General features: G+C 40.7%; 6 protein-coding genes and 4 long non-coding RNA genes across 38 annotated transcripts; 4 read left to right on the top strand and 6 right to left on the bottom strand.

Moving 5' to 3' along the window:
• Positions 1 to 3,036: 3,036 nt before the first annotated feature.
• ROCK1 (Rho associated coiled-coil containing protein kinase 1) lies at positions 3,037 to 88,755 on the bottom strand. Of its 4 annotated transcripts, XM_065053302.1 has the most exons (34): positions 88,518 to 88,754; positions 57,499 to 57,580; positions 53,652 to 53,752; positions 52,710 to 52,847; positions 51,333 to 51,508; positions 48,534 to 48,618; positions 46,532 to 46,676; positions 46,116 to 46,254; positions 45,199 to 45,290; positions 44,819 to 44,978; positions 42,216 to 42,282; positions 38,026 to 38,114; positions 36,405 to 36,453; positions 35,729 to 35,864; positions 35,269 to 35,360; positions 34,894 to 35,140; positions 33,303 to 33,409; positions 32,032 to 32,182; positions 30,770 to 30,930; positions 29,726 to 29,910; positions 28,957 to 29,026; positions 27,457 to 27,551; positions 25,401 to 25,566; positions 23,260 to 23,353; positions 21,722 to 21,810; positions 21,321 to 21,509; positions 20,636 to 20,801; positions 15,208 to 15,278; positions 12,354 to 12,442; positions 10,568 to 10,646; positions 10,188 to 10,449; positions 9,219 to 9,426; positions 5,332 to 5,373; positions 4,344 to 4,557 (listed from the first exon to the last, which is right to left on the bottom strand). In XM_065053302.1, the coding sequence occupies exons 1-33, from the start codon at positions 88,608 to 88,610 to the stop codon at positions 5,346 to 5,348; spliced, it is 4,101 nt and encodes a 1,366-aa protein (XP_064909374.1). In that variant the 5' UTR covers positions 88,611 to 88,754; the 3' UTR covers positions 4,344 to 4,557; positions 5,332 to 5,345. The 4 variants fall into 4 exon arrangements, 3 of the variants coding, with proteins under 3 accessions (XP_064909375.1, XP_064909374.1, XP_064909376.1); XM_065053303.1 differs by lacking the exon at positions 5,332 to 5,373 and having other exon boundaries at positions 3,037 to 4,557; positions 88,518 to 88,753; XM_065053304.1 differs by lacking the exons at positions 4,344 to 4,557; positions 5,332 to 5,373 and adding an exon at positions 6,119 to 6,462 and having other exon boundaries at positions 88,518 to 88,755.
• An 11,125-nt stretch (positions 88,756 to 99,880) lies between these two features.
• LOC110358491 (uncharacterized) lies at positions 99,881 to 109,912 on the top strand. Its single transcript, XR_010470497.1, has 6 exons — positions 99,881 to 99,990; positions 100,664 to 100,776; positions 101,631 to 101,719; positions 102,082 to 102,121; positions 107,837 to 108,065; positions 108,844 to 109,912. It is a non-coding gene; the product is annotated as an uncharacterized LOC110358491 (long non-coding RNA).
• LOC110358490 (uncharacterized) lies at positions 103,895 to 111,713 on the bottom strand. The gene is made up of 4 exons (XR_010470496.1): positions 111,480 to 111,713; positions 110,752 to 110,807; positions 110,421 to 110,592; positions 103,895 to 104,926 (listed from the first exon to the last, which is right to left on the bottom strand). It is a non-coding gene; the product is annotated as an uncharacterized LOC110358490 (long non-coding RNA).
• Positions 111,714 to 117,678: 5,965 nt separating this feature from the next.
• Positions 117,679 to 127,896, bottom strand: LOC102093648 (uncharacterized). 2 transcript variants are annotated; one of them, XR_010470495.1, is made up of 7 exons: positions 127,772 to 127,896; positions 126,513 to 126,639; positions 124,857 to 125,090; positions 122,713 to 122,769; positions 120,448 to 120,621; positions 120,161 to 120,233; positions 117,679 to 119,167 (listed from the first exon to the last, which is right to left on the bottom strand). It is a non-coding gene; the product is annotated as an uncharacterized LOC102093648 (long non-coding RNA). The 2 variants fall into 2 exon arrangements; XR_010470494.1 differs by lacking the exon at positions 120,448 to 120,621.
• A 12-nt stretch (positions 127,897 to 127,908) lies between these two features.
• On the top strand, positions 127,909 to 270,958 carry GREB1L (GREB1 like retinoic acid receptor coactivator). 17 transcript variants are annotated; one of them, XM_065053286.1, is made up of 36 exons: positions 127,930 to 128,081; positions 134,969 to 135,108; positions 138,161 to 138,306; positions 190,109 to 190,213; positions 204,979 to 205,150; positions 205,357 to 205,554; positions 214,177 to 214,353; positions 217,187 to 217,363; positions 219,336 to 219,473; positions 223,332 to 223,466; positions 224,976 to 225,113; positions 225,452 to 225,571; positions 227,304 to 227,441; positions 229,147 to 229,332; positions 233,916 to 234,242; positions 235,080 to 235,208; positions 235,803 to 235,937; positions 239,458 to 239,655; positions 241,936 to 242,116; positions 243,419 to 243,611; positions 245,005 to 245,138; positions 245,827 to 246,166; positions 250,400 to 250,515; positions 250,890 to 251,134; positions 252,169 to 252,734; positions 253,336 to 253,438; positions 256,992 to 257,147; positions 257,353 to 257,492; positions 260,015 to 260,176; positions 260,507 to 260,711; positions 261,413 to 261,578; positions 262,746 to 262,973; positions 263,893 to 264,034; positions 265,114 to 265,314; positions 266,462 to 266,600; positions 268,212 to 270,958. In XM_065053286.1, the coding sequence occupies exons 5-36, from the start codon at positions 204,982 to 204,984 to the stop codon at positions 268,373 to 268,375; spliced, it is 5,946 nt and encodes a 1,981-aa protein (XP_064909358.1). In that variant the 5' UTR covers positions 127,930 to 128,081; positions 134,969 to 135,108; positions 138,161 to 138,306; positions 190,109 to 190,213; positions 204,979 to 204,981; the 3' UTR covers positions 268,376 to 270,958. The 17 variants fall into 17 exon arrangements, with proteins under 17 accessions (XP_064909370.1, XP_064909368.1, XP_064909367.1 ...); XM_065053287.1 differs by having other exon boundaries at positions 127,933 to 128,081; positions 138,165 to 138,306; XM_065053293.1 differs by having other exon boundaries at positions 127,948 to 128,081; positions 204,979 to 205,138.
• A 909-nt stretch (positions 270,959 to 271,867) lies between these two features.
• On the bottom strand, positions 271,868 to 305,663 carry ESCO1 (establishment of sister chromatid cohesion N-acetyltransferase 1). Of its 3 annotated transcripts, XR_010470492.1 has the most exons (13): positions 305,525 to 305,663; positions 302,899 to 303,002; positions 302,513 to 302,711; positions 300,565 to 301,933; positions 299,795 to 299,906; positions 298,253 to 298,316; positions 295,949 to 296,063; positions 286,637 to 286,768; positions 279,604 to 279,726; positions 278,933 to 279,022; positions 276,404 to 276,547; positions 275,342 to 275,529; positions 271,868 to 272,841 (listed from the first exon to the last, which is right to left on the bottom strand). XR_010470492.1 is itself a non-coding variant. In XM_065053305.1 (12 exons), the coding sequence occupies exons 3-12, from the start codon at positions 302,707 to 302,709 to the stop codon at positions 272,694 to 272,696; spliced, it is 2,559 nt and encodes an 852-aa protein (XP_064909377.1). In that variant the 5' UTR covers positions 302,710 to 302,711; positions 302,899 to 303,002; positions 305,525 to 305,663; the 3' UTR covers positions 271,868 to 272,693. The 3 variants fall into 3 exon arrangements, 2 of the variants coding, with proteins under 2 accessions (XP_064909377.1, XP_005498426.2); XM_065053305.1 differs by lacking the exon at positions 279,604 to 279,726; XM_005498369.4 differs by lacking the exons at positions 279,604 to 279,726; positions 305,525 to 305,663 and adding an exon at positions 304,965 to 305,160.
• A 6,771-nt stretch (positions 305,664 to 312,434) lies between these two features.
• Positions 312,435 to 339,688, bottom strand: ABHD3 (abhydrolase domain containing 3, phospholipase). Of its 2 annotated transcripts, XM_065053306.1 has the most exons (9): positions 339,350 to 339,657; positions 337,362 to 337,525; positions 333,373 to 333,555; positions 331,917 to 331,962; positions 329,229 to 329,341; positions 324,194 to 324,367; positions 323,543 to 323,591; positions 323,293 to 323,458; positions 312,435 to 314,536 (listed from the first exon to the last, which is right to left on the bottom strand). In XM_065053306.1, the coding sequence occupies exons 1-9, from the start codon at positions 339,494 to 339,496 to the stop codon at positions 314,358 to 314,360; spliced, it is 1,221 nt and encodes a 406-aa protein (XP_064909378.1). In that variant the 5' UTR covers positions 339,497 to 339,657; the 3' UTR covers positions 312,435 to 314,357. The 2 variants fall into 2 exon arrangements, with proteins under 2 accessions (XP_064909378.1, XP_064909379.1); XM_065053307.1 differs by lacking the exon at positions 324,194 to 324,367 and having other exon boundaries at positions 339,350 to 339,688.
• Positions 339,689 to 353,329: 13,641 nt separating this feature from the next.
• Positions 353,330 to 431,576, top strand: MIB1 (MIB E3 ubiquitin protein ligase 1). Of its 3 annotated transcripts, none has more exons than XM_005498370.4 (21): positions 353,330 to 353,849; positions 364,010 to 364,181; positions 366,849 to 366,978; positions 368,750 to 368,854; positions 376,671 to 376,737; positions 380,895 to 381,099; positions 382,696 to 382,879; positions 383,194 to 383,338; positions 384,505 to 384,638; positions 385,687 to 385,794; positions 386,144 to 386,341; positions 388,590 to 388,741; positions 406,774 to 406,906; positions 407,280 to 407,366; positions 410,188 to 410,349; positions 415,296 to 415,477; positions 416,799 to 416,991; positions 418,552 to 418,630; positions 420,217 to 420,330; positions 421,417 to 421,517; positions 425,990 to 431,576. In XM_005498370.4, the coding sequence occupies exons 1-21, from the start codon at positions 353,621 to 353,623 to the stop codon at positions 426,128 to 426,130; spliced, it is 3,021 nt and encodes a 1,006-aa protein (XP_005498427.1). In that variant the 5' UTR covers positions 353,330 to 353,620; the 3' UTR covers positions 426,131 to 431,576. The 3 variants fall into 3 exon arrangements, with proteins under 3 accessions (XP_005498427.1, XP_013222317.1, XP_013222313.1); XM_013366863.3 differs by having other exon boundaries at positions 353,391 to 353,849; positions 410,188 to 410,316; XM_013366859.3 differs by having other exon boundaries at positions 353,391 to 353,849; positions 420,217 to 420,303; positions 425,990 to 429,189.
• An 87,649-nt stretch (positions 431,577 to 519,225) lies between these two features.
• On the bottom strand, positions 519,226 to 525,786 carry LOC110358502 (uncharacterized). Its single transcript, XR_010470499.1, has 2 exons — positions 525,509 to 525,786; positions 519,226 to 524,440 (listed from the first exon to the last, which is right to left on the bottom strand). It is a non-coding gene; the product is annotated as an uncharacterized LOC110358502 (long non-coding RNA).
• A 38-nt stretch (positions 525,787 to 525,824) lies between these two features.
• On the top strand, positions 525,825 to 550,020 carry GATA6 (GATA binding protein 6). 4 transcript variants are annotated; one of them, XM_065053310.1, is made up of 7 exons: positions 525,825 to 526,063; positions 527,969 to 528,897; positions 532,420 to 532,586; positions 535,829 to 535,954; positions 537,298 to 537,385; positions 537,493 to 537,599; positions 548,299 to 550,020. In XM_065053310.1, the coding sequence occupies exons 2-7, from the start codon at positions 527,988 to 527,990 to the stop codon at positions 548,464 to 548,466; spliced, it is 1,566 nt and encodes a 521-aa protein (XP_064909382.1). In that variant the 5' UTR covers positions 525,825 to 526,063; positions 527,969 to 527,987; the 3' UTR covers positions 548,467 to 550,020. The 4 variants fall into 4 exon arrangements, with proteins under 4 accessions (XP_064909382.1, XP_064909380.1, XP_064909381.1 ...); XM_065053308.1 differs by lacking the exon at positions 525,825 to 526,063 and adding an exon at positions 526,447 to 526,584; XM_065053309.1 differs by lacking the exon at positions 525,825 to 526,063 and adding an exon at positions 526,741 to 526,914.
• The last annotated feature ends 26,696 nt before the right edge of the window (positions 550,021 to 576,716 follow it).

A 576,716-nucleotide genomic window follows, 5' to 3' on the forward strand; every position in this document is an offset into this window, starting at 1 on the left:
GCTGTGATATAGTGAAAGGTGTGGGAAAGCAAGGCAAGCTCCTTTGCAAGGCACCTTTGTGATATCTGTGTTAGAAAATGTAGTCTTCATTTTAAATAAACGGAGTCTTAGGAATTCAAATACTGCATTTATGTATCTTGTTTCTTTAAAGGGGAAGGTGTGTTATTCTCACCCAAAATATTGGGAGATGCATTTGTTAACGTGTGTGTTATTTTCTGTGGAGAAGATAATATTCTTGGGAACTTTTCTGTGGATCTTTAAACCTTTTAAAAAGGCTTTTTTAAGCCTTTAAACCATTTAATGAGCGTGTATTCACAGCACAGGTAGGATCAAATCACATTCTTATCACCTGCCTTGCAGATAATTGCTATGCATATTAAACATATTAAAAAACCTATTAAAAAAATATGCATATTAAAAAGGATGCTAGATGTAAGTGCTTTAGGTCTGATTTTCTAAGTGTACTGATATATTACAGTGCTTTACATGCTCAAAGAAGAGTTCTTTATAAAAGTAAGGATTCCATTTTGCTCCATGGCAGATCTTGACTGTCTCCAGATGAGAACCCAGAAAACAAGGAACAGAAATGAGACACTCGAACAAAACTCTGGGTGCACCATCCCCCTGGCACCATGTAGGTCTGAGCAAGGCCACAATGGAGATCACCAGGGCTGCCCTGAGCGCCTGGCGTATGGCACAGCCCAGGCACTCCCAGCCTGAGAGCCAGGGCTACGTTTGATCCGTATCTCACTGCAACTACAAACAGTAAAGTGTGGCTTCTGATAATAGATGATACAGAAAATGTAATAGCAGGGTAAAGAAAAACATAGCAATCCAGGAGACTTTGAAGTAATATACACAGTATCTCGCCCATTTCGGTGTTAAATGTTGCATTTTGGTCTTTTTCAAACTTTTTGCATTTTGGGTCACTACAGGGAGGGAAGTAGAACAAAACACTTTGCATGTTTTATGTTTGTAACTAGTAGATAAAAATTTCCCAGTGAAGTTCGGCAGAGCACCTGTTGCCCCTACTCTCCCAGGAACTGCATTGATTGCTGACTTGCTTCTGGCCACAGCCTCAGTAGCTGCTGTTAAATCAGGCTTGTGAGAGAGGCCGTATCTTTTTCTTACTACCCTACTGTTTTGTGACAGTTGGCTACTCTTTATCATTTTCTTTTCCTGTTTTCTTCAGCAGGAATAGGGAGGCTTGAAGAGGGAATGAAAAAGAGCAGACTTTGGCATTCTACCGATGTTAATGAAATTTCAACCTAATACAGTAATAGAAAAAAGGTGAAGGCAAATTTAAAAAATATATATGTAAGAATCTAGACTTCCCAGTTTCTCAAACTGTGTAAAACTACAGCTTCACTGATGTGAACAAAGGTTGATTTAAGCCAGCTCTTAACAGCTTATGCATTCACATCTCTTGATGACTCCTTGGCACTGTATTAGATGAGTGTAGGCAAAATATTCCTGTGAGAGGAATCCTTAGTGACAAGGGTTAAGCTAAGCTAAATAAAGCAGCAAGAGCTGGAAAAAGTGGAGTTGTAGCAAACACAGCAGAAAACATGTTTGTTTTCTTTTTTTTCTGGATGGTAAAGCTGATGCTTGCTAAAGACTTAATAACTATTTTTTTTCCCTTGAAATATCTATTTGCACAGTTGAGATTGTAGACATTATTTGTGCTAACAGTAGAAACATTTGGCTGAATTTGTTATTCTAAGTATAGCCGTGCCTGTAGATAGGCACCTTGCTTACAGTAAACAAGTGCCAACATCAGTGTACCAGAACACGCAAACTGTAATTTTCATGTCTAGACTTTATTATTACAGCATTTTAGTTGCAACTTATCTCAGACATATAAGTCAATGTAATTGTACACTTCATTATGCCTGCTGCTTCTTTCCTAAGCAAAATTGGCGTTTTAAAAGGTTAGCAGAATTTCAGTATTGCTACAAAGCTATGGAAATTATATTATGTGTCAATCTGTAGAGTTAGCGCATTTTTTCCACAATCTTTCCCTCTTTCCCTTAGTCATTATCCGTTAACAGTTTTTATGCAATTTTTCTGATTAATAAAATATGCAACTACAAGATATGACTTTTTTTTATTTGGAAATTATTCAAGCAAGAATTTTTGAGTCTGTAGAGGTGCCCAGTTACACATAAACGAAAGCAGAAAAGCAATCAAACACCTGATCTGGGTCCGGAGAATGACATGACCATAGGCCTTTTCTACTACTCTAGATTTACTATAATTATGTATTTCAGTAAGACACATTCAATCGTATTACTATATTATTTCCCCTCTGGGTATGTGATAGATCAAAGCAGGTCACAATTATCCCTTGTATTGCTTTGCAAGCTGACAGTCAATGTGACGGGCGATCTGGAAGGTGGTCTGCAGTGTTCTCCATCCACAGCTTGGAAAATTGCTGACATTTCTGATACAGCAAGTTCAACATAGAGGAACTTTCTGAAATTACCACATCACCTGCTTCTATTTATCTATACTTCCCAGCTCTGTGACCTTCAAAGGACATAACAGTCATTCGCGTGTAATTTGTCCTTACTGTGCCATGGTTCTAGAGGCCTTGGTGGATTACCTAGGGAGATTTATGGACAGCCAGCTTCATCGGATGCACAGGCTGTTCAAAAAAAGCCAACCAAACAAAAAAACCCCACCAACAAAAACCACCCCACAGGTTTTTGTGTTTTGAACAGAGTTTCTCCGCCCAAGTGAGATTTCTGCAGCTGCAAAAACCTGCAACATGAGGATTAAGCAATCACAAGGCAAGATCAGGGTGGCGATTGAATAATAAATATAAATTAGGCTACTACAGCAAGCCATGAGAGCAAGGGAATGAAAAGAAATATTTAATATAGTATTTACTTATTTATGTAGAATAGTAAAAAAATGTTCAAGAGTCCCCTACGTGTTATGTTGCAAATGCACCTGGCACTAGAAGCTGTTGCAATGTCTCAATGCTTAGAAAGGTGTATAAGCTGCAGTCAGGAGAAAACACCATGCCAGTCATTTTCAAAAGGGTCTTTCCATAAATTACTTTATTTCTCATTAAATGAGCACAGAGTCATTAACCATATTAATAACAGATATGTTTATTATTACATATCCATCAGTGCGGCTTTCAATACCACTTGAAACATGCAAATCGTCCTAAGGACGAATCAGTTTTCCAGTGCTTCTTATTTAATACACAACTGCAAAGCCATTATAAATTACTGAGGAGGTATTTGGTTAAGAAATAAAATAAAACAAAACCATACTGCCATACCATGAATGTATTCCTGCTACAAAGCAAGAGTCCGACAGCATTTACTGAAATTCCTGAATTACCCAGAGCTTCTGCATTATATGCCTTTTTTTTTTCTTTTGCATTGCCTACACATCTCTTGGCTTAAGAACCAGAATCAGTCTTTCTTTGTAAGAGGAATTCTCATTCAAAGATTGTACTTAATTTAGAAAATATATCTAGCATCTACAATACTTCAACCAATTAAAATTCAGTAAAAACCACTGATACGCAGTAGTTTTTGAGAGGTTTCCTTTGTTTAGTTTTAGATTTCTACATTTATTGACATGGCAATAATACAATTATCTCAAATTAAGGCACTAAAAGGACAATGTAAAACCCAGTAAAAGTGTTCTAAGAATAATTTACATTTCAAACAGTGCATATATTTCTTAAATGTTTGTTAACTTAATGTATGTTATACTTAAAATTGTAAGGCAATACATTACATAGTTATAGAAATTTTGTACCCCAAAAGACGCTTCCAAACTTGGTGGTTCTTTTTATTGTTAGTTTCTAATGCCTCTAATAGTAAAATAATTCAGTATGGCTTGGCAAAAATGCATAGATTAAAGGCAATTACTTGTTTCCCCCCTTTACAAACCTGCTGAATCAGTATTCTGTAAAGCATAATGTAAAATATTTAACACTTTGATCCATTCCATAGTGGGTGGTTAGCATTGAGGCTGTTAAGAACTCTGCAGTGAAGGCACTGAAGTTCAAGTGATAAGGCTTCATTTTTAAGCTAGTTCTGCAGTCTTCAAGAGCACAACTTGGAGTCTTGAAAGCAATTGCAGTCCTTCTCATTGAGAAACCCTCCTCTACTCCATTTCATATGCTCGTCTTGACATAAATATCCCCTTCATGGGGTAAATAGTCCTTGTCTTTCACTGATACGAAGAAAGTTGGCTGCATTTCATCATGATTGACAGGCTTTTTTTTTTTTAATCCAAAAAGGCAGCACCTTTTTTTATACACCTAGCTAAGCTTTATTTGCTTTAACTTGCATTACATAGTAATAATTAATCTAATCTACCTTTAGGCGAACCCGCAATTAAACACCCTCAGCGTGCTTTTGTGCCAAAGCAAGGAGGAGACAGTAATAGCAATCTTAACCCTGAAGCCTGTGATAGTTATGTTGAAAGGAACAACAGCCCGTCTGCACTGCTCTGTGTGGTTAAAAAAAGCCCTGTTTCTCAGACCGCATCCCATGACATTCCATTAAGCACTGTACATGTGGTTAGCTGGAACAAAGAAGAAAACAGACAATTAATAACAAATATAAAAAATCAGCTTCGTAACACTAGAGCATGTTTGCCAAGAGTTTGAGTGAAGAAAATGCTTTATTTTACATTAAAAAAAAAAAACAGTTGACATGGTACAATACTAAGATCATACCTAAACAGTCTTCCACAAACTGTTCTTAATTTCAAACAACATTAAATGAACACAGAGATCAGACAGATGATAATATTACTGCAGCTGTACAAGTAAACAATTGTGGGTGTATTCACGGCAAATGCAAGGTGACCTTCTCACTCGCAGGACAAGAATAGGCTCTCTGTAGGTCCAAGAGCACGCACATGCAGTTGCCAGAGCTCATCTGATGCAGGTTTTTCTGCTTGTAAACATGCATTTACTCGATCAGGTGCCCAAGTCCAAATATATTAAAACAAAACACCTCAACTGTGCTGATACAATGTGTATAAATTAGCATACTATAAACTATGAAGTGTAGATTAAGAGCCAGAAGCATTACTGCAAATACTAGCAAGTTCACCATGAAGTTCTGATTCATCTTCATTTGTGATGAGTTACTGAAATGAGGAACAGAACTTAAGATGAACTTATACATTAAGCTCCTTTTAATGTGTCCAATACACCACTCTATGAAGCCAGTGATGTGCTGCCTACCAACAGCAAACGTGGATCAGACCCTAAATGAAGTGTACCAAAAACGTCTATAGCATGTATTAAAGTCCGTTATCCATTTGACAAAACAGTGAATGTCTGCTTACATGGTAGGACTCCATCACTGAGGTGAAGTTCTGCTGTACTGTCTGACAAGAGAACAATTTTCAGACACTTACTAAAAGCTAAACATGTGTATCCCATATCCCACTGCTTCTCTTAGTCCCACATCTAGGTAAAGAGGTCAAGATCAGAACTGCAGGGTGCAACGTCTTGAGCTCACAGAAGCTGATCTAACAATTTGCTGTCTCCCGAATGGTAAAGGGCCCACTGCTCTTCCCTCCACTTCCTCACCTTCCTGACCCCAGGGGAGCACCCTCCTACTTACCTGTCCTCAGTTTTGGCCATCACTGCACTTCTCTGCGGGCTGATCCACTCACTAGCTCAGCAAAATTAGCCTACATTTTTTTGACAGCCTGGATACTAAATTGTGGACCTTCATGGAAGAGTCCAAAATGGATCATTTCAAGCACTTACCCAGGATCAAAGGACAGAAGAGCAGGAAAGGAAGACACAGAGGGAAAATCCTCCCATTTAAGTAGCAACAGGTTGTCAGATTAGCTCAGCTACTGTGCAATTACCAGTTAAGTGTTCAGTATGTAAGATCCATTGTAAATTTCTTTAATAATCTAAAGTTTAACATCTGGTACATCAGAAGTGAATTTTCCTGAAATAAATCAAATGCTTCTTCTGCCTAAACATACAGGATGGGCATGTGATATCATGGCACAGGTTGGCCATACTACGTCACAGCAGTACTTGTTGACTTCATAGCCACAACTAACATCAAATTTGTCTGAGAAAGTCACAAAACATCCACAGTAGTAGAACAACCTGAAAGAGTGGTTTCTATCTGACCTTTTTCTGATGCTTATTTTCTCAGTGTTACTTAAAATCTTCTAATCGTTCGCTTGTAATGGTCTGCAGGTGCCACACAAGCCCCCCTACATTCCAGTCAACCCAGTGGCAGTGGTCTGATGGGGACAGAGTGCACCACAAAGCTGCTCAAGCAGTTCCTCAAGCATCAGCAAGGCGTGGGGGCTGCACCTGCCTCCTGCACGTGTCTCCATGCAGCACCACAGGCCAGCAGCACGCACATACCTAGCACTCTGCTGGTCAAGTATTGTGCCTCTCTAAATGGCTTAAGCTCAGTATGCTTCTTCCTCCATACTCGGTGCCTACAATATGCAGCAGTAAAACAGAGTTGCTGTATTTTAATTATGTTCTAAGAAGTGATGTCATTATTAAACATCATTAAGAAGCAAGATTTCTAAGGCCAATTATCAATTATGTCATCAGACTCACTGTTGGATTTGGGCTCAGTCTAGAAGAGTAATTTAAATGTTAACTGATTCACACCACAGTCTGTTAGAAAAATTCAAGGAGTTAAAGGAGATACGATGCCATGTGGGTATTAACTTCTGAATAGCCAGAGAACTGCATTTCTTCCAGAGAACCTGGAAGATCCCACTGGGTGATGGAGAAAGGCGTGAACAGAGGCTGTACACAGGGGCCGATGGAGAAAACGCAAGGCTGCAGTGTCCTGAACAGCTGAGCAGACCTGATACTTGACTAGTGCACAAGACTGTCTTCACCCTTCACGCCTTCCATTCTTGAGACCAATCTGGTGCTTTCTGTCCTCTTCCATTAACCATTGCAACTTTCTAAGCCAACAGAAAACCACATGCTTTTCTTCTGTGGGGTTAGGGTAGGAGTTTTCTTGTTGTTATGCTTTAGGGTTTTTTAGCTTTTCGTTAGTGAAAACATTTCTGGATTATTTCTCTGCTTAGTTTATTGTGGTAATCTGTGAAGCATGAGCTGACACAGGATAAAGTGCAGGAATGTGCACTTCTCCTCCTGGTGCTGGTAAGCTCTTAGGCTCATTGTATCTCTATGACCTTAAAAAAAGAGCTTTAAAGATGGTGTTTCTCATTTTTTAAAAAAGTTCCAGCTCACTACTTGAGTATTTCTATGATTCTCTAACACTCTCACACAACAAATGTCAATAGGATTAATAACAGAAATTGTCTGAATAATCTATCTCCCAAAACAGACCCATTCCTTTAAAAGCTACTGTAATTTTCAAATATGTAAATCTGTGCGTTCTATAAAAGGTGAGCTGCAAACTAGTTCTTGCTAAAGGCAACCCCAAGCCAGCATCTCTATTAAGACAGAATGAAAAAGAATCAATGAATTGATTTAAGAAAATGGATTTGCTCCCATAAAAGACTGTGCATGAAAGCTTCTGTGCTTTTCCAATTAGCTCTAAAATGGCTAGAAAAAAGTTAAGATCTTGACATGAAAAACCTGAGAAATTACATTGTTATGCTGAAAAAAATCTGTTGAAAAGCTAACAGCTGTGAGACATCTGAATATCAGAGCTGTTTTGCCTATAGCAGGTTTTTAACCTCCCCCCACTTTTTTTTAATTCTGTGTGCACGCACATGCACATTCCCCTTTCACACCCTAGCATGGGGTATATTACAGTAACTGCAGGAAAGCTCAAAAATTGGAAACAAATATTACAACAGAACTTAATAAAAAATCTAGTTAACTACAGCTACCGGAGGACCCCGCAAGGACAAATGGAAAGGAAAGCATACTCAGAATATACAAACAATCTTTGGAAAAGAAAATAAAGTCTACAACTCTAAATATCTAAATGTGAAATAGAGCAGCATGCACTGTCTTTACAAAGTGAAGTCTATACAGTTAATGTTTGTCAGGGCAGAGGGAAGCATCTGCACACTCAGTAACAGAGGATAATTTCTAAAATGTACAATCAGGACTATGATCTATGATCTAGATTGTTTCAATTAATACAGCTTTAAAGATGCGTGTCAACAATGTATTAAAATAATTCTTTCCAACCCCATTGGCTCATTGGTCTTGGGGGAGTTGGTTGTTTTGGGTTTTTTTTACTGTCCAAGAATACTACCTCATCAAAAGATTCTCAGTTAATTTGACATCTCTTTTGTTAAAACAATGTTGACCAGCACTATTTCATATTTTTAAAACTCTTTTAAAACTGTATTAATTAATTTTACATTACCAGTTCTGGGGTTTTTTTCCACAACTGATGGTGGGATGACCATTTGGTATCAAAATCATTCTACCTAGTCCTTTTAAGTATCAACATGATATGCTTTTTTTTTTCTACTCTTCATGCAAGGAATGTTTGCAGGACATTTATTTTGGTAGCAGTGCCAATCTAGGAAGACTCTTGCCCTACTGAGACATCAGTTTCCACTTTATACTGTCAACCCACTTTGTTATTTTGGGGGAAAGGAACATGCCTACTGTATGAGAAAACTAACACTGGTTAAAAATCAGCTTACAGTAGCCTAGCATTGAAAAGTGTATTTTAAATCTTGCCCTGGTTAATACACAGGGTCACAAACAGGTTACAAAAATAACTGCTGTGATAGAGAAGACAGGGAGTAAGTAAGCAGGGGGAAAGAATGGAATTGATACTTAAACTGCTTCACACCAAAAGAAATAACATAAAACCAAACTGAGAATCTGTAAGTTTCTCATTTCACCCCCATTTGCTGAAGACTTTTAGCTAACACAAGCTCTATGAGTCAATGCATGAATGACTGTGTGGATCAGCCTTGCAGTTAAAAGTCATCGCTGATGTATCTAGTGAGCCTTGCCTTTAAACGGGAAAAAACACAAACAGGTCCCTCACATGCACTGGCAGGCCAGGCACTGCCATTCCTGCAGTACCTTCCCGGACCCAAAGAACCTCTAGATTTGCCACAGTAGCAGGAGGATTCCGCCTGTTCCTTCCTTTAGGATTTGACCAAAGATTTAGATCACCAGTTCAACATCATAACTACAGAATTATTTTACAATTTCACATTATATAAGATTTATAAAGAGTTAGGTTTTTTTAGTTAAAAAAAGAGATGCAGCTTTTGTAGTTTCTCACCTAGTTTTTCCAGAAGTATTTTTAACAACTTTTCTGAATGACTGATTTGCTGAGGATCTCGTAGACATAGTTCTAGGAGAAGCACGAACAAAAGTAGACGGTGGTGTTTTCGGGATCTTCTTTACTAAATGAGTTACCCACTTCTTCTGTTCATCTTGACAGGATGCCAATAACAACATATCTCTTGCTGAAGTTACATCATAACTCACTAAAAGGAGGAAGATGATTCAGTGAAAACTAGGACTTCTTATCAAAATAAGAATTACGACATACCAGGTGTGCCACTGGAAAGAACAATGACACCTATATATGTACTTGTATGGGAATTATTTATGTATTTTTGCAAGACAAACAGCAGGAGAAATTATTAATAGTTTCTTTCAATATTTGTCACTGCATTAAGATTCTTGATTCTAACATTAATATTCAAGAAATGAGAAAACTTACTCTAATTGCAGTCTTAATAAGCTGGAAAGTTGCGTGGCTGCCTTATGCCTGAATTCTACCGTATGCACCCCAAATATTCTGCTTCACGGGAACACAGAGAGGAAACCTTTACTCCAATCCATGAAGTGCCTGAAGAACCACTCTGAAAGGTCTTAGCACAGCTTGGTGACGTGGCCATTGCACTGTCCTTAACATGGGCCACGTGTAAGAGAGAATGGTCTGGGAACCAAAGAGCTGTTCAGTGCTTGGGCACAAACCTCTAGGGACCCTTGTGCTCTCAGGGCCCTCAGCAGAGCCACATCAGTCACACCACCAAAGGCCTCCCTACAGAGGTTTGCCACAACTGCCTGTTCATAAGCAGTGTTAACAATCTGTTATTTTAACAGCACCTTTAACATCTAAAATCATAAAACTAAAGAGTATAAAACTTTTAAACTAAAGTGCTTTTATTTGCCTCTGATAGCTCAGCAGGTCTGGCTAAACATGCAAAGAACACAGAATGCAAAAAAAGCATGAGCATACCTTTGCATGGTGCAATTAATTCCTCCTTTTTATCCAAGTGGTCTCTGTGGCACTTCACGTGGCATCTTCGACATTCTAGGGCAGCAGGGGGTTTAAAGACATGCCAAAGAGGTTTGGCACAGGCCTCACAGTTGGCTGGAAAGTGGTATAATGTTGGAATAAATTCATGGCCCTTGTGGTTTAGAAAATTTGTCTTCTCTGTGGGTTGTACTGGTTCTACCTCCAAATCCTTCCTGCATTCCCCCTCATTAGCATAGAGAATCTGAAAAAGAATACTGCTGTGTTATTGATGAAGCACTATGTATTTTTATACACTTTTCAAAGAAGCCACCAAACTTTTTCACAGAATTAAGTAGAAATGAGAATACACTTCATTTTACCTGGAATATTTTAGGAATTTCTTCAGTTTCAGCTCTATATACATCTCCTTGAGTTACAGGCCGGACGTGGAAGAGCTTACTAGATTAGAAGAAATATTAATCAAAAAATGCTGAAACACTATATATGTTTTATAAATAGTTATCAAAGTGCTTTGAAGTTCTTATAAATCTTATTTACGCAAGCAATACAATATACTTCAAGGCTGCAATGATTTTAGGAATTCATTCATAAACAGTATAGATCTTGTCCATCCAAGTAAGACCAAAACATTTCATAGCATGGAAAGAAGGTTATCTTACAATGGGCTCAAGATTCATTGTGGCAAATTTACCTGTGAAAAAGGTTTTCAAATTCTTCCTCAAAACACCAGGAGGTCTAACTGATTATTGCTAGAAAAGCTGATTGATAAACCTGGATGGAAATAATCATATGAAGTATAGTACTACTCACTATGTTTTTTACTAAATCATGTTATCAGTTGATAAGCAATCAATGCCAGATCATCACAAAAGGTAATCTGGGGCACCAGCTGTTGAAAATGTTAAAAATTGGAACAAGTGTCATCTTACACCGGGTCAAGCCTCAAGCCTGTAAGTCCATCTATCCCAACATCCTGTTTTCAACAGTTGGCGTAACAGATGTTTATGAAAAGAGAAAAAGGAACAGCTCAAATAGAAAGTAATTCTTTTCCTTCTTACAAGCAATTGGCAGCTTAAGCACCTCCTGAGTCTGAGATTATTTCCAGACTACTGTATTTGTTAGTTACTGATAGATGTATTCATGAATTTTAAAACCTTTTTTCAGTTACTAATCTATACGGTCCCATAATGTCAATCAGCTGTTCAAACATCACAGTCATGTATCAGTGATGGGCTTCAGTGGTATTTGACACAATTTTCCTCATGTATAACCAATGTAAAGGGATCACAATTCATTTATTTTGTCACTCTAAACAGAAACCATCTGGAAATGTTAGAAATGCTTTGGGCTTGACCAACACTGATCCTTTCTCAGACAACAAGAAAGAAGTATGAAGCAAGGGGATGAGACCTAAAGTCAGACAGCCAGTTCCCCAACTATCATGCCCTGCCTTAGAAAGCATAGAATCATAGAATGTCCTGAGTTGGAAGGACCACAAAGATCATCCAGTCCAACTCCTGTCCCTGCATGTGACAGTGCCACAGTTCTGACAATGCCCTCTGGTTCTGAGGGCATTGTCCAGTCTCTTCTTGAACACTGTCAGGCTTGGGGCCGTGACACCTCCCTGGGGAGCCTGTTCCAGTGCTCCACCACCCTCTGGGTGAAGAACCTTTTCCTAATGTCCAACCTGAACCTCCCCTGGCACATCTTCCTGCCATTCCCTCAGGTTCTGTCACTGGTCGCTAAAGAGAAGAGTTTGCAGCTGTTGAAGCAACTGGAAAAAACAGTCGTTACACCAAATCATAAAAAGAGATAGCATAATATGCAGGTTCCATGGTCTCTGACCTTTCACTGTCATAACAAGACATGGCTCTTCGTTTCTCTAAATTCAGAGCAGTGACTACAGACAGTGCCACACTACTGTGTATTTAACTTTTTCTCTAACTTTTAGCAGCAGTAGGACAAATACTATCTCCTGTTAGCAGTACCCTGGAATACAGACAAACAGACATTTTCCAACTAGTATGTGAAATTAAAAATTATTTATGGAATTTTTTTTCCAAACTTCTGGATTTGTTATCAGTTATCTCATACACAATGCTCTTTTGCCAATTTGTATCCAAAACTAACACTAACTTTACTTACTCTATATCTAGTACCATGGATGGATTAGACTGGTCCTTGTCCTTTTCATCATTGTAGAACAGTATCTTTTTACTGCTTACCACAACGTACTGAGGAAAGAAAGGGTAAAACCAAGTTAAAATTGCATTTTAAAAAGCAACATTTATCCTACTGTACTCCCATAGGCACATAAAAAGTTTGAGTAAACTAAGGTTTTTAAACTAGTATCGGGAGATATTTAAGCAGGCAGCTATACTGCTGACAGCTGTGCAATGCTACAAGCTGCAGTGACAATGAATTGTCATTGTAGCACCCCAAAATGCTTATGATGACTCTGGAAGTTTGTACATGAACTCACAAATTTCAGTTGCTAATGGCATGTTACTATGGAAATTACTGTATCTCTGAGAAACTCCTAGAGTGCAGAATCTGTCACTTATTGGTAAAGTTATAAACAACCTCTCTAGTTTTAGAGACCTGCAGGACTCACCGGTACGTTGCACCAAACTACTAGTAGACTAAAAGAGACTGGCACAGCTCCAGCTATTTCCTACACTTTCAATGTAATGAACTAGTAAAATAAAGAGCCAAAATCAATCAGCAGAAACAGAGACCCGGTACATATTTCAAATCATCTAGGAATACACCCAGACAGTAAGAGAAAGGTTTGCAGAAGAAGAGAAAAGAAATGGACATTCTTTTGCTATGTTCATTTTAAAGGTCAAACCACACAGTGTTTTTCCAGAGTGGTAAAGATGTTAAAGAACAAAAACGTTTGGTAATGTGCTGATTTTTTTTTTTTCTTCCCAAGCGTATTAAAAATTCCTGCTCAAAATCTGCGTCTTAAAATATGATCCCTAGCCCATGCCACTGAAAAAGTGGAGTACTCCAGAATGTGTGGGGTACTGTGGAATAAGCAAGAGCTACTGATAAGGCACTGTGAGTTTTAGAGCGGGAGTGGACTTGCAGGCCCCATTTCCAAGAGGATTCCCAAATGCTGTCCACATAAGTTAACATGGCGTTTCACTACTGTATCTCACTGGTTTGAACTTCAGCTAGCTTAAGGAGTCATATCAGCGTGACTTATTTTATGACACAGGCATCCATCTGTAGCTCAAATTCCTTCAAAGTGCAAGAATTATTATTCAAACTAGGAAATTATGAATGGAGTAACTGCCATGTGTCTTGAGGGAACTAAGCAGGCCTGTACTGGGTATGCTTAAAGAACCTCAGATGCAGTCTTTTGCTGGAGAAGCTACATTTTATCAGAAGTTTAAAGTTTTAATCATAAGAGGATGCAAGAATAATCTCTATTTCTAGAAGACAACCAGAAAAGGCTGCTGGAGCTATTCTGACAGGAAAATGATGCAGTATTTTAGATAATCCAGAGCAGAATAAAGCCATGTGACTTGTGCCTGGGCAGAGTCATGTCCATTAATGGACACTGCCAAAAGTCTGACAGAAACCTGGAGAATCGGTTCTGGAACAACAGGAATCAAGCAGCCTCAGCTATCAAACGGAACAAGTTGTGGAATAGATTTACAAATAGGTGTGTTTTGTGAGACACATCCAAACACCTATCAGTGTTTTATTCAAATATGGCACCAAGAACATTCTCGACCTGGCCCTGTACATTTCCTGTAGTTCTGCTAACAGGGAGACAAAGTGAAATGTAAAGAAACCAGAAACCAACTGAAAAGCGTTTGAGGTCTCTGTAGCAAACCCCAGTTTCCAAACTGTGGTAAGCAGTATTTTCAGTGTGGTGCTTGCTCGCATTGCCTCTCATCTGAGGGGCTGGCAGAACACTCTAAGCAGCCATTAGGTGAAGTGGGGCAGAGCTTAACACTTATTTTCTGCAAGCGAGAATAGGTGGCGGGTTTATAGCCAACAGAAGAACAGAGTACGTCAGAGAAGGAATTCAGCAGCTGAAGGCCCAATACACGCACTTCAGTGCTTCTCTGGCAGGAATTAAACCCTTCTCCTTCAAGCTTCATAGAAACCACTTCGAACACTTCTAGAATGTGAACATAAACAGGAGTATCTGAAAAGGATCTTTCTGGAGGAATCAGAAAGTTATGTTGAAAGTGTCATGAACAAACTGAATAATTTCCAATACTGGTTTTTAGTGAAGTAAGGAGGATGCAGGGAAATAAGCTATTTCATACAAATTGTTTGCAAAATTTACAAAACTCTAGTGACCATGTTTCTCTTTTGCAACTTGTGATACTAACAGATGTCCAAAGAGGGCAACTGGAAAGCCAGAAAACATAATCAGAAACTGGTTCTAAGCTTCTAGACATCTCAATTTGAACATCTGAAGTTTCAAGGAACTGGATCATAACCTCTGTAGAGGCGAAACAACACTGCTTTGGTTAGAGTGGGAATTCCAGCACAGAGGCCAAGTTTCTGAGAATAAATCTGTTCTTTTCCAGAGAGACTGACCATTTTAAAAGTAAGGGAGACAGAAATGTCCTTGGAAATCATGTGTGGCAAGTTACAGTGTGATACACTCTTCCATGGCCTTCAGAACATGTGTGGTATTCCCTATTCTCTGCTGTCAAGTTGTACAAAAAGCTTATTTTTCAGTAACAGGACTATAAAGAAGCTAATTCAAAGGAGAAATGGGATTTTTAAATTATTCTGAGATGCTCATTGTGAAGCATTTCCTCACCCACCTGCCATGAATTTGCACAATGTTATTACTACAGGTCTCATACTGAACTTGAATTTCTTATTGTTTTTCTTCTGTTCAATAATGTATACACACTAAATTAGTAAAATTATTTTGTTTTTTTCTTAAATGTGAGTTGTAAAACCAATTCACCGAATGCCTAAAAAACTTTGAGGAAGAAGAAAAAAAAAAATCCATTTGTACCTGTTTCTTCCAGCCATGCCGCTTTATATTTCCTTTGTTTGGTATTGAAAGCCAACCTTCAAGTCTTGATTCTGGTTTAAAAAAAAGCGCATGTTGAATAATTTTAGGTATTTATACTAATAAAGTAAAATAGCACAAAAGCAAACTATTACTAGAAAGGAAGACATACTACATGCAGTAATAGGCAATTACCTATTCAGCAAAGCAGAATAAAAAGCACAGCTAAATAAAATGAAGATATAAGCATTCACTTCATGCTCCATCACAAGCTAACACTTGCTGATACAGTTACTGCAAAATGAAGTGAAGCTGTTTTCCTTGATGTCAACATCTAAAACTGTATGTAAATAGCTTGCAAAGAGCCAGGCAGGAAAGACTTTGCTTTGGAAATGTGTTACAGCTTAAACCAAGGATGATTAAGAGATTTTCAATATAAATATAATTTAACATTCAGAAAGGCTATATGAAAATACTCAGCAGGAAGATGCAGCAAGTAAAGCAAACCAAATCCACATTTTCCAAGGGAAACAAAAGAAGGAGAGCGCACAAGAGCAAGCAATGCTACATGGGTGTCCCGTTACTCACAGAAGATAAGCATAGGAGATAAATAAATAAGGAATGCAGGAAGAATCAACTAGACATAAAGAATGAGAGACAAGTGTTTTATTCAAATTGTCAGTGGACAATTTTCCAAAAAGTAGCGTAATAACGTATTTTCCTACCACAAAACTACCAAAATAATTTTACAGTGATACAAAGAAGCATCACAAGAAAATTAGCATTCTGCCTAATGTGAGTCATAGACTTAAAAATAACTTCCAGCTAACTGATAAATATTTTTTAAATTATGAAGCCAGGTAACAGCACTGAAAAGGTATTGCTATTCCATTAATCTGAAGTAACATGGTAAAAAGTCTCACAGTTTTGTAAATGTGAGAATGAAATAATCAAAATTTCACTCCATTGTTATAAATTTATTTCATAATTAAGAAAATTTTATGTGTGGTTTTTCGTGTTTTGTTTTTCCTTTAAATGATCACAAAAAATGTAATTTGCAATAAAAGTGTCAGAATACAGAAATATAGCCAATAGCTAATGTATGCATTCTTTACAATAAATCTAACTGGCAGCACTGAAAACTTAAAAAACCTTAAGTTAAAATTTGCTGAAACAGTTTCCACAAATATTTGTGTAAGAAGGAGCTACTGGTCCCTTTTGTCCTTCAGGGCTAACTCTTTGTGAGATACAGCCCAGCAAGCTCTGAAAACACATTCAAATATATAAAAGATACTGTCCATACACTTTGTTATGTTAAATTATGAGACTGTCAGCCTACCCTCCTACAAGGCATTAAAATTAGGCATTAAAAACCCTTCCTGCACTAGTCTTACAGCATATAATATTTAGAAGTGGACTACACTTGAAAATATAGAATAATTTCCTAACATTTCTGCACACAGAATAACTTCGAAGTACTGGGGGACCAGTGAACTATGAAGTTCTAAGGGGAAGAAAGGCATGTCAGCAGAAAACTAATTCCAATAAGAAACCTTCCTGGAAAAAATGAAGCAAATTTTTATTTCCCTGCCTCTCATATCTGCATAAGAAATGGGGGGGAGTGGAGTCTGACCCCCCAGACTCCACATCAGTTCTTGATATTCAGAAACTTTGGATAAGGAAACCTATTTCCTTCATGTCTCCAGGCACCACAGATAATGCTTACCCTATTTTGAATACTTTGCTTAATTTTTACATTAAGAGAAGATTCTTCCATTTTCAGAAATGTTAGAAATATTGCAAAATAAAGTTATTAACTCCTAATAAAGAACATAGTACAGACGACTACAAATCACAAGGAATATGGTACAGACAACTATGATTCTAAAGGAATAAGTATGCATCTGAGGAAATTATGGCATATGAAAATCTGGAAAGATTCAATAATGATAAATTTTAAAAGATGCACCAGGTACTATGCTGCTTCTAGGGACAGTGTAAGTAGGAGTTTTTCTAAGTTTACTTCTATTTCAGCACATTCTGGAAGAAATTCCAAAGGAAGTAGAAAACAGATGAGCTATTACAAATGAATGGGTTGACATTCTTTTCTGTCTACTACAAATCTATTTTAGTAAGCAAATTCTATTTGCATGAGAGGTGATTTCTGAGCTGTGAATAACATCTTGCAGTTGAAAATAACAGTTTCTGAATGTACTCGTTTTCAACAAACCTAGCATTCGTCTGGAACAAAATGTACTCTTGAAATGGCGGATGAGCCCTTTCATTCCAACCTTGCCACAAAGGTCTGTCTCAAGTAATATTTATAGTACATTTTAATATCCCTTGACAGAGTTACCTAGCAAAACTGCAAATGTTCATCTGGCCATTTCACAAATATTTGATCCACAAGAACAATATTTATGAATATTCTGATTAAGTAATTAAGAAAATATCAGCTATCTAGACTATAAAAAAGAATCTTCCATTCCTGCTTTAAAAATAGGCTCAAAAGTATTGCCTGACAACTTCCCTGTATTTTGGAAAGAATCCCAGAATTGATACTTCATATTTCCAATCCAGAAAATCCAAGATAGGCCTCAAAATTAACTGATGGCTAGCTGGACCTGAATAGAATATGAAGAAAGAATTCCATGAAGGCTACAGATCTTATCATTTCTTCTGAATATACATAAAAATGTGGATTTGCATTCTAAACATTTTCATGGTTAGTATTGATATTGCCAGGATTTGTTGTGATTCAGTATGATAAATGTGAGTTCTAACAGCAAGTCTTCCATAAAATCACACAAGACAACCACGACTATACTGATTAATGAGACTTTTTGTTGCCTTGGAGCTAAGTAATACAGGTGCCTTCAGGAGCAGTAGAGCATCTCTTTCCAATGGTCAAGAATGTAAGTATCAAGACTTCCTAATTCTAGCCAGGAGGCAGACACATTCCAAAATCATCATTAGAAAGCAAATATTTAAGCTGTTCCAGCAAGGACTCTATTAACATTGAAGACAGGAGCTGCTATATGAATCAATAATCAGAAGCGAGAGTTACAAAAAATCCTAGAACTGAATACAAGGAAAACCTCCCTCCAAGTCATGATCTTTCTTTCCCATCTGGTGAAGCAAAAGTCTGAGAACAGCCTGGATTGACTAAAGGAGCCAATCCCCACCCTGGGAACAGAATCAGTTGCCCTGGGAGCTACCAGAACTTGTAGGGGTTATTTAGCTCAACAACAGACAGAAACCACCTCCAGGTGAGATGCAGTTGTAAGGTGTGTTACCACGTGATTTCTCTGTATCTACCTCCAAATAGAGATATTTTTTTTTTTTTTCTGAGTATTAGGAACTTTAGTATTACCTTGAGTTTACTCAAAGAGTGCAAAGTGTTCTGAACCCAAAATTTTCCTGTAATTGTGATGTTCTAGTTAACAATGGAAAAGTTACAGCCAACTTTAAAAGATCTTGCACATACTGAAATATCTGCCCCAAAATTGAAGTCATGGAGCCAGAAGCCTGACTACACTTGTCTCCAGGGGTAAAACTGAAAATAATGTACCCCAACGAGGCAGAAAGATATTATTCCTACTGAATTTCCAAGGTCTAAGAAACGATGGGTCATACTGACATCCTATTGCCCTTAAGAAGAAAGGAGGGAAGGTGCCTATGCCCAGGTGGAGGCATTCCCTGTTTTCAGTGTAATACACAACACCCATTGTGCAGGAAATGGCTGAGAAGGAAGTCAGGAAATTCAAAAGTAGCCTTTTAGGTAGAACAAATCTAGTCCGTTTTCTTGTAGAAAAAATTAAGCTCTCAATTCACAGGATTTCAGAGATTTTAATGAACTACAGTGTTCTTCATTTAGGAGACACTATCAAACATAAGGTTTTATTCCAAATAGTAATTTGAGGGGAGAAAAAGCACTTTAAAAATTAAAACCCATCTGACTTATTTTTTACCCCAGTTAAATGGAATACACTGAAAAATAGTATCTAAGATAAAAACTCCTGAGAAGTACTGACAGTTCAGAAATACCAGAGGAGTTCCTAACAGGTCACAGGTAAGAAAAAAATTTTCCTTCATCAATCCAATAGCTCTAAGAATTCCCAATACTGAGTTTCAATGGAAGATTTTTTCAAAAGAAGTAAAACACACATTTACTTTACAAGATGGCAATTGCCTGAGGGTTTTACAGATCAAACCTGAGAGTACAAAAGGCTTCTTGGAAAGAATGGAAGTTGTGAAGAAAAGACTGTATCATTTTCTGCATGAAAATCTATTGTAGAATGGGGCTCATTGAAATACTAACTAAAAATGAAAATCTAAATATTTTAGGGGAAGCCAGGACACAAAACCAGACACAGAACAGAATAACTACATAAAAACCCATACTAAGTCTCATAACCTACCTGAAATTTCAATCGGTCTAAGACCCCTGGAAAAACTCTAGAATGTGGCAATCTGAGCAGCATGAAGTACATTAACAGGAAACATCTAAAATGATTCTATTTACTTTTATCTGATTACTCATCCACTAAGGTCTTAAAATACCCAAAATAGTATTCTGTCTTCATATGTTTGAATATATTTTTCTACAATGAAAATCAGACTGTAAGTCTGGAACATAAGCATGTAAAACAAATATTTACTAAGAATTTCACAAAGAATTATAAAAATTACTTAACTGTACAAAAAAATCCCCAACCTAGTTCAACATATGGAAATTGTTAAGCACAGCTTATTACCACTAAACATTTTTCTGTGTATCTAGAGATACAGAAGTGGATCACATGAAAGTACTGATTACACTTTTCAAACATAGGGGAGGGAAAGGGAGGAATCACTAACCAGTCTTAACAATGGGTCTCAAAATATAGTGCTTGGAACTCACACTACATGACACCACACTGTGTTATTTGTTCTTATTTTAAACTGCTATGTTAGAGTACCATGCAAACATAAATGCATAATGGAAATTCCTACAATTATTTTTTCACATTAGCTATTATTGCCACCTGTCACAAAGGTGCTATGTGACTGTGAGTAAGAACAGACAAGATCAAGGCAATTTTGCATTCAAGATATAAAATACAATCATAATGTTGTGGAAGTGCTGGATCTGTATTCTGGTCACTGGACACCGGACATTGTATTCCCTATATTCAACCAGAGGCAGATGTAAAGATACTCTTTCCACAAAAGTGAAAAAAGATGATGCTAATGCCAAACCATACAGTGGGAGGAGTGATGTAAGAAGAAATTAAGACTTAAATATAAGAAGCTAAGCTATGAAATAAAAACCAGAAAAAGGAAGTGGAGATGTCAGAAGATTTTAAAGGTAGTAACTTGTTTGAAACAATATCTTCCAAAACTACGTGTATGCACAAAATCAGGTAGTTCAAATATGCTTTTCTCTCACCTGAAAGATTTCCATCTGTTTCATCTGACGGGAGACTAGCAACACTGGTAGAATCCATTCCTTGCTGGAGGTCCAAAATTTTCCTTCGTAGTTGTTCTATGTCACTCTCTTTACTATCCAGCTGCATCTGGAGCTCATTCCTGTATGTAGATTCTTCTGCTAGTTGCTGTATTTATACACACATGACAGTTACTGTGATACCAAAAATAGGGCAGCAAAGTATTCTGAATACAAAACTCATTACTATTTTTTTAATATCTCTAGATACTTTTGATAGCACCAGCATAAATTACTATAGTAGAAGTGTTTGTTCAGGCTTGGAAAAAAGTTAAGTATCAAAGATCCAGCAATGCATTTAAGTACAAAACAGTCTTATTAATCTATTAAATCACCATTTGTTTTGAAAAGGAGACCACCTACCAGTGAAATAAACTGCATGAACAGTATACTACACAGTATTCAGTCTTCATAATGTATGAGTAACTTCCACAGTTAAGAATTTAAAAAGGGGAAATGAATGAAAACAAGCATAGCAGCACGCTTATCAAGTTCTCTGCCTCACTAAAATTCTGTACCCTTGAGTATCTGAAACAGAACTTGTTGTATTGTTAAGTAGACTAGGAGCTACTCATTTTTCCTGCAGAGAGAATTCCACAATGTGACACAAAAAGCAAGATTATTTTACCGCTTGCATTTCATTGAGCTCCTTTTGGTACTTCACTACCATCTGATTGAATTTCTCTTTTTCTTGATTGAGCTCTAGTTGGAGCTTTCGGTTCTCCTTTTCTTTCTTCCTCAAATCTTGCATGTTAGCTTTCTTTCTGTCTATTTTAAAATCTTTCCGATTCATTATCTCAGCCAGTTTGTTGACAGCCTGTTAAGAAAAACAAAAGAACAGTAAGAAAAATTATATATGCAATCACGTTTCATACAAAACTGTAAATATCAACAATGCATATTATGCATCATGGTTAATACAAACTTAATCTCACAGGAACTAAGAGTTAGTTGCACAAAAAAAATACACTGAAAACATATCTGATATGCAAAGTAATTATTGTTATTAAACTGCATTAAAAGTTATACCTGTGTCTTCAGAGTTCTTTCAGTGTTAAGGCTCTTCTCATAATGCGTTCTAATATTATTGATTTCCTCCTCTTTTTTCATTTTGTATTCTGTTAAAACAATATTCAACTTTGAGATATTTCAGAACAACGTAAATATTTCTAAGCTTAATCACTTCTACAACTGCATCCATTTTTTTCTCCATTTTCCTGCTGTGTCACTTAATGTGCAAAATACAGTTTGTGACAATAAAGGTTACTGGTTTAATGCTACTGTAATGATAGAAAATTAGAAGAAGGATATATCAGAAAGGCACCAAGATGAAATACTAAAGCAAACATATGTATTTTGGTTTCATGTCGATGACTGATTTTGTTGCGCCACTTCCTTCATGTTTGCACTGCCGAGTGTTTCTGCAGAACCAAAATTTATTAAGTCAGTACCCCCACAGAAAAAGACTGGTATGACTGGACTCGCATTCAGTAGGGATTCTCCAATCAAGCATAGAGATAACATGGGGAAAAAGGCTTTCTTTAAACAAGGAATGACTCCGTTACATTCCCCTCACCCCTCTCACACATCAGTTACTCAATTCTACCAATCTTTCTATCACACTTCCAGTCTTCTGATTTGTTGCCAAAGTTTCTAGAAGTTTGCACTTCACTGGTAAGGATTTCTCCACCAAAACTAAAAACAGTTAAAGAACAATTTTCAATCTAACAATTTAAAAATAACAAACTCCATAAACTAAAAAAATACTGAAAAATGCTTGGTCACCCAATCCCTACTATTATGGAAATGCAGAACTAAGTGAAAATATTTTTTCTGCCTTCCTGCCTACACAGTGTTTGCAACAACACTGGCAACACGACTGATAAAGCCTTTACTCTCATAGTCAACAAATATTAAAGCATGCATTCTGATTTTATAACACTTGCTCAAATCAAAACCATGGGAGAAATCTGAATAGTAAAGTAACATCCCATACAGTCAGAATGCAGGTAAATAGAATGATAGGCAGGAAATGACAATTTAGATTCTGAATGTACGTGGGACCTTAAGGGAGTTGAGATACTGATACTGCTCTACTGAAAATACTGGAGACAGAAACAAAAGCTTTAATAAATACATTGTGTGCAATATGAAATGGGTAAAATACTTTTCCTTAATAGCTTTCACGTACAAAAGTGCATGGCTGGTAGAACTGGGTTACACAGACAATAAATGGATGAGGTGCACTGGACAGACATTCCTGACTGTGCCTGCAGGAACTTAGTGCGAACCTGTTTTGAAACAAGGAGGAGGACTGTGAGCAGAAACTCACTTTTTCCTTCCTGCTACAGCTGAGGTTTTAATTGTTTTCAACAATAAAGGCAGTGCATGGAAATGGAAACAATACAGTAAAAAGAGTGGCAATTTACATGGCAGATATATTTTCAAGATGAAATCCATGACTTTTTATTTTTCCATCAAGCCCAAAATAATAGTGAAGATAAACAGCTATCTTTTCTCCCATTTCACTTCATAATAAATCAATTAAAACGCCAAACATGACATACCTTCCTCTTGTTTCTTCATTTTTTCACTGATCTCTGAATTTTCCTTTGTTATTAAATCAACATCTTTGGTTAATGTGTTATTAGTTTCTTCCAGCTAAAGAAAAACATATTTTAAAATAAAGGACTTACATAAATTCTAAAAATATTTATAATACTGTTATTTTAAATACCCTTAAATCTATAACAGCTATTTACTTCAAACACTTTCCTCAGATTACATACAAAACAAAAAAAACCCCACCCTGCTTATCTCTCAAACCTGAATTTTTTTAAAATGGTACTTTTATTCTAAGGTGTCTTGATTTACCAGAAGGCTCAAAATACACCTGGCCCAGAAATAATTTTTTTTAAAACTATCTTTGCAGAACTGACAACACTGTACTATATAATTAAAAGCTCAACTTAAGCAACATTAAATTGTCAGTTAATGAATGTGGCAATTAATATGTGTTACTTTGGAAGAAGTAGTACCTAGAGGCCTGAGCCTCTGAATCCAGAGAGAAAAGCAGCTGACAGATGATACAACTCCAGCATTCAAGGCTAGAGTAGATTCATAGCATCTGCTGCTAAGTAACTGTCATATAGCCTAAAGGACAGGTATAAATCAGGATAAAAATAAAACAAAATCTGGTCTAAGTCAAAGGTAAATATGTACATAGGTTTGCAAACAAAAACGGAAAGGAAAACATTTTTAATATCACAGAATCACAGAGTGTCAGGGATTGGAAGGGACCTCAAAAGATCATCTAGTCCAATCCCCCTGCCGGAGCAGGAACACCTAGATGAGGTTACACAGGAAGGCGTCCAGGCGGGTTTTGAATGTCTCTAGAGAAGGAGACTCCACAACCTCCCTGGGCAGCCTGTTCCAGTGTCTGTCACCCTCACTGAGAAGAAGTTTCTTCTCATATTTAAGTGCAACCTCCTGTGTTGCAACTTCCACCCACTGCCCCTTATCATTGGTTGTCACCAAGAAGAGCCTGGCTCCACCCTCATGACACTCACTCTTTACATATTTATAAACATTCATGAGGTCACTGCTCAGTCTTTTCTTCTCCAAGCTAAAGAGACCCAGCTCCCTCAGCCTTTCCTCATAAGGGAGATGCTCCACTCCCTTCATCATCTTTGTGGCTCTGCGCTAGAGTCTCAAGCAGTTAAGACACAGTCAGGATACATATTAAAACCCAGGCATAATTGCATTACTGAAAAAAGGTTTTGTTTGAAGCCTATAGAAATGATTGTGTACTGAGCTGCCTGACAAAATTGTCAGAATATGTGAAACCAACAAACATATTGGCAAGAAGTTATTTCTTCCATGACACAGAGAGACAGTCTGCGAAATGCTTCTCAAAACATGGTGACATCCTGGTGATTTCAAGCTTATAAAAGAAAACGTGTAACAAAAAATACTTCTGCTATCTTTACACAGAGGTGTAATATCCGTGGTGGTGCTGACAGAAAATTTTGAGCAATTGATCCAAGTTCAGTTACACCTCAAGTTTTACTGAAGCTTTAGACCCCCAGGATTCTTAAGAAAATCTGCATAGCCAATGCCAAAAGGGAAAAAAACAATAATGATAAAATAACTAGGCTATATATGCCTTGCTATTTGAAGCTCCTCAGTTAAGACATTTATCAACCTGATACTAATACCCAAGAGCTACGCTATAAAGTGTCTTCAAAACTTACAGTGTGGAGTTTGGGTGGGCTTTTTAAATAATTTATCAGTGAGAAGAAACTCAAGACTTCCAAGTTGTTGTTTTTTAAGACTAAGCAATTTTGCAGTAAGAGGTGGTCACACACACCTTCACAAATGTACAAGATTTTAAAAATACATCAGGAAATGACACGAAGTAATTACAAAAGGCTTAATAACTTAATTACAGACATTTGCTGGATTTTCAGTCTGGCTTCACCTCAGATTCATCAAGTATATGTTTCAAATCTTTGAGAGTTCTCATGAAGAGATTGAAATGTTTAAGATTCCAAATGAGTCCAAAACTCAGATACTTAAATAATTATCACTTATGACAACATCAAGACTTTATAAATTAAAAATAAAATGATAAATTTCTGTTTCCAGCTGGAGGATATACATAGATATATAGATATATACGGATATTAATTACAGTGGAATAATTTACCCTTCTGATGATGCTGTCCTTATCAGTCATTTCTTGCCTGTGTCTTGATGCTGCTTTTTTGCTTTCCTGACTCAGTTCAAAATACTGTTCTTCAAGGAGGGCTCGTGCCAACCGTTCTGACTCAGCTTTGGTTTCAGCTAAATCCAACTGGGTAGTGAAAGTCTCTCTGTAAAAAGGACATCAAGATTTTGTTCTCCTATACAAAACATTCCAAATTTTCAGGAAAATTAACAAACCCAAGTTATACTGTTCAGTTAGCTGTCATCTTAATTTCTTAAGAAAAATGAAATTTACAAAACCACACTCTGTACACTTGTATCTTTTGATGGTCCACAGAAGCTACAGCAGCAAGCTTAATGTAATTCAATTAAAATCTCAAACATCCATGAAACAGCACCCCTTAGGAAACCAGGAGTCAAATTCTCCTGCCTTTGAGAAATAACAAAAAAAAATAATTTAAACTGCATGTACAGTGTGGTCTATCAAAAGACACTTAACCCTACCATTATTAGCTACTTTTTCCACACAAGACTACTGCTCATGAAGATGTGTGCTCTAGGCAATATGGAAAACTGTGTAATGTTTCTGAAAACATTGTGATTCTATACCTATGCAACCTTTTGCAGAAAGGCTTTCAAATTCTATCTATAGCTTGAGAGGCAGGGGGCAGAAACTTAGGTGCAGTATCTCATTAATATATACACAACTTCACATCAGTTCAGCACACAAGCCAAACTTTCTTGCTCTTGCTTGGCGTACAGGCAGAGCTCCTATATATTTGCCACCTAAAGCATGGTGACCAGTCTGGTACCCACGAGTCAGATGTACGCAGTGTATGTGATACAGCCCACAGCATGCTGAGATAGAAGGGGCAAAGCACTGCTGCAGGATGGGCTCATGACAGATGCCCTTCCCACACTGCAAAATAAGAGATTTATGCAATGAAACACGTATTGCACTGAGAGTTCATTGATTTGATACATCTGAAGTAGACATGGGCTGCTACTGTAATAAGGTAACTCTTGAAATACACTGTTTGTCACAATTCTCATAATTGTATACAGGTGAAAGATGTTTATGATGAACACAAGAATGTGGAGAACAGTGAGGGAATAGAATAAAAGTGATCTACAAAAATAAGTAAGAAATGAGAAAAAGAAAAAAAACACAAGAGACCTAAAGGAAGTCTCTCCTTTCTTCCTTTCCCCCTCATCCCATTTTTCTTTTTAAGTTGGATACTACTCCTGAACAACTTTGCATAGACAGGTATTTTCCTTTTACACCATATTTATCAGCCAAACACATTTTCTTTCTCCCTTTCTTAGTCCACAGAAATACATCATAAACACTGTACAAAACCTCCTCCCTTTAGATTGTTTTGCAATGCTGATGCTCAAGTAGAACAAGAGACCCAGACTTCAGAAGAGAGAAACTCTGCTTCATGCAAAAGGCTACAGTCTCCTTCTTCAGAACAAATATATATATATATAATAAATTAATAAACTGGATAAAAACAGATTAAAAACCCGTTTCTTTCCTTATTTGCTAACTTAGAAAATAGTACATCATAATTAATGGTTGTTGGGTTAACTAGTTTTGCTGTAATCAGAAGTATACGAAACTTAGAATTCAAAGTATTTCAATTATATTTTTCTCAAATTATTTTATTTGCTATAGAAATATACTAAGTAATTATCAAGATAATATAATCAAATAGAAAAAGTTGTTATACAAGCATGGTGGTTATCACAAATTGTAAATTTTTTCAACATTTTGCATTTTCCTAAATTCTCAGAAGTCATCATTCTTCTTCCAGATATTACAAATAGTCCAAAGCAAATAGGAATAACCATAGTTGGCTTTGTGAGCCAGCATAGGTATCATCCTATATATTTGCCATGTTACAAGGTGTTATAAGGTGTTATATAACACTTTTGAGACCTATTTTTTTTCTAAAGGTATTTAACATCTTAAATCTGATACAGAACCTTCACGAGCGAGACCACACTATATGAAAAAAAAACTTATGTCTATTTGAGAAACACAATGGGCATACTTTTCATTTTGCAATTCCTGCATTTTCCTTAGAGTTTCTTTATTCTTTTCCTCAATTTCCTCTTTCAGTTCCTTAACCTGAGTTTTGTAAAGTGTCTGTAAAAGAAAGCATAAAAAAAGAAGCATTACAAAAATTCCATAGTGAAATTCTTTATTGTTTTGGTACTGGTTGGTTTGAACCTCTCAAACTCCAACACATGCCAGTAATGTCTTTAATGGAATTTCCTCCTTCCTGCCTGTCCAAGATGCCCCTTTCCCGTTTCCCTTCTGTGGGGAACTGATGTGACCAGGTTAGTTTCCAATTTTCTAGTCTGGTTTCCAACACAGTTATACAAACACACTTGCTGACAGAACAGAAAGAAGGCACTAGGACACAGCTGAGCCGGTCCTTTGGAGACAACAGGACAAAACTGCATCTTCTTGTAGCATCACTGTCTGAAAACATTAGTCAAACAAGCTAATACTGTCCTGTGCTTCCACTTGCTGCATTCTGTTTGTATCCATGTATCTTTTCTCTTAGACTGCAAGTTTTTTGCTTAATAACTGATTCAGCAGAAGTCTGATTTATGTGAATGGCTTCTGTTCTTAGATATTACATTGTTGTTAACACCAGTAGTAATTCTGAAAGTAAACATTTGATCTTTTACAGTGAAGTGCTTTCGCTAAATATTCAGACTGAATTACGAATGTCTCATTTAAAATACTAATACATGCTAGTGAAAAAAGAAAAGTGAGACTGAAACACAATATTCTAGATCTTCCTACTAACAATATGTCAAGAGAAATGCACAAAACTCCATAACACATAATGAAATTACAATCATACACAGTTTAATAAACACAAAAAATTTTTACTGCCCCTTCAAAGTAGAACCAAATTTCCAAAGTACTTCCCAAATTGAAATGAAACTGTCCATATTCACAAATGTATCTGAACTTCAGGCATTATGGAGCATCTCATGCCATTGTTCCTTTTCACAGAAATGAAACAGATCAGACTAAATCTATAAAATACAAATTTTGGTTACCTGGAGTACTGAAAAAAGCTCTTCAGGGTCTCAGGTCAGAGAAGGTATCTTTTTAGAAGGATGTGGAATATGTGCAGAATGCTGTTTGATCTACGGTTCTTAAATACTTATGACAGATCGATTGCATGGAATGTATTGCAGTAAGTATGGAGATTTTAAACTCTAGAAAGTTTGCAAATATGTCAGAAAAATACCTCTTTTCCAACCTCAAGATAGGAACTACCTTGATGAATAATTCAGATAAGTTACTTAACATAATACATAAGATTTGGCAAACAACTACAAAGCAACATATTAGATCGGCTAGCTAACGTTCTCTAATTTTTTATTCATTGTTTGTATTTCAAACAGGATTTTGTGAATTGCTGATTAATATCAGGTTGTTATTTACATGTAAAAATTTTAATTTGTCAAACTATTCACTGTTCCATGATTTCATGTCAAAATATAGCACAATTCTTTGCGTGTCTTACCGAAAAATACTGCTCAGCTTCAAGTTGATCCTGAAGCTCACGCATTTGACCTTCATTTCCTCTGTACTGTCTTTGAAGGAATAAAAAAGGAAAACATGTTAAAACTCAGCTACTAAAAAATGACAGACTAAAAAAGACAGACTATGTCTAACAAGAACAGCATCCTAGAAAAATCTTACAGTTGCACACATATTATTTCACAAGGACCAATAGTTTGCTGTATCCTAAAATTCTGATTTAATTACACTATTTATTCTACTCTGATGATTGTTTCAGTATGTAATTTAGAAGACAAGAAGTACTCTAAATAGAGAAATGTTAAGTCAGCTGAAGGAAAATATGACAGAAGTCTAATTAATGAAAAATGTCTTCAGTTAGCTTAAGAAATGTTAAGGAAAAGAAATCCACAAAGTAAAACTAGAAGTCCCACATGATTTAATAAGTAGTATTATTTATTTTTTTAATTATTTTATTTTTATTTATTATTTTAATAAGTAGTCAATCCATAAAGAAGTCACTCAAATAGAAATGTCATATATGCCTTGACATAGAACGATGAGCCAAGAATTGTTTCTCATCATAGCTCATAACAAAAATATTAGAACGCTGATGGATACATACAGAAATCATAATGTGCAGCTAAAAGTATTCTTTTAGTTTAGGAAAAAATGCCTATGCACCAGAGAATGTTTTTCACCAATAGGAACAAGCAAAACAGTGCATGTATAATTAAGCAACTTTTTCCATTTTACTTCAGATTTTTACTTACTTAGCAAGTTGAGCCAACTCAAATTCCAGTAATCTCTTTGCTTCCAACAATGTATTGATTTCCTGTTTCAGCTGCTTTTCAGAACCCTTCAAGTTATCTGCTTCAAAAGCTTGTGTCTTTAATTCATTCTGTGCCATTATTCGCTTATTCGTCTCTTGTTCTAGCTGAAGTGTTAGATTCTTTACCTAAATGAGAAATATTCCACTTAAGAGCATTTGCTGAATAACTAATTGCATGTGGTTGAAAGTGTTTCATATATGGGTTATGTCAAACACCACTGCCTAGATGCTACACATTGTACAATGTGTAAAAATATTCCTAGATCTCCAAACACTTCAGTACAACAATCTTACAGAAAGCTGCTGCCCTCACACAACGTACTGATATGACGCTGCAGGATGATAAAGCTTCCCCATACTTGGCTTATTTCAAAGGCCCAAATGTGTTTTATCTTATCTTAAAGGCAACACTAGAAGAAACCTAACTTGAAAGAAACCTAACTTCAGCAGAAAAGTCCTGCAAAGCTCTCTGTGGATTTCAGGTCTTAAAAACTTCTCACCCTACAAAGAACTGCAGCCTTCCAGTTATATAAAGACTAATTTACACAAGTTGTGACCCCAAAGAAAGGTGCTATAACCTTCATTTCCAGTGCCCTGTGAAGAAAAAGTATGGATGAAACTACTATTCTTAGTACCTAGTTTTCTAATTGCATTTCCTTGAAAAAATGCTTCTCTGGAGAATGTAAACTCAGAACTGCAAAACCAATCAGAGTACAGAGTCAAATTCACAAGCAAATATTTCCCTTAAAAAAAGAAAACACAAAAAATTGCATTATATAAAATTAAGGGCTTGAATACCTAAGGCATCCAAGACCTAAGAAGCAAGTGGAAACTACCTAGCACCATTTAGGCCAACAACTGTCTTCAGCTCTACTGAGAGATGTACTATACAAGGAGCTCAATGTAAGTGAATTTTATTTTTTATTTATGCAACTATAATTTCTTATTTATATAAAAAATTATCAGTGATGAAAATTTCACTTACTTCATCTTCCAGTCTTTCCTTTTGCTCAAGAAGGTGTTCTAGTTTCTGCTGTGATTGCTTCAGGTCAAAGTCCAGCATAGAACACTGTTTTTCAGCTTGAACTATTCTATTTTCTGCCTTTTCTCTTGCTGCCCTTTCTTCCTTTACTTTTTTTTCCATTTCTAAACAAGATTAAGGAAAGAAAAACAACAAAAATGAACATGTAGCATCTGCAATAACGCTTTTGTAAACACAGCCTTAAATATCGTAATATTTTTCAGACCCTTTTGTGAATCTATTTAAGCTCTTCTGCTGTTAGATGGACTGATTACTGAGTAAAAACTTCCTGGCATTATTACAAGAAACACTAAAAAAGAAATAGAATTCCAATTTGCATTTCAAGCACTGGAATATTATATTGGCAACTGAAAGATAAATAGTGAAATTTAAAAATGCAAATTCTTGAAGTAACCATTATAAAGGCAAAGTTTCATTTCTGCAAATGGATAGTAGATGGAAAAAAAAGAAATGCTATCATCCATTTCTGAAGAGTTATAAACGACACATGCTGGTACTGATGACCTTCACAAAGAAAACCTGATGTATTCAATCATAGAATCATTTTGGTTGGAGGAGACCCAAGGGATCATCAAATCCAACCATAACCTAACTCTGGCACTAAACCATGTCCCTAAGAACCTCATCTATACGCCTTTTAAACACCTCCAGGGTGGTGACTCCACCACTTCCCTGGATACATACATACATACATACATATATATATATATATACACACATATATATATATAAAAAAAAAATTAAGATATCAAGACATGTCTTTAATTCATGGGTATGTATCTATAAAAGAAGCATCAACATTTCAGACAAGCCTAAAACAACACTGATATTTTTAATGCAGTTACACAGGAACTAATATTCCAAGACATCTGTCTTGATAATGCATACTTTCAGTTCCATTTAGACAAAATTTCAAGATTCAAAAGCATTTTAGAAGCCAAGGAAGGCTTTGAACTGCAAACACAGTAAAATATTCAAAATATTAAGAAACAACGCTATTTTTATGGTACAAGCACCATGTTAGAGAAAATTTTTAAGTATATTTTTCATTATGCATGTTTTAAAATTTTGATATGCATTTTCTTTATACAAGGGATTAAACACTTGTATAAGAGCACTTAAATTATAAGACAATGTGGTTTAAGATATCATAATCTAAATACCTTCTATTATGTATTTACCCAACACGTGCGAGAAACACTTACCACACATTGCAACCGATCTTGCCTCCTCTATTGACTGATATTTGTCAGTTAACCGAGCTTTAGTCACTTTGTGTTCATTTACTTCCTGTTCTAATCGGTCTTGTAATGATTTGAGTTTGTAATTCAAATCTATCTCTAAATTATTCTTTTCCTAAAGAAAAGAAAAAAAAAGTTACCAGATTTATATAATATTTCTATAATACCTGAGGGAAACACATTTCATTTCTTCCTTTTTATAGTGTTAGATTTTTGTTATGAAGAAATTATCCATGATATTTTCCATGCTTAACAAAGAACGGCAGCAGCCAAAACTGCACTCAGTGCTCTGGAGAAAACTTCTTTAACTTTTTTCAGTAGTCTATAAATTCATAAGATAATGGAAACTTCTCAGTTTGAATAATTAGTAGTCACCAAAATTGGAAAAATACAACTAATCCAACGACAACACTAGAGCACAGAGGAATGTGAATTATTGTTACCTGGATGCAACTATTTTATTTCATTGTTGAGATTGCCACCTGTTCAAAGTAACTTATGAAACAAGCACTGGAGATGAGCTTTGAGAGAGAGGGACTTGCGTTTGGATCGCAGCTTCATGTAACACCAAAGAAAAAAAAACGGTAACTGCTTGCACCTTCCCCCACAGGTAGTCATATCTCTCTGGTTTATTTGGATAGACCACACAGCACTGCCAGTCTCTACCTGACCTCAAAACATACAGGTAACAAGGTAGCCTATCTGGAAAAAGGGTGCAGGATTTTCTTTTACTCTTCTTGTTTCTCTATCTTGAGGAGGGGATCAGAAATGTAAGGGGAACATGCTGCTACCATTCTTTAGGAGGGAAGGAAAAAAACTGAAATAGATTGGCTCCAAAGTTGATCAAAAGGTCTGGCAATGATCCAGCCAGATTAAAATCCAGTAAAAGCAGAAATTTAAATTTCAGGTTTTTAAAAAGTTCAATTCATAGATTTTCAGGAGGTAAGTCTCTGCAGCGACAGTTAGGCAGGCAGAAAAAAAATTGGTACTGGCAGACGTGTTGGATCCTTGAATCAGTGACAGTGAATGACAAACATGAATTTTATACCCAAAACTACAAGTAAGAGGACTTGTGAGACCTAACATACTGATGAGCTAGTAAAATAGCACTACTTAGTTAATAATTTTAACAAAAGACTGATTTAGAGCAAGAACAGAGGACATCAATAAATACTATTTGATAATAATAGTCAAAAGTTGACAAAGAACATCAGCTCAACATCATTTTACCATACCTTTTCTGAATTATTAAGCATATCTTGTGCTTGTTTTCTTTCTGCTTCCACTCTTTCAAGATTGTTTTTGATGTTTTTTACTTCTTCTTGTAAAGTTGTAATCCGAACTGTCATAAGAAATTAAATATGATTCCATATTAGTTACTTAACTTAGATTGATAGGCTTTTCCACTTTTAATGATTTCTGGGCCCCTAAAATATTTACACCTTCAGATTTTTCAGGCTGTACATTTGTCCTGGTTTTGTTAAAAACAAGACAAGTTTCTCTTTCAGTGAATTTTCCTTTCAGCTAAGGTCTTCTTAGTAACTGCATTTTTCTAAAGTAGGATACATGTTTTGGTAGACATAGCAATGGAATGCAAAGTCGCTGATTAAGGATGCATATCCCGTAAGTGAGAGAGGCAAGGAGGAGCGAACTGAACAGGTGACTAAAACTGACCAACTAAGTATTCCATCCCATTCACATGATACTTCATATAAAAGTGGGAGATCACAAGGCCTTGGCCATTTTTTCCTCTTCTTCAACTATGGCCGACATCCGGGAAGGACTGCCTGCCGTCCCTGCCAACTGAGGCCTCGTGACAGACTTTGCATCCTTGAATCCAGTTCCGGTTGGCTGCAGAGTCCAACCCAGGACTTCCAGGTGCTGGCCCTACAGCTGCCAGAGTAATTCCGATTTGCCAGAACTTTCAAGATTGGTTTTGTATATTTTGTATTATTTTCTCTATTTTATTAGTAGCATTAGTAAAACAGTTTTAACTTTTTCCAACTCTCTCTCTTTGCTTTTTCTTTGCCCTCCTATTGCCTTTCCTTAGTGGGAAGGCGGGGGTGGGGGGGGGCGGGGAGGGGGTGGCAAGGGAGCTGAGGGGGTTAACAAAGCATCTGCCACGGTTTATTGTCACCCTGCAATCAAACCTTGACAACATTGTAAAGGAAAGTGATCTTTTCAGCCACTCCTTACGCATGCCATTAGTAACAATTCACAAAAATCAATCACATGCAAAACTTGCTACCTGCCTTCCATCACTCCCAATATCTAATATGCAAAATTTCTTCCATTGATCCAAGTTCTGCTGTGTTATTCAACAAGCGCCTTTTCTGATGTTAACTCCACTAATATGTAGACAAGGCACATTACGCAGAACATCAGTCTCAAATAGATCTACAGGTACCAATACAATATGCATTCACCTAATTGTGACTCAGGTGCTCTGCCATGGACTGAGGAACTATTCCTCATCTCCCACAGCAACCACCACAAGGGTACATCAGCTTGGCTGTTGCACCAAGGCAGTCAGACAGACTCTCATGTCTTCTCTAGCACTAAATCAACTTTTCATATTTTTGTACTCAAACTTTTAGTCAGGACAGCCCGACAGACTTTCAATCAGTGGTTTCCCACTCTTTGATTTTGATAGTCTCCCACCCAAGAGCTGCTCAGACACAATCAAGAAGCAAGATCTAATCTTCAGAAATTGTTCTAGTAAGTGACATTTGGTTTGCAGGTGGCTTTCCTCCCTTTATGTAGCTGTATGTAATAAAGTAGGATTATCACAACTTTTTCGGTACAGTATAATTACAGAAGAATTACCTTGTAGTTCTCCAATCATTTCAGATCCATGACTTCTGTCCCTTCGTTCTGACTCCAAAGCTGCTTGTAGTTGGTAATAATCTTTCTCCACCTGCAGTTTCATGCTTTCTAGAACTCTGCACCTTTCCTGCAGTTCTCTGTTCAGTGATTCTACCTGACTTAGTGACTTGCTCATTTCTGTGTTACCCTTTCTCAGTCTTGCTGCTGTATCCGATTCTGTCCTCAGCAAATCATTTGCTTCTTCTAGCTGTTAAAATAAAACAAACAAGATTCTCAAATATCAAAATTATTGGGACCAGTTTTGCTGTATCTGAATGCTCAATACTGCTTCTCAAATCTAAGAAATAATGAAGACAATGAACAAAAGCAACATACTTGTTTTTGTAAGTGTGTTATCTTCTCATTTGTAATTTGTGAATGTTGGCTGATTTTTTTCAAGTCTTCCATCTGATCTTTTAGTGTAGACACTAAAGAGAAATTACATCATTAATACATCAAATTTGTAAAATCCTTATGTTTTTTTATTATTTTACACCAACACGCTCAAATAAATTCTTGCCATAAGTCTTTCATTGACTTTTTGCTTCTTATATCCATTTTTTGGTCAAATTTTGTGTTTTCAGAACAATTCACACTGTAGACAACATAATTTGAAAATAAGACAAAAATATTGTGTTCTAGTTAAAACTAAAAAAAAATAAATTCAACATTTGTGTTAATTATTTGAAAAGATCATTTTAAAGTTGGGTAGCACTTAAGATGCTAACATCACAAATTTTTCTCCAAAAAACATCATACACCTCATCAGTGTCCATGTTTGGACAACATGGCATACCTTCATTTTCCGCATTCCGTCTTTTTTCATTCTCTTGTTCCATTTTTCTTTGGTAGTCATTTAGCTTATGTTGCAATACCATCTTTTCCTTCTCAATCTGAGACACTGTTGATTCTAAGTTCTTTCTTTGATTTCCCTACAATTATAAGCATTGTTATTTTCTATTTACATTTTAAGGAATGATCCCTAAACCAGTATCTCTGCAACTAACTAATCAAGGAAACTGATGCATTATTTCCAATGAATGGGTTTCTGGCTTCCTTGAAGGGCAAAACTTACGAAATTAGAAAAACCATCATTAATGTGGTTATATGTCAGTAACTATTAAAATTATTAAGAGACAATGCAAGGACTCAGTAGAAAATCATCTATATACAGACTGTTTTTTAGAGTAACTGATATTTTATAAACTCCAGAGAAATTGCTATGAGCAAGATTAAGCAAAACATTTAGCAGAGGAAAGAGAATTCAGTGTGATTTGCCAAAAGAAAAAGGTTTTGAAAATGTGTACAAATAAAAACTTATCTCCCAGTGCTGTGTATTGAAATGTGATGGTTTGGTCTCAAATTTAAACTCACAACAATATTTTTATTAACAGAAGAAATATGTTAAATCATGAAACTACTACCCACATTTTTTACCCAGCTAAGAAGGCTTCAGTAAGGAAAAAAATTACCTCTTCATCCAGTTCTTTCATTATCTTGTCTAGCTTTATGTTTGAAGATCTAAAAATAAAAGAAAACCACTGAAGTAATATTTGAGAAGGATACATTATACATAGTGTTTTTTCTAGTGAAATAGTTTGGGACCATTACTAAAACATTACAGTCTGGCTAATACTATTTTGCAGTAAACATTTGAAATTGAAGAAAAAAAACAATCACTGGTAATAATTTGTAAAATACATTATTAAGTATTTATCAACATTGCTGCAAATTATATGTAGACAACTTTTAGGTGCCACATTTTATCCCTTAATCTGCAAATGTAAAAACAGTGTATGTACACGACAGGCTAGCATTAGAATACTCCAGTGAACTGTTAAAACTTCCTCTAGTTGATGAACTTGCCAAACACCTAAAATGGTTCATTAATTCAACAGTACACAGTTCCCTACTATGGAGAAAGATATTTAAATAATATTGTTTAGAATTCTCTCTGTTGAAGGAACTTATTAGAACGTAGTAGCATACAGAGAGTGAGGTTAAGTGCACAGCAAAACCTCAGTTAAATGGCAATAACGCTGACACATCTATTGCATTTTTGTAGCTATTTATCCCTTGTCAGAGAAAACAAAAAGGACTCAGACAATGTTACCTGGCAGGTACAACAAGGAGTAGTTACAGTAATATATCCTATCTCCTAACTCTGCAGTAAATGGCATCACATACTGGAAGACACATTTGTGCAGGAAGACGGTTACCTAATATCTTCCAAGCCAAGTACATCCTGCTCGTGGAACACAATCCAAACACGTGAACAGGGCAGTTGTGATTAAGTGACAGCGTCACACAGTCTAATTTTCCACTAGACTATTTTGGCTACCGGTTCCCACATAAGTAGGTTGTGTAGTCCTACACACTGTAGTCCTAATTCATAAACTTAAATTCTTCCTATATCATATTTCTGGTGCTGCCTCCTAGCTTTATTTAGGCCTTCAGGAAAAGTCTCCAAGAAAAGGAGCTAACTGAAGGGGAATTTAGTTTGCATGAATCAGGGTAAAAATTTCTGCTTATCAGAAAAGAAGAATCCCAACTGTTTGTTCATAAATGTAGCTTCAAGAAACAGGCAAATTCTCAGATAGCTACTTATTTAACATGATAGAAACAAGACTGCAGAAAGCAAATAGTTGTTTTTATCTATCAGTCACTGAAAAAAAAAAGTGAATGTGCTTTTCCAACAAGTACCATGTACTTAGAAACCAGACAGTTAATTTTATTAATCCAATAGATGACATATATACAATATTTTACATTTAAAAAAATCAGCATGAACATTGTATACTTCAGTCCAATAAAACACCTGAATTCAGGGTATCAAGTAAAGTCAAATACTCAAGTGTTCAGAAAGAATACGTGTTACAGAGGTGCCAATGAAAACAAAACATTTTCTTCATACTGTAGTCAAGAAAACAATTCAAATATTGTTTTAGAATTACTTAAACCTGGGCCTGGAATTCCCTTGGAGATCTACAGTATCATTCTTAGTGTTATTCTGGTAATCCCTAAAGCAGCAATACAGAAGTGAAGTGTTAGATATATTTAAATTATGTAAACAATTAAAGTTCAAAGTCTCACCTGCACTTTTGCTCCATTTCATCTTTCAACTGCATTTCATTATGTAGTTGTTCTTCCAATTCATAGATCATCTTCTGCATATTTTCCAGCTTTAAATATATATTGGTACATGAAAGAACATGCATTAAATTTAAAAACTTTAAAAAAGGACTTCAGAATATTCAGTGCTGCTTAGGTTGTACTACAGTTTACTCACTTCTATCTCAACACTAGATTTTTACCTTATTAAAATGTGATATTCCCCACCCCCAAATTTCTAGAGAAGTTAATTACAGTAAACAAGTTTAATATTACGCAGTTTTATCATTTGAACACACAGAAAATTCTAGGGTTCTGAATAGTTGCATCAAAATTCACAGGGCTCAGCTAAGTCAAATCCTCCTTGTTTCAAGTATCTTCAGAATCAGACTAAAGATATTACTGCAAAAATATAAGAAAGCATTTAATTTAGTCTCAAAATGAGCCTAGCATGAACCACCACATGAATTTTGCAATGCATCTTCAAGCTCTCAACGAGTTCAGGAAGCAGAACCAGGCCTGTCAGTTATTAGCAATAGGAAGAAAATGCTTTTAACATCTCTTTAATAGAGATCATTTTTACAGCTAGCACTTTACTAAAGTTTGAAAACAGTGACAAACTTCAGATGTTAAAACAGAACATTGTTTGTTTGCTAGCAGAAGAAATTCATAAATTCATCCTGTTCATAATCCTTAAAATATCTACCTTCTACTGGATCTCGGGGCAAATTAATCTCCCTCCAACATCAGGAAAATCTTCCATTAACAAGATGGTGTCACCTTTGAGGAAGCTCATTAGGCCAGCCCTGCACTGATTCACTCTTTTAAACCTTTTTGCTCACCCTGTCAGGATTATTTAGCTTTCCCACATCTCCCTCAACTCCCTTGGAAATGCATAGAGAAGAATTACAGACCTAACCTAGACCCTCTTCAAAGCAACATATTCAAGTGGTTCTGACTCCTTGCTTTCTTGTTCCTTGTTCTAACTTGAAAAACTCTGACAACTGCATGACTCCTTTTGCACAATCATCCCAGTAAAAGGAGCAATAGTACAGTTCCTCCCACATCTGCCTCTTCCTTTTTTCCTTTTCTCAGAAAATATTTGTAGAGAAACTAGAAGTGCTCACTAATATCATGAAAAGGAGACAAATAACACTTGTTTCTATTCTTTTTTGACAGCAACAGAAAGTGTTCTCAACAAGGACTGCCCTCTCTACAGTCCTAGACTAAGATTTCAGTTTGGAGACATATGGTAGCATGCTTTAACCATATTAAATGTGAAAGTTATAGGTGAGATTGTATTTGCCTACTTCTAGGCAGGCATTTTTCTCACTTCCTTACTTTCTATCTGTTTTCCTTCCCATTGTAGTATAAAATAAAGCACAGAGCACTCAGGTGTTCTCAAGAACTGGATATACTTTCTCATTTCCTCCTTGTTCTTTCTTCCACATTCTTAAGATGCTCCAAAGTTTTCAAAGGAAGAACGCAGACATGGTGACTGGGGACCAACCAGAAGCTACATATTTTATATATTCAGCACTCTACTTATATATTTGCCACTACCTATCACAATGCTCTGAGACAGTAAGGAAATATTGGAAGAAGTAGACTTCTCAGCACACAGATAACAGCTCTGGAAAACCAGTTGCTGCTGTGACATACAACATAACACCATGTAGATGAGACAATAGTTGTAGTCAAAAACCAAAGCGATGGCCTCTAAATCAAAAGTTTGAGGAAAAAGGACCAGTACACACATGTAGCTTTTTGGTATATGAACCACTGAGAAATAAGGCAAGAAGCAAGACTATTTAAAGGCTAGCTCTCACTTTAGTAAAAAGGGGCCACAGTTAATGCACAAAAATACAGGAAAAAGAAGTTTCAACATAACTGTTCTTCCATTTTTGGTTACTCATTTTATACCCCTTCCAGACAGGTTGCATAGAGGGACTAAATGGGATAGATGAGGAACACGTCCAGAAAGACATCTGGCAACTGGAGGCATTTCTGTACTGACTCCTACTGTTTTGGACCTCCATTGCCTCCTCTTGCTTCTGTCTGTCTCTGGATGCTTTTATAGCGTTGTACTCCAAGGGGTCTAAGCTTGCTGAGCAGTCTAATTCCATCAGTATGAGACAAATGGCTTCCAGAGAAGTTTTGCACAAACTGATATCAATAGACTAAATAACACTTTAAGAACATCCTGAGTTACAATTAACTCAGTATAAAAGCATTCCTTTATGTTTTAGTTTGTTCTCGTTTCCAGTTTGAGTAGGAGGCGAGAGAGGAAAGGAGTATGGAAAAGCCTGTCTACAGCATAGAAGCCAAGAGAAACCCCTCTGGAACTGCCATATTTTTTTTACTTTTTTAACCACCATGGCATCCTGTGTCTGGTTCTGCACCCTAAACAATGAAGGAAACTGAAGACCCAGTACAAAAGAATCTGTTAATCTCTTTCTTAATATCTGGACTGTTTACAGGTGGTTATGGTAGCACTAAGACAAAGTAAATCATCAGATCTTCAAAGAGGTTTGAAATTCAATCAAAGGACATTGAATTCACTTTTCCTCCAACTTCACAGCCTAATTCTGTGAAGTTTACACACTTCCAAAATGCAATTAATTTATTGGAAACTTCTGGCACTCAGTTCCTCCCAGAAGACACTCAGTACTATGCCAAAATGCAGACAGACCAGGTAACATCTCGTGTTATATTTCCAGAACTAATTAATTTGCTAACCATGTGTCAACGTTACCGTTTTCATTGCAGCATGTAATGAAAGAAAAACAGCTGAGAAAGAACTGTAGGGTAAAAATACCTTGTAGTAAATTCTTAACATTTATTTAAACCTCTCTGTATCACTATATCCTTCCAGAGCTTCACCTCCCAAAACTGTTAAAATGATAAGACATTCAAAATACACCTGACAATGCAGACAGGACTCTTGAGAGATCTTTAACTACAATATAAGTGCCTGTATTATGCTAATTATTACACGTCCATTCAGTAACTCTTTTCAGAGTCAACCAAAGGCCAACACACAGCTTTAAGTACCTGCAAATATCTGAAAGTCCGGCTGTTTTTTAAATTTTACCATATCAACAGCCAAATGCTTATGAGGAGAATAAAATTTATGAAACACAACAACATACATAAAGTAATGAAGACACTTCAATGCTTAATAAATTCAGTTAGCCCAATAAAGTACATAATCAGTTGCCCTGACCTTTACAAGTTTTCTCTGAGTAATACCATATGTCATTAAAAACTTTATATTGCATGTTTAAGAGAAATGGGAACATGCATCAGTATCTGCTTCTCTTCTGCTTTAAATGGAAAATGTAACAGAACACAATACCAACAAAGTAAACCATAGTCAAAGCCAAGAAGGTTTCTTTTAGCATTAATTACCAATGTTTTTACAGTGTTTTCTTCTGGAAAAGCAATTTGTAAAATATCGGACCATTCTAAGGGAACAGTTTGATTTACACCAGAACTTAGACAGAATCCAAGCAGGCCTTGTTTCCAACACCTCAGCTTACCTTCCTGGAAGCCTGACTGCCAAGAAGCTTGGGAAGCAGTAACTGAAAGAATTCCTGACCATTTTGTGCTAGGTGAACTACTCTATAAACGCAGCTCCAAACGCAGTGCCCAAATCCCCAATAGCTTGTGGGGCAGCCTTGGGAAGGAAGAGAATCCCCAAGCTGGGTACATTATCTGTCACCTCCACTTGGTTCACAGAAGTCCAGCTCCAGAGTTAAACTGGCAGGTTGCTGGAAAGCCCAAACTTCCCATCCCACTCACATCCAGACTCCGTGATTGCCACAAAGCCAAAGTACACCTGGGATCAATAAGGCCCTCTAAAAATACCACAAAAACACTTTGATACTTCTAAAGATAAAAACTATGAATACAGTTCCACATGAAGAGTATGCAGTTTTAGCTATTTTATCCCAATTCAGGAAACCCAATGCTATATGAAGGACTGGAATTCTGCTTTTCCCATAACTTTAACAGGCAGTCCATAATAAACTGTTAAAACTTATGAGTTGATTTCCCATATTCCAAGCACTAAAATAATTTGAGACATTTGGAACTTTAACAGTTTAATCCCATAAATGCAATAGATTCTTTGCTAGGATCCAATAAAGCTGAAACTTAGTGAAACATACCACACTTTTATCCACATTGGAGCCCGTTCTGTTATCATTGGAATTTTCTGCAGAAACAGCTAAATACCTGTAAAGACATTTTTAAAGTTTTATTTTAGGAGTTGTTTAAAAGCAAAGTTATCAAAACACAGAGCACAATCATCCTAAAACATAACCCCCGGATTTTTTGTCCCAAAACGTGGATAAACAAAAAGTAACATAATCGGATTTTTCCATTTCTGTATTTATTATACTGTAAGATTTCATCACATTTAATTGAAAACCTCATATAATTTATTGTAAAGGGCAAAGCAGAAAACTGCAGTAGAAGACCTCCAAAAAAAGGATTTCTGCCAAATACTAATACAACCACTTTTCTTTTTTTTTTAATAACCATTAATAAAATCTTTGCTCTCCATGGTTACAACACTCTCACTGGCTTCCATCCCATAAATATTTACGCAGGCACTTATGCAGCAAGTAGCAGCAATGAAGTGAACTCTGCAGAGACTGTGTAACTTCCAACAAAGTTACTAAGAGCTCCACACAAAAAGTTTGCCCTGAAGCCAGCGTTCTTATTTTACGTAAGTGCTTTCTAAAAATACCACAAATTTCTATTTGTCATGATTCTGAGAAGTCAGGTAAATAAATACAAATTACTATGTTCAAATTGCTTTGGTATTTGCTGTGATATTCTTGGCCTGATAACTGATGTAGAGATGTAAAGCATCTCTAACTGCACCAGAGTACGTGAGGAAAAACCCTCCAACGCATGCCCTGAGGAAGATGGACACATCTTCTTTTCCATTTCACATGCATATTTTCACATCTACAAAAACCTCTCAAAAAGATCAAGGAGGGTAAAATCAAAGACACCTCCAAAGCCATGGCCAAATTCAGCATCAAGCCTGCTTTCAGACAATCAAATGACAAAGAGGAAATGGAACAGTTCCCTACAGAAAGGGGCTCACTGTCTTGAGTACAAGAAGCCACCATATTTTGCACACCAGCGCTGTTGAGCAGTGAGAATGAGATATTTAAACAGGCACAGCACCAGCTCCATCAGAATCCAGAACAGAACGCCCAAGTCAGATAGGGTTGCAAAGTATACTCAGCTAATATTCCAAAATCTGTGTTATAGGTGAAGTTCAATAATAAAACAGCCTATTTGCGAGATTACAGCTGTAGAAAGTATTCTATACTAAACACTGCAGCACATATCAATAAGATGAAACTGAAGGAGGTGGGGAGATAAAGGCGCCATTTTTTTCTTAATTTTCACTTTAAAATGTTTGAACTATCTTCAGTACAAAAGGGGAACAAAAATGAGGATTTAGCAAGTACGTATGACCAGTCACTTCAGACTTTTCAAGACTATCACACCAGTGGAGTGTTATGGAACAAAATTACATTCTAGGGCAGCATTTTAGTTCTAGCAAGCCTACAAAGTCATGATAATACTTAGTAGCAGAGCTCTTCAATGAGGGCAAAACACAGCCACTCAGTTCTCTAGATTCCCTATATTGTCCCCCAAGAAGGAAGAAAAAAAATTCTGTTATGAACAAGCTTCTGTATGCTAATTCACCTTCTTGATAATACATTCCAAAATCTTCCTGCAAGGCAAAAATTAAGACTTTAAGTTACAGACTTTAAGTCAGAACAGTAGGTGAAATTCCTAAACTACTGAACTCACACAAACCACATGCAAAGCTTGCAAATCCTTCTACACTTTACCAAGCTGAAAGCAACAACAAATCCAACTCTTTGCAGAGATGGAAAGAATTTCACCACAGGCTTGGAAAAGCGGTTCTTCTTCTATCCAAGGACAAAAATGAGATTTATTTCCTTTAAGGCTTTCCTGTCCAGAAACGCTATTAAAACTAATAGTCTCTATCTGATATGGTCTACTAGAAGTTTTAGCCCATTTGAAACCTCACTGACACTCACCACAATTAAAAGCAGCTTTCAAAGTAAGAAAAAGTTATCAAGATTTTTTAATGTAGCTATAGCTATCTATAGTGCCTACAATAATAATGACTGTTAAAAGTATGAATTAATATCATTTTAACTGAGGTAATTTAAAGTCTTCTAAGCAGCAACGAAAGCTGTAAAGCATCACAATCTCACTCTGCAGTGGATCAGTACTTTGGGAAAAAAAAAAGTTACAAAGCAGGTAACAGACAAGTAGAAAATATTTCTAGTAAGCCAAGGTTTAATTTACCACATGCAGAAACACTGATGTAAAGTACAGAGTCTTCATATACATCTCAGGAATAGTAATTCGCAGTAAAACAAAGTGACACATATCCCAGATTCGTGACTCTATATATATATTTCAGCGCTCTGCAGGCAGCTCTGCTTAGCAGCAGCAACAGTGCATTTTTCTTGCTTAGCTTCTGCAGCACCATTAGATAATATGCTTAATGCAGAATAAGACATTCACAAATTCAATGTGATATTTTAAGGTTGTGACGACTAGCAGTAATGATTATCATTATCAAAGTGTCAAAAGAGTGAATCATTAATAAGAATCTGAAAAGGCTTGTATCTAAATACTGGTTGGTTAAAGTCACAAACATTTTTGACAAAAGAACACACCATTAGTTTGCTTTCTGCATACATACCGACGGTTGCTGTAGTACGTAAATCCTACAAAAGGAAGCTGGTTGCCCACAAATGCTTTTGGTATGGGAAATGTTTCTTCTTCTCCTTTGTCTTCTTCCAGATCATCAAAATTACTAGTGTCAATGTCACTACTTAAGTCAGGCACCACCGGTGCTACAGCTAGAAAGAAAGCAGAACAGTATAGTAATGACTGTTACGTTACTCAAGTGACACAATCAAGAATTTGGGGTGGAAAGTTTCTCTTTTGTGTCTAAGAAATCTCTTTCCTTGGTACAGAGTAAATAAAACTTCAAATACCATTAAAAAGAAATACAGCAGTCCTTTTGCTAACATAATACATAAGACAGATCACTGTCTCTGAGAAAAGTATTATACTTACTATCTCTGAGAGTTTCCCAAGCCCACTGATCATTTTTGAAGAAAAGGTGCCGTTTAATTTCTTCTACGCCATTTCGTCCTAGCCTCACTTCCCTGTTAAAGAGTGTTTTGGTTAATCATGGAAGATTACGTATATTATTTTGAAGGAAAAACTCATTCTAAGGCATAATCTAACCACAAAGAATTACCTCTCAAACTAAGGTAAGAAACAGACATATCTCGAAGTTATCATACAAAGATATCTATAGCATAGTAGCTACATTTCAGAACACAGTCTGGTTTTAAGTCTGGTCCATAAGAAGTCCTGCTGCTACTGTTTCCATCAATCAGCAGCTAAGTTCCTCTTTTTCTGGGAGCTCATGCTGTTGTTTGAACACCATGCCGCCCAGCAAATGCAGCAGGTCCCCTCCTTTGTTCTCAAGCAAACATTATGCTCTTATTAATTAGTGTGGGTACAACAGGAGTGTACTCACAAAGTGAAACAGACCTAACACACACACATTTCAGGTGGGCTTCCTTTGGGCTGACTCTACCCTGATCCTGAATGCCCACTGAGAGCTGGAGGCACTCCAGAAATGCACCTTTTGCTTTAGCTTCATCCAGAAAGAACCTATTTTGCATGCTCCTCAACACTGTGCAACACTGACCAAGGTAACAGGAGCTGTTACTAAGAAGTAACACTTCATATTTAAACTAAATTTATAAGGTAAACATACCCATAATAGCATGACTTCCTTTCCCCCAGTATACATACTACCACCATAAAGAGAAGCAGCAACCATCGGTGACTCCTCTCCCAAATACTCAATTCTGTTGAGCAGTTTAGAAACCCCCCACAAAATAAACACATACGTTCTTTCAACATGAGAAGAAATTATCTCAGTGAAGGGTTATTTTCATTTTAAGTTTAAATCTTACCTATCAGTTAAAAAGGCACAAATAAGGTTTTTTGCCTCTTTAGAAATGTCATTGTCATCAGGGAAAGTAAGGGAGTTCTTATGGTTCATAATCTTACTGTATGTTCCAACCAAAGAATCTGCATAAAAAGGTGTATCACCTAAAAAAGCAGCAATGCAAAAATTAAAAAGAAGATCAAAAGTATTTCTAATATTTGAACTACATAAGCAACAATATAAGCAACTAAGTGAACAAGAGGTAAGGACAAACGTTTGAGAACTATGAGAGAATATTTCAAAAACATATCTGTAAATATGACAATCAGTAAACCACAGCTTACATCAGAAGAGTAGCAAATTAAACCACTAAAACAAAAGTGATTTTAACATAGAGACTAGTTAAGTGGTGCAGTCAATTCTGATTATCCTATTACTCACCTACAAGCATCTCATACAAAAAGACTCCAACTGACCACCAGTCGCATTCTCGCCCATAGTAACCATCACCACCCTGGGACTTCAGTACTTCAGGAGAGATATAGTCTGGTGTTCCCACAGCAGTATCACATCGTACCATGCCTTCCTACAAAGAGGAGGAAAACAGCCAGGCCCAAATGTAAGATCCAAAACTGCAAGCCATTTCCAAGACTTCATGCAGCCTAAGCAACATCAACAGATCAACACCAGCTTTTGTCAACAAATGTTCTTTTTTGAATGGGTATTTTAAGTTTTTTAAATTCTAAGCTACTAAATACAGAGCAAAGCACCACATTTGTCAAACACAGTGAAAGGTACTTTAAAAACCTCAGTTAATATCCAAGAAGTAATCAGAAGTGCATCTAGGCCTTGTAAACACTGCTCCTGGTGGTGCCAGTATAAATGTGTCATATACTGACAGGTTGTACTGTAAAACAGGGAAAGCTCCTCTGTTGGCATAAATGGGTCAACATCAGGGATTCTGCTGCCAGGATCAGCTGAAGCGCAAACTTTTCACCTCCAGCACGATATACTTCACATCAGGAAGACTAAACATAGACAAAACCTTGAAACTCTAAGTAGACAGACTTTATAACAGGTAATAGGTGAGAAGAACATTTGACGTTCCTCATGCTCCCCGAGAACGGGCTGGCAGAACAGAGATCAGTCACACTGGAGCTGGCATCTAGAATGCTGAAGCTGCAACCATGTGCCCCTTTCCAGTGCCATTCAGGCACCTCTGAAATAACCCTAAGCCATTTCCTGAAATGGGTCAGTAGAAAAACTTGCATAAAAATATATAACTACATAAATGTAACAAATATAAATGCAGTGCCGCATTTGCAGCAAATACAGAATGCACCTAAATGAAGCTCCTGTGCTGAGCAGTTTCTCTCCCACAGAGTAACCTTTCTCTTTCAAAAGACTAGAGAAACCCAAGACTGAGCTCAAGACTACTCAGCTAGTTTTGTTTAAAACAGCACAAAACGTCAAGTGTTGTTGACACAAGTTTACTTCTGTAATGTTAATATACAGTAAAAGATTCGTAATATTTTTTCTTTTTTGGCACTTACAGCTTAAATGCTAGAATAATATTTTTCTACATTTCAAAACTCCTCATTTTTAAGAACACAATCAGTCAAGGATAAATCAGTATTAAGTCAAAATAAAGCCAAATTTTGTGTCACCTGTTCCACTGAAGTGGATTGTTTGTGACTTGCAGCAACTCCTTGAATTTGTACACATAACCTGCACTTGGTTTTTACTGGTGCCTTTTATTTATGACAAAGCAGCTAAACACAGTGATTTATTCAAAGCTTCTGAAATATGCTGAGAACGCAATGTACATATTACACAGACTCTATTAAGCACCACATATTTCAGTTTGTTTCCTCATATAAATGTCTAGGCGGACACAAACAGATCAGAGTTTCGTGTAGAGAACAACAGTGCTTCGCAGTACATGAAATACTGTTTCAAAATATATTTTTTTTAAAGACCTCAGGATATATTTTTAAAAATAAATAATTTATTATATTCTTTTACTGTTTCCTTCAGATTTACCCTTTTGCTATGCCAATATATGGCTAATAAGCACAACTGGGATTCAGGGACTTGTACAACAGCTTTTGACTCTTTCATTACTGACACACTATGTCAAAATAAGCTCACTTCTTCACATTAGCTTTCAAGAACCAAAGACTTAAAGAAAAAATCCAGAGGTTCTAGAGACAATCAACAGCTTGATTTTAGAAAGTTTCTCCAGGAAACGGTACAGAAGTTCATACAGACCCTACTTCAAGAACCAGTTCTGCCTTCTACACTGCCAGTGAATAGGATGCATAAAGAACAGTAATGGGGACAGACTGAAACTTCCGACTCATCTAGCTAAAAAGTTTTCAATACATTTTCTTTTCACTTTTAAATATGTTTTCCTTTCACAAACAGAAAAGAAAAATTTTACCTTGTTCATCTTCATACAAGTACCAAAATCTGCTAGTTTCAAATGACCAGCTTTATCTAGCAGCATATTATCAGGCTTCACATCTCTGAAAGGAGAAAAGTATATTTGTTTAAAAGTTAATAAATCAACTTATGAAAACAATAAAAGTCAACTATTTTTCAGATGCAACATTGCAAGGAAAAACACCAACACGAAAGCACCACCATTTCCTCCCTTTTTTTCTGCATTCTCCAAGTATCATGTCCAACACATAGACTGCTGAACTATAACATTTTAAAAAATTAAAATGGATGTGGGAATACAGTCTTAAGTCACCAGATTTAATAAATCAGTCTTGAATGTCAAGTTCTAAAAAAAACACTCACTCGTTGAAGTACCTCTCTGCTAGGATCCAGCTACAGAAAAAAACACAACATCCTGGTTCTGAGTTAGCTATCTCAAACAGACTTGGAAAACACTTTTTCTTCTCTGTACCATTCGTATTTTGAGGGAACAAATGGATGCCATTTTCAGAATTACATTTATATGAACAAATAATTTTCTGTGGCTCAAAAGGACTATTGCCTTATGCCCTTTGCACAGAGTACTTCTGTTATAGACAGGAAGTCTTCATAAAGTAACTGGTAAAGTTCAGCACATTTAACGTTATTAGTACACTGAAGCAGGATAATATCAGGAAACTATTATCCAGAAAGCATAACATGAATTTCAGGAGAAAGTATATTTCTGGGACCTCAAAGGAAAACTCTGGCTATAACTGTGAAATGAAGTGGAAATGTATCAGTATCCTCATGGAATAATTCTGATTGGTAGGTATTTTTGTAGGACTCCTGGTGCAACTGCCTGATCAAAGTACAGCTAACAAAGTTAGATTCAACATCAAAGTTATATTAGGTTCCTCTGGGTCAAATCCAGTCATGATCTGAATTTTTTTAAGGATGGAGATTCCACAACCTCTCTAGGATTCTTTTCCGTTCTTCAACCACCTTCATAGTGAAAAAATATTTCCTAATGAATAGCTAGACATTCCCTTGCTGCAACTTGTGTCATTCTTTGCCTTTCATCTTGTCAGTGTCCAACTTCAAGTCTGGCTCCACTTTTTTCTACAAAGACCCACTGAGCAGCTGATGAAAACATAGTGCTGACACCTCTGAGGAATCACTGGTAGCTGACTGTTGGCTGGACATGGTATTATTGAGCATAACCCTTTGTTCTGCCTATTCAAACCATATCTTTCCAATCTGGCTACATGAAAAAACTTGCTCAAGTCAAGACAAACAAAACATGCTGCTCTGCCCTCATAAGAGGCGCCCATCATCTCAACAAAGATGCCGATTGGGTTGGTAAGGCATGCTTCCCATCTACTTGCTTGGAATCAAATTTCCTGAGAATTTATAAGATTCCTAAAGACCACCCTTAGACTGGGCTGCCGTTCCTCCCCTCTTTGCACTTCTCAGGGCAAGACAGATGTGCCATTTGCTTCTTTCTCATCATCAGGAACCTCCCAATTGTCACAACCTTTCAAAGGTGAGAGAGAGTATTATCATAAGGATACTGGCCGGCTCCCTCATGACTCTTGGTACATCTCACCTAGTACCCTGGACATGTGTATGTCCAGTTTGCATAATGGGGACTCAGTTTGATCTTCTTCTGCCACAGTAATGTTTTACTGTCCCAAGATGTGCCGCTAGGCACAGAGGCCTGAGAGGTCTGAAATTGACCTCATCAACAAAGGCTGGGGCAAAGGCGGCAGCATCAGCCACTTCCATGTCCTTTGTCACTAGGTCGCCCGCATTTTCATCAGTTTCCTTTCATTCCTTAGATTTGAGCAGACTAACTCCAGTGAAAAACAAATTCTAAAAAAATCTGCTGGTGTCAAAATAATCTAAATTTTCAGGAAAGAAAATCCTCACTGCTGTTAACTTCTAATACCCACTTTCCAAACCTGCAATATACACCTACAAATGTTTTGTTGAGCCAGACAATTTATCCATTAGATGAAGCACAGCTACGTAAATAATGACACTCTAGGTCCTACTCAAGCAATGATTAGCAGTTTGTTTTGCTTTTTTACAAAATCTGATGTGTTAACACTGATCTTCCAGCCAAAATACAAATTGAGAATTTGTATACTGTGTCTTCTCAAATTCTTCTCGTGTTTTCTGTTGAAAAAAATATATTCTTCTGTTCCTAGTTAATACAAATGAAAGCTAACAGCAGACAGAAGTTCTAATATCAAACAGAAAACTCAACCTATTGGAGAAGTAACTACATTTCACTTTAGAGCCAAATCCCTTTGCTCTGCATCTCAATTTTCCATCTTGCACCTTACAAGAAAATATGTGGCTGCGAGGTTTTCCTCACATTGCTCACAGAGTCTTCTTTAACCTGTCACTGATGCCAGCTGAGGCTCCAAATGCAGAGCAGAGAGTTACTAATTGCTAACAGAACTTCCTTCTATCAAATTCCCAAACCAGACTTTTCTCATGAAAAGAACTGTTTCGGGGCCGACATGTTCATTCCAATTTAGTTCTTGTATGTCTTGATACAGTGAGACAATGTTATTACCCCCCAAACTGAGGAACATCAGCCTGCTGAAAACCGTGACTTTGACTGTATCACCTCAGACTTGTAGTTTCTGATGATAAGACTCTTTGAAGTTGTAAGATGGAATAATTATGAAATTATAATGAAGAAGTAACATAATAAATTCTAAAACTGCTTAAACAATTACTGAAGTCATTCTGACAGCACCAGGAATAAAATAACACTATGTAACAACATTTTTTTCTTTTTCACCTGTGTATAAAACCCATTGAGTGAATTGCATCTAACGCAAGTACAACTTCAGCAGTATAAAATCTTGCCCATTTTTCTGGAACATCGTAGTTGCTCATTAAATTCACAAGGTCCCCACCAGGCATGTATTCCATCACCATGTAAAGGTAACGGTCATCTTGGAATGCGTAAAATAACTGTAAAAATAAACAAAAATCAAGTAACTGAATGTTCTAATTATCTTTTGCTTGTTGGAAATCAAGAATTTCTGTGCAAACTGACTTACAGAATAACAGAATTGCAACAACTACTGCAGAAACTTTGCATCAACCAGCAGACCTAAAAAGGAATCAATCTCTAGAGTAAACATCAGCCAGATCTTCTGTCCCTTTGTATTAGAACAGAAGAAGCAGAGTCCTGGCTACAAATTTAGTGAATTTGGTGCAATAAATTTTGAGATAATTTCAAAGAATGCTCATTGCCTAAGAGGACAAATTGCTTCCTTATTTATTGGGATGCTAGTTGACAAATATGTAAACAGGAAACTACTTTATTGCAAACATCTTCCCAATTCTCTTTGTATTGTAACTGGATATTTATTATTCTATTGTCAATTAATTTATTGTTTAGAAAGTGAGACTAAATTTTAAACAATTAAGTATAAACATTTGCCTTACAGTTGTCCATGCTCTGTTCAACATGAGTAGTGCAAGTAGGTTTAAGTTTCCTAACTTAACACTTCCTGAAAATCATAAAAGTACTCCCAGGCAGATAGTAATGTATTTACCTATTCAATCTAGGTAAATCTTAAATGATTTTGTTTCATTCTAAGCTAACAAAAGCACTTACAGGCTTAAAGGTAAGAATAGTTTAAATGAACAAGTTAACATGTGCACACACAATGCATGATGATTACTTCAGACATGCTCCTTATGAACTTCAAAGGCAGCAATGTCTCCCCAAAAACTGTCAGAGTTAACACTGACATTAGGGAAAAAAAAAAACAGAGTGGGCATAATTCGCAGTCAAATATACACAGAAATTAGAATATACAGAAGCTGTGTCTAAAGCATGTCTTTTGTTGTTTGCTGGATGCCTCAAAGAATTACTGCAGAGCAGGCTCACCAATATATATCAGGCAAAGTGTTTTAATAATAAACAGAATAGCTTATCTTGTAAATGTTATGACAAAATACAGCTTTGAACCAAGCGCAGCATCTGCTATTTGTTGTGTACAGAATTTCTAATTCTAATAATATATTTCCCTAACAGACCAATACAGCCAAGAAGCACTTTTGAAAGGCTACAAATTAAAACATGTAATTGCAAGTCATGCAGTGTTGTAACGCAACTACTTGATAATTATAATATTTTTAAAATAATAATATATCATTATACCTGAACAACCCAGGGACTGTTAGCAAAAGCCATAATATCCCTTTCTTCCCAGAAGAATGCAGAATCTGATCTTTTTATCATCTCAAATTTGCTCAGAAGCTTCATAGCATACACTCTCCTTGAGGATTTATGCCTCACCTATGAAGACAAATGTGACATACAGAACATACTGGTTCGTCATATTAACATAAGAAGACCACTGAATATACTACTTTTCCTGCTTCACCATTTAACAAGTTTTATAATACCCTTCACATTTTTATAAATAATTATATATTGTAGGTCTACAGAATAATTAAATTCTGTTACCTGACAAAATATGTATTGCTCTTAAAATACTTGCTAGAACTATTCAACATAGAAGTGCATGGGCTTAACAGTCGCTTTGCAATTTGTAGGTATATGTTTTAAAAGGACAAACATCAGCATCCGTTAAAACTACGAGCATTTTCCAGAGTTGTCTACTTGCTGCCATATTTCCAGTTTCTCCCACCAGTTCCCAAATCAATAAAGCAGAATGAACAAGCCTGGTTGCCAGTTTGTTACAAACAACACACAACATCTTTCATCTGTGAGAACTATGTCCACAAAAATCTGGTGCAATCCCTGAACTGGTAGCAATTCTTCCAGTCCTGAGGATTTGTTCAAGTGTCCATGTATACAGTGACAAAGACTCATTTTCTTGATTATGAGGAATACACATTCAATTTTATTTTCATAGAGAAGCACAACTATAATGCAAAACAAGTACTTGTATGCTCTGAGAGTACTGAAACATGAGATCCTCAAAAACATTTCCACGGGATAAAAAGAAATAAAATTCCATTGAGTTAAAGGCTATAAAATTATAAGACTACATCTTCTGAACACTGTATTCAGAAACAGACACATGAGCAAATACTACAGAATACATTCAAACGTACAAACAGAAAAACAACTTACCAACTGAACCTCCCCAAATGCCCCTCTACCAATCACCTTCACCACTTCATAATCTTCAGCTTTCATGCGCAGATCCCTCATTTTATTTACTGTGTCTTTATCTATACAAAAGAAAATTCATGTTTCATATATAATCAATTTAACTAAACCCATTCATCTCATTTCGATTTTCAATAGTTATTAGAAGATGTGCTGCTTAAAGAGAGGACTTCCTTGTGTACCCACCTTCCTATTGGAAGCCTCTCTGCAGAACACATGGCCTCATTCTCATTACCATGGCAACCAAAACCTGACATAAACGTAATGAAATGACTCTGCTGTACAACCAAATAATCAGATTTAATTTGGGAATTTCTTTTAAAATAATTATCTGCAAAATTAGCTATACAAAAATTTCATATCCAGCATGATCTTGCTCATAAGCTGGTCAGTATCAAAAAAGATTATTTCTGGATAAATATGCAACACATCTGAGAAAATATCACGAAAGGCAAATACAAGACACTTAAAGAAACTATTTAAAAAAAAAAAAACCTTTCACTTTTCTGCACTTTTATTATTCCTACTACTCAAAAAAGTAGATTTTAATTTAAAACATGCAGTGGGAATCATTGCAATTGTTTATATAAACCTGTCATTCTATAAATTACAATAATTTACAAACTCCCAGTGGGCAGATATTCTAATTCCAAATTTGGTCAAAGATTAAAACAGTCTATTTTAATCCATGTGGGTCAACACTGGCATGAGATTACATGGAAAAGCTTCATGCTTCAGTATTTCTAAAAGCAAAGAACATCTACTTAAACAGATATGCTTCTAATAAAATAAATTACGCAACAAGATTTTCTTTTCAAAAATAATATTCTAGGCCTAAAAGCCAAGTTTATGAAAAAGTAAGGACAGGGGAAAAGAGGAGAAATGTCATTGTTTTAAGTTCATGTTTTTAAAAAATGATTAGGCAGACAACAGAAAATTGCCATTAGATTTCTATGTACACTGGCCAGTATGTAAAACAAAAGCATCATATGTACACTTAAAATTCAGTAAGAATTTATTACTGCAACAGGAACAAACATAGCTTTGTTTGAATAAACAGCCTGTGGCATTCCTGTCTAATGTAAAGCCATCGCTTTACAATGCAGCTTACCACTAGTTGATTTCAATAAATTATATTCGACTTGCAAATTCTGAACAAATTATTTCACACAAGGATCAAAATATTTAGTAATTAAAAAAACAATGTATGGCCTTATTTGCCCTGGTGAAAACTGACCTATAGTGGACAATGACTAAGCCTGCATGGAACCAAAATGCAGCAAGTCTCATGACAACACTTTTCTAGTCATTGTTAACTTACTGCCCAGTAATCTCACAACAGGACATCCACCACTTGTGAATGAAAGTCTTGATATTGGTGCAAAAGCAAGCTAGGCACAATATTAAAGCTTTAAACGGTTTTCAATCACAAGCCCCGCCTACAGCCAAAACAGAATTATGGAAAACACATCTGAAGACCAATCTAAGCTAATGATTTTTAAATAACGTAAACAGGGCTTGTGAGCAGTTGCAGATTGCAACTTACTGCTTGAGAGACATGCTAACACTGCATTATCTACAGACAATATGTTACAGTAACAACAGTGTTGGAAATTTGACCTCTGTATGCTAAGATCTGTTAAACAACTTTTATCAGGCTGCAGCATATTTAAATAGGCAGTTACTCACCTCCCACTCACAGCTTACTCTGTATGAGCAGGTGGGGTAGCTCCCATGGCAAAAGATCACATTCTCCAACTTGCCCTTAAGTTTGATTATAAGCTTAGATGCTGTCTTGAAATAAACTGAGTCCCTGCTGCAAAGTAGGGCTCTCGATCACCTTGAATATTGATTTATTCTTTCATTCTATATGGTAGAAAATGAATAGGGTTCTACATTTGCAAAAATAACCCTCACAACCTTAGGGAGTCAAAGCAGATTCTGGAGGCTGCACAAATATGCAGCGTAAACAAAGAAAAAAAAGGGGGGGGGGAGATAAGGACTGTCTCATAGGGCCATAGGGCAATCAGTCTACAATATAAAAGAAGCAAACTCCCATTTTACTTGCAACCTAGAAATCCGTTTCAAAGTTTGATAATAATGGTGCAAACTGGATCATTAATACTGTAAAAAGATATTTTAAACAGTTTTCTATTAGAACTAAAATAAAATGTTCCTACAGGTCTATTTGTTTTTTAAGCAGAAATTCACGTCAAACTAGACTTCACAGTTCCCTCTAACGGCACTACTTGCACATCCAGAGCTTGCTTTCATATTTCAACAAACATAGCAAAATTTGTGTTCTGAAGGACATATGAAGTGAAATAATATGGTCTGTTCTCAACCTTCCTATTACTTCAGGTCACATCTTACATAGTATATAATTTATACCTAAAAGATATGCATTATCAGCCTGCAAACATAAGTTTTCTTATCCTCCACTGACAGCCTCAAATGCAGAAGTGAAGCTCTTTGAGACTCACTAATGATTTCACTATTCATAAAAATTGCATTCAAATTGTCTGTTGCAATGAGTATTTCCTTTGCCTAATTCAGCTTCTCTTTTCTTTAAGAGTTTCACCGCACCTTCTCTGTAAATAGCTGAACATACAAAGTAAGCATGTAACACTGTGTACAATATCAAATATAGTTTGAACTGTGAAAAGTTAAACAGAACATTTGAACTTGGGCCTTTCAGCAACCAGTTCACGTGCAAGGGAGCCATCAACTAGATCTAGTGGACTCGTGTATTCCCAGAAATGAGGAATAACATAAAGTAAAAACCAGAAAATCATTATCATTGCTTACAGTTGCACCAAGTAAACTATTTGAAAACACCTTGGAAACAGAAACAAAAATATAAATTTCAATGAAGCAAAGATAAAAATTACTTTAGTCAATTACTTTATATTTGCTACAAAAGCCAAATATTACAACATTTAATTGAGATGCTTAAACCTGTAAAAATCTAGTAACATAAGTTTAATTTCAAGGCTTGCCCTTTCAGTCCACAGGCAGAAATAAGTCTCAAATCAGCAAACATCTCTGCCATGATTTCCAGAATTTTTTAGTTTGGCAGCCTGTAGAAAAGACTTAACTCTTACATGTCTTTTTGGTTTTACAGGTTTTTTTAATTGTGAAAATTATGGAAATATGACCCCTATCAAAAATAAATCAGCTTTATTAATTTAAAATGTTATGATGAAGTAGAACGTGCAGGAAATCTGAAAATGGAAAAATACAAAGTAGAGAGGAACTCTGCACACACATCAGCTGCATGCACAAGTAAATACAGCAGCTATGCAGCACAAGAATTTCATGAGATAATGAAAAGAGACCTTTTACACTAAAAAAAGAAGTCTACACAACACATGCTCCAGTCTGTCAGTGAACAAATTTTTAATATGATTTCTTGGCACTGTATACATGTTATGTCATTTTACCATTAATTGCTTATGATATATTAGTACAAGAAATCACAAAGCAAGTTATGGGAATCCAAAGGGTTGCCAAGGACAAAGATAACAGGCCTTTCTTTTAAAAGGTTTTGTGCCACTGAAAACAATGCCATTTACAGAGGCAACAAACTTGGACATTCAATTGCTGGGGGTTAGATTTGCACAAGTAGTTGTCAGTTCTCACTGGGAAATAAATAAATTATCAGGCTCTTAAAACAACTTGCACCCAAAAACTTAATGTATCCCAAATCCTTAGTTGCCTTTCAAATAGCTACAACTGCTTTTATTTTTTATTTTGGCTGGTATTTATAGTCTTTTGTTATTGAGTAACTGAAACATTAAATACTTACACCTGTTTAAGAAGTTATCAATGTTTTTGTTTTTTCTTAAGGCAGGAAAATCCAAGTCATATACCAAAGCATCTAATCCATCCTAGGGAAAAAAAAAAAAAAAAGGCAAAATTAAGTGTTTTGAAAAATAATCACACATTATGCTAATTAAAGAGACAAGACAAAAGCAGTTACCCTACCTATTTTCCATACAAACAAAATAATTCCCATTTACTTAATGATTCAGTTAGCAGTTAAATGAAACAGCCGTCACTGCTCCACTTCCACTGAACTCTTCAAAACCTAATTTCTATCCATCTCCAAACAAATATTCCTCTACAAATTATTAATTTCCTTAATTAGCTGCACATTTACATGAAAAAAAACAATTTTTTTCCAAAACAACAAACAGAAATTCTAATGAAGCTCATCAATGCTAAAAAGTCACAAAATCTCACACAGTAGGCACCTGAACATTATGTGACAAATTGCAAACAGGACAATGATGGTAATTTAATTCCAATAGCAGTCAACACCCACTTTTTATTCATTGCATTCAAAAGGAATTTTCATGAAAAATATATTGGCTTCATGCATTCTAACTAAAATCTAGAAACAAACAGCCACAAGCCCATCTGGTATTACTACAATGGAATACACCTCTACAAACAAAACCAAACCAAAACACACACACACAAAAAAAACACAACCGAAAAATAAAACAATAACTAAGAAGATATATGTTTTAAAGTTTTGTTAAGTGCCATAAACTTCCTGGTTTAAAGTTTGCCTAAATTTTACAACAGGTATACATGATCCTTCAATGGATTGCATCTTCTCAAAGGAAAACTAAGCAAGATATTTTGGTTGAAAACCAGAGACATGGTATCTAATGAAAAACAATCAAGTATTCTAGGGAATTACATCACGAAGACTCAAACAGTGTTAGCTGGTCTTCTTTCTCAACTAGGTAATGTTTAAGTGGCAACTGCATAGAGAGGAAGATCATAACACAGAAACGGATGGATATTAACAAAGCATGCTAGGGAAATACTGCTATTTACTTGTCCAATTCCTACCTGCATGTCTATGCTATCTGTGATTGGCAGAGAGATATTAGGCTACACATATCTTTGATCTGATTGGTTCAGACCTGATTAGACTGTTTTCAGCTTTTATAAAATTATGCAATACAGGATTGAAACCTGACCCATCAAGTGTGTGACTGCTACTCCCATCAAGTAACTATGCCCGAAGAAAAGCTAGAGTATAAGTTTTTTGAAAGCTTATTTTTCAGGAATATGTATTAGAGAACACACTTGATCTAAATTAAAAAATTAGGTCTTTGATCCTTCACTTCAAATTCAAACCTATTTTTCCCTTCACTCTATAGGAGATTTTAAGCTATTTAAAAAATCAAATGCTATCAAAATCAGAATTATTTATATGCTTGTAGTCCTCACTTTTGAAATGTGTGAGACAGAAATTATTTACTTCAGATATAATGAGAATAAGCAGTAGAATCATGTTAGAATTTGAAAACAGATGTAAAGAAAGAGCAACACGACTGGTGAAGTGACTTGAACATAAGACCTATGGGGAGAGGCTGAGGGAGCTGGGGTTGTTTAGTCTAGAGAAGAGGAGGCTTAGAGGTGACCTCATCACTCTCTATAACTACCTGAAGGGAAGTTATAGCCAGGTGGGGATTGGCCTCTTCTCCCAGGCAATTAGCAATAGGACAAGGGGGCATGGGCTTAAACTCTGCCAGGGGAAATTTAGGCTGGATATTAGAAAGAAATTCTTTACAGAGAGAGTGGTCAGGCATTGGAATGGCCTGCCCAGGGAGGTAGTGGACTCGCCGTCCCTGGAGGTTTTTAAACTGAGATTGGACATGGCACTTAGTGCCATGATCTAGTAAACGGACTAGAGTTGGACCAAGGGTTGGACTCGATGATCTCTGAGGTCTTTTCCAACCCAGTCGATTCTGTGATTCTGTGAAATAAATCTACAAGGATAATGAGAATTACTTTAAAGGCTGGATGATAATACATTAGTTAATTTCATAAAAACATTCCTGTTTGGAGTTACCTCTCCATACAGTGGCTTAGTTTGAACTAAGAAATGTTACAAAGAAAAATATAAGAATCAAGAAAAACATCACAATATTTTCACAGTACTTTAAAAAAATGTCATGTTTTGCATCTTGAATGCATTAAAGGATCTTCTTTTTTGACTTACACTGATGATGAAAAAAGAAAGCAAATGGCAATGAAAAAATAGTTAATGGTCAGTAAGATAAACAAGAGAGTAAGAGGCCAACAACAACTTGGACTTGAGACAGATGTACAAATAAAGCTATGCAGGGTAAGTGTAACTTAGTGAGAAATACTCTGTAACCTAGCAGAAGACATCTTTACCAAAGATACATAGTAAATATCCAGGAAATCCACTAAAAAATTTCAATTATTTGGTAAATTAAACAGAGAAAGCATGATAACTGCTTGTATAGCAGTACAAAGTACACTGGTAGCTCTATGCATCAAGCCACATGCCATGAGAAGCAGTAGGCAAAGAATATCTATGAGGCCGCTAGGTCACATCCAGGTATTTTCAAAAGTAGATCAGTGATGATGATGAATTGCCAAAGTTTGAGGTCCTCTCTGCCCATAGCCTTAAAAACTTTTCCACACATCAAGCAGAAGCATAACAAAATTCTCAAAATTCTGGTTTGCTCTGGGGCAGTACAATCACCTGCGTCATTTCATGGTTTGTTTCAAAAGTTAATATTCAGTCTCTCTCTTTAGAGGAGGGGAGATTTTAAACACTGAATACAACAACATCAGACAAATGGAAATACTATTTTTTAACATCAATATATAAGCCTACGCAGATAAAAGTACAGAAAATGTCATAGTTTCATTGGTTTTTCAGGTATGCTGTGTATTTTGGTGTGTTTCTTTTTAAAAGCTCCAAAATAAAGATGAAAAATAGTACACTTTTCACAGGCAAAAGCGAATTTTGATACTATTTAATCAGAATTCATCATGAAAGCACTGCCTTTCAGAATTTAGATATGAACTCTTTCAAGGAAAACACTTTAAAAAAACTTTGAAATACCGATTCAAGCTACTGATCATGCATTCAATTCAAATTACACTTCAAAATCATGCAAACAACATCGAAGAGATGTTACCTATTTAAAGGGTTACTTATTTAAAAGGCTCTTCAAAAATCAGCTCCTCTTTGCTATGGTATCCAGAGAAGAAACTATCCTGGTTCAATACTTTCATGTAAAAAAAGGTAGGGGTAGCACAGTGCCCCTATAATAATTAAGAAAATTGTAAACCCTTAACTCTCAAAATCATTAATTTCTTCAACTGAAGTTATGTTTCTTGAAGAAAAAAAAAAAAAAAAAGCAACACCAAAACATCACATTATTTTAATGGTGGATTGCAAATATAAGACTATGCTTAAGGTAATTTTAGAGAATTGTGAAAAATGGAAGTAAAATATTTGGAATGCCTAGTGTATAACATAAAACATGGAATAGACTTTTATTTCACTCACATTAGCTAAACCAAAGGAACTTGTGAATGCTACAAGCTGTCCCAGTACACAGTGAAACACAGAAGCATGGCTATTTTAAGTGGTATCACAGGTGAACAAATGGGGGAGGAGCACACAAGCTCAACAATGAGGATGCAGTGCCAGCTGAAAATGGTGCAGGTCACAGAGATGGGAATATACTATAGAGTTTTAGCAATAATGGTTAAGAGAAAAAGGGTAAAGGCCAAATGAAAGGAGACATTGCTGATGGTTGCAGAGATAACTCATCTGTCAGCTTTCTAGTTTCAGTTTTACTCAGTCTATCAATATGCCATCTGACATTTTTCAGAAAGGAAGAAACATCTCTACTTCAAGACATATAATAGACGTAACTTCCTCCTCTTAAAGAAAATGGATACTAAAATGTCATTACAATAGGTAACCATACATCAAATGGTTTAATAATGCTTTATTAAAATAAGGTCTCATTTTTATGATGGATTTTTCCCCACTTGGATGGGTTCAATGTATTTTTAGTATGTATCTTCTTTAAATACAGCACATCCTCTATGTCTTAGAAATAAATACTGTAACTTAGAGGTATTTTCAGGTAATGCGAAGTTCTACCTTATTCTGTCATTGCAGAGCAATTATCTAGTTTAGCTTTGAGGTCTAAACAGACATTTTCCTTTTATGCTAATAGTTAAATTAGATTACTAAAATAAATCGGTTTGTAAAAGCAAACATATGACTTGCACTTACATCTAACACAGAAACAGTATTTCAGAGGTGATTAAAAAAAGAACAGAAGAAAAATCTTCCTTTCTAATGTCCTTGACTAAAACAGTTTTATGGCCTGATACAGTCTTTTCTGTATCACATTTGTTTAATGAAACTCAAGAGTTTCATAATCTATTTAATATACCTCATTTTATTCTGAAATTAAACCGAGGTATACTAGTGAGCCGTTACAATGTGCAGAGAGTTCTTCCATATGAAATCAATATTTCCATATATTCTGTTGGTTTGGTTTTGTTCATTACTACACCACACTGAGAACTTTCAAAAGGATGGATATATGGAGTGAAACCAAAGGTCAGCCTGGACTCATATACTGCCTCTGGAAGACTATGATAAGGGTGTCTAGAAAAGACGATAAGAACAAGCACAGCATATGGTAGTACTTCTCTGGTGTATTTGTGAGCCAGAAATGGCACTGACATACTTAACTGCTCTAGCCAGAATTTTCTTCAGTGATTTTTGTCTGAACACTTTCCTTACCTGTTTTAATCTCTTGCATTTACAGCATCATATAGATATGAATTCCACCGCCTACAGGTCATGTTGAAGTCTACCTCATGTTGAGCCTGTCATTCTTCAAAGCAACGACTCTCTACCCACCTGCCCCAAGACACAGCTTTACACACTTCTATCATTTCTCCCTTGGTCATCTGTCTTCCAATTATCCTTGTATGAAAGCTATTGCAATTCCCACCACCGCACCCCACCTCCCCACTGCTTTTTTATTTCTACAACATAGTTTTTGAATCGAGGTGAAAACTGCGTATAGTATTTAAGATGTGAGTGCACCATAAGTACACAATGCAGTACAACGTTTCCTGTTCTGTTCTTCATTAAATTTTAAGTTACTGACTGAAATATCTGCTTAGTTTTTATGGTCACTGTGTACGAAATTGATTATTTCACAAAACTAGGTACTATAAATCAAAGCTAGTTCAACATTCAACAATAAAAGTACATAAGGATGAGAGGTTTTTCTCCCATGCACTCACTCAACATTAATCAACGCATAAATCACCTACCACTTTTAATCACCCAGGCATCACTGAATATTGATGTCTTCTGTGATTTGCTATAGCTTTCATTTTTACTACTCCATCATAATTAATTGTTATTCACCATTTTTACATCACTTATGACTGTGAAATAGCACAGACCACTTACATTGTATACTGCTCTCCCTGTTTTGAATAAACTGATCACCAGCTCTCCATTCATTCATCCATGCATCCACTAAACAAGCCTAGCCCAAAGCAGCTTAGTTCTGATAAAAAGCTTAAATAAGAGTCTCATCAAAACTTTTTGTTATCATCATACTCAGAAATTCCTTGAAGGAATTCCACTAGATTTGCAAAACATGACTCTCCTCCAAAATACATTAATTAGCCCTTCGCCATTGTAACACCTACAGGCTCACTTGTTCTGCCACTGGGACGGGGGCTCCTGCATTATCCACACTATTTTTTTCTTCAATAGAAAAAATAATACAAAAAGCTGTATGTTTACCAACTTCCTTACTACTGTTGTCAAAACAGTTTTAATCACTGATGTAGATAAACACTAAGGTTATACATACAATTACATGCCTTAATGAAACACAAACAGGTACAAAAAAGATTGATAAATACTAAATCAAGCAGTCTCAGCATTTCAGCAATCTTACTACTTGTGCTATTTTGTCAAAAAAAAACCTTCTCTAGTACCACTTTAGCTTGAGAGAGAACCTCCAACATGAACACTGTAAAGACAGATTCCAGTATGGAAACTCCTTTAAGTTTCTTCATGAAGAAATGTGCGGAAAGATTTCTCCAACAGCCTTTTCCTTTTCCTTCATTTTTTTCTAAAAATGTAGAATGCAATAACATAGAAGTTATCACTGTGGGTGTCCAGAGGTTGGGAATGACCTCTTTTCAGTGGTGCCCAGTGATAGGATGAGGGGCAATGGGCACAGATTGAAACACAAGAAGTTTCATGGGAATATGAAGAGAAACTTCTCTACTTTGAGGGTGGCAGAGCACTGGAACACGCTGCCCAGAGAGGTTGTGGAGTCTCCTTCTCTGAAGACATTCAAAACCTGCCTGGACACATTCCTGTGTGATCTGGTCTAGGTGAACCTGCTTTAGCAGGTGGATCGGAATAGATGATCTCCAGAGATCCCTTCCAACCCTAACCATTCCGTGATTCTGTGATTAACATACATACTATCTACACACTCTATTAGCATTTAATTTCTTAGGCTGTTATGCTATTTCTTCATTAGATTCCTCTAAAATGTATTGGTTTTCTTCTGTGTGACTTACGCAGTCTCATATTAATTGGATTTTTACCCACATTTTGGTCTAAAAGCTACTTCCAAAGTTTTAATGGCTATACTGGACTGCCTTACTCTATAACTACATTCTTTATTCTCAAAACTCACTACAGTTATGTTATGCTGGTTTTATTCAGATGTATGAATTAATATTAATGCAATTTTATAGCAAAATTTACTGTTGGGGTATTTAAAAATATACTGCACTAAGTACTTCAATTCAGAAGAACATAGCTCAGGATCAACAAGTGATATAAAGTCAAAAAAACAGTATACAATCTACATTATTATGGTATAGTTATAGCATCTTTGTATTTTGAATTTTTACTTCATATACATTTCATTATGACATAACAAGATGCTGAAAAGCAGCTCTGCAGAGAGGGATCTGGGGGTTCTGGTTGACAGCAAGTTAAACATGAGGCAAGCGTGCCCTGGCAGCCAAGAGAGCCAACCATGTCTGGAGGTGCATCAAGCACAGCATTCATTGCCAGCCAAGTGAGGGAGGTGATTGTCCCACTCTGCTCTGCACTGGTGCGGCCTCACCTGGAGCACTGGGTGCAGTTCTGGGCAACACAGGATAAAAAAGATATTAAGCTACTAGAGAGTGTCCAGAAGAGGGCTACAAAGTTGGTGAAGGGTTTGTAGGGGAAGCCCAATGAGGAGCGGCTAAAGTCACTTAGTTTGTTCAGCCTGGAGGAGACTAAGGGGAGACCTCATCGCGGTCTACAGCTTCCTCGCAAGGGGAAGAGAAGGGGCAGGTGCTGATCTCTTCTCTCTGGTGACCAACGGCAGAACCCGAGGGAATGGCAGGAAGATGTGCCAGGGGAGGTTTAGTTTGGACATTAGGAAAAGATTCTTCACCCAGAGGGTGGTGGAGCACTGGAACAGGCTCCCCAGGGAGGTGTCACGGCCCCAAGCCTGACAGTGTTCAAGAAGAGACTGGACAACACCCTCAGGCACATGGTGTGAACTGTGGCACTGTCACATGCAGGGACAGGAGTTGGACTCGATGATCCTTGTGGGTCCCTTCCAACTCAGGACATAATAATATCATCTACTGGAAACACATGATAAAGAAAAATGTATTAAATCCAGTTGAAACTTTGTTATTGAGACACTTGTTTACTATTTATCTAGTATTCCAAGAAAAAAAATAAAACCACCTTAGTGGGTATTATCAGCATACAAAATTTGCATTCCTCGGACTGACTGACCATTACCCAAGTGTATCGATACTGAACGAGCCTATTTAAGTGCTGTAAGTGAGAAGCAGGGTTTTATATCCTATTTTCAAACACACATGAAAAGTAACACCTCAAAAAGTAACACCTCAACTCCATCAAAAAACAAAAACCAAACAAAAACAACAACAACAACAAACAAAAACACACAAAAAAACCCCTAGGAGTTTATTTGAATTGTTGGAATTATCAGATCTCTGAATTGTCAGAAGGACCTGCAGAGGCTGGAGAAACTCGCAGAGAAGAACCTCATGAAGTTCAACAAAAGGAAATGCCAAGTTCTGCACCTGGGAAAGAACAGCCCCAGGGCACCAGTACATGCTGGTGGTGGCTGACCAGCTGGAAAACAGCTCTACCAGGACCCGAGGTCCTTCTTGGCGGACAACAAAGTGACCATAAGCCAGCAATATGCCCTCATACCAAAGGCAGCCAACAGCATCTTGGGCTGCATTAGGCAGAGTGTTGCCAGCAGGTCAAGGGAGGTGATCCTTCCCCTCCACTCAGCGCTGGTGAGGCCACACCTGAAGTGCTGGGTCCATTTCTAGGCTCCCTAGTACAAGAGAGACATGGACATATATGAGTGAGTCCTGCAAAGGGCCATGAAGATGATGAAAGGACTAGAACATCTCTCATAGTATGAGGCTAAGGGAGTTGGGACTCTTCAACCCAGGGAAGAGAATGCTCAAAGGGGGAATATCTTACCCATGTGTACAAAATGTGAGGGAATGAAGAAGATGGAGTCAAGCTCTTCTCAGTGGTGTGTACTGACAAGAGGCAACGGGCACAAATTAGAAAATAGGAGATTGCATCTTCTTTGACTGTAAAGGTGATCAAATACAGGTTGCCCAGAGAGGCTGCAGAGACTCCATTTGTGGACATATTCAACACCAGACTTGACGCAGTCCTGGGCAACCGGCTCTAGCTGACCTTGCTTGCGCAAAGGTGTTAGACTAGGTGATGTTAGGAGGTCCCTTCCAATCTCGACAGTTTCATTTTATCCACAAAGCCAAGCTGTGCTTTTGGTTTGCACAAAGGTAGTTCCCGCAAAAAATTAGTCTATCAAAAATGTCCTTTAATTCCTTACCAGTGTGGCAAGAGATTGACAAGAAGGCTTAATTACAAGGTTTAGCTTTGCATGAGTCACATTTTTCAGCCCTCCAAGTAAATCCAGAGCAGCCATTACTCCTTTGTGACAAGGACAGACTTTTTCTGATGCTACTAACTGAACAAAAAAAAACCTTGGACCCCTCTTTGACACTTAACTCTTTTAGGGAATACTGTACTGCAACTTCAATGGTAAGGAAAAACTCACACACACAGTAATTTCCTCTAAGGCACAACATTTATACTTTTGTGGGTTTTGTTTTTTTTAATAAAACGAGCAACTGTAAGTTTACCTGAGAAACAAGTACTGAATAGGTCTATACAACCCGTTTCAGGCAAGAACACAGCTTGAAAGCCAACTTCCAGGCCAATGCCAATAGTGCTACATTTATCTATCTCTAACCAAGTACACAAAAGATCCCTCTACTTAGTTTTAAGTTAATCACATTCATCTATCTTGCTGTCCAGAGAACAGAAAACTGCAATTTCATACTTTGTCTTTAAGCATAAAAGTCAATGTAGAGAGAGTTAAGGCACTTCACTTAAGAATTTTCATTACACTGTTAGACTAGGCAAAGTACACAAACTGACACATCAGCCTGAGTACAAGGCACTTGATTCATCACCCATTCTTGCTGCCAGCATGATACAATTCTACAGAGCTTGTTACTTCTTAATATCTTGCAATACTCATAAAGAGCTTTTGCAAATTTAGGTTAAATACATAGCCTTTCACAAAGATGTTTTTTAAACTCCATAAAGAGCTAAGAGTTTGACTCAGTAAAGATTTAAAATCTCAATAAGAAGATCTTGAAACCTCAAGGCAGGACTACTGAAAGCAGTATGGATTATTTCTTTCATTTCAGTCTCTTCAAGGAGTGATTCCATCTATAGTTGCAAACTTCACCCATATCACATTCTGTGCAGTTAGAAACATAAGTACAAGTACTTGCATACTGTTCAAATATCAACTGTTCAACATTTTTACTGACAGATTCCTAGAGGATGCACTTACTACATGACTCAGTAAGTTATTAATTAATACAGGTATCTCAATATATATTCACACACACACACACATATATATCAAAATATACACTGTCACTAACACCAGAGCCCACAGACTCTCAATATTGTTAACATCCATATTAGCACGGAAGGCAGCCTCAGGTGCAAGTCTATGGACAGGTATACAGACAAGTATGCTCTTTCACAGGCATGTAGTTTTTCCAAGTGTTCCTGTTTTTTCCACTGCAGCAATGAATCTTACTGCCTGAAACTTCTCCTAAAATGAAATGAAATGCAGTGCAAACCTGTGAAACTAACTCATATACAGTAAGCATGCAAGAGTACTGTCAGTAACCAGTACACACACAATTCAGAGAACCTACAAGCCTCACTCAGGCTTCTGCTAAAACTGAGGGCAAGTCATAGTTCCTCCACACCAGAGCCACTGACTAGATGCACGAACCTTGGATCCATAGATCTGTTCTGAATGACCAGACAATGTATTTCAGTGTGGTTTTTCCTCCCCTCCAAATGCAAACTTCTAACGCTACATTACAACACTAATTTCACTACACTACGATATTTTGTTGTGGTTAATATATCCAAGCTTCAGTTTATTACATTAGTGGTTTATTATTTCAATTTAGCATCAGAATTAATTCCATTTAATATTATGTCTTTAAGAATAAATATCGGATGAGAGAGCAGTATCTTCAAGGAAGATGAAGCATATAGAGTAAAATATCACTAGCAATATATTTCAGTAAAATTAATGCAGAAAGAGGCATAATAGATATTGTTTGAAAATAGCTCAGGGAGATGTGTAATAGCAGCAAAAACTGATTGCTATTAAGTCAAATTGTATTATTTCATTTCACAGCAAGTGAGATCTCTGGATATTTGCAACTTTTTTTCCTCAAAAAAAGATTTTCCTGCCTGCGTTGATTTTCTCTGTGTTTCATGAAGTACAAAACTTCCATACAAAATGTGACACATTATGCCATCAATAGAATATCTTACATAAAAAGACTAAATCAGTTGTATAACTATCTGGAGGGCTACACAGATTCTTGGTATTCGAATATGTAAAAAATAAGAAAATAGATTGCATACTCTAGGTTTAAATTATTTATCAAGTCATATTTGTCTCACTCTAGGATTAAATAAAGCATAAGTACACCTTCTTAAAACTGCCCTTTTCAATAAAACTGTATTAAATGTGCATATAAAGTATATATATTTAAATAGTGCTAAAAGAACAGGGAGCACTGGTAGTTGAAGAACTGACTGTTGTTTATCACCATGGAAGCATCATTTCACAATGACTTCAGCACTTGGCCTTCGGAAGTGCCTCATGTGTCTAGAGTTCCCAGCTACTCCAACAACTGCAACTAGAGATGAGCAGCCAACCTGACATACAGCAGGGTAACACTACCCACAGAAATACCTCGTGGAGGGAAAAAGTGACCTCACATCCTCTCAAGTTCTCAAAGTTAGCACATTCACCAAAATTGTAAGGCAGGCCCTGCTCCCCCACCTAAAATGTAAAATAATTACTTAAGAAAATTAAAAGAAGACAAAAAAAAAAAAAAAGCCAAATCTCACTTGTAAATTACACAAACAAAAGTCCTTTGAGGTCCCCACAGCTTTCTTGGTTATCGTGCAAGGACAGATTCTTATAGATCTACTGCTTCTGGTTCAGAAGTCTTAATGTTTTCATTTAAAACACACACACTTAAAACTACCAGTTTAGACCAACGGGAGTCAACACTTTAAGGAACACTCACTAGAAAGGAAAAGATAGATAAAAATTATGGATGCAAATACTGGTACATAACTTCCCTTCAATAAACAATATAGAAGACAGATCAGAGATATTAAAGGATAAAAAACTGTTCCAGCTCAAAAGCCTTAGGCTTCTTCGGGCAGCAGCCTGCAAGGAATCAGGTGAAGACTTCAACGAAAGGAAAGCAACTGCACAACTCCTCTGAGAAATAGTGTTGTTTAGCAAAAGAAACAGAATCCCCTCCTCATCTGTTGCCTGGGAAACTGCTGTCTGCCTCTCAAGATTTTTTCCAGGCAGGTATCTATGAAGCCAGACATCAGGAAGTTAGCTTTAGTCAGTTGGACAAGATGGGAATTAGCAAGATACTAACATGTTCTTGAGAAGAAACATAACACATTATTGCAAACACCACAAATAAAAGTGCATTAGCCCTTGTAAAGGCTGTTTAATATGCAAAGCAACTTTAGATCTCTTAGCTTAACACATTATGGTAAAAGTAAATTCTCCCATCAATAGCTTAAATTGCTGCCACTAGCTGCCCCACTAACACCTTTGAAAAATGTTATTTCTGCTATTAAAAAAATAAACACACACACAACATTAGCAGCAAAGTTTGCAATATAGTAAGTCAGTGAAGAAGGTAACTAGTTTTTCTATAAAGCAACAATACCTCATCAGCTATATAATACTATTTGTTGTCACCTGACCTGGATTATGTTTACTGTAAACAAAACTGTGCGTTAACTATAGATATAAACAATAAACTTTTTCAATTAGAGGTGAATAGTCATGACAGAAGTTCAGAAATGAAGGTTATGAAAGAATTATACTAAAAATACTTTGTAGAAATTGAAATAGTAATTTGGAAAGCTATATGCTTTTCTTTAGTGTCACATACAACCCCGTCTGAAAAAACTTAAAAAAAGGAAGTTGAGCACAGTTCTAGCAGAGAATCAACTCTGAGAAGCTTCTCTGTGCAATCTCCTCTCAGAGCTCTAGCTACATTTCTGCAATAAACATTCCATCACAAGCAATCACATGTCAAACAGATATTTGAAATATGCAACTAAACAAGAACCTAACACTACTTAAAAATTTGTGCATAATTATGCAGTTTCTTAATACAAACCCTACCAAAGCCCATGGACTTTTTTTCATGTACTGATTAAGAGGAAAAACTTCACTTTCAATAAAGCAAAAGAAATATGTATGCAAAAAGCCAATGTTTTTCTATATTTATTCTTTTTTTCCATGAAGAATATAGCCACAAAAATTATTTCAAAGTAGTGCGGTTTTTTAAAAGTAATAAAAATTTCATAAGGATTACTTTAGATATAGACAAGTTACTTCTACCACCAAGTACTAAGATTCTTCACAACTAACTGGATTTTGCCACTAACAAAAATAAAACAGCAAGTTTTCCACACTTTTCAAGGATTTTCACTGCTAATATAGTACAAAGCACTTTTGCTAACTATTTTTTTTCCAGATTCCAGAATCCAATGCATAAACTGACCTACAACAACACACTTTTACCCACTACCCTTTAAACAACTAAAAAAAGGTGTGATAAATAGACATGCTCTCTTTTTCAAAATCCAACTGAAAATAAAATAACATGTACAGACAACGCCAGTAGTAACACAATTTTTAATTAATACTGGATGTTTAAATGTATTTTCAAACCAATAATAGTGACTACTTTCAGGTCAATAAATACTTCAACGGTATTTAAAACTAACCTCTTCTAAGAAGTCTTTTTACCCTTTCTGACACCATAGTATAGTGGTGAGTAAAATCTTCAGTGCTTTGGACTGCATGTAAAAAGGAGAGGTGTAACTACAAAATCAAAAATCTACAGGAAAACATGGTTCCATATTCAAGTACTGAAATGCCAGAGCGGAACCAGAGCTGTCCATGGAAACTTAGGGTGGCTTTTTCCAATTGCATGATAATCAGTAAGGATTTTATCATATGTAACACAAATAATTCAGATCAGTTTATCTGGGATTTTCAAGTACTGTATTCCAAGACTAGAGGAAGAGAGGAACTATTATAAATTAATCAGTAGGATCTAACACTTAATTTCAAAAAGGCCCAGAGATTAAGTGATTTATCAGGTTTGCAAGTTCATTTAGGGAAACGCAAATAAGTTTTTCTATGTTCCTTTCAAGCCTTGACACTAAAGCTTGAGGAAAACTAAAGCCATTGACTTTATATACCACTAAAGTATGTCCCAACATTTCCAACACAGTTGCTCAAGCATGAAACACAGTTCTAATACAGTTGCTCAAGTATGAGACATAAACAGCAGAACTTCATAAAACAGTGGTATTCAACTTTTAGAACACTCGACATTTTCACCAAGTTTATATACTGCTATTGTAGGGATAAAAAACACTAAAATTCTAAGAAATAGCTGAAAACCAATGCTTCCACCAAGTCTTCCAGCTTCATTGATACGAATGAGTAAGTCAGCTCTTCCCTAATACTATTCTCCCAACATTCCACTCAGAACTCGAGAAAAACACACCCCCTCCCAAAGAGGATGCAGCAGATTGATATATGGCCTCCAAAGGCCTTATTTTCTTTTAGATTTAGAAGAAGGGAGAAAACAAATCTTAGCCCAAGAGGAAAGAGAGCCAGGGCTGTCTGGACCATTGCCACTACCATGGAATCTTGTCAAAATCTCTCCTGCCTGTCCTTACAAGGGAGCAAGGCTGAGTTTGGGCTGATTAACTTAATCTCTACAGGAGATGAGGGTGAGCAATGTTTTTGTCACATCATAAAAGCCTGCCATGAAACAAATCGGAGCACACTAACATTACATTTTCTGTTCTTCCATCCCACAGACTATTTTGAGTAGCTGTCACTTTGTTTCTCATTAAGCAGAGATTAAAACTGATGAAAACATGTTTTCTAAAAAGTAAAACAAAAGCTAATGAAAGGTTGTGTTTGGCTTGCATCCAATTTCTATATGTTTTTTTTTTCCCAGCATTTGTTTTACAAAAGAATTTTTCCAACATCCAATTAAAAAAGAAAAAAAAGCCCCAAAAAAAGGACCTACTTTCTTGGAAATCTGTATGAACTACAGGACATTGTGATACTGTATGTGTAGATATATATCTATAACCGGTGGTTCAAAAGCCATGTCTAGTCAAGTCAGGTAGTATCTGCTACTTCCCACCCAAATAAATTCTGTGTACAACACCTAGTAAAGCAGGTTCCCAATCTCTAAATATGGCAAAATATTAACAAGTGATATTCCAGAACATAATTAAAGAGCAGCAGCATTGTTTCAAGAATTCTGAGTTACACCTCCTGCACTTCATTTCCTGAAGTCCCTGCTGGACCACAGAGCCAATTTCTGAAGAACTACATAAATAGCGAAATAAATTCCAACCCAAACTATTCTATGATTCTAAATTAATGCATGTTAACAGCCATTTTGGAAACAGATGCTTGTTACCAACCACGATAATTTTGTAACTGAAAATATTTACCTAGCCTCAGAGACTTAAGAGGAAATTAAGAAAAAAATTACATCTTTTGTGGTATTCAAACAAAATTCACTGGCATTGAAGTAAGCTCTGTTATTGAAGTTAACTAGACTCTGAATTACAGATAAGCAATTTAATTTAGAAAAGGAAAAAAAACAACCATTTGGCATTAGGAAATGTCTAACAGCAGGAAGTGTGTTTGTGTGTATACATTCTGTATACATACATTTACACATCATAAATAACCAGCCCTTAAAAATATTTTTATTTTATTTTATTTTATTTTTTTAAATGACCTATCACTTTCATTTTGATTCACATTTTTAAAACTGCTGGACAGGAGAAATACAACAGACCAAAAACGGCAAGAAATATACTCTTTAGCACTTGAAAATTTATAAGTAGTTCAATGATGCAAAGCTGTACATTTAAGACAAAGTCTTCAGAGAAGACAAGCAAAACAGCATTTCATCTAACAGTGTCATGTAAAACACACTCAAAAAAAAATTTAGTTGCTTTAGTCAAGGTACCATACTGTATGACTTGGAGAAAATAAAAAAATAAATTAACTTTGTCTCTTTTTTGAATCATTGTATATCAACATTCAGACCAGATCATATTCAACTGTTTAGAGCTTGCTTTCTTGCTCCTTCCAATTTGGATTTAAGGGACATGCATGTGAACTGGTCCTTTCTTAATAATTTTGTCCCTTTATCTACCTATCAAACTATGGCATGACAAATCTCAGTTCTTACATTATCTTACCTAATTGAAAAACCTCTTCATCATTTATTCTCTGGAAGATGACACAATCAAGTTCAACAGATTCACTTAAAAGTAAATGTTTACAAATCAGAATGCAGGTTAAGAGATAACTATATCACTTACGAGATCCTTGACTATAGCTCTTTTTTGTACTAATTGCTGTTAGGAATTAAGAACACGGCAGAAGTAAAAGAGTCAAACCGAACCCATCTAGGAATAGACAAGTTCTGAAAACTAGTACGGAAGTTCATGACTGTCCAGAAGACGAGAGCAAGAAAATTCAGAAAAAAGAGCTGAGTAGTTCTAAATTCTCACATGCTGTTTCTACACAGAAGTTAATCTTAACAACTTAAAACCTTCTGAAGATCTTACAACCTGACTTGGTCTGCTTCTAAAAGCGGTTCAGTATCGTGAGCATGTCAAAAACATATTTTGATTTTTAACTACCAAAATGCCAAGGCCTTCAATGAGTATGGTAGAGCCAGCAGTAAGACCTTAAGAATGACAAAGCCAATATTAAGACATTATAACTTCCATTTCTTATCCCATCCTCGAAATAAATTTGCTGCTTTCTGTAAAAAGCTAAATGCATACCTTCAAGTGTCTTCAAAGATAAATTCATCTGTCAACAGTCAACTACCAACACATTGTATCCTGAACTAGTTGAAACACAAAAAGAAGGCTGATGGTAAACAGATGACTAAAAGATATCCCTATTTAACCTCTTTTCCTTGCCACACCACAGAAATAGTGCTTGACTTTGCCCATTTGGCACAGCAGATGTTGGAGCAGCTATTTTCTTCAAAAGTGAATGGAGGATGCCTTACATAACTGCAACCTAGAAAAGACCATAACCACTAGCTAGTATTTGATTTGCCCATGCCACAGAGTTTTCCTAATGCATTTTTATCCCATACATCTCCTGCTATTAATTAATGTAGCTGCCCCCTCATCCTGAAAAACCCAAAACATAAAAGGAAGGTAAATTTTAAAAGGCATATATCTAAGTACTACAGCTACTGCATGTAGCACAAAGGCGGTAGCTGTATTAGGCACTGACTTAAAAAATAGAGACAAGATGCTGTTGCAGCAAGACTGTGGCCTCACTCTTGATGGACACTGACCTGGACAGATCACCCTAACACCCATCTGATTACAAAAATGAAATTCTGAAATGAATCTCTGCCACTTTTAAGTTTTATTACAGAATAATAATTTGAGAAAAAAATACACTTGAAATCAGAGCACAGTCTGGGCATTTTTTTTTTTTAATTCTTAAGGCTCCATCAGAAAGACACTAGATTCAACCAACTACTTCAGCTATCTTTTGAAAGTGTATCAATATACATCCTTGAAGTCATAATTCTATGCCCAAATAAACTACATATCTGCATGCAGTAAAACTTAGCTGTTGCTTAATGAGAGTTGACTGTATATAGTAACAATCTTTAATAATCCAAATAATTACTGCCATGCTCATGAAAAATAATTATATCCCATTTACTGAAAAGTTCATTCTATGCTAATTCTTAATTTGGAGAGTTATATAGTAATTGAGCAACTTCTCACCTGAAGCAATCATGAGACAAAACCTACGGAGCGTGTGAGAACTCCCACTAGCTCCTGATCGTTCTGCAAATTTCTCTTTGCTTAGCAGAGATCTTTTCCCAATCTAAATGGATAATGTGAACTTGCTGGTTTAAGTATTGGGAATATTTTTTTTCCTCCTTCCAGACAGAAGGAGGAATTCATCTTCACTTAAATGGTATTAAATATCACAAAGAAAAAAAATTAATTCCATGGGAGTCACTTTTTCTATTTCCTTTAAAAATTCAGATAAATTGCAATTTATAGTTGCCATTTAGGATGAACATTTTTTAAGAATATATCTAGCAGCAGTTTATCTTTTCCTCCATTTAGAGACTAGATTTGTTGCATATGCATTCTGTGGTTGAGTTTCTTCCATCTCTTCATACCACTAGATTTAAAGATTTTTCTCCATAAGTCTCTTTTTTTAAAAATTCTGACTAGATCTGATATTATAAGACAAATGACATGAACACTGTGCTGCTCAGCATAGGTATCATATCCTGTATAGTGTCACCTCAGAAAATGGGACCTTGACAGCTATGGCTGAGAAAGCAATTTGTACATATAGTATCTGTAATTACTGTGTGCTTAACTAGCACTGCTGCAAACACATAGTTGTGCTGATTCAAGAACCTGACTGATGCTTTGAAACCAAAGCTAAATGAAGACAAAAAGGGGAAAACAATGAGTGAAACACTGTGCAGGTATTTTCTCTAAAGCTTGAGAATCACAGAACCATAGAACAGCCCAGATTGAAAGGGACTTCAAAAGGTCATCTGGTCCAACCCTTCATGGTAAAGGGAGTCGCCATGAGGTTATCTTGAAAACCTCCAGTAATGGGGACTCAAGATTAAGTATGCCACCTGGAATGCACTTTCCAAAGAAGAAGAGGCCAGAAGCTTCTCTTGAAATCTGGAGATTTCAACTAGCAAACTTTTCCCTGTTTCGTGGCTGGGGAAGTTGCATTTCTCAGAAGATGGTTAGTACAACTTGTATTTTAGCTGTAATGGTCATTTAAAATGGGAACATGTGAAAGAAGGATGGCTCATACTGGCCATTGATGCTACGCTTACTGTTCCAAGAAAGTCAAGATCTTGAGATAAAATTAGGTTCTTTATGTCCATATTTTGATTAGAAGCTTCTAAAGAAAACTCAAAAATTAGTTTCTTCTGTCTAAATCAGTTAGTTTGGAAGATGATTTGGATGCCTGACTTTTTAATATTTAATACTGTGTGCACAGTTAAAGCAGTATTTTGTTGAGTACAAATGATTGTTATTTCACATGATGATTGATTCTGGAGGGGCCTCTGGAGGTCATGTTGTCTAACCCTCCTGCTCTAGCAGGGCCACCTAGAGCAGGTTGCCCAGGATGGCTTTTTGAGTATCTCAAAGGCAGTAAACTCCACAACTACTCTGGGTAACCTGCGATTTTCTACTACACAGCAGTAAGTTTATTTGATTGACACTTCCTAGCAGAGAATAAAGTTCAGTAAAACTAAACAGAAAAGTCATCAGTATTCATTTTGCATTTATCTGCAGAGTTCTTTAAATGTTTTGGCCTTCTTAACTTGGTCAGTAAACCTCTTTGTAGCCCAAATAATTTTCTGAAAGGCATCTGCCACAAGACCAGGGGAACTCCTTACATGGAGGCAATTGTAGATCTGGAGATTTAAAGCATAAGGGTTTGTATCTGAGAGGACAGTTGCTATGAATTGGTAAACTCATTAAATTTAATCTGTGACTAGACTTGAAACAGATTAGATGTAGAATTCTTCTGTTGGAGGAAAAAGGAAAGAATTTGCCTTGCTCTGATGTCCAATTTACACTCTAGAAATGCCACTTCAGTCTTTCGCGATTCTGAACCTTGGTAGCATTGTGATTTCTATATCTGTGGGGGAGAGGTGAAGAGGGATAAGAGACCGCCCGTGGTAGAAGCTGAAGTGCAAGTAGTCAGTACAACAGGCACAGTCTTCCTGGGGTGTGGATGACAGAGTCCAGTGTGTTAATTCCACCACTGAGATCTAGGAGCACGTTTGACTACAAGTGTGAAGTGACTCTGTGTTAAGGCCCTTAGGAGTGGAGGAAGCCTCTCCAGCCAGAAGATGATAGAGTAGGAGTTGATGGGGAAGATCCTTCAAGGAGGAACAAAGCTGAAGGTAGGACACCGAGTTTTTGCTGGTTATTGTTTCCTGATGCCTTTTCACAGATGCCAGGTTGGACGGAACAATACCAGGCAGGACATGAAGCTGTAGTTGAAAATAGAGGTAATACTGGTGCCTCACAACTTTGTCTTGATATTACGCACAGCTGTCAGTGTTAGGGGTGGAATCATACAATTTCCTCATGAACCCTTCTTTGTTATGAAATCTTATTATAGTAATGTATTATTATACTAATCTCTTCCTAGAAAGTAGCTTCAATTGCAAGCATGCAAAGAATCCTGTCAGTACTAAGCTGAAAGAATTTACTCTCTCCTTGCAAAGAGGAAAGGTTCTTCTGCCACTTCAGTCTACCCAGCAGTTTGTTTCTTGCTCTAGTACATCTTCTGTGACCTGCTGTCCTCTTCTTTAAACTCCAATTACTATTAATTTCGCTGTCAATTAAACAATTTCCAGCACACCTGTTATATTGTTTCTGGTGGTGTTGGGACCATTCAAACCTGCTATTACATGCTATGTATCCTCTTGTTAGTAATACAAGACCAAAAATGGTGCCAACCAAATGGTAGACTTATTAGGACTTAGGTTTTTTTTTGCCCTGCTAGTATTAGCAATAATTGTCACAGCTTTTGAAACAGGGACTAACAAAGATAGCAATGGAAATAAAATGCCTGTTAAGGCTTATGGACTGAGAGCTGAGCTAATGAAGTGATCATTTGTTTTGTTGGGTTGTTTTTTTGGTTGCGTGTTTTGTTGTTCAGGTTGTGGGTGGGGTTTTTTAATTATTTAGTTATTTATTTAGTACACTGAATTTGGAATTGGAGATGTCATTAAGAAGCTAGACTCTCTGTAGATAACAGATTACCATGCTTCCTGGAAAACCTTTTGTCTTCTGTCTTTTACTAAAACGCTTGTGGCTGTTCCCAGACTTTCTAATACTCCACAAATTGTTTTGTACATATAGTTTCTGGGTGTAGCATAACCTTAAAGTCTTTGGAGACACTTTTGGCTTGTAAAATCAAACAGTTGGAGAAATCTCCAGAACTAGTCACATTGTTGTTCTGAAGCAAGCTGAGAAGACTCTTCTTAGGTCCACCATATTCAGAACTCTGTCAAGATCTCATGCTCTTCACTGTTCAGTTAATTTCTGTTTCACTTCTACTGCAGAAGAAGTAGTCAAGTTCTGATATGAAGAGAGACTAATTGGACAGGCAAAGAAGTAATTTTGTCAGCAATGCCATATCTGTCTTTACACATGCTGTCAAGCTAATTCTCAAGTCCATGCAATGGATGCTTACCTACTATAAATTACTTCATTCTCAAAAGTTTTTAAAAGTAACTGTGTGGAAAGTCAATCATTCCATTTTAATACTTTCTTTTGTTTGAGTAAAAATCTCACCTGAAAAGACATGGAAGTTGAAATCAAAAGTTGCTGTGCCATATTATCTTCTTTTTTTTCTCCCTCCTACTTAGTAAATGAAATATCAACAAATACAGACCACCAGTGTAGTATAAGATTGTGATATTGTCCTTTTGTACTTTTGATTATTTCTAACTGCAGAACACAAAACAGATTTCACTTACAGGATGGTGGTAGGGAACAAGAACCAAAAGAAAATGCTCTTTGTGTAGAACTAAGCCTTGTCTCTCTGTAAGATATAAATACAAATATGAGGTTTGGAAAATGGGCAGGGAAATTAGGAAGTTTATAATTAAAGATGATTTTGGGGTTGGAATTATTTGTTTGGCTTATGGTGACTTATGTCAGGGCTTCCTGATTTCTTCAGGCTTTCTGTGAGGCTGTTTTGAATTTCTGTTTCCTGCATCTAAAACAAGGAAGTACTTTTTTCTTTCCTCCTCCCTGATTTGTGGGTTTGATGGTATGGAGGCAAGCTATTGTTTGTACTCTTTTTAAGAGATAGGGAAATTTCACTGGTGGTACCATAGTGTATCTGAAAAACCAATATCAAGCTTCAAGCACACGTGGCAAATATCAGTGACAAAACTCCACAAAAAGAATATTTAAACTACATCAAAAGCAAGGTGTGAGTCTATGTATAACATACCAATGAAGATGTAACATTAAACTGTGTTATTTTAAGATAAGCCATTGCTCTCAGATTCTCAAGTATTCTGAGTTAGAGTTTTATTTCCTTTAGTTAAGGATAGACAGATAGATAGGGGAAACTAACTTATCTGAACCTAAACTTGTGGCTGCAAGATACTGTTTTTAAGTTAAAAAACTTAGTTTGTATATTAGTATATACTAGTACATGAGTCTAAAAATTACTTTTCTTTAGGATAATAAACTTTTACAATGCCTTAAGTTTTTTAGTAGCATGGAAACTTTAATGTTCATAAAGTTTGTTGGTCTCTAACTACACAGACTGTGTGGTAGGCATTGTATTTTCTAGGGGGGAGAATTGGAGACAAATTAAGAACAGCTCATGAAACATGATGCTTTTGAAGGAAAAAGTTCAGTACTGCCAGGCTGTTTGTGCATTTATATGAAGCTGTTGAAATGAAGATGTATGCATTTTAAACTATGTTTAAGCTTATAAATTACAGTGACGAGTGCTCAGCTGAAAATGCTCAGTAGTATAACAGGAGGCTGTTCCTGTTTGACATAGTTTCCCATAGTGCAATCACTGGAGGAAAGGGGGAAAGATCACTAAAATGTTTTATTGACCTAATTAGTTTGAGGGCTGTAAGAAGTAAAGTTCATTGATTCTCTGAAATAATTCTCCTCCTTGTTGGCCTTACGTACAGAGTAGGTAGTGTTTTTCTACCTTAACAAATTCACATGCAACTATTGCTTGCCTTTTACTTGACTTCTGAAGGTGTGCTTCCCAGGTTTCCAGGAAAGCCTTTCTGTGAAAAGCTTCATTAATCACTCAAGATCATAATGAAATAAATGAGTTGGCTAGAAATAAAGATTTATGTTCGGCCCATTCACAGTAATTTTATATATATCACATGAAGTCCTGACATGCATTTTCCTTTAAAATAAAAAAACATGCAAATTCAGTTGAAGTACTCAAACTTCAGAATAACTAATAGGAGTTTTTGTTTCCAATACAGTGAAATTACAATTTCCTACTCCAGATTTTGTTAGAAGGAACTATGTTGAGAATATTTCTATATCCTGTGTGATGACATCAAAATGGCACAAAGAATTATCTGTATAAAGTTCGCTAGTATGTAGTTGAATTAGAGTTCATTTTGGTGAGACATCAAATATATTCTTTTAAAAATATCTCAAGATCTCTCGGTAGTCAGGGCTTTTTATTCAGGCTGTCAGCCTGTCCCAAGTGGGGTCTTCCATGCGTGGATAGCGGATACTGTTCAACATGTTCATAAATTATCTAGATGATGGGATTGAAAGTACCCTCACCAAGTTTGCTGATGACACTAAACTGGGTGGTGAGGTAGACACATCAGAAGGGAGAGTCATCTTTCAGAGAGACCTGGACAGGCTCAAACAGTGAGCAAGTAAGAACACTATGAAGTTTACCAAAGACAAGTGCACAGTCCTGCACCTGGGACAACATAACCAAAGAACGTAGTACATACAGACTTGGATCTGTGTGGCTGGGGAGCAGCCTTGCTGAAAGAACTTGAGGTTCCTGGTGGACAACAAGCTGGACATGAGACAGCAAAGCACTGCTGTAGCACCAAAAGCAAACTGGATCCTGGACTGCATCCCCAGGAGCATTACTAGCAGATATGAAGATGTGATCATTCAACTCAGTGCTGGTCAGGCCTTATCTGGAGCAGAGTTCTGGTCTCCACAATTCAACAAAGACACAGACAGAGTGGAGAGAGTCTGAAGAAGGGTCACAAAGATCAAAGGGCTGGAGAACCCGCCCTGTGAGGGAATACTGAAGTAGTCTTCCTGGTGAAGAGAAAGGCTCAGGGGGACCTCATTGCAATATTCCAGGACTTAAAAGGCAGCTACAAAGAGGATAGAGGTTGTCTTCACACAAGGAGCCACATGGAGAAGACAAGGGTAAATGAGTACAAGTTGCACAGGGAGGGCTTTGTATCTATATAAGAAATAAGTTATTTACAATGAGAACCATCAGTCCCTGTAACAACTTTGAGAGACACAGTGGAGTCCTCATTACTGGAGTTTTTCAAGATAACCTCATGGAGACTCCCTTTCCCACAAAGGGTTGGACCAGATGACCTTTTGAAGTCCCTTTCAATCTGGGCTGTTCTATGGTTCTGTGATTCTCAAGCTTTAGAGAAAATACCTGCACAGTGTTCCACTCGTTGTTTTCCCCTTTTTGTCTTCTTTTAGCTTTGGTTTCAAAGCATCAGTCAGGTTCTTGAATCAGCACAACTATGTGTTTGCAGCAGTGCTAGTTAAGCACACAGTAATTACAGATACTATATGTACAAATTGCTTTCTCAGCCATAGCTGAGAAAAAAAAAAAAAAAGTCAGACGTCCAAATCATCTTCCAAACTAACTGATTTAGACAGGAAAAACTAATTTGAGTTTTCTTTAGAAGCTTCTAATCAAAATATGGACATAACGAACCTGATTTTATCTCAATATCTTGATTTTCTTAGAACAGTAAGCATAGCATCAGTGGCCAGTATGAGCCATCCTTCTTTCACGTGTTCCCATTTTAAATGGCCATTACAGCTAAAATACAAGTTGTACTAACCATCTTCTGAGAAACGCAACTTCCCCAGCCACGAAACAGGGAAAAGTTTGATAGCTGAAATCTCCAGATTTCAGGAGAAGCTTCTGGCCTCTTTTTCTTTGGAAAGTGCATTCCAGATGACATACTTAATTTTGGGTAGTATGGGCTTTTCTTTTTTAGCAAATAATGGCTAAAAAAGCCAAGACTCCACACAAACAACATTTTCAGAGCAGTCAGTGAATACACACAAAAATTGCTATCTTTCATTACTATATTTTAGAGGTAGATATCTAACATCAATAGACTTTATCAGGAAGTATCAGTTTTCCTCTGAATATATTCATACCTTGGAATTTAATACATATGAATGCAATGCAGCACTATCTGGATACTATGCAGCTTTTAAGAGAAAAAAAGTTAGAGACACAGTTACTCAACTTTTGTGTAACTATTGAAATTCAAGGATTTCTTAGTTATATTTTTAAATTAATACTATAACTCATGAAAACCTGCAGGGAAAAAAAAAAGTAAGTATTCCATTTGTGTTTCTAGATCAATCATAAGTTCTATAGCCCAGACACATGAGCTAGAAACACATTTAGGTAGTTACAACCTACAGCCCAAAATAAAGGTTTAGTTTGTATACTGTTTTCTACAGAGGTTTCAAAGCATCAGGTCTTTGCATCATCTCTGACCAAGAAAATGGAAAAAAAAAAGAACACACAAAAAACACCAAGAGAACTTCCACATATTTCTCAACTTCATAAAATAAACAGGAAAATGAACACATAAGAAATTTAAGAGGAAAAGCTAAAATAAAGAAACCAGCAGCTGGATTTAAATTAGGACCTATTATAAAGAGATCTTATGTACTGTCCCCATGACAGTCTGTATGGTATAAATATTGACAGGGAGTGGCAATCTTTCAGTTAGTTAAAGCCAATCCTTTACAAGTATCAGAACAGACTTTGACCTGTACTCTAGTTAGAAGCTGGTACTGAGCCTGTGCTAGTTCTCCCTTAGCAGGGTGGGTAGCTAACCAGACCAAGCAAGGGCTGCTTGCCTGGACAGCCTCTAGACTGCTGTAACTGAAGATGCACCACATCATGTTATACTCTGCTGATGTTGTCTGGATGTCCACTAATACTAAAAAGCCCAAGAAGAAACTTGACTGAAGATTACACTACAGGAGATCAAATTGACTGAAGTAGAGCAGAACACTATAGACAAGGAGAGCTCCAAACCACATTTCTACACAAAGATCAAGTTTCAGCTCTTGTTCAACCACTGCTAATCCAGATGTATATTTCAGCAGGCTACCCAGAAAGCTAAAAAATGGTATTATCTGCATTTGTTTTAAAGGAACTATAACTGGATGTTGCCTGCATAGTGCTTACAGTTTTACCAATATTGCCTCATCAGCCTTCTGCCTTTATTGCTGCTTGAATGACTAGACAAATTAAGGCAAAGACAGAATAGTTTTCAGCCATTCTCTAATTTTGTTATCAAAGAAGGAAGTTCAGTTTTTTCAGCATCTCCACTTGGAACTGCAATTTCTTGATGACAAAGGAATTTCAATAAAAAGCATCAAGAAACATTAAAAAAGTTTTTAATTACATGTTTTGGAACCTCTCAAATTCAAGATAAACATCCTGTATCGAGACAAACATCTCAGCAGTACTTGGTAAGAGACCTGAAAAAGCTTTTTATTTTTATGTAGTACTACAGTATGTCCTAGGGAATTCTGCTAACACCAGTTGTGAGGCTACCAATATCATCTGCTCACACTGCTTCTAAATATTTGTTAAGTTCTCAATGAGTGGCTACTGAAGCTGTAATTGTCCTCCAAGATTTACAGACCAGCAGGTTGATTTTCAATTTGTCCTGCAAACAAATTCCAGGTGTTTCCCTCTTCCTTCCCACTACCACAAAACTAGAACACTCCACAGTTGCCAGGAAAGATGACGTTGTTTACAAATATTTTTACTTGATAAGAGCATTTATAATCTAGTACAGGGTTTCAGCTGTGTTTTTTATTCCTTTCATTTAAACGTGTCTTAACATCAACTTTCTATTATTGTCGGTGAATAAAAATTTTTATAGGAAAAATAAATTACATTCCTATAGCCTCTAGTTTCATGAGCAGAAGAATTAGTTAAGTTAACTGTTATTTCTGTATAAAACCTACCATACACTGTGAATCAGATGCTAACATTTTGACAGTCCCACCATCTCTACTGTTAACTTTCTAGAAGCTTACGTAATATTACAAAATTCTTCTAAGAAGTGCAACCTGAAATGAGAATGCACCAACTTCTTGCATTTCCAAAGTCATCTTACAGTTCCATTTTACCTTTAAAACACCAAGTTAGATATTTTATCATTAATTTCACAACAACCTATATAGTTCATAGTTCTCAGTGATGATCAGGTAATATTAATGTGCAAAATGTATTTCTGGTGCAACCAAAATGAAAACCTCTTGAGACTACATAAAACAAGTTTGTCATACAGAGTGTTTACTGTTGACAGCTAATTTGAAGCCAAATTGCTGAACAAGTGAAACATTTCATATCTTTGAAGATTTAAAACCATCAAGAGTCTTTAGTTAAAAAAAACACTCAGGTAATTGACTAAGTACTTGAATAACTGAGTTACTCAAGTGTCTACACAAAACATGAAAAAACTCTTTTTGAGTTAGAATCAGAGCAGACAGAGCATCAAAAAGCAATTTCATTACCATTTACTAGCTGGTTTTGAATCAAAAGCATAGGCAGGTTCAGGTCAAAATGTTTCACGTCCATTTACCTGTTACAGCCCTCCCGCCCTGCTCTCCAAAAACTAGAAGCCCATAAATTCCAAGGATTTAGTGAGAAACAGAGGAAAAAGAAATCTGGTTTATTCTAAAATTGTTGTAGAAGTATGCTCATTGAATACGACTTTACACTGCCCAACATCATTAATGAGACACCAAGCTCAAGTTAATAGCTGGTTACTTACATCGCCTTTGGCTCTACTTAGCACGCCTATGGTATTCACCAGTATCTGATCACTGCACACCCTAGAGTGGGACTACCTAACAGAGTCTCACTAGATCTTTTTAGGACGACAGGATTTCTAGTACCCGATATTTTGAGAAAAACCACTACATTACACTGTGGCACATACTTCACACAGAACTTAGGCTTTGGCCTTTTCATGGCTCTTCAAAAAAGGCAACCTATCTATGATTTCCCAGCCTAGTCCTGAAACAAGTCCATGGAAGCCCCAAAGAAAAAAAAGAATGAGTTACAGTCAGTTGCAACTTAGTCAGTTTTCTTACTCTATTTTTATTACAGTTGCATAAGAGAAAACAGCAAAAATAAACACATCTCTCTCCTGCACCTCAGGTTTATGAATTTCCTTCCTGCAGCATGTAGAAGTTGCATAGTTCTCAGTGTGTCTCTTCCGCCTGCTCTGTTGTCAGCACTCTTCTCCCACACCTTCCTGAAACAGTAACATGCCTTCCTTTCTATCAGCCCTCCCCCTTTTCTTAGTGTTTTCATTCTACTTCACATACAAATTTAGAATCTTTCTAGCATACAGAACCTAGCCTATGGCACTTCCAAAACACAAAACGGTTACAAGACTGATTTAAAGGTTACTCTATGCTTGCCTTTTAGTCTACAGGGGCTACAAACTGATGGGAAAGAAGAGTAAGAATAGAAGCAAAACAAATTAAAGCTAAAGAGGATAAAAACATAGTAAGAGAAGCTAAGGGCATTGCTGAGACTTTTCTTCACACAGCCAATAAGGCTTTTCTTGAAACTAAAGGAACTCCAGCATTTTAAGCCTACATGTATAAAATATCAGATGCTGAATTTAATGTGCCTGTGTATCAGTTATTAATATATTACCACTCAGATACACACAGTTAGCTAACACCTTTGCACAGGAAAAAAGAAAATTATTAAAAATAATATCAACTCACAACTTTAATCAAACGGAAAAAAATTTAGATTTTAAACCTTTTATTAAAAAAAAAGGATGTTTTTATTGGCATTGAGTCTAATCACAAAATATACATCTTTTTAAGTGTACCAGACCTAGAGACTGACAAATTTCCCTCTTCAAACAGGGGCTGGGGAGAGGGCAACGGGGTGTACATCTTAGAAGAGATTTTAAGTGCATAACAATTACACCCACACCTAAGCATTTCTTCCTTAAAAACGTAACTACATATATTATGAAGCTTTTGATATATCAATAATATAAAACCTTGGGCCCAGAATGATGCTTGTAGTGTGAATTGTCGCACTAAGAATGGGTGTAAAACACTTAAACTCTTTAGAAAGGGTTATGATACTTAAATTCTATAGAAAAGAGTTCAAGAATCAACTGAAGATGAGAGAGATGAAACAAAAACCCAGCCAACAGAGAGATCGATATAGTGACCAAACACGGAAGAAGTTAAACAGCCAGCTGATGTCTTCATAAGTACTTCCTTTTTGAATTGGTACTAGTTTAAAAGAACAGTATCTGTAACTGGGCCTAGCAAAAAAAAAACAAACACCAAAACACAACACCCATGATAACATAATTCTGATTAATATACCATAAGAAGCTGATTTTAAAAGAAAACACCAAGGTATGCCCCAAAATCTCAGAAGATTCCTAAAAAATTCTCACTTTAAAGGACATTCTTAAACTCTGAGATGCAAACATATGTTCCAAAACTTTACAACAAGCATGACAGGAAGCATCCCAACAAGTTGATTCCCAAACTAACTACAGCTTAGCTCCAAATCACGATTAAGATAACTGAAAAAGGACAAATCCACAAACTGATTAAAATGTGAAGGAATACAGTTAAAGATACTATCAACTACATGTCTGATACCTGCAGCCTCCTTACTATCGCTGCAGGAAGGTCCCCATAGTAGGGCCAGCATTAAAGCACATACTAGCAAATTGAATCATGGTTAATATGAAAAAAAAAAAAAAAAACACACACCACACAACCACAAAAACACCACCAACAACCACCAAACACACACCACCACAAACCAACCAACCTCTGGACTCTTAACTGGCTCTACATACTTGAAATCTATCAATAGAAGCTAGGTGTAAAAAGTAGGATTTGACAGTAGCCTTGATTTGTCAAAACTGACACAATATATCCCAAGCATCAGAGCTTTTCACTTTAACCGTGGTTCTAAGACAACAAATAGGTAAACTAGATCAAAAGAAGCACATTAACTGGAAGATGCAGTGCTATTTTCCCTTGTAGCAACAATATCCACAAGGCTCTGCTTTTATTCAGGGATGTAAGTTTGACCTGTCAACACTTCAGAAGCTCACAAATCAGTAATAAGCTAAAGAGAGCACACAATATCATGAACTTGTACAAATTCTTTCATTAGATTATTTTCATTTCTCCACTGCCTTGTGCTCAAGCAAGCTTCCTGGCAAGAGCCGTGCAGCAGAAGATGAAGACAGACTATTAAGAGCTACCTCCACCCCCACACCCCCCTTCCCCCAGCCCCAAATGTCAGAGTTCATACTAGCAACAAATTCAATTCACTTGTCCTCCTGACAAAGCCAGAAAAAAAAAAAAAAAAAACAAAAACAAAAACAAACAAACAAAAACCACCTAAAAAACTTTTATCACTTGTTACAAAGAAAAGAAATTCTCTACTTCAGCATAAAAGCACAAATTACAATTTGCTACTATTTAAGGGTATCTCTAGGCATATCTAAATACCCAGCTACATCTCAAATAGATTGGTTGGATTTGGCATACACTTTGTTGACGTACTTTCTATAATCAGAACCCAAACATCATTCACTTTTGTCAAGCAACTACCAAATGATGTTTGGCTTACGTCAGTAAGTGTTATGGTTTGCTTTCTTATGATGCAATTGTAACACTGACAGCACCGGAGAGATCCACTGAACCATCAGGTACGGTAAAGCAGAGAAGCAATAAGCAAGCAGCCCTGTATCCCAGGCCTAGCACACCAATTAGCTTAAAATGCATTTGAACCCCTGCCATGCCTACTTCCCCACCTGTAAGGGCATATTAATCTCAGAGCTCTGTTTTACACACCATTAGTTAGCATTTGCAAACATCTACGTTAAACAGGCTGAAATAAGTGCTGCATTGCCCAACCACGCCATAAGAGAACCTCACTCTCAAAAAAAAAATAATAAAAAAAAAAGCTGTTGAAGAGGCAATTGGTATATCAAAGCTATTTACAGTCTCCTGCTCACACACAGGGCTGACACTGACGAATTATGTCTTTGTACAAAGTGTCCACCGCCCCTCAGGACAGCCGGTGAAGAAAAGAAAGGTGCATGAAGCGAGAGAGATTACAAGTCTGGGGCAGGACCAGGCGGGCGCCTCCTTGGCATGAAAGCTGTTCTCCCTGCACAGAGACATTCACGCACCCTCAGCTCAACACTGAGTAAACAAAACACCGGTGCGGAGTTAGGGAGGGTGATGACTCAGCCGGGAGTGCGAGATTTGGTCCCACAGGGTAAGAAATTCGGGGAGACGGGACCGGGGGCCCATCTGCGCTCCCTACTCACCAGCAAACAGTCCACGTTCACTTCGGATTTGGGGTCCTTCAAAGTCACGTCGATTTTTTCAAACCGAGACTCAAAACTTTCTCCCGTCGACATGTTTCCGGAGATAAAAAAAGTTTCCCTTATTCCAGAGCAAAGTTAGGTTAAAAATAATGAAAATGTAAAAAAAAAAAAAAAAAAGAAACAGGAACAAGCGAGCACAAAAGAGAAACCACACAGCCTATACCAGGCTGAGGACCGCTTCCTGCAAAATCCCTTCAATCACAGAAGTCTCTGAGGCAAATCCCCCACGCTGCCCCGCCAAGGGGACAGAAAACCGAAGAGTTCGCGGCCGTGGCGGGGGGGACGAGGCTGCTTCTCCCCCCTCCTCCACGCACGCACACACTTTCCTGGGCTGCTCACAGCCCTGCAGCAGCAGGTTTCCTCTCTCTCCCTCCTCTGTTCGGGCCCCTGCGTCTCAGCAACCTCATTTTCCCAGCCGGGGAAGCCGCCCTGGGAGCCAGCGTAGCGGTTCCTCCTCCTCGCCCTGCAGGAGCGACGGCGGCGGGCCGGTGCCTCGTTCCGAAGCGCAGCTTTCTTCCCGGAAAATCACAAAAAAAAGCAAAAACGAGAGGAAAAAAAAGAAAAAGGAAAAAAACCTGCAGGCACACCAACAAGGCAAAAGTGAGAGTAAATAAAAATCAAGCCGTAGGAAAATCCTCTCGGCGGCGTGTCTCAGCGTCGTGGGGTTGGTCCTTCCATAGGCACGGAGCGAGGGAGCCCAGGCGGGCCGGGGGAGCGGCTGCCCCTCTGCCTGCAGCGGGCGGGCGGGCAGCGCAGGGCTGCCAGCTGCGAGCACAGGCCGGCCCGGCCCCCGCTGCGAGTGCCCCCCGCGGGCAGGGGGCAAGTCACTTCAACGGCGGAGAGACGGCAACAGCATCTTCCTTTCTCTCTCCTCCTCGCTCTGCGGCCGCCGGTAGCTCCTCGCTGCCTCCCGCCGCTGCCAACGCCGGCTCCGCTCCCGCCCCTCGCCCGCTCCTCCGCCTCACGGACGGGACAACAGCCCAGACCACTTCAGGACCGACCCGAGGTTGAGGGGTGAGAAGGAGGAGGGAAGGAGGTGGCGTAAGGGGAGGGGAGAGTTTAAGGTCCGGCCGCGGCGGCTGTGGGGAAACCTGCGAAAGACACCAACATGTCCGCCTTCCTGTTTGAACCGTCTGGGGGGGGGAGGAGGCGGCTGGGACAGGGGCGCAGGACGCATGCGCGGAAGGAACGGCTCAGGGAGGGGAGGGGAGGGAGGCACAAGGTATGCGCGCGGGGCGGGGGCGCGTGCGGCCGCCGCTCCCCTTTCACCCGCCGCGCCGCTGCTCAACGGTCGGAGGGGGCGTGCTCGCGCCGCGCCCTCGAGACTTGGGAGAGGGCGGCGGCGGCGGCGGGACGGCGGCAGCGAGTGGGCGGCGTGCGCCAAGCAGCCGTGGCGGGGGGGAGAGGTCGGGGGCGCGTTCGAAACGGCTGCGGCTCCGGTAGGAGCGGAGCAGAGCGGGATCCGCAGTCAGGCGGCGGCGCCGGGGCCTGCCGGGAGTGGGGCGAAGCGCGTCCCCGTGTGCCTCCCCCCTGCCAGCCTTTGGGCGGTTCTGGCGGGCGTTGCGTGCGCGCGAAGGCGTGCGCGGAGCGACGTGCTCGCGTCCCGTCGGGGAGCGCGGCTGTTCCAGTCGGGAGTCGAGCGGTGGCGGCCGGCAGCGTGCTGGGAGAGGACGTTGCCCGGCGTACGGCTGCCCCGGGTCCCTGGGGGCGCCTCAGAGCTGCCCGCGCCTTTGCGGGGAACTGCGCGGCCGGGCCCCCCCTGCTCGGCCGCAGGCCTGGCTTTGCGATCGGGCAGGCGAGCGGTGCACAGGGCGAGGCTCTGCTCGCTGCCGGGGCGGCACAGGTGCCTGCCAGCCTGTGCAGTCACCCAGTTCAGGGTGCCCAGGGAGCTTCGAGGGGCTTCGCCCTCGGAGATCTTCACAAGCGGGCGGGACACGGCCCTGGGCAGCCGACTGTCGGTGGCCCAGGTCGAGAGGGTGGCTGGAGAAGGTGGCTCTTCTAACTGCTGCTGCTCAGATTCTGTGCGCCCGGGGAAGGAGAGGCTGCCTTGTCCAACGCCAGAAGTTCAGAGCACTCCAGCTTATGCCCTGACAAGAGCCATGCGCAAGGTAGCACACCTGACTTGGAAAGAACAGAGACATACAGCATTAAATACGTAACCTGTGCAGCTTATCTCAGTGTTTCCAGCTTAAACCTTACTCTGGGACTGCAGCAGGGACCATTTATTCAAATAAGGACATTCAAGTAAAGAAATTATTTCAAATAATATCGGATGGAGTCCACTGTACTGGTTCAGTTCTTTGACTTCCACCGCTGTTCCAGAAGTGGCAATGGTGTTTTTACAAAGGTCACTCAAAATCATGTAGAGAATGGCAAATCATTAATCTCTGGTCACTGAACAGTTGCCAGTAGCAAATCTGCATCACTAGCAGCACTATGAGTTATTTTCCAAGTCATGATTAAGAAACAAATGATCTATAGCCAAGTTCTAGGGCTGGGGTGTCAAACTCATTTTCACCGGGGGCCGCCTCAGCCTCGCGATTGCCTTCAAAGGGCCAAACCTAATTTGAGGACTGTATAAATGTAGGAATAGTTTGTAGTAGTTTGAGCTATTCAGTCATGGATATTCACTACTGGCTATCTTGTTTTACTCAAAGAAAAAAAGCAGTGTCAAAGCAGTGGCATTGTACATTTTGCTTTCTTTCATCCACAACTGCCTGCAACTTTGTTTTCTGATGAGAAGTATGTATGGTTAAAGCAAAAATACATGCTACAACAATGTTACACTCATGTTTACTTTCACTCTTTGTGCTGGCTGTTACCACAGCTCTTTGATTCGGAGGGTTTGGTTGCTCTTGGAAGTGCAGATGTTCTATTTCAACAACCACAGTCCAAAGAGAACATTGCATGTACTCCACAAGCTACAGGGTGTAGGCTTGGGATCGTTTCATATATGATGCAGCAAGTAATTCTTGAAACACAAATAAAATGCTCCCTTCTTACAGTATTAAACAAGATGAAAGTCATTGTTAGAGATATAAGTTCTCAGTGCTCGTGGACACCTGGTTTAGGCATTAAAAGATACACAGGGAGGATGCCAGGCCTCAGCAGGGCGATTGGAAGCACGTAACTGTAAATAATGTAAAATTCATGAGGCCTGTAATAGAATAAGGATGGGGAAGCCTGAAGTGACACAGTCCTGAGCTGTGCTCCAGATACCGCTCATGTGTTTTATCCAATGTCTGTAGCAAAACATATAGGTAGTCTTGGAAATGCAAAACTTCTTCCATCATCTCCAGGCCTCACTGCAACAAAGCTACATGGGTCTTACTCTCACTTGCCCTTTGCATCTTGCATTACTTCTTTTACAGCAGCCCAGCTTTGACACAGTGAAGTGGAGAGAAGCACCATCCCATTGGCTTGGCAACTTGGAGAATTCACTGAGATGCGAAAGCTGAGCATTGGACAGGCCCAGACTCACATTTGTTTGCCAGTGAAGGATCTTGCCATTCAACCAGTAGACCCAGGTGCCTCTTCCAGTGCTTGTGGTGAGGGAAGCTGCTGTGTTTGTGTTCAGCTGTGCGCAGGCGCACCGGCTTTCAAACACATCTGTCAGACGGGACTTTTCTCACAACTATGGTAGAGTAAAAGTGCTGGTCTGTCTGTCTGTCTCAAATAGAATAGAATTTGTGTGGGAGGTACTTCACCAAGCTGTCTAGGAAACACAGAGCACTGCTTTGAAAACATAACAGGGAGGCTTTGGCTACAAAGAGCAAAATGGAAAATAAATTCTAATTTTGGAAGCAGGTATAGGTTAAGTGTCTGGTGTGGTGTCTGGTATAGGTTAAGTGTTCCCATTGTAACTTGAGAGTGTAATGTAATAGTTTCTAATCCAGTGAATGCTCATTCACGTGCTTGGATCTTGAAGCACGTTTTCATTAACTTCAGTCAGACTCTGCATCTGTAGGATTAGGAACTCGCACAGTGTTGGGCATTAGAAATCTTATGAAGTTCCATCCTATGTAACCAATCATAGTGCATTAACATGATGGTTTTTTATTCCTCATAACAAATAAACTAAAAATTAGTAATTTCTTCTTCCTGCATTTGTTGTGTCACGTGTTTTGTGATTGAGTTATCCTCTTGCTGAGTGAAATTGAAATTACTCAACATATCTATGACCTGATGACACTGATCAAGCATGTAGGCCTGGAAAACAATTTTTTCTCTCTTCAAAAGCATGTAGTCTCTTAATTCTTGGAAGTGTCTCTATGTAAGCTCATGTCCATGCTTAGTAAACAAGTGAACTGATAATCCTTAACAAAACAAGAATCATAGTTCTCATATCCATGTTGTCTTGCCTATTTTATAAGATATTTAAATGGTCTTGCTTTTAGCATGATACAAATGTGACAAATTGGCATTGAGTTTAGAGCTGATCGTTTGGCAGAGATTACTATTAAATGCAGAAAATGGGTAAACTGTAGAATTACTACATTTGCTTCCTCTAAAACATCATGGCATACTTATAAAAAGTACATGTAATAGTGTTTATTGTGTAAAAAGCATCTGTGTACATTAGATTTAAAAGCCTGTGCCTCATAAGAGGTTTCAGTAGCAAACAAACAGCAAGAGCACAAGAGCAGTGGAATACTTGACAAGTACTGGCTGGCCCCCCTCTGAGCAGGCACTGTTACCCCCATTCTCTCATGCAAAAGCTAAGAAAAATTAAGTGAAAGAGCTTGTAATAAAGTCAAAGGCTATCTAGATTTTTTTTTTGGTCACTGAGTATGTATCTTTCAAAGGCACGCAGTCTCAGAATGAGAGAAAAGGCTGGGATACCGGAGTTCCTGATGTAACTGCTGACTTCAGAAGAGTTACACAAGGCAGAAATGAGACTATATCCTGTTCACCGTATTTGGCCAAGTTAGTAACGCTTGATCTGCCTTTGCATTCAACTTCCTATTCAGTCAACATGAAACCTGCAGCAGCTAAATCACATCACGTTCAGCCTGCTGTTGGTGCACCACCCTCTCTCCTGGTTTGCCGTATAAAGCTGGCTCAGGTTTGCCTCAGCTCTAGTCCTCTGGACACTTATTTGCACGGTCCAGTATTGCTCAAAGCTCTGAGATGACGACTGTGGTCAACAAATCCAGTCCTTGGGCAAACATTTTACCATCGCTAAAGCTCATCTGTGCAACAGAAAGGCCTTTTGATAAAGCCACACCAACACTGATGGCAGTGTGTTTGCAAAATCTAGGGAAAAAAAAAAAATGCGTGAGGTGGTGAAGCTGCTGGCTGTAGGTGGCTGATTTAGAGCCACAGACACACTTGACTGCAGCGCAGCCCCCTTGCCTCCCCTGGGGGTTCAGCTATGCTCCAAAAAAACTCCTCAAGGAATTACAGACTGTGAGCTTGAGGTGCAAGGTGCTCTGAGTAGTGAACACATTAAAATGCTCTACCAATAGGAGAGAGAAAGCAATGTGATAGATATTAGTCATATCATTTGCACACTTTAAAAAGGCATGTTGGTTCTTCCAGGATAAGGCAAAATGTAGGAACCAGAATAGAGCAGAAATAGAATAGAAATTACCTAGGCAAAATAAGACAGATTTGGATATAATCAATCGAAAGAAATGTGGCATGGATTTGCTCAACAAAAGTAATATCTTTCAAACATCCGTAGATGCTGAAACAGTGCAAGATATACATAGACATATATAAATATGTATGTTTTTCCTGCTTGTCACTAGCTTCAATAAAGATGCAAGGCTCCTGGCATGTGACCTTTCCTATTCCAAAGTATCTCAGCTTCTTGACAAAGGGCAGTTGCTGTTTCCTCTCACAGTGCAGCGCATTTTCACGCACTGTAGTGCTTTTTTCTTTTTTGCATCCAGCACTGGAAACCAGGGGAGAAACAGTTCCCGCTGCCTGTGTGCGGTGAATAAGAAATGGTGCACACTTATCTTTGTTTCTTTTTCTTGAATGAGCTAGAAATAGGCAAAATTATCACCTTTTGGAACTTTCGCCCAGTGTGATGAAGAGGGTTGGGTCTGAAAACAAACTGTTGCAATGGAGGAAGTAAACTGGATGGGATTGTCTGCTCCAGTGCAAACACGGATGAGTTTGCTGCCAGCAGACAAGGGCATAGTTGTATAAACAGTGCAGTATAGGCACTCCCAAAGTAACTTTTGCTCTATCTGGAAAGGAGGGGAGCTGTGAGCTCAGAGTCAGATAGCAATCCACAGGATAAATATCTGGTCACCATATGGCTCAGGCCAATATCAACCACGATTACATATACAGTGCAGGCTCCCTTTGCTTTTCTGCTTTAAAAGCGCAGAAGAAAAAGCCTGTGACCAATGTATGGCAAAAGCTCACAGAGTGATTTTAAATCAAATCAAAACAAAATTCCACTGGAATGCTGAAAGCTTCATACCTCAGTAAGGACAATTTCCGTGGCAAATACTGTTTTCCCACTGAAGCCACTTGGTGGGCACAGAAACCGTTAAGATGCCAGAAATTCTTCTTTTACCCTGGGAAAAAGTTTTTTATTTTTACTATCCCAGAGCTTAAAAACGGCCCAAGTACTTCTCGCTCGAAATCTTCAGAAACCCAAACAAACTCAACTCTTAAGTGGAAGAAAAGCCGTGGAAAAAAATAGCCTGGAGAAACAAAAAAAAATGAAAGTTTCAGAATGTTAGGACTATATTAAAGCAGGAGCTGAAAATTAATCTCCTGATAGCACCATCCATCAGGATATAAAACATAAATAAGCTATTATTTGTGTCTTTTAATGTAATTTATAAGTAGAGTGATTGCCATCATTATGGACCTCTTTGCAGATTAAGCTATCATGAGTTTGACATTCTGCTCTGCTATGAATTTGTTAGCTATCAATCTCCTACAAAAGTAAGAATTTATCTTCTTATTTCTCCAGTTCTTAACCCTAAGTGCTCTCTCCCAGAACAAATTTCTTCCACCCCACCTTACTCCTGCTTCCTCCACGTACACATATCACATTTCCTGTGGTTGGATTAGTTTTGCAGTCCTTACTCAAATAGTTGTTCTTCTGAAGACAAAAGTTAAAAGTAAACTGGGCTGAGTTTAAAAGTAAACTAGTTTTGATTCTCCTGGCTTTGATTTTTCATACGTTGTCCTAAATATCTGCACTCCCTGTGAATGCTTTGTTTGGCTGAAGACTATGTCAAATCCATTAAAAGCCGTGTTTTTATCTTGGGCCTGGGAAATATTTAAGAGTTTCAGACTTTGACAGATAATTAACTTCTAAATTACACATTTCACAACTTTGCTGGAATGAATGGAGTGGGCTTCATATGGTCATATGGCAGAGCAGTGGAAGTTGCAGTTCTTGACATTCACATTGTAAAGTTTGGCAACACAAGTAACAGCCAGCTTCTTTTATATCATGAATCTTCATTTGATTCTGTATGGCTTGTGTCTTAAATTTAAGACACCCCAATGGCACTAAATATGCAGTTTTAAAAAAACCATGTGTTTCATATGACTATCTTCCAGATAGGAAAAAAAATCCTTTACGAAGTTTAGTCACCAACAAGGAATTCAAATTCATTGCAACCGCAGGAATTATAAATGAGCCAATCTAGTAATTTTTGATGGCTTTTAATAATGAAATCACAGAAGCTGAACTAGTGATTTTGTTCACAGTCAGGATATTTTGAAATTCTTCTGTTAATCTCATGCCACTAGACAATCTACTAACATTTATTTTACACTGACACTACCACTGTTGTTATGTTTGTAGAGCTTTACTATTCCTACAGCACATCTGTAAGCTTTGAAATCACAGAATCACAGAATGTTGGAGATTGGAAGGGACCTCGAAAGATCATCCAGTCCAATTCCCCTGCCGGAGCAGGAACACCTAGATGAGGTTACACAGGAAGGTGCCCAGGTGGGTTTTGAATGTCTCCAGAGAAGGAGACGCCACAACCTCCCTGGGCAGCCTGTTCCAGTGCTCTGTCACCCTCACTGTGAAGAAGTTTCTTCTCAAATTTAAGTGGAACCTTTTGTGTTCCAGTTTGAACCCATTACCCCTTGTCTTATCATTGGTTGTCACCGAGAAGAGCCTGGCTCCATCCTCGTGACACTCACCCTTTACATATCTGTAAATGTTAATGAGGTCGCCCCTCAGTCTCCTCCAAGCTAAAGAGACCCAGCTCCCTCAGCTTTTCCTCATACGGGAGATGCTCCACTCCCTTCATCATCTTTGTTGCCCTGCGCTGGACTCTCTCCAGCAGTTCCCTGTCCTTCTTGAACTGAGGGGCCTTAGAGGACAGAGAGGATTTAAATTTTATTTTTATTTAAAATTTGATTTTTATTTAAAATGTGATTATTTATTTAAATTTGATTTTTATTATAATTCTGTTTTAATTTGGCCATAACAACCCAAACCCCACAAATGGAAGTTTTATAGGTGTGATCATAGGAATAAAACTATGTGTTTGGAAGTGTAAATAAGGCCCTTCTCAGGTCTGGAATCAAAGGGTTAATCTCTTTCTTCTTCTTTTCCCTTCTCAAAGATAAAAGACACTAAACTTCCTACTTCTTGTTGCAAAACACCATGTGGGTCTGTTGGGCAATTCAACTCTTAATACTTGGAAGGTGGCAATTTTATATTGGTATTACCCCATTATTATGCTGATTACTTCAAATGAGCGGTACTTCCTGGAACTGGTTTGAGGTGGAGAAGTAGTCCCATAGACTCCTAGTTTGATGAGAGCAAAAATAAGCTGACAAAGGGACAAACTAAAGACCAGGAACGGGCCTCTTGCTGAGATTCATTTTGGGAGTGTGGCAGACCCCAAGTAATATTTTCTTGATGGCGAGTTTTTAGGCTGAGGCAAAAAGAGAGCCAGCTCAGCCTACTTATCCTCAAATATAGCCTATCCACCAGGACTGGGGAATGGCAGGATCGTCCTAAGCTGCCTCTGATCAGGCGCTGGCACCTGGCACAGGTCAGGAATGCTTCCAGCACAGCTGACGGTGCAGCAGACTCTCCCTCCAGTGCTCAGCAGGGTTTCAGCCCAGCAGACTCCGGCCCTGCAAACCCGGCACAGTCTGCACATAATGCAAAATCCACAGCAAACTCTGTTAGGGGTGTTACTAGACCTGGCAATGAACTGTGGGATTTCCCTCTAGGTGTAACTGTGCTTTGAGTATGTCAGGTGGATGAGCATGTGGGTAAAAGGCATTATTAGGAGCTTGGAAATATGGAGGAAGCAAGCAGAAATAAAAATAAAATGCCAAGAAACACTCTAAAATGTTTACATGAGCTTGTTTTTGAGTGTCTTATGCTGTATGTAATATCTTCTTTCTCTGACTGTGTCAGAGAGAGGGTTTTTTTTAAAGGGCAGAATTACATTTAAAATCTTCTGTCCAAACCTTGTGTTGCAATCTCTTGAAAATTCATGTTCGCCCTTTTCTTCACAGTAGGTTTGTAATGACGCTCCTAACATACCGTAGTGCACCATAAGAACAGATGAGGCTGCTCTGTAAAGCACTGGATTAAAAAAAATGTACTAGGTGATTGACTCATTCGTGGCCTGTAGCCATACGAACACTTGCAAAACTGCTTCCGGCCAATGTTCTGGCACCTTTACCATAGAAACAACAGGTAGCATGGCAAGCAAAGCTGTCCCTCAAGAGTCTCATAAAATGAAAACATACCTGTGAAAATGCATATACAAAAGCAGCGTTTGTATAGACTTTATTATCACACCTCTGCAAACACTCCTTTTTGCGTGCCAAACTTTGGTGAAACTATGGATTGAGAATAATTCAGAACTAGAGAAAGTGCTTTTAAACAAATTATTGAAACTACAAGTAGTAAGTACCAAATTTTATGCAGTTCCCAGTACTCCTTTGTGGTGGCCATGCCATTTTATTATACTCTTATGAAGGTAGCAACATCATCCTGCCTGCACTGTAAAAAGCCCACAGCAACTCAGACCACGTCCGCACCACGCTGGCAGACATGATGGTGTAATCCAGCTGGCTGAAGTCACAGCGGTTGCATCCTCTTACCCCACATCACCCTGAGGTGCCTGATAGCCCCAGGTCCGCAGACCAGAAGTTAGTCCTTTTGCCCGCAAAGGTGCCTGCAGAAAAGGGACGTACAACTCTGTGCCTCCAGACATGTTTCTACCCAGCTAGCTGAGGTACCCACAGTGGCAAAATCAGCCTCTGCTAGCCCTCGTGTTACTTGCCCGGCCCCTGAAGTCCATGTTGCTACAGCTTCATGCAGCTGTTCTTCAGACAGCTGGATTACGCCATCACATCTGCCAAGCGTGGTGCGGACGTGGTCTGAATTGCTGTGGTCATTTTACGGCGCAGGCAGCATAATGCTGCTGCCTTCCTGTGGGGAGAAAATGATGGAAAGGCCACCACAAAAGAGTGATGGGAACTGCATCAAATGGGATAAACATGAGACTTTTTTTTCACTGAAACAAACCTGGACTCTGTAATAGTTTGGACGTGGTACTTGTTGATTCAGTAATTTGAATATAGGAATTCCAAACAGAAGTCCATCCAATTATAAAAAGTCATGCAATTATAACAGTGGTCACTGATGTTATCTGCACTGCAGATAAATATGGCAAGAATGCCTTGTGGCCAATATTTCTACTGTTCGACGACTACATGATTATTCTTGGTTAGCTGTTACTGTTTCCTTCTTGACTCATTCCTAAAAGGCTCTGACACATCACCGTCTTATTCACACAGCAGTTAGCGCAACTGTCTTTAAATTGGTTCTGCACCCAGAGGATCTCCTACCAGAATGGTGTGCGCTCTGCATCTTGTCAACTTGAATTCCCCCTCCCATTCGTGTGACGTGAGCCATACAGTCCAGCCTTTCATTTGGGCTTGCTGAGAGTGGACTGAGTGTGAGGGAGAGCTGTCTGCTCTGGAGGTAACACCACACCATGGGAAAATGAGGCCAAAAACATCGGTCTTGTGCAGTGGAGGAGATGATCAGCTGTTAGCTGCTGTCCTTCTCAGCTGGGTGGAGGTTTTAATCCTCCCACCTCACCCCCAGCAGGCGGCAGATCATTTCACAGCAGTCATCTTTGTAGCATCTGTGTGAACGTGGTGGGGTGCCTTGTACTTCTGAGCACACGCTTTGTTACGGTCTTCGTCATGTCCTGATCAGACTGTTGCAAAACCCCATACGCAGACTCCCCAAAATGAGTCATGTCTGCCAGCACGGACGTCTGCAAGCCACCTCACTCTGCACAGAGCTGCGGAGCTGTGCGGAAAGCGTGGGAGAAGACCACCCCAGCGCACAACAACAGCGTATTTATTAAGGAGAATGCCGTAGTGGAACAGAGAGGGGCTAGCAGATCTGCACTGGCTGTCAGTTAGCTTCCAGGTAAAATGTAACGGGTTCATTGTGACCCCCCAACCCCTATGTGCTGGCCTGGTTGTCACAGGAGCTGCCGTCCTGTGAAGGAGGAGGTTCAGGTTGGATACTGGGAAAAGGTTCTTCACCCAGAGGGTGGCGGAACACTGGAACAGGCTCCCCAGGGAAGCAGTCATGGCCCCAAGCCTGACAGCGTTCAAGAAGCATTTGGGTAATTCCCTCAGACACACGGTGTGAATTTTGGGGTTGTCCTATGCGGGGACAGGAGTTGGACTCGATGATCCTTGTGGGTTCCTTCCAGCTCGGGACATTCTATGATTCTATGAAATACGTCTGCCCTTGCATCTGCAGAGAGTTTGATGCTGTGCTTTCGAAGGGTGATCTCCCAGATGGACTCAGGGTGCTAGAATGTGATCTGCTCTGCACCTCCAGGCCCCCAACTGTTCCTCGATTGTGGCATATTCCAATTTGTCTGTTTTTAGACCCAGTGTCTGTGAGACTTTTCTTGTACATTGAATCCTACGCTGGGAGAAGGAGCTGCATTACTCATACATAGTCACAAAACTGTGGGTAAACTGGATGGTTTCTTGCTCCCATAGACAGATGACTTCATCGTCTCTATCTTCCCAAGTTCATGCACTGGCATGGCTAGATTTATAAGATGATCCTCTTTGCTTCATAGGCAGCCTTATCACCAGCTCAACAAGAATTCCTTCCTTATCACCTGTTAAGAAGAAGGATCAGTATGTGTTGAATTGGAACAGCTGTGTGGTATCTCTTGCTTTCTACCTGTTGGTAAGTTAATTGCAGTTTCAATAACTTGGCTTTTCTTAATATGTTTTTTCATTTCTTGTTATTTAAACAAGAAAAAATGGGTTGGTATGGGAAAATTCAAATGCTCTGAAGCACAGTAGGCTCATACAAAAATGTCTTGATATTGAACAAGTGAAAAATGTTTTCCACTCAGTGAGTCCTGAGTATTCCACAGCAGAGTTAACTGGGCAATTTACTCCAGTTATTCATGAGGAAGTTCTGATTAGCAGAGTGCTATTCATTGCTGAAACCCTCTGTTTTGCTGCTGTTGTCTATAAAGGATAAAAAAATCTTAGAGAGCCCAGGCACTTTCAAACCCTACAATTTACACTCACTAAACTACTATGACCAAAACTATATTCAGAAATTGTTCCATCCTACTCCATGTGCTTCCTCGCTCTGTTTCCTAGCATCTCTTTCCAAGCCTGTACTGCACAATTAACTTACATGCAGAAAATAACATCTGTAAGACTTATCTTGATTTTTTAGATGTTTATTCTCCTGTCATTGCTTTAAAAAAAAATTACAAAGCTATGTACAAACTGATATTAAGAAATGGGAATGCAAATTTACACATCTTTCACACTCAATAGCTGTTTCTAGTAGTCTGCCTTTGTCCTTAGGATTTAATTAAATCTCTCACAGAAAACAGAATTTGCTAGTACTTGACCTTTGTTTTCAGAGCCCCAGAACACAAAAGGCATTTAGAATCAGTGACAATGCACAAAACACAACGCACTCCGCTTAGTGCTCAGGGCAACACAATGCTCATCCTTTATATGGAGAGACCCTGGGTTAAAAAAGGATTAAAATTAAGCCACAGTATTCTTTCCTAGGTCCCTTCCTGAAGAATCACGGCCGCTGCTTCACGCAGATTATACATTATGCAGTCCACCAGCACACGATGCCTGATGCTACTGCTCAAGTAATCTTCTCACTACATAAACTATATTGCTCCCTGGTCTTAATTTGCCTTCACTGGCTTCCTTCCCGTCTCTTAACTCCTCACTTTGAGCTCCTCAAAGACCAAACATAATCTCCACGCTCCCTTTTCTGCTCCCGCTTCCCCTTCCTCCCCGCAGGGCCGCCCGCCACCAGCCTTGCTCCAGCAGCCTCCCCGCTTTTGTTGCCCAGCTGCTCGCTCCTGCATCCCCTTAGCTTCTCTTTACATCACTTATATCCCTTTCCTATGTGGCTTTTCATGGAGATACTTCACACTTTTTCTTTTCTCACACCGACTTCTTGTTTTGTTTTCTTTTTTCTTCTTTGCTTTGGCATTAATGGCAGAGATTAGGTGGATTTGTGATGGATCATTGCTAAAGAAAAAGTGAGTAAAATTTTAATTTTTGAAACACTCATCGCAATGCATCTGAAAAATAACACAGCTAAAACGAAAACTAGTGGAAAGCTAATTAAGGGAAAGCATGATGTTCAGTGGCCTTGAACTGTGTAGAAAAAGGTTGCTGAATGAGAAGGCACAGAGGGTAATTTTGCTTCTGGTCATGCTTACAAGGGACAGTAAGCCACACATTAAATACATTCCTTGAATTAGGAGAAGTTTCCAGCCTGAAGCTCTTCTTAGCCCTTGCAGGGAGGCCTGCAGTAAGAGAACAGTGAGCTTTTCCTATTGCACTGGCCAGCCAGGCCCGCAACATTTCCTCCTGTTACTCTGTCATTTACCATCCCAGGAGTCACAGGGAAAAGTTTATCTGCTTTCCTTGTGTCTTCTAGAGCAGCATTGCTCAGCACAGTTTGCAGCCCCAGGGTTCACAGCCTGGCTTTTAGCTTAAATAAAACTTGAGCTTTTTATTTATTTATTTATTTATTTATTTATTTATTTATTTATTTATTTATTTCGGAAGCGGAAGAGGCAACAAACACAAGGCAATAAATTGGAGGGAAATACTTGAAATAATTTAAATTATATTGTAACTGATGTTTTTGCCATCAGTGTCCTGCAGAAGGACTAGCAGGTTTGCTTTGGCATTTTCATGTCCTCCTTGAAGCGAGGAGCCCACAGACTCTGCAGACAGGGTGGCACCAGTCCTGTTTCCATCCGCCCCGTTGGTTAAACTGGAAAAGACTACTTTTTTCCAGAACAGATTCTGCTCGTAGGTCATTTACACAAATTCCCGCACAAAATCTGAGGACTTGCCATGGCCTTATATATGTGTATATATACATATATAGGGTGGAATCCATCTCTGCCTCTGCCGGGGCCTCTCCAGCGGCTCTGCTGGCAGGAGCTGCTGCGAGGATGTGTGAATCACGAAGGTGTTCCCAATTTCTGGAGGCTGTTTTCCCAGCTGCCAGGCGCTGCGCCGCTGCAGCCCCCCTCCTCGGGGACTCTCTCTTGCTCGTGGCCGTCTGCCGGGCCCTGCACAAGCAGGGGCCTGATTCCGCAGACGGATGAAGGAGGGAAAGGCAGATGTTCTCCCGAAGGAAAAAAAAGAGGCGTGAACACAAGAGACATCCTGTACCATGACTGCACATGCCTACAGAAAATGTTTCACGTTACATGGTTACAGAAGCTGCCTCTCCAGGGCTTGCTTTTCCTTTGATTTTCCTAAGACCAGAAACAGCAAATAGCAAATCGAGAATCGAAACTTGTGTCCACCCCGAAGCCATTTGCGTTCAACAGAAACCAGTAAAAGGTTGTTTTTCTCCAGCATTTTTTACGGTAATCTATTAAGCTATTAATATTTCCAGATTGCTTGAACCAAGAATAGCTAGAGAATGTCAAGTCCTCCAGTACATGTCTGTACCCTTCGTTTCTCTGCGAGATACATTTCCAGGCAACTATACAGGCCTCAACAACTACATCAAATGTTCAGATCAAGAAATGTTATGTCCAAGAGGCATTATAGATAATTTCCCCCCTGCCGTGTCCAGAAACAGGCAATATTCTATTATACGACCCAGCTTCTCTGCTTCTTCCCATCACATATGCCAGTCACCGTTGTTTTTGTTATTCTGTCTTTGTCCAGAGTTTTGACCTCTGATTGACTTTGAAGTTTACATACAAGGAAAAACAGTCAGGCAGCTGCTAAAACAAGCAAGGAGAGATCAAACAGTTCTGAAAGAATTAAAAACAAACAACTTTTATCTTTTCCTTTTGCGTTTACCAATACATTAACAGATCCAGATAGATGGAGAGATACACAAATGTGCCTACTTATATTTAAATGATAACATGAAAAAATTACATTAAGAGAGTATTGTTTAGAGTAGTGCAGACGAACACTGAAGGATAAGGAAATTAGGAGAATTAGGAAATACCAGATTAAGATTGCTATGCTAATTTATTTCTACCACTGGGTGTGATTATCCTGTGTTGTACAGAATGAGGCATGCATCCTGTGGGAAAGTCTAAAATACGACTGTGTCATGGACGGGTTTGTAAAAAAACATATGCACATGCGGAGGGACAAAAAAAGATTACCCAGGGAGTCTTAAATCTGCCATTTTCTAATGTATCAAGAACTGACGCTGTAGCTTAAATGGCTCAGTTTAATGACGAGGGCACAGGGAATTGGATGTCCTAGCTTGTTTTTTAGGGAGAAAAAAGCTAGAGGAGGACAGTCCCCTGCAATATGGGTAGAGAAACACAGATTCTTGCCATTTATTCAGTGACACAAGCTGTCATTGCAGGCATTTATTTTGTCAACTTTGGAATGAAGGTACGATGTCAAGCATAAGTAGGAGTTATTTGGTCCGGATGTTCTCTCCTGTCCCTGGCCATTGCATGTACGGTTAAGATAATTTCCACAGCCAATTCAAATCTGTTTTCTTAAATGCTTAAATAATACTAATCTATACGATGCAAATCCCACCAAATGACAACTCTCTGCATGTCATTTTGCTATAGATAAGCTATTGTCTCTCATATAGGCCAAAACTGTGACCTTAATAAATTATAAAAAGGGACACTTAGGATAAATGGAAATATATTTTCCTGTGGGTTTTTTTTTTAATTCTCAATTTCAGAGATTGTTACGAGCAATTTGTAGAACAGAGTATCCCTATAAATAGAAGTAGAATATCTTTTCAGTATTAGCTTCACAGCTGGAGCGGTTTGTGTACAGTTATCTTCTCCATCTATCCCTTGGGCATAAAGGCAGTAGAAGAATTCCTAAAGAAGGGAAGGAAATTGCATTGGTCAAGATCAAATTGCAAGCATGCGTAATTTGATGTACTAATGACTGTCCACAAGATACCGCTGCAGGAGACTTGCCAAGACGCCAATTGTCCCAAGGACTGGAGTTCTATGCTTAACAAGCCTCTCCATAGTTTTGTTGTGGAATGAAAGTTATGACAACTGCAAAGACTGCTTGTCTCGCTTGAATGTGCAATAGTGAGTAACGTTGAGAGAAATCCTGATTTTAAATTATAATTTCCTCTGCTTCCAAGTAGTAGCTACTGGTTGGGTTGCTGCACAGGTAGGAAGTGTGGCTCCATAGCTTTGGTATATGGAGTCAGGACAAGGCTCCAAGGTTAACTTTGTGGCTTTAAATTAACTCAGACGCTAGAGAAGCGTGTAATTTTGTATAGCTCTTTCCACTTTTGAAAATGTCAGGTTGTATCATAGAGACAGTCTCCCATAGCACAGCGAAGTCCTCCTTGTGCAGAGCAACTCAAAGGTGTGTTTTACAGTCTTTGCATGGAAGTCTGCAAGTTGCAAACTTTGCATCTTGCAAGCTGCAAGCTGTCGTTCATCAGCTCTCCTCTCCAGACAGAAGAGATGACAAATGGAGAGGCGATTCTGTTTACTGTTTTCTGAAGTAAGAGGTCAGTCAACAGTCCATTAAAAGACTTACGGTGAGTAAAATATTCCTAAAAACAGAGGACTCTTTTAATCTGACTTCTGCTAAGCAAGCTTGCTATGCGTCACCCCAGTGCTGAGCAGCATACATAATGAGAAGAAATATTTCTCCACATAGGACAGAAAATTTTCTCACTTTGATAACTAGGATTTCATCCCAGATACTAAGAAAACTTTGACCACACTAATTGCTACCTGCATAAATCTGCTGCTCATGGAGGGCACAATAGCCTCATATCGGCTGAGCAATTGTTGTCCAGTTGGTGAATGATATGGCCTTTCTCCCTAACATTTCTCCTTTCCACTGGACTGAGAAGAATCCTTTCAAACATATGTTAAAACATCTGATTTCTTGTAGATGTTATTGTGGAAATTGTACACATGGGCTTGGATTCTGCTTTGGGGTGAAGAAGGTTAAATTGCAGAGGAAATACTCAGAATTATCCAACGGTTAGCACACATATGCTGGATTACTGAAGCATATAGGTGATCAGTATTTCCCACAGGCACCAGCAAAAAGTCAAGTCCTTCTCCTGTGATAATCTTAATTTCCTACCAATATTCTTATGGAACAAAAATCGGTAGCTAATGTTCATCCACAGATTGTTTCAGTTTCCTTTCTGTATAAAACTACACAGAAAAAATTATTAATTACTCTCTTTACTGAAGATACTGTTATCTTTGCTATGATATTCCTAGACAGAGTTCTTGGAAAGAAACGTAAGATCAAATAACAGCGTTGAGAAAAAATAAATATATCAAACCAGAATAATTACTGAACTGCAGTGGTCAAAAGCCAAATCTTCATCAAGAATACATCCAGATGCCTAAAAATAGGGTGGACTTCAAAGCTGTGTACATCTGCATTGATGACGAGACGAAACAGTGGTGTCACGTCCATTCCGTAATTGCTACTGGTTCCTGAAATCCTTGTGCATCTCCAAAGGATGCTGCACAGCGATCTCAGTTCATCAAACTGCTAAGCACTTTCCTCCAAAGCAAGAGAACCTGGCAGGAGCCTGGAGCTCAACCTGGAGTACGCTGGGCAAGTTGTGAGGTGGGGAGAGCAGCTGCTGATCCTGTTTTTGTTTCGACTGCTGGTTGCAAGGAGTTATTTACCCTGCTACACTTCACAGGCTGCTCCAACTTGCCATAAGGCTTTGCTTGCTTTCTGCAGCACTCAAGAGAGTCAGGACTGTAAATTGTCTTCTCTGCTCACTCTGAATCACGTTAGCCTGCTGTACTTTAGGTAAGCATGCCCCTTGGTGACAAGGAGCTCAGGATAGCTTTATCAGGCAGGTGATGCTGCTTTGCTTGCCCTTCCCCATGTGCACACACACTCCTGCATGCAGCCCCCGTGGAGAGCACATACCAGGGTGTAGCTTCACCTCCAGCATTAGGGCAGCTCTTGGGGGTCCCCTCTGCAAGAGCCAGAGAGGAAAACACCCCTCACCTGCCCTTGCAGGGGATGCACAGCCAGCAGACAGGGCGACGGGTGAGGAACATACACAGCAGGGAGGCCATCCTCTAAGAGAAAAATCTCCTTGGATGCTCAGAAACATTTTGTTTCTAACTGCCAGGGAAAATACTGACATTTATCTTTGGTACTGGGGCCCAGTTACATTTTGGCTTACTCATGCTGAGGAACTTTCTGGCTTGGAGAGAGAAGAAAAAGAAAGCAGGTAGGCCACAAGGCTCCTTGCTGCCTTTTATTTTGCCCACCTCTGGGGTTGCTGCCTTTCACCTCGCTCTGCAACAATTCATGTGGGAGGGAGAAGAAGCGACTGCGGCAGCAAAGCTCGGCACAACAGAAACTGGAAACAATAACCTGCATATTGGGGCATGGTGACCAGCAACTCTGCCGGGAGTCGGGGATAATCGCCAGGGCATGGTAACCCACACTAGCAGCTGGGGAAACTACTTGATGTGCTTCCAGGTTTGCTGGGCTGTCCTCCTCTTACACCTTCCCCGGGGAAAGGTGTGGAGCTGCTGCTTGCTGTCAGCCCCACTGTGCACCTCAAAAGAGTTTCTCCGTGCACTGAATACTTGCCTTTGGGAGGTGAAGAATTTTGGTTTGCACAAACAGTTCATATTTTATTATTATAGCTTACCCAATCATCAATTGCATTCATTATTTTATTATTATAAGGTGTTATGTAGTTTATGTAAATATGTTTTATTCTCTAACTCCAATTTGGATCTCTGGCTTTGCTTTCCTAGGGAGGAAGAATCCTTGTTTTGGGAAAGTATATATCCACTCTCAGAGGAATCACCAAAGGCTTGAGTCCCAAATGCTGCCTTCCTGCATTGTACAAAGAAAGGAAAATGCCATTGGTGACTATTCCCTTGGGCTGAACTGAGGATGAGCAACAAAATCCGAGGAGCACTGCCTGAGAAAGGGGCGAACTTGTCTGCTCTTTGCTCTCTCTTCCAGAAGATATAGGCTTGGGTCAGTTTCTGTGTAGATAAGCCTTTTCTGAAGGGAGCTTAGCCTGGCACACTGAAGTAGCTGAGAGCAACTGCTGAGCAAGAGCATTCACCACTTTAGTTTGAGCAAAACACTGTTTACCCCTTTCTCACTCATTTGCCTCTCCCATTTCCCTGTTCCTCACTGGAGGCAATGGCTGCCCGAGGCATGGGAATACCAGCAGATCCCGCAGCTGCTATGGCTGTCAGACCGGGAATGGCACACCGAGTCCCACAGAGCAGCCACTGTGCACCCAGGACGCTTGGAAATCTGCTCTCTTTGCTAGGTGGTCCTGTTACCATGCCCAAAGTACCCCTGCCCACAGCCCCTTACAGACACAGAGATGCCACTGCATGGTCTCACCTTCTGCACACACACACCCCACGCTGACTAGGGCACTCCGTCATTTACTTCTGGGTGCTGCTGCTGCACAGCGTGCTTATGCATAGTTGGAACTGATCCCCTTCAGACCACTGCCATGTCACTGCTTTGAGATACAAGCAGAGGACCTCTATGGATGCCTGCAGAGGGAGGTGTCTAAGTGTGGTTTTTGGTCCTAGCTGTGCAGGTGCCAGCACAAGTGTTTTTTATTCACAGGAAAGTAGGGAAGGAAGCAGCTCAGGAAGTAGACTTGTGGCTGCCTGTGCTCAGAAAGTCTCAGAGGCTCAACTACTGGGCCTTGGACTTGGCTTTCTCTGGGCGTCTGGCCCTTTCCTGCTTGCCCACAGCTCTTTTTCAGTCTTGCCTGTCTTCTTTGCAGGGAGGACCAGAATGGGTGGGCCAGCTAGTCCTGCTTACGCTGGGTGAAGTGGCTTGGGCTCTGGTTCATCAGGACTGGTTTCTGCATATCTGCAAGGTTCCTTACTCATCACAGACACCGCCCCCCATGGTGAAACCCCAGGTCCTTGCAGTGGACCATGAGGGAAACTACAGCTTACCACCAGCCAGGCCAGATTCCTCAGTGAGACAATTGATGCCGGGAGAGCAGGAGAGTTCAGAAAGGGGAGCCCAGCTAAGCAGCCCTGCACACAGCACGCACGTGCGGAGGTAACTCTGACCTGCATGCACAAAGGATCCTGACTCCCCATGCTCATGTTTTTTGAGTCCTCCCAGCCTTAAATCTGACATATAAGATTTGCTGGACCTGTCTATGCCAGGTTCATAGTGTATATACGGTGGATCCAACCCACCCAGCAGAAGACCCATTGCACACTGGCCGCTGCTGTCAGGCCCTGGCTTTGCAATTGGAAGCTGGATATTTTTGTCTGTGGACTTGTGCCTTAATGTGGCATTGGAGCCAATGTGCTGAGGGTTGTTTCTACTGCGAGAAGAAATTTGTGGTGGAGCCACTTTTGCTCCGAGTTAGGTACAAGACCGTTTCCTTGGATGCAGCAGAAGCTAAACAGCAAGCGGCAGCTGCTTTGCTTGTTCCCACCAGCTCCTACCACGCCAAGCTCAGCTGAAGAGGCTCTTAATCTGTTTTTCTCAGAGACACGTTCCCTGGTTTCCTCCCAGCCCACAGGACTGAGTATTCCCTTGTTGCTTCATCTCATGGATTCTCCCATCTTTACTACTTTTCTTTCGTGTATTTCCAACGTGGACCGAACATTGACCATAGTCACTGCTTCTGTCACACGTGTCTTGTATGTCTGCTCTGCTACGGGCATTGACTTGCTCCTGCGTTTGGGATGGAGATTGCTGTTTGCATGGTCTAGCTACACAGAGCCCCTTTTTCATGGAACTATCTTAAATGAGGTACAGCAGTTAGTCAAATACAAACCTATTTAAAGAATAAAATTGCCAAGTTCTTTGAAAAAGTCCACTCCTAACTGTCCCAGACTGCTCGAACTTTTTGCTTTGATCTCTGTGTTCTGTTTCACATATAGAGATGACAATCCTTCACTAGTATGTTAGAAAGATAAAGAAATATACATGTCTGTGAATCTTCCAGATATTATAATAGTGAGAAGCATAGAAAAGCCCAGGAGGAAGCTAATATTTTTGTCCTTTGAAAATGGGGCTTGGGTCAGGGGAAAATCTGATGCAGAAAACCTCAGTTCTACCTCAACCTTTTCTTTCTTTTCCTGCCAAACATTCAGCCCACCTCCTGATATTGTGGGACACGGGGGAATTACTAGGGTAGAAGCCATCGCACCGCCTCCAGCAGATTAGAGCAGCAGCAGCAGAGATCCCGTGTTCACCGGGGAGAACGTACTGTGGGAATCTCCAGTCGGTTTAAGTTCACGCTCTGCTTATGCGTGCATAAGCAGAGCAAACTTGGCAGGCTGAACGGTCTGTCCCTTAGGAATATTGGCAGATGAATGTCAACTCAATTACCTTGCTTTTTCATTCCAGTCGGGTTACTTGCACTGTGCACTAAGTACATCAGCATCTGGAGTCACTTTGAACAACGGGAGAAAGCATTTTCCAGTATCAGGAGTAGAATTTTGTACAGTATTTATAACTTGCAAAAAGCCCGAGGTTTGGCTGTGCTTTGTTTCCCACCATCCTGAAACAAACAAACAAACAAAAAACCAAAACCTATGTAGAAGGTTCAGCATCTCCAACAGTTGGGGTTTTTTTGGGTATAGCTAAATGGCTGATAGCCATTTTGCCCATGAGCCTGCAAAACTGAGAGATGTAAAACCAGCTCCTGAATTTTCCTTACCGTTCTCCCCACCACCACCATCTTCACTATCCATTAACCCAGCTCATTACTGAAAGCTGAAAACACAAAAGAAGTCAACATTAGTTAATGAGGTTTGCACCTGGGGGTGGTAAACAAAGCTGCTCTCCATGCCTGTGAGCTCTTGAAAGGAAACTCAGCTGCTGTATGAAAGCAAATTGCCTGGAGTAGGGTGTGTGTGCAGAGAATGGCAAGAATATTTTCATTTTTCTGATTTCATAATGCTGAGGAACAAAATCTTTCCTAAATTTATGCATCAAATTAGAAAATACATATTTGCGTTATCTTTGTTTTCATTGTAACTAGAGGCAGAAATCAATGCTAATCTGATTCCTTACTCCTCTTAGTTTGGGACATTTCAAATCCATATTTTGCATCTTGGGGTTTTGTCTCAAGCGGAGAGAATTGAGACTTTGTCTTGGACTTAAAGAATCAAGACTTTGTCTGAAATGCAATAATGCGGCGCATGCTAAACAAAACAAGTCTTTGTGTACCATTGTTATCAAAACATTATAGCACCAGGAAATAGCTAGACATGGACTTTCCTTTGCTAGTTAACTGCTACTATAGACCTGTTGAAGTTCAGCTCATTTTACTTTTAAATCCTATTGCAGTATCTAAATGCTTTGGCAAAAAGGAAGAAACAGCCTATAAGACGGTTCTTTACAAAATAGTAAAGTACATATTAAATGAGCACGTTTTCACCTTACCGAGAGATGTTCAGTGGAAGAAACATGCTGCATGGTTTAATTTCCATGGCAGAATCTGGTCTCTCATTCGGTGCTTTCCCCTGTGCAGGGCTACGGTCTGCACAAAATGCAAGCTCTGTATAAGCAGACCTCCCCAGCCATACATTCAGGGATGGATGGTCGTCTTCTCTTCTTCTCGTGCTCAAATCAGGGTGAGGATTAACTCCATTGAAGACAATGGAGCCAAACCAATACAAGTCAAAGGAGAATGAGACTGTAGCTCTAAAAAACATCTATTCCCATTACTTCACAGACTTTTATTGCTGCAAAAATATAAATCTTTGTATTAACCGACTTCAAAGTTCATAAAGCCCTAATTGTGTATGCAGCCTACTAGTAAGGCAGTGTGCTGCTGATGCATAAAACATGCATAGATAGTACACAAATACACTCAGCCTGGGCTTAAATTTAGCTTCAACCACACAAAAGATATCTTTATTACTAAGAATGATGGGAAGAAAGATATCATTCCAGGCCAGATGAACAACTCATTTTTTCACTGATCCTGGATTTGGCTGACCTAACTTAAATGTGACCTAAGACATTTCTTAGTGCTTTGGAAATTGCATCAACATACTTGGGTTGGAGATGCCACAGTCAGAAAAAAAAAAGGGGGGGGGATTCTATTTTTAAAATCCTACTGTTCCTTTTTAAAATAGATCAGTAAAGCATAACTTTTCCTATAGCTGTAATTTTTCAGGCTAAGCAAACTCCAGTAATTTCAAAAGCAGTGGGAACAAGAGGTCACTTGGGGCCAGCCAGAAAAAAAAAATTAACTCTTTGTTCTTTTCCAGTAAAAACTTGTTGAAGAGTCAGCTTATAAATGAAAAGGTAAGTTTTTCCTTGCAAGAAAGAACAAGCAGTCTCAAAGGTTTACAAGAGTATTAATGAGGGAAGAGAAGCCCATCAGAAATTCAGCTATGCATTTGCTCACTATCTATCACTCATGCAGGATGAGATTTTGCTAAGTGACAGCTGTCACTAGACAGCTGGTGTCACCAGGAGACTGCCAGGAGCTACAAACACCTTTCAGGAGCATGAGGCTGTGAGCCACACAGCGTGTGAGCTTTCCTTGACATTGCTATTGCTGCTGAGAACACTAAGGCCTTTCCCCAATAACATATAACTGAAAGTCTTCAGATTTAGCGGGGGAGGGAAAGCCACATTCCAGCAACATGACCTCCTTGAACACTTAAGTAGAACAGATCCATGTTTCGTGATTGTTTTGTATTGGACAGCTAGACAGGCTTTATATGTATAGATAATATATATAAATGTTCTATGAACTAGTGCTTTAGGTAATTTTTAGAGCGTACATTTTATACCAATGTCCAAATAACCCCCAAACACTGAAAAACCCAAGCACAGGTAGGTAGGCTGTCCTTGCCATGAGTTTAGCTGAAGTGTGGACTCCTGGCCCGAATTCACAACTTTGAGCATTGGCCATCCCACAGATAAAGTCCCTTGGAACAAAACTCTGCCCTTGCTTGACCTGTCAGCTGCAGCTCAGGTCTGCTCATGTCAGCAGAGACTCAATTCACATTTATCTAGAAGTTATTGGCCATCCTCCTGGCAAGTCATAGGGCAGACTTATTTTTTTCAATAGTTTTTAAGTATGAGAATGGCATTAAAAAACCCCAAACAAATCCCAAGTAGCTTCCAACTGGGTGAAGTAATGATAGTTTGGAACTGGAAAGGCTTGGCCTCTGTAGTTTCAGAGCCAAACTGGGGAAGCTGGAATAGACATTCAGGCTTTGAAAACACCACCTATCTTCTGTTTGTTTGTATCTACATTTACATTGGGATAAACACCTCTCAGCAGACGAAAATGCAACTCGTTTAAGTATTTCAGCCAAAGGACAGCAATTATAACAATAAGGCACTCCTTTCCCTACCTTCAAAGCACTTGCTGGTATCAACAGTGGACCTGAGACCAAGTTCTGAGGCTTAAATGTCTTCCAACCAAGCCAACTTGACACTTCAGAGGTCTATTTGGATTAGACACTGTGAAATGTTACGACATTTTCTAGTTAAAGCATTTTTGTCCCATTGGTTACAGAAGATAAGTGGCTTTGGTACACTGCAGTGATGATGCAAAGTCCTTGAGAAATTAGTTTCTTCATGCTGTAATTGCAGAGTGCGATCAGTGGACAGATCGGACACTAATAAATCTTTAGTCTGAGGCCATCTGAGCAGTTTGTCAGTGCCCTCTGAAACATCCACCATTCCTTAGTTGTCAGGAAATGTGTTGCTGTCCTAAATCACATTAATATTTAATGATATTTTAACTTATACAGCACTGAGCATGCATTGTTTCTAGGAAAAAAAAAACAAACCAAACCAAAAAACAACCCAGATGTAAGGATTTGAACTAAAAAAAAAAATCAACCAAACCTTGGTGGTCTGGAAGCACATAGCAGGAAGAAATACCCTGTAGCTACAACTTAGAGTTGTTCCTCATGCTGGTGTTGACAAAACCAAAGGGATCTTTCCCCAATGTTCCTGAGATTTCCACGAGTTGATCAGAACATGCAGAACCCTTTGTGCAAAAATATCTTTTCCTTGATAAACAAATGTCTGCAGTGTATAAACTATCATAAAGAATGATTTTTAAAGGCTCAGTCAAATATAAATTTATTACATGGTTTAAAAATGCTAAAAATAACTTTTTAAAAAGAACAGTATGTTTGATTTATGCAGTGACATTTGATTAATGCAGTAATATGTTTTGATCCTTACTAGCATCTAAAGGGCATCAATCATTTTTTTCACCTTTCCAACTCAGTATAGATAATACAGTTTATAGGAGTGAAAGTCAACGCACCGAATTAAGAGACAAGACAAGATCTAGTTCTGCTTTTGCATCTTTGGCAGAGCTGCAGCAAGTAATTCCACTGGGTTTAATTCAGGTTTTCTGTCAGTGATACTTGAGCACTTTTGTGAAAGTCTTCAAAATCTGTAGAGGAAAATTACAATATAAAGGTTAATTGTTCGGTTTGTGTCTCTTACTGGAAAAGCCCCTCTGCTAAAGGAATTGCTTTTTTACAAAAAGTGCCTTCATCCTTTCTTCCTCTTTCAACTTATCAAGTATTTCTAAATTTTCATTTTTGGATTTTGTTTCTAAAAAAGCAGCTTAAATATTTTTCTATAATTACATTTATGGATGACCTTAATTGGTGCGATCAAGAAGCTCAGTGCAAACTGTTTGTCATGTTCAAAGACTACAGCTAGATCCTGCATTAAACACTTTCCCTGAAATCTAGTCACCTCAGGCAATGGCTATTTTGAATTGTATAAACTAAATAGTGCCAAACCACCAGTCAGATGAGAAATATGCAAAGAAAAAAACTGAAGATATTTTAAGGAGCTGCAGTTTGGGTACATGGTACATTTGGCTTTAGGACTTCTAGTATCAGATCAGAGGTTTGCAATCACATGCTGTGAAATATGTTGTTAAAAAAAAAAAAAAATCATGACTTTAGCTTAATTCTGTTTGAAAAAAAGGTTAACTTTGTGCCAGTGGGTCTTGGGCTTGTTCTGATAATGTCAGGACAGCAGACAGGTAGGTAGGCAGTGCCACCTCCGTCTTTGGGTGTTGCTTACACAAGGAGTTCAAGGTTTAAAACAAACAAACAAAACCTGCCTCTGGTCCAGGTAAGGAAGCCTATTTGAGAGCTCTTTTCTGTTTGCATGATTGTTTGATTGATTTATTTTGTGGGGTGGTCTGGTTTTCTGGGCATGTTGCCAGGGGTTCTGTGCTTTGCCAAGTGGCGGCCTTGTGTTCTCAGGCTGGCAACAACCTGGTTCCACCCCGTCCTGAATGGGGTATGCTCACACACCCTCGTGTACCATCAAGTACACTTTATTTCAGACAGACTTTTGGTGAGGAGAAGTTAGGCTAAACTTGCACTTCTCCCATGAACTGACCGCAGTGTACCAGCAGCTATAAAAATGAGCTGTAGCTTGACATAGCAGTGTTGTGTCCTTTGGAGAGATTCTTTGAGGGTGACAGAGCACTGGAACAGGCTGCTCAGAGAGGTTGTGGAGTCTCCTCCTCTGGAGACATTCAAAACCCACCTGGACATATTCCTGTGTGATCTGCTCTGGTGAACCTGCTCTAGCAGGTGGGTTGGACGAGATGATCTCCAGAAGTCTCTTCCAACCCCAACCATTATGTGATTCTGTGAGATCCCAGGAGGAGAGATGCTCTCACAGACGTGCAAATGTTCTTGCCATGGTCAGGCTCACAGGTTCTCCTCAGACAGCCTTTGCCATTGCTATACTGTGGCATAACTTTGACTTGAATGACAAAGGACTTCAACCGATTAGAAATTAGGTGGATCACTGGCACATTCTCCAGCAGGGCAGAGATCTTACCGGCAGACCACTGCTCTCCGCTGATGCTGCCCCCTCGCCTTCTCCATCCATCACCTGTCCATCCATTTCACAGTATAACACAGAATCACAAGGGACCTCGAAAGATCATCCAGTCCAATCCCCCCGACGGAGCAGGAACAGCTAGATGAGGTTACACAGAAGGCATCAAGGGGGTTTTGAATGTCTCCAGAGGAGACTCCACAACCCCCCTGGGCAGCCTGTTCCAGTGCTCTGTCACCCTCACTGTGAGGAAGTTTCTTCTCATATTTAAGTGGAACCTCCTGTGTTCCAGTTTGCACCCATTGCCCCTTGTCTTATCATTGGTTGTCACCAAGAAGAGCCTGGCTCCATCCTCGTGACACTTGCCCTTTACATATTTACAAACATTCATGAGGTCACCCCTCAGTCTCCTCCAAGCTAAAGAGACCCAGCTCCCTTGGCCTTTCCTCATAAGGGAGATGCTCCACTCCCTTAATCATCTCTGTTGCCCTATGCTGGACTCTCTCCAGCAGTTCCCTGTCCTTCTTGAACTGAGGGGCCCAGAACTGGACACAATATTCCAGGTGTGGTCTCACCAGGGCAGAGTAGAGGAGGAGGAGAACCTCCCTTGACCTTTCACACCTTCTCACTCAGAGATACCCACTCAGGAGTCCCACACACAGATATTCACTATCACCAGGGCTGGCCCACACAGGGAAGGAATAAAGTAGAGATGCAAGGATCTGAATAGAAAGAAAAAGCATTACTTATCTGTGTAGTAGAGAAAATAAGAGCTGCTTACATTTTACAACACTGCCTCAGGACAAGGATGTATAATTCAGGGGGAAGATGCTGAATTTGCAGTGGTGAAAGCCGGGGAGCAGGGAAAGGGGGACACAAGAGGACTCATCCACACGAACGTGCTGTTCCCTGGACCCCCCCAACAGCCCCACGGAGCGGTCAGCGCCGCTTGCAGCCTCTCCCCCGCCCCGCGGCACAGGCAGTCCGGTCTCCGGGCACCTCGAAGCGGCCGGCGGCGAGACAGCCCCGGCACCCACTTCTCCCGGGCCCGGAGCGCTGCGGCCCAGGCCGCCCCTACGCGCCCCCCGCCCCAGCCGGGAGGCAGAGGCGCCGCTAGGGGGCGCTGCGGCCGCGCAGGTGCCGCCGGCGGGCCCTGCTGCCGTGAGGAGATCCTAATGTCGCCCGGGCTGCGGCGGCACGGTCAGGGATTTCCCTCTCTCTGGAGGGTCAGTAAAGCTTTCCACGGAAAGGAGAGACTGACAAGTGACAGGCGGGAGAAGGACTGGCTTGTGAGCAGCCAGGAGGAGGCCACTGTCATGTAAAGCCAGACAAGTGCAAAGATGCTGATGAGACAAAGAGCAGCAGAATCATAGAATAGTTTGAGTCGCAAGGGACCTTCAAAGGGCACCTAGTCCAAACCCCTGCAGTGAGCAGGGACATCTTCAACTAGATCAGGCTGCTCAGAGCCCCATCCAGCCTGGCCTGGAATGTCTCCAGGGATGGGGCATCTACCACCTCTCTGGGCAACCTGGGCCAGTGTTTCACCACCCTCAGTGTAAAGAATTTCTTCCTCATGTCTGGCCTCAATCTCCCCTCCTTTAGTTCAAAACCATTACCCCTTGTCCTGTCATAACAGGCCCTGCTAAAAAGTCTGTTCCCATCTTTCTTACAGGCCCCTTTTAAGTACTGAAAAGTCACAATAAGGTCTCCCTGGAGCCTTCTCCAGGCTGATATGGATATGAAATATGGATATCGACCATTTCAGAAGAATGCAGCTCTAAAATTACACGAACAAAGTTATTTTAATGATGTATTAGTTGCTCTATATAGGTGCGGTAGAAATGTCCCCAAGCAGAGTTATCTTAAACATGTAAAACCTTATATATTACTGAGGATAAATGCAAGACTGTTTCTTTTACTGGACTTCTGAAAATGCCAGACTAAATGACTTGATGGAGTTTCCCCCATTCAGGGGAGAGAATTTATTTTGTCCTTCTGGCACTTCTTGGAAAGGAGGTGCAGCAATAAAGGGTTTAGCAAGTACATGAGTTGTACAACCAGCTCTCAGCGCTGCTTATAATACCTGCTGTTAATTCAGAGCTCTTGCTTGGTTTGCTACAGGGGCTCAGTTCTAACATCTTGGAAACAAAATCTGGCAGGAACAGGAATTAATGCTTTTTCCAACAGTTTCCTCAACTGCAAGCACCCCCCTCTCCTTCCTCATATTTTGCTGTTGGACTGCTTTCCCACAACGCTTGCCTGTGTCGCTGTGTGTGAGTTTAGGTGTATGTCAGCTACCTGTATCTTAACACCTCACCACTGCGTTATTTTTTAGTGTTAGCTACAGCACCACAACCTATGATACTCAGAAGTTAAAAACACCTAAAAAAGGCCATGTCCATTCTTTTTACTGAGGCAGTACTGATGACAGAAAAAGGGACCACTGGAGGGCACCTGCTCCAGCACCCTGCTCCAAACGAGGCTGAGTTTGCACATGCTGCTCAGGGTCTTCTCCAGTCAAGTTGTAAATATGCCAAGGGTGGAGATTCCTCAGTCCCTCTGGGCAACCAATCTTGAAAGGCTCTTTTTTGTTCCTAATGCCATGGTGGAATTTCCCTTCTTGTCCCCCAATAGGCAAGTGTCAACTGGTGTTTACAGGAGAAGGCAGTATACTTGATGGCGATGCGATGAAGACCAAACTTCTTTGCAGGGAGGAGGCATTTACATTCTTTGGCGTGCTCTTGGTCTAACTGGTTGCTCAGCAACTCGTCTCCAGTGAAACCAGATAAGATTTGAGCAGCAACATTGTTCTCCCAGTCAGTGGGTAGTTAAATGACCAGGTAGTTGACCAAAGTGATAAAATAGAAGTAGACTCTATTTTGACCAGTACTTTAATGATCATTGTGTTTACTTATCTCCATTTCATGCTGATCTTCTCATGCCAATTTTAGTAATTTCTGGTTCCCTCTCTAGTAGCATCTCTTGAAGGATTTTATAAACCACTCCTAGTATCTGTCTGCTTTCAACTCCGATTTGCTGATAGCACTGGACTCCTTCCTCAAGTCTTCTATTCACAAGTGATACACTTTTCCTCCTACCCTCAACTACATCTGGAAGTGAAAAGCTCAAAGCCTTGTGATTTTCAAGTTTCCTTTTGCACATTGTTCAAGTTCCTGATGCTGATGATCACAGCACATGTAGAGAGGACCCAAGCACCAAGAGTCAAGATGTCTCAGAACACTGAAAATTCCCACCCCAGCTGGAGCCACAATCTGTAAGATACAACACAGCACATTTAGTACTTTAGAAAAAGTGTTACTGTCACACAGTCCCTTGGAAAGGTTCCTGCTGAGCCAGATAGCAGTATGCCTTATCTTAATTTTGGGGTGCGAAAACCCAAGAGGAATCTGAGTTTCAATTACAAAATGTTACATAAAACTGAATTTACCTATAAGGAAAATCCTTTCTCAAGGGCTAAGAGAAGAGAGAGAGAGAGAGAGAGAGAGAAAGAAAGAGAGAGAGAGAAAGAAAGAGAGAGAGAGAAAGAAAGAGAGAGAGAAAGAGCTTTTCTTGCTCTCTTTCCCTGACTGGGCAGCAGCTGGGTTTGGAACTGTTTCTAACCAGCAGTGCAACCAGGCAGGTTTCCTGCCCTCATGACAGCAATCACAATCCTTCCTGTTTAACTGGCATGAGATACTGAGAAACTTGTTAAAAAACTGAAAAAAAAAAAAAAACAAACCAAACAACAAAACCCAAAACAATATGTAAATAAAACATGACCTGCAGTCATGAGGATCTAACACTGTCCAAGCTGGGACTGGGGCCTACCTATTGGGTCTTTTGGGTTTCAAGGTGACGCGATGCAGGGGGTTAATGCAGGAGCAGCCCTCCCTGCTGACCAACCCAAGGCCAAATCCCAGTGGACTGATTGCTTTCAAAATGCAAGTAGAGACCCTCCACGGATTCCCTTTCATTGATGCCACCAGAAGACCCACAAGAATGCAGAACCTGTACAGCAACTTGTTAGCTAACATAATTCACTGTGCATTTGGTAGTACCACGTGCTTGAGAGATGGTAATATAGTGAATTACAGCAAATGATAGTAATCTTATCAAAACAACGCCTGACACCCTGATGAATGCAACTCAGTATTAAAACCAGTAGCTTTATGAGACAATAACCTAAATTTATCTCCCAGGAAAGTTACACACAGAGAAAGAAAAAGTCAGACAAAAGTATTTGTAATTAATACATTATAACTCACCGACACATTTATTTTTGCAAGGAGGTTTGTAGGCACACAGACAACACAGCACTTCACTTGCCCTTTTTTTTTCCTTTGAGAAACAAGAGAAACAGCTGGGAGATGAGTAGCTAAAATAATCCGTGTCTGCACACCTGCAGAGTGCAGGTTAAGACAGCTCAATGCAAAGACCTTAGAAGCTGCCCAAGAGAGGTGTGGCAGCTCTTAGACATGTTTCTGAAACTCTGTGGGAAACCTTTGCTGTGGAAAAGCCAGCTGGCAGGTCCCACCCCATGGCACACACCTACCTTTCTTTCTGTGCTTCGGGAGAACGAGCCAAGCCATCTCTGCATTCACATAAATCCATAAATTCTTCTTCTGAAGATGGGAAATGTATAAATATGGGAGCAGGCAGCTCTGTAGGCTCAGAGATTTGCCTACTGAAGGCTGAGAGGGAGATATGCTTTTGACAGCACTTGGGCCTGTTAAGATACAGTCAATGCTGGATTAACTTCATTTAGCAGCTAAGCTTTTCATTAGGATAAAGTCTGGCCTACCATGATGTGTGTGGACCTGGCTGGAAAACTGGGAGGGCAGTGACTGTTAGTTCTGGCAGCTACACAAGCCTAGGGAATGTACTGTAAGCTGCTTTAAGTAGGAATTTTGTCTGTGTAAAGGGAAGAGTGACAAACTCAAGAATGGTTGGGGCTTGTGCAATCTTATCCACCTCACCTCAAAAGTATTTTCCATCTGTAAAAACCACAAAAGCTCAAACACATCTATGACGTTCTGGGAAAAACAAAACAAAGTCACAAACCAAGATGGAAGTTTGATACCCTAGATAGATAAACCTTTATAGATTCTAGGTAGTGAAAAATGTAAAGCAACTTTTAAAACACTAAAAATGCCTTGCACTACAAACATTATGCTAGGCCATGGGTACTGTAATTGTGAGATTCCTGTTTTTTACCTTTAAAATGCCAAATTTCCATGGCTTGGCTCCAGTTTGCATTCAGGGCCATCTTCTCTGCTATTGTTAACATTCTTGTTAGTTCATGAGCAGCAACTCTTACGAAGAGCAAATAACTTTTAAATAAAAAGCAGCAAAAATCAAGCAGCAAGTGAACTCACTGCCATTCCTCAGCTGGGTTCAAAATAAATATCCCAACATCAGTCAGCACTGAGATACTGACTTTGACAAAATTCACTGTTCCTACTGATAAAAGCTACAGGAAACATTGCAAATTTGGAATTTAAAAAACCTTTATCATTGACCTTGACTCATCGAACCATGTCAGTGCCACAACAAAACCCACCTTTGTAAGCTCTAAATTTAATTGCTTATATGAAACTGCCACTTGTCCTTTTTCTGTGTATGACTACCAAGCCAGGAGACTTATAACGCCTGCGAGTGGTGCTGTTCCACATGTCAAATGGGGAACAGTGGAGGGAATTTTTTTATATCCCTGTGGTAAGTGATTGGGACTGCATTCACCCAGTATTGGTGGTGCATAGGTGTGCAGTCTAATCTAGGTCTCTATGTTCCTTCAAAACTCATGGAGGAGAATGAGGGGAGAGGGTTGCCTTTTGACGGTGTTTATTTAGGAATGAGACGAAACAGCCTGCCAGAGCTGCCAAGTTATTTTCACTGTCTATAAAAAAAGACAGATTAGAGCTCAAGTTTTAGACAGCTTAAAGTTAGGCCAGACTACCTCCTCTGCAAGTAAGCCCTATTTAAAATGGTTATTTCACTATAAGCTATGAAATAGTTTTATTAGATTACATGCTTGGCAATAGAGACATGTCATTGAGAGGTAATGGATCTAGGTTTCAGTGTTGTCTCTGAGGAAGCAACCCAGGGGATGGTGAAAGAGCTGGAGTATAGCTGAGTATTTTACAGAATAGTCAGTACTATGCATACTTTTCCATTTTGCTGAGGTTGTTCTTCATATTGTCTTGCACTTCGAAAACATTTAAACAGAAGGTGCTATTCCTCTTCATTACACACAATTATTTAAGCAGCCATGGCAAACTTATTTTTTTAAATATAACATTTCAAATCTACAGAGCTCATGAGTGTCCTACCCATGCTTTCAAAGATACACGGAAATTCTTTATAATCTAGTTAAAGTGAACAAATCCAACTACAATCAGAAAATTATCTTTGAATCATTTAAAGCAATCAGTTGCCATGCTTTTCATTTTCCTTTTAAAACGATGGAGTATTGACAACATTTTGTTGTATAGTAAAAAATAAGAATGTATTTTCCCATTGCAAGAGGTCAAAATGCATTGTGCTAATTCCATGGTTTATTTAAAAAAAAAAAAAAAAAAAAAAAAGGCTCAATCATAAAACCCAAATTCACACTGTATGATTAATTTCAATCAGCCACAGTCTAATGTAATACACAGATTAGTTGCTAAAAGGGATTCCACTGAAAGATTAGTGAATTTTGAAAATAATTTACCAAATCAAGATTTATACAGAGAAAAAAAAAACAACATTAAAACTATGTAGAGGCTCAGGTTTGAAAAATCCTAGTTTACAGAGTTTTCCTTAACACAGAACTTACTTTTTCACAGTAGCTCTGACAGTACTAAAAAGGGGTAGTCCTTTTGCACTGCCTTATCTGAAACAAAATTGAATATCACAAATTATTTAGAAAATTATACAGAGAAACACTGCTACAGACTCTGTTATGCAGCACAGTTACATAGGTGCCAACAGTTCTTCCTGTTCAAAGACTACTTTTGATTTAGGCAGGGTAATGCACTTTCCCTTTTGCTGGCACAGTCTGCTGTTAAGGGCACGCTTCTTAGCAAAGGAAATGGCACCTGACTGTGTCCTGCATGATAAAGCTGTAAACAAGAGCAGACATTGCAATACCAAGCATTTTATAGAAAGTTTTAAAAAGATTGAGAATCTGGCTATAGTTTCCAGTCAGGGCAACTGAGATTCTAGCAATTAACTCCAGGACTTCTATACAACCATCTGTTTATTTTTCTGAAATTAGTATCTCAATGGCCATTCTGAAAAATCCAATCAAAATCAAGAAGGAATAGATAGTATATGTATGCCAGTGACTACGTGCTAGTGCTGAACTTCTAGGAAAGCCTGCTGATTAGTCAAGCAATTTCTATGGAGTGAATAATGGAAAGATAACACAAGTATGTTCTTACTACTTGTAAGAAACACTTGGCCTCTTTCATCTTACTGCACACTACCCATTTTTTGGTAAGAGGTGTGCTAAGTATTAATACTGAAAACACTGATGCCAAAATATGTATTTTAAGAATGTTTCAGTAGAAGAATACAGATAAGAAAGCTTAGATATGATGACAATGGAATTACAGCAGTGTCTGAGCATCAGGAGATCTGAATTCAGTTCCTACCTCTACCTTCATTCAAAACATTTGATTTTGTCTACTTCAGCTCCCCATCTCCAGCACTGCTTCCTGTTTCATCCTATCCACTGGTTTCATACATTTAGAATAAACTTTAAGGGAATAGCTCTTAAGTATTTGGATAGTACTGAATTTACAGATGCCTCGATGTTAAATAGACCAAATACAATTTTACAACATTACAACTAGAGACAGAATAATTCACATCACAGTAATAAAGAGATAAGATATAATGACTCATAAAAGATGACCCATGCAGAAAGATGAAAGTTATTTAGAAGGCTCGTACCAGAATTACCAATCAGGACAGTGGGATTCGCTTTAGCCCCAACAAAGGAAGTCAAAGCAAAGTTTGCAATCAGCTTTTAACAATGGAAAGACCAAGTCTGTGGAATCCAGATGCTTCATTCAGGCCAAGTTTAATATCAAAGATGTGGTAGGTTGGATCAAATAAAACATCCATACTAACGTTTCTAGGATAGAAATTACTGTTTTTAACATGTATTAACTTCATAGTTCACAAATAACAACAAATGAAAGCAGAGAATTCCCTTGTGTGGGTATTTATTTGTTTGTTTTTTGAAACTTAATTTCTGAGATTGGATACATCAAGTTATCAGTGAATATTTAAATGTAACAGGCATGACAAATATAAATACAAGCTCCAGTTCAGAGAGTGATCTAAGATGAGCTGATGACATTCACTTTCATGGAAAAAAAAGTTGAAATCTGTTGAGAATTTTGCCCTCATGGCAAGGAAGGTAGAAACCACACATTTCTACTATTCACAGTATTTAGAACACTATAACCAAAAGGATCTTACTTCTGTTGCTCTGAAAACCAGAGAACATAGAGACAGTGAAGACATCCCTATAGGCAGGGGGAAATGCAATCCATTATGAAGGCTCAGGACTGAAGGATACCTATCAACCTCTGTAGTTTCACTGGGGACCTGTAAATTTTTGCACAAACTGTAGTATCATATTATGTTCTCACACAGTCCTTTATAAAAGATAATATAAGTGATGGTATCTTGCCCTGTGAATATGAAAATGGCCAAAACCCAATCCATGAATGACAATTTTCTTCTGTCTTGCCTAGTCAGGGATCAGAACCTGCTTGCTAAACCAGGTGTGCTTATTTAATGCTGCCTCTTTAACTCAGTACTAATTGACCTTGCTTCCCAAAGCGAGCCTCTAATTGCTGTGTGACTGCATGGCTGCTGTCAGTAAATTCTAACAACTGACTCAAATTCCTCACTGCTTGAAGTTGTCCTTTCTTGTTCCCCCAAACATTCTTTTGTTCTCCATACCTGTAGGTTGTCCAAATTGTGTGGTCTCTCATTTATTTCACTCCAGCAGCTGCTTTGGCATTCTGCGTCTTCTGTTTTGGATACATGAGTGGCTCTGCGCAATTGTGTTGTGAATATCAAGGCTTCAAACCCTGAAAGACTTTTCTGTCCCAAAACGTTCTTGTTACAGATTTTATCCTGCCATCTGATGTGCAATATGGCCCACAGATGGTACAGATGAAACCACCCTACAAGCTGTAAATGTTGATAGTCAAAGTATAAAGTTAGAAGAAAACACATAATGAATGTTTCTTCCTTTTCAAAAGAGCAAAACAAAAATAAGTCAAAATAAGAATTACTGCATTAAAGCTACTAGAATAATTCTCACTCATTCAGTAGATACCTCTAAATAAAATTAAAGAGTCTGAAATGTCAAGAGAAATCTAGACTGCAATTACAGGGATCAATTTAGATATAATTAAGTAATCTAGGTTTGAATTATCATATGCTACAGAAGGTATTCAACAGGCGCCTTGATATGCTTTCAAATATCTAATGAAGTTTTAACAGTAATAACAAAGTCACTGTCTAAATCTGCCCAGGGTCCCATGGCAACATTTTCTCAAAGGACTGCCAGTGATATTGCTTAATTCCATTATATTTTGCAGAGTATCAACAGCACAGTTGACATATACAGCATACAAGTGGACGTATTAGAATGGCAGCCTGAACTCTTTTCCAGCTATCTACTTCTAAGTTGCCAGAAAAATTAAGTGTCCAGCTTAGAACAGGCAAAGTGGCAAAGCTTTAGCACTTGATCCTAAAGCCTGATCTGACTTGGTGAAGTATTTTACATTCCGCCTCTGCTAAATCTTTAGCTATCTTTTGTTAAGGATCATAATATTAGCAACTTTATACATACACAGACACCAAGACAGGCTAATGGAGGTAGCATGTCTTCAGGTAATCCACTGCTGAAGCCCAGCTCTAAGCAATTTAAGTATGTGAATAGTCCTGTCAAAGCCAACTGATTTAGCTATTCATATAAAAACTACATAATGTCAGAATCAAAGCAGTCAATGAACAAACTAGTTGCAAAGCTTTATTTGGGAGGTACCTGGGTTTTGAGAACAACTGTGATGTAAGAATATATAGAAAAGAAAGTTCTGGAGCTCATGTCGGTAGCCATGAGCTAAGAAGTACCAAAGTACTACAAAGAAGTGCCAAAGAAGTTGGTAAGAAACCAACTTCTTTTGGTATTTCTGACCAAAGAAGTTGGTAGGAAAAAAGCATTTATCCAGAAATATAAATTCATATGGATGCATCAAAGGCAGTGATGTATATACATTTTGTATATATGTGCTGCATTGTCTGAGATGGCTTGAAGATTCTTTCCTAGCAAGTTTGCTACGAAGACTGCATAGCAATATCCCCCAGCCTTTGGTCTCTAACTTATGTACACAGATATATGGACCATTACTACACTTTTGCATCCCATTCAATGAAATAAAGTGCAAATCGGCATGTCATAAAAAAGCATTGCTCAAATTACAGTAAACCAAAACATAAAGAATAGTGAAAACCTTCTTAGTGCCTATCAGAAAGAGTGGGGTTAATGCAGAAAAAGGCTAACTTCGTTGAATGTACAATGCCATCTACATTGTCTATTAGACTGACCTCTGTTTCTCATTTCTGGACTGAGCAGCAGTACTGCAGTGCCACACCATCGCTGGGCCATCTCCATTTTCTCCAGAAGGTAGGGACAGTTTTTTCCTTCTCATTTTTTGATGGAAAATCTCATTATCTGTGGTAATGAGAAAACTCAGTAGGATGCTGGAACTTAGTATTTTAACTAGCAAATACAAAATAAAAGGATGTGAGAAAAGTACTGGACATCTTTCTCAACATCATACAGCAGCAGGCTCCTGTAAAAGAAAACTAACAACACTACCACTTTTTTTTGGTCACTGTCACGTTTTTCTCAGCTGCTGAAGCAAAGAGACAGAACACTGCCTAAGATTGAGCCCTTTGGTTCCAAGAGAAGAAAAAGGGTTTTGAAAAGGCTCTCAAGAAATATGCTCTTTGAAAAGCAAAAAGTGAAAAGGAGAGAAGATAGCTCATATGGTAGCTGAATCAAAGGTGAAAGGAAGAAAATGCATAATCATTTTTCCCCAGTTCAATGGATATTTTCCCTTGGAGCACCCTCCTCTATTTCTAGTCCCCGTCCTATGCTCCTGCTAAGTCTGACTTGAGTCTTTACAGACAATAACAACCCAAACCTGCTGCTTCCCCGCACAGACTCGGGCTCCATTTACAGCTTAAAATGTTCCAGATCCTTCCATTTCCATCCCCTCCAACGTACTCGTATCCCTTCATGCCCACCTTCCTTGCCTTGAGCCCTGTTCAATTTAACCTCCGACACAAGTTCACACACAGCACCCTTCTGTAGTCCACCTCCAGTGTCCTCCTGCCACACTAAGCTCCTTCAGCTTCTAACCTACCGCTCCTGGGCTAACTAAACCCAAAACAAAACGAGGTGGCCCTTCCCAACTCTAAACTCTGACCGTAGCGCTGCCGAGCCCGCACCGCAGGGCCATCTCACAGTGAGCCACGCTGGATTCCTCACAGGGTTTTGACGCCTCTCCGCTCCCCTCTCGGTTCCGCTCCGCGCAGGGCCTCAACCCTTCCCTCCCCGACTGGAAGCACCCCAGCTCCCTCTCTCCTCACCGAGCCTCGGCCGCCATGTCCCAGCTCTCACTGCCCTGCCTGCCTCCCTCCTCCACTAACCCGCGTCCATCCCAGCGCCCGTTCCTGACCCATCACCTCAGTCCCTGGCACGGCGCGCCCGCCCCCCTTCCCAACCCCGTCGCCCTGGGGCCTGGCCCGGGACGGAGAGGCCGTTCCTCAGCCCTGCCGCCCGCTGGACACCCCCTCACCTGAGCGCTGCTCCCCCGCCGCCACCGCCCGGTCCCTCGCTCACCGCCCCCTGCCCGGTCCCTCTCCCTCCCCGCTGTCAGAGCAGGAGGGGCGGCACCTGCGGGTCCGCCCCATTCTCCTCCCCTCCCCTCCTCCCGCCGGAGAGAGACCGAGACCCGGAGGGAGACGGGGGCACCGGGCGGGACCGCTGAGTGTAGTTGCTCGGTATGAGAGGAGGAAGGGGGAGGAAAATTCAGTAAATTAAAAAAAAAAAAAAGTGAGGGAGGGGTGGAAGGAGAGCGTTTCAACTTCTCCTCTCTGCCCAGCAAGGTAAGGGAAGCGGTGGGGGACGCGGGGCTTTACTTCGCTTTCTCGCCGGTTTCTGGGGAGGGCACAAAGGTAGCGGGTCGGGCTGGTGGCAGCGGGGCCCCGCTCGGTGCCAGTCACCCCGCGGAGCGCAGCACCAGGGGCGGCGGGGAGCTGCGGCCGGTGTCACTGGCGGGCTGCCGGTGCTCTCCCCCGGGTGGGCTCCAGCCCTTTGTTACCGTCGTTTTGGACCGGGGTGGGAAATGACCCCGCGCGGACGGGGCAAGGTGGGGGCGGGAGCGCCCTGGCCGGGCGGCTGCCGGAGTAAAGCTGCCCCTGCGGGCAGGCGGCCGAGAGGCAGCAAAGCCCCGGGGAGCGAGGGGGAGGCGGGCGGGGTGGGCGCGGGGGGTGCAGGTGGCTCTGCTCACCGCCCCGCGCTGCCATGAGATCGGCCGCCGGTAGGGGGCTCGGCTGCCTCGCCCTCCGCGCCCGGGGAGGCTTCGCCAGAGGTGGGGAGCGCTGGGGGTGGGCGGCCTGGGGGGGTTGTTCGGAAGGTGTTTCTGGACCTGTGCAGCTTTGGAGGAGGGGAGGCGCTGGATGCTGTTCCCGGGGGGTCGCTCTGCCCGTGGCGGAGGGGCGGCGGTGTCCCCTGGAGACGCGGCAGCCCAACGGGCAGTAACGGTCGCGCTGAGGGCAGGCGCTGCCGTCGCGGGCCCTGTCACTGGCGGCCTTCGGGTGATTCCTTTTTCCGTGGTGACGAGCGATCGACAGGACTTGTTTGCTGTCGGGAAGTCAAGGTAGAGAGGAGAAAACCGGGTCCGATGAACCGAGCGCCGGCTCTCCGAGGCGGCTGACAGGTTTATGAAGGGCGCCCCGCGGCCCTGGGCAGCGGTGAGGGACCGCCGGGGTTCAGCCCTGCCCTCGGCTTTCCTGAAATCTCCGAAACGTGAAAACTTGGTTTAAACCATATGATTTCGGCCATCCCAGTGGGTGCGTCAAGGGTTGCTGTTTGTTTAGGCCCAAAGACTGCATCCATATTCTGAAACTTAAGAATTATCGATGGTTAGATGTGTTTGAAGTGCAGGAGACCTTTAAGTTATGGTGGAAAAAATATTTCCCGTGTCTGTGGCTGTCAGTGTGATTGTTTTAATTACCCTGAAGATATGACCTTTTTTTTACGTGATTTCATGTGGCTTTCTTTGCATTGGTGACTCTTAAAACTTCTCACAGAATTATGTTTTAAGTAGTATTGAAAGAATATTCCATATTCTTTGTACTTCATTGATACCTTGTTACAAAGAGCTTTTTAAAAGGCTGAAATAAAAGGCTACTGAAGAAGGAAGTACTGTCTTTTATTTCCCAACTTTAGGAATAACTGAAGCATATATATATATATGTGGGTTTTTTTACAATTATTACTGTTGTTTAGCGATGAGAATGAAGTGAGTAGGTAGAAGCTTTCTGCACTGTTAAATACTGTAATGCACACTTAAGTTTGGGGTTTGTTAAGGGGTTTGAAATATGCCCTCTGAAGAAAAATAACGGTGGGTCTTCTATTGATTAACAAACTTAAAACATAAGCAGTAGTGAGATCTAAAAAAATATATTTGAAAGTATTAAACCTTATCCTGAAGAATTTGCTTGTGAGTAGGACAAAAGCACTTATGGGGCTGGTGGATTAACTTTTTAAATACCTCTTTGCAAAGGAGTAAGGATTGTGTGAGGATTCTCATAGCTGTTGAGAAATGTTTATTCCTCATTTTGACACTTGTGGATTTTGAATAGATGCATACTTTTTCTCATGTATGCTCAAGTATTTCCAACAAAATGCTCTAGAAAGTCAAAGAATAATGTTCAGTTTGTGTCTACCCGTTTAAAGGGTTGAACTCCGAAGGTTAAATTATGCATCTGGTAATACAGATAACAAATACAGTATATGTTTTTTTTGTTATTGGTAGTGTGTGTGCAAAACAAATTATTGGTTAAGGTGTTTAATAGAGAAAGAACTTAGTTATAAAAACCAATATGTATGTACCTGGAATTTTTATTAGTTGGGTTTGGCTGTAGATAATGTTACAAAAACGAATGGTGATGATTTTTTGCTGAGGCAGTTTTTAAGCCCAGGACGTAATACTAAAGGAAATAAGCAGTAATAGGCAACTTGGTTACTGAGCTTTTACTGTGATACTTAAAATATGTGAAGTTCTTTAAGATCTCAAGAGGACATCACAGTTGAAAGGAGGGGTGATCTGACTGTGAAAGGTTTGTCTAGGATTCAAAAAAGCACGTTTGGTTCAAGGTCTTCTTAAACACATAACTATTGGCATTGATATTTGGCAGTTCAACAAGTCGTGTCTAAAGTATTTTGTAGATACAAGGAAAAGGAAAGAAAACTTAGTAGTGTAATTTAGGAAGCTCCAATTAGTTGCTATGGGATATACGTAATGAAACTATATTTTAAGGGAAATCTGGAAAAATCTGTCCACCATGAAGCCTATAATATTATGAATGCTGGGCTGTTTATTCAGTGTAAAGCTAGATTCATTATAATGTCAAAAATATACTCTAGGAAATCTTATTAATGGTAGCCAACAATAAAAAAAAAAGGAGGATTGAACGCATGTCACTAATTTTCAGTGTTTCTGGGAGATTTTGAGTGGGCATAGAAGTGTAAGGATTTTACTTTCAGCGGTGTAATCTTTCGTAGTATCTTTCATATTAAGCATTTTCGAGTGGTTTTTAAAAGTACTTTCATGCTTTGTATCGTTCTGTACCATATGTTTTGGATTTAATTCTTTGAATGACCACTGAAGTGCAGCCAACTTGGGGTGAATGTGGCAACTGTTAACTAGCGCTTAGCAACAGTGCACAATAATCAAGACGGGAAGTGAAGAAGAATACCATGTCTAATTGAAACTGCAGGGGGCATTTAGGTAGGTAAGATGTAATTAACAAAATCTGGAGCTTGGACATGATATTAAGGCGTCACATCTTCAGTCTTGTAAAAAGGATTGTGAAATCGTTAGTGTAAAAAAATGTTTCAGATTTTTGATTTTGTACCTTAGATAGATAACCTCTTTGAGATGCGCGTGTTTTACCTATTCTTGCATAATCATTTCTCACACATAATACAGAAGACATGTTTTACTTTGCTTCTAAAATGGAATTGTGAAAAGGAAGACAGTTGAAAAGACTGACAAATGAAGGTGTAATAAGCCTTGACATTTTGACACTGATGTCTTTTAGAGAATTAGCCCCGCAGACTAGAGTTCATTAAGTATAGTGATTAAGATATCTCTAATATTCTGGAACAGATTACAGTGGCAATCATAAAACACCCCTTTATTTTTTTTTTTTTTTTTACAGTTAATGTGTTGTTATTTTCTCTAAGAATCACTGACTTTCCTCAAATCCTCTCTTGTCGTAACATTCCTTAAAGTGCTGTGAAAAGCATTGCTTGTTTGCTTAGAACACTCTTGCCTATATAGTTTCAGTTTAATTTTTAAAAAATTCCAAACCTCATCATTTTGTTTCATGATGAATTCTGTATGGAGATATATTAATGGAGTAATCTTATGTCTTGTATATCCCAAACACATCTTGTTTCTAAGAACTTTGGAAATATCCTCATACAATAGAGAGAGAACTAGTAAATGAGTTTTCAGTGAGTCATTAGAGAGGCTATTTGCAACTCTGAGCATGGCTAGTATAGCCCCTGTTAATGGCTTCGAACTTGCAGGTAGGCAGTGAAGATGACCCAAAAATAAGGAGCCATGTTGTGAAGGTACTTACAGTGGTGAACTACCCAGTGTCATTAGGCTCTCAGTGTTTTCATAGAATAATTAATGTTTTTATAATCCAAAACAAAACTATAGAATACCTGCTGGAGGAACTTGTGGATGACAGAAATTTGGAACAGTGTTTAATCACAGTGGGAACAGCCAAATTTTGTACGCTGCTGTGGTTGGCTTAGAAGTACCGAGTAGAAGTGTGGAGTTCAGCATAAAAATGATGCTGAAATGGAATTATTTTTGTTTTGAGTGACTCTTGAAGTCATGTCAGCTGATTTCTGTCATCTTACTATGTCACACAGTAGTGTCATAGCTTCTGTGAAATTCTTTTGGGACGTGAGAGGCCAGAGAGAATTGTGTATAATTTAAGTGTATTTGATATAATTCTCATTGAGTTAGCATTTTAAGTTCCGTGGCACTTCAGAGGTTGAATAAATAAAACCCCATATACCTGATCTGAAGATCTTACAGGAAAAATTGTCAAACACTTTGATTAATTTAATGTTTACTTTTTAAAACTGCAGTTATACTACAGCAATTAATAAAATGTTCATAAAATGTAAAAGGTGGGAAGAACTGTATGTTATGACATAAAATCACCAGAAGAGTAAGAAGGTAGGGAGCAGCCTGAGTCAATATGACAAGATCTGATAGAAACCTTTAATTAATCTTCCCTATGTAAGGTTTTAGAGAGGTTATTTTGAGGTAGTTTTTCGAACTGATGGAGCTATGAGCAGCAAAACAGTGTGGGCAGACTTAAGATACTGTTACTTAAGAGATTACCAGACATCTGTTGTAGTGGTTCAATGAACAAGCCTGGAATAACTAGTTTTAGAAAATGCTGTGCGAAGATCCTCCTGTTCTCATGCTCCTATCTCCATCATAGTCTGTAATTAGCTCTTTTCAGTGCTGTTGATATGATCTGAGCCGCACACTTTGAAGTAAGTGAAAAAGTTAGTTACTGAATGTAACTCTAGTCCTAATACTGTTCTTTTTTTTTCTTTTTTTTTAAATGAAGACATTACTTTTGGTGAGATGCAGAGATAAGACTTCCCTGGAACATACTATGTGAGGTTGTTAAGGTTAGTTAGATGGCTGACTATTTTAAACTGGTGCATTTAGGGTATCAAATGCAACTGAATGTTTTGCTAGGGCCTCTGGTTTTTTTTTTTGCACTGAATTCTGCTCCATCTCCCTCCGCAGCACCAATTTATCTGTTGGATGGAGTGTACACAACCAAAATTTCAGAGAAGTCCCTAGCCTTCTTTGGAAGACGGTTTAGACTGCTGTTTTTCTCTGGAACCATAAAATGTTTAAATTTGTATTAGTATTAGTGTGCATATGAAACATTTTCCCTCTAATGCTCTATATATTTGAGAGGTATTAGGCTTCTCCTCCCCTTGCTTTTAACATGCTATGTCCAAGTTCAAAACTTGCTTTCTTGTAGGTTCTTAGGTCTCTAGACGTAAGGAAACCTAAGAGTCCTGTTCTGGGAGTTTGATAGTTAATTTATGCATTCATTTTTCTTTCTTGTTAATCCCAGCTGCCTTTGAAAGATAGAGGTAGTTCATAGGCAATTCTAATGCCAGTGCTCAGTGAGACTGTGTGGTCTGACTTGCATTGTCCCTTCCTTGTGGTGTTATCAGTCAAGAGTAATTAGTAGTGTGTTTGGAAATTGCTGTGTGCCTGATCCTTTACAGTCTTCCTAGTAAAGCAGAAATGACCACTTTTTTAAAAACTGAAATGTGGCACAGCATCCTTGGTTTAGTGAGATCTGAGCTCTTTGAGCTTCCTCCATCGTACCCACTTCAGGGAGCTGTTGTAATGGTCAGGAAGAGCAGTTCTCAATAGCTGAGTACAGCTGCTTCCAACACCATGAGGAATCTGGGCAACTACCTCTTTACGCTGGAGTCACTGGTGAAAAAGACATTCACAGCAGAGTTTTATCAGCCTTACTGTTGCCTACCCATGTTACTGATGTCTCAGGATAAAGAGCGTATGTGGTAAAACCGTGTCTTGATGGCTGTCAATTTAGGATTTGCAGAGAGCGAAATGCTCTATTCCGTGGCCTAAGCCTGGTGTCCTTCCACTGTTGGTATAGTACTTTGTTGCTATTAGTTCTCCAATTACTGTCTCCTTGGTGATAAGGTGCTGGTTGTGATATGGTGTTTCACAGTATATGATTGCATCTCAGTCATGCTGTTCAGGAGATCATGCCATCTACTTTTACTGCTTTTGTTCCTGCCTCACTGACCATCTCCTTGTGGCTTACCAGGAAGCCCCACAGATTCTGTGTTCCCTTTGAGCCTTCGGTGGCTTTATTCTCCTGTTCTTTCACACTTTCAGTCCACTTTGAGAACAGCTATTTCATAAAGGAAGCTTAATCTTGTAATTTCTTTAAACCACTTTTAAAGAATCAAGGTCTTAGTGCAACAAGGTGATTCATTTGTGGAGACTGGAAATTAGGTCTTGATTTTTACAGCTACAATGCCCTTCACTGCATCAAGAAAAGGGAAACAGCTTCCTGCCTGTCGTGTTGTATGTGACATTTAAGAACATAGTGGTTTTCTAGTCTTGTAAAAAATGCTTTCAAAAATTTATTTGTATAGATGAAATGTTAAGACTTTGTTGTTACTCTTTCTAATCTTAATCTCTTAGAGGTAAAATTCTGGCTGTGAGAACGGTAGGAAATTAGGTGGGTTAGGTGAGTGATCAGTACCAGTTCACAGAGAAGCAATTTTAAAGAACACCTGAGGAAAGGGCAAAGCCATCCAAGACAACTTTAATGCCCTGGATAGAGGCATGCAAAACTGCTGGTGGGTTATTTCAAAGCCAAAGTTCAGAGTGAAAAATATGCATATCTTCACAGTCCTGATTGCATCAGTTTCAGCAAATTTTGAAGGTTAGCTTCTGCCAGGTTTTTTTGTTTGGTTGGGGTTTGACATTTTGGTGTTGGGTTTTGTTTGTTTGTTTTTGTTGTTTGTGGGGTTTTTTTGTTGTGTTTTGTTTTTCTTTTTTTTTTTTTTTTGCATTAGGAGAGTCATCTCTCAGTTTCTAAGCCTTTCGAGGAGGGGAAAGATAACTTGCCTGCCAGATTGTTATTTCACCTTCTTCTTCCAGGTCCCCAGTCATGATTTTAACAGATGTGAGGGGAAAGCTGGATTTCAAGGGCATCATGATTAAAACGTTAGCTGTCACAAGCTTTTGTGTCGAGCTATGGAATCTTTTCTGATGAAGCAGCAGGACATCTAAACATACAGGTTTGGGGGTTTTTGTTTGTTTTGTAGCATTAACTTAGTAACGTCCTTCTTATTTACTATGTGCCTGAGAGTGTGTTACGTGCTGCATAGTAAATGCATAGGCGGTTGCCTCCTCCAGAAGTCCTCTCAGCTGCAGACTTGACAAATTAGGGAGAATAGTGTGTGTGTATATATGAAAGAGGACATGAATTAGAAATGCTGGAGTCTAACATATTAATGGTCCAATATCTTAATGGGTCATAGGATTATTTTTCTTTAATGATTGCTTGGCAGAGGTGGCTTATGCTGGTTTGAACTCTAACGCTGTGTTCGCAGTTGGCATGTGTGTGTATGACTAGACCAGGAGTTCTTAGTGTGTAGTAGATGTGCCACTAGTAATGTTATTCAAAACTGTAAGCCTTGGAAGCTCTCAAACAAAAGCTACCACCAAAAAAACCACTTTAATTTTGAACAGCAGATGTGACCTTGTGGCAGAAAAGCCTGAGAGGAGGAAGAAAAAAAATATTCTGGCTGCTCTCAGCTGTCATAGTGAACTTGCTTGCTGGCTGTCCAGCATGGTGGTTTTATTGAGAGATGCTTTGTGCCTGGTGGCTGTGCAGATGGATGCTCAGTTTTCATCTGCAGCACAGCTGGCTGGCTTTCTGTCAAACTTGGATTTGGGGTGATTCCAGTTGTGATGTGGATTTGGTGTAGAAAGAAGGAGGCTGTGATTGCAACAGGGGTTAAGCACTTACCTACACAGTGCAGTGTAGGTTTTCAGCTCCGTTTGCTGTCACCATAGTAAATCAATTTCTGGTTATATGCTAAGGCCAGACAGATAAGCTGCCAAGTGGAACTTGTGAAGTTGCCTGTATATGTTGCCGGGGTTCCTACTGCGGAAAAAGGCAAATCTATGTAATCTGTAGGTTTTGAACAGTTGAAAATTCATCCTAACATTGTTGCTTTGATGCCTCTTTAAAGGAGGAGGAAGAAAAAGAGCTTTGCTTTTGATCACCACACTTAAAGGATTCTGTCCCAGCAGTGTAATAAATGAGAATTGGATCTGGGACTTGCTTTCAGTAAAATACAGTATTCTTCCAGGTGCTTTTTAATTGAAAAATGGGCTCAACCTTGAATTCAACAACATGCAGTTCAGGGTTTTAGGGGTGAAAAAGAGAGAGGGATGCAACATATGCTGCATAGTTTTGATACTTCTGGTGTCTGATGATACTGATATCTTAAGCTTGTGTTCTCTATTCTGATTCATTATATAAACAAGTACAGCATGAACCTCAATGTATAACCTTGACACATGAATGGATCCTTTGCTTGTAGTTCATTAGTAGTTTGTCCAAATTGCAAAAACTGCATATTGGGAAACAGAAAGTATTTGCATTGACAAAACTTTTTTTTTTTTTTTTGAGGAAATACTGTATTTTGTGTGTCGGACTTTTTATTTTTAAGAAATAGACTTTCAGTTGTTGTTTCATTGTAGTCTAGCTGCGAATTATAGCAAACTTCACATTTAAATTTGACAAGTTAATCAGTCAAAGCTATTCATGCAGATCAGGCATGAACCAGAATATATCAATACAGTGTTTTATTTTCACAGGATTTCAGGTGTGGCCCTGCCTGGAGTGTGAGGTTAGACTGGTTGACCTTCAGAGGTCCCTTCCAACCCAAATTATTCTGTGATTCTGTTGTTTGTTGTAAAGTGGGGTAGTACAAGCCCCCTAAAACTGAGGAGTATTACCTATTAGTAAGATACAGCTTCCTGAAACAATTCATCTGGCCCAAGGACTTTGCAAATGTACTCAAGGAATAGGCTACTGCCAGCATGATCTGTTCTGGTGACCTGCTTTCTGCTGTCATCTTTCTGGCCATTTTTGTGCTGTGTGCTAGATGTGCTTTTTATTTGTCATCAGAAATACATGCTGGTTGTGTATCCGGGCACACACATTAACACGTGAGTCCTGTTACTGGCAGCTGTCTGCAGGTCTTGTCATGATACTGGATAGTAACCCAGAAATGGTCTGGTGATTGAGGCTTTGCTGGGCATGTGTTAATAGGAAGGCTGCAAAGCTTGGGTGACTGCATAAGAGGGTTGCTTGGACTATCTGGTATGGAAGACTGAGCATCAAAGGGTAATAGTAATACCTAATGGATTGATTGACTTTGATGCCTTGTGTAAAAATCACTCTTTCTAGATTGATGTGCATAATCAAACATTTTACTCTAAGGAATTTTAAAATAAAACCAGGACCAATAATTTTAAACCTTTTCAGGACTAAAAGAAAGCATGCATAAAAAGGAGATATTTGTTTGTTATTTCAATCAATCACTTCTACTTATTGCTTTGTTAATTGGCAGGGTTTGGGAACTGCTGTTCTCAATTACATGCCATTGTGCGTCTTTCTGATAACTGAGTTGTATGTGTACCCATATGCTTTATTTTTCTGAACATATTTATTCTGATGTGATGATTCAGTATGTGGGTTGCAGTTTTTCTCTAGCTGCCACATTCTAGCTGAACATACTCCATATATAGTGGAAAAACAGCCAAGTGTGGAAAGAAGTGGGTTGTACTTTTTATTTCCAATTATGAAAAGAGGAATAGAGGCTGGATGACAATATACCTTTTTCTGCTCCAAATTATTATCTGAATAAACTGAATAATCTGAATAAGCTGAGATCCTATGAAAAACACAGCAAGGGGTAAAGAAGAACTAAAAATTGGCAAATAGAGATGGCATATTATTTGGGAAACTCAATTTTAGGAAGATGTTGACTGTCATATTAACAAGGTCCAGGGAGCAGAACTGGTTTATGATTCATAACTAATGCTTTGTCCCAAGGACAGAAAATGAGTGTATTTGAGGCCATGTGCCTGGAAGGAAGCTGGTGTCAGGATTAATTCATTAAAACAGTTCTGTCCTCCCTGTTCTGAAGTGCAGTTGATGCTGAGAGGGAGTGATAAATTTCTCATTAAAATGCTTGTTGAAAATGACTGTCTGTGTGTTGTCACAGTGCCTTTCTGATCTGGAATAAATCACATAAACTCTGTTTCTTTCAGCCAGTGTGCAGAGATAAGAGAACACATTGGTAAATCTTGTGTCCATACTATCCTTATGTGTGCCAGGAAAAATAGCCCCAAACTATGAATTCATGAGGAGAAAATTAAAAAAATGGCCTCTTTTGAAATGGATTGATGTCAGACTGGTGAGTAAACAGTTAAATGCAATATCACCATATAGCCATATGAAGGGTAATACTCAGATTGTGATTTTCTTTGTTTTGGAAATGAGGCTTGCAGTGATCTGTCTGCAGTCATTACTGCCTTACCTATCCTTGATGCTCTGTAATTCCTTCCCTGTTTCTACAGCTAGACTTGACAGAGCTTTTAACTGATGATCATTGTTTTTTACCATTCTGTTCCTCTTCCCATCCTTTATTGGAGAGAAGCACTATAATGATTTTAATAAGATTTTTGTATTCAATCTGCGGGTTCCATTCTGCTACTACTGAATTACTTGCTATTGAGAAAGCATGGTTTTTGTAACTTTAGCTTAAGCTTAGTACATCTGACCGGAGAAGGTCAGATGTAACTGAGGGATGTTCTTGTGTTCTGAACATAGCCAACTGCTATTATGGTCTATGGCAAAAAAGAAGTAGATTTTTTTTTTTTTATCATTCACAGATACACGCTTTATTTTGCTGAAGAATGGCTTAGTTCAAGGTAAAGAGTCAAGCTGAACCTAATATAATAATAGATTGAGTTAGAAGACACAGAATTCTAAACTAGCATTTTGAGAGCTAGAGAGAAAATCTGTTGTGTGGAATAGTTTTTTGTGTGTGTGTGTTGGTTTTTTTTTGTGTGTGTGTGTTTTTCTTTGTTGTGGTTTGTGTGTGGTTTGTGTTTTGTTTTTTTCCCCCAAAAAAACATACTGGAAAGCAAGTTCCTCAGTCCTCACTTTGTAGAATCATAGAATTATTGAGGGAAATTTGAGGTAAACTTGCATCCTTTTACATTTTTACCAAAAAATGTGCAGTATCTCTCTGGATTCCACCTTGGCCAAGGAATATGGAAACTTCTTTGGTCACTGTAGAAAAAAGCGTGCTGGCATACTTAAGAGGGGAAAAGGAAAAAACCTTTCTTTCCCCTCTTACGTGGTTATCTCTCTTACCATGGCAGAGCAGTGTAAAAGACATACATTTGTGAATACAAGAGAAAAAGCCTCTTCTAAAACTATGAAAAATGTTTATGCAAAACTGCTATGTAGTTTTTTTCCCCATATGATGTATTATGTGCTAGCAGGTAAAGAGTATGGGGCTTCTGTTGCCATGATATATTTGAGACCATGTACATTGATGGTCAAAAGAAACAAAACTCTCGCAGTCCATAGTAATATAATATGCCACAGCCAAATTACTAACATGCATTAGAGAAAAATTGTAGTTTTTTTCATGTCTTATTTAGCCAAATTCTGAGTGTGTTAGAAAAACAGGTATATCTGTTCCTGAATAATGCTGGGACATCTATAATTGCCTGCCTCAGAGAGACTAGTTTTGGTAAAGAACTGGATTTCAGCTACCGCGCTCTCACTAAGCTGTGAAGAGTCAAGGAAAAACAGCTGTAAAAATGTTGATGTTGGCCATGAATTTACATAAAAAAACAACGTGCTTTCATTTGAATGCTCGGGGTGATACTGTAGTGTGGACTTGGCCACTGAGAGAAGACACATGGCTTCTCCATGCCTTTGTTTCCCTGAAACTCTGAAACAAGGATGGTGATTGTCCTGGGAGGTTTTTAAGCACTATATACACTAATGATTAGCCGTTATGGTTTTCTGTGGCTGAGCCTAGAGGGTTCTTAGTTCAAGTCTTCTGTCAGGACCTTGGGTTGCTGAGTTTCATGCTTCTATCAGTAAGCTTTAGAAATAGTAGGCCAAATTGTGTTCTTGGTGTACATATAAACAGTTAGTAATTTGTCTTTTGTGCTTAAACCTTCTGTGCAATTTCAATTAATTTTTAATTAATTTAATTTAAACATCTCAGTCTTGGGTTTTGCTGCAAGATCTCATTGCTGTGTGCGGAGACCCAGGGCATCGTCTCCACTGAGATGGCTTTGTGGTGAAATGGATTCGAAAGTCCAAGGCCCTTCGTCTGTGAAGCAGCCCGTGTCCAGGGCTCTGTTTACCCACTGTAGTGGTGCTAACTGGTATCTGCTTTGGTGTTAAAGGAGAATATGAGATACCCAGTGAAAATGGCCTAGGCTGTGTCTCACAGAAAGTCTTCAGCTGGCTAAAGCAAGTGGTAGTTGAGGGAGTAAATAAAGTGTTTGCAGCCCACATGCTGTCACAACCTTTCCCCTCCCCCCATACATCCTCTCTCTTTTTTATTTGGCCATATGTTTTAGTAGTCTAAGTATGTGTTAGTGGTAATCCAGGCTCTACGCTTTTAAAGGATGATTACCCAGTTTGTTGCCAAAGTGAGACTTTTTCTTCCCCATTTAATTTTTGTGATGGTCATAATTGTAAAGCTTTTTTTTAAAAAAATTGCAGATTACTCTTTGTATGGCTAAATTTATCTACATCTCTTTTTGTGGCCTGCCAGCCTGTTACCAGTTTGTATGATGGGGGTCAAACAAACCGGTTTGTTCTCTGCATGCTAATCTGAATTTCAGAGCCACTTTCCTATACCCCCTGACTCCCTGCTCCCCTCCCCCTCCTTTCCACAAAAAAAGCCACATCGGGTCTCTTTCTCCTTCCACCCCCACCCTCCTTTCCTCCCCTGGCCCAGCAGAAAAGTAAATGTTGATTATCTTTTCCTACTCATCCCTTACCCTGACTAGCTAAGTCTCACTTAGGGTGGTTGATGTACAACAGAATTAATGCTCCAGAAATTCAAATGATTTGACAGTCTGCTGGTCTGTGTGTACATTAACAATACTGGGATTTTTTTTTTTTTTGGGGGGGGGGGGATTAAATTTTATGGATTTTTTATGGGTTAAAGCAGATACACGGGTTTATGATGACTTTTAAAAAAGGTCACCTCTCTTGTCAGAGTGTGATCAGGGTCATGTCAGTTTTATATAAAACAATTGTCAGGAATTCTCCTCCTCAGGGGAGTAATTTCTCAGGTCTCCAGTGAACTTTGGCTGAACACGGAGGGGTTACTAACTGGCATTGTACCCCTGCTTGTAACCCACCTTCATGGTGTTACCATTAGCCACCTTCTTGCCCCAAAAAAGGAAAAGTGGCCATTGGGCATGTAGAAACACGTTGTCATTGAACAGAATAAACCCTCATACCTGTTATTTAAAGAATAAACTCACAAACATACCACCCTAGTAGATTGAAATGTATGCGTGTCGGGGAGGAGGGGAATAACACGTAGGAAAAGATTTATGCCTTCCTTTGGGCTGTTGCTTGGTAACAGAAAATGCCTCTTAAGCCTATTTTTGGAGAGGGGAGGGGTGAAACTTGATTCGGTGACCATCTGTCCCGAGCTGGTTGATTTCCTGTTGAGCTCGCCTTTGTTTCTGTCAAACAATTGATTGTTACCCTTTACAGATAAGAATACTGTTGGTGACATTGCCCTGAATCAGCAGGATGGTTTGTGGCAACAACAAACCAGACCTATTATATTTAATTTTTATATATTAAAAAAAAAAATGTTTAAGGGGTTTTAGTTCTTCCTGGGCCACTTACTGTGGTTTTCCATGGGTTGACTTATCTGTGGTGTGGTGTGTAGGGCTTTTTTCTTTAATTTTTTTTTCATCTCTTGGGGAGTGCACATTAGTAAAGTAGGTGAGTGTAATAAATGTAATTGAGATATTTTTTAAAGAGGATGTAATAATGCATTTATTTAGTCTGAAATTGTTGGGAAAAAGCCATGCGTGTTAAGCCTTTTGGTGGTGGGGTGGGAGCAGAAGTTAATTGAAGTCACTGTTGAAGAAATCCCCACTGTTTCTGTGAAAACAAAACCCAGATTCTTAATTGCAAATGGAATATTTGCTATTGTTCTTGCTTAATTGTCAGAAAAGCATTCTCTGTTTGAGTACCTCCCAATGTTTGCTTAGTAGTAAGGTGCTGGATAGATTTAAACACTGATCAGAGTATTTTAAAGCTATCTGCTTTATTTATATTGCAGAAGCTTGTATTCTTCCTTTAGTTTTATGCATGCAGGGTACAAGGTGCATGCGCATGCAAATATATGCATGTCCTCTGTAGCTGCCATTATTTGTTAAGCATTGCAATAGTATTTCACTCTCTGCCCACAATTTCAGCGGGGTTCAGAGCGGAGGTTCACAGTTCCAGGTTTCTGCTGCAGGAAAAGTAAGGCATGTGTGTCTAGAGAAGACAGGAAATATCTGCAAGAAGAGAGTGAAGTCCCTCAATGCAATAAGACAATGATAGTCACTGTTATTTCCTTTGGTCAGTGAAACTCTCTGCTGGAGTATTTCCATGATGCTGAGTTAGAGAGGAGGGCGAGAAGTAAAGAGCTTCAGTACAAACATCTTGGCATCTTAACATGTCTGTGCTTATTTGAGTTGAGCCTACTTATCACTCAGTAGATGAAATTTGGAGGCAATTCTCAAAAGTCACTTCACAGAGTGGAGGGCGTTAGAAAAGTTAATTTCCCTTTCTCTTCTGTTTTTCCCACATGCTATTCAGGTTGCTTTCCACAGGTAGAAGAGCTGTAGTCTGCAGCTTTTCAGCATGATCCTGGAGGTGGGTCAAATTCAGCTGGCTTTGAAGCTGGTGGCAAAGTGCCTACTAAACATTGATACAGTGGATGTTGGGTCAGGCATACTTGTGAGATTTTTCCTTTTAAAGTTGCATGTGGAATTAAAAATCTGTGATTTGGCTTAATAAAGAAGGTTCATATCAAACGATGTGAATGAGCCTGTGTGCCAGCACTGTGGTGTGCTGGTTGATTAGCATCCTCCTTGTTGGTTGCCATTTCCTCACCTTACCCTCAGCCTTTCCCCCCATTTTGCTGCTGTTTGTTGTGTGCTGGGATCTGCCAGAGGAACTGATCTATTTGAAAAACTTATTTTCCAGATTACTTTTTAGGTGGATCAGTTCCTTGATCCAGTTTACCACTGAGTGACAGACCGAGCCTGACCAGTGCAGTGGGACACAGCGGGGTGGAAGTGATCAGTACAGAGCAGAATCTCTTATTTTATTTAAATTTAATCTTTTTACCATTAGTGCCAAATATACTGGGATGTGTTCTTATGCATGTATCTACTGTTAGGTAAAGAAATTGCACTTTGGAATTAGTTTGGAAATCTTGTAAACTGGACAGGTATACAGAAATCACTTCTGTAAAATTAACTGAATATGCATGTGTGCTGCTTTTTGCCTTTTTTTGGTAGAATGGGATGGGCACCACCAACATGCCTTTTAGACATTTTCAGTCTGTTTTGACTTACACTGAGATTTATCAAAAGGTAAAATAAATTGTAGAACTAGTACCAACTAGGGCCAGGTAGTTTAAACTTGTCAGTGAAGGAGCTATTCTGAACTGTTTTGAGAACTGATTGATTTATTTTTGTCCTGCAGAACTGAGTTTCTGTGAGGAAAAAAAATGAACTTGAGAATTTTATTTCGGGCTTGAAAAACCTGTTCTAGATATTTGAAACACAGTTTTGTGTCTGGCATAGGGAAATTGATTTTTCTGATCCATCAGATTTTCACTGTTCCCTTGAAAGAGCGTGACTATGCTGTATGGCTGAAATCGTAGGGAAGTGACAAAAAGTCCCAGCATCTCCCAGCATCTGGAGTGAGCAGTTGAGGCCATGGCCTGTGCAGATGACAGAGCCGTTAGAACACAGGCTTGCACTTATCTACGTGCTTTCTCAGGTCGGGTCATACTGCACTTCTGCTAGAACAGATCTGATGTGTCCTTTGTTCCCAGATAAAAGCAGCTACAGGTGTGCCAGTGAGAAGGCAAAGCGCCTGTGTCTTACCTTACAGGAGGACAGTAATTCTAGAAAGGGAAGCAGGTAGAAGACTGGCATCTGCTTGCGTTCACCTTCTTGTGTTGCTGTTGCAAGGATGGAATTATTTAGGTATATTTTTTTTGCCTTTTCCTGGGTGCAGTCAACCAGAGAGTCTGAGCAATGCTATTCAGTGTCAAGGTGTTCTGCAGTGGTTTTCTTTTGGGAGGGGGAGCACAGAGGTAGGGTCATGATCAGCTACGTTTCCATACTGGGTGAGTTCATGTACGCTCCTCACGTATGTCATTGTTACAGTGATCCTGTTGCAGCTCTGACTCAGCCTTCATTTACAGAGCTGATAGCACTGCTGTCCTTAATAGTGGTTTGAGAAATCTTCCTCTCCTGTGATAAAAAGGCCTGTTTGTGGTTTGCAGGAGAGTGCTTGGATGCTGTAGCAATGACTTCCTGCTGTAAGAATAATAATGATGCTATCCTTTCCTTCCCAACCCACATCCCCAGCTTTAAAACCACATGCATCAAAGGTGAAAGTGCCATGCTTCCCTTCTAGGAAAGTGTGGCTGGCAGTGCCACTGACAGGCTTTCCAGAGAGGAAGCAGCAAAACAAAGGTTTTTAGGGAGCCTTTTGTTTCCAGCGAGTAGTTTTCTGAAGCCACTGAACTGAAGCCAAACTTTGGAAAGAAAAAGAATGTCCTCAATGGACATATGTGGCCAACTACTTCATAGTCTGTCACAGCCCTTTTCTGTGTTAGAAGCTCTTCCCCAGGTAAACCCTCAGGTTTGGAAGAGCTCTGGCTGCTGGGCATACTGGACTCTGCTTATCCTCTGATCTTCACTTTGCTTTGGCTTGGCTACTGAATGAGCTGCTCCACTTAGACCACTTCTGGCAGCTTTATTTATTTTTAGCACTCTGAAAGTGTGTTGTAGGAGAACAATCATTATGATCAGTTCCACCCTGTAGTCATCTAATAAGTCTCTTGGGTAATAGCTGTGGGTGGTGGGACTGCTTAGGAGTTGGCAGTGGACTCTGTAAGAGATTGAAGTGTCTGGCACTGCTTGTAACTGCTGCTTCAGCTGTTTTTTTTGTTTGTTCGTTTTTTATATTTCCCAATGAGGGGAGGAGATCCATGGAGAAGGTATGTTTTGGTGTGGGTCTGTTGGTTTTTTGTTTAATTCTCAAATCTTGTGGTCTCTTCTGACATCCTTTTGAGGTTGTGCTTATTTTTCTTTGTTACCTCATAGAACTGAGTGACTGATTGATCTGAAAATTTGACTTCTGAGGCCTAAGCTAATGTATCAAAACCTGAGGTGGCCTTCCTCCTGCAAATGGCTGGATAAAATGTGCTTTTTTATAACCTGCTGGCTCATGGCTGTTGTGGATGTGCCTACCATTGTAGAAATGAGCCTGTTTCTGAACACCTGAGCACTCTTGGGAGTTTGGAATAGCAACTCTTTTTTTTTTCCTCTGTATATCTACAAAATGTGTGAATGGATCATTCAAGAAGTACTCTTCCATACATAATGACTAATTAGATTTAATCTAGATATTCTTTTTGATTTAACTTGGAAATTGCAGTTGCCTGGAGATATACTGCTATTTTGCACTGTGGCTTCGCTGTTTATTAATGACATTTAACGTGATCCACACATTCATACAGCATCGTGTAAAAAAAGAGAATCTGGCGTATTGTGTGTAAAATGGGTGTTACCACTGTGCAGTATTGCTTTATATGTGTGTAAATGACTGCAGAAGACTGCAAATAAACAGCTCTTACAGCTGAAATAACAATTTCTGTGAATGGAAGATAAATACCCTATCAGTTGGAGGAGAAGTGAGTGAAAGTAATGCAAGACCAAGACCAATACCAGTGTCTCTGAACTACTGTTATCTTCCAGGCTTTATGATGCAAAGATTTTTGTCATCACCTGATGACCAAGTAGGCCGTTATTTCTACTTGTTTTTTCTCTCACTGAGAAAAAAAGTTTCTTCCCTTCCCCTCCATTTTTCTCACTCTCCAACACTATTATGCTTTTTCATTGTATCTAGAAAGCTGATCAGGCTTTTAGAGAACTTAATGTTGATTAATAGGTAGATGTTTTGGTTGGCTATATTGCTGCATATTTGTAATTTGTAGTTGAGTGCAGAATTCACGGATGAGGAGCATAGCTGACTTTCTCTAGCTTTCTGAACTGGCCTGGGTTGTACTCACAGGGAGGAAACCATGAGCATAAAGCTGTATGTGTAAAGTTCAAGGAGCATTTAGGTGTTCTAGGGACTGAGTTTAACATAATAGAGATTATTGAGCTTCTTAGTCATTCTTCCAACTTTTTTTGCCTGAAATGTTTTTGTGTTGTGTTTGGTTTGTTTTTTTATGAGGGGGGGTGGTGGGTGGTTGTGGGTTTTATCTTTTTTTATTTTTTTTTTCCCCAGATTGCTTTCCCAAGTGACAAGATAGCAGCAAAGAGCAAGGGGATGGACCTGGAATTAATCTGGTTAAAGCCAGTGACTGAGAGATCTTTGTTCTGTTCAGTCTTGACCACAAGCTTCCCAACAGACCTTGGTGGGGGTGGGGACATGGATCTCAATTATTTATCTTCTTTTTTATGTTTTCCCCATCCATGAGTGAAATGAAAATACAGTGCTACTTAAATTAACAGCTAAATTCTTAGTGTTGAATTAATGTACCCCATAAAGCCTGTGAATAAACTGTGGGGTTACAGTGATGTCCTGGGTGGAAATGGGTGCTTTTTATTTTTCTTGCGGTACATTTGTTTAAAGTGAATTATTTATTAAGTCCCAGGAAAGTGGCTATTCGTTTTACTCTTGGTTTTGGAATGCAATTTATTAGTGATATCCAGAGAGGTCAGCAGCATAAATAATGTTTGTTTCAAGGTTTGTTGGGTGCAAAGTCGGGGCGGAGGGGGGGGTTCCCAGTTAAGAGAGCTGTTTTGTTTGGTGTGGCTCATCAGGAGTGGGGCTGGAATTGCTCATAGCTGTCATTCAGGTTTTGTTTCAAAGTCCAAGGACCTACTGGGAAAAACAAAAAGCTAATGAAAGCTGACTGTATTTCAACCCAAACCCTGTGGAATCCAAAATGATGTCCTGACACTCCATGTATTCTTATTCTCCTGCATTCTCGTGGTTACTAAGGTAACAGGTTTTTAGAGGCTTTACATCTTCATTGTCAAGTATTTGCTACACTTATTGTTGCTGTTTGCAGATTAGGGCAATTTAAACAATGCCTTTTGAAATGGGGACCAAAAAAATACAAAAAGAAATATACTAGAAATAGATGTAATGAAACAATTACTCTCTTTTGTTTAAATTTTGAGTGCTACTTCTCAGAAACAACATATGAAATGTCACTGTGGTTTCGGTTTGGGATTTTAGGCATGGATAAGTGCTTTTTTTGAGGCATGTTCATTACAGGCGTCTTTGAAATACAGATGTGAAGGGTGCCACATGTGACTTAGTGCCTTTTTTCAACCAACAGAATTGTTCTGAAGAAACTTAAGTTTGTATTTGCATCAGGGTATTTCTTCTCTGCTTACAATACATCCAAGACAAGATTTATCTTGTTAGCTGTGTTACTTTTGTGCTACTGTCAAATTGTACTTTAAAAAAATCAAGCAGCCAGGGACAAAGAGGAAAAGACAACTTGTAAAAAAAAGTTTAACTGCAAAACTCTGTAGCCAAACAGGCATTATTCATGCTCCTCTGTGTCCATTTAGCTCAAGCAGAAATATGCTTGTTCATATCTTCCCTGGGAAACTGGATTGTGGAGGAGATGGTCAGACTTGTATATTTATTTCTAACAAAACAACTTTTAAAGTTGGTTTAGTTTCTGCTGGCTTCTTGAAAGCTTATGCATTGCTGCAGCAAGCATCTTCTGCATCTGTGGTGGGAGAGCTATTTGAAAAAAAAATGGTGCAAATATTAACTCTTGAAACTAGTGAGACCTTTACCTCAAGTTGATTTATGGATTGACTGTTAGGTGAGTAATTTTAAACTTGTTGGTCATCGTTTTCCTTCTGTAAAATATGGATAATGCCCAGATACGAGTTTGGAAGGAAGACTGTAGCTCTTGATTTGTGCATGTAAAGTGCTATGGGAGATTTTTATGCTGTATGTAAGATTATATGCTCAGCTCATGACACACAAAATATAAGATTGGAACTCGTCCTATTAGTGATTTCCCAATGTTTTTGTTAAGCTACATTTAATTCTATAATTAAATAGTGTTAATAGTTTAATATTAATAAAAATAATAGTTTAAATTATATATATGCTTTAATTAAAAAGCCACTGAATTTACTGCACTCATGCAGCCAACTAGGTCTATGATTGTGTATTTATGGCATAGTTTAAATAATTGCTATTTTGTAAAAATAATGGGGTTTAAATCTTATTTGTTGCATTGGTGTTTTTCAGTGTGACTTTTCTTTTTCAGCCACCTCCACTCCCCTTGCCTCCTAGATGTTTTTTTGCTCTTTGCCTGCTGTAGTTTAAAAGCTTTTAAAGCAGCAGAGTTTGTTAGCACCTTGCTGTAGAGCTGCTTATGACTGATGTTGCTAGGAGTGTGAACAGAGTTGGAAGAGACAGGGAAAACTATAAAACTGTTCTTCAAGCTCTTTCAGATTAAAAAACATTGCTTCATACATTTTAAATCATTCACATTTCTGTTTTTTCTCATTGCTAATAACTGAATTTGTTGCATCTTTTCATTTAACAGAGTTGCTTATTCATGTGTGCAACCTGTGCTCATCTTTAGTTCTGCAGCTAGCAGTAGCATTTCTCACCCTGCATAAAGCCCCTTGTTTAAGTTTCATTAAAACAAAATCTCCTTTCAAACTGTATGATCTACATGCCAGAATTTCAGAATAAGTAATCTTCCAAAGTAATTTTCTAGGAACATTTTTCCTGTGACTGAAACAGTGTTTTTCAGTTGCTGTCTCTTCTGCCTTTGTAATAAAGCTCTATCAGAGCAATCACCCTAAAGACTGGAGTTTCTGTGAGACTGTGTGTGAAGTGGGCTTGGGATCAAGTCTGGGATGCAGTTTGCTTTGTAGCTTTTCCTTGCTGCCGTCTCAAACAGAGCAGCTGTTTTAATGCTGACTCCTGTGCAAGGTCTGAAGCAGGACGTATGCAGTTGATATATGCTATATCATGAGTCTTTTTTTTTTTTTTTGCCTGGTAGAAATGAAATGTTTCTAGCTGAGAAGAATTCTACCAGACTCGGGAAGATACAGGTGTTGTTTTCTCTGTGTGCCCTTGAAATGAGTCTGTTGTCATGTTCTCCGAAGCCCTTTGCCGGACAAACCCCTGCAGTGGCACTAACTGTGGGTGAGATCCCCGTGCTGTTGAAATAAATCTCCACCATTGCTCACACAGTCTTCATCTAGGCAAGACTCTCACTCTGAAAGTATGCATTAGGTTACATTTTTTAATAAAAGTAGGTTATAGAAAATAACCTTCTTGACACTTGGTTGCAGCTAAATATAGGTTCTTTGGAAGCATGAGCTAGAGAGGCTTTGTTAAGCACCACTGTATTTTTTTTGTAGATGTTGATGACAGTGGTTTGTGCTTAGTTAGGCAAGTAGTTACCCATGTTCGGTTACAACCATCACTATGGCAAAGAGGGAACTTTGTTGAGGTGGATGAGATTTAGGAGGCTGGTGTGCAGAGATTCTTCAGTACAGAGCAGATTACCCCAGAAAAAGGGAGGTGACAGATGGGTAGCTGACACCAGAGGGGTGAAGCCGAATGCAGACTGAATTACTCCCAACGACGAAGGACAGAAGGTGCTTGGCAAGCATCTCTCACAAATTATCGTTTTAAAGTGTTTGTAGGAAAGCCTTTAATTGGATTAGGTAATTTCCTTAATAGTTCTACTCATATGGTTGTTATGTGGCCCTGCACAAAGGTGTAATTTGGCATCAGAACGTCTGTGAACATTTAGCCTTATAACAAGCTGCTTATAAAAAGAATGAAATCTTTCTGGTAAATAAAAAAAGGCTGAATGAAGGAATGTGAATATGGGAAATATAAATATACTTATGTGAGATTCCAGACGGAACAGCCATCATCTTTCCATCTCATTTAAAGGTACGCATAATGCATGAAAGAAGAAAGGTATGCAACTCAAAAAAAAAAATTATGTGCCATGGAATTAGAATTGCTTATTAAAATTTTGATTTTTTTTTGGTTTGTTTGTTTTGTTTTGTTTTTGGTGTTCAGGAGTTTTTAAAAGTTTGTTTAGAGCTGTTGTCACATTTGCAGGGCTGCTTTTATTTGAATTCCCTGAACATTTTATAAAGACAGGAAAGAAAGAGGGGGAAAGAAATTATTTATACCTTCTGAAGCTTTTGAGATCCAAAGCTATTGGTATTCAACATGTGGCTGTTGTAAGCTTAGTCGGAGAGCTTGTGAGTTTCTTAGCTGGAAAAAAAAAATCACCAAAGTGTTGAGATTATAACAACAGACTTGAATTCAGAGGGATCCACAAGAAGTTTGCATTTTTGTTTTTAAATAGAAAATTCATATTGCTGTTTTACAAACTTGGAATAATCATTGAAAGTTAATGTGACAGGAAGCTGTAATGACCCACTAGCAGAATTTTTCCCTTCTGTAGTAAGTACTTCCCCTCCCTGCTGGAGAAGGGTTGAATGTTCTCCCAGTTTGGGTGTACGGAACCCCTCGAGCGCACTGGAGAGGGGCTCGGCTCCATTGTAGGGAGTGGGGAGGATGTCTTGGTGTTTTATGTAGAGTCTGGCATTCCAAATGTAACCAAATATAATATAAAAGCATTTGTGGGGACCTCAAGGGATCCTTGCACTTTGTGAATAAAAAACAGGCTTCTTGCTTCCTTCCCCCTTCTGCTCCCCCATCCTCCAAAAGGCAGGAGCAAGTATTCGGCAAAATGATTTTTTTTATTTTTTTTAAACCCATTTTTCTTCAATTCTATGTCTTTTGGTTTGTAGGTTTTTGTTTGTGGTGGTTTTGGTTTTTTTAAGCAAGATCTTTTTGTATTTAACAGTAGACTTAATTTTCACTTTTTTCTTTTTCTTTTTTTTTAACAGTGACTGTATGTTCTAATTAAGCCACATCATAATTGTTTTCAGGCAGAGGAAATAAATGGAGAACCACAGAACTGGAAGCACAAAATTGTAATAGAACCACAGTTACTTTAGGCTCTTAGACTTAGATCAACATGTCCAGTGGAGGCACATACTATTTGTTTCTACATTTGGGAAATACAAGCTTACTTGATGGTTGGTAACAGCAATCAAAAAAAGAAAATAAAATATAGCCACAGAGAGAAACTAATCCTCATCAAATTAGTGAGTATAGAGAACCTGTGTTTAAGCAAATAAGAGCAGATAAACAGTGAGTGTGTGCAATTTAATATAGGCTGACAATTTTGTTTTTTTAAACCAGAAATAAAACCACAAAACAAACCCCAAGGAGTAGGGAAAAAGAAGCAAATTTTTGTATACAATGCTTCTTGAAAATAAGTAAAGATAATCTGAGCAGTTAAAACTCCTTACTCCATCATCCTGGATTTTTGTTTTTATAGGCATTACCCTGTTTTGAGCCACTCTAGGAAGAAAGTTGGTAGGTGATAGGTAGAGGGGACCCTGCGGCTGAGCTGTGGGTTTAGCCAGGTCCCCTTGCAGCACATGGACATGCTGCTGCTGGCCCTGCTTGAGGGTGCCCAGCAGGACAGGCTCTGCTCTTGCTGTCCCTGCTGTCTTGTTTGGGATAGGAGCTGGGTGTAGACGAACGAGTTTTCTTCTTATGCTTGGTTCTGCTGTGTACAGAAATTAAAGAGTTATCTGAGGAGGTTTCACTACCTTTTATGCAAAGTGCATGGCTTTGCTTTTTGGGGAAAACGTGGCTGCCCAAAGGCAGAACCTACATGTTTACTTAGGCCAATTGTCAATGCTGCAATGCTGCCTTGGGCCTTGTACATAAATGCTTTTCAAACACAGCAAAAAACATCATCTGTTTATTTTGTGAAAGTTATAATCTGGATAAAAAAAAATTACAAAACCAAAGACAAAACACACAAAGCAGAACACCACAAACAACAACAAAACCAAACCAAAATAAATCAACAAAAAGACACCCAACAAAACAATAATAGAAGCTCTATTTGGCTTAGCATAAATTTGCAGCAAATCTTACATGCAATTAAATGGAAGAGCCTTTATCTAGAAATCTGTGGGCTGTGTTCAAGGCAAGTGTGACCTTGCCATCCTGACAAATACAGTATTTAATCTCAACAAGAGGCAAGGAGAATCTGTATGTTACAAAAGGCAAATGTTACTTACGTGATCACCTTTTTTAATGCATTGCAGGTACTAGATAAGCTTCAGTAATATATATTTCATTAGGCCATGACACTGAATTTGAGATAAAGTATGGGACTGGGAAATTGTGAGGACAGAATTCTTTGCTGCTTCATGCTGCCCTGTTGTGCTTCTCAACTACATCTCACGTTTTAAAATGGTGCCAATGTCTTCTGCTAAGGTTCTCATTGCTTAGTTTCTAAGCACTTAGACACAGTAACTGGCACTTCAGCCAGTTGCCTTTGGACACAGAATGAGAAAGGATAGTTATGCTGAAAATGGGTGTTTAAATAACAAACAAAAAGCTACTTATTTCTGTTTGAGATTTTTCTAAGCTTCAGCTTTTGATTTCATTCCATATTGGATTGATGGGTTGGGTAGTGCCTGCAAGTATTCCAGGTGTGGCTCTTAAAAGACACAATTTACATTTCTGTTTATGAAAGTTGCAGTAAACCATATACCAACATATAGAGTGTAAGTGTGCTAGCTAAAGAGCTTGTTCTGCCCTTATTTCCATATTGGAATTACTTGACTAGCCCATGTGAAATACTGCTTTTCTGTCAACTTTTTAGATTTGGTTTTAAATTCCTTTTGAAAACTTTTATTTCATTATAATCTTAAGAAAGGAGTCTATGCAATGGAAACCTCTCTCTTCAAAATAAGTGTTTTGAACAAACAAATATGTTAATGCAATCATAAGAAACATATACTTTCATGTGATGCGTTAAATACATGTTTTTCCCTTCAACACACCGATCAGTGATTAGATTGGAAGAGATTCTACTAGGTGCTTCATATGTATTTTTAGGAATGTCTGTGTAATGTTTCTGTATATATCTGTCTAGAGTTACAAAGGTAGGGGTATCAACCTTGACTGAACTTGAAAACAGGCTTTTGCAACTTTGTTTTTTGTTAAAAAACTTTTTTTTTTAATGGAAGCTGTTTGAATGCCCTTATTTTTAAATAGCAGTCAGAGGATTTATTTCTTATATGCCTCTTTAGATCTTTCAACAGTAAAATACTACCCATCAGTGGAGTAGAGCATATTTACCTCAGTACCTCAGTTTACCTGAGGTGTGGTTGAGCACCAGTGAAAATCATTGTAATTCAAATGCCAACTGTCTTGAATTGTGTTTGACTTGTTTTTACACATAGTTTAACTGTTAAAAATTAAATTAAACTGAGTTGACTTAGCTGTTTGCGTTCTTACGCATTATACACATTTCTGTAGTTCTCTTAAAAGACTTTGAGGACTGAAATTATGGGTAAAACCAACAAGATGATTTTATTACTGGAATGTTTAGTGTGCTCCTGGTTCAAACAAGGGAATAATTTTTATTCTTTGTGAGTAAAACCAACCTAATGCTTCAGCAGATGCGTAATTTCTGGAGAAATAGACCCCTGTGAAACTCATATGGATTATAAATTTGCATAATCTGAAACCTAAGAAGACCTAAATTCTTCTAAGTTCCTGCTTGTGATGCTTTAAAAGAGCTATTCACGGGAGAAAAAGCTGTTTGCCCGAGCTATTGGCTAGCTGGCAATTTATTCCCATCACAAATACAACTAATGAAGAGGTACAGACATTGCAGGATCAAGCTATAAACTTCATTTCGGGCACACCAGCAGCTCTTCAAAATGTCTTTTGTTGACAAACAAGAACACTCTTGCAACATAAATAAATGTTGTGTCTTGCAGCTCACATTGAACGAAGATGGAATGAAATGTAAGAATATTATTTGGTTTTAATGAAGTGGTTTTCTCTAATGGGAGAGCAGAACACAGAAATTATTCAAGAACCCTTTTGTGGCTGTGAGAGTTGATTCACTTTTTAACTTCTTAAAGTAGCCTGTGCTGAACACCATTTGCAGTGATTAAGATGGGATTTTCTCCTCAATAACAGTGCACAAATGAGGGATTAATAATAAACTGTACAAACCTGTTCTTTTGCTTCTCATTTTCTTTTCTTCCTGTGAACTGACTTTGTGGAATTGCCACACGCAGCCCTTGTAATGAGACAGTTGTGGGGTGGGACAAGCTGGGGAGCAGCTTTCCTTTTCGCCCTGAAGGTGCCCAGCCAGAGGCAGGGCTTGCCCAGGGACTGTGCAGTCCGCCCCCTTGGAGATTTGTGGGGCTTGGCTGGGCAAAGCCCTGCGTAGCCAGATCACAGAATCACAGAATGTCAGGGATTGGAAGAGACCTCGAAAGGTCATCTAGTCCAATCCCCCTGCGAGAGCAGGAACACCTAGATGAGGTTACACAGGAAGGTGTCCAGGCGGGTCTTGAATGCCTCCATAGAAGGAGACTCCACAACCCCCCTGGGCAGCCTGTTCCAGTGCTCTGTCACCCTCACTGAGAACAAGTTTCTTCTCAAAGATTAATGGAACCTCTTGTATTCCAGTTTGTACCCAAAAGATCTGCCCTCACAGCTGACCCTGCTGTTAGTAGGAACTTGGAATAGAGGCCTTCCAGTGTCCGTCCCTACCTGAACTGGGCTGTGATTCTCAGGATAAGCAACAGTTAAATCTGTTTGACCTAGTTAAATGCAAATCTTCGAATGTAAAAGGCAGTTTTCTATATGGGTTGAACAACAGCAAAATCCTGTTCCGTCATATTTGTCTTCACTGAGCTTTGTTATACTTCACATCCACTTCACTAGTCTATGTGCTCCAACTTGAGCCACTTGTGCTCTTGATTTGTCTGTAAAATGTATATAAGACAGGTGCATGGTAACTTGTGCTTGGAGGGTGTTGCTTCTGTTGCAGTTCTTGCAGCAATGGTCTTGGATCTTCACCATAGGAATGCTGACATGGATTGAAGAGTTGGAGTGACCCACCCTGTTATCTGTGAAACAGCATTTCTGTGGGTTGTGAATGATCTTTGTAACACATTAAAGTTTTAGAAAAACTCTTAAAGGATGTTTTTATTATTGCCATGGCAGCTCTCAAATCTGGGTGGAGGAACTGTAGGCTATGCAGTAGATCTAAAGAGAATTATTGGTAAAGTAACCTCTTCTTTGACATTTAGTGCTTTAATAGAAAAGTGATTATAACACATCTTGTCTATTCAAACTATCCAAACTCAAATGTATCTCATGACAACTAAATAGGCAATTTTTGTAATATTTGCATTAGCCTATGAGTCTTTCTTGTAATTAAGCATATGGAGTGCTACAGCCTCTGGTTAGATAGATATTGGTCGAATATCCTTGAGGGAGAAAATTTGCTGGTTTTCAGCTCAGTAGTGCTGTAGTAGCATGAAACGAAGGCCAAACAAGTACAAAAGACTGGTTGCAGCTAACTTTGGTTTGTAGCAAGGCATAGAGTGGAAACCAGAAGGCCAAGGGGATTGTCTTCCATCTGCGCTGAAGATGCAAAGTCATGCTATCTAGGGGAAAAGAAAGATGACATTGCCCTTTAGCCTGGGTTTAATGAAGGTCAGTTGGGTCACCAGATGACATGACTTTAATGGCCAATCTGCTTTTAACAATTGCCTTGGGCAGTGTTTAATTTCACTGATCTTTGCTAGCCTTCAGGAGAAGAGAGAGGAAAAATCCACCTTCTGGTTTTCACATGGTGAGCATTCTGCTGATTTTGTGATCTTTTATGACTGGTCAGTACAGAGCAACATGTGCCTATGCCATTATCCACATACGAAAAGTGTCATTTACTTTCAGCTTGCTCATAACCCATCAGCCCAGGTTGTGGGGTTTTTGTGGTGGTGGTGGTTGTTTTTAACCTCAGTTTCTTGCTGTTGAAGATCTCAGGGACTGAGCAGGCAGATAAATTATATTCACATTGTATTTGTAATTGCTTGTAATTATTTATTCCTGGAAAAATAACTCAATTACTTAATTCTTTACTTATAAATACAGATTTATCTAGATCTCTGTATGTTTATTTCATCCTCTTTTGTACTGAAATTTCTCTAATGAAACTTATTACCTAGTACAAGTTTTCTAGTATGAAATTAAGATGGTATATAGTTAAGTGCAATGTTGGTTTGTAGCAAATTTCAGGATGGGTTGATGAAAAGGTTTGTTGGCCTTCCTGGGCTGTTTGATTGCCATATGCAGAATTTCTAATTGACTTATGATTTATTATCACTCTTTTGCATGCCAGTATCTTCCTTCTTGATGCGAAGCACTCTAACAGAATTAATCATATACTATAATAACACAAAAAGAATGATTGAGATTAATTTCAATTGTCCTACTTCTTTTCCATCCTCATGATGGACTGTGATAGTAGTACAGGGAATATACAATGCTCTCTTTTGGAAATTCCTCAGTATATATCCCGGAAAGTGCATGCACGTGTCAGTTTTGTATATATGCTCTGAATGGGCTATTGCTCAGAAACAATGTCTTGAGGTTGTAATAGAGAGTGCTATTAACATGCTAGCTTAATGGTCCGTAATGGTGGGGAAAAACGACAAAGAAAAGCAAATGTTAAGAGTCATTAGAGGAAAAAAAAAAAAAAAAAAAAACAACAAAGCAAAAAACATGATTCCACCATGCAAATGCATCTTTAGTATACCTACATCTTAAAGGTAATCTGCAGTTTATCCTTCTTCTCTTTTCTGCAATAACAGGTACTAAAATTGGAAAAAATACAGAGAAAGCAATAAGGGTGATCAAACAACTACTATGTAAGGAACAATTATGTTGACTAGACTTCAGCCTTGGAGTAAGACAGCTGTGGTCCATAAAATACTGTGGGGCAGAAGGTGAGAGCTGTTCATGTCTTCTGTGGAAAAAGAACTGAGGAGCATCAAATGAAATTAGGGTGGGGCATGCTGAATGCAAACAAAAGGTGATAACTGCAAGTGTGATGTGCATTGAGGCACTCCTTTCTCAGGACGCAGGAATGCTGGAAGTTTACGTGGTTTCTAAAGCAGCTGGGTAAACTTATGGTTGCGGTTAAATGAGCAGCCGAGGTTGGGAGAATATTTTGGATAATTACTGCTACAGGAATGTCACGGGGTTTGTGTTCTTTGAGTATCTGTTGTTGGCCACTATGTGACATAGAGAAGCAAGCTTGTGGTCTGACATGCCATGTCTGGTTTTAGGTTGTTCTGACCACCCTGTTGTTGGTTTTTGATTGTGTGGGTCACTGGGTTGCGTGAGGTGGGCTGCAGAAAGTGGTCCAGCTCTGGTTTTTGCTCTCAGTGCATTTTCTGCAGGCAGTGAGCCAGATGAAAGCAGTGTACAGTTTTGTTTTCTGTGCTATGTTGCTTTTGCAGATAATAAGAGCTAAGTATTACAAGCAATTCCAGGAGTGCCAGAACTAAATAAGCCCAGTTTCCTAAAGATTTTGATTTCTTGGTTCATAAACTCTGGTTTAAAATGTCTTCTGTGTTTAGGAGGTGGTGAGGATCTGTCCCTCTGATGGTTTATTTTTGTATTGTCTTTACCCATAGCTGAGGCAGTCAGAAGTCCTGCATAACTGAGTAGGTTTCTTCATGAATATTGAGGAGATGAAATGTCTTTCAGACCTCTGTACCTCTGCCTAATTTGTATGGAATTGTGGGTTTAAAAAATACTTGATATAAAACATGGTAACGTGAGCCACATTTCCCTCGGAAACCAGGGAGTAACAAGCAATACAAAATAAATATGAATAACACAAATAAAATAAACCACATAATCCTTCATCGTGCCACAAAATGGTAACAATGTAGTCCAAAAAAGGTCTATGAATATAAAAATATATTTAATCTCTCTAAAGTTTTAAATGTAATACAGGTTAGCTTCTATGTGCATGGCTATGCACAGGAACAGTGGGATATGAGTGTGACATCCAATTTTTCTTACATTATTTAGTAACTGACACACATGCTGTGTTCTTGCTGGTTGTTAACAGCATGTGAATTATGAGGCCAGAAAGGTCTTCCTGATGACAATGGCTGATGTTTGTAGAAATGCAAAGGTCATGATCATGACTACTTTTTTTTTAATGCCAACTGGATACCGATGACAATTACTGAACTAGACAGATCTTAAAGGGTCAGTTTATTGACTTCCCTGTTTTGGGAGTGGTGATGGAATCAGTGCAACTGTCTGACTTCTGTGCTGTGCCAGTTAAAGTGAGTTTAGCCTTGGATAGTGTGTTTTTCATATTTCTGTGAAAAATAGTTCACTAGTTCACATGGTTCACTAGCTTTTTTTTTATTATTATTATTGTAAGGTACTACTAAATTAGAAATATTATTACTATCTTGAGAAAAGCAAATAAATTCCTTAAAACACATATTGTGCTTTTCCTCCTAACCTGTAGCTTAAACATCAGTAGAACAAAAATTTGTAGTTTTGTGCTTCCAGACCATATATGTGACTGTAGTGTATTTTTGACAGATAAACTTATTTTTATCAAACTTGAGTAAAGACCTCTTGAGTTAAGCCTAGGCTTTTCAAACTCAAACTCTTTACCTTTGGCTGACAACATGGGAATAAATGTATGTTTTGTTTTTTATTCAGACATAATGTGTTTGGAGGAAATTGCAGCTGTAGGAAGTCTGGTGATGGGTTGTAGTGTCTCTTCTGCTCGGGTGTTCAGAATTACATGTCTATGAACTTTGAATTGATTCTGAACCAATTCCTGCACTGTACCATGATCTCACATCTGTGTGACAGTGTGTGTGCTGCACAGGGTGGGATTTTGGCAGTCTGCACTTCGGTGTGTTTTAGCCACCCCTTACAAGGATTAAAAATTAGAAACAGAAAAAAGAAAAGCCATTATTTGGCTCTTTAGAAACCATAGTTTCCAATTACTGGGGGATTTCTGGAGCAGTAAAGTACTAGACTAGTATTTTGAGAGAGGGAGTGCAGGTCACACACACATCAGGGAGCTGAGTCACAGCTGGAGTGGATACATAGGAAATATCTTTATTAATAGCTTGGGAAGACAAGAGGCATTAGATGACCTAATCTTTTTAATCTGCGATTTTTGCTCTTGTGACTTTGTTTTCCTGGTTGCTGAGACTAAGTGTGGAGGCCATCTTTTTGTTTTATTTTATAGAGGAATGTTTCATCAGTGTAGAGCTGGTTAGTTTGAACCTGTCTCAATCCGTAGCCTTCTCGTGCAGGTGTGGCAGATTTAACTTATTTTATCAGCTGTCAAAGCTCATTTATTACTATAAAGATGCACTTTGCTTTACTATGAGAATCTTTGTCTCGAAGGAGACTGGAAATTACACAGTAAATGACTTTGTGTTTGGTAATAGCAAATCCATATAAACTTTGTCTTAAGCTAAAGAAGTTGGTCTAAAGCCAGTTGTATCAATGCAATGGTTGAATGTAAACTTAAAAGATCTTGGTTGAGTGCTCTTGAGACCTGGGGGGAGTGGTGGCAAGAGAAATGTTAAAAGTCCTCCTGAGGTTAAAATTGGTAATGAAAGAAGAGTGACTTTTAGAAAAAAATGAGAGGAAACAGCACACTTTTGGACCAAAAGAATTTTATTTTTTTTTTTAAGTAACTGCAGATTAAACTGGTAATGTAATCTGTAATATTTGCAAGTGGTTTCCGTTACACAGTTTGGTGTTGCAGTGCTTTACCAGATTTGAGTCATTGGTGTGAAACTTGGGCTTGCTGAACAGCTGTTGCAGACAACTTGGTCCCCTTATTTCAATCGAAGTAGCCATCGGTTTTTGGCATCAGGCTTGCAGATGGAGAAAATGCTTTGTTTGCGGAAGGGAGAATACTAGAAAAACAGGGTTCTTGCTTGCCCTCCCCCCCTTTTTTTAACATCCTGCATTCTAATTACTTTTTGTTTGGCAGGAGTAGATTTAATCTTAAGTTTGCATCTTTGCTGTCCCTTCAGAAGTCAGCCAAAGCTATCCAAGTTAAAGCCAAAACTTGTAGTTTATTTGTGCTCAGAAACTTGCTAGTGCTGCACTGCTAAAATTTTGCCTCCCCTATGACTTCATTCCAGCCCACAGCTGTACAACCCTCAGTTGTACCTCTGGCCCTCACAAGCCATCTGAAGGTCAGGCACTGAAACAGGAGATCTGCAGGGTTGGTTTTGTGTGTGTGTGTGTGTGTGTGTGTGTGACTTTACTGGTTGGATGTAGGCAATTGTAGGTGGAAGCTACTTGACTCAGATGGTGAGGAAATGGAAATAGATGTGGGGGGACTAAATAAGGAGACTGAGAAAGATAGAGGAACTTGGAGTGAAGGCTGTAGAGGAAAAAAAAAAAAAAAGAGGAGATTGGACTGACCATACAAGAATCTGAGGTTTTGGAAACTAAGGGGGAAGCACGTTGTAGAATAAATCAAGCTTGAGTATGGGAATTAGAACAAGAAATGGAAGTGAAAGGGCCATTGAAGGCAAAGCTGGGCAGTGACACTGAGAATATATTGGCAAGGAGTCTAAGAAGTGCTGAGGTGAGGGGAAAAAAGATGTGATGAAGCCACATGCTTCTGACAAGTTCAGATACAAACCTGGAATCTGGTTTGTAAGGAGCCTTTGGATGACGGAGAGAGAGCTCCTGGGACAAAACTCAGGACTGGAATGAGGATCCTATGGGATGACTGGGACTGGCTAGTGAAAGGGATGGGACTGGAGTTGGACAAACCAATTGGGAGAGGAGGCGAGAGGGGTAGATCAGAATAATATGTTCCCAGAACAGTTTGTCCATTGTAAAGCCTAAAACAGATTTGAAAGTTTTTAGTGGTGTTTTTGTGTGTTTGTTTGTTTTAACCTTGTCGTTCTTCTGCTGTCAGTAAATCTCTTAAATCTATTGACTGACAGTGTCTTGCCTCATTGCTGGTGGTCTGCATGGAGCACCATGACCTGAAGGAACTCCAAAGACCTTTGCCACTTTTCTTTGCAAAGCGGACACGAGAGAAGCAAACACCACAGCGCTCTTCCTGATCTGTAGGAATATTGGCAGTGCTGCTTGCCTTCTGCTTTTCTTCATGAAAGCAGACCATCAACCAACCCCCCATCCTACCCCTATCTGGGACTTAAGCATCCCCACAAGTACTCTGTGATCACTGCTGTCGGTGGAACATTGGTGGCTTTGGCTTAACAGCTGGGTCAGGCTGCTGCTGGGATAGAAGCAGGTCATGGTCAGGGTCAGAAAAACCTGGTGAAGCAGGGTGGTTGGGAACGAGTCCCTGAGGGCCAGAAAACAGGATCAAGGATTAAAGCTAGAAATTGTGGCAAAACACGAGGTTTTTGGAAAGTCGGCAAGCACCCAGCAAACCTTCTGTAAAGATGTACCTACTGTTTTCTGTTTGTATGGCTGAATTTGGGGCGGCAACCTGGTCAGCCGGTGGAGTCGGGCACTCCTTATAGTCATGTGGGAAAAAAGGTTGAATCAAAGCATAGTTGCATAAGTGGAGATAACCGTTAGCGTTTTTTCCTGACTGATTGCCAATGCCTGGGTTTCACTCTGTAAGGGGAGCGTGCTACAAATGTGTTTGTACTGTGTTGTGATGCCCTTGTGTTGTCCCAGGTATGGCGGGTACACTGGCACAGAGGGAAGAAAAATGTTACACTAAAATCATGTTCTGAACTCTGATTTTACAAAGTTGAATGAAGAAGGTCCTGATAGCACTGTTAGGAGAGTAAAATTGATTATCTGGGAGACAGCTAAGGCCCTAAATTATTACAATTATACAGTCAACTATTTTAGAAATTGAGAATTCTTAACTTTTCATTGAGGAAAAGAAGAAAGTGTGTGTGAAAGCTATTCTGAAATGTTAAAAAAATGTAATTAGTGAGATTTCGTGTAGGAGAAACCAATCTCACTTATGAAGGCTAACTAGCCTCTAACTTTCATGACTGTAATAACTTTCATTTGATCCTGGATGCTGGCAACCGAAAGTAGCTTAATAGTTTGTGCAGGATGGGCTCATCTGTGGGTGTTATGTAAGGTTACAGCAGGAATCACTGAGGTGGAAATTCATATTTAGGTATCAAGGCTGTCATATTTTTACCACCACTAGCACAGTGAGTGGACCAGAGTCCTGGCTGGTAGGTGTACCTGCAGCTCCAGTTGAACCACAACGGAGTGAGTGTAGAATTGTAAGTCTGGATTTCCATGGGACTGTGGCTTCAACAAGTCAAGTGTCTTGCACTGTCTTGTGTAAGGAGGAAACTCAGGAAGAACTAAGCTCAAAGACTTGTATAAATAAATACTGATTTACAGTTTTTGAGCTGTGATGAATTCTGTTGAAATATTCAGTGCTAGTTTGTGGTGGGTGTCTGGAAGGGGAGGAAGTGAGAACAGAAGTGACTCAATGTTACTTTAAACTGTCCTAATGTATCACACAGGTCAGAGGATGTTTCCTGTTGTTTGCAACATTAGACCTTGCCCTACAGGAGATGCATCATTATTTCATTTGTTTTAATTTGGTTTTCCATTGCTTAAACATTTAATTACTGTCATTTGGTGTTTGCCTGTTTAATTTTGGAACACATACAAGATGCTTTCCTACAATTTGTTTCACAAGACTAGGTGGTGTTTTGGTATGGACTTTAAAATCTTGTGGATTTAGGGTGAGATTACACTAAGAAGGGAGTCCCTAGCTGGCACACCAAATTGAATCTGAGAAGCATTTCTATGTTAAATACAGTAAAATTAATTGAGGGAATAGCTGAAAATAAATGCTTCTTCCTTTTTCTCCTGCCATCACCCAAACCCACTGCCAGCACCCTAGGTGTAGCCTATTAATGTATAAAGCTTCATTCTTCTTTCAGGACTGGTGTTTAGTCATATCCCTACATATGATGTTGGCAAGCTGTGAAGTGGCACATCAAAAATTGTAATTTTTATTTATCTTTGTTCTACCCAGTGTCTTTCGTCCTGCCTGTTTTTGGTGGAGAGAGCAGAGTGTTGTATGGGATGGTGAAGGGAAACAGGGCTAAGGGAAAATGCAGCGCTTGATTCCATAAAATTTGCTTTTTCATTTTAAAGCTTGAATTTTTATTGCATGTTTTGTGTAAAACAGGATTTTGATTCTTCTTTACTTTTTTTTTTTTTTGAGTGTTGCTCTATTTCCTAGATGGTACGAAAGTGCTGTTTACTAGGAAGCAGTCATAGGCAATGACAGCAAATTTTGTGTGCCTCTACCCATGCTGCAGTATAAGGTTCCATTGACTGTAAAATTTATTAAAATATTTAACATTACTTCGGAGAACTACCAGTCCACACATCTCTTAAGTATGAAGACATGTAGTTGGTGGGGTTGTTATTTTTTGTTTTTCCTCAGCCTGCCATTGGTTTATTAATAACTCTTGATTGTCTTGAAAATTTTCTTCCTCCCCATCCAACAACTGCTTTTATAGCTGACAAAAATAAGCCACTTCCTAACCTTATCCTCTACCTACGGAGGTCATAAAAATTGCTAATGGAAATGCTGTTGCCTTCTGTTCTGTGATTCTAATAGGAAACGGATCACTGCAATTTATGGGGTACTTACCCTTTTCGGTCCATGATGAATGGCTCACTTCAAATGATGCTTCCTCATTGATTTCCTACTATTTATCACCAGAAATGACAGAGCAGGAAGAACAGCGTTTAAACATGAAGTTGATTTTGAAGATGGCATATTTTCACTACAGTGTGAATTCATGGCAATATAGCGTTTGCTGTGGTAGAGGAGCAAAACATGTGAAGTCAGTTCTTTAAATTGCTCTTCAGATCAGGGATCTCTAAACCCACTTTTTGTTATGCTGCATTAGCTTACTCCCCTGTTCTTTGGTAGGGAGAGTGAGAGACTTAATCCTTGCAGAGTTTTGCATCGCACTCTGACTATTTGTTGCCACGTTTGTGAAAAAGTACACGTGATATTTATATGTCATTAGTCACTTTGTCTATGTTTTCAAGCTCTTTGGTATATATACATTTCATTCACAGAAAAATTCTACAGCTAAGTAAATTCTGTAGGATATTTAGCAAGTGACTGTGATATAATAATATTTCTGTGGTGGTGTTTTATTTCTCTACATGACAGTACATGAAGAATTAGTAGAATTCCTCTTAACTTGCTCAGTTTCTCTCTAGTTGGGCTGGATTGACTACAAAATGGAAACTGTCCCTTTAGTTTCTGCAGTGTCCATATGGTCTTATCTGCGTGTTGCTGTGTGAATCACTGGGCAAGATCACATGTAGGCAAGGTAGTTCAGAGGCAGAGACAATCCTTCAAATATAGTTGTTTTTAAATTAGCTAGAGTAGAAAATAGAGACATTCCCTTGCCAAGCAGGATAGCTTGTTTAATTTAGAATGATATTGCAGTTTTGTTGCTTGTAAGATTGGCTTAAATATCATTGACTTGACAGTCTTTGAATACTTCAAACAGTTATAGCTCTGCAGTAAATAAAATTATTTAATCTCCTTTAAATATTAGTGTTAAAGCTTGTTTGCATTCTTAATTTTCACAGAGCCCAATGTTAGTAGTTTGGAGGCTATGTATGTTAGATAAAAGCATGGAATTTCAAAAGTCACTTTGATAGCTACTACTGCAATTATGTTTACCTTTAAACAAATATAAACTGTTGTGGGTTGTTGGTTTTTTTTTTTTAATGCACTATATGAAACCGTTGAGGTGAAATGTACCCGTTCAAGAGAACCTGTAATAATTTTAACTTTCACTATGTAACAGCACAACTATCAATCATTTTCTTGCATGATTTATCTGCTTCTTGATATTTTTCATTATAACTTTGCCATTTTCTCTTGTTGTTACGTACTTAGATTTTTAGTTTCAAACCGTAATGCAAACAACGCAAGTGACGAATGAAGTCTGCAGCCTTTCAAGTCTCTGCAGTTTCCTCTTCTTTCTCTTTTTCTGAAGATTGCTCTGCATAAATCTGTGAATATTCTATCAGGCTGCATATAGTTACTGGAATAAAATATTTCGTATTACCTGCTTCCATTGCTAAGCATTATAGAATTGGTCTTCAAGTATCTCTAGTGTAAACATACTGGATGTTGAATGAAAGAAAGAAAATACTATCATACCTTTCTGCTCAAATTTGTTCTGAAATGGTCTTCATATAAAGTACAAATTCTTTCTAAATGAAAAAGCACTTTTCTGTAAAACAATCACTTCCAACTGTCTTTTCCAAAATTAGTATTATCAAGTGTTCTGTACTTAACTTTGCCTGCTTTCTCCCATCTTGCTGAAGTAACTTTCAAAAGAAGGACTCTTCAGATTTGTGTGAGACACCTCACATAAAATAATAATAAAAATAGTTACTAGCCTTGCAGAACACTAGATAATGTGTTTCATTTTTGTACTGGGGAAAAGTTGTTTTATAAAGGGTTACCTCAATTCCCATAGTGTTCAAGTGGAGCCACCACAGTTAGTGACTAATCTGTGATCTTTTGGGAAAGGGATCTTGATTGGGCAGACACCGAGTAATGGGTAATTGTGTGAAGAATACTTGCAGCTATAGATCTGTGTAATATTGGAACTCAACAGACAATTGAAAACATACCTTCAAAACCCCAGAATATTATTCAACTTGTTATAAGGCAAGGAATAAACTATATATTTTTGCCTTGGGTATGTGTGAGGATATGAGTGGAGAAAGGGAAGGAAAAATAGTTGGTTTTCTCTGCTGTACTTCATCTTAATGAAAAACAACCATAATTCATTTCAACATATTTGCTTTCTTTTTGTAGCTTCATGTTTTGTGTACGTGCTTGAGTGGCAGGGAACAAAGTGTTCTTTTTGAAGATAAGAAATGTTCTAAATGTTCATGATGAGAACAGAATGCAATGAACAAGCACAAATCATTCAGACACCTCTTTAAATCTCAGATGTTGCATTTAAGTGACTTAAAATTGGGCTGAAGTAATAACATAAAAATATACAGAACCTTTCCCCCCCACACCCCACCCCCCATATCCAGCTTTTAGACCTTATGTTCTTATTTTCCATCAAAAAGCTGTTGATGGCAAGTCTCTAAGTGACTGGCCCATATCTGAGTTTAATAGTATTTTGGGATGAACTATTCTTGGTCTTTGCTCTTCCAAACCAGCCTCATCTCTAACAATGATAGAAACATCTGTGTTTACAGTCTTTTGCTCTTGCTGGCAGCATGGCTTGCATTGAAAATCTCAGGTCTAGAGATTCTGACATTCTGGTGCAACTAGAGAAGAGCATCCAAATCCTGATAGTCACAGCACTGTGGTGGGCATGTTTCTAAGGCCAGAACAACATTGGTTTTGAGTAGTGTGTGTTGCTGGAAGATCTGTCGGTCAGGAGTTTCAAAACAAGTGCAATTGCAATAAAACTTAGAGCTTTAGCAAAGTTAAAATTACAACACAAGTGTTCAAACCTATTTCACTTGTATCTTCTCTATTATCTGCCTCACGTTGTTAATATGTGACTGTAAGAACTGATTACTGAAGATCTGTTGTGGGTTCGTGAAGTGTTTTAGTGATGCTACCCAATTCTTTCATTACCTTTGCAGTAATGTTTGACAGAGCTTCATGGAACTGTAGACCTCACTGAAAAATATCTATTTGAATTATTAAAATTATGTATGATTAACAGTGTAGCGAAAAAATTCTTGTGAGAGTTTTGGATACGATGGACCCTTTTCTTTATTCATATAATTTCTGCTAATAATCTTAAATTATAAATCAGTAGTTTTTATAGAGATTTAAGAAACATTTGTTTTGCTGTTTGTCTTTTAAATAATAGATGACAGAGACTTTTATAACTGAGAGGTATCATGTTTTCATCATGAGTAATTTTCTAGTTGCTGGTTTTGTTTTGGTTTGGTTTTTAATGGGGGGAGGAATTAAATGGGTGATTTAACAAGGCAATGTTATCTGTAACTACCATTATACTTTACTACTGGTCATGGTTGAAAATCTGTTACTGTAGTCTACAAAGCATTTTTTTTTTTTTCATTGAAGCTGAATGTTTGAACAGAAGTTTGTGTTGTAAATAAGAATTAGTTACTACTTTGGGTTCCAAACAGGCCGTTTCCATTTAATCCTGCAGAGAAGAGCACTCCCCTGCTCTGCCTTTGGCAGGTGCCAAGTTCTGCATTGCCAGAAGGTGCAGCCCTGGCTGTGAGCACAAAGTCAGAGGAACTATGGTACAGAGCGTTACCCTCCCCTTTGTTGCTCACTACCTGCTGCTGTTAAATAAATACTGAATAAAACTGTTACATGTACTGAGCTTTTATCTGCTTATCCTATGCCTTGTGTTTTCTTTCTTTGTTGTTTTCTGCTATATCTGAAGCAAGTTGTTTGTTGTTTGTTGTCTAGTAACTTCTAGTTTCCCAATGTTTTGGGGTTTTTTTTTTCTGGAAAGTCAAAACTTCTGGCACCTAAATGAGCTGGCAAAGAAAAAAAGTTGCACAACCTGTCATGAAAGTTCTTCATCACTGTCACTCATCTCCAGGACAGAAATATGTACTGTTTCCAGAAATGCAAACTAGCAAGTATTGGCATGTTTAGCACTCAGAGACATGACTTATTTCTGTGCATCAGGACTGCAATAATATGTTCTGTAAAATTCTCTGCTTGGATAAAGTTTGTAACAGTTTTTTGTTTGTCGGTGTGGTGATGGAAAGTTCCTTCCTTTGCGTTAAGAATGGGAAAAATTTACACAGTTTACAACCAGCTGAGTGGTGAAAACCCACTCACAGGGTCAGCGTATAGAAGACATCAATCAAAGTATTCTTTTTCAGTACTCTGAAAGTTGTGCAGCTTCGGGCTGGGGCTTCTCTGCTAGAGTCAGTTTTCCCTTTAATGCTCTTCCAGAGGCGGATGCACCATTTCATTAGAGGCCACCTGTAGCTCATGGTGTAAATAAGACTACACATCCATCTGCTACTCAGATATCACCAGGGGAAGAAGCACTTGATCTGGTTAAAACTTGTTGTGGTGCTGTGAATAATGACTTAGACAGAACCTTGAACAAGCCAGAAAGTATGAGTTGGAGGTTGATAGTAAACAGAGGAGCAAATTTTCTCTCTGTAGTTTTTTTTTTTCTTCACTGGAATTATTTCATTGCCCAACTGCCCTTTGGTCTCCTCTTGCATGCTTTATTATATGAAGAATATACCTTACTGTGTTATATGGCGATTTTGTGGCTGGCCTTGACCAGGCTGGCTTGGCAGCTGCTGGGGGGATGTTCTCCTGGACCTTGTACCTTTTTGGCTGGTCTGAGCAGTGGTGGGGCACTGCTGCAGCACGTTACTGCTGTTTTGCTGGACTGTGCCTTATAGTCATCTCTAGCTGGTAGCAGCTGTCATTGATTCAGCGCTCTGTCATGGGGTATAGGCACTCCTCATGCCATACCGAAACGCTTCTGCTGATTAAAATTACTCTGCTGTGCCTTGGATGAGCTTGTACTGAGGAAGCCTGACTGCTGCTGAGCCAATATAGATTGGGATCACTGGCATTAGCCATTGTACGTATTTTCTGTAATAGCACAAGGATCAGATTAGCAAATAATATTGTACTCACTGTGGAACTCGTTTCCATCAGTCGCAGAGATGAACTATTCCGTATACATCCCTAGCATGGCCTTGAAATTATTCTCCTATCAAATACCATGATGTTTGTTTACAAGTCAAATGGACCTCATCTTTCCAAACAGATCCCTCGTTTTTAGTGAAGAACACCCTGCACCCAGACTCTCGTAGCTGATGAGTAAGTGCCCAAGAGGTACTTGGCGTGGAGAGGAAAATGTTTTGTGCCTGCTGTTGTGACAATTATTGCCAGCAAAAACCCATCCACAATTTTGTGATCTGTAAATTTGCTCTAAATGAACATGAATATACTAACAATTTCTATTTAATGTGTACAGGGAGAAACCATCAGTAACAAAGTGCCTTCTTTTAAAGCAGTATTTTACTGTAAGGAATTATATTGTCCCGGTATATCCTACCATCAAACAGAAAAGTATGAACACATTGTTTCTTAGTATACCTCTTCTGCAGTGCGAAGGTATGCAAGCATAACTGTTTAGAGAAAGATTGGATTTTGAAAGACATCAACCCAAGGTAGCAGAATGCTCCACATGAGCTGCCTAGTCCATTCAGAACGCACTGAGAGCAGAGCTGCCTGCAGCTGCAGGCGGGCTCTTTTTGGTTCACAGGCTGTCTTCTGCCTCCAGATATCTTTGCTTTGCATGTGCTGGGAATATACAGCCTAGTTTGGGCTCTCTGTCAGCTGCCAGCTGTGTTAACAAAGGCAGCAGTTTTGAAGGCCCACCTTACCTTTCATAGAATCATGGAATAGTTTGGGTTGGAAAGGACCTTCAAAGGTCATCTGGTCCAACCCCCTGCAATGAGCAGGGACATCTTCAACTAGATCAGGTTGCTCAGAGCCTGTCCTGGAATCTCCAGGGATGGGGCATCTATCACCTCTCTGGGCAACCTGTGCCAGTGTTTCACGACCATCAGTGTAAATTTCTTTTTCGTCATGTCTACCCTGAATCTCCCCTCTTTTAGTTTAAAACCATTGCCACTTGTCCTGTCATAATGCACCCTTCTAAAAAGTCTGTCCCCATCTCGGAGCTGAACAAACCCAACTCTCTCAGTCTGTCCTCACAGCAGAGCTGTTCCAGCCCTCTGATCATTTTCATGGCCTCCTCTGGCCCCTCTCCAGCAGGTCCATGTCTTTCCTGTACTGAGGGGCCCAGAGCTGGACACAGAACTCCAGGTGGGGTCTCACCAGGGCAGAGCAGAGGGGCAGAATCACCTCCCTCAGCCTGCTGGCCACGCTGCTTCTGATGCTGCCCAGGATACAGTTGGCTTTCTGGGCTGCAAGTTTCTGAGCTACTGCAGGTCGCAGAGCTCTCCCATTTTACCACTGGCAGGGAACTGCTCCTTTACTTTCAGGCATGTAATGCAAAGTTCAGCAGTCAGATTCTGAAATTATCGTTTGTTGTTAAACTTCACCTCTGACTGACAGACCTCAAGCTTGTTTTTGGTCTTTTCAAATAGGTAGGGGAATACAGACCTGTGAGAAGAGCAGTGCTGGTGATTGTTGCATAGTTGAAGGTTCATTGAAAATTCTTTGCAGTTCTCAAGTGATCTTTAATGCACTTGCCCAGTTCCTGCGGTCCAGTGATACTCTATGTTGTGGCAGTAAACTCTTGATAAATTCTTGGCACTGACGTGACAACAGAGAGAGGGAGTACTCAGCTGAGGAGTAGGGGGTTTTCCATGGACAGAAAGCTCTTCGATCTTTTCTCCTCTAGGGAGCTCACCTTTGGCTGGCCTGGACATTTGCAGCATTACAGCTTACCATCTATTGGTCTTCCCCCCCTGCCCTGTTTTGACTCAGCATTCCCAGTCTTAAGAAAATGTCAACAACGTGGGACTGCAATCCAGAAACAAAGAAAGTATCATTATTTCTGACAGAAAACAAGGTGTCTTGGGTGTGAATGAAGGCAGCATTTTTTATAAGGGGGAGGGGAAGAAAGAAGGAGGCAGTCCTGATTTTATTTTCACATCCCTTAGACCAAGATTGGCAGTGGGGGTGCTTGATATTTGGATTAGATAGTAACATCAAATTTTGCACCCTGCAGTCTCCATATTCCTTCTGTTCCTCATATTCTTGTGTTACACAGCCCTTTGTTCATGTTCACCCTTCCTCAGGACTCAGATTGCCCGGCTTTGCTGTCCTGTGTCTCATCAACCCCAGTCTAGACCCTTCAAGCTTAGAAAGTCCACTTTCCTCTTTGGCAACACGCAGCAGAAACCCCCCTGCTTCTCCTACCTGTGCCCATCTTGCCTCCCATCCTCTCTGCGTTTAGCCACAGGTCTTTGTGTTTGGATGGTCTGTTTGTACCAGTGTTCCCCATCTCTGCCCCAGCCCTTGTGTTGGCACAAATACCAGTAGTTCCTCTGTCAGTTCCTGCAGCTGGCCTGGGAAACTGCATGAGAAAAAGTAGGAAACTGCAAGTGGCTGTTCCTCTTTATTGCTGCCTTAACATCTGCAAGCATAAAATACCAGTAAAGAGACAGGGACATTTTTCTCCAGGTTTTGGCCTGCAATTGTCTTTGCAGAAAGAATGTGCATTTTTTTTACTCTTGCTCTGTCATAAACTATATTTAAGTTACAGATCACTCCAACCTGGTTGGTATCCTTTGAAATGTCACGCGATTTATGGAAGGGACACTGTGTTCACTTTTTGAACGGCTAATTTTACTAAATCGGCTTTATACATCGTAGAGGTAAATACTGCTAGATTTTCCAGTGTAACTGAACAAAAGAAGACTGCTGGGAGAACTGTTCTGGACCAGATAACATGGACAGTTATTTTTATGGAGGGACAAGTCCTGAATGAAACAGTCGAGGTCAGAGTGGCATAGCTAAACCCAGGGTTATTGAGTGAGTTCCTGTGATTTGGATGAAGCCGCCTTTCTTGGCAAGCTCAGTAAGAGAACACAGACTCTTGTACACTTTTGCCTTCATTGTTGCCCTGGTGAGACAGAGGTCTGTACAGGTTGTGGCCTGATTTATATTCGATCTAGGTCACCAAGAACTGAGTCAGACTTGCCCTGGCTGGGAGCAGTTCCCAGAATGCCATGTCCTGGTCCTCTCTGACCTGGACTGGTCTCCTCTGTGACCAGCAGTTATCAAAGATTTAGAGCTTTAAAAGGAGAGATTAAAACAATTTATCCTCTCTCTGTGAGTGCAGAAAATAATGAAATGGACCTATAGTTATGCCCAAATCTTGTTCTTAACCTCTTTTTGAGAATGTGAGGGAGATGAGTAGAGGAGAACTACAAGTTACATATAAATATATACAATATGTCTGTAATAAAAATGTGTATCTATATATGAGAAAACAGCATTTTGCATATTAAATGCCTGTTTTTGAAAAGTGAGCAGAATCCTTGTCTTTACATCAGGACATCCATGCTGGGTTACACCAAATCAGTATCCTGAAAGATAATGTTATTAGAGTGGAGTTTGGGCTAGTTCGTAGTAGATAGTATCCTACTTTTAGAAGGCATTTTGTGATGTTTTCCCCTTAAAAAACAAAATTCCTCTCAATCTTCATGTGTAAAGATGTTAAAACTTGGAGGAGCTAAGGAAGAGGAGGAAATTTCCACTGCATTATAAGAAAAAATATTTTATTTAGCTTAATTAGGCATGCCTACAAGGTATGTGATTGGGAGAGAAGGAGACCTGGGTGTTTTATCATTCTCACAAAGGAGAGTGAAAATGGAAGCCACCATAATTCAGTTTAGAAAGCATAGTAGGTGCAAAACTTTCTCCTTTAAAATTTTTGCTCTTTCAGTGGGCAGTAATGCTGACTGTCTCTACAATTTGTCTGGATTTTAAATCAGATCAGCGTAATTAGCTAACTTTACTTATTAGCTTGAGCTGACTCTAGTGGTACAATGGTTGAATTGGTTGCCATTATATTTGTTTAACTGCTGTAAAGTAAGTTTCTAACAATGGGTTCCTACACTTAAATAGCACTGTCGAGCACTGGAGCCCTATCAATCAGCCAGACCTTTCCCTCCTGCTGTCTGCTCTGATAGACCGTTCTGCTGATGTGGGGACTCTGGAAGAAGAGATCAGGAAGAAGGGATGATGGATAAAGACCATCTCCTGCCTTGAGAGGAAATCAGAAAAATCCTTTCTTTGACTATCAACAAGCTGCTTTGTCAAGATGTCAGAAGATTAATTATGCTCATGTGAGAGGCGAGAGTGACTGTTTTCCCCCCGGTTTTGGTGTAAGAAGGTGGCATTCTCTGAACTGTGGCAGAGAATTGCAAAGAAAGAGGCTTAAGAGATTTCAGTCTCCTAACATCACTGTCCTGTAAGCATTTGGAAAGCTCTTAGGCATACATCTGTGGTACTGTGAGGTTCTGCCAGTAATTGATTAATCAAAGTATTTGTTTCAAGTGCAGTATGGATTTGATCCCGTGAAACATTTGATGCCAACCACTGTTGAAGTCTGTCAGCATTGTAGGTTTCTGGAGTATATACAGATCAAGCTTTCAGTGAAAAGAGATGCAGAAAACCTTTCTGTAGCATTACCATGAACATGAAAACATGTTACTGTACATTATTTTTTGAAGTTTATGAATCAGTAAAAGGCAAAATCTCAAGTAAGTGTTTGTGGAGTACTTTTTTATTGGAGCTGAGCAACTATAGTTAATATTTTCTTTTATCCATTGTCCTTTTGTATTGTTTTCTGTATAAACTAAGTGTAAGTATAACAAAAAAATGTATGATCTTACAATTTGAATTGATCCTTTGGGGAATAAATACAATGAACTAACTTGAATTCTGAACAGAATAAACTTAACTAAAAAAGTGTTAAAAATCCGAGACAAAGAAAAAACTTCTTAAAATGTGAGGCCATTTTGACTATGTTATTTGATATATTAACTAAGTCTTTTAAAAAGCTCATTAAGTCTTGCACAAACGCTGTCAGTTAAAGGACTCCTTCCATCTGGCTTGATGTGTGACTTAGTCCTGTGAAGAGAGGATGAAGGACAGAATTTTTTGTAATCTGTCAATTTGATTTTTTTCTTTTCCCTTGAAAGGAAAAAATCTTGAATTAATAAAAGGGAATTGGAGACTTAAAGAGTCACATCACTTTTTTAGTGTGTTGGAATAGTTTTTCTAGTTTTAATGTTTGCAAAGCTAAACTATGAACAGTGATGTATTTTTATTTTGTGCTTCTGTGCAGCCTTCCATCAAATTAATATCACTTTAAGATTTGTTGAACTCTAATACACGATAGTTGAAATCCTAACAAACCCAAACATTTTAAACATGGATGTGGCTGACCTTGAAATGCTGCTGATAAAAGCTAATGCTGTTAAATTGCATGCCAAATTAACCCTCATTTCCAAATGCTTTGTTTGTGCGTTTCCTGTAGGATAGGCTTTGATCCTACCAAGCAACACTTCTTTTACAATCAGTTATTTTTTTAATGAAGGAAAATCAGTGAACAAGTTTCAGCATCTGATTTCAGAGGTAATGAAGTATTTTCTTTTGCATCCCTCTGCCACTGTGCTTTGTCTACTGTATCAAATGCTTGACATGAGATAGTGTTTTGGTGTAGAGGTAATACTGGTTTTCAGCTTAAAACTTTATTTTCGCATGTGTAAGCCTTGTCAAGGATTACAAGGTCATGTGAGAAAGGCACAGGAAACTGGATAATGGGCTGGTCAAGGAATAACTTTCTGAAGCAGTTGTTTTAAGTCTTACTGAAGCTTAGTATCAGTAAAGATGGGTTTTGATCTGAATCAAGAGAAGAAATGTTGCTTGCCTTACAAATACTTTTCTTTTGAAGCATCCAGTTTTGTATTATTTTAGCAGTTGTTCATTTTGGAGCACACTCAATACTGTTTCATGTTTGTCTTAAATTCAGAAGTTATGTTACAGGAGCATCTGCCTGTGCAATCCACGTTTGTTTTTTTTTTTTTTTTAATTTGCCATCTTCTCAGAAGTATGAACTTCATATGGGATTTAATGGGGCATAATAATGGACTGGCGAGCCCATGTAGGTGGTGTAAACTCCCACTGAAATTGCGCAACAGGCGTGTGTGGAAACTGCTCATAGACAGATACTGACTTTGGTTTGTGCTTTGCTGAGGACCTTGAGTGTTTTAATTTCAAAATGAAAGTGCATCTTTTTATCCTCTGACAAATGAACCACTGTCTGCATAAATTCACTTGAAGGGGACGTTATCTTCCTGTGTGAACTTTGGTGGGAAGTGCTTGCAGGCCATAAAGTGAATCATCCATCTCCCTGGGCTGGAGCTGAAATCTCGGCCAGTCTCCCCGACATCTCTGGGATGCTTAGCTGCCGGATAAAGTCTGGTGAAAGCATCGTTCACAATTTCCATCCCTCCTTCTGGTCCTCCCTCTTGTGTCCATTCTCAGCCGTCTCTGTCACTCAAACCGGTCCCCGCGGCCATCTGTCCCAGGGCTGTCTCTTGTGGGTCCTTCCTGCATAACACCTCTGACCTCGCAGTTTTGCTCTTTCGTTTGGAGAGGTGACAATCACTGTCCAGGATTTCACCTCCCTCTTTGCTACATCAAGACTGCGTTTACTGGCCTGGACAAACACAGCTTTGTGCCTGGTCTGTGTGAAAACTCTTTTCTGAGCCTGTCACCTTGCCTGTGTTACCTTTCTGCTTTGCATTCCTCTGCCAGAGTTTTTTTGTCTTTATAGCATTGGACCTCTCTTTGAAGGCCTTGAAATCCCTGAGGGTTTTTCTCTCCATTATCTGCCCCTTGTCTCTCCTTGTTATTGAGATGTCAGCACCAGGACCCATTCAGCCTATGGGCACATCCAGCCTTGATCTAGGGCCAGGCCAGCACTGGTGAGCCCTGCTGGGTCCCAGCTCACTCACATAGTCTCGATTATGTGGTGCTTTTGCACAGGCCTTCTGGCTCCAGAGGTGGGAGGGTGGCTGTACAGAACCAGCCCCACTGGCTGCTGAGCTGGGGTGGGAGAGCCTTCTCGGGGCAAGAGGAGGCCGGTGGCTCTGTAGGCACCAGCTCTGCTCCAGATGGGCATTTTCTCACCCTGACTCAGGTCTGGCCTTGTGGCTTTCAGACAGAGCAGCTTAAATGTCTCTGCTCTGTGGTCCTGCTCTCCAGAGTTGGATTTCTCTGTTATCTGGTGTATTCCAGCGCCCACTCCTCTGGATACAGAGAGTGACTCTATTCCATGGTGCACCATGCCGGCTCTTGTGGATGCTTTGGGAAGGATCCAGTCTGTAAGTCAGGGTAGCATTTGTGCTAGAGGAGGTTCAGGTTGGACATTAGGAAAAGGTTCTTCACCCAGAGGGTGGTGGAGCACTGGAACAGGCTCCCCAGGGAGGTGTCATGGCCACAAGTCTGACAGTGTTCAAGAAGAGACTGGACAATGCTCTCAGACACATGGTGTGAACTGTGATGTTGTCCTGTGCAGGGACAGGAGTTGGACTCGATGATCCTTTTGGGTCCCTTCTGACTCGGGACATTCTATGATTCTGTATATTGCCAGCTCCAAGGTAACTCAAAGCATTAAGAAGGTTCTGTTGTGCTTTACATACATACAGGTACAAGTGTTTGACCATTTTAGAGCCCTAAGAGGGGTGGGAAGGTGCAACGAGTTGTGAGTAAGTGAGTTCAGAGTGAGAAAACTCTGGATTTTCCAAAGGCTTTGTTTGTTTGTTGGTGTGCTTGTTAGTTTTGAAAGCAGCATCCTCTTTCCACTCTAAAGAATTAATGTTACTTCTTCACAGTAAACTTAGATGAATATGGTTTCTTCATGCAAGCCCACATAGTTTTTAGCCCACTTTGAAGGACCCTGACTTTGCCTCCAGGCAAATCCAGAGGCAAGGTTTCAAGCTTGTGCATAATGGCAGGGACTTGCAGAAGCGAGGGGAGACCTTCCCTCCAGAGCAGCAGCAGATGTGGCTTGTGGGCAAGTGGATGGCTGATGGCAGCGCTGAAATGCTGGTTGGAAAGGGGCATCTGGAGGTCTAGTCCAGCTCCTGCTCTTCACGGAACTGCTGCCAGCATGTGCGATAAAATTCCTTTTAGAGGAGGAAGAAAAAGGTGATGGGGTATAACTGAAGATATTACTGTATTCTAACCAAAGGAACCTTTGGAACTGCTAATAGCGAGAGGAGGAGTTGAAAGGTTTGATGTTGCCGTGTTTTAGCAGCATTTCTCTGAGAATTTAAGAGGAGATGAATTCTGCTGAAGTGACCTTTTTTTCACCTCTTACTGGCTCTTGAAAAGCCTGGGCTCCCTGAGCCATCCACACAAACAGCCAAATAATGAAAAATCCAAGTGCACATGCTCCAAGGGATAGTTAAGCATCCCTTGAAAGAATTCTCATTGCTGCTATTATGTTAGAGGACAGCAGTTCCTAAGGAAAATTGTGGGTTTTTCCATTTTAATAACTTCAAAATGCTCTCAATCTACCCGGAAGGAAAATGTGATAACTCCTAAATAACTAACTAGGAGCTTTTTGAAGCCAGGAATATCTTTATTGCTCTCCTTTTGCATATGTTTTCCTGTGACTTAGGGATTTTGTTGAAACTTAAAAATAATACTTAGAAAGAGATAAAATATCTGATCTTGCCAAGTCCTGTATTTTTCTGTAGAAATACAGGGTAATTGAAGATGCTGTTTTTTCATTTTAAAATTGGACGTACAACAGATAAAATGTGAGCTTCAAAAGAGGCTGTTCTGGAAAGGAAGCGAACTCAAGAAAAATGGGAGATTTAACAGGAATTTTTTTTTAGTCTTCCTTTTAGCACAAAGTGTTCTTGTTACACTTGCTGACCCAGTTGTTTCACTGTTGTTTCAGAGCGTGCTTATTTTCTCTTCATTTTTTTTTCTTTCTATATTGTTGGAGGAGTCACGTACAACATTTGCCCGATGCCTGACATTAGATCAAACAGTCGCATCTCTGCCTATCTCTGCCTTCCTAAATGCGAATGTTTGCTTGTAATGCTATTTCTTAGGGTGTTTTTGGAAAAGGAGAACCAGTATTTTTCTGTTTTGGCAGATGAACGGCTGTGAATAGCACCATGCAATACAATCAGCATTTCGGTGCTGTCCCTGTTGGGTCTCTTGTATTTACGGGGCGGGAGAAATCCCTGATCGCCAGGTTGTTTTCTGTGCAAACACTGGGAGAATGCTGGAACCAACAAGGCTGAGCTGACCTTACGTGCTGGCCTGTTCCCTGCCACTGACTGTCATGTTTCAAAGGTTAAACTAACTGTGGATGAAATGTAATCAGTCGTGCGCTGGATCCTTTCCAGATCACGCTGGAGGAGTGCAATAACCAGCATTGTTAGCTTTGGGAGAGCCAGAGCCAGAGGTCATTACCTGTGTGCGTCTGAGCGTGAGGAACTAAATGCCTTTCCTGCTACCTCCCACATATATTTATATAAATCTTATCTGGAATTGTTATCCTGCTCGACCCTGCCTTTTTTTTTTTTTTTTTAATGACTGTTTATTCTTCCTACACTGTAATTTTCATATTTCTGTTGATTTCTCGGAGTTTCTGTGAGATCTCAACCCATTGTTAGACAGGATCTGGATCAATACCTGGGGAAGCAGAACAGGCTGCCCAGGGGGGTTGTGGAGTCTCCTTCTCTGGAGACATTCAAAACCCGCCTGGACGCCTTCCTGTGTAACCACATCTAGGTGTTCCTGCTCTGGCAGGGGGATTGGACTGGATGATCTTTCCAGGTCCCTTCCAATCCCCAACATTCTGTGATTCTGTGAAAAGGTCGGAAGAAAAAGTTGCTGCGTTTTTAGATGACAGCCTAAAATAGACCAGGGTAAACCAAACCATACTCTTAAGGCAAAGCCATACTTCACCAACAGGGGAAAGATGATCTTAGTAAAGCTTCCTTCCTTCACTAGCAGACAGCAAGGAAAAGAGCTGGTATGGTTGGAAACTGGTGAGGGACAGAGAGCAAGCGTGGGAGGAGGAGATGGAACAGAAGCACTGAAGTGAAGATAGCATCTCTGAGAATTGATGTCCTGTTTCTTTCTATGCTCAAGCACTCATTTTCCCCAGCTCTGTCTCTAATTTGTGCAGTACTTTCAGTCCTCTGCATTCAGATCTGCAGCAAGAGTCTGTTCCCTGCATCAGATAAAAAGGCTTTCTGGAAGGCACCAGAAGCATGTAGCATATGGTAGGGAAGTACTGCTTATTGTCATATTAGGGATTTCAAGGGTGACAGGCGGTGAAGCCAGTATTTTTTCTCCCCACTTCGCTTTTACCAAACCCCTTCTCTGAAACTCTCTGTGCAATAAGAATAGACTTAAGTGGGGAACAAAAAATGGTCTTGCTTTTGAATTCTGTGGAAAGGTTCCTACTCTATCAAAGTGTGTTGTTTTCTTTGTAGACCAATGTATGGGTATGGCCTTGAAAATCAATACATTTAACAGCAATGGAGACTCTTCCCTGGGAAGAAGAGGCGGGTGGATGGGGGACTTCAATGTCAGAGCACATCAGACTTAATAGATGTGTAGAAAGGATTAGGTTATTTTAATATATGTCTTTGTATGCACTCCTGATTGTTATGTTATAATTAACAGCTGGGAATATGAATGTATTTTCTAGGATCACTCTGTATGGGTTTTTCAGTTTATGCATTTTGCAGTAGTTTCTAAAGAAGCCCTGACAAGAACGGAGGCCTGTATTGCTTTATAGGAAAGCTGTCTCTGTCAGGATGAGTTCACTGTAAGTTGGTTATGATGTTAGAAGAAAATGCTGTTATCCTCCTTAGCCCACCTTTACCAGGCTCTTTTGGGATTGTAATCACAAGCAGAGAGAGCTTCTTACCACTGTTTTCAACTGTTGTCTACTCCTGTACTTCAAGAGTAGAACAATCTTTTCCTTGCTTGTGTCTTCATGAGATATCCTCTACAGTTCAGTGTGTGCAAGAGGGAACAAGGTGTTCTCCTTCTATTTACTTTTCTACAAAATTCTTATTTTTGAAAGGCCTTTTCTTTCCTTGACTGATTTTTTTTTTTCCTCTTGCTTTCTCTCCATGCCAGAGCACTGGAGATTGAGAAGAACTGATCAAAAGTACTAATGACTGTCTTGTCCTTGTGAAACCTAAATATTCTTCTTTCTCAGTCCTGTGTCTTTTACGTGGCCCTTTGCCTACATTAGATTTCTTTTTAACTATTCAAAGACCAGTTTGATTTCTCCACCAACCTTGAAGTAAAATGCTTCACTATCCACTCCTAGAAGTGCTTCTGAACTTTTAGCATGCCATGCAGCGTCTGCATTAGGAATAATTTCTGCATGTATGGTTTCTACTCTGCTGAGAGAACTATTCTCATGTCTGCTATTTGTGGCCCAAAATTTTGCTCAGGTGAATGACTAGGGAGCTCTGTGGGCATAGCGTAAGTCCTTATTTAGCGGCCTTTTCAACAAAAGCAGTTTTAATGTGAGAGAGACCTGAACTGCAATCAATGGAGGGTGTAGAATGAGCATTAGTGAAGATGCCCTAATCTGTTTGCGGTTCTCCTATCAGGTGTATAAGAAGCCCACCAATTTTCCAGTGTATGGGGGGGGGTCTCTGTTCCAGGGACCTTCTGGCAGCTCTGCTGACTGACCTTAGGAACAAGAAACCAGTTTCCTCTATCTCCCAGGTGTTCAGCTGCCCAGAACTGGGTCTATGGCAGTCCCAGCTGAGGGAAGACTTGTGAGTCAGGTACTTGTCCCTATGTAAAAATAACTAGAATTCCTCAAAGAGATAAAGGCTTTTCACATTAGCATTTTTAGCAAGGTCTGGCCACACTATGTCCTTCTGCACAAACAACAGCAGTTGAGCAGCAAGTCCTGACAGGGTTTCTGTTTTGCTGGAATATTTTAGTGATGAGAGAACCCAGAGCAACACAATTTGAAATACCCTTGCTTGGAAAAGCCCTTTGTAACTGAAATATGGGGTCTGCTTGGATTAAACATCTGAAGATTTTTTTAATATTCTTATCAGCTCACCCTTTTGGCTAGAGTGCTCTGACATGACATGTTTATTAGAAAGATGCTGTGAAAAATCACTAATGGTAATGTCTAGCCTCTAATGTCTATGACTACCAAGCAAAGATCATGTTGTTTTCTCTCTGCAGTATAAAGGCCAACTACATTGAAGTGGATCATGTCATTATTTGATTACTAGCTGCATCCATCTTCATATTCAGACTGGCTGATGGCTATAAATACAAACACAGAGTACCCCAAGTTGGAAGGGATCCATAAGGATCATCGAGTCCAACTCCCTGCACCTCACAGGACCACCTAAAGCTAAACCATATGACTAAGAGCATTGTCCAGACACTTCTTGAACTCTGACAGGCTTGGTGCTGTGACCATTTCCATGGGGAACCTGCTCCAGTGATCAGCCACCCTCTCAGTGAAGAATCTTTTCCTAATGTCCAGTCTGAACATCCTCTGATGCAGCTTCATTCCATTTCCTTGTATTCCATCTCTGGTCACCAGAGAGCAGAGATCAGCACCTCCCCTTCTGCTTTTACCCCCTTGCAGAAGGTGTAGCCTGTGATGAGGTCCCCCCTCAACCTTCTCCAAGCTGTGTTTTTCCTGATGTCAGGTCTCCTTAGAGGATGTGCACATGGTATAACTACATGTCTGCATTCTCTCTCCCCTTTCAGATATGTTTAGTGCCTCTGGATTTTTGCAAAGTCACCAGGTAGCAGAATGCATTTGCAGAAGATTTTTATGGTGAGCCTTTCACTGAACCTTGATAGCAGGATCTCCATGCCAATGCATACCATATATTTGGTTGGGTTTTTATGCTGTCCCTCTTAGGCTTGGCTGAGCTGTTTTTCTGGGAGTATTTTCTCTGCCCTTGTCACTGCGAATAATCAGTTAGCTGTGGATGCATATGTTTGTGAAATCCCATCCCTACTGAAGTTAACAGGTTTAGTTGCTATACGTATACATAAAAAAAAGCAAACCGGTAAGGAATGTTGTTGTGTTAAAGGAAGGCCTGTTTCCTCATTGTGTGTCAGGTTTCTGTACTTTGTGCTAGCAATGGGAGATGCACAGAGCACAGCCAGCAAGCTGAAATATTCTCTGTGTGCCACAGCATTCCTCAGAAATTTCTTCTAGCCTATGCATATTTCATAGCAGGGCAGTTTACTGTCTTGTGAAGAAAGAAAAAGACCTGTTTTGGCTTTGAGCATATAGAATTCTTTATTGTATAAGACAAAATTGTGGGAAATTTTCTAGTTTTAGCTCAGATTTTGACCTTTCTTTCCCTAGTGCCTACATATTCCTATGAACTTCTGTATCTCAATTTTGCAGTTTGGTCCTCACGATTACAGTATGACCCAGACCCGTTTCAGGATAAAAATCCTTTCTTAAGCTTCAGGTAAGTAATACAATGCATCTCCTTCCTCTGGTGAGAGTGAGGGAATGAGACATGCGTGAGAGGAGATGGGGACCAGGGAGAGAAAGCGACCTTCTCATGTAGTTACATGAGAATATTTGCAGTCTGTGCATTCTCTTCAGGAGACTTTTAAATACAGATAAAACTAATGAGTCTTCTGTTTGTCAAGCCTAGCAATACGTGTTAAGTCTTCGAACTGAAATCTGTGTTAACAGATTTGAAAATCATTATTAAGCCTTTAAAAAGTCTCAAGGATTCAAAGTCAAAGAGGCTGTTTTTCCTTTTTAAATTGCATTGCGTTCAGGAATGCGTTATTTCAGGACCTTGTTCAAGTCATCTCACTGTCACAGCTTCATTGCTTCAAATGTCACTTCAAGTAGGAGCAGTTTTTATAACTACACAGTAAACTCAAGATGGCTTAATAGAAATGATTTCTTCATGTGTCAAAATGACCCCTTTGTTTCTCGTTTTACTTTTCTGTTGCCTGCAGCTAATCTGCTTTTTGGGTTATCAGATCCAAGCATCTTACAATGCTGACTCTAGCAGCGGCATTCAGCTGGAATGCTGCCTTTTGTTTACCGGTTTCACCAGGCCTCCAGTGCTTTCTTTGGTCATCTGGTGGCTCCACTAATGTGATTTGCACTCCCAGGCTCTGCAGGTAGTCATGGGCTTTTATAAGGGAATTAGAGGAAGGCCTGCCACCCTGGTTGCTAATGAATCCACAGGGTATTTCTTGGTTTGGTTTTGTTTTTCCAGCCTTTTTTTTTTAAATCTGTTTGCAGTTTTGTGGAATTTTACTCTGCTCTGCTCTGACTTCAGTTCCTAAAGTCACTTTACCTGGCTGTGCTGATGTTCATTTTGTTTGAAATAGAAGTAGCAAATCCATTAGATCAGAATGTGCATTCGGGGTTTTCTCAGAATTTGAAAATAAATACAGAAAAATAGATGGCTACACAAATACTTAAAACTTATTTATTACAATAAATAATACACAAAATTTGTTCATGGTACTACTGGATGTGGTAAGAAAAGGCAAACCTCTGCCTTCCTTTGGCAGAGTTCTTTCTATTAAAATAACCAATGTTGGCACACATAAAGAAGTTGAAGTGTTTTGCTAATGAGGCTGCAGTTGGAATAGTAAAATTTTGCAAGCATACAGAAGTAGATGCAAGTTTAAAACCACCGTCAATGCAGTCTTATCATTTTAAGCCAGTGGAGGACATAGTCAAGTGAACACTGCATTACAGATTTTGCAAAAGCAAAGGGTTTTTTTAGTACAAAAAGGATATATATAATCAAAAGAGAATATATGTTGAAAACATCTTGTACTCTTTTTTTTTTTTTTGAAAGCAGAGGAGAATTTCAGACTCTGAGGAGTTAAGTTGGGGAGAATGTCAGATGCTGAGTAAGATGCCATTCCTTCTTATATCCACAACCTCTTATTTAAGTATCTTTGTGGATTTGAGTGAGGGCTAATAGACTGATTAGGGTATTCTTTTTTTCAGATTAACCCTGCAGTTTTGTTAGGACCAGTATTTGGCTTGCACAAAAACAAGCACAATGTCAATGTTTTTAAAGCTTCAAACTAGTCTAATTAAGACTCAACCTACAGTGACAGGTTCTGCATATTTTTATCTCTTCATGAAATGTTCTTTATCTGTTTCTGTTTTAGAAAGGAAGGTACTGAATTGGTGATAAAACAAAAATCTGAAAAGGACTTTGGAAATAAATGGGCCTTTTCCATGCAAAAAATAGATAATATTGAATTTATTTTTATTTACCTCAAGAACAAGTCCGTCTATGAAAGTCTGAAGAATTTAGATTGGTAAGAGTTGTATCCCTGATATGTGATGTATAGGGTTGGGTCTTAAGAGCAGGAGCAAGCTTTAGAAAAACTGAAGTACACAGGCATGTTTCAGTGCCCTCACTTTGTGCCATTCTGCAGTGTTAAAGCTGTAGGATTTATCTGTGATGTCTGGAGGGGGCATATATTTCATTTGTATATCCATGTGTTTGTATTTTTAAAATGCTAATTAAATATTGGGGTATTACTTTATCTTCAAAGAATGTCAGTAATGTTGCTGAGTTGGTGCTCCTTCTCCAGAAAAATCATGTAGAAATTCAGGTGCAGGGTTTTTAACAGTGGATGTATAGAGCAAGAGTATATTGATTGAGTTTTACTAGGCTGACAACAGCATGGAAGGTCCTTGTAACCCTGAAGTTTGTGACCCATGAAATCTCCGTTTTCCTTCTATTGGTAATGTATCTTGAAGTGCAGAGGACTGAAAAATGCATCCTGCACAACCTAACCACTGATTATTTACAAAGGGAAAATTATTTTGGACTTATTGCTAAAAATGTGTTTGATACTAGTCATTAAAAGGGGTAGGTTTAAATTATATCATTTAAACAAATGTTCCCTCAGCACAAATTCACTGAGGCAACAACTGATACTTGCACATATGCATAAGGTCTTCTGTATTTTTATCTGAAATGAGGATTTCGGATGCTTGGCCATTTTGCTGACTCAGCTTCATCGGCTTGGGTGCCTGGAAGCAGAAATCAGATTTTTGCTTTAGAAATTGTACTTGAGTCTGATTGAAGGAGATAAATGATGGTGAGGAATTGGGCAGAGTTATCTCTAAAAATGGTAAATATCCAAGGTTACTGAAAATGAGTCTGTAACACTCACACGCACCAGCAGGCAGATTTTACAGCTCTGTCCAGAGCACAGAAGGAAGATAAATCATGGCCATCCCCCTCTCATTTTTGAAATGGTTCAACCCCGGGGTTTAGCTGAAGGACTTAGAGTTTTTGAAGTGCAAATAGACTGGTGAAGGGTAAACCTTTTCAGTGTTTCATTTAGATGGATCTTTTTTTTTTTCCTATGTGGATTTCTGGCACCAGCTGAGATCTGGAAGGCCACAGGATTTTTTTTGTTTGTTTTTGATCAATCAAGCAAGCAGAACTTGCCATGGGAGTGTACATTCTCTGCATACATATTGATCCTATTGTGTCTAAAAGTAGTTAATTTAATCGGGGCTTTTTGAAACATTTCCCAGTAAGACTTGCATTAATGGAGCTGTCATTTCAAGGTCATGTTTCAGTGTCAATAACTTCATAGGAATGACAGAAGTTACCTGCAAGTGTAATAACAATAGTTCAGTTATGCCATGGTAAAACTGCATTAGAATGAGAACTAATTTTATGTGTGTGCATGTGAAAATGTTCAGCTTTGACTGAAAAATGTTGTTCTCATTAAATGAGAGATTTTCAAAGCAGCCTGGTGTTCCTAAACACATCAACACTACCAGTTGTGTTACTGTTCACAACTGGTTGCATCAGTACCCTTGGCCTGCCCTGCTGCATATGGAGTTTGGCTCCAAGAACATATTTTACACCTTGTCTCTTCTATCAAAATGTTTGTAATGTCAGAGTTTTTATTCAGCACGCTTTCTAGTAGTTTTGACCTTTTCCCTCACTCTTTGTCTTGTTTAAAAGCAGCAGCATGCAGAAGATGGATTGCATATTAACTATAAACACTTCTCTCTACTGTGATAAATATTTGGAGATAAAACGTGTAAGAACTGTCTGTATGATAAGCCCATTTAAGTGCAGAGTATAGATTTTATAAGGCAGGATACAGTTTACTACTTCTTGGTCCGTGTCTGATTCCAAGATCTTCCAAATATTTCACATGAAAGTGTTACGTATTTTCAAGATTTTTTTCCTGGGAGGATGTGAAATGCAGACTTTGTTATTTGCTTCTTTGATTTGATTGGGTTGGAAGGAGCTTCAGAAAGTCATCCTGGACATGGTGACACTCAAGGTACAATAGAGTCATGAAGATAATTACTGGTACAGGACTGAGAGTCCATGTGGACTGAGAAGGCTGGAATGTGAGCTGGAAAGTCTTGCATACAACTCTCAGTCCTGTACCAGTAATTATCTTCTGTAGAGTTTCCTATGTGTAACTGTTTTCCCTAATTGAATGGGATTTTATCAAAGACTGAAGTACCAGGTCATCTGGTGGCTCAGAATGTGGGAGGAACTCTAAATGTGGTGTGGGGTCCAGAGGTGGGATCTGCTTTAGGAAGGACCAAACCTGAGCGGTTGTTAAGTGATTTTCCAGTACCATTTTGGACATTAAATATATGGAAATTAAACTATCTTAAAAAATGGTGCATTTATACCTTACTTCTGTATTTACAGTCTGGTGGTTTGATGTTGGCCATGTTACGAGAGTGCAATAGAAAGATTCCCGTTCAGGATAGAGACCTAAATTCACAAATCATCACAAATTAGTAAATATGGCTAAATAAAATTAATAAATAAGGCTAAAGAAGTGCATATTGTGATTTTTCCCTGACTTTATGCTGCATGGAAGGTGTCTGGTTAATAGGCCCCCTATCTTGGTCTCTGTTTTACAATTCTAGCTTTTATGTTCATTAAACTCACATGTTGTCAATCTCAGGTGCTGTAAAGATGTTTTTTTCCTGTAGTGTTTGAAAACTGAACGTGTGATGCTGTTTAAAGCTTTGCTGAGAGAAAAGGGAATTCTTTGCATCTCATTGTGGAGACGGGATTCCCCGCATTTGTGGCATCACTTTTGTGAATATGTCACTGAGAGATGGTAATATTGACTTTTCCTTTGTTAAGTAAGACATTTCTAGCACCACCCAGGATTCCTGTCTCTTCGCTAAATCCTGTTCCACCAACTGGGTAGAAAATTTGGGGCATATTTCAAGTCAGCACTTCTTGCTTCAGTTTTGTTAGTCACAGAGAGCGGGTCTTCCTTTAGAAACAGGCATTGTTCTGTAGATGGGGATGTGGGTGTTGGCTGAAAAATCTATCATTCTAATTTAATTTTTTTTTCTAAATGGTATGTACTCAAATGTCAAAACACTTGGGGGGCTGTTACTTGCAAACTGCAGATTTATCAAGCGCCCACAACATTAAAGTAATCTTACTCCAGTTACAGTATGCATTTGTCAAGGACACAGGCTTGCATGATGATTCTGAATTCCTGGAGAATTTAACTGAGCAACAGCTGGTCTGTAGGATGTGTAGATTTTAACAAGGTGATGTTTGTGTTTTGGCGAAGGACTTGTGTGACATGCTGCTGAAACTGTTCCAAAGTGCCTTCTTCCTCCCGTCAAGTCTGTAGGGATCTTGAGACAGTGTTTGTGTGAAATTTCTCCACTCGCTTTGTGTTTCTTGATTTTATCACAGGTAAACTGTAAAAAATTCTTCCATGGAGTGTTAGGAAAAAAAAAAAGGTCATCAACACCACTAACTACAGCTACAACAGAAAGAATACCCTTTTTGGCCTTTGTGTCAGATTCCTTTTCTCCTCAATTGTTTTGTTTTCTTTTATTTTTTCCCTCCCTCCACTTGAGAGAGGTTTATGGTGCTGTGTCCGTCAGGATAACCCTGTCTTAGGGTTGAAGTTGTATTTCTCTCCGAGTTCCTAGAGGTGATGTTATCTTTTGTTCACTTGGCAGTATGGTCATTCCTAAGAGCATCTGTCACTTCAGGCATTGTAAGATGGATGAGTCTCAAGTGAACTGCTGGTTGAAGCAAATGGTGAAAATAAGACAAGGGGGTTGGGGGTCTTGAGAGGGGCCGAACAACAAGGAAGCACTGTTAGAAATCAAAAGTAAGCCAGGCGGTAGTGGAAGAAAAAGCCAAGATGGATCACGTGTGAGCAGATCCCACAGGTCTTGGAAACAAAGATTGCTGACTGATGAATTCTGAAGAGATCTTCTGCTCCTTGACAACAATGCCGCTGATTTGTTTCCTCCTTCATTTGCAAATAAGAGGGGATCAGAAGGAGATGGTGTGAACGTCAGATGAAGAAATTGTATTTTTGTCACATTGTGTTGTAAGGTTAGGATAAAATAATGGTGCAAATAATCAGAAAAAGGGTTACTGATATTTTGTGTGTCTTAAATATTGCGTGAGCATCTGTCAGTACTGAGGGGGCACGTAACAGTGTAAAACCAAACCAGCGTATCAGCTTTTGGAAAAAAACAGTAAACTTAAAATTCGTAGCTGTTTGTATTTCAGAAGGTACTTAATGGTTTTAAAAGAGGGAAGCTTCACTACAGTATCTCCGATTTAGCTGAACTAATTGAGTTAGACATTTTAACAGAAAGAAAATGGTGTAAAAAACCCCAAGAAAACCCCCTCCCAAAGCCACTGACAAGCAAATCCATCTCCCCCGCCCCCACTGAGCAAAGGTCTGTGTGTGCAAAAGCAGCAGCTAAGGACCTTCCAGCCCAGTGTGTGTGTGTCAAGGTTTGGGAAGGGTCTAGGAGCATCTTGGCTTGAAAAATTATTTTGTCACACTATTGGCATTGGTCCATAAGGGGAAGCACTGGTTGAAAGGCGAAGAAATTAAGATGATTAGAAGCTTTAAAGCTTCACAAATGGTAGAGTATCTCTCTTCTCAATGGATGTAAATAATAGATGAAAGACCGAGAGTGACAACAAAGGATCAGGGCGTTTAAGAGAATGTGTGCAGCCTGAATAGAGGTCTGTGGCCTAGGGCCAAAGGTCTTAGCTTTGAGTGTAATTAGAAGAAAATACAAAAATGTCATTATTAGCAGGTGAAATGTTCAGCACGTGTCCGAAAAATAGCAATTTCAGAGGCAGGAGCTGTTGGAATTGGATTACTGACATTCTGCAATCACTGGAGGCTCTGCAGAGCCCTACAGTTTGTGGGGAGCTGTCTTGCTGACCTTGCTGGCCACCTGCCAAGGGTTCACTCGTAGCATAGCAGGGATGCACCGGGCAGGGTGGCACCGGCCGCCCCCGGCAATAGAGTTGTTTGGTGTCTTTCCTTGGAACACAACAATCCTACCCAAAACTCCTCCTGAGCGAGAGGTGAGGGTTACAGCTGCTCTCTTAGATAGGCTGAGTTTTAAAAACAGGAGGAAGGGGAGGAAGCTTAAAGCTATATTGATTTTAATTTTAAATCCTGGGTTCTGAATTCTAGGTATACACCTGAAAGAGTGACGTTCGCTCAGGTTTTGACAGCAGGCGTAAGGCTGTGGTCCCAGCTTTAAGCCTAAAATCCTGTTTGTGAGCACCGTGGAAAATTCTTTTAAATCTTTTGGGAAAAATATTGTCCGTTTCTATTGAGAAACCAAACCAGCTTGTGTGCCTAAGACAGTCTTGTTGAAGTCCAATCAATGATAACTTAATTTAAAGCTTTTCCTGATGTTAATTACTGCTCTGTACAGCTGTAGGTATTTTAGGAGTTACTCTTTTGCATGCTGCCTGCTCTACCATTGTTGCCATTCTTTGAGGTATTTCAGGTGTATTCTCTCTTATAAATTGCAATTCCTATTATAAATGTTTTCACTTAAATACCTTCAGGGGATGTCAGATATGATAGCAACCAGCTAATTCTGACTTTATTTTGAACATTAATCTCCAGTTTAGTGTAAATAACTGCTCACCCATTTAATTTGTTTCTTTTTAAACCAATTGTAAAATAATTACTTCTACATTATAATCTATTTTACTTGTTTCTGTGGCAGTTCATTTTCTCATATTGATGTGCTAAGTTCCTAATACTTCATAAAGCGACATCAGTGCCAAAAATGTACAGATTCTGTGACAAACTTGTACTTTACATGTGGCAGAATGCAGAGAAGCAGCCATACAGCTTCACCCAAGTATATCTGTGAAAAAACAGATGCTTTTTTAAGTGGTCAGTCTTCCTTTTCCCACCCTAGTTCAGTTTTCAACCTAGACCAGGCTTTAGATAGGCAGGTTTTGTTGGCTTGTTACAAACTGTATGTTGGCATAAGTCATTCTTATTTGTTTTTTTTCTCCCTTCTTATTTTCAGGTGTTTCAGGAGTTTTAAAAACCTTTGCAGCAAGACTTCATGAACTCTTAGCTGCACCCTTTAATCATGACTGCATTTCAGATAGGCTAAAAGGAATCTGCAAAGGTACTGTACTTGGCTTTCCTAAGAGACAATAGATGGTATGTTTGTGCTCAGCATCTGTGCTTTCATTTCCATTGACTGCATTTTAGGAACAGTATGGACTGTAAATAACAATTTTATTTTTGCTTTGAGCATGTACAACCTCATAAGTTCTCAAGAAATCTTGAAATCTAGTTCATATAATTAAACAGCCTTCATCAAAGAGGGCTGATTTGTGCCTCTATTTCTTTCTTATATATCCACAATGAGGTCAACATCATTATTTAATGGCAGTTCTTTTGAAGTGGTAACAGTTTTCTTCTGCTGTTTTACTTAGAAGCACTGCAAATACCTAAGCAACTAGCTAAATACATGGTTTATGCGCTTGGAGGGTGGACGTTTGTTTGTTTGTTTGTTCTCTCAAAGTGTTTCAAACAAATGGGAAGAAGAATGCAGATCTTTGTAGTGATGGGGAATAGCTTTGTGCTTCCAAATGAGATTCTTACAGTCTTTTTTTTTTTCCTGACTTCTTTAATGGGGGAGGCTCATCTCAGGACACAATATTAGGCTCGCATAGTTTCTTGTTGCATTTAAATAGCCAGTGTACCCAGAAGGCTATTCCTGCTTTATGACCTGTTTTATCCCTGGGGCAAGGGCAGCGCGGAGCAGAGCCGGGGGTCATGGCCACAGCCCCGTTTCTCAGCGCCACTGGCGGGTCCCCAAAACCTGTCTGCAGGAGCATTGTGCTCAGCAACATCTGGAAGACGGCAGGAGTGTGGAAGAAGGGGGGGAACCTCTAGGATTTTGCTTGGCCAGGTGCTAGGAAGAAGCAGCATTAGCCTTTTTGATGGGGGGGGGGGGGGAGGCCGATTCTGTGGCCCTGAAGTTAGGCCAAACAATTGGGGAGGTCAAAGGACAGCTGAGTGCGGTCAATGAGACACCCCGGGGTGTATTTTGTTACTCAGTAAAAGGAGCAGCATCCTAAAACCCTAAAGGATTCTCTTGAAAATCTGTGTTGTGAAAAGGTTTTATGAGTCTGATGGCAAAAAGTGCTGATTTAGCTAAGGAATGCTTGCTTTTGTCTCAATGAAAGGCTAATCCTTACCCAACGCTGGCAGCTATTATAGTGCAGTCAATGCCGGGCTGAAAGGACAGTTAGAGTAGAAGTGTACTTTGAGATCCCAAATGTTTATCATTTTAATGGTTCTGTAACTGAAAAGGTTTCTCAACTTTCACCTTTGATCCTGAAATTTATACCATGAGCAAAATATTTGAAAAAGTAAGAAGTAAAAAACTTCACGTACAAATTAAAAGACAGAGTTGCTTAGTGAGCCGTGCCTGCCCTGTTACTCTATATCCCCTGACAAAATAGCTTTAGATTATTAAGACACTGCCTAGTTTAAACTAAAACTTCTTTTAATCTGCTAATGCTTATTAATTTATTTTTTTTTTTTAAGAGTTGGTTTTCTGGTCTTGAGCAATTTTTGCTGTTCTTGTTTCAGTGATGACCAAAAAAGGTAATAGTTTTTGAGCAATTAATTCCTATAATTTGTTTAGCATTATCTTTCTTTAAAGCGACAGCTTATTAACACTTAACATTTGTCATAGAAACAGATAAGAAATCAATGTCAGAGCCAAGACCTTGTAAATAACCCGAAAGGAAATGTAATAATGGCTGTCTTCACCAGAGAGGTGGTGGGGGAAGGACCAGGCATGTGGCAGAAAAGGTTCAGTGCTTTTTGTTTTCCTTTGGAAGGGGGGGTTTGCTTCAAGACACAACCCGGGGCCTCCGACTCTTTGGCCCTACTGTCTTACACAAACACTCATTGTTGAATTAGGAAGAAAAAGAGACTCGGGAGCCAGCGGTGGTGGCATTTTTATAGTGACTAACCTGGTGTTTCATCGTGATCTTTAAAAGAATACCATAAGAAGAGTGTAAAAGAATAAATTGCATAATTTTCAAAGGGAAATAAAAGATCAAAGAAGTTGACAGGTAATTTTTTTTTTTTTTTTTGAAAGAAGCATGCTTGCAAAATACAGCTCTCCAAAGAGCTTAATTTTTAAACTCTTTAGAAGTACTCTATTCAGATGCGTAGCATTGATTTATGTCAAGGTTAAGGCACCTTTAAACAAATAAAGTTGGGAATGGATAAACCTACTGAAATACAAATGGCCTATTAAACACAGAAGATGTTTGTATAGCATTCAGGTTGCTACAAAACTGACACATGTCTTGAAATTCTCCTGATAACCCCTTCTAAACTCATCAGGAAACGATAGCATGTGTGTTTGAGGGGCACACAAGGGAGCGGCCAGATAGGACAGGGATGGAAGGTCAGGCCTTAACTTTGACTTTCTAGGCTTCAGCTTCATGCTTTTGCAATAAGGCAATAACAAATGAAGAAAGCATTAAGGTGATTTATTTATCGATGAGATAGGACTGGCTTTTGTTGCAGGAATTCAATGAGTTGTCTGAATCTCTTTTCAAATATATCCCTGTAAACAATGAATATAACATTTTACACATATTTAGATGGAATTAAGGGCTATATAAAATAAACTGTGTAATAAAACTACGTAGAGAAATACATATTTGAGCTATAATGCAAAATTTTGTTTGTAGCCCTAGAATTTAATCACTTGAAGTGGGTAAAATGGAAGTATATGAATTATTAAGATTTTTTTTCTCATCTACTGGAGAAAATGGTTCTGTATCTATGAAGTGTTTATTTATCAGGTTTGTTTTTTTTTTTTTAAGTTGATTTTAGCCCACAGAGAGAATGTTATACGTAGCATTTATATTGTACTGTGGCAACAGTCACAGAAAAATACCATGAGCACAATTTTCTTGAGTGTCAGTACTTACTGGAAGTTTTATGTGCATGCCTTCAAGAATGCACAGAACCTGTGAATTCTCTGCGTTATTGACTCACTAAACCATAATAGCAGCTTTGGGGATCAGGATTGCCTCTGCTGCATGTGTATGTTGCAGGTAAATTAGGTCCAGCCTGTAAACATCATTGAGACTTTTCCTTTGGGGAGAAAAAGTAGAGAAGCACATCTAATGTCTCCAACAAATAATGTATTTTATTATTATTTTTTCTTCTTCCAAGACATAAAGACCCCATACACAATTTGTTATAGTGGGTGATGAGTTGCATCACAGAATAAATCTAGGCATTAGAAACAGAAAATTGTTTTTTTCCTCCTCTTAATTGTTAATATGTAATTTAGAATTTTTGCATTTCTGTTTTAAGTAAAGATAAAGGGTTTTTTTTGCCAGACTTAAATGGCATTATAAAAATGCTATATGTGGACAAGTATTCCACAAATATCTATTGGGAATCCTAAATATCTAGAAAAGGTGGCTTGAATGTCAAAGCTGCTCTTTTTAGATATATCCCTGAATGTGATGTTAGTGTTTTGTTCTGTCGATTGCGCATTTGTTGCAAATTTCATCTTAACTGAAATCTGGGATGTTGCAGAAGGCCCTGTAGTGATGTGCATCTTTGATCTCAAACAGAGGTTGCCTCTGGTAATTTCAGAGATTCTGGACGGACCTTTGTTTATTTTACAGAAGAATTTGTGGTATTCTGGGGAGGGGAGAAAGTAGAGTCAGCTTTGACACATGACAAACACATGTTGTGTAAAAGGAAGAACTCGACAAAGCACTCTGAACTTCGAAGTTCAGTTCCACTAAAATTCAATACAATAAATTTATTGAGTTTTTTTTTAAATAGCAATTATATGAGCAATTTAGACTCTTTCCTAGCAGCACAGAAGTTGCAAAAAATGTCCAAATGGAATTAAGCTTGACATTCATTGCAGGTTCTGATTGTTATAGATTTAATGTATGCAGCGTTTTGTGTCTGTTCACTGCATTGCTTTTTGCATAGAAATGGCCACGAAAGCAGCTGGCTTTGCTCTTGTGGTTTTTGTTGAGTTGGTTGGATTTTGTCTCTGCATCACAAGCTAAAAAATGACTGCAGAAGAATGATGTTAGATATGCCTCTCTATCTAGAGACTACATGGGAGCTTCAGGATAGAAAAGATGTGCTTGTTCTTTTCTAAAACATATTCTGAGTTCAGATGAGCAAAAACGTGATCATTTTGACCTATTTGAAAATGGTATTTTCAGAAGAGCTGTGCAGGAACATGCTCTGAGTAGACTTGATGAACATTTTGACACAACCTCTGCAAAAGAAGAGAAGCTTTGTTTGCACTTCTAGTGGTTCCTTTTTAGGGATGATGGTTTCCAAGCCTCTTAAAAACAAGGAGAACTCTTTTTCAGACTTGCTTTGTGTTCAAACAGGGCTCTAGGGAGGAAAAGAGTCATTTTTTGGAGGAGGTGAGGAGCCAACCACCTACCTAGTCATCTTCTATCCCAGTGTCTTAGCAAAGGCAAGTTTGATTGCTTAAGACTTTATTACTCCTTGATTTAATTTTACTTTTTAATCCAGAAGTCTGTGTTAGGGATTTGCTTAATCATCTTCCCGGAAAGAAAAGGAACAAAACTCAATGGTGCTTCTGGCAGGGTTACACACTTTACAGATGAAGGAAATGTGGGAAATGCCGCCTGTGAGGCTCTTGGGTGCAGGGTGTTCTCCTTTGCACGGTGTCACAGACCTGCTCTGGCTGCAGAGACCATCTCTTTCTCAAGTTGGTAACCCTGAAATGAGTTTCTGGTTGCATACTTGAAGAACTGCTACACTATTATCTCCAACTCTGCCAGCTTCAGGTGTGGATAAAGCATTGCTTACAGCAAAAGAAAGATTAAAGTTTACAAAGGTTCATTGCTTCATTTTTAGTCTGTTACAGCTGTCACAAACCAGAACATGCAGCAGGTAAAATGAATACTCTGGAAAACTAAAATACTGAGTGGATGTTCCTGAAGAATTGGGTCATCTCTGTTTGGAAAGCTTTAAGAGCCAATGTAATCTGTATTACCATTACGCCTATTACTCAGAAAGATATTTTTTTAGTAGTGTCAATTAGTATATGTTGTTAGAATTAATAATTTTCTGAACAAGTAGTGGCTCTGCAAGATGAATAGCTATTAGTCTATATTGCTTGGCAATAAAAAATGGTCTCCTATATTTAGTAGTACTTCCACGTGAGTAAAGTTAGGAAAAAAAAGAAAAAAGAAACAAAGAGCATGTGGAAAACCACTTTTACTGCAGATGTAGATACCTAGGATGATTTTTATTAAGGATTTTTCTCTTTAATGCTTGTACTGTACGATCTGATGTTGAGACGTGTCAGAATGGATTACATTTTAGCTTCTGTTTTCTGTATCTCAGTAATGAATATTTATTTTGCTTTTCTATTAAATATTGTCATCTTGGTTAGCAGTCTTAAAAAATGTCAAGCAGTATATATGCCTAAGTATAAATGGTAGCTATTTATAAATAAATAACTTGAGCTATGTTGTTTAAAACTTAAATTTTTGCAGCCTAATGGCCTAAGGACTTACAGTAATTTACATACATGGTATGTTAAGCCATAGTGCACAGTCCGACTTTGTAGTCCCAATGAAGACAATAAAAAACCACCAGGCAGGTGAATATGTACTTACAGTGTTAAGATCTGAAGGCAGATCATGAGAAATCGTGTAAAGAGGATGTGTAGAGAAAAAAAATGAATAAGAAGTACAAGCAAGTTGAGCAAACTAGTGATTGGAAATGACATTATTAGCTTCATATGGTGGTCTTTGTTAGCCCAGTTGTGTTGAAGAGTTGGTAGCAAACTTTATTGATAAGGAGTGGTTCAAAGGATGCTTGGGATTATAGGTGAAGTGCTCAGCTTCCACATAACCAGACCACATATGCTGAATAGATCATCCCTTTCATTTTCTTGAGCAGTGCTAGCTGAGATGCCATTATTAATGCTCCTTTTAATGTCATTATATGGCTCTTTTGAAACACTGGTAACTTTCCCTTTTGCTTTCTCAGGATAGAAGCAACCCCTCAGGGAAAAAAAAATGCATAATTTATGAAAGTAAGCAATTGATGATAATTATCAGCATTAAAATTGCTGACAAATATGGACTTGCGTTTCCTATTCAGGAAGATGTAACAAGGCTGTTCATTGAGCTTCCCAGTTATGGAAATTAAAGAAGCCCACATGCAATGTTTTTTAAAATGGTGTAATATTAGATAGTGTTCCATTGAAATAAACATTAAATCTCCACTTAAAACACAGCTTTAATTAATTGATGCATCTGAGAAGATACAGTTTACATTATATATTATTGCAAACTACATAAATACTTTTTTGTCTCTAATAGTTCTGAATAGTTTAATTAGTAATTGCTGAACATAGTTGTTAGCTAATAGCTTACAATAAGATCTGAGTATTACTAGCAGAATATGTATTGTCAGTGAATGATGGTACACTTATGTATATGAAAAGTAGATAAAAATAACAAAGCTTCAACAAAAATCTATTAGGTTTGGGAACAGGTACCACTTTTGAATACATGATTTGGGGAACAAACTTGGGCTCATAAAAACATTTTGATAAGCAGCAAAATGCTACATGCAGTTACAGTTATTTAAATAGTTATTACGTTAATTACTTAGATACTACATTAGTTTTATCTGCTGCGTTATTAGCGGTGGTGGCTGAAAGGATTCAAACCTGTAACTTGCCTGTGCTAACAAGTTAAGTTGTTAGGAGGATAAATCATAATTCACATCTGCAACTAACTGCAAAATCAAAATTACACAGCAAAAATATGCCTTGGTCCTAGAGGTGGGATTAAGCACCATTCCTGATTTGGTTGTATTGCACTAGCGTTAATAATGTTAATAGCCATATTGATTTGGGGCAGAGAACATAACTGAGGAAAGCTATGGATGAGCACGCTTGTTTTAAGGAAGCAGGCTGAGATTTTCAAAAGTGCTCCTTAATGATTTATCTGTGCTGCCTCTGCAATGACTGTGTGAGCATCCAAGTGTGAGCACATCCTCCTTTTAAAATAATGAAGTCTTTAAACATTACCAAAACTTCAAAATTCAAAGCTAGGTTTTTAGTTTAATAACTTTTTTTTTTTCACCTGAAGGTTTTTCCTGTTGAAAGAGAAGAGAAAATGTACTTTTTCCATTGAAGGTGCATAGTAATGTTCCATTCCCTATGTACATTGTGAAACATCCCAATAGCGTAAAAGGATTTGCTCCATCTTCTACAAATTAATTTTAAAAACCCTAGAAAACCTTCACAGTTATTTATCTACTAATTTCACGACATCATTTAAAAGGGCTCTAAAAAGCCTTGCAGTCAGAGTATGTTAAATCAACATAATTAACTCCTGAAAGCTTCTATATGATGAAGGATATAAGCCTATTCATGTCAGGTTTGTACTCCACTATATGATTTTCTCATTCTTGGTTATATACTAGTGAGCATTTATGTTTGTATTACTAACAACTGAATTTTTATTAACTCTTCTACTCTTTTATACTCAAGATTTGTTGTCATCTGACTTCCTGTCATTGTCCACAACCCTGTGTCATTGACTTTTCCATGAAATACCAGTGGATGCAATGGGAGAAGACTAAAAATACATACAATTTTAAAAAATATTATAAACACAAAATATGGTTTAATTATGGTTTCTAATTAATTTCCTTTTTCCACAGTAGGAACACGGAGGAAACGATGGTATTTGCAAAAGCTTGTTGGGGAATGGTGGGTTGTGTGAGCAGACATGTGTGGGTGGATATGAGTGTAAAAGAGACAGTAAAAGTGTATGAGTACATGCAAGTGGTGACAGGACATACAGTGCCTACTTGAGTATTTGCGAGCATAAGACAGTCTTTGCCCATGAAAATGTGCTGTGCATTTGCAACCATCATCAAAAGATGTTCCTTGAATCCTAGTACCCTACCAAATGGTATCAGCTGCGGTTTTGCTCCATTAATGTTCCAGTCTCTTTATAGTACTTTTTAATGTAGTTTTCTATATTCAGGTAGGCATATATTGCTTTAAATACTTCCAGTATAGCATCATTGATTCATAGAAAGTAGGCCACAGTTTTTGCATTTGGTGAGTTCACGTAAATTAAGTAATGAGGTCAGATATTTACTTTCATCTGCTTGTTGCATCTGTTTACTGAGGAAATGGCATCAAATGAAGTTGGGCACATGCTTAATCCTTAAGTCATTTCAGTCCTCACTGGAGGAGTGTGCTGAGCATCCCCAGTGCTCCGACTGCAGCAGTTTTCTTCTCGCTGTGCCATAAGAGTTCAGCCTACCTGGAATGCAACATTTATTTTCTGAGTGGAAGGCATAACCTGGAGAAAAGTGAGGCCGGTGTAAGGTCTGTGCAGTTCTTGTCATGAAGCTTCACCTGCAGAAATATTGCAAAACGACTTCCAGCTCCAGTGTAGGGATAAGAACAACTGACTGTTGTTTGGTTGATGTAGTTTGATTCTAACTACACAGACTTAAGTCTAAAGTAGTGTTCTAAAACTTCAGACTTACGGCAGATTGAATATAAAGATTCTGGGAGAGTTTTATCAGAACATTTGAAAGATGAAGGAAAATATGGGATGTTAGGCAATAAATACAAGCACTGAACTTATAACTTAAAATTAGTGAACTACCATTTTGTAAAATTTGACTTGAGCTTAACTTGCAGTAACTTCTGTAACATGGCACCTTGCAGTATATTCTGTTTGAATGCAGGTGTAAACTCCTATTTTTATGTACAGCTCAGTAAATAATACTGTTAAAAAGAACTAAAGAGACATTTCAAATTTTAAGAGATTGAGTTTCTTCAAACTAAAATTAAAAAAAATGAAGGAACTCCACTGTAAACAGAGCAATACAAACAATTAAGTCATTTTTCCTGAAAGACTTTGCAAACAAATTATTTATCTATTACTTGCTACATAAGATTGTAAACACTTTTAGGATTGAATTTGAATATCCTTAACCAAGACAAAACCAGAGTGAGAATCTCAGGATCTTGAAAGGACTGTCAGGTAGAAAAAGAGATATTGCAAAGGTTATGAGATAAGGGATCTGTTAATGAGACCACTCCGCTTTGCACTCTTGTATTGACTCACGCGTAAGTTTTTCCCCACTGAATGTTATAGTTAAAGCTGGTTATATTCTTTTGACTTCAGAGTCTACACATATGGCATATACATGTCTGCACATGGCATATATATTTGTTATTGTCATTATTAAGTGTCATCCTTTCTGCTCTATGAGTGTTCATGATACATCCTAATGATGCTCTAATGGGAAAACACTACTACTCCCAGAACATGAATAAGAATGACGTAAATAATAAAAAATGCCTGAAACAACCAGCTCCCAAACAATTCTACAGCGTAAACAGATGCCTGGTCTCTCTGCCTAAGATAATTCTTTGAGATACAGAAGCTGTGCTGGGCCTGGCAGTGCCTTTGTGAAGGAACTTGCTTTCTTTTCCTTTGAAGAGAAACTTTCCTGTGGGGTTAGGCCAGATCAGAAGCCAGATTATGTGTTTTGGAGAACACAATTACATCATTAGGTTAAACACAAAGTAAGGACTTGATAGAGCTGGCTTAATGGAGGGTGTTTGCATCAGATTCATCATTCGCTATCAGGTAATTGTGAAATTGCTTTAAGCCATAACAACAACACTCACCCCTCCCTCATCCTCCAGTTCAGTTCCTCTCCTTTAAAGTCTCTGGGGTCATGACCTACCTGGAGGCCCAATATGTGGTATCTGGTGTACTGAATGATCTGATTATATTTTTACTAGCAGAGCCTTCAACTCAATGTGGAGTTCCAGCTCCCGAGAGCTATTGGGTAACAATCCACTTTCCAGAGGTTACTTTTTTTTTTTTTGGTACATGAAAGACTATAGTCACCTATTTTTCTAACTAAAAGGGGGTAGCATTTACTGTACATACACATTGCAGTTCTGCTGGTCCTGGGCTCTGATTCTTCTTGAACAACCAGTGTCACATTTTTGCACAGATCTTTTGAAACCTGGATGACCCTATGGGACAAGATTATTTGCTTGAATTGACAAGACTTCCTTTAAGTTCAGTGTGTGGGGTTGAAAGAGTGATCAGAATTTCCCTGAGTCCTTTACTACATGGTTAAACAATGCGGTGCTAAAATCAATCATCTTTGAAATTTTGCTTTTATTACTTCTACTTCTGTCTGCTTTGATGGAAGCACCTGGTAATTGTAGTTTTACTTGCTATAACAAATGCCCATATTTAATCTTTTATTAAAACCTGTAGCATTAATACTTCCTCGCTTGTGGTCAGGTTAGTGTAATTTCATGATTGCCTTGTCCATGTGTCTTTGTAAGGACGCAGACTGAGATGTGGGGGCTGCCTTCCTGTTCTGTTGTAAGGCAGTTCTCAAACTCCAGCGAATCTCACAGTTAATCCTCCAGTTCAGAGACGGGCCGCTGCAAAGGCAACTTGAAGTAGGCTTAGGAAATCTGCTTAGAAGAAGCATAGCAGCAGTGGAGATGTGTTGGGTAGCTATCACGGTGCCTTAGTATCTGGATCTGTGCAGGGGAGTACCCTGAGCGTGACAGAGCCTGGAGGTGCAGGTGATCTGAATGTTAGGAAATTCCACTCTTCATGTTTTGCTGCAGCTTTCATTTTTAAATTATTCCATTTTAATTGTGCCTTCTAACCTCTCTCTAATAAGTTTTAAGAACATGAAATAAAAATTGTCTGAGTGGCAAAGTTGGTGAGGTGCAGAGGGGAGGCCTGGAAAGTGGCTGTCGTCTAACTGAACTTTCTTCTTGGGGGGGTGTGAGGGGAGGAGAACGTTCAGCAGCACATCTTGCTACACATACATACTCTGCATGATGCATATATTGGCATCCTGTACAGTCCAATTCTAAAACAGAGCTTAAAAGGTTGCCAAAAAAGTAGGCGACTTACGGTTTACACTGGTATCCTGTGGTTCTGGCAGAAGGGTGAGGGTTGGAACACAGTATTACAGATTTGCAAATGGCTCATCACTGGGAATCTAATGAGCTGTGTGCTGAGCAAGCTGCAATTACTGCACATGCAGCTATGGAAATAATTATTTACCCCCAAATCAAACCACCTGCTTATTAGAAACCTCTCAGGGCACCCGAGTACGCTCCAGCATAGTTTGGTGCGGTACAACTGGATACAGTACAGCGGGTGTGAGGGTGAGCACTGATATGTGCACAGGAGAAAATCAGGTACGTGAGACCAAGGAGCAGCTGCTCAGTCCTTTCAGTTCTGGTTTCTCTCAGACGCTGTGTCCGTCTCAGCTGCACTCAGACTGGGACTGGCTTTCCCACATCCCCCAAACCTATTGAATACAACATTAAATGTGCAAAATTTTAGGGAACACTTGGCTTAATTTCACTTTAGAAAGCCACAAAGGTTTTTAGTGTTGTTGTTGTTGTTGTTATTACTTTATTTTTAGCAAATGGCCTCATATAGGCATGTGGGATAAACACACTATTTGGCTAAGGCTTTTTTTAGTAATGAGCATTAATTTAGTTACGCTAAATCATTGGGTTTGGCCACATTTAAATGCAGATATGGCAGGTACATGTCTTAATAGCAGATTTTTTTTTTCTTCTTCCTCCTTCCTTTCAAATTCCACCAATCTATTTTTCCTCCAGACTCTTTGCCGCCTTCTTTCCCCCCACGAGCACATTTAGGGCAGGTTGCGCCCCAGCCCGCCGGCTGGGACCTGCCTCTCCCATTTACATGGGTAGGAGGAACAAAAGGTGCTCCCTAATTGCACCCGGGATAGATTAAAAAAGCAGAACCGCTGAGGCATTAATACCTTGAATCGGTGGTTCTGGCGTTTGGGCAGGCTGGGTCCGGATGGCACAACGCGAACCGGCCACAGGAGGGTCCCCCCGCTCCCCTCCCCCGCAGGGGGCTGAGCCGCTCGTTCCCGCCCCTGCTCTCCCCCTCAGCTGCCTTGAACTCCCCGTGAGGCGCCGCTGCCCTAATGGCCTCGGGCAGCGTTAGGAAATCGGCTCCCTGGCGCTGGGCTCCGGGGCTCCCGGCTCCCCTCGGGCCGCTCCCCTCCCGCCGGGCACAAGCGCATCCCTGCCGAGCCTTCATCCTCCTCCTCCTCCTCCTGCACTGGGATGCTGCAGAGAGCCCAGGGCTCCACACGGCCGTGGTTCCTAAGCTGTCCTTCACATGGCGTTTCCAGTTGCAATCTTGTCTTCTCTTGGCAAGCTAAAAGCGTCCTCCGGTAATGTTAACCCGCTTTCTCAGGTGAATCGTGACAATCGCCGTCCACAGGCAAATATATAAAGGGTGAGTGTCACGAGGATGGAGCCAGGCTCTTCTCGGTGACAACCAATGGTAGGACAAGGGGTAATGGGTTCAAACTGGAACACAAGAGGTTCCACTTAAATTTGAGAAGAAACTTCTTCTCAGTAAGGGTGACAGAGCACTGGAACAGGCTGCCCAGGGAGGTTGTGGAGTCTCCTTCTCTGGAGACATTCAAAAGCCGCCTGGACATGTTCCTGTGTGACCTCACTTAGGCGTTCCTGCTCCAGCAGGGGGATTGGACTAGATGATCTTTTGAGGTCCCTTCCAACCCCTGACATTGTGTGATTCTTTGTATAGATGCCAGGGAGGCAAATTAAATAGCCTTGGCTGGCCAGCGTTTTTCTTTGTGCATACAGACAGTTTCCCATCCGAATGAAAGTAGTTGGCATAAATTGTGCACAACACATAGATCAGGTGTGTCAAACTTATTTTCACCAGGGCCACATCAGCCTTACGGTTGTTTTCAAAGAGCCCAGTGTAATTTTAGGACTGTACAAATGTAGGAGTAGTTAAATTTATACAGTCCTAAAATTATGTTCAGCCCTTTGAAGGCAATCGTGAGGCTGATGTGGCCCCCAGTGGAAATGAGTTTGACACCCATGGTATAGATTGTAGGAAACATGGAGGATTAATAGACTTTAGGCAGATGATGTGCTGTGGGATTTGCAAATTTTCTGATTCTTAAAGATTGATTCATTTTTATTATGGTGTTTTAACTGAAGTATTTTTTGTTTGAATGTGTCCCTGAAATCCTACCTTAAGCCCATTGTACCTGACATAAAGCTCTGTAGCACAGGAATGAAATTTTATGGAATGCAATTTAATGGTACGATACTTTGTCATGATTTCACAGACATTTATGGACATGCTGTCACTGATTTCAGTAAAACCATCATTTCAGTCGCTTAGCTGTTTTCATCAGTTCTTTGGAGGCACCTGACAGGATTTAGTGAACTGCAACCTTACTCCTGCTTTGATGTAACTTTTTCCCTAACTCGCTTTGTAGCTGTGTGCTGGTAGGCACTCCCTGCCGTTCCCAAATTCAATGCAAACTTGGAGGTAATTAGATAAGCTTCATGCCTATGTATTCCAGTAGTATAGTAATATCTAGCTCTTGAATGTTTGTCTATACCAGCAGATCTCAAATGCTGCTGTAAGAGACTGTCATCATTATTACCATTTTACAGGTGGCCCTGAGAACCTTGAGCAACCCAGTGATAAAGCAGGAGTGGAATTGTAGTTTTTCTAAATGCCAACTTATCTTCTTGGCCAAGGTCTCTTCCTGGTCATAGGGCTAGGTGACATCTAGTAAAGGGAAGTACAAAGATAATGTTATACGTTTTTGTACTTTTCTGTCGATTTAACTGGGGAAAAGTTCTCTCTGTTGAAATAAAATTCTATGATAATGCAGTCCTGTAATCACAATATTGAAAAATATTAGATTGCTGTTTCTTTGGGGAAAATGTCATATGGTATGATGATCTATCAAAGTGAAAAATTTCATGTTTCAGTGAGTCTCCCTCACCTCGTAAAACCTTCCATGGCCATCCTGCTACTAAATGTTTACATTTGAGAGGATGTATTCTAATGCTGGGGGCACAAATATGACAGTCTATGGGCTGTATAATGTCAGCAAGAAGAAGTTACAATCTACTGGTCTGTTTGTGCTTGAATATTTTATGAAGTTCATAAATGCATCATTGATATAAGTATTAATTGCAAAGCAGATATTTAAATTATTATTATCCCTATACTAGTACAAAACATAATTTAAAATAAAAACAGTTTGCAGCATTTTATGTGTATGGTTTGGATGTTATTTATTTGTCTCTTTTTTTACTTACATCTTATATTGTAAGACTATGGTTAGGTCATTTGAATTATATGGTTCAGACTACATGTAAATCATAGTGTTACATTGAAAACAAGAGGTGAAGACCCTGAAAATACAGAGAACTGACCTTCCATGTAATTTCAGTTAATATTAGCAAGAGCAAAAATTCATGTTATTGGATGTCTGTATGTCTTATTTCTCTGCAAATGATGGCATACTGACAAGTAAAATAATTGTAAACACACTGTTAGACAACTAGTAATGACGCCAAACTTGATGTCGTTAATTTTCTATGTTACAGACTCTCCTGTAGCCTAATCTGAAAATCCTAAAAAAGATTATAATAATGATTTTGTCTACCCTCCATTAACTTTTACACCAAACGAGTTCTTGAGGCTGTTGAGAGGCCACATATGCAGAAGACACAAAGCAGTGTGTTGGAAATGTCCTAAAAGCTGTTACTGAAACAAGAGGATACAGTCTACCAGATGGAGAATGGGAGCGTGCAGTACTAGTTAGAGGTGTTACTTTCGTGTTAATAACTTTGTATCTTTGTCACAATGGATGTGAGTAAAAACCTCATTCTTTGTTTGTAAATGGTCTGTGTGTGCATTTCTCCACCCCCTTATCGGCTGTTTTCTTTGTGTTTTTTAGATCATGGGGAACTCATATGCAGGGCAACTAAAATCTGCCCGTTTTGAAGAAGCTCTTCATAACTCCATAGAAGCTTCTCTGAGATGTAGCAGCGTTGTCCCACGACCAATCTTCTCGCAGCTGTACCTGGATCCTGACCAGCCTCCTTTCTTACCGGAAGGTAACCATCAAAGTATGGCACATTTCAATTGTTTTTTTTCTGTGTGAGAAAAGGGTGGGATGCGTTTCATTAAAAAAACAGGCACACAGCAGTTCATTGTGTGACACAAAATCTGAATCTTTGGCCTCGTTAAGGAGAAGGAATGGCATGTTAGTTATTTTAAAAGGAGACAGATGCAAGTACTGTTGAAAATTTTATTTTATTTTTTATTCTTGCAGATGTGAAGCCAAAGGTAGAAGAGTTGGATAAAGAGTTAGTACATCGCTATTCACAAAATGGAAGTCTGGACTTTTCTACCAACCAAACTGTTAATGAAATGGAAGATGAAGAGGAGGATGAAGACATGTCAGATTCAAGTAGTCCACCAATCCCATATTCACAAAAACCTGCCCCAGAAGGGTCTTGCACTACTGATGGTTGGTGTCTGTTCTTTTTCATGGGGAATCTTTACAACTAATTCTCAGTATAATGCATAGTCTCTAAAGTTAGACACTCTGGAGCTAGGAAGCCTGGAAATACTTTTTCTACTCAAAGTCTTAAATCTGAGAATATATGGATTAAGAGAATGTATTTCAGACAACGTATTATTTGAAAGTAGGGTCTAAGACTTGCTGTGGCACTGAGTTTCTGAAAGTCCCTTATTTTCTTTGGTCATCATTGGTTTACTGCCCTCAAAGAAGTTACTGAAGTCAGCATCAGTATGGCTGGTTCTCTGTCTGTCCCTCAGTTCCTCTCAGAAACACTGGCAAAACTGGATTTAGTTGCTTCCATGTGCAGACAGAAGAGTTTGGAGAGAGAAAATGGAGAAGAGCAAGTAGCAAGTGATAGGACAAGAGGAAATGGCCTCGAGTTGCGCTGGGGAGGTTTAGATTGGATGTTAGGATAAAATTCTTCGTGGAAAGGGTTGTCAGGCATTGGAACAGGCTGCCCAGGGACGTGGTGGAGTCACCATCCATGGAGGGGTTTAAAAGGCATTTAGATGAGGTTCTTAGGGATGTGGTTTAGTGCTAGTGTTAGGTTATGGTTGGACTCGACGATCCTGAGGATCTCTTCCAACTGAAACGATTCTGTGATTCTATGAGAGCGACTTGGTGTTCCTTCTGCTGCCAAGGGGATAAGAAGGATGGTGGTGGAAGCTTGTCTGTTTTGTCTTCCCTACCTGCCTCCTGGCCATTGCTGGTTAACTCTGAGCTGTCCTGTTTTTCAAGATAAGTTGTCGACAGTACTGTTTTTAAATATGTTAAAGGATCAGATAATTACGAATATACCTATGGGACCAAGTAAACGTGATGTAACTGGTTCATCTTAATTCCATAATTGTGATATATTGAAGATTTAACTTCTGTAAAGAAGATCTATTCATACTTATTAGATATGCTTATCTTAAAAGCACTTCCCTGCCAAACCGTGGAAAACAAACAACCCTTCTCAGCAGATTCAAAACCCCTTCTTGACATTTTATTCAATATCTTCCTGAATTGTGAGCTTTCTTATGTAGAGGTCATAAAAAGATGTACTTTGTAGAATGCTTTTGTCCCTTACTGTAGTGTATGGTTATGAGGTAACAGAAGAAAGCACTGGTGACGGGTAATCCTTCAACATTTTGGTAATTGGTAGCAAAAGTTGACATTTTTGAATTTATGCCTTCCAAATGCAGCTTACGTGATGCATGTTTACCCTCTGTAGCAAGGTACCATGAGTTCCCTATAACACAAAAACAGAAAGGCTGGTTATGATGAGAAGCTGGGGAATGTTGTTGGGAGAATTCATTATTCATGGAGAAGTGTGTTTGCTGTCCTTTGGAAGCATCTAAATTGGTAGGAGGAGAGAAGGAGAAAGTATAAAACAGTGTATTCCTACAAAGGTTTTCTCGGTTGAGGACAAGTATCAATAAAGGCTGCAAAATCTCCTGTGAAGAGCAGGAGCAGTTCTTATTGCTTCTGTTTGAGAAATGTAAAATAAACTGGGCAGGATTCAGAGGACAACCAGAAGGATGGTAGGAGGAAAAAGGTTCTATCTAATGAGGCTCTTTGCTTACCAAGACAAAAGCTGAGACAGCGTTTGCTTAGACCTTCTAGATATGTCAAGAATAAACACTAAAGGAGGGAGAAGAGCCGATCATGCCAACAGGGCCCCATGGAAGTGTAATGGATGCATTAAATGGTTGTGAATGCATCCAGGTTCACGGTTTGGGATTCTGTAGCTATTGGTGACGCAGCTCTGCCAGTAGCAGGAACAGGGCTCAGGACCTTATCTGGCTCCAAGGCCACCATACATTTGTTTGTGAAGGAGCTTTATATATGACATCAAGAAATCTTTCTCAGTCTCCCTCACACATTCTGGTGATCCTTCGTTACACTTGCATGCCCAGAGAAAAAATATTATTTGTGAGTTTCCAGATACGGGTATATGTCTCTGCTGGAGAGGTGGGTGACCTTTCATCCATGTGCAAAGCTGTTCCATGTTTACCTTCCAAGGGGAGTTCTGTGTTTTTATTTTTATCTAGGAGTCTTTTATGATCAGAGCACGCTAGAAGAAAGTTTCCTGTGTTACATCCTCAGAATTCATTAGTCTCTGTCAAGCTTACCATTCTTAATTTACAGAATCTGTCTCGCTCTTTAATGTTTTTCTCAAGTAGCTGATTTAAGAGAGCAGTGGTTTTCTAACTGGAAAAAGGAAAGGAAAATACGTTTTGTTTTGTTTTTTTAAGCACTGCTAATGATATGTTAGGACAGTTTGAGTTAAGTGTTTCAAACAACCAGGTTCCCAAACATTCAGAGCCTATCTCAGCAAGATAATAATCTGATAGCTCATCTTTCATCTCATGAATGTGACCTTCTAGAGATGTAAGACAGGATGGCTGCCATTGTTGGCGTCCCTTATCTTAGTTATTTAATTACGAAGATAAATAACTTTAGGAAAACGTTAAAGAATACTGATAGACTAATTGAAGCTACTGTAAGTGTTTGGATGCTTTAAACTAAGCATGTATTTAATTGATTATCGAAGAGCAAAATATTGGTACTGGAAGTCCATAGCCCTACTTGCCATAAAACCTGTCTCCCACCTTTTAGCACAGATGGAGTGAAACCTTTTCCCCTTTTTTGTGCTGTTTGCTTTTCCTGAATTCAGAATGTATGCCGCACAACCGTCATATTATTTTCTGCGGTGACATGTTCTTTTATTCAGATGACTGAGTTGTTGGTCGCATGGGTGCAGAAAATAGATTTTAATGCCTTTATTAATCAATTAAAAAAATAAGTGCCTCACAAGTGACAGTTTGGAGGTTCCTTCTCAGCTCTCCATAATATTAGATCCTTTAACTCTCCTGTTACCCTATTGGAAAGAGCAATTGCATTTGCCATTGATACTTACCATTCATCATAAAAGGCATTCACCTAATTTTCAGGGCCTTTTTTTTCTGCTCAACACAAACTTCTGTAACTAACTTACACCTTCCATGGAAATAAGGCTTCAAGAAAAATACTTCTTTTTCATACAGGTACTGCATATATGCAGCAAAATAATACAAGAATCTGTTCTGAATCACTTGTTTGCTGTAGCTTTAAAAGAGGCTATTTCTAACTTGTGGAGTAGCATTTTATGCAAGCTGTGGGAAACACAATAGTAGCACCTTTCTTTTGTTGGTAAATCCTCAATTTACCGGATGCTTAAAGAAGGGCCAAGGTAGTTTCAGAAGCAATTAGGTAAGCAGGTACTTAACACCTGATCAGTTACTGTGAAGTTACAATAGCAAGTGACAGTGACCGGTAATTCATATGTAATTATTGGAAGCTAATTTCTTATGCAAATACCCTATTTACTGCAGTACAAGAGGCTGGTACCCCACATTGAAACTACTTCTTGTTACTGGTGAGGAAAGGGAAAATATATACAAATTTCATTTTTTAAGAAGATTCCAGCACTTCTATGTGTTGCCAGTTGTGGACATTCATTTTCCTTTTCAGGAAGATGGAACTGGATTAATTTTAAATGAAGTGATGTTGGAGAACACAAATGTGCTTCTCAGAAGTAAAAACTAATGAATTTTGTTTCAAAGAAATGCAGATAATGTCTGTAAAAGCTATTCATTATTCTTTTTGTGACTGTTGGTATTTGTAAATCTCTAATCAGAATATAAATGTCTGTTCTTTATTTAAAACAAGGCTGACATCCTATGGGAAGATGATTTTATAAATGAAACAGCTTAGCTGTGTGCTTTTACTTTTTTGTAATTACATTTTGATAAACAATTTCATAAAGAGAAGCTGCTTTGTTTTAGTGGGTCACGAGTTTTCTCCTCTTCATACTTAGATGTCCTTAAAAGGTACACAGGTAAATGTGACACTAAAGTGCCATTCCTTCTTCTTAAGAGTCACAAGTGCTAGTGCTGCTTGACATAGAAATTTAGGTGCAAGCTTAATTGTAAGTGAATAACTATGAAATGTAAATGGATTTTGCATATTCTGAATCTTAAACATGGGCAGCATGAGTTCTGTTTGTACAGAGAAATCACGTCTTGTCTTTCCAAATGTGGAAATGGTTATCTCTAACAGATAATTAAATACCAATGCAAAATCATGCAAAACAGAAAATAAGGTTGGGGTCTCTGTGTCACTTGCTAGCTATGAAAAGAAAACGTAGCAGAGAAAGGGGTTAATTCCTCCTTCCTTTCCCCACAGTCAGTTATTTGCTTCCAAATCCGTGTGTCTTGGGTGGAATTTTCTCATTCAGCTTAAAAAGACATCTACAAGACATATACATGTCTTGGAAGGAAAATTCAAGACTCTTACTTCACAGAAGCTGATTTACATGTTCTCCATGTCTGCTGGTGGAGGTGAGCCCCAGCTGTACCTGGCCAAGCTGCACAGCTCTCACTGGCTCCAGCTGTTCCAGTTTTTGGCTACACAAGAGAGGAGCCCCTGGGGGCTCTGAGGGTCTGGCTGTGCTGTCCCCTCTTGCTAAAGATACTGAATTTTAGCAAGATCTGTGAAGTTCAGGAGCTGGTTGGATGACATCAGTGTCCCCAAACTCATGTCCCCTGGGGTGGAAGCATGATTATAGCTCTCCTCTTACACAGCCTGAACATTACAGAGGCATGTGCTGGCCAGCCAGTCTGCACAGACATACCTCTGATCCAGAGATGTCGCCAGCCAAAGCGGAGGAGGATGCCGGATGAGATTGTGCAAGGCGGAAGGGATCTGAGAGCACTTTGGGTGCAGTAAGAGACAATACAGGGAATCTGAGGTATTGTTTGCAGATTAGGCAGGATGCAGCGTTTCTACAGTACAGTCCAATATATCCTAAATGGTGGGAAATATTAAGTATATTCAGATCAACAGTCTCTCAGGCAAGAGGCTGCTGTTGCCTGTGACAGCAGACTGAGATACATCAGTTTGTTTCAGTTGGTACTGCTAAGATATCGCCGAGTAACACTTAGAAACCTGTTAAGATGTTGTGATATTGTGATGGGTTTCTTAGAGTTTTCCAGCACCTCCTCCCCTGGGGGCTCATGCAGAATGGTGATGTGCAGCTGCTCAAGGCATAGCTGAAGTTGTTTTTCTCCTAAGCCTGGAGAACAGCCGAATCTTTGCTTTTGTCTCAGGTGTTATGGAGTGCTGGAGTATTGCCTCACCTTACTGGGACACCAAAACCCTCAAGCATCCGAAGAGGCTCTAAGTTTCTCATATGATATTCAGCTCTCTCAGTGTTGTGTGCTCTTTCTGGAAGCAAGTCTACATTGAAATGTAGCAACGTTTAAAAGCAAAAATCCTGCTTTCCTGGTATTGCTGTTGCTAACAGTTCATTCAAAAGCTTCTTACTGGTCACCATTTGTACTTCTGGGCATTTCTTGAAAATGTTTAGGTAGAGACAAGGCTAACGAGTAATTGTGTGAAAGCACAGGCCTAAGTCTGTCTTGAAATCTTACTCCACTTGCTGTTTCATAATCCTTATCTACAGATTTCCTGTTTGCCCACATTGTCAGCAGTGGGTAATTTTTCTATTTTAAATCTAGATGTAGAGTGGTATTTTCTAGGCATGTCAGTTACTCAGATTTCACTGAATGCCTAAATATTTAAGGCCAGTTTTGAAAATTCTGGATGTAATTCCCAAATGGGATAAACATCTGAATAAGCAAATTCTATTTTGAATGTAAGGGAGTTTTTTGTTTGCTTGTTTTTTGTAGATTTATCTGCAATTGTTTTTTCTAAATTATATTGAAAAGCCTCGATAATACATAGCCTGGTACACAGCATTCTGTTTTATTAAGATCAATATGTTTCTAAGGAATACACCTTAAAATAATTTTAACATACTAAAAACAAATTGCGTCTAATCAGAAAATAATAAATTTTGCTTTAAATATGCCATTTTAATGTTTTTTTCCGCTAAAAGCTTATGTCACTTCTTATTGGTAAGTTATTGTAATAATCCTTTGATTTGTAAATAAAAACTTTAGGCACCTGATTTTAATTAATTGTCTGGAAGAAGGTGTGTGTGAGGGGCGAGTCCAAGGTAACTTTCAGCTCAAATGAGCTGCTGCTGAACTGAGCTGATTGAATAACTTGGAGAAACTATTCAGCCAAGAGCTGGTTCAGCAGATTTTGGGTGTAGGCACAAGACTGAACCTGTATCGGACCCTGTTTTCAGCAAGCTGCTGCTTGCCAGGACGTTCATGCTAGCTGGTTCTGTGCATTTGCATTCCATTTTGCACATGCTCTTTGCCTGCTGCAGTTTTGAGATAAAACCAGAACCAATTAACTTTCATCATTTTTGCTGAAGTTTTAAACTATGGTTTTTAGCACAGTAGGTAAAGAGGGCAGACACATATTAATAATGGTTGAGGTGGCTCTTGGGTTAAACTGCAATCACATTGTGTTTCTAGATGCTTAGTCAGTGGTTCGGTTTCTCCTGTAACTTGATTTTATCCTTGCAATTTCTGTAACAAATATGGACTACTTGAATAATAGTTTAAATTAAGTGTAAGTAATATACATTTATGGCTGAAGTTCTTAATAGATATTACAGTAATTCCATGTTTAATTTGATTTTTTTAACAGTAATGTTGATTGTTGTGATTGTGATTTTCTTTATTTTGAGTTATTGATTCATGCAGATACATGCATGAGTTCTCTATGTTAACGACACTTCTATGGGTGTAGCAAAAGACAGGCTGTCAGTGGATAAGTATGTGATGTCTTTTGATATGCTGAAATAGGGAGGGTTTCCACCAGCTGTTGCTGTGAGTGGCATGAGGCTGGACTGTAGCACTCGGCTTGCAGCTGGAGAAGTGAGAATTGGAAGGGAACACAATGTAAGAGTATAGTTCTTCATAAAACTTGATGGTGCTTTCATTGACTTCTGCCTAAGGGAAATGAGGAAGCCTGGTGTTATCGTATCCTCTCCTGTGGAGGAAGCCACATGGCTTTTGCTTTCTCTCACATCTATTGTTTCCTTAAAAGTAGAAATTACTCAATAAAAATAGAATCATAGCATAGTTTGGGTTGGAAAGGACCTTCAGAGGGCATCTAGTCCAGTCCCCTGCAATAAGCAGGGACATCTTCAACTATGTCAGGTTGCTTAGAGCCCCATCCAGCCTGGCCTGGAATGTCTCCAGGGCTGGCGCATCTACCACCTCTCTGGGCAACCTGGGTCAGTGTTTCACTACCCTCACTGTAAAAAGTTCCTTCCTCATGTCTAGCCTGAATCTCCCCTCCTTTAGTTTAAAACCATCACCCCCTCTCCTGTTGTAACAGGCCCTGCTAAAAAACTCTGTCTCATCTTTCTTATAAGCCTCTTTTAAGTTCCAAAAGGCCACAATAAGGTGTCCCCAGAGCCTTGTCTTCTCCAGCCTGAACAACTCCAACTCTCTCAGCCTGTCCTCATAGGAGAGGTGTTCTAGCCTATCTAGGTATGTTAGAGCTGTACAAAGTAGTCACGGGTGATTTTGGTCCCTGTAAGTCCGGTGTTGAAGCTGATGCAAGAGTCTTCAAATGTTGTTGTCGATTTACTTAGTCAAAAGAATTGAACTTTGACATTAGCTTTGGTTTGAGCAAAAGATTAGACCAACCAGACCTCGAGAGGTCCCATAATTGCTCTAAGCTGTCCCATCCAACCTTTTGAAAAACCCCACCATGGCTGCCAAGCTCCCCGAGCCCTGAGCTCCTGGGGGCCCCATTGTGGTGGCCGGCCACAGCTCTGGGCTGCCCAGCTGTGATTTGTGTGTGTTACAGCCTGACACCTGCTCGCTGCAGGATGTGGGACAATAGGACCTCACTCCAGTCCCCAGTTTAGGCCGTTGCTGCTGCTGGCTTTAGCCTTGCATTGACCAGTAGCACAAGGACCAACCTTGTGTATTTGAGTGGGGAGAAAACTTAACTGGAGACTTGAAGTCATGAAGTCCGTTGAGACTTCAACAGACTTACAGAAAACATGGTGTACATCTCTAAGACCAGTGAATTAATCTTTTACTTGCTGAAATTCCTAAAATGTATTGGCAAGTTACATATTTGTTAGATATTTTTCCTTTGGTAGTCAGTACTAAACTACAGTCATCAATTTTTATCCTTCCTTTGTATTACTTGGTGATGTACCAGTGCCAGCCTGTTAAAAACAACAAAAATGAAATTGGTTCCCTTGAAAAGACCATAAACTGAAGTTTAGCAAAGAATATTATTTGGCATGTTTTAAGAGCTGTTTTCAGTTGTAAAATCACAAACCTTTTTTTTTTAATGTTTTTGAAAAATTGAGTTTCTGAGCCCTTTGATGTCTAATCTTTAGAGACTTCACATGTCTTCTCTGCCTGAATGTGTTCAGGATCTCTTTAAAATAATGTTTATCTCTTGTCTCCAAAACCCTGAGCTAGTGCATCTGATGAGATGCTATCTCCATTTCCTCTATTTCTCTTGAAAAGGATATATTAAAACCTCCAGTTACAGCATCAAGTTGTGAAGCTCCATTTACTTTCGTAACTGATAAAAAGAAGAAAATGAAACAAAACTTTGAAGATTTATTATTTGTTTTGGTTTGCTTTTTAGGTTTTTGTCAAGCAGGCAAGGATTTACGGTTGGTATCTCTGTGCATGGAGCAAATTGATATTCCAGCAGGCTTCCTGTTAGTAGGAGCCAAATCTCCAAACCTTCCTGAACACATTCTGGTCTGCGCTGTTGACAAGCGGTTTTTGCCAGATGATCACGGAAAAAATGCACTTTTAGGTAAGAGGTGTTTTTTTTCTTGTGCCTTAATAATTCAGAGAGAAAGGTCAGTTCAAAATAATCTAAAGTCATTTCAGCTAATGACCTTCTATTGGAAATATGTTGAGGGCAGGCTTGTTTTTATTAAATTAAATCTGTAGCTGAACCTGCCTTAAAAGCCTATTTTAAAACAAGTCCCTCATTTCACAATTAACCACAATCGAAGCCTGGTGGTTTCTGTGTGGGCAGAAGTCAGTTGCAGCCCTGCCATTCTAAATGGGAACTATTCACATACTGTTTATCTCTGCTGATGCTGCCAGCATTTTCATTTAAGAAAAAGCAAGCTCATGCAGCTGTTGAAGATGAGCTGTGTATTTTTCTGTGGATTAAGGGACAAATTCTGCATTGGCTCCACCAGGATCATTGTTCTCAATAGGAGCTCTGAGCGCAGTTTGCTTCTCAAAATCTTATACATGGGGGAGGTGGAATACAACAACCAACCAAACCTAAACCAAACATTTGTGTTATAATGAGTTACATTTATGAGCTTTAAAATTTTAATACAGGAATGCTTCTTGGTGATTGAAGACAGGTGTACGTGAACCTAGATTTCCTGCCTGGCTCACAACTGGTAAACATTTTAACAGGCTAGTAAAACTGATTTAATGTATTTTGGCCCCTTTAGCCTGTTTTGAATTTATTCTCTCATTTCTCCCTCCAGTCATTGTGCTGCCTAGAATATATTCAGAAAAACCTTTCAACAGAGGAAAAAATTACACTAAAGCATAAATACCCTGATTTAAGCATGCTGCTCAAATTCTGGTCCAGACTGGCAGTATCTTGGATGACTATTGAAAACACCTCAGTTTTGCGCTTAACGTGCTTTAATGTTGTTTCTCCCTCTGATCCATTTAACATGCTATTGCGCACTGTAAATCTTTGGACCTGAGGCTGAAATCCCGCTGTCCTGAGGCGGACGGGAGCTGTGTGGGATGTGCCCTTCCTGGGTGTGGTTGGGGATGCGAGATCAGGGGGTACTCTGGTGTGTCTGCCGTACTCTGAGGAGCTTCGACCCCACCAAGCAGGGGAAAGGGTCAAGAGTTGATCAGTAGGAATGTTCTGATAGACAGGCAGGTGTTGTTTAGTCTGATTTAATGTGCTACTACTTCTGTTTGTTCTAAGTCTTCTTCCCCACCCCTTCAGCTTTTCTCTGCTTATTTTCTCTGGTATCGTTTGAGAATGAGGCCAGTGACTCACATCTCTGCTCTGGCATTGCTGATGTTACATATTTAAATGCCTCTGGGCCTGTGTAACTGGTACCTGTGAACAAAGAGTTGACTTGATTGCTATGTGAGACCCCAGTGGCTGTTTCGGACAGCTATGGAGATACACCAATAATTCCCCTGGGTTCCAAGAGAGAAGAGAAGGACTGATTCAGTCCCAAGAGAAACAGGATGAAGAAATCTACTTCTTGGCATCCTCAGCAACATGATGGTAAAAGATAGTTAATGAGGCACAGTAAAGCTAAGGACAATGGCCTAATTAATAATAGTTTAATGGAACATGCGTTTTGCTAAAAGGCTGAATATCTTTTTCATAAAACTGCATACTTGGCTGGTGGGTGAATGTAGGCACCACTGTTCTCCAAAATGCTTGGCATTGTGGAAAATAATGATAGCAGTGAGGATGAAAAATTAGTTCTGTTACAATTGTTTAACTGATTAGTAAATGGAAAAAAAAAAAAACAAAACCAACCAAACAGAAAACCACAAAAACCCTAAAACCAGACACACTCCCCACCCCACCCCCCAACAAAATAAAGCATTTCTACTAGGTATTAATCTGCCCAGCACTATTAGAAATCATTGCTGATCTTCCAGTAAGAATATAAAATATTACTTTATTAAAGGTTGAAAGTGATTCAGAGATAAGTGGAGTGGCAAATGAACCAGAGGAGTTTAATTGTTCGGCATTAGGTAATTGAGAATTTATTCAAACAAAAAGGATTTTAAGGCAGGCCCATTTCAGAACGTGCCCTGTACTTTGTTCTGGGAGATGTTAGACCAGTGCCATCTACATGCAGCATGCCCATTAACATAGTTGTGGATGGCACTGGAAATCAAGACCCTGTTCTCCAGACCCCAGTTCAAAATTTCGCCCCCTTCTATGAAACCATGTTGGAAACATTGCAGAAAAGCAATCTTCTGCCTTTGCTCCTGAATCTGTTGCTTTCATGAGGGGTTGTAGGTTTTTAAAAACATCCTGAAGCACTCCTAAATTTTGCCATTAAAATCTTGACATCACATGATGGCTTTTAAGGCTTTAATAAGCCATAAAGTCCAGCTTACCTGAAAATTGCTTTGTATAAGGGGTATCTGAGAAAATTTATTAGATATTAAGGTTAATTTGAGTCGCATGAAGTTGTGGTGGCTACCACGGATCAGCCACCATTTGGAGAGAGAGAGATGCATGCAGATTGTGATCTATGTGTTTTAATATATAAAAAATGGCTTTTTTTTTTTTGTTCCTCATGGAAATGTCCTAGCCTGGCATCCCTGTCAAGTAGTATTTCCTCTCTGCACTGTATAGAGTGGAAAATTTGTGGTAGGATTTTGGCATAAGTTAGTATGACCTAGAAAGAGGGAAAAGTTGCAGAAAAGCTAAGACTAAAATCTGCCTGTGTTGGTCTGATTCGTGGCACAAATGTGCTGTGCAAGGCATCTGCAGAATGTGTCTGGCTGGAGGCCTCTGGTTGCTCTGAACTGGATGTGCAGGTGGGTTAAAATGGCCTTATTCCTACCAGATAGTACAAGTCATTTAATCTGGATGTACATCTTCTGCTTCATTCTTCCAGGATTTTCTGGGAATTGTATAGGCTGTGGAGAAAGAGGATTTCGGTACTTCACAGAGTTTTCCAATCATATCAACCTGAAGTTAACCACTCAGCCAAAGAAGCAGAAGCACTTAAAGTACTACCTAGTAAGAAGCTCCCAAGGTGTACTGTCAAAGGGACCCCTTATTTGCTGGAAAGGTAATAAAGGTGCCCATTCACTTAGGGGTTTTTTATTATGTTAGTGTGATGTGGAGTGAAAAATCGACAGTTGCTGTTGAAACTGTATGCCTTCAAAATTCAAAAGGAGCTGTAAAAGATTACTTCCATTACTGCTTGAAGGAAAAATTCCCACTGATTTCACTGAAGTCTGGATTTTGCCAGAGAGGTTTATTTAAGTCTTAACAGTAACCGTGCAATCGTAAATGGTCTCCCTCCATCTCCCCATATTTTCAGTGGGAGCCTTAAATCTGCCCTTCTTAGGATGTGCAGCCATTGTGGTAGAAGAAACAAGGTTGCTCAGTCTGCTGATTCTTCCCTGTTCCTGAAGCCAGATGACTCAAAGCCAGGACTCTGGCTTTCCACTGATATTTGTCTTAGCAGGTGTAACTCAATCGGTCTCATGCCTGAGGATAGCTAGCACAGCCTAAGATTAAGATATCTCAGGTCCCTGATCTCAGGACAAGAGGAAAAATCATACTCTTGCCATTACACTTGGGCTTACCCTCTACCAGGGTAATATTGTTATGTGCTGAAGAGATTATATTTGTGACCCCAAGGCAAGGTAGCCGTCCAAGAGGATGCAGGTTTTTGGAGCTAGAGCCATGTAGAGACTCAAGGAGACAATGGTTTGCCTACTCATTGTCTGCTAAGCTGGTGTAGATGCAGATTGCCTGTCCTCCTCAGCTGTGGTGTCCCTTGGTAAAGACAAGAGTTCGATCTGGTGGGAGAGGAGAGGAGAGGAGAGGAGAGGAGAGGAGAGGAGAGGAGAGGAGAGGAGAGGAGCGGAGAGGAGAGGAGCGGAGCGGAGCGGAGCGGAGCTCAGCTCTGCAGGAGGACTGACACATATCTGAAGAGTCACATCCTCATGTGAATAGCAGCATGACACCAGAAAGAGATGGTTATCACCGAGCTCTATGAGTGATTATAGTATTGTATCAGATAGTGGTTCAAAGGGATCCTGGCTTCATTTGCTTTTCTCAGTTACAAGTATAATTAACTACTGCTTTATAGTGGATGTGGTTTTCAGCAGCATTTTTCACAAAAACTACAGAAAGCTGTAATTTGGTAGTGAAGTTCTAATTACAGAAAAACAAAACCTTATTTTACTTTTAGAATCCTTTTTCTGAAACCCCTCCCTGATGCTCATGCAGTTGGGGTTGGTGTCTGCCCTGGCAAATGCAGTCAGGACTAATGCACATGCAGAAGAGGCAAATACTGGGGTCACTTTTGGTTATATGCTGATTGCAAGTGTTTTGAGCACCCATGAAAGTTTAGAAAATCGACCAAGCATCACCCTCATGGGCATTATTTTGACAGGTACTATTCCCATATTGCTAGCATCCTTCTAGTTACTCTTTAACCCTTACTTACAATAAAGGTCTAATTAGAAGAAAGTAAGTGCTTTTAAGCATCTTATTCTCTTCAAACAAAACCTGATTAGATCTCAGTTTTAAAAATGGATTAAAGTGTGACTTTTAAGGTGACTTTCTTCTCCCTCAACTTAGTTTTCATCCAGACAGACACTCACAGCGCTGAGCTCTCCCTGAAGGTTTTGTGAAGGCATACTAAGAATCTGGGTTTCAGCACAATTTCTCCTTCTAACGGGCAACAGATGACGGTTTGTATAAAGGTTGTGCCACAGAAGTGTTTCCTGAGGATATATCATTGGATATACCTTCAGATCTCTTGGAAGCTACAAACTGAGGGCTCTTGCCATTTTGCAGCATCTGGCCTGTATTTGCCTGGCTCTCCGAGTGGCCCCCAGGGAGGTTTTCTTAATTAGAAGACAAAGTTGACTAAACTGCGAGAGTTGTATTTTTGTTGAATGCTGCCATTTGCCGCTGTTTGTTGTACGTCCCGTATGTATGCTTTTAACATTTTTGTCACCTTTCGCCACCATGTTTCTGAAACTTTCCTCCTGGATGGCCGGCCGCGTTAATATGTACTGTAGCTGCTTCGTTTGCAGAATGTAGAAGCAGGCAATCATCTGCTGCTAGCCTCTCTGCTAAACCAAACGCTGCGGTGTCACCGTCCACGACCCCAGAGGGTGGATCAGCTAATGGATACAAATCAGGGTTCACTCAGACAGGTAGGAGCTGAAGGTGCTGTAAAGATAACCATTGGGGGTGGTAAGTTGCCTCAGATATTGTTGGTTCAGGGATGCGTTAAACAGCGGCGTATTTACCTCAAGCTGTGTGTAGATTACAGCGGGGAGGATGCCTTTTAAAATTTGCTTTGTGAAAGATAAAGACCCAGGTGAGGCTGAAGGTTAGCATAGTCCTCATAAGAATAGGCAATCAAAAAGCACTAAAAGATCTTTTGATTCATTTATTTGATTCTGTGTCTCACTGTGTGTGTTTCATTTAATTTTTGTGGATCTCAGAAAACTCAAATTACACATTTATAGGGAGATGTTTACTTAGTATATAGACCAGCTTGTTTGTCTTGAAAAGGAAAATAATCTCCTTTTGGGGTCAGGGGGACAGCTTTTATTTATTTGCTTGCTTATTTATTTATTTAAATATTATTTCACACAAGGGTATACTTAGGATAGCAGTTTCCCGATATACATACAGTGGTTTTATGTTGTATGAGCTAGCATGCATCTCACAACCGTTACAGAAAGCTGTTAACAACATACTGAAACAAGGAGAAACTATGATAATCAAATGGACATAGGCTGACAAAGAAGCAGCACCTCAATTTCATTTATTTGTTTATTGATTTCTAATAGCCAAGATGCTTTTCTTTGAGCTTTTTTCCTCATTGCTTTATTGCAGCTTCATCTATGCTGTTATATGCTTTTGTGTCTGTTTGTGCTATTTCTTGAAAAATGAAACACAGTAGAAAACTTTCTGTTTGTTGTTGTAGTGGGCTGATATGTCTGTACCAGAACATATATTCCTCTGGAGGAGTATGAAATGCAGATGGATAAACAAGACTGTAATGATACTTCTTCCGTGTACGAAGTATGTTAAAAAGGAATAACAAATAAAAGCTGAACATGTGCATTCTTTTGAAATTGTAATCACTGATCAGCATGTTCAGAAGCACTTTCCCCAGGTGGTCATCACTGTTTCTGGGAAAGCTGTGTGCTTTAGGCTTTGCTGAAAATGAAATGGGAGTTCTGTTTAAACATCTGCATTTCATTGCATGTTCCATTGACTTCCAGATCCTGGCATGAGAACCGTGCAGATGCATGAGAACCTATTTATTTGAAAACACAAGTGATCCAATATTTACACAGCTTTGTCTTCTATTGTACCTTCCAAGTTAATAGATACACCTTTTATACACTGCTTGCTCCTTATCACTCAGTGCGATTTTCAGTCTGCTTGGTGTTTCTGTGTGTCACTGTTTGTACTCGTAGGTCACAGTTGTCAAAACCTTTTCATCTCCTTCTACGATTATCTTTCAGTGAAGATAATGCCACATGCATACATATGAATCCCTGGTGACCAGGAGAAGTGGGGAGGGCACCTCTTTTTGGTGGTGTGAATTCTGACATGTGTTGCCCATGATGGAGTCTGACTTTTTCTCTCCTAAGCTCTGCATAGCTGTGCTTTGAGTTGGATTCTCAGTTGCTTTAAAATGGGAGTGCTTATTAGCAAGTTGCTTTCTGAAATTGTTTTCAATTTGTCCACTCGTACTAAATTTTTCCTTTTAAAGTTCACAGTATCACAGTATGTTTGGGATTGGAAGCGACCTCAAAAGATCATCTAGTCCAATCCCCCTGCTGGAGCAGGAACGCCTAGGTGAGGTCGCACAGGAACATGTCCAGGCAGGTTTTGAATGTCTCCAGAGAAGGAGACTCCACAACCCCCCTGGGCAGCCTGTTCCAGTGCTCTGTCACCCTCACTGAGAAGTTTTTTCTCAAATTTAAGCGGAACCTCTTGTGTTCCAGCTTGACCCCATTACCCCTTGTCCTATCATTGTTTGCCACCGAGAAGAGCCTGGCTCCATCCTCATGGCACTCACCCTTTATATATTTATAAACATTAATGAGGTCCCCCCTTAGTCTCCTCTTCTCCAAACTAAAGAGCCCCAGCTCCCTCAGCCTTTCTTCATAAGGGAGGTGCTCCACTCCCTTAATCAAAGTTGTGTAAATATTTCTGTTTTCTGCCTTGTAAGTGAGCAGTTCAGTCTCCAAATTCTAGACGACACCTGTAGATAGATAGTTATGGACACACACAGGTATTGCACTGAAATGGTAGTTTTATTATAGATGTTGGAGCAAAAGAGAGTTTTGAAATACCATAGTTGAAGCTGACAGTACGGTGTGGCCATGACGTTGCAGTCAGGTGTCAGGTCCCCTTTCAAAACGAGGTGGGAAGAGGCAGTTCTGTGGCAGAGGAGAGGCAGCTGGCAATGCGAAAATGGCTGAAACTTCAAAAGTTCAGTCTTAGGCAGACAAGAGCTAAAACTTCAATTCTTGTGTTTAAAGGGTGTTAAGCAACTAGAAATGGGGTTTTACAATAGAAAGATGAACAGTTGTAATAACTGGTAGCACTATGAGTTTTGCTTAGGTGCTGGTGTGATGTTTAAACATACACCAGCCACATCAGCCTTCATACATAAAATTTCAAGAAAATATATTAGAACTATAGAGAAGCAAAGCCAAACCAAAACCAAAAAACCACACACACACAAACCCAAAAGAAACAAAAAGCTTCTGGACAGCTTACTTTGAGGAAAGTTTTAACACAATGTATTTGCTACTTCATATTTAATGAGAGACCAGCATTTTCTTCTCAAGCTGGTGGTCTGTGGTGTTGGCCATTCAACATATTCCCTGTGAATGTGGATGAGGTTTCCTGGTGGAGCAACAGCAGCAGAGCCTTCTGTGTTCAATTCTATATCCCCGTTACTCCATCTAGCAAAGCAGACTGTGCTCCCCACCCTCTTTCACCGATGCTTTGTGGCCTCAGGGTGAATATATTTGGCAGATCAAGCTGGTCTTTGCCTTCCATTTTCTTTCCCTGGCTGTTTTACCTGGATATCTGTAAGGGAACTTCGCCTACTTTGCCTACTTGTTGCAAGCTACTTTCTGAACAAATGCTGAGTCAATATTCTTTCACCTTGGTTATAAGAATTTATCAGTGTATCAGCATGCATATGTCAATTTTTTCTTGAAGTAAATTGCAGATATTAAATGCCTGAAGTTATTAGAATATTAGAATTAGGTATTAGAATTTGTTTATTCTTTGGTTTATCCATCTATAGAACAGGGCCTACATTTTTCAGCCTTAGTAAAGTGCTCTAAGGAGTTGCTGTTTGTTAATTCATGCAAAAAGTTTGGGATCAGATACTCTACATTTCTTACCCAGACTTATAAACGGACATACACTTTTCATAGCCTTATAGACAGCAGTGCTGTAAGGAGATTATGTATTTGATATATTTTTCTGCCATAAGTCAGGCATAGCTCTATCTGACAGAGGTTCAATAACTTGTTCTTGAAAATCTCAGGTGATGGAGTGTTAAGAGAATTCCAGAACCTTTTTAGGCAACTTATTGCAGTGCTTGTGCCCTGTGGTTGCCAGGGGCAAGTCTCTTAAGCTCTTTGCCTTTGCTTTCCCATCTGTAACATGGGATAACTGTGTTTACTTGCCTGTCCCACAGGGGGATTTTGAGGAGCAATGAGATGGCCGTTTCTACAGTTAAAATATGGTTTTGGTGTATGTGAATACAAAATACAGCACAAGAGATCAATCAGTAGATTATGAGATTCTATAGAAATGCCCAGTTAAATGTTTGTTACAACTCCTAAAAGATACCAATACATGATGATTTCTTAGGAGTGTAAAAAAATTGTTTGCATTATACGCAGAGATGAGTTTAGACAAATAGGTATGACTGTTCACATGTATATAGTACAAATTATATATACACATACATATGTATATAATTCTTAATCATTACTTAATTAAACAACTTGTTTTCTCAGATTCTTCAGTATTCAGTCCAGCAAAATCTTCTTCTGCTGTTAACTTAAGTGGAACTCAAGACCCATCTCGGAACAAGAACATTGTGAAACCTCTGGCTCTATCGGTACAGCTTGTAGGAAAGGCGTTTGCTGCAGGTACAGCTTTGCTTTCCAGGATAGCTGAAAGCCAAGTGAATTATCATCTTAACAGCCAAGATGTGCCTTGTTTGATGGAAAAAGGGAAACATTCATGACGCTAGCCTTCCCCAAAACTGTCATGTTCATGCAGTCATCTGCATAGAAATTTTGCATGGCCATTACTGTCCCCAAACCAAGCAACACCTTGGCTTTCTGATTGGACATTGTGGTAAAAATGGATGTCATGTTCCTCTTTGCACTTCCTAAGATATCTAAGAGAGCATAAAAGTCACCTCTTCATATGGCACTGATTTTTGTCTCAGTAATTGAGAGCTGTGTGTTGTTCTGAATTTGTAACAGGTGTAGTTTCTCCAGATACATTTAATGGAATTTAGTCTCATTTAAAGGAGTTTTAATACCTGTGCTGTTTTAATTATTTATTTCTCTTTTGCATGTTTATTAAAGTAGAACCCGTGTCTGCCATATCTGTCCACACCAAATAGTTGCTTCAGAGTACAAATGGGAAGCTTACAATGGGCAAGTGTGCTTATTCAAATGTTGCTATTTGGCAACCTGAGAATCTTGTGCCTGAATTTATTTGCATAACCATGGCTGGAGAGTTCCATGGTATATTGTTTTAAGCCAAATACCACATCTCAAACTCCTTTTGTTGCAGCTGACATTAGCAAGCTGCTGGACCATCTCCTGCTGTTGCTCCTGGAATATTTTCCTGGGACCAAAATCCTTGTGGAGCTGGTGGATACGGCAAGGAGCTGTAGTTCCCCACTGGGCTCCATGTCTGCTCTGTGCAACTTATGCCATTTTTTTATTTTCCTGCAAAAACTAGGCTCTGACAAGGAATAAGAAGGAGCTCAGAAGTGAGGAGAACTTCTTGTGATCCTCCATTGTTGTAATTTCATTTTGTGACCTGGATATAGTGGGTCCTGCCAGGGACTTGCTGTGACTGGAGGATTGTCTAAGTCAGAGGTAGCAAAATTCAGCATGGTTTGCCTCAGTAGTGCTTAGAGCATATATACTTTACAGCAAACTGTGCTGTCTTCTCTATCCCATCTCCCTTGTGAAAGCTTTAGATAAGAGTCCTGTAGTGAATGTGTACAGCACATGAATGGCTGGCAGAAAAACATATAGATGCACCAGAGAAGCTTAGAAATCTTTACAAACTGAATTAGTTATGTGCATTTTTTTACATTTTCAGTGTCTAAAAAAACGTGTGTCGCAAACTTCTCAATATTTCGTGTGTGTGTGTAATTTTCTATGTTATTTTAATGGGGTTTGTTGGGGATTGTTTTCTTTCACTTAGCCTCCCCACTCTGAAATCTGGAGACCCCATTTCAAGGTTAGGATTTTGCAACCTGTGCCCAGGTGATTCTCTGCCAAATACACTTCATGCTTTCCCTGGAGTATGCTTCTTTCATTCACGCATCGTGCCCTGTTCTTTTGTGTCTGTGTGTTTGTTTGTTTTCAAGATCGTCTCAAGCCATACACTCTATATTTTATTCTACTCAGGTCCTGTTTCACTGTGTGCCACTGATGTTGCTAATGGAAACACTAATGGAGGAAGAAATAGTGTATTGAGTTCTGCGGTCTCTCGGCCAATGCCTCACTCAACATCTCCAAGCCCTGGCTGTGCAGCTGGAGACCAAGGTAAAGAAAACCTCTCTGTTCTTTTATTTTAAACTACACTGACACTTGAGCCTGAAACTTGTTATTTTGTTCTTCTTCCCATCACTGCTGTTTCTGCAATCCAGTCTTTGCAGATCCCCATTTAGTTTTTGCATGACCATTAGTGATAATGCTATACTTTTTAACACAGGTAATGACATTTTTCACATCATAGTGTAGCTTTGTGGAAATCTGAGTGTAAATCTCTGACACTCTGTGGCATGATGCCAGCTCAGCGCCAATGTGAAATGCAAATGTGGGCTGGAATCTGTTGATTTGGGAGGATGTGGTTTAGAATTAGTTTCTTCTTTTTTTCTTAGCATCAATGTCCAGTTCTGGACCACCAAAGAAACGTCACCGGGGGTGGTCTCCTGGATCCCCAGTCCCTCCACCTGGTTTGGTGGTACCTGTTCCTACAGTTCGGCCTTCAGCAAGAACAGGTAAAACGTGAATCGTGCAGATTTCATTTGTAAAAAGCTGTACTCAGCCAGACAGCAGCAGCTTTGTGCTGCTTCTCTCAAGTGTTGCACAGAAAACATAACTAAGCTTGTTGAAGTAGTTAAGGGCACCATGGAGAGTTTTTCAGATACCCCAGAAAACCACATGATAGCTTGGTCTTTGTTGCTGTAATGTAAGATGGGACAAGGGGAAAGTAAAGTTATTGGGGGAGAGAGAGGAAAGGAGGAGGAGAGTAATATTAGTAAGGATCCAAAGCTATCCAAGTCCCCCAAATGTAACTCAGTTCTTCTAAAATTGTGCAGGCGTATGGATATGTTTGAAGGATTTCCAGTAGCCTTCACTGTGAATGTTGTGTCTCAGTCTGGTGTGGCGTGTTGCAGAAACAGTACCTTCAGTTCCTGCACAGGAAAAAGGCTTTGTGTAATTGTGGCCTAACAAAGGACACTAATGTCCACTAGGTCATCTTCAGTTTAAAGTGTAAAGTTTTTGAAGCCAAATCTCTGTTGTGCATAGAAAAGCTATAAGAGGGATAAGCAATGTCATAATATGAAACAGGATTAAATGTATGTGTGAATACTCATCAGTATCCATGGAGGTACCTCTTTATACATAGCTATCAACAAAACTGTTCACTATTTAAGCACCTTTCAGTTGTGGAATTCAGAATACTTTGTAAAGGGGAGTAAGCAGTTACTTACCCCTGTCTGTATAGAGTGGAAGAATAAATATACAGGGAAGAAAAAACCCATTTGTCAACATGCATAATATATTTTTTAACTCCACTTTGGAGGGCTTGATTTTGGGATATTTTGGAATTGATTTTCAGATATATTCGTCATGGAAAGAAGGGTTACATGGTAGTGCAAGCCTGCCTACTTGAGCAGCTCAAATCAATCACAGCTTCTGTAGATTTCTAGCTTCAGAGACCTGTTGAACATATGCAATATAAGGCAATCTCTTCCCTTTGTTGAGTTTGTCTCCTCAAATCCATTGCCTCTGCTGCGTACTCCATTTTCCATGAGAGTCTTTCATAGTGTTTTTCTTTCTATTGGATAAACAGTTCCATTGCTAAAACACATGCATGCATGCATTCTTTTATGCTGCCTATGATGCTTTTCTGTTGATGGCATTGTTTGAAAAATCTGTTACAAACCACCAGCTGAAGCCTGAGAAACTTCTGAAGCAGACCTCATGGTGAAACCTGATGACAGATTACAGAATTCTTGCGCTTTGTTGCCTTTTTTTTTTCCCCCTCTTTTTTTCCATGTGAAAGCTGATTTTGCTCTTTAAAGCCTAATTTTTATCTTTGTAGCAACTGTCTAAGGACAACTTTGAGATTTAGGCCTGTGGTTTTTTTTTTCCTTATCTACATATATTCTATGTCAGAAGTCAAAGCAGTCTCTTCCCTTTTATTGGGAGGTGGCCTTTGGGCTTAGTATTTGGCTTTGTTTGAAGATTCATATTCAAACCTGTGTTTTCCTCTCTCAATCCCACCAACAATACAGTGGTCAGAAGAAGTTTTATTTTAGGGGTGGGGCTACAGGAGAATATAGGCTTCTAATTTAAATTACTTAAAACTATAGCAGGAAATGCAGAGACCTTTGAATTTTATTACAGTTACTGATCTGCAGTAATTTTTTTTATTTGTTCATACGGCCAAATCACAGTATGAGCCTTTTAGTAATGGAAGCTTCTCTTTTCTTTATTTTACAGAGCCTCTTTTGTCAGTCCCAGTTCCTCAGTCCATGTTAACTGGAATTTTACAGCCTCAACCCATCCCAGCAGGGGAGACTGTAATAGTCCCTGAAAACCTGCTGAATAACTCAGGAGTCAGACCAGTGATTCTGATAGGTAAGTCTTACACTGGGGAATCAAATGCTGTGTTTTGAATAAATGCATACTCTCCCTGGGAGAAAGAGTTTTTTGATTTCTTTTTGTTGGTTCTGGCATTCGGTACAACACAAAGTCAGTTTGTCATGGATAGTTTGCTTTAGTTGCTCAACAACTTGAGATTGGAAGTTAAGCGATTTCGGGAGAACCTGATTTGCAAACGGGTCACAACTGTGGCCAAGTCAAAGTTTCGTACAAATAAGATTTTTGTAAAATCCAAGAATAGAAATCTTTCCATGGAATGAAAATAGCTTTCCAGGGTAAACAACTTACAAAACAAGCAAATATTTCCTGCAGCATTTATAGTCCAGATCCTGAAGCCCAGGGCAGAGATTGTGCATGGGAACCAGAAAATTTATTTGAACTGACTAATCAGAAGTGAATCATACTAACTTTTTGTCTCTTGTCATACATGCTTCTTGTAAACAACTGAGATAACAGATCAGGCTTTTAAAATCCATTAGCTGTATCAAGTACATTATTAACCCTTAGAAACACATGGCTTTTACTTTAAAAGTGTGACTTATGATGCAAGTATCCCTTTCAAGCTGAGCTACTTGGGCATACTGTATAACAAAGGTGGGTTGGCTAGCAGTGCCAAAATGCTTTTGGCTCTTTAAATTTCTTCTCAGTCGAGCATCATACAAATGGTTGTATAAAGTAGCTTCAGTGTTAACAGAACATGCGTATGAATACAATCCATGGAATAATTTATCATTCCTGAAGAAATGAAGTTCTCCAAGTCCCCACTTGCACAGATAATCCTAGTAAAACCATCAAGGAGGGGGTTACGCTGCTTCTGGTTTGTTTTGCTTAGCGTTGTTTTCTTGAATCCTGTTCTAAAGATCCAGGATGGTGCTCTAATGGTTTTCAGAGAAACAATTCCTGATTAAAGATGAGGGTGCCTACAGTCATACAGTCATCAGCTTAAGTGCAAATTGAATGCAGCCCTCAGGCTCTTGGAGAGTTGCCAGTGAAGTCCTTAGTTAGGCTAAATGTTAGTGGCCCTAAGAAACAGTGTCCTATTAATAGTACAGAACCAGATGTACCCAAACGGATGGGTTTGGTAAAATCTGTGTGGAATGTTTTGGTTTTTATTTTTAAAATGAAAACATGCTAGAGGAAAAGAGGAGTTAGCCTGTGCTCATGTGCTTTACCTTACAGAACAGCATGTTTAGTTGTTGATGTTTGTTTAACCTGTTTATGAAAACAGAATGGAAATGTGGCAAAAAAAAATTAAATCAATCACAGCAATACCATAGTGGCTGAATCAATGCTAATGTGACTTATGCTGCTTTTATAATGTTAAGATCAATGTACATTTGCTTCCGTTGATTTTGCTTTTTTGTACACTGTATTATGGAGAATCTGTATTTAAACGTCAGGGTAAGACCCCAAAAGATAATAGTCTCGTTTGTATGTAGATAACAATAATTATTATGCTGCTAGCATGCAGTTAGTTTTTGCAAATCTGTGTGATCACTTGTAAAATACAGCAAAGTATCATTGGCCTATCTCATTTATTCTGTAAGCAATTATAATGCCAAGAACAGTCACTGGTACAGTATATTTTGCAAGACAGCATTGAGGATAAGTTTGGTAATGTATACGTTGTTCATGCTTTAATGTGAATTTCTGGGGTGGGGCTTTACTTCTTTTGTCAAAGGTTATGGCACTTTACCTTATTTCTATGGAAATGTTGGTGATATTGTTGTGAGTCCCTTGCTGGTGAACTGCTACAAGATTCCACAGCTGGAAAACAAGGATTTGGATCTCTTGGGTGTGACAAGCAATCAGCTGTTGAGTGTGGAGAATATGATACTTTTAACTATTCAGTATCTTGTCCAACTAGGTAAGCCATTTGTCATAAGCACTTGTTTTCATTTGTGACCATTCTTTTATCTCCCCACCCTCATTATGTCCATTTCAGAGACAATTTTCTGGCAATTTTTGTGCCTGGAAGAGGTAAGTGGCTCCACCTAGTGTGGGTGACTTCACTACTTTGTTCATCAGATGGAAGAAGTGAATTTAAAGGCTGATACTGCTTCTGCTCTCCATATGGGGATTGACCAGGTCACTTTTGTGAAAATGGATTTGCAATGCAGATAACTCATTTGCTTAGGTTATCAAACCATCAGTTATCACAGCTCTTTCTAAGGACACTCAGTCAGTTTTATTCAGTTTTGTGACAAATGCTGGCAGATGTGTGATGGTCATCATTGTTTTGGTGACAGCACCGTTTACATGAAAACCACATTTGTTATTCAGACTTAAGGCAAGTGATTCAGTGAATATCTCATTCTTGTAAATGTTTTTGAAATGGACTCTTTGGAAGTTTGAGAGCAAACCAGCAAACCACATTTTCTTATTGCTGGTTCAGACGTTTTTCCCTGCTTTGTAGTAAAAGCCGGTGGTGTTAACAGTAAGGTTTTAGAAGTGAAAGAATAATGCAGGATAGCGTTGGGAAAATTCTCACAGCAGTCTCAGTCTTAACTTCTGTCTTTGAAAAGATGCTGCTGATCATAGAAGAGTGTGAAATGACTCTTGTGAAAAGCACGCTGCTTTTCCTGTGCTGGGTTTCCACTAAGGCATCTGTAATACATAGTGGTACGAAATGTGCAAATGTTTCAGAAGAAACATCATTGGTGAGAACCTTATAATACGGGGAGAAAGTGTGCTCTGGGTACGTTTCACCCATGGGTGGTTCTGCTTTGCTCTTCTCCCTTGATGCAGCACTGTTGCAGAGAGGAAGGAGGCCATCTTCTGTGTTGGAATAATAATTGACCCATTTGCTTTATTTATCATTCTCCCCCTCAGTAGTCCATTGGATGCCATCTTAGAACTGACACACGGGTTTCTTTATCTTTTGCAGCCTGAATATTTTTCTGTTGCCATTTTCTCAGTGGGCTTAAATTTGTTACTTGAGGTTTTCATCTTCATTGAAAGATTTATTGAGTCTGCATGTTAATACCTGCTGCTTTACACAGTTCTGGATTGATAGAGGCAACTTGTGAATTTCCTTCAGGGAAAGATGTAGCCAGCTGATACAGCATTTCCAATTAAAAATAAGCAATTTATTGAAACTTACTGAGTCAGTGAACCATGCTCCATGAGCAAATCCAACCTTTAGATGCATGCCACAAGTCTATACTTGCTGCAAACTAGAGGAGGCTTCATGCAAAGCTTCTGGAGCTGAGCTCTGTCTAGTGATCGCTATGTCTTCAGCATGAAGTAGTTCCCTTATAAGAAGGTGTTTAGTTTGGCTTTTGTTCTTAGCTTTGCAAAGCAGAATAGTTTTCCATTTGGCCTAGCGTGGAGGTGGGCACCAGAACTGTAAGATGAAAGAGCCTAATGAGGGGAAGAGTAAAACCATTCTGCAGAGCACAGGGATCGAAACATGTTGCTGGTTTGAATATTGCTGTAAACTTAAAACTGATGGAATTGTGACAGTTGCACTGAACTGTAGCCTTTATCCTATTTTGTGAAATCAAAGCAGCAAAGATAATTGGAGGGCAGTCAGCTTCAAAAGTTTTTGACAAGGAGGAGAGACAAATACACACATAATGAATTAACAGTTATTTCATGTGAGCCTCTTTTTTTCTTGAGAAAATAGGACTAAAAAGTTATTCCTTCTTCCAGAGTATATTGCAAAAGAGTAAGATAAAGGCAAGGATAAAACAACAGACAGAAGAACAAAATAGTCTTGCCTATTTTTTTCAGATGTCACTGCTTGTACAGAGTATGTTTGCAGATGACCATGATTGCAGATCATAAGAATACTATTTATGAAAGTGCTCCTCTTTTAAAAAAGCATATATCTGAGATCTGCTTTCAGTTTTTCGGTAAGATTACGACAACATTATTACTTGTAGGACAATGCTGTTGTGTTTTCAGAAATCAGCTGAGCATTCTCACAATGACATTACCAATCAAAGCAGACAAAGCAAGTGAATTTCTGACACTTTGATTTTAAGCCTACTATGAAGACTATACACAGTTAAAGCTGTGATTGTGAGCTGTGGCATTGCTATAAATAAATTCCACTATGATAAAGGAATAAGTAAAACATGATGAAGAGGTGTGTTTGATTTCAGTGTTTTTTACAGTCTGTCTCCTGTATTTACTCAGATTTCATGTGTTACCTTTGGCAGCATTCGTAGAGAAGTATTCTCAAGCTTTGTTTTTATACCTCAAAATGAGCATACTTGCAGTATGGGTTACATTCTCTCATTTGTAATTGTCTGCTTTTTATTTTTGCACTCCGGTTTCTACAAACACCATCTCATCCGACTTGGTGCTGAGGTCTATGTTTTGGTTTTTCAGCTGAAGGAGATTTCTGGACCCTCTGTTAAATACCTGTCTAGAATTATAAAATCGTTCTCCCTTCTCTCTTGTTGTGGTACAGCTGAATCACTTTGTGTTCATGCCATGACACCCAGAGGTATTTTGTAGCTTCCATACCTGGATGTGCATCCATACTCAAGGCAGGAGCAAACCTCTGGCTTTGATGGAAGGGGTGTTCAGACAGCCAAAGCAAGAGGTTATTCCAGCAATCCCTCTGGTCTTAGATGGTTGGAGGGGTAGTTCTCTTGGGGTACACCGTGAAGGATTTCTACCCAGAAATGGGTGGCGTTTGAATATGAAGTCTTAAACTGTAGGTGCTTTTGGAAGCATAATTAGGTTAATAAGGTCTTTCTCAGCTATGAATTTTACATGGTGTTCTTCTTTTTTGCAGTTTCATTTTCTGAAGTCAAGATGATCCTTTGCCTCCTCCTTTCTGTAGAGAAGCTTCCAAATACTCTCTTTTAACCTTGACAGATTCTTGTCTATGTATTTATGAAACTGCTCACAATTAAACTCAATATCTATCATTTTGTCTTCTCTCTCATCTGATCTTAGTTCCATTGTTTTTCTTATACAGAAGTCCTTCCATTTGTGTAATTATTTTCTGTTTTTTGGATTCATGATGATTGAGAGCAGTAAAATAATTGAACATGTTGCCCAGAGAGGTGGTAGATGCCCCATCCCTGGAGGCATTCAAGGCCAGGCTGGATGGGGCTCTGAGCTACCTGATCTAGTCTCTGCTCATTGCAGGGGGTTGGACTAGATGAGCTTGGAAGGTCCCTTCCAACCCAAACTATTCTATGATCCATGTGTCTAGAGCCTGTCTCTTAAGTAACCTCCCTCAATCAGCAAAAGCTTGCTTTTGTTTCTTTTCGAAAGAGAACTAGAAAGAGAGAATTATGCCCATACTGCGTTAAATTAGACTGATCAGAACTTTTCAGTTTGTATCAAGAATGAAAAGAGCCTTGCATTTACAAGTCTATAGTTGTCCTACCATCCTGTCGTTGTTGGGTGGTGACACTCTTCGTATGTTACTTCTCAAAAAGGCAAAATGACAACAGGTGTCGGTTTTTACAGATCATGTGCTATGGGTTATTTACCCACTCCCTGCCCTGTTTCTCACATAACCTGTTTTCTTTTTTTCACTGCCCATTTTGCTTGTTGTCTTTGGCCCTGAAAGAAAACATAAGACCAAAACTCCAGCATTTCACATGTCTCTGGTATTTAACTCCCCCCTTTCTTTCATAGAAAAGCAAGTTGCTGAAGTGTGAAGCTGTCTCCTTTGGCACCAGCATGGGATCTTCTAAATTTAAACTATAGTTACTTTTTTCATCTGTTCCTGAGTATCTTTGACAAGGAGACAAATCTCACTGAGCAACATGTTACTTGAAGCTGAGTTGGGGGTTTGATGCTAAGATAGGATAGCTTATTTTTCTGTTTTTCAGAATTATTACTCTTATGGAAAGTTTTCAAGTTTGTAATACAGTTTACAGAGTATGGGGAATGTAGATACAAAGTTTCATTTAGATCTTTACTTTCGAAGTTTGAGGATTTGTTAAATTAAACGAATTTAACGTAAAAGAAGAGGTTATACTTGTTTGTTTACAACCATGCTTAGTTTACTAATATGTGTGATGTGAAAGAGCAAAACAAAGACCACTTGACAGGCTCATTCTTACTCCATTGCTGTGATTAGACTGTGAGAATAAGTATTTGGGTTTTCTGCTGTAAAAACATATGGGGCTACATGATTCATCTTCCATTCTAGGCAAAAGGCACATATTTTCCCACTCTCTTGTTTATCCCACCAGTTTCTGAAAGCAGTAAAATCTAGAAGTGCTACAGAATACCTCATTGTTAACCAAAAAAAAAGGTGGGTGGGGAGGAGATAGTGGGGGAGAGAGGCTTTTAATATGAAAAAACAAGACTATGTCACACGAGTTGATGTTCACTGAGTAGCGAGTGAGTTTTGTAAATGTAAAAAAATACAGTGAAGGAGCTTCTCAGATCAAGACAGACAAGTGATTGTTGTGAGTTCAATAACATTTTGATATGAGATACTGTTCTTCTATTTGTTTGTTTTCAATGTAGGTCCTGACCAAATACCCCTGAGGGAAGAATTTGAGCAGATCATGTTGAAAGCGATGCAGGAGTTCACTCTGAGAGAGCGATCCTTGCAAATGAGTGCACAGTGCATCTCCGTGTCACCAGGTCAACTCCCTTGGCTTGCTCGGTTAATCACCAGCGTGTCCCGGGACCTCGTGCATGTGGTTGTTACCCAGAACTCGCTGGCAGAGGGCATCTCAGAGACCCTGAGGTCTCTTAATGAAATGAAACATCAGCAAAAGCTACCAGATTATGTTGTTGCCATTTGTGCATCGAAGATAAGAGGGAATGAATTCTGTGTGGTAGTCCTAGGTGAGTATATTTGCAGTATGCTTCAAATATCAGTGCCATTTAGCTGAATTAATTTTCTTGAGCCATTGTTCCAGCTTTTAAATCCCTTTTGTTCTTTTTATTCTCCTTTGTATTGTTATACTGCAATGTCACAGTTTAGTATTCCTTCATCAAGACTGTAGTACTGATGTCCGTGAGGGTCTAGGAGAATGGTTGTATGTTAGTCATTACTGCTCCTTGAGAGACCTGAGACTTTATTGTTTGTGTGGCTACCTTAGAAAATACCTTGATGTGACCTAGTGACAAAATAGTTTGTCTTTCTCTGTTTTGTGTAACAGCTGTGCTATTTCACATGACAAAATTGGATTGACCACTGTAAAGCAGAACGTGCTTTTTATCCTTTTTGCCATGTTGATTTTCAGATTCCACATTGGTGACGGGCTGTGATGTTTGTGTGTATGTGTGTCAGGATGGAAGTGGATTTTGATTAAGTCATCTTTCCTTTGCGGGCAGATAAATTAGTGATCTCAATTTTTTAATATTTTTCATACTAAGAATGATTACTTTTTCATATTTTACCAGAATTCTTTGTTCCATCTAAGGTACAGATAGTTTGCATATCATTTTTCACCCAAGTGTGCAAAACTGTGGGCAACAGCTTGCAACGGGCGTGCTAAACCAATATAACTGATTCTCCCATCACTAGCAAAATAGACTTGAGAGTCCTCTCTCAGTCTACTGGGTAAAGACAGTGCAGATCCGTGACTGAAGATCAGCATGTCCCACGCCTCTAGGATGAAAAAGTTGTGTTAATAATTGTATTAACATTTGCTTTTGCTTTTTCCTCCTCTTCTCCAGGTCAGTATCAATCCAGGGCCCTTGCAGAAAGCATGCTTACCACCAGTGAGTTTTTAAAAGAAATCAGTTACGAGCTCATCACAGGGAAAGTTAGTTTCCTGGCATCACATTTCAAAAATACTTCTTTAGGTGAGTGATCCGAAGAAGCAGAAGTTCCAGCCAAGACAATAATTTCTTTAGGGTTGGTGTCTGTCTTGTTCAGCAGGTAAAGCGCACGTTAATACAGCTCTGCTCTCTCCCCCAAGAGGTGTTCTTGCCTCCTCTCTGTTCCCTGCGTGTAAAGGAGCACCCGTCTCCTTCACCCGAGCACTGGGAGTTACTTGTCTTGTGGCAAAACGTTTTTAACACTGTTTATATTGCTGAATGTGATGGCAGGGCACCCATAAGTGCTTGAATATTTTCTTGTGTGCGCTTTTAGCACAAGTTCTAGAGTTGGTTTTATAGTGTGAGTTTCTTTGTAATCATCAGATGTCATCACCAGCTGTAAAGGCACAGAGCTGAAATTATTCAGCTGTGCTTGCTTTTTTTTTGGAATTCATTCAGTTGGCAAATCAGTAAATACAAGAGGAAAATACTCTCCCTCCCTCTGTTCCCTGTATCTCCAGTCCCCTGTCCCAACGCAGATTCAACATCAGCTGTGTGAAAACATGTGTGTATGTAATGTTCTACATCATTTGTCTGAAATGGCTGCCAGATAATTTGGTGTTGCTAATTCTTATCCAGGTGATGATTTGGACAAGCTGCTGGAGAAAATGCTACAGCAGCGAGGGGAAAGTGTCATTATTCCTTTTAATGGAGATGTTAGTGAGTGTGTGTCATCTCAGGAGGCAATTGCCATGGTTTCTACACAAGAACCAGGTAATTTTGTTTTAAGTGCAAGATGTGAAATAAGTGAGTAGTTTGTTATATGCCAAAGTGCATGTGCCTCAGAAGACTCCAAGGGCACAGCTGCAGTCAGTGTGCCAGCCTTCAAATATTAATACTACCAGCTGAATGTAGCAATACAGGAGTCTCTCAGAAAATTGCTTTTTCCCTGTTTTATAATTCCTAAGCTAAAATCAGTGATCTTCTGTTCTGCACTAAGCAGAGAAGATACTCCTTGGTGCTGTGGACTCATGTCACTCTTTTGCACGTAGAAGTGAAATGTAACCTTGGGCTTAAGGCACAGGGAAACTATGTTCTTGTTCCAATCTCCCCAGATGTTTTCCGATATCTTAATTGACGATATTCTTCACTTTCCACATGTAAAATGGCAATAATATGTACTACACACTTGTGCCCTGAGGCTTAAACTTGTAGGGAAAGTGTTTGAAGATCTTGGACTGAAAGTACTAGGCAAATATAACCTGTAATTTGTTTATTTGAGATGTGTCGTATTCAGTGTAATGTGGTGACATAACTTAGGTGCAAAATATGAGCTAGGATTGCCTGTCTAAAAATGCTAATTATAATTTTAACCATTTTGGAATTCTTTCATAATTCAGAGTTTTTACAAGACTTTCCTTTTCATATGACAGTAGTGGTAAAAGATACACTGGTCTGCTGTGAACCCTGAGATTCTTTTAGGTCTAGTATTGAAACAAATTCAGTAAAGCTTTTTCCCTGTGAAAGGTATGCCCCTGATTCACATTAGTTAGCTTGAAGTAATCAGCTCAGTGTTAGATCTGAATGAAAACAAGGTGGTTTATGGTCTCCACATGGATCACAAGATCCTGTAAGGAAGGCTCCAAGGTACTTTGGCACCCCTGGAAGGACAAGTCTTGAGCTCCCTCAGAGGATTAATTAGAAGGAGAACAATCTTTTGAATCTGTTATTTTTTTGTTCTCACCGTGTAATGATGTGCAGCTGTGCTTTCTTGTTTTCTCAAACAATTATTCTGAGCTAGTTTTGTCTTTAAAATGTGGCTGTACAGTGGTTGAAACCACTGGAAATCTGCCTGAATTAAAAAAAGCAGAGGTAAGTCTCCTAGACAGTGATAGGGATCTTTATCCTGTAGTAGATCTACTGAAATGAACACTGAGGCAGGTTTTAGCAGGAGATAAATGCATACACACAAACACACGTCTGTCTATGTAAAACTGACGTATCAGGTTTTTGCCCTAGTCACCTTCCAATTTTAATGTAAATTTCAAGTTTTTATAAAGTGGCATATTATTTAAAAAAGCACCAATAGTTCTCGTGTGTTAACTATGGAGTAGTTTTGGATTTTCTGTTGGGTTTGTGGCATGTTGTGTTTTTGTTTCGTTTTGGGTTTTTGTTAAGAATTTTGTCCTAGGTATTTTTATAAGTACTCTATTAATCAGAAACTTATTATGTAGTAGAAAAACTGGCATTAAAAAAACCCTGTAATGGCATATTATAGGTTTTAATTTGTTAACCTGCAAATTGAAAATATTCAGGAGCTATAGAAACATGGACTCTTGGGCATAGAGTTTACCTGCTGGAAATACTGAAATACAGGAGCATGCTTTTTGTTCGGGAAGATATGAACCCTGTGGTACATGTCTATAGAGAGCAAAGCTCCGGTCACCAAGGTCTCTGCAGCTAGTACTGTACTGACGTTCATTAAGGTAAAATAAATCACAGAACATTAGGGATTGGAAGGGACCTTGAAAGATCATCCAGTCCAATCCCCCCGCCAGAGCAGGAACACCTAGATGAGGTTACACAGGAACATGTCCAGGTGGGTTTTGAATGTCTCCAGGGAAGGAGACTCCACAACCCCCCTGGGCAGCCTGTTCCAGTGCTCTGTCATCCCCACTGTGAAGAAGTTTCTTCTCATATTTAAGTGGAACCTCCTGTGTTTCAGTTTGCACCCATTGCCCCTTGTCCTATCATTGGTTGTCACCGAGAAGAGCCTGGCTCCATCCTCATGACACTTTCCCTTTACATATTTATGAACATTAATGAGATCAACCCTCAGTCTCCTCCAAACTAAAGAGACCCAGCTCCCTCAGCCTTTCCTCACAAGGGAGATGCTCCACTCCCTTAATCATCTTTGTTGCCCTGTGCTGGACTCTCTCCAGCAGTTCCCTGTCCTTCTTGAACTGAGGGGCCCAGAACTGGACACAATACTCCAGATGTGGTCTCACCAGGGCGGAGTAGAGGGGAAGGAGAACCTCTCTCAACCTACTAACCACCCCCCTTCTAATACACCCCAGGATGCCATTGGCCTTCCTGGCCGCCAGGGCACAGTGCTGGCTCATGGTCATCCTGTTGTTCACCAGGACCCCCAGGTCCCTTTCCCCTACACTGCTCTCTAACATGTTGTTCCCCAACTTATACTGGGACCTGGGGTTGTTCCTGCCCAGATGCAAGACTCTACACTTGCCCTTGTTATATTTCATTAAATTTTTCCCTGCCCAACTCTCCAGCCTGTCCAGGTCTCGCTTAATGGCAGCACAGCCTTCTGGCGTGTCAGCCACTCCTCCTGGTTTGGTGTCATCAGCAAACTTGCTGACAGTGCACTCTATTCCCTCATCCAAGTCATCGATGAATATATTGAATAGTACTGGTACATTCATTAAGTTAAAATAAATCTGAGACTAAAATTTTGTTAAAAATGAGGAAACCTCCAAAGAAATAAATGGCCCCTCCCAATAACTGAGATTTATTGCCTGGTTGTATTGCTCATCTTCCCTTCACAGCGTATATTAGTGTCAGTCAGTATATAGACATACGGTTGTCTCAGTCATGACTTAGAGCGAGACTCAGTACTTCACAGCAGAGACGATGTACAAAAGAACTTCCAACTGACCTCCTGTCCTGGCAGAGTCTTTTTGGCAGGATTATCAACGCAGGCTCCGTTTCCTCAGTCGATAGGTGTGCTGGCTCTCATCCCATCAAGTCCCAAGCACAACCACCTCAGTACCTCACTCCCAGCAGGAGTGGTGGAGGGAAGCTCCTGAAGAATTGCAAGTTTCAGGAGAACATTAGAGCTCTCTGGATGTATATATATATATATATATATATACTTTTTATATATGTACACATGCATATCTTTTATATATATATGTGCATGTGTGTTATGTATGTGGTGGTTCAGGTAACAGAATGCATTTCACTATGTTGGCATTGAGGTTTCCTTGGGCGGCACTGTTAAAAATCCTCAAAACACTTCAGGTATTTAAAAAATGGGCGATGCAGTACTTAAGGTCATCTGATATAGTATCACATTTTGATCAAAAAAGGAAGCTTGCCATTTGTGATCTGGACCGAGCTCTCCAGAGTGGTGAGATTTATTCTGATAAGTGATTTCCCCGCTAGCCCCTATCATAGAGGGTAAGCTGTTTGGAGAGTCATGTTTATTTGGGGGGGTGGGAAAGTAAACATGTTTCTTGTTGTGTTTTGTTTTCTTTTTCAAAAAAACACACTCTAGATTTGGATGTTGATACCTTCCAAATTTACCAGCCACAGCTTACGGTTGCCAGAAAGCTCTTGTCCCAGGTTTGTGCTATAGCAGACAGTGGCAATCAGAGCCTGGATCTGGGCCACTTCAGCAAAGTGGACTTCATCGTTATAGTTCCCCGGTCAGAAGTCCTGGTGCAGCAGACCCTTCAAAGGATTCGACAATCAGGTAAAAGGGAGGAGAGGGAAAAAGAGACTGTTAAACCAAAGTATGTGATGTTATTGAATCATATCTGCTATAAATGGAGAAGTTGCTCCAATATGTATTTTGCAATGTTAGCTCCATTACTTGGTATCATTGATGAACTCTCAGTATATTCCTTTCATAATTTGGGCCCAAGCTCTGCCTTGTAGGTGTCAAAAGAAATTGCCATATTCATGCAGGCCTGACAAACATGTGGAGTAGTATTGACCTGTCAAAATAGGGAGAGGATGGGCAAATGTGACTGTTCAGATCTTTTATCCCCTAGAGCTGTTAGTGCCATTTGTTCTAGGCACACATTTGTGCATATGCTCATGTATATATTAGCACAGATGTATGTGCAGGAAGGTCTCTTATTAGGTAGATAAATGCCTGAGTAACACATGTACATGGGTACACAATAATTGCTATACTGGTTCACATGGTGAGTTTTCTTCTTCTGGGGTTGTGTGTGTGACCATGGTGGTACCAAATGCTTCAAGAGAAACAGGAAGACCTCAGTGGTAAGGTTATGGAATATGTCCCCCTGGAGAATAACCTCTGTTATCCACCTTCCTAGTGACTGACAAAGGTCCAGAAAAGGATCAGAGCTTCTCCCTGGAGAATGTTACTGCCTGATAGAACTAAGAACTATCTGTGTAAATGTTTGGTCCTTTTTACCTCTTGATCACTCATATCTGGGAGTAAAGAAGTCCTTAGGATAGTTGTGTATTTAGGATTTCTTTTCAATCAGCTGAACATTTTTTTTTCTGCCTTCAGCTTTATCTAATAATAACTTGCATTTGCGTTTGTGTTTGAAAAACATGAATATATGCTTCTGGTGTAATGCTTTTTGGGTAGCTGTGGGCTTTTTTCCTCTTATTTTCTGTTCTGAACTAAACAGTCCTACACTTTTTGATTGTGCGCCTATGCCGTGATATTGCTCAGTATTGTGTTCCACCTCTGTGTTTTTTTTTTAATCTGCTTTATACTATTTTACTAGTTAAGTGAAAAGAATAAAATAAATTACTTGAAGTCTGGGTTTCTTTTCCTTTCTAACAGAACTTTATGGGGGTTTTTTGGTTTGTTTTATTCCTTTTTTTTTCCAGACATATTTACTTAATTTGCTGCTACGCACTAAAGAAGAGGTTTTCTGTTAACAGGGTTTCACTGTTGCTACTACTTTAATTGAAATGGCGTTCAAAGCTGTATACTATGATAGCCATCATGCCTACGTTATGAATGTGATGGCAATCTATCATTGTAAAGACTGCTAGAGAGTAGTTGTATTGGCACAAATGTTAAAGCACAGCATGAAAAAAAATATATTATATTGGTGAGAGTCAGTTTTATGTTGTCAAGGGTTTAGATTGCGGGGTGACGATAAAACCCTGGCAGATGTATTGTTAATCTCCTCTCCTCCCCCCACTTTCCCCTTTTGCCCCTCCCTCTTCCCCCTTCCCACTAAGGAGAGGCGATCGGGAGGGAAAGGACAGAGAGAAGAGAGTTAAAATTAAAAATGTTTCACTAATGCTACTAATAAGAATAGAGAAAATAATACAAAATATACAAAACCAATCTTGAAAGTCTCAGCAACTGCAGAGCCGGCACCCAAAGTCCTGGACTGGACTCTACAGCCAACCGGAGCTGGATTCAGTCTCTCACTAGGCCTCAGTTCACAGGGACGACTAGCAAGGTCCTCTCCTAATGTCGGCCATAAGGAAAAAAGGGAAGAGATCCTTGTGATCTCCCACTTTTATATGAAGTGTTCACGCGAGTGGAATGTTACACACCGTTGGTCAGTTTCTTGGTCACTTGTTTCTGGTTGCCTCTCTTGCGAGATGTCCATCCGTGCTTATCAATAAGTTTACATTCCATTGCTAGGTTTACCAAAACATGTATCTGGTTCTCCAGGGAAATGCAGCTAATATGAAGCTTTAGCTGACAGGCAAATTCACTAAAAGAGAAACTTGTTTTTAACAAAACCAGGACATATGTAAAATTATTATTTTTTTAAAGTTATGATCTTTGCAAAGGAAGGGTCAGCATAACTTTTTCTGACTCAAGCAGGATTAATATATTAGCTAAATGTGGGCAAGTTTTCTGTTCCCATTATAAGAGAAAATGCATTCAGTTAATCATCTTTACTAGGGCATATCAGTGATTTGGGTAAGTCCTGGTGTTGGCAGACAAGTGGCATCCTGCTGTTGACACTTCATTTTTGTATATACTCAAAGGAAAAGATTTTTGTTGTGTTCTTTCTGACAGGTGTCCTTGTGGATTTGGGCCTAGAAGACAATGGCACAGCATATCAGAGAGCCGAGAAATATGTGGTTCGGCTGGACAATGAAATTCAAACAAAATTTGAAGTTTTCATGAGACGAGTGAAGCAGAATCCCTATACACTGTTTGTGCTGGTTCATGACAATGCCCACGTGGATTTAACAAGGTAGCTGCTTCAGCCTACTGAAGGAAAACCATCCTCTTCCAGTCTCTTTCAGTCAGGCTTTTCAAAAGACGTAACCATCTTAGACACCCAGTGCTTTCTCGAGGCCTAAAGCATCAGAAATCTTCCTTTTTGCTTGCCCGTGTTATTTGTTAACTAATCCTGATTCAGTTGAAGATAGGTGAGACTAGTTTCAGATTTTTGGATCACTAACAAGACTGTTTCTAGGTATAAGTGCTGTGGTACTGAAGTCTAGGAAAAAGGGCTGAATTTTGCCACTACCTTTGTTCCTCTTTTCTTTTTTCTGTTCTGCCCTTTTTTCTCTACTTAACCCGAATCTCTCCCATGTTCACAAGCTACTCATGTTTTAATTCATGTTTTTATCCTTGATGATGGTATTGTTTTTGATATAAGAATGCTTACAGACATTTAACTCTTTGCATCATCTGAAAAATGCCCTAGCTACTGTGAGAAGAGTATTTAAAAACATCTGTGTTGGATTTGGCCAGCATTAGGTCTGACTACAACAACACATACACATGTGTGCAGAAACATTTCCTCACACTGAATCACAACATTATTATGGAAAAAGAAAAAAGTAACTAAAGCTAATTATTCTGCTCTTGTACCCTGAGCAAACTGAGGAGAAGAATCTTAATGTGATTTAGACACAGTGCGTAAGGCTGTGGGATTCATTTGAATATCAGAGTTATAATAAACAAAATACTTTACTTGAAGGACAGCTGGAAATAGATAAAAGCAACATTCTTCCTGCCTTATCCCCACAATCACATTTTTGTTACTGTCTTTGCTGCACACTGAATTTGGAATTCCCAAATATCCTGGAGGCAAATATAATTCCAAGAGCTGAAAAGCAGGATATCAGGACACTCTCAAGTTCCCTAGTCTTTTAGAAATATGTTGTTTCAGGCTGGAAAATCCACTGGATTTTGTAAAATTGTAAATTGCTATATCCTAACCTTACAGTGTTTCTTGGTGAGAGATTTCATCATCTTTGGCCTATTTTTGTTTCCTCCATGCAATGCTTTTCTAAATGAGCACACTAATTCACCTTTTCACTGTCAGCAGATTTTGGTCCTTTATTTAGTTTTTCCCTCCCCTGTTGCCCGAGTCTACCCGTGGAGAACACTCAGATGGTTTTTGACATCTTTCACCCTTCCAAAAAGATTTTTCAGCTGTGATTCTCAGTGCCATGATCATTTGGAGATTTTTCTTTAGGAACAGAGTAAGCCATCGAATCTCAGGATGTCAGTAAGGCAATTCTTTGCATTCTTATTTCTGCAGTGCCATTTCAAGTTCCCTGTCACATGGTGAGCCTAGTCATGGTCTGGCTGATAGAGTTATTAATTGCAGGGAGGTCCTTGAAGCATTCAACCTCCTTGTTCTTCAGGTCAGCTCTTTTCCTTATGCCTTGCAAACGCAGCAGTCCAGGATCAGCTCTAGCAATGAGGTACATTGGATACAATTTGACACTATGGTAAGTGTTTAATTGTTAATTTTAACTGTGAATGTTAATGTGGACCTCACACCTAGCAGATGTCTGTTAAAGAAAATTGCTACAAGGGAGCTCTATCTATGCTGGAGGTTGTTCTCTTTGGCTCCAGATATGTAGCCTCAGGATGCTGATGGTGTGGGTAGTACTGATATTTTAGGCCCAGGAATTGCACATTTTTCTTTGTCCAGTTGTGCAATATGAGAAAGTACTTTCTACACACTGGTCAGACAAACCTCTCTAGATGTGCCATAAAGCTCTGGAGCTGGCTTTCCATTTTCAAGCAGTCTGACTTTTGACTGTAAGTCGTATGTCGCACAGCCTGTCAAACCTGTTCATTACTTCTCTGGTTCTAATAAAAGTTATGTGCTAGGTTAACAAGTTACAGTGTAGTAGGCGCTGTCATGATGCAGAGAAGACGTGGGAAAGGTCCGTTTGACATTCTGTGCCATTAGCTTTTTTTCACCATTTCAGCCGGATTCTGAGGTTTTGGCTAAACCTGCTTTAGAAATATCCTTTTCTCCTATTCCTTGTTTGGTAAATTTATATCAAGTTTGACTTTACAGTGTTGAGTGGACCATTTGTGTCTGTAAAGTGTGTTAAAGTCATAGCTGTAAAAAAGAGTTAAGAGTCAAATGAAGTAGTGGAAATGGAGTGAATTAATATTCAAAGTTTGCTTTTTGGTTGATTGTTAATATAAGCCAATGTAGTGACCTTCTGTAAAATGGTCTAGACAATTTTTTGTTTCCCAAAAGTAAAAAATCAACAACTTTCAGTCTTCCGATTAAAAAAATGACCCACAAAAAATGGGGAGACTGAATGTGATTAATTGCATTCCTAGTGATTACCAGTGATGTAAATGCAGTGGAGACCATGCTGTCCTTCCAGCAAAGGCCTTGTGAGGCAGCAAATATTCTGCCTTTCTGATTGCTGTCTGCAGATTTACATTCCAGCGAAGAAAAGATTGGTTTCTGATTGCCATTAGAGATGCGTAGAATCTAACAATCAAGAAGAATTTTGGAAATTAATAATCCTTCTGTTTTCAGGTTCTGCTTTAAATAGAAATGAAATAACAGTTGTCAGTAGATATAAAGCCAGAGATAGAGAGTCAGAAATTAATCAGCAGGATTCTAGAAACCCCCTGCAATCACAAGTAGGAGATGTATTGAAATGTTTGCAGGGACCTATGTCTTTCTTTCCTAGCTGTAGACTAGTTAAGTAAAAAACAGTTTACATTTTACTGTATTCTTTGAAACAAACAAATAACATCGCTGAGGGAGAATGAATGAAAAGAAAGGACACTATTATCGGAAAATACTTTCGAAATTAAAATTGATTCCAGTTTTCCTTATGTTTTTGCTATCTTTGTATGGAGCAGGATGACACAGCAAATGAAGACAAGTTGTACTTTGGTTTGAATGAATACAGCAAATCCCTCCAGTGGGGAGTCACAAGTCCCCTTTTGAGATGTGATGAAACCTTTGAAAAAATGGTCAACACGCTTTTAGAAAGGTAAATAGGGAGCTTGGGGTTCTGCTTGATTGGTATCTTAAGGATACCTTGAGTAGAATTTGATTTTTATTTTTTTTTAAACAGTTTGCTTGTGAATTCATATCTGTTTTCACTGCATATAGCTGTAATGAGAGAAACATGTGCTATGCAAGTTAAAAGGCAAAATGGAAGTTCAGATTTGGCTCAGAGCCAGCTTTTCCTGTTGGTCAGTCTGACTTTCTGGTGAGAAGTTGAGAGATGTGAAATTATGAAGTTACTTCTCTCACAAACCACTCGAAGCACCAGTGGTCCTCCAAGGGCATAGAAGAAAAAGCTTATGGACAGCGAAGTAGTTATTAGCCTGTGCCATTAAAGTGAAACACATCCGAGAGGATCTGTATCTCCATCAAGCTGAAGATCTTTAGCTGAAATTCTGGCCCAAATGAAGGTAACAGTAATTCATAATTCCAGTTGCTTGAGCACATGACTTAGCTCTTCATCTTCTGCATTTGGACTGTTATATACATTTCTTTAAAACGTAGGTAGGTTTTGTGCAAAATCACTGTCCATGAAAATCAAAGGCTTTGTTCTTTGAGCACTACAGAAAAAAACATGGGTAGTGCTTTACCATATGGTCCTGTTTTTTTGCTAATATTCAGACATTGCTGTGACTTTGCATGTGCTAACACAGAACCATATCTCTTCAAAGGTACCCCCGGCTGCACAGCATGGTGATCCGCTGCTACCTCCTCATTCAGCAGTATTCCCAAGCTCTGATGGCTCTCACAACCATGGCCTCCCTAAGGGATCACAGCACACCCGAAACACTCAGCATCATGGATGACCTTATCACTTCTCCAGGAAAGGATAAGAATGGCTGTGGCCACATGCTTGTCATTAGGGTGCCATCTGTGCAGCTGGCCATGCTGGCCAAGGAGAGGTTACAAGAAGTAAGAGACAAGTTAGGTCTGCAGTATCGTTTTGAAATCCTCCTTGGGAATCCTGCCTCAGAGCTTACTGTCGCGAAACACTTTGTGACACGGTTGAAGGTTAGCAGAAACTAAATCTTTCTTTGTATGCCTATTGTAGTCATCAGGCAGTTGTACACATTTTACGTTCATTTTCTCATGCTTATAAGTTAATTATTCGATAGGAAAAGGGTGCATGTTCTCTGTCTGTCTCCATGAAAGTCTACTGTACTTCTGGTGAACATAAATTACTTAGAAACTTGGAAGAAAACAGAATTGTTATTGGCCCATGAAGTCAAACTTTGGATCTTATCTCCCTTGATAAAGCTGAATAAGAGCACGATCAGATAGATTTTGTCTCTGAATCTCAGAAAGCAGACCTCAGCTCGCCTTAGGCAAACTAATTCTTTCCACCAACTTATCTGTCTGTCCAGTGTATCTGTTGTCTGCTCTGTCCATCCATCTTCTGCCCTTCTGATAACTGGTAAAGTATTCTGTTTGTCACAGACTTCTTTTCTTAAACCACTGCACGCTGAAAGCCTCTTCTGCACAGCATACAGGCACCAAGCTAAACTTTTGCATGGATTTATAAGAGCATGGTTCAGCCAGCCAAACTTGCTTCTTGAATTAACCTCACTACATTAAACAAAGAGAAACAGATTGCCTGCCTTGGGTACCAGCCTGAAAGTAATTCTGGTTATCTGTCCTGATCCTTGCTCTAAGCCTCACAGAGATATTCATTTCCTGTTTCTACTGTGAGTTATACAACACATTCAAAACCACATGGAAAAGGAATTAATTGTGTGAGCCTTTCTCAAACAGTTTGCCTACAAAGAAAAGCAGATAAAATGTCCTTTAAAGAAGCTACCACCTCTGCTTCTCCAACCTTTTCTGCAGCAAGAGAGGGAAGAGAGGAAAGTAGTAGTCGTGAAGGAGAAAACAACATGTGAGATAGTAATTCTGTGCTGCTGTGGGGTTTTTTTGGCTAGACATTCGTTCCAACCTTAAATCATTCTGGATTATGAATCCCATGGGGGCTTCTTTATGGCCCTTTGCCGTAAAGGGTTGCAGCCCTTACACATTGTTGGAGCAGCCTGTGAGACCTTGAGTGCAGATCAGGATTGAGTGTGAAGCTGTTGCAGGAGAGTATGTAGCCGTTTATCTGGAATAGAGGAATTTTGATCAGGCAGAGAATGAAAAAGCTTATTTTTCTTATTGTTCTCCCCTACAACATAAGAAACGTTTTTGGAGTAAACAAAGGTAGAATTCTGGACTTGTTTCTTTCCTTGCAGTTGACTAGAAAAAACCCACTCAATTCTCAAACGTGCATCAGAAGGGAGTGAGGAGGGGAGTTCATTTGCCCAAAGATAAGCCTGTGTTGTCTTCTTAGGTGGGTTATCCCAGTGGTGCTCCAGAACAATGAAGCTTGCCTGTGAGTCTTGTGCTGGGCAGCTGTACCTGCCAGTCTGGTGCCAGAGATAACATGGGGTATCTGAAATGGTGTGGGCATATGTTTCTGCAACTGGTTCCCATTATAAAATTCATCAGCCATGCTACCATTGAGTCTAGTTTATTGCAAACAATTTTGATTTAATCTCTCTGCTGCTTGGCTTTTCTCCTGATCTTATATCGAAATCTGAGGCTGGAGGACTAGAGCAAGTGAGGAACTGATCAAAATGCTGGTCCCACGAATAACTGCTGTTGATTGCAGGGAAGATTAGAGTTCATCCTGGCCTTTTTCAGGGGCAGGGAGGGAAAATTTATGGCTGTTGTGACCCCAAATGAAAAGTTTGACTTAATTTAGCCTCTCCCTAAGCAGAGCGTGTGGTGCTGTAGCGGGGCAGGGGCTGGCAGCTGCCTCTGCAGTGCTGGTGGCTGGACCATTCCCCTCCCTGTCACACCAGCCTTCTGGCCAGCCAGACAGGTCAGTCCTCTCCATCAGGGAGCCAGGCTTCAAGGGGGATGGTACACCCAGAGGTACAGAATGAAAGAAGAAATAGAAAATAATTTAAATAAATGGTTTTAGCAGGGCCTGTTGTTATAAGACAAGGGGTAATTGTTTTAAGCTGAAGGAGGGGAGATTCAGGCTAGACATGAGGAAGAAATTTTTTGAAATGGGGTGGTGAAACACTGGCCCAGGTTGCCCAGAGAGGCGGTAGATGCCCCATCCCTGGAGACATTCCAGGCCAGGCTGGACAGGGCTCTGAGCAACCTGATCAAGTTGAAGATGTCCCTGCTCATTGCAGGGGGTTGGACTGGATGCCCTTTGAAGGTCCCTTCCAACCTAAATTATTCTGTGATTCTGTTGATCAGGCATGGTGTCATGGCATACCCTCTAAGTGTAACAAGAGTCAAACCTCTCGGGACGCATTCAGACGTGAGAAGCCCAGAGGGATAGCTCTTTGCCCCTTCTGAATAAGATGGTCAAGAAGTACATCTTCTGTACGCAAGTTAATGGCTTAAAGCATCAGACACTCAGGATTCTTTTTAAGTCCTTAGGATAGTGCAAAGAAAATGAGCTTTGTATTTGTCTTCCCCTATTTAATTTTCTAGCCATGCACTTTCACAGAAACTTCTGTCACTGGAGAGGCAGGATAACACACAGCCAGACTAACCCTGCTGAGCCAGAAAATCTCTCTCTGGGAGGGTACTGGGGAAAGAGAACAGAGCCATAGCAGAAAAGGGGAATATTACTTCAAATCATGCTCTTCTGAAGCTAAGAACAAAATAATCATAGGGTTTTTTTGGTGGAGGTTTTCAAAAGGACAAATGGCATGCTGAGTCACTGGTCCAGCAGTGAGTCCTCCTTTTCGATCCCCTTCACCAGTCAGAGGAGATTACTTACAAAATATGACTTTTCTGGGAAGGAGGAAGGGTAACGAGAGAACAGGTCAACGATACAGGTTGACACTAGAAGAACTAAGAGAGAATTCAAGATAGGGTTCTTCTAAAAGCTTTGTGGAAAGCATACCTTGCAAGAAGTCTTGTTTTGTCAAGAGAGTTGTGTCTTGTCTTGCACATCTGTGCTGAGAAGAATAATATCTATATATGTATTATTTTTAATGAGCAGTTTGAGTGGTTGAGCTTGCTGTCATGACTCAATAAAGTACATTTTGTGCCTCAGCTAGATGAGAGTCTTCTCCAGAACTGATGTTGTCTGTTATTAATAAGACAGAAGGAAAACCTTTCTCCAACAGGGTGATATGCTGTTGCTCAAATACTTGGTGATTCTGTAACTATAAGGGCTTAACTTCTTTAGTGTCTGATCAGTGTGGAAATGTGAAGTCTCTGCTGATCCCCCATCTTGACTGGTCAGTGTTCTAAGAGGCCATGTTGTCAGTTTTCCTGGTGGTATCTGTAACGTATTGACAGGAATCATAGTCATTTTAGTTGGAAAACACCTTTAAGCCCACCTCCAAACCATGTCCCTAAGAACCTATGAGCCTGCATTTTTGCATTTCAGCTTTGCAGTGTTTGTAGAGATAGAACGGCTGCTTTCCTTTCGAAGTGAGAGGCTCTGAGTCTTTCAGCTTTACTTCCTTTTAACAGCTGCTGTAGGGTGCTCAGACAGATTTGACCAGATACTGCCTGTATCATCTGGAAGTCTGGGCACCGTGCAACACAGCAAGAAAGGTGGTGTTGCTCAAGATAGAGCAATATTTTCAGGAGGTTGCATCCAATGCAGAGAACACAAATGGGCTCAGCCAGGTTCAGTAAGCTCTGCTGAACCAAGGGGGCTGAAGGGCTTTAGGACATGGAACTGATGCCACCAGCCTTTCCAGTGTTAAGGGAAAATGGTACAGTTTTGTGGTCTTGGACCTTAGTAGGCTGTAGGCAAGGAGTCCTTTCTTTTGGGATTACCTCCTGTGAAAGGGAATATTTTTTCTTTCATATGATCTTTCATTAAATAGAATAATTAAGCAAATACTTGAGGATCATAGAATCACTTTTGTACTCCGCTGGAAGGTTTCTTTGGCTTTACGTTAATTTCAAATAACTTCCATCTGTGCCAGCTTCAAATCGAAGGCATGAACTGCATTTTTCTCTGACAGGCCACACTAATACCACACCAAGTGTATGTGTCCAGCACTGAGTAACATATGCTATGCATCCTTTTTCTGTGCATTGAATGCTTGGCTAACACTTTGCTACCAGAAAAAAATGCATGCCTGTACCTAAGGTCTCTTTCCTGTTGGCTGTGGGGTAAAGCAAACTCGCTGTACAAAGAAAAAGTAGGAACTGGAAAAAAAGAAACAACAGGTGAAGGTTTAGAAGGTGTCATTTAAATGTGACTGGAAGTTTCTCTGTTCACAGGCTTGGAGGGGAAACGAGCAGGATGACTGGATCCCTCGCACCTATCAGGATTTGGAAGGCCTACCTTGCATTGTTATTCTAACTGGCAAGGACCCACTAGGAGAAACTTTCCCCAGGTGCTGTCATTGCTCTTGCAATATGGCTGTTGTCTAACATGTTTAGATAAGCTGGGGGGCTGATAAGTGGTTTGATACCATCTGGCTATTTTTCACACACGTGAAAAAAAAGTATTTTAGACTTTGTTTGGGAACAGTTTAAAATTTTGGAAGGTGTGGTTTGTGAAAAGTAAAGCTACTGTATTGCGTGGGTCAAGGAATGTCTGTGCAAAGTACCAAGGAGAATAGCTGATGGGCTGGGTATTTTAAAATTATTTTATATTTACTGGCTAATAAAATTGTTCATGAATATTTAATAAGCAATTAAAGATAGGGAGCGTTCTTCAAAGTCAGAGAAAACAAAGCTTTCTTTTTTCTTGGGTTGGGTATTCTAGGTCGTTGAAATATTGTGACCTTCGACTAATTGACTCAAGCTACTTAACTCGGACTGCATTAGAGCAAGAAGTAGGCCTGGCGTGCTGCTACGTCTCGAAGGAGGCGATTCGAGGTCCTATTGTAGCTCTTGACCTTAGCGAGAAGGAGCACGAGAAGGCTAATGGGAGTGAGAACGACTCCGATGAGCTGTTGATAGACTTGGACCGACCCCAGAGCAATAGCAGCGCTGTCACTGGAACCTCAGGTCAGTTACTCTGCTGTTGTTCTGAGAAAGAAGTGTTCATTCCTGCGTCATTGGGATTTGAATGCAAACACTGGGATGTTTAGTCAAATGTGGGTTGCTTAGCTGTGTTGTGCTGCAAGCTGGGCAACGAAATGTTGGTAGCAGATTCTTTCCACAGTGAGCAATTTTCCTGTGTACAGCTAAAAGAGGATGGTGTTGCAGTGGGAGGATGGTATGTCATAGCTAACTGTCCCTTGTGAATTTTATTTTTAAACTTACATTTCACATTTGTTGCTTATTTAATCTGGCAGATCCTGAAAAATATCTTAAAAATCAGAGTAGAAATAGATAGTATAAAATTTTAGGAAAAGAAAAGTTTTCTGTGACTGTGAGGGGTAGATCTTTGCCTCCTTGCCAACAGCAACGGAATGGCAGGGTCTTCCCCTACCTCTTCAGGTGTCTATGGAGCATCATCTCCCACCAGGCCTTCCCTTCCTTGCATTCCTCAGACACTTCTGGATCCCTCCCTTTTTTACCCTGTGAGTCTGAGGGAATGAGACAGCTGAACTGGACCTTTACTGTACACCAGATCTTCCCATACACCAACTAAACTTGACTGGTATGGAGGAGGTAGCATATCCCAGTTCACATTAAGGCTGCAGTGAAATGAATGCTCTGTTGCCCATAGGAAGGAGTGTCAAATTGATCTACTTATACGGTGGTGTCTTATACTTGAATTTCCAAATCCCAGGTGGGGAATGGTAGCTAATATACAGACCTTAGCAGTCATTAGGGGCTGGGACACTCGTGTTTGGATTCTGAACCTGAACAGAAGGGGGCTGTTGCCTCTAGAGCAAGAGGAACAAATAGGTGTCAATGATTTATTTTAAAATGGCAAAACACTGACCTAAGCCACATGATGAGCTCGCCCAGCAGCACTCATTGAACAAAGTATTTGAAGGTTAAGATTGTCCCATAGATGAAGTGAGTTAATGATTTCTTTACATTTTTTTGTCGGCCAGTATCTCTTCATTGCCTATTCTTTGTTTCCCCAGGTTCCCTGGCAGACAATGGTGTGAGCTCCTCGAGTGCTGCAGACAAGTCTCAGAAGCAAGCACCATCACTGAACTTTCAGACTGTGGCTCACAGCTCAGTTGATGAGGGAACTTACCCCAGTTTCACAGCCGGAGAGACCCTGAAACAAGAATGCGACTCCCTGGGTAACCAGATGGCGAGCAGCACCACTTCAAAACTATCATCATCGCTATCTTCGGTCTCTCAGACATTTCGGTGGCCTGCCCATTCAGCCAAAGACAGCAAGTCCCTCCGTGCCGCTCTGCCACGCATTGTCATCCTGTCAAAAGCTGCCTACTGCCTCCTGAGCTCGCAAAAGAGTGGGAATTTGCCTTCCTCCTCTTCCCTCCTTCCTCACGCTGATGTGTCTTGGCTGAGCTCTCTGAGGCCTCTGCTTCACAAGGACATGAGCAGCGAGGAGCAGTCTCTCTACTACCGGCAGTGGACAACGGCCCGGCAGCACCACGCGGACTTCAGCAATCAGGGTGAGACGTCTGGCACGAGGAGTTTTCACCCCAGGCGGCTGCTTTTGACAGGACCACCGCAAGTAAGAGAACAGTTCCTTCCTCTTGCCTTACTAGCAGGATGAGAGGACCTATGACAAGGACTGGGGATCGTACTGCAAAGGGCCCCTGAAGGGCTGCACGCAGCGTTGTATTTTGAGGTCAAAAATCAGTCAAATTTTAAGGTTAAGTCCATGCTGGAAGGGGTAAGGAGAGGAAGGATGATGCTGCGTGTCATGTTGTAGCCTAAATAATAGAATTGTAGAGTTGTTTGTGTTGGAAAAGGCCTTGAAGATCATCAAGTCCAAGTGTTAACCCAACACTGCCAAGTCCACCACTAAACCATGTCCTGAAGCACCACAATGAAATATGTGTGGATGGCACTGGGCATACAACTGCTGTGAGCGTATCAGTGGAGAAGCTGCCAGTCTCCCTGCCTACAAAAGCAATAGAGGCTGTGGGCCAGGTTTTGCTCACAGATCAATTTTGTAATACTATTCGGCACAATGGGGAATATTTTGTCATGTTATATTTTCATGCAGAGTTAGAATGGGATAAAGCCAAAGGCGTTTATATGAAACATATCCATCCCTCCTTCATATGAGTCTGAGTTGGGGTTTGGATTTTTTTCTGTCTCTGGCTCAGGTGGGAAAGACTGGCTCATACTTGCAGTTCCTGAGGATTCTGTTCCGCATGCTGATCCGCTTGCTGGAAGTAGATGTGTACGATGAAGAAGAGATTAATACCAGTAAGTATTTAGTATTCATTCTTAATATGCATATAAAGAGCCTCTGTTATGTGTTATTCAGCAGTGACAAATTTTTAGGGTCATGGAAAGACTAGAAATTACACTTATCACTTGTCCTGTCCATTTGTGTATAGCTAAACTTACTCTAGGTGTCTGCATATATTTAAATATAGAGGGATAAAAATTTAAATTTCATACTGGGCTCAGCTGAGAACTATTAATTGTATTTTGGATTGATACATTTGGATAGCACTAAAATGAAAGTGAACACAAACTGTAAATGGGCAACATCTGTCAATGTTATGTCTCCTTGCTAGTTTTTAAGCACTTGCTGCTTCTAAGCAGACAAGACGTTTCAGAACATTTTGTTTCTGGACAAAACAGCTCTATTATTTATGCTTCAGTATAAGTTAGATACCAGACTGTCTTCTGTCTGCAGTTCTTATGCTGAGGAAAAATGGGAGAGGGAGCCTCTTTGGATTTGCACTCGTGTGTCAGATCTCACAGATCCATTAACTGCTGTGGCAGCACTTTGCCTTGAGATGCACAAACCCTTTTAGAAAAAAGTCCTCTTCAGGATGGTCTGTACATAACTCTGTGGTTTTCCAATGAAAATAACTCTGTGATGCGTAAATCTCATGACTGTTAAACTTGCATCCTGAAAATGTAGTTGTTGTGAAACCTTTGAGGGGATTAACTTCTCTATCTGCTCAGAAAGTGCTATTAAATTAAAAAAAAATCCATTGATTTGAAGCTTTTGGGGGCTGTGATTCTCTCATTATTTGAACTAAAATACCCCAGAAATGTAGGATGAAGTATCAAAACGTAAGAGAAGTTCTGCATCATGCCATCTGGCCTATTGTAATGACAGCAACATGTCACACCCCTGCCAGGAATGTGTGAAGCTCCAGCAGAAGAGCAGTTTGGGTTTGTTTGGGGTTTTTGATTGTGGCTGTTTTGCTCCCACTCCTTCTATTGGAATGCTTTTCCAGAGCCCCAGTGCTCTGATGATTGAAAATATTTTGTTCTCCAACCCAAATTTGTTCCTGTCCCAATTATCAACCTTCTCTTTGGGACCAAAGAAAATATTAATTTTAAATTAAAATACTCTTTCTCTTCTTTGATGTTTGTTTCTATGGTGTAGTCAGGCAACAATCTTACCCCCTCTCAGCATTTATGTGTGTCGCCTGGATCTTCTTACAGGATCCTCACAAGTGACAGGCTCTTTATTCTGCTTATCGGTTCAGCAGCTCTTGCCTGCACATTTATTTTCAGTTTATCGTTCTGTTACATGGGCGACCAGAACAGAATGTGTATTCTGCAGCATGTTTAACCAGCCCAGCATACAACAGCCCGTGTATTCCCCTGCCCCCACAAAAAGGCCTATAACTGATGAACTCTGTGATTGTATTGACCTTTCCCATTCTCCCACTTCACTGGCACTGATACATCACTTGTTCCTTTGCAACTTGGTCATTTCCAACCAAAGTGCTCCCAACCTGCTACAGAAATACTTGTTATTAGTCTTTGATTGTACATGTGACTTGTACTTTTTCTGTTAAATATCATCCATCATTGTGAGCACTGAGTTCTTTCTGGATGATCTTCTATTCCTTCTCCATACTGACAATGACTCTTAGAATGTGCCACCAGCAAACTTAAGCCAACTCTTTTTTTTGAGTTGATGACATCAGTGAAAATATTAAGCAAGATGCCCCTCTACTGATCTTTTAATGTCATTGATAGTCTCCATCTACCTTAATGCTTACAATGTTACATGCTGCTGTCTTCTGTTTAATCAACTTTTTCAATTTACACACCATTCACTGTCTCCATTTTCTTCAGATGTATTAATAATTTGGCACATAGTATCATATCAAATACTAAAGTCCAAAAGAATAACATGCGTTGCATATCCTTTGTTCAGAGAAATAGATATATCATAGCTGTATAATGAAAGTAACAGATTTCTTTGGTAAACCCATGTTGCATTTTATTACATTTTTCATTTACTTCAACATCTTTAATTATTTCCTTCACCCTCCCCAAGTTTTGAATATTACCAAGGTCAAAATAATGAACCTAGAGCTCTATAGGCTACTGTGTCTCCTCTTAAATGGTGATAATATATGTGCTATGGTTACATGGAAATCAGTGTTTTGCCTCATTTCATATGCCTTTTCTTTTAGAAAACTGGCACGGAGATCATTCTTTCTCTAGTTAGAGTGTGTATCAAGATTTTAGAGTTTAGTTTCCACCTTGGCTTATAGTGAACTTTTTATTCCCTTGAAAATGTAACCGTCAAAGTAAAAAGAAAATGAAAAAAAAGGTGAGGTGATATAGCGAAGAAAATATTGTTTTATGCACTTTTCTGAGGTCTACCTCAGCTTGACATCTGGCAAAGCTTATTTTATCTCACACTTGTTGACTTTTAAGACAAAACTTCATCCACTGGTGAGCTTTTGCCATTCCTCATGGACTTTGTTCCTATCATCCTTTTTGATGTGGTGCCTCTGAAGGCCCTTCTGGTGTTTTTATTTTGCTTGAAGTGCTGGTTACTGGTTATTTGGCAACCAAGAAGTCCAAGTCTCATTCATAGGCAACTCCCTGGTTTTCTCTGGCTGGCTGGCGTACAGAGGGAACTTTCTCAGGATTCGTCTGTATGGACAAACTAACAACCCTTTCCTTCACTGGCAGCGTGTGTTCCTTTGAGCCTGATGCGGTGCCAGTGAGGTTGGTGGCCTCTCGCCTGCTGCTGGCTCATGTCCTGTCGGGTCAGGCTGCGTAGGGCGGGCATGTGCTTGTCTGTAGACCCAATGTTTGTTTCACCTGAATTTGCTTTTCTAAAATCAGTAACCTCAGTTATGTGCCTACTTTTGTGTGTTTTGCCATCTCATTTTGAACAGAATTGACTCATGTTCAAGCTGCAGTCCAGGGTTTTTTTCTTTGGCACTTTCTAATGTTCCCATTACATACAGTTGATTTTCTACTTCAGACTTATCTCTCTTGGATCAAAGTAAGTAAGTTCCAGTTGATCCTTGCTGGCCACATCCCGTTCTCTAACAGATATGTGTCTTTTACTGCTTTTGTCATGTACCACCAGCTACTAGTTCATAACTTTATACAGCCTCTTTCTCCTTGCTTTCATCCTTCTCCTTTTGGGTACTTTTGCTTCTTGTTTACCCAGTGCTCCTTACTCCACCGCAGGGAGGCCTGAGACTACACCTGCATCTTCTGCACAGATAGGACCGTTCATTTGAGAATTTTGTGCTTAAACCGGAGTGAATTATACCTGAGCATCTTGATGAGGAGCAGAGCAGATACATATGAGCCTCTTTTGCTTGCACACAGTTTCGAGGGAACTGCCATTTCTTTGAAGTGGCTTTGTGTGGATTATAATTTCAATTTTGGTAATATTATGATGTTCAAGGATTTCTGTGTGTGTGTGTGTGTGCACCTGTGTGAGTTCCCATGCAATTATAAATCAGCAAACATCACATAAACACCATTCAGTGGGTATCTGATACTGCTTACCTGAGCTATATTTTTGCAGATCATTCAGAAAACAGTGAAGTTACTCAGTCTAGCAATGACCACTGGCCAGACATTGAGATCTTCAGCAAAATGTCTTTTGACCTGAGTGTACATGACCCCAAGTACAGAACTATAAGTCCTGTATACACGGAACAACTCTCAAGAGTAAAACAAGGTAAGTAAAAGTTTTTAGGAATATTTTCTAACAAAGAACCAGTTTTTATGGGTTCAGATGAACACAGGAGTTCACAAGAGCCATTGGTCTCCGAAATGATATGGAAGAAACCAATTTGTGTGTTCTTTACAATTGATACCAGAATCACAGTCTATGTCTTTTTAACACTCATAAAAGTTTTGTTATTTCTTTTCTTTGTGCACAGAAACAAACAAAGAAACAAAATCAGAGGAACCTAAGAAAAGGGAGACTGTGTCCATGATGCTGACCAAATATGCAGCTTACAACACATTCCATCACTGTGAGCAGTGCCACCAGTATATGGACATCAATCCCACCACGCAGGTTGGTGTCAAGGTCTAAGGGTAAACCGCATCCTTGATTTTTTTGGTGGTTTCTCCAGGAGTTCCTCTCTGGTCTGAGGACTCAAGCTTTCACCTTCCCTGAGATGGAATTAATTCTTCCATTCTCAGGGGAGATACTGAGCTACAGATGCTGAAGCATCAGCCGTGTCTGCTGCATTCTATGTGAGCAGAGTTCTCCTCTCCAGCTGCCCCTGACAAAGGGGGAATATTATGACTATTTGCCTCAAGCCAAAGTGTCTCTCAACCTGGCCAGAGGGTTTGCAGCATCTCATGGGAGATAACTATAAAATTGAGAGGGTTGCTTGTCTTACCTAAATGGCAGCCATCCACACCTGGGATGGGAGACTGGAAGGCTCCTTCTTCTCGTTGTATGTAACTGCACATACTTCTCCACAGTAGCTTAAGAGTCACTGGACAAAAATGAGTATTTTTATCTGCTTAGTTAAAAACCTGTTGACCTGTAAAACAAATAGTTATGCTTGCAGGAGACTGGCAGTAAGATTATTCATGGTTAGTAGCTCAGATGTTATTTTTTCACCACCACCAGTTTACTTGGAAGTTTCTTATCTCAAATCATTCTTTCCTTGCTTATTCATCTTTCCCAACAGCTTGCTATTAGGCTAACACAGCATAGACACACTGACCTGGAAACACAGAATCATAGAATGTTAGGGGTTGGAAGGGACCTCAAAAGATCATCCAGTCCAATCCCCCTGCTGGAGCAGGAACACCGAGATGAGGTTACAACGTACAGTGTGGATTACTATGGAGCAGCACTGGCAGCTCTCATGCTCATTGCTCATGGACACAAGCAAGCCCAAAGGACACCTGTTGTTCCATCCACTATCTTTGGGCATGTGGTCAAACATAATGACTAGTAATAAATGTAAACACGTACCTGTATGGGCAAGTGCAAGTTGTGTATACAGAATTATGATAATTGAATTCAGAGAAACTACACATCAAAAAGGGGAGTCGCTGGATAGCAGGCATTACGGAGGGAGATTCTTCAATGCTTTAAAAGAACCTAAATAAAACCACTTTCTTTTTTCATCTTTATTTAGGCTAATTATTTAAATTCTTTAGTAAAGAATATAGAAAGATGACTGCTAAGAGTAAATGATTTGACTTTGTGTGAAGTCAGATGCTTCTGTAGGATGAAGTCTTGTCAGATACTGTGCTGGTTTGACTGAAAGTGAGTTAATTTTCTCCATGCAGTCAGAGACTTTTATTTTTCGTAGCTAGCACGGTTGTTGTTTGGATTTAGTTTGAGAACAAAAAGATAACACCCCAGGACAGAATTAATGTGTTTTTCCAAATATTTTTCAAGTGTCTTTGAGTTGGAACAAAAAGAATTCAAGAGCTTGTTGTTGTATTAGTTGTTGTCTGGGAGCCAAGGTCTTTCTGAGCTCTGCCCGCAGGTGTGAGGCATGGAGGAAGTGGGCCAGAGCTTGACTGACATCCAGACTGGTCAATAAGAGTATTCCAACCCATTAGTGTCATGCTTCATACTTAAGGAGAGTTGGATTTTCTGGCTAGGAGAACAGAGACGGAGACCTGGTCTATTTTGGTGGAATTCTGTTTGGGAGTTACTTTAGTTCAGTCTTTTACCATCCTGCAGTTTTGCAGAGGCCTCTCGGCCTTCCTGCGTTTTTAATCTCTTCTCTCTCTGGGATCAGCTGTTCGGGACCAGGCTGCTCTCTCTGCCCAGGACTGGCTGCTTGGTGTGCATTGAGTAGCTTTTATTTTTTATTCTATTTTCTGGTTTAGATGTATTATGTTTTTATTTTATTAAACTGTATTTATCTCAGTCCATGAGCTTCTCCCTTCCCTTTCGATTCTTTCCCCTATTTGCGAGTGGGGGTGAGTGAGTGGTTATCATGGTTGTGATCACCAGCTCGCGTTAAACCATGACAAATAGGTAGGTGCTTTGTATACACCTACACAGTTCAGCAATCACCATGCAAACTTAAGCTAACGCAGAGTCTTTACAGCCTTGTAAATGCCACCGTCTGCATCAGTTCCCTGGCTGCATAGCACACTATTGCCCCAGGAAAAATACCCAACTGAGCTGCTGCTGAGGGGCCTGAAGGGCAGCACATTCTGCTATGGAGGTGCACTCGTGTGCTGCACTGCTCCTTGAATCTTCTGGAAAAAATTATTTGGACAGTTTATTTCACGGTATACATATTTTTTTCACTTCTCTTTGTAAATATTGATAAATAATTTCCAGCTTGAATGGTCTTCAGAAGAGTCCGCTTGGGCCAAAGATCATTACTTGTACCAAAAGCCAATTGTTTTAATAGCAAGGCAAGTTACACAGCCAAGTAATGTGGCTTATGGTAGAGAAAAATGAGAATATAATGGAGTTACTGAAAGAGGATGTTTTGGATGTTCTTCTCTGGTGCATTCCAGTATCATGACTGCAAGAGCAGGTTGCCATCTACTCCTTATGGGTTACCCACTTGCAAATCTTTCTTCCACTTTTTTCATTGTGTACAGATATCTGACTCCACTCTGCATGCATTCACCTTTTCATCCTCAATGCTGGGAGAAGAGGTTCAACTGCATTTTATAATTCCCAAGTCCAAAGAGAATCATTTTGTCTTCAGCAAGCAGGGAAAACATCTAGAAAGCATGCGTCTCCCGCTCGTCTCTGACAAGGTGTGTGTGCTGCTTTTATCAATCTGTTAACTACGAATGCTGAATCCCATCAAGGTGACGTATGTTTGCAAATCAACAGTGGTTGACTGGGTATTTGCTCTCTGTTTTCTTCTTGGTTTAAAGTTCTTTGCAGGGTTTCTGCCTGACTGTCTTTAGACTGAAGGTTTTTGTTTCGAGAATCATCCCTTTTTGCATTCCTAGTTTCCAGTTCATATACGTCACAATGATCAGTAATTTGAAAATCCAGTATAAACAAAAAAGAAATAAAAATCCATATGAGGAACAACCTGCATTTACCTAATGTTTCTAAAATATCTCCTGTTCTGGCAGAATTTGAATGCAGTCAAGAGTCCTATCTTCACGCCATCAAGTGGACGTCATGAACATGGCCTCTTGAACCTCTACCATGCCATGGAAGGCATCAGCCACCTTCACCTCCTTGTAGTCAAGGAGTACGAAATGCCGCTCTACCGTAAATACTGGCCCAACCACATCATGCTGGTCCTGCCAGGCATGTTCAACAATGCTGGCGTTGGTAAGAGACCCCATCAATGCGTTGCTGTGAAGGCAGCAAAATCCACGTTGGACAAAGTGGATCATGTTGCTGTAGGAAACTTTAAAGCAGCTCCTCACATTCGTGCTGTGATAATAGCAGCAATGTCTGTTTAAAATATACTGGTGTGTTAGAAATGTTGCTAGAGATGTGGCATATGTGTTTGTATTGATCACCCCCTTCCCGGTTTAAAATCTGATGTTTTATAGGCCATATTCACTCATTTTATTCAGCCCTGCATTGTGAATGTTCATTCTATACATTTTACATATGATTTTTCAAATTGCATCTTGTTTAGTTAAATGAAGCTAAATATTAACTGCAGCTGAGCACAAGTGGCTTGAACTTTGGACTTCACTTTCATGGATGCTGACTTTTTCCTGCAAGAGCTTTGAAATGGGGCTCAGATGCTGAAACCGAAGCTTTCTTGGTTCAAGTTATGCTACTAATGCCCACAAAATCATGTTCTGCAGAGTCTCTTGAAAGGTTCAGTTTTATTGCCATCTGCCTTTTAGATTTACTCACACTGGAAAATGGACATACTGATCTCTTTATAAAGTGAGATATGAGCATGAAGTTCATAAAGTGTAATGATTGCTGATGTTCATGTAGCCTTTCTCTGGGAAGAGAATGATAGAGTCTAATAAAGATCTCCGCATGTTTTCTTTATGGTGTTTTCTCAGGTGCTGCCAGGTTTCTTATAAAGGAACTTTCCTACCACAATCTTGAACTGGAGCGAAACCGCTTGGAGGAACTAGGAGTCAAGCGCCAGTGCGTGTGGCCATTCATTGTGGTCATGGATGACTCCTGCGTCTTGTGGAACATGCACAGTGTCCACGAGCAGTCGAGGTGAGTAACCACCCAGCGCTTGGGTCCCTGCACTGATCCAGGGGAGGTTTAGTTTGGACATTAGGAAAAGGTTCTTCACCCAGAGGGTGGTGGAGCACTGGAACAGGCTCCCCAGGGAGGTGTCACAGCCCCAAGCCTGACAGTGTTCGAGAAGAGACTGGACAACGCCCTCAGGCACATGGTGTGAACTGTGGCACTGTCACATGCAGGGACAGGAGTTGGACTCGATGATCCTTGTGGGTCCCTTCCAACTCAGGAGATTGGATGATCCAGCACAGACAGCAGCATAACCTGTGACTTAGGCCCTTCTCCAGCATCTGATGGGTTATGAAGGACCAGACAACTAGAAAAGTTGGGCAGGTGGAGCCCCTGGTAACCTACTGGAAATGTTGCAAAGCAAAAGCAGGGGCTTTGATGTAATAACACCAGGCTGCCTGTCCAAAGGGCCATCGAGGTCATTATTCACTCAGTTACTCAGGCCAGGAACTGTACATTTGGGCATTAAATATATTGTCTAACATGAAAAAAAAAAACCCAAGCAACTCTTTCCCTCAGAGCAGTAGGAAGGCTGTAGATTTATCTTTTGACCACCAACATCCAGCCTCTGCTGTTGAACATTTCCACCTGGCTCTACCTTCACATCTGTGCCCCACAGTCAGTTCCATCAACAAACCTCTGCTCACGCTTGTTCTTTGCCTAAAGCCACTCTTGCTTTTAGTGACTATTTGAGTTATTTCTCAATATGTTACTTCCCTGATTTGTTTTCATTCAACTTGTGGTTCTCAATGAAAACAGTTTATTTTGGGAACTTTAGCTTTTCAGAAGGCATTAAGCTCCTGCTCTTCTGAGCGCTTATGCTGTCCCTTACGGAGAAAATAGCCTTTCAGGAATGGAGCATGAGACGATTCCTTTTCCCTTTCTAAATTGCTATCTAAGACCCTATTCTGCTGAAGGGCCCATTTTCATATAATGACTAAATTGATGGGATAAGATTAGCTGGTGGCTGTTTAAAAAAAATCTGCATTTATCTGTGCATTTTTATAGCATCTAGAGTAAACACTTTAAATGGTTAATGGAATTGGTCCCCTGCATACACACACACACATATATATGCAGTGTATGTTATATAAATATAATAAACCTTGTTTGTATGATCATGTTTTGCAGCCCGTCCCTGGAGCCTGGAGGTTCCAGCAAAAATGTGTCTCTGAAGAGCGTCCTCCAACACATTGAAGCCACCCCAAAAATTGTCCATTATGCAATACTGGGTGTTCAGAAATGGAACAGCAAGCTGAATGCCAGGAAAACAAAGGCTCCGTTCTCCAGGTGCCACGTGCATGATTTTATTCTGCTCAACATAGACCTGACCCAGAATGTGCAATATGATCTGAACAGGTAGGCAATATATATACATGTGGTAAGATAATATATATATATGTGGTAAGATAATATACTGTCAGATGAATAAATAACTTTCCACTATTTCCTTCCTTGTATTCCCCTTCTCACCCAGCTCCATCTGAAAGCATTTGCAGTAAAGCATTGTTTTCATGGGGCTTTACCTCTTGTTTTCATCACAGACCGATGCAATATCCAATTTCCAGCGCCCCTGGCCAGATGTATTTAAAATAAACCCTGTCTCTGGAGCTGCAGCGTGGTCCAAGGGCACCTCGCCTTGGTCTCCTGCCGCTGTTTTCAGGGATCCCATGTATTTGAGTGAGGAACTGTAGCCTCCAAGTGTGGCTTCCAGAGCTCTTGATTTCACGTTCTCTGGCTGGTTGAATTATAAGATGGGAATCAGCCCACAGAGTGAAAAATTACATCGTAAATAGCGCAAGATAAATATTACATCTCAGCTGCTTTGTCTCCTCCAGACAGGTATTTGTCAAAGCCATTTTTATTCCCTGATTCCAGTTAATCAAAAAGCATGTTGTTAGAAATGGAGGTTGGTCACTACAGAGCTACTTTCAGTTCTAAAATATATCTAAAAATAAGATCTAAAAAAAGTAAAAGGAAAGGATGAGGAAGAAATGACTGATGGCAGTACATGATGGGGATGAGAGGGCTAGTCAAACTTGGTATGGAAACATCCAGGTGCACTGAGAAGTGAAGAGTTGGTCTTCAGATGACCAGAAGCTGGTTTCCAGGAACACGCTGAAGGAGCGGGGCTTCAGAGCTGTGTAGAGAATTTGCATGGGAACCGTATCAGATGGTCTCCAAAAATCTCTGCTGAGCCCGTTCCGGTGCATTTCAGCAGTGGGTGTATGAATATTTGCCACACAGCTGGTTTAGTGATCTTGTGTTTGATGTCCAGGTATTTCTGTGAAGATGTAGATTTTAATCTGCGGACGAACAGCAGCGGCCTCCTCATCTGCCGCTTCAACAACTTCAGTGTCATGAAGAAACATATTCAGGTTGGAGGACAAAAGGACTTCGTTGTCAAGCCAAAAATCATGGTGAGTGTGGACATACACTCTGTCATAATGAAGGGTCACACCAGGACCTGTTTCCCTTAGAAATAACAAATTCTCTTGCCCTTTAGATTTATTTAGTGCTTGTTTGATATTCGTGGCCTGCTCTATGGTAGGGCTGCCACATCAGAAATAGGAAATAATATTTTGCTCATTATAAATTATTAACAATAACCCTCCTAATCCATTAGAAGATGGACTTGGATTGCAAAGAGTGTGGTCTAGCTGGTATCTCTGACAGAGGAAGAATTTGCAGACATACATTATGATCAAAAGCAGGGAAGTTGTACTGGACCTGGTTTTAATGATTTTAACACAGCTACTCTTTTCCAGTATTTGCTGGTTTGTGGTGACTTTTAGTCCTTGCACTTGCTGATGAAAAGAGACCTGAGGAAAGGCACTGAAAATTGGAACCTTGTGAAATGCACTTGGGAAATCCAAATATTTTATACAGAGTATTTTACACCTGTGCCGGCTTTAAATGGAGGTGTATTTTGAAGGAGTGGTTTTAATCTAGCAGTCTTAGAGTTTGTGATCCTGGTGGTTTTAAACACATCCCATACCATCCCTCTTTCAAAAACTCACCCCTGTATTTCAGATTAAACTGATTAAGCCCCAGATTTTAGTATTTTGGGATGCCATTTTCTGAATTTTCCATTTCTTGTGGTTGCAGTGGAACCTGTAGCGGTGGCCTGGCCTATGAGAAAACTCCACAGAAAACGTTTTCTGTGGCTGACTCCACACAAAGAGGATGTCATTTCCTAGGCTGTCCGGGAGTAAGGCAGGATGAAGGGTGTTGTGACAGTTTGAAGTCCTTGTTTTATGTCCCTTCTTCAGGCAAGCAGATACACCGAGAAGTACCAAGCAACCACAGAACGAGTAATTCATTCATTTGTGTGCTGTGGTGCTGTGTCAAAATTGAGTGGAGATTTTTGATTCCTTCCCCCAGCTTCCTCTCTCCTCCTGCCCTGTCGTGGTGCTCCCTTCCCCAGCTAGAGGAGCTTCTGCAGAGGAGATACACTGAGTATGTGGGTTAAAAGACGCTCCCCATGGTTTCATTGCAGGTTTCGGACAGCCTGGCACCAATAATGCCTCTTCAGTACGTCTGTGCCCCTGACAGTGAGCACACGTTGTTGGCAGCCCCGTCTCAGTTCCTCCTGGAGAAATTCCTTCAACATGCGACGTACAAACTCTTCCCAAAGGCCATCCATAACTTCAAGAACCCGGTGTTGGCCATTGACTGCTACCTGAACATCGGGCTTGAGGTACCAAATATTTGCAGGGATAATGGGGATCATTAAATGCAAATCTTCAACATCTTTCTTGTGTTGAAGAGGCCTTCTTTCATGCTCCTTCAGCATCAAGGGTGGTGTTTGAAGACTTTGGTCTCAAGTAGTCAGACTCTGCTGCTGAGCCAAAGGACCAACTCCACTGGAAGAGCTGGCAGTGAGTGGGTAGAGACACGCAGGTCTGTGGTGGATTGATGTGATTTTTCAAAGGAATTGGGCATGTCTGTCTGAAATAATATTTCATGTGAAGCAAAAGCCCAAAAGTGATGCCATTCTTGGCAGAACTGGGTGTACTACTTAGCTGTTCGTATAAAAATTATCCACAAAATTGTTTAGATCACTGTCATACCCATACAGCATTTTATCACCCATGTCTGATTTGGCCTTGCAACAAACTTGTTTTGGCTGAGAGAGTTTCTGATGTGACCCTTTCCTGGTGTCTTGCTTCACCGGTGCACAAAGCTCCTCTGTAACGCAGCTCTCCTTTTAGATGCTTTTCTTTTTATGAACCTGGGTTTCTAGGGAAACCAGGGGTTTGCAAGTATGTCTGAGATGTCTGGAGGTCGGGAGATCAGGATTTTTGAACCCATTGGTCAGTTTGAACTGGATCTGAAGCAAGGTGGAACTCCAACAAGGGGTCTGTTCTGACAAATTATATGGGGTCAGTGACAAGATGGAGAAGAACTCTTTTGGTACTGAACAGCCATCACAGCACTGAAATACAGGAGAGCCCCAGCGCTGGGAACCACTTGGTTGATGCTTGTGGTCAGCAAGAGAAGACACGTGGCAGCACAGAGGAGTTCAGGCTTCAGCAGTTTAAGTGCTCGTGGAGTTGCTTACGGTGTTTGAGAACCGAAATAATCGTAACAGTGGCTATAAGCGGGTAATTCATAGAGAAGCAGAAAATCAAGCTGAATTACACAGGGCCCTGAAATGATGTGTTGCATACTCGGTGTCCAAATCTGAATGTACAAGTTTGTCCCCTGTGTTATTTCCTGGGGGAAGTTTGCTCAGTCCTGCGTTCCCGTCGGACTGTCATTTCACCAGCACCAGCTGACTGACCTGTCACCACTCAGTCATATTCCACTCCTCTTCAAGTCTTTCTTTCCCCCTTCCATTCCAGGTGGCCATCTGCTATATCAGTTCCCGCCCGCACTCGGTCAACGTCAACTGCGAAGGGGTGTTCTTCAGCGGGCTGCTGCTCTATCTCTGTGACTCCTTCGTTGGTGCGGACCTCCTCAAGCGCTTCAGGTTCCTGAAAGGTAATGTCCTGGCTCTGCTGGGCATCCTGGGTACTTTCCTGCCAAGCAGCAGCACGGAGGAAAAGGGAAAGGTGGAGGAATAGCCAGCTCCATTAAACAGCTCTGTTATTTTCAGTTAGTGCTGCAGTTGTTTTCAAGAGAAATAGATGGTGTGTTTCTTTGGGGAGTGTATAAAACTTCTGCCCCTGTTGGTAACAAGTGCAGGTAGTTGAACCTTTGATAAAGTACAGTCATTTAATTATTTTAAACTGATATCAAATGGAAATAGGTGCGGAAAACCAAGGATCAATGGAGATAAGTCAGTGAATGGTGCAGTCAGCAGTGTGTTTATAGTGTGGGTGTTACTGCTGAAGATAAGAAATTCTACTCTAGTAATCTGTCTTTAGTGGCAATAAATACTCAGTACTGTAGATCAGGGCAGCTCTTAGCTGGAGCCTGGTGGGGTCAGAACTTCAAAAACCTCATTAAAATCTTCTTTCAATGTTTTGTCTTAAATAGCAGCACACAGCAGGTTGCCGTAGGCATTCGGTGATGCTGAAGCACGTTACAGAGCTCCTGGGTGTCTGTGTTGGCGCGGCTGAGCTATTTCCCTCTTGCGCTGAGCGAGGATGGTGCAGGCGCAGGGTGGGCAGCGGGGGTGACCCTGAGCCAGTCCCAAGAAGCGTGTTTTGGAGGTTGCTCCTGCACCCACTTGTTCCATCCCCAGCACAGGGGCAGTGCAGGAAGGCGCAGCCGTGCAGTGGCCGCAGTGGGGATGGCGCTGCTGCCGCCAGAGCTGATGTGGGCGAAATGTGGCCAGAGGGACCATGTTGTTGGCTGTTTCTTGGGCCAGGGGCAGTTTCTTGACAAAAACGGGCAGTGGATGCCTGGTAGGAAGGGCCTTCACCTGCTCACATCAGGCAGAACTTGATCAGAACTCAGATCAGAACATGAACTTGCCGTGTGCCAGGTGTGTGGGCTGGAGCATGGAACAGAGGAAGCCCTGATGGTGTCCTGCTCTCCTGCTCATTACGTGACTGTGTTGTCTGGTGACACCAGGTGGAAGGAAGCTTGCAAGTTTAGGACAGAGAAATCAAGGATTTGGGTTGTTATTCCTCTCACAGAGCTTTGCCAAGGGGAGCTCTCATGCTTAAGCAAGTCATAGCAGATTTTCTCAAGAGTCGGATGTGTGACAGGTTTGGATTAGTAGAATTTCATCATTGACTTTGTAGAAACCTAAACGTCCCATGAAAACATAGGCTTTATTCTTCTGGCATAATTATCAGTCATGATTTAAGGATCTTGGACTCAAGTTTGCGTTCTCTCTGCTATGGCTGATGACGCTAACTCCAGTCAGGCAGTGATGTCCTGCGATACAGAGCAGATCCCACACCACGACTGCTTCTCCCTGTCTCCCTGTCTATGTCTTCCTGCAAATGGACACATTTGCCTCTGTCCCAGGGCTCCAGGACTGAGCTGAGCCTGGGCTGTAGATAGCTGTGGGTAGACCCTTCTAATACTTCTCTTTTCCTACCCAGCAGGAGAGATTTCTTTAAAATACTTTAGGAAAATCAATGAGGGGAATAGAATTGTTGTTGTACCCTGAGAATCTAACATGCTTTTCAATCGAAGGTGCCACCCTGTGCGTCATATGTCAAGACAGAAGCTCGTTACGGCAGACCATAGTCCGGTTGGAGCTGGAGGATGAGTGGCAGTTCCGACTTCGGGATGAGTTTCAAACTGCGAACAGTAGTGAGGACAAACCGCTCTATTTTCTTACCGGACGCCATATATGAGCTTTGCTAAGACATCGTTAACGTAGAAAAAACAAACTTTTTTATTTTTCTTTTTTTTTTTTTTTAAAGTACAATCACTGTGGAGCAAAGTGCAACCAATATTTATCTAGACTGCTCTAAAGGATTCCCCACAATTCTGAAGTAGGCTTTATTCCTAGAGATGAAATTACCGCATCGGTCAGGATTTAACGGATCCTGGATTCCAGGTATTTTCGCATCAGTCCCAACCGCTGACACTGATCACACACCTGTAGGATCTAGAAGATGACGTGATTTGGTTGAAGAAGAATTCTTTGGATATTCGGCTGAGCTAGAGGAAGAAGCTGCTCTCTCGGCAGCTGCTGGCTTGGATGTGGTACATGAAACACAAGCCAGCACGTGGGGTTTATTGAAGCTGTGTGGAGGAGAGCCCGCTGTGTCTCTTCGGCTCTGTACTGTGGTACAGGAATACTCAGGGGTTTGAAACTACAATATAACGTAGATATTTGTATTAAAAAAGAATAGTCTTGTTCTCTGTGCAGTGTTAGTTTAAAAAATGTAATTGTGTATGTATTGAAACTGTCTTTGGCAAAATTTCCACAGATGCTCAAAGTTTACTACTTAAACCTGAACAAATCAGCAGAAGCGTGGCAGGCACTGTGCACCCAGGTTCTCCTAGCAGCGCTTTTTCACCTGTTGGGCACCTCCTCGACTCCAGGGACAAAGCAAAAGGTTTCTCCTAGATGCTCTCTCCTCAGTGAGAGGCCAGAATAACTTGCCAGCAACTCACCTTCAGTTTCTCACCCTCGTCAGAGTTTTGAAGACCTGTGGTCTATCCTCTTTTGCATATTGAAACAGGTCCTCCTGTATGTCTGATGCCTCTGTGGTGGGCCGTGTGCAACTTCGACTCTCCGTGTGCTTTTCACTCAGCCCCAGTTGGCTGCAGAGCTGAGATCAGGTCCGTCTAGTCGTACCCGTGCGTGAAGCGACGTACCAACGCGCGTGCAGGAGGGCAGCGCTGCCTGAGCGGGGCCGAGGGAAACAGGAGGTGTTTCACAGCAGCTCCAGGGGCAGCTGGGGAGAAGGCCCAGGGAGCTGGGACTGCTCAAGAGAGACTCTGGCCAGCAGCAAACACGGTTGAATGCGTCGCCCAACACTGCCAGCCCTTTATTAGTTTTTTTAATTAACGTCTGTAAATAGTGGTTGTAGCAGCAGTCACACATTGTTCTACTTAGACGCATGTTACTGATCCTCGTTAATTTGTTCTGGAATGAACTGGCTCAAGTAGCTGTTGGTTGTCAGGGTTAAATGGTAGCAGTGCTGTCCTAGAGGCGCAGTTTGCAGGGGTCACCCCACTGAGGTTTCTGTACAAAAAAATTAATAATGACCCCTTTATTAAGAAGAAGAATTCAGCATGTTCTTCAAAGTGATTCAGGAATATCTAATTACTCCCCCAAAAGCAGTGAAATTAATACATCTTTCTACTTGACTTGCAATGCATTGGAGAAGGACCTGCCGAAGCTGCATGAGTTTTTTTACACCTAGTGTTAGTTAAGCAACTTTTTTTATCTTGTGAAAAGAGATGTTTACAGATGAAAAAACATAATATATTCAATGGAGGCTAAAGGAAAATGGTTTGCATATGCCTGTGTTAATGTAGCTTAATTCTGACGCTGTACATTTAGCAAATTCCAAAAGAACAACCCTTTATTTGTTATTTTCCTTCAGACACAGCCTGCCTTATCTATTTTAACACTTGGAAGAAGCAGGGATATAACAGATGCTTCTTGAAGCTTTTGATACACACCTGAATGTATTCCAGTAGTTCTGGTTTTGCCAGGAGGGCTTAAGGCCAACCTTGAGTCTTAGTGTGGTGTAGAAGTTTCAGGTTATTACGTGTTCAAAAAAAAAAATGGTTTCCTTTTTGTTTGTGTATTTGATGTTTGCACTAAGTTCTTAAAATTCCAGGTGCTGAGACTACTAGGAGGAGTGAGTTAGCGCTCTGGTGGAGCAGTGCAAAATTGTCCTGAAGGTTGAGAACGCAGTCAGGAAGTCAGCGCGTTTGTCCGCCTTTACCAAACAATAATAAACCCATTTCCTTGACTCTCTGCCCTGCGGAAGCGAGGAGTTTCGGTAACACCCGCGCCGGGGTGCGCCAGAGCAGCTCCAGAGCTGCGGGCCTGGGGGTTCCTGGGAGGGAGACGGGTACGTGACATCTAGATGAGTGCCGTTCCATTTCAGTTTTAAGCCTCACCTTCAAGGCCATTCTTATGAATGTATTCAACTGGCCAGCGTTATATTTTTACCTGTAGATGTTCTTGTCAATTCACAGGTTAAATTTGAATGTAAACTAAGATTTAAAGAATCATATGCAGATGCTTTTTGCTTAACTTATGTAATTGCTTTTTGTGACTTTTGGAGGAGGGTTAAAAAAATGTTGCTTTCCTAGTATAAAGTTTCCTTAACCAAAAACTTGGTGAATTTAGCTTCACTAGTCAGTCTACCTCATGTTATTGTTTATGAACTGAAACTGTCTGAAGTTGTGGCTATGGTATGTTTATAATGTGCTTTCATTAAATTTGAATATATTAAGTTACCATTTCAGACTGCCTCTCTCTTAACTGGAGCTCTGCACCAGACACCATTTCTTCTTCTCTGTGCACACAACAGTGCTTGCCCTGGAGAAACCCACCTGCTGCTGCTAACGTGAATCCTACCCCTTGATTCTGATGGAGTTTGGGCCCTGTGCTGGCCCTCTTTCAAACTGGGTACTGCGAGCTGGGAGAGCAGCTTTGTGTCAAACAGACCCGTGGGAGGAGGTACACAAGCTGTAAATACCAACTTGTAGCCCCTTAAATAGAAGCAGTTGAAAATCAGGCTTTGTCAGGACCATGCTTCAGTATTGCTCAGGTGAGCTCTCAGGAGCAGCAGCAGTGCCCACCAGAGGGGATCACCTTTGGAGCTTCTGTGAACCCCCATCAGTTGTTTTTGACAAAGCCCTTTGTCTGCTCACAATCCCCTTGCAAACAAGTGGCAACCTCTGCAGCCCAGAAATTCCCCTCTGTTCAGCTACCTCAGTTTTAAGGAGTCTGATGTTTCCAGAGGTGGTCTGAGTTCTTCGCTTTAGCTCTAGACCAAGGTTAAAGAGAGCACAATATAAACAAGCACAACCTTACTGTAAGTAGGTTCCAAAACTAAAACAAACTGTAAGTTTAAATGTAATCTTTCCCATCTTATAGTAGAGTTTTAAGCTATCATTCAAGGCTCACCTCACTGTAAGCCCTGGATGAGGATGGTTTTGAGCCAGAGCTACTGCAGAACTGATCCTTGGGGTGTGATGCAAATTCCTTGGCACAAAGGGAATTCTGACCCCCAAGCAGGTACAGATGCAGGGACCATGTTCTCCAGAGGCTGCTTCAAAACAGGCACTGCCATTAGCCACTAAGGAAGCATTTCACACACAAAACTACGGAATACACTGAAGATTCATTCACACTCCATATCAATACAGAGTAACTTTAAAAAAGCTATCAAGTATTTTATTTTTAATCTATCTACATTATGTACAGATCAAGAAAGGCCACAGCAGTTTTTCAACGTACAAACCCTTGAAAAGAGGAGATATTTATGAAGGAGTGACAAGTATCAAAGCCAAGTCCACTAACAAAGGTATATACTCAGTACAGTACTTGAAGAAAAATGACGAGTACACCAGTCCTCAGGGTTTTCGTTCCACCTTTTACTCTACAACTAATCTGGGGGAGAAACGGGGGGGGTGAGTAGAAGCAGATTCCACCGCTGCTGACAGCCAGTAGGCTCCCCCGCACCGAGCAGGGCGCAGGATGCACCCCAGAAGGCAGCGTACAGTCTGTGAGGGTTGTCACCCCTGACCACTGCGCCCTAACGCTTCTTGCCTGGATGCAATGGAGCGGAGCCTGCGACGCCATCGAGCGAGCGACCGCTCCCGGCCTCACCCCGCAGCACTGGTATATCACCACATTACGAACTTCACCACGTACTCGTCCATGAGACCAGAGTTTTTGCATTAGTTTACAGTCCACTATGAACAATTTTCTGCTGCATGTAAACATGACTAACTAGATAAAATACAATAAAACTTTTGCAAAAGTTAATAAAATATCTTTCTTTTTAAAAAAACAAAGTTAGCCTATTACTGCATTGTTTACAATTTTAATAAAATAGTACAACCTTTTCGGTTGTTACCAGTCCTGAGTTCACTGTAATAAAAATGGCCCTGGCTTCTGCTGAAGGGTGTGCCCACTGCTCCGTGTGTGTTGGCAGAAGCCTCCCAGTAAAAACAGAGTTGCCCCGCGAGCAGTTAAGTCTGGTGCTGCCCATTGAGGAAGTTGTACACGAGGAACTGGCCGGTGCCGCAGTACTGCGTCGCAAAGAGCTTCCCATCGGGAGTGGGGTCAGAGAAAGCGATTTCTTCTTTGCTTAGGTAGGAGCCATAGATGAAGTTGCTCCTGTTTAGAAATTAAAATAAAAAAATAAATAGAATTACCCTCAAGGAATAATGCAAGGATATTTATGCTACTAGGCCACAAACCATTAAGTGGCACAGACACTGAAGAAGAAGCAGCTCTGTAAGGAGGTGATGACTGTATATGAAGTATCACCTTCCAAAGGGCAAAGAGAATCACTCGTTCCAGAAGGGTTTTGGAACATTTTGGTATTTTAGAAGAATGCTCACATAGAGCAATTGCTTTGAGTTGCATCAAGTGTTCAGTATCGGAGTTTAAACCAAAATTTCAATTCATTCCAACTATTTCTTCATAGAAAATAGACTGCTAGGACTATGACTGCAATCACGGGCTACAAACAAGTTTGGGTGTTTACAGAGGGGCTGAAAGGACCTGATGAAATTTGAAGTTCCTGGTTCAAAAATAAAGCAAACACATTTGACATTTAGATGAGAGCACATCTTGGATTAATTTAGAACATCTAAGAACACAGCTGTAAGGCATAATTCAAAAGTTTTATACGCTTTCAGTGGTAGGTATTTGAAAAGAAAGATTCTATTTGCTTAACATCTTCATGAAAATACTTTATGTATGTTTTATTCTGATTTGAAGGAAGAGCAGAGAATCAAGGGATACCATTGCACTTTTCTGGATGGCTATGTGAGCAAATCTCAGGCCTTAAGATGTCAATCAGGGGAAGGAGGAGGCAATGGTTCTCCTTGGAAACAGAAGCTCCCATTGAAATGAAGTTTTAAAATTCCTATAAAATAAACATACAGGCACTTGCAGAGCAAGTGTCAACTTCAATCACATTGACATATTCATTAAATCTTGAGGAAGCGACAATATGAACAAAGTCCTTTTTAATTATGACCAAGTTTTATTCCCTTCTCTTTACTGTATTTAGGAAGATGATTTTCAAGATTCTTGAGACTGCCTGAGCAGGTTTTTGTGACTTCAGGTCAGCTGTGAAAGCTCCAGTGAAACGGGGCAGACATTCTTAAAATGGACTCAAACACCTGCTAGGATGCCTTCACCATTTTGGAGCCGGGATTGAGCTGGCTACCAGAATCACCCCATTCAAACTACCCCTTGCTACGAAAAACGTTTAGACATCTAGGTTAGGACTGGCAGCTGAGCAGACCTAACTGCTCACGGCCATCGAAAAGCAAGTCTCACTCCTTTCCTTTGCCTTCTACAACTTTCTGGGCTCCCTTGTTTCCCCCAACTCTAGAGCTCACCAGACCCTTCTGCAAACTGCCTGAGCATCAGAACAACACGAAGCTCTTTTTGCTGAACCTGTGTTTACTAATATAGCAATGGGCTAATGGAAGGTCAAACAAGCACGAGAGAACAGAAAAGGTACAACGCAGCACAGTTAGGCCCCCAAAAAACATTAAAATTTATTCTAAAGATCCTTTAGAGCTGGAACTGACGGAGCATCTCCAGCACTGCTTTGGGGAAGAAATCTTTCCTTTAGAAATAGTTTATAGGAAGCTACCAAATACACAATTTAAAAAACATTGGGTAAAAATGTAACTAAATAATAAAGTTAATAATGCTTATCTGAATAAAACCTTACAGTTGGTAGTTCAGACAGAACGTGATCTGATAGGAACTTTCTAACTGCTTCACCAGCCAGGCCAGATGCTCTACAGAGCTCTGCCAGGCCCTCCAAATCCCCAAGGGGGCGAGGACTGGCACCCAGGAGTACCTGTGCCACAGGCTCCAACAAAATGGGGCCAGCCAGGCACCCAGCACACACCTGACAGCCCAGTGGTAGTAAAATGTGGGTAGTTCTTGGCATTTTTCAGAGCAGCATTTAAACTTCTGGGAAATGTCACTGGAAAAAACCTAAGGTCTGGAGATTCAACATTTTTAACATTTATCTAAACAGTAAAATGGATGCTGGAGTCCTTTTCTGGATGTAGCACTTGGCACTCAGCTGAACACACTCATCACTACCTACTAAAGCTCCATGGAAATTGAAAATATCTCATAAGGCTCAGGGAACCACAGCAAAGCAAAAAAAAATTAAAAAAAAATAAATGAAGTACAGTTGGAAGCCACCACACTATATCAAATAGTTTGGTGCACTCGTTTTTTGTCCTTTCCCCCTTTCTACCTTTAAGGAATGGACATTTGGCCAACAATTAGGTTTCAGTCCTTACCACTTGGGTAGTCTCACACGTTAACCAAAGACAGTCTCATTTCCTTCACTCGTAATTACCTCAGAGGAATTTACCCAGGCCCACTGGCAGTCTGCTACGGTGACTCATTGCAACTGCACATAGCAGGAGATTTCTGTTAAAGACAAGCTACTGCAGAACACCGACGTTATCGAACTCCAAATAATACTGGAACTGTCAACTGTGCTCAAATCTACATCCCCCAATACCAACGGCAGCTTAGAAAATACAAGCTTGAGACACACAAAGCAACCAACGTCTTGGGCTGAGTTCTGTCTAAAACACAGGTAACCAAGGAACTTCTTTTACATTACCTAAGACACTCTATCATCCGAGAAGCGATCTTCTTCCGACGCATCATGCTGAATACCCATATTCGACTAATCCCACAAATAGCAGGTTCTGGAGAAGTTGAACAGCACCATGCTTTCTGTCTTTCAAATATGACTTTCTCATTTTCTGAACTGACTTCTGGAACCTTCTCCTCTATCACTCTGTAGCCCTGCAGGTGATGGAAAAAAATACTTATCACTTTATAAAAGCATCACTAATGACTGAACAAAATAATTATTGTGTAACTTATTTCAGTTAAATGCACTTGCTTGCTAAAACGCCTTACCAAAAAGTCTGCATATTGGTGCCTCATTTAATTTCTCTTAACAGTTTTGAAATTGGAATAGAGGATGAAAGATTAAACCAAAAATGCCTCTAAAGATTATCTGATATAAAAATAACACCACCAAGTAATCTAATTCTTATTATCACCTATATTAGAGTGTTTGCATCAATTTCTCTGCCTTTGACAAAGGTTGTTTTGCTTCTTGTCTGCTACTCCCAAGGGAAGACAGAAAAAAAACAGTTTACAAGGGAACTGCAGCTGGCAGTTCAACTTCTTGTCCTGCTCTCCACTGCACAGTTCTGCCCGCTGCTTCTGGTCACTGGGGAGCTTGTTTGACCCCTGGGTGATTCAACTCAATCCTACAGTATACCCACCTTTTCATCGGAGTTAAGATTTCTGCCAGGCAGGGTGTTAAACCTGCTTGTCAAGAAGGAAAGAGGAGGGCCAGGGCTAGAAGAGCAGAGGAAGAAAAAATTCCACCCTTTGTCTATAGGAAGTGCTCCGATGAGCAGGTCGGAGCCAAGCACGACACCATACATGTGCCTCAGCTCGGTGTCAGCTAAGCAAAAATGAACAGCCACATTTCAGCATGGCCCACCACCAAAAGTCTTTTCGTCTCTGGAAAAGGCACACATGGAATACTTATTTGCTAAATGGCTAGACTTAAACTCTCAGGTAATTCTATAGTTTCAGAATGTCTGAAGGACACGGTCGCTAAGCACTGACAGAAACTGCCTTTCTCCACTTCATTACTTACCCACTGGATATGTTCTGCAATCAAACAGCCGATAACTTTTTTGTCATTAGAAATAAAAAGAAGAGTTTTTGTTCTAGAGTAACACATGAGCGGAGTTTGCTGAAATCCTAAGTCATTGTCTACCATTTCTCTAATTTCTTCGACCTGTCAAAATAAGTTTGAATGATGTATAAGAAACATGTAAATATACATTTGTATAAATATACATTAAAAAAATACAGATTTACAAAATTGCACTGAGGTATCTAGAACACTGAAAGCTGTTCCAGAAGTTAAGGATTATCCTAAGGAACCACATAAGTGTTCCTCAAACAATACTCGGCTGGAAACAGGAAGAGTAGAGACCTCTAAGTCAGCTTCCAGTAAGTCCAAACATCAGGTAGACCAAGGCAAATAGAGAATGCAGCTTTAAGTGTGGACTCTGATATTCTTACAAGTAAATGAGATCTATGCCAGAAGTTAAACCAGCTTCGTTGAAGGTTTTCTGTCCGTTATTTTTAAAGTCTTGAAAGAACCAATCCATTTAGGGTTTAGAGCAGATGATTGCAAGCACAGTGCCAAGCCAGCTAGAAAATGTATGTGTTCATAACTGCCACCTCTTTCCTTAAGTTTTCCACTTTTCCATTAGCCTTGCAAAGAGTAAGTGAAACTAAAACCAAAACTGTTTGATATTAGCAAGTTTAGAAGAATATATATAAACTCCAACATGAACGTAAATAAAAGCTTAAGCATGAGCTGAGATTTTACCGGGGGATTACTGTACCTACAGCTGGGCACTGGAGTAGCCTTTATCAACCCATCACTTGTTAGAAACAGAAATAAGGTGGCTTCTCCTATGTGGTACATTAAATGGCATTAGCTTAATGCATTTTGTAGTAACATTAGTAAAGCAAAACTAGAATTACTGATGCTATGAATACATAAAGCTAATACTGATCAAAAGAAAATTGTGTTAAAAATGCTTTTAAAATAACTTTTCTAAGGCACGGTATCAGTTACTCTCTGCTTTCTCATCTAACCTTCAGTTACGAGTCTTTTAATGACAAGTCCAATTAGCCAATTTGAAACACTACATAACCATTCTTGAAGTCAGCCATCCACAGTGGTGACAGCTGTAGATTCTCTCAACTTCAACCACACAGAACTACAGAGAACTCCATCCTAAATGACTCAATTTGATGCAGTCCTCCTTTCCTCTGCTCCACTTGGGTATTTTAAGTAATATTTTCTTCAGGATTTTAGTAAAAAATTAATGTGCAATGAAGGCACCAAAATTAAGATAATACCACCAGAGAAACAAAACTTTTAAAATAAACTTATCTGAATGAAATACTGCAAAAAGAAAACTTGTAGTTTCATTTCAATTTGGTAACTTTAAAAAAGTTATGTTAGTCTATCTAAAGAAAACCCACTACAGTCACACACAGCATCAGAAAGAGCTGATCTGGCCCTCAGTTCAGCCTCCACAGTCCCTCCCAACCTCAGCTGTTCTGTGATCCTGTGACTGCGGTACTGTAAAAAAAAGTACCTACTGGTCACAGCAAATCCCTGGTGAAACAGAACAATGCCACGCTACTGAAAAAAAGCAGATGCAATGACATACTAAGATGTATGAACACAGGCTAGCCAGCAAGACAGCAAAGTACCTGCTGCTCTAAGGCTCCACTAGTGTACTGTGCTCAGTTTTAGATGAAGAGTTTCAAGAGGTGCAAGACATGGCACAAATAGAAATGATCTAGAGGAGAGTATGATTATGATCAGAGGTCTATAAAACATTATTTAGGAGTATAAACTAAAACCCAGCACATCCCATCAATCTCCTTCAGGTGAAACAATGAGAGCTTGTTCAGGTGCAAAAAAGCTGTTCCAAAAAGAAAAAGAAGGATGTTTTCTACAGCTATGGCAGTATGATTTGCACTAACAAGCATAAATTACAGTATGGAGATTCTGTTGGATGTTTAGGGAAAATCTCCTAATGTTATGGAGAGTGAAGCACTGTAACAGAGCCTGAAGGGGTCATAAAAACCTTCAGTGGTAGAAGCTTTAGAAAGTTGTCAGATCCATGATAACCAGAGATGATCCTGCTTTGGACACGGGAATGGACTACAGGACTTCGAGGCTGCTTTCTAAATAAATCTGGTTTTATCCAAAAATCATTTAGTAAATGTTGCCATATTCATGCTGTGTAATAATGTTAATACATTTCAGTTTGTTTAAATATAGTAGGAAGTTTTATTACATGAAATATCTGCTGGATTTCTAGCAAGTATATTTTAAAAATATAAAAATATCAGTTGGTCGATGCTTTTCCCACTCCTGCCTAGAATCATCCTCTCCAGGAGGAGAGCAGCAGTGCTTAAGAGTCAGATGTCCAATCTGTTTGTGGAGAAAGCTACAGAACCACTGAAGTTTCGAGTCTAACTTCAGCTGCTCCCACATAAATTATATAACTTTCTATGAACATTCTCATTACTCATACTGAAATATCAAACAATGTAAGATATACAAGTCCAGTCCTTTTCTCCATACCTTTTTAAGTGCATACTTTGGGTCATCAGGAAGAACCATTATTATCTTTCCATCAGGATATTCAGCCAAAATTCTCTCCTTTTTCCAACCCTAAATAAAACAAACACTTATCTAAATACCATACACAAGATGTACTTTTACAAACAAAAATTGCACATTATTGTTCTAGACACTGAACTTATGCAGAGACTTCACACTATTTAGCAGCTGCTTTGCTAGACAAGGAAACTTCAGCTAGCTTTTAAAAACGAGCACAACATATAAAATATTTTATTTATACAATAGCCTATCTATATCTAGAAACAATTTGTGAAAGTGTCTTATAATTCCCAACTAGATCTTTCCCCCCAGGACTGCAGTGCAAACTGAATTTTACAACAGAAGTAGCAGACTTGGCTCACGTAACTGATTTCCAAACCTAGTTAATACTTATTTTCCAAAGTCCAGTGAATGGGAAAAACCCTAAGTTTTAATAAAGTATTTCTTTTTAACATAGTTACCTCCACAAATACACACTCAGATTTAAAGTTTGGCATGCGAAAGACCTCCAGGAGGTTCTAAGTGAACTGATTGGCATGCAGTTGCCCAAAATGTAAGGAATAGTTTATTTTGTTACTGATCATAACTGTTAAAGCCACAAGAAGGATACTAGAAAAAAATGTTATAACTACCTTCTAAGAATCTAATGGGGAAGGAGGCTACGTTGTGTGTATCTGAAGTATAAACATACTCAAAAAAATAGAGGTAATTAACTCTTCTTCAGATCCACACTCGTGGTGAATAATGAGCAGTACCTGCATGGAAAAAAACAAAACAAAAAAGCCACTTAAATCTAGTAAGATGGGACTGGTAGATATTAAAACTCAAGTTGCTTTGATGGGACCTAAAAATACTGAATGCAGAAGTAACTTCAGCCACTAGAAAGGCTGATGTACAAGTCTTACTCAAAGCAACTTTAAATAAAAAAGCCTTTGAAGAAACAATATTGATGGAATAATTCTCATTGAAATCTGTGCCTTCCCACAAAATAACGTTCAACTAAAGACCAAACAATGGAATTTGGCATTGAACGAATGCCATATATACTACCACAAAAAATGACAAACTTAAGTGTTACAATACTTGATCTGTATCTCATTTTAATCATGCTGATTTTACTCCCTTACCCCAAACAAGACATGAAGAGAACAATCTTTTAGAAATGTATCTACTTGCTGGTAGCCCTGGAACTATTTAAGGGTGAGTTTAGTACCCAGCATGGCAATGGCTGCAACACATACACCATTTCAATCCTGTGTGTTTTTCTTCTCAGTAGTAGTTGCACTAAATACAAACACAAATGAAGATCCTATTTGGATTTTTATATATTACGGTCTGAACACAAAGGACAGGAAACAGCAATATCATAATATTCAGGTAAGCAGAAAAGTGCAGTTTGTGGGACTGCGATACAACTTTTGAGACTGTTAGGAAAGGTTTTCAAAACATTCAGGCAAGGATTACTCCTCTCCAACCTCAAACACCATCCTTTCTCAATTTTTTGTCTTTTGCTGCCTTTTGGCTGGCTGTTTGCCCTGCAAAAGTTTTCCATAATCTATTTTAAACCAACTGTGACCACCCCTCAGCAGATAAATTCAATGTGTTTCATAATCCTGCCATTAAAGCATCCAGAATGTTGCAGGCCTAATGAAGAAAATTCAACTCTAAATTTTAGGTTAAGGTACTCTGTTAACGTAATAGCCAAGTATTTCAAACAAAATGAAATCTGATGGAAGAAAATGTTTCTGAACAGCTTACTGCTGTTATACTTTTAAGCAATGGTATATTAGTAGCAATCTAAAAATAATTCCGTAAAAATGCAATAATTGACTCTCTAATACTTAGAGCTTATTATTTTTGCTACTGCCTACCTATTAATTTTCTTAAGTAATTAGTACAATATGAGGACTGATCATATTTACAGGAGGGGGAGTTTCAATTGAAGCATTTTGGAATTTGTTCAGAAATAAATCTTTTGGATAAAGCTTTCCAAAAATCTTCTGCAAATCCTAAGCTCATCCAAGATTTTTAGTGCATTTGGTTTACATCAGAGAAAACATTTTAAAGCCATATTCCTTTGTTACTGAAGCAGCTCTATGAATTTCCTAAGTGAAATGTTAGATTTTCTTTAAGTATCTGCATCTCCAGTATCCTTATTGTTCAGTCTTAGTAAGGAATGAATTGTGCTTCCTTTAAACCAGACCTATGGAAGCAATGCACAAGAGGGGTCACAGCTCTTTCCTATCCTAACATTAAAGGCGTTAAAGAAAATATGCTATAGCTTCAACTGAGACTGATCCTACGAGATAGATATCTACAACACACAAAATACACCTTAGTACCAGTATCTTGCATGTGGTCTGAAGACGACTTCCCTTAACACACCTATTAATGTGGAGTTTCTAGCAAAATCACAGTATTTTAGTGCTATTAAAACATCTTGCAGACTGTTGTATTTTGTTTTAATCACTGTGAACTAAAGGACTCCACTCAGGCAGATGGCAAGAACAACTTCCTATAGTAAGTAACAAAAGCATTATGTCTGCAATGCACTTTACAACATTGTACTGCAATGTCAGAAAATTTGCTTTTCCTTTCCTTTTATTTGACATTACTTAAGGGCATTACAGCTTTTTTACTGTTGAATGAGATGTCCAAGGATTCATATATGTTGCTTGTGATGACCCAAGAGGTTAAAAGGAAAGCTATTATTCACACCAGGACACAGGTTCTGCAAGGCCTGGAGTAAAAGAACATGATTATACCTCTTCTCCCTGATACTGGAAGTCAAAACTCAACAACACATGACCTATAGGCAGCAGCAGCAAGGCACATACGGCCTCATCACCCCAGCTGGGCAGACTGGTGCTGTACAGAGCCCCACTGGTGGGTGACAACTCGCAATACCCTCCACGTTATGGCTACTTATCCCACAGGTATCTGTCATCTTTTGAGAACATAAGGCAACTCTGCAATGAACAGTTACCTCATTTTTAATCTTCCTCTAACTTTTCTTCCCAATTCAAACAAGATTTAAGTTTGCCTTTTTTTTGAATTATTTATTTCTTCTGTAATCCTGTTGCCATTGCACCTTAATAAGCAAGCAGAAGCAATCTAGATGAGCAGTCACTGCTACACCATGAAAAAGTAATATGAACGGTAGGTACGAACACACTGCGTAGTGCATTGCTTTCACTGGATACTATATATGTATTTAATGAATGATGTATACAACTGGAAAGATGGCTCCAACATTAATGACATTGTAGCTGAAGTGTTCAGCTCTCGATTTCACAAAAACTATGTTCTGCTTATAGTTTAAATAATATCTGATGTAGATTTTCCTTTGAAAGCCCAACTTAGAAGAAACAATGAACTGCTTCCCATGCATTTCCTTGCATTTTAGAAGTTCTTATGTAAGAATAGGAAATGGGACAGCAAACCTGGTATTTTTCTATATAAGTGAATTCTGGCTTGCCTGTGCTCCCTATTTCACAAATGAATACAAATACGTGAAAATCAGTGGTGTTTTCTTCTTTTACTTTTTTTTCCTCAAAAATATTGAGGTATGAGAAAGATACGCTTAATACTGTATAATTCTTGTTCTTTACTAAGAAAAACACTAATGAAATCTTCCCCTAGTAATCAAGTTCAGTATGAAATTTTGGGCACTTTTATCCTTGATAATTTGTAGCTGAGAAGTGGGCTTACTGCATTCTTCTTCTCCACTTCCTTCATCAAATTACAGATATTCTGCCTCTCTCCTATGACTGTAATATGGAGAAATAAGTTTTGACTGTAGAAAACATTAACACCCTCGGATGTAATTACTAAATACTGCCTTCTGTTAAAACTAAGATTATTACAGATGATAGCTAATGGTAAGAACTTGGTTTGAAATACTAAGTTTTACATTGTACAGATGTATCACTTTTGGAACTAATGCAAATCAAGACAACCATGAAATCTTTCTAAGGTGACATGAAGTTCATCATCACCTTCAATCCCAATTCTATTAACATAAAGTTCCAATAAATCAAACATTGTCCTTTTTTTTTTTTATCTGAAAATCTTAAGAACCTCACAGATGGGCTTGGTTGCAATTACAGAAAAATAGCTACTTAAAACTTAGCAGATTAGACATTTGCCCAAATAACAGCTTCTTCTACTTTCTTCAGCTCAAGATATTCTTAATGAAGATTATGAGTTTGAAGTAAAAACACATTAACTGCCTTCACATCAGGCACCTGAAACCAACTGAAGCATTTGGTTCTGCAACTTAAAAACATAATTAAAAACAATGTCTTGCTCTTAGAAAGAACTTTTCAGGAATACTAAATTGATACTATGTGGTATCACAGAGAGGATACATAATCGATATCATGTGGTATCACAGCTAGAGGACTTTATAAAACTGAACCACAGATCCATTCCAAAGTTATCCATCCCCCTGGAGTTAACGACTTGATGGACGTGTCATCACTCAATGCACACACATGCTAGAAGGGTGTATTTCTTTCTGGAGACTTTCAGATGTCTGAAACCAGAAGAATAGTGAGACAGATTCCTACACAGGCCTGCAGTAGAGGCCATCTCTCATGTTAGGCTCTTCCTGCTCCAGTACTATCCTTGACCACCTTTACTTACATGCTTATTCAATTTGCACACTTCTGTTAACAGCAAATGGCAGCCTTCAGAAAACCCCTGTCTGTCCTTGCCAATCTTCTGCTCCCAAATACAGAAAATGTCATTAAACTTGCTAAACCTTCCCTCCACACAAGGCCTGCAATTTCCTTATTTTATCTAGCAGCCATCCATGACAAAACAGGTATTCCAATTTAGCCTGTCCTACTTCAGGGGCATCATGGAATTTCTAGACACCTAAAAATAAATTTGTACTAAAAGAAACAAGATAGGCCTTAAAAAACAAAACACCAACCAAACAAAACACAGCACAAAACAACAACGAAACAACAACCACACACACACAAAGAAAATTACATTTTTTTGAAGATAGTAAATAATTTATTGTTTCCATGCAAACTATCTTCTGGCTACTCAGTATTTTTAAAAAACCCACAAAGCAGCTGCAAGTAGGTGAGCAAGACCCTAACAATAAAGTGCATTTTCACAGTTCACAGCAAGAAGCTCTAGCATGATAATGAATATAGGCTTTCTTTGTATGTGAAATAAACTACCAATAGAACCAACTGCTATGCACATGGAAAGAAACACTCAAAAGGGAGAAAAAATGAGAAAAGTCTCAAGTCAGGCTAGGACTGCATCATGTGGCATGAAGAATGTGAATGACCAGAGAATGAAAAAGTGCTTCTAAGGTACCTTAGAATGGCCTCCAAATCAACAATAATGCCCAATAAATTAACTGCATAACAAAGAATATCTGGAGAGCTAATAAAGTAACATACCAAGGTGACCAAGAACAGAAAGTCTAACCAAGAAGTTACCAAGACTTTCCCTAGCATATTTTTTTTAATCTCATGATGCTACTGTCCAGTTAACACTTTCTGTCATGAAAAGGAATGTAGTCACAGTTTCAACACAGTAACTACATATAAATATCTAGAAACAAGCACATCACACCTCCAAGCCAAACTCCCAACAATCCCCGCAAGAACTAAGATAACTAGCAATCGTTCTTCTAGTATTTCTGGATGACTAAGAATGAACAAGTAGAGACCTGGTGTGCTAATAAACTTCCAAGAGGGCTTACCTAAAATTCAAATTACTTTCTAAGAGGCGGTAAAGATGTTTTTGTCACGGACACTACTATACAATCACCTAAGAACCACTATGGGTCAAATGTGTTAGAGACTTATCTGTTTAGCATGGCAAAAGTTACTTGCCCATGCAGAAAACAGAGCAACAATCAAATTATTGTGATAAAAACAAATATCAGAGGAGAATTTAAAGACTCACAAGACTCCTTCCTTTGCCTCTTACTCTACAGTTTCTTTTCTAGAATAACCATCTAAATCATCACTCTATAACCGTCTACAATGTCACAAAACATAACTAGAGTCTTAAACGATTTCAGAGATAGAACTATTTACTCACTGAATTGACAATACAAATAATTTGAGTACGCATTGTGTGAAGCTTAAAAAGATTACCAGCAACTGAGAAAATAATAGTGAAAGTTTTTCTCAAATTAAAAGCATATCTAACTTTATACATAGTTATTTACATCTGGTTTAGGGCAGTCAGCTCTTTCATTTTTATGTTAATGATGTTATTATTCTGGACATACGTACAAGTGAGAAAATTCGTCTCTTTCAACCTCCAAAATATTCCAACTTCAGTGCAGCTTCCTACCTACATGACCATAGCAGCTTTAAGTAACTACTGAACTCATGTGCCAGCTTCTGTCCAAAAGAACTAATGCCATCTTCTGTAAATTTTGATTGTAATAATTCTGTAAATTATGTCTTGGGTAACATTCAAGATCTGAAAGTACTTGAGGTGAGGGGCTGAAGGGGGTGGCCCAGAAAGGACAAATAGGAATAAAATCACAGAATAGTTGGGTTGGAAAGGACCTCTGGATATCACCTAGTCCAAAACAAGGAAACACATTATATAATGCCATTATAATGTACTGCATTCCAGCAGATTTTCTGACCAGTCTCACATTATAATGTAGCTCATGTATATCAGAAGAGATCATCCAAGATGTCTCGTTTATTCAGCAAAAACCAACCAAGAACAGAACAGATACCAGGACAATTTACCAGATAGTTTCAAACACTTCAGCTATGAAGATGTATCTTTATATTTGCAAACACTGGGATAAAATTGAGCTTGAGGTTTAAGAGTAGCCCAACAGCCATTTGGTGCCTACATGAAATGAAATGGTGGCCTCAGTTCAGTTATCCTGGAGGTCTTATCTACTCGAGTGTAGAGTACTGAAGGTAACATGTGTGATAAAGAAAATAGACTTTGTGGATTCTGTTCTGGATTTCAGACATTTGAACAGGTATTTCCTATAAGTTTTGTAATATCAGCTACTGTGAAGTAGCTGATTTTACAATATACTTTAAATTGCACAGAATTTTTCAAATCTAAGCTTTAATATGGAAGATAGATACAGCACATATAATGAAGGAATAATACTTTGGACTTTAAATACAAAAATTACCATCACATTATCAATTCAGTAAAGTTTCAATATACAGTATAGTTTTAATAAAATTGTATCAGCTGGATTCCTAGGCAGTCTCTCTTCAAATTACACATAATTAAGAAAAAGTAATTTAGAAGTCATCTAAGATTGCACAATCAAAAAACCAGTACAATCAGCTCTTCATCTGACTATTAAGCCAACCATTGCAAATACCAGTTGTACTGAAAGCTGTATTTAGCTTTTTCAGAACAGTGACATTCTTTTGTCATTCTACCACCAACCTCATCCACTCCAAGATTAAGGAATTGTAACAGAAAAAATGCAACAGCAATGAAACACCACTATCTTACTAAATATTTTTATACATTACATATAACCTCTCTACCATGGCTCTTAAAGCATTTACTTCCCAAAGTGGATTATTTATGGCCTACTGTGACACTAATCTATTAAAATATTACTTAATGTAATACATATTGTAACTACTACACAGCAAATATGTCTTTAAAAAGATAAAGTTTTCTTACCACATATTTTACAGCACTTATGAACTGGTTATGAAATAGCAGATGTTGGGTTTCATCCTCTGGATTTGATGCAGTGTAAAGCATTCCACAAATATTACAGGAAATAGCACCAAATCTCTTCTGTCCTGCATCCTATAAAAAGAAAAAAAAAAAAAAAAAGAGAGAAAGAGAGAAAAAAGAAAAGTATTTGTCAATTGTGAGCACAGTAAATACAGTTCAACAGAACCTTCATCTAATCAGACATGCCCTTTGTAACTTCTCTTCTGGAAACTCAACACAGAGGCTAGAATGGAGTGAAATGGGAGAAAACAAGAAGAGAATCTAGAATTCCATCTTTCAAAAACCCAAGCAGACTCAAAAGGCACAAGCATCAATCACAGAGCAAACTCTACTTAACACTAAAATTAGCTCCCCCCATTATGTTTTGAACTTCTATTTTATGAAATACAAAGAACAGCTAATTCTTCCTTTGTTACCCTATTTGCAATAAATATGGTCATCTTCCAGAAAGAAAATTCCCACATCCAGCCCCATGCTATTTGGTTTTCCCTACAGTTCTGCTGCTTTGTGTCTTTTGTTTGTGAGCTGCTCCAAAGCAAGCCAAAGGTGAACCATTTTCCTGAATGTTTGGAAGGATATTATAAAAAACAAAAGTTATGGAAATAATAATTATTTAAGATCAGCAATACATCTGCAGTAGGTGATTGCTACCTTTTAGGTTTTTATGAAAACCAAATATTTTGAGGCAATCAAATAGCATTATGGTTTTTTAGTCCTTTCTTCGCTGATTAAAAACCTCATTTAATATACTCTCAGAACTTAAGTCTTAGCTCTTCATTGGAAACACCTAATTATGATGTTTGACATGCTATCTTAACTGCGTGGGGTTCATAACTTATTTTCACACACTGGATAGCACCTACAAATGGAAGATCGAACCATTTAACCCATGACCCTTTAGTTTATACTCCTACTCTATAACCAAGAATTACCAAATTAAGAGCACTACCAGTACCTATTGCTTTGCTACTTATTCATTAAAACAGTGTTATTAATTTGGAGGTATGATCACATTAAGGAGTTGGTGCCTAATAGTGAAGTGTCAGGTACAGGGGGTGCCTTTTGCAAAGAGAAAGAAAATACCACTTAGATTGAAGTCTCTGGACAGAGACGTGTAGTTTAAGTTATGGCTTAATGTTCTAATACTTTATTTTCTTTTATGTAAGCAGCAATAAATGTCAGTTTTAATCTATTTTAACATATATCACAAGTAATAAACAAAAAGTTATTTTATACTCATAGGATACTATATAAGCAAAAGACAACTTGAGGATGTTTTTTTAAAGGAAATTGATCTGTGTACACAAATTGAAGGTGCACAACTTGCAAGAAAACAGTTCACCTAAATTTACTTTTGTTTTCTAAGAGCTGAAAATATTCATAGTGAAAAAGCCAACTTTACAGAAGAAAGGACTTTGCAACACAGCAAAAGTGTTTACGAATCACTCAGTCTTCCAAGTACTTCTAAGAGCTAGATGACAGCTCAGTTCTCCACACAACAGTAAATTGTATCACGCAGTCATTAGTGAAATCTAAAATGTAGGTATCAGTTTCTTCCCAAGAAGAGACTAAAGGTGCAACTGGCCAGATGAACTCAGAGTTCCACTTTTCTTTAGGGCACACATATGGAAATCAGCCAAAAGAAAACAGCTGAATTCGAGAAGCCACTGCTTTAATAGTACTTCAATTTATACATTCCTACTGTATACAGAAGGAGAAACAGGAGTACATTAATTTTCTGAAGGAAAAAGGAAAGATGAACCCTGAAGTTAGATTTGCAAAGTCAGAATAAGATGAGGTTTCTGAAGGTATAAAAATCCAACACATTTTACCTGCAGACTTCCTTTAATACAGCAATGTAGTTCAAAACAAAGTACCCACCTGGCCACCAAAACATACTGCATTTCAAGGGTTTATACATGAAAGATGTAAAAGGGCCGTTCAGCAGGAAGGATGATGTATGGCGATTATCTTAAGATGAACCAATCAAACCAAACTTATTAATTCCTATTTTGAAAATGGATAACATATCCCCTATATCTAGGGTATGGTAAGTGAAGAAGAAGTCTATTTTCATGCTTGGAATATACTTCAAAAAATAAGTCATGTAAATGAGAAAAATCAGCTACATAAACAACTTTGAAAATACTTGGTACGTATCAGTACTGAAGTAAGTCTCATGAAACATTTTCTGTTCAAACAATCAAGAAGCTAAAGGTATTTAAGCTAAAATAGCTACTAGCTTACCACCAAAAATATCAAGAAAAAAAAATCCTAGCTACGTAGGAACTAATAAAAAAATCTGGGGCAACAATATCCTCAAAATTGTCAGGCTTCCTAACTTATCCATCTTGCCTTGTCCATACAGATGCTGTTTTGCAAGTGTCCAGGGAACAGATAATTTCCCTGGAATAGCACTGCCCTGTTGTATTTTACAGTCTGACTTGCTTGGATATTGCTGGTATTGTGGGTTTGTTTTTTAAAGATTTCATTGATATTAGTATTTTTACGTGCATCCAGTTGTATCAGTAGGCTACACACAGAGGTTAGTATTAAAAATCTGTTACGCAAATTATCAGAAAAAACACACTGTAGTATCTAAAGCAATCTTATAAACGCTGTAGCCCTAACAAATGCTGACTGTGTTTTTTAGCAAACACTTTACAGTATCCTGAGGGTCATAAAGAACACAGCCTTTTTGTGTAACTGAAGTACTATTTCAAATCCATACCACAGTACATAACGCTTCAGGAAAAAAAAAATCCAGTACAGACTACAACTACCAAAAAAACAAAAACAAAAAAACCAAACAGGACATGCAAAACAAAGTCAGGAATTATGAAGAATGCATAGAATGCGTTTTTGTACTTTAACAAAACATCTACAGGATCTATTTTTAACCTGATGTCACTGCATAAGCAAAAGTGGAAAGGGCATGCATCAAGAGGGAAAAAGTGCTCCCAAACAAAAATACTGCATTAAAGGTTGCCAGACCTTCCTAATGTGGAGGGAGGAAGAACAAAAAACAAAAACAACCCAAGAACACCTTATGCATTACACATTAGAGTAAATAAAAACTTAAAACTGGAATTTTGGAGGGGGGGAAAAAAAAAATATATATATATATATCTTCTCAGCGAACATCACATACTGGGTACTGGAGAATAAACTGCTGACTTGTCACAACTAGAAAAAGATGGAAGAGGTTCGACTCTCAGAACTTACAGAAATGTTTTTCAGAACAATATTTAGAAAATGTGGGGTTACAGGCAGAAAAATGTGTTACTCTGTTTAAAAATAAACGCAATTTTCTACACAGTAACAACAAAGAGCAAGAATACTTTTATTTCCTAATCAAATTCTGCATGTGTAGATGGCAATTAAGCATTCCTGACATCTCAGGCAATCCTCATTAACATAAGCACGGGATAGACGAGATCCACTGTTTCAAGGCTAACTGCAACTGAACATTGTGACATGTTGCCTTAATCTCCAGAAGGGTTTCTTAATTCTGTGTTAGACAGAAAGAAAAGTCTTACCAACATCTTCTTTGAGAAGGTGCATGTCTGCTGATCCTCCATATGTGGAATAAGGAGCCCTGCAAGCAAAAAAGGCATTTGGTGCCTCTGTAGGAGATGAAAAGGGGCCCCCTTTTTTTTTTTTCTTTTTTTTTAAATATTTTCTCTCTTCAGGCACAGATTAGGTCACCTCCTTCTTGATTACCTAGTGTTAGTTAGGTGAAGATTATTTTTTTTCTTCTAGTCTTTTCACAGAACAAAGAATAAAACCCAGCCATAGAAACAGGCAGGCTGGAAAGGTAATAAGAACAGGAAGGAACAAAACAAAGATTTTTGGGCTCTCCACAGAAAATGAAAAGGTCAAAGAATGCTATTTCAACAAAAGATGGATTCAAGATTGAAGCTGATGGGTAGATCCCCTTGCTGACCAGAAGGATCAGAAGACATGACCCAACTCAGAAACAAGTTTCACTTCAAAATGAAGACCATGGTATTTAACAAAAAGCATAACCAACCAACCACAACAACAAAAAATCACCAGTATCCACCTTTCTGAAAAGCTATTTTAGCCAAAAGATATAAATCAACTTGAAACTTTCAAAACTGTGATGTTTATTTAACATATTTGAAAAATGAAAATGAAGGGTCATTATCCATTATGAAATAATATCCTCATTGGTCACTAGCTAAAGCAATATGAAAAAAATGAGTTAAAGACCAAATCTGCACAATACTTACAATGGACAATCAATCCATTCTCAACCCATATAAAAACATTATTCAAGAACATTACAGAGAATGTTCCAATGTGTACTGGTTTTGGCTGGCATAAGGTTAATTTGCTTCACAGCAGCTGCTACGGTGCTATGTTGTAGATTCCTGACCAAAATAGTGTTGCTAACACACTGATATTTTAGCTATTGCTGCACAGTGCTTACACAGCATCAAGGCCTTCTGTTTCTCACTCTGCTGTGCCATTGAGTCAGCTGGGCGTGCACAGAAAGTGGGGAGAATAGACAGCAGAGACAGCTGACTACAACTGACCCCAACTGTCCCACACCATATGACATCACACTGATCAATAAAAGCTGGGAGGAAGAGGAAGGAAGGGGAGGACGTTTGGAATTACAACATTTGTCTTCCCAACTGTTACACAAGATGAAGCCTGGCTTTCCTGGAGGTGGCTAAATACCTGCAAGCCAATGACAAGTAGTGAATGAATTCCTTGTTGCTTGCGCACACGGCTTTTGCTTTACCTATTAAACTGTCCTTATCTCAACCACATCCCTTCTCCCCCATCCTACCTGGGGCAAGTACGCAAGCAGCCGCACAGTGCCTAGCTGCCTACCAGGGTTAACCCACAACACGTTTGTAGCCTTGGTGCCTGAATTCCTGTATCAGGTTCCCAGCTAACCTTACAAAACGTTCTCACCTTCAGGACAAAGGACGCAAAACACAACCACCTGAATTTGTTAGACAAAGCCAGGTTGCTGCAGTGACATAGAAAAGGGAAGGAGTGATAATAAGAAAGGATGGTCATTATTGCCCCCTCAGAGGAGAGCTATCCGCAAAGGTAAGATTTGTGTGGGAAGAACCATGACTGCTCTCAACTACCAAACTCCCTCCGCAGTCACTTCTGCAGTAACCACTGCCTTGTTGTTACTGGGATTACAGGAAAGAAAAGAGGTGGTACTTAACTAATGTGAACAACAAGAGATTGCCCAAAAGCTATTCTCCAGTTCTTCAGAGCAACTGACAACCAGTCTATACTAGTTTAAGGAATAAAACAGCAACTTTAAATGATAGCTATGTAACTTTCTTCAGTCTCATAAGAAATCACTTTTACACTTATTATTTCCACTAAGGATTCTGTTTTCAGCTTACATAAAAACATTTCTTTCATATATTACCTATTTACATCAAACAGGAAACTATGTTCAAGTTTCACCAAAATCTATGTAAGGAAATACTGAAGTATGATATCCAAATGTGTAAACTAAATTAGCATGCATATCACTTCCATACATAGCACCAATTCAAACCTTAGAATCAAAAGCATCTTCTATCAAGCAACCCTGATCCACGCATTTGCTACAAAGATCATCTACATCTTACGGTCAAAATTTTGTCCTAGATCTGGCAGGTAAGCAGAATTTTTACAAGAAGCAAACAACTGACTTTCCTTGTCTTGGATAAAAAGCATATCTCATTTTAAGAAAATTGAAAACACATGCTTTGCACATGTGTTGTTCTTTCCATTTCAGAAGTTAAAGGAACAGATGATTTCATATTCAAGTTCTCATATTTGCACATCAGTACTTGGAAAGTACACTTTCACTGCAATACTCTATAAAACTTCCAACATGGAGCTTCACATAACCTGTCAACCTACCAACTGAACATTTAAATGAAGTGCAAGAGGGTACAGTTCACAAATATTCGGAACAGACTAATCTAAACACCAAGTCATCAACTTGGAATATATTTTAGCCTCAATTTTAATTCCTTTGCTCCAGAAAAACAGATCGTACTCTCCTCAGTTTGAACCTAAATCTTGGCCATCACTTCAAACACCATTTTTTCCTGTCACCGTTTATTTTACAAAGTTTGTTGCAGCATTAGATTCCTTGCTGTTTTCAGCTAAAGTTCTACGCTCTGAAGAGACTTGCTTCTTAAGATGCGTGACAGCAAGCAAATCTGAAGAAAACAGAAAACTCATCTTTGATCTTAGTTGTACCTCTACAAAATGAAGATAATTTTATGTTTGAAAGCTGCTCAGATAACTAAATGATGCACACCAAGAAAGAAAATGGTGCAAGTCAGCTACTAAATATTTCTTCTACAAATGGACGTTGTATTGTTTTACTCCTATTACAGCCAAATAGTCTTAAAGCTTGTTAAAGATTATATTACTTAAGAAAAATAAAAAATGAACCTATCATTATAGCAACTATATGGGAGAAGAAGAAAGGTAAGATACATCTTTAAGGATTAAATATTTAAAAAAAGCATATTGTGGAAAACAAAGACAAGCTTTACCATAACACCTCTCTAAATATAGCTCAGGAAATGAAAAGGTTAGAATACACAGACGATCTTGTAAACATCCCAGACTCTGGGGCTCAGATACTTTAAAGACAATTAAAAGGACAGATGTAAAACTTAAATACAAAAGACTACAAAAATTAAATAGCAAAAAACCAGCAAAAACAAAGATAGCGTATCATGTGGTGGGTCAAACCAAGCCCAACTAGTTTTACACTTTGGTTGCAAAAAGGATTCTGTACATACATTAAGATGGACTGGCTTGACAATTCTCCAAAAGAATCAGATCTCACAATAGAGCCCAAAATTGCAGCTTTCAGGCATTTAATTTTTTAAAAAAGTATAACAAAGTGCAAGTTAAATGTTCCCTGCTAAGAAGCACAACCTCCTAACTTTGCTCAAGGTAAAATAAGAACAATGAAACTACTTCTCACAATATTCTCGTAACCAGAAATTTGAAATAAAAATTATTCCTAGCTATTGACTATAATTTTTTTTACAGACACTGTAATTGCTAATTTAAGACATTTGACTGTGTGTACTAAGACTGCTGCCTCTTATAGGAGAAAGTTCAACCTGAACAGCTTTTAAACCAAATGAATCTTTTCTCTGTTCTCAGAGGAATGTTACAGAAATATATAAATGTATTTGAAAATTTTTCCTAAACAAACAAAACAAACAAAGAAAGTCCAACCATTCAGAATCCACATTTAAGAAATTCACCATAGTTTTGCAAACAAAACTATTAATTACAAAATGCACCTTATTTTATTACATGCATTTAATCCCCAATTTTTTGAGTACTTGAAAAGCAAAGTCAGGTACTGTACAAGTTAATTGAGTGATTTTTCTTCTCCAGATGCTAGCACAAGCTATTCTAGACATAACTATGTCTCGTCTCCACAGTAACTGATGTCAAGGATAGTATTTTACAAAATAGCTTAACAAATATTTGGGTTCCTCTATATGTTTTGACAATGATAAAAGCAGTTTTCCCTCAGGTAAAAGAATAACAGAGCAATACCTTACCTAATACTTTCTCCCTAAAGCAAACTACAGGCCTTACCAAAATGCACTTTCAACACAATAAAAAGCCCACTTTGAATTAGATGAAATCAAAGTGAATTCGATTTGTATGAAGTGCTGAAATATATTCGATATTATGAAGCTGTTACTTTCACATTTTAAAATGAAATACAGTGCTCACTTGCACTTTGCAGAAATACACACAGAAGACAAAAAACTAGGCCTTTCCCATTTTCCCTAGTATTCTTCATTGATGACCCATTCTATATGTTCTAAAATTTTGCTAGGTAAATAACTTAAAACTTTTACTGATAAATATCTAGGGAAAAATATTACTCTCCTAATTTGGACTGAAAACAAGAATACTGCCAGCATAATCAAGTAGTTGCAGAAAAACCTCTTTATATGAATACTGTAAAGACCCACACAACCTCTCTTCAGTAAGTAAGCAGAAAGTTATGTATTTCTTCTTGTCAAAGACGCTAGGAACTCTTCAGTCAAGTTCTATTACTGTACGAGCAAAAACTAACTTAGCTTTACTGAAATTAAAAGGAATATTCTTATAGATCTTTTAATATAGTCAAGATATTTAATCATGCATTTTAACTCTGTTTGTTAAATGCGTTTCAAAGCGGCAACAGCTGAAATACTTTTTAAATGTTAGATACAGCTCATTTATCATCCTGTGGCTGGGCAATCAAGTGCCTAGATTTGTATAACTTCAGGCAAATCAAGGATACGTTTATCAATGTAGTTATCAGAAGCTCCAATTTTAAAATATTTCAGTATGGATATAAAAGAGTATTCAGAATTCACCTGGTTTTACTTAATATTTTTGTGTGCTTAATCCATGTATTATATGAAAAAATCGTAATTCAGCAAGACCACCAGTTATACTTGTGAGAGAGGCAATTCCATAAAAAGCTTACTACAGAGTCCTCCTTCCTAACAGCCTGGATTCCTCTCCTGCTGTAGCTCCCCAGCTCCAGCCTTTCATTTTTCAAGAATTATCTGATGCGTGGATTATTAAAAACATAAAATTCAATACAACCAAACAATTGCTCCACTATCAAGTTGCCTGATTCCACAATATAGAAAAACGACTGTGTTGCTCTCCTTCTCCTAATTTTGCATTTTCTTGTGTTAAAAGAAATACCTGCATTTGGTAGCTAATAGCAAAAAGGGTAAGAACACTACTATTGCTGCTTAAATATCATGGTGAAAATGAGTACATCCACGGGAACATCTTTAAATTTGTCTCAGACCAATGGACATATGAATGAAGTGGGAATAAAACTGTTTATATTAACTTTGCATACAATCTGCCTATAATTCTGAAATTTTAAGAAACTGAGATTTTGCACCTAAGTAAAGGCAAATTCCCTAAAACAACTGTATTCTTATTGAATAGCCACTCCATTAAAAAAATCAGAAATTTGTACTAACAAGAATCAGCTTTAAATGTTAAGTCTGTCTGCCACCATTTTTCCATCAACATTGAATGACAATCTAGTACAGGTTCTACTCTGACAAACCATTTACCATGGTAATAGTAGTACACATAAGTAACGAATTTTAGACAAGTTCAGAACAACACAGCACTGAAAATTCAAAAGTAATTTCTTTGAGAAGCTATAAGCCTTACTAAAATAGTATTACTTACTATGATCAGCTGCTTATCACCATCTTTTCCTGCTTCTTTTAGCTTCTGACTATGTTCCTCAGATGACAGGAAGTTACTGCATTTTGATGCTAATGAAGGATTTGACAATGGAACCCTTGAAATACAAATGTTTCATGTTAAAAAGGGACTGCTTATACAAGTCATCCTAGATAATCGAAGTAGTTGTGACTAGTATAACTAAACTTTAACGAGATGCAAATCCAAGTTAATTGCCCAAAACACAATCCTATATATTTTAATTTGTAATTCCAATGGGAAAATAAGGAAATAAAAAGATTAACAAAAAATCAGTTTTTAAGTAGTCTAATTACAATGTTTGTGGGTTTTGTTTTTTTCTTGTTGGGTTTTGTTTTTTAATGACAAAAAATAAAATACGAAATTTATAACCAAGTGGGGAAGGTTAGTCACAACCATTAATACAAGCATTTAACTGAGGCATTTTCAGAGCATAACAGATGGTGCCCAATGCTGTATATTTCTTAGGTAAGGTTTAGGTTTCTAGTTTCAGAGATCATACATCAAGCTGCTAAAGCAGGCCATGTAAGTATTTCCACAAATATAAGTGGGCAATATAAAACAGATTTCATAAATCTTTCAAATACAATTCAAACTTATTCTCTTGTAACAGCTGGCAGTGAAGGGAGGGATAAGAGGACATGAGGAATAAATGGACGGATATAATGGGAATCTCACTCAGTTTACATTTCCCCTTGTCACAACTGAAAGAAAAACTGGAAAGAACTATAACACATCAACAAGGTTATTCTATGAACTTGCTACTATATTTAGTGGAAAAATAACATTAACTACAGGTTTGGGTGAAACTTGTGGAGATCATCAAAGTGAAACACAGACAAAAATACTCCTACTTCAACTAGGTATTTACATATTTTCTGTTTCTGAGCAAACTAAAGATATAGGGCCAAACACTTAATTGTAGCACCTGCTGTAGTATATGTAGCAGGGTAACTCAGTGAGCTTTTTAAAAATAAAAATTCTTGCCAGACATTTTTAAAACATCATTTTTTGCGCTTTATCAGAGCTAATTTTCTTATTCCTGTCAGTGCCCCAAAATTTTCCATAAGTAGCTTCTTCAAGGTTTGCCTTTTCCAGCTGCAACCTTTTCTTACAAAGCCCTAAAGAGAGCTACACTACAGATATGCACATTACTCTGTGTTAGGGCAAGACTATCACAGAAAGAATGATGGCTTATAATCTTGGATAGCATATAGAAAGCAGGGTAAGAAAGCTCTCACAAGAAAAATATATCTTCGAATAATAGCAAAGCAATATGGGCTCGTTCAGCTAATAAAGTTAATAAAATTGTGTAAAAACCATAAAACTGTGTGGCAGTTGAGAGTAAAAATATGAAAAAAAAAATCTAAGTTAGTGTAATATTTATTGAAAAATCTAACAATAGTCATTTTTTAGTTTTACATCTACCTTACCACCCATTTTCTGTGAAATTCCATAGCAGTAGAGTTTTTCAACATGTACAAAAGGGCTGAACAGTCGGAATTGCTAACCTGGCTTCAGACAGATGTACTGAAAATGAACTGCATCATTTCTTCTTATATTCATTACGAATATAGAAATCAATATGGAAATACTAACCATTGTGCCAACTATGTTGCTGTTTGAGGTATCAAGTATGAAGAAATCATTGTCTTTAGCTTGTAACTGGCTAAAACCAGAGACTATGTCAGAATTGTTCAAAAACTACAACAGTCAACATGATCGAGGACAAAAGGTAAATTTTAACTGTTAGCAGTAAGAACAATTTAGTTAGTCTGAAGAACAAGCATCATGTTTTATATGGCAGCTGACACCTTCATTTCACAGCAATCACAAAAAAATCCCAAATTAAAACCCCTCTTCCCCACCTAAAAAGATTGCATATAGACTTCCATAATTTAAGGATTAGAAAACTCTTACAGAAGTGACATAATTCAATAAGTGAAAAACCTGCGGTAAACTCTTCCTATACTCTCTCATCATCTGATTTGAGCAAGAGACCATTAGAAATGTCTTCCCAACTCTGTTAAGTTCTACTTCTTAAAACAAACGTGCAGTCACAAATATCTTGCTTAATAATTTTCTTAACAAAATAAAAACATCCCTTAATAACTGGGTAAAATGAAAATCTGTTTTTATTTGAAATCTGTCACTTATTTGAAACTGAAAGTTGAGGCTGGGAGACAAAAGCACAGTTAGTCTTATAATAAAACCCCTCATAACTCTATGGAAGGTTATTGTAATTTCATAATGTAGGATATACTATACCTGTTTGCGGTTTCAGAAGTTTGATTTGTAAATGAAGTATGTGTCAACTGCTTGGGAGCCAAACCTAAAATTAATCAAAGATTACAACTTCATTATAAAGTTTTTAGTTGCAAAGGAAATTTGAGCTACACAAATAGTACTTTGCAAAAGTATATTCAAGACAATGTTGCCATTTGTTCATGGCTAATAAAAAAAGATGCAACCTTGAGGCAGTATTCCTGTGTTCCTCCACATATACTTAAAGTGCAATTTTCTTCAACATTTCCACAGCAGTTCTGCAGAGCAGTTTGCCAGCAGATAAATAAGGCCACTAGTGAAACTACATAGCAGTTTAAATCTGTTTCTAATGACCCCATACAAATAGCTCTATGTATAGTATTAGAATCATAATTGTATAGTATGTCCCCATCTGAGGTGTGTTCTATAACAATTAAGGAAAAGAAACAATGAAGAATAGCAAAAGAAAGGAAAAAACCATTTTTTACAGTCTCTAACAGTACAGTTGGATTATTTTGCCATTCAAAATTACCCTATAATGGCAGGAAAGAAAAAAAAAAAACAAACAACAAAACAACACAAAAAACACAAAAAAAACAAAACAAAACAAACCCCAACCAACCAACAACAACAAAAAGCAACCAAGCAAAGAAAACACAAAAAACCTCAAACCCCAAACACAACCAAGAACCAAAACCCCAACACAACTATTTAGTAAAGCTAAATAGTTAAACAGTACACTAAAAATCAAGTTCAAATTAAAAAAAAAAAAAAAGCACCAGTCAAAAGTCAATGAAAAACCCCAACAAACCAAAAACCTGGAGGCAAAAGGATGAAATATCAAGAGAGAAGTTAATCAAGAGCTATGTTAGTGATCCATCAATAATATTTCTTAGACAAATATACTTGTGTCAAAATATTCGCATCACACTTATCATAACGTTTGACAAACTGCATTCACAGGCTGACAAATGAAGGCTATGTAATAAAAACAAGAGAGTGATTACTCAATCCATAATTTGGTCAAGATGGAGTAGAACAACTTAGGAGAAAGAAATGCAGACACTTATTCAAAGGAAGCAGTAACCAACAGAGAATCCTTAACAGAAATCAATCCAAGAGAAGAACTCAATTGAAATATGTTTTACTATTTTATTACAAAGAAAATGAAAGGATTTGGTTAGGTTTTTTTCTGTTTGTTTCTTTTTAAAGTTGTCGCTCCACTTTTACTCAAACAGAATAGTTAAGCATTGAAATACTCATGCATAAAGCATAAAAACGCACTAAAACAAGAGCTCAATAGAAAAAAAGACTAGTCTTTCCCACCACACAGCCCAGATTTAAAAGGATGTCCATTGCTATCATACTGCAATGGCCACGGGTGTGACACACAAAGAAATACGAAAACCCTGGTCAACAGTTCCAATCCCAGAAGTCTAGTTCTGCACCAACTGTACCTTATTCTGTAAAGCACTCCCCAAAAGGAAGCCTTATGATTCCCATACAACTCGTCAGAAGAAGAGGAAAAATTAATAGTAAAGTTACCTTGAGGTTCACTTTCTCCTGGTTCTTTTTTAAATTGTTTTGGAGGTTTAGCAGCTGTGACATACTTTACTGGAGAACTTTCTGGACTTGATTCCAAATGTAATCGAAAGTTCTGAACAAAACAGAAAATATTAAATAAAAAGCCTGAACTATTTAATGCCTCTAACCTATTAAAAAAATCACTGAGTTAACTAAGTATTAACATCTTGGATACAGTACCAGTTTTCTGATTCCTACATTATTTTAAGCAAACAAAATGCAACTGATTAGCTAGTCCATATTGAAGTTCGTGGTATTACTTTTGAAAAAAAATATTTTTCATTTGATATATAAGCTTATAAAATACTTCATATGGAACACTTTTGTCCTTAAAATCTTAAATTTTAATCAAAGGTCACTCAGATAGAGAACACTTTGTTTCCCCTCTCATTTCTTTTAATACACCTTTTCAGAATAGAACAGCTATGCAAGCTTAAGTCATTAAAAACCATCCATATGAATCTGTACAGTCTTCAGCTCCAGCAGAAAATTTTATTGATCAACATTTCATTAGCTACAGAATTTAGGATGATGGAACAAATTCATTATCTAGCTTACTATCATCCTGTTTATGACAACACACCAGCAAAGCATCTTTAATACACTCAAAAATTCTAAGTTACTGTAAAATGAAGTAATTGTTAAAACAAACTTTCTAAGCATGTCATTCTCAGAAAACAGAACAGTTTGAGAACACCCTCCCACCATACGCCATCATTAAAATGACTTACCTCATCTGGTCTTGACTCACATAAATGTTTTGTCAAATTGTGCAACAAACCATTTTCTGCACCTCTCTTTGTGGGCTGTTTTATTTCCAATGTCACTTCTTTAGCTTCAGTTCTTTCAGATGAAGGATCTGATTTCTCCTGCACACAAGTTGCACTTTCATTCTCAGAGAGTCCTGTTACTGACAGCTTGTCTTGTGCCTTCGAAAGCTCTGCTTCTGTAGCTATTTGACTTGCCTCTGAAACTTCAGTGTAATCTTTTAACAAAGAAAGCTTGGGGACATTTGCAGAATTTAAGTTACTTTGCTTAATGTTACTAGCTTTCAGTAATTTAATTTTGGTCCATTTAGAGTTTTTGTTTGAGGAGTTATTTCTACCATTCAGAGTGCATTTAACAGGCATTCCTTTTTTACTAGGGAAAAAACGTTTGCATTGAGTACTTTGACTAGCTTCTTTCTGAATAAGCATTTCACTTTGTTGAAACTGTATGCTGGCATGCTTTTCTTCTGTTTTGCTACACTCAGCATTAGGGGAATCTTTTTTCACCTCTACTGTATCAGACTCAATCTCACCTGCGATTTCTTCACAAAGTTCAAGGATGCTTACCCTTTTGGATTTCACATCGTTCTCTGGCTGATCAGCCACATTTATTTCACTTACAGATGGCTGTGAAATCTTTTTTGGTTTTGTACTGTTTTTTACCTTCTGATGTATTTGTTGCTTTTCATTAGTTACTGTCTTAGAATTTGGCTTAAGAGAATCTGTTTCCACTTTCTTTGTGTTGCTAGGAATAGGAGATACAGGGCCCATTAGGTCTTTCTTAACTTCCTTAAGACTCTCATCAGGACCTGATGATCCCTGAAGGTTTTGTTGGAAGTTGTTCGAATTATCATTTTTATTGTCTGCTTTACATTTTTTCTCTTTCAGAGACCTCGTCACTTCTACATGTATTTCTTTGTTCTCATTTGTATCATTTGGCTTTGTTTTTGTGTTTTTCTGTTCCATTTTCTTTCCAGCAGATTTAAGTGGTTTTGCTGCAACATTCTGAGCATGTCTTCTTGCCTGGCTACTTTGTTTAACTTCCGAAGCTTTTTCTTCTTTAACTTCCCTGTTGCGCAGGGATCTTGCTGGTACATGTACATGTGTTAACTGCTGCAGTCTCTGTGATCTCCTCGTTACTGGCTCATTTGGTGCAATTATGCATTTTGACTTAGGAATTTCTTGCACAGATTTTTTCTGGCATACTTCCTTACTTTTTGCAGATTTAGGCTGCTGTTGGACCTTTTTGTCAGGAATTGTTTTATTATTTGAGTTGAATCCTGATGATCTTGTAGTCATGCGCATTCCTTGTTCAGGTTCACTGGTGTTATCACTGAAAGATTCAAATAATTATTTTTTCAGCATCCAAAAAGTAGAATTTGTCATAAGACTCTTATCATTCCTGCTAGCCTCTACCTCAAACCTTTCTTTTCTCTTTTGAAACACTATATCTTATTCCCTCAATACTTATAGAAGAACTTTCTCTAGAATCATTCTAAATAGACTTCTTTTCCACCTGGTTACTCTTAAGTGTAGTACTTAATGTTTTTTATGCATGGCAAGACTGATCTATGAACCACAGATGAATGCTTTTTAATATCTCTAGCAGTTTTTAATTGTTGACATTTGTGGATTTCAAATGATGTATTAGCTGATATAGTATTAGATTTATTTTTACTTCAGAATCTTTTTTTTTTTTTGGAGGAAGGCTTTCTGGATTTCGAGACACTAATATGATTCCAGAGAAAGACCATGTAGCAGATATCACAATCATTTAAGGCTGATCTTCCCACTAGTATTATTTAATTATTTAGCTGTATATTTGACTCAAATTCATTCTGCTTGGATTGTTTCTGCACTAATTTAGTCTAGGAAGATAACCTAGAAAAATTACTTATTTTTTGTCACTGACCTGTTTGATTTGGCAGAGGTTTTGAGTACAGTTTTCTCCTGCACTGCACACTGATTAGGCTTTGATTTATTTGAGACATGTTTTATATCTGACACCTCCTTTTCCTTCTTCACTGATGACGGTTTGCTGTTCTTGTCCAGCTTTGGACGTTTAGCAGAAGGCTCTACTAACATCGACTTCCTTTTCTGAGCTGCCATTTCTGTAAGAAACAATAGTTGATTTCAGCTTTTAGAATCTCTGTCAGTTAATATAACCGAAGATTTGCATGTTTTACAAAATAAGGTAACTGATACTTGGCTCTCCTTTTAGGGGCAGACCATGCTAACTGTAATCAGAAAGCAAATCATAAAAGCAATCTCAAATCAAATTACATTTATTTTACTTACAGGTTTTTACAAGCGGCAATCGATGTTTAGGCCAAAGCAACTTGTCAAGGTGTGCCAAGAGCATTCCTTATGTATATGCTGACGAATAGGATGTTTCATGCCACCTACGATAAATAAAACATGTTCATGAGGTAAGCACTTTATTAACCTCCTTGTTCGATTCTGAATTTGGCATTCCCACCCTCTTTCATCCCCTCAAACAATGTTTAGCTTTAAAATGTCTTTGATAATCAATTTTTAAAAATCCTACGAATTTTCTTTCCATATCCAACAATTTTTGGCATTTTGTTGTCTTAAGCATTACCCTTTTACCTTTTGAAAGGAAGTTTCTCAGCCTTTTGCATTTTTCCAGAAAACAGTACGGTGCTCTCTTTCATAGCACACAAGAAAGTGAGCCTGCTGTCAGTCCTGTGCCTCACAGCAACAGTGAATAAATCCATTAGACTACAAAGTTTTCATGGTTGCTGCTGCAGAACTTCACAGACATCAGCAACCACCTATAACTGTTCCTTCTAATACGACACACTGCAAATCAAAGACAGAAAGCCTAGAAACTAACATTATTTGAGACATTTGCCTTGGGCAGTTAAAGACGATGTCTTCAAGAGCACTGAAATGACGTTAAAGATGCAGAAGTTAACCTGCACAAGAGTCTGAAAAGTAGCAGAGATCCTCAGTAAAAGCTCTTCACAGATTCAGTTGATCATGCCTTTCACACCTATTTGTGGCTTCTGAAATTTTTAAGTTCTCTTATTCAAAGACACCATTTTTGTATTATGGCACAATTGTTCAGCCAAGCCTCACTAATACATTTTTTAAATGAAGTTTACTGGAAGACTCAGTGCTCAGAAATTCTGTATCGCTTTTTGAAGCCACGAATTACCTATTAATTTTTGCCATTGACAGACTGACAAAGAAATATTTCTGTAACAAAACTGTAACACTTTTGAAAGCTTAACTAATCTGACGTTAAATTTGACAGATTTTAAGGTCAAACAGGAACTTTAAATTACCAGTTCTATAACACAGACCAGATACTTTCATTTAGGTACTACAGTAAGCCTTTCAGTATTGACAAATCCATGTTTTTGTCTAACAGTTTGAAAGATACTTACATTAAGCTCCTTTTAATAATTATTCATTATCCAAAATGGAAAAGTGAAGAGCTGTACTTTTGCTTTTCTTTCTGACTCTTAATTGTTCTTAACCCCATTTTCATTTATCCACTCTTTCATGAAGACACTTCTAACCATGCAAGGCTGATAACGCTCAAATTCCAGACAACAGTGCTGTCTTCTGCTCTTCTCCTTTAAAGAAGCTCCATGACCAGCAGCTCATATTTGAGATAGAATTAAAGAATATATCCAGGGAAGAAATCTCTAATAGCACTTTTCATAGTGCTATTTCTGTGTTTCTCCCTAAGGAGCAGGTAATAGAATTTGTATGTCTTACTTCTAATGGCTCACGAGCTCCATGGCACTTAGCAAGCCTACAGGTTTCCACTAGTGAAAGATTATCCATCAGAAACACAGTATAGCCACTCACACTGAATAAGTCTTCGGTCTTAGTTTAGAGCACCCCATTGACTCACAGAATTTGAGAGCACCATGACACACACTGAATACACCTAGACCTTCCTGGGTTTTTTCCAGACATATACAGACACTACTGTCACTTTGAGCCACATGACATGGCATACTCAAGAAAGACTTTCAAGTACAAAACAGAAAACATAATCTTTCCCTCACCCATATTGCTTCTCAGGACGCTGACAAATATACTCTCCTCCCACAAAGCGAACTAGCTCTTTAATAGTCATTTCTTTCCTACTGATACTTTGCACAGCAAAGCAAGGACTTTTCCTGACTTTCAAGAACTGGCAGTTTCTTCCCTGAAGAAGTCCCCTCTAGTAAAAGCCAGGTTATGGATAGAAGGGAAGACACGGAATTATGAGAGCAAACTACACAACAACCAAAGGTTTTGGTGCAAGAAGCAGAGGAAAAACAGCTGCACGCAACCCCCACACCCTCGAGTCCTTAAAGCAGAGGCTCAGACTGGGGGCCCACCTGCTTGACAGGGCGCTGAGGTCTCACACACGAGCCTCCCCCGCTGACTGCCACGGCAGAACCTCTCAGCCCCGCCACCTTAACTCCCGGCTGAGACCCCAGGACGGAACTCGAAGGAAGAAAAGGGAAGGCCTCCCGGTGTCATCCGCCCCAGCGCCCCGCCGTGACAGCCCTTCTGGAGCAGGGCCTGGCAGGGAACCCCTACACCCAGCCAAGCGCTCCTCAGGCCAAGGCAGGCGCCACCGAGGGGCACGGCGGAGGCTGCGGAGAAGAGGCCGTGCGCCGCAGGGCGCCTCCCCCAGCTCCCACTCGGCGAGCGGGTATCGCCGCTCACTCCCACCGCGACCGCGGAGGCAGGCCCGGGCCCGGGCCGCGGCCGGCGAGGCAGGCCCGAGGAGGAGACGCCGGCCTCTCGGCCCCGGGCGGGGGCAGACGCCACCTCTCCGCGCGAGGACGGGCTGCCGGTCACGGCGCGGGTGGCGGGACGCTGACGGGAGCTCGTGGCGCCCAGGGGGCAAACTTCCCCACAGCCCCGGCTCCGGCGCGAGGCGGCCGCTTACCTCGCGCGAGTGTCAGCGACGTGCCGGCAGCGCGAGCCGCCCTCCTCGCCCGGCTCGCCAGCTGGGGGGGAGCGGGGGGGGGAGGGGGGACGGGGAAGCAGGGGGCGGGGCGGAGGCGAGCGACGACGTGGGGGGGGAGGGGGGGGCGAACGCGCACGCGCTCGCCGCCGGGGCGCGAGTGCGTGAGCGGAGGCGCGCGCGCGCGCCCTTCCCGTTCCCCCTCCGCCCCCCCCTCCCCACGAAGCGGCGAGCCCGAGCCGCGAACCTGCCCACATCCGGGCACCAGGGCAGCCCCGCCCCGCCCCGCCCGCCGCTCGGACCGGCCCCCATCCCCCGCGCTGGAGACGGGACACGGGGCGGGGGTACGATGTCGTGTGCGCGTGCGCAGCGGGCCCGCAGGTGCAGCGGCCTGTGAGAGAGGAGCGGGACGGGCGGGGCCGCCGCACCGCCCAACCACAGAGTCACAGAATGTCAGGGATTGGAAGGGACCTCGAAAGACCATCCAGTCCAATCCCCCTGCCAGAGCAGGAGCAGCTAGATGAGGTTACACAGGACGGCGTCCGGGCAGGTTTTGAATGTCTCCAGAGAAGGAGACTCCACAGCCTCCCTGGGCAGCCTGTTCCAGTGCTCTGTCACCCTCACTGAGAAGAAGTTTCTTCTCACGTTTAAGTGGAACCTCCTGTGTTCCAGTTTGCACCCATTACCCCTTGTCCTATCATTGGTTGTCACTGAGAAGAGCCTGGCTCCATCCTCATGACACTCACCCTTTACATATTTATAAACATTCATGAGGTCACCCCTCAGTCTCCTCCAAACTAAAGAGCCCCAGCTCCCTCAGTCTTTCCTCATAAGGGAGATGCTCCACTCCCTTAATCATTTTTGTTGCCCTGCGCTGGACTCTCTCCAGCAGTTCCCTGTCCTTCTTGAACTGAGGGGCCCAGAACTGGACACAATATTCCAGGTGTGGTCTCACCAGGGCAGAGTAGAGGGGAAGGAGAACCTCTCTTGACCTACTAACCAACCCCCTTCTAATACACCCCAGGATGCCATTGGCCTTCCTGGCCACAAGGACACAGTGCTGGCTCATGGTCCCAGTTTCCCCGTGGGACTCGCTGTCTGTCCATGGGGCAGGGGGTCTGTCCCCAGCGGGTGCCTGGTGCTGCCCCCGTGCTAACGGGCCTGGCAGCTTTATCGCACTGGTTCAGCCCTGTCGGACCAGCTTGGGCCTGTGTCAGCATTAGGCTGCTCTTCTGTCGAAAACAAGGGGCAAAGCAGCGCTCCATGCTGACAGGCCCATGGTGATGAAGTGACTTACATGGTGGCCCGTGGTGTGTCAGTGACACCTCATGACTGGCAGTGGTAGCTAAATGCAAAGTGAGAAATCCCTCCTTGTCGTAATCTGGGGGTGGCAGTACAGTGGTATGTGCCCACAGCAGGATTTCCTAAGTGTGCATGGGCTGCTTCCCACCAATGTGTTTAGAAATCCCTCCAAAGATGGGTTTGGTGCTGTACTGGAAGTGACCTCCATTCTGACACCACCTTTGGAAAATTCTCTAAGGATACAGAGAGCCGTTTTGTGTCTGTTGGGGATTTCCTGCTGATTGGCTTTGCTTCAGGTGCACAGACAGCAGTCAGTCTTGTTAACACAGGTCCAGCGTCGTGCCAGTGTATGTCGCTTGAGTGTAAAAGCAGGACAGACGCTTGTCTGTGTCTCAGAGACTGAAGAGGCTTGTTGGATATGTCCTGGTTCTGTGCAACGTCCCCTTTTCTCTCCAGAGCAATGAGTTCACTCAGTGGACTGCTTTTTTGAGTCCAGTCTGCCTTCCCAAGCTTGGTAGTAACCCTGCAGAAACCAGCTAGGCGTTTTAAAAGCTGTGTTCTGAGCTGTGTTTCTCAATTCATTCTATAGCATAACCACATATTTGTGATTTTTTTTTTTCCCCATTATCTGGGATATTTCAGTTCTTGCTACACTGGGTAATGGATTTGTGTGTCATCTAACCTTATAGGCTTCATTGCCTCAGGATGTTTCCATTCCTGAGCTTATGTCTAAGATGACAAGTAAGACAAGTTCTGAGCAGAAGAAGGGGAGCTGAGGATCTGACACCCACAACACTGACATACCTGTCCAGACCAGCTTTAGTCTAGTCCTGTGGATGCAGTGACTGCCAGGATTGGAATGCCTTGGGTATGTTCTGGGGATGGATGTGTGGGTTTGGTTTCCTTCAAAAGGAATCCATTATGCACACTCCAGGAGCCTGCATGACAAGTGGGAGCAATCAGAAGGTTTCCTTCAAAAGTGTGCTCCTGATACTAACTAGAATACTAAGTAGAGACGTCTATGCATTCCTAGTGCATTCCAACCATATTACCAGGCTGGGGCTAACCTGACACACATCCTACCTGAAATGCATATATTATGTGTGTCAGGATCTCAACATTAAGTAGCTTTGCTGTCCTGGTCCACTCCTATCAATAGGTCCTACTTGTTAATATAGACACAGTCTCAGCTTATTTGACTGCAAATTTACCTAGTGATGTGTATACATCACTACATCCAAATGACTGGAGAACAGCATGATGAACCTTGGCATTAGCCAACCAATAAATGACCATGAAATATGTTAGAAGTAAAGTTTTTGAATGGCAGCACGTGACAGGGTTTCTCCCAGAGGTTCTGTGCAGATTTCTGGTTACAGTTTGCTGATCTAACAGACAGAGACCACACAAGTATTTTGGTACTTGGAAGCTACACGGCATAGACATTCTGCAGATACTATTTTGTTAATGTCTGAAGTATTTTAGAAGTGGTTATTTTGATTTTTATAATAAACATTTTAGGCCTTTTTAATAATCTTCCAAAGATTGTATTGATTTTTGTAGCTATTACATTTATAGGATTAATTGTTGGAAATTGCATTCAAGTTGCTGGATAGATATTTTTTTTTTTAATATAGATCAAATTACCTGGAGATATTTTGTTCTGCCTGTACATTTTTTTGTCTCTTTATTAACTTAAACAAGGAACTGCCTTCCTTGATAAGTCCTCTTTCTGGACACACTTCATTGAAGCACAGTTTGTCCTAGACAAATGGGAATTTTTCAGCAGCTGCAGTTTTTAAAAAAGCTGATAGGAGGAGATGTTATTTATAAGTCCTTGCAGCAACTCCAATTTAATGCATGATAATCTGCTGTGACTTTAAAATGAACACAGCAACATGTGGTCTCCTGCTTTCCTACAGTAACCTACAGAATACTTTCCAGATGAAGGATATTTTAATCACTGGGTTGCCTGTAAATTTCCTGGAGGATGATAAAAGCATTTCTTTATGTTATCACTAAGTTTTAACATGATGTTTTTCCAATCCTCTCTGTTAGGAACATGAAGCAAGTAAACCTAGATTTTCTCACATCCCTCTGTGGATAGTAATTTTCTGTTCAGCAGGCAAGTAGTAAAGAAGCAGCCATTCTTATAAAGCATTAAATTACAGAACTTGGGAAAACTCAATTCATGGAGTGGAAGCAGTAAATTTCCAGTTTTCCACAGAAGGTGGCAGCATTCCGAAGCACTGATGTCAGTATGAACTTGGTCGCAGAAGTCACTTTGCTGGAAGAACACGAACTTTACAGAAATTTATTCTCCTCAGAAGTTGCAGCGCATATGAACAAGAGTGCTCAGCCACAGATTTGATGTAGAACTAGGGGGCGTAGGGAGGGAGGAGAAACTGCATTCACATGGATGGAGTGTGTAGATAGGACATATTTAACCCCCAAAGGATTCTATGTTAATATTAGCCTTGTTTACCACTACTGCTGGAGTGCCTCCTGTCTGCAGCTGAGTGAAAAATGACGTGCTTCTAGGTTATTCCTTTTTTGACAGGAGCAATATCTCAGTTGATACATGGATCATCCACTAATTGCAGAGAGTGCTTGGTTAGGTTGCAGCTTCGGGAGATATAGTGACCCTGTGTAAGAGCTGGCTGTCACCATAAAGGGGAAGCCTTTCCCACTATTTTCTCCACTTTCTTTCCTCACTCTCAGCAGTGTTCTCCAACTTCTTACTTTATGCCACCCTCCTTCTAGCACCTGAGGGACCAAGCAAATTTAACTTACTGAGCGAGCAAAAAATTAATCCAGTGGAAAAACTGGATCTCATTGTGCCAGAGCAAGAAATGCTGAGAATCATATGACTAGAATCAGGGAGGATAAGAAAAAGGGGAGGGGGAAGGGCAAGCTTTCCCCTTTTGGCATGAGGGAGCTGTTAACATTGGCAGCTGCTTGTGAAACTGCAGGCTTAGCCACATAGAGGATTGAGCTCTTGATCCCAAACTCAATCGCAGCAGTCCTGCTAGCACACAGACCTTGCAGCCCCATTTGACATGCAAACACACTCCCAATCTACCCTACTGCTTATCAGACATCTCTGAGCAAGCAACTGGTGACTGACAACCAAGAGGCAGTAGGTGCTTAAACCTTTCAGCTGTAATTAACCCTGAAAGTACTCCCAGTGCATCAGAAGAGTGCCTCAGACAGGTTAGCTAAGGCCATGTGAAGCTGATTTAAACTCGTGGTTTGCTAATCACTAAATGTATATAAATCCTGTAAGGAACTAGAAGAGCAACTGATGCAGCATAGGGCCCTGATTTCCATCCATTCAGCAGATTCAAAAAGTCCTTCTACCCTCATCCAGGAAGAAGGGAGAGGGTGGGTTTTTGTATCTCCAGTAAAAAAAAAAAAAAAAGAGACAGAAAAACGGGACCCCTCAGAGCAAGAGGTGTTTGCCGGCAAAGAACTGCTGGCTGTTGTGGCTACTGGTGCATCTTGCAGATTTTTCTTCTGTTGGAATGAAAATTAAAAAAAAAACAAACGAAAACCATAGTCAGGGGATTCTGAATCACCACTAACTGTGGGGAGGGGATCCAGCATGTATGCTGGAGGTGTGTGGAATGCATCCAGGGACATTCTCTTGGTCTTTTTCACACCTACCTTCTTTCTTCTTCACTGTCTTGAGCATTATAAGGCTCTTTTTGACCAGCTGGCATCCTGAGATGAGAACCACAGCACATAGCTCAGGCTGAAGGGTGCCTGTGCGTGATGGCAACTTGGTGACTCAATGAATGAATGTTCCCTCTTTTTTTCGCAGGGCAATGGTGCATTGAGCTGAAGGGACCTGGGGAGGGAGAGCGTGGTGTGCTTGCTCATGAGTACCATGTGCAGGTCTGAGTTGTGTCCATGAGCCAGGTAGTTGTAGGGGAAAGAGCCAGCTCCCCTGTGAAATTCCTGTGTAAATGGCACATGGGACAACAGGGATTGGAGAGTGCCCTGACTACCTGGAGTTAAAGAGCTTTACAGGAGATCTAGCTGGGAAAGCAGGGGGGCCGTGGTGAAAATTGGCAGGAGGGTGTCAGAGCTGGTTTTTTGTTTTGTTTTGGTGTTTTGCTTTTTGCAGGGAGGCAGGAAAAACCTGGGCTGAGACTTTTTCATTTTGCTCGTGTGCTGAATGTGAGATCTCTTGCGGGGGAGGAGGGGAGCAGGGATAGAAAGGACTATAGGTAGCTACATCTGGAGGGAAGCCTGGCAGCTGGTTTGCAGAGATTTGGGGCCAGGCCAGACAGTTGGCTCTGTATGTGATGCATAGGGGTCCAGGCAGTTACAGAAAAAGGGAAGGAGGCTGTTGTCTGGAACACTTGGGAGTTTCTGAGATAAGCAAGCTGCTTCAGTTTGTTGACTTGAAGGGCAGAAACAGTTGACTACTAGATCTCAGTTGAAAATAGCAATGTGCAGCAAGGAGGCAAGGAAAAGCTTCTGAAGTGTGATACTCAGTGTCATACTGACAGGACCACGATGACCTGCCTGGAGTCACCAGCACTTTACTGACATTTTCTCATGACCGTCTCCTGTAGAGTTGTACGCTGTTCTCCACAGCCCATTCTGCCAAGTCTTGTAAACTGGTCTGTTATACGTCCTGGTTTCTAAAAAGAGCATTAATCCTTCTGCTGCTTAGCGTGAAATGTATACCATGGGATAGTTTCTGTGCACTCATAGAAACCATATTTTTCTATTTGAAATTTGAAGTTTTTCTAGGTCTATTTGGCAAGAGTAGGCATATTAAATTACACCTTAAAATTTTGGTCTTTATGATCTGCTACTAAGACAGCTAAGGTCACAGACAGTTCCTGAGTGACTGAAGGTCTCACAGGTAAGAACAGGACCTTGCATTGACTGCAAGAGCAAACTGAGAAGAGGTGGATGTTCTGGAGTACTTAAATAGTATGTACTGTTTTGAGCAGGTAGGTTGGACTAGACAATCTCTAGAGGTCCACTCCAACTTCAACTACTATGTGATTCTGAACTAGGAAGAAAGTTTTCCTTAAGACGTGTCTGCAAACTTTGTGACTTGGAATTTCATCTTCATTATACTCCGTCTTTCCAATAATGAGTACATTGACAACAAACAGTTTTCCCTCACCTTCAACATTTCATATCCCTATTGCTGTCTGGAGACCCTATGAATTCATGCTGTTTTGGAGAGAGGGCACATTTTGGAGTCAGTTTTGGCTCACCGGTGAAACTGTGTACAAGGTACAAAGCAGTTACGTGGCAGAATGTTTATGGCATTTCTCGCTAGCTTGTGTGTCCTCTGCAAGAACTGAGATGTCTATGTTGTATGTTTCAGAAAATCTGACTGGGAAAGCTTGAAGATAATCCATAGTAAAATTTGATTGTTGCCACTTTGTACACTGTGCCTTGAATAATGCATTTTCCCTAATGGGGCGTAAGGAAAATCACTCTACATTTGAGGAAAAACAACCAACTATATGGACATTTGCTAGATGTAGCGAGAAATGTCTCATGGGGATTTCTATATGGGATTGGACCTAAATGAAATGAAACAGTGCAAAGAGCCAAATTCTGCCATTAATCATGTTGCTTTTATTTAAACATCAAGGTGTGCTTTCAATATAAGTGGTTTTATTTTTATTAATACTTGATGCTGAGTTTTGAACAGTACCATACCCAAACAATTTTACAAATATAATACTCAATACACTGTTTATTGCTCATTGGTTTTGTATGGACATAAAAGCTGGAAATGAATGTAAGAATAAATAAGGCACCCTACTAACATGCTGATTTCATGTATTGTAGTAACATGCACAAAATGCACTTTTCTCATTTTGCTTATTAGAGAAAAAATAAGATTTTGTTATTTGGGCAAGGGCCAATGCTTGTCTGAAAAGTCAAAACTTGAAAGCAGTTTGTAATTTTTTAATTTAATCTTCCACCCAACTAAATTTGTTTTCGTATAGCGTGTTCCAATTTCTTTTTCTAAAGACAAGAAGTATTTTTGTTCTTCCTTTGCTGTTACTAGGAAACACGCCTTGCAAGAGGACTGTTCACGTACTGCTTGAGACAAAAGACCCGACTTGCTTTTTTATCCATGTTTTCTTCTTGTACTGACCCTGTTCCAAAGATAAAAATAAAAATGCAAAGGCATCTTTACTGCTTTATCTTGTGTGGCTGGGCCCAAATCAGTGATCGGTACAAGGTGGGAGCTCCACAGAAGCTGGTTAAAAGCCTTTAAAAAATTTCAGTATGCCCTAAATTATGCTGTCTCACCAGTTTCGAAATACTTTCTGTCCAACCATCCTTTTTCCTCAAGGGTCTCGTGTTGCCTCTCTCTCTGTTTCAGGGCTGAGGAGGACAGTGATGCTCTGGTCAGCCTCATAAACTTGTCAGCCACTAAGGCAGAAACCTCTTTGCAAAGGCTTCAATGATTTGACAACCTGTTGCCGAAGTGCTGACAAATGATCAAATAAACAAACCAGAGAGACACAGCTCCAAGCCCCCACCCCAGCTCCCAGCTTGCTTTAAACAGTTTGTTACAATCTTTTTAGAAATTATCTGAAACAATGGCAGAGACAAAGGGTTTGGATTTTTCTTTTAATTTAAAGCAGATTGTATCATAATTTTCTGGTGTTCTAATGTTTATTCTGTAAAAGTGAAATGTTCTTGCAGGATAATATAAACATAACAGATAGAATCACTCAGTTTACCAGTTACATGAAGTATGTATTACATTCTATGACAACACCCAGCTTTACATAAATTTTGAGATGCAAGATGTCTCTTAATTACAGAAAATTGTTAAAGTACTGTTTTAAAGGAATCTTTTGGTTATATGTAAACACTATAAATTAGCTCTTTAAAAACAATCATGTAAGGCAAATATCACATTGACATAGTTTAAAAAATTATAACTAGCCCTAAATCTGAATATTCTCAGGGTAAAACAGCAAAAGCAGATTTCAATCTAATGCTATGGAACAACATGCTGAAATTTTGACTTACTTGAAGAACCAGTGCTTCTTCGTGTTCCTGCCTTCTTCTGTTTTCATATTTTTAAGATTTTCACCATCCGTGCCCTAAGGAATGGGCCAACTTGTACAATGTGTGACAGGATAATATATGCTATTTTGAGTGTTGGCATTCTAATATTAAAAGCCATCTAAATCAACTCTCCTAAATATGTACTGGTTTAAATTAAAATCCTGAGGAATTACAATGTTTACTTGATGGTTTTGGTTAGGTGCAATTTGATGTATGCAGAATGCTGTTTCATTTAAGGTCATTCTTAGTAAGGCATATTAAAAAGAAATATAAAATTGACAACATAATACTTAGTTTCTTGCTACAAAATCTTATGCAAAAAATATTTTTGCATGTAGTAATGGACTTCATCCATTTGCTGGCTTACAGGAGTTAAAATTTGTGCATGAAGCTTAACTGCCCTTGTCAGAATGTGCCACTGGGCTGTAATACTGGTCCAAAGCTACATGCTGAAGATTTTATTTCCATGCTCAAACACAGCTTGCACAAACTGCTTGAAGACTCTGTCCATGTAAGTGCACTTCCTTGGCCATATTCCTTCCAGAAAACCAATGTGGCCTCCACACGAAGTCAGAACCAAAGCAACATTTTCATTTTGTTTGGCAGTTTCTACAGGTATAGCTAAAAGGGGGGGAAAAAAGTTTAAGTCCTTATCCTTTGATGGAATGCTATCCATTGCATAACTTCTCTTTAATGTTTCTCATGTAATGTATTTATAAATATGCAAAATCTTAACATATGCTTAAACGTACTGTAGGATGTAGAGCCATAGCTGCGTTAAAAGCCATTTCTCTCTTAATCATTAACTCACCTTCTGTGTGATTTTTCTGGCTGCTATGAAAATTTCAGAGATCACCGAGCTTCATCTTTCTTTCAGTCTCACTGATGGAACAGCACCGATATTAATGCAGACTTGCTATTTGGTATAAGCAGTGTAAATGAAAGGACAATCAAACCTGTAGTTTTTAACCCATGTTGCAATATTCAGCTTTGGAAAAACAGAGGAACTGGGACCTTAATTATGAATCCTATTATTTTTGTAGGCGACTCCAAACACAAAACCTTCAATGTCACAATAAGTTTTTAAGATATCCTATCAGCTAATATTAAAGAAGATACTGGGGTTTTTTTATTTACAACTTCATGTTTAGACCACACCATGCAAACACACTGGGAGATGGATCTTGCCCTGAGGAGCTCATAATCTAAATATATGTGGTAAACAGAAACAACTGCACGTGGACACAGAAAGCTGCCCCGTGTCACCAAGTAGGTTAGTGGTTCTCTACTGAATACTGACTGCTAGAAAAGGATTTACTTTAGATTACTGGACCAGATACTACAAGGATTTTTCTTTTCCTGCATTAGTTTTCAGCCGGATCAGCTCCCTGATCTGGTTCCCTGTGTTAATAATGCCAACATAAGAATGGCAGAGGAGGCACAGCCAGATGAGGACTGCACTGAGGTGGCCCTGCCACTGGAGCCTACAGGGAGCTTCAAGTCACCCCTGAACTGCACCCGGGATACGCGCTGATCCGAGGGGAGGCTTCAGTGCATCTTATTTTGAACACGCATGGGTGTGTAGCTTAATCAGTCCTATCACCTGGGCAGTTCCCCTTGTGAAAGAAAATAAAGGTCAGTGCAGACTGACAACAAAGAAAGCATAGGACTTTAGAAATGGTGTTTCAATGTGATGGGATGACACTATTACATGAATTGGTTGACACAACAGTGGAGCTTTATGGAGCTGTGGTGTTTGCACACTTGATATAAAAGTTATTTAAGCAAATTCTTCTGGAGTTTTTACATATGCTAAATATACTCCAGAACAAGCAGAAACCTCAATACATTTCAGCAAAGAATGCCTTTTAAAGTTCCAGTTTCAAAATAATAAATTTCATGGAAGGAAAAAAAAAATCATACAGAATTTTGGATTATTCAGGACTGACAAAAAACCACAACAGCAAAAGAAGACATGCTTCATCCAGACAGAAGGGACTAGTGGGAAGTTCACGGTATTGTCTAAAAAAGGTTCTGGGTCCACAAAAAAATAAATCTGATTTTAGGTCATACACTGCTAAAGTAAAGACACCTTGACACTACAACACAAAGCAGTGAGTCACTGGCAGGATTTCTATTGCGGCCTCATTTATTTTAAAGTATTTTTGAAGAGAGATTTTTTTTAAATGAGGGAGCTGGGGCTGTTCAGTCTGGAGAAAAGGAGGCTGAGGGAAGGCCTTATTGCTGACTACAACTACCTGAAAGGAGGTTGTAGCGTGGAGGGGGTTGGTCTCGTCTCCCAAGTAGCAAGTGATAGGACAACAGGAAATGGCCTCAAGTTGCACCAGGGAAGGTTTAGATTGGATATTAGGAAAAAATTCTTAATGGAAAAGGTTGTCAGGCATTGGAACAGGCTGCCCAGGGAAGTGGTTGAGTCACCATCCCTGGAGGTGTTTAAAAGGCATTTAGACGAGGTTCTTAGGGACATGGCTTAGTGCTAGAGTTAGATTATGGTTGGACTCGATGATCCTGAGGGTCTGTTCCAACTGAAATGATTCTATGATTCTAAATCAGGTTCACTTTTTGGGGAGTTCAGTTGTCCACAACTCCTTCTGACTGAACTTCCTTCAGAGACAACACCCACCCACCCCTATTTCTAGGAGTCTCCTTTCCTTTACCCTTTTATTCATTTGCTATCTCAAAGGTCATGCTTGAATAGCCATTATCCCTGCATATCACTACCTTCTTTTCACTGAGTTCCTGACTTTCATTTGGGTGCTGGCAGACTCACTGCTGTATGCTTTAGATGCCCATTTGCCTTCATTTTCACCAACTAGAGTAACAGCATGGTCCCTGTTCCTTGGCCAAAGGAGGACCTCAGCCAGAGTTCATCACTCCAGATCTTGAATGCAATGACTGTGGTCAAGAGATGCGCAACTTAAAATAGATCAGGGCAGAAGCACCGGGCCTGCAGAGTCAGGGGAGCACCGAGTCAGGGGAGCCGTCTGTGCCCCAGAGGTCCTTACTAGTGGTGCTGGAACAACATGCTCTGCTCCATGCCAGGGCCTCAGCACAGATGCTAAACCAGCCATATCCATAGCGGGGTTAGTGTCTTTTATGAATGTTGTTTTACAAGGTTCCTGCCCGTAACACACAGTACTCAGTTGTGCCCTGAATGGAGCACAGACTGAGCTCCACAGGGTAACGGGGATTCTTTGCTACTCAGTGCTATTCATTTATTTCACTCTTTTCCTCCTTTAAGTTGCATGCATCTAAGTAGTTTATAGATTCCAGCATTTAGAAAATGATTTTGATTCTTTACTAAGTGGAAAAAACTGTGCCTCTCACCATCTCTACAAAAAGTCCTTGACTTTTCCTTTGTTCAGCTGGAAAATTGAAAATACTATATGCAGTATCTGGGCCTTTTAAAGCAATATTGAGGCAAGACTAAAAAGAAAAGTCAATGGAATAAAAGCCCACAGCCTGCCAGCTCTTACTGGGAAATAGCATGGGCTGAAATAAAGAGATGCAGAAAACAATGTGTTATTTCTTGCAATCCACCACACGCATAATTTTCAGACTCCAAACTCAGCAAGTGCTCATCTGGAGTTTTGCCTCAGTTAATCTGCCCAGCAATCTCTGCTCTGGCTCCATTGGATTCTGTGCATGAACACACTGCAGTGTACAATGACAGTGGTTACAATTCATGTCAGCTTCTGCTGACTGCTAGGGAATTTGCCCTGGCAAATTTGCCTTGTACCAAGCCAGCTGCTCCTCTTCCATCTAGTAGCACATGGGCCATGTTAAACAGAATCCCGATAGAGAAGTGGGGTCCAGACTCAAGCCCACGTCCCCCATTCCTGCTTCAGGCAATGAATCCCAGTTTCCATGGCCATTCTGCCATTCTCTGGTCACCGAGGGGACTCATGGATGCAAAGGTGTGGGGAGGAGTGTATGAGGAGAGACAGACTTGATCTCCAAGAACCAGAAACAACATGAGAGCTCCATCGATCGCCACAGATTCAGGTTCAGCTGCATACTGGCCTGAACACGCCTCTTGACTAGCTAAGACTGTGCAAACCCATGATGGTTGTTTTTCTCAGATTAGTGCCAAAGGGTAGAGAGAAATATCCTTTCTTGCTGAGAAAGCACTTCGCTGGGGTTGTGAAAGGGAGATGACAGTAAATGTCTTTGCTGTGCCAACCCAGCCGTGGAAGCCCTTGCAGGCAAAGCTCACCGTGACCTCTGCAGACCTGTCACTCAGAGGTTGCCAGCATAATGATCCCTCCCAAATCAGTTTGCTGGTGGTTAATTATTCATTCCCAAACAGACTGGCAGTACTGTAGTGGGTGCCATGTGCTGCCTGACTCTAAAAATCTACAGCACCTTGCTCCTAGAAGCCTACCAGCACTCGGATGTGGGTTATCTTCTGTCCAAGTAAGGTGTGAGCCACACACAGGTCTTTATGAATGTCATCTTCCCCATCCTGAAGTTCTACCTATTCCAACTAACACATGTTTACAGCAGAATTCTACCACAGATCATCGCTGTTATTACAAGCTGCAGGACTGTGCTGATTATGCAGTCATTTGCTTCCACCTGTAGTCAGGATTTTTAGTAAGTGCCAAGTTTGACCTGCTGTTACGTCTCTGCTCTTACTTCCCCTGTGGTGAACAGGAGAGCCTGCCCTTGGCATAGTCAGTCTCGATACAGTTGGGTCTCCGTTTGTATGACTCCTTTCCAGCAGAGTTTCTTGCTCTGCAGCTTTTCAGGAGAGAATTGAATACAGTGCCAAAATGCAAATGATGCTTGGCAGTGGTGTGGTGCTTTGCTCAAGGCTGGTTTTAGGGACTGTTAGCTGTCCCCAAATAAATCCACAATGCAAAGGAGCAAATTTTGCAGTGTAAAGGGCAGATAAATGGAGCACTGGATGTGATGCACTCTAGGACATAGGATGACATGCCAAAAGATACTACTGTTCATTTTTGTCCACATGTAACCTTGTACTTATGTTTCTACTGAGCAAAATCTGTACTGCTGTTCAGTCCAGCAGCCACAGGCCTGTTATCTGTGATCAGAGAACCACAAGGTAAATAACATATGCAGAATTATCTCGTTCAAAATAAATTTGTTGTACATTCTTTGCAAAAAGTATTTTTTAAAAAAGAATAATAGAAAAACATACATGTGAAGCAGTATCAGCTTAAATAAGTCACTGCTGTCAGACTTTCTGTTCATTCTTCCTGTTCCTTAAACTCTTACTCAAATTGTTATCCATTTGGCCATTCCTGGGCCATTTGGTCTCTCCAGACAACTTCATTCAATTGTGCTGTTTACATAATAGGATGAAAAATAACACCTAAGAGCAATTATTCCAAGTCTGGATTCAGAGGAGTGGAAAAAGTTCAAAGAGTTCCATAAAAAGTGTAAGTGAGCTTCAGACATGCACTTATCTGGCCCAGTGGATCAGAAGGGAGCTGGGATGGTACATAGCTTCAAGGGGAGGCTTTCAGCTTGGGCACAATGCTCACCAGCAGCAATTAGCTAAGCATTAGTCTAGTGAAATTTAAGTCAGATGCCTAATACACTGCTTAAAGTCTCTAAGGAGAAAAATGCTGCTTCAGACAAAAAGTTAAATGTGACACGTGACACTGATAATGCATGCTATCATTCCATCATCTTGATTTATTTTTCACAACAAATAAAAGAGGCTGATTTGGTTGTATTACATCTATCCTGAAACTTAGTTAAATTAGTTATGGTGAGAGAAGTGTCATGCAGTGAAGAAAGCATTTGTTTTCATTAGTTAGTATTATGCAATACGAGAACAGCATTCTAGAATTAAACTACAGATATGTTGGCTGCCAAGCTCTATGAACTCTAAACAGCAACTTTCAGGAAGGACTGCAAATGAATTGTTTCTTCCTGATACTGGATTGAGAGCAAAGGGCACATTTTCGCAATATATTAAAAAATAATTGCTGGGAAGTGCAAAGTGTACCAAGAAGCCACATGAGAAGAAAAGAGGCAACAGAGACAGCATCTGCATTTTTTAAGGGAAGTCTCTCTTTGGGTCCATATTGCGTAGTGACAAAGCAGACTTGGGTTTGTATCCACCAAACTCCGTTATAGGAAGATAGATGTGGCTGGCTTTATAAAAGATATTTAAACACAAAGGATTTCTGGCACAGCTTCCCCCCCTAATGAGTTTTCTAAGCCTGTTTCCCAGCTGTCAGAAACTATAGCTATCCACAACAGAGGTGGAAGGTAGCTTAAAAGCTGGTAGGTATTACTGGGAGAGATGAGGCATGAAATAACCAGCCCCCAAAGTCAATAAAAGGCTGAGATCTGGATGAGAAGAAATTCTGTGGCTTTGGATCCATTGTAGTTGTGAGTGGAAACTGTCTCTGGTTGCCACAGCCTTACATGTGTCCACACACTTTTAAGTTGGAACAAACAAGCCCATTACCAGAATAAAGTCACCTCCCAGAGTAACATCAACCCTTTCTGTTTGTTAACATAAAACAGCCCACAAAAGTGTCAAGATGCATGAACTCCAGTAACTGATGGCAGCAGCCATAATTTCTAGGCTGCTAATCAGGGTGCCCTATGTCTCCTGCCAGCGCAACTTTTCACATCAAGGGTGCATAGCACAAACAAAAAAGGAGCTGAAGATAGACACACTGAACAGAGTCACACCATTAGCTGTAAGTCAACATCGTCCTGGTGGCCCTTTCTAAGGTAAACTTGTCACCACAAGGACAATGGTTTACAACCAAAAGCATTAACTCAGTGAACAAGGAGTAAATGAAAGCCTAACAACCCAAATATTTTCATGGAGAAAGGCTGGTGAGGGTCAGAGTTTAAGAGGGCATGGACAGTCATTACAACAGATTCTAACACTTCTTGTTTCAGGTTCCTCACAGTGCTTTACCTCACCCTCTCTACATGGCAAGGCTTCTACAGCATCCTGACAAGAGGTTTGATATTTAATTTTGCACAAGAGGCCATCCCTACAATCCATTGTTCACAGTTATGTTTCTTTTAGAAAACAGCTCCAAGGGAGGAGAGATCTGCTACAGCTGTAGTCTAGGGGACTCAACCTTTTGGCTAGTCAAAACTACACAAGCCCAGAAATGTTGAGGCTGTAAGAGACCTCTTGAGATCACCTAGTCCAACCCCGCTACTCAAGCAGGGTGACCTAGACCAGGTTGCCCAGAACTGTATCCACTCAGCTTTGAGCATCTCCATAGATGGAGACCCCACAACCTCTTTATGCCAGTGCTCGATCACCCTCACAGTCAAAAAAAGTGTTTTCTTGTGTTCAGATTGAATTTCATGGGGTCAAGGTCAACAATGGTTGGATCATGAGAGCTTGAGGTTATAATATAAATAAAGAGACAAAGGGATGAAGTATCTGCACTAGCTTAGATCTAGTTATCAAAGGTCCCAGTCCCAGCAGTTATAGGTTGAAAAAGATGAACAAATCCTCCACGGACAGAGGCACACTGTCTGTTTCACTGCTGTTGTTCTAACTAGCTAGCTTACTGCTGCCACAGTTACTCCTTCACTTTAAAACAGAAACCACAAACCAAACTAGAGCTAAACATAGAGGTGAAGCCGTTGTTCCCTCCTTAAGGCACTTAATGACAGAATTGTGGCACCACAGATCACCCACCTTGTGGTACTATGGGGAAAGTCATCCCTGAGGGTCATGAGACCCATAAAAAATTATCTTTAGGACTAGCAAGATTTTATATTTGGACACAGATTTCAGGGCCACAGCCCCATCCACTCTCATTTCCAGGACATGATATGCTCTTAACAGAAACAGGCCAATTTCGAGGGAAAAAAAAAAAATCCCACAGAGGCTAGTAAATGCAAGGGGACTAAATCTGGCTCAGAAAGTCCCTGGACTTCAAATTGGTGGATGCGCTATTCTGGAGGAATACTTCTGTGTTTGACCAGATCTTACTTTTTTTAAGCCTCTGTTTTGCCAATGTAAGGGATAGGTAGTTTGGCTAATCCAGAGTCACAATTTTTTCCCGTCATGTTAGGTGGCTTTCACCTCTTTATATTGTTCATGTGTATCACGGATGACTTCCGTTCAAGAGGAGAAGAAATTGGACTGTAATTTTCTAGTGCACTCTACTGGAGTGGCCCTTTTCAAGGCATATTTGTCTCTAACAGCTCCTCAAACCATAAATAATAAGGTGTGTGTATTTTTCTGTATTTGTTGTATATCTGCAAACAGATAAACAGTACACACACAGCCTCTTCAAATTCCTTCATTCTCATTTGTTGTTTTAATCTGTTTGCCTACTCACTTTGGTTTCATGACTCATTCTACAAGAATCTCACGGTGGCAGAAGAAAACTTCCCTGAAATAAATCAAGTATATAAACTTCACATTTAAAGGTCTCAGCTGTTCACTGCTGAAGACTGTCTCCTCACCCAGCTGTTCATTATGGTGGTTTTCCTCTACATTCACTTTTGTTCTTCCTCTCGGACACTATAACTAATACACAGACTGCAGGAACAAGCCTATATTTTTAAGACAGTCAGCAACAGGGTTTTGATCTTCAGATACAAACCAAAATGCTAGTAATGATCACATGTTTGGCAGAAAATAGGAAGAAAGGCTGAAAACTCTGGTTTTCCTTATCTGCTTCGTCCTCTATTATAGTTAGATTCTTATTAATTTCAACACACTCCCTTCTAGGAGCCAATATCTCTTCCTTTACCCTAGAATTTGGTCTACATGCTAACTTATAATTTTTCTTACTTTTAATTTTCAGTCACTGGAGGTGGCACTGACAACATGAGCAACAACAGCTGAGGATTTCAAGTCATCTGAAACATAAGCAACTCCCAGACATTCTTCATAGTGACTAGATTGAAAAATAGCAATAAAAAACCCACAACTTGTATGCACTTTTATTGAACGCAGAATGTCTACAATCCAGACACCTCAGAGTTTCTCATTATAGGCTCTCTTTGTACTTGGTGAACAGAAAAAAAAAACAACCCAACCCTTCTGAGAGGGCAACACATCTGATATCTTCCTTATAATGAGATAACTCACACCCTTAATGTGCATATTTCTTTCTTTTGACTGTAAGGAGCCTACTAATGGCTAATGATTGCCACCCCATGTGCTTCTGCATTCTGTACTAATCAGGTCTCTCCATCATCAGCTGCTTTATATGTGTCTTACACTGTAAGTAAACTCCAAGACTAATCCATCCCTGGAGGTTTTGATCCTATACATAAATAACATTTAAATACACACAGGTCTGAGTTTATTCTCAGTTCTACGTAGTTTGTCTTAATGATTGCATATATGGATAAATATATTTTTCAAAGCCTAAACTTACCATGAGCTGGTGAGAAAACATCATCCACAGAGTTTAGACATAACACTGGAACTCCTACTGACTTCAGCCTGCGACAGGGGCTAGCATCTTCATAGTAATCATCAACTGTACGGTAGCCAAACATGACTGAAGTGAACTGCTTATCAAATTCTCTAATAGATCTAGCCTGAAGTACAGAATTCAAATAGGGAACTATGTCAGCATTTGGAAAACAGCATCCAGCTAAAGCAGAAGTAACATTTTCACATACCTTCATCACAAGATCTATATCACATGATTTCTCCAACATCTGTCGATGCCTAAAATGAAAGAGAGAAAAACTGGAGGGCTTGTATTTAGTTCTATAAACAGATGTAGAAGTCATCTGCTTTATATTAATAGATACATTGAGAGAAATAACTCCCTAACAAGAACATGCTTGGTTTAAATTTTCTGTCATATCAAAAATCTGTCTGGAATCCGAGAGCAGAAGAATTGTTCATTCATATGCAGGCACATCCAGCAACATAGTAAAAATCTGCATGAGCCACGAGAAGGATGCCAAAGATAAGAGAATTAAGAGAGTTAAATATTTTGGAATACAAAATACACCCTAATTTTGCAAAGCAAAGAATGAACTAGTACCTTCCATGCTTTTGCAGTCAACGCTGACTTAAAAGGATTAATATATATACATATATACTCTAAGTCAATATGTGCATGCATAAAAATTAAAAATTCTGTTCACTTTAGCCATAAATATAGAAGTACCTTGGTCTTGTACCAAGTCCCTTGAGCAGCAGAGAAGTTTAGTCACATTGACATAACAGCTATTTGAAGTGTTGTTACAGCATTAATTTTGCCAATATTATACCTGCTGTGGATCCTTCCACCTTGCTAAATAGTTTAGAAGGCAACTCACCTGCTGACAGAGGATTGTAGACAAGTAGTCAAGTAATAGTTGAAAAGAAGCCAGTTTAGTGGCTTCTCCAGGGATGCTATAGATTCAAAAACATTCCAACCCGCAGAGAAAATTGCAGCTGCCATTAAAGGAGTGTCTCTGCCAGTTTTGCCCAGGTAATTTAAAAGAAGCATGCTACAAACAGAAATGAAAAACAGAAACATATATACTATCAAGTTGTTTGCTTTCTTTTAAAGCAAATATAACAATCAGCCACCTTTTCATCTGTTTTTCAATAGTTTCTAGTATCAGCCCTAGAGCTGTGCCTGATACTTCTAAAAGGTAGGCAACATTGTCATCATATGACTCGTGAAGTTTGCTTTCTCTCTCTACTGTCAGAGGGGAACTGAGTGCACTGTGTAGGATGTGTGTAGGAGCGCATTTAGAAATAATTAGAGATGCACTAGTCTTATTCATGTCACTAAAAGGGAGGAAAAGGTCAAAGAAATGTATCTTACTCATAGAACAGGTATTACCAAGTTGTTAGTAAGTTTCACCGTTTTACAAGCTCTTGGTCTTCCTGATCTGAGAAATCTGATCAATGTGCCTGACAAACGCACAGTGCCCCTGGCACGCCTGCCTCATTGATGAAACTGGATTTTGAGTTGAAGGTAATGCCTTCACCTCACCTCACACACATGAGCAGAGCACAGCTGTTCTTTAACACAAAGCATGTAAATAATTAAGTCTTGGATAATGAATAAAACTAGCAAAACAAAATTATGAGGCAAATAAATGTCTGAAGTCTTGCCTTTCTGACCAATTGCAACTTCCAGTCTCTACTGCTGATGTGTAGTTGAGTTGAAAAAAGGGGGAGAGTTCACCAGTACCCGACCCTTCAAATGCAGAAAAATTAAAATATCAGGAAAAGAGTAAAAGAAAAATACTAACAGAAAAGCTGTAAGTCTTACTTTACTGCCTGAGGCCCTGAAGTTTACAACCAGCATTTTAATACCAAGCCTTTAGCTCAAAACAAGTTCTACAACTTAATATAGCTCCCTGGACCACCAACACTCTGTACCTTGGCTTCATCTACAATACTCTAGGAGACAGCAACCTTTAGCAACGACATCATGAACCAGCCTGCCATCACAGAAAGTTTATCCCCATGCACTACCTACCAGATCACAGGACAACAAGGGAAAACAGTCCTTGGTGTGACCAAGAACTTGCCAGTTGGTAGGAACCAGCTGGAAAAGAACAGCAAACAGCACTTGGGAGTGCTGCCATCAGCTCACACAGCTGAGCCCAATGAGGAAAGTCATCCGTGGCACATATAGGAGTTAAGTAACATATTTCATTGTTATTTAGGATACCATAACTAGGTTAAGCCAAGGACAGAAATGATACTAGGGGCTGAATTGGTCTTTCACACCAGTTGCAGATCAATCAGCTTATACTGCACCTTGAGCCCCGAATACCTGGTGCTTCACCTGCTACGCCCTGGCCCTCTTAGTTCTAGTGTAATGGTGCAGCACACATGAAGTTACCCATGAAGAACCAACGTGCTTTAAATCTGTGTGTCATTCTTGAAACAAGCTTCCATTGCAGATGCTTCTTTGGCTTTCACCGTTTCCAATGAAACATGTTTTTGCAATACATCATGTTATTTCATGTTTTGTATGCAAAAAAATGCCAGAGCTGGGGAGGGAGAGATAGCATGGTGAGGTAAGAGCCAACAGGCTTCCTAACATTGTGAAGAAGAGGTTTAAACTAGGTTTGTTGAGGGATGGAGATCAAAGCCTGAAGAGAAGCGAAGGCCTGGCAGGCCCTCATGAAGCACCTGAGGGCAGCATAGCAGAAGAGGCTCTCACACCTGAGAAAGCAGCATGATTGCAGCTCATCTCATGTGCCAGCACATGCACGAACACACAGCATGGCAAAAAATGGGAGGAATCAGAAGCCTCTGCATAGTCACAGAACAAGCTTATTGGATCACAGAGACATGGAGGGCTCACAGGCACACAAGACTATGCAATGATGGATGCAAACAGACTCAACAGACTCTGCATGAAGGCCTTGAAGGCAACAAAGAGAGTTTGTACCTTAGAAACAGAAGCCATTTAAACGCACAGAACATTTTCCTGGTGCAGGTTATAAGGCAGTTTAAAGCTAATAGGTAAAAATCAGAGAGGAAGCTAACAAAGGAGATACCATGGTGGGTGTCTGCCATAGATGTCCTGATCATGAGGAGAAATTTCAGAATCCAAGATTTTAGACACATGAGTGGGGAAGGCAAGGAGCAGAATTACAATACTGGAGAGAGCTGGCTTTAATTTGGTCAGGGATCTGGTTGGCAGGATCCCATGTGAGACAGCCCTGCTGGGCAAAAGGGTTTACAGGAACTGTTTGACCTTAAGGATAACTGAACATAAAGCAAAAGTGTGGCACATTCTGATGAGCAGGGAGTTGAGCAAGAGTGGCAGAAGGCCACATGGAAGAACAAAAACTCCTGACCGAGTTCAAGAAAGACAGTGGAAGGGGGCTGCCTGGGAGAAAGGTCATTGCCCAAGCATGCAAGGATGCAGTTAGTACAACTGAAATCCAGCTGGAGTTGGAACTTGCAAGGGATATGCAGGACAACAAGAAAAAGGCTTCTGCAACAAGAAGGGCTTCTGTTACAGCCCTTCTTGTACGCTGGTGCAAACAAAGGCTCAGAACAAACAACATCTACTCCTTTCTTCTCACCAGTGAAGCCCATCATCTTATCATAGAAGACAATCAAATTGCTCGAGCATGCTTTGTCCTTGGTGAATCCAGTCAACTTCTTATCCTTCATATGCTTGGAAATGGCTTCTGGAGGATATTCCCAAGTAACTGAGGCTGGGCTGCCCAGCTGTTATTTCCTCCTGGGACCACTATACAACAGAGAGAGGAACCTGGTGACAAAAGATTTCTAAAAGGCCCAGACTGCCTGTCTTCCCTATCTTTACTGCTGAGGTCTGTTCTCAGGCCTTCCAGGTCCCTGTGCCTATTTAGCAGAGCATGACAGAGTGAATTATTATTTCTCATAGCAGAGGAAGACTGAGTTAGGGTCCAGTTGTACAAACCAGACATACACGTCACTGGGACCAGGTGAGGTGCACCAAAGCTCCGGGGGAGGCAGCCAGTATCATGGTGAGACTGCTCGCTGTGAGTTTTGAAAGGTTTCAGCAACTGTGGGATGCTCCTGATGCCTGGAAAAAAGGCACCCACCTACAAGAATGGCAAGAGGGAGGAAATACAGGCTGGTCAGCCCAACCTCAGCACTTTAGGAATACTCTCTGGAAGTCATTTCCAAGCATGTCAAGGTAAAGAAGGTGACTGATAACAGCCAGCATGGATTTAACAAGGTTGAATACAACCTGATTGCCTTCTATGATGAGCTGTCTTCATCAATTAGGGAGAAAGGAGTGGATGTTGCTTATTTTGACTTTAGCAAGGCTTTTGACAGTCTTCCATGGTCTCCGTGTAGCCAGATCGGAGGGACACGGTTCAAATAGGTGACCTGCAATGTGAATGGAAAACAGACCAGACCACTAGGCTCAGAGACTTGTGATCAGAAACTGGAGTGGCTGGACCACTTACTAGCAGGGACCCTCATGTTATCAACAGTGGGGCCAGTACTGGGAAATGTCTTCATTAACTGGATGATGAAATGGAATGCACCCTTGATAAGCCTGCAGGTCAAATTATGGGGAGTGGCTGCTGAACTGGAAGGCAGGGCTGCCATTCTGAGGAACCTCAACAGGCTGCAGAATTGGGCTGGTGAAGACTTCATGAAGTTCAACAAAGACACATGCAAAGTCATACAACTAGGACAAGATTAATGACTGAACAGAGAGAAGTTCTGCTGTAAAAGACGTGGGCAAACTGAACATGATTCAGCAATGCACCCTCGCAGCAATGAAGACAGCTAATGGCATGCTGTGCTTTGTTAGTAAGAGCAAAACAAGCAGGTCTAGAGAAGAGATTATTCCCTGTATTTGGCACTTATGAGATTGTATCTGGAATGCTGTGCCAAATTTTGGGCTTCCCAGCAAGACAGACACTGACATACTGTAAAGATTCATGTGTCCTCATACTGAAGACACTGGCAAAATCCCAGCAACATAAATGGAAAAAGATTGGCCTGACTGAAAAGGTTTCCAGGTTATTTATTTGATTATGAATAACTGTATTGCTTGAGCAAATCTGTGTTTATCCCAAAGCTCCTACAAGTTGTTAGTAGATTAATGTCAATATATCCACCTACCCTCCATAAAATTTATCAGAAGGAAGAGAAGTCTCAGGAAGTTACCACTGTCTGCAGTATTTCTAATAGAAGTTCTCCTCTTCTACAATCTTCCTTAAAGACGCTCAATTTTCCTTAAACAGGCTGTCTGTACTTTTCTCCTAGCTTCTAGCAGTGCTTATTCTAAGAAACTGTGCTATCATTGTTCTAGCTGTGCTTTCTGGAGACAAGCCAGGACACAGCACGTCTTAATACCACATGCTGTATCAACCCATAGTGGTTTCAGCAACAATAGTACTTCTTCCTTCTGAGCCAGACGGAGCAGATACACACATCTCTTCCAGCTTAACCTACCCACACACTGCAGCACTCAAACAGAGTGAAGATAAATCTTGTAATTTCCAGAGGTTGCTAAGAAACATGGTATGTTAACTCTAGTTCCTATTTTTTATCACTCTGCTCCAGAGACAGCCTCCATTGTTTCCAAAGATTGCATTGCCCACCTGTTCGGCCGTCAATCTGTCTGTCAGCGCTTCCTCTCTCCACCCTCCTCAGCTTTTCAATGTTGGCCAGTTTCGACCTTCCCTGACACAGCGCTAAAAGCCTCAAAGATATTAAGTTTCTAAAAGTCTTCTGAATATTGTCTGTTTGAGACAGACCCAAGTTAGCTGCAGTTCATTTACCTTAACATTAAAGTATTGCAGAGTAATAATTTACTATCAGGCTACAACAGTCTTATTTTACGATTGTAGTTAAGCTGAGACGTGTTACAAAATGCCTTACCCTCCCATAGAAACACCGGCCGCCATGAGGGGAGCCAAGGGGTGCAGGTTGTGCACGTAATGAACAACGGTCTCTAAATCCTCTGTGTTACTGGCACAGTAAGTCCTTGGTGTCTGTAAGGAGTCAGAGGGAAAAAGGCCATCATAAGCTTTTGTATTATACTTCAAGGACAAAGCAAACTGAACAGTGGCTCATTTATATAACAAGATAAATTTAGCATTTATTGGGAAGCTGCGCTGAATGGCAAATGTAAAGCCAGGGCACTTCATGAGGAGGTGGAGGAAAGAGTTACATGTGTTATTGTTCCAAAATAAAACACGTGACAAATATCTTCAGTATCTGCAATCACCAGGCCATTAGGTGAGATCTGAACACTGAGCCACAAGCTGAACTAGACAGAACTAGATCAGAACTAGATAGGCACCGATATTTTTAAATACCCTGAGGAAACAGAAACATATCACAGAGGCTGCAATTTACAGAAAAGAAAGTTATAATGACAATTTTGCCATCTTCACACACATTCAAATACAAAAGAAAATATTAGATTTCAAGTTCTGCCAGCTAGCATTTGAAAAGAAGCCCATATTTAGATTCTACACACAATATAGCCAAACAAATAGATAAATACATTCACCAGTGCCATTTACCTAATTTACTGAAATACTCTGTTAACTTAGGCAATAAAACACCTGTATTATCCCTTCTCTATCCACCATAATTGTCTCTTCAAGTCTTTAATTTGGACTTGGAATGTCTTCCACTGGCATCACTGGGGTCTGAGTAACCCCTTCCCTGCTTACTGGCAGGATCCACACAGCTTTACAGCCTCATCTGCACAGACAACAGCTACAGGCCACAACCTGGGCACTATCTGGAGCAGCATAAGGGAGATAAGTCCTTTCTGGTACAATAAAACAAGGTTTTCTTCTAATGCTGTTCCCTAGATTTCACCTACAGCACAAGAGAGCTTTAAACTGTAGAATTGCTACTAATGTATTAGTGACCTTGACTTAACTATAGGCAGTGGCTGGCCTGTCAAAATTCAGCATAAACTTTAAATATAAAAATACTTAATTCTGAGATAATTGAACTTATTTGTTGCCTGAAACAACAATATGTTTAAGGTTTTGTTTTGTTTTGTTTTTTTTAAATCACTTTCAGTAAAACAGCCTGGATATTTGTGGATGATTTTAACAAGTTTAATTAGATTAAACTAATTACTTAGAATACATTTAACAAGAATATTGAAATGTTGCTGTCAAAGACAAAAAAAAAAAAAAAGGAAAAAACCCCTAAATTTGTATAATTAAAACTGAAGACATTCTTAATTTCCATTTATGTTGCATTTCCAGTTCTCATCCACGTGAATCACTCTTCACTGTTTTACACTTTATTAATTATAAACAGTGTGAATGTGTTTTACTTTAATTAAATTGGAAATTGGAAAAATAAATTATTTTTGGTAACTAGGGTCTAATGTATTCTAAGTGAAAGTGTATTTGATTAAAAGTTTATAAAGCTAGAGGGATATGTTCCATTTTAATTTCAATTAATTCCTGACACTTTAATGTTTATTTATCTACTCATTGTATGAAGATATTTTAAAACACCATCTTAGCTCACATTGGCTGTGGTCAACATAATATTTGATTAATCCATAACAATAATTCACAGCAACTTCCAGTAACACATGACAATGGCGTTTTAAAAACAATTTTTAAATAGCTATTATTTGGAGTGAATTTGAATCTATCTTTGAAGAGACTAGAAAAATAACTACTTGCCTGACTGTTTCCTACTGTGGTGCACAACTGTGCTTCAAACTCATTAACTAGGGTTTTTATATTAAAATATAGAAACCCCTTTGCAGAAAATGTGATAATTTCAGCTGGTTTGCTTTACAGTAAAATCTTATAAAGCTTAAAGATGTAAATCTGATTACAGTAAAATACACACAATGCATCCATACAAGGGATCTTTTCTCGTAAGGATTCAGAAATTAATCAATAAGGACTTTGTGTGTCACAAAACTCCTTTGTAGATCCATCTCCAAAACTATGCAGAAAACTTAACATGGCAATATTTGCATTTCAATGCTTTATCTGATTATGGGAAAACATTCTGAGCTTTTTAAAAGTTTGAAACCAGGGGATTAAAAAATGCAAAACAATACCGAGTATTATGCACATTCATTCCAGCTGCAGAACTGTCAACAAAACACATATGAAGAAACAAAGCTTATTCAGCAATAGTTCATCATGCCTTGGCCCTAGCTGCAGAAGACATTTAGCTTCGAGACTTTGTCATTTGTGGAACTGCCAGATATTTCTAAGCAAACACGATATGTCTTTCCCAAACATAAAATACATCTTTTGTAGCTGAGTTTGTGCCATAATTGCTGAGAAAAAGACAAGAACACGTTCAACTTTTAGAATATGGCTATCCATAAAAATCTGGTTCATTAGTTCAATAACACATAATACAGATCGATTTTAATGGCATAACGTTTTAACCATATCAAAAGCTAGTTTAAACTCCTATTGGCAACCAGGAAAGTAATTATGACAGTTTATATTTGGATTTGTATGTTAAAACAATGCATCGATTGCATCAATTGAATTGAATTTCCTGGATGCGTGCATTTTAGATACTATAGTATTTTTTGAAAAAAAATAGCATCCTTACCAAAAGATCCTCACCAGAAATTCCCCGATTGTTAAAAACCACGCATCTAAAAATGGAGAAAGTAAATTCAATTATACAAATGTTCATTTCACTAACAAAATAACTAAAACAAACAAAATTGAAAATGCATAAATAAAAATAAGCCAGTTCTACGGATAAGGTCAGCAGATTCTTGTTGCAAGTTCTTGGGGATGGGAATTTTTTTGTCTGGTATAGCAGAAGTTTTTTTTCTCTCTATGATGGTGGGAGTTTCCAAATTTTCTAGCACTATTACCTTGATTTAAGGATCTATGCTTTCTTAATAAATCTTACTTTTCTATTACTCTTCACCTATCTTGCTGTAATAACATTATTAAATAATATATACATATTTTCAATGGGTTAAAGGCATGACAAATTATTCTGGTATTTCTCAGATGTTGCTGTTTGAAAACCAAAATTACAGCATTCTTTTGAAATCTGAGCTAAAGGTCTCCTTTTTAATGCTATACCTTCTTTTGTTAGATGATCAAATGCAGATATTTCTTTTGGGAATACATAAAAACTTAATAGTAACAAGTTGTTGATTTGAGGGCTTTCCTCCTCTGATATTTTTTACAGGTAAGTTTTAAAGTGATTTTAAAAGTACTTTGAACAGTTGAAGTGCTACTTTACTTTCATAATTTAGTAAAGCAGTTATCCAAATCTCCAAACAGAGAAGAGAAAGCCAGACATGTAGATAAAAGCTAATCTATAAATTTTTGAAGAACTTATTAAAGTCAGTACCAGAAGCCAATCTGCAAAGACAAAATGTAATATTCCAAATACAGATCCTGGGAAAATGACAACTTATTTTACAGCACAGCAGCAGCAATATGATTACATAAAGGAATCTACTAATTGCCTAATCCACTTATTTTACCCAACTCTGACCAGAAGCCTTAATAACAAAACTAAATTAGGCAGTGACAATTAAGAGGTGACAAACCTCTTCCTTAACCACCAGTAAGAATAGGTTAGCTCTCTTTTCTGTACTCACCAATTTGAGGCTGCTGAATCAAGCAATTTTGGCATTGAGAAGCTGACCTCCTCCGAGGCCAGCTGCCAGCAACCCATCCACACAAGTCGTTCTGGAGCTGAATACAAACCCCTTCTCCAGAAAGTGTAAAGGTAACACAAATACTGATATTATAATTTAAGAAGCAGCAGCAAAGGCCTATGCAGATTTCACCTGCTTGTACTGCAATCTCTGGAGCACATCTGTAGATGCTAGAACAGCCCTTCCAAGTGTACTGCCTGTTACATAATCCTATTATTATTATTGTTGTTATTATTATTATTACTACTAATAATACTTTCTTACATGAACTAATGTTTTTAGATCTCATTTGCCTTAGGAAGGTATCCTATACATATAGATATTTGTATTTTATCTTATATGAAGCAGAGAAATACTAGCAATTAAATACAACAGCACCTATATCCCAGCGTTTCGCTTTGATGGATCATATGAAGAATGTATGATTCCTTGCTTGTTCCTGTCAGGCCAGGCAGTAACAGGACAGTGGGTCTCGTGCTGGCATCCGGATAATATAAACTGTCATTATTATCAAACCAATCCAACGAAATCTGTCCTCCATCTGCTGTTTTAATGAGCTCACTGAAAGGCACATTTCAAGATAACATTGATTAGATTGAAAAATACATACACGCTATTAAGAGTGCTTACAGTGTACAAATTACCAGGTATGATTTCTGCATTTTAATCATGTTTTAATACTCAAAGTGACACCTAACTAGGTATGTTTGCATGCTTACCATTCAGAAAGAGCCATACCTCCAGCTGACATGAGTTAGCACAGTCAGTTTGCGGAGTAATTCCTGTTTACAGTAAATGAAGAGCTGGCCTTTCATGAATTGCTGCTGGTGTACAGGGAGTTCGTAACTAAAGTGATTTTTGCCATTGCCATCTAATTTATATTGGCTTGTGTAATGCAGATTTCCTTTGGATCATCTGAGAACCTTTTGATAGCACACAGGGCAATGTGTTGAACATCTATCACATTTTTTTCTCATCATCCAAAGAAGTAGCATGTATAATGGAAGGCACTTTGTCATTTTAAACATTCAGAACACGGACACACACTATGATATTTTTTACCCTGTATCTCTGCAAGCTTTGCTATGATGCAGTCTTAAACCATACATCTTCAGAATGCAGCAAATGTGATAATATGCCAAGAAGCTAAGCATCAATTAAACAATGTCATCCTCACCTCTGTCCCTGGGAAAGTAATGGAACAGCTTATCCTTGGTGCCATCTCAAGGCATATCAAGGATAAGAGGGTTATTAGGGGCAGTCAGCATGGCTTCACCAAGGGTAAGTCATGCTTGACCAACCTCGTAGCCTTTTATGAGAATGTAACAAGATGGATGGATGATGGCAGAGCGGTGGATGTGGTCTACCTTGACTTCAGCAAAGTGTTTGACACAGTCTCCCATAGCATCCTAGTCGCTAAGTTGAGGAGGTGTGGTCTGGACAATAGAGTAGTGAGGTGGGTTGCAAACTGGCTTAAGGAGAGAAGCCAGAGAGTGGCAGTCAATGGTGCGGAGTCTAGTTGGAGGCCAGTATCTAGTGGAGTGCCTCAGGGGTCAGTACTGGGGCCAATATTATTCAATATATTCATTAATGATTTAGATGAGGGAATTGAGTGTACTATCAGCAAGTTTGCTGATGACACTAAGCTGGGAGGAGTGGCTGACACGCCAGAAGGCTGTGCTGCCATCCAGCGGGACCTGGACAGGCTGGAGGGTTGGGTGGGGAATAACCTGATGAAATTTAACACGGGAAAGTGTAGAGTCCTGCATCTGGGCAGGAACAACCCCAGGTTCCAGTATAGGCTGGGAAATGACCTATTAGAAAGCAGTGTAGGGGAAAGGGACCTGGGGGTCCTGGTGAACAACAGGATGACCATGAGCCAGCACTGTGCCCTTGTGGCCAGGAAGGCCAATGGCATCCTAGGGTGTATTAGAAGGGGGGTGGTTAGTAGACCGAGAGAGGTCCTCCTTCCCATCTACTCTGCCCTGGTGAGACCACATCTGGAATATTGTGTCCAGTTCTGGGCCCCTCAGTTCAAGAAGGACAGGGAACTGCTGGAGAGAGTCCAGCATAGGGCAACAAAGATGATTAAGGGAGTGGAGCATCTCCCTTATGAAGAAAGGCTGAGGAAGCTGGGGCTCTTTAGTTTGGAGAAGAGGAGACTAAGGGGGGACCTTATTAATGTCTATAAGTATATAAAAGGTGAGTGCCATGAGGATGGAGCCAGGCTCTTCTCAGTGGCAAACAATGATAGGACAAGGGGTAATGGGATCAAGCTGGAACACAAGAGGTTCCACTTAAATTTGAGAAGAAACTTCTTCTCAGTGAGGGTGACAGAGCACTGGAACAGGCTGCCCAGGGGGGTTGTGGAGTCTCCTTCCCTGGAGACATTCAAAACCCGCCTGGACATGTTCCTGTGTGACCTCATCTAGGTGTTCCTGCTCCGGCAGGGGGATTGGACTAGATGTTGGACTAGATGATCTTTCGAGGTCCCTTCCAATCCTAAACATACTGTGATACTGTGTAATGAAAAGAAGGTTTCAGTCTTTTTTCAGAAACATAAAGCATCTTCCTTTTTATTTGGCAATTAAGACATTGTATGAGAGAGCTGGTATAGGAACTAACAAAATTAAAGCCTACCTTGCACTTGATTTTTCATTTGAAAGTCTTGATAGCACGTACTTCAGATTTTAAAGCTCATCAGCCCTCTTGGACTCATTAGTTCAGCTTTGCCCTTTTTCAGTAATGGGAAGATGCAATGCTGGTGTGTACTGCCAACACAATCTCAAATGGTGCAAAATAAGCATTGCCCCATCAAACTATGTTTCTTCCCTCACAAACCTTGAAACAGAGAGTATACAAGAAGGGCTAGAAAAAGTGGACATGGCCATACCACTGAAATGTTTCCTAGATACTAAAACTAAGGGAAGCCGTTAAATGCTAAATCTATTCTACCATGCAAGCAGAGCTGAAACAACTTGTAATGCATCCAGGTTCCGGCGCATAAAAGTACTTCTCCTTAGGTCTTGTGCCAGATGCCTCATTTGCCAGAACAAGTCTCATTTCTGTGAGACGGGTCAGCTGAGGACAAACAATACATTTCAGGTTTTTTCCCTCTTGGAAGTTAGGCATCCAAGAACCCAAGACAAACCCCATAGGTAAAAGTTACTCTGAAAATCCCAGAAGTTTTATATATTTGGAACAAGGCTGAATGTGGCCATGCTATGGTTAAGATTGAACATGTTGGTTCAATGGACAGATACAGTGATTGCACAACCTTTGCAACATGATGGCATTCAATCTCAATCACCAGAATATTTGATACACCAGATGACGGTGTTACCAGCCCATTGATAAAGTTCGGTAAGGGGAAGCGCAAAGTCCTGCACCTGAGAAGGAACAACCCCACGCACAAGTACAGGCTAGGGCTGCCTGGCTGGAAAGCAGCTAGGCCAAAAAGGATGTGGGGTCCTGGCGGACACCACATTGAACATGAGCCAGCAATGTACCCCTCCAGCAAAGAAGAAGCACAGCCTCCTAGGAGGAGTGTTGCCAGCAGGTTGAGAGAGGTGATCTTTCTGCTCTATTCAGCACTGGTGAGGCCTGGAGCACTGGGTCCAGTTCTGGCCTCCCCAGAGACATGGACGTACTGGAGAGTGTCCAGCAAAGACCCACAAAGATGATGAAGGGACTGGAGCACCTCTCCCATGAGGAAACGCTGAGAAAGCTGGGACTGTTTAGCCTGGAGAAGGCTCAGGAGGTCTTGTCAATGTAAATACCTAAAGGGAAGGTGCAAAGAGGATGGAGCCAGGCTGTTTTCAGTGGTGCCCACTGATGGGACAAGAAGTAAAGGGCACAAACTGAAACACAGGAGGTTCCCTCTGAACATCAGGAAATACTTTTCTGCTGTGATGGTGACCGAGCACTGGCACAGGTTGCTCAGAGAGGCTGTGGAGTCTCCATCCTTAGGGATATTCAAAAGCCATCTGGACATGGTCAGAGGCAACTGGGTCTAGATGGTCCTGCTTGAGCAGGAGGGCTGGACAAGGTGACCTTCAGAGGTTCTTTCTGACCTCAATCATTGTGTGATCCTGTGAACACATAACCACATCAGTTCCTATATTGTCAAAAATATTTCAGTGCTCAAAAACTCTCCGAACTGAAATAGGGTCATTTGGGAACCTTAACCTTTTAAATCCAGGATAGAGATGATTCCAAGCGTAGGATGGAGTTGCAAAGGCAGGCATGACGCAAAAAAAAAAAAATAAAAGGGCACAAACAAGCTTGAGCAATGACAGTAGTTGTGACACAGTGCAAGATAACTACCAGCTTACGAATCAATCACTTTCCAGAAGAAAGACACTTACTTCCTATACTGTACTTGGGGTCTGGAGGTGATAAAGGGACGCAGGAGTGTCTGCACCCGGCCTTCCCAGCACCAAATTGTGGGATAGTACGTTTCTGTCACAACAGGGCAATATTCCTCGAGAAAGCGGCAGAAACGGTCGTTGCTGGTCACCAGCTGGGGTTTCTAAGGAGAGAGACTACAGTCAGGTATGTGCACTCATATAAAACAAACTAACAAACAAATAAAGAGAGAAATGAATGTTTAAAAATCCTCTCCCAGTAAACTGATTTCTTGCATATAATCATTTGCAATGCTTTTTCCTTTCATGGTAAACAGATAAGTAAAACAAAACCCAACAAAATGCCAAACTGAAAAGTGAAACCCACTAAACATTATGGATTCCTTACCTATTTCTAATAATATGCTGTTGTAGCTCTACTTTTACCAGCATTGTATCTTTCACTGGCAAAGCAAAACTACACTGTCTCACAGTAAGCAAGAAAGATTTTACTGAATCCATTTTCTTGCACCACACAGAAAGCACACAATCTGTGTACTTTGACTGTGCACCTGCAGTACCTATTTTAACCTGGTAGGACACTCCTCCCATCTCATACTACAGTACACAACTTCATTGGTTACTCATCTTTAATAACACTCCACATATAGAGGTTTTTCTTGCAGCTTCCGTTTATACACCAATTAATGTGGAAATCCCTGTATACCAAACACCTCAGAGTCTAGCAACCACATTTCTTAAACTTCTCTTTTACACTGGGTCTCCAGCACTTCAGGCATTACTAGGACAATAAAATAGACATAATTAGGACAATAATAGATATGTGTATTTTCAGTTGATTAAGCATTCAATGAGGTGCTCTCACCACAGGGCTACTCTAGATCAGATCAGGGTCACTGTATTCAAGTAATTGGCAAATGCCTAATTTATCTGTGAAACCCCTACAGATGAGAAGATGTATAAGAGTGTCTTAGCCCCCTAAAACACAGTGACAGCAGCTCTAAAGGTATTAACATTGGTACTGAAAACAAGGGCAGCAGACTACTTTATTATCTGCCCTGTTAGAAAAACAGTGAACAGGTTGGGTTTTTATAGAATCACAGAATCATTTCAGTTGGAAGAGACCCTCAGGATCGTCGAGTCCAACCATAATCTAACTCTAGCACTAGACCATGTCCCTAAAAACCTCGTCTAAATGCCTTAGAACACCTCCAGGGACAGTGACTCCACCACTTCCATGGGCAGCCTGTTCCAATGCCTGACAACCCTTTCCAGGAAGAATTTTTTCCTAGTATCAAATCTACACCTTCCCTGGTACCACTTGAGGTCATTTCCACTTGTTACTTGGGAGAAGAGCCCAGCCCCCTCCATGCTACAACCTCCTTTCAGGTAGCTGTAGACAGCGATAAGGTCTCCCCTCAGCCTCCTTTTCTCCAGGCTGAACAGCCCCAGTTCCCTCAGCTGCTCCTCATCAGACTTGTGCTCCAGACCCCTCGCAAGCTTCGTCACCTCCTTTTGCGCTCTCTTTAGTACCTCAATGTCCTTCTTATGATGGAGGGAAGGCTCCTGGCCACCCTTTCCAAACCATCGCCCGAGCCAAATTCTCCCCCTGGTACAACTGCACTTCAGTGACCCCACCACGCCAGAGCCCCTTCCCCTCCCAGCCCGGGCCCCGGCGGGCCGAGGAGACGCCTCACCGGAAGGGAGCCCAACAGCCCCGGCGGGCGGAGGAGGGCCGTGCGGCCCGGCCAGCGGGGTTTCGCCCAGACGAGAGCTCGGAGCGGCACCTCCGGGGGAAGGACGGGGCGTGCGAGGGCAGGGCGGGCGCTGCCCGCCCGACCATTTCGGGTGCCGCCGCTCCCCCCGGCAGAAAGGCACCGGCTGGAGGTGACCTTCGCGGGACGGTCCCCGCCAAGACGGTCTCCCCTTGACGGGACACCTGCGGAGCCTGCCCGCCCACCCGCCCCCTCTCCCGATCACCCGCTCACCTTGGCGATGCTGCTGAGGTAGTAGCAGGCGTAGGCGACACCGAAGCCCAGCACCATGGACAAGCCCACGCCGGAGCCGAAGAGCCCCACGCGGACCTGGCTCTCCAGGTAGAGGGAGAGCTCCCTGGTCAGCACCTGCCAGTCCATGGCATACGCGGGCGGACACAGGACGGCGGGGCAGCGCAGCCCGGCTGCCGCGGCCGAGCCCTCCCCGGCGCAGAGGGAGGAGGAGAAGAAGGAGGAGCTGCCTCCTGGCTGCTGGGGTCGTTCCGCAGCACAGCGCCGCCGGCGGCACCGCCCCCGGACCGCCCCCGTGCCGGCCGCCGGGGCCTGAGGCCGGGTTCGGCGCGGAGAGGCGGGTTGCGGCGGGCCGGCCTCCTCCCGCAGGCGGCCGCCGAGCCGGGTCGGAGCGGGCCGCGGCGGCCGCAGGGGAGGAGATCTCGAGTGAAGGGGGCGTGCAGCGCCCCAGCCGGCGGGCCGGCAGGGCCGGCTCCTCCCGCCTCCCGGGAGGTGCCTTCCTGAGGCGCCTTGGTGTCGCCTTCCCCCTGCGCTTTCCCTCAGGCGGGGCGTGTGGGGCCAGGCAGAGAGAGACCCCTGAGGGACAGGGAACTGCTGGAGGGAGTCCAGCGCAGAGCAACGAGGATGATGGAGTGGAGCATCTCCCGTATGAGGAAAGGCTGAGGGAGCTGGGTCTCTTTAGCCTGGAGGAGACTGAGGGGTGACCTCATGAATGTTTATAAATATATAAAGGGTGAGTGTCACGAGGATGAAGCCAGGCTCTTCTCAGTGACAACCAATGATAAGACAAGGGGCAATGGGTGCAAACTGGAACACAGGAGGTTCCACTTAAATATGAGAAGAAACTTCTTGTCAGTGAGGGTGACAGAGCACTGGAACAGGCTGCCCAGGGAGGTTGTGGAGTCTCCTTCTCTGGAGACATTCAAAACCCACCTGGACGCCTTCCTGTGTAACCTCACCTAGGCGTTCCTGCTCCGGCAGGGGGATTGGACTGGATGATCTTTCCAGGTCCCTTCCAATCCCTGACATTCTGTGATTCTGTGAAAACCGTGAGGAGCAGCTAATGCAGGCGTGTGGAAACTCAGTCACAGAAGGACAGGCAGCGTGTCCACTTCCCAAACACTGTTATTTGTAGAGGACACAAGTATCGTACAGGAGGAAGAGGAGACAGTGGAGCTTCCAGATGCAGCACTGGCTAACCAGCAATATCTGTCTAAATATTTTGAGTGACACTGAAGTGTGCAACTGCTTTTCCACTTCTCACTGCTGTTACAAGGTATTAATGAGGATCAGAGAGGAGTAGATACGTCTTTTCTGTCCTGTAAGAGAAATTCTGCCTGCTCCCTTTACAGTTGCAGGGAGGCCCTCACATGTTTACTGACTCAAATGCTTCCTCGTTCAGCTTCAGAAGAAGACACACAGTATCTCCGTCCTTTCCTTGGCAAAGTCCTGTGAGCGCACCTGATAACACAAAGATCCTGGAGCTGAGCATCTGCTATTTGAGATGCATGCACCACGGGACACAGAAATACTGCTCCTTATTTTATACCTCAGCTCCATGAACTGGTGAGAGAAGACGGACTTTGCTCAGTGAGACTCTTCATTCCTTACTTTATCTGTGTTTTATTGCTATTTCCAAATTTTAAAATGTAATTGAATTTGGGATCGTAACCAAAAAAAAAAAAAAAAAGAATGCAAGAGCAGGAAATGAGATGTGGCCTATTTGCCTATTTCAATTGCTTCTCCTTGCTCAGATCTTACCAGAGAGATTTTTCTCTGGCATAAAGCATCTTGGTCCATCTTATTCACCATGAAACAGAGGTGGCAAGCTCTTGGATACTGAGCTACAGCTCTGTACTGTAGCAAAAAGTGCTGTCATGTCCATACTGTGTCATCAAGCACTCTGCTCTGGTGGAGCTACAGTGGGTTCCAGTCCTGCTTTGATAATTATCATAAAAACCTATCAAAACATCTAAAGACTTTGCAATCAAATGGTTGTTTCTGATTGCATTGCTCATTTGAATATGGGATTTGGAAACATCAAGCATGTTTACCTTTCAGTCTGACAAGCAGAAATCTACTTCTCACCTATTTCTTCTCTAGTAAAAGCAGTTTGTACAATTTTAAGAATTTTTCATTGAAGATTCAGAATTATAAAAGTATGCCAAGTAATTAATTGATATTACATTTAAAAAGATGAATTTAGATTATATTAACAGTGTATTGCAATGTTCTGAAGAAACTGAAAAATAATTATTCTTCCTATCCAATCAGCTGTCCAAAGTTTCCAGAGACACAGGGGCAGAGCTACTGCAGCTGTTGAAACAAGGATGGGAATTGGTAAGCAGAGGCTGGGAAGGATATGGGGTTTGTTTATTTTCCCTGAAGCTGTTATGGGAAAAAAAAGAAACTGGACAGGTGGAAAGCCTGTTGTCAACACTGCGCTTCCTCTGCTTCTGCTCACGGAGAACAGCCATACCCGGGTCTTGGTCCTGACTTGCTGGGAATGTGTGTTGTACACCCCAGATAAAAGGATTTATCGTGAAGGAACACTCTGGTGTGAGCAGCTGGAGTAGATAGCGTTGTTCTGAGAACGTGCTTCATCAACAACTTGAACTGAGGAGCCTTCAGAGACACTAATTTGGCTGAACTGAGGACTAGACTTCAGGGTGCTACTTCCGAAGAAGGAAACTGGTCATTGCTTGCAGCAGACTGTTCTCCCACATTCAAGCCCTATTCCCATTAAGCTGAAGAGCCTTTGAACCCCCAAAAAGCTAAAGAAAAGAAAAATCCCAAATGGCTGAGAAAGCGTAGGACACAGAATCTGTCCATGGGACTAGAAGGCCCATGGTCAAATGCACACATACATGTTTGACCAAAAACTGGAAGGCATGGCTGTTGATGGTTAGAGGAACCCTTCTGAGGCAAACAAAACCAGCAGTTTAATGATGTGATCAACAGAATCACAGAATGTTAGGGATTGGAAGGGACCTTGAAAGATCATCTAGTCCAATCCCCCTGCTGGAGCAGGAACACCCAGATGAGGTTACACAGGAAGCTGTCCAGACCGGTTTTGAATGTCTCCAGAGTAGGAGACTCCACAACCCCCCTGGGCAGCCTGTTCCAGTGCTCTGTCACCCTCACTGACAAGAAGTTTCTTCTCATATTTAAGTGGAACCTCCTTTGTTCCAGTTTGCACCCATTACCCCTTGTCCTATCATTGGTTGTCACTGAGAAGAGCCTGGCTCCATCCTTGTGACACTCACCCTTTACATATTTATAAACATTCATGAGGTCACCCCTCAGTCTCCTCCAGGCTAAAGAGACCCAGCTCCCTCAGCCTTTCCTCATAAGGGAGATGCTCCACTCCCTTACTCATCTTCGTTGCTCTGTGCTGGACTCTCTCCAGCAGTTCCCTGTCCTTCTTGAACTGAGGGGCCCAGAACTGGACACACTATTCCAGGTGTGGTCTCACCAGGGCAGAGTAGAGGGGCAGGAGAACCTCTCTCGACTTACTAACCACCCCCCTTCTAATACACCCCAGGATGCCATTGGCCTTCCTGGCCACAAGGACACAGTGCTGGCTCATGGTCATCCTGCTGTGCACCAGGACCCCCAGGTCCCTTTCCCCTACACTGCTCTCTAACAGGTTGTTCCCCAACTTATACTGGAACCTGGGCTTGTTCCTGCCCAGATGTAAGACTCTACACTTGCCCCTGTTATATTTCTTTAAATTTTTCCCTGCCCAACTCTCCAGCCTGTCCAGGTCTCGCTGGATGGCAGCACTCCAGTCTCCAGAGAGACTGAACAAATGAAACAAGATCAAAGTGCAAAGGTTGATGAGGTTTATCTGGTCTTTGACCACTACCCTGTGCTTACTCATAGGAGTATTAACATTGTCAGGTGTATATGACATGCCAAAGGCAGGCTGAAACAAATTACGTGTACTGAGAAGGGCTAAAGGTTTTTTGTTACTGCATAAGCATGTTGCTACAGTGTCAATACCAAGAATGTTAATAACTTCCTTCTGTTTTAAGCAATCCTCATCAGATCCTCCAGTTCCAGTACTGGGTTTTTTTAAGTCTTTAAAAGGTTTTTCTTTGGCCTACAACACATTTTGCAGAGCTGAAATATTCTGCTTATATTACAACCACTTCCAAGCAATTTAGTGATTGCAAACTGCGTGTGTGGGAAGAACACAAGATGGTTGCTATGGTGTTTTGAACTTTTTGTGCCTTTATTCAGAGGAAGAGAGCCCTACATTCCCAGAGAGACTTGCTATTTGCACTGTGCTCTCTGCTCTCTAAGTGCTTCATAAAATGATTGCACCAACCCAGCTCTAATGGATTACAGATTAGGTAGAAAGAGCACAGGATTGTTCTTTCATTTTGTCTCCCAAGATATTTTGCTTAAGCAATAGATAATAATTTACAGAAGCGATTGTTTAGTCTACGCTCGTGCTATGTTGTATTTATTTTTTTGTTGGAGGAGGTGGCTCTGTGATTGTTTGGGGTCTGCAGGGGGACCGATATTCCAGCAGATAATTGCAAACTGATCCCAGAACAATTCTCTGTAGCCCCACTCCTGGAATTGATTTCAATAGGTGCTGCAGCACCTCTGAGGAGGGGCCAAGTGACTTTTAACCTCGGAGTTTTACATTCAAGGTTCTGTTTGTTAAAATTATTTTAACATTCGTTTAACTTTAGCGATCATCTAACAAAATTTGAAAAATATCTTTGTGTTAGCCTTACCTATCTTAGCAATACTTAAAAAGCTCAAGTCCGTGTGTAAAACATCCGAAAAGTTTTCCATCAATGCAGGGAAGAGAGCACTCCCTGTTCCTAATATTTATTGTCAGCAGGGGAGTGGGAGAAAAAAATGCATTTGAAAAATTCGAGTCATCATTTCTCAAGCCTTCCTCATGCATATTATAGATTTTTCTTTCTTTAAAATGTGAATGAAGTAGGGAATCCATGAAGTCAGTGTAAATGTTCTATGTTGGAGGCTCTTCAAATTTCAGAGGAAAAAGCCAAAAAGCCAGGCTGTGTTTATTTTTGTACTTCTGGTACTCATGAAAAAATCAATGGTTGTGGTACTAGGAATAGCTGCTTCTGCTTGTACCCTTCAGCTTTGCCACTCTAACTATTATTTCCATATTCCCATGCATCCATATTTTTTTCTTCCATGCTGCTTCACTCCATTCCCTCACAAAGTATTTCTCAGCCCTTTCCAGTGGTAAAGTTGGAAGGAAGATAGGATTCACAAGGAATGTTTTGTATCATTTAATGTAACTTTCTTTAACTAGGTTTCCTTCAATTAAGATGTGAGTATTCCAGTTTAGCAGATATAGCAGGTATCCTGATTACAGATGCAACCACACGATCTAGTATTATTTCACTCTCTGCTTAGGTGGTTGAAAATACCTTCAACAGCTGCTGCGGCACAAAGAATGACCAATATTTGTCTCCCTTGGAATAACTCTTGCAGGATCTAGTTTACATGAAACCAGGTCCCTGCATTTGAATACAGCTGGCAAACTATTAAAGACAGGTTTGTGGTTACCAGAGATCAGACCAATGTGACTCATCATCATGTTAAATAATGATGATGAAACTTTGTTTTGTGTCATCTAAAACGTTCACAGAAGAGTTAAAATAAAGGTCAAAAATTGGTGATATGTGGCTGAATATAATGCTGAGAAATGTGAATTAACTTAAAATTGATTGTTTTGTTCAGAAACCAAAGATAACAATCCACAGCATGCTGAAAACTCAGAATATGAGACAGTACTGTATACAACAAATTGAAAATAAGAAAATATATTAAGGACATTTCTCTTGATCAAATTATTTTTTTTCATTAAAAATTTTAACAGAAGCTGCTACAGAAATTGGAGAATTTTCATAAGAGTACAGTAGAGCTGGATGTTGAATCTAGGTTAAATTTCCTCTTGGCTCCAAGGAATCTTTACTGTAGCTTAAGGTGAAACATTTTTGGTTTTATTTACCTATTTTCTTTCCTTTATAAACATTTCAAAGTGGGTAACAATTTGCATCTTGTGTTTCAAACACAAACCCAAAGAATTTTAGAATGCTTTGTAATAATGTAAGAAAATGCAAACAAACAGAAAACCAAACCCCCAACAACTTCCATATACATTTGATAAACTCTTGTTCTACCTACATGAACGGTATGGCTCCAGCTGAATTCAGTGGAGTCAGAAATATATTGAGCGAATCTTTTTCCTTTTGGCAGTTTCTTAGACTTTCTTTAGCATGTTAATAGTGAAAAATATTTCTAAGCATAAGACATAAACAAGATGATATTAAAAATCTCTACTTTCTGCAAAGAATACAGCCTAGTTTAGCAACAGATTTTTTTTAAAAAATTATTTTTTAAAATGTCTAGCTGTATTTTTAATAGAGATTTCAACCAGTCTATCAGAGTGTGCTGGAAATCTTGCTGCTTAGAATTTAGGATCACATAATATTGTGACTGGGACTATTTTCATGTGACAGAACATTCAACCTTCAGATTCTGTTCGAGTTACTCAATGTTGTTACTATTTTAGCAGATTATTAGAATTAAATGTAGGTATTCTTCAGTGTTGATGTAATCTTTCAGGAATTACTTAGTACATATTGAGTGCTTTTGTAATACAAGACCTGTACTTGACTGTAAGCACATGATTAGTCCCATTGATTGCAACAAAAATTATCATGCACATAAATTAGGAACATTTACAATATCTTGTTGACCTATGGAGACAGTTTACTTTCCTATCAGCCCAAAAATGTGATCTATCTGGTTCTAACTATAGCTGAGAATTTCAGGTAAGGACTTTCTTTACAATATTTGCAATCCTAAAATTTAATACCAGGAAGAAATTAATTCCTCCTTCCAATGCATCATCTAATTTAAAAATCATCCACCAAAAAAAAGCCAAAACAAAACCAAAACAGCAATATCTGGCTAAAGATACCAGGGAGGTATATATTCTTCAATCCTCTGAAGTATGCTGGAGTAGGAGAATTTGTATAGATGTGCAAATACAAGTACATGGTATTGTAGTGTGTATGCCCTAGATTACTACTGAATGTTTAGTTATTTTATTTTGTCAAAACTTCAAGTCTAACTTCACGGGTATCCTGTTTTCTCTATGCTCAAAATAGTTAAGCTTAGTAAAACTTGAAACCTTAACCAAGGGACAAGATTCCAGTGTGCTTCTGTCTGGGAAAGGTAATCTTCTTTATCCTAAAATGCTTTTTTAAACATGTTGAAGTTTTTAGCCAGATACAGGGGAAAAGTCCTTAGCAGATCTCCATGGGATTACTTTTGTTTCACAGCAGGAAAATGAAATGACACATTTATAATATGTTCTCTGCTCATCAGTTTTTTCCTTCATAGAGCAGGAGGAGTAGATAGAACTCCTTAGGGAAAGAAACAGTGGCATGGACACTGCAGTTTAGTATATGTGTTCTAATTAACAGTTTAATAGAGGATGCCAGTAGCACAGTAAAAAACAAACACACCAAAGAATTTGTTATGTTGCATGTCAGTTTGCTCACTATCTGGCATTAAAAAGTATTTTAATCTGCAGAAACTAGGAAAGAAATCAATGCCAATCGTTCATTTCTGAAAATTGGGGAAGAAATTGGATTGTGTTATGGGTAATAAATCTGGTAACTAAAGAAGTGGAAATACAGTGCAACTTTAACATGGTAGGTATGTTTTAGCATTGGTGAGAGATGGTACATGGCCACATGATGGCAGCAGAGGCTGAGATACTATTTTTTTTTCCTACATTGTAAACTATGGCTAAACAGGATATAGCCTAAAGTTCCTAACTGGTTCTTTGGCTTCTAGACAATATATATTACCTATGTTTTCACTTAAAAAGATGTGGCATGTTCATCAGCCTAGATGTTCTGTGGAGATTCACAACATGCTTTTAATTTAAAAATTAATGAGGAGGTTTTTTTTTTCCAGTGAAACAGTACTTTTCATCTCATTTGCCAATATTTCCATCTTTCTTCCTCAGTTAGTTGAGTTAGTTCTACCTGAAAGAGTAGGCATATTTCAATAAAACCAAGGCAGTTCCTTACTTATTCCTTTTCCTAATACTTCTGTCTGCAGGAAAAAAAAACCCAACTGATTATAAAAACCCATTTTGGGGGAAACTAGAAACTTAAGGTCTAGAATGCCTTAATTTTTTAAGAGAAGGACTGAGAAAACTGCTTGTTCTAATACAGTCTTCAACTCAAGAGGCGGAATTTTTGGACTCAGATTGGTATAAATTAATAAGCTCTACCTTTGTGTTTTAAAAAGAAAACTACAATTTGCTCATTCTATGTAAACTAGGTACTCCTCTTTTGCAACTCCTAGCAAGCTGTTTATATATATCCTTCATATTACAAATGCTGACAACTCAAGATTTGTGCAAAATAGTAAACAAAACCTGAAAACTCCATGAATTAATAACTGTATTTCTAAGAAGCCGGGTTTTTTACTTCTAAACCATGTAAAAGCAGGCTTTTCACATGGGATTCTCTCCTGCAATAGGCACAGTGCACTTTCTGCATTGAGTGTTCCTGATCCTAAGAGTGCAAGTTCAGCTTTAATCAAACAAGACAATCCAGAAAAACTCCTATCAACTCCTGTTCAACCTATGCAAATACTTATATTAGGATTCCTTGCTAGAGCATGACATTTTTCAGAACCGAAGGGCAACGAGGGAGAGTTTAGGCAAGTGGCTCTCTGGAGTGGCTTACAAGTGTGAAACTCATTTTCACTAGGGGCACATCAGCTTCGTGGTTGCCTTCAAAGGGCTGAATGTAATTTTAGGCCTGTATAAATGTAACTACACCTACTCCTAAAATTAAATGAATTTGATACCCCCGGCTTAGAAGAACAGGGGCATAGGCTGGATGACCCCCAAAGTCCTGTTTTCTGTGACTCTGTGAGGGTTGTATTACCCTCTAGGAGGGTGGCAGCTGCTCTTACAAAAAGCAAATACACTCTCCAACAATAACAAGGAGTTTAAAGGGATGTCATTAGGTTACACATAGCACTGAATTCTGCATAAACCAGAGGTCTTTTCTCATGGCCCCTCACTGGATTGTGCTAATATGGCAGGATGTTGTGAGGAAGACCGTAATCAGCAGGTGGAGGATGGTGTGACGCAGCAATGTGCGTAATTTTGGGTAGCCAGCAGGGAACTCGTTCTGTAGTTCTTTTTGTGCATTCAGATTCTTCCACTGAATGTATACTAATGAGTCTTAGCAATTACAGGCACCTATGCCTAAAGCACTGTGGATTCCCTTCCTCCAGCCAGTGACTTAAGTGCTCTGTCTTGAATACCTGAGGTGTTCAAAGCCAGCACTACCTCTCAAGGCAGCCAGCAGGGGTAATTTCAGCAGCACTGTTCAGGTAAATCAGGTCTTTGGCAGGAAAGCTTTGGCTGCATGTGGTGCAGCACTTTAAGTCAGTACTGCTCTGCCAGTCTGCCCAGCTGCTCTCCTCACACAACAGGGATGGCCGAAAAGAACAGAAGTCCTATGCCTCTGCTGGCCTTAGGTTTGAGGAGGCTTGTGACCGAGTATGATTTCTAGATTGTAGACCCAAAAAGCAAAGAAATGAAACTCCTGCTAACTCCAGCAGCGAGGTTTTAGGTGGCACGTTGGCTCTAAGGCTGTAAAACAGCCACTCTGTGCAATAAGATCAGTGGGACCAATGCAAGTTTAGGAGATGTGATAAACTCTCAGCATTCATCAGAACAGTCCCGTTGAGGGACCAAAGACTTGTTAGAGAAAACTGAAGATGCCGCATGCATTTATTGTGTAAAAACAACCAGCCAGTGAACTAACCTGCTCTGCCTGCAAAAGGCCCTAAGCCAACAAGAGTTTTTTAAATTGTAAAATGGATACAAGTTCTTCCTTAAGGTAGTGCTGTATCCAGTTTTCCACTGCAAACATCAAAAATGCTGATATATACCTGAAAATGCTGCATCTGCCACTTTTCTTGTCACAATTTGTTAACTGGATTCAACATCCTATGGAATCTCCATCTTGTTTATAACTTTGCATATCTCATTTATTTCACACTTCAGCTTAGTTTCAAAATTCAAAAGTATATTTTTCCTTTTGCTACTCACATTCTCATTCTTCTATCTCCATCATTCTGTGGGTCTTCAGGTGCTTACTCAGATTCTTTTACTTATATTCTAGTACTAATTTTTATGCTGGTATATACTCCTGTGGCTGATGGCAGAAAAATATCAGGTAGGACCACTAATGTCCAATATAACTTGAAAAATAAATATTTCCCTAAAGGTATATCCTTTCCCATTCTGTGTTGTGTCCTTTTAAATCTGCATCTGAAACTGGTACTTACTTACTGCTTGTTTTGAAGACTAATTCAGATAAAAGGTTCAGGAACTAAAGACCTTTTTTCCTTACAGATTGGTTAAACACCAAACAGGCACACAAAATAAATAATATAATGTATGATTCAAAATATTTGCAGTTCTGAAAAACACGGTAATGTAGCCTATGAAAATTTTGTGACTTCCCCAACTTTGTGGCCATGTGACAGGAGAGTAGAGTTCAGAAATCAGTCATGTACTCACTGGCAAGTGAATATATTTAATCAGTCTGTCCACTCTTTATTTCCTGCCACATCAATAAAATGGTACAAGCCTCTCTATTTTGGGCTATGGAGAACTTCCTCTTTAGCTGTTACGGGAGCATTTACGTTCAGCCCGATAGATGCTGGGTTCCAGTTATTACCTGTATTCTTGTGTGTCTCAGCATAATAATCATAATAAATAATGCAGGCGTCTTTAGAGATTCTGGTTTTTGCAAGTAAATAATCTGATAGAAAAAGCAGGTGAGCAGGGAGAGGCAGAGTCTGTTGGGATAGAGTGGGAGTGGTCACGAGGAGGATTATTAGGAGAGAAGAAGCTCCAGGATAGTATCTGCTCACATGCTGAAGTTCAGCAGCAGACTCTCTGAATGTCTACAATTTAGAGTTTCTCGGAAAAATAAATGCAAGGAGTGAAATTTTCTGATTCTCTCCAGGAGAACTAATTCTGATATCGGACTTTGTTGGTTTTCCTAGCACAAACTTCCTGGTTGCAAAAAGCCTTTTTTATCCAACCTTATCAAAGAGTAATAGAAAAATGTGCTTTGGGTTATTCTTAGATATGCACGAACCTTACACTTGCTCATAACTATCAAAACATGAAAAAGTAGAGTGAGGCAGATGGGAACATTATGACTGTAGCTAGAACCTAGCTAGAACCTTCAGTAGATCAAGAACTCCCTGGAGTTTCTGGGAAATTCTGCCATATGTTATACATTTAATTTCAATTACATGTACCAAGTATAATAAGCTAGTACAAGCTGTGGGTAGCTTTGTATGGGGAGAAGCATCTGCAAGAAAACCTAAACTGGCTGGCAATTACATGCTTTCCTAGGATGGTATCTGTTAGCATTCTGAGGTTTCCACTGCCAAAGCAGAAATCAGACACTGCTTGGGAGTGCCTATTGTCAGGACATAATTTCACGTTTAAGGCAACATTCTTTAGGCTTAGCATGGGTTATGAAGGAATGAATTATGTGAGGAATGTGGTGGTAGTCTGGTGGTTACATGGTCATATTATTCTGCTCTGCTATACATATTGTGAGAAAACTACACAAAAGAAGTCAGGAAATGATCTCATAGACTCTTCTAGTCATAATAATAACCACAAAGGTGAAAGGAAGCACAGAAAGAGTAAAAATACCCAGGACACAAGGGTAGCTGGGCTGCCTTTTATCAGCCATTTCCCTGTTGACTAAGGAATTGTATTCTTTTGTCTGATTCAGGCTTCTCTAAGATGGATGCTTTTTAAAAGTTAACACAGAGCATGACTAGAGAGAGTCAAAACCAATCAGAGAATCAAGTGCCACATGACCCAGCAATGTGCACTTGCAGCCCAGAAAACCAAACATATCCTAGGTGGCATCAAAAGGAGCATGACCAGCAGGCCAAGGGAGGTGATTCTGCCCCTCTGCTCTGTCTTGGTGAGACCCCACCTGAAGTCCTGCATCCAACTCTGGAGTCTCCAACATAAGAAGAACATGGACCTGTTGAAGCAAGCTCAGAGGAGGCCACAAAGATGATCAGAGGGCTGGAACACTCTCTTGTGGAGATGAGCTGAGAGAGCTGGGGCTGAGAGCTGAGACCTTATAGCAGCCTTCCAGTACCTAAAGAGGACCTACAAGAAAGCTGGAAACGGAAGGACTCTTTACAAGGGCATGTAGTGATAGGACAAGGGGTCATGGCTTTCAACTGAAAGAGGGTAGATCTAGATTAAATATAAGAAAGACATTCTTCAGAATGAGACTGGTGAGGCACTGGCACGGGTTGCCCAGAGGACTCATGGATGCCCCTGGAAGTGGTCAAGGCCAGGTTGGATGGGGCTTTGAGCAGCCTGGCCTAATGGAAGGTGTCCCTGCCCATGGCAGGAGGGTTGGAACTAGATGATTTTCAAGATCCCTTCCAACCCAAAACATTCTGTGATTCTATGGTGACTCTCTATAAGATTAGCCAGGATGTGTGGAGTTGAAGGAAATGCTTGAGCATTGTGAGAGTGCTGACAAAGAGGGTGTCGCGGTTGAGACGGACAAACGACATGGACCAAGTTCTTTCAAGATGAAAGTAATAGACGCCATTTATTGCTACAAGTGCATTTTTATACAATTTTACCAGTTCATGTGTCTTTTCACTATTGGTTACAAGTTACAGCACTAACATCTCATTGGTTAATTTTTCTATCATCCATGTTATTCTTCTACCCCCTTCTCTCTCACGGGTACATCTCTCCTCTCTCCGGATACTCCTTTACTCCCATCCTTCTCAAGGGTAAATCTTAATATCTCAAGGCTGACCTCTACTCTCATATTTTCTGTCAAGGATTCCACAGACCTGCTGCAGTTTCCCACAAGAGGGTAGTTTATGAAGAATTACATTCCAGGTTTGTGGTCCAAGTTTGAGTAGGCACACTCTCCATGAGGGGTGCCCTGATGTGGGAAGGGCAGGTAGGGACACAGATTCCCCTCTTTTGCTGACTGGAACACCTGAACACGAGCTAAAAAAAGCTCGTGGACTACAGCAGCACAGCCCCACTACACTCACCTCAATAGCGTGCAAGACTCGTGTCCACAGTTTGAAAAGAAAAAGGGATTTCAGGGCACGGACGTAATTGAAAAATGGGGAAAACACAACACAGATTTACCTGAGGCAGATAGCACAAGACTTAGTTGATACAGTTTAATTGATAATCCCTCTGTCACTAAAGGAGTGGCGATACGGGCAACTCCACCTGACGGGGAAGCGAAGAAGGCGATTTGGGAAGCTGGAGCGCTCTCCCTCCCGCCGCCGCCGCCATCAGCTCAGCGCGGGACGGGTCCGCTACCCGCGGGGCCTCATCGGCGCCCGCGCCCCCAGAAGGAACCGCCGGGCTGGCGATGTGGGGGAGCCCCAGGCAGCTCTGCCGGCAGGGGTTTATTCACCCCCGCTCCCTCCTCCGCTTCCTCCCATTCCTCCCATTTCCACCGGCACAGGCCCGCGGCCCGTCAAGGGAAGGGGAAAGGCACGGTCACGGCACTGGCATCGGCGGCGACGCTCAGTGCCCACCCCGGCCCCGCAGGTGGCGCCCGAGCGCCGCCCCGCCCGGTCCGCCCCCCCACCCCGGCGCTGCGGCTGCGCAGAAGCCCTGAGCCCGGGCGCATGCGCGGCGCGCCGAGCGCTGACGGCCGCCGCCGGTCTCCCTGGTGCCGCCGCCGTCGCGGCCGCAGTTCCCGGATGTAGCGGCGGGCGCGCGGGGCCAGCGGTGGCTGGAGGCTGCGGGGTGCGGGCGGGCGCCGCGGGCCGGGGGCAGCCGCTGCGGCGCCGGGGATGGGTGCGTAGGTAGGAAGGGAGGAAGCGAGGAGAAGAGTCGGCCGAAGGCTCCCGCCCGTCGGCTCCTCTCGCCCCAGTCGCGTCCCCCGGCCCGTCGGAACGGTCCCTCTCTCGCCCGCTCACCGTCGCGTCAGGATTGCCCCTCTGCCCCCCGCCCCCGTCTCTCCCTCGCCGCACCGGCACCCGCGGCCCGTGCCCTCCCTCCCTGCGGCCGAGGCAGCCGTCCCCATCGGGGTCCCCCTCCGCCGCCTCCGGGCTGCGCGCCCCTTCCTGCCGCCCCGGGGCCCGGGCCCGCGGGGCGTCGCCGGGATGAGCAGTTCGCGGAACAACCGGGTGATGGTGGAGGGAGTCGGGGCTCGGGTGGTCCGGGGACCGGACTGGAAGTGGGGGAAGCAGGATGGCGGCGAGGGCCATGTGGGCACCGTCCGCAGCTTCGAGAGCCCCGAGGAGGTGGTCGTGGTGTGGGACAACGGCACCGCCGCCAACTACCGCTGCTCCGGGGCCTACGACCTGCGCATCCTGGACAGCGCGCCCACCGGTGAGCGGGCCGGGCCGGGGGGAGGGAAGGAGGGAAGAGGCGAACCCACAGGACCCTGTCGTGGCCGGGGGGTGCGGATCAGGACCCGATCCTAGAGGCGGATTGCTCCCCTCCTTTCCCTTTTCGGGCTGTGCCTTTCTCTCTCTCTCTTTTTTTTTTTTTTTTTGGGGGGGGGGGAGGGGGCAGAAAACCGGCTACTCTCCCCATGTCTGTGCGTGGGTGGCTATATGTGTGTGTGCAAATGTATAGGTACACACTCAAAATAAATGCATAGTGTGTGGCCGCGGGGAGAGGAGTTGTCCCGGGACGTTTAAATTGGGGTAGACAAAGCAAAAGTGATTTGCCATAGGGAGCGGGTTCCCCGTGTGCCTGGGTGGGGGACAGTGAGGATGTTACCTCAGTGTTTTGGTTTGTTCCCCCCCCCCCCTCGCCTTGGATTTAAATTTCAGAGTTGCTTTGTAAAATGGTGACAGTCTTTCTGAGTCAAGTAGAGGGAGGACTGCAGAAAAGAGGTGTAACACCTTTTTGCTAAAGATTACATCAAGTGGTTGAAATAGTGTTTTGTCTTGTAATCTGCGTGTTGCCTTTTATCTGCATTGCCAGACCTGCTGTAAAATAGTGAAGGTACTGGGAAAAAAATGCATTCGTTCATTCTTGTAATTACTTGGGTGCCTGATATTCATGCTTTAAATACAGTCAGTTTGGACAATGGATTTATATCTGCACTGACATTATGCGGCAGTGTTAGTGTTGCAAGCACTGCAGGGAAATGTTCATTTTAGCACCTGTTTTTACAATTAAAACTCACAAAGAGAAATATATTGTTTAGTTTCGTCAGAAGTACAGTGAGGTGATTTTGGGCTGGGCAGGATTGCCTCAATAATGAAGTGATTGGACCTATTTGTTGGTGCTTAGATGTACTGTTTTTCTGATGTGTTTTTCAGTTTGATGAAGAGTAGAGACCATCTTTGAGCCAGCTAGGTGTAGTGTTACAGAAAGAAAAATTATAGCAGTGGGTTGAAGCTAACAGACTTTTGAAGAGACAGCATCATGGAATTAATTCTAATTAATTACAAAAATGTTGTTAAGAAAAAGAATACAACACTAAACACACCACACATTACATTGTGAGCCTTTGAGGTGGATTTAATTTCTGTATGTCTGAGTACCTTTGTCTCTCCTGGCTTTGTGGTTCGTTTTTGTTGCTGTTTTGGAGGGTAGATGCTATTAAAATGAGGTGAAAATCTTTTGAATTGGACCTTGGAACAAGAAGTTAAGAGTAGTCTTTCAAGTAGTTGATCCTTGTGTTACAGATGTTTATGCTTTGAAACTTTACCTGCATTTGATGTAGAAACCAGTGGGACTGCTTCTGCTTAAAACTGAAGCGTATGCATAAATGTTGAATATGAGCCTCCAGTGATCGTTATTCCACTTCTGCTTGACGTATTTGCAAGCTGATGGTATTGTGTTAACTGCATCTGGAAGCTTACACCTAATACTCAGTTTTAAGTCCCTGATATTTTTTTTCCCTCTGCTTTATTCCTTCTGATTTTCAGTTATGTTTACACTTTTGTATTAGAATTTTAGTTTCTGCTTCAGGTAGGACTGTGTATATTGCTGTGGGAAAAACTCATAAACGTTGCTGTTTTCAGGCTTTGCAAAATGGTCTCTTCCTGAGGTTTTTGGCCAATGCGTGCATCATACTCATGGAGCTGCTGCATGGAGCTACCCAGGGTTGCTCTTTGCTAGAGGGAGTTACTTTTGAGGTCGTAGTATCCTGGAGACAGGAAGAGTACAAATCTGTAAAGTAGTAGCAGCAAAAGGGAACTAGGATGCTGTCAATTAGGACCAAAATCCTGGTTTTATTACTGATTCACTTTGTATTCTCAGGCAAATCACTTCCCTTTTTTAGTTTCCACCTTTTTGTAGTTTCTTATTTTTCTCCATGGTAGTGACTACCCATTGTTTAGAATAAGGGACTCTGACTTTGGATGAGAGTTTGATATTATCTCTAGGGAGCATCTAGATAATTTTTATATAAATATTTGCATGAAAATGGCATTAGGTGGCAGGAATTTCTAACTGTGGTATTAATAAGGATGCTGTTTAGCAAGGAAATGTTATAAAATATGGGGTGGATTTTGTTTGATGATACTTAGCACAGTGTTAAATCATGGCTTATAGTTTAAAATGGAAAAAAATTATCTAGTTCATAAAGTTACAGTCACAACGTGATTGTAAGTTTATAGTGAGAATAAATAGAAAAATACAACAGTGGAAAGCAAAATTAAATTATTTATTGCTGGGAGTTCTTTTTATTAGGAATTCAAAAGCAGACTCAATTATAAGTTCTTAGAAGCAGTGCTTGCAGCCAGAGTTGTTACTTTGATGAGCCTGTTACTTTGATGGCCTGTGCAGCCAGAAACAGTGGTGATGCATCAGGAACCCATTATGTTGTAGAAGAGCTGTTTGAAGCTCATTCTATTAAAAAAAAAAAAACACCAAACAACAAACAACCCCCTGAGTTTGATACATGTATGCGCATATACATATATGTATATGCCTTTGTTTTAATGCCATAGACTTAGTGATGTACTGTTCTTGTATTTTAATGGTTGTAGGCATTGGAAGACTATGTTAACTTTTTATAAAACTTGAATACCCTTAGTACTAAGATTTTAGATGGTCTTTAACATAAAAAAGTCATTGATGATTTATGTGAAGTGTGTCTTACAAGCTATTTGCTCCAGATGTAGTCATCTGGGTAATGAGTGATTTGTGATATGAAGTTTTGTTTTTCAGTTCTGCTTACCAAGTTAGCTGTATTAGCTGCCAGTTGGTGGTCATATTTATAATGGCCAGCATGTCTTTAAGCAAGACAGAGCAATTGGGAGGGGTTAGTAAATGAAGAATGTGAAAAGAAAGGAAATTTTGGTTAGAAGAAAAGAAACTTCAGGTTGGTCCTGTGTAGTTGCCTCTTAAATGAAGTAAGTGGTGGGATGCGATATGTTAGCAGTGCAGTGTGGTTGCCTGATGACTTGCAAATAAATCCCTTTTTCTGTAAAGTCGCCTTTTGCCAGGATCTGGGAGTCCTGAGAATCCCTCTTTTCTTGTAGTGTTGTGGAAAAAAAGTGAACAGGAGTAGTCGTCTTAGCTGCTTAGCAGAACCTATAAGTATATAAACCCAAGCTTTATATTTAGATGGGAAGATGGCCTTTTCCAAATGTGAAGGCTGTACAGTAGCATGTTTGCAGAGAGCATTTCTGACTATGTTCACATAATACTTATGATCATTACAGAAACTTTGTGTTTACTCTCTTCCTGAAGATTTGCTTTCTACAAAGCTTCAGCAAAAAAAATCGCTTGTCATCTATTTCCTCTTTTATATGACCGGTTCAAAGTAACAATGTTATTTTCCTGCTTAAAATATTTACACAATTATGTTTGAATAAGGGGAGGTGGCAGAGGGGCTGGAGTCAGGAAATGCAATCTTGTGGAATTATCCTGCAGCTATGGTGAGCATCTGTGCAGTGTGAAATGCTCTATGTGCTGTATTCTTCTAATATTGAAAATTCGGGTGTTATCTCTTGAAGATCTGAGTGGCTTTCTGTACTTGAATTAATAGTTTTCAGTAACCTTGAAGAGTTGTGTAAATCATCATGTAGTTACATATGTTGGAACGTTTTAAAAGATAGAGCACCTGGGATGATTTATCCTATGTATTTATTTATTTGTTCATGCTTTTAGCACATTAAATGTAATTTAAGGCAAATTATCTTAGTCAAGATTTTTTAGTGGCTATTTTAAAATACTTATAGAACTCCTCACAAGTAAAAAATCTAACAGCTTCATGAGCAGTGGTACTTGGGAAGCCTTTTTTTTTTTAAGTAATAAACATATCCTTTGTTCTTCCTGCCCTTCCCCCATGTCTCTGACACAATAATCCTCTCCCTCCTCCTGTATCTTGCGATACCCTTACCAGATAGGACACATGCTTTGACAAGTCTGGTGTCTCTTGTATATAGTAATTGGTCAGCTGGCTGCTGCCAAACAGGTTATTTAATTAATGAGTTATGTTTATGGGGACACTGATTTGAGTTTTTACACAATTTGTTGGAATATGGTTCATCTTTAAGAATTCTTTATTTTCAGTTTGCCTGGAGTATGCCCATAGTGTAAAAAAATGTCTGGAGTGGAAAAATTAGAAGAACAAAACATTGGTATTGCTTTTTAAATTGAGGTCTAAATGAATCAGTTTTTCAGGTAATTTATGATATCACTCGTCTGCTGGTAGTGTTGTCATTATTATATGAAAGGATTTTGACTTGTTAGATTTTTGTAGAGAATAATGAGAGAGTCCATTGGAAACCAGATTTCATTGGTTCTGAGAAGCAATAGGAATCACTATTTACTTCTGCTTTCTTAACAGTGAGTGGTATGGATACTCCTTGTACATCTTATTTTACCATTAAAATGTTCTTTTATTGGACAGTTGTATATTGAAAATTATCTTTAGTACAAGAGAGATATTAGTAATAAATTCAAATAGCAATTTGAGCAACACTGCTTCTATTTCCTTTTACATCTTTAAGAGTGAGCATGGGTTTTAAAAACTTGTAGGCAAAGGTTGTAAAATTGATGTATAAATGAGTGGTGACAGAGAACTGGTAGCCTAGGTAAACCAGGGAAGATTTGGGAATAGAGGGCAAAAGTGAAAAATAACTGTGGTAGGGACATAGAGGTAGGAAATTAACATGAAATGCAAATAGTAAAAACATTAATGACAAGTGGAGATCAGGTATACTGGATTTTATGGTGTCCTAAGTTTGGAGAGACATTAGGAAATGGCAGCTATTTAAAAGCAATTAGACATGGTGAAAGTGTGGTACCTTCTCGTTACCTAGTTTCTTCCCTTGCCCCCCATCCCCAGTGCAGTATGGAGGATGATACAAAACCTGTTTTATTTTGAAATAGTCTGCTCCTAGGAAATTTTGAAGAATACTTGGAAGTTTAGTTTTTGCAGTATCTCATTTTAGAGACCTAAAGTGTTCTGCTGGTGCACAGATGGCCAGTTGCAGGACTGATGTTTGAATTCGGAAGTTTTTATGGCACTTTAATGTATTCCAGTAGTTTAATTAAGGCATTCTTTCCTCACGTAAACTTTGTAAAGTTTTTGTTTCTCAACCTTTCTTAAACAGCCTTCCTTTCGAAGAGCAGAAGTGGTTTATGTGACAGATGCAGGTTGCATTTGGGTCAGGATTTCAGTTTGGCTCCAGAGCCTACACTTGACCTAGTCTCCTGGTTGTTCCTGTTCACTGTGCTTCAGTTTACATCATGGGGTGTTTTGGAGCACACAAACTGGTTTATTTTTTGTTGCAAGTAAATTGAAAGGTATCTAAATGCTGATGGGAGTTCAGTCCACTGGGCTACAGAAGAACTAGTCTGAAACGTCAGAAATAACGACTCCTCCTATCCCCCCAAATGTGTGTAGTGCCAACATCAAGTCCTTACTGCATTTTGGTGAGTAGATGATGATGAAGACCAGGGTGATGCAGCTTGTCCCCTTGCAGCCCAGGGAGGGCCACAGTAGAGCAGGTGGACATGCCCTGAAGTTAAGCCCATTGAGAGCCCATGCTTGAGCAGTGTTTTCCTGGAGGAGTGTAGGCTGTGGAGAGGACTCATGCTGGGGCAGGGGAAAAGTGTGAGGAGCTGTTATGGACTCATCATAACCCTCCATTGCCCATCGTCACTGAAATTTCTTCACTGAAGGGGTTGTCCGGTGTGGGAACAGGCTGCCTAGGGAAGTGGTTGAGTCACCATCCCTGGAGGTGTAGCGCTTAGGGAACGTGGTTTAGAGGTGGACTTGACAGTGTTAGGCTAATGGTTGGACTTGATGATCTTAAGGGTCTTTTACAACAAAAATTATTCTATGATTCTGTCTCCCCTGGGGGGATAGAGGAGTTGGGAATGGAAGAGTTGAGTCTGGGAAAAAGGGGAAGTATAAGGAGAAGGTGTTTTAGTTTGTCTTCCTTGCCATCCTCTCTTTTTTTCTTCTTCTTTTTTTTTTTTTTTCTTTTTTTTTAGGTTGGCAATACATTTATTTTTTTCCCCAGTTCAAGTCTGCTTTGCCTGTGATGGTAATAGGTCAGTGATTTCACTTTCATCTCGACCTACAAGCTTTTTATTTTTATTCCACTTCTCATCCTATTGAGGAAGGGAGTGAGAGAGCAGCTGGGTGGGCATCTGGCAGCCAGCCAAGCTCAACCCACCACATTCCTGTACCTGTAATATCTAACTCAACTTAAAAAGAAAAAATTCTTTCAACCTCCTTTAAAACATACTGTTGATTTAAAGAGTTCATTTTGTTTGTATTGTGAACATGAATAAGGGTTTAACTATCACATTTTGTGATCCAGTAGTAGTATCTTGTTTTAGTGTCTTTTTTTACCAGATGAAGTGAAAGCTCTCTTAGTGGTTAAACTTTGTGAACAGGATTACTTTGCCTCCTCCTGCCCTGCCATGCTCTGTTTGTCTTGCCAGCAGCGTTGTGCAGCGCCACAAAGAACGGGATTGGGAAACCAGTCCAGCTGAATATTTTTTCCTACTGGCATTTTTTTCAGCCGGGTATGTTTCTTGGTTCAGTTTACAGCTCAACTCTGCAAAAACCTTTTGCTGGCATAATGGAAGGAATGGAGCGGCATGATCAGGTGAGGCATGCACTGAAGTGGGTGTTGCTGCTGGAATCATGTGTCAGGGAATGGATGAAGGAAGGCTGTATCTATCAGGGTGCTGCTTAGGGACCTGTGAGATGTAATGTGACTCTCTCAATCAGAGACTCCAAATACAGACATACACTGTTCTCTTTTAAGTTCCAGACACTATAGTCAGTAAAATGACTTTTAAGTCAAACATATTTGTATTTTTTTTTTTCTTGGTCTTTCCTAAGGAAATTTTTCTGAGTTTTTCCACAGTGGCTTTTGCCTCACTGGCTAATGTTTAGTTTTTATTTAAGTTACTGTGAAATGACCTAGTTCTGTATTACATGACTTGTGATTATGCCTTTCTTTTGCCCTCTTTCCTGTTGCTTGGACAGACCGAAGAGTCCTGCAGCACCCAATTCTTTGGTCCTTTTACAGCCAAAATAAATGTGATCCTTGGCAAACTGTCTTCCCTGAAGCTCAGCAACCATCAAAAAAATTCCGAAGATGTGTAACTTTTCTCTTTCTATGTGAAATACAAATTTAGCGATCAATTAAGAAAAACCCAACAAACAAATACCACCTCTCAGCCCCAAGTGCCATAACTAGTTAGACTTTTTAGGCAATGCAACAGAACAGTAACAGGTTGTCTGAGTCTGTGTAATCTACCTGCTCTTGAAGACCACAAAAAAGTAGTAAAATGATTCAGTACAATTCATAGCAGTGAGGCAGCGACCTCAAGATCATAGCTAATACTGTCTTTGAGTGTTACAGGTAATCAACAGATACCAGACATCAAAGTCCCAGGGTATGTAACAAGAAAGATCGCTTTCTACTTGATGCTAACTTTCCACGTTGGAAACAAGATCATTCATAGAGTTGAGTGGGGGGAGAAAATGTATGAATGATTTCCTAGTTGTTGTTTTGTAGGAAAACAGCATTTTTTGTTGTTGTTACCAGATGACAAAATACTTTTTAGATGTAGAAGGTTAGTTAAAAAGAATGATTATTATAGTAGATGAGGTGTGTTGGCTGGCAGTTGGAGTTGGCAAATAACGTTATGGGTTATAGGACTTGTCTGTGCCAGACCTGCAAAATTTCAGCACAGAGTTATGGTCAAGGCTTGGGTGCCACTTCAGTCATGAACTACTCCAGGAATTACAGTGATCGTTTAGTATAACATAGGCAGTTTTGGGGAGTTTTTGCAGTAACCGAAGGCTATCTTTGAGTTTCTTGAAGAGGTGTTCAGATCTCTGTGGTGCTACATGCAGTCTTTGCTCAAACTGTGTTGCCTTTTCCAGCCTTTACTAAATATTTATTCCAATGTTTGTGCATCAGGAAAGCTTTTAATTATGAGGCCAGAAATCTTCTTAAATATGTTTATTATCAAAGTTGGAAGAAGATGGAGTGAGAAGGTTTCTTGTTTAGGAGAAATGATGCACGAGATGATTTTGCTGGTATTCAGAGGGACCTTGACAGGCTGGATTAATGGTCCAACAGGGGTGTCATGTAATTCAACAGAGGGAAATGCCAAGTCCTGCAGCTGAGGAAGAGTAACCTCTGCACCCGTACAAGCTGGGGACAGCTGGCCCGAAAGCAGATTTGCAGGAAAGGACCTAGGGATCTTAGTGGACAACCAGTTGACCATGAGCCAGCAATGGCCCTTGTGTTGATGAAGGTATCCAGTGGTCTCCTGGCCTGCATTAGGAACGAACCGTGTTGCCAGCAGGTCAAGGGAGGTGACCCTTCCCCTCTACTCTGCACTGGTGAGGCCACACCTGGAGTGCTGGGTCCAGTTCTGGGCTCCCCAGTGCAAGAGAGACATGGACATACTGAGTGTGTCAAGCGAAAGGCTGCAAATGTGTTTTAAAGGATCTTAAGGCATCTGATATGAGGAGAAACTGAGGGATCTGGTGGTGCTTAGTCTGGAGAAGAGAAGGCTTAGAGAGATCTTAAGAGCATATATAAATGCCTGATGGAGGTTGTAAAGGGTGTAGAGCCAGACTCTTTTCAGTGGTGTCAAGTGACAGGACAAGAGGTGGTGGGCACAAATTGAAATACAGGAATTTCCACTTAAGCATAAGAAGAAATGTTTTTGCTCTAGGGATGACTAGAGTGCTGGAACAGGCTGCCCAGAGGTTGTGGAATCTGCATGCTTGGAGGAGCTCAAAACTTGACTGGATATGGTCTTGGGCAGCTGGCTCTAGTTTACTCTGCTTTGGGCAGTGGTGGTAGGAGTAGACAATCCCCAGAGATTGTCTCAGCTATTATATGGTTTTGTGAAATGATCAGACAAGAATGCATTTCCTTCAGTTTTGCTTCTCCAACTGTTATTTTTTTTTTTCCATTGCGAGTGGCTCAGCTGTTGGACGTAAGTGACTAATAGGTTTATAGTGAATTTGGTAGTCATTTCTGAAGGCATCCCTTCTGGAGGGGGCAAAACCCATTCTTTTTCCTCACTAATTTCAGAGTGATCTGGTTTTTCTTGGCTGTGAGGTGTTAAGTGTTTCTGCGTTTTTTTGTGTGTTTGTTTTTTTTTTGTGTGTTATGGGGATTTGGTTGTTGGTTGTTTATTTTTTAAAGGGTGAGTGGCTAGAAAAATTCTGTGTTACTACAGCCTCTTAGTGATTGTTTTTAGCTTGTGATACAGACTGAATGCCAGTGCTTCTCTTTCCTATTGCTAATTTTTTTCCAAACAGTAGCAGAATTTGTTCTGATTTTTATTTAAAATAAACTTGTGATTGTTCACTGTATTCAAAACACATGGATGGAAACTGTGACTGATAACTTTCTCTCTGCTGTAGGCTGGCAAAGGTGTAGGACTAAGTAGTCTTGGAAACTCAGCTTCTGTAGAGGGCTGGGCAGAGCACATGCTGATGGGCTACATCTGGTCTGTCTTTGGCGCATTCTTTTCCAACAAACCAACATATAAAACAGTAAAATGTTTCAAAAAGAGTAACAGATTTTCTTGAAGCTAATGGCTTCTATCCAACAGAGCTTAATTTTTAGCCGGAATAGAAAAGAGTTGAGATAAGCACTTATCTTTTCCTCTGTACAAAATGTGTAAGTCAAACCAATGATTTTCAAACAGCTGAACACAGTAGCCTTTGTGGTGTAAGGTGTGTTGATAGTCTTAATCGAAAGATAACATTTCGGACTGCCTGTATATATGCATTTCTCACTTTCTGTCTCTGATTGGTATAGATGGAAAAAAACAAGCACGGCTTTCTCAGCTTTTTGAGCTGAGACAAGATAAAACATTTCAGGTACAGAGTGTCGACTGGAGATATGGGGCAAAGTCCATTATCTTTTCGCCTCAGTTGTATAGGCTGATAGAGTATCACTAGCAGCCTTTCTTTATTGTTATCATTTTAGTATAGGATTTCAAATTGTTATGGTGCGCAACAGAGATCTGTGTGCTGTGGCAAAGTTGTCAGTCTTGTTTTCTTTTTCTCCTCATAGGTATCAAGCATGATGGGACTATGTGCGATACTTGTCGACAGCAACCCATCATTGGCATCCGATGGAAATGTGCTGAATGCACGAATTATGACTTGTGCACAGTTTGCTATCACGGGGACAAACATCACTTGAGGCATCGTTTTTACAGAATTACCACACCAGGAAGTGAAAGGTAAAAAATAATATTTTTCCCCATCAAATTAAATAGGAAAACTTAATTGTGGTTAACTTTGAAATTGCAGTTTTGGTTACTGAAACTTGGATTAGGTAAGAAAGTGGCTTGACATGTCAGTTCTATTACTGGTTCTGCCTCTTTGTGCGGGAGGGTAGCTCTAGATCTTTGGACCTTGGAAAACGTGCACATTTTAGAAAGAATGGAATAGAGAAAAAAGTTAGGATGTGATTACTCAATTTCTTTTAACCTCACTGTAGTCTTCCTAAGTCTTGTGTTATCACATAGCAGCTTTAAAACGACGACAGTTATCGTTACATGATGTAGAATCACAAAATGATTTGTCGATGAATTCCTGAATGTGAAAGTTTAATTAGGTTCAAACATGATGTAGACAGATTGAGGGAAAATACCCTTCTTGTGGGCTATGACAAACAGAATGATGTGGAGACAAAACCTTTTACTTGAACTGCTTAAGCTGCTCACTACAGAAAGCAGAAAAAATATGCTGTGAAGGGTTGTTATACCCTTGCCTTGGTTTTCATGTTCTTAAGCATGTATTATTGTCTCCCAGTGAAGAACTCTGAACTAAATTGGCATTTAGTTTGATCTTGCATAGCTGTTCTGTTGTTCTTTAAATAACTTGTCTAAATCCGAAGCCCATCATGATTTATCTACTAGTTAAGTGACAATGATGATATTTGCCTCCTACTAAATACTTGGAAAGCTACAATAAAGGGTTGTGTAAAGGCTACGTGCTGTGGCATCACTTCTGTGATAACTCTCCAATATGTTCTTTCATTAAATCTTTGGAACCTTTTTGTTAGAGATGATGCTCAGTTAAGTGTGACATGTGTGAAACAGGATTTTTTTTTACTCTTCTTGGGAAATAAGGTTTACAAATACATTGTAATTCAGTGATGTGCTTTTATCAGTACTTTTACAGTTAAGGAAAGTTGTTGGAGCATGCAAACTCAGTTCTTCTATTGTGTCTTGTAGGGACTGTGCTTAATTTCTGAAGTGTTTTTCTTGAAGTTTGACTATGGCTCAAATACCTGGGTCAGTGGCTTACAAAAAGTAACTTCTGTTTTTTTGAAATTCATACTGGCAGATCTAGGTACCAAATAGATATCATAAGCTTAGTGTCTCAATTATAATGTTTAATGCAGAGCAAGACTTGAAAGTTGGATCCAAGAGTAGAAAGTGCTGACTTAGTGTAATCAATAGAGAATAGGTAACAAAATACAAATCTATTTTTCGATTTATTTTTTTTAAATATCATTGCTTTTGACAATGCTTACCAGACTTTCCCCCTTCTTTACTTTTTTCCCCCCTCTTCATTTTTTTTTAGCTGAAGTTTCCTTTGTAATTTTAAGTGGTCTGTGTTTTAGTTTTGGAGATAGATTGTACACAATGTATAGACTTGCAGGAAATCTTTTGCATCTTGTCACTTTCTCCCTCTCTGTATCTTCCCATTGAGCTCTGTTTTGCAACTGTTATCTAGAAGGCAGCTTCATCTGTCAAGGAGCTATTTCTATTGATCAAGCTTCATTGAGAAAAATGGATTAAAGTTAATTTTTTGAAGGAGGAGAAAAGGGCAAAACAGTGCTATTGAATTGGAGGGATATCTCATAACAAAAATGGCAAGAGGCATCAAAGGACATTTGGATGAAGGAAAGCATCAGCTCTTCCTATTTTATTCTTGAGTTTGGGATATCGCATGGGCAGCATACCGAAGTAATGTATGCTGGTGTTTGTCTGAGTTTTGTAGGTACTCAGATCTGTCTAAAATGCTGCTGTAAACAACATATCCTTGTGTTTTCTATCATTCTTTTATATTAGATAAAAATGGCTAATATTTTAATGTGCTCTTTGCATCGATTCCAGCTGTTTAACTTTTTCCTTGTCTGCCATCTGCTGGATGTTAGAAGTTTAGCAGGAGGGTGATACACTTCTGAAGAAGTTGGGAAACATTCAGAATTTCAGCTGAAAAATACTATTTTCTGGCATGAAGTAAGAAATCTGTTTGCATGCAGATGGGTGACTTTTGAGATAACTGAAAAGGCTGGAAAATGTTTGTCTCTTTGTTTCAATTTGTAAGTTAAATACTCATGAACTGTTCTGTTTGGACTTATCTACTTCTGTTGAAGTCAGAGGGAAATAAGAGATTTGCTTTAGAAAAATAGCATATTATGGCTGATATATGGAATTACATTTGCTGAGATATGCTGTAAGAAGTATGTAGAAAATAAACTGAGATATGGAGGGAAAGAGATGTAGCTCTTAATAGCATAATTCTGAACAAAAATGGCAGAGCAATTGCAAGACAGTAATATTGGCCAAGGGTGAATCTACAAGATACAGATATGTAGTGTTTATGTAACTTTTTGTTTCTTTAATGATTTTAACGGTAAGAGTACAGTTCTATATGTATGTGTTTACAAGATTATTGCTTGTACTAGGAATTTTGGAGAAGAAATTACCATTAGAATTCAAAACTACTTATACAATAAATCAGATTTGGTGAAATCATGGTTTTTTATCTTTTGGGCTGCTATTTGAGTTGAGAATTGAATGAATGCTTTTCTTGCTTCCCATCCCTAAAGATTTGTCTTGGACTTTCTTTATTATCTTGACATTTGTGGGTTCTTCTTTCAATAACTTCAGGGTATTGTTGGAGTCTCGCCGTAAATCAAAGAAAATTACAGCAAGAGGAATCTTTGCAGGTGCCAGGGTGGTGCGTGGAGTTGACTGGCAATGGGAAGATCAAGATGGTGGCAATGGGCGCAGAGGAAAGGTAACACTAAAAGCTGCTTTAAATAAGAAGATGCCTTACTGCATGCTCATATAATGGCCTCAGTGGCTTTTCTAATTGTAGAGTAAAAATATAATCATAGAAGTTACTATTTCAATTTGCTGGCCATTTTTTAATCTTATTCTGTAATGCTCAAGCATGTAGAAAGAGAAGGGGATGGACACTATGACAAGTTCTTATAAATTTAAATGTACATTTTTATAATACCAACAGAACATTTTAAAAACTACTAAATTTTTGTCTTGGTTGTTGTGTATAAGACTGGCTTGTAACAACATTAACATCTTGGGCATATTCGGCTTTACTGGGGAGCTGGTATAAAAACAGAGCTCTCAAGAATGGCCCTTTCTGGTCATTGCATTCTGTGGTCTTATTGTGGGTCAGCACATTTGTGTATCTCTTGCTCTTGGTTTTCAGTGCTTATGCCCTGGATTTTTTTTTTTCTTATAATAATTATAGGCACTTTTCCAGTTTAAAATTAAGACCTTTGCAATTGGATATGGATATTGATATTATTGGCTTAGGATGTTATATAAGTGGTTTTGATATAGTGGGATAATAAATATATTTGGATTTATTGAAAATTGCATGGAATTATGTGTTGCTAATCATAACCTTTGCAAATTTTCTGGTTACAACTTACATTTACCTTGAGAACTAATGAAGGTTTGTTGTAAGTATGAACATAGAGTGTGAAATATGCTATGACTTCTGTCACCAAATATCAGATGTTCTAGAAGGGAGAATTGGATACCTGTGTATCTTAGTGAACTGGTGTTTTTTGTTGCATTTATTTTTAGTAGACTTAAGCAGCATTTAAAGAAAGTGAAAAATTCCTGAATATGTAGCCTATTTTATGTCCTAGACATTTATGGAAGCTTTAGGACTTTTGGGGATTTAATTTTGGATTTTATTGAGAGGAGATAATAAATTTAAATCTCTGAAAGCAAGGGATATTCAGATGCACCTTGTCTCATCTTGATTATTTGCCTCTTGCTGTGAATTTGGCAAGGTATTTTGAAATCTCTGAAATATTGCAAAATAGGAGTCTTATACTGCATTGTCTGCTTTATGTACTAAACCTGAATTAGTGCGACGGTTTGCAAGCGAAAAATACATGTAAATGCCTATAAAAGTTTTTAATGAGAAAAAGCAAATGATAGCTAGCAGAAACAGCTTTTAAATAAGTGTAAATAAGAATGAAGACAAATTTTAGAAACTGATTTTTTTGAATAATGGAAATATTTTCAGAATTTGGTGTGTGGCCTCATGATTTCAGGAATGACAGGGAAAGTCCTTTTCACTGTCATTTTGTGGTGTTAAACACTCTGGAAATAAAACTTTGTCTCCTAACATAGTGTAGCATCACCAGGCTCATGCAGGTTGAATCAGGCAAGTTGGAGCAATTAAAATAGTTTTCATCTTGTTTTTCTTAGTTAAATGCTACTTCTGGTGACAACATGTCAAGGCATCATAAAATTAATTTATACAATTCAGATTTTCTTCTCTACTTATGTAGTTAGATTACCTACCAAATATATAAAAGAAAAATGGGCCTACAAAGTATATGTTCAGGCTGTTATCTTATGGAGATGCATCAATCAGAAAACAACTTCAGAATGAATTCTACCACATTCAGTAAAACTGCTGTAGTCTGTATTTTTCTGAAGGGGGATGAGTAAACTTTTAAGTTCAAATTGTTTTTCTAAGTCTTTGTTCTAGAAACAATTTTTGTGTTTTTAAAACTGAATAGGTAACTGAAATCCAAGATTGGAGTGCTTCGAGTCCACATAGCGCAGCATATGTTCTTTGGGACAATGGTGCTAAAAACCTTTACAGAGTTGGCTTTGAGGGCATGGTAAGTATAAAAGGACACAAAGGGTAAAATGCATGGTGGGGGAAGGGTAGTAAGAGTAACTTGTGCTTTATTATCCTGCCTTTGTAATATCCTTTGTCAGTTCCATGCTGTTAGGTCATTGTGAATACAGCTGGGTGGATCATGCATATGTATTAGGAAGACAGTCTGATCTGGGAATTTATAAAACATGTGAATAATTTAAGGACGAGTTTCTGCCAAAGTATAGTAAATATTTACATTGTATACGTTATTATCTTCCTGTGCTATTATTGTGCTTAAATCAAAATTCAGGAAAGAAGCAGCTTAGTGATGAACTTTTAAAAGACCTTATTTCTTTAACTCCTGAACTATTCAGTTCACTTCAAATTTCGGTGTGATTACTGCAAGATTTGGAGGTGTTAAATTACTGGCAACACTCGGAATCCTCTTGAAAGCAATTTTTTGTCAATGGAAAAGTGTTGAATTAGGTTACAACCTTAGTTAGCTTTAGCACTAAATATTTTCTTTTTCACTTCCTAGCTTTTACAGCTATTTCTACAGCGTAGGAGAGAAAATGGGTCAGAGCCTAGCCTAAGTGCCTTCTGTCACTGGGTTTTCTTATCCTAATAGGGGTCAAGGAAAGGTTACTTTGATTATCAGCTGCTTGTAACATCTTAATTAGCATTTTCTTTGCATGATTTTTGTTTGATACTGCAGAGGAAAACCATGTTAACTTAACATTGAAGTGTCATCTTGTCAGATGTGTGTCGGTGATGAAATGTTAAACAATGGCTAGTTTACTTGTTTGGGAAGTATTTTGCCTTATACCCTCACTTGAAATAAAGTTTATCTCTGTAATCAAAAATAAATACTACTTTTGCAGTAAATACATATTTTAGTGTGAGGTTTAAAAAGAGTAAACATCTTTAGTGCAGGTCAGCTTTTCTGATGCATGAAGATGCTAAGGATAAAATATAAGTCAATATTGAATTGTATCCTTCATGGTCCACACCAGTTCTAAAGAAAATTCCGTATATACTGTCAAAAGGTAAAGTTATCTGTTATGGTAGGTAGTATAATTTTGTTAAACCAGTGTTTGATACCTTCCCCCTTATATTTCATTGTCATGCTTGGAAAAGGAGCATAATTACACAATCTAGATAGACTGAAATACAGATCAACTGATTTTTTGTTGTTGTTGTTGTGATTTCAGTTACTATGTTATAATTTGTGCTCTACATAGTAGGAATGCTGTGGAATCATTAAAGGTTCCTTCTGTCCTCAGAAAAAATACATTTAAGATAAGTTATATCTGTTCTGAATAGTTATTTCCAAAACAGAAAAATATATATGGTTTGTAAATCAACTGTATTCTGTTGCCATACTAATGCCACATAAGGAAGCATTAAATATTTTTAGAATACTTGATTAAGTCCTGCAACTGTAAACTTGAATGGATAAGGATGACCTTTCCCACAAGATTTGCAGAAGTATAAAAATTTGGTCAGTCATTTAATTGACAACAAAAAAAATGTTAAAATGTTTGTGAAACTACATATATGTACATGTATTTACAGGATGATACATAAAAAGTGCATGTACATGCATATGTTTAAAAGGGTAATTTGAGGCTTTGTATGTAGTGCTTACCTGTTTGTAATCCATTCTTAAAATAATTTCATCTTTGTCAAATACTTTTATCAAATTCAATTTTCACTTCGGGCAGAATGGAATCTTGGATATCTGTGACAAATAGTCATTTGAATGTAAAGCTAAATTTTATAACTGATTCATTGCTTGCTAAGTGTACAATTCATTATGATTATTTACTGCTATTTATGTGCTATTATGTAAAGCTGATTAATAGACTGTCAGAAAGTTCATATAAAGTTGGGACAAACTTGTTTGGGAACTTAGAAATTGGATAAGAATGTTCAGAGAAAGTGGAATCAACAATACTCAGTGTGTGCCCATGTAAATACAGCTGGGAAAGAGACCCCTACTTGCAAATGAATAACACTTGACTCGAGGCAAATAGAGCTGATTAAAGAAACACAGCTCTTTATTGTAAGTCAGGGTTGCTTGTTTGATAGCTGACAGGCTGCATCTGCTCCTCAAAATTAATCTATCTGGCCTGTCAGCTTTTTCTTGGGAAAGACAGGGGCTGGCTGGTGGGGCAGCAGGTGCTGGCTGAAAAATTGCCTTTATTTGTGGCCTGATCCTTGTGGTTTTTTTTGGAGTTTGTTGTTGTGTTTACATACAAAGGAGTAGAGAGAGGTGCATCTTCTTTTTCTTTGTGAATCCTGGCATTTAAATCTTGGAGTCTCTGCTGCCACAGGCCACAAATTCCCAAATTGAAATCTGTTTTCATGATACTGTTAGGCTGAGTAACATGTTTGATACACCCATAGTAGGGATAAAGTGCTGTTGGCTAACATGATTATTGACACTGCTTGCATTTCATATCTGTGTGTTCAGATCCTAGAGCCAGACCAAGCTGTTAACCACATTACCTGCTTTAGAAATGTATGAACATAGCCTTTTGTGATAAAAAGTTACGCTTTGTGGCATTAGAGAGTTAATTGGGATTTAGCTTTTTGGACTTGTTTCTAGTTCTTATTTCTTCATATCACACATCCAAGGATGTAAAGCTGGTAACTTCCTTTGGTTTTCAATAAGCAGCATATTCTGCTACTTATTAGTGGAATGATTTTGCTGTAAAAACTTAAAATAGTTCCGTCAGCAGGAATGCCCCAAATCAGTTTCATTATTTAGGGATCCATATTGTGCTGACAAATTTCTTTGTTTTGTTTTTTGTTTTGTTTTCTGTGATTACCCTCCTCTTTTTGTTATTCTTTATGGAGGATCTTCTGTTTATCTTTGTAGCCTCTGAAAGAAATAACTGTAGTTATCCATCATTTTCACAGTAATCTGTAAGACATCCGTGTTTGTGTACTTTTTTCCATGAATTCTGAATAGTTGAGTGCGTAAAGAAAATTGAGAAGATTCCTTGCCGTTGTGTTTTTGACGTTACTTTAAACTTTCTTATTCTGATCGATAGCGTGTCTGTTTATTGACATTTATATGGGTTACCCTTAAAGATAATCCTTGAAATTACTCTAGAGGATTTTAAGAATGTGTTGATAATGTGTGGTTTTTTGTTTGCTTTGTTTTTTGGTTTTGTTTGTTTGTTTTTTTAAGTTAGAGTAAACGTCTTGGCATACTAGACATTGCAGGTGTATGTTATATATAGAAAAATGTGTTCTGGTGCGGTAGCAACTGTCAGATCTGTGATGTAGGTCCGATCTCCAGCTCTCTAGTCCTTTATCTTGGCTCAGGTATGTTCAAAATGATGGGTTTAGAAAGGAACAACAAGAATTTTAATTATTTTGTTAGTTCAATGTCCCTCTGTTCTAGGTGCTGATGAAAGCTGATATAAAACACAGAAACATGAATTTTGGCCACTTTACACATGCAGCAGATGTTTTTTATTATGTTACTGACACTGTAGCCAAAGTTAGGTGGTTAGTTGTTTGGAATCCAGAGAGGAAGGAGATATTTATGTATACCTTGTGCATTTATTTGCATTTTCCAGTGACTTTCTTTCACTGCTTGTTTACATAGTCTTGTTTCTCTACATTTGTCCTGTAGTCACAACCAAGCCAAGTTTCTAATGTCTCCCTAATTGAATTGCTTGGAAACATGTTTCTGTTAAGCAGAAATATATTTACTGATCCTTTCCCAGTTTTGTTATTTACAGTATTAACCCACAAGACAGGCTTAACTTCCCATGCATATTTTTTTTTTTTTAATATAAGTGCCTATAATCAATAGACAGTGCAGTTTTAAGGAGTTCACTCAGGATTTGCCTGAAGTCTGATTTCTTCTATAAGAAGCTGTTGCTATTGTTTTTGTACCTTGCACCTTTTGTTATTTCCATCATTTTCTCTATTCTGCTTTCTCCTTTTATTGCTTTCACTTTTCTCAGCTTCTTGAAACTGAAAATTGAGTTCATTAAATTTGAAATACAGCATTTCTTATAAACCTTTAGCTAAAACTTAGGGATTTATCCAGTTCCTTGTTGTCTTAATCAGGTGACAAAGCAGCAGTCACTGGGCTTTTTCCATTTGCCCTGTAAGGGCTTATTTCCTTGTCCTTTCCTTATTTTCCTTGTCCTGAGTTTGAAGACTTCAAATGACCTTTAAAGGGTGTATTCATTGTTACCCCAAAACACCTGTAGCTGTGGCACCATTTCTGTGGGCGTATCTGTAAGATCAGTATTAATTTCTCTCCTGATACTCAGTCTTGGTGTTAGATGCTATTTCAGTTCATCTGGATCAAACATTCTCCTTTTTCTTAGCAGCACACCTAGTTTCCTTATCAGGTCTGTAGAGTCCTCTGCCTGGTTTTGATGGATGGCATCCCATATTGACTGGAACAACTCAATAGTTATTCCACTAGGCAGCTGCTCCTTCAGTATTGTTTTCCTCTTCAAGGTCAGAGTTGATGGCACTTTTACACCATCTGCCCACACTGCTGACAGTGCTGTAATGTACATTTTGTTCATTCCTTGAAGTTTTTATCATTACAAAATTGTTGCTGTTTTTTCAATGGATGCTATGTCAAAGTAAACTGTTATATTTTCTGTGTTTCCATTTGGCTGAGCAGATCATGATCTTTATGTAATCTAGTCACATACAGCTGCAATGCAAAGAGAGTTTTCAGCAAGTCAGAAGGTAGATGCTAGAAGGCCGAAGTTTTCCACTGTAGGCAAAAAACCATTATTACTCACTGCTCATGTTCATCAGCTGTTACTATGGATCTGAAAGTCTTGCTGTTTTGTGCTGGTCCTTGAGTTTTTGTTATGATGATTTCCTGCTGAAGTGAACCTTCCATCTCTTTGCTAAACATACACAAATGCCACAAAACCTATAGCTTATTTTTCTGTTTCTTGGAATAACCCTCTCTAAGGTTAATTGAATGATTTCTCCATCGAGTTAAAGTGGAATAGCTTATGTTTTGTTTCCATCTTTTCACATTTGTCTCCACCATGTATTTACACCCATCATCACTTCTTTTTCTGTGCACCGTGTCACCATGAGTCTAAAACTTGCATTTTAATGTCCATTGTGTTTTGGTACATTCCTTTTTGCACTTATTAGTCTCATCTCCAAACGATTTACTATTTCAATCCATTTGCAAAATGCCAGGAGACTTACCCAATTTAGGAAAATCCTGGTGGTGTTCTCCAAAGAGCGACGTGATGCGCTGGCAGTTGATGTGGCCGGGCTTTGGGTGTCTTTGTGCTCCGTCCTCACTAGGGGGGCCTCTTCCCACGCAGTCCCCAGGGCGGGATGACCAGAAGCTTAACATGGCCCCTGATTTTTATTTTTATTTTTACTTAAACTACTTGGGCAGAAAACTTGTTTTCTGAGAAATACAGTAGCTGGATGCTAGAAGTAGGATACAAATCATCAAGGCACTGACAAACACAATACTGCCCTCAGTGACCAGTAACTGCTAAGCAGCCAGAAACAATACAAAATTCACTGTATGTCCTGATCTATGAAGAATGTACCACCACTTTCTGAAAAAGTGATGAAAACAGCCAGACGAAATTAATGAGATTTAGCCGCTCTTCAAAGGCTGCGAGAAAGCAGAGACAGAGGGTTTGTTCAGCCCAGCAGCTTACCCAGCTTTCATGGTACTGAAATACAACTAAGTACAGTTTCCTGTCTTAAAACTTCAGGATCTTTTTTGAGTTTGGTTATGTTTTTTAATACATTCGCAGGCCTTTATCATATTGGTGTCACTTTTGTTAGTAGTGCTGTTTGCAAAATTGCTGAAGGAACTCTGCTGTATATACAAGTTAGTTTCTTACTGCCTTAATCTCTGTCAAGTGCCTTATCTTTCTGTGTGTTTTGAGTCCTCAATATTTTGTTGAAGGCTTATGTAAATCAACATGTTACCTTGCTTTTCTGTGATACTTAGGTCAGACTCTTGTTTTCCTCCTTAGTGATCTAATATTGACTTCACCATGTAAGTGAAAGGAAGACATATGAAGCTGAGGTTCAAGATCAATCTACCATTTAGTTTTGCAACCAAGTATATCATTGTACTCCAGAAATAAACAATGTGTAGGGCATGATACAGGCAGGATAACAAAAGAAAGCAGATTTGTGGATTTCTGGGTATTCTTTTTTTCTGTAAAATTTAAGATATCTTAACCTGCTTCCCAGTAATTTCTGCTGAAAGATAGTAATTAGCCTTGTACAAAATATTTTATTTCTTCTACTAGCTTTTAGCCATCAGTCAGCTTTGTACATTCATACTTGCTGTAACATAAGTGATCTTTCACTCAGATTTTGCCTGGCTGGGAGGAGAACTGTTTAGGACCCTCCCACGCTCTATTCTTCATGCTCTGAAGAATGTGAAGACAGCTCTTGCATGTATATCCCCTTCTTCACTCCTGTGCAGACAGCTGCTTGTTGCATGACATGAAGAGTTTGTATTCAGTGGGCGAGACCCAGTGCTCCTGGGCACATTCAATCTCTGTTGGTGTGGGGGAATGAGTGAGCTTTCCATCTGGGGTGGTCAGCACAGCCCCTTTGTCCTCGGCCCAGTTAAACCCAGCACCTGCCCGTGGGTGGCAGGATTTTGTCGCAGTCCTGCTGCTGCTGGGCTGAACAAACCCTCTGTCTCTGCTTTCTCGTAGCCTTTGAAGAGCGGCTAAATCTCATTAATTTCGTCTGGCTGTTTTCATCACTTTTTCAGAAAGTGGTGGTACATTCTTCATAGATCAGGACATACAGTGAATTTTGTATTGTTTCTGGCTGCTTAGCAGTTACTGGTCACTGAGGGCAGTATTGTGTTTGTCAGTGCCTTGATGATTTGGAAGACTTGAGAGTTTTCATTTTAATCTTTTTGCAGGTGCACAATCTGTCAGTGTCTTGGGTGTGGGAAAAATAATTCTTAAAGTATTTGTTTAGTTATGGTTGATTATATCATAACCACCATCCATCTTCTGTTTCCTCCCCCATCCCATAGAATATTCTGACACATTTTGCAAACAGTTTCCTATCTCCTTCCCAACTCATCATGTGCACAAAATGCCCTTTGTTTAGTTGGAATTGTTCTATAAGGAGCAATGGCAGATGGTAGCCATTTGGCTTTAACGGTTACACGGGGAAAAAGCTAGAGGAAAGGAGAATTATAGGAACTCTGCTGACTTTGTGAAAAGGAGCTGGTTACAAAACAGTGTCTTTATGAAGGATGAGCTTTATAAAAGATCACATTTTTTAAAAAGTAATATCCTTGTGTTCTGTATACTCTTAATTGGAAAAATTTTCATTTTGTAGAGTTTGTGGGCCAGGTTTTCTTCACCGAGTTAAACATGTATCTCTCAAAAAGGGTTGGGAAGAAGGGGCAGCACTGGCAAGCATTTAGTGGTTGGTATAGAAAAGGCTGTGGCTTCAAGCACTGTCTGCAGATTTTTTTCTTTGCTTGCATTCTCACACTCTTTTGAAAAGGGAACTTTATAGAACAATGCAAAGTAGCTTTGTGTTATTTTAATACTTTCCTTTGAGTTAAAAGTGTCTTATCCTTTATAGCCTTTTATATTGGTAAAGGTTATTAAAATCTTAAGCATGTCAAGGCTGATAGATTAGAAAGTATTTGAGATTGTATGCATCAGTAACAAATTCATGGGGCATGTTTTTTGTACACATAATTTTCAGCCTTTCTTAATTGAGTGTATTTCAGTTCTAGTTTCACTGACTTGTGTTAACCTGGAGACTTAGTCAGTGAGGACTAAAGCTGTCTCAATCTCTCTCCATAGTCTGACCTGAAATGTGTCCAAGATGCAAAAGGAGGCTCTTTCTACAGGGACCATTGTCCTGTGTTAGGTGAGTTGAAGGCAAAGTAAATTTATCTTGATGTGTGTTAATTATACTTAGTCTGTATTTCTCTTTCCTTTTTATGTGTTGTCTAAAAGGACTGTCCGTATTACTGAAATGTAAATGGTAACATTTCCATGCATTAAGAATAAATTGTAATGCTTTTTGAAATGTATTTGATATCAGTGTGCCAAGTGGATGGCAAGGAAGCTGTTAAGCATTGACTTAGTAATAAATTGAGTCACATCTTGTGTACTGCTTTTCTAAAGAGCTAAACATAGCCGTACATTCTTATAAGACTGTCTTATTCAGACATGTTCAATGAAGTAGCATGTACGTGGCCATAAACGGCAGTCATTTGAACTTGCAACTTATTTGATGCTAATACTAGTGTATGTTGTGAAATCTTGCTTGAGGTTTTCCATATCAGCTATTGCACTGACTTATTTCTCTAGTGTCTTAGCTGCGCCATAAAAATGTGCAGAGTGTATTATAAAAAGTAATTGCTGGGTATTTTTGGCTTTGAAATATGGATAAGTTTGGATAAATTTTATAGATTATTGAACACAAATTTCCTAATTATTAGTGTATATTTCCTTTGCAAAACAGAGAATGCTCTGTTTACTAGTCTTAATCTGATTCCTTACACAAGTACTTCCAAGTATGACCTGCAAGCACTATTACTTTCGTGACAGCATTGGTGAAAAGGAGAAAACAGTAAAGGTCTGGGTTTTGATTTGTTGATACTTTTGTGTGTGTGTGGTTTTTTGGTTTGTTTGGTTTTTTTTTAGACAAGAGTTGTCCAAGATGCCCCTTAAATATTTACCATCAAGTAGATGAATTGGTTGACAGTACAAAGCCAAGGCATTCTGACCTTTGTGTCTTGCTTCTCTACTTAAATTAATTTTGTCATTTTAGTCTGACGTGAGTAAAAATAGAAAAGTAGTAATAGGTTCTTACAGGTTCTGTATTTCACAGATGAACTTAGGTTCTTGTGCCCTTTATTCATTTTGGTTCATGCTTTAAATTACAGGTTTTATGATACTGTATTTGAATACACAAATATTAATCACTAAAGATAGTAGGAGACTATTCATTGTTAAATTCTTCCCCTTCCACTATATTAAGTTGCTCTTAATGGATGAGGATGAACTCAGTTCACCTTTCTTGTGACATTATCCTCCATCTTCTCAGTCTTACTCTTTGTTAGAACATCTGTGCCTTTCATTTGTCTTCTGAATGTAGTTCACAGATAGGTTCATGCTGGGAATTTAAATGTGTGCTTGCATTAAAAACTACAAAGTTCTTTTCGAAGCTTTGCAATGTTTGAAGTAGAGAGCAAATAAAATTCCAGAAAGGAGTGTAATTAATACAAATTCGTGTGTAGTTGGGTTAAAACTGATTTTGTTCAATACCACATCGGTGACCTTGATGAAGAGTTTGGTGAATGGAGATATCATGGAGTTACAGCAGAAGTGCAGTTTTGCACTCTAGTTGAAATAAGCCTATGTACCAGCATTTCCCAGACTGGGAATTGTGAATGCCTGAGTGAGGACCCTTCCTGAGGAAGTCCTGGGTGCTGCAGTGAATACCGAATTGGATGAGACATCAGTGTGACATTGTTGCAAATAAGGCAAATATCGTAATGGGCTGAAATAGGAGGACAATGGACAATAGAACAGGAAAAGTTATTATCCCCCTCTTCTCAAGGGTTGCGAAGTCATGTCTAGAATACTGTGTCCTGTTTGTACTACTGTCTGTCCATGTCCTCTTCACCTCCTTCCCACCCCCATTTTGAGAAACTGTAGAGGGTCTGATGATGACCTGCCAAAGCGTTTAAGAAGCACGGAGGACATGGTTTGCAAGGAGGAGAAGCTGGGCTTGTTTGGTCTGGCAAGGAGTTTGAGGTAATCTGCTAGCTACCTACAGGTACTTGAAGGGTGTTGGAAGACGATGGCACTAAAATTTCAATACTGACAAATGATGTAACAGCAAATGATGGTGACCTTGAAGTGTGACTCAAAAGTTTCTGGTCTGATACTGAATAAAGTTTCTGTTATACCTACAGCTCCATTTTGTAGCACTGGAAAAAGTTACTTGGAGGGGTTGTGGAACCTCAGTCTTTGGGGGCTTTTAGGACTCAGACAAACCCACAGCTGACCTCAGCTGATTGTTAGTTCGGCTTTATGTGGGATATAACATCCTGACTTGTATCAGAACTAGTGTGGCCAGCAGGACTAGGGAAGTGATTGTGGCACTGTACTTGGCACTGGTGAGAACACACCTTGAACCTTGTGTTCGGTTTGGGCCCCTCACTACAGAAAAGACATTGAGGTGCTGGAGAGAGTGCAGAGAAGGGCAACAAAGCTGGTGAGGGGCCTGGAGCACAAGTCTGATGAGGAGCAGCTGAGGGTCTGGGGCTGTTCAGCCTGGAGAAAAGGAGGCTGAGGGGAGACCTTATCGCTGTCTACAGCTACCTGAAAGGAGGTTGTAGCATGGAGGGGGTTGGGCTCTTCTCCTGAGTAGCAAGTGATAGGATGAGAGGAAATGAACTCAAGTTGTTCCAGAGGAGGTTTAGATTGGGTATTAGGAAAAATTTCTTCATGGAAAGGGTTGTAAAGCACCGGAACAGGCTGCCCATGGAAGTGGTTGAGTCACCATCCCTGGAGGTGTTTAAAAGACATGTAGATGGTGCTTAGTGGTGGACTTGGCAGTGCTAGGTTAACAGCTGGACTTTGATTTTAAAGGTCTTTTCCAACTTAAACAATTCTATGTTTCTGTGATTCTGTATCAGACCAGATGACCTCCAGAGATCTTTTCTGCCAACTGGTGCTTCTTTAATTCTTTGCTGGTTTGTTTTTCTTCCTTTCTTAGACTTCCCTGTCTCATCAGGACTGTCTCTGGGATGTTTGCTGTCTATAAGTTCTTTGTCTAGTGAGTTCCCTATCAGTAGCTTTTCTAAATAATTTAACTTCTTCTCCTGTGCAGAAGTGGCAGTTTTCCATGTTATGTGTGTTTTGTTGCAAAGGTGAAGGATGCAGACTAAAAATAGGACAGAGAGAACTCACTGAATGGTCAGAGAAGTCAAAGTACATTGAACATGAGCATCCATTCATGAACGTGTTTCTTCTTCAGTAATGCTAAAGTCTCTTCTTGGCCATTCCATCTTCTAAAGACTTTTAGTGCTGCAGCTAGTGTTGCCAACATCCAGTGTGGATTTCGGGCTCTGAAATCAGTCTCCCTCTGAAGAATGCTTTTGTGTCTGTTTATTGGGCTATTTTTATACTTCCTTATTGTTGCAATGCAAGGACCCTTTCTCCATCATTGACTCTTGTTTGGAAGAGGACACCACTCCCTCATCCACCCTCTCCTTAGAGACAGTGATTTACTAAAGGAACTCTGCTCACCCTGCCCTTTGCCCCTGCTGCTGCTGTTGCACTCAGTCTATGAGTTCTGCAGTTGTTGCTCTTCACTGTTCTACAGACAGCACCAGATCCAATCCTTTGGTTCTGGCAGTGAGCACATCCACAACTGTCTTCTCTCATCAGTTAACACGCCTTGATATGTGTGTCTCTATACTATTTCCCTCCAGCTTATGATTTTTTGCTATGAGGTGTCTTTTGAAAGCAGGCATTGTCCAGGGAGAAGGTTTTTTTGTACAAAAACTGACAGGTTTTTGTTGCCATTGTGTTTATTTCTGTAGTCGTCTCCCCACTCACAAAGTGAAAAGACTTCTATCATTGCTCATTTTGGACCCAGTTCAAAACCACTTCTGTGGGCATTCTGCTTATCTGTCAGACTTTTTCTGGATAGATGTCATTCTGTATATAACTCTCTCAAAATTATCCAAGATTTTATATATTTCCAGATATCTAACACTGTATGAGAGCTGTTACCATCCCAGTTAGAGGCCATACTGGAGCCTGTCATAAGTATTTAGTATTTACCAGTTTCATTGTTATATCCCTTGAAAACTCAACAAGAAACACACCATTTCATAGCCAAATGTTCAGAGTTCGTATTTACTTGTTTCACTCCCTTTTAGCTATTTGCCCCTATAGATTCAAAGATAACGAGAGTTATGTCTCAGATACTAATTTCTGTTCTTGGGATTACTTGGAATATTAGTGTGATCATGTGAACATGTTCTTCTTATTCTATTTCAGGTGAGCAAAACGGTAACAGAAACCCTGGTGGGCTGCAAATTGGTGACCTTGTAAACATTGACCTTGATTTGGAAATTGTACAGTCTTTGCAGCATGGCCACGGAGGATGGACTGATGGCATGTTTGAAACCTTAACAACAACTGGAACAGTTTGTGGAATTGATGAAGATCATGACATTGTAGTACAATATCCAAGCGGCAACAGGTTTGTTATGTAGCCTTCAACACTGATTCTCACAGACTCCCTTTGTCTTCAGCACTTGTGATCACTAGTTCCAGAAACTTTGTTCTCCTTTTGTGTCTGTTAAGATGTCCTTGAGAATTTTTGTATTCCCGCTACAATAAGTAATGAGGATTTACCTTTAAACATGCTTTAGTGGGAAATGAAAGTTTGTTGCCTCTCTCACTTGGTGAAAATTTGAGTAAAAAATAAAGAATGATGTTCTGGAGTATCTTATTTCCAAAATGTAATGTTTTAAGCAGTAATTTCTTTTTTAATTACAAAGTATCCTGTGTTTTCAAGAGGAATGATAATAGCAATGTACTGTGGGTTTTCAGGAAAATGGGTTAAGGGAACAGGTGACAAACGTTTTATGTTGGGATCCTCTCTAATATAGAGTGACCTTTGCATGATCTATGTCTAGTAGTTTATTATTCAAAAGAATGTTAGTTTATGTAAATATGGACTGAGAATGGGAAGTGCTGGCGAAGCTGTTGCCAGAACCACTCCCTGCAAGCAGTTTAGGTTTGAAGTTTGAGCTGCATCCATGCTGACAGGATTCACATCCTGCTCTACAGCTGGATCTGAGCTGATAGGTCCATATGGCTTTTGTTGTCTTGCGAGCGCAAGTATTGGGCTTCTCTTTAAAAAGCAGCTGATGAACGGAATAACATTTCACATCTATCTGAAGACTGACCTGTTCAGTTTGTCTAGAAAGGATTAACAGTGCATTATTAATTCAGGCTTTTCTTCAATATATTTTTTTGCTAATATTGCAAAACAGTGTAAAACAAGTCTGTTTTCCCAGCTAACGCAAGCTGAAAGAAAGCAAGTGGCTTTTCTTTAGACAGTCATGACTGCAGAGCCAGTTAGAGGAGCTTCTCTGTCCTGTGTTTTTTTCCCTGATGTTGCTCTTCATAGAGATTATGATACTTCTCAACTAGATTAGACAAGTGAATGAAAGTGAATCCCAGACCAGCTGTAAAGGAGAGATCACCATATTGCATATTGGAATATAACTCAGCATAAAAGCAGCTAAAGGCCTCTAAACCAGTAAAATTTATAGTACAAATTTGGATAGTTTGGTTGAAAATTGATGTGTATCTGGGACATCCATTTAATTGAAGAGTACTTTTATAACCGAATGTTGTGGCTTTTGACCTGGGGGCGGGGGTCAAAATTCCGCATTCTTCCCATGTAGTTTCCTGACAGTCCAAACCTTTGTGAGACATGTTGGATCTTCCCGTTTACAACCAGAGTTGTGTCCTCTCCCTAGAAAAATAAACAAACTGTATAGCTACTTTCAGGACTATTATATTGCTGTCATCTTGCTTCCCCTTAGGCAGGATATTATTTAATTGCTTTTACAAGTGTATATCGCCTAAGATTACTGTGGAAATATTCAAGTAATGAGCCACAGAGAGGTTTATGGACAAAAAAAATAGTTAACAAAAGATACACCATAGTATCCAATTGGAGAAAGTTTGTAGGCATACAGACAGGATCTTGTCTAACAAATAAATTTTAAACATATATTTCACTTTGCATGTTTAAAACTACTTCAAATGGTTCATTGTCTAGGTGGACATTTAATCCAGCTGTTCTTACCAAGGCCAATGTTGTCCGAAGTGGAGATGCTGCTCAAGGTGCAGAAGGAGGCACCTCTCAGTTTCAAGTGGGTGACCTTGTTCAAGTATGTTATGACTTAGAGCGAATCAAGCTCCTTCAGAGAGGTCATGGAGAGTGGGCTGAAGCAATGCTTCCGGTAAGTAGTTGTTTGGGTTCACAGGATGGCAAAACTTGTATAATATTTCTAGTAATGATTGGTAATAATATGTGGAGTTTATGGGAGTCGAAGGGATTTTCTTCTAAGTTAGTGAAAGTGTATTGCACCAAATGCAGCGTAATACTTGCTCAGATGTAATAACCTGCTTAGCCTGATGCAAATTAGCTGAAGGTATTAGTGACTGTAATATTAAACAACTGACTTAATAAAATTTGTGACTTATTATAAAATATTCAGGTTTCTAAATATTTTATTTTTAGTATTATTTTCATTTGATGTTTTCTTTAATGCAGACTTTAGGTAAAGTTGGTCGGGTCCAGCAGATCTATTCAGACAGTGACTTAAAGGTAGAGGTTTGTGGGACATCTTGGACATATAATCCAGCAGCTGTCTCAAAGGTGGCATCGGCAGGATCTGCTATAAGTAATGCATCTGGTGGTAAGTTTGAAGAATAACCAATAATGTATATATGGCAAGTATATGTGTTAATTTAAAATTTCTTAGTACATAGTTTGTATGCAAGTTTAATAATACCCAGGCTCGGGGTTCGTCTAATTGATCTCACACCTTAGAGAAAGATGCAAGAAAACACTTGCAGTCAGTATGGAGATGGTGGTGGTTGTTGTCTTCATAAGGTGCAAAAACTCCAAATCAAATTTTGGTTTTCTCTTTGGCCACAGTGCAGGTATGTCCTTGGAGGTCTGCTCTAGGGACTTGAAAATTTAAATGATTGGAAGGGACATGGGATTGGAATAGGGACTAAGGTGTGAAGACAGTGTCCCTGGCTGCAACAAGCAGACTCCTTGTTGAATAGGTGATGTGGGATAGCAAGCATAAGCGAGGGATCTGTTGCAAGAGGTTGCTCAGGATAATATTCTTTCCTCAAAATTTATATCTTAAAACTTACTCAGGCAGCCTTTGACTAATTACAGTGGGATTTTTTTTTTGTCTATGTAATCCCATTTCAGTTCTGTTGAACCTGCTCTCATTCATCTAATAATGAGGCAGAAGAACTATCCAATGCATTTTATGTTCTGTTGGCTGTCTCACTGATCAGTTAAACTAGAATGTTTTTCCTCTTTTTTTTCATAGCTAGTTGTTTTTCCTCTTCACGTATTTGCTTTAATGCCAGGAAACCTTTTACGTTGTTTTCTACACTTTCGTAGGGGGCATAGATACAGTGGATTTTCTTCAATAAAGTCACAGTAGCCATAAAACTAGCTAGAAAAGTAATATGACTCAGTGTTTGAATCCCAGAGGGCAGGATATACCCTCCATTAAGCTAGAAGACTGACAAGCCTGTTATATCAATATGTAAATTCATGTTTTTGCCTCCTTCCCACCCGTTTATATTTTGTGCCAGACAAGCTATTTGTGGCTCAATCAACCCTTTTTTGAAGTGCCTGATGTGACAGTCTCAGCTATCTAAAGGGTATTGGTGTGCAGCACTTACTCAAACTGAATAATAACTTACAGCTGCTGTTTTAGGGTAGTTTGCTTGTTGCTGTGCACATCTTCAGAAATATGGCAAATTTAGCTATTATTTTTCTGTTCTTGTGTGATTAGAATAGTAATCTTAATTGTCCTTTGTTTAATAATCATAGAGAGGTTGTCCCAGCTGTTGAAGAAATTATTTGAAACCCAAGAATCTGGAGATCTCAATGAAGAATTGGTTAAAGCTGCTGCCAATGGAGATGTTGCTAAAGTGGAAGACCTACTAAAGAGACCAGATGTAGACGTGAGTGTTCTGGTTTGGGAAGATGAGTTCTGGGGACCTGTAATTAACTCAAGGAAGTGAAGCTGTCCTGCATACACCTTGCCAGTCAGTCGTGTGTCTGCATAGAAGTAGTGCAGCTGGTTCCAGTGTCTCTTCTACCGTTTTTTGTCCTAAGAAATTTGTTGGAATATGTATGAAAATAGTGCTTCACACCCTTTTTCGCTGGACAGATCTTGCATTCTGTTGTCTTCCATGAATTAAAGTACCTTCCAGCCTCTGTCTGCCAGAGTTGGAGCAGAGGACCAAACATTGACAATTAGTGAAGGGTCTTCAGCTTTTATTTCAGAGGGATAGAAGGAAGGAGAATAGATTTTAAAGATTTTTTTGCTGTTGTGGGCTTAGGTTTAGTTTTGTTTTTTTAACTCACGAGGCTGATCATCTAATCTGTTCTGTCACATTCCTTTTACCAACTTGTCTAATCACCTAGTACTGAAAAGTCTAAAAGAAAATGCTTAAGAATGATAGGATTTGGCTCAGGGAATGTGTTTTGAATCACAATCAGATGTTTTTATCACTACAGCAGCAGTAATTCTTGTAGAAAAGAGACTAAACCTGTTCTGATGATTGATTTGTAGCTCAAGATTATACAAAACATGATATTTTGTTCAGGCTGACTCCTGTTGTTTTCATAAATTAGAAAATGAAGTTAAACATGCCATAGAGCAGAGGACTGGTATTATTCTGAGACTTGTTTGTAAAATCTTGCCTTTAAAATAACCCAAAGATGAAAGTTTTTAATCCAACTATCATTAAGGTCTTAATGTTTGAAATAAATCCACTTCTTGCTTCTTCAATCTGGCTAGTGCTGTAGAAATGAAGTAGAGCAGAGGCAGGAGATCATCTATATGTGCTAGAAAGGCAGTTGTCTAAAAATTATTGATTTGTTATTTTCACATGTGTGCTGTTGCTTTAAGTTTTCTGATACACTTGCATGTATACTGCTGAAGTGTCTCACAGGTGTGTGTGTGTGTATCTTGCAACTTATGTCAATGTTTTTATGTGCTTCCAGGTGAATGGACAATGTGCTGGACACACAGCTATGCAAGCCGCTAGTCAGAATGGCCATGTCGACATTTTGAAGTTGCTTTTGAAACAGAACGTGGATGTAGAAGCAGAGGTAACCTAAATATTTCAAAATACACTTTGTGTCTCCTTAAGTTTTAAACTTTGCTACATAGGGTGGTAATATTGTAGTAGAAATACATTCAGAGCAATAACTGCGTATGGTATAGAATATCATATGTTATAGAATATGTATGTTTATATACAAACAGACTCTCAATCCCCTATTGCTGTGGCTTGTGCAATTATTTTAATTAGATATTTTAATGGTATCATGGTTGTTTAATTTTTCTTTCTCTTTAAAGCAATCAAATACGCACAGTTGTTCAGCTTAAATTAATCTTCCTGTTTAAATGCAAATGAAATGTAGAATACACTGACTCGAATTAATGTTTCTGTTTCAGGACAAAGATGGAGACAGGGCTGTCCATCACGCAGCCTTCGGTGATGAGGGTGCTGTGATAGAGGTTTTGCACCGAGGCAGCGCAGATTTGAACGCTCGCAACAAACGCAGGCAGACCCCTCTTCATATTGCTGTCAACAAAGGTCATCTGCAGGTTGTGAAGACTTTACTGGACTTTGGCTGCCATCCTAGTCTCCAGGTAAAGTAAATATTACTGTTGATGTACTTTTTAGCTACTGGATTTTATTATTGCTGTGTGTAGGTGATAGAAGAATTGTGGAAAATGAGATTGAAAGGAACAGACCTTGTGAAGTTATTTGTCCCAGCCTCTCTTCCCACATGTGATCAGCTGTAATAAAAATAGTATTGAATCTCTTCGTTTTCTTGATAGCTATATAGGCACCTGATTTATTCTAGCCAGTTGATGTTAACTGATGTTTTCATAGACCATAGTTATCTGTAATTGTTAACTTTCTCTCCAGATTAATTAATCGTCTATCAAATCTACGGCTGTCTGCTCCTTCTGCAAGATACAGCTTTGCATTTTTTGGCTGATAGTACTGTGGAATGTTTTGTTAAAAGTAAACTTCTTTTCAGAGTTGATGTATCACTGATAGAACTATTTAGCCAAATTTTCATTTAAATGTTCAGCCTTTTATCTAAAAAGCCCTCATGCACAGGACTTCAAGTAGCATAATTTCACAGGGAGTTTCATCTATGATGAACATGGTGGAAGCTGAAACATATGAGTGCAACCTCCTGTTGTGAAAGTCTTGAAACTAATGAATATAGTGATTGTTTGTTTATCTGCTTCTGCCTGGATTTGTAGGGTACTGTCTCGACCTTGCTGAGGTTGAGCTGTTAGCCAGCTAGTGTCCTTCCAGACCCTATTTAGTATTTGTTAAGCAGTAGAATTAATGAGTCTGATGTGCTGAGCCAAATAAAGGGTGATTGTATATCATAAAATGCTGTATAATATATGGGTAGCCAAAGTGGATGTGCCTGACTTTAAATTATAAAGTCTGTTTGAATTGAAAAATTCACTAGAATGGCACTATGAAACTCCATCTGGAAAATAAAATTGTAATTGAAAATAATGAATTTTCAGATCCTGTGTGTGCACTGAGGAACTCTGATGTGCAGATGTGAGTGGACGATTGATGTGGTGGATGAGAGCACAGGGGAGTCAGACTGAGGCATGACTGGAATTTAACTGGCCAGCACACCACCATTCAAGCCAGTGCACTGTGTAAATAGAAATGTGTTAGTCTGTAAACAGTAAATTCAGGAAATATGATAAATTAAACCAAATAAAAGCTACGTAATTTAGTTTTGGCAAACTTGTTCTCACTGGTTCAAGTGCTTCTGTATTCTGGCAATTATTTTTGGCAGTTTTTGATTCTCACTGCAAAGATTGTGAAGATCTGTTTTTGTATTATTGTATTGCTAAAATGTTCAGTTCTGTGTTCGTCAGTTTGCAGTTCAGTCAGTGTCAGTGACAAAAGGCTTCCTGACTTATATGGTGTTAGAATTTTACTGGAAGCATAAATCTAGAGAGTTTGCTCATATAGTAGCAAATAAGCTTAAATGGATGTGTTTTCTCACTCCTAGTCTGGTGCATTCCTTTCCAGTCCAACCATTTGGATCCTTGAATAATTAATGTACAAAAGGCTTCTAGGAGTAAAAAGTGTTTTTTCCCTTATTTGGGATATTTGAAAAATAAAACGTAAAGCTAAAAATACAAATTATTTGCCTGTTCAGTTATGCACTGAAATATTTCCATGTACCTTGTGTGATGTAATCTGGTATTAGCCATGACAAGTTGAAAAGCTTAATACTGCTTATGACATTGGCCTTTGCTTCATGGAAAGTGATCTGCTCCAGTTAAAACAACAGATGTGCCTAAGTTTATTACTTGGACTGCATTTTATTTTGATTTGCTTATGCTTTTATTTCACACCATCTTTTTGGTATTGTCTTTTAAATAGTCAATTAATTGCTGGCTCAATCTCAGTGTTCATTACTCAAAATTCTTGCCTCCTTCTGCCTGACTAGTCTCCTCTTCTGGTGCGTTAGTTTTTGTTGCCGTCCTGTTGCTCATACAGTGTAACTTGGGCACCAGCTCCATCTGGATATGAGGCAAAGAGAAGTTGATGTCTACACCAGGGGCTTCAAAACTATCAGATGTGAGGCATATTGAGCTCTGGGTTTGAATTCTGGTAGCAGTGTAATTGCAGAATCCCTGGCTGGGATTAACCACTAAAGCATTTGCAAAACCAGAGCAAGATCAGAAGCAGCTTGCTCTGAACTCTGCAGTACAGCAACACTTCTGGGTCTGAAGAACTGTTCTGTGTTTGTGTAGGCGGTTTTCCTAGTGGTATTTAAGCATCTTTTTTTCTTTAATGTGGATGCATGCAAAAAACGATGTAAGCTGTTTCTGGTTTTAGGATTCTGAGGGTGACACTCCACTTCATGATGCAATAAGTAAAAAGCGTGATGACATCCTTGCTGTATTGTTAGAAGCTGGAGCAGATGTTACCATCACCAACAACAATGGGTTCAATGCTCTTCACCATGCTGCATTAAGAGGAAATCCTAGGTAAAGAATTGTTTTTAAAAATTATTTTATCATTTGTAAAAGGAAAATAAGTGCATGAGAGGGTAGAATTATGGTATTCTTTAAAAAAAAATCCTTAAACCTTGTAATTATATTTCTTAAAGTTTCAAGTTGCTTAGAAATGCGTCTTTCTAACACTAGGGAAACCATTATTAGAATTAAGCTGCTAGTCTGCTTAGTTTAATACTTCATTCAGGTAACTCCAAATCCCTGAGAAATTTCCTGTGGTGGCTCTAAAACTTTGCCAATAAATGTTCTGATAAGTGAATTATTAAGTTAGATCTTAAGGTGGGATCTTAAGATAGAATTTGTCAGAATGTTTCCCTTCTTGAATAGTGGATTTGGGAAAGGGATTTGAGTTTTTAAGGAATACTTATTTGTGAATAATTATTAAATATACCATGTAGTTATAAAGTGATCTTAGGATTGTTGCATTAAATTCTATGTCAGTATAAGAAGCATTTAAATTTGTTTTCTTGGAAGTATGTATAGAAGGAATTTTCTATTTCAGCTTTTATATAGCAGCTCATCTGAAAACGTTAATTTTAAGGCATAATTTGTTTTCTGTTAGCTGCATACCGTACTTTTACATTCAGTCTTCAGTTAAGAGAGCTTTCAAAAACTATATGGCATAGATAGAACTTAATGGAAAACTTGCTATGTTACTGGTTGCTTGTTAAATTGTGGATAAATGGTATTCTTCAGAGCCGTCATTCTAGCAAGACTTCAATAATATTTTATCATATGGTGGAGAATTCAATATAGTTTACATGAATTATGAAATGTGCTTGTTTAATACTAAATTCTACTTTTCAATTGAGTCAAGTTGGACAAATGAGGCTGCATGGGAATAAAATCTGGTTTAGTCTCTTGGAATGCAGTTGTCAAGACTAATAGTTAAGAAGTAAACATGAGTATTTATATATGTATATGGAATAGAATCACACTTCACGAAGTAGTGGTTGGAAGTGTTGATAGGAACAATAAATGTTTGCTGTTTCCTACAATGTGCTTATAGGTCTGTAAGAGAACATATCAAGGACCAAGTGAAGGGAACTTATTTTTGGTATTCAGAAGACAGTTCTTTCAAGTCTGCCTTGATAGCTTCTTCACTTAATGTGAATTCTCCATATTTAGATAACAGCATTAGCTGGGAATACTGTTTCTGTCTCTGGTTACCTAGATGAGGTATTTTTTGTTAGTGTTTTTTTTTTTGTTCTGCAGTGTTTTTCTTAGGCTCTTGTGATGCTTGATTTGTGTGATTGTGATCTCAATGTGAGATGCAGGGGAAGTGTACGAAAAAAAAAAGCCCTTCATAGAGATGATGAAGGTTTTTCTGTGGGTGAATGTTTTAGGAGCAGCGGGTTTCTTCTTTGCAGGGATCCAGATTGTAGTTCAGACTGGGGCAATTTGCTCGTTGGTAGAATGTGAGGCATAATGCAGATTTTCCCAAAATCCTTTTTTTATTGGAGGAGTAGGCATATATTTCTGGTATTGGTGGTTTGACTCCTGTGTACATTCCCCCATACATGGTGTTTCACTCGCATCTAAAACAGATATCTAAAGCTGCTAGATATCTACTTTTTTGGTTGCAGTTATATCTGAGCACTTCTGAAGCATGTAAAAAGAGAGAACGTTGTCTTCATCACGGAAGTAGTAGTTTCATTTGTTCACAGCATTAGATATTTTACACATCAGCCTGGAAAGATATTAATGAAAGCGAAACCAAAAGAAATCTATTTTGAACAATTCCCCACCCCGGCCAAAATTCATTATAGTAGTTCGATTCATTTAGGAGCTAAGTTTTGTTTTCTTTAAGACTTTAGTCTTTTATTTCATCATTGATTCTGAAGTTCTACCACTGGCCTGTTTCTGACTGAAAACAGAGGTTTTATGTTTGCCACTTTGTTTTTCTAATCTGATGTAGAACAATGGATATTACTAATCTGTTAAATGCCCTAAGCACAAACTATGTAAAACACTGTTATAAATAACCCTCTGAACTTTGGCTTGTAGCTGGCATGGGTCACAAGCAGTACATAATATATTCTGCTAGAAACCTTCCTTAAGGACCAATCTTTCCTAATCTAAGCTTTAGTGCTGCACCTAAACTGGAGGTTTTGTGGCTTCAGGCTGTAGTGCCTTATGTGGAATACAGGGCACTACATTCCCCTTAAGGTTAAATATAGAAATATGTTATAAAAGTTAATAGTTATTTGTATATGAGCATGTATGCATATGTGTGTTTATCTATACTTATAAAAATAAAATACCATGTATGTAAGTATTGCTGAAGTCCACATCCATCTCCCTTAGTGATAAGAAAATAGATGCACGTGTTAAGTGTGTGGATACCACAATAAGGTGAACTAGATTTCTATAGAATTTTTTACAGTTGGTATCAAGTAGGTATTTAGAACCAGTTTTATTTTCAGTGTAAAACCTGTTCTACTTCCTGCTTGAGTTCTGACTTTTACTAACGGTAGGAAGATAGATCTCAACAAACAAACAAACAAACCAAACCCCACACAAACTGTGCTGTGAAGAAGATTTAGAGGTTTTTTGTATGAAAATTAATATTTATAATCCATTTTAAACATTTGACTATTAAATAAGTATTATAAGAAATATAACAATTTATGTCAAATAGCTTAGATATTTCTTAGCATTTAATGTTCTGTGACAGTTTGGCAGTGTTTTCCAGAAGTTGAGGTGTAGTGTGTTTTGGTGAGCATTGTGTTATTAATGGTACATTTCTCCTTTTAATAATTTGCTTCTATTCATACCTTATGAATTGGTATGGAAACAGAACTTTTGGTTTTCATGCTAACATGTAATGTTGAAATGTAAACTGCACATGGTTGTAGGTAGCTTTAAACTTTTACATGGGAGATAAAGCTAAAAAGAATTTTGAAATGAAGCGTGAGGAAGTTAAGATTTTGTTTAATACGTGGTTTTTTCTTCTTGATTTTTAACTGATCTGTCATATTGAAAGTGCATTTATTTTGGACTTTTTTCAAAGTACTGTGAACCTCAAAGCTTGACAGACTTTGCCTGTTCAGTATTAATGAGATTTTTCAGACTGAAAAAAGAGAGTAAAATTTGAAAATACCATACAGGTTGGTTATTTTTTCCATGTTATCAGCTCTTGGTTATGTTTGATCTATTTGTATACCTGTGACTTCGGCTTTTTAAGCTGAAGACTTGACTGTGAAGTGTAGGCGTATTTTATATCCGTTGCCCCAGTTAGTTTTAGATTTGCATTGTGTCTTGTGAAGAGAGCTTTATTCACACTGCAGCTAGCATCTGAAATAGAGGCTGCTTTTAGAGCTGACCCAACTTTGCACATGCGCACAGCTTGTTCTTCAGAGCAATACATTCTGCTGGACTTCAAATAAAACAAAATAAGATATTGGGGTGAGATGTGCAGATTTCCTATATTGCTGTCTGATAGCAAACAGTGTAAGTCATCTTTATGTTCATAAACTAGTAAGTAGAAGGTTATGGTTTAAAATGGAGTTATACCTTTTCCCCCATGTTTTTCTTGTTTAGTAGATCTCTCCTCGTATTTAGACTTGCAGATGGTTTAAAGTGGTTGGCAGTGGAATTTGGAACTGTTTTTGGCAATGTATTTGGGAGGTGGGGTTTCTCACCTATACCTAGTGTTAATGAGTCTCAGGGACCTTTGTGCTGTATTGTCATAGAGGTTCTCATAGAGACAAGTAGTCAAAGAGTTGTACAATTATTCCTAAACCAGTAAAAAGGACTTTTTTGCTTTTGTATTTGCAGTTCCGACAGTAAGTGTAGCTTGAGACTTAGTTGAAGCTGAGTACAGAAAAGCATGCTCCTAAAACCTCTTGTTAAAGTATTATGTCGGAAAATGCTTTGAAAGAAGAGTTTTGTTCAAGTTGATTTGGAGAGATGTATAATTAGATGGCAGATCAGCCTGTAGCTGTTGAGGTCAGTGACAAATTCATTATCTTTAAATAGTAAATAATATGCCCAGCATGTGCAGGATGGCAAATACAGTTCCTACTCTGAGCTTCCTCCCTAGTGCAATTAAAACAAAAGGGGGTGGGGGAGGCACAGGAAGAGAGGTGCCCAGAAAGCAGACTTTTCTTCCATTGCCAATACTGCTCATGATTCCTTCCTTTTGATCACTTTTTTTTTGTAAACCGTGTAACAAAGAGCAACAAAAATACAAGAGACAATAAATCATTGGAAAATGTGTTTATTTAAGTGTTTACCTCTCTTCTTTGTAAATGTTGTAAGAGATCGTTTTTTGCTGAATGTGGACAGAACATTAAACACCAGTCACTGTTTATTTACAAATAAAACCTTGAAATTTTGGAATGCAGAATTTGCTACACTCCTCATTACGTTCTGTCTTCAAGCAGCCTAGAATAACTGAACTCAGCTACAAAGAGAACTGCATAATTACACTCGGCGGAGTTAATGTCCAGTTTTAAAAATGTGAGAAATCCTGTAGTGATCAATGCATAGCTACAGCTGGTTGAAGGGGACCAAATCCATTGAAGAGGTGATTTGGTTCCATTTTACCAGCTTTAGCAAAGCATTGGAGTGCAGGAAGGTTATAATTCAGTAACACGTTTTTAAGTACATGAACAATTCACAAAGAACATGTGGTTTTCTTCTCTGTTACATGTTTTGTTTCTAGTCAATGCACATTTAAATTCCTTCACTGATTTGGAGACAGCGAAATGGAGAGCTGTGTACCAGAAAGGCCTGTGCATGTTCATTCCTTCCTTGAGTATTTCCTTGAGGCTCTTTGGATGAGTCTCAAATCATAGTTACAGGTTTAACTTTTCTCTGTCTGCAATAATGAAATTCTAGAGTAGTGATGAGAAACTGCAGTCTTATAATTTCTGCTCACGTAGAGCTCCTTTGCTTCTTTATATGAAGCTTCACTGGAAAGAAGGTTTCGGTTTCCCCCAACCCTTCCCCCATTCAATTTCTGGCAGGTTCCCTTTCCCAGCTGCTTTAATGCTATAGTTGGTTAGCACAAGTATAAATGTCAAGTGCTTTCAGTTCCATTACTATACTTCTGGTTAGTATTAACGTTTTAGGAATGATTATATAATATAGCAGGATAGATTTTTTTTTTTTTTTTTTTTTTTTAACCCTGATCATGTGTGAAAAAACATTTAATGCAAGAAAAATACAGCTTTTAAAGAATTATCTGGGGTTGCATCTGATTTCTTCTGAATTAAGGTCCTTACTACATATGTGCATGCTCACGTAGCTTTTTTTATGTTGTACGCTGAATTCTTTTTGAGCTTTGACTGCAGTGGGGAGCAGGGGGCAACCTTAGTTCAAGCCATTCACTAGTAAGGAGTATGTCAAGTATGGTCTACATCTGCTTGTTGCGTAGTCTGATGCTGGTGAGAAGATTTATGTAAATATATTCCCAACACCATGTATCCTAATAGAAACATAGCAGGTGTGTCACTTGGACTTAAGCATTAAAGATGGCTATAAAGTGAGTTTCTATTTTTACCGGTTATACAGGAACTGTTTTACAGATACAGCTGCTCAAGTGCGCTTTTGGATGGCAATAGAGTTTCATGTACTGGCCATATCGGGACAAAAAGCGGCCGTGGAAAAAAGCCGCGTAGCATTTGATAATGTCAGCATCTGTTATCCCTGTCAGTCACACAGTTGAAATGTTTGAGTTACAACTGTGTCAGCAGATGCCCAAAGTTCAGCGTGTGCTCAGTTAAAACTGAACAGCTGATCTAAGTGATGGATGTGACATTTTAGAGTGACTAGATATGTATTCTTAGAGATATGCTAACATGAACTAGCAGGAAGCAATGTCAACATATAATTTTAACTTTTGTATCACTCTGAACTGTCATTTTGTTTCAGAATAGCATTGCAATGTTATACAAAGAAGACAAGAAAGAACACAACATGATGAATTGTTGCCAAAAACCTTTTAAATAAATTTAAGTTGTTAAAAAGTTGGTCTCATTATATATAGTGGAAGCCGCATCCATACATGGTGAGGACAGGAACTCCTTAAGAAAAGAAGTAAATGCTTAGAGCAGTTAACCCCTCTGTAAAGCTGTTGGTAATACCAAATTGCTTTTGTGAGCGTGAGCAATTTCAGTAGCATCGCTCCATTTAGAAAAGCTACTATGATTTGATTTGTTTCCCACTATAAAACAGGTTTTAATTTAGATGTTAAGATACTGTAGTCTTCATGCCAAAATATCTTCTCATAAGAGAAATAGCTTTAAAACAAGTACTAATATTTTACTTAAGAAAATGGTTCTGCTAAGACAGTTTATTCTTCCATGTATTATTCTGTAGTTCCAGTAATAAAAATAGCAGGGTATGTATAGTATTAGCAATTTGATAATTATGTGAGTATTAAAAAAAAAAGATTCTCCATTTAAAAATGGTACATTGCCTTTTTTTCCCCCCCCCCTTCATTTCTCCCAGACATTTTAATAAGCACAGCAGGGGTACAGTTAGAATTTTTAATCTGGGCCAAATGTACCTACTTATCATAGATGTATCCTATTTAATAACTGCTTTTAGGAGGCTGCTGTCATGAATAGGAATGGCTGGATTGATGAACCAGGAGGTCTTTCCTCATATTTTTTTCTTGTCCTTGAATTTGTTGTTGAATGTCTTTACTCAGGAATGGTATGCGCTGGTATATTTCAATCAATACTGCTTTTAGAACTTGGAATTGTTGCAGGACTATTTCTCAGGTAGTTTTTTATGTTTTTTGGGATGCTACAAAGTCATATTTTCATAGCCAATTGTCTTAATTTTGGATTTAAAATAAATATAGCTTATTTGAAAATAGTATTTAACGTAACTTACCTTTTAGGTTGTAGTTGTCATTTCTGTTTTCATTTGGGAATCTGTCAATAGCTTTAATCCGCTGACTAGCAACTGTGGCCTAGAAATCTCTGTATTGTTACTTTCTGTGCATAAACCTGACACTGCACTTTGTATCGAAGAGCTCAGTGAGCATAATAAGCGCTGATTTGGAGAAAATTCTAACTTAAGTCTCATATATTAAATTGCAGAAGTTATTATACTTAGTTATTATACTCCTTTTCTCTAAATCATGGCCTTAGTTTCTTAGCTGTTTCTACTTGTGGCAGATGTAAATTTAAATACTACCATCTGAAGTACACAGAACTGGCTGTAATTAATCAAACTATGGCTTGCTTTTAATGAGATATGTTTTGATAATCAGGCTTTTAAGATTAGCTTAGGATCTATTAAGTGAGGAGTACTGGTAATGATAACTTTTGCAGCTATGCTGCGATCTTGATTATGCATTTCAAGGGTTCGATTTCCAACCTTGTTTTGAATTCTTTGTTTACAACTTGTGTTCTGCTTATCAGCTGTTAACAATTCTTCTTTTATAGTCACTTAATTTCATGTTTTGTGATTCGTTACTAACAAGTCCGAGTTATTTTGGCAATACCAGCTGACCCTTAGTAAGTTAATTTGTCAGATGAATGTCACTCAAATGAGAGAGAAACCTGTTTCTTCCAACAGCTGTTTAGTTTCCTCTTACTGGTAGTTCCATGCCTGCCAAAAATACATACTTCTTTACATTCCATAGCATTGTATGTTCATATGGGTACATAAAGAAGTATGTACTCTGGGCAGGTACACACAGAGCTGTCAGATGAACCTTAAAAGTATTTTGCTGCTTTCCGTTGCTACCATTAGGTAAAACTCAGCCTGACAATTCTTTCGAAGAACAATGTTACAATTAACTGATCGTAGAAAATAAACTTATTATTCTAACTGATGTTTGCAATGCAATTTACCTGCATAGTGGCTTAAAGACGGTTAAAGTTCATTGTTCTGGCATGGCAAGGACATTAGATGTGCTTTTCCAGATTTGTGCCGCCTCTCGCTGTTTGTTCTGAGAGGAGATTTGAATTGCTGGTAGCTTTGCAACATGTTTTCTTGGAATTCGTTGTTGTATTCCACTGAAAAACTTCAGCGTCCTCCCAGCTCTTCTAGCAGATTTCCATGCTGGTGTGCAGTTTGCATCTGGTGTCCTGAAGGGAAGTATAAACTTGTCTAATATGGAAGTTATAAACTTATTTTCCTACCCTCCCCAATCCCACTTCTGTGCTTTTTGCATCTCATCCAGTATTCTGCGAACTCTTTGCAGTTTTACAAGTATTTCTGCTGTTGTTTAGAGTGGTTTCAAAGACAAAAAAAACAACACATGCCACTGGTGATCCTGCTTATCATAAAGGTGATGACATTGAGTTAAGAAAACAACCTCTAACTGCTGTGACAGGATTTGGATTGTTAGGCCAAAGGTCACGTGTGAAAGCTAATACCTATTCTACGCTTCTGCAAGCAGCTTCTCTCATTTTTTTAAAATTGGCACTCACCTGCTTCAGTCAAAATCTTGAAATATTTATGACAGCTAAAAAAAATCCCAAACCAAAACTAAACACACACTCAGAGAAACAAACACCAAGTTTAACTCTGTCTTATCAGAGTCTGTGCACCTCGGTTTGGAATGGTAGTTAAATATTTGATGTACAGCACGGGTTTGACTTCTAAGGGGCTGTCAGAGCTAATGGTTGCTTAATTTGTATTTCAGAAGTTGATTTAGGTTACAGTAAAGAGTGAGCTTTGTCTTTACAGCATTAGAAGGTAAATTTGAAATAAGCCTAACAATTAGTAAATGTAATAGTCATAAGGAAAGCTGAGAGCAGAGGAAGTAAGAATTTCTGCAGCTCATGACAAAAACCTGGTGCAGCTGATAGAGAGCAAATCAGAGTGTAGCAGGAGCGAGCACAGTACTACAAGGAGAAACAGCAATGCAGCATTAGAATCACAGCAGTCACATTCTAGTTTTAAAGTAGGTTGTTTTCATGTACATCTGAGATAGAGCACCTTGAAAAATTTGCTTAGACCTACTTGAGAGCTCAGCATTGCACCATCACACTCTTTATTAAAATTTCTTTTTGAAGTTGGTAATTTCTTTTTAGTTGTGCAAAGGAAGATAAGAGTATATTTTACTGAGGTGAACAACCAGTTAATGGCATTGCAGTTTTTGAGTTTATCTTCTTTAAAAAGAATGCCTACCAAGCAAGTTGTTGGTTTTTTTGCTATGAAATTTGGACTAATGTTTTCTTTCAACCTGCTCTTTACACTACAAATGCTTGATACTTTAACACACTAAAAATTAAGCTGTTCCCAGAGTAGAGGGATTAATATAACAATAATTTAAAAAAAAAACACCCACATTTTAGTAAATAAGTTACACATGCAGAAAGTCATAGGCATCCTTTAAACGTGCAGAATAATGCAGGTCTCCTGATGTTCTGTTACCTGTAAGCTTAGTATCATGCAGCATTTGCAGTTGGAAGAGAGGTAGTGACCTAGAGACACATCAGCAGCAGCCATCTCATCCTGAGTGCTCGCTCACTCTATTCGCTGAATCAGCTCTTCATTACAGGGGAGGGGGAGGCAAGGGGGGGCCCATGTCGGTGCATACAGTACCTCACCACCTTAAATAGATTAAACTTAAAAGGCAAAAAAAAAAAAACCCCAAAAAGCAAACATAAAGACCCCGGTGCCTAATTGGCACCTGCTGCCTTTTCTTGGAATGTTAAAATATGGATGATGTTGTATAGAAATTATACCTTATGTCTGCTGGACTGAAAGTTAGGACTCCAAGGATAGATGCTAGGAAGCCAAGGGAAGGTGAACTTAGCCCACTGTCAGATGAAAATAATCACAGGCAAAAAGAAAAAAAAAAAAAAGGCAAAACCAAGCCCCCAAAAGTTGGAGTCGCTTCCAAAAAAAAAAAAAAAAGGCACCAAAAAAAGCGCAATCGTCTCCCCCCTCCCCCGGCAAATATTGGTTTCTTCTAGTTCCTTAGATATTGCACTGCATCTTTTCTTGCTTGAGGTTATGTTTCCAGGCTTAACTGTAGGCAGGTCTGTGGTGAAGCTACTTTCCATCTTCAGAGGTCAAGACTGCGAGCGAGGTCAGGGCTCCCGCGCGCACCCTACAGAAGCCACCGGCCGTATTTCCCACTCAGAGGGCACCAGCAAAACTGTTACGGCTTTATAGGCAGCTAAGCATTTGAAACATGCACTCCCAGGCAAACAGGCTCTCTTGTGCCTCTCTCTTCCCTGACCATATTTAGTCAACCATTGCAAAAAATAGTCTCTCAGCTGTCGATTGTCGATCCGGCGGTGGAGGGAGCGTCTATCCAGCTCTCTGCCGATTGATTGTGCAGCCTGCACTTCCACCCAGCCATTTGTCCCCAGGTTTTTTTAGCACTGCCAAATAAAGCTCTCTCGCTCGTGTTTCCAGTTAGATTTCCCAGGTTTTTCACTGAGCTTGCGCTGCTACTAGTAAACCCTGATGAGGTTGTCACTATACTTAGAAACGTTGGAGGGGGTGTAGCGGGGGGAGAGAGAGAGAGAGAGAGAGAGGAGGGGAAAAAAAAGGCAGCCCTGCTAGTAGCGAGGGAAAGGCTTCACGCAGATATAGAACAATAAATATCCTGTGCTGCCACGGCAGGTTGTGTAACCTGGTTTCTTGAGCGGTGAAAAATGCCATGGGTTAACAACATGCAGATCAACCTGCGGTCTAAGCGCCCTTGTTCTGCATCTAGGTTTAAGTTTTCAGCTGCAAATCATACTGTTATTTTTATAAATAACAACTTGTGACGCCACATTTCCATATTGAAATCGATAGAAATTCTTGGAAAAACCCTGGATTAATAAATTAATATAATTCCATAATATTATGTTTAATAATTCCAGAGTATTTTGTTTATATTGCCTAGCCATAAAATTACCTTTAAAAAAATAAATGCATGTACAAGTGAGGTGCTACTGTTCTTTGAAAAAACTCAAATGTTTTAGAAGAAAAGAATAGAAAAAGAAATCAAGCGAACAGCTCAGTCCATTCATCTGACTTTCATATGCACAAAATGGGCCTGTAACAAGACTAATCACTTCACATTCAAAATAGGAAAAGAGGGATTTTCATTTTCATAGGAAGTATATGCAATGTTTTCTTCTGAAAATAATAAAGTAACTGAAATTTAGCCATTTAAACATAAGAGTCAGGAACATGAATCCTTCAAGACTTTCTCTATATTTTTCAGACAAAATTCTTATGTTGCTCTCTCAGTCTAAAATGAAACAAACATATTAAATGAAAATGTCATCTCAATCAATGTTGATGTAACTAGTACTTATATATTAAAGTTCAGTACTGTAGGGGAGAGAGTGAATTATAAAGTCCTCAACAGACCACTCTCTTTGATTTATACTTTTCTCGTTGTCCTGTGCTTGGTAGCTTGCTTACCCTATCGCTTCTGTTGCTGTGTAGCTTTCTTGTAAAAGTCACATTTTTTTCATTTCTCTCTCTTCAATTTCATAATCATACACTAAAGACAAACTTGTTGTGTAAGATCTAGGCTAATACAGAATATGTTTTTATGAATTCCATGTAAATGCATGTAACTTATTGTTTCTTTAGTTTCACGTATATTGAAATCAATTTTTCAAATACCAAGAGATACTTGAAAATCTGAGACACTGCCTACTTAAACTTGTGCTAACTCAGCTATCAGTCAGATATGAAATATGAAACTCTAATTTTGGGATACAGCCTGCTCAATAATACCAGTCTAAGGTATTATTCTATTCCTTGTTTCTTGTTCCCGAGGAATATTTCTTTCTTCGTTCCTCCCATGTACCTCCCTGTTCTGCACAGCAAGTGTGGTGTGAACCCGAGCAGGGAGCTGATTTGGCTTGCAGTTGTGTGCTGACGTGCACCGAAGATCGTATCGTTGCCAAAAATAGCAGAATCCTGCTCCTGTGTTACTTCTTGCACTATGTTGGTACAAATATTTTTTGGCTTCGCAGTGAGCAGGCTCAGAGTGCTACTCTGTATGAGAAGCAATCCAACAAAAAGGGGTGACTTTTTAGATGCTGTGTTGGGACTACTTTTTTTTTTGGGAGAGGGGTTTTGAGTAGAGGTGGTAGTCAGAGGACAAAATTGGGCTTAGTAAAAAGTAGTCTTGCTTCTCTTTTGTTGTAAAATGCGTGTCAGACCACTTAGCCTTGAAAGAAAACCTTACAATGGAAACTGTCTTTAAATCTGATCTGTTCCCTCACTGAGGATGAAACAGGTGAACAGGTTTAATATGTGGCAATAAGCGGTGTAGGGAGTGTGCGTGAATGAAGAATACTTCAAGCAAGGATTGCTGTAAAATAAATTGTGAAGCCATGTTGCACTGAGACCAGTGAAAAGCTGACCTGAGGGAGGAGGATGGCAGGGAGAGTAGAGAAGCTTGTAGTAGACAGTGCACTGAATCATTATAACCCTTTGACATATGATTCCTGGTAAGTTACACTGATCTAAGACTTCGCTTCTTGAAAGGGCAGTCTGCCCTCCCTGCAACTCTGGCTTCAGCATTTACTTATTCCTATGGCTTCTAGTGATCTTGAAGTTGCAGGGTAAGCTGGATTATCTCATTGATCCGTCATAAATCAAACTTGCCACATCAAGAGTCTGGCAGGTTGTTTCACTCACTAGACAGCGACATGTCTGTAGTGCCAACATAATGCAGAGAAAAGTGGTATTGTGTCTTTCAGTAGCAATTTAAGTTAAATGTGCAGATTGTGAAGTAATCTCTATTTTTTTTTAATGCCCAAGTATCTGTTATTAAAAAACAAAACCAAAACCAAACAAACCCACAACACAAAACCAAAAAAACCCACAAACCAAACTCAAATGGCTAAGCAGATAAAACCACCTCACCACCATCCCAACCCTCTGCAGTCAAATTGCAGTTGGTAGCAGAGAATCGTTTCTAAGTTGGTTTTTATATATATTTTTTAAACGGGGAGGAAGGATGCCTTTGCAGTTGAGAATGCTGAATCTGGAATCTTTAAAACAACAATGTGCTAGTTTTGTTTTGCTTATAAGTACTTTTATCTTGTAGATTTTTCAAATAAAGCCTGTATTGTATGTGGCATTCTCAGGTAATGCTGGTGAGCATCTGTCAAAATTCTGTGAGTAAAATACTGAATAAGGAAAGAGATTTTATATGTGGTTGATGATGAATAATATACCATATGTTAAAAGTTTTGGTTGTGACAATTACTTCTTTTTGCATATCTAATATTGGTAACTGGAGTTGAAACAACTGCTCTTTGTGGCTAACAATGAATTAGTGTACTGTTCAGATCTGTGAGGCATTTTATGTTGCAAATACAAAATTTACGCTGTTGAATTTGCACTCCGAAATTATTTGTAATCTAAATATGTCATTTATATGTTAAACCCTGGTTCCAGACTCTCTAAAAACCTGAATTAAAGAAAAAAAGTACTCCTATGGCAAGGTCAGATTAAAGAGTACCTGCAGCAGCATTTGCTGTTATTCTTCCACATCTTAAATTAATGTAACACAGTATAAGTGGATGTCCCCTCTACCAAATGACTTCTGACTACTAGAGCCTGGACTGTCATTTTATAGGGATGAGTTATATGAATGATGGTGGGCTTTATAAGTCACTGTATCCCCGACAGCTGGACCTGGGAAAGCAACAGATACCTTGATCCGAGGCCCCTATACACACGTGTTTTCTCATTACCTTTTTCACTGAGCAGTTGCTTAGCTCCTGTGAAAGAAGAACCAGGTTCCTCACCCCCTTCAAAGCTTTACAGGCAACTTCCTCTCAAATTTTTCCTGAAGTTTTTCTTTTGCTGTCTCATCTAGAAAATTTCAGAACTTGCCGAAGATCATCCAACTGAAAAAGGCCCAGAATCTTTATCAGCTTCCTGCTTCCAAATGCCAAAGCTTACCTGTTAGAGATATTTTTTTTCATTAGTGATGCTTTAGTAATAATCTTTAAATATTTCAATAGGAGTTTTAAGTGTCTTAAGACTAATCTATGCAGCTGCTTAATTAGCCATGTGATCTGTAACAGCAGAATACACTGAAGATGCTGGTCTGAAGAGTTTTCTTCAGCTGATTTAATGGTCAGGGTTACTGTTTTGCTGATTTCCTGATCTTTTCAATACAGTGACAGTGAAAGTAGTCTGTGGGCTGTTTCAATGTGTACAAGATGAAAGCAAGCTTTCAGGGTCCCATCTGTGTTGTGGTCCTGGAAATGGAGCAGTACAATTCAGTGACTTCTTTAATACTTCGTGTGGAAAAGTGAATCAAGAATTACCGTGCAATTGGCATGCAACATTAATTCACTAATATGACTTTTTGTGATAACAATGCATGCCTGTTCCAGGGAGTGCTGTTCTGAATGGTAGCCACTTAGCTGTCAAAATTTTGGCAGCAGCTCTAGAAAATCCTGCAGAATAGAATAGCTGTAGGAAGGAAGGCTGGAGTGGGGAGGAGCAGGATCTTGTGCATTGAAAGAAACTGCATCTCAGCTAATGAGAAGGAGAACGCAGCCACTGAGCATCATGGAAGAATTTGCCATTCCTAGCATATTAATATCTTGCACAATTTAAGGTTTCATGTCCATAAAACTGTCCTTCCATCCTGCTGCCCAGTAATTTAGCCTGGAGGAGAGAGATGTGGTCTCTAACTTGCACAGCCGGAGAAACTGAGGAGTAGTTACTGGTCCTCTGATGCTTTGCTGTGAAAAGTAATAAAAAATCCATTGTGCACAGAAACTGTTTGTTTGTTTTGTTGGTACTTCTGTTTTTTTTTTTCAGTAGGACCAATGCATTTTAAAAGCATCCAGGAATGTAGCAGGCATCTAATTTATGTGAAAGCAAGATGCAGTCTATTTTACAGTTGAATTTAAGATTAAAATTTTCAGGTATTTGACAGCAAACTAAATAGAGAAAGATTTGAAAGAGGATCTGGTAAGGCTAGCACTCTTGCACATGTTAGGATGAGTGACTTTTTTCATAGCATACAAAATATTAAGCCAATTAGTATCTTCTCTCTCGAATACAAAAGGTGTTAAAGAATTGGCAACAATAGTATTTCTGAAGTGTATTTGCTTCTTAGTGCATCTGTTAAGGTGTGTGAATGTACTTTAAATTTTATTTTCTTTGTGGAGTTGGTGGTTTTCCTACTTCCTTACTGAAGAACATAATATATCATGTGAATTGGTTAGGATGACTCCTTGTTGGAGACAAGCTGGCTATAATTAGAGAGATGCACATTTGAGTGTTGGTGCCTTCCCATAGCATTTCTCAAGTTGTAGTTGCAGCTGTAAAACAAGTGTCTTGACCTTGGGTTTTTCATTAGGTCATTGTTGTCTCACCTTTTACTTGTCAGTCACAGTGGTTGTATTGCTTCTGTCAGTCACAAGAAGTTTTCAGGTAATATTTGTTGTGCTTTTAAATGATCGACAGCAGATACTCTAGAGCCTTATGGTATGGATACTCTAGAGCTTCTTCAGAAGCCCTGAGCTGGGCAGGTGAAGATCAAGAGCTTACATGACATGATACCCTATGGGAAGCTGCTGTAGAAAATAGATCAGCTTGTTGTGCTGCAGGTATCGTGTGCTCCTGAGGTGTTCTCTGCATCAGCCCAGCTGGCTGAAGAGCTGATGCTGGTGTGTCAGGTACAGTCCAGACAGGACTTGTTCCCTCTCTGTGGCAGCTAGAAACAGTTCTGATGCTGGAAAACTGGGACATGTTTATGTACTAGGTTTGAAAATACATCATTTCATTATTATGTTTATCGATGCAACTAATATATGTTTATTTTGCAACATTTCATACCTAGCATTTTACTAAGTTATATCCTTAATTTTGGAAACTACTGCATAAATGAATCTCTCAAAGAATTCATGTTGGTGTTTGTTTTTGTTTTGTTTTTTTTCCCAGATATTCTAGTCTTTTTTTCCTAGCACAGGACAGAGCTGTAGAAGGTGTTATGAATAGAAGCTTCGCAGTGGTTCACAATGAACAATGTACAATCTGTTAAGTGTTGTTGTCTTAGTTTACTGTGTTAAAAGTGATTAGGAAGTTAAGAAGCTTAGTCCTGCCAGGAGAACTAAAAATCCGAAGACTTTGAGAATGGTTTCTTACTGTTTTGCTTACCTCAAGAAGGCTGTGATGATGATGGATTCTAAAAAGACTGAGATAGATAACCCACACACTGCAGAACTGACTTGGTTCCTGGCCAAGTGCTTCTGTCCACTGTACGGAGGACAAGCCTCCAGAGCAGCCTGGCTGTGGATGCTCCAGCAGTTGGTCATGGGTCTCCTGTGGGCCTGTTGCTTAGTTGTGCTCCCTCCAGACTCTGAATCTGAGGAAAAAAGTGACTGTTACCCTGCAACTGCCAGGGTGGTGTATTAACTGTGAAACTGAGGGCTGATGTTGCATTCTCAGTGCAGTAGCAGGAGAATGTGGAGATGCTTAAGGAGTCAGGTTCTGTTAGGATACTGTCCAAGCATCAGGTGAAATGGAGTGCACTTTCTTAATGCTGTAGTAGTCTACCTCAGAGGCTCTTCTGCTTTTCAGGCAGGCTCATTGGAGTCAGCTATCCCCAGAGACACAGGATGGCATGGTTTTGGGGTTTCATGGTTTGTTGTTCTTGTTGTTTTGTTTGTTTTGTAGTTTTTGATGTTTTTTGTTTTTTTTAATAGGAAACTTGTTGGGTTACTCTAAAAGAGAGCTTAGGAATGAATAGCACTTACACGATGTGGATGTTCAAGGTGACAGATTATTCGAGTGAATTAGGAATTCAGTTATTACTTGATAGCACAGTCATCTTATTGCTGTCTGTTGAGAATATTTTTAAGTAAAAGCTGAGAGGCTCATTTTATAAGTATATTTCTGAGGCTTATTGAGATCCCACATTTTCAGTATCAGGTGGCTAATGAAGAACTGCTTACTTCAGTTATTGTATCTGCCTTACAAGGCATTCTGTGACTCAAGTGGTTCTTCTTGTATTAGCTATTAGCTTGGATTTTGAAGTTTGAATTTTGTGAAGAAGCTCTGTTTTTCCTGTAACTAGAATCTTCCTTCAATGATAGGGAAAGATGAGATGACAGAAGAGATTTCCTGGCACAAGACTATAGACGTTTCTGGTTTTCTGTTTGTCTCTGAGGAGCTGTCATAAGGGAGTTGCATGTACTGTCAATGAAGACAGTAAAGGAATCATGTTTGGTTACTTGCCTATTCCAAAAGTTAAGTGAAGGCACATGAGCTTAAGAAGAGTATTTCTGCAAGAAAACAAGATTGAGCAACTTGTTTATCTAGCATTGTGTTATTAATACCCTTAACACTGCTGTCCTTGGACTTTATGGATTTTCATCTCTCTTAATACTCTAGTAACAGAGTTGCTTTTCCTCACCCTTGCATTTGAGGTGTAAAATAACAAATTACCTTCCTTTGGTAGGTATCTTGGTAAGCACATTCAGAAGTGGGGTGGAGTACTAGACACTGCTTTGATATGTTACGTTCAGCCACTATCTGTTATGAAAATATTCCACTAATATTAATTTTACAGTTTCAGCATTTATTTTGTCTGTGCCTAAGGGTTCTAACTCCAGTTTTATGTCAGAAACTGAAAGTCTTATGTTGCAGCCCATGACATCAGTTTATAAAGTGATGATTTTAAAGAAATCTAATGTAGTGGGACATGTTCATTAAATAATTAAGGATACTATAGGGAATTTGAGGGAGATCAACTTCTGTTGTCTTTGTTTCAGAACTTGTGTGAATAATTTTTATGAGGTAATTTTTACTGCTAGATAAAATTCTTCTGGAAAAGTCTGATTGCCACACTCTGCCTTGGGTCTTGTATGGTTTGAGTACTTTAACTAGAAGGAACTGAAGATTAAATTATTATGCTTTGGAACTGTCGGTGTAGCTTTTCACCCACTTTCTCTTTTTGAAAAAATACTAATGTTATTTTAGCTATTACTACTTTGTAGTTTTGAGAATTAATATTGTTTTACTGTTGTCCTGTTGTCATTTAATGAGTACATTATGTGTGCATTTATGCCATCTCTGCATGTTTATTTCAGTGCAATGCGTGTACTGCTGTCCAAGTTACCACGACCCTGGATCGTTGATGAGAAAAAAGATGATGGTTACACTGCTTTGCATCTGGCAGCTCTCAATAATCATGTGGAAGTGGCTGAACTTTTGGTGCATCAGGTAGGACTCTTCTCGGGTAGATTTAAATGTCACACTTCAGTTAGCCATCTGATGTGAAAATAAGTTGCCGCTGTATGCCTGCAATTGCAATGCGGAAGCGATGGAGCAGGAAAGGGCATGTGGTGAGCTCTAAAGGTCAAAATCGCCTTTGAGATCATTACAATGGCCTAGTGGTGCAGAGGGACTGAAAAAATTGATACCTAGTTTAGTTTCAACAGATTAACATCTGTACAGTGAATAATTAATCACTTCTGCTCTCAAATCTCCAAATTAGGAATCATATTCAGGGTTGTATTCAGGGCCCTAAGGCGCTGCCTTGCACGTAGGTGAATTGCTGGGATGATAACGCTCTAATGCTTTGAATATCTTTCAGGGCAATGCCAACCTGGATATCCAGAATGTTAACCAGCAAACTGCTCTGCACCTTGCCGTTGAACGACAGCATACACAAATTGTTAGGGTAAGTATCTTATTTGCCATAAGCCATACGGTTAATGGTACTTGACTCAAGCTGATTGTAGCTGTTAAGATGGGGGTAGTATGTGACCATTTAAAAAATAATTTAATGACACGTGGCCATTGGATGTTTTTATGATTAATTTTGACCAATTCAGAAACCTATGAACTTGTACAAAAGGTCAGTTTGCAATGTGAAGGATGTTTCAGGAATGCTAAATTTTTGTATACGTGCATTATGGTTTCCTCTATGCGGTTGCCAATTCCATCATCCTTCCTTGTGGAGTAAGGGGGAATATGTTCCTCTGTTACTCATCTGAGTCTTGTGGTCCTGTAATGGGACCTTCACATAGCACTTTTGATGCCTCTTGCTGTATGAGTAATTGTTCTTGCTCATAGCTTTTCCAAATTCTAGCGAAGTGAAACATCTTTTTACGAGTTTAACTACTCAGTCTCTGACTGGGTGACTTTCCATGTTGTTAGCTTGGGAGAGCTATAAGCAGTAGCAGAAGTACCTTACTGGTGAAAGTAACGCTTTTTCAGATTTCTGCTTGCACAGTTGCACAAGTTAATACTTCAGTTTAGCAAAAGTTTGTTACTGGCAGAGGACACGGGGGTCTGGCTGCCCATTCTGTCCTTGGTTGCCCATTCTGTCCTGTGTGCACTGTCCATAGGGGACCTGTATAGCTCACTGTTTGCATTGCTAGCATGAGGCTAGTTGAAGCTCAGAGGGAACACTCCTGTGCATGTTTCCTGTAAGTGACTGGCCATCAACCTGGCCTTGGCCCTATGTATAATTTTTTTAAATTTGTAGAGTGAGTGTCATATTATATTAAAAACTGTCTCTTATTCAGACCTACAGAGAATTGTACCCCTTACAGAGACTTACATCTTTGGTTCTGTTCAGCATTATTTTGCTGTAAGATTTCTCCATCTGCAAGTGGATGTGATCCCATTACAGCGAAACATGTGATATGGCCCTATATCTGGAACTGCTTGCTACCTAAAGAATGGTTTCCTGGAGTCAGTGTCACTTGCATCCTGCAAGCTATTTGGCAGCTTTATTTGATGAGCTCTTGTGTTCCTCTGGAGCTGACAGGGTACCTGAGAATATACAACTAATGTGTGGCAGGTGAGCAGGAAGAACTAGTATGTGCACTGGGCTGACGTGCTTGTATCCGAGAATGTTTAAGTGAATGACCCTGTAGAGTATCCCTACTTCAGAGTTGGATTAACTTTGAGATGTCCTAAAATAACTCATGCAACCATGCAAAGAACATGTTGGCTCTCTATTTCAAAATTAATTCCTATTGGGTACCTTCCAGGGCTGGGTTGTACCCTCAGGCATCTGTGGAATAGTGGTCAAAGGTAGCAGGGTACTTTTAAAAGCCCTGCTGCCGTGACAAAGGGTGCTGGTTTGCCTTTTTTATATATATTTATATATATATATATATATATATATATATATATATATATATATATATATTTTTTTTTAACTTCTGCAAAGGCTTTGAATTTACATGGTAGCCAAGGATTCCCAGGTTGCCCTGAAAATAGTTCTCTTATATGTTTTCTTCCTGGAGAAAGTCTTCAGCAGTAAATAGCTAGTGGCAGACACAAGATATAAAATATGAGAAAGAAAAATTTGGTCAGAGTAAGGCCATTTAGCAAGCATAAGTAGTTTGGGGAGAGCGTTGCAACTATTAGCTGGTTTCCTTGGTTTCATTTGTGGAAGAGAAGTTTGGTGAAAATGGTAAGCTGTAGTCAAATACAGGCAGGTATTTCCTTGAAAATTAAGTTCTGAATTCCTTTTAAGCTATTTTCCTTTTAGCCTTTTCTAGAGTCTGAGATTCTTTGGTTCTGAGAGGCTGAGATCGTTGCAAACGTGCGGGTTCTGAAGAGGGAAGATCCCCCTTCATGTATTCCTGTTTCTAGGCTGTGCCTGTTGTCTCTGCTGCTAATCCAAATTTTGCAAAGCAGCAAAATTTTGCTCACAACTGCAATTAAAATTTCAGCTGCTCTCTACATGTTTCTGCACCGCAACAATGACAGGGTTTAATTTTTTGGGGCAATTGTTATTAGTCAGCATGTGTCAATTTGTTCTGATTAATAGCATATTTAAGGAAGTTCTGGTACACTGAATTATGGGAGGCCTGGCTGCAAAGGCAGTATGAATAGGAGGGCCTGCGCAGCCCTGTGCTTGCTTTCGTGTTGTGTGACCTGGAATTTGGGTCTAAAATTAGCCTTAAAGTCGAGTTCATTACTTTCCAAAATGTTCTGAGATGGTATTTAATAGTGTCAGTAGTTTTTCTGTCTTTTGCTGAATAATTGTAAACCTAAGTACATGCTTAACCACTTTGCTAATGAGACGACATTGTAAACTAAGTTGTAAAGTTTAGCGTGGTGTGAAAGTGGTGACTTTTGAGGTGACTGAAACCTAATAGTAAAGAAAATACACATATCTAAAGCATTGTCCACTTGTTCTGTTTGTGATATATTGCTGTAGTATGTTACATCGCTTACAGGCTGTCTTGTAAGGTTTAAAGGTTTTGAACAGTAGAAAGAATCTTCTACAACATAATCTCTTGTTGTGTTCCCTCAGAGCACAGACAAGCATTAGGCTTCTGCTGAAATAAGCTTGATATTTGAAAGAGGTAAATGTGTTAGTTGAGGTCTGAGCTCTAAGGATAGAAAATAAATGTAAATAAACTCGGCTATGAATTATAGCAAGATAAAAGAATAACCCTTTTCAACCTCCTAGAGCATCCTAAGCTGTAGTTTCACTGAAATGAGTTTTAAAAGGAATGGGTTCTCTCTCTTTTCAGCTCTTAGTCCGTGCAGGTGCTAAGCTGGATATTCAGGATAAAGATGGGGATACTCCCCTGCATGAAGCCCTGAGACATCATACCCTGTCACAGCTTCGCCAACTCCAAGACATGCAAGATGTGGGCAAGGTAGATACTGCTTGGGAGCCATCAAAGAACACAGTAAATAAAATGCATTTATTTATTCTTTTTTTTTCTTTACTCTAACTTTGTCTCTTTATTTGTCTAGTTTGTCTGTTTCTGTACTGTTGAACTGTTTTTTGGGAGCATGAGTTTATGTAGACATTCTGCATTAGACTGCAGCGTAGACTGAAATCATGTTGGCTTTTCACGTGTAGTCATTGCCTTTGTTAAAGAAAAATATGGGATATTAAGTTCAAAATGTTCCTGCAGATCTGTCTTCCATAGTGAACATGTGTGGCTGCCAAAAAATCAAGAAGTGGTCTTTTAGGAAAGAGAAATAAACAGTATTACAGTACAGAATAAGACTAGAATTATGTTTTCTGTCATTCAACATCTTGCATTTCTTTGTAGCTTTAATTGTTTAGCTGCTTCTGTAACAGTCTGAAAAATTATTCTGTTAGAACAAGGCATTCTTAGTCTTTATATCTTTATTATTATGTATCTTTCTGACAGAGTTCATTTCAAAAATTGTTCTGTAGTAAGGAAATAGTCAAAGAAACTCCAGGTAATAAAGGTCAAAATGTTTTATAGAAAAAAGAAACACTCACAGCCAAAGAGCTGTGTGAACACTGTATGCTGAAAGGCAAAGGAGAAATAAAATTCTGGAGTGATTAGGACTGTGAATAGCAAACAACAATTTTTTTATTTAAATATTAAAGATTCACAATGTAACAGTGGATCAGATTTATTGAATCTATAGTTACCGGTGTGATAATATATTTTTTCTAATTTATCTGTGGGTGTTAAGTTTTGTATTGTATTTTTAAAAAACCCCACCAACTTTATTAAAGCTTTTGCCCAAAACAGTAATTCCACTGTACAACAAATGTTTTTCAAACAGGTTACTGAATTAACTCACTGAAATACACTGGAATAAACTATGCAAACAGATTAAATGTGATTGACATATATACGAAAATGCTTGTGTCCTTTTAAGTGAGAGGAAGAAAGCAATTACAGCGCAGCTGTTTCCATGATGTGAAATGGACCCTGTGAGAGGTGGCTAAAATAGTTTGTGTGCATGTATTTAATTGTAAAATGGATGAACAGGAGATAAATACTTTCTCTCTGATTCAGCATTTCATGAATAAGTTTCTGTGTTGCTCATCTCATTAGTGAAATCCATGATGAATCTAGAGTTGTTGTGTTTTGAGTTTTTTTAACACAAGAAATGGGTTTTCTTCTACCAGCTCTTTAAATTTCAGTTTTGGAGGATTTTATGTTTCATAGAATAAGTTGGTTTCTTTTTTCCTCTTTCACTTTTGAGCTATATCCTGGGTTTAAAAGAAAAATAATTACACTTTCAGTTTATTTCTATTGAAATAATTTAAAAAAACCAACCAAACAAAAACCAACCAAACAAAAGCTAGCAAAAACAGCAGGGGGAAGACACCACAACAAAAAAGGAGGATAAATAGGATTAATAATTTACTGTGGGAAACAGACTTTCTTTTTCTGCATATGACTACTTAAGTTAAATTGATGGAATATTTATTTTTTTTATTAATTTGTATGAATTCCTTTAAAGATTGGGAAAACCTCAGATTCCTTTAGTCTATGTGATAGCAAATCTGAAGCGTGAATCTTTAGTACTTTAGAGTTCGTTTTTGCTTGGCTAAATTTTAATTAACTTCGGAATGCTGTCTTGAAAATACAAACCTGTTGAGCTCCCTAGGGTGCCTCTTTGTAGTATAGTATTTCAACAATATTTTTTTTCATTTGAGTAAACTGAAAAGGAACAGAAATTTTACTTGCAGGATTTTGGATGCTTTTCATATTTGATAAAGTTGGTTGGACAGCAACTTCATTGAAATTCTACCATTTGTTACTTTTTGCTTTGAGCGTGGCTTAAAATAGGAAACAAACTTTTTCCTGGTCTCGTGAGCTTATTTCAGAAGTGGAATTATATGGAATGAGTTCTTAAACATTGATTTTTAGTAGTTCTTCTGGATGTCAGCATTCAGCTGTTGTAGTAACCAAGACAATATTTTTTCAGGTTTCTTCAGCTGTTTTTGATAGACTACTTAAAATGCATGTAGTGAACAATCTTGATAGTACACAAAGCCCTACACATTTCAGATATCAATCTGAAAAACATTTCTGTGTTCAAGTGCCATGAGCAGTGAACCCCATCTCTTTAAATAAAGTTTTGAAGTTTTTCATCCAGTACATTGCAATGATTGTACAGCTGGGAGGAAGAGAAATTTTCTGAAGTACAGTCCCAACCACCACAAAAAAAGTCATTTCAATTGCTTCATTACAGTTGGAGTGTTCCTTGGTCTAGGCTACTTTTTATTTTAAATAAATGTACTATTCCCCAGGCTCATTTAGAGTAATTTATTTTAATGTAGGCATCTTTCAGACCTATAAATGCTTTTAAGATTCAAAATGATGCCACCGCCTAAATCCTAACTTTAAGCTAAAGAAACTTTAATGGAAGTGAGTTAGGTGTTTACAGCTTCAAAGACAGCTCAGTAATTACAGTTAATTAGATGTTATTTATACTGTTCTTGTGGGTTACACTGAGGCTTCTCCCTCGCAGGTGAATTGGCTGGACCTGGCTTGTGTTGGCACATCTCAGGGCCAGCATGCTCCACAGGAGGCTTACTAGGCCATACTAGGCCCTATATATATATATATATATATATATATATATATATATATATATATATATATATATATATATATATATATATATAAAATATAATATATATATTATATATACATATACATATACATATATATATATATATATAATGTTTATTTTTTGTGTGTGTCTCGGTTTTTTTTGTTGTTTTTTTAAACTCTACGTGCTTGAAATGTTGCAGAATACCACAGGAGTGTCATGGAGTGCAATATTGTCCTGGTGTTTTCAAAGTGTACAGAGTGCAGAGGCATTTTAGGACTCAAGCTTTTCTTGAATAATGTTGATGACTGTTCCAGGTGGAGGAGCCAGTCTTGGCATAGTTACATATCCACACCAAGTGAAGCAAACTGTCCCATTAGTTGTTTGATTTTTCTCTTGGAGACACAATAGCTGTTCCTTCTAGAGCCCATAAGGTGCAAGTTTGGATGGTAGGAGAACTCTTGTCCCAGCTAGGTGGAAAGGACTACAGCAAATTGTTCAGTGTAGACATGCCTTCAAAAAATGCCTATTCTGCTAGCCTCAGAGCAAATCAGCTTTGGCTGAGTGTTGTGCTACCTTGTCTGGATTACCAACATGGTCCAAAGTACCCAGACTGAAGCTAGATAAAATCTCTGCTTCACTTCATCCAGTACTCTAAATGCGGTGCAGACAAATGGTCTGAATATATAAACAAAAATGTTGAGTTATCTGAACACCACAAAACAATTTCCGTCCATAACTTGGTATTTTTCCTGGTATGAAATCTTTCAAGCTGTACTTTTCTTACCTGGTTACAGAGAGGAATGCAGGACCATGGGTCTCTCTGAACTCATGAAGTGACCTTCAAGGGCTTTGTAGCATCTCAGTAATACTTACTGATATGAGAACTCATAACTAGAAAAAAAACTTATAGACTGAGGTTTAAAACAATTGCTTCCCTAGAAAACTGGGTGGCTGTTTGATGGGGATAATCTTGCAGTTATCAAGGCAGGGTAAAGACTTCTAATACATACTTCATGTGCTGCAAGACATGGACCCAAACCAAGCCTTTTTCTTCACAAGTTCCCTCTGAGGCATGGGGGAAATAACTAGAGAGGTTTTGAAAACCGTTTTCTTTGTAGTTCAGACTTCAAGGTATGCGGCCTTTGAGGCTGCAGTGACAGGTATCTGATGTTTTAAATTTATTCCTGTATGCTGTTGTGTCTAAAATAGCACATCTCGTTCTTTAAATACAAAATGGTTGTTAATCCAGCCAAAATTACTTAATTTTTAGGGATGATACTTGACACCCAGCTTTTAGACTGTGCAAACTGGAACTGGCATAGAAAGGTGTACATCAGTCAAGTTGGGCACTTAATTAATGGAAAAGAAGTGCATACAAAATCTTGCCTCTATCCTAGTGTCAAAGCCTTTAAAATTTTGGAATTCAGCACTTAAAACTCTTCAAATTGGAGCTGTCCCAGCTGTGACCAAGCTGTTCCTTTGGATATAATCTAGTGTAGTTTGAGGGATTCTTAGTGGTGCCGGCAGTTTCATGTGATATGTAGTCTGCGTTATATAATACTTACGCATTTTATTCATCAGGCTTTAATACAAAAATTTATTGGAGCAAGCCCAGAATGCTTCAGAGCAGGTGAATCCTCTCCTTGCTGAACTGTGGTAGTGAGCCTTCTCTCGTCATTTTTCTAGCTGACTCTGTGAATCATGTGTAATAGATACGCTAATACAGAAATACAGTAATAGCTCTAAAAAGGCAAGGGAGCATTACACAGGTATGTGAGTTTAAATCCCTCCAGGCTGAGAAAGCAACTGAAATAAAGTCTTTCTTGGGCGAGTGCTTTACTTGCTAGACTAGAAGTAAATGTGCATTCATTTCTCTGCCCAGCTATGTTTCAGTCTAAGTGTGGTGGTGGTAGCATTTTGTCTGACCTCAGCAATTTCAGTATATTTTGTCAGTCTTCTGAATACCCCCACTGGGACTCTGCCCTTTACAGTGCATATATCGAAGGATAGCCACTTCACAAGTGAGCATAGGTCTACAGGAGATTGAGTGCTTCAGTAGCTGACCTATTCCTTGCTGAATATCAGTTCCTTAAAGGAAAGTTGAGTATAACTGACTCAGAGTTAAGCAGTCATACAATTGTTCTGTTTTTCAGTTCTAAAGATGCTTCCTTGGGCTTACAGTTTTATAGGTATTTCTGTGTGTATGTGCATGTACGCATGTCATTTTCCTTTAGCCAGACTATTCCTCGCTGTTTAGAGAGTCTCTCATGTTGCTTACGTATTTGTTTTCTTTCAGTTAATAATGGGACTTGGCACTCAGGGAGCAGAGAAGAAGAGTGCAGCGTCTATTGCCTGCTTCCTGGCAGCCAACGGAGCTGACCTCAGCATTCGTAATAAGAAGGGTCAGTCTCCTCTTGATCTCTGCCCTGATCCTAGTCTCTGCAAAGCACTGGCTAAATGTCACAAAGAAAAAGTCAGGTTTGTATATTCATCAAATACGCTGTCTCCAAATCTCTGCTTTCTATAGATTAACCAGTGAATTGATAACATTGTGCCTTTATTAGAACCAGTGTTAAAATATGCAAGCTGCTGCTTGACTTTCAAATAATTCTTTTTATTCTATGGTACATTGAATGCTGTATACAAATACATTAGCTGAAACTGACACAAGTCTTACAGGACTTTCATACAAGTGAATATGGGAGGGAGGGGAATGGGAAGGTGGCAACATGCAGGTGGAGGCTGGCAGAACTTCAAAGTGTCCCAGAAAAGGTGGTGGGAGGGAAATCACTGAAAGAATAACTAAGCATTGGGACAGGTTGCCCAGGGAGGTTGTGAAATCTCTCTCTTTGCAAGTTTTGAAGACTGGAATGGGCAAAGCCTGGTATAACCTGGTGTGAATTCAGCATTGACCCTGCTTTGAGCAGGTGACCTCCTGAGTGCCTGTCAATGTGGATGATTGTATGATTATCTAAAAAAGACAAGGAAGGGGTAGGCCTGATGTCTCAGAAGCAAATCTCTAGGAATAATAATTTCAGTGAAATGTCGTGTTATCAAGTGCATGCAAAGTGAGAAATTTCAGCTTACTACTTTCCCTAGTTGTGTTCCCGCAATGGGCTTTCACTATTCTCGTCCTTAATTCCTGTATGGAAATAAAAAATGTACTTTCAACATGTCATGAATAGAGACTGCTCCCCTGGTGTGTAAGGTGCTTTTTTTCTTCAGGAGTCTCTCTGTGTCTGTCCATCTGTCTCTAAGCCTCATCCCTGTGGCTGTTCTTCTTTCTTGCCACCTTTTATGGGCTTGTGAGGGCTGTAGATCTGAGCTGGTTGGGTTCACCACGCGCTCCCTCTGCTGGGCCAGCAGCAGCACAGAATGGAGATCTGGGGAGAATTAATTCACTGACGGAGTTTGGGGATTCTTTTACGAGCCTGTCATTTGAGAAGTATTGGAAGTATATTCAAGATTAAGGTGTTATGCTGTGCAGTTATGAAGCTGCAGGTTATGTCTCTATTAATAAAGTGAACTCTTGGGATGGGAGGGAAGAGTTTTTTACGTTCACGAGATGCTGTTCTAACTTGTATGGCCTGTGCCTGTTCAATGTCTTAATTGAATGTGTGACCTTGCCCTCTGGTGCCAACTGTACATTTGGGAAAATGCCGTTTGGGTTGCTTTATGATGATACACTGATGCCTGAACACATAGGAACATATAGATAAACAGCCAATTGATGTGCATTTTAAATTAAGAGTTTTAAAAAATTCTTAGAAGTAAGTTTGACTGCAAAGTTTCTTTGTAGTGGTCAGGTTGGATCCCGAAGTCCATCTATGATCAACAATGATTCTGAAACCTTAGAAGAATGTATGGTGTGTTCAGACATGAAGAGAGATACCCTGTTTGGCCCATGTGGACACATTGCCACGTGTTCTCTGTGCTCACCACGGGTGAAAAAATGCCTCATCTGTAAAGAACAAGTTCAGTCTAGGACAAAGGTAAAAACTTCCAAAGTTTATTGGTTCTCTTTCTGCTTTTAATGGAAAAGTTAAAAAAAAAAAAAGAGGTCAAGGAAAAGTGTAGTATATTTTCAGCAGTATTTTGCCTTACAGGTGTCTCACCGGATGGAATTAATTTTGCGTTGTAATGATATCTTGTCCCAAAAATGTGTGTTACTCTTTTGTGTTTGCCTGTATTCATGTCCTACCTGCCCCTCATTCTCTCCCTACATTTCAATGTCTTTATTGTTCAGGTCCTCACAGTTCCTAATACAGGCACCTGTGGATGCTTTGTACCCTGAGTTAGTTAATACGTGCTTGTTTTTGAAGTTAATAATTGCATTCTGCTTTCACCTTCTCTTTCTTTGGAGTCATGAATTTCATTATGCTGTCTTTCTTCCTCAAGAATATCAAATAGTTGCACCCTCTTTTGGGGACCTAACACCAGTAAAGTCCTCAGGTTTCTCAAATAGTTGCTGCCAAATATTTGTGACTTTATGGGTGCATCCTCATTGCTCTTCTGTTTGAGTATTCTTTTATTCCCTATAACCGCCAAGTCTTGTCCTTCTGTTGCTATTTGGCTGTTTTTTAAAAAATAAAATAATCTAATGTTCCACATGCAGGTTTTCTGATCTGTAGAAAGTCCATTCTATTATTTTTATCTTTTTCCAAACGTATTTGACTAGTCCACTTCTGTGGTATTTTTTTTTTCTCTGCCTCAGAGTAAATATAGGAATTGTAAATACGAATTTGTACTGGTTTTACTATTCACTCTCTTATAGTGTTCACTGTTCTGCCATGAACATTTTCAAAGCCCAAATATTAACATAGTTTGAGCTCCTTTTCTCTAGACTTTCTTTATGGTCAGTGAAAAGGTTCTGCCACTGATTCAGAGCAGCAAAGTAAGGATTCTACTTCCACTCATCCACCTGCTTTAGCTAATCTGTGGAAATCAGCTTTCCCAGGTGAAAGCTAACCTTTGTGCATAACCTTTCTTTGATTCCTTTTGCTAAATTAGACTGAGTGGAATATCTCTTCAATACTTTTCTTATGCTATTTTATGTAAAAGCTTACGGTCACATCTGTGAGGTTAAGGCATTAGTGAACCTGGACAGCAGTTCTATGAACTGGAAGAGGCAGTCCAGACCAGTATGAATGGAGTGGTATATGGTGCCTATGGTCACACTATATATACAGTTCATCACATTAAAGAGCTTGAGAAACCCTAGCCCAGAATATTGAAACAAATTACTCTAAAAGTCTCTTCTAAGAGAATTTAAGTATATATCATGGAACAAAGAAGGAGAAAAGAATAAAGAAAAATAAACATGTACTGTCTTGGTTGCTTCTCTGTGCCTATCAGTGTACTGAACATATAAATATTGCCAGTAAATAACTATTCTTAGAAGTCAGTATGATGACTCATTTAAGTTGCATTTTGAGGTGCTGAATTAGTTAAAATAACACTAGGTGTAGCTTCTTAAAGTTCATGTGCCTTGTCAAAGAATAAATGTAGAGAGCAGGAGATAAACTTCTCATATGTGTGTTTGTTCCTTACAGATTGAAGAATGTGTAGTATGTTCAGACAAAAAGGCAGCAGTGCTCTTCCAGCCTTGTGGTCACATGTGTGCTTGTGAGAGTAAGTAAACTTGACAGGAAGTTCTTTTTGCAGTAATTTTGAAACAGAACATTTTCAGTCAGATCACTAAAAGCTCATTGACAATCTGACTTCAGGTCCAATTTACTTGATAAACTCATGTGGTGGTCAGAATTTTGGGATTATTTGGTGTGTGGTAATGTAATAACTGGAGGGCAAAGTGCAGATGTTCAAAAATTCAGAAAGCAAGTGCTCTTCCAAATGAATTGTTTAATTGTGAGTAGGCTTGCTGGGATTATAAAAACCTGCTGTATATTGTTAAGGCTTGTGAAGTAATTAGAATTAATTCTATTGCTTTGTTGCAGCTTTTTTGGGGATGGGGCATTCAGATGTGCAAATGGTGTTTAAAAGTAATATTGTAAATAAATATTTAATATGCTTCATTACTGATCTACAGATTTGCATAAGGGCTATATTTTTCCCTAAAAGACACATCATATATCTTTGTAAAGAGCACCAGTTATGATTCACTCTGATTTATCTTGTGTAGCCAAAAAAAAAAAAGACATAAGAGATCTCCAGCTTGTTTGTTTGTTTGTTTTGAGAATATGTGGATGAGAATGCAGTCACCACCTTGAGACCAGACATTTCGGGGTTTTGTCGAAGGGCCATTTGCGTAGAGAAGAGCAGTCCTTGTTGCTGAGGATGTACCTAAGAGGGAAGGTAATAATTCCCATAAGGAATTACTTACTGGGTCTCACTAAAGAAATCTAGTTTCTTCCTCTGTTGTGGCTGAGAGACCTGACATTGAATCACTGACCTTACAGTTCTCCTGATCTGGCCTATTTCACTGTCTTCTGTTGAAAGATGATGGGAGAAGTTCTTTTGGTGAGTTTCCCAGGAAGAGGACGGCAGAAGGATTGGTTGCTGTGGTGAAGGATTTGAGCAGTGAAATGCACATCACCAAGTCTAAGCTGTAACAAGGACAGCAAAAGGTTTAACAGATATAGATTGTTTCCAGCTTATTTTCTGGACATCACGTTCAAGCAGGATGAGAGTCTTCAATTTTGTTTAGTGTACAGGACTCACTCTATTGATTCACAGTAACCCTCAGCATTTATGAGACATAATCATTTGCCTTTTGTAGAAGAATTAGAGCTTCCTTTCTAGGATTATATCAAAATATAAAGGTTTACTCTTTTGTAAGGAACCACACCTGTTTGCCCCTGAAGTATTAGGACAGTAAGTGAGATCCTTTGTTCTAGAGGGAAAAGCATGTAGTCAAAGCATTCTTGGTAGTTCTGGTCTCAAATGTGTGTGATTTTACTCTTTTAACTTAGCTGATTCTTGTCAAATAAAAATCCATTTGGAGAAAGAGGAACCTGCTTGCTTGAAATATGTTTAAGGAAGATAAACAGAATAGGTTTACTTTGAATGCCAGACTAGACATGGGTTATAGATGTAACTTGCAGAAACTGATGTGAAGATTAACACAAGTCGCTATTTGTATTACAAGCATCTATTGTGGCATTCCTATACAGTTACTGTGAATAAACAAGCTCATGGATAGGAAAAAAAAAAAAAGAAATAGTAGGATTCAGAGTTAATTTATTTTTCTGTCCTCTCAGATTGTGCAAGCTTGATGAAGAAATGTGTACAATGCCGGGCAGTGGTTGAGCGAAGAGTGCCTTTCATAATGTGCTGCGGAGGGAAAGGTACAGAAGATACCACTGATGATATTTGTGAGTGACTCCAGAACCCATACACTTTCACGTTCCCCCAACAACTTCTTATTCTCGTTCTTTTAAATGAGCTAAATCTTTCCTCTCCTTTCTAAAGAAAAGTTTGATATAAACAGTGTTAAGCCAGGTATCTGTATGCTGTTTTCACTACTTGCTGCATTGGTAGCAGCAGATGCAATGGTAACACCAGTATTAATGTCCTATGAAGTAAAAGCTGAAGAGTCTTTATCGTTGTGCACATGAGCAAATAAATGTGTTGGGGTTTTTTTTTGACTTCTGGAATTCTGACTGATAAAGAAATGATAAATATCTTGCATCTAGGTACTAGCCACTTTCATGACAGATTGTCTGGTTCTACATCTCCTGCTTTGACTAGTTTTTAAACTTCTTATGACTTCTCCCAATAACTTCTGTGGATTATTTGTATTTATTCTGTTTGTGTATGTGTGATACACAGTGTTTGAATTGAGTTAATGTAAATTGGACTATTAGGTCATTCTTAGCATGCTGTTCCTAAATAGATAAATATAATAATCCTTGAAATCAGGTTTTTAATGCACTGGAAATCTAAAATTTGTAATTTGAAATGCTGGTTTTTTTCTGTTTCTTATAGTAACATTGCTTCCTGAATCAGTCAAATACAGAAATATTAACATGAGCTTGTTCAAATTTTGAACAAATTACTTCTAAGATGCTTGTGCAGTTTTGAACACCAAATAGAATGAGCTGTGTAGATAAAAATATCTTTAAAATGTGAAAGGATTTGGCTTTATTTTTTACATGTGCAAAAACCTACTGCAGGAACTTCACCAACAGATTAGAATTCTGAGAACATTAAGGGGCTACAGGCATTTTGAGCATCATTATTGAGGAAATCTTTGTCAAAGAAGCGTTGCCACTGGACTTAAAGAAATTCTTTATGAATTGAACTGCATTGGTGTTGTAGTGAATTTAATTAGATTGTCAAGTATGTTTGGCTAATGTTATTTCAGATAATTGAAAAATTGTAGTTAGTATGCTGGAAAGAATTATTTGTGTTGTGTTAGATTGATGCATAATCACATCTTTATTTTCTCTAAATTACAGCAAGTGGAAACATTCCAGTTTTGCAGAAGGACAAAGACAACACCAATGTCAATGCGGATGTACAGAAGCTGCAGCAACAGTTACAAGACATCAAGGAACAGGTAAAAGTGCTGAATAAAAATTTCATAGGCATCTAAAATAATTGAAAAAAACAATGCATCCTCTATGATTTAAAACAAAATGACATGTTGAAGCGCTTCAGTTCCTGTGTGTTGTGGCTTGTATGTCTTCTGTGTATAAGTTTTAAAAGAAAAAGAGGTTACCATGTTCGATAATCCATCTGTTAGAGCGTCTGTGTTGGTGTGGCTAAAAAAGGATGCTCTGCCCAGTCAGTATGTTCTCTGCCTGCTTAGCGGACCTGAATATATAGGTACAGCAGAAGCTGTATTCACAGAACAGTAATGAAAGTAGATATTCTTGACTGTTCTGTCACTGTCTCAATGTTTACTTGTCTGTTCATGAAGTAGCTTTGAACAAATGCTGGTAGTTACCTGTCATATGAAGTATTTACTCTTCAAAAAACTGTGTGGTTGCAAAACTGAAAGCTTTAACCTCAATGGCATGTGTGTGAAGAGCTGTTCCTGTCATATGGAGACCTGGACAACACCCCAGTGATAGAAATTCAAATATCCAATTCAAAACAGATTCCTTTGTAGTTTTTGTCCGTAAAAGAACATGCAGATTAAAAATTGTTGTTTGAAAAATGTGTATCTGTCTTGACAATAACATCTGGAGTTTCTAGATATTTCTGACATCTTATATCTATTGTTGAACTTCTGTTTTACTTTTTAACATTGGATTGAAAGAGTAAGGTTACTACTTGGGCATTTTAAATGATGCAAAACATGCAGATGGATGCTTCAATACAAGTCGTTATTTCCTTCAGATATATTTTTTTCTTTTCTGGTTAACTTATTGTAGGAGTTTAGAAAAGATGGGAGTTCTATTTGGGTATGCTAATACTATGTATAGGGATATGAAAGGAAAACTTGGTTTTGCAGTTTTTCTTCTTGATTACATGTGATCTCAGTTTTTTTCAGTTTTCCTTGGGTGCTCTTTTATTTGTAGCAACTTTGTCTTACCTTTGGGATTTGCCAGCCACAAACTTGCTAATACCAGAAAGTTATGCTGTATTAGGGAGAAGAGAATAATTGCTTTATACATGTCATTTTCTACTTGTATTTTCTGATTTTTCCTATTTGCAGTAGGAAGAAAGATCTAACACCAGAATGCTTTGAGAATTTAGGTGCTCTCTTTTGCTTTGAAGTACCCTTTCATCCAATAATTTATTTTAAATCAGCTTAAAACTGAAGGTTGTTCAGTGCCTCTGACTCGAAAGAGGTGGTTCTTGTCATTCTTGTGTGCATTTTTGCTTGAGACTCTTTCATGCTTTCCTTGGTGTTTTTTCTGTTTAGTCTAGTGACAGTGAGTTGCGTATCATGCTTGTGAGTAGCAAGTTGGATTTGATGAAAATTAGTCATGTCATCTTCTAAATTTGTGCTTGACATGATGTGCAGTGTTCCACTATAATTGTGGATTCTTTTGATTTGATGTTTGAACAGTTTAGTCTTCAAGTTATTTTTGTACTTAAAAGTAAGTTGTTCTGTTTCAGGAGGTATAATCCTGAGTTTCAACTCATACCCTTAATGATAATCTAATATGTTAGTGCAGCAAGCTTTTAAAACCATTTCTGATGCCATGCAGAAGTGGTGCTGATGTCATCAGAATCTCCCACATCTGATGACCAGACTATTCTTCAGTGAACCCTTTCGACTGTAATTGCAATACCTTCACTCCATTTTGTACATAATCACCATCATCTGTTTAATATCTTATGTATGTTCCTTCTCCATACCTACACCACTTTCTCCTTAAAAATAAATTTGTCACTGTGCACCTGTATATTGTTGGAAAAAAATGGTTTTAGTAGTGAGGAATTGGTATTTCAAACAGTTTAAAACACCTTGTTTAGTGGTAAAAACTGATCTGAATTGCAAACCTGGTTATACTTAAAGGTATGATGAGCACTTTTTCCAGACTACTTTTACTAATACAAAGACATAATTCTCACATAGAACACGTATAGTGTCTTTTTGTATCATTTGTTTTCCTTTGAAAGATGATAGTCAAAAGTTTCATGCAGGTAAACCACGCTCTGCTTTTTTATTTCATGACCAAAACATTCTACTGAACTAATAGGAGAATAGAAGCAGATATTGCTGATTTCCTGCTGCTGTTGCACGAATTGGGTATAAGCCATGCAGTGAACTTTCATCCACTGTGGAAGTGCATATAAGCTGGTGGTTAAGTAATGAATGCACCTCGAAAGTTGGATAAAACTAAGTTATTTGGGCTCATATTGCACTGGGAAACTGCTCAACTAATTGAGAAAACCCTTGTCAGAATAGAATGGCAAAACAAACAGGAAGTTTGGTCCTTTCAGGTGAATTTTCCTGCTGTATAAAGTAACTTAAAGTGATATCATATAAGGAAATGAAACAGCTAATGTATTTTAAATACTCTGCTTTTGTGCTACGCAGGAGGAATTGGGCAATTTGCTAATACTGCATGCAATTGCAGAAAAGATCTATGACATGAAAATGTGAAGATTTCTGTGCTTCACTGAATTAAATAACCAAACTAATGTATTTAATTTTTTAAAAATTGTTATTTCTGAGCCTCTTGATGGATGTTTTCATTTTCAAATGAAGATGTGGCATTTGGAGAAGAAGGGGCCCTTGTAACAACTTCAGTAACTCTGACGTTTACGCACAAAGGCAAATAATTAAGCTAAAAAGCATAGAATAAAAGCTACAAGTTTTTTCTCTAAATATAAGATTTTTGGGCTTGCTTTGTCAGTCCTTTGTCAAAAGACATCATGTCAACTTTGTCAGGTTATGGACATTTGTCACAGCACAGCTATATATGCATTTGGAAACAGCTTTTTCATGGGTATTTGAAGACTGAAGGCTACTGGAGGAAGAATGCTCAGTTGCCTCATTGGGATGTGCAAGGTGATGACTTCATATGAATAAGTAAGCAGCACTGACTGACAGTTGGTCTTTTGCACATATTTAGTTTAAGAGGGTTTTGTTACAATACTGTGGAAATTCTGACAAAGCTGTAGCACGAGCATGGCGTTTTTGGGAAGAGTGAAGTGGGTTTTGTAAACACAAATTGACATAAGGTTTTATCTGGAAGCTTTACGATCCTGGTAGCCCATTATACTGGTATCCTGGAGATTAAAATAGGGATTTGACCGGATTCCATGCCAATCTAAACAACTCTGTCTAAGCAGACTGATGGTGACTCTTTTTTCTGGTCTTCAGTTAAGCTGTCTACCCTAGGAAGTGGTACTTATTGACTCCATAGAAAGTGTGCTTTAAGGTTATACTGAATAGGCTTCCTGCTGTGGATTCTCCCTCTGATAAGATGAACAAACTGAAGTAAACCCCAAATGATGAGAATGGAAACAAGTCACACGTGCAAATTGGTGATAAAATGAATTTGCATTTGAAATACCAGCCCTGTCAACATTTCATATTATATATGAGATTTACATTTATAAGTGTGTCTCACATCTAAGGACATTTTAGATTTGATTTGTTGGACTATAGAATGGTCTTAACAATTATAATCTATTATAACATCTGTTCATTTACTAACCTTTGATAAACTGTTATAAATGAAATACTAATATGGCTGCAATCTATTTAAGATGAAGGAACATGCCTTACCAAAACTTCAGTTTGTGCATGTGACAAAAGGTGAAGGACGTTGTTCCTTAGTGCCTTGATACAAAACAAACTTTGCTGTTGACGGACTTTAGGAGATCCTTTTTGGGCAGTCGCTGTGACTTTAATGTTCAGCAGTTAAAACTGTTTTTAAAAGTTTGCTGTGCTACTGTTATAACTGAAGGTCATATTTATTAAATTGTTCTTCATTTGAAACTCAAGGTTTTTCATTTGAAACTTGTTTGAAAAATCTAGATAGCTTCCATGAACAAAGGCTAGAATTACCAGTATTGAATCTTTATGTGTAATATTGATTATGCAGCATTTTTATTATTTTTGCATGTGTTCGGTGCTTGCTTGGTGTTTAAAGGTAAGTGTGTGAATGGATAGGTACTCTGAGAAGTTGGGAAAACATTACCCAAGCATTGCATGCGTACAGCTGTTTGTGTTTGTTCCTTGGAAGTTTACATTACATAAAGGGGAATGTTGCTGAAGAATTTCCTAATGTTGCAAGCCTGGGTAATGATGTTGAAAATGTGATGTTAACCTACTACTGAATAGCCTTACTTAAAAGGATTATATTTGGGGAAAAAAGCCATATATTTTTTGTGTCATGATGGTGCAGGAAAAGCCCAAATATTCTAAGTCAATATGAAATAAAAATGTGATTTTAAAAAAAGATATCAGTTTTCAGGTTAATAGCTGGGTTCTGCTATGGAAATGATCTGCTACTCTTAAGAGGGCATAATTATTGTTAAATTTCAATAATTTATATATTGCATACTCAGTGCTATATCACTACTGCCATTGACTATATGATGTGTCAAAATCTTTTGCAGACTATGTGTCCTGTCTGTTTGGACCGTCTGAAGAATATGATCTTTCTCTGTGGCCATGGAACATGTCAACTTTGTGGAGACCGAATGAGTGAATGCCCTATATGTCGCAAGGCAATTGAACGAAGGATCCTTTTGTACTAAGTAGTGGAACCAGTGTCTTTTATTAGCTTATGAAATAGTAAGGACATTTTGATGATTTAAAGCTCCTTGAGTTTGAAAGGCAGTAGAGGGTTCTAATGAAAACATTTCTAATACTGTAGCACAGTTTCTTTACATGCTAATTGTTTAAAGACTGTGAACACACCAAATAAGAGAACAGTATTTGAACAGTCAGCTTTTAGCATTACTGTTAACATCTAAAGCTGAAGCTAATTGAAAGCAGTCTTTTTTCATTTTCTTTTTGTCTTCTTCTTCCCCTTAAAGTGTAAAGGGACAATCTTATTTTGGTTTTGTGTTTTTTTTTTAATGTATGTATTGGCTGTCAAGTGATGTAAGGGGTTTTTTATATTGTCAGTTAATATCAAATATAAATATTTAGGATTTTTTTGTTTTATGCTTTTCTGGAGAATGTTCAAATTTCCTGTGACAGTTATGATGCACAAGAATTTCTGTCTTGAAATATAAAATAACACAAAATCAATACAAAGTGTATACACAGTAGTAATAAATATCATACTATTCCCATAAGATCAGGCCTCAAAATACAACGTTAAAGTAATTCTAACTTTATCTTTGTTGCTGAGGATGGATTGGGAAGGAAACAGTAAAAAGAAAAATCTGATCCAGAAATATTATGTTCCCAAAACTGCACTTTAGTCTAACAGGTTCGAGCTAACTTCAATAGTGAACTTTCTCATTCTGCTAACCACATAATTTTGTACAGAATTGCTTTTAACTTGATTGGAAAGGAAAACATTTGAGCAATGAGTTAGTTATTCATTTCAGTTGAGTGAATTTGGTCAGTTATGGAGGAACATATATATGTGTATGTAAATTTCTGGGTCTATGAATTAGGAAGAATGAGAGATTCTGCAAGATGTCCTCTCTCAAGTTCTTTTACTGTCTTCAGGCAAATAGTGTCAACAGCAAAAGAGAAGATGTAATATTGCTTATTCATCTAAGTCAGGTGTTAACACCAGAACTTATCTGTGAACATGAATGGATAATACTGCAAATGAAGATATTGCTGACAGAGCAGTGAATTTTGTGAGCCGTGCCTAGGCGAGCTCAGGTTGGCTGAAGGAGTTAGCTGTCACTGACCTGACAAAGAGGTGTTCCTGACCCCCAAAAATGCTGCTGTCAGGAACGGATGGAAGAAAATATGCTGATTTAAGGATCTCTTGTAGCTAAAAGGAATGTGTGCTTACTCCTAAGTAATTTAGCGGTTTTCTGAGTGCATAGTTTATATAGCCCTTTGCCGTTGTGCAGACTTCATTTGGATGTGCCCTTGCAGAACAATGAAGAAATCCATGCTGGAGTCACTTAGGTGCCTTACTTGCAGCTAAGATTAATTTATCATTTAATTCTCATTGCTTGTGTCAAAAAAACATGGAGAAAGGGATATTTCAGGGGCAGATCCAAGTAAGAGTAAAGGCATAAAATTGTGATCTCTTCAGAAGATCAGTCTTGATCTTGTGAAGCTTAAGTTGATAAGCATGAATTGTGCAAACATTGGCAGAAGTCACAGATGAATGTTACTAGTAAACTGTAAAGACAGAACTTTTAACTGGTAAAGTTTAAACACTGTGTAGTTTTCCAGGAAACAACTACAGTAATATATTGGAAAAATGTATGTAGAGTGGCATTTGACATAGCAAAAGGATGTAATACACAGTCTTTCTATATCCCTCTTTAATCCTGATCTGGAATTGCAGATGTTCATAATTCATTTCTCTAATTTTTCATTGGACACAGTCCCAATCTGGAATCAATATAATATTGTGTTTTATTTTGTATACTAATAGTCATCTGTTCTCAGATAATCTGTGTATCTGTGTTTTTGGCCAAATGAAATAGCCCTCTCTTTCCTTGCTTCTTGAGTCCCTATTCTAAAATACCAGAATTTCAAGGAGCTTTGGAAAGTTTTGATACAGGGATTTTTTTTCAGATCAGCATTTCACTATGTCCACTTAAGCTCTGAGTGCACCTGACTGCCCACTGCAATTTTTGTTTGGCCAATATCTATGTCACTAAGTCTGATACTTTTTTTGGTAGCTTATTTAAGAGCTGAACTTTCAGTAATAGGCTTCACTTTCCTGTCAGTCTCTACAAATAATTGCATACTAGGATATGCCACTTGACAATCTGTTCTGAGTTTGATCCTGTAGTGCATCAGATCTGCACCTCCGTTTCCTCTGGCTCTGGTAGACTTATTTCGAATATTGTGTCCTATTTATTCGTCAAGGGGACCTCTATAAACTGTTGTCAGCACAAAGGCAGGGTGGATTTCTTCTTGATAACACAGTTCAAAACTGAAACCTCAGTATAGCAGTTGGCATTTTTCACTGGAACAAGCCAGAATTACTTGAAAGTATTTCAAATTTGCATCAGTTGGACAATTCAGCTGAGTAAGAACAGATCTAGAACATCCTGGGTGGGAAACTGGAGTCAAAGTTAAGTACTCCTTGTGTGCAGGAGGCACAGGTTGTAACAGAGATAAGTGCGTGCTCTATTAGGCTTGTACTTTTCAACAGAGAAGCTGTAAGTTACTTTATAATGCTGTTAGTACTTAGATGCCATCATGGTCCTATGGAAATAGAGCAAATAACTGAAGGCCTTGCTATAGGAGTGACTGTAGTCTTCTATACTGTGGTCACACTGGATGTATGTGACTGCATAAAGGTTTGTGATTGGACTCACTGGGCAATGCTGGGTGCCAACTGAAATTCAAGTATGTCAGCATTGGGGATTTAACTTGATCCTATCATGGTGCCAGGAGAGGCTGCTGAATTGGTGAAACTAGGCAAGCTGAACACCATGGTTAAATTACTAATGTAGGCTTCTTATTAACAGGTGAAAGCCCTGTGTCTTATTGGGAAGGCTACACAGTGCTTGCCTTTCAGAAAACTTAAAGAGGAAAAATGTTTGCAAATCCAGTGTCATTTTTGGAAATAGGTATTTAGATTCACACACTGTCTTTGAATTCTGATGTAGAAGGTGAACTAGTGTTGTTGAGGAAGCTAGTAAATTCATTCACTCCATTTCGGCTGGTGTCATTTGTGCAATGTGCACAGAGTGCAAATGTTTAAGTGGATAACGCTTAAATAATTGAAGGATAGAAAGTGGAAGCTTGGTTGGAAGCCGAAGGGAATCATATTAATAACAAGTAGGAGAGTCGAGGATATGTAATTGTACCTCTGCCTTCAGCAAAATATGAAAGTGCAAATCTGATGATTATTATCACTATTATTAGGGAGCACAGTGAAAATGGGAGAAAAACCAGTAAGGCATTTATCTCTAATATACTGTAAAATTGTAAAATACAGTATTTGTAAGTTTTGTTTATTATTATTGTTATTATGATTCCCCCAGTATTTAATAGCAGTTTTGAAATTAAATTGGATAAAATATCTCAGTTTCTTTCTTGGAATAATCAGGAAGGCACCTAATAATATATATTGTTCAGATATGAGATATGCCCAGATGTTTAAGTAAAACAGTTTTCATTTTTTAAATGTAGTAAAATACATAAATGGTCACATTGGTACACAGTGACCTAAAGTATGAGGACAACCTGAGAGGCTAACAGAATATGCTAAATACTTGTAGATTGTTAACTTTTGTATAACAATTCCCCTCCGCCCCCCAAACCTACTTTTACTCGCATGGCACTTCTCAAAATTAAGACTATTGCTACCTACTTGCCATTTGTTGAAATACCGTGCACTTGTATGTTGGGCTTTGGAGGAATCCCTTTTTGATGAAGTGGATACTGAAGATTAGACTGGCAAGAGAACAAACAAATTACTTTGTAAATGTGAAGTTCGATTAGAAGGTATTGTTCTTAACTTGGACTGGGTGAGGATATAGCAGATTTGCACAAGTACTTGTGCCTTGTTAGCATAGTCTTACAATCAGTATTTTAGCTTCTTTTAAAGACAGGAAATGGTCTTTATAAACTGAATTAAGTCCTTATTGTGTAGATATTTTCTAGAGTTGTTTTATGTATGCCTAATTATTTTAGCAGTGTTAATTGCAGAATTGCAGTGTGTGTAAACGCTAAACTGTTTGGAGAAGCTGCTTTGAGCTAGTGATCTAAGCTTCCTCTACAAAATCAACTGTCAGAAACTCAATTTTACTCTTCCAGTAGCAGCTGGTGAACCGAAGAGCCTATCCTGTTCTTTGTGCTGCATGGGTCAAGTTTTCACTTAAAAAAACCCAACAACACTACAGCCTAACTTTTAGCAGTGCTACCTCCTTTCTGTCAAAGTACTGAATTCTTCTCTAGTTGTTCTGTGTCTTTGGGAAGGGATGGGGAACACATCAGTTTTGTTTCGCTTCATCGGTTTTGATGTCGGAATACATGGCAAAGGTTTTTACTGGCTGTATAAATTACATACAGTAGAAATGTGTGACTTGCCACAATGTACATTGTATATCAGTCTTGCATAAGTTGCTGGAATTTGTACTATTGTATTTTTATGCGTTTCATAACTTGTTTGCATTGACAAAGCAAAACCGTTATCCGCAGAAGCTGTAGTATGTGCCATTTTTATAGATAAGCCTGTGGTAAATACAAAAGTTCTGACTCAGGGCTTTTTAACAACTTAAACGCTTTCACAATATTCTTCAGCACATCTTGGAGAATATTAGAGATTTAATGACTGTACAGTGCCTTGATAGAACTATTGAATGGGCAGCAGCCATAGAGTCCTTACAGAATGCAGGTATCTTTTGAATCCAGTTGATGAATTGATGTTAATATAACTGTAATACCCATGCCATGGATTTATAAACTTGTATATACTTTCTGTAAAGGAAAATTGGCAAATTTAGGTTTTGTTAAGCTTTCTGGAAGTTCTTTGATTGTCTTGGGGGTCTGAGTGGCATAATATTCAAATTTACAGAAGCACCATTTGAGACAAAGCTGATAAAATGTTCTGTATGTGACACTTTTAGAGTGATGGGAGAGGTCATTGTATAAACAACTATGTAAAAATACCTTATTTACTCTGGCCCAGTGAGTCTTTTGTAAGAGAGAAATAGTTGGCGACAAATCTATATGTTTGCATGCTGTTTCGTAGTTACAAAAATCTAAGTCTTGTTTTGAGCTTCTAGGAAATACTGTCTTGGTCCCAAGCTTACCGTCTTTATGAATGCAAACTATTCATATTAGAAAACAGGTTTTACTGAACCACAAGAACATTTTTGCTTTTGTTAAAAACGACTTTGTATTTTCAGTAAATTGTAGATTTTGACATGACTGTTTATTGGAGAAACTTAAGGTCGTCTGTGTGAATGTAGTGGATTTCTATATGCAGATAGCATTATGTAATTGCTTTCATTAAAACTGCTTAGCAAGGTCTAAGCGTTTCAAAGGAAATGCTAATGTACTGTATGGTTAATAAAACTTATTATATAAGATGTATACCTACTTTTTCCAAGGCTTTGATTTAAAAGTGTAGTTGAACTGAATTAATACTTATTTTGTTGCACACATCATTGGGAAGGGAGCGGTGGCTCATTTGTCTTCCACCTTCTCGGTTGTAATGGTGTTACATGTCACCACGGAATTAGAAAATTGTGTACCTGGACGAATTTTGGCAAACTCTGTTAGTTGTTGACATAGTGTTTAAAAGCACACCGGACTGTATTTATTGAGAAGGTTTACAATCCAAACTTCAAAAAATTTTGGGTTTTTTATATATCCCTGAAGAGTGAATTTGTGGCAACCTCAGAAATGCTACGTGCCTTTGAATCTCCCAGATACTCAAATACTGTTTTAGCAGCACAGTAGAAGTGTGAAGCATGGATTATGTTGTAACAACAAAAAGGTTGGTTTTAAATTTTTATGTGTGGCATATGTGCAAATTTTTCTGTAAATATACAGTTCATAATACTGATTAGAGCTGCTCTTAAATTTATCTTAGATTCTGGGTTTACTTATAATTGAATGGCCTTTGCAGATCTGCCTACATGAATGTGATAATTTAAAAATCTCCTGCCAGATACGGTAACTCCCATGTTCTGAGACAACAGGTGCTGCATTGTTTATACTTTTAGGATTCGATTCAATGGATGCATTCAAAAATACGTATGCCTAATGAAAGGCAACAAAACCACCCAGACTTTAATGGTGTAGTGTTTTAATTTATCATAGCGTACAGATGAAAAATGAATTGACAGAATAAAAAGTTTGTTGCTCGCTTTCTTAGTTTCATTTTTCAAAATATCTTCAACTTTGGTTTATATGACAGGTCTATATGAAAACAGAATATTTTCAGATTTTTTTTTGACTTTGTTTGAAAGCAAGTGATGCAAATTGGTCAAAAGACATTTTAAATAGCCACTTGTTTTTTGCTTTGTGACAGACAAGCGGTTCATGTAGTTTTCTACACCTCTTAATTGAAAGTGATGGGAACAGCATTGGCATAGGCCGAAGACTTGATCTCTAGGGGTTCAGTCCCTAATGTTGGTCGCAATGGAAGCTTCTGTCTTTGCTGGTGTTTGATATCATGTCTTTTAGATTTTGAAAAGGCTGCTTCATACTCTAATTCATATAATACTTTATCATATACTGCATAAATGCAGAGGGTGATTCTTCATGGGTACGTTCCCCTTTATTTAGGGAGGAAAAACTAGCGGCAGTATTTCAATAAACTTGTTGATAACTTTCCTTTTCAGACTTGATTTTTCACAATATGGGAAGGTAATTTCAGTCAGAACAAATACAGCTGAAGCTTGTTCTTGTGCTTTGTGCAGCCAGGTTCAAGTCAACAAAGCAGGATGCGTAGAAAGGCTTTTACTTGAAAGAATGAAGCTTATCAATGCTGTCCTTGGTGCTTATGAAGAAATTTTGGCTGGAAGTTACCTTAGGGATTTAAAGACTTTATTCCCTTTGCAGTGATGAGAGTATGTCCAGGCTATCCAGAAAAGATTTATTTTTCAAAGCAGTTTTTAGAGAGTAATGCGATGATGGATCTAAATTAGTTTAAATTACATTAAAAATCAATAAATATGCTAGCTGATAGTGTAAAAGCGTTGTTCTGTTACCATGCAAGAATTAAAATTGTAGGAAATTTAGTGTAAAGTCTACTCCTTGCAGTTAGGATTTGTTGGGGCAACACAAAACAGTAATTTCTGCAAAATTGCTGAAAATCAGGAAAACACACTTGTGAGAATTTGCTGACCTCTCACAACACTATAATGTCATTTCACTGAATTTTCTTTAAAAATAAATCTGAGAGATGTTAGTGGAGAAACCTAACGCAGAGCTGATTTCCCCAGTGACGCTTGTGCATCCCACAATGTATTTTTTCCACAAGGGGTCAGTAACACCCTACATTGGTGGCAGGGTTTTTTTTATTTCATAGAAGCACAAAGCAAACAAGGGATAAGGATAATGATGATTGCATTAATATGTGGGTGGACCAGACCTCACTTGTCCCCTTCCTCAAGCAGGCTAAGTATAATTAACGTATTTGCTGACTTCAGTAAGCACCATAGTCTATCCTCTGACTCTCATGTGACATGAACATTGCTACTATTGATTAGGGCAAAGTTCCAGTGGAGTGTTTAACTTTAGCTCTAGTTGAAAGTATTCATTTAGTCTAGATTTTTTTTTCAAAAGCATGCAGTTGGAGCAGATAAACTATGTGAGAGAGCTTGTCCAGTGGGCAGGGGAAAAGAATTCTTGTATGAGTGTCCTGCATATTAATGATAACCACAGTCTCCCTAGATGGCTGGAGCTGATTAATATTTTCCACCCTTATTTGTCACAGCTTATAGTGAGATATGCTTTGAACCCTATCAGTCTGCCCAGTGGAAGGAATGTCCAGCTTCTCAAGGCTTCCCTGAGTGTGCAGGCTACTTGGAGACAGAAGTTTCAAGTAACTCATTATCTTTCTACCAAGAGGCTGAGCAGACCAGACAGCTATTCCCTACACAAAAATTTCCAGCCCTTGGACTGAAGTCGTATTTCGCAAACAGGGATCTAAGTATGGTCAATGTCATTCAGGTTGGCACAGGTTCTTTCTTATGCTTGCTGAATTAGCAAGGGGCATTCCTTCATTTTTGTAACTCTTGTTATTCTCTACTTTGCATCTGTTACTATTTCTGTATGTCATGTCTTCAGTGCTTCTGTCCCCCACTACTCAATTCCTCCATTTCCATTCTACATCTTTTTTTAATAGCAGAACTGTGTCCCTTCCTTCTTGGTGTGCGCTTTCTCAACGTAGTGCTTTCCTTGACTCGTTAAAATTAATCTCCATTAAGCTGAAATTGGCGCTGTGCCTTCCCGTAAGCAGAGTGGGGCCCTAGCCTTGTGTCTGACTCCACTCTTAATTGCCTGTATGGACAGGAGGAATTCCTGAAGCCTTAGCAAAAGTTCACATTGATTTCTCAACAACCCTTATTTCTCTATATTGGTAGTATAAAAAGAGAGTTTCTGGCTACCACATAAGTGGTAGGGTAGGGGCACTTCTTTTGGCCTGGTTACAGCTGTTCTCAACCATGTGAGGAAAATCAGGAACAAGTAAATGTTTTGAGATGGGATGGGTTTTTTTGTTGTTTTTGTTTTGGTGGTGTTGGTTGGTGGTTTGTGTGGGTTTTGGGTTTGGTTTTGGTGTGTGGTGGTGGTGGGTTTTTTTCCCCCCCAATAGGCTGGCTGAAATTTTTCTTGTTATATCTCAGATTCAGGTTTTGGTGAAAAGATACTAAGGTACTTCCCAGAGAAATTCACTCTGGATGGAAGTTCCTGTCTCCTGGTCCTGTGTATCTTACCCACTTAAGGAAGTCTCTTCAGTAAAATTGCTTGCAAGAGCATGGGTTGTTTGCAAAGAGAAGGATTCTGCTATTTGGTTTCTTGCTGCCTCCACAGAGAAGTATGAAAAAGTTGTGCCTCTTTGAATAAAGTAAATATGAAACCATGTTCCAAGCAATACTCTTCCTACTAAGATTTCATAATCCCTGCTGTTTGTATGATTGTAATGTGTCTTGTGATATTCTATATGAAAGCTATATAAAATAAATAGCAATTATACAGCATTTCCCAATGGACATGTTGTATAGTTTGCTGGCTTTGAAATACAATGCTAATCATTCTTCCTCTCTTCTTCCTTCATTGTGATGACACGTGTAAAATAAAGGCTACTTCGGATCTACGTAGACAAGGCTACTTTTCCTAACACAAAGAACTTAGTTAAGCTGTTTCTAGTATAACCTTACAATTCAAAGCATCAAGTCCAAGGTTTTTGACTGTATTTGTCTGATCTATAGCACAGGGCCCTTAAAGCACCCGGTTCATGTTATTCTTGGGTTTCAGTCAGTTCGTTCTGATTTTATTTAGGGCTTCATATAACTTGCCCTCTGAAACTATTCCCCCACTGCTCCCTATGGAGGGCCTAGACTCTAGAAGCACTTCACACCTTGTTGGGGTAGAAAAGTGTGTTAGGAAAAGGACAGTGAGGAACCCAAAACTAAACTGCAGTCATAGGCCTCATTCTTTGGAATTTTGCGAGGAGAAAAGCTCAGATGGCAAATTTGACTGTGAGCGGAGTAGTCTCTTGAAGAGTTTTAAATTCTTCTGTTCTCTCTCCTGAGAGCTTGTATCATGGATGCATTGGGTCCTACTGTAACCCTGCCATCTTCTTTGTCTTGCATGTCCCACCACCCCAATAGGTCCTTCCATACCACCCCTCCCTGGAGTAGTATGCCCTAGAGCTAAGCTGGAACTATTCCACATGTGGAGAAGGAAGGTGTAGGAGTACCAAGCCAGTCCCTGATGCGAAAGTTGTGGATCTGCTGTTATACCTAATACAACTCTCTTTTTCCCATGACACACACAAAAGGATATAAAAGAGTAAGTGATCTCGGATTTAGTGTGAACTACTTTGTGCCTGCAAACAGTCAGTGTTGGAAAGAGTTGCTGCAGATCAGCTGCTCAGTAATGAGCTCTGTGAGGTTCTTGCCCTGCAGCGGGCAGGACTTGGAGGCCACTTACACTTCTAAAGTGCTGCGGCCAAGTGGGGTTGAGTGGGCCAAACCCCCTGGGCATCTACTTACCCATGAAACAATGTCAGCTCATGAAAAGTAGGATGGAAATGAATTAAATATGAAAATAATATCTTCATTAACAAATTTGGGACACCAGACATTTAATTTTAGGTTTTATCTGCTATGCTGAATCAAATAGTGACACCAAGATTTGGCAAGCTGTTGTTGACCATTCCCAGGACAAGTTAGTGGGCTGATTTCATAGTTTTACTTTTGCAGGAGTTTCTCAACTTTGAGGAGGTAGTGAAATACTCTTCAGAGAAGAGGAGGGAAAAAAGGCACCTAGACAGTAGGATTTAGCAAGGGAAATATCCCTTTCTCCATTCCCCACCTGCCTGTCACTTCTTCTGGACGGGAACTGTGGCTAGTTTTATTTCCTTTGCTAATTTTCATTTAGCCTAAAATGCTGCTGTGATTGCTACTTGCTGTGTGAGTTGGCTGAAATCAAACATACATCCCATGCATCTAGTCCCTTCTGTTCCCCTCCTCAGCCCTACCTCTCCCCAGAATGTCCTTCCACGGGGTGTGAGGATGCACTTGTGGGGTTGTAGGAGAGTTGGTGTTATCCTCTATGACTCTCCGGGGCAAGGAAAGCACTTTATTTGCTAATGTTGATTTGGTCTGCTTTTTTGCTTTCTGTCCATTTTCAGTTACCTAATGTAGAGCTGCCTTTTTTTCAGATGGCATGTAGTTTTTGAGGAGATTGGAGGTGTCATTGTTATGCCTGGAATTGTTGGATTTGGCCCCTTGTTTCCTACAGAATTAGGCCTGATCGTTTTATGAGATACAGGTGTTTAACCATTAAGCTAGCCACCTCACATGCTTATAGGAATATTAATAGGGCTAAACTGGGGCTGGCACGTGTTTCTAGGGAAGTCAGGCAAGGACTTAGCACATCCTAGGTTAAGCTCTTCCCTGTCTTGGCCAAATGCAGCATTACACCTTTGTTTGGAGGGCAGGTATATATATCTTCATGGCACAATGCCCTGGCAATAATAGCTGGCAGTGAGAGCAGAACTGCAGTGCACCCACGATAACATGATGTTCTTCATGAGTGGGTACATCTGTCTTTTCTGGAAGGATAGTTAACCTGAGAGGAGGTCAGTAGTACCTGGGCACAGGCAACCACATGGTGCTTGGTAGACTTATCCCAAAACTCTGGAGCGAGGTTCCTAAGCGGCTGTTGTGTATCCCTGGATAGGTCGTCAGCAGATAAGAAGCAATGGCATCTTAAACATACCAGCTTTCAGTATTTGAGCGAAAATGTCCCTCCCCACACCTTAATTATTAATTTGTTTACTCTGATACAGAAAGAACATCTGAGGGAGGAAGGAAAGCTAACAAGCCTGGCTGATTTTGCTGTGCAAAGTGTGTATATGGGGCATTGGAGACCTCTGTAGATATGTGTCTGGTTGGGGAGAGGGCACAGAGAGGTCTTCAATGACATGTTTTGTTGATGGAATTTCTAACGCACAGAACTGCCTGCCTTGGAGCTGAGGTAGTGCTGCCCACAGTAACTGCTTGTGCTTGTTCATAGTTCATAGTTCATTGTTATTTTATTGTTCAGGTCGAAGATCAGCTGGTGGCTCTGTGAAGTGTGGTGGCTATCTGGGAAGAGCAGCGTGGTTCTGCTGAGCACAGCTGCCAAAACTGGGGTGAGCCAAGGGAGAGCGGTTCTCTTGTCAGGGACAGAAATGTGGTCTGACACAACTTTCTTATCAAAGGGAAGGATTTTTCACCTCAGGAGGAAGTTTGGCTGGGAAGGCATTGGATAACTTTTTTTTTTTCTGCTCTGCGGGAAGTCCTGTCTAAATGTGTTTTCCATTAATATAATAGTTTTACTTCTGACTCTCTTCTGGAGAGAACGTTAGTGGCTGTAGATGCGTGAAATAACGCGAAGTTGACTAAAATGCTTTTAATCTGAGCAAGTCAGCAAACACACCTTGCGTGCTCACAGCCAGGAGCCATTTGCTCTTGGCTTATTCCATGGAGCAAGCAAAAAGTAGTTCTCTTTATTTCTAATTTTTTATTCCAAGGATTTCTGAAGTTTCCCTTGATCCTTTCCAAGCCATCAAGTTGTAGTTAAATTAAAACCTAGCCTTTTCTTTTGGTGAGCACTTTGTGTAACAGGATATATTTGTTTGTGTTCCAGCTTAAACTTGGATAATTTTGTTTAAAGATTAAGAACCTACATGTATTATAGAGAAATTGCTCTAATAAAGTTGAAGAAACAAGTTGTCTTCTAATTGAGGCCATTAGACTGGGATTTGTTAGAGTTGGTTTCTGTGGTTTTCCTGTGAGCCTTTACTCAAATCACTTATTTCTGTGTTTCCCCTCTTTCCTGTGCGTGAAATGAGAAAAATACTTCTTGGGGCTACTAGGTGTATGCAAAGAACCCTACAAAAGCACAGATGAGTTCCTGAGTAGCTGAGTTGCCCCCCATGGCAGCCAGGAGCTCGGTGCTGAACCAGCTCAGCTTAGTGTTTTCCGACAGAAAGCTAAAACCTAGTACTAGTGCTACTTCATGTCTTGCCAAAGGCCAAATAGATGTAAAATTAACCAATATCTTCTATGGGCCGAGCAGTAGGAACTTTTAATTAACTAGTAATTTGATGTAAATATATATTTTCTTCTGCTTAACAAGTAACTTTTTATCATTGTTTCACGTATTAAAGCTTTTAATGGAACAAAGCTGTATTGAATACAGTTATTGAATTGTATTATTAAGCAAGCTGACAAAATGACAGCTTCTTGGTGGCGATGTTTTTCCGAGTTTCTGTGTCCCTGTGATCTTGTCAGTGCACCAAAGCACTTTAGTAATGACTCTGAAACTCGCCCTGCCGCAGCCAGTGGGTGTCACTGCAAGCATTGGAGTGAGGGAGGAACAATTTTGGGGAGAAAGAATAAAAGTTCAAGTGTAAGTTTCTTTTGTTGTTTTTTTTTTTTTTTTTTTTTTTTTTTAAGCTAGAAATATGGAAAAATAGATAAATTGTGGATGTTTCTTGGAGATGATTAAAAAAGGCTTGAAATGCGTAATTTTATATTTATTTATTTATTTATTATTCTTTATATATTTAATAAGTATCCCAGATGGTCAGGGCCAGATGCTCTGGTGTAACAAGCCATGTCGCTGCCAACTTCCATAATTTTTCTGGCCCTACCTGCCTACCTCCTTCCTAGTGATGAAGATTGTGCACCTCAAATATGATGCTGTTAAAGAAAAATCCCAGAGCAGGCTTCCCTTAAATCCTTTAACACCACTTCTATGAAATTCTCGGTGTTTGCAGACCTAAGTGCTAAAGGTCGCTCTGCCTCAAAGCGCCCAGACAGCTCTCCATCCCCAAAACCAGACTCTGAAGCAAATGCCCTTTCAAGCCGGTGCCGGGGGAAGATGTGCGTATATCGCACATACCCCCCGCCCGTATATCACACATACCCCCAGCCCTCCGCCCTCGCACAAACAAACCAGCCGCCCAGGCTTTGAACTGCGCCCGTGCTATACATTACCTAGCGGGGCCTGCACTTTGGGAAGGAAGGTGCCTCTCTCTCTTTCTCTCTTGCCCAGGTCGTTGCTAAGGCCCGCGTCGTCTCTGCCCGCGTTATCGTCAGGATGACAGTTTAAACAGGCCTTATCGCTGTGTATTCAATCAAGGTTTATGAGGGCTGATAAAGATGTCACCTAGTTGCTTTGTGTGTTCATTAAAACCCTATTCCCCAGTAGGACTTTGCTGTGTTATGTTCTTTTATTTTTAAAAAAAGATTTTTAGCTATCTTCTGAAGAGAGATGTGCGTGCAGGAAGGGAAGGCATCATGCCTGCTTTAGTATTTCTAACATTTCTACGGGGAAAATTAACAATAATTTAAAAAATCATAGCTCCATTGACACAACTCTATCTGTATTTAATATCTCATGTTATCATAATTGCTTATTTAATAATCTTTCCTAAGTTTAGCATGCACATGGCAGTACAATGGCTTGTGTGCGCTTTATCTGCAGTGTTGTGTTGTTGCTGAAAGTGGCTCAGGAGGTACTTGGTGCTACTCAGTTATGGTATAGGATGCTGTAGATTGAGCTCCCATTGCCGTTTTTCCTTATAGATGAAGACGGTGTATTTGCAACACAGAAATCTAAACCCCTTGGGCTTATTGTTTGGATTGTATGTTGGCGCTGAAATGACTGTGTTAAGTAGGTAGTCATATGAAATGCATCAGTAATTTTCAGGTTATAGAAAGTAGGTCAATTTTAAGTCTTTCTTTGTCTTCTCTTGTAAGCTCCTTCATTTCCAAGTGTATTTTGTTGGGTTCTTTTCCCTCAACCTGTCATTTTCCTAGCTATAGTTTAAAATAAAGACATTGTCCTAATTGATACTGTGTCAAATTCTGCCAGTCTTCAGAAAAATCTAATTTCTACAGTAAGCAGAATTTGCTCAGTTGCATTTTTGTTGTTTTAAGTAAAATTCGTTGTAAAACAAAACAGAAATACAAAACCATAATGAAAAATTATTAGTTGCAGCTGTTTGCTGTATTATAAAAGAGGAAAATGTCAAAGGAGTCTATTGACTATAAAGAATTGAAAATATCTAACAGACTCAAGACCCTAATTCAGGCGCAAATCAATTGAGATTAAGCATGTATGTTTAGGCTCTTTTGAAAAATGGGAAGAAACTGAATATTCAATTGATTCCTTAGATCCCCGGGTCACAGTAAATTCCTATTATTTACACTGCAGCATGTTGGCCCTCTGCATCCTATAAACTTTGTGAATACTAATGGCTGTTGGCATTTCAGAAATGATTCTTTCACTTTGTTTACAATTTTGCTGCTGCTGGCAAGCATCAGCCTATCAAAGGCTTTAATGCTGGGCATGTGCATTTCATAATAAAATGTTATTCTATGAGGATAATGACACTTACTAGAGATTAGTAATAAAATGAAAAACAGAGCCTCTCCACCATCACTTGTTAACACTTCTAATGATTGTTTGCTTATTAACACTAATTTGTTATGTGCTTCCATTTTAGCTCTGTGCTGGCTGGCCTAAGCGTGAGGCACTTGTGTCTATATAATACTTGTGAATAGCTGTGCTGGCTGCTGATCTCTGCAATAAAAGTTACTGTAGCATGATCCGGTCTGCTCTCTGGGAAATGTTTTGTATCGGAACCAATGGTTGACCCCTGCCTTATCAATTCACTCTATCTGTTTGCCTTTAAACAGTAGTCGCAATACTCTCTGGAATATTTGCCTGGGATGAAGCTATGTTACCTGGTGCACTGGTGTTCATTTTGCCTTGACCGTGAAATACTCTCTGGTCATCCAGTAGCATGGTATTTTTTGGAAGCAGAATTGCTATTTTGTGCCGATAGAATCCTTGGAATATAGCAAAGTGAAGTCCAGTGTGTCCCTTGGGTCTTGCACCTTGGTGCTTCATGAACACAACACTGTGCATTCTGTGTTCCATTCTTTATTATCACTGGAGAACGTCTGTGGGCTCCAGAAGGAGACTGAGTCCACTTTACTAATGTATTGCATGGACAAATAATAAAAACATAGATTTTGCTGAAGGCTGTAGGCAGCAGTGCTGTCTACCCGCCTGCTTTTCTGAAGGAAACATACTCGGACAGTCCCATCTTCTGATTTGGACATCTCCAAGAAGCCTTTATTCGTATTTATTATTTTCTATCATTTTTCTTTCTGTGTTTTTTTTTTTTTTGCTTGTTTCTCATAACAATGTCTCTTCCCTCTGTTTGCCTTAAAACTAAACAAAAAAGAAGTGGTTCTCAACCTCTTGCTTTTCTTAAAGCAGCTGACTGTGGGCATTCTAAAACTATAATTGATTTGCCTTTTGGTATTTTTGGAGTTAAAATCGAAAGTGTCTTGATTCCAGCCAATTGCTGGGTTCAGGAAGCCTCATTCACTCAGTGAGCGATTTTGGCAGGGTGCAGAAAGGGAATCTGAAGAACGGCAAGGAAAGGTACCTTTGCAGTGGCTTCTAGTTTCTGTGCAGACATCCCATCCTGGACACATGTGCTTACACAAATTCTGCTAAATTGCCAAAATGTGGTTGCCATCCAAAAGCTCATCTGGCTTTGAATGTATACTGATCTCTATTTCCTCACTTAAATCCAGAAAGTTTATGAAAGCAGAGTATTGATTAAACTGAAAAATCTGATGATAATCCAGTATAGAAAAACAAGATGGTTTAAACGTTAACAATGTAAAGAGATCCCTGGTCTGTTTCTAAGCTAGTGGAATGGGAAGGCATTCTCAGTGCTGAGTAATTGACTTTTTCCTTCTATTCTTCTTTGGATCAGGCAATATATTCAGTTGTGGTCACACAGCTCCTACTTTAGTGATGTGTGGTAGTCATTCCACCTACAGCATCAAACCTTGAACATTGAGCTGGACAGAAACTACACTCCATTGCAGTTCTTGGCATTGACATTTGTCTTCAGAGAGGGATCTGGGGCTGCTATCACCATCCTTTGGGGGAGGGTCAAGAGGTATCGGAGGGTTGCAATCACTTCTCCCCTCACCTATTGAGAGGGGAACCTTGGAAAACCAGAAGAAGGAGGGGCCCTGTTACAGGAAAAAACTGTGAATAATTGTGTATGCCAACACCACCGCCTTCCCAGAGCACACTGCTGCCTCGTGAAGGGAGGTGCTGCACCACCGATAAAAGCCCGGTGATGGTGCTGGTGGTGCCATTGGTTTGCTGCGGTGTGTTGTGTTGTATCCATGGCACCTGGTGATAGATGAATGTGCGTGGGCTATTGCTATCTTGAGGTATGATTAGATATTTATTGGGAACAGCCATGCTGGTCAGGTCTAAAAGATGACTGAGGCCTCTGTGGGTCTGTTGAGAAGACTTGCTCGCAAGTTTGTGGCATCCCTATGTAGGTTGGTGTTTACAAGCACTTAAAGACTCACCGATGGCCAACCTTGTTATTTCAGCTCCTGTAGAGAGGCTGGTAGCTTCACACAGCTCCAAGGATTGCAGCCCTTGTCCATGAAGATGTGGTAATTGATTTTATTTTTTTTTCTCATTTGAGAAAGTAGAGGAAAGAAAAATCTTCTCCCCATCATTCTAGAGCAATTGCTTACAATATTACATAATTTGTTCTTTCCAGAAATACTCAGGGATATACAGTGAATATAAGCTTAGGGAATAGGCTTGTTTCTTCTTAAGATGCCTATCATATATCTTTAGGGCAGACCTCAAGGATTGTTGATTGAAAACCATTACTCCAGAGAGTATACTGGCTAAATCCAATCAAAGAGTTTATCCCACAGGTATTTGTGTACTTCACTCAAATTTATGCAAATGTCAATAGCATTGATTTATTAACCAGAAACACTTCATTTTTTCTAATTAGTGAAATTACAATGCAGGCCAGCCATAAAGTTTTGTTGTTGTAACCCTTATCCACCTTCCCTGCAATGTTGCTGCTACTTGTGCTAATCTAAATGTAAATTGTAAGCTCTGTGGGATGGGGTCTGTCCCTTGCATTTGAAACACTACTCTCCCTTCCTTTTGTGTGTGGTGGTTTTATTTTTTTAATTTTTAATTGTGTGTGCACGATCCTCAGGGCAGAATGCCTGTTGCTTGCCTCATGTGCTGCTTGATGATTCCTAAATTTGTGTCCTTAATCGAGACCACTCTTGGCCTCCCTTTTCGACCAGGAATCAGAGTATCTGCAATAAGCCAGCAGCACAGAACATATTTTAAGATCTTTACAGCATGTCTCACCAGAGCCTCCTCATTCCCCCTATGACCAGGAAAAATGAATTGCCTGTGCGAGATGCCTGATGATCGACAAACTTAGAATTGTTTGGGGAAGAAGAAAAAAGAAAGGGGTGGGTGGAGAGAGTTACAAAAAGCCAGAGAACACCCTGCAGTCTCTTCTCCCTCCCTCCTGAGCAGAGGTCCTGCTCCAGTGCAGCTGTGGCGGTGGAGCCCAGGCTGGGAGAAGGCTTTTGGATGTGTAAGGCGCCTGGCCGTAGAAGGGTTTTACGGGTCAAAAACAATACCTGTATGTTAGTCCATATAAATAAATCATATGCTTGTAAAATACATGCTGTACTTTGCTGCTGGGCCCTGGGGGAGTAGGAAAGTAATTTAGCACAGCTGGATGGTTGTTCGTCTTGTAAACTGTTTTTACGGTTTAAAAGAATAGCTTCCTAAATTGTCGTCTTATGAAAAAGCGGGGTGTGGGTCTGCACCAGAGCGCAAATGCACTGGCGTCACTTTAATTAAAAAATCTGCTCTCCCGCTTACCTTCCAAAACATCCCCATTCCCTCTAACGAAGGAATTTTTACCTAATCCAAGCGAGCAGCTGTTGTCTGCCAAATGGCCAGCCTGTGCTCCCGGCGGAGCTCCCCCTCTCCCGTGCTACGAATGGCGCTGTGTGAAACCTCTTCCCTCAACTTGAACTCCGGTGAGGAGTCCCTGCGGCCTGTGGAGACCCAACTAGTCATTGCAGCAGTAAATACTCCTTTACAAGGCGCCCAAAGGCCGTGTAAGTGCCCAACACAATCTGAACTGAGGACCCATCAGAGCTGCTGGGATGCCAAGAACTGCTGCGTTGGTGCTAACCTCTGTGCTCAGCAAGTCAGTTCTTCACCACCACCCTCCTGAGTGAAAAAAAGAGGCTTTTGTGAGCCTGATGAGCCTGTGTGAATTATGTGAGGGGTTCTGAAGACTGCAAGCGTGGAATTGGTGCTCTTTGTGGAGGTGCCCCATCCTAAGGCTCCGTTGCTTCAGTGCCTGCGATCCATGTAAGGGAGCGACCTGCCACAGACTGGGTGCTGCAGCCCATGTGGTTAGAAACTGCAGTGAAAGGGCTGTAAATATCTGTGTGTTCAGCTCAGCTATCTGAGGAAAAGTGGGAAAACAGTTCTGGTGTTTGATCTACGTATCTAGCAGCACCCCAGTAGTTGCTCTCAGCTGAAAGACTCCCGGCTGCTGGACAGCCCAACAAAATCTTATCAGTAGCAGTGCCGAAGATTTGGTTTCTTCTCTGTTTCTGGTCTATAAAATGTTCTCTGGTAGGTAATGGCAGTTGGGAGCTGGAAGAAAACGGTGTGGCCCAGGGTACATGGAGAACGTGGGCCTTTGTCAGATATACGCCCCCTTTTAAAAATGCAAATTGATAAATAAACACTGAAACAATAGGGCTCTGCTAATCCTTTTACAAAGGGCAAATTGCTAATCTAACTCCCCAGCCAGGATGGCTGCTTTGCCCTAACAATAGCTGCATTTATACCTTATGTTTTACTTGTAAACTGACATGTAGTGAATTGGAAAGGGTTTCGGCTCACCTGCTTGGTCAGGGAGGGGGGAGAGCGGCTAATCCTTTCATGCCCTGCGCGCTCGCTGAGCTTGCTGCCATTTGATCACACTGAAGCAAAAAGGCCAGCGTGGTGCTGCCAGGTTTTCAGCCACATTAGACTTGGTCATGCTTGTGCTTTAACAATGCTGCCAGTGTCTCCGGCATGGGCACAGAGAAAGGACTATTCATGTCTTCATGTACCTGGGCCTGATCTGCAGAGGCACTGGGCACCCCCAAGAAAGGCTGCTGAGCAATCTAACTGTCAGCAACCCCATTTTTCCTCACTTTGCAAGCATTTAGGGTCCTTGCTGATAAATATTAGCAGCAAAGCGTGTTTGCACCCGTCTTTGACAGCCTGGTCCTGGGTGGTGAGGCCATCATGGAAAACCAGCAAGGATGGAGAAGAGTCCAAGGGTCCTTGTCCATCACAGTGACCTGATAGGGAACCAGGAGCTTAAGCAGAGGCTGTGTGGTGGGTTACCAGAAAAGTGGATTGGTGCCAGTGAGTTGACTGATAGGTTGTGTGAGTCTTTGCCTTGCCTAACATTCATGGAGACTTTATTACTTTAGCAGAATTGCTTGTGGTAATATTGGATAAGTCCTGGCTTGGAGTTTTGTCCTTGGCTGGTGCAGCAGCTTCTCTTTCCTACTTTTTTTTTCTTGTTTTCCTTTTAATTTTGGGCTCTGCCATTATATGTGATTCAAAGAGATGGAAATAAGTTTTTTCTTGCTGTGGTTGGTCAGTAAAATGTCTCCCATACCTATGACCCTGTTTGGGAATGAAGGAAATATTGACAATCCATAGCTGTAGAGTCACAAATTTAAGGCAATTTGATGCAGAAGGAGGACTGAACAGATGTATCTCCGTAGGCAACAGACCCACCCATGGGGTGCTCTGTTCCGTGTAACTTGCTTTATATGAGGATAGAAGAGGAAAATCAGGATGCTTTTTACTTTTTTTCATCCCTGGAGGGATTATATTTGTCATCTCCCAGTGTCACGGGAGATTAAAATCAACCTGTATGTTTCCCAGGAGAAATTGCAACTGGTACCTGGCAATGCAATTTGTGCAGCCTGTATTTAAAGGATTCTTTGGAAAGGGAGGCAGGAAATGCTGGAAAGACTTGGAGGGTCTTGGTTAGACATTGCTGGTCTGAGGAGTGTTAACCCAGCATCAACTCAAAGTGAAGTCTAGCCAGGTGAAGGATGCTGTAGTTTTTGCACCTCCTAGCAGATTGAATTAAACATTGCGTGAAATGGGTTATTAGAACTTAAAACCTACTAACTCATAAAGACCTAAAAGTTTGATTGTTTTTTAAACACAGATTTTTACCTCAGCTGGCTCAAATTAAGTGCGCCTGTTCCTTTTGCTTTGGTTAATGAATGTGCAGAACTGGCACATGTAACACCAATAAAAGTTATCAAAAGAAGCTGTTTCATCTCCATTTCTGTCTCACAAAACTGAGAAAAACTTAACACTTTAAATTATTGGTCACGATTTTTATTAGAACTTTGATTCAAACTATTGAATTTGGGAATTCATAATGAAGAGCAAATGTATTTTTAGAAAGGGGTGCTATGAGATTTTAATAGCTACCCCCTTGTCAATCCAGCCTCAAATACTAAAAAAAAGATTCAGGACAGATTTTTGAGGGAAAGAATTATAAATACATGCAGGCAATTTACCAGGAGGTCAAAACTGCTTGTGACAGACTAGCAGGGTTGTTTCCTTTTGTAATGTAACTCTATTTGTAGATAGAAAATACACAGTTTTTTTTAATATTTCACAACTTTATCAAGCATTTCTAATATTTTAATTGCTATTCTAATAATGTTTGAATTCTGCTAAAATTATAATTCAACATGGGTAAGGAACTGGCTAATAAGGCAACAGCAGTGACTTACATGGGAAAAAGAAATAACAGATTTGAGGGAGCTTTCTTGGCAGAGTTTCGTAAAAATAAATCTGGTGACTGAGCTGCATTAATATTTTCAACAAGTGTCAATGTAGGAGTATGCTGATGATGACCTGGACTTGGGAAGCATTGTCCATGGAGAACAGGATTTGGATCTCCACAAGGAGACTGAACTAATCACAGTAGCAGAAGTGGCGTGAAATGTAATACTGCACAAGATGATAAGATCTTGCAGTGTTCAGGGAGAAATAATAAACATTTTGGCAATGAACTGAAGCCAAAGGGTTCAGAGAAGGTGAAAGCCAGGGTGCTGTCGTGAGTCATAGGAAGTTTGAGTTGGATGCGGTATCGGTGCAACCCTTTCCAGGGTAGAGGGGAGCATTATATTTGTACTGCTGAGCCAGGTGCTGGTGAGAGAGACCTCATGTGAAGTGCTGGGTACAGCTCTGGGCAGGCAGCTGCCTTCATAGGAAGAATTACAGAAAAAAAGCAATCTGCACTGAAAGTAGGCACGGCATAGGGCTAGCAGAATAACCAGGGAGCTGGAAAACCTGTCTTGAGAGATGCTAGACCAGCTTCACTCAACGTCAGTAACTACAGAAGTGGAAAGGTGAAAAGTAACTGGAACAGAAGGATGGTGACTATAAGAAAAAATTACTAGAAGTGAGTATAGGCAGTATACATGAGTATGAGGTATACATGAGCATGAGTGAGTCTAGTGAGCCATAAACTGTAGAATGTAAGAGCAGCTGTAGATTTATGAGGAAATTCCCACCATTTGAGCAGTGACGTTCTGGATGAGCCTTCCAAGATGTGCAGCTCAGACAACCTGATAAATGTTTAAAGCATTTAATACATGCACTATCAGATTGGCAAAGACAGCAGGCAATCAAGCTGGCAGCGGGCAGGGCAATATTCACTGTAGTGCTGGCCTGTGCCTGAGGGATCCTTAGGAAAGAAAGGCAGGAGCAGTCATGAGTCAAATGAACTGTGCTGGAAGGACGGAATATTGTGGAGGCTTTAGGTCAGATAACACTTGTCTTCTCTGCCAGGAGACTGATATTAGGTGGCTCTGAATAAATGCAGTCAAGTTTGCTAGATGCTAAGTCCTTACCTGGCAGTGGAGTATAAACACTTGTGGCAAGTGGTGGAGGAAGACGGCAGATTTTATTTCTATATTATTTCAGTATTATTTTATACGCACACACACATATATGTAGGTTTCCTGAAAAGCCTTGATATGTCTGGGCGAAGAACATATTACTGATTCAATAGGGGACTTTCAGTTCCCAGAAATGCTGCCTTAAGTTGTGCAAGGCAAAGGCGAAACACTTTACCTTTCTTGTAGCCATCCTTGCTTCTGCAGGCAAGGGCAGGAATGAACTTTTGAGTTGATGAGAGCAACAGCCCTTGTGCAGTCTGTTGGGAGGTGTAAATCTCCATGTGGAGTAGAGGTGAGAACCAAGAGCTAGTTGAGCCCATGCTTGAGGCTCTGAGACTTGCAATCTGCCCAGCTAAGTCCCACTTTGGACGGGGAGCAAAACCGTGTTGAAACCCTCTGTGAGACCCACAAGACTCTGGCTAAAAGAGCAACTGAACAAAGGTCAAACCAGAAGGGGAATAAAAAAACCCCAACTCCAAAGCCTGTGGGAACAATCACGGAAGGAGAGGAAGGAAGAGTGTTTCCTGGCAAATAAAGAACCTCATTGAACTTTAAATCTAGCCCAGACACCCAGAGTCAGCTCTGTTGTGTTAAAAAAGCTTAATCCAGCGAAAATGGGGAAGAAAAATAAAATAAGTTAAAATGCTGGAGAAGTGAATGGTAACTATTTGCCCCTGTGTCATGCTCCTTTGCATCCCAACCGTGCTGCCCACCAAAGAGGGATGCTGCGTGCGGCAATCCCTATGACCAGGCTGTTTTCTTTCTAGATAAAGAACAGAGGGGAAATGAGTGCTGGGAACTGAAGTGTCTTGCTCTGTATCATCCAGAAGAGGAGGACTATAACTCTGGGCACACAGCTGAAGCTGTTCTACAAAATGCAATTGTTTGGCTGCACAGGAGAACCCCCACTCTGCAATCCTAAGCACACACTGTGCCAAAGTTAAAGGCAATCACAAGAAAATTTTAATGCCATATTAAATGTTGATTCATGTATGGCTGGAGCCGCAGTGACCTGGAGGGCTGGTGTTTGATCCAACTCTGAAGTGACAAATTGATCTATAACTTAAACTGGTTCCCGTGCATGGCAAAAGTCATCTGATAGAGACCAGGAGTGACGGGTGTGACTTGGGGCTGGAGCCATGTCCTCCTGGGGTGGGTGTACATGAGTCACTAATTGCCTTTGGGAATTGCTCTGTGCAGAGGCATGTTATCAGCACCTCCCCTGCTGAAGTTTTCCCCCTTGAAGACCCCAGTAGCGTCCGTGGTCACAAACTGCCCAGAGTTACGTGCACGTGTTTGGTTTCTTCTACTTGAGAAAGGAGCAGCTGAAGGGCTTTAGCAAAGAATTGCTCCCAATCTGGTCCACACCAATGGTAAACAGCTTTTGCCTCTGATCACAAATGGCATCAAAAAAGATTATCCCGTTACCTTTTTTACTGTTGTCGTTTGGTTTTGATCACTGAAAAAATAAAGAATATTATTTAGGAAATAGATGGAATTTTAAATACATATCAGATGTTTAGGCCAGATGCTTATTGAGTCAATGAATCACTCGCAATTGAGAAATATTTGCTTTCTCCACATGTTACTGACATCAGGAGTGCTTTTGTTATGGAGCATATGGAGGAACAAGTCACTCTCTGAGCAACAGAGTGAACTGAGTCAGCTTTCGCTGAAGTGGTTTCTCTGAGCTTCAGCTTTTCCAAGAGTGAACCATGCTGGTCTACCCTCTCCCCCTACTTTTCCTTCTTCTTTTCCCTCTCCCTTTTCCTCTCTTTTCCCCTCTCCCTCTTTTTCCCTCTCCTCTTATGCTGTATATTTTTCTCAGGTTTCACTGAACTTGGTAACCTTGAGTTCAGTTTGTCAGATTTGGTTTGCCCAAGTTTCACGTCCATAGGATGCTGAGCCTATTACAAAATGGTGTAAGTCTTGTAGGTGATTTGTAATCATTAACATAAATAAAGGGGATTGTCTTGAAGTCTCTGAACATTGATGAGAATTGGGAGATATGTGTCATCCTCTATCCAGCAACAGTTCTCATTAGTAACTAATAATAACTATCTGCCTTGTCTTCCGATAGCCCTGGATCAAGGACAATATCTAAAGAACCTCAGAAGTGCTAAAGTTACAGCCCATTCATATTTATAAAATATTTACAGGTAGGCAGTAGTATTTCCTGACAATATTATTATTGTCCAAGCCAGGGCTGCAGAGAAAAAGAATAGTTTTTGAAAGATTCAAATAAGAGTCTTTATCCCAAATAATGTTGGATATCCAGAAGATAAAAAGATCTTAAAATAAACTGTGTGTAGAGTTTAATGGGTAACCTACATAGGTTCAAAATGCTGTAATTCCTATGAGAATCAAATATATTTGTGTGCTGTGTCCTACATGAAATACCATTATATTTTGTTATTTCTGATGTACCATTTGATTTCTATTGGTAGGCTCTGGCAGTTGGCAGGGCCACTGATCTTTTGTAACACCTACTTAATTGAAACTAGCTGCAAAGTTTTGGCTGAAATTTGTGTTTGGGTTATCAAGAACCCAACAGCCCTAAGGACTCTGACAATGAGGGAAGTAACAAGTGTTGCATTTATCTGCCTTGCTTATTTAGTTCTGCGGATGGTTCATTGATGCTATTTGGGCAGTAGGTCATATAAGTATTTCCCCAAAGCTCTCTGCCCACAGGAAATCACAAAAGTGCTTGACATGTGCCAGCTGAAAATCCCTTGCTGAAATGCCATGTGGTTTTGCTATATTTCTGCAGTAGGTGCTTTTCTCTGAGCTCATGCATGAAGAAACCTCCCAGACTGGAGCTGGACCAGAAAGGAGAAGCCAGACAATGCGGCAAAGTTGACGCTTTGAAACTATTTCCACTTATTTAAACAAAACTATTACCTGCTTGAATACCTGGAAGTACTCCAGAACTTCTACAGTTTATAATTTTCTCTTGTCTAGTTCCCCTGGTTTATTTTCCCAGGCCTAGTAGCTGCTGTCTTGAAATGTTCTCACTTAGAAGGCAGAGAGGTCCCTGTTTTCACACTGTCTTCATCCCTGCAACAACAAGGAGGGTATCACAGTGTCTCTGCATGATTCCTCCTGAGGTGTAAGGAAGTTGAACACTAAAAGTCTGATAATGTTCAAGATTCGGATCTGCAGGATGGGAACAAAAGCTCCAGGCTGGCGGTGAGCAGTGGTGAAGGTCTTTGCCCTTGGGGAGGGCTACAAAATCTGACTGTGGCAGACATCTGTCAACACAGGGGGCTGCAAGAGCCTTCCCAGGACAGGGGAACAAGGACCTGTTTGAGGGGTCTTGCTCCAGACTTTTAGAAAGGATAAAACGCAATGCTGTCTCTAGCAGTGTCTGGGCACGTTATTTCTTTGGTTGCAAGTGGAAATCGCCAAGGCATGCACTATTTAGAAGGATTTAAAAGCAGCTTAATATATACAGGCAAGGGTTCTGTGGCATAAGCAGCTGTATTCATCTAATGCATTAAGGAAAAAAACTGCTGCAAGGGTTGACAACTCTCTTTCCTTCAGGCTATAAACCAATTTCTTGTTGTACCTTTAGTCCCCCTCCACTCTCAATAAAAAAAAAAAAATTATCCAGTTGGCCAGGTGCGATGTCAGAAAGTAGTCCCTGTCAAGCAAAGGCAAAGGCATTGGCCAGTGTCCACGGGACTTTATTAAATGATAGAGTACCACAGCAAAATATGACAGAAGTCCAACGTTGCTGACCGCAAATAAATAAAACACCAGTCTTTGACCACAGGGAAAAACTCGAGCTATTTTTGCACACAAATCTCTGGCCCTTGAAGAGGCTGGGGGAAGGGAAATTTAGTTCCTTTCCTAATGTTAACCAGACTTGCTTCCCAGTCAGCGCTGAGCTTGCAGTTTTGTCTTTTCGAAGTGTTTTCCCTGAAAGTGGGAAGTGGGAATCATCCAGGTCTGCAACTGAGCATGGAGGGCAATGCTTTCCTTCCAGCCGTTAGTATTTAGGGTTTCTTTGGCTGTCTGTCTGTCTGGCTCAGTTGCAGCCTATACTTCCCTCACCTTTAGGGCAAAGCTTGGCATCAGAATCCTGCACCATGTGTTCTCCTATCTGTGCAGATGAATAAAACTATTTTTGACATGCTTTCCTCCTCAAGCCACTTTGCTAGTGATGTCTGTCAGATCTTCTACCGGGTGGGAATGGCTTTGCCATTTTTTGTTTTCCTGGGTTTTTGGGTTTTTTTGTTTGTGCAGAAGGAACAAAGTGTGAGTGGGGTCAAATGTTTCCAGCCGGTGGTTTGGAGTAGCTCTTCAGATTATTCAGCTGCTTGGATGGTGGGGACAGAAGTGCCTCAGTGGTGCAATTAAGAACCTAAATCACCACTCACCTTTGAACTTTTAAACCAAGACCATAGGAGAATGCCTGGATTATACTGTCGGAAGTCCTAATTCCCACTCTGCCTTCCACGCCCATGTCAGACTGATTTCCAATGGTTTTCGCACCTCTGTATATTCCATAATTTGTGATTTTGAGTTTACACTTTGCAGTGGCAGAGGAAGCCTCATATGTGCCTTAGGGGCACTTTCCTATTGTGTTTTACCTTGGCATTCCTCATCTCAGCATGTTCATTTATTTTCATTTCTTTTCTGTGAGGGGATGCTTTCCCACAAAAGGAACGTTTTCCCTCGCAGCTTGAGCCATGTCTGGGAGAAGGACACCTATCACTCAGCTTGAACACAGGTCCATCCGGGTAATACCAATACAGCTATTTTCTTTCCATTTCTGTGATTATAGCTGGGTCTCGCAATATGGTGATATAAACTCAATCTTCTTCTTCTTCTTCTTCTTCTTCTTCTGATGTACTTGCCTGCCTTGCTTTTCTTGTCCCTGCTTTCACCATCCTTAAAGAATGACAGTCACCATTTATCAGTATAAATGTAGCCTCCATGGATCCATGTTCCTTGATGTCCATCTGTATTCTTGCTCTTTATTTAGGACGAAACATCCATAGCACTTAAAATAGTTGAACGCTTTTGGAAAATGCAGCCTTTATCACATGCCTTTGCCCACATCAGAGGCCAAGGGAAGTTGGCTGACACGTGAGGTATGTGGAAGGAGTTAACTGCTTCTGAAATAGATGGAAACTTTACAGCATAATCAGAAAACAGTTCCTGGCAATATTAGAGTTTGCTTTCGCTGCTTAAAACTCCATTCCCTTTCCTTTCTAAGGTACTTGGCTATGGCTCTTGGTCTTCTCTTCCTGACCAGCCACTGTTGAACTTACAAAGGTTTGTAGAGGCCACGCTGGGGAAGAAATCCTGTTCTGTTTGAAAACCACTTTTATTTGCGTTTTCTTTTAAATGGTACATAGAAAATTAGTCAGTCATGTGTGAGGAGAAAAGCTAACATCCCTTGTAACCAAGCAGTTGAATGCTCTATATACCTGGGCAAACAGGTTGTAGAAGCTGCAATTAACCACCTTTGACTGTATAGTAACTTCAAGTTTTCAACTTACATGGCCACTCGTTGGTGTTTGCAGAACATTCCTAGAGCATATGGTAACCTTTAGCCCAGCACAGACCTTCAAGAATAAGTGCAAAATCTCTGTCAATCCCGTATGGAGCGTGTGGTTAATATTACACTATGGCTTACCTCTTTTTTGTTTGTTTGTTTGGTTTTGCTCTAAGTACATTTGAGTCCATCAGCTTCCATTCAATATCAGCTTTAGGGCTGCCTCAAAGACTATGTTGATACTAAAATACAAAGCCTCCCATTTGCAAGACACATAGGGTTCTCATTATTTCGGGTGCTGCACAAACATTTTAAAAGGAACAGTTTCTGCCCCACAACGTGCTCACTCTCTAAAGAAATGCAGCAGAAAAAGGGGCAGGAGGTGGAGGCACGAATTAATCCTATGGTGGCTTAGATGAGATGACACAGACGATGACTGATGGGGCCAGGAATAGGACCCAGAAGTCCTCTGCCATGTTGCCTCTCTCACCCACTATGTTCCCAGGGTGGATTGTTATTTTAAATGTTTGTGAAACATCTGCATGTATAAAAGAACAAGTCATAAACCAATTGCAGTTTTTGGCTTTTCTGTTCTGTCACAAGTATTGTTTTAGGGCCAATTAAGAGGGACAGAAAGATCTGTTAAGCAACATCCCATGAGCAATATAAATCTCCTGAGAAAATAATGCAGCTTCTTCATCCTATCTGATTCCTGAAAGGCCTTCATCCCTCGTAGGATGGTATACACTTGGTGTCCCAACATGTTCCCAAGGACAAATGCTGTGCTGGGCTCTCATTGGAGCCCAGCTGTGATCCTGGCAGGGCATGAGAGCAGGGGTGAAAGACAGTGGGTGTCTCAGCTGGCTTGCTAGCATTTGGACACTGTCACTTCTTTTCCTGCAGCTCAAAGGGCACATGGAAAGCTGTATGGGAAGTTAAGTCTCTCCTTTCTTCAGCCTTGAAGGGGGTGTTACTGTGCCTGTACTCCCTTATTTAATTTTTTTATTTCATGTGATGTTCTGCCTTAGTGTCTGACAGCTGTTTATTTTGCTTTTCTGTCCCCTTGAATAGAGCATGTGGCTGCTCAGACAGGTGATGCTATAAAAGACTCAAGACTAGGCACAGTCTTCCATCCAGGCTTATAGCACAGGACAGACCCAGGAAGCCTGGGGACGAAGTGACCACTATGACAAGGGAGGAGGAAAAGCTCTGGCTTGTGCCTCTGGAGGGAAAGAGCTCAGGTGGCCAAGGTGATTGAGAGTGTCTGCTCTACCCATTTGTGCAAGGTGCCTCCTGGGGCAGGGACAGCAGCAGAAGTGAAGGTCTCTCTCAGTTGAAGCAGTTCACAGCTTTCAGTATTGGAGCAGCCCCACTTTTTTTAGTACCTGGAGCCAACAGGGACGTTGCTGAGATGGGAGAGCTTGTGTCCTCCTGCTGCCACCCTGGTGCAGGGACCCAGTGACCGCTGAGATAGAGAGGTGGTAGATGTCTCATCCCTGGAGTCATTCAAGGCCAGGCTGGATGGGGCTTTGAGCAACCTAGTGTAGTTGAAGATGTCCCTGCTCATTGCAGGGGGCTTGGACTAGATGTGCTTTGAAGGTCCCTTCCAACCCAAACTATTCTGTGATTCTATGAATCTGTGATAGCTGGTAGCAGCAGGTGGTTGTGATTTGAATTGCCATCTGTCTGCTCTAAGACTCTGAGAGGACCTTGTGCCTGTGAGTGTCTTGGCTCCCTGTGAGCATGAGTGACCTGGTCCCCACAGTGTTCCCACCAACCTGGTACGTTTTATCCCGGCCTAACACAAGTGGGAGCTCTGAGCACCTCAGAAAGTCAAGCCACAGGCTTTCAAAATGATGCACCCAAACAGTGAATGACCCAAATTTAAAAGACCCTTTGGAAAATCTGAATTCTAACAACTTTCCCCAACATTACAGCCAACTGGTGGGAAAGTCACCCTAACCCATGGTGCTTGGAGACAGGCAGTGACATGCACAGAGGACAAGTTGATGCCTTCCACAGGTGATTTTAGCATTGAAATATCAGTGGTCTTTGAAAATACATGTCCAAAAATGTTTCCTGTATCATTCAGAGGTGTCAGGTCTTCAAGTGCAGACTGAAGCACTGTTGGGAGAAAAACTGTAAAAGTCAGACTGGCTTTTTTTCCCTCTCCTCCTCTCTAGTGACATTTTAGGTTAGGATAAAAGCCGAGTCCAGATTACCTTTACTGGATCTTCTTTCTGTGAAGACTTTGATACAAAAGCCATGTAAATGATGGAAAAGGACGTAATCTGAGAGACTTCTGAAGGGATCGAGGTGGGGTAAAGTGAAGGAAGACAAACTGTCAGGGATGGATGTTTTTTTTCTTTATTTCTGAGCCATGGGGTACACAAAAGTCTGCCTGATTGTGACCATGCACAAATTTAAAACATTAAGATGACTGGTTAAAAAACGGGTGCCTAAGTTTAACCCCCTGAATTCTATAGTTAAGTGTCTTAGTAGAGAGGCTGTTGAAGTCAGTGGCAGGAGACCCCTTTGCTGCAGTGGGTTTGCTGGACTTTTGCAAAAAACCTGAGCATCTGGCAGCTCATACTGAAGTCCCAGTTAAAATATTTTTCCGATACCCTAAAGTGCTGAATTATGGATTTAAGAACGCAACTCCAGGCACTGTTTTTGTCTGTGTGAAAGATCTTGTTGCAAGTATAATATAATAAATTTACTAAAAAGATTTACAGCTTTTTTGCCTTTTTTTTTTTTTTTTGCTAGTGAATAGATGGAAAAACTCAGATTTTTTTTTTATGTTTCTCAGTCAGTAGGGATTGCACTGGGAATTGTGCTGGGAGCTCTTGCCTCCCAAGCTATTTTCTGAACAAGGCTGTTTTCCCCAAGCCAGCTGAGCTGGTGGGCCCACTCAAGCATGGGCCTTTCTGGCTCTGAGCACGAACCAAAGATGCTCGGAAACACATAGCTGGTACTTTGTGCCAGTACAAAGTGGTGACGAACCATCCCAGCCCTCAGAGATGAAGGATGTGTTTGAAATCTCCCTTCTCACATCCTCCTCAATTTTAAATCTTTCCTGTCCAAACTGTGCCCAGAGTGCCTCAGCTCTGTCCACAATGAATGCCGTGTGAGAAAAAAGGACAAAATGCAACAAAAAGCCCCTGGCCATGGCAGATCTGTGAAATTTTACGGCAACTTTGCCAACCATAAACCTTCTGCAACTTCAGTGAGTGGCTCTGGTCTGTCCTAATTAAGAGCAAGTCATGGGGTGGATGAGTGTCATTATAGGTACGGTACGAAGTGCTTCTTCTGCCGATACCCCCCTGTCCCCGCTTTCTTCTGCCTGCCACTTTGTCCCACCTTTTGTCACCATCTGTATATGGTTAGCCGGAGAATGTTTATTATATAATTTAGTTAACTTTTGAGTTTTGAGCCTGCCTGTTTGATGTGCCCTCCTGTTAATGCAAAGCACACCATTACTAGTTAATGATCATGAACTGTCATCACAATCACTTTGAAAAGGTGACAGTGATGAATGGAGCCGGCGGCTCCCAGGGAGGTTGATCACTGAATGGACAGTAAAGTTTATTTAAGCCCCGGCCTGATAATGGCTCTGCATATTTCAGATGGGTTGTTTCTACTCACCTCTGGGATAGCAGACATTCCCAAAATGATGTGTCCTGCTGCCACCCCCACATTCCCCCGTGTCCTGCTCTCTTATGGCAAGAAAAAGTCTCCCCCATTTCTGCATCTCCTGTCCTAAATTCTTCCCTGGGCACACTGCAGTTCTCCAGCCAAACAGGGGAAACCCCTGGGCAAAATTTCCTCTGAGCTTTGAAGAAAGGAAAAGCCCCTCTCAGAGTGGTTTCCCAAGCATGTGCCCACAGCTGTTCCCCAGGCTGGAGAAGGTGCTCACACTCCCATTTAACTTTTTTTTTGGCAGGATAGTGGCTGCTTGCTTAGCATGAGGTATTGGGGATGGGACTGAAAATAAAACCTGCATCTCTTTGGACGTTCCTAACAGGGGCTGACAGCCAGCACCAGCAGGCCTCAGAGCTGGGAGACAACCCGGTGCTTTGGGGCTGGGAGCCTCCAGGTCCCAAGATAAACAAATCTGCTGGTGAGAGTGACCAGCGTTAGGTCAGGCTAAGGGTCGCTGGAAGGTCAAGCTGCCCTGCAGCTTGGATATTTTGGTTGTGTATTTACCCTCCCAAAATGCACGGTGCACTGGAAGGCTCCCCACTCCAGGTCGCGAGCTGGGATCAATTTGCTGGTCAGTCCTGCGTGGGGGAGGAAAATTCTGGGAACATCCCTGGGGAAAGACCCCTGGGAGAACAGGGTCTCAGTGGGGCAAATGGGGAGAAGGAGAGTCTCCCCAAGGCCTTTGCAGGATGATAGCTCTTGGGCTGGGCTAGGTATCCGTGCATCTGTGAGCAGACTGAAGGTGCATGTGGTGATTTATGTTGGCATGCTCACTTTGCTTTCATTTTAATGTACGCCCTGTGAGAAACACTGGTGGTAAAAAAACAGACACAGTTTTCTCAATCTATGTAAAACCACTTGTCAGGAGCCCAGGCTCCCAGGTTGCACTACCAGAGCCTCACGAATGCAACAATCAGCTCTGGCTTAAAGAGTTGGAGGCTCTTGAAAATCTGAAGAAACAGAGAAAAGTCTAAAATGCTCCTAATGTATCCCTTTCTGACTTTTGGATCTTTGGAAGATCTGTCTTTCAAGCTTTGCTGTGCAGCCAGGAAGGTTAGAATGACCCTCTTCTTTTTCCTAAGATGTGAAAGTAGAGATATTTGATGAAAAGAATACAATAAAAGCTTTACGGAGACATACCACTGTCCACCAAGGGTTGACAAGCCAGTACCTGCTCCAGTGATTGTCATTATTTTAGTGGACAGTACAACAAAGGTACAAATATGGTGGATGTCCCATGATGTATGTGGTGAATGTCCCATGAATTCCTGCATGTCCAACTTGTTCTCCTGGCTCACCCGCTTGTCAGGAATGGTTCCTACTCTACCCCATGTGGCTCCCTGGACAGACTCAGAAGAAGACTAGCAAGGTGAGATGAAAAAGAACATAGTCTACAGAGAAAAAGGAGTCCTCAAAGCTTTAATATGGATGCCCAGATGAGAGGAGGGAGGAAACTGAGGGACACGCAGAGCTGCACTGGGAATAGGAACAACTGTTGCAGCTTGGGTAGAGTCACAGACTACAGGGAAAGGGTTTTGGGTAATTTCTACAGAACAACACACATAAATATCCAAAACAATTACACGAAAGCATTTATTGCTACATAATTTTTGATTTGCTTTTCATCATAGTCACAGGATGCCTGACAATATTTTAGGGCCTTATCCTCATCAAAAGGATGAGAAGAAGTCTGTCATCCAACAAGACCTTCAGGATGATCTGCTAGTATATAGCACTTGTATGGCATGATCAAAACCAAAAGATGTTAGGTCTCAGCTACACGAGAAAAGCATATCCCTTTAAGTAATGATTTGTTTAAAGTTTAAACAATATCCAGCTTTGCTTTCAAAGCAAAATAAGGACACTGCCACAAGAGAGGCGTGTTAACCAGCCCATTTACGAACTGACAGGGCTTTTTCTGGTAGACAAGTCTATAAACCACTTGCTGGTATCTCAAATGGCAAGTTATCATGCACATTTAAGGGGTAACAATGGACTTTTAGGAAAAATAAATCAATGGGTGGAATTAATGATCGCTTTCATTGTCAAAATAAATGTTTTAAGTGAAGCTCAGAAAGGGAGGCCAATTATTCTCACAAAGTTCTGAGGTTTGGAGGCGATGCCAGGGAGCTGCCAGTGGCAGGGACTGTCAAGCCCGGGCATCGCGGGTGTTCACAGCAGTATTTCAAAGCAGAGCTACATCCTTCAGAGAGCGAGTTCCCCATCGGCGGTGTGTGAGGAAGGCGGGAGGCCACACATCAGTGACGGCACCAGGTTTCGCTGTCCTGGGATGCCTTCCTCTGACCTTCCCGGCACGGGGACAGGGACAAAGGAAAGCCATCCTCATCTCCCTGCTGCCTCTTGTTCCCATGCACTGAGGGAAGCCCACTGTCCTTTTAAATTTGGTTGAGACATTTTACCCCAGCGTCTGCAAACATTTAGACACAAGACTGCTGCTGTTAACTGCCAGCCCATTGTCTGCCAGTGACAGTTTTCTCTGAAAGTCACTTACCAGGGGGTGAATGTTGATTGAGCAAATGAACACAAAGCTGCCGCTGGCTGCCAATTGTGCTGCTGTTAGTTTAAACAACTGGAATAGAAATGCCATTATCCAGGGAGAATCAGGGAAGCTGGGAGGAATATTCACAGAGAGCAAAATTTGCCGCCAGTGACTAGCACAGAGGGATGGATGGAGCATTTGGCCTTGACTGAGATGTCACTCTGGGTGTGCTCATTGTACCCACACTCCCTCCTTTCCAATGTGATTTAATCAGAGGCTCCTCCTGCCCTCTCAGTCTCCATCACTCTGCAGCATTGACCTGTGCTCCCTCTCACTGGCGCAGCACAGTCAAACCATGCGCAGCCAAGGGTTCTGCTACAGTCTCAGCCCCTGCATTCCCAGGCCTGCATGTTCTGCCTGTTTATTTCCCCCTCACTTCTGTGGGTTGGTTTATACCTTCTCTGGTTGATGCGCAGGCTGGTTGGTTAGAGGAGCAAAGCTGGGGCAAAAGCTCCAGCTCAAGCATGGCTGGAGGGCACCTACCCACTTGTGTGATCACACCCCAAAATCTCCCTTGAGGTGGGGATCAAAGGGTCTCTGCTCCATGCAAAATGCACACTCGGAGAGGACAGCAGTGCTCAGACTGGGCAAACTCTCTGGCTGACAATGTGGAAGGAGAGGAATGAGGGCCCTGAGTACACAAGGCGGTGGGGAAACATGGATCCAAATGGAAGATGTGGATGTTGCCTAATCAAACAGCAGTGAAATGAACATTTAAGAGAGATGAAACACCTGATAAATTAACATTTGCATTAAACGGGATCTGGTCTGATTCCCATGGCTCAGTAATTTGTGAGTGTGAGGCGTTGTGGTTGCAGATAGAGGAGAGCAGGATGCATTATTCAGATTATTTTCTCACTTGCATTTGCTCAGAAGATGGGGGATCTTCCTGCTTTGCAGCCCCATGGGGGTAGCAGTGTCAGTGCCCAGTGTCTGAGTTTCACAGGGAGCAGGATATTTGATTACAGGAGACAGACATTGGTAGCTGATGGCATTAGTGCTGTTTTCCCAAGCTGGTGTGAAGGCAGTAAAGAGTACATAAAAGCGAAAGTCTTCCACGTGTCCTACCAGGAGGGCACACCAGTTTGTCTTGCTGTGGAAGGGAATGAACATCCTACAGCTCTAGTTTCATACTGGCAGTAACGAGAGCTGCTGAGCTTCTTGTGCAAGCAAGAAGTGATTCACAGCTCATCCATACTAAGGTCTAACCACTGCAGCCCTCAAACTCTGGTTTGAGATGACTGTGCCCACTGCACTCCCCACTCCCCCCTGCCCAGGCCCCTGCCAGAGCCATCGCATGGCCAAATTTTTAATGAGTGGCAAGAGCGCTGGGATGATGGACAGGGAGCCAGCAGTATCTGTGTCTTTTCCTCTCTGCAGGTGATGTTGGGAAGCTTTAACTTCCACACAGAGAGGGTCTGTTCACCAAGTGGGGTGGGAAAAAGAAGCTTTCCAGGGTGAGAGAAGAGATGGCACCAGGGACACCTTTTAAGCCCCCAGGGTTATTGGAGAGACTGCCATTTGTTTTGATGGCACAGTGTAGCTATGAGGCACAGCCTGCCAGGCCTTCACACAAGTCTGGGTAAAAACACTGCTGCTTGTTAACAACCCCCTGCCAAGTGTCACCATCAACCCTGAGAGCACAGGGTGGCCAGTCTTCAAGGCTGCTCCTCTGCTTGCTGTGAGCCTGGTCCTCCCTGCAGCACAGTCCTGATGCCCAGCTGGTGGGAAGGACTCTGCCCCCCTGCCTTGCACCAAAGCAGTTAACCAGAGTGAGCCCATCTCTCCAGCACCAGCCTTGTCTCTTGTGGGTGCTACAATGCAACCAGCAAGAAGTGTCAGGACAGCAGAGCTTGCGTGTCTGGTAGTGATGGTCTGTGTGCTTTGTCTGGTGGGTCTGGACGTGAAAAGCATCAGTATGGAGCCTCTGGGTGATGACACATGGAACTGAGGGAGCACCCAGTCTGGGCTGTCACTGGCACACAAGGGAACAAAAAAGGGAAGAGGAAATTTTTCCATGTTAGCCAGTAAAGCTTCCATGTCATGAGCATTATCTATACCGATAAACTGAATGAGGCCAGGGCATATCTGTTCTATATTGCTAAATTGTTGGCACTGTACCTGCATGGTTTTGATCCATGCCAGTTACCACCCCACGAGATGAGAATATTTCAGGTGTTTGCAGCAGCTGTGCCCACTGAGCACGTCAGTTGTGGCCAGTCTGTTTTGAGAAGCATGAGAACTGGCCACATGGCTGTGAACTGTGCTGGGCTAGCAGGCTGCGGGGCCAGGGGACAGCCCTAGAGCATTTTATTTACTTACAGAGATGTAACCATCCTTTACTTCCCTGCTGCAGCACACACTCAATGCTAGGCAAAGCTCAGTGCCTGGGGTGACCCTGCAGCAGGCAGGCAGCACAAGTTGGAAGAAAGGGAAACTCTTTTGGGGCTCAACACACTTCGGTTTTACCCTGTGTTGGGTATTACCCCTTTGTTGCTCCATCATTGTCACAGAGCGGTCCTTCTCCCTCCCTGCTGCTTGCTGCGAACCCTCTGTGCTGCCCACATCCCGGGAACTGGTGCTCAAACCTTCCTGTGCCTGCGCTCCCCTCTTCCTCATCCCCACACTTCATCCTTCTCCTGACTGACTGTCCACACCTACTCTTGTATCACCTCTTTATGAAAACACATCCCCTGTACTGCTTTTCTGCTCACGAGAGCCACACACAGAGTCACATCGCCACATGTGCTGGCTGGCACGACTGCACCAAGTGCTCGGTCAGGAGGATGGGCAAGGGACACACACTCACACAGAGATGTCACCGTGCCTCCATCCACACTGTCATGGAGCCAGACAATGTAAAATGATCTTAATGCTGTTTCCGTGGCAAGGCCTTCATTTACACCTCAGCTGGTATAAATGAAGCCGGGTTTTAGCAGTCAGTTTAATCCTTTTACTGCTGGTGTGAAGGAATGTGTGCTCGCCGGCAGGGACTGCCCCACACAGATCCATCCTCAGCCTCCTCCTTTGCTCCTGGAGGTAAAAAGTTCAGCGGGACTCTGGATGTGGAAAGGTTTTCAGCATCTCCTCCTCACCAGGGAAATGGTCAGTGTGCAGTGAAGCATCGTCAGATGCAACGATGAGAGTGTGCCGGCTCTGGGCTGGGTCAGTATCGGCTACACATAGCTTGGGTGCTGGACCAGTGGACAAAGGGAGCCTGTGAGGCTGCTGGGATTTGTGGTTATCAGCGGCCAGGGCAGGAAACGTCCCACATCACAATAACCTGAACTCCACCTTATGTCAGCAAGTCCTACAAACAGAAGGACCCGGCCGCGGGCTTTTGCACAGCCTGGTACTGTACATCAGAGCCCGCTCACATGGTGAACGGACGGAAAAACAACATGACTGGCCTGTTCTGATGGCAAGCAGATAAACCCTCACTCCACTCAGACGTGTATTGTTTCCTTCCCACTGACTTTCTTGCTGCCACCACCGAGCACACGATAAAGCTTTGGCTTTTTATAGGGCTTCTGTTTGAGTTAGTGCTGATTTCAATGCAGTCATTCAAAAAGAACATGCTTGGTGAATTGTTAATTCAAGTGCCCTGGAACACAGCAGTTAGGGAAAATGTAAAGATTATTATTAACTGGTAAATTCTGGGTGCGAATTCCCACCGCCACTTGCACTAGAGTTAGAGCTACTTCAGCTTTCCACAGTAGTTGAATTCAGAGCCAGGACTGGCAAGGAAGGGCGGGAATATGAGCAGATGTAAAGAGCTGTATTTTTGGTTCTAAGGCCATAATTTTGGTCAAACTCTGCTAATATTGTTGTTTCCCCATCTGCCACCTGAGGTGGCTGGGGTCGTTGCTCCAGCCTGGATTCCAGCACAAATGAAAACAGACGTTCACATAGGTGCTGTCAGGTACTACATCCCAGCACATCCACGTATGGCTAGAGACAGAAAAGACCTATGGCACCTTTTAGACCCAAATCCTTGTGTTGCTTATTCCCTAAAGTACTGGTGACAAATTCAGGTATTTTGCCAAATTCTTGGTGTGTTATGGCAGCACCCCAGGATCACCATCCTGGGCTGCCTGCCAAAATCCTCTCCCTGTACTACAGCACCCGGATGGCAGCTGCACAACCTGGCATGCTCAGGCAGGAAGGTGGGAAATAACTTGGTGCGCTTGGGCAGGAGTTTGGGTTTTTAGCTGGATGGTTTAACACAACAACCTTTGGGAGAAAACGTATCACAGGTACTCTACTGACAGCCTGTTTCCTTGCATTGCGGGAGTGTGGGTGCTTGCCTTAACCGGTGCTTCCCACACTATTTTAAAGCTGAACACTCTTTCAGGAAAAATAAATGGATAACAAGGTCTCTGTGACACAAGCAAGTATTATTAATTGTTCCTCTCCCATGTGTAGCTCATCAATAGCCCTTTCCCTTGGCAAGTCCTTTGTGCCCTAGTTCCAAACACTGTGGAAATACTGGCCTCCTTTAAATATTTCCTGAGAGGCTGAAGTGACATCTGTCACTACCACAGTCACAACTGGCTGTATGTACCTACAAAGATGTGGCTCTCTAATCCTTCAGAACAGCTTTGATTTTCATCTGTCATGTGCTGCACAAGCTGTTGAGTCTTTTTTCCAGCTCAGGTAGTTCTCTGCAGCTGGTCCATATTTTTTTGTACTAGACTATCTGCAGCAGCTTTTTATGTTTCCTCTGTTTGTGAACTGATTTGTTTCTGCCCTGCCTCTCCTTGCCACATCCATTACGCTCACCGTAATTCTGCCCACACTAAATCTTCGCCTCCTATGAAGACCTTAATTTTGCTTGACTGAAATATGCAGAGGGGATGTGGGACAATCTCCCATGCCCTTGTAAGTCATGTGTTTCTCGTCTATTCCTAAGCCAAACAATACAATACAATTGGAAAAGACACAACAGCCTGGGCTCCAACGCAGTACAAAGTCTCCGCTCTGTCAACACAGTCAGCAGTGGTAGCTGTCAACATCAAGTGTGCCCAAAGGTTTGGTTTGTTGCTGCTTGGGTTGGGGAAACAACCAAGACAACTTCACTGCCCTGGGAACTTGCAAAATTCAAGTGAGAAACAGTGCCTGGCCCAAGGACCTTGCAGTCATCTTAGACAATACAGATAGAGGCAAGGAGAGCAGGCACGGAGAGATTTCCAGCGTGAGGATTAATTAAATTCAGGTTCCTGCTCATTAAGGGCTCCCCAGGGCTCTAAGTTGCCTGCTGAAGCAGACACCAATTCTAAATAGATTTTTATAGCCCCTTTTACTTGAGCAGTGAATGTTTCAAACAATATTTTGTCATTTCTGCTTTTGTTTTATTCTCTGTATTCCTGGCAAGGTTTTTTGTTTGTTTGTTTTTTACTGCAGCGCCAACTCAATAAGTAGGTGATTTCAAGCTGATCTGATGTCTCCTGGTTGTAAGGTCTTTCTTCGGGTGCACTGTGATCTACTTAAGGGATGACTTTGCTCTGGCACCATTTGAAACTCTCAGACTGGCACACGCAGCTTGTGAAAGGTGCCAAAAGTCTTTTGCCTAAGAGCCTAATAAAATTAAACACTGTGACAATTGCTGTGGTCGGAGCAACATCTGCTCTGCTTCCTCTGAAATATTACAAGCATGGAATATACCAGGACAGAAGGGTCAGAATTGGAAAAAAAAATATTCTAAAATAATTTTTAAAATACCCTTCAGCAGCTACAGCATGTCAGTGGTATGTCCCAGCACCAAGGCTGGCCCAGCACGGATGTAAGTGCCAGGAGCACCAAGCTGGCTGGCACTCAGCATCCCAGGAGCCACATGTGGTCCCTGTGGACCTGGCTGCTGCCTCATGTCCTTGTCACCATGAGGTGACACCCCTGGGGCTGGTAGGGCAGGACGATCTCTGACCAAGGAGCAGCTCCTCATGCCTTGGTTCCTTTCCTGTCATATCAGCCTCATGGGTGCGTGCGGCAGGACCTGAAGCACAGGGACTGTGATCGGCAACACAGAAACCTGGAATTATGTTTGTTATGGGCATATAAATGCCAATATATGTGTGTGCAGACTCCAGTCTCAGGTTGGATTAGCTCCGTAAAGTCGAGTCCTCTGGATGTTCCTATATCTCTTGCGCTTTTGTTGCCCTTCACAGGAGGCACACAGCGACTCCTCCTGCACCTCCTATCCTTTCCTCTGCCGCAGGAAAGAAATGTTTGGAAAAGTTGCCAGCCTGATTCTCTCCTCCTCCTTCTCCTTGTTAAATTTAGCACAAGCTTGTAAAGCACCATCAGGAACAACAATTAGAGAGCTATGCATTTTGGTTCATGGTTATCTGCAAGGTCAGAGAGAAGTACAGCCTGTGTTGGTGAAGGTTCTTTGGTTCTCATGCAGTTTAAACACAGAGGAGTATGTTAAAAATAAGAACAAAAGTAAAATGTGTTAGTTGGTCATGACTCACAAACCTGAACTCCTTCCTAAACCACTCACCAAAATTGCTCCTTCCATTTGCAATACTTGTAAAACATAATCAGCTACTTTTAATGGTGGTTAACTTTAACGGAGGCTGGGAAAGTCCGTGGACAACCTGTCACCATGCAGGGCTCCCAGAACCTACCTCCATCTCAGTGGGGATCTCCTTGGGGGTCTCCAAGCTAATGAAATCCTGCTTGACAGAAAATGAAGCCAGAGGATTTTCATGCTGAGAGTCTTTTACCACTCTTTGTTCTTTTTCCCCCCTCTTTCTATTTTTAAAATATTTTCCTTTTCCCTTTCTCTTGCCATCTACTGAACATCATCCTCCCTTTGCCTCCAGTCCTCTCCCATCATCTGTCCCCACTGCTGCGCATGGATTTCAGGCCCTCTCCCAACCTCTTTCATCAAGCCTCCTCTGTTTCCGTGCCAGACTGCCTTCATCCCAACCCTTTCCAGGCTCCCTTTGGTCTCTTGCTCTCTCTCCTGCCCTCACCCTGGTCACCCTCTCCCTCATGCCAGGTCCCTGCCTGTCCTTGCCACTGTTGGGTGGCATCCCAGTGGGGGCTCCCTCTTCCACCCCATGGCAACATCACCAAGTGTAGCAAACATGGCGAGAACAAGCATTTTCTACAGCATGAGAAAGGGGAGCTGGACCAGAGGCAATGCTCAGCACCCCTGTGGACCACCAGCACCTCCCTCAGGCTTAGCCTGGCTTTGGATTGCCATGGGCAGCCTTCCAGCCTTGGTCCCGTCTTGTTCCCTCTGCCTCCTTCTTCCTTTGTCTCTTCCCCTGCCTTAGTCCACGTCATTTCCACTGCAACCAGAACACTCTCGCTCTTTTCTTTAATGGACCCAGGCTGAAATGTGCCTCAATGGTATTTTTAGCTGAAAGCTTGGCAGCCTGGCAGTCCCTGGGCGTTTTGCCACCTTGGACGAAAAATGTGCGTTGGCCCGATAAGAATTACAATGGGGGGCTGGGGGGCCATGAGCGGGGAGCGCCCTGCTGGCTGCCTACCTGGGAAGAGGGAGGGTGGGCTTGGGGTGCCCCCAACCGGTGCTCTGCCCCCACCCCATGCCCTGATGCACAGGGTGGCTTAATGCACCCATCCCTGGCCTCTTGAGTATGCTTGAAGGTATAGCAGGAGGGATTCCTGGGGAAACAATGGGAGTTTAGTGGAATAAAGCTGTTACATGACTGAAATAAGGGTATTTGCTGGGTGCAGTGGTGCTGCAAGCAATGTGAACACAGCACCTTGTCCCAGAAAGTTGCCTCCATGAGCATAGCAACCATGCAAAGATGGGGACAAGCGCAACTCCAAGTGTCACAGCCTTAGGGTGGCTCCTTTCCCTCCCTGCAAGATCGGGGCAGGGGGAGAGGTGGTGGCCCCCTCGCGGGCACAGAGTGAGCCCTGGGAGCTGGCACCATTTGCCCTTGTGTTGCAGCTGGTACGGCTGGCTTGGAGCTGTTGTCCACTGACATGTCAGGCAAAATATTTGTGAGTGGGGATGGCCTGCTGTGGTGACTTCCAGCTGCAACGAATAAGGTGGTGTTGCAGGATTTTAACTTGAAAAATAAATATCACGTCTGGGTAATGTTTTTTTCTATCTAATTTTCCCCTCATCATTCAAGGGTCTACATCTTACTTAGAGAAATGGTGACAACATAATTAAATGCCCTGGGAAATGTATGCAAAAATGCTGCTTTTCCCAAGCAGGGCATTTTGGGGAAGGAGGAGATCATGTAAGCCAATGCAATGCAGTTAGTTTATCTAGCTTCCTGATCACCCTAGCTACCTCGATAGTCAAGGAAGGAAGAGAAACTCCCTTAGGAAGTATTTTTGGGGGTAACACAGATGCTCTAAATGCTCTTCAAATAGGCCTGTCTTTCCTATTGAAGCCCAGGGGGAGTAGCTGTCAGGCCATGCTAAGCACCAGCAGCTGTGACCACCTTTTCCAATCCACATCACACCAACCAGATCTGCAAGAACTGGGCCAGGCAAGCGTGATCTGTGTCTCTGGACAAATGGCTCTATCATCCTTCTGTGCAAACTGGAATAATTTCAAAAGGAGCTGTTCCTGAAGGCTGGCTTTGAGGACATTTATTTGGCGCTAAGTATAAGGGTTTAAGGGTGGCTGCCTGCCTGTATGTGTGTGGGGTAGGAATCCTATGCCTGGAGCACAAAAATGGACAGACGGGTTGGATGACGACTCCAAAAGCATCTCCCTGCCCAACAATTGCCCAACTGTATCTGTGTCATGTTGTGAAAGGTATTCTTACATTACTTTTAAGGACCTTCCTTACCTTAGAAAGGTTTTTTGCCCTGACCTTTATGAACGTGGGAGCAGAGTTGTTCCCTTCATCATCTAAGAGCTGTTATATGTAGCTGAAGATTGTTACTGCATCCCCACCAGTGACCTGTTTTTTGACCTAAGCCATGCAGTTCTTTCAGCCCTCCCTTGCAGGTCATGTTTCCCAGACCTTCACTGTCCTTGGACTCCCTCCAAAAGGTGCACAGCTTTCCTGAAATACATTGCCCAAAACTGGCCACACTATAACAGTAGCAGCATATCAGGACTACACTGAGTAAAAGGCTTATTTCTTGTGTTGTCTGGGCAATGCTGCTTGTTATTCCTTCCAGTATGATCTTCGCTTTATTGGTTTTGGTAACACTGTGATTTAGAATCTTTTCTACAGAACTGCTGTGTAACCAGCCATTTCCACTCGGTATTTATTCAGCTGTGACGAATGATGCCAGGTACAGCCATACACCATCCATTTGTCCCTCTCTGTGTCTCTCCCCTTTTTGACAATGAGCCACCAACAGCTGCTCCTTGGATTGGGTTATCAAACCAGTTTTGCATCGAAACTGTGTTTTTCTATTTTGCTGGAAGATACGTGAGGCGGCTTTGAAAGTATGTGAGACAGCACCAACCCCACCTCCAGATTGCGTTGAGCAGAGAAGATGCTGCTGACAAGACAGCAGGGAGGACACCTTGGCACAGACACCCATGGGGTTTACGTGTTCTGTGACTCAGTTTGGCCATGACTTAAGAAATCAGGTATATCCCAGGTGTCTGAAGGGCATGGTGGCACATAGTGGCAGAGAAATGGAGCACCCAGCCTTTGTACTTAGGTGCCTCTGGGACTGTTAATGTTTGGTTTCGGTACCAATCCCTGTTTGCTGGTTCTAGATCTTCCAGTGCAGCACTCTTGGTCATACCAAAGGGCACAAATGCACATCAAACTGAGATGTTTCAATCAGCCACGTTCACCTGTTTGGAGATGCGGTTCTGGATGAAAATAAGGCTTTCAGTGTCCATAAAAAGAAATTCATTAACTGAAATGAACTTGCCTGTCCAGGAAACTGCTGAGAACTTTTATACCAACTTGCCCACAAAAACAAACCCAGATACTGGAAAGGGCTGCAGCCCGCAGGATCCCAGCTCTCAAGCAGCTGCTGAATTTTGGTTGCCGTCAGTGACTTGTATTAAAAGCCAGTGGGTTGCTCTGCAAGCCAGGAGTTTGAGTTACTGTGAAACCTGCATCTCACCTTCCCCTCACCCCTTTCCAGCATTAAAACCTTGAAGAGCTGCAGCACACAGAACAAAGGAGAAAGCAATAGAAGAGCAGCAAGGTCACACATCTGCTGCTTTCCACACTTCCTTATCTTTGACATCACAGGCCTCAAGGTCTTTCTTCTCATTAAGACAACTGAATAATTGCAAACTGTACACAGGCTGGCTAAGCCTGTGGCCTTCTGCTTTAGTCATAATATGGGATGTCTGGCCAGGGGAGAAGGTTTCTTGGCAAGACTGGGTGGAGGGGCTGAAGAAATAAGCAGCTCTGTATGAAGGCAGCGGGAAGCCTTGCCTCTGCCACTATCCCTTGGGCCGACAAGCTGCAGGACATCCAGCCAGGGGAACATGGTGCCATTGACGGTGCTTATCATGCATGGTGACGGTGCCATCACTGGGTTGTGACCCCATCCCACCCTCAGGAAACGCACGGCCAGATCCCAATTGACTTTGTGGAGTGCTGATCTGTAACGACCCCACCAGTGCTGCCTCTGCTTGAGATTTACTTCCTTAGCAGTGGCGAAATAATAGGCCAGGGATGGGAAGAACTACAGACTGGGAGAACTGTGGCAAAACAAAGGATAAGGGATATTATGGGTGATAATGCACTAAAAAAGAAAGCAGAAAAGGATGAAAAAAGTACCCTGAATCAACAAGTCCCACATACAGCTTTGATTTGTTCAAGCAACGCCAGATTAAGCTGACCTCAAACTGCTCTGTCTCTTGCATCTCTTCATGTCTCTGTCTTTTGGACAGTGGCTTCTTGGGTCCGGCCATTGCACACACCCTTGCTGGTGTCTCTGGCTGCCATATCTCAAACAGCTGCTGCTGAGATTTCTGAAAACCACACCTGTGACCATCACCCTGGTGAAATTCATTAATGGTAAATCATTTGTCATGACAGAACGTGGGATGTAAAAGATCTGTTTTTTCTGGTGGTTGTATATGCCTCACAGCTTGGTGATTAGTGTTTAGCATCTGGAAGTGCAACGATCTGGGAAAGCTAAGGGGATAGCAAGTGGCTGGGGGTGGTCTGGGCCGTGAAAAATTATATGCGCACTGAAGTAAGTGGATAAAGATGCTCATGAGGTTCCAAAGCTTTTCCTATAGGAATATAAATGATTGTAAAAGATGAAAATCAGGAAAAATTGTGTAACAGGTGACTACTGACAGCAGCAGCTATACACAAGTGTTAGTAGTTTTAGTGCTTCCTATGTTATTTGTGAAAGGTTGGAAGGTGCCGGCAGTGCAGCTCTGTGGGCCTCCCGCCTAATGCTGGCCTCACATCTCCTCCCTGCACATCATCCCTGCAGTGAGCCCAGAAGCTTGCCTTTGGCTGAAACACACCTACCGGCAAGGCTGCCACCCTTTGCTGGTGTGCTCTTCATCCTCACTGGTAAAAATATAGTACTTACATAGCCTCTATCTTTTTTTTTTTAATCTGGTTTCAACTTCCAGCTATTTCTGTTGTGTCTTTCCCTACCAAGAAGAAGAGGCTTTTGTTATGTGACAGCATTTCCTTCTGAATGAATTTCGTACCATCAGCAAGTCAACTCAGCCTCCTTTTAGAAAGCTGAACACTGAGAGGTGGTGCCTTTGATCTGTATTTTCCTGCACATCTTCCACTTTTTGGGGCATTTTTGGAAGTGTGAACACCAGACCAAGAGCCAGTAACCCATTAGTGCCCTCTCCACTTCCCTGCCCCTACTTGGGGGGACCTCATTACTCCCTTAGCAACCTACCAGAAGCAGTAGGGACAAAGGCAGAATTTTTTCCTGTAACAAGAATGCACAATTCTCCAAGTGCATTGTGGTTTTATTTTTTCAACCTTTTTTTCTTCAAACACTAAGTCTTGATTGCTGCTGGAAGTAGATTGCCAAAAGTTCAAGCTGATAATGTTTTCCTTGGAAATAAGCTATCTAGCAAATTTTCTCTTTGTGACAGGTTCTTAGATCAACGTGCTGCTTATCTGATAAAATATTTATCAGAGACAACTTGTGGCACATTGCCCCAGTCCCATGAGCAAAAGTTGGCAGGATTTAATGGTCCTCTGCAATTATGATGTGCTGGTGTGAGTACTGTGGAGCATCTCCCCAGTCAGAGCTGGACCACTGTGGCAAAACTTGTGGCTTCTCCTAGACATAGATAGTTTATTCACAGATTACTAAGTCTTTTGCATGTTCTCCCTCTGGGCCCTGCAGACTAATGCCCACAGGCAAATTTAAAAAGATGAAAATAAAAAATATGCAATGTAGCAACAGTGATGCTTGGTACAACTGCAGGATATAATAAAGCCTTCTGGAACAATTGTCCCTTTTGAAAATTCTAAACATTTCACAGAAAAAATTTCAGTTCTGATGGCATTGATCGTATTGAAACAAATCATTAAGTCTTCTGTATTTCATGCGGAAGACAAAGTTGAAATAAATTATTTTAGTATTTTGCTCTAAGTAGCTGCAGGATGTATTCATCTATTGAATCCCCTTTGGCAAAGTGAAGTTTCCTGGAATTATCCCAACAAAACCCTCCAGAACATTCATTTTATAATTTAAAAATAAGACAGCAATTCAAGTTTTTACTTTGGTGTCAGAATGGTGCGAAATTTTGTAAGGCTAAAATAATCTACAGAATATAAATAATAATTTCCAACCACTACCAATGAGAAAGAACAACAGTTCAAGTCTGTCAGAACCGTTGCACACAGAATATCCCTTAGATAAACCTACAGCTAATGCATATCTGCTGATATGGGTACAGACACATCTCTTACATATGTATGGCTTCAAGCCTGTGAAGGCAAAGCCACCCTGATGTGCAGGACTCTTAGTCTCCCTCTTTTCTCTCCTCCTCACATTCCTCTAAACTCAAAAGCCAGAAAAATACAGCTGGAGCAATCATGAGAGTGTCTGGGATAAGTAACTCCAGGAGTACAAACTCTCTGGTAGGTCTTTTCTGATGAGCAAGGTGGGTTTCCCATGCAGATTTGAAAGGTATCCCTGTGCTCAGACCATCCAGGTTCACCAGCATTTCCTCAGTGTCTGGCTCGAAGCACTCAGCCTGAACACATTGCCCTCCCTCCCCAAACACTTCTCCCCAACTAACAAGGAAGGATCAGGATTTGTTTCAATGTCATCTGTAATGGATTACAGCTGCTTGGAACCCAGGGGAGCAGGACTCCACAGCCTCTTGCTCCCCCTCTTGTAAGGATCATTCATGTTGCTGCAGCACGTTGAGATCTGGGGATCTGTTGCTCTCACTGTCACACACACACATGAAGGCAATGTCACAACCTCTGGGATGCTTGTTACCTATGTAGATACCATAGGACAGAGGCAAAAGAGCTCATGTAATGTCCTCCTGGGAGGTCAGATGTAGAGGTAAGCAACCGCACTTGAGTTTCCAGACTTCAATGCCAGTGCCTGAGCCAGTGGGCCCACCCTTCCCATCTTTAGTGTTTTCCCGACACCCGTTTTCAACCTGCACCTATATGGTCTGGAATAACAGGAGTCACTCTTGGAAGACCCCGTCTCTTGGTTGCTTCCCGCTCTCACAGTGATGTTCATATCTTTACTTCTTAGCATCACCTGAGACATTCGTAACTGAGGCGTCCTCTCGGGCAGCATTGAACAGTGCCGTGCCTGCAGATTTCAGTGTCCCCTCACCTCCCTTCTCCCCCAGCTTCCAATTTCAGTCCTTCTCCAGGTACTTCCCGTAAAGCAAAGAAGCAAGAAGGTTGTCCTGCTGAAGATAACATTCATCACATAACCCACTACTGACCACCTCACCTGTTAACTCTTATCAAGGACTTGCAGTTTGTAGTTTGCTTCTGGGGAAGCTCTTCCCCTTGTTCAGAAGCTGTAGTGCTGTGGAGGTAGCTGTCACCTGCGGGTTACAGGAACTTGCAGCCTGAGCAGGACTAACCTAATGAAATGGTCCAGTTGTAACACTTCCCTGCACAGCATCGATACCTAAACTGGGCAGAGTGGAGAAGGGCTGTTTCACCATAACGGAGCTCAGGACTGTGTTGTAAAGTGGCTTTGATGGGTTATAAGAGATGTCAGTGAGATCACTGCAAACTCTGAAAAAAAAATCAAGCATGTGTTCCAGAAATTAATGACTTATTTATTTTCCTCAAGCATTACTGAGGGTAGAGATACCATCATGGTTATAGGCATTTCTGTGATCTGATGACCCTGTGTCCTGTGTTTGTATCTGAGTGCACCCGTAGTGCTCCTTGTGCTCATCCTTTTTCACCATCTATGCCAGCATCTTTCAGACAGGGAAGCCCAGAGCACTCTTTCTGGGGTGACAGCCAATCCATTAGTGCAGGACAGACTTTTCAGCTGAACTGAGTATCCCAAAGACACTTTTTGACCAAGAACCTAACTTAGGGGTGGGGAAACGAGAGCTCAGGGTTAAGGTAATGAGCAGAATTAGGCAGAGCAGACTTCTGGGCTCTCAAGTCCCGAACTGGTGCCTTAGGTTGTGACAACATGGCTTTTCCTTGCTTACATTGCCTACTCCTGCAACCAGAGCACTAGAGACTGGAACTGCAGCTATGAGGTATGGTTTTAATTTTCATAAGGAAGATGGAAGAAGTGAGAAGAGAGACATCCCGATTGGAAACAGGGAACACTGGGAGTCCTGATGGAGCAGGCTTGGTAGTGGGTGTCCACCTGAACTCCTGCAGGAAGTTCAGGTGGACACTGGCCACAAACTGAATCCCTGTGCAGGTTTTAATGTTGAGTGAGACCAGAGTGGAGCAAAATGGAGAGGGATGGAAGAAGAGGTGATGAGTGGTGTTCTAACAGGTCATGTGGGACCTGCCCACCTGCGTGTACTGGGACTGACTACCTGACACCGGGCAGCTGGAGAGCTGGTAGGAGACTCTGGGGACTGGGCAGGATCCTGTGGAGACTTGCTAGCACAGCTGTGTGGAGACAGATCTTGCAAAAGAGAAGCAGATGTGAGAGTCAGAGAGAAAAGTCTCTGCATGTGGATGAGGGAAAGAAAATTGGTTCTGGCTGAGTAACAGGCCAGGAAAATTATTTCTAACCAGAAGGACAAAGCCTCTGTGTGAAATTACATGCCTCTGAAGACATACAAGAGGGAAACCTTGAGGTGATGTGTAGAGACATATAGGCAAGAGCACTGCTTTCTTAACAAAACCTAGAGACTGAACCCCCTCAAAGACTACCCTACTCTTCTTCTTCCTCTGGAATACACTCTGTTTTGTTATCAAAAGTCATCTGTCACTAAGGCCAGGCAACCCGGGTAGCTACTGGGTTCAGGAGAACAGTGGTGAGTGTGGTTTGCTGCTGAAGGTATAAGCCATTTTTGAAGAGCAAAAGTACAGAAGTTAAGCAAGGATCTAGAGAGCAGGCGTTAGTTGGGCTAGAGTATAAATGTTCCTTCTGGAGGTGAGTTAGGCATCAGCTGCATAGCTCAATGGTGGGTCAGAGGAAACTGCTTGTAAACTTCTGACTCAGCGTTTAAGCAGTGCTGTGTTAAATGGCTTGTGAATTGACTCTGAGAGTCTGAATTTCAGCTGGAGTACCTGTACATTTTACCAAAACAGTGTTGTGAGTTCTATACCTCTCCTCCACAGAAAATCAGTTCAAGTATTCTTTCCATACGTAGTTTCGGATGCCCATCTTTTAAGCTGTCATCCAAGCATCAATAGATGTACCCTTTTCTGGAGCAGGAGCTCTGTGGTTTGTTTTGGCAGATGTAGTACAAAATATGTGATGTGACTGCTGGTTGCAGTATCGACTGTAGGGCCAAATCCTGTAAGAGGTTTCTGGAACAGAAAATGCAGAAAACCTACTCCTTGCAGAAACTCTGGAAGGAAATGAGAAAACAGGAATGAAGAACTGGGGTAAGATCCCTCTCCGAAAAATAAGATGTGAAGCAAGACTGAAAGATGACTTATGGCCTAAAAACTAACAAGAAGAAAATTTCACAACCAAAGTGAGATTCGTGAACTCTTCTTTGAAGCTGTGTTTTCTTGCCACTGTGATCCCGATACACTGCTTCACCCTGTAGGTTTTCTATTTTCTAATCCTTTCTTCTTGTGTATCCTTGCCTCCGTGTAGGTTCTTGTTCTGCAAATATTTAGGGGTGTGAGTTCAGTCACATTTCCAGAGTGTTTCTTCAGAAAAATGCATTTTTCAGGCAGAGCCAGTGTCATGGTTCCTGTAAACAAATGATGGTTGAACCTAATAATGGTTTTACAGAAACAAACCCATTTTGATTCCAGTTAAAAGAGAAGGTGTGGCTCAGTTTCTATTTTTCAAAGTCCTTGCAACATTCTTTTGAGCCATAAATGTTGATTCTCTATGGATCACCTGTGAACAAGTGCAAAAGCACACATGTGGTTCTGATCCCAGGGTTCACCTATGGGCTGTGTGGACATCAGCTGATGCAGTATATACGTTCCTCCAAGGGGAACCAGACCGTAATATGTAACTATAAATAGCTGTGACTAGGTTCTTTCTTCACTGGTGCAATTTCAATTAGCCATATGCTGCATTTTGTACAGGTTTAAACCGAGAAAGGACCTCAGGGAACATTTGGACCATGCATATCAACCCAGTCCTGGGCTAGGCATGTTTGGAAGGGATTGTCACCTTGGATCCAAAGTGGCTTGGACTCCTCCTGGAGCCAAAAAAGGTTCATGTCAGTCAGCTGTGGGATCTCTGCTCTGTGGTCTCCTGTGCTGCTGGCCCTAAGTCACTGCACCTGGGACGTGAAATCATTTGTGTTAAACAAGTCAAATTATGGGCTATATGGAGGCCTTACCAAGCAAGCAAGTTTTTCCAGAGAAATGTATTTCTGATGAGCTCCTCAGCTTCCAGAACAACAGATCTTTTGCCAAATTCATGTAATCTGCTTTAGAGCTGACCCAGGAGTTTTCTGAGTACGGTGCCTCTTTTGCAAGAAGAATAGCTGCAGGGGAGCCTTAATTAAGTGGCTTTTTATTTATTTATTTATTCAGAGCAGACATTCGTTCACATTGTATTCACTGAGCTTTGGTCAAATCCCCAGTCATTGTCTGCCTGCACACGAGTATTTATCTAAAAGTATGGTTTTAAACTGATTAACTCACACTGGAGCAAGCACCCATGTAGGCACTGATATTAGCTTAATACCTTATTCAGAAGTACTCTGAAGTTGGCTAAGGTCTTGTACGGATCCTCTTCTTGGAAAGTAAAGTGTTTGCACAGTGGCAGGACTCAGCTTTACTGGGCTGTACAATGGCTGAGTTAAACTGATACAGCACTATGGTGTATGGAACCGGTGTGTCTGGGGAAGTGAGCTGCTGTAGGTCTGGAGGAGGTCTCCACCTCAACTGTATTCTTGGTAATGGAGACTGACTTTGTTCTTTCAGAGCTTCCAGCAAGATAGTGCTGTTTTAGATCAAGGTGAGCAAAAGCTTCCAGTCCCTTCCCCTGGTGTCATGTGTCTTTGCCCTGTTCTGGAGCAAACTTATTTGCTTTGCAAAGTGGTTACAGATGCCTGGAAGTGGAAAAGGGTACAAATCCACCCCTTCTGACCCAACTCCATTGCTAATGAAGCACACACACATATGTTTTCTGCCGCTGGGGTTGCCTTCCCACTTGGCTGCCTCCTGACTAGTTTAATCCTCCTCACCCACAAGAGAGACTGGAGCAGCAGAAGCGCCCTTGCTCTATCAGCCGCGTTTCTTCCTTCAGCTTATCAACAAATGAACTCCCAGTTGGCTTTGTTTGACTTCTAGGGTTTATTGGATTTGTTGCTTCCCTTCTTCATTTTCATATTAAAGGCTAATGCTGGGCTGTGATTCTGCTACTGTAGCCTCCAGCTCCTGAGCTGATGTTACTGGCTCTAATTGCTCAGCTGCCTGATGTAATCACCAGGAGGTGTATTGTATGTGTGGCTACAGGCACTTCATATTTTTTTCCCAGCCAGATTTAAAAAAAAAAAAAAAAAAGTCAATTGGCTCTAGGTCTGTCAATAGTGACTAATCAGGTGCTGTACAATTAATTATGAAGGGGTGTCATTTTAAAACAATTCTGAGGTGGGAAAGAACAGGCCCGGGCCCTTTACCTGCTGGCACTGTTTGTGTTGCTAAGCCAATCCAGGCTGCGTCCTCTATTTCATTTACCTTTTAAACTATTGCCCCCGCATAAGTAAACACTTTCTATAAAGTGTGTGTGCATGCATGTGTGTAAGTGGGTGGAGGGTGATCTGGAAAGCTCTCCACCCTAGAAAAGAAATTAATGATGGAAGGGAAGAAAAAAAAAAGCAGCATAATTTGGCAGTAATATCTGAAGAACAGCAGAAGATAATAGCAGGTGGATGAAACAGGAATAGCATGAAACAGTGTGGGGCTGAGTCTCAGGAACTAGAATTGCTGTTAGATATAGGGATGGACATGAGAGATGTCCCTTCAGTGCAAACGTGTGACTGTCCTGACCGAGGAGCCCAGTCTGCCCGTGCTGGACTCCCAAGCAGCCACCAGCCTGCACATGTCAATGGGGCAAATCCCCATCCCACCTAAGCTGGCTCTTCCAGGCTCTGCTCCCGGCGGTGGCCAACATCTCCCACCTGCTCCCCAGGGGATGCGGCTGCCAAGGGTGGGATCGTGCTCCTCCTCTCCATCCAGCCAGCAAACATTAATTGTTCCTTGCCAAGCCAAACTCATTCTTCAAGGAGGATGGCAGGGGAGCTGCTACCACCCAGTGTCACACTGAGGGCGCTGACTGGTGAAATTAGTGTGGCGAGGGAAATAAACGCCTTCACAAAAATGACAAAACCTTTTTTCCTTTAGGTTAGTAGAAACAAAGTGAGGGTGGTAAATGACTAGTGTCAGGCTAGTTCAAGAACTGTCACATGTTGAGACCAAGATCACACCTCTGATGGCCATGACTGGCACTCAGGGCAGCAGGACAAGGGCTGGGAAAGCAGAATAGATGATGTCGAGGGAAAGTCTCTGCTGGGACCACCTCACTGAAGATGCTGACTGCAAAGAGATCTTCTGGAGTGCGATGAGGAGCAAGTGTCATGGAGTCTAGTAGGAAAAAAATAGAAATACACTGTCAAATTGTTCAGCTTTCTAATACAAAAGCTCCAAAACACCCTTTGGTCAAAACTTCTGCTTGCAGTGTTTGCAGTTCCATTTCACAGGAAAAAAAAGACAAAAACCAACAAAACGTAAATTCCTGTGTGAGTGCATGGGCTTGTGTAATTACTAACATTGATTTTCACTGTAATAAATGTAGAATTAGAGGGATTATTTTGGATAAATGATTTACTTACTAGAAAACATATTTCAGGAGCAAAATGCCGAGGCACAACAAGTTCTGTTTTGAACTTTTCAAAATCAAGCATGCTGACTTTTTTTTCCCAAAATTAATCTTCATCACTTTATTGGCAAACATATTTTGAACAAACAAAATCATTAAACATAAAGCAAAACATTTAATTGAAATATCTATATATTTTATTCAGTTAGAAGACTTCGAAAATGTTATTCAAAGTTATCTACACAGCTTTACATGGATCTCAGGATTGTTGACGGCAGTGTCCTCCTTTCCCCAAACTTCAAAAAAACACATTATATTGGCTTTGCTAACAGTGAAACATTTAGTCCACTTAACCTCTGTTTTTGTTAGCATTTTGATGGCAGCAGCTACTGGATCCCTGCCACAGTATTTCCTTGCTGTAATGAAATGTGGTGGCTGGAGCTCTGTCTTGGAGGACTTTGAATTATGACGTGAGGGGATTTAGTTTGTCAGGGCTGTACAAGGTAGGGGTTGCCAGCGTGGTTTAGGTCAGGAATCTGTTCAATCCAGTGTCCTGGTTTTGAAGCCTCAGCAAGTCTTGCACTGAGAGCATGGGAATTATATTGCCCAGGGAAAGGGTTTTACTTGAATTGTCCCAGAACCAGGCAATCCCTACAGGAAAGCACTCATGGCACCACACAATAGGTAACACAGGGTTATAGAGCAGAGCAAAATTAACAGATGTAGAAGTGGAGGTTACAACATAAACATATGCTCAGATACTGGTGTAATGAACATAGTATAAATATTTAGATGTATTCCTACATCTAATTCTTAGCCTCATCCTTCTTTTGTCAAATGGTTTACAAAAGGCAAAACTGTATTTCAGTTACAGGCACAGCTTCATAATTCTTCAAGTTAATTAAGGCATCCAAATGTACTTCAAGTCTGTCAGCCTCCACTTTGCAAGTGGTACAAACCTGTAGATAATTAAAGGCTTTTCATATCAGTGACAGTAATGGTAGTTTAGGCTGGGAATGGTTGTCCAGAGCACATCTGTAGCTGAGTGTCCAGCCTAGGAGGAGAGCGACAGCTATAGGTGTTGTTCATGCATCTCCTATAAACAGATCATTGCTTGTGTCATGTGTGCAGACATCACGTATGGGAAGAATTAGTCGTGGTTTGGAATCTCTTTATATTAAGTGCAGGCAGGCACACTGTTCTCAGAGTGTTGCTGTCCAAGCACAGGTCGTACTGATGCAGTGTATGTCCCTGATGTCCAGCCTGTGGCCGTTTCTCCAGCCTGGAGCTGCCCAGTGCAGCTGGGATAAGATCAGTGAATTTCCCCAGGCTCGGTGCTGGCACAGCACAGAAACACACTGTCCCTGGGTGGCTCCTGGTTCTGGAGCAGGTGCGGAGCAGTGCCCCATGGGTGGGCCAACATCATGCCCACAGGTGGTGAGGGACATGGGGACACCTTCAGTGGCCATGGTGTAGGATCGAGGGGCTGATGGGCCCCACTTTGCCAATGTAGCTGCTGTGCTGCATGGCTGACGTCAGCCCAGGGCAGCATTTATTGTTTTGCTTCTTTCTCTAGCTGGTGCTTTTATGCAAAAACTGCATAACTGACTGTGCAGGCAAGGAAGGAGGAGGGGTGTCACGTTGCTCCTAGGGATGTCCCTTGGAAAGGGGACAGGGTGAGCAGGAGCCTGGGTCCCCCTCTGTCACCACAGCAGAGGGAGGACACAGGGAATCTCCCTGGAGGCTGGAGTCTGGGCTGCCTGTAATGGTCCCAGAGCATTGCTCGGCAAATGGGATCAGCTCAGTGCCAGGTGGGGAAATCCCCCTTTGCCAGGGGAATCCCTATTGGGCCACTTCATAGTGTTTTTAAGGACAGCAAGGAGCCTTATCACATCTCTGCATCTGCCCCAGATGCTTCACATTCCAGTGATGTTCTGCAAATGTGCTGAACCCTACAGCATCTCCCCAAAGAGGGCTCTCTGCTCACCACCCCAGTAGCTGGGAGCTGTCTGCCCTGGCTGGCCAGCCAGGCTCCATCTGGGCAGGAGCCAAAGGGAAGGGAACTGCCCTGCTCCCAAGGATGTCCCCACTGAGGCGACGGCAGGTGACACAGCCCTGCCCCTCACCCGTGTCAGCGGGACCGCATGCGGCAGGGGGTGTCATGTGTGCGGGGAGGCTGGACTGCGTGCAGCCAAAGTTCAGACAAATAGAGGGGAGAGGAGGAATGGTTTCCAACCCGTGTGGCACTGAGGCCGCTTTGGCCACCTTTGGGTTTCACCTTGAACTGTAGCCAGAATGTGGGCTGCTGCTGGCACCAGTGTCTCTGTAGCACGGGCTTGCAGTGGGGAATGCCTCTTGGGGAGCGCTCTGCTCCCAGAAGAATGAATAATTAATAAACCCCTCTCACAGCATCTTCCAAAGGGCTGATGTCTGTCAGTCCGGAGCTAGACCCCACTGCTTCACCATCCCATTGCCATGTAGAATATCAGTGTACCACGTCCTCCATCTCTCTCCCTCTGTATCTTCTGTGCCTGTACAGTTTCGGGGCTTCTTTCTCTTTAAGAGGAAATTCGACGGAAGCCTAGCTATTCAATATTGTTTCATATTATTTGGTTGTGAAACAATTTAATTTGTTTATGGCTCTAAAGGTCAGATTTGACTGTTGCCCAAATTTCTAAAGAATAAAGAATGAATCAGGCTGAAGGGGACTTTGTGGCATGATAAACTGGAGAAAGAGAAGGGGGCTAGTGAGAATATTTAACTGGAACAGCAAGGCAAACTTACCTTCAGCTCAGGTTTAAAAGCCTAGTCAATCATTACACATTTTTTATTATTTACCTGGTACTAAATCCCCCCAGGAGAAGAAGGAGAAAAACTCAGAGGCCACATTCTTTCAAATTTTTAGTAGCTTGCTCAGCATTTTTTTTTTCTGTATCTCAGGACAGTTATAGTGATAATGGATTGTGTTGGTGCCTGGATAGATGAGAAATAAAGTGGAAGCACATTGTAATTGTAGCTCCAAGCAGGGGATGTTTGTAACAGTGAAGAGAGCAGGGCCAGCTGGGGACTTTGAGAAGGAAGGTAATTCTCACACAGTCATCAGAAGACAAAGGTTGCATTTACACCTAGCCAGAAGGTTTAATCATCTACTATTTCCAAACATTGCAGGCTCACAATCTGTTGTGTCTGAGATCATAAAACATATCACAAACTGGAGACAAGAGACCTGGGGCTTGATTGACCAGAGCTTATCTTTTCTTTTTCTTCCTTCTTATTTTTTCAGTCCATTTTCTGCCTGAAAAAAAAAAGGCTTTGGAAAGGATTTGCTTTGATCAGAAAATTCTTGCCCAACATAGCAGGAAACATGATGCAAAACAATTCTGAAAACCAGGGATTAATGGGCAATTTTCATTCCTCCTTGCCTCACTGTCTCAAGAGCACTTGGGAGACAATCACCTAGTTGCTAAAATCTCCCTCCCAGGCTTGCAAGGAAAAGAATTGTGAAAAGGGGACCAAAAAGAGAGGAATATTCAAAGAGGAGCAGGTTGAAACCTCTCATGTTAGTTCTCCAGGTCCTGCCACAGAAATAACTAACATTTGACCACACAACACACTGAGTGTAGGTGGCTTTCACCTTTTTTTTTTTTTTTTTTTTTTGGAAGGAAGGTTGAATAATGGAAATATAGAAAGGAAATCTGGTTGTGATGGGAAGGTTTGCAATTTGGGTCTGTAGTTGGCTTCCTCTGTGCCTGTAGCATTGTCAAGGAGGTTTATCAAGGAAACTCGGGGACTCCCATGGCACAGAGATGTTCAGGGAATGCTGTTTCTGCTTCCTTCTCCCCATTGCCTCTACAGGGGCTTCAGCCTTCACTGTCTGCCCACAGCCAGGTTGCAGGGAGGAGTGAGGACTTAACACAGGTGATGTTTTCCACTGATATTCCTGAGTGGCTATAGGAGAAAGGGTGGAAGGGCCATGCCCTGGCCCTGGCTCCAGACTTGCTGGGAAGGGCTCTGCCTGCCTCAGGGAGGGACCCTGGAAGAAATGATGTTGCTTTGCACCTCGTTTGGGTGTTCCAGTGATGATTCATCAAAGCACTTAGCGCTGGGAGGAGGAACTGGCCCTATTGAGATGAAGGTTTGCCCTTGCCGACTTCAAAGGGGGCTGAATTTAACCCTTTCAGTGGGGTTTGAGCCCCTGGTTGGAGTAAAGCATGTGCTGTTGCTGGGTTGGGACCATCCTCTTTCTCTCTGGAAATGCAGTTTATTTGCAGTATATCATACTGCAATATTCAAGAATATTCAATATTCAGGAAGCGTTTGGACAATGCCCTCAGACACATGGTGTCAGTTTTGGGGTTGTCCTATGCAGTGGCAGGAGTTGAACTTGGTGATCCTTCTGGGTCACTTCCAACTCAGAACATTCTATGATTCTAAGATTCTAGGATCATCATCTACCTAATTATGCTTCCATGTGTTTTATGACTGGCAGCCTTGTAACCTCCTCCCCTCCCTCAAAAAGATTGAACTGGAGCAATAAGTTCAGAATAAGTTCATTAATCAAGGCAGGCTGGAGGACCGTCTGCCCCTGGCACTGCCAGGTGCCCTCAGGTGTCCCTCACCTGGCTGGGCTGCCCACCACCTGATAACAAGAGTGGCATCTTTGATGTTGTTTAGGGCAGCAGTCGTACACCATTGCATAATCAAGGTCACTGGAAAATTACACAAAACTTTGCCCACGTCTATTGGAAAAAAGGTCAAAGCACTTGCAAAAAGAAAAAAAAATCTACCCAAACTTCTGCTCGTGCCACCAACACGCCACTTGGTGTGAATGGCATGTATGATGCTGAGCTGACCCCATACTGTATCCTGGAAGCACTGGTGAAACAATAATATTATCTACATAAAGGCAATTACAAATTTTCTCTGGTAGCCACATGAAGTCAGCTCTGTGGTTTTCCTTCTCTCTTCTTAACCCACAGTTCTGACTAGATGATGATGGTATGCAAATACAAGACGTAATAGTCTCATGCTTTGCATTGCTGAGTGCTGTCTTTTTGAGGATTTTAAGTCTCAGGGCAGCGAATTTGGTTTCACATGCCCTTAGGATCTACTAAGTCTTTCCAAGGCTACTTTACAAATATCGGAACAGCCAAGTCAACAATTTGTAAATGAAACTAAAGAGAAGAAGAAATTTCAGAGTTTATTTTATTTATGTCTTCTCTGGAGACATTCAAAACTCACCTGGATACCTTCCTGTGTAACCTCATCCAGGCGTTCCTGCTCCAGTGGGGGGATTGGACTAGATGATCTTTCAAGGTCCCTTCCAATCCCTAATATTGTGATTCTGTGATTTTGTGAAAAATAAATTTATTGGAGACATTTATGTTAACCCCCCAACATTTTTCTGAGTTAATAAATCTACCATTGAAAAACAGAGGGGTTTGCTTTTTTTTTTTTGTCCTCTTGGTTTATCAGCTTTCCCTCCTGCCTTCTATTTTTTTTTTTAATTTATTTTTTCTTCTCTGTTTGTGAGAAAAAGAAAGTCATGGAGATGGTATAAAGAGGAAGAACTTGTAGCATGAAAGAAGCCAGGGCTAGGAAGTACAGCAAGAAAAATTAAAAAAAAAAAAGTGAAATGTTTCCTTTTTCTTCTAAGAAAAACCTAAAAAAAACCCCGTTCCTAACCCCTGGACACCTTGCTGGGCAGGCACACGGTGGCTAGGACAGTGTGGATCCAGCTCTGTTTGCCCAGCTGGACTAGCACGGGCCATGTTTCCCAGCTGCGCCTGAGCGTTACTGCCCCTGTCTGTTCAGTGGGGACGTCCTGGCATCAGCCCAGGGCTTCCTGCAGCACCCACATCTTTGGATCACTTCATTTGAGAGGATGCCCCATACACTGCTCGTTTCACATCACTATTTTCAGTGATGCCAAAGAGGTCTAGGCAGTGTTGTGCAAGGCGTCACGATGCCACTTTGAAAATTTTATGCCTTTAAATCTGAACTTACGTTTCTGAGTAGCCTCTCTTGCAGCAAGGTTGTTTCTGGGTAATTTGAGTGTGTGTCCTTCCATTTTCTGTCTGTCAAAGCTCTTCTTAAAGGCTCTCCCAGCTTCCTGAGGACGGATGGATAACTGTTGGTATTTATGGTCATGAGAACATTGTGGCAGAAATTTTTAGCTTCTCTTTCCGTAGACCCAGGTAAATTCATAGTTTGAAATATCACCTGCCATGCTGTTGCTTCATAAATTCTAGAATTCAGGTGTGCTAGAAACAAAGCCATCTTTCCCCTGGTGGTGGAAGGGCTCTCTCTTTTCATTCATCGCATCATACAAGGAATAATGGTTTGCATCCGTCTTCTTAACTTTAAAAGCTTTAAAGTTTAATGAACACTCTTTCCCATTTCTGTTTGTAAGAAAGCTGTAGGTAAGCATCCACGTTATGTTCCTAGCCAATATGTCGTATCACCTAAAAGATGGATAGTCCCCCTTAATCACATCCATAAGCCAGATGAATTGATTATGGTACAGGAGTTGAAGAGAGGGCACGATCCATCCTCTTGAGTTTGCATTGTGCTGTGGTTTTGCCTTTTAAATTGACATGATGGGTATAAATCCTTATGTTCAGGACACTGAAATTAATAGGGTTGTACTCTTCATGTAACCTCTGATGGGCACTTTGTTGTATCTTAAGATAGTTTAAATTTCTATCATCTAATTGTGTGTTACAGTAAAAAAAAAAAAAGCTGCTCCATCCTGAAAAGCTCCTAAATGCCTGTGGGCACCTTCCCATGGCTGACAGGCACGCAACCAGGTATGCCACTTGGTGTCACCTACCAGTTCCTCTGTCATCAAAATAGTCACTTTCCAGTTTATGAAGGCGTAAAACTTCCATTATGACTGACTAAGCACGTAAGTCAATCTCTCTGAGAACTGCTGGTTCCTCACTCAAGACCTGGATGGATGTTAAACTTTTGGGATAGAAAGCAGATAGGAGCCAGCACATGGGGACCTTGTTCTCCCTTTATTATCAGTGCTGCAGGCCCAAGGAAACAACTTGCTTAGCATTGCTTTCCTCCAAAGGCTGTTACATGTGGGTTAGCTCTTGAAGGCTTGGTAGAGGTGAGAGACCTGTTTCAGGTCTGCACCACACTCAGGCGGGACCCTGGGGGTCACTGCAGCCACCCCACTAGCAAGTCATAGTGATGACAAGCAAAGCTGCTAGGTAAAAAAAGGCTACTTTAAAACTGGATGTTCTGATCCTCAGCATCTATGGGCCAGGCTGGGCAGTAAGTTCAGCCCTAGCACCCAAATTATTTGGGTAATCACCTTCCTCCATGGGAAGGGATGGTTTCGGTGGCGGGTAGCTGGGAGCTATGCAGAGGCAACCAAACCTCTGTGTGCCCATTCCATCCAGAGGGTGCCTTTTTGGTGGGAATCCACAGGAATCTGGCTAAACCTGCTCCTGGCCTGTTGGGACAGTGGGGCATCCGTGGGGCTGTGGGCAGGGCAGGGGTGTGGAAAACCAATAAATTCAGGAACGCTGCTTGCTTGGCTACTTTGTACAGAGTTGTAACAGTACCGGCTGGGATATACCCATCTTGTACATACCTTGAGCATTTACTGTCACCCTCAGAACATTTCCTGGATCAGCAGAACCGCTCTTCAGCTAGAATTTTTGTTGAAATATCTTGCTTTAAACCTAGAGAGCACCAATGGAGGCCTTAAATCTGTAAATCAGCTGGACTTCGGAAAACAAATCATTATGGTGGAGTTTTGCCAAGCTAATTTTCTGTGCTCATTCATTATTTGGTTTTCACTTTCTGAGCTGATTTAAACAGACTGTGCTTTAACTGTACCAGTTGCATCTAAGATATGAGCCTGATTTACTCTTTGAAAATGTGAATTGCTCCATGGCTGCATTTCCAGGATGAAGTGCTACAAAGAGGAGTTGTTTGACAGCAACCGTGGAGCCTGTAGACAAGAGCTTGCAGGTTGCCGCTGATTACTTGCTTGAGCTGGTGAGATGTTATTACTGAAAAGAAAGCCATGATCTTTCCATGTGCTGCAGCAAAAGTGGTATCTTCCAGGGATAAAACAACAAGACAGCTCCAACTGTGATATGCCGGTGGGAAATTAGAAGAAGGTTAGAAGATACAGTGGAATAAGCATCTACGACGTTAAAGCAACACCTGGATAAAGGGATAACAGAGGGGAGACAATGTACATGTGGCATTAACGTCTACAGTATGGGAGGTGGCAAGGGCGGAGAGGCAGCATCCATGGCCTGGGAGAGGAATGGGAAGAAACCAGTGGAAAATTTGGTACTTATATAAGTGGCCGCATAAAACACAGCTCAGCAAAACTGGGCCTTCACCCAGGACATCTGCAGTGTGAGACAGTGTAGTTTCACCAGCACTGAAACAGCATCAGGGAGGACAGCAACAGTTTTTAGTTTTTGTTCTTGGGCTCAGGAGTTTCTTTGGTGCTGAGGTTTCCTATGGCAAAGTGAGACAGATCTGGTAAAAAAATTACTTGACTCAAACACTTATCCTGCACCTTTAATAAATGTTATTAATTATGTATTTATTGGAAGTCAATCTGTTAGAGAAACTTTCTCTCCCTTTTTCAGCCTCCCCAACACTTTTGTCCCCCTCTGTGACTGAGTAATATCAGAATTATTAAACTGCCATAGTGGGCCAGAGCTTCACCTAAGGTGACTTTGTTCCAGTCACAAGCGAGGCAATATGAAAGTGGAATTGCTGTCATGCAGTGCAGTTTCCACCCTATTTTTGCAATTCCTCTAAGTCTGAGTAATTAGACAAGCCTTGAGATGAACCCACAGCCTGTTCTTTGCTCATGTGAAAGCCATTCAGGCTTGCCGAAGGTTATTAAAATAACAGTATGTTTGCATGTTAAAAAATACCTATAGTTTCTAAGAACACACAATTTTTTACATCTCTCATACAGCTTTAAAACAAAACAAAACAAAACAAAACAAAATCAAACAAACAAACAGAAAAACACAAAAAAAAATCCCCCAAATCAAAGACCTTTTATTCAAAGGGAAAATGGGCTTCCTTGTTATTATTATTGCAGCATCCTTGTCTTGGTGTACAAATGATATCACCATACAGGGAATAGTCTTGTCTATAGAAATCTGAAATCCAGGACTGATATATGTGCACGGCTGACAAAAGAAGCTGGGCATGTAAAATTCTCCGATTTCACATTTGTCCTGGCACAGGATTAAGGAGATTTAAAGTAGATGAACAGGTTCACATAAGAACAATTGTTATAACTTCCATCAGAATGGTATCATTGGCATCCTCTTTAAAATGGTTTATGTTGCCAGAAGGAGAATGAAGAAGCCTTTGTGTAAAATCACATTGAGTCACCTGTGCTAAGACTGCACAGACCTTCACAAAGTGTTTGGAAGAACAGCTGCTGGGACCCCGTTTATTTCAACTTCTGAGAAATTTCAGGTAAATTTCTCCGACAGTAAATACCAAGAATGGATCCCCTTGACAAGCTCTTATGTAGATAGTAGTTAGTAATGGTAATCATCCCACTTGGGAATCTGAGTAATAATCATGCTGGCCCAGCTCTTGATGTTGCTACCAGTACCACAATTCACTTTGATGTAGTCAGAACATGCATCCAATCATCCTTTTTTTATGGAGATGATCACAATCCCTCATTTGGGATATGTCCTTCCTTCAGGTGGAGCCCTTGAGAGATTGTTATCTGCATTTTGATTCCTCCTTTCCCCTTACAGCTGTAAGCATGTTGAGCTGCTTCTTCCTAGCATCTTCCTTGCTTTTACTGTTTCCAAGAAGTCATCTTGGTGAGATATCCAGGAACCAAATGTGATGCTAGGGGTGTTGCAAGTTCCCCAATAAGACAACCGGCTGTGTTTTACAAGAATATGGTTGTGCAAGGACGGGCTGGACAGATGGTTGAACCTGCAGAACTAGTTTCAGAGCCGTAAATGCTCTGAGCACCGTAAATGTTCAGTGGCTTTTCTTTTTTTTTTTTTTTTTTCTGAAAGCTGAAATATATTTGGGAAGTACTTGTTCAAACTACAGACTCAGTCAAATATTAACAAGCAGAAACTGAGGGGAAAAAAAAAAAAAAGATACTTTGAAGGGCTCAAGCATGTGTGGGTTCTTGCTGTATTTGCCTAACTATAATCACTGGGGCCACACTTGCGACAGGCTAAAACGTTGCTGTGAATAGAAAGTATACCACAAGGGTTCTCAAATATGAAAGTGGGGCTGGAACAAAGAGCAGGCACCAGACAGACTTCCCCTGTTAACGATTACCGGGCTGTCGCCCTGGTGCCAGCAGTCTCCGCAGTCCCGCCGGGAGCAGGCGGCCGTATCTCGCCCAACGCCACCGGGCTGCTTTGAAACCCTGCCCACAGCCTCGCCGCCGTACTCCGCGCTACCGCCTCGTCGCGGGGGAACCAACTTTATCTCTCCGCTTTTAAGAGTGTTTGCTTTAAAGATGATTTACCACACTTGACAATTACCGAATTTCCTAAATTCAGCCTGAGGTATTGTTGTTGTTATGTATTTTGCGCTGTGCAAAGCAGTACCTTGGCTGCAGGGCTGTAAATCTCCCAGCTTGCAGGAGGTCGCTCTCGACTCACGCTGAAGGATCTCAAATGCCGCTTCCCTCTGCAGTTCCACGACTCTGGGTGTCAGTGGAGACACAAAAACCTTCTGGCTGAAGGGAGGAAGAAAACAAAACTGCCTCTCAGTCTTGCAGGAATATCAGCCCACTGTTGAGCTAGGACTCGTCTCACCGTCTTTGTCTGAAGGACGTGAGCTGAAGAGCTGTTGTAGCACAGGCAAACGCACGGCTCAAAATGCTCCAGAAAAGAAGCTTTCAAGCTTTTCCTTATTTATCTTTTAAAATTCATATTTTAATTCTGTTAATCACTGAGGTAGCATCTCTGAAACAATACATACCTATCAGTAATTAGCATGATCCATTCGGTGCTAATGTAATTTTCTTTATTTATGTTGTTGCTGACTCAAGCACTACAGGAATGCTCTTCCTCCACTTGAATGTGAGGCAATACAAAGAGTTATTGTTCCATTTATATTTTGTTGGGAAAACTACCAAAACCTTTATATTAGAACATTTGACAACAACATTTCCCGGGACTGCTGCTTGATATGTTTTTATTATTTGTTTGCCATATGTTGGTTCTTTTAATCTATTCTTATTAAAGTATTCTATGTTTCGGTAATACTGTAATTGTGTTTCTTTTGAAGGAGGCAAGTGTGTGTACTGAAAGATTAGATTATCCTGTTGTTTTTTTTTTTTAAAAAAAAAAAAGAGAAAAGGGAGAAATGTCTTCAAAATGAAGTACATCAAAAGTAAAAGTAGGTGACAAATGTTAATATTTGCAAAGTGCTTCTGCTTTGATCCTGCATTTCAATTTTTTTAAGAGTTTGACAAATGTGTCCTGTGGTTTGGCTTCAAACCTCTTTGCCTAGAGCTTTACTTGACCCACAATCCATTTGATCTTCTGCTTGTTTTTCCTTCTGTCCAGGAGGCCTCTGGACTTGATAAAAGTCTAGTCCTTATCTTCCACTTGCTGCTGTTCAGAGGCATCATTTTTTATTTTCAATTGGATTATGTTATTGTCTGTGTTTGCTTAGGCAATTTCTAAAGAGATACTCATTTTGCTGTTATTGTTTGTGATGGTTTCCTTCCCGTTTCCATGCCAGCAACAGCAATATCAGATGAGGATCTGGATCAATTGATTGATTCTGGCATTGAGTTGAATGACACTCTACCACTTCATTTCTATGATAAAATTTCCATATGTGTTGCATTCAATACCTGAACTTACTGTTATTTAATATACTAGATACTAGGTCCAGGAAGGACTTCCCCAGTTATAAGGATCTTACTGATTGTCTTTGTTTTTTCCAAAGCTGTGGAGCACCACTCCAGGTTCCTTCACCTTCAACCAACAGTTACAACTGGGGACTGACTGCTGGCCACAGCTGCCTAAAATGCATGTGCTTCTACAGTCCCCAAACACCCACCTCAGTCTGCCACCTCTGACCCCAACCCCAGTATTGTCCGCCATGTGTCAGACCTCCTGCCTTTACTACATTGCTTGCCCAATTCTAATATTGCCCAGCTTAATAAGAGCCTCTCACTGCCCGATAGCCTGGGCAGCCTGGAAGATTCTTTTACGAATAGTTGCGTTAGCCAGAAAAGCTGACATTTGACTTATGGCCTACCTTATAGCACCAGCTCCACTATTTCCCCGTGAGAGCTCCTCCACCTAAAAAAACATAAACCACAGCTAAGGGAATTATGGGGGTCTGAGCTGCCGTTTCAGCCAAACAGGCTGGGAGGTGCAGCATGCTGCAGCTGTCTCCCTATGAACCACTCCTGCAGCTCCAGGCTCTGGAACACCTCTCCATATCTCATCCTCAGCAGCCTCCTGCTGTCTTTGAGGAAACTGAGAATAAACCGTAAACTGAAGCTGATGATGACCACTTATGTGTGGCTCACTTATGAGCACAGACTTTCTAGTAGGGCCTTTTGCAATAGGATGAGGGGTAATGATTTTAAACTAAAGGAGGAGAGATTCAGGCTTGGCATGTGGAAGAAATTTTTTACAATGAGGGTGGTGAAACACTGGCACAGGTTGCCCAGAGAGGTGGTAGATGCCCCATCCCTGGAGACATTCCAGGCCAGGCTGGACAGGGCTCTGAGCAACCTGATCTAGTTGAAGATGTCCCTGCTTACTGTAGGGAGGTTCAACTAGATGAGCTTTGAAGGTCCTTTCCAACTTAAACTGTTCTATGATTCTATAATTCTATGATACTATGATAATTCTATAATTCTGTGATTCTATGATACTATGAGACTATGTGTCCCCCAAAATAATTGTGTCCCTACAACACTGTTGCTCCAGGACTTTGGGTGATGGCAGTGAGGTTAGTGGTATTTATGTTGCTACACAGGTTTCAGGACAGTGCATCTGTCAGGGCTACTATGTGCTGGGCATCATTTTTTCTAGTGACATATTTAGAATATCATTTGCATTGCAGATGTGGGGCTTCTCTGCCTTACACTCAACTTCTGTCCCCAGGAAAAGGTATTGATGCAAGTGAGATTAATTCCAATGTCATTGCAAGAGTTACATATGTTTTGAATAACCATGTATGTGATGAAAGAAAAGTGATCTCACTTTTAGGAACAGCAGTTATGGTGCCTTTCTTAACTGGGGTCATTAGGCAGGATGTTGTAACAGTAAAAAGACCTTTACAGCTTTATTTCTTGTCTTTAATGGGAGTATGACGCCTGCCAGCTCTCTGTCAAGCAGAATACATGTCATCGTGTGAGTGAAGAAGAGAGGGTATGCAGCAAAGCAGAGCAAGGTTCAGATTTTCATGGGTACAATTACCTGTAAAACAAAACAAAACAAAACAGAAAACCAAAATAAAAAATAGAAATAATAATAAAAAATACACAAACAAAAAACCACAAACAAGAACAAAATCAAAACAAAACTAAACCCACCACAAAACACAAACCCCACACATTAAAAATTCCAAGAATGAGGAAAACCATGATGATGGCACTCAGAGATTCAGGGAAAGCCTAGCTAGGTAAACACTTCATTGCTGTAGCGGCCTCCTCTGTGTTTGTCTATCCCTTTCCATTCAGTCATTTTTAATGCAGAGTTATTTCCTTTTCTCTTACAAGTATTTGAATCTTTCTTCTGGCAGCTTTGTATCTTCTAATACTTTACCCTTAATAAGGCACTCTGCCTTTCGCAGGGTGGCAGAGTGCTTTTCTTCTGATGAGAACTATTTTGTTTTCTTTAAAAAAACGTGGCACCAGGATTTTGCACCTTTCTGATTTCAAGTAATATCTGCAGCCTGATCAGCTATCACTTTCCAAAACTGTTTTCACAGGCATTTCCTGAAGACAGACTATCAGATAAAATGCTGACTTAGGCCTTTTCTTTATCCTCTGCGTAGGGTATTATTTTATTGCTCTTGTTTGTTTTTGCAGTTTCTTTTTCTGGGTTTTACAGAAAGCACTTTTGCCAGTGAATCAGGAGGTTCAGTGCCAGTGGTGTGTCAAAGGAGCTGTGCATGTCTCTGCTGGATAAATTCCTGAGCTTGCTTTATGATTTACAGCCAAACTAAGTTAAATGATTAATCATAATTAAGGAATGAATTAGATTTAAAAAAAAAACCCAGTCTTTGCAAGGATTCCTCTTCTTGGGGGATGCCTCTGATGGATAAAGGCTGCTGTAATGTCTCTTCTTCCTCCTCTCAGTCTGCAGAAGTCCAAGTGGAGAATAGAAATAACTGATGTTTGGTGCTGTGCTGCGGTCCTCTCCACCTGCTTGCCAGCATCAGGATGCCAGAAATATTGTCAATCTACCTCTGGGCAGGTCCAGTCAATCATTAACTATTGAGGTGCTTCTGAGACTGGAAATCTGTGGCTTTTCCACAACTGTTATCAGCAACTGAATGCAAAAAGATGTAGTTACTTCTTAAGTACAGTACTTTACTTGGGAAGACAAACCTCAACAACCAAACCCCTTCAAAATGGAAGATACAGACTAATATATAACAATAATAACAACATCTTTAATAAAAATATAATTTCTCCCCTCCCTGTATCCTTCACTTATGTCCTCTTCCCGCACTGTTATCTGGATATACAAATTTCCTTGCATGTTCTGGAGTGACTCAGAGACAGCCAGGCATAATGTTTGTGCCCAGACACCGGCATGCTCAGCAGTAACTGTGATTTACATGAAGAGGGAACATGTCATTACTAAAAGGAAGGCTGTACATGGGGTGGATCTGGGGGTCCCTTAAAGCAGCCCCTCCAAGATGCTCACCATTTTCTTGGGCAAATGCCCTGCGATATTGTTCTGAACTTCAAGCACTCAGGAATTTTCTCTTGTAGGAGATGGGAAATTTTGAACCACATCTAAGCATCTGGGACTCAAAGGAGGGGATTCATCCCACTTAACTGAGAGTTAGCTATTTATTTCAATCTAACTGCCCAGCATAACTGGTGGTCAGAGAGATTTAATGTCAGGGTGTGACTTAATCTCGTTTAGTCTGGACACTTACGCTAGGATGAAACAGGTCGCCTTGCAAAGATGCCTATTTGCCCATTAAAAAGAAAGCAACCTTCCTAGATGTGTAATTTTTGCACAGCCAAGAACCCAGTCTCCAAACATTTCACATTTTTCACTCACTGCATGGCTTTAATAGATCATTTGTTCCTTAAACTCTTCTCACTCACTGGATGTTACAGGAAGGGGAGTGCAGAAGGCCTCTGCATGTATAGCAGGTACAACTGTGCATGTGTGTACTCCTCCAGAGGGAGCAGAAAAGGAGAGTGAGGAATACAGAGGGAAGAGGAGGATCCAGCATACCTCTGAAGAGCACTCCACAGAGCTTTTGCTGTGTGTGGCTCCACTGCTGCTTCTACTCAGCACTGGTGTTTTGTCATCTTTTCTAGCTTTTTGACCTGCTGTGACCAGACTGGCATCCCAAGAGTTCGAATTCTGTGTTATCTGTCTGATGTCTATCACAGTCAGGCCCCATCCTGTTGTGGTTTCCTAGGTCTAGTTATAATGTTGCTTGTAAGTCATGTTAAGTTCACCCCCATGTAAGTTGACCCCCTCTATGGACAAACACTCACTGTTTGGAGTCTGAGATGTGTTTCTGTGCCTCTGTATGATTATTTTGCCCCGCCGTGTCTCCTGTTTCAGCCCAAGCATGACCCTGCCTGGTAGGAGGCTTTCCAGCACCTTGCCTCAGACAGAGCCTGGCCCAGGAGGGGCATTTCCAGCCGTGACCATTGCAGAAGACCCCTGAGGCTGTGCTCACGTGCGCTGGCTCTTCTCAACACTATGCAATATGAGGAAAGTCTGTATTTGGCTTTTGCATCCGTGGAAGTGTGAGTGGCTTTTTTGCCTTGGCGCAAACAACTCTGAGAAGCCTCCAGGGAGGATGGAATAGCAGGAAGAAAAGTACACACAGCAGTCTGCAGAATGGAAACTTTTATAAGTTGAGGTGGTTCAGCGTTGTTATAACACCTGTCAAGGGTAGGAAATAATACCTTGACCCTTCCCTAGTGCTGCTCAGACAGGTGCTGATACAGTGATGGATGTTACTTACACAGGGATAAAGCCGTGGCAGGAGAGGCTCGTTCTTGCCAGAGAAATAAGTAAGGTAAAAGGTGCAGATTTAGCAGCTCTGGAAATGATGGGCAAGAACAGTGAAGGATAAGCGTGACAGAAAGCATGTTATGAGAGGCAAACGAATACAGTTTAAAAATAAGTAAGTGGACTTAATCTGTTAAGCCCAAACTTGAACTTACCTTGTACTGAAACTTGAAGTTTGAATGTACAAACATATCTTCCATGAATTATTTTCCATTTTAAGGAAGGGCCATTATTGCTGGGTCTGCCCAGAATTGGCTTGCAAGGTGTAGCACCGTGAAGTGTTCAGGCAAGATTTGTGGCCTGCCTTGAGACAGGAAATACTGGAAATCACATGAGAACTTGTGGTGGATTTTTAGTTCAGTTTTGGAGACACAAGAGATTTGGTCTTGATCCAGCAAGACAAGTAGCTGTGTCTGACTTTTAAGTGAGTGGCTCCTTTATTTTTGTGAGACCATACATGGACTCAGTGTTTCGGTAGCTATTACACAAGTAGAGAGGTGCCCTGCAAAATCCTTCCTTCACATGGTCGTATTAGGCATCTAGGCACTTGTGAAACATCCAAAATAAGGTGAATGCCACCATGTTGTGAAATTTGTTACCACCGCAAGCTGCCTGGGTTCACTCTTTTGCCCAATAAGACACCACTAAGGTGAATTATGCAAGTAAAACTACTAATTTAAGTTTAATATCAATCTCTCAACAGTAGTTTGTTGTTGCCTTCTAACAATTAATAGGTAATGAGCAGGGCTATCTGAGCCTTCTGCGTTATTTGAGGTACCTGCACATTAGCATTAGTCATCAACTGACCAAGGCAAATCTTGAAAGGGATGGAAAAAGAGATAATCTTCTGCCATTAAGTTTACCTTTCTGCTTGATGCCAAAGATAGTAGACTCATTTTCTGCTGTTCTCTCGCACAGATGACTGATATAGGCAGTGCCCATCATTGACATGGCCACCTTTTATGCTCTTGCCCTTCCTGAAATGTGACAAAGTGGTGGCACACAGGGCAGAAAACTTGCTTTTTTGCCCATAGAGTGGGGCCATGGGATGGTGGGCTCCTCTACGCCCTGGCCTTCCTCCTTGCTGCTTCATCTTCCCTTTGCTGCCTCCTATTGCATTTGGAGCTGAGTAGCCCAAATCACCTTTTCCCCCATAATATATCACTTTCCTCTTAGAGTTGACTTTGCCTCCTTAGAAACAGGCAACTCAGTTCTGCCAAAGAGCAAGTAGGGGAGGCTGTGAGTGTCCTGGGCAATCTGGGGCTTTTATTCAAGACTTCTATAATTCCCTGGGAGTTTGGTGTTCTGCCTTGCTGGGCTCTCCCATGATCTTAAATGACAAAACAGTATTTCAAGAAAAAAATTAGACTTCCTCTATTTATTTTTTTTTTCCCAGAATAAAAGTTCTTCCATGAAATGTATCTGAAAAATTTCAGGAGGCACTCTCTTTTTCAACCGTTCATACCCTATAGTCCCAGTGTTTTTCTACTGAGAACACCTGAGGAGATTTTCTTTCTACTTTGGTTCTCCTTTGCCTTCTCCCACATCCCTCGTTTTCCCTTTTGTATTATTACCTTAAACAATGAGTTTTTGGAAAGCATACTCTTTCCAGAAGTGCTTTGTTAAAAAGCAAAACAAAAACACAAACCCAACAGTGAATAACAAACTTCCCCCAAATGCCCACAGAAACAAATAAGACGACTTTGAAATTGGAAAGCTCTGGCACACAGTGCCACTGAGCACAGATGTTACAGCCCGGGTAAACCGCAGTTGCCCTCCAGTTGCTCTGCTGACTTATTTTTTACCTTCCATTTGATGCTCTTCCATCAAACCTCAAGGTTTTCAGGCTCAAGTACTGACATCCACAGAGACCAGCTAATTGGCAACAAGAGACAAGAGTGTGTATAAAAATCATGTTCCCTCTGCTTCCTCCCTCCGTGCCTTGTTATCCAAAAGGAGCTAAATTGGGCCAGGGCTCTCAAGGAAGGCGGTTATAATGAGAAAGGCATATTAGAGACTACCTGCTCATAAGTGTACAGACGAAGCAAAGCTGAGAAAGACCCCACTGTGTTGGAGAAAGTGCTGTGTACTAGGATGAGATTTTTTTCCCAAAGACTGAGCTTTTTTTGTGGGAGTTGCTGTTGCTCCTCCCTCAGCCCTCATGAGCTTTCTGAGAAGAAAAGTAGGTGCCCCATCTGCATAGTGTCACACGCCCTTAGCTAACCCTTGAAGCTTTTTGCAGGCAGAGGGCAGCTGAGCTCTCCCACTCCCAACAAGACCTAGAAATCCCTATTTACCTGCACCTCGACTCCCACTTACTTATTTTCTGGTGAGCACCAGCAAAATAACCATGCCATGGGAATCCACCCTCTTTGCAACACCCAGTGTTCATGAAGGACAGATGGGGATCAAGAGAAAAAACATGTGTAATCCTTTCTCACTAATTTTAAAAACCATACATGACTCTAAATGTTTCAGCTTCACCAAGTATTTAGTTTATAGTTTTACCTTTGGAAGGAGTTTAGGCCTAGTGGATTTATTGTATCATTGTTTCTGGAGGAATTTCGATATTTTAAACTGTCCTCTGGGCCCAGGGCTATATAAAATGCTCAGACACTTTCATTGTATTCTGGTGATTATGAATATGTATTAATTCTTTTAATGTCCTGCCATTTCTTTGGTGTTGATATCAGAACTCCAGTTTCTCCTGACAGATACTCCTGGGTAAAGTAGCTCATGCGAGGATCACGCAGCACATACAATTTGTGTGCAGGCAGTTGTATATGACCTTCTTTGCATTGTCCTACCAATGACCCCTTCTGTAATCAGGCAGAAATCATGTTCCTGAAGAGTGGGAGGTATTACTGCTTCCATGCTGGCCTGTTCCTGGGCCCCCACTACACAGACATTGCCAACAGTAACAAATTGCTCTGAGTTATGTGCAGTGGTTTAGTGATGCGGACCAGTTATTTATTGGAGAGGGAGCTGAGATACCAGCAAAGGGTGAAAGAGGGAATAAAAGAAAAATCCCAAATCAAATGAAATGAAGCTGTCTCCTCTGGCAGGCTTCTCACAAAACTGATCTCCCATTTCTCACTTCTGGATCACACCTTATTTATCTAATGGGGGACCACATGCAGAGTTTTGAAAGTAAACCTCTTGCAAATAAAGAAATGTCCCTGGGGCTGTGGGTAAAGATGACAGGGTTGGACTAAAATGCATTTCCAGAGGTGACAAATCAATGTTTTATTGTTACTTTAGTCGCAGTTTCCTAGGCGTGAACCTGGCTGTGATATTGATTGCCTTGCTTAGAGGCACCCTTCAGCTTGAAGAAGTGTGATAAAAACAAGGGACCTCCTCCCACGCACTTGAAAGGAGAAGGCAGCTCCAGAAGAGTGAGGGCCCTGTCTAGTAAAAGCCAGGTCAATGGAGGCCACTGGAGAAATGTTCATTGCCACGAGCAGAGAGCCAGGCCCTGTGTTTGTTTTGACTTGAAAAAGAAACTTCTAAGTTTAACACCATGTGTCTATAATGTGGGGGTTTAAAAAAAAAGGGAGAAGAGCTGTTTATGGTGACCCTTTAATGCTTTTGTTGATGTGCAAACCCATGCCATTAGATTACTGGTCTGCAAAGATAACTAAGTTTCACCCTCATTGATTCAATTCAGTTTGCCCAGAATAGGTTTCTTGCTTGCTTGTTTGCTTCCCTTCCATTGCTTAGAGGTCACCAAAATTAATGCTCAGTACATTTGCCTGATGCAGAGGCCTGAAGGGCTGGAGATGCTCTGGAGACAAAACTGCCGGCTGCTGAGGAGCAAAGGACTTTACAGGCAGCATGAGTTGCAGCAGCAACGTGAGCCAGGCTCGTAAACATCTGGAGCAGAAGAGTGGGTGGGAGGAGGTGTTGAAACAAACCCCAGGACAAAAGTGGGCTGTGTTGAATAAATGCTTCTCTCTTTCCTGGGCCCCTGCCTGGGCACTAGGGCGGCTTAATCTGCTTGTGTGATGCACCAGAGAAGTCAAACATGATTTTCAGTTGAATCAGCAACTGTGGCACCTGTCCGTGGGAATGGAGACCTAAGGAACTGGTGCTGAGCTCTTTGCTTAAGTTATCCTTCTAAAATTCCGCAGCACCTTGTGTGAGTGGCTTCCCCCAGGCTTTTTGCATGCAGGGAGAGCACGAAAGTAGAGAGCCATTATTTCTAATAGATGTTTCTGCTGGGGGAAAAAAAAAAAAAAAAAAAAGGCTGATCTTAATAGTGGCTAAAACCTGCTATTTGGATTTCCCTAACCATGGTGGGGATCATGTCTCTAGGATCAAAGTTTGCAATAAAAAAGGAGATTGAATTGATTCAGGTTGAATCAGCTCTTCTCCAACAAAAACTCTGTGCCAAGACCCTGAGCATCAGTGAAGCTTTCAGATAACACCTTTGGAGAATCTGAGGGCTATATCCACAGGGACTTGCTACTGAGGAAATGCAAAGCTATACATTGCACATTGGTTGGCCACCTGTATGCAAGGCAGGGGCTAAACATGCTTGCCACAGGGACAACCACTAGCAAACCATGTACTTATGAAATTGTTAATTATCTTAAAAAAAAAAAAAAGTTTTGTTTTGTTTTAAATTGCCCTTTTAATTATAAAACTTTGAAATACTGGATTTTTTTTTCTTTTCCCCTTTCTCTTTCCTTTCTTCCCTTTATCTCTTTTTCTGGGTAGTGTCATAAATGAGCTCTTTTGATTTGCTTCTTTCTGCCTCTCCCTGTTGCTTCAACATTTTCTCTGCTTTGGAGGCACACTGACCAGTTAAAGCAAAAATAGGTGGACACTAGGTAAGTTCCACTCACCAGAAAAGTCAGGGGAAGAGGGAAGAAAAGTTTCCCAAGTACTCACAAGTACAGCTCCCAAATCTGAAATAGCACTTCTGATAACTTGGCCACTGTGAGCATCAATGCATAGGATACTTCTCACCATGTTGTTGAGTGAAAATTTATGGGAAGCTGCAGCATTTTCAGTCCAACATAATGGACTTCAATGCCTTTTTTTATAGGCATCAGCAACAATGTGTCTAGATCCACCCAAAACCCTAAAGCCAAATCAGCTTTGGGATGGAATAGAGGAATTTCATTTTTCCTCGCTTTCACTGCTGGGACAGACAGCCTTCCTCCCTTATGAGGTAATTTAATTTTCACATTATGCTTTATGGGATATCCTTTATTTACCTAATGTTTTCCTGTCGAGTCTTTTCAGACTATGAATTTTGTATATTTTATATACACAAAGGTGACTTTTCCTTCCTTTAATGACCATGGCTTATCAGTGCAGGCAACCGATACTGGACTCATAAATATGTCACTCTCAGGTTTGTGGCAGCCCCTTCTGCTTCGTAAGACGGGTCCTTGCTGCTCGCTCCTCCCTTTTGCCTGCTGCATCTCCGTGGTCCGCTCGTCCCTTTGGCACTGCTGAACTTGCCATTGGCTGGTATAAATAAATCACTGATTTAAGCTATAGGTGAAAATCATTGTGAAAGGAGCAAGCAGAGGAATGAATACAAGGTCGGTGGAGCCAGCGCCTTCCGACTCCAATTAAATATTTCCTGTAAGCTGGTGCCAATTGTGCATCTTGTAAGAACATTTAAAAGCAGGAGCTTGAACTCTAAGGGACCCTCTCGCCTTGAAACCTGTTTCCTGTTTAACAAGATTTAACAAGTACAACCAAACATGCGCCATCAGCAACAAAAGTCATTGTAAACGGCTCCAATGTGCAAAGGTGCTGGGTTTCCTCTCGGCCCCCAACGCCTACCAGCCCTGCCAGGACGTCATGGAATGGCTGTGGCAGAGAGACATGGTGGCCTGATGCCACAGGACTCATGTGGGCTCAGCTGTTCTATGGGAAGGAAAAAGAGAAAAGGCAGCCTTTTCCACGGGGGTCAAAGCTTGTTGGGTGAAAAATTCAAGGCTTGGTCTCATTCTCACAGGAGTTTTCTATGTAGGATGTGGTAACATATACTCTGTGCTTCCTGTCTCTTCAGCTTGAAGCACAGCCTTGCTGCTTCCAAGGTGCCTTGAAGGCATCACTGTGGCCAAAGACATCACTGTGGTGCCTGAGATAGGCAGTAGCCCAGGCCAAGGTCTCTGCCCAGGCAGAAAAGAGGCCCAAATAAGAGATCAGCCACTGCCAGCCTTTGGATGTACGATCAGATATGAGGAGACTGGTTGTGAGAACCCCAAAATTTAGGGAGTCCACAGGATGTCTACTTCTGGCTGTAAGTGCAATGGGAACACTGGACACATGTTCACTGTGGTCAGACACTGAGAACACAGTGTTGCTTCCTACAGAGCTGTACAGTGGTAGGAGACATCCATATATGTGTATATATATATATATATACACACTCATATGTAAAATATATACCCATAAAAAGGTATGTGCATACATATTTTTATATCTATCTAACTGGCAAAAATTTCTGTGCACTATGTATGTAACTCATACTAGAAGCCCTTGTACCACACTCCTTGTACCTTTCTCCCTAATTCAAAAGGCCTGGGACTTGGGATGAGTCCTCCAAGTCCTCCTGAGATAACAATAAGTGGACCAACAATCTCATTTGTTTACAGCAAACTGTAGTGGCATTCATACACCAAAAATACACATCTGCCAAAAATGCATAGCTCATGTCCTGCCACTTTTCTACAATCAGCTGCTCCTTCTTCCTTTGCCATCCCTACAGCAGCCAACAACCAGGGCAAAGCCTGTGAGCAAAGGGAGGACATAGATGGAAAAGAGCAAAATGAATTATGTAAAGTGGAGCTTAATGTTACAGAGACAGTTTTGTCCTTAATGCTGGTCATATGTCGCTAAAGACATTTCAGCCACAGTTGCTAGAACAAGAATGATTTTCTTTTAGGAGATCATGGAATTTACATATAAGAGACATTAAAATCAATTTTCTCATTGTCAATGAGGAAGAGAAGCCTGGGAATTTGATACAGTCTCTTCAGCTACATGCTAAATGGGTTGTCCTTTATTTGAAATCCATCCTTACAGGATACAATCCACGTTTGGGGAGGACAGCACTTTTCTGAGAGAAGTCTCCTCTGTCTTGTCCTTGACTCCCTGAGCCATGCTCAGCCAGGCACCAAATCCTTCCTCTCTGCCCACTGTGATTCATGGCATCAAAACAAAAAAAGATCTCTGCAAAGTCCTTGTCACCCAAAGCAGACATATGCTGGAGTCCCTGCCTTGTGGCTGAGGAGCAGACACCCCATCAGGGCCACTGGGCTGGTGTTCCTGTCTCTGCAAGCTGCCCATGATTCCTCTTCATCATGGCTTGGGGCAGTTTGTCTCTTCCCATGCACTATGTCACAAGCTCAGTCTCTTTGCTGCTGTCTGGGACCCAGCAGCCCTCTTGAACGTGGCCACATGCACAAGGAGTGAGCAAGAGCAATGCTCAAACAAAAGGGTTCAAACAGCCGGCCTGGTCTTTGCAGGAGCAGGTGCCCAAGGACCTATTCATATACCCCACATGCTGCCAGTCGTGGCAAGATGGCAGCCAGCTGCTGGGCTGTAGCAGGTTATTTACATTGCCTCATGTCTGTCATCAGCCCAGGGCACACCCTGTGTGTACGGGTGGAGAGAGATCAGAGAAGCCGCTTCCCTGTGAAGGATGCGGGTGGAACCTGCAGCCATGTTTGCTTGACAGGTTTTACCGACAGAGGTTTTGCCAACCGTGTCTGCCTCAAACTGCAGCTTAGGCCACCGCTGTGCAGCTGTGAGAAAAGCATCTGAGGATGTTCCTGGACCTGCCCGCTAGGGACCACCAGGCTGTGTCACCATTCCCTGGCCTTGCAGGAGAGAAGCCCATCAGGCCATTCTGCTCCACCAACCCCCTATCCTGGAAAGTGGAGACCCAAGCAAGGCTGGCTGGTGGTGCAGGTGGTACGGCCCACAGTTCAGTCTGTGATAGAGATGGGCTTTACCTGACACGGGAAGTCTTCCCAGTTTCTTTCATCTAGATGTACAAAAAGGAAGTGTGAGTCTACTTTGATGCCTCTGGGCTGAAGTGTCTTGCTTCATCATCCTAAATTGACTCCAAAATCATATGTAAAACCAGGATACTGTATGATGCTCTCCTGACTTCAGCAAAGCCACTCATTCCTGCTGTCTCATCATGGCACAGGTGCAGAAGTGTGATGTTCTGGGATGTTGGGGTCTTGTGCAGCAAGGGAAAGTTTTGGGACACTTCTCCAGGGAAGAAAGGTGAGACAGCGGAACTCCTGCTTGTGAAACCAAGAGTTCAGACATGCAGCTTGGAGGAGACCTGTGCAAAGTGTTTGTGCACAAAGCGGTGTCACAGGGGAAGACTAAACTTCATCTCCTTGTATAAAAAGGGTTTAGTTTACAGTAAACTTGCATCAACGAGCCATAAGAGAAATGCTTCAGACACCATCAAAGCACAACAGTACCCATAACTCAGACTGAGGTGAATCCCTTTGCATTAAATGTTGGACATAACCTCTGAAAGAAGCAACTCCCAGCATGAGAAACCTGAAGCCTCAGTACATAATATACACAAGAAGGAAGGAAAGCTGTAACATATTTCCCATGTACAGATGGGAAACTGAGGCATACCACAACATTCTGAGAGTGATTTGGATTTATACAAGGTCTCTGGAGCACAGCTGGGCATTAAAACCAGAAACTGTGTCTTATGTCTCTGCTCAGAAGGAGGAGGGGATAAAGCGACTGGCAAACATTTCCAGACAGACGGTGGAGTGGATTAGTACAGAAGAGGATGCAGATCTCGGCTGTTCAGCTGCCAGCAGAAAGGAGGGGGAGAATGGTTAGGCAGCTGGTGGAGAAACAGGTGCAGAGAAGGTTTCCCGATAGCTGTGCTGTCATCTTGCTTTGAACCCTCAGCTCCTCAGTAAATCTTCCCTCTTGGAACTCTCTCTTCAAAGTTTCATTTCCTCACGTTCCTAAAATAGTTCTTGATAAGCAACTTGTCCTGCTCACAAAGCCCTTTTGGTTACTTTCCTAGAAATCTATTTTCATGTTTTCTTGCTGGGCTTCAGCTGCTTACATTCCCATTCGGAAAAAAAAATATTGATGAAAAAATCCAGCCAAGGCTTAACACAACAAGAAGGTGAAATATTTAGGTTTAGTAGCACAGCAGGACCTTGTCTGTCAAATCAATTTCCAAGCAATGCCATAAATTTCTGGTGGTACATAAGAAGGGGGGCAGAAGGAAGAAAATATGAAAATATATTCTTTCGCATGTAAAGAATCTGCAGGAAATACATAGTTTTTACTTTCAGTGGCTTCTTGCAGGGCATTTTGTCTACAAATATAAAGATGGAATAAAAGAGAGGTGGTCAGACGGCAGTTTTTAAGGCATGAGGAGCCCTTGTGCAAGGCAAGTGCTGTTCTGATGCTCAGCGATCTCACTGGAGAGACACTGGGGCTGCACTGGCAGAGGGTTCCTGGGCAATCCCAGGTAGTGGGAAGCACACTGGCAGAGCATACAGGGACTAACATGGCTAAATCGCCTTGTAACCCAGTCCACAAACAGATCATCCCCATTCCATAGGAGAGCAGTGGGGAATTGCTGCTACCCCCAAATAATGATCTTCTGCCAGAACTCCTCCCTCAGCTTTCTGATGCCAATGTTGTGTTGTCCCACAGTTCTCATCTGGAGAAGACTTTGACATTTACCAAGTTTGCCTTGGGGAAAATTTGCCATCCTGCTTTGTAGGGCAAGAGCTTTCAGAGGCTCATAATAATGTGGGAGCTCAGGACTATTACAGGAATCAGGGTGCTGGAGGGAAAAAAAGGTTTGTGGGTGCAGGGCACTTGCTTGTTTGTGGTCTCTTTAGGTGAACTTACTACCATTTCTTGAGGCAATTGCAGATGCCTCTGTATTAAAAGCCACAGTAAGAGAATGAGAGGTGATCTTACTGGGATAGCACCAAAAAAAGGATGAAGAGTTTACCCTGGAGTGATTTGGATGCATTATGAGTGGGTGACCTGATGGGAGCATCCAGGGAAAGAGATTCTGCTCTTAATTTGAGTGCAAAGCTTAGGCAGCAGCTTTGTAACTTCTATGGACTGGTAAATTCTCAGTTTCCCTTCTGAATGATTTTTAGCTGACTTTGGATGTCTAGCAACAGGTGAAATTACTAGTGCCAATTCTGAGGTTGTTATTAGAGATACTTACTTTCACGAGATGTGCCAGAACTGTTTCTTAGGGTGAGAAAGACAGAATGAAAATGTGCTAAGTGTCCTGCTCACAACAACCTTGCTTTTAATTCCTCAGCAGCAAGAAGCGAAACTGGAACCCTGATGTGGTCAAGAGTTGCCTGGAGCCCTCACGACATTATAGCCAGCCTGTCTCCTGGCCCTGGTAGCTTTTTCTCCTGGGAAGCTCTTGGCACCCCAAATGAGCTCTTCTGGTGCTGCAACCTGCCCACAGTTAACATTTCTTTCAGGGGACCTCAGCCCTCATCGTGTGAAGCCTCTCATCCACCTGGGGACAGAGAAAGGCCCCTTTCCCTCAGAGATGTAGTGTCTGGGGAAAAGTTACTGCTTCCCAAGAGGATCAACCTTTTAAATGCTGGTTCCCTAGTCATTCCAGATGGCTGCACCATTTTTCCCAGGTGACAGGCAAAGGACATGTACATACATGTGGCAGGTCTGGAGCGCCTGGGAGTCTCTGGAAACCTCTGGACAGACTATGCCTGTCTCTGCAGGTTTGGCAGTTTGATGAGGAAGGGGATGCAACGTCCAGCCCTCTGCTCTCACTGAAAGATACAAGCCTCTTCTGAATGGAGACATGGAAAGAAGTTGACAAGCTTTAGCAATATTTCATAAAAGATAGGTCATCACAGTGTAGCTACCCCATTAGCAAACAGCATATTTCTGTTTGATTTTCATGTATTTCTTCCCACCCAGGTTTGACACAAACAAAAAACACTGCCCCCAGCTTAGCCCAAAGGTGACCTCTGGGCAATACAGTCTCAGAAGTACCCAAACAGCACACACCCTAAACATAGACACATATTTTTCTAGAGTCAAGAAGTCTTTTGTGTGGGTTTGCAGTGACTTACAGGCATTTGGGAGGGAATCAACCAGGAACCAAGACAGTAATTCCTTCAGTGTACATCAGATCTTAACAAAACAGTCCCATACCATTCTTCACCCTCTGCGCTCATATAACCACCCTGCAAGCAAAAGTCTAGTTTCCCTGGGATCAGAGAGATCCACCGTCCCATAGGTCATCCTAGAAAATCATGGCCTGACTACAAACTCATTTGGTCAATGATAGTTTCTCACTGTTTCTCACCAAGTGTCATGGCAGCACAAGAAGGATCCATCCCAAAATGCACCTAGAAGTGATATTTAAATAATCTTACAATTTAAACATTTCAATATTGAATATTTAAACATCAATGTTGGCATAATTTCCCAGATTACTGAAGATGGGTTTACTAGCACTGCAAGGGGCTCCTCACTGGTGCCTGAATACCACTAAGAATGTTTATTCCCATGTGTCTTAACCCTAATACTTGCAGCAAATTGATTTTAAAACTGAGAATCAGGAAAGTCTGCAGAAATGAGTCACTTTTTTTTGTGTATGTTTCACATATTAAACATGCAGAATGAAGAAGATTTAGAGTCATCAAAGCACAATTTCCAAACAGACTTGCATCATTAAAAAGCCATTTAGCTTCGTGGTTCAAGGTTAAGTTTGTTCCCAGAAGACAGGGCAATTTAGTAAAATAATAATGCTCCCATTAAACAAAGCCTGTAATAGAATTGAGCCTTAGCGGCTGCAAAGGAAGGAAACCGTAACTTCTGTCAAAGCACAAGGATGAGATTAGCGTTAATAAAGCATTCCTCACAAAGTAGAATGATAGTATATGGGGGAAGGCACATCCAAATAGCTCTCATTTCCACAACGTTTCCTCTCAGATATGGCCTTTTTAATTAGCTATCGGAAAGAAAACTGAAAGTGTACTTTCTCCTTCTCATTTTCTCCCTGGCTATTAATCTCTGTGCTGAAAACGGTGCCACCAGTCCATCTTATTGTTATTAGCTAGTGGAGACGTAAAAGAACTACATTCATATTCCTTATCGCAGCCCAGAGGTATTTCCTTTGTGTTACGAGGAGTATTTTGATTAGTTTTGGCTGGCTCTGCAGGGAAGACACAGTTTATATTTTCCACAGCTAAAATGATTTCTAGAAATAAGGTTTTGTTCCAGCCCCAGCCGTTCCTTTTTTAACTCCTCTTGGTTTCATGACTAAGTTGGAGGCAAAACATTGATAGTGGATTGTTTCTGGAGCCAGTCTCTGATTTTCAACGAAAAATTCATTTGAGGAATGCAACTTCTCTCCCCTGTGATTGCACTGTCCATCAGCAGATGTAGATAATCACTCATTTGCAGATCCAGAGGTATATTCTGTTGGGATGGATCTCAGAGGGCTTCCTAGTCCTATTTTTTCCCCTGAGGTGTTTGACCTGCTCTTAAAAGCAGAGGTGATGGGGATTTTCCACCCTTCTCTGGTGAATCTTTAATATTGCCTATACCTTTGCTAAACAGTGATATGCAATCACTTCTGTCTGCCAACAGAGAAAAAAATGTTCATGTTCTCTTTGCAACTGTCTAAGAGAAAAAAATGTTCATGTTCTCTTTGTAACTGTCTAATTTATTTATTTGAAGCCCATTACCTGAAGACCCACTTACTTTTTCCTTCATCATACCAGGCAGCCCTCAAATGCTCCATTTCATTCCAGATGAGGCAGCAGGTGGGATCTGAGCCCACATAGCAGTTTCATGGTGGCTGCCAATGCCAGATGCTCTCACTCCTCCCTGTGCTTCATGCTCCCCCAGAGCCAGGGTGGTATGGGGGGACGCTTCTGCCTGCCCCAGTTCCTACACACAGTCCAGGTACATGCATGGGCAGATGAGCAATTGCAGCACTTTTTCTTTCCAGTACGAAAGGTCCCCTGGTCACAGCAATTCAGGATGGCACAGCTCTGTGATTCCCTGTGGCTGTTAATCACATGGAGAGGAAAGGAGAGAGTAATGTTCTCCTTCCCTTCTGCGTAAAGAGGATGTGGTGGCTGGGCTGACAGCCCCAGGTAAGAGCCATGACAGCACCCCAAACCCAAGAAGTTTTGCAGCAAACATTGCTGCTCACTTGTTCTTAAATTCTTTCACAGAGAGAAAAAAAAAATAAATAAATATGGTGCTTCACAGGTGTGCAGGTTTTGCTTGAGGGAACTGATGGGAAATATAATCCACTTTTGGGTATAACAAGAGTAACACACACTTTCCTTCTTGAGGCTGCCAGTTTTGCACAACTAAATTAGCTGAGGAAAACAGATTAAAAAAATCAAATGCTGGCGAGATTCCCACTGGCTCAAGGAAAGCAGGGAGCCATTCTTCTTCGTTTGTCTTTTGTTTTACTCACAAGCCTAAAGTGAGTAAAAGTTTTAGGAGTGCTAACTGGGAATCAGCACAAGTCCCTAAATAATTTTATGATGACCTGTATTGTTTTGCACCGGGAAAAAGGGGAAAAAAACCCTCACAATGATGACAAATGGGCCCCTGATTCACAGATTCCTGTCACCTCAGATACTTCCTACTTTGGCATCCTATGAATATGTCTCCAGATGGAGGATCAGGGTACACTTCACTGTGAATTTGTTTTCTGGAGCTGTTATTGATCCCTCTAAGTGCTTTTACTCTCTGCAGTTGCTACTACCCTAAACCATACAGGTCAGGGTTTTGCCTACTGGGTGATGTAGGCTTACATATAGCAGCCCCCAGGAGAGCTTTTCTCTTCTGGCTGAGCCATTGCAACATCTCACAAGCAGTGGCAGGTGGGTCAGGGCTTCAGAGATGCAACGTGTCACACCTTGGGGCTGTGGAGTCAACTATTGGCACCCAGCACTGACACCAGCACCCAGGGAACTCAGACACTGGGTGCCAGAGCCACCCACTGCTTCTCTTTGTCACCCTGTATCCGCAGTCTCCATAGAGTATGCAAGAGAAATGCTTCTGATGTGGAGGTACTTAGATAAAGTGAGCTGGCCCCATATTTATGGCAGATCTGGAGCAAATTCCTTCCACTTTTATAGCATATGCCTCAGAAGAGTCTTTGTCTCCTGCAGAAATCTCTCTGTGCCCTACAGTCCAGGGAGCAATAAAAAAGCTATCTAAAAAATGTGGCAACAGTGCACAGTCAGCAGTGCTTGAAATCAAAACAAAGTCTTCAGTGAAAAAAATGAACTTCCCACTCTGGAAAAATTCCCGATCCCCAGTTTCCCAAAATGCCACCACAAAACATTATTATCTTGGCTCTTCCTATCTCTAGCATGTGTCATTGAAACAGCCTGAATGAAGTTGCTATTTGTAGCGTGTAGCTCATGCAAGACTTGTATCAATGAAGTCACTTAATTGCTCTTCTTTGGGATATTACGCAATTGGTTCTTCTGTAATAGTTCTCCTTGTCAAAGCCGACATCTCATGACTCACTGTCATGAGGGAAGTTTCTCCTTCCTGACAGCCCTGATGGCAATTGACTTACTACCCAACCTCTGCTGCCTCCTTCAGAAGAGAGGACACCCCCTCCCTTTGTAGCTGGTTTCAGGAATGCACCAGAAATTATTGTATTCAAATGAAGGTAGCAAGGTAAGGCCCTTTTCTCCTTTAAGAACCTCTGCAGGATGGAGGTGACAGTAAATAAACTTCCTTATGCTGTTTGTTAATATTGAATTGTTTCTCAAATAACTGTTGGGGAAGTGTTGCTACGGCTTGATTTGGAGACTCTAGAGCCAATGCTGAGTATCTGACAGATGCTAAAGTAGTGCCAGATTGTGCTGTCAGCCAGAGAGGTGACTGAATGTTGACTGTTGCATCATCTAGAAATTTCACCCTTACTGGAGGCTGCCTCTGCCTCAAGCCATTCTGCCACGAAACCTGATTGAGGAACCCCACTTACAAGCATGTAGTTCCCTTCATCCCTTTAGGTTAGTGTGAAGCAGGTGCTGTAAGCTCCACAAATGTTAAAAGTACGTTCCTGAATGAGGACTGGGGCAAGATCCCCTAAAGTAGTGAAAATTAATTGTTAAACTGACTTTACGAGATTCTCCTTCCAACAACGTATGCAGGAACCCACTTCAATTCATGCTGAAGGCATGAAGGATTTGAAGCTATTTAACATGCTGGGGATGTGAGAAAAAAAGCAGGAGAGGGACTGCCTCATGCAGGCTTTTTTTGGGAGGTTTCTGTAGGTGTCCGGTGCTGGCAGCTGTTGGAAAGGGACATGAGGTGAGGAAGGTCTTTGATGGCACAGTCCAATATTTCTCTTCTACTGCAGATTTTTCGGGTCTCTACCATTCTCTGTCTTCTACTGTCTTTTTCTTTTTACCTTCTTTCTAGATCCAGGGGAGGCTCTCCCCTCCTGTCTAGTCACTGAGAGGCTGCATGACTCCTCCCACACTTTATCTGAAGCACCACATTTTGGGTTATAAGCCATCTAATGAAGGGTGTTTGTCTCAGGTGGGCAGTCAAGCTGAAACACAGCTTCTGGAGGAGATCTGCTGCTTTGGTTTATACTAGATTGTATAATAGCTCATGACATCTATTCCATCACGGCTGCCTCCCCATGGCTGGGCAGCTTCAGCAAGCCAAAGGGAATGGTAGTTTTGCCTGTGACTCTACCAGGGTAGCCTTCATCTCTCGCTCTGTCAAGCTTTGCTGGCTATGCCAGCAACCAGAGCTTATTTTTAAAAAAAACAAAACACACACACACACACACACACACACACACAAAAAAAAAAAAAAAAACAAAACAAAACACAAAACCAACCAAACAAATAAAAAAAAGTCCAGGATTTGTTTTTTTATGGGGCTGACCCAATCCGTCAGTCCATGAACCATGTTTACAAGACATGCATGATGCACACCCACCTCAGCAGCAGCGGAATAGAGCCCAGCAAAGCTCTGCAGGGTGCAGATGAAACATTCCTTGGCTCACGGAGAGACAAAGGAGTGATAACAACAGCACCCAGGGAACATTCCCCTTCCCACCTACCACCACCACCTTCTCTCTCTCAAAAACACAAACAAACCAACCCAACTGGCGTTTTCATAGCTAGGAGTAAGTGATTGCTGGATTAATGAGTGTTGCTATTTATATCTAAATAATCACAGTTCTAAACAACTGCTTGGAGGCATCAGCATGGAAGGTAAGATTCTGGGCTATGACTCGAAGGGATTCAGGCAATGCTTGTTGTCAGGAGGAAAACACATCACATACAAACAACAAATTTACCATGTTTTGGACTAACTGAAGGAAGCTAGGAGAAGAGAGATCCGTGAGCAGCGTATGCAGACTTGGCTTAGCATAGTACACTGGCCTTAACTCTATTTATTGCCACTACTTTTGCTAAACAGCTTTGTTTAACTGTCTTATGCACTGCAGCCCTGTTTGGGATTTTGTCAGCATGGTGTACTGCCAGGATCCATTGGGTATCCAGCATCGTTCCTTCCAGGCTGGAGCATCTGAGGAGTCCTTGCAAGCCAGCTCTCCCCTCGCTGCCTTTGGCTGAGTTTCTGCAAAGTGAATCTCTTGGCTCCGTGAGAAGCTTGTGAGGCCACTTAAATCTCTCTGACCCCTTAATGAAGTTTTTAAAAGGGCTTCATAAATCATCATCACTGAAAATTGCTTAAAGCTCTGCAGGGTTTCTCTAGTGGCATTAACCACTAAAACAAGTAGACATGCTTACGTATATTTATTGCATTCTTCTTCATTATTCCATGGATTTTCCTTCTTTCTACTCTCTTACATAAGCTATAGCCAAGAAAGGGAGGCAGGAGTAGGAGCTTTGAGTCAGTACCGCCTGTCTGGCAGTTGTAAGCATTCGCTACAACCATGCCGAATCAGTCACCTTCTTGGGAATATTCTCTGTGCAGGCAGCAACAGTGTGTTCATCGTTTAGCTTTCCATAATTAAACCATCATATTGTCTCTCATTTGGGAAAGAATCTGATTTTTGCCTATGCTCTGAAAGCATGCTTCAGGTCACAATCTGACAGCTCCAAACAGGATTAGTTGCCTGTCTGCCTTTCTATTTTTTTTTCTTGGAATTCTGGCTGACTGGTAAGGGCTTTTTGTAATATGGTCTTCAGAGTGACTGTATAGATTCTGTATACTCTTTATGGGTTGTTTAATGCTTCACCTCTGGGAAGCAAGGACAAAAAAAGGCACAAATGAGGTTCACAGGCAAACAGAAAAATACTCCAGTGCAAGTAAAGTCACTGAGGTCAGTGAGAACCTACCCACTCTGTGTGATGGGTGCCCATTTCGGCAGATAAACATGAAGCAGCTGAACATGTAAGTTTATATCTCACCATAGTATGAAGAAAAGGTTCCAAGCCCAATTCTGCAGATAACGAAGGACTAAGACTCCACAGAGCTCTTGGAGGGCTGTGGGTCCTTACGGTCCAACCTGGTGCAGCCAAGCTTGGGCAAACCCTTTCCATCACAAAACCACACTTCTGTGAGCCAGATGGTTTTCAGGGGTGACTTTTAATAGGTATTTTGATTTTGCCATCAAAATAAAGTAGTGTAGCATGGAAGTTCTCTTTTAGAGCCATTGTGACGTTATTGTATCTTAAATTTATTTGCATCACAAGAAGTCCTACTAGCCTCAGTGGAGGGACTGGAACAGTGTGTGTGGAGAAGAGAGGAGAAGAGAACCAATGTACTTACACAGGCAGTCTTCTTACTGAAAAGTTTAACACTGAAGTCTTAAATCTGCCAGAAATACTGGTCATCAGAAACAAAATCTTCCAGGTCTCCAATCTACGTCAAGACTAGAAGTAAAAGTAGTGGCTGATGAACATGGTGAAGGCTGAAAGCCCAGATGGCGATGGGTAGGATGAGTTATCTGAGGCACTAAAGGGGAGTTTTAAACTCATCTGAATTGGTATTTCTTCCACTGACTTCAGTAGGTTCTGGATGTTGTCATGCTGTGACGCTGTCACATGTGAAAAAGTCAGATGCTTTTAATATAAGGAATTGTAAGATGGGTTATATGATGGTGTCTGCTCTGGAATACTTTGGTTAATAGTGTGCTACGGACACACTTTTACCCTAATGGGGAGAAGATTAGATATTATCTGACTTCCTGTATGCTAAAGGCTATGCAAGTTTGCCCAAGTGCTTACACAGTTGTATCCAAAAATTCAAATTAGGTTGTAGCTTTTGAGTCCTCAAGAGACAAAAATTACAGGCAGAGGACAGAAGAAATCAAAGGGCCACCATCCCCTGAAGTCCATGAAGTGGCAGGAAGTTGAAGAGATAAGAAAGGAGATTTCAACAAGTGACTCATGGCCTGTGCTTTAAAAAAAGATGCAAGACTCCCAAATCCTGGCCAAAATGACCCTTCAGAAGTTCTTACTCAGTCCTGAATCACATAAACAGCTTGATCCTTAGCATGTAAGCAAAACACTTAAGGCTGTGATCAGAGACCCCCAACGGAACACAGCTGAGGTGTGTAGGTGTATGTTGCCCTATGGCCAAGGCATTGACCCTGACTATGTGCCTGCTTCTAACCCTGTCCTTTTAAGCCTTCCACTGACTGAGTTAGCCATCTAAATTCATCTTTAAGGATATAGACCTTGTGAATCAGCTGAGGCTTTGCCTACACTGTGTTTCTCTGCCATATGACTCAGATAACTGGAAATCTCTAAAGTAAATGAGCCAGGTTAGGGTAGGAAAGCAATACTGGTCCAGGACTTCTGTAGCTGATTTGCAGCAGGGACGCTACAGGGCCATGAAAACAGTCAGGAAAGGCAAAGTTTAAGGTCATACAATGAACTATCACACCATAGTCCCATGATACTCTCCCTTTGGCAGCTAAGCTGCTGTGACCAGCTCCTATCCCAAATGCTTGTTCCCACCTCTGTCCTGCAGTTTGTCACCTTCTCAGCTGTGCCAAAACAGCTGTGTGTAGAGCAGTGCTTAAATCAGAGCATTGAAGTGATGGAAGTTAAAAATAAACCACTCGCAGGAGGAGGAGAAGGAGAGCTATTTTTAATTGTGATCCTTTCAATGGTCTTTCTTCCAGCGTGGTCCCGCAGGGAATTTCATTAACACAACTAGGAGAAGGCAGTGGAATGCTGCGCTGGCACCAGAGTGAATCCTCCAGGCAGAGGAGTACCCCCTGGCAGAGGGAGAGGATTTCTTAAGCCAGGATTGCCGATGTGCTGTAGAATTACACCTCGCAACACACAGAGTAATGCCCTCCCTTTCTGGGTAAAACTCAGAACCAGGTCTCCCAGGCTTTCTGTTTGCTATTCTTTCTCCTAGATCCTCATAGCCTTCACTTTAAAAAGTATTGTATGCAAGCCAGTATTATTATTAATAAAAACAAATAAAGAGACACTGAGGTTTTCCCCTGTTTTATAAACAAACACTCCTTATAATCATCCTGAATATTAACCTCCTCCACAATTTGCTATAGTATGGCTAGATGTTACCCATTAAAATCTATTCAGATACAAAGTGCGCAGTAAAACTCAGGATAAAAAACATCTGAAGAGATGCAAAGGAACAGTTTTATTCAACGAGGTTCACTACATGATAGACAAGGAAAATATTTGTATGTCCTTAAATAGCATTAAAAGTTCAAGGAAAAACTGAAGAGTTCAAAAGGCTGCAGTGCAGCTACAATTTGGCAATTCGGAGAATAATTCAGCAACTTGCTTTTGTTTTGATCGTGGTCGTTTCTGTGCAGACCCCTGGTTATGGCTTACAGTTCAGACACCTGGAAGATTTACTTCTGTTTGAATGTGAAATGCATCCAAATGCTTCTGCTGGATTGCTCCAGAGAAGCAGCTGTGGTAGTGAAGCACATAAAATACAGAGAGCTTTTAAACTGCTGTTGTGCTTTGAAATAAGTAACTCATTACATTATTAAATGTTTTCTGTGATATTGATTGAACTTCAAGGCACTTTTCAGCAAAATGGTGCAGAAGTTTAAGTTCCAGTGAACACAAAAATGAAGTAGTGTCCTGAATCCCAAATCAAGGCATTCTCCTTTGAGATTCCTGAATGTGCTGGATTTCACCAGTTCCTGGACACTTGGGTGTGCAGGCAAGGTTTAAATTTAAATTACTAGACTCTCAGTGTGTTTAGTATGTCCTCCAATTCTCTTCTAATAAATAGAGCCAAGGGCATAGTGAGTCAGTTTCATAATTAGATGATATAATTGTCTCATGAACTCTGTACAAATTACCTCTTCTCTATTGTTTTTGCAGTGTATTGTTTTTCTTGAATAATATGGCACCTATCCAGTTTATATTGCAGTCAATAAATTACCTTGGTTTATAGCTTGATGGCCCGCAAATGAATAACCGACATCAACAAAAATAATTAAGTCATTACCCTTTTTAATACTGTCAGTACTCCTCATTTAGACTGTTATATTTTTAATTATTAACACATTTATTTAAAAGCATCCTTTTACTTCTATTTTTTTACCAAGAAGTAACACAGACGAATCATTTTGCTCAGCTTTTAACAAATTGGTGACTCTAAGGCTGATACGAGAGTGTAATGATGTAAAGGAAATTGCATTTTATTACATTTTAATTAAATAGGTCAACTCGTGCAGGCCTTTCTCCAGCAAAACTCCCACTGGAGTCTGGTCCTTCATCATTAGACTTTATTTACTTCTTGAGCTTTACGCAGCAGGTTTCTCCTTTCCAAATAGAGGACTGGCAAATAAATGGAATCCTTTAAATAGCATCTTTTTGACATTCAGACTGACAGATACTGCGAAGTGTCGTGACACTGAATACTATAAAGGATATACATTGTTATTCCTTTTAGTGAAGTATAGTTCTCAGTGTGCTGGATTGTGCTTTTACACAAAGAACTGAATGCAGCCCATGAGCCAGCCCCAGCCTCTGAAACCCCAGGGTGTGGTTGGCCATAGCTCTGTCCCTGCTTTGTGGGTTTTGACCCAAGGCAGTGACTCTTCCTTGGGAGGAGGAAGAGCATATTTGGATGTCCTCCTGGCTCCTGCTGCCATCATGGGGTGCAGGGGCTGGGGTGCACACCCCATCTTCCAGGCAGCAAGAAGGTGGGTAGGTCCTTCTCCCTTTGTATTGCACCAGGGCAATGACACTCCTTGTTACCACAGCTCTGGCCCTCTGTGCCAACGTGCTGCCTCCAAATTCGTATTTTTTTCTGTTTGCCTAAAAACAGTCACAGAGTACTGAATGAGATTGTTCCCATCAGTCCCCCCCTTCACATCCGCTTAGCATTTCTCTCAAATTCTATCCTAACCATAATAAGATGGCAAACTTATTCTGCTTTTGCTGTAGTAATGCTGTCTGTATCCAAAATGCCCAGCTAACGTGAAGATTTAATGCTAAATACTCACATTTAACAGTCAGCCAAGACCTTCCTGCCCATTTCATCCAAGTGCATAACCCTTTTAAACTCAGGAGGCCTCCTTTCCCAGCTCAGGTTTAATTGTTTGCTTTCCGATTCTCTCCCTAGATTCATCCTAGTCAGCTCTGTGCTCCACAAGTTCAAATGCTGAGCTACGTTTAGCATATTTCTATACAGAATATTTTTAACCTCCTAGTAGCTACAGCCAATAACCATTAGTTTCTCCTCTCTACCCTTATTAGAGGAAACACTTGTGGAAGATATGTCACCTTCTGGACCTCAGAGGCACACATATTTCCAAGCAGGCACAAGCAAAATATGTTTTTTTCCATTTCTTGCAAGCAGAAATGAAGTTAATTTGTTTGAAAACTCCTGTTAGAGGAAATGTCATTCAACAATTCTGTTGAAGCTATCAAAAGCAAAACCAAATGAATTTGAAAACTTAGCACAGGTCATAGATGCCTAGTAACTGTTCTTCTAGGTAATAAGGACTAAAATAATAGTATAACTTCAATTCTGGTTTTAGGCTGAATTACACTCTCCTCCAGTTCCATGAGGGAAGTATCTTGGGTCGTATTTGTGTTACCCCCTACCTTTTCCCACAGAAAAATGTTTAAAACCTTAAACCCAAAGCACAGACGGCAGTTAAAGCCAGTTCAAGGGCTGTTGCTTTTGCTGTACCCTGGTGACCAGGCAAAAACCAAGAGGTTTTGCTGTGGTTTCTGGTGGCTGGGCAGGGAAGAGGATCTTGGTTGCCGGTCCCAGCATGACAGACCTTTCCTACCACCCCAGATATGACCCATTACCGAACTGAAACAAAGAGGAAAATGCAAAACGCTTTGCCTGCCCTCTCAGAATGAACCTTGTTGGTAATTTGTGTCGAGGTTGATATTTTTATTTAAATAAAAAACCAGGCTCAAAACCTTTATTTTGGATAGAAGCAAATGTTTTCACTGATATGAGCTTTTTTGGAGGGAAGGAGTTTTGCTTAGCTGAAACACTTTGATGCATGTACTGTTCCCCAAGACTGTGATCACTACAGACAGGTTGGCGGTGTGTGGAGGTGGGCACTTCATAGGGTGTTGTTGCATTAGGGGTATTTGGGGGAATAGCCAGAGAAAAGCCCTAAAGCCAGCTGAACACTGCTGAGTTTTCCTCTCCCAGCACTCTCAGGCCTCCAATAATCTGTCGCTGTTGGATTTAGCTGTGACATCATGAAATGCTACTCTTGTTACCTTTCTGTAAGGGCAATGGAAGCTTATAGGACCATGCTGGCCATGGAGCTGGAGGGTATTAACTCTGCCACCCTTAGTGTCCATGCAAGTGCATGGCATCTGCATCAAAAAGAGATACTGATAAACTTGACAGAACCTGACATAAAGCACAGGGACCATCTGCCTTAACCTTGTTAACTTCATTATAGGAACTATGGTAGATGCAGAGTTAGTGCTGACAGTGTTTGTTTGGGACAAACAGCTTCCAAGCTCTGAGAACAGAAAGCTCTGCATTAAGTGTCCAAATATTAATCTGGGTTTGGGGACAGGATCTGCTTAAGGACAGCTTGGTTAAGCTGCAGCTGTGACTTGAAGGGCTGAGCAATTCTTGTTACTAAGCTCAGAGCTGATCCATTAGAAAGGTTTATTGCTTCAAGGGGTATTTTCATGGAGGTCCGTGGAACTGGCTCTTCATGCTTTGGTCATTGTGAATGAGGACGAATTTCAGCTGAATCAGTAGCCTTAGACCATTTTAGGATCTGGATAAATGAGGAGAGGCACAGAAACAAGGCTTCTTTGTAAGAACAGATTCATATTCAGTCAAATCAGTGAATGATTCACTGATTCACCAGAAAAATCAGCTTACACCAATATCACAACAATCAAAATACGCTGCTGCAAGGCTGAAGCAAAGCAAACAATACATGTGAATTTATAGTAAAACTTTTTTTTTTGCATTATTTCACAGGTGATTATTACAGTTGTGTGTGGCAAAACTTATGTCTGTCATCAGTAAATGCTAAATGCATTATTCAGATACCAGCTTGTCTACTAACGGATGTTAGCAGCAAATCCCTGCAGTTTTCCTGTAATACTGTTACATAGTATTATGTTCAGAGTGTATTGAAAATGCCTAGGTCTTTTTTATTTTTTCCCTCTTCTTGGAAACAGTAGTCACCGTACTGCCTGCCATCACATTGGTCTACTAGGAGGACTGGTTACTTCAGAAAAAGTCTGCTAACTCTATCCTTATTATAAATACTGAAAACAAACAAACAAGCAAAAACAACGAACAAAACAAAACACACCCTAAAAAGCCCAGTAACGCTGGTCTTACTCCCATCTACTTTGCTACAACTGTGTTACATCTTCAAATACTAAAGCTATTGCACCCATCAAGTACAATAAGTTAAGAAATTGTGTATGTAAAGTGTATCTATGCAAAAAAATGTAAGAAATTATTACAGCATGAAAAATCCGTATGTATATCAGTCTACACTACTTCTTACTCATATTCATCTAACTGGAATTAAAATCAAGCCATTTGACTCCTTAAAATTCAGTCATCTGTGGCCTTTTAAAATTAATCAATAACAGCAATGGAACAATACATTATAGCCACCTAGTTATAAGCATCTTCTGGGACAATCGGCTTACAATTTTTTAAATTGTTTGAAAAGACTGATGTCCTTTAATATTTAATTAAAAATTCAACATGGGCAGCAATAACGGCTGTACAGATCTGCCTTTTCCTAAAGTAATCGAAAAGCGTGAATTATTTGCACAGCTTCTTTGGTCCTGGAGGCTGAGGCGAAATGTATAAACACTGCCAGTGATTACACGGACGAAATGGAAATTGAGGTATTCACACAGAGAACGTTTATATTTATACTTTTAGCATAGAGGGCTGTGTCCGCGAAGCCATTAGCACTGCGGGGTGGGGTGGGGGGGAGAAGGAAAGGAAAGGAAAGGAAAGGAAAGGAAAGGAAAGGAAAGGAAAGGAAAGGAAAGGAAAGGAAAGGAAAGGAAAGGAAAGGAAAGGAAAGGAAAGGAAAGGAAAGGAAAGGAAAGGAAAGGAAAGGAAAGGAAAGGAAAGGAAAGGAAAGGAAAGGAAAGGAAAGGAAAGGAAAGGAAAGGAAAGGAAAGGAAAGGAAAGGAAAAAAGAGAAAAGGGAAAGGAGATGAGAAGAAAAGCAGAGAAAAGCAAAGGGGAGAAAAAATAATTAAAAAAAGGAAGGCGTTGCCTCCTCGGAGGTGAATTAGCATCATCTCTTATCTGTGGCCGGTGGGGATGGGACCCGCCCGGCCGGGACCTGACTCCGCGGTGCCTCCGAGACTTCGGGAAATCAAATGAAGGGAAAAAGCGGCTACTGCAGCGGGAAGGGGGCAAGGGAAAAGGAAGCTACACGCATTTTGCCTGTCGGTGGGGCCCCACACGTCTCATCCCACCTCGGTCTCTATCCCACCTCCTGTGGTATGTCTGCGCATACCTTCCGAGGCAGGAGCCATCCACCTACTTTTTATAGCAGCGAGGTTATTAATAGGCTATCTAATTACTCGGAGCTGTTAACTCTGATGTCTCTAATTCTGTGATGTGGTTGTTTTGATTTGTTTTTCCAATCCCGTAGAACTTGCATTTACAGAACAGGTCAGACTCGCTCTGAAAGATGCTATTTTAACGTTTTAAAATCAACTTTCACTCCAAGCAAGAAAAAAGTCCCTTCATTTTTTCATTTCTCACGAAAGCAGCAGGTGAAAACAATAGTTCGGATGAATGGAAACATTTTGCGTAGCTAAGATTGCGAATACTTTTTGTTTTTTAATTTGGCACTTGGTCTCAGACTTTTCGGTAAGGCTGGTAAATGGCAATAAAACGGTTCCAAAAGGGAAGGCGAGGGGTTGCCACGATGCCAACAGACACGGGGCAGCTCCACCGGAGCTCGACATGGACACGCGTGAAACGAAGTTACTCCTCCAAAATGCCTGCGGGAGGACGAGTTCATTTTATCCCGTGGAAGGCATTTCGCTGGAAGGTTTTGACCAGTTCTGATCGTTTATTTTTGTTTCCTGGGCAGAGAAATAAGAAGGCAACGGTGCGCTGGGAGGTCTTGTCCATCAGGTTTCGATGAAGAAAACGGTATTTTCTTAGCGGTGTGAGGTAGTGGCGACAAACCGGCCCAGGGAACACTTGGTGATGGAGGATTTTACCTTTGTTTGGGGTTTTTTGGGGCTGTGTTTGTTTGGGGTTTTTTTTAACTGAAAAAAATTATTAAGTTTGTTCAACCTCTGCTCTAGGGATGGGGGTGGAGGCAGGGTAGCTAATGCAGACCGGATTTGGTATTGCCTAACACCGGTGATAAGGGACGAGGGGAGGATGAGGAGAAGCTCCGCTGTGAAGCGGTGGGGAGGTGAAGCGCGGCTCCGCCGGGCCCTGCGTCCCTCTGTTTCAAGTCTCCCACAACGAGCTCTTCCAGCAAGAACCCTGAGAAACTTTCTCCTGGGCTTTCCGCGTCCGATCCAGCAGAAAGAGTCCCCTGAAAGCCTTCCCCGGCACTCAGGCAGGAGCAGGCAGGGATCCTGGGGGGTCCCGCATGTCCCCAGGCGCTTATGGCTTTCACCCGCCCCTCGGCCCTGTCCCCCTCGCCGAGGTGGCGGCACCCAGGGACGGGGGGAACTTTTCTTCTGCCTTTACCCTGCGATTAAAAGTAACATATAATATAATTCGTCGCCGCAAATAATACGTGAAACACGGCCCCACCGCTTCGTAGCAAAGGCATTGAGGTACCCGTAGATAAAAGCATAAAAATTAGGCCATTTTAGCTACCGGCCCTTAAAAACCCTCAAAAACGCAAAGAAGCAATAAAACCAAACCTCAGCTCGTCATTTGCAAAGTATGTGTTGGAAAGAGACTAAGTGTGTATGCGCCTGTTGAACAGAAGTAGCTAAATTGTAAGCGTGTTTTTTAGGGTGCTGCGTGGGTCCCGGCCGCCTGCCGGTCACCCCAAGAGCAGGGGGCATCGTCCTTTCCCTGTCCGCCCCGCCGGGGCTCACCGTGTGGGTACCGCGGAGCGCCGGCTCCGGGAGTCAGGTTACGCGGCAACAGGAGCCTCTCCTCCGCGCGTTTTGTTGATTTTAATCTTCTTTTTTTTGAGGTTGAAATCATTAACCAGGCGAACCTCGGAGATTGGAGGCAGGGAAAATAAAAGGGAGCTGTGGATCATTATTAAAAAACGAAAGCAAACAAACAAAAAACCACGAAAGAAAACAAAAAAGAACACTGATCAACCAAACAAATACAAACACACTCAGCTACCTATTGCATAAAAGTGTTACGACTTTCTGCTGCCTACTGCTTGTTTGAGCGTCAGGTGTTGAAGGACACGGTGGAAATCACCCAAAAGCACGGTGGCAGCAGGTCGCCAGTAATGGGGAGGCCGCTTACTGCAGGAGGGAATAACCCCTTGCCCTGCTCCCCGCTGTCGGCCACGGCTTCAGCCCTCGGGGACAGCCGAGCTGCTGGGTGGGAGTGGGGAAGTTTCCCCGGAGCCGGGGCAGGGTGTCCTGACCAGGAGAGGGCAGCCGGGGGGGCTTGGACCCTGTTGTCTCCAGCTAGCAAGAAAGGCTGGAGCTCAAGCTCGGCCTCTAAGCACTCAGTAGCTCTTAGCTACGAGTTTTGAGGCAAGAAAAAAATCACCCCTCCTCACTCTTGTGAATTGAGGGCTCCCATCCCCTCCACGGGACACATCTGATCTCTCGCAAAGGGCACCTTCACTATGCCTCACTCCTCGCTCTGCTGTATACAGAAACATGCTGCTTTTTTGGGTCGAGTTTAAAGAACCGCTGCCCCATCTCCCGAGACTGTCCCGCCCGGCCCGAGAGGGAGGTGAGGGGCGGTGGCAAAGGCCCCTCTCCCCCGACTGCTGCTGAAATCCCTCTTTCTCCGGCTGATGCAGATTTCCTTGCCGGCTTGGGCAGCGGTGCCTGCGGCGGGGACTTGAGCCCCGAGCGGCGGGCAATCGCGGAGCCGGCCGGCAGCTCCCCGCTGGGCTGGGTGCTCCTGAGCGCTGCCCATGTCCCCGGCGATAAATCCGCTTCAATGTCACAGCCGCTGGGGAATGGTAACACTCCGTATCGCGGGGTGGCCTTGATAAAAGTATATTTTAAGTAGCGCGGATAAGCGAACGGGAGAAGAGAGTGGGGGGGAAGCTGCCGGCACGTCGCCTCTAATAACCGCTGCGCTTATCAGCCTGGCCTAAGCTCCCCAGCAGTTTCTAAAGTACATTAAGTTACATAAACACGGCTCGGAAAAGAATACACTCCATCCTGCGATAGTCACCAAAGTGACCCCTCGTACCGCCTCGCACCGAAGGCCGCTTCGCCTCCACCGCCCCAGGGGCACCGGGGCCGGCCCGGCAGGCGATGCTCGTGGCTGCCTGGGCCGAGGGGTCGGTGGGGATGCGGACGGACCGGAGCATTCCCTTCCTCCCTAATGCACCGCTTGCAACGGGTCATATTTACAAAAACCCGGGAGTGGGGAAAGGAGCAACAACACTGCTCCTGCACACGGCTTTTCCCCCAACCCTTTTTTTTTTAAGGTTGAAGTGCCCATGAGGGAGTTTGCCTTAATTGGATACAAACCTTTTTTTCTTTTTTTTTTCTTTACTTTTTTTTTTTTTTTTCTTTCTCTCTCTCTCTCTCCAATCTGTCTCCTTCCCCCCTTGGCCACAACGAACAGGAGCGATGATTATCTCGCCGGCACCACCTCTCCAGCGGTGCCTTTCCACACCGAGCATCTCCCCGCCCGGCTTTCCTCTAGAAAAATGCCTCTGCTCTCTCCTCACAGATGCTCTCCCTGTTCCCTACCCCAGCCCCAGGGCAGGAGATACCCGAAAGGCTCCCGAAGCCCCGGGGTGAAAGTTACGTCAGAAGAGTGGGATTTGGGAAGGGAGTGACGTCATGAAGAGTTAGGAACCGAAGGCTATGTGATTTGAGCAGCTCGGGCGCAAACCTGAAACGAAAAGGAGTGAAGACGAAAGGGGTGATTTGGAATGGTTTCCGATGCCGATCCCAGTTAAAGTCAGGTTTTCTTATCGGGTCTATGTGAGGAAATAAAATGAAGCTTTTGCCCGGCTATAACGTAAACAGGCTAATCAGAGGAGAAAAAAACCCGTGGCGCCTGAAGTGTAAAACACAGGTCACTTTGGAGCCAGGGAAAAGGGCGCCTGCCAGGCCAGCGCGGCCAGTCTTCCTCCCAGCCATCCTCACCTCTCGGGCAGGCACCCCCATGCCCGGGCAGAGGTCCTGTCACCCATACTGGGGACAAGTGGGCACCGACATCCCCCTCACAGGGAGCAAATCCCGTCGGCTGAAAAATACCCACGGCATGTCTCGCATTATAACCACCCTTATACGTGTTTGAAATGGCCTCTGTTTTAACTCGAGAAGGGGCATCCAAAAGACATAAACGAAATGCGGGGTTTAAAGCCGATAACTTGGCTATTTTCAGCACAGAAATTTGCAGTGGCAGCGCCCAAGCTGAGAAGCAGTGTCGTGGGCATCGACACCCGTGGCTTCCCCTGCTCTTGTCGCGCTTTTGTTGGAAAAAAATAAAAGGTGGGGGTGGAAATGTTTTCCGTTGCAAGTTCGTGTCGGAAGGCATGTCGAGCGTTTATAAACAACGAATCACTGCCCTCACTTGCAAAAGCTTACTTTCTATTTAATATTACAGCCACTAAAATACATCTAAAAGTAAAAAGAAGAAAATAAAAAGCACTTCAAACTGGCAGGGTGACTAAAAGAACAATATTGTTTAGAGAGAACTGGCAAGAAAGGAGTATCATTTTTAATATTATAATTTAATAGAGAAACGGTTTCTCCTGAAAGTGATTATTTTGCGATCAAACCCCTGCCGCGCTATAACCACTAAAATTAACGAGCACAATAAAACGTGGACGTCGCAACCTGTTCACCCATGCCGGCAGAGCGGATGGCTACAGCCAGAGTTTTACCGTACCCCCAGCACTGCAAATTCTTCACCTCCCGTTCACGGAAAGACCGAAAGAAAAGCCGTGCCTACCCCAGGAGCGACAGCACCGCGCATCAGCAGGTTTGGGCTCGGTTTCTGTCGGGAGGACTCGTGTCTGCCGGCTGCCGAGAGCCGGGCTCTGCTCTAGTCCAGCCCTTTGCCGCAGATGACTCTTTCTGTACAAACTGATGATGACAGATATCCAGCTGATAACCTCTGGTGAACGAAGTTATTTTAATTTCCAGTCACTTTCCTGCTAAGTACCATATCAGTTTGTACACAGCTGAGATAAGAGGGTTGGGAGGGGTGGGGGCGAAGACAAGAATAAGAAAGAAACAGGGGGAAAATGCCTAACGCCTGCTGCTGGGGTGGACACATCCCACAGCTTGCTTTAGCTTCACCTGAGGGTTGAAACAGCTCAAGGAGGAGCCACATTTTTTTCCCCTCGGATAGCTCTGGTTTTAACGAGCAAAAATAAGGAGACTGGGGGCGGGAAGACATTCACCTGGTTGTTCAGGGCGAGAAACCAGCACACATCCTTCCAGGATACTGCCAGAGGCAGTCCGCTGCGAGGCCGGGAGGCGCGCGGAAAAAGCATTACAGAAGGTGAATATTCACTCTAGACAAGATATTATCCGGGGCTTAGGGCAGGGGGAGTGGGGGGAGAAGTTTGTGCATTATTTCTCAGTTAAAAAAAAAAAAAAAAAGATAAAATATTAAAATACTCTGGCATCTAAGAAAGCGAATCCCCCTCTACTCTTCCCCGCTCGCCGAGCAGGGTGTCCGGCTCCCCGCCTCACTGCGGGCACCCCGAAGGCCCTCTCTCGGCCGCCCCCCCTCCAGCTGCGCCCGCTCCCGCCCCCGGCGCGGCTGCGTTGCGGGCCGGCTGGCCGCCGGGACTGGCACCCCTGCGGAGCTCTGTGTTTGTTTAGGGCTCGCCGAGCCCAATCAGGGCCGGCTGCCTGCAGTTTTCCGGCAGGGCTGCGAGAGGCGCCTCCTCTCTCCTTTTTATACTTGAGCCGCCGGCAGCAGCTGCCGGACTCGCCGCCGCCGCTCGCCCACGCCGCATTGGATTTACCGCCCGCCGCGGCCCCGCACCCCGGCCCCATGCGGGGCACCGGCAGCAGGTTTGGCCCCTCGCTTCTCGTTTCCATACCCCACCCTCCCGCCGCGATTTCCCTTTTTCTTCCCTGCTTTTCTGCTCCTGCCTCTCTGCCCTCGGTCACTCGGGGAGGAAAGCGGCGCGGCGGCGGCTGCGCCTGGCTGGGGGAGCCCGAGAGAGACTTTGTGGGCAAACATCCTATGCCGGTGCCTGGAGCCCTTATCTGCCGGAGCGTTATCTCCCAGTTATCTCGCAGGAGGGAAAGACGTATTTGGTGCCTATCTATCTGCGAGGGGGCTGTGTGCATGTGTGTGTCCTGTACTCATGTGCCTATGGTTATCTGGAGAGCCCCGAGGTACGCTGAGGGAGGACAGCCTCGTCGTCTGCTTCTCTTGCTGTCACTTCTCTGCGCCGCCTTTAGCCTTCTGCCCCTTCTCCCAGAAGCTGAGCACCGAGGGCTCTGTGTCTGTCTGTCTGTCTGTCTGTCTCTCCTGCCTGTTTCTTGCCGGTCGCTCTGGGATGCGACCGGTATCGGCGGTGTCCCGGCGCCGCGACTGGCTGCGGGATGGGTGCCATTCGCCAAAAGTGTGCTCGGGCTCGCGGCAGGCCTCCAGCCAGGGCTGCCGGCTGGCCGGCCCCTGCCTTGGCCCCGATCTCGGCTGCGGTCCCGGCGCCGCCGTGCACACGTCGGGGCCCGGCCCGTGCGCATCTCACGGCTCCCGGGTGTATTTCCCTCTTCCTCCTCCTTTCCATGACCTTGGGCTGGAAACAAGCAACCAAGCGAGGCGATGCGCGGAAAAGCTGACATCGCTCTCCGGAGAAGTAATCTTAAAGGGTTTTCTTAATTGTTTTCTTAGTGGAACCGAGTCAAATGACTCATTCATTGAAATAATCATCATAATAACAGCAGCAGCAGCCAAGGAAGGGGCTTTGGCACAGACTGGGAGAAATGCCCCTATTCCTCTCTCGTCCCCCTCTCTCCTCACGCCCACCCGCCCACCTTCCTGCCGCTGTGCTTCATGTTCAAATCCGCAGCCCAAGATGCGGGGGGAGCGGGGACCGGATCCCGCAGCCCTGTCCCCGCGGGACCGCGCTCCGCGGGACTCCGCTCTGAGCGGCCGGCGACTCCCGGCCCCTGTTGACCTGGGCTGCTTGATCCCATTCCGCCGGGGTGAGGGACAACAGCGCCGAGGCGACATGACTGATTAAGCGCTCAGAAGGTCCAGATAAGCCCTGATGAATCTCATTACGGGAGGGAGACGGGCTGTCCTGTTTGCTAACTTTGTTATTATTATTTGTCTCCCCCCCCTCCCTTGCTCTTTTGTGTCCTCCTTCCCCGCCCTGCCCTGCGGACCCCCCTCCAATCCTCCTCCTCCTCCCCTCCTCCCCTTTCTCCATCCACACCCAAGCGGCTAGAAGGGGACCTGGATGGCCGTGGCTGAAGGCGGCTGGTGCGTGGTGAAGAGGTGCGCTGCGGACTCTGGTGCTTCTTCCTGCTCCTTCGCTACCAGGGAGCCGGGCCCGTCTCCTCCTTCGCCCTCCTCCTCCTCTTCCTCCGGCGGCTCCCAGGGTGAGCGCCGCTCCTCCAAGACTCCTCTGCCGGAGCCCGACGGCAGACACCGGCCGGCCCCACCGCCGCCCCCCGCCGCCGAGAGCCGGTCGCTGCTAGCCCCCTACGTGCACTTCGGGGCCCCCCACCCCTCTGGCCTGTCCGGCTGGGAGGACATCCTGCTCTTCGCGGATTTAGACCAAACCAACAAGCTGATCTGGTCCAGCCGCGGCTCCAAGCTGAGTGCCCTCGGCGCCGAGCAGCCCGAGGAGATGTACCAGACCCTGGCCATCTCGGCCGCCCAGGGCCCCACGCCTTACGACGGATCTCCGGGCAGCTTCATGCACTCCACGCCTAGCTCGCCCGTCTACGTGCCCACGACCCGCGTGGGCTCCATGCTGCCCACGCTGCCGTACCTGCAGGGCAGCGGGGCAGCCCAGACCAGCCACCCGGGAGGCGGCCACGCCGTCTGGTCCCAACCGGCCGCGGAGAGCCCCTCGTACAGCACGGGCGGTGGCTCCCACCCCTCGGGCCGCTTCCCCTACTCCCCCAGCCCGCCGGTGGCCAACGGGGCCTCCCGGGAGCCCGGCGCCTACAGCAACAGCCTGGGTGCCAGGGACCAGTACAGCCCGCTGGCCCGGCCTCTCAACGGCTCATACCCGGCGCCTTACACGTCCTACGTGGGGCCGCAGCTCACCCCTGCCTGGCCCACGGCGCCCTTCGAGAACTCCATGCTGCACTGCCTCCAGGGCCGGGCCGCCCCCATCCCCGTCCGGGCACCCAGCGCAGGTAGGAACCGCAGGCGCGGGGGGGTGAAGGGGCGGGCAGGGCCGCGCAGGGTGGGCGGCCGCCGCATGCCGGGGCTGCCCGCTGGCGGGGCCCCGGGGGACGCCGGAGGGCGCGGGGAGCCCGTGGCGGGGTTGCCCCGGCGTCGGGGTCGCTGGCGGGGCGCCGCGGCGCGGCGGTGCCGATGGCTGGACGGCGGTCTCGGGACCGTGTCTTTTCTGGAGTGGAGGTGGCTCTCGTCGTTTGCGTTGGCTTGAAGGGGACACAAAAAGAAAAAAACAAAAAACCAAAAACGTACGTCTGTCGGGCTTCTAAACCCTCCCTTTCCAAAACGAATCGGCCGGTGTAAAGCTCTCTTTTGAGTTTCCGTACATTTCTGCTTTCCTTAAACGAAATAGTCTGGCCACGAACTGCGAATTAACCTTTCTTGTAGTGTGGAGGAAAATTGTAGGTCTCTCTTAACCCGGTTTGGATTATTACAACGACAAACCACTTCGCTGCTTCGTTAAAAAGGAAAAGCAGCAAAACAAAATCTCTGATATGAACGAGAAACCCCGTTTGTAAACCGCTGATAAAATATGGCACCTCCTGATGGGATTTTACTTTCGCTTCCGAGGTGTCCCCTTTTTTTTTTTTTTTTTTTAGTTTAGGAAATTCTCGGTGTCATTAAATCAATCGTAGAAGTGGAGGCTGAGTTGCGATGATTTAGTCAGTTGTAGAAAGATTAACGATTATTACAGGCTCTTCAGCTTTAGAATATAGGTATGTTTATATAAATACAGATGTACAGAGAGGTGTGTGGGTATGTGTGTATATATATGTATATTTTTATATATTTGTGGATATTTATATATATTTATGTATGTATGTGTATGTATACACACACGCACATGCACATTTAAGCAGCATTTGCTTTAATCATAAACTACCCACCTGGTAGGTGTATTTTATATACACTGTGATTTTCTCTTCCAGTGCAGCATTTCAGAAAATTACCTGGTGTCTTTTCATCTTTCTATAGGAGTGTACAGGGTGCTCCTTCTGTCTCTCGATGATACCCGTAGATTTAGGCATTTTAGGCCTCCCACTTGGCGTTTACTAACATGACAACTTTCAGGCAGAGCAAAGCTGAGAAGCTGCGTCTCAGGGAGACACGAAAGTTGAAATTTTAAACGCAGTTTCCAAAAGTTACACTGTAAAACTGGAGGAGAAGAAAAAATCCTGCTTTTTATTATTATTATTATTTTTTTAACTTCGGGAGAGAAGTGGGGTTGGAAAATCTCACGTAAGGGAGAGGAGAGGGGTGGGGGAGAAGAGGCAGAGGAGGGCATGAGCAGGGCGCTGGAGGAGGCTGAGGCAGGACTGCCAAGCCAGCCGACGAGGGGCACGACACCATCCCTGCTCCCGGGGGTCTCGCCCGCCCTTGTGTCTCTGTAGCCGCTCCCGATCTCTCCCCGCGGGGCCGCTGAGCCCCGGCCCGACCAGAAACGCGCAGGCAGGACAGGCTGGGGCAGCCGCGGGGCTGGGTCACCTTCCTGGCGTTTCCCTGGATATTGCCTCTGGCCCCCGGTGCCGGAAACCGGAGGGGTAGGTGTTAGGCTTTGGGCAGGGGGAAGGATGTGTGCCCGGGGAGCCGCATCGCGTCGTAACGTGGGGAGAAGCGTCCCGGACCTCCTGGGCCACGCGAGTTTTCTGCTCCCTCAAGACAAAAAAAACGTCAGCAAAGCCGAAGCCACGCGTGCTTCCGGCTCAAGTGGTCGCGTTAGCGGTCGGGAAAATTGTAACTGCAACATAATTTCGCGGCTAAATATTAGGCAGTTTGATATGACTTTCTTAGCGTTGCTCGTAGAGTTACTAAAACAATAGTTAAAATGAAAGCTTTATTTTGCTTTCCTTGGAGAGAAATATATTTTTCACGTTCTAAGGGGGAAAATAAAATTAAAATGTCCGAGAAATATTGTCACGGCAGAATTCATTTCTGCAGTCACGAAGGTAACGTTATAAAGTAAATAGATGAGTCGAACAACTGTTTAACTTCCAGCGTCCTTGAAGCCTTAAGCATTTTCCTGATTACAGCCTTCAATGGCACTTTTACTGCAAAGATTAATAAATCTTCGCGATGTGCTAAGAGCTACAAGCTGACAACGTTAAGTTGAACTGTGCTCTCCGGACTCTGCCGTGTGCCCGTTCGTGTTTAGCTCCTAATAATTTGCAATCGAAGGGAGGAGAGAAATGTATTTCGGTGGGTGCGGGCTAAAAGGCCGTTTCTTTCTCAGTGCAATGCCCCACGGTGTCATCTCAGCCCTCTCTCCAAAGCTGCCTGACATTTACAAGCTCCCTTTTTGCTTTGCAGCGCAAACCTGCTAAGCGAAACATTAAGTAATAACTTAATGATTAATTAAAGCAGGTAGCAGAGAGAATGGATGGAGCAAAAAATAAAATCAATGACGAAGCTATGAGTCTGAAACAGACTTTCTCAGGCTCAACTTGAAAGCTTCTGCAGAAATTCAAGCACGTCCTTTTATTACTTCTGCACAGCGTGGCACGGTATATATAAAAATCCTTATTTTTTTTTTTTTCCCCTGAAATATGGAGAGGTGAGTCAGAATAAGAATAAAAGGATTCGTAGGGTTTAAGGTGTTTGTTTTTATAGGTGGGTTCTCTTTACTTTTTTTTTTTTTTTTTTCCGTGCATTTAGACCCTTTTTTCCCCTCCCTGTGTTCAGTATCAAAGGGAGCTGGAGGCAGAACACCGCATGTTTTTCCATTTCCTCTGTTTCCTACCAACTAGCTCGAATTTGACCAAATAGGCGAGGCGAAGTGGTCGCTCCCCGTCTCTGACTTGGCACCCCAGACTCACAAACTCTGTCTCTACATTTGAAGTTTCACTAGTTACCTGGCGTTTAAAATGAGAGTCGGTGTATAAACTCCTTGCCCAGCCTCGACCCCGGGGGAATCTTTGGGGAAGCCACCCCTCCTTGTACCCAGGGTGGGCTTTGGAAGTGGGCTATTCTGGCAGGCACCTACCTCCCCTGCACCCCTACAAAGCCAAACGCACCCCTTTTCCACCCGCTGGGCACCACGGCGGGGGTTTCACCCCTTCCCGCGGACCCCGCGCCGCTTCAGCCCGATTTCCGAAGGGTCAAACCCCGACGTAAGTGCAGGGCTGCCGGGGGTTGCCGCTCCGTTTGACCGGTGCCCCCCACCTTGTCCTGGGGAGCTCCGGCTCCGCTCCGGTTTGTAAAGCAAAGGTTTCGCCGGGGCCGGCAGCGAGTCTGCTGCCATTAAAGAACTTTTAAAAAAGGGATAATTAAAACAAAAAAAGAAAAAAGAAAGAAAATCACCACACGGCCGCGATCACTGCCGGGGAATTGCACTTCCGAGGGCTGAACGGCCCCGCTCGCTTGCCCGCCCGGCGCCCGGGGCCCGGATCCCGGCGCGGCGGGCCCGGGGCAGAGCTCCGTGGGGCTCCATGTCCCCGGCCGCCGTGCCCCACCGCCTTTCCCCTCTGCTCCTGCCCCCCCAGAGCTGCTGGAAGACCTGTCCGAAAGCCGGGAGTGCGTCAACTGTGGCTCCATCCAGACCCCGCTGTGGAGGAGGGACGGCACCGGCAACTACCTGTGCAACGCCTGCGGGCTCTACACCAAAATGAACGGCCTCAGCCGGCCCCTCATCAAACCCCAGAAGAGAGTGGTGAGTGGGGACGAAGGGGAGGAAGGCGGACAAGAGGAGCTGTGCTCCATGGGACCCCGCAGTCAGCGCTTGTGGGGGGGAAAGCGGCGGCAAGGATGGGGGAGCGCATACAAAGTGATTCCCTCTGGCTGCCGAACCGAAGCAGGGCTGCTGAGCAGATTGGCAGGGCAAAGCTGTGACGGTATGGGCATCAGGGCTGACAGCCCTTCAGACCCTGCTCCGGGCCCTGCACTGGCGAAACGGACCTCTGCCCCCTGTGAGCCACACACCAGGCATGGGCCAGCCTGGCTCTTTGAGTTGATAGACCTTGTTGGTGAGGGGGCTTAGGTGACTTGGAAGAAATTTGTGCAGCTGATGCTGAATGTATCCAACAAAAAAAAAATCAAGGTTGGAAAGTGTTTGTTCAGAGGGCTAGGAATTTCTCCAGACCTGCTTTGTTTGCTGAGAGCTCGATCCTTGGGAATGTAAGCAAGTTTTGTATATAATTCAAAGAAAACCAATTGTTTAAACAATGATAATAGCCTTTGTTTTGTTTTACTCCTAAGAAATGAGCGGCAATTTTTCTAAAAATATACTCCTAAAACTAGGGGGGGAAATAAATAATACAAACCAGAACCCCTGTTTATAACTCAGGCTGGCACTGAATAGGTAAGAAGAAAATCTAACAAGCAGGAACTGCACATTATATTTAGCAAATCTGGGTGGAGGTCAGTGGAGAGAAAGAATATGGTCTTTGGTAATGGCTGTTACCAAGCTAGTCACAATAAATCACGCTGGTATAATCCAAGCTGATGTTTGGACCCTTGTGTATGGAGACAGTGTATCAAACCCATCAGCCTTTCAAGACCCTTTCAATCATGCCGGCTGTTACACTCCGTGTCTGTTTCCCTGGTGTTAAAACACATCCCGTTCTTTATTTCACAATTTAATGCCCTTACGGGGATGGAGGGAACAAAACCCAAATGTGCAATGATCAGAGCAGACAGTGAGCGCTGGCAAACCAACCCCACCTCTGTCTAAAAACCTTTCTTTAAGCCAGACAGTTAATTCAAGCCAGAGGTTAATTACCATTGGGTGCCCGTTTTTCCTAGCTGGCCGTCCACTAAGTTTCATGACACCAGGTGTTATCACCGGAGACACATGCAGCAGGCTGGCCAGATCTGCTGCTCATCTGAAGCATCAGAGTTTGACTGGCCATGGCACCCTGGCCCACTGCAGACTTCAAGTAGCTGATACCTGGATCTGGCATTTCTGGTTTTTTGGTTACTTTTTTTTTTTTTTAAAGAGGGGATAGGAGTGAGGAGACTCAACCAAAGTCAAACTGCAGTCTGATTACAGCCTGACACCTCGGCGAAATAACTCTGAAATAGTTGTGTGTAACAATCCCTACCGAGTACCCTGGCCACAACTATAAATCAACTGTGACTGTGTGTTCATACAGTTGGGAGTATGTAGGTGAGAAGGGAAAATGTTTTGAAAATGCTAAACATGTTTAGATTGCCCTGAAGTTCCTGATAAAATTCCTGTGGCAGAAAAAGTCATTTTAGCTTTAAAACATACAACCCCCTCCCAGTTTTTTTAGATACAAGGATGAGCAAAAGCTATTGAAATAATATATAGGAAGATTTATACTAGATTGCATAAAAAAGAAATACAGATTTAACTGGATGATTTCACTTGCAAGGAAATAAAATTAAGCCTATGTGTTAAGATCAGCTCCATGAAAAACTCGTATTGAATTGAGGAGAGTGATTTAGACACTATGCATATATGTATTAAATAATGAGGTAAAAAAATCTGTTTTCCTGAGACCTGGATTTTTAAGATCAGAAAGTGTATGCGTGTACTTCAGCACACATTACATTTGGCGGTTGTTTTTTTTTTTTTTTTTCTTTGTCTGTGCAATTCATAATGAATTACTGATTCAAAGTTACAAGATCCGTATTTCATCTGGAATTCTTTCTGAGCTGCAGTGTAAAATGACGGCTTACTGTTTAAGAAACTTGAACAGATAAAATTCAAGAAACTTGGTTATCACTCTGGAATATTCTTCATTCTCAAAACATTTTTATCCGTTTCCCAAGTGGCAGGCGGTATCAAAGGTGACCGAGTTACGTCTAACAACCCAGCAGTAAATGATTCAAGAGGAAGGGCATTGTACCCTTAAGTTAGTAATTTCAGTTATGGGTGCTTTATAGTCAGAATAAGATTAATGCAATCCTCTAAAACTGACTTCTCCATGTAAACTTGTTCAGCTGCCAGACACAGAGCTAGGTACAGATTTTTTTATATTTTTCCTGACAATGCGATACTTTGAAAAAGACTGGATTTATGATGTAGCTGGAATTCTTTGCTTGCGATGAACGTAAACGAGATCACTTGTTACAGGGACTTTTATAACCCATTCACATTCATTTCACATGTTTATGAGGACTGCCTTCTCTTATGATATACAGCCTGCAGCCATAAAGCTCCAGGTTATACGGTTATTTCTGATACAAGGTTGCTTCATCTTGGCTCCAAACTCCACGGAAGAGTGTCATAAATGGCTTGTTTGCAGTGGGGAACTCGTCGTCACCCACCAGCTTTTCTGCTGGCCAAGGGGAAACTCTGCTCTGTAAAACACACTCCGGAGGCACTTTTTTTTTTTGCATGGGGATAAAATGGGCGATGAAAAAAAAGATGTTTTCACAAAGATGCCGCTCTTGTACGTGTTACCCTCTGGCACACAGGAAGGTTTGTTTTCTACACCTGTGGCGCCACCAAGGGCAGGTGACTAATGTGGCTGATTTTTCTTGTTAGTCAGGAGTGTTGGTGGCAACGTTAGAGCTGTCTCTTTTGCATGGGGAGAGGGTGTTGAACCGTCTGGAGAGGTGGCACAGAAGTGGGATGGAGCTGTAGCTGAGAAGTTTCCTAGCTGTCCTGCTGGAGGAGGAACCAGTGCCTGATGGTCTGAATAGAGGTCCCACTGTGATTGCTCAGAGTGATTGCCTCCACTGTGATTGCTCAGAGTTGCAGACTCACAGTGTCTCTTCACATCAGCTTGCCAGTCTCTGAAACGAGGATAATCTTGATTTAATTCTGGGGCGTCACTGATAGATGCTATAAAAAAACCCAACCAAACAAAAAAACCTCCTACCATCCCCGCTGCACATTAAAGTGCTTTTTATAAACTGTAAAACCATAAATCATTTTTCCCTGCCCGCCCGTTCACACCTGTGTTTGCCTGTGCTTGCCTCCAGCCCTCGTCGCGGCGGCTGGGCCTGTCCTGTGCCAACTGCCACACCACGACCACCACCCTGTGGCGCAGGAACGCGGAGGGCGAGCCCGTCTGCAACGCCTGCGGCCTCTACATGAAGCTCCACGGGGTAAGCAGCCGCCTCGCTACGGGACATCGACGCTCCTTTGTGTTTCTGTGGGTGCTAATGGTCTTGGCTTATGGTCTTGGCTCATGGTTTGGGCTGTGGGGCTTTAAAAAAAAAAAAAAGATGAAATGACCAAAAAATGATTATACTGTTTTAGCAAGGTATGGTTTTGAGAAGCTATGTGTTTGCCGTCGTAGCTTTCCTGACAGATCTGTCTAAAGAAACCACCTCTGGATGACTGGCAGAGGTTTTTTTGCCGCTGGGATTTAAATCAGCTCTTCAGCGGGGAAACAAACCCACAAAACCTAAACCTTTAATAAAACAGTTCTTCATGGACAGCCACAGCTATGCCAGCAAAACTTTAAATGTAATTCAAGCCATAGCTATGCCATCGAAATTTTAAATGTCATTCCAGACTTTGCTAGGCAATAGTGAAAGAAGAAAACAATTCTGTCCTGAATGTGATGGAGTATGTTTTGAGTGAGACTTTGAGCCTGTTATGCCTCTGTGGATTAAGTTACAGTCAAGCACAAGTGTTTGAAGAATGAGGGCATTAGGACTGATTGTGACTTGGTCTGGTTCTCAAAGAAAAAGTAAATTATATCACAGGTTTAAGCATTATAATGATAACAAGCATATGCCTGAATTGTCTTTCCCCAAACTCATTTTATTATTATGTTTAAATGTACTTTAAGCCAATGTTTTCTGTATAATTATTATAGTTGTAATGACACAGAACACAAAGATGATTTTTGAGCACATTTTCCCTGTAAGTATAAATTTTGATACTATAAAACTGTATTACAGGCAGAACAAGACCAAATACTAAGCTGACTACAGCCTAAAGCTTCTCTCCTAAGACACCATTCATGATCTGATTTGTGTAGCTGGTCTACAGGAAGAGGAGTATTTTTTTCCCTCATAGGCACTCTTGCTTTCCAGAATCAGACACAGCAGATAATTTATAACTGATGGGAATAAGGAATCATGGATAAGATATATCTCATCCAATTTAATGTCATACGACCTATGATGAAATGATGCTGTTTTTCCTTAAAAGTGTGATGTTTATCTGTGGACGGACTGGAATGTTGAAAAAACTGTTTAGCTCACATCAAGAAAAATCTCTGCTTGCTTTATTCTGCTAAAATTCTCCTTGAAACCACCCATTGCTTTGCCCAAACAAAACGCAAAGGTTTTTTGGATTTAGTACTGTGATACAGGAAAAATGGGCTGGCTATACAGGCATTTTCAACATCACCATTTCATTTTGTAGTATATTTTGATTCTTGATATTAGAGTACATATACAACTCTGTGATCAACATGGAAATTTATTTTTTTCAGGTTCCCCGACCTCTCGCTATGAAAAAAGAAGGAATTCAGACCAGGAAGCGAAAACCTAAGAACATAAATAAGTCAAAGGCATGCTCTGGTAAGTATAAAAAATAAGACAGTTGAGCTCCAAGAGGTTTTGTTTTGTTTTGTTTTTTTACTTGGCTAGAAAATATTTGTTTTTAATAGCAGTTCCCTATCTTTCAGGTAACAGTACTACTGCGGTTCCTATGACTCCAACATCCACGTCTTCTACTAACTCAGACGACTGTAGCAAAAACGCGTCTCCCAGCACACAGCCTGCAGCCTCCGGGGTAAGCCATAAGCTGGTGTCCGTATCTGTGAGCGGGCTGATCACTGTGCAATGTTATCGCAGCTTTTATCTTATCTAGCAGAACAATAATCTAAACAAACTTTCCAGTTTTGTTAGCTGATACTGGAACAAGATTTTCAGAGGATATTACATATAGCTGTAAACAGAACGACAAGCTGAAGTACTTTACAAACCTCTTAATTAAGATCTATATAATTTTTATGATTAAGTTAACCACAGCTTAACCCCAGACATCTTGTTTTGAAATGTTCATGTTCTTCAATTTCAAGGTTTTCTTTTGGAGGAAAGATAATAGAACATGCCTGATTGATCCTGTCAAGAAAAAAGTGTCCACATACCCCATTTTTCCAGAAATGATCTGAATTTATAATTCAAGGCAATGCTGCTCTCACATTTTCCAAAAGCTGGTTAAGACATATATATATATAGGCATTTATATGCATTATCCCAAATGATTGGTAAACCCCAGCAACCTATTATCCTGCAGTATGGAGTGAAATGTAAAGGCTTTTGTTTTAAACCAAGGCACTTAAATCCTGATCCAGACCCAGCTGAAACCAGGCTGGGGTGCCCGCTGATTGTAGTGTGTAGGGGCCCGAGCCCTCTCCTTGCAGAGGGCTCTTCAGGGGCCAGATGCTCAGCATCTGACAGCACTGAGCTCCAGAGAAGCTCCAGAGGATCGCTGGTCATCCCCTGCTTCAGTTTTGATTCTTATTTTACATCAGGTACTCAAACCATCTCAAACTTCCTTTCTTCAAGCAGTTAGCATATGAGATAACAAATGCTACTGCTAAAGTTGTGAAGCTTAATGTAGATTAATTTCTAACCCCTTGGCTATACATATCTGTATCCGCACTTACTCCTCAGGCCTTCTCTATCCTTTAATCTGCCACGTCATTTCTTTGAAAAGCTTTCCTAATGTGGCTTTCTCTACTCCTTTATTAATAAAAAAAAGACATTGTTTATAATAACTATTTTTCAATATGTCTAAGCGTTCCCACATCCAAATTCCTTTCAAAAGTTTTATTCCTGATGTACAAAGTTTCATGGTACAAGGGGAGGAAAATTTTTTAGCAAATGTGATTTTTTGTGGACTGACAGGGCCACCCAGTTTCAGAGGTACTGGTGTTTGGGTGCTGCTGGACCAGGATGTTACTAAAAGGGCTTGTCTTTGACAAGAGAAAGCTCTGTCTCTCCAATAAAATAAACAGATTACATCAAAAAAAGAGAAACATTAGCCAAAAAGTGACCTGTTACGGGGTTTCAGGCTCCCCCCAGTGAGCTATTATGCACTGCTTTAGGCTCTCCCATAATATTTGCAAAGCAAAAAATGCAGCCAAACCTTCTTTAAATTTTCCTTACATTGCCTTAAGTAAGACTACTGACCCTGGAGAGTGTCATGAGATTTGTACAATGGGCAGAATCAGAAGCACAGTCCCAGCTGAAGCCAAGGCAGCTATGGAGGCTGTAGGCAGAATGGCCATATAGACGAGATCCCATTTCGCCTGTGTTCTTACCTTCTTGGCTGGCTAAAATCTGCCTTAGTTTCTGTAGCTCTCCTGCCTAGGAGAGTGTATCGAACCTGTTACTAGTAATCTTTATGTTATGATTTTAATAGCACTATTTATAATACAATTTTGCCAGGTGGAGTTGTGTGGGTGCCATAGCAGAGCAGGGTGGGGGCACAGTTCATGAGCCAAAAGGCTAGTTGGGAGCTGTTAGCAACCAAGAGCAACTCTCAGGTCCCTTGAGGCTGCTCTTAATTACACAATAGCATCCCCCAGTGCCAGAACTTCAGTTATCAATTATTTTTGCATGGTAGGTCAGGTTGGGAGAGGATACCTGCACAAGGGCTGGGGAAATCTGTGCCCTTGTATGCAGCAGGCAGCACGGTAATATCTGTACAAGCTTTTCCCCACCATGGTTCAATCAGATGTACCTTGCATGTGCAAAGCCCTTGCAAATTGCCTCTCATGAAAAAATTCAGTGAAAGAAATAGATAGAGAGAGGCAGTGAAACACGCTGAAGTGACAAGGCTGACATATGGGTGACCAGACATATGGGCATCCTCCTGAGAACCCCTGCCTTACATGAAGGGCCAGTGATCTCCCACCCCTGCACCCCAGCCCCAAATGTACATAAATGAAGATGGGATTTGCAGGGGAGCTGTTGACAGGGCGCGTCATGGGTACAGCCATGTCCTTTGCTTGGGCTCCTGCTTTTGTCCAAGCTTCAGCAATTCAATGGGATGAAGGTGGGGGAGACTGGAGAGTGAAAGTAAGAAGCGATGGCTGTTAAGATTTGCTCCTGTCGCCCCAGACATCATCTGGGTACACAATCACCAGTTTATGAAGGAAGTGAAATCATTGCTTATGGCCCCAAATCCCGTGGGAGAGGCTGAATGCTCATAAGGGTCATTTGAGTTGTTGGGAATAAAAGGGATGTCAGCGTTTTAGAGCAAGGCAGTCTATAATCTGACCACATGCTGAAGCAAAGATACTGTCCTAGACTTCTATTTTCCTTGATTATTTTTGTCATTTGAGTAGACTCATAGATAGCCTGAAGTTCTGTATTTATCTGTAGAACAGACAATGGCTTTGCATAACAAGAATAAACTTCTCTAGACCATGGCAGGAGGGAGAAAACCCTCAGATGGATGAATCCAGGCTCTGTAATCTTTGGTCACTTTAACAAGAACCATGTTGATTCCTGCCAGCGGCGCTGGTGACGTTGCCGAAACACGGGCACCTGCTGGAAGAGAGAACCTGGCTCATTCCCCGCAGGTTACACAACCAGCATGGCAACTTGTTTTTGTTTTGCTCTGTTTTTACTTCTCCAGCCCTTATTCTGTGAGGAGGGGAAAAATGCCAAATTGACATTAGGCAGAGAAATCTGATGACGTTTTAGAAACTGTTGTCTGAAATTCACAGCAATGTTGTTGCTAAATGAAACAGAGAAAATGAATTCCTCTACTGGTACAAAAGCAATTTATTATGGCTTTTATGGGAGGCTGCCAAAAGAGTTCCCAGTTATGTAGAAATCTGATGGAAATGAAACTCAGCAGAATTCATTTTGTCAGTAATATTCACTTTTTACCCTACCTTTCTTTATCTCTTTTAAAATAAAATAAGGAGGGGAGGGCAGAAAAAGAGAAGGGCAACAATTATTCGTGGAAATGTCTTTGAGACTATCCATTTCATTAAGGGAATCTTATATGATGCCAATTTTCAGACAAATTAGCAAGAACCTTAAATGTTGATTTTATGTTGTGGCTGAAGTTTAAACATTTAAAATATATGATTAATGAATTGCTGTGGGTGCAAAGTTGATTTCAAACATCCCAAAGTGTAGAAGTGTTTGGATCAGAGATATTTCGTTGTCCCATTGTAAAGGGGCTATTTGCCAAATTCACATCTGGATCTGGGATTTAGGCCTATTTCTGTTTTCCTAAGCAGTATAAGTACTGGGTGTCCTGTGTTACTAACATGGAAAAGGTCCAGCTGTGTGATATATGAAGTTGCTTTGCATCCCCATAAAAAGAAGATTTGAAGGTTTCAGACAGCCTGCATCTGCATCCATACCTGCTCTTCCTTTGATGCTGCTGAAACTGTATAGGGAGAACCTACACAGAATAATTTGCTAAATGAAGGGCATGGTTTGTGTTAGCGCACACCCATACGTTTCCATGCATGGGCTCCAAATGGTGTGATTACCAGAAGGACTTTATTCCCTTATTAGGATAAAAGGCAGTATGAAAACTGCTGTAAAATCTGCTTTTTATGGCAGGACATGGAGGCTCCTTGAGCCAGGGCTGATGTCAGTAAAGGCTCAGCAGCACCAGGGAAGCTCTTCTTCCAGAAGACTCTGCTGCACCCTTTACCTCCAATTTGGAGGTTTCTCAAAAAGACTGTAATCACACACCATAAAATAACCTAGGACAGTTGTCTTGCAGGCAAAACTAGTGCTTGCTTGCCTTGGAGGTTTACCTTCAGAAGCAATCAGGACTGGCTCTTTGGTGTTGTAGGCTGGAAAGTGAGAGGGCTGACTGAAATGGCCTTGGCAGGTGGTGAGCTTGTAGGACAATGCAGTTTTAACTGTCCCCAAAATGCCTGATAACCTGGGCTGAATTCACTGAATAGCTTCTCCTGGATTTTCTTTCTTTTGTTTTCAGAAGAGGGTTCCTGAGATGGTTAGAGGTGGTGTTTTTTGCTCCTTTTTAGGCAGCAGATTGGTAGGACATACATGCAAGTTATAGGGGAATCAGCCTCCCTACAGTATCTCCCGGAGTCTGGATGAACCTAAAGACTCCTAACCACCTGGATATCAGAAAGTTGAATGGCTGAGGGTCCTTCAGACTACCTGATGGTAAGATTTCAGCTGGTATAGAATAATTTCATTGCCATTGGACAGAGTTTCTAAGAGAAAGGCTCACCAGCATGGTTGGTAGGACTTTCACCTAGAAAATGGGAACATGGTGCCTCAGTCCTGGTATGAGTAAATATTTATCTAAACCAGGTAGAATAAGATCAACAGGAGGCATGAGGAACATGGCAACCTAAAATGCCAAATAGTCTGGTAGTCAGGACATTACGCTGGGAGATCTGATACTGAAGTTTAAATCTCTTGCTCTCCTCCCTCACTCCCGGACAAAACAGGATGTTGCTTTCTTCTCCTCATTCAGTTTCATACATTCAGTCATTCATTTGCTTTGCTCCTTGTACACATATCTGAAAGAAAGCATTTCATTTTGTGTCAAACAGGATGAAACAATGCAACTTTTTTATTTCAGTGGGGAAAACCGAGGAAAAACAGTATTTTTGGTTCTACCCAAAACTTCTGTGTGCATATGGACACATACATTTTCCTTGGTTTTGTTTTATTGCCAAAACAATAAAGCCAATTACTCATACAGCCCTCGACGGCAGTGGGGGTCATCAATTTTGCCAAGCCACACTGGAAGTTGCCTCTGTTAGCAAATTAATGAAGTACTGCCCACAGATTTATGTTGCTATAACACAAAGAAGAGATTAGAAGATATGTAAACTTACACATTTGCAATATAAACAAAAGGATCAATTTGACTAGTAAGAAAAGGCAACTTTGCATAGTAAGAGAGTCACTAAAGAACAAAAAAAAACCCCTGTGGTTTTGCAGTGTCAAGACTTCTATTTCAGAAACTGGGGAGTGACAATATTGGGAGAAAGCACTCTTGGTGAGGCTGACAGTTCTTGCTGAGAGGCTGAGGCTGGAAAATTGAGGAGTCCACTGCAATTTGCCATGACACATTATACATGAAAGATGTTTTTGCAAGTGTGTTTCAGCTGACTACAGTTATCATTTAAGTGTAGCGAAACTAAATTATGCTAACTGAAGAGAAAGAGCGTATTGGCTGAGACTCAGTTTACTACAGACCTAGCGTAATGTCCGGAATTCATGGAGTATTTTGAACCTGTGAAGTAGACAGAACAAATGTCTATCTGATAGAGCAAAAGTCTAGATCAAGGCCTCTTGCCCCCGCCTCCAGCTGTTCACACAACTCCTCGCTCGGAGCTTTTGCCTCTTGGTGGCAGAGGCAAAGGGGATATCCCTCACCTCTCCCCACTTTCCGTGGTGGTCAGGCAGTGCAGGAGGGACTGGATGGAAGAAAGCAGGAGTCATCCTTCAGCCAGAGATGCTGGTGCTGTTCCTCAAGTGCTGACCAGTGCAAGCTGAGCAGCCTGGTTTTGATCTGGGCCAGATTTAGTGGGGCTGAATTTGGCTCTGGGGTGCTGTTGGCATAGTAAGGGTTGGGTAGGATGTAGGTGTATAAGTCCCTCTGTGGCTCTGACTGAGGTCTCCCTATCCTCTACAGAGAGGCCACCTCTGATCCAGAAAATCTGCCTGAGGGCTGCCCCATTGCCATGTCCTACTGGATTGAGTAAAAAGAATACTTAAATCACCTTTGCAGATACAAAAGCAAACCTCCTCTGTTTGCTTGGAAGGCAAGCTCTTCCCGATGGGCTTCATTCACTTTTTCCTCAGGAAGCTGAGCTTCAGCTGGTTATCTATCTTATTATCAGATTTCAGCAATGAAATTAAATCCATTACCTTTTTATTGATAAAACCAGTCAACGTGAGTTAGAAGAGCTCGTTGACTTCAGCAGCATTGTTCAGCTTATTTATTCCAGCTGACAAATGTCCTCTAATAACTAACTGTAACTTCTGCTGTCTTTCAACCCTTGAAACAAGAGAAATAATAGCAGAGGTAGGCAGGCTTGGGAGCAGAGCCGTCATTCAGCTGTGTCCTTTTCACGAGCTACAGTTTGTTTTCCATGTCTCACTTTGGGAGCTGCCCAAGCTGCCTGGATTTGTCATGACATTACCGGGGTGGGGTTTCCAGGCCTGGCAGTCCTGCCCAGGTCCTGCCTGCCCCAGCTCAATGGAGCCAGGGTCCAGCCTTGGCCAGGCAGGGATGGGCGGTCTTCAAACAGGACGTGTCTCTGTGTCCTCCCTTCTGGGGTGCCCAAGGGAGGGGCAGCTGATAATTCCACATGGAAACTACAGGTCCCTGCGCCCCACCTTTGTAGGGCTGAATCAGGAAAAGGGTGAAATATACTTTCCAAGCCCAGGAAAAACAGGTAGTGATAAGATATTTGCTTACCGGAACAACAGTGGCAAATATGGACAAACGGAAACCTTACAAAGCAGCTCCTAGTATTTTTAGATCAGGTTGAGCAAACCCTGCTCAACTCTAAATTTAAACCCTTCTTACACTGCAAGGGGACTCAAGCTGTTAAAATTATGTCTTTTGTGCTAACAGGAGCCTATTTGATGTATTAGAGATTTAAAAAAAAAATCCTTTTTAGAAGAACTAGGCTGATGCAAGGCCAAAACTGGACAGAAAAGTTAGTGTGAAACCTGCCTCGTTGAATTGTCTGTGCATAGTCACAGGGAAAGAAAATATCACAGAATCATAGTATGTCCTGAGTTGGAAGGGACCCACAAGGATTGAGTTCCACTCCTGTCCCTGCATATGACAACTCCACAGTTCACACCATGTATCTGAGGGTGTTGTCCAGTCTCGAACACTGTCAGGCTTGGGGCCATGACTGCCTCCCTGGGGAGCCTGTTTCAGTGCTCCTCCACCCTCTGGGTGAAGAACCTTTTCCTAATGTCCAACCTAAACCTCCACTGGCACATCTTCCTGCCATTCCCTCGGGTTCTGTCACTGGTCACTAAAGACAAGAGTTCAGTGCCTACCCTTCCTCCCCTTGTGAGGAAGTTGTAGACCATGATGAGGTCTCCTCTCAGTCTCCTCTTCTCCAGGTTAAACAAACCAAGAGACTTCAACTGCTTTTCATATGGCTTCCCCTCCAAACCCCTCACCAACTTTGTAGCCCTCTTCTGGACACTGTCCAGTAGCTTTATATCCTTTTTATCCTGTGTTGCCAAGAACTGCACACGGTGCTCCAGGTGGGGCCGCACCAGTGCAGAGCAGAGCGGGACAGTCACCTCCCTCGTCTGGCTGGCAATGTTGTCCTTGACGCACCTCAGGACATCATTGGCCCTCTTGGCAGCCAGGGCACACTGTTGGCTCACGTTCAACTTGCTGCCAACCAGAACCCCCAGATCCCTCTCTGTAGAGCTGCTTTCCAGCATCTCGTCCCCTCGTCTGCACGTACAGTCAGGGTTGCCGTGTCCCAGGTGTAAAATCCGGCACTTGCCCTTGTTGAACTTCATGTGGCTGGTGATTGTCCAGTTCTCCAATTTGTCCAGATCCCTCTGCAGGGCCTCTCTTCCCTGAGAGTGTCTACAGCTCCTCCCAATTTTGTATAATTTGCAAACTTACTAAGTAATCTCTCAAGTCCTGAGACATTGAAGAGTGCTGGCCCTAAGATGGATCCCTGTGGAACTCTGCTAGTAATTGGTCACCAGCCTGATATAACCCCATTTACTAGAACCCTTTGAGCCTGACCCATCAGCCAATTGCTCATCCACTGCATTGGGTGTTTACCCAGGTGTATGCTGGACATCATGTCCAGGAGAATACTGTGAGAGACAGTATCAAAGTCTTTACTGAAATCCAAAAACATCACATCAACAGCCTTTCCTTGGTCAGCTAGGTGGGTAACCTTGTCATAGAACGAAATTAAGTTTGTTAAGCAAGACTTTCCCCTCGTGAACCTGCGCTGGCTGGGACCAATGACTGCATTGTCGTTCAGATGTTTTTCAACAACTCCCAGACCAATCTCCATGATTTTGCCAGGCACAGAAGTGAGGCTGTCAGGCCTGTAGTTGCCAGGGTCATCCCTGTCACCCTTCTTTTAGTTTGGGACAATGTTTGCCAGTTTCCAGTCATCTGGGACATCTCCAGGTTCCCAGGAGTGTTAAATAATCATGAAGAGAGGTCTTGCTATGATGTCAGCCAGCTTTTTAAGCACCCTTGGATAAATCCCATCAGGCACCATTGACTTGTAGGGATCTAGCTGCAGTAGCAAATCCTGTACAAGTTCTGGATTGATTTGGAATTTATCATTCTCACAGCCATGGTTTTCTAACCCAGGGTTGTGGGGGCCCCCAAGTTCATCATCAGTGTTGAAGACCGAGGTGAAGAAAGCATTAAACATCTCGGCTTTGTCTATGTCCCTGTTAATAAGGTGACCATGTTCATCAAGTAATGGGCCAATGTTATTTCCAGTTTGCCTTTTGCCATTAATATACTTTAAAAAGCCTTTTTTATTGTCCTTCACAGTACTGGCCAATTCTAATTGAGCTTTGACAGCATGAATTTCTTCTCTACAGTGGTGAACAGCATCTCTGTAGTCCTCCCATATTGCCTGACCTTGCTTCCACTGACCATGTAATTTTTTTTTTGCTGTATTTCAAGAAAAAGATGCTGGCTCAACCAAGCTGACTTTTTGCCTCACCTGTTAGATTTTCAGCATTTTGGAGTTGCCTGGTCCTGTGCTTTTAGTAAGTGGTACTTAAAAAAAAAACAACCATCGCTGATGGACTCCAACACCATCAAAAGCTTCTTCCCAGGAAATCTTACTGAGTAGCTCTCCGAGCAGCTTGAAGTCTGCTCTCCTCACATCTAGTGTTAAGGTCTTGCTGGCAGTTTTCCTCCTGTTAGCAAAGATTTGAACCTGACTGTTTCGTGGTTGCTGTGGCCAAGGGAACCACTGGTTGCCACTTCTTCCACAAGACCCTCGCTGTTAGTGAGAATCAAATCTGGAGACTTGTTGTCACTGGTGTATTTGACAAAGGGTTAAAACATATTTCTTAGGATTAGAGCTATTTTGGCTGTTTTTGAGGCAAGCAGTTATTTTCTTCCATCTCCACATTTTGGGTAGTGACTGGTGGAGCGAGATCCTGGTTGATGACTGAGTGAAAGAATAGTGACAATTAAATCTTGTAATAAAAGATAGAGAAAATATTGGAATATTTCAGTATATTTCGGACAAAAGTGACTGCTGGTAATGAGTATCTCTTCCAGAAGGTGTAGTTTTCCCTGGGTTAAGCATGGCAACAAGAACTCCGCACAGCACCATTTGGAAATTGCCTTTGAATACGTGAAGCCCTGCTTTGCCTATGTCATGACTGCTGGCTTGGCACAGCTCCAGGAGAGCCAAGAGCTTTGCTCTTGTAAAAGTATTAAATATGTATACTTTTCACTTAAACAGCAGGCAGGAAGCTTCCGCAGTCACAGTTTAGAATAGTCTTTTTTTTTATTTTTAAGGAATCTCATCTGAAGACTATCCATTAATGAGTAAATTAAGGTTTTAAAGTTGACATATCCAAGAGTTAATTTTGCATGAAGTCAGCTCTTAAACATTTCCTTTATCAGGTGAAAATGTTGCCCCTTCTCTGTCTGGCACTGCAAACTTTTCCTCTTTTGCGGATCTGCTCAGCCTCATGGAAAAAATGATTGTTTCTTTGTCTTTGTAACTCTCCACTTCTCTAGTAAAATTAATGGACTGATTCCAGTGCGGTTCAGAGTTTCATCTTTGTGCCTATCAGGGCTGCATGTTGTCTTGTACATGCAGGTAGTGGAACAAAAAATGCTCCTGGTTCAAAGGCATAGTGTGTCTCCACTTGAGATGAAAGCAGCATCTCCTTTAGTGGCTAGCGTCACTGGGAAAAGTGGTTGTTGCTAGTGTTTTAAAGGGCGAGGAACTATTTTCAGCATTTCAAAGTCTGAGGGACCCAAAGAAAGCTTATTTCTAGGAGGTGCTGTGCACCTGCTGCTGAGATTTGGCATGTATTGGCTTGTCCCACCAGGGAAGCAAAATTATAGATGTCACAACTCTCAGGTCACATTTTTGTTGTCGGCACCTGTGTCCCTTTGTTAGGACACAGCAGGACACACACACGGTATGTCCTTCACACGGTCCAATTTCCAGGTTTTTCTGCATGTCCCATGATTTCTTTTCCACTTTGCTGTGAAGACAACCGCATGCTCATCTCCAAACCTGGTTATCACCCTTGTCACTAGGGCTGAATGAGTGGGTTGACTGCAAGGTGCGTTTTCATTTTCAGGATTTCGAGGCACGAGGGCAAGCTGAGGGCAAAGCCTGGCTTTCTGCAGAAATCCTGGCATAGCAACTGTGCTGCGAGCCCTTGCTGCTTCCACCCACAACCCAGTGCATGCAAAGCTCACCTGCTCAATGAATCTCTCTTTCCTCTTCTCCCCCATCCAGGCGAGCTCATCGGCGATGTCTGGCCCAGGAGAGAGCACCAGTCCCGAAAGCAGCAACCTTAAGTATTCAGGTCAAGATGGGCTGTACACAGGAGTCAGCCTGACCTCCACAGCCGAAGTGACAGCATCTGTCAGACAGGATCCCTGGTGTGCCCTGGCTCTGGCGTGACCTGGTGTGAGCGAAGCTGGATCCCAACGCTGTGCGGCAGCCCCCAGATGTCTGCTCACGGTTTCTTCTGCGGAGCGGTTGTGGTGTCAGTGAGAGTGCTGGCAAAGACCATTCCTCTGAAATTGTTCCTGTGCCTTGGCAGCAGAGGTGTTTTTCGGCCTCTGAAAGAGGCTCTGCCGAAACATCCAGTTCCTCAGCTATGCAAGAAAAATATAAGTGAAGTGAATGCTGATCGGGGATAGCTAAGGCAGCCTTACACTCTCAAATAAAAAAGAGGAAAAAAAAGAAAGAAAATAATAAAAAAAAAAAAAGAAAAAGAAAAAGAAAAAAAGAAAAAAAAAAAAACGAAAAGAAGAGATAAACCTAGACCTATCAATAGATTCCAGAAATACATCCTCGACTTACCCAGCACTGCTGCCTTTCTGATTGTAGAGTTATTTTCACCCTTCTCATCACCTTCTCCCCTGAGAATTTGGTGGAAGCTGTCAGTGTCGGGGAGGGAGTACCAAAGGCTTTAATTACTGGAGACAGTGAGGTCCCTTTTAACAAGTGTCAGAAGTACGTACTGCTTGAGTCAGCACAGAGGTCTCACACTGAACATTTGATGTCTTCATGCCATCGGCCTTCTCCTGTGCCCTCCATCTTCAGCGTGCCTTGGTCTGCTCTGCAGAGCCTAGCTATGCCTCCGGAAGAAATCACAACGTTTGGTACAAGTCTCACAAGGTCCAGCTGGTTAAGGAGATTTTGGGCTTGTTTTTTTTTTTTTTTGGTTTAAAATATTTACTCACTTTGCAAGACTGCGATATAACTTTTAAAGTACACTGTGACTGAGGCTTATGAAAGTTCGTGTTTTCTGGCTGAACTATGTACAGTCAGTCAAAATTTGTAAACAGGGTAGCAATCAGATATTTTTCTTCCATATATACAATAATTTTTTTTAAAGAAGTGCAATTTGCGTTGCAGCAATCAGTGTTAAATCATTTGCATAAGATTTAACAACGGTTTTTATACGAATGAATGAATGTAAACATTTTAACTTAATGGTACGTAAATAATTTAAAAGAAAAACTTAACTAGGCATCCTTAGGCTTTTTAGTGCAACAAAACCCCATCCACTTTCTGTATTTCCAGTTTTTAAAGCAAGAGTTTCAAAGAACAAGCCTTCTCTCAGGAAAATTGCCCTAGCCATTTGCTCGGAAGTGTTGTACAAAAGTGCAAATGCATCCCCAGTTGTTTTTTTTTTGCCATTGAATAAGTATATGCTGGAAAGAAACAAATCTCAATGAAACTTTACTACCTAACTGATACATATGTAAATACTCCGTAAGATATTTAGGCATCTTGAAAATGTAGGATGCAATCTGTATAGTGTGAGTGACTCATAGTTAGGTTGGTTTCCATTGGTTTTTAAGTGGGATGTCATTTGGAAAGTTGTTTCATCAGAGCTTTACAAATAAAAGGGTATTATTTTGGGATCTTCTTTTCCTGTACACTGTACTTTCTCCTTTGTCTCCAATGCAATTGTTAAGCTACATTAAAAGCTATGGAAATATATCTGCTATAAGCGGCATGTCTGATGGCTGCAAGGAAGGTCTCCAGCTGAAGTGCATGCTCTGTCTAGCCAAATCTGCATTGTGTGTGGCTTTTCTGCAGCTCCCCTCACTACATGTTCTGATGATATGTAAAACCAGGGCGTCACTCCTACCAACACATGCCCCTCACAGGCATGTGGCAGGTTTTTCTAATGGAAGTCTGAGGAACTTATCCCATGCCTCGTGAGGACTGTCATGGTTTTGCTTGGCCTTCACACCATAGCTAAAGAGTCTCACCCAGGTCCCATGTATGTGTAAATATCTGCTTGTCACCCACTGCAGATGTAAGTGGATAAAGCCAACTAGGTGTCAGAGCCATCATGTGCCTGCTGGCATCCTCTGGTGGCCAAAGGTGAAGGGCAGCAAAAACTGAAGGTGCTGCTGTTGAAAAGAGAAGATGGTGAATTTTAGTTACTCAGGGGAGTAGAAAACCTTTTGTTGGCTCTGAGGACTGGTCCTCTGCATCGCTCGGCTGACTGGAGCAAAAGAACATTGCATGTGATTTCCAGCATTGTTGGACTGGGAAGCTGGGATGCCCAACATCCGTGCACAGGGCTGCTCTCAGCCCATGGAGTGGCTGCAACCTGTCTTTCCTCCTCTCTGAGACAGACTTTCATTTGGGGTGAATTGGGATAGCTCCTTGTCCTCCAGTGAAGCTATTCTGATTTGCACCAGCTGAGAATCTGCCCCTTGCTTTTCCAACATCAAGAGTTGAGTCCATCTCCTCACCCTGGGGTGCCGTGAGGACCAGGCGATAAATGCTGCAGCACAGCCCTTGGAGGGAAACGGCTTCTAGAAAAAGGGATCAGGCCAAGCCTTGTCTGGTGCTTGGGCTGCTCTGACCAGCCAGGAGTGGGGACACCTCACTCTTTCCAGTGGGGCTGTCATGGCAGCCTTGGTGCTGGGACACCTCATGTTGCTCCCTGGGGGTTGGTGTGGCTTGGAACCCCAGCCCTGCTAGTCTTGAGGCCACATGGGCTTGGATCTCCTGATTTACAAAAGTAAAGCCCCATCCAAGGGCAAAGCAAGCCAGACAAGGAAACAGTGACTTTAAAAAGCAAGGGTGTGGAGAAAAGGGTGAATATCTTTCCTTTTGAAGTATTTGTTGGCTAAAATGCCCTTTCCTGTGATAGTCCAGTGTTGACACTTAAGTGGATAAAAGAACTGTTGCTAACTGGTGTTGAAGAGTGCCCATCCTTAGCTGGGGCCGGCATCCTGGTTTTATTTTTTTTTGCTTGCCAGGGTGAATTTTGGCGTGCCACTGCTGAAACGCCTAGAGCAAAACTCACTGCCCCATATGTCAGAGCTGTGTTTCTTGGAGTTATCATAAAACAGGAGGTTTAGACCAGCCTGTCCCAGTTTTGGGGCTGCTGACCCAGCAGAAGAAGTCAGCTGGTTGCTGATGCTCTTGCCGGCAGTCTGTGGAAGGCCACGTTGGTTTGAAACCCTGCAGCGCAATATAAGAGGGCTCCTGGGGGACCCTGCTCCCTTCTCAGCACCGCCTTAAACCAGGGTCTGGTTTAGGGTGGTTCCTGCAAATAACAAGTCTTGCAGAGCACAAAAAGGTGCCCTATGTGAAAAGACTCCTCTTGGATCTGAGGCTAAAAATTCTCTTTTAGGTGATACAGAAAAAAAAAAAAAAAAGAAGAAGAAGAAAAAAAAATCTTTCCTAGGGAAGGTGTTTCCCATTATTTCTTATCAGCAAATTCTTATCAGCAAAAACATCAAGAGTGAAATACTTTGCCTCCTTGGACCAGAAGCAGGGCTAAATCAGGTTTTCATCCCCCTGCAAGAGACAGAGACAGAGAATGTGTGTAGTACCATGTTGCCTCACACTATAGATGCTGAGGAGCTCAAAGCCAGGTTCTGTGTTCTGATTTTGCACAGACAAATACTGTAAAAACAGTACTTCCCTACTCACCAAAACTGCTCTCCGAGTGTACTGATTGCTGGAGCTGCTATTGCTCAATAAAATAAAGATTTTTCCTTTTAAAAAAAAAAGATTGCCTTTTAGTCCTGCTGAACTGGCGCAGCTCTGGTTGTGTGAGCTGGACTTTGCTCTGCCTCATACATCATCTATAGCACTGATACTGATGGACGACCTGGCTAAATGCTTTCCTCACTTTATCCTTGTTTCTCTTCAGTGACAACCCCTGGGATGACTGAGAAATAACAGAGAAATAGTCTGATGATGGGTCTCGGTTACTAGTGAAGCTGAACAAGCCAGACTGACTTCAGAGCAGCTGTCTAGTACTAGGATGAAATTTCAGAGTTTTTTTGGGGGGGAAAAAAAAGCACATGGTTACTTGCCAACTTGGCACCTTTGCTCTGGAAACAACGAAATTAAATAACCAATGACTCAAGGGATCTGCTTCAAGCTCCCCCATGAAGCAATGCCAGACATTTGCTTCTGTGGCCCCTCAAGAGCAGACTTCACCTGGCCACGTGTGTTACCCTGGCATCCAGTCTTCCCTAGGTTCCAGGTTTTGTCTTAGTTTTCCTGTCAGTCTCACCCATAATAATGACTTTTTCTGTTCAAAGTGCTTGAAATAAGTTGAGATCCTTACTGTGATCTGGAGTGGTATTTTTCAGCATGGCATGGAGGGTGTATACTGGTGTGGTGTGTGTGTGCTCTGGAGATACGTGAAGGTGCAACAGCTGCTGGGTTTGGGTTGGTGACCTGCGTAAAGCAGAGAGGACCAGCCTGGACAGCTTGCCCACAGGGAGAGAGAGGCATCTGGGTGTTTCCAGAATTACAGGTGGGCTTCATTACATGGGGATGATTAGAGGGCAAGGACCTGGGTGTGTAGCAAGGAGCCAAAGTAACTGGGTTTTTTTTGTTTTCTTGCTGCAAAGCCACATGCTAGACAGAGCCACATGCTAGTCCTGTAATATTTGCTGTCTAGAACTTGGATAATTCATTGTCTGTTCCTGCATAAAAATATTATCACTTCTGCTTCTTTCCAAGAAAATAAGGGATTTAGGAGTATCACCCTGTTCCTGTTACCACGAGCCTTAGTTGAGAGCTGGCTGCAGGAAACCCCAAATAGACTTCAGCTCTTCCTGTGTGCTCACAGCTCCAGATCTTCCTTAAAGAGTTGTCCTGAACTTCATTCCTCACAGAGCCTCCAGTTCCTAAATCTGTATACATTAGACATTCCAGGGTTGTGTCAAACACACTGAATTCAGTATTAAAATGCAGGGCAAGGGTTATTGCAGTGGGCCAACAAGAAGGAAACTGAGGGCTTGAAGGAGCAGTTTCAAATGCCTTCTGCTCCATATGTTGCAAAAGGCTTGAGGTCTTTGTTACATGTTTGTAAAGCATTTTGGAATCACTTCTTAATCTTTCCTTAAAGATATCTGATGAAAGTTGGTGTAACATATAGGAAAGGGGAGTAGATTTTAGGTGCCTGCATGGACACATAGTCAAACAAAAGCTGTCAGAGCAATTTAGTAACCAAAAGTGTTAATGTACTGCTTGAACAAATAAACAGAAAAATATGAGTAGGAGTAGGGAGGTAATTTTGCTTTGGGCTGCTGCATCCAGACCTGTCATCCACATTTGAAAAGGATGTTGAAAAATGGTAAGGATAGGCAAAAGAGCCAAATAATTATTTAAGGTCTAGGGAAAATGTCTGTCCCTGACAAGTTTAAAGACCAGAGGCTGCTTAGAGTATCCAGAGGAAGACTAAAAGGTGACTGGTGTACTAAGTCCCTCCAAGGAGAGAAAAAAGTAGGTGATAACAGGCCTTTGACTTTGCAGAGAAAGACATTACATGATCTAGTGACTAGAAGGTGAAAATGGATTAATTCAAAAGGTAAATTAGCTTCAGGTGAAACAATGAACATAAACAACAATGGAAGTGACAGCAAGGGATGAAGATGAGTGCTCAGTCTCCTCATGCCTTTGCAACTGAAGCTGGCTGGAAGAACAGCTTTAGCTGACCAAAAGTGACAGGGCTCAGGACTTTAGTGGGTTACATCTGCTGCATCATGACTTATAGAATGGATTAGTTTCCATTTGGTCTGAAACCATATTAATTATTGGGATAAGACACAATGCTGAGATCTTGAATTTTTGTTGTTATTAAAAACCCCATGGCACTCTTCCTGAGAGCTGTGGTGAACACTGTGGTGTTTTGACCCAGTTTCAGCGTAAGCAATTATTTTTTGTCTACATAAAATGTCCTACTTCCTCTTCAAAACCATCCTGCATCTTTATTCTTTCCTGTTAAATACATCCTGAGTCACACAGAAGAAAAATTGAACAAAAAAACCCTGAAAATCTGTGCCCTCTTACGACATAGCACACAGTCAGGGCCTGGTGAGTAGCTTCTTGGACAAGCAAGAAGAAAGGCTTCTCTGAAGACTGTGATCTGCAGGCTTTGGGTCTGTGACCTTTTGATGCTGTGAAGACCACAGCCTGAAGAAAGAACAGAGGCATGTGGAGCATCTTGCAAACATGTTGATTTTACAAAAGGGATTGCAATGATAGAGTTCTGTGGTGCACCGAACACTAACTGTGATCCAAATCCTACTTGTTCTGCTCATGGGAATAAATAATGTTTTAAAAAAATAATGCTGCATTTTGTGCCTTGCTTACAGAGGACTTAGTCTTACGGCATGAGGGGGAGAACATGTGCCTTGTCTGTTTGGCTGGTCAGTTCTCTGATCTCTTTGCAGTACAGAGGACCTCAAACCAGCTGGGCAGACCCTGGTGAGCGTTCACACTCTGAAGGTGTTTAGCACAAGCTTGGCAGACGTGTGTCCCTCTTCTTCTGCACCAAGGACAGGAGCGGCCTTGCTGTGATGAAAGGTCTGCTGGAGGGGAGGTCTGCTGCGCCTCACCTTCAGCAGTGGAGCTGTAGAAGCACCATAAGGAGCTGCTTGCAGACAGCCTCTGCTCTCTGTGACTCAAGGTGTCCGAGGAGCAAGAAACTGAAATGGGCCTTCATCAAGCTTGCAAGGACCTCTGACAGGCTGGGGTGTCCCATCTTCTATATGTGTGTGTTTACACATGCCTTCATTTTCTTAAAATTAGATAATTTATACTTCTGTCCTTCATCTAGTGCAAGCCACACTCATCTGTAATTGTTCTATTCTGCCTGAATAGATGTTTCTTAAAAAAAGAAGCCCTGGGATGACAGTCCATCTTCAGATCAGTGAGGGAGGTGAGGGGCAGCGCCTGTGAGGTCAGCCATACATGGTTCTGAGAAAATTTAACTTTGCCTCTCTGTCCACACAGATTTACACTGAGATCTTCTGTATCCCATAGAATCATAGAATAGTTTGGGTAAGAAGGGTCATTTAGTCCAACACCCCTGCAATGAGCAGGGACATCTTCAACCAGATCAGGTTGATCAGAACCCTGTTCAGCCTGGCCTCAAATGTTTCCAGGGATGAGGCATCTACCACCTGTCTGGGCAACCTGTGCCAGTGTTTCACAACCCTCAGTGTAAAAAATGTCTTCCACATGTCCAGTCTGAATCTCTCCTCCTTTAGTTTAAAACCGTTACTCCCTGTCCTATTGTAACAGGCCCTGCTAAAAAGGCTGCCCCCATCTTTCTTACAGGCCCCTTTTATCCCTCAGCCTCAGGCCTGCTCTTGCTCCCCTTGCAGTCAGGAGTGAAACTCCTTACAGATCAGTGGCAAAGGTGGACTCTGATTTATAAGGACCTTTTAAAACAATGAGCCCAGCCCTAAATTATGGCCAGCTAAAACAGGCAAGCACACAGGAAGCAGCTAGCCGTCTGCTTCAATGTAAAAGCTGTGTTCACTACAAAGGCAAGGAGTGTGTGTTTGACACCTTTGTAATTAATGAGACTACCTAAGGCAATCCCCTAGATCAAGCCCCAGCCATTGGGAGGAGCCTCATAAAATGCAGAGGAATTCAAGACAGGCTTTGGCTAGCTTTCCCAGATTGTTTAAGTGGGGCAGTCTGTGGTTCAGGGTCTTGCCAGGTGTCAGAACTCTCAGGTAATCTTGGCCACCAAAAGCCCAGGTTACCACCTGTACGTGGGGGAGGGCATGTCTACCCCTTGCTGTTGGGCATCAAGCATCACATGCCCATCTCCACCACCTATGTGGTGGTGCAGGAGCACAATGACCACCTGGAATGGAGGGAGCTTGTACTTTGGGCCCGGAAGTTCTGTCTCGAGCAAAAATGGCCAGTGTAAAGGAGAATGAATACCCGCTCTGTTTAAAAAAAATGTGTGCTGCCTGCTCAGCATGAGTGAGAGGGAAGCAAGGTAGTAATGGCCAGATGGAGCTCTGCTAATAAAAGACATTGCAACAGAAGGCAGTGGGCATACACCTTTTTAGGGAGAAGACTTGAGATTAAGGACAGCTGCATCACAGGAGAAGAGCATCGTGAACCAGAAGCTGTTGTGTGATCAGAAGATTTAGTCTTTTCAGCAAAGGTTTTTGAAGAGATTCCATTTGTTATTCTCATTTCATGAGTTTAAAGCATCTGGTTTTCGAAAAAATGTCATTTCATCACAACCAGGCTCATTTGACAGGAATACAAACATCTTGAAAAACCTCTTTGGTTGAGAAAATGCTTAGAATTTATGGTTTTATTTTGCAATACACATTTTCCAATGGCAAACTTTTTAGTGGAGCTAAGGGAAATTTATAATTTGTCGTACTTCTTGTTGCAGTAATTTTGCAGTAATTTTGGTGTAGCCTGCACTTGTTCAGCTTGCAGAGGAGACTTTTTAGAGATACCCACAGACACTGTGGCCGCTTGTGGTCCTGAAGGTAGCTGCCCCCATGAAGCAGTCCTCCAGAAGGGCAGAAACTGGCCCAAAAAGTCTGTACGAGTTTAGAGATGTGTAGAGGAAAAAGAAGCCAGATTAAAAGGACTGTTTTGGTAAAAATCACTGTGAACAAAGAGAGGGCTTCACTATGGAAGCAGAGAAGGTGAAAGCATTGAGGAGAGACTGTGGTGACTATCCGAGCTCTCTTAATCACCTGAGCTTGTTAGTGGTTCTGTCTTCAGCCTCATCAGCAGGCTTGAACAGAGTGGGTGAGGAGAGGGTTTCCCTGGCCCTATGGAGAAGGAGGGTTCATTTTCCAACCACAGATATGATTATATTCATTCCTCTGTATGTAATATTGTGCTTCTATGAATTAACTATGTAACCAGGGGACGGGACAGCAACCTTCTATTAATAAATACAGAGCAGGTAATTAAAAGAATGAATGTAAGAGTTCCGTTGTTTCAAAAGTTGAGCAGTAGACCTGAGGCATGCAAAATGTTTTTGATTAGCATTATTATTTAAAGTCCGTAATTGTGAAAACCTCCTTGAGTTCGCTGATAGCATATTCATTAGCTAATCAACAGAGCTATTATTTTCTTTGAAGTATGCCCTACTCTGTGGTACTAAAGTGCACAAGCTGTTTTACTGGTAAGTGTAATTAAAGGGCATGTCATAAACATCACTGACGTCATGGAATATTGTTCTTTAACCGTCTTTCCAGTTAACTCTTCCACGTGGAAAAACAGATATTTTGCAGCTGACCGTCACCTGGTGTCAAGCATTCTCTATCTCCCAGCATCACTGCGGTTTTGTGAACCCACGGCAGCGGAGGATGTAGTCTTGCATTTATGGCTTCCCACGACCATGAAATATACACATTCGAAAGTCTTTCATACACCAGCCTTTGCAAAAGTCTTGCTGCTGTGTGGAAGCTTTTTCACAGAGCAGTCTAGTGTACAAATTTCAAAGGAGAGCCTATACCTATGCAACCTACATTATCCAGAGGTATATCCCTGCTGGGGGTGGTGAACCCTTCAGAAAATAACAGCTTTCCACCATGCTTCCCTCACGCTTACACCTTCCCTGAAGGTGGAAATATAGCCCCTGGCCGGACTACATAGATAGTATATACCTTTCAGGTTTTCAGTGGAGATCTACTGTATGTATAAGGGAAAGGCCCGGTAGGTTGGAAGAGCTGGAGCTAAGCTATGCATTTCAAGCACATCATCTCTATGTAGCTTTACATATGGGCTGCAAAATCTGGAGGATGCTCAGTACTGAATTTTGAAAATCGAGGGTGCTTTGCATGCAGCAGAGTTACAGGCTGGTAAATGCCGTAGTGGCACGTGGATGCATGAGCAAGAAGGGAACATCAGCCTGAGTGGTTCCTTCTTGCTTGCTTTCCCTCCTTCCTTCTTCCTCTCCCTCTCTTTTTTTGTCCCTCTCTCTCTGTTTCATCCTGTACATTTCGTTTTGTTTCTTTCCAGCTACAGGTCTGTCTCACATATATTTCTGGACAATTGAGGCACTGGAAAAATCTTTAAATCCATGGTACTGAATGAAAGCACTTCCTGATTTTTTTTCCACCCCATTTATTAGGTTCCTCAATATAAGGAAGTTGTAGCCTCTCTTTACTGAAGTTCAGGTAGTGGTATCATTCCAGATAACAGCAATAAGTAAGTCATAAAAACAGAATGGATAATCATATTTTGCTCACACAAATGAAAAAAGAAATATCAATATATGATATTGATATATATCAATAGGAATAATGATATATATCAATAGGAAATAAAATGCAAAGCACTTCAATTCAGAATATGGCAAAATATTTTTAACTATATATTTTAAAGATATACATTCCTGTTTGTCTCAAAAACGCATGTTTCCAACGCAGATGACTGCCTTAATTTGTAATTTAAAGCAGTGGCCAAAATTCTGTTCTGATTACAAATTAGGCCCACTTAAACCAATATTTATTCTCTGTCCAACTGAAAATTATCAAATGCAATGGAATAAACCTGGTTTTACAGCCAGAATACTCACGTGCTTTCTCATTACTATCCAAGGTGGGAAATGCTTGGTCCTCCCTCCACTGCCGAGATATACAGAGGGGCTTATTATCCCCATTTTATAGATCAGCAGGGATAAGAAAGCCTCTAAAGTTTTCCTGAAGTCTCACAGGAGTCATTAACAAAGAAGACATTTCCTGAGTATCTTCCAGGTCCCAGGTGATGTCCCAGCTGGTGGACTCTGGTAGTATCTCACCAGTGCCAGGACATGGGCAATGGTGTGTGACTGCTCATATTGGTGACTTCTTGGTGTTGTTTAGGTTGGGACCACCTAGTACTTTCCCAGCTGCTGCTCCTGCTTAGGGAACAGCAGCTGGGCCAAGGACTGGTCCCGGTTTGGATTGCTGCCTCCCTGCTTTGGAGGGTAAGAGAGCTTAGCTGGGGGGACATAGGCTGTGCTTTACAGTACTTCCCCTCTGACCGTTCCCTGGCCCATTTTATTTCCCCATGTAGATACATCCACTTGGTGTGCATTTGTGGTGTATGTTTCTCTGCTTGGACAAAACTGACATATTTTGAGACTGGTTGGTGAAGAAAGAAAAGGAAACACAATACAAAATGTGGATGAATCTTATGTGACCCTGAGCCAAGTCCCACCTTAAGATGGGGGATATTTTTCATGAAGGCACGTGATTCTCTGCTTATGCAGTGTCAGTACCAAGCAGAGATAGGCCCCAACACGTGATTCTTTAGTGACTAGTTTGAATGGAAATGTGTGATTTCTGAACAGATTTATTGTGCAAGCAAAAATGTATTTGCTAAAGATTACAGCAGCTTGTTTGTTCTGGATACTGAGCCTTTGGAATAAAGTCTGCCCTGTGTGACTTTTCATAACACGGTGAAATAAGGTTTGTGGTGTCAAATACCTGTTTTAACTTTGTTACCCCTGTCCCATGGTCCGCAGTGCAGGGATTAGGCAACGGAAGCAGAGCTGAGGATACGGAGTCTTCTCCATGGCTCAGACTCTAGCTCCTGTGTCCCTTGTGGATGTGGACAATAGACCTACTTCCCACTCATGTAGCCTCGGGGTCTGTGCCAGGTGTAGACAAACAACCTACATGCCCATTGCTCCCTGACCTTGCCAAAGTGCTACTCTACACCATGTGTAGGGGGACACTGAAGAGGTCCTTGGCCCACAAGGAGACCCTGTGTTCCTAGAGTCCTTCTCTAGGCTGTTCTCAAGCTCCTTTCTACCACCTCCCTCTCAGGGCAGCAGACACCCAGGACCGTCTGCTCCTGAACCAGGACTCAGCCTTGGACCTCTAGTCATTACCACTTCAGATAGCCAATATTATTACCTTTTATGTCACAGGTATCACATGTTGTATAATTGCATAGCTGGAATGTTTTTGCAGGAGTTAGGACTAGTATTCTGCTACTGTGACCATTATCATCAAAATGCAGCAGCTGAGGAGCTGGGTCCCCTCCCCTTCAGAGCTGATTTGCAAGGTGGGTTCATGTGTGTTTCTACTGTGGATAACTCCTAGGTCACAGTCTAGTGGGCAACCAGCCGTGTTGGTCTGAGAGCCCCTGCATTCTGGGAGCATGAACCATGTGAGAGGGTGGACAGAGGTGTCTCAGGCTTTTCAATGAAGGATAGTGAATGCAGAGTACCATTTGGAGAATTTTCATGAGTCAAAATCGACCCTGTTTCTCTTCTTTGTTTTTCATTTCTAAAGCACTCAAGTAACTGATCTGCAATCTGAGGACCTCAGTTTGGTTTGGAACTGTTGTTCATATGCACTTGTAGACAAAAATTAAAACCCATGATCCTATAGGCATGCTCAGGGCCAGCTGATAAAAATAATTATTTTGCGGGTGTGTTGAATCCAGTTAGAGGTCCCATCACTCAATTTCTCTGGCAAAAGCACTCCTGAGACTTTCTTTTGCTGATACTCTGCTGCACTGTTTGGAAAGAGAAATTCAGCCAACTGCAAAGTTATCTTGAAGTTGTCCTTGTACAAAGGAAAATGGGGCTTGATTTGGTCTGGCAGTCTGCTAGCTTTTGCTGCCATGGCATTTTTTTGCCAGTATTCATGACGCCAGCGAATGGAGGAATACTGCAGCACATGGATTTCAGGGGGTTTGTTTAGAGTAAGGGTGTCTGGAGGAGTAGTTTCCTGAAAGGAACAACCCAAGGGGCTGACCTTGCACTGATACTGCTGAGAGTTCCTGCTTGAAATAAGGTTGCCCTGGTCTGATGCGACATCACTCACCTCCAGCAAGGGAGTTCCAAACTATTAGGAGATGCATAAGAGCTATATAAGGAGTAACATGTCCACAGGGATCCTTCTGTACTGAACATGGGATCTGAGCACACACAGGCTCTGAAGGAACTCAGATCCAGGTTGAAGGATGCAGTGGGTTTATAAAAGAAGTCTCTCAGCTCTGCACATCTTTAGATATCAGATTTCAAATCTAGTTCCAGATCCCAGGTCAAGTTAGAGGGAAACAAATGGTAAATATCCTGAAATAGGAATCAAAATGATCCCCAAAGTACTTGCTCTGCAAGACTAGCAGGAGCAGAATCTCCGTAGCTGTTACTTAAAAACAGGAAAATCAAAAAGCATTGTTGAAAACTGATTTAAGGGGCTGGGCAGATTCAGGTGCAAGACAGGAGACTGAATGTTTTGCCTCATGCTTTATGCCTTGGAAACCTACCTGCGTCTCTGCCTGTTAATGAACATCTGCTTTTGATTGTCACAAACCCATATATTTCGGTAAAATAAACATACCTGATCTCCTCTTGGGAAACAGCCCATTGTTTCTGCTGTGCCAGATTCAAGTATTGCTTTTAAATCAGAGATGGACATTTTGTTTCTCACTTGCTTACTGGTTACATTTAAGTGTTAAATGACCCCAGCAGGAATTACGCTCCTGTGTTTGGACCAGCTGCACAACACTGGCTGAAATGTTGCCTTTTCTTTGGTGTCTGATGTGTCCTGTGTTGAAGGGCTATCTCCTGAGTACACTGGCTGTTGGTGTTAAAGAATAAATAAATCTTTCCTATCCCTAGCTAATTCTGTGTTAGTCTAGCTGGATGCTGGACTAAATGCAGATGACAACATTAGGGCTAAAAAGCATGGCCTTACTAAGTCCTGCTCATGTCACCTAGTAACACTAAGCACTGTCTTTACTGGAGCCATTTAAGTTGCTACCACTGTGGCTGTCCATCTATCTGTGAGACTTCATGCTTGACAAGGGCTCCAGAAACCTGCACAATAACCAAAAATCGAAAAAAACAAAACAAATGTATGTGCACAGTCACCATAAAAGCTGGGCAGGAGCTCCTGGTTTCCCAGAGCAGACAGACCTTCATATGTCATGACATGGTGCTTGCTGTTTGATGACCTATTCATCTTGCCACACAGTAGGAAAATCACTGTTTCTACACATTGGAAAATCAACATCTGTTGATTTCATGTTGACTATTGGTCGATATGATCATGACCATATCTAGCATGATTATAGTCTTGCCTTGTAACACTGCTGAGAGCAGCTGAGATTCCTTACCTTCACCTTTTCAGTCTGCTTTTAGCTAGTCTCTATAACTAGTTGTGAAATAATGGGAGTAGGAGTGGCTTCTGCTCAAGAGAGTAAAAGGTTCAAGATTTAATCCCTATTTCTTTTTCTGTTTCTATTTATTATATCCTACCTAGGCGTAAAACAAACAAATAAACAAAACACAATAACAACAGCAACAAAAAACCAAACCAACCAACCAAACAAACAAAAAAATCAAACCAAAACAAACCAAAACAAACCATTTAGCCATCTAATTTTCTGTAGGGAAAACATTCAGGTGAATGCACTGGTTCGGACCAAGGATCCCTCTAGCCCAATACTCTGTCTCTAGAACTGGTTACAAAAAATTGGTTACATGCTTAGGAAGCATGAGAATAGGGCGATCATGTATATTTTACTTTAATGCCCTTGCACATTCTGACCAGTTTCAGCTCAGAATGTTTTGGATTTTCCTAGCCACTGCGGTTTGTCTATGTAATAGCTTGCAGTGTTGCTTGTCCTGTTGCCCCTGAGCCCATGTAAACTGTGTGCATCCACTTGGTCATTTGACAAGGAACTGCATAGATCTAGCATCTGCTGCAAGAAGAACCACCCCCTTTGGCTTGCCATGAACCCAGTTCCTATCAACTTCACTCGACAGTCCCTAAGTCTTCTTCTGAAATACTGTGACAGCCGATCACTGTCAAGCTATTTCTAAAAACACACTGTCTCTAGTATCTCAAACCCTGGATTGCCCAACAGCATGCTGTGCATGTCCTGTTGACACTGCTTGTTGATATTTGAGAGAAGTAGGGTTGCCTTTGTGCAGTGTCATGTCATCCTCCAGAGGGGTGAATAAATAGACCATGTTCAGCTCAGGAGCATTAGTCAATAGAAAATAGAGAGAAGTGATTTTGTCCAGAAGGAAACCTGTGTTGCAGAACAGGCCTGTTTGTGCACAGCAGGTCTCTAAGGGACATCCAAAAACATCAGGCCAAGTGTATAGGCACAACAAGACTGTTCTACATGCTGAACATGCCCAAAGGCATGGTACTCACTGCTGAGGACAGCACCTGGCTAAGGGCATCCCATAGCTGGTGTGGGAGAAGTTCAAACTCTGCCTGGACAAAGTGCCAGCTGAAAAAAGAGGATCTCTCCAGGATCCCCAGCTATCTCCTGATAGCTCTGGTTAGGTCGAACTGTGTGTTGGGAGATGCTCTCCACCCTTCTCGTTCTAGGTCTCCTTCTTGGATTACTGCTCACCACTCTGTTCTTGTGGGCAATTTCTGCTTTGCTGAAATTAGTGCCATGGCTGCCTCTGGCCAAACAACTCTGACTTCCCAGGTGTTGGAGAGTTCTTTGCACACATCCTGAATATAGGCCAAATTGAGGCCAAATTGAGGCCAAATCTGTGCTCAGACAAGCAGTATTTCACTCCTGCTCCCCTGGTTTTCACTCTAAGATGGTCCAGGACCTTTGCTAAAGGGTAGAGATGCCTCAGACTCTGAAAAGCTGTGTGACCTGTAGGACTGGCCAAATGCAAATATTGTAAGCCTGTGGAAATGGAATAACCATTTGACGGCAGGTATGGATCAACCAGGAATTTGCAGGAGAGGTAGGTGGCTGCTGGCTAAACCTTCCTCCCCAAGGGTAATGCCACTGGCACACGGCTGATGCCAAGGAAGGCTGAAAGGGCTGTGGGGATTTTGTGCATACAGTGCAAAGAAAGGTTGAGTTGTTTTGAGGTTGTGATGACACATATGGGCTGGGGTAGGGTCAAAACATCTCAAACACAAGAAAGTGAGTGGCAAGAAAGTAAAAAGTGAACAGAAGGTACTTTTATTCAGGCTTCATTTGGGATCAGGATGAAAATGTTCATAATTCCTTTTTTTTCCCCCTTCTTGAACATCCACCATTTTGCATCACAATTCATGCAGCTGCAAAAATACAGAGACTGTGGAGTGGGCAGTGGGGGGACATTCTTCTGTTACTTGCTATCACAGCAGCTGAGAATAATTCATGGAATGATTCAATGAACTAATATTACCTCATGGTTCTCATTCGAGCAGCACAAGGTAAAGGCTGGAACAGCAGCTCTTTCCTTCCCCTACCCCCAAAGGCAAACGAACCATTAACACTGCAGTAAAGCAGCAGAGCAAAGGTGTGTTTGCTGCGCAAGGTCGGTCTCATAAAACTGAACTTTGCCCAAGACTGAACAAAATTGTCAGAAAGACACAGTTGTCAATTGAAGACATGCTTTTTTTAAGGACAGATTATTTATGACCTTCATCTGACATTTTATAAATTTTTTATTTTGTTATACAACACCCATTCCTTTCATGCTTTGGCAGGAGAGATGTCAGGGCACTAGGACAGATACAATAACCACATTTTTCATGCTTACTTGTTCTTAAGTTACCTTCTCCCCTTTAAAGTGTTTTATAGTCAATTGCTCTATTTGCATAATTACTGCCACATCACCAGTCAATCAATTTTATGTGTTTCTCTCCCAAACCAATCTAAAATATGACACATATAAAAAAAACATCATCCACGGTCATATGGACTTCACATTTATTATTGCTTCAGGTCAAAGAGATATGATAAAATCACCCTCTGTTATTTCTCCCTCCCTGCCAGCTTCTTTCATTCACAATTCCAAATACTTTATATCACACAGTAGTATTGTTTATCAGCAATTTTATTTTCTTTGACTGGGAGACAAAAGAAAATAAGTAATAGAGTGAGTCAAAACAAAGCAAGTAACTACCAGAAGCAACTCTCAGAATTGCTTATTTTTACAAGTGCACGGAATCACAAGCAACTTTACAGATTGACATACTTGTCATACAGACACCTGCAGGAAAGACAAAAATACTTCTGCTTTTTGGGTAAATTCCAGACTTGGAAATACGTGGTTTCAATAGAAACTAGACTCCAATGGCAGGAGAAACTTGGTGGCTCTATGACACATCTTGATGAAATATTAAAAAAACCCTAAACTCAAGTTAGATTACATGACCGGGACAAGCATCATCAGAAGCCAAGATGAATAAATTATTTTTCCAGATTTAATGTATTAGTAAAGAAACGTGACACAAGTAATCACTGTTATGAGTTATGCTGTCTCCATCTTGCCACCAGTTCACATGATGGGGAGAAAACTCAGAGATACTAAGAGGCACTTCTTTATTTCTTGGTGGCTGGAGTTAGCTCCCAGTTATGAATTGTCGTAGAATTAACAATCTGATGATCTTTAAATTTTTTTTGCTGATCCTTGCTAATCTTCCATCCAAGGCACACCACAACAGACTTGACTTTTTACCCCTTCTTAAATCACTTCTGAACATTTGAAAGAGAAAAGAAAAACTAGCTTGTTTCCTGCATAAAGTAAATACAGCAGTAAGTATGCCTATGAAAGTTCTCACCTCCAAAAGATCCCAAATGGAGCCAGAAAAGATGTAATATCTCATTTCTGCTGATGGACTAATTTATCTTGTTCTCCTTTGTATCCAAAATGTCAGTGTTATATTTTTTGTGTTTAGATTCAAACTCTTATGGATAAGATCATAGCAGTTTGAAGTGAATGGCAAAATTCCCACTAATTTTCACCAAACAGGAATTTACAGCTGCTTTAATAAAAGGTTTCTTGGTTCTTGCTGCCCTGTCTGGGTGGTGCAGCCCTCTGCTTCCTTGTGCTCTTCTTTAGTTTGTTGTTGATTTGAGCTCTATTATTTGCATGCTGCTAGGAAATAATCCAGTGTGCTTTAGATAGAAAAACTCAAGAAGGAACTAGAAGATTCGTTGATTGATATTTGTGGCTTGAAATTAGGTTCTTTGTTGCTGATGAAATTGTTAAAGACAAAGAGAGATTTCTTTCAGCTTTCATGGCAACTGTTCACAGTTTCTTTCAGAGAAGCCAGGCCTCACTGTTTTACAAATAATGTGTCCAGTCTTATCGTGACATGGACAATATTATCAACAAGCTTCTGTCTTCAACTCAATCAAAAGGCGTAATAAAACAGTCTTCATAAAAAACATATAGTGACAAAAACAGTATACAAGCCAAGACAAGGTAAGTCATTTGACCAACTCATATTTGGATGGAGATTTAGGCTAGATGAGGAATGCTGCTGTAGTATGAGCTTGTTTTCCCTCCTGTAAGAGATGGTGTGGTGGGAATGCCAGTTCTCAAAGTTCTACCAGGAGGTGCTGCTCTGAAGCCTGAGATGACAGGAAAATGCATATTAATGACAACCAGGTAAAGCTTCACTGAAGTTACTTCTTTCTTTCTGCTTGTAGAGAATCTGGTTTAATAACTGTTCAGCCACTCAGCTTGTGCTGTGTTCTGGATGGATATAGCCTGTGTATTCATGTGAATATGAAACTGAAAAAGAAAGCAGTGAAAAAACGTGGCCTGTGGTGTCATTAGCACCTTGCCGACCCTTCAGGTGACCCTCCTGCTATCCCACACAGGTAGGGCAGTGGCTCAGTTCCCTTACCAGGCTGAGAAGGGGCTGAAATAACAATCCTGTGATAGAAAGAGGATGAGATGCTGGGCTGTGAGGTGTCACTAGGGCAGTACTGACTGAGCACTGGAAGAGGTTGCTCAGAGAGGTTATAGTGTGTCCCACCTTTGGGATGTCAAAAGGTGTCTGGACATGCTCCTGGGCAGCCTGCTCTAGGGGTGGCCCTGCTTGAGCATGAGGGTTGGACCACGTGGTCTCCAGACGTTCCTTCCAACCTTAACCACTTGGTGATTCTGCAGGTACTTAATCCAAGACACCACTATCTTCCCAGCTGAACTGTATGTGTTTTTCATCTTCTCCAAGAAATGTTTCCTACTACCTGCCCATTTTGCAAATGTTATTGGTGGTTTTGCAGCCCTCCCTGGATTGTGACAGTGTGCTCACTTGGTTGTCCCTGAAAGGTTGGGGTGTCATACATCTATCTATGCACATATGACAATGTTCAAACATAACATGCGTGTAATGCAAAGACTAATCTGTCACACAGCTCATTTCCAGGCATAATGGAAGTGACTCTACTCTGTTGAGCCAGATTCTCCTAGGCTCCAGGGTGCTTTCTTGGACTATTCTTTCTGGAGGGCTAAGCAAGAAATTGCATTAACAGGCTGTAACTCAGTACTTCCCAGGGTTCTGGGCAGGGTCTCCTCAGGAGAGAATCCTTGATTCAGGAATTCACTTCCCTCTGCATGTGAAGAGAGCCTGAGTTTGTTGACTTTCCCAACACATTGCACAGGCTATCTATTTACTCAGGCTTTTTCTGAGCGGGTGGGTTTGGTGTGGATGATCTCTGACATTTCCTTGTGCTTTCCTTTCTGTGAGACATACCCATTGAAATACTTACCAGTTTCCAGGCTTAACTACTTGTCTCTTATGTCTCCTAAAGAAATGTGAAAGAAATGTGGTAGATGTACAATGCCAAAAAAAAAAGAAGAAAAAATGTTGAGTTATTACTCTCCTTCCCCACAAGCCTCTGTACTGGTTCTTTAGTAATTAAGGGAGGAAACCAGACTTCCTCCTTCCCAGTGATGCCAGACATTGCCGGCCTGGTTCCTTGGCAGTGCTGGTGCAGGAAGCGTCCCTCATCCTCAGATGCTCACATCCTTAGGGTCTGAGGAGAAGCTGGCAGATGAGTGCAGCAGGGCCAGCCTTACCAACAGGAACAATCTATCTGTCTCCTGTGGAGCACTTTGGAGATCAAAAAGGATGTGTTATGGTTAGCTGTGCTCTCCGCTGGCTGCAGCAGGCTAACACGGACCAAGGCAGGACTGATCCTCTTGCCCAGGGAGAGGAGGGAGGAAGGATGAAGGGAGCAGGGAGAGGGAGATTTTGGACTGAGTTGATAGCAGAATAAAATATTTTTCAAGCTGTAAATCTATTAGATAAACTAATCTCGGGTGCTATGAGATTCCAGATGAAATGCTGGAATATGCCAAGATTCTCATTTTTATTTCCAAATGTTGAGTTAATTTGGATCCAAACTGAGCCAAATTTTGCCTTAGTGTAAGCAGGTGCAACTCCACTGGCCTGAGCAGAGTTACACCCACTTACAACAGGGATGGATTTGTCCTGAAGTGATTTAAATAGGGAAGAACAGAGCACAGATGTTTCCAGTGTTTCATCTTTGAACCATGAGCCATACAAATAACAAAAAAAAAGTATTCTTGGTTTCTCTCACACCAAAGTGTGGCCTGGAGGAAGGTTCTGTTTAAGCAAAGACCTTACTAATTTTCTTGTTCATCTGCTGTCACTTTTACCCACTTTCGTTTCTTCCTCGTCCTTGATTTTAATACTGTAGTTAATCCGGAATATTTTGGGGGGATAGACATGCCACAATAGTGAATGAGAGTTTTATTGGTGAATTCACCTGACCTAGGAGTTATCTCATTTCTTTCAGATTTCAGTGTAATTAGAAACTGGAATAATACTTAGGCTGTAATTTTCACTGCAACTTTTGTGGGCACTGAGTTTTTCCTATTCTGTATTTTATTTAAAATACAAGACAAACTGTAATACTGGGAATATATATGCTTCCCACCAAAAAACAGTGACTGTTTCTTCCCTGCTTGTTTAACAGTAAGGCTGAATATAGAAGAAAGGTTATGTTCAGAAGATAATGAAAGATAATTAACCTGCCAGCACTACTTGTTTTTAAGATAGATAATAGGTATATAACCATAGATAGAATGAAAACCAGTGTGGATACAACTATTGTCTTGTTGGTTTTAGGTTTTTTTTTGAGGGGGTGGGGTGAGAATCTTTTGACTAGTTAATTTTGAAGCACTGTGGGGGAGTTTAGGCCCCATCTGGAGATTGGTATCACCTGGTTTTTATTCTTCAACCAGGATATTCCCAGCTCAGAACCTTTCCCTCTTCCTCCACACCCCCCGGTGTGTGCAGGACGACCATGTGCTCTCCGCTTCCTTCCTTCATTGCCCCCTGTCACGGAATGACGGAGGGAGCCCCACAGCCCAGCAAGGAAGGAAGCCCACCACCCTCTGCCTTCATGGGAAATGCTCTCTGGGCCTTAAATCACTTCTTTGGTGCACAGGGGTGAGTGGAAAAAAAAAAAAAGCTCATGCATTAAGTTGCTTATTCATGCTGGGTAACCACCGTGCTTTTCTGACTGGAGGGCCAGGTATTGTTTGCATGAGTCACCATTTTTCCCATTTCAGTGGTTCCACAAGCAGCCCCAGAAGCGCTCAGCACTGTGGCCAGGGTGTCAGTGTGGGTGCACACCAGGACAAACATACATGGAGTCCGATGCTGGGGCAATTACACTGGACAAGTCTTCAGCCAGTCACTGACTTGGTATTTCATCTAACACTGATTAAGCTGTAACTGAGCTCAAGCAAAAGCTCTGAGTTTACCCATGGGAAATAGAAAGATGCACTTGTCCCATGGGGATGGAAGAGTGCGCAAGCTCTGCAGTCTCCTGAGGCTCAGCTGCCCTGGACACTCCAAGCCAGTGAGGCTGGCTGCCCAGCTCCTTCCCCCAGCTGTCTAATGGCCTGACTGGGTGAACCTTGGACACTTTCAAGGCTTTCAAAGGACATTTGCTATTATTGAGTGAATCCTTAACACCTAGGAAAATACAGACCTTTATAAAGATGAGTAGGAGACCATCATCTGGGTCTTCCCAGATGGCAAGACACCTTTCACACTGTAACTCCAGTAATTTGCTCTCCTTGAATTTCAAGCAATATAGGCAGGCTTGCTTCTGTGTCCATGAACAGACAACAGGCTCTTTAGCAACAATAGCAGCTTTGGCTGCAGAAAGTACTTTAGGTTCAGGCCTGGAGGATGTTAAGCCTCATCTTACACTTCCCCTTCAGCCATCCCTTTTGTTACTCATGTTAATATTCTTGGCTAGAGCAGCTTGTGCTGAAGGAAGAGGAACAAAACATTCAGCCTTTTAAACCATCAGCTTTACAGAGGTTTTTTTTTATGGGTTTGAATTTGTGGTTTGTTTTTTGTTTGTTTTTATTTTTTTCACTACAAAAATTTTACCTAGCCTGCATTCAGCATGGGACCTTGTAGGATTTGTATCCCAAGCATGAATGACTCAATGCATTCTTGGACTTCATTAATACAAATCTGTGAATGCCATATCAAATCAGTGGTCAAAATGAAGAAAGGTGGGGGAAAAAAAACATGGTTGTACAATTTCTAGCTTTTCTTCCTGTAAGTTCAGTGCCTTTGAAATAATAAAAACTTAAAGGGGTCAGGCAGATATTCAGAATATGATATTGATCAGCTACCAGACTCCCTGGGACAAATTTCCTTCAGAGTAATTCAGATTTTTTTTTCAAGCTCTACCTGGAGTCCTCAGCCTGTGCTCTTGTTTAAAGGAAAATGTAAGTGATGATAAGTCCTTCCCATCTGGGATGCTATAATAAATTTGAGAGGGGATGATGCAGACTTCCTTGTAGAAGCCTCACTTTCTTCTGTGACATTTTTTCAAATAATTCACAATCTTGAACATTAAAGCATCTTGACGATGCCGTGACTTACCTTTAGATGAGACAGCCAGTTCATGGGAAAGCAGTTGCTCCCATTTGCTGTCATGCAGACTGCTGCAGCAGTTACACTGGGCATTCACTTGGGCATTTTCATCTTTTGTGATTTTTTTCAGAGGTAGTAGAGACTCAGATCTGTGCAGGATACTGGTGTGGAGGACTACCTGATATCTGCAACCCTGCTGTACAGCATTCTTGTTCAAGAAACAACTAGGTTTACTGCTCCATTTATCCTTCAGCCTAATAAAGCTCAGTAGTTCCCAAATTTCATTTATTTAGAATAATTTAAATTATTCTAATAAATAATATAGAATCATTTCGGTTGGAAGAGACCCATAATTTATCATCATCCTGTAACTGCCATTTCTATTAGTTCTTCTAGGACCCTCAGTAGAATAAACTATGGGTCTCTCAAATCTTAATTCCTACCCACAGCTCCATGCTCCAGCAGCTGAGCTTTGGGCAGGGGGCTGGGTCAGGCAGCTTCCAGGCCTTCCTTCCAGCCTGGATGAGCCTGTGAATCTAAAAATGACTCTCTTACAACGTGCATAAGCATTAGGCACTATGCAGGCCTTTCCTGACACCTAGGTGGGATTAGCTTTTCTTAAAGTATGGGCTTTACACAACTATCAATATTTTTTAAGTCTGTTATATTAGCCATGAACTTCAAAATGCAATCCCATCACCTGACTTGACTCATGTGAAGAAATATATCCATTAACATCTTCTAAATGGTTCATGCGTTTACAGAGACCACCGTCTCTGCAACTTTCAGGGTGAATTCTATCAGCACTGAAGTTAACAGGCATTTGTTCTTGCTTCTGTTTCTCCTGTCAGTAACGCTTTATTCCTTGGGAGACATGCACGCTTTGGGGGTCTCTGCTGTTCTTATTCAGTAGGTAGTACCTAGTCACCAGGAAGGTGCTCCTGGCATAGGCAAGCAGGGTAAGGAGGCACAGATTATCTCCAGAATACCTAAAAGTCAGTTTTACCACCTGCTCCGGCACACACAGGCTACTTTCTCTTTCATTCAGAGCATACTTTACTGGCAGAGAGATGCTGTCTGCCTACCGTGAACACATGTGAAGCCTGTGGCTGGATTTATTTCCCCTTAAATTCAGCCAAAGAGAGCAACTTTTACTTTGCAAGTGCTCTCCAGGTGATGAGCAGAGGCAGAGCAGGAAGTGGCTGGAGTGAGAAATGCCTCCCAGGCAAAGGGACATGTGTCTCTGGGACATGTGCAAACTGAGCAACGGGTTCCCATTTCCTTCAAGAAGAAGGCAAACTCTGCTTTTAAAAAGAACAAGGTCTATTATATATGTCCACACATATCTGATTTATTGGTTAATACAGGTGTATGTAAATCAGTAGTACACACACACCAGTTCTGATACTCAAATATGGCTGCTGCAAGTGAAAGCAGAATTAAATTTCATGGTGTTATAGATCTAATCTATCCTGTTCATCTTGTTTCTTCAAAATACTGAATCACATCTGACCTAATACAGTTGGAAGACATTTATTACCATCATTAGTGGCTTGGGTTGAAATCGGCTCTGAAATTGTGTGCACATTAACTTGTAAATAACTGAATTGAACAGAAACTGTGGGAATAGATTTTCTAAAGGGCTGCTGGGCCCTCTTACTGGATACAGAGCCACTGGCACACAGGGCTGGTGTGGGAGCTGGGGTAAGGAAAGACACAAGAGAAATGATCAGTCCTCTTTCCTGAGCCCTCGCTTGTGGCTCTGCCTTGGGCTGAACCATCTCGCACCTTCTGCTGGACACAAGGAGACTGAGATGTTGGGGAGGAATGAATCTTCGGTACTTAAGACCGGGTTACGATTCCGCAAGTGAGAAGTTAATTATCAAGGAGAGCTTAAATTGCTATTTTCATTTTTAGTACAGGTTTATAAAAGAAAACTATGAGGAACAGAAGAACATTAAAAGATCCCATTTTCTCATGTGTTTCAAGACAGCTAACGAGGCTGAATGATCTTGGAGATCCTGAAAAGAGCATATTTCCACACCTTCAGTCAGCTATCAGATAATGTATTTGTTCTTTATCAATTGCTAAAATTTCCAAGTGTAGTCTTATTGCTGGCTGTGCTTCCTTCCTTCCTTTGTAATTTATCTCTTAGGCTGCGGCATTTGGTCCTTCCAGTAAAACTCCATCAAGCACTTGCCACAGGGAAGTTTCCCGCCGTGATGCTGCAGACAGCAAATTGTGAGGGGACTAAAGGCAGTGCTCAGATACACCCAGGTATGGACAGCTGCATGCATGGCTAGATGATTTTTTTTAATAATTGTCATGACAGGGAAAGCGAGTCACTTAGCTATGAGTAATTACCAAGAGCTGCTTTGAGTGTTGCTTACGGGGAGAAAAACTAGTTACATACCTGGATGTTTTCCTGCAAGAACTGTTTTCTAGAACATTTTCCTGTTTATCTATACTAATCCTGCCTGCAGCACCTCAAGATTCAGTCCATGCCCATTCCATGTCCATTTCTAGTTATTTCACATCTCAAATATCCATCTATTGAAAGATAAAATATCCATTCATCCTCTCACAAAGGTGTTGTGAGGACAAATATATTAAAGAGTAGGAGGTGATGTGGATACCACTGCTACTGGACCATATAAATCCCTCAAGAATATTTTTATATCTTCCTGTATTTTTAAGACATTACTTTTCTTTTTCAAAAGCAGTTTAGCGAGCAGGAGGTAGAGTTTTTTAAGGTCTCACATTTCTGTTTCACCTTATTATTTGTAGTTTGGCAGTATCATTAAATGATGTTGTAGAAAGTTAATTATTTTTAGTGAAGCAATGTAACATGGCAATAAAATTTTCAAGCAGGAGACTTGTTTGAAAGGTCAATGACCCCATATAAATTTCTGAGTGTCAATAGATACCTTTCAACATAGGTGGAACAATATTTGTATGGTTATGGGCAGAGTTGTAGAGTTTAGCTTGCTCAAGACCATTAAAGATATAATGCTTATAGCTGAATAATAAATGTCATCAATGCAATCTGTAAAATTATGCCCACTTGGACTTGATTTTTTTCAGAAACAGTGTTGCCAGTTTTGGAAATCGAAGGTCACCATGAAAGCAGAAAGGTTTTCACATAAAGAAAAAACTGGCAATTTTCTTAGTAAAGTTTGATTTTCTCTTGATTACACTGAAACATAATTCCTGAATTGTTGAACTTTACACCTTCCTGAACACAAACAACACTGTAACAACCACCTTCTTTAGATTTTGGACTCCTGGAAGTAAGTGACTACATGATTACTTGCTAAACTAGGAGCACAGAGGACATTTCTAACTTCAGTTTGTTCATGTACCAACATAATCTCTCAGACAGGATTTACTCTTCTGTAAGGCGGGTCTATACCTGCTACTTATTGTGCCACTAATGGAAATGCGAGGGGAAAGACATTAAACACATTTGAACAAGGATTTCCCTACTTCATACCATGTTTGGATGTACGTGTGCCAGGTGACCAACATGTCAAGTCTTTATGAATGAAGGACAGTAATATGCTGAATTATCTCACTGCTATTCCGCATGCAATTTTAAAGCCAAACAATGCATGTCTTTTATATATGATTCATCTCCTAGGAATTAATGCCTCCATAGCACCTATTCTAAACCAGGAAATAAATACATGTTGCTAAGCTACTTTCGTGCTTTGAAAAATCCCACTGCTGTTTCCATTGTCCAGTGTGTGTTCTCAGGGCTGTGCTCCATCACAGAGCCCATAACGAACACCTGCTCTTTTCACCTTTGCCTCACTTTATGGTGAAGGTGAAGAGTCACATAGATACCCTGCATGTTTCACCTCTTACACCTGTGCCAAATGTGCCTTGGCCTCGCATTCTGCCACCTGGCTGGGAAGCGCCAGGAAGATGTAGATGAAAATTCTTCAGGCACAGATGGAAATCTTCCAGGCAGTGAGGCACCAAGCCAGCACTGGTCACCTTATACTCCTTGCTGGAGCACTCCCTCAAGAACATGTTGATGTCTGGGCTGGGACACTTGATGCTCCAGCCAGCGCCAGCGCTTTTGCCCAGCAGCTGAAGTAATCTTGTGTCTCAAGGATCTACTCCCTCATCTTTCCTTCTTCAAATGGGCTGCACACAAACTTTATACAGTATTCAGTTTCTACAGAATTACTTCCCACCTCTATCTTAAGGGTAGGTGTATTAAGGTTAACTAGGTTAGGAGTCATAAATAGGAATGGCTAATGTGATTGTACAAGCTTCCCCCCAGAGCCTGGTCAATATTGTAACTCTGACCTGTAATGCACTCTCCCAGCAATTCCAGTACTGGGCGTCTCTTAAACAAATATGGCTAATCACTTCAACAGGTTGCTGACTTTTATGAATTGAATTGCATAGCAAATAGCTGTGACAGTGTGTACAACATTGCCAGACAAGAAAACAACATAATTATGTAGGGAAGAATGTGCCCTATCTTAAGAGAAGAGCAAAAAAAGTTGTACACTACTTCTTTTAGAAGCAGGGTGTTACTTGGTGGGGGGTTTTGGGTTTTTTGGTGGGGGTTTTTTGGTATGTATCTGGGAAGCTGGTGCTGCGGTGATGGGTCAGACATGGGGAGGGCCGAATTCTGGCTCTCCATTTTCCAAGATAGGCACTTGATGCTGCATAATGTATGACAAAGCTGTTGAGCAAAGGCAGATAAAAGGCAAATCCTGCAGCAGAGAGATGAAACCCTGCACAGAATGAATCAAATGAACACTGGGAAAGCGGCTTTCTCTCAGTACCTACAATGGTTTCAGATGCCTCCCCAATTGCAGCTCGTCCCAGCAGCTCCCTTTGCATCTTCTCTTGCCTGGCAGGCACAGTGATGCCCAGGAAAAGGCCAGTGGTTCCTGCCTGCACCACCCTGCCCTTCCTGGCCTCTCCATGCCACAGACATGCTTTAACAGCTTGGCTAATCCCCTCATTAACGGAAACTTCTTACTCGGTCAATTCTGTCACTGGTCAATCTTCTCCCATTTCCATTCTCCACCTCTTGCCCCAGATAATTTAAATTACTTCAAGCTTGTCACACCTGAAATACATTTGGATGCATCTTTCTTGCAATATGTAGACTGGATTTACATTATAGTAATTTAGCTTTCTGAAGGTTTTGACATAATTAGCCAGTCAGGCCAGCTAAGCTGTAAATTGCTTTATACTGTGTTTTCAAAGAGTATCCGGAGCAGTTTGAATACTCTGGAAATCATTTCCCTGCAATTTTCAACAATCTAATACAAATTCTTGGTAGAATGATACATTAGTCACATATTACACAACATGTCTTTCTCTAATAACTTACAGCTCATTTTAGCTGTACTAAAAATAGTGGTTATAGCCCTCATTAATTATGAGGATGTTGGATAGTAAATTGCTACAGAAAGCTTTCATGCCAGGAACTGCAGCTCCCTTGTTTGTATTTGATGTCTGTATTATGAGACAAATAATGTTTCCTCTTCCAAAACCACAGGCCCTGGCCCAGAAGATCTGGCAAAACTTTCCCAAAAGAAATAGAGGATAAACGATGGGGACACACAGGCTTTGGGGGAGTCTCTGATACCTGGAGTGCATTAACTCCTTCTTGATCCAGCTGCCCTGAGTGCTGGGGCATAAAGTCACTGCATAGAAAGACTGGGTAATCTGGGAGATCACCCTGTGATTTTGAAAAAGGGTTGCCTCCACAGCAGATTTTCTTTTTTAATAATTTAAAAGATGGAAGTGAGGATATGA

The sequence above is a fragment of the Columba livia genome, chromosome 2, assembly GCF_036013475.1.
Source record: "Columba livia isolate bColLiv1 breed racing homer chromosome 2, bColLiv1.pat.W.v2, whole genome shotgun sequence".
Taxonomy (NCBI): domain Eukaryota; kingdom Metazoa; phylum Chordata; class Aves; order Columbiformes; family Columbidae; genus Columba; species Columba livia.

What these genes read in the sequence shown, in the direction of transcription:
- ABHD3 (XM_065053306.1), bottom strand. Translation starts at nt 339,496, where the DNA reads ATGGACTGGCAGGTGCTGACCAGGGAGCTCTCCCTCTACCTGGAGAGC. An exon ending in ACCTCAGCAGCATCGCCAAG is followed by an intron (nt 337,526 to 339,349) that starts GTGAGCGGGTGA and finishes CTCTCTCCTTAG; the next exon opens with AAACCCCAGCTGGTGACCAG. An exon ending in TTTCTGGTGAGGATCTTTTG is followed by an intron (nt 329,342 to 331,916) that starts GTAAGGATGCTA and finishes GACTCCTTACAG; the next exon opens with ACACCAAGGACTTACTGTGC.
- ROCK1 (XM_065053304.1), bottom strand. Translation starts at nt 88,610, where the DNA reads ATGTCGACGGGAGAAAGTTTTGAGTCTCGGTTTGAAAAAATCGACGTG. An exon ending in AAGCTGAGCAGTATTTTTCG is followed by an intron (nt 27,552 to 28,956) that starts GTAAGACACGCA and finishes TTTCTTTTACAG; the next exon opens with ACACTTTACAAAACTCAGGT. An exon ending in AGCTCAATGAAATGCAAGCG is followed by an intron (nt 20,802 to 21,320) that starts GTAAAATAATCT and finishes GTATAAATACAG; the next exon opens with CAACTAGCAGAAGAATCTAC.
- GREB1L (XM_065053285.1), top strand. Translation starts at nt 204,982, where the DNA reads ATGGGGAACTCATATGCAGGGCAACTAAAATCTGCCCGTTTTGAAGAA. An exon ending in TTTTGACAGGACCACCGCAA is followed by an intron (nt 252,735 to 253,335) that starts GTAAGAGAACAG and finishes TCTCTGGCTCAG; the next exon opens with GTGGGAAAGACTGGCTCATA. An exon ending in TCCCGCTCGTCTCTGACAAG is followed by an intron (nt 260,177 to 260,506) that starts GTGTGTGTGCTG and finishes CTGTTCTGGCAG; the next exon opens with AATTTGAATGCAGTCAAGAG.
- GATA6 (XM_065053310.1), top strand. Translation starts at nt 527,988, where the DNA reads ATGGCCGTGGCTGAAGGCGGCTGGTGCGTGGTGAAGAGGTGCGCTGCG. An exon ending in CGTCCGGGCACCCAGCGCAG is followed by an intron (nt 528,898 to 532,419) that starts GTAGGAACCGCA and finishes CTGCCCCCCCAG; the next exon opens with AGCTGCTGGAAGACCTGTCC. An exon ending in TAAGTCAAAGGCATGCTCTG is followed by an intron (nt 537,386 to 537,492) that starts GTAAGTATAAAA and finishes CCTATCTTTCAG; the next exon opens with GTAACAGTACTACTGCGGTT.
- ESCO1 (XM_065053305.1), bottom strand. Translation starts at nt 302,709, where the DNA reads ATGGCAGCTCAGAAAAGGAAGTCGATGTTAGTAGAGCCTTCTGCTAAA. An exon ending in TAAGTGCTGTAAAATATGTG is followed by an intron (nt 279,023 to 286,636) that starts GTAAGAAAACTT and finishes TGTTTTATTTAG; the next exon opens with GGTTGGAAAAAGGAGAGAAT. An exon ending in TTGCAGAACATATCCAGTGG is followed by an intron (nt 275,530 to 276,403) that starts GTAAGTAATGAA and finishes CATCACCTGCAG; the next exon opens with GGCTACAGAGTGATAGAGGA.
- MIB1 (XM_005498370.4), top strand. Translation starts at nt 353,621, where the DNA reads ATGAGCAGTTCGCGGAACAACCGGGTGATGGTGGAGGGAGTCGGGGCT. An exon ending in GAGTTGGCTTTGAGGGCATG is followed by an intron (nt 368,855 to 376,670) that starts GTAAGTATAAAA and finishes CTCTCTCCATAG; the next exon opens with TCTGACCTGAAATGTGTCCA. An exon ending in AGCATACACAAATTGTTAGG is followed by an intron (nt 407,367 to 410,187) that starts GTAAGTATCTTA and finishes CTCTCTTTTCAG; the next exon opens with CTCTTAGTCCGTGCAGGTGC.